The 576716-nt window shown below is 37.6% G+C and overlaps 4 protein-coding genes, 1 long non-coding RNA gene and 2 other non-coding genes across 9 annotated transcripts in view; 3 read left to right on the top strand and 4 right to left on the bottom strand.

Annotated features, from left to right (window-relative positions):
* The window catches only part of ANXA1 (annexin A1), a 17319-nt gene extending 13698 nt beyond the window's left edge, over window positions 1–3621 (bottom strand). The window contains exon 1 of the mRNA XM_006209357.4: window positions 3469–3621. The gene's annotated coding sequence lies outside the window, so the exon portion shown is untranslated. The remainder of the gene's footprint in view (window positions 1–3468) is intronic.
* A 27705-nt stretch (window positions 3622–31326) lies between these two features.
* On the top strand, window positions 31327–94320 carry LOC116280284 (uncharacterized). The gene is made up of 7 exons (XR_012072035.1): window positions 31327–31734; window positions 35824–36012; window positions 37223–37322; window positions 47007–47076; window positions 70916–71060; window positions 71838–71995; window positions 94217–94320. It is a non-coding gene; the product is annotated as an uncharacterized lncRNA (long non-coding RNA).
* A 40860-nt stretch (window positions 94321–135180) lies between these two features.
* Window positions 135181–183947, top strand: ALDH1A1 (aldehyde dehydrogenase 1 family member A1). The gene is made up of 13 exons (XM_006209358.3): window positions 135181–135303; window positions 148609–148713; window positions 156175–156315; window positions 158232–158361; window positions 159930–159991; window positions 161670–161798; window positions 163109–163222; window positions 165964–166066; window positions 167755–167939; window positions 169379–169543; window positions 175109–175266; window positions 178187–178261; window positions 183333–183947. The coding sequence occupies exons 1-13, from the start codon at window positions 135241–135243 to the stop codon at window positions 183403–183405; spliced, it is 1503 nt and encodes a 500-aa protein (XP_006209420.1). The 5' UTR covers window positions 135181–135240; the 3' UTR covers window positions 183406–183947.
* A 42317-nt stretch (window positions 183948–226264) lies between these two features.
* TMC1 (transmembrane channel like 1) lies at window positions 226265–544231 on the bottom strand. Its single transcript, XM_072959593.1, has 23 exons — window positions 544108–544231; window positions 531106–531288; window positions 405072–405123; window positions 378008–378243; window positions 323379–323426; window positions 319983–320151; window positions 314292–314420; window positions 293522–293612; window positions 291713–291794; window positions 283172–283278; window positions 280578–280676; window positions 266394–266536; window positions 263399–263543; window positions 262563–262757; window positions 259852–260031; window positions 259580–259741; window positions 252927–253055; window positions 242408–242475; window positions 237615–237854; window positions 232988–233113; window positions 229537–229615; window positions 229384–229435; window positions 226265–226399 (listed from the first exon to the last, which is right to left on the bottom strand). Exons 4-23 carry the CDS (start codon window positions 378054–378056, stop codon window positions 226377–226379), a joined length of 2316 nt encoding a protein of 771 aa, XP_072815694.1. The 5' UTR covers window positions 378057–378243; window positions 405072–405123; window positions 531106–531288; window positions 544108–544231; the 3' UTR covers window positions 226265–226376.
* On the bottom strand, window positions 514692–514798 carry LOC116280393 (U6 spliceosomal RNA). Its single transcript, XR_004189782.1, has one exon. It is a non-coding gene; the product is annotated as a U6 spliceosomal RNA (small nuclear RNA).
* On the bottom strand, window positions 516308–516380 carry TRNAV-AAC (transfer RNA valine (anticodon AAC)). Its single transcript has one exon. It is a non-coding gene; the product is annotated as a tRNA-Val (tRNA).
* ZFAND5 (zinc finger AN1-type containing 5) lies at window positions 544046–567975 on the top strand. Of its 3 annotated transcripts, none has more exons than XM_072959596.1 (6): window positions 544046–544178; window positions 548404–548561; window positions 548987–549098; window positions 549634–549737; window positions 552175–552300; window positions 555128–567975. In XM_072959596.1, the coding sequence occupies exons 2-6, from the start codon at window positions 548411–548413 to the stop codon at window positions 555148–555150; spliced, it is 516 nt and encodes a 171-aa protein (XP_072815697.1). In that variant the 5' UTR covers window positions 544046–544178; window positions 548404–548410; the 3' UTR covers window positions 555151–567975. The 3 variants fall into 3 exon arrangements, with proteins under 3 accessions (XP_072815697.1, XP_072815695.1, XP_072815696.1); XM_072959594.1 differs by lacking the exon at window positions 555128–567975 and adding an exon at window positions 553046–554687; XM_072959595.1 differs by lacking the exons at window positions 544046–544178; window positions 555128–567975 and adding exons at window positions 544259–544410; window positions 553046–554687.
* Window positions 567976–576716: the final 8741 nt, after the last annotated feature.

Below are 576716 nucleotides of genomic sequence, written 5' to 3'. Positions count from 1 at the left end.
TAATTTTGCTACCAGTGAGCTCTGAAGCCAAGTTTATCTCAGTCCTTAACATCATCTAATTTGAAGATGAAATTGGCTGACCAATATGGAAATTAATAATGTTCCAGAGGTCTTCTAATTAATCATCTGTTTGTGAACATACACTGCAAACCAGTCTCACTTAACTGTGAATAAGTTGTGTAAATTTCTAGAGATTAACATTTTTCATGTATTTATGTGTCATAAGAGAGGGCTCTTCCTCTCATTCAGCAAGAAATTAAAGATGGTAAATATGCATAAAAAGTATGCTCAAGATGCTAGAAAGAGAGGGAGCCATGCTTACTAAATGTAAGAGAAAGGTATTCTAGAAATGGTCCATTGGCAATTTTACCCCTGGGACAATTTGAGACAAAATTTGGTTTGTTGTAACAAATTTAAATTCCTGATTTTTTTTTTTGCACTATGATCATGTCTTTATTTTTTAATATATACAGACAGAAGTTTTTAGAGACATAGGAACATCATATCTGTGTGTTCTCTCTAATGATACAGACAAAATTAACTATATAGAGAGGGTGGAAGCAGGAAAAGGAAGAGTTAATGTTAAAGCAAATGTGGTGAAAGGTTAACGGTTGGGGAATCTGGGTAATAAGTATATGGTAATTCTGTGCGATATTCTTGCAACTTTTCTAAAGGTTTGAAATTATTACAAAAGAACAGAGTAAATTTTTTAAAAACTGCAATATCTGTCTCTGTCAGCTTCATGAAAGGCTATTTCCAGAACTTCTGACAGAGGAAACTGAGGTTTGTGGTCTATCATGCCTTCCTGGTGACAAGCAAGTAAGACCAGAGTTCTGCAATGATAGGAGCAGAAATGAATCCTTGCAAGGACACCGTCATTGTACCCACCGTCTACCTGGGAAAACAAAGTATAATTTTTTTCGTATCAGTTTTCTAGATACTAGTGGCAAGCATTGAGGCATTCATAAATCCATGCCTTCTGATTCCAAAATATTGTATATTCGTTTAAACTAGGGCCCAAAAATACAGTGACAAGATCAATGTTATTTTTAGTAGCTTACACTTAACAATCAAATTCATTCACAGTCAACCCATGGAGCCTGTAGCAGGTTTCACCCCAGCCCTAGGGCGTGTATTTTTCAATGCTTTGGCCTGTGTGCAGTTTTTTTCCTCAAATATATATTGCACAAGTCTTTCCCACACCTACTCAGGTGAGCAAAGGCAATTAAACTGTACAATGGCATGACTGATGAAGAATTACTTTATGAAATGTAAACTCATAATGTTTTGATTTTAGGTCTTTGAGCAGGGTGTTCCCTTTGCCTGGAATGCTGTTTCACCCTCCAGGCCTACTACCCTTTACCTAAATGGTGCCTCTAAGTGAGGACTCAGCGTGGGCCTCATCGCGTCCCCCAGGAGGCCTTCCTTGGTTCAGCCCTGGGGTGAGTGACCATCGGTGCTCTCCCAAAGCATCCTGCCTTTCCCCCTAACTTACCCCTGTTGTTCTGCATGATCACTGTCTCTATTTACAGCAGCATTCCATGGGGGCAATGATAATCTACTATTGATTATGAACCTCCAACCTCTGGCAGAGTACCTGGTATTTAGTATGCTAATGAGCATTATTGAATGGATAAATAGTGTATGGGTGCTGATTATTTAGGGAGCATGTCTATACTAATTTAACAAATGTTTCCTATCGACAACTAGAGGATATAAAAATAAGAGGTAAGGAGTTCTGAGCCCTATTTTGAATCTCTTTAACTGGTTGTATGACCTCAAGAAAACATTTAACTTCTCGGGGCGGGGGGTGTCTCCATTTATAAAAATAGGAGTGTTGGAATACACAGTAGCTAAGATTCATTATAGCTCTGAAGTACCAATCTTAAATTTCACCTCAAGTAGATGGAGATGGAGAAAATTAGCATAATGAAGGAAGGTATTATATAAATTGTATCTGTTCTGATCTTTCTGATAAAAATCCATCCCATTTTAAAGAAAGAGAAAATAATTTACTCCAAAAATGGCTTTTGGTTTATCACTGAAAAATAAGGTCCATTGGTGTAGTACTGATTTTTAAGTATGTCATAGATGAACGGGTCTAGAGAGGATTAAGAACCAGCTCAGCAATCTAACATCATGTACAGAAATCAGACTTTACAGATCTTTTGATTGAAAAAGTATTTAATAAGCATGAAACTCTAGCTGGTTCCTTAATAATATTATTAAGGATTTTGTCAACATCAGTCAAACACTGGATTTCTGCCAGAGGTGGCTGAGCCTGGGGCTAGGGCGGTAACATAACTTCTAGAGAAGAGGCCATTTCAGAATTATGAAGCCAGCGTTTTACCACTTTTGAGTCATTTTGCAACGTACCTACCAAAATATATTCCTGTGGGTGGAGAATATTGCTTTTTCAAAATCCATACATATTTGTAGACACAAACAAGGCAAGAAAATTTGCACACCTTTCTTAATTTACTAGCACTAAAAGATATCAGGTCATTTACCATTCAGAATGAGCTAAGAAAAAGAAATCTTGAAGGAACATTTGTAATAATCAATAGCCAGATATATGGTTATGATTCAAAGTCTCTCCACTTTGTACATACATCCAACACCAGTAAAAACTCTGCTTTAGATACGCTTTCTGCTTTGCTAAGGAGTTTTATGGCCATTAACTCATTGAACAATCAAGATGCTACTAAGTATAATAATATTTAGAGGGCCCTACTGGCATTCCCAAGGGATAACTTATCTGACACCACCCAGGAAATATTTCCTGTCCCCTTAGGTTTTCAAATCAGCACTTGAAAAGCCTGTCTATGACACAGAGACTCCAAGAGAAAGAATGTGGCCACACCCTCTCTAAATGAAACGATTCATAAGCAGATCTTCTATTTATTTACACTGCATGAGTGAACATAACATTAATTTCAAAACGTAATTACAAAGGACATGATTGCCACTATGAGATCTGAATCTATTCTGGGTTTTTTTTCTTTCTTTTTTTTTTTTTCACAAAAGAAGAAAAATTATTTAAGCCCTGCTATTTTGAAATGGTTCTCTGAAACCCACCTCTGGCACTTCCATTCAGGCCTGGCCCCCCCAAAACACCCACAGCCATCATGATTTCCACGTAAAACACACACAGTTCTCAGAAATTCATAACTTGTAGGAAAAAACACATTCTTTCCTTCTTTTCCATGGTAACTCACCAACAGTACAATAAACCACTATTAAGCAAAACTTCCTCATTTTTAAAATTGTATTTCTTAACCAAGTGAACTAAACATTACAATTTGTGATTCCCAAAATATAACCAGCCAATGTAGTTTTACAGAAAGTTTTATCAGACATATTAAGTGCACCTAGCTACAAATCCCACAGAAGAAGCAACATTAAACATCGTGATGAGAAAAGTTTTCAAAACATCCAAAACTAACTGAAAGGAAAATCAAGACTTACCTTTTTTTTCACCGTTGTCCAAAGAACTGAAGAGAGATTCTCCTCTGAATGCTGTTTCAGACTAGAAGTGAAAACTTGGGCTTCTGATTTTATAGAATTTGAAAGGAGGCCACACCTAGCAACCAGAAGTTAGTAACTGGCTGCCTTTTGTTTGAAATGCAGGGCCCGGCCTAGCCCAAAACAAAGTCTTGCAAAACTACTCTCTAAACCAACTCATAGCCTACAGCACAAAGGAAAAGAAATGGAAGTACAGATTTTTCTTTCTTCCCTCTTTAGTCTGCACTATTTTTTCCAGGGGAGTAGAATGCAAGAGATTCTCAAGCATACCGTACTAAACTCCTCAAGCCTGACACCAATGATTGGCACACTTTTTTAGTTAAACAAATCATGAAATGAAAAATCATAAACTTTAAAACAAAACAAACCCAAAAAACGCTTTGGTTAAGTCCCAGCTTCATCATTAATTAGTATGTGAGCTTTGGGACATATTTAATTTCCCTGAATCTGTTTCAACTTTTGTAAAATTAGGATAATATTTTCTAGTCAGCCCGCTTACTAGAATTCTTGTGACAACTGAGAAAATAACGTATATTTGTATCTTTTAATGTTACACAGTACTGGATTATTTTCTATTTCTTTTTCACCAGCATTTTTCTTGCCTTCAAAATAAAAGATATTTTGTGATTGCATGCAGCTTGCTATCAATATGAAATATGAAAGAAATAAAGTTCTAGATTGTCTTAAAATTTTAGTTAATGTTAGAAATACGATCTTTGTGACATTCAAAGAAAATATTGGCATCAGAGGAAGGCCTATGTACATTAATTCTTTTAATAGAATAAGTTATATATAAACTTTGCTACAAATAGACCTTTGACATTCTAGAGAATTTGAACACTAAACCAGAACTATAAGATGAAAGGATTAATGGAGTAGCAGCTATCACGGAACAGGTACCATGGGAAATTTCCCACTTGATGCAAGGAAAGGAAATGTGTCCCAGTAGCTTCAGTGGTGATTCATCTTTATGAAACCTTAATGAAAATCACCTTAATGAAACCTTACAAAATCATGTACGATGTTTCCATTGAACTATGTGCAATTGTGAGCTGTCTCATAGCATTATGGTTCAGTGTGTGCTGCATTTTAGTGGTTTGTTCGTTTTCCTCTTTCCTCCTAGATATCTCAGGTAATTCCTCCTAGATAGATAGATAGATGTCAGGTTTTAAAAAATCAATAAAAATACTAACTTAAGATTGTCAGTTTTTGTAACACAGCCTAAATTCTCAATGCTAATGTTAATGAAGTCAGCATATCCTCAAGTAAATAACTTGAGAAAATGCCACTCTATTTTGTCACCTACCAGAGGTATGTATTGAACTAATTAAGTATACACTAATTAATTGATTGGTATTATTGCAAACTGATCTTGACAAATGTAGACCAGCTTTCTCATCCCACATTTGTTTTGTCAGGTGAAAAGGGGAAAAGATTATTACACAAAACTTGTTTTCTGTTTGTATTTGTATCCCTAACTTTGGTAATGGAAACATTGGAACACTTCTGCACGGTGACACTCCTGTGAAAGGAAGAAAAATGTCCATGTACCTTTCATAAAATGTAACTACCTAAGAGAGACATACAGGCTCATTTGGTTTTGTTTTTGTGGTTACCAGTAGCATAAACCTGGAGAAATCACGTTATATATTTGGATTTACAATGCATTGGCAAACCTATAATAGCAGCAATAAATGTGGTCCTTCTGACAGAATTAAGGGAAAAAAAAGAAAAACATTTTTCCAAAATTAACTTCCAGCTATAACTCTAAAGGCAATGAAACTCCCAAATATAAAAAGGAAGAAAGTCACTAATCATATAGATCTGTTGCCGTGAATAAGTTGGAAACTTTTCCTCCCCTACACGATAATAATGTCAAATGGATTTGTGGAAATAGAAGAAAACATATCTTATGTTAGCATTTTGAGCTAAAGGATAATCACTGGTTAAATGCTTTATGTATATGAAATGCCACGTACTGCAACTCCTGAGAAATGAGTCACCACTCTTGCTGTTTTTCGATGACTCATCAGCTCCGTTTACTTTACGGCCAGAGAGAGAAAACAGAAAGTCAAGGAAGAGAGGGAAGGGGGAAAAAAGAGAATTAAAAGCAACCACTCTATTTTATGTTTTCACGGCATGTTTGTCTCTACGTCTGTAGTGCAGACCTGATAGTGAAGAGGAAATAAAACAAGGAGACAGCATATGGAGTCTCCCACGCACGTTATACCTTCATGGAGCAAGTGTTTGCATAAGGCTCTAGGAAAACATCTGATTTAAGTAAGGGGATTCCTTCACCTCTTTATGTTAGGTTCTATCTAAGCTTTACTTTTTATATGGTGATAGAGGTAAAATCAGAATCAAGAACAGCATTTCACTGAAATCCCCAAATTTCCCCACAGCTTTCTCACACCCATATCCACAGCCAATGAGAATGCTGTTTTCAGTCTGTATTTCTAATGTGCTCACAGGCTAAAGCAGTTGGAGAAATAGTGTTCTAAATGATTTTCCCTGTATCTCTAGAAATGTCAAGTAGTCAAATAATCATCACACACACAAAATTACTGATTGTTATTATTATTGTTACTGTTCTTACTCAGTTATTCCCATCACATGGGAACATCACATGAAATAGAGAAATGATTTTTATTTTTCAAATTTGACCCTCTCAAGTTAATGAAATGGTCAAACTAGGATGTTGAAGGCCAAAGGAGTGCATCTTCTTTTGACCTCACTTAAGGAAAAAGAGACAAATTCATCTGTGTGTCACAAATTGAAGGAAGGAACGTCACCTTTTTAACACATCAGTGTAGGAGGGTGATTGATTGAGAATGTGAAGGTTTAACGTTTTGATAAATTATCTTGCTTTCTTGATGTGGATTCAACAAGAATGATAGTTAACACCCTGTATTCCAAGGGATAAACCATGAGCAGAATTCCCTGAGATTGGAATTTCCTTATCTCTATGGACTTTGGAAGGAATTTTCTCATTAGAGTCAGGCTGAAGTAAGACTTTTTTTCTTTTGTTTTTGGTTTTGAAGGTCCAGACACATCTGGAGCAATGTTTCAACCATTAGGTCAGAATCGCTACTAAATTATGAAGTCCATTTGCTTTGTACTGACGAACATCAGAAAATATTTAAAAAGAAAGGAATAAAATAGAATGGAATGGAACAACACGGAGACCACAGGAGTGCTTCACGCATTATAAGGTAAGTGTTATTTTGTGAAACCTTGGCTTAGAGTGTTAGATGTGTGCTTGTGTGTGAGTGAATGGTGTAAAGATGTAAATGTATTACAACTGAATGTTGATTTAAGGTCTTACAAAGACTGGAGTTGTCTACTAAAGTGAATATACCCAAGCAAGGTAGAAAATACTGTGCCTACCTGATTGTATAACCTAGAGAATGCAATTATATCATAAGGAGTCATGTATATGTATGAAAATCAAAGTATTGCTTGTATTATCAAAAAATAGAAAACAACTCAATCGTCCATCAATTGAGAAATGGATATGAAAAAGATATAATATGAGTCAGCTAGATAATAAACATGAATACATCTAAACACTTAATGTTGACCAAAAAGAGCAGTGACAAAGGATAAGTATAATACAACTTAAGAAAAAATTTTAAACATCAAAACAAAAAAAATATGTTTTAGAAATGTTTACATATGAAATAAAGTTATAACGGCATAACTGAGAAAAGTACTTACTAACTCTAGGTAAAGGTTAACCCTGAGGAGAAAGAAAGGTGAATGACATAAGATATAGGTTTTTCACCATACGTATATCTTCTTATTTCTTTTTAAAAAAGCATTCTGAAAAAAGCAACGTTTGTTAAACTTGAATATTAGATGCCAAGGTGTTTATTATGGCCTTCTCTATAACTGTCTATGTTTAAAAATTTTAAGATTTTATGTGATAATGGAATCAAACACTGTATGACTTTCTTATTCAGACATATTTATGAGATTCATCCGTACTATTGGGTACATTATTATTGTGTGTTTCATTGTCTTCACTATTCTCATTGCTGTATGCTATTCCACTGTATATACCCATCACAATTTATTTATCCATTTTTCTCTAGTCAATTGAAGTGTTGCTAATTTCTGGCTGTTACAAATTGTCCTACACAGACATTCTTATACGTGTCTTCTGAAACTTTTGTTAGGTCATGGGGTTTGCATGCAATCTACTTTGTGAGTCAATACTGCCACATAGTTTTCCAAAGTTGTGTCAAGTTACCTCCCATTTCAGCAGGAAATGAGAAATCCAGTCTTTCCTTTTCCTTCTCAATATGTGCTATTGTCTTTTTCATTTTAACAATCCTGGTGGTGTGAAATGGTATTACCTTGGAGTTTTAATTTGTCTTTCTTCAGTGACTAATGAAGTTGAACACCCTTTTAGATACATGTTGATCATTGGATAGATATGCTCTTTCTTGGACTCCAGTTCAAGTTTTTGGTCTGTTTTTCTAATGGGTCATCTATCCATTTCTTATTGATTTGTTGAAGTTATTTATATATTCAAATTCTTTATACAATGTTCACAAAGAGACAAAGCTTATCTATTTTAATTTTTTTAATATTTTAAATTTGAATAAATTTACACACACACACACACACACACACACACACACACACACCCCGTATGCACCCAGTAATTGGTCTGACCTAAAGAGATGGTTGCAGTTCTCAGTCCTGGGAGTGACACAAGTGCTTTGGGGTCTCCAGACCATATAGACTGCTTGAATCTGCTCAGACGCCTCTGTGTTAGCGTGGTCCCAGGAGGGGCTGACTTTCAGGGGCTGACTTCATGGGGCATGAAAGAGGTTAGCCCCGATTGCCATGGTCAGGGGGCCTGAATGCCGGTCCCCACTGTTGAGCTGGTCATCAGCAATGGAGGTCATGAGAATCAAGAGCAAAACGGTGCCCTTTCTCATTCCACTGGATTTTCTGAAACCTCGTATTCTGGTGCGACCCAAGGATAAGAGAGAAAGTGCTGGCTATTCACTCATATTAAACCTACTGCCATTCTCGGGGTGTGAGTTTTGAGGTAAAAGTTAGTCTCATTGATAACTTTAAGGAATGTTATATTTGTCTCATCTTCATATTGTAATTCCAATAGCTACTAAACAAAAAAGCTAACATACTTGTGCTAAGATTGTATGTCTCTGCTTCTCTACATTTCCTTCAGTGGGCAAGAAATTTTAGGAAGAACAGAAACTCACATTCAGTGGTGGCTTAGAATTTATTACTGTGTGACTTAGGAAAACTTAGTGAATGATTTGGTGAGTCAGTTCTTACACTCCTATCAGCAGGATCATGCTAGGATTAGTAATTTAATGTTTCACAAGTCTTTTTATTCTTGAGTATGGGATCCCCATTCCTCTCTGTGTTATCCTAAAAAAAGAGAATAAGATGGTCACATTGACTATTGTAACTAATTTTATCCCAATAAATTTTCAAGAAGTCTTAGGAAGAAAAATTAAGATGTATGTTAGGGTCAAGAGGTCAAACTCTGCTTTCTAGGTTCAAGAACATCAAAGAAACTATTTAAATCCAAAGTTGTGAAATTTCAGGTTTCCTAATGCAGTTTAATTCCCATACGTTTTATATGCAAATTCTTCTATAACCTGTAGTAGTTTATCACAGTGATTTTTCCCTTTTATTTAAACCCACTTTCAACAAAACTGTTTGGTAGGAAAAGAAAAAAATATATAAGCTCATTGCATGACAGTGTTTGAGTAATAGATATGGCTTATTCAAAAACCCAGCGGACAGGAACACTCATTCATTACTGGTAGGAATACAAACTGGCACAGCCCTTTGGAAGACAGCCTCATGGTTTCTTATAAAAGTAAACATAGGTTTACAATACAATCCAGTGATTGTACTCCTAGATACTTAGTCAAATGAGTTGGGAAACTTATTTTCATACAAAAAGCTGCACACAAATGATTATAGCAGCTTTATTCATAACTGCCAAAAATTGGAAGCAACCAAGATGTCCGTTAAGAAGTAAATGGATTACCAGACTATTATGCATCCATACAGCGGAATTTTACTCAACAATAAAATGTGTTATCAAACCAGGAAAAGACATGCAGAGATCTTAACTGTGCATTGCTAAGTAAAATAAGGCAGTATGAAAAGGCTATATACTGTCTGACTTTATAGGACATTCTGGAAAAGGCACATTCTAGAGTAAAAAGATTAAGGGTTGCCAAGAGTTTGGGGGGTGGGGGGAGGAATGACCAGGTAGAGCACACGGGATTTTAGGGCAGGGAAACTATTCTATATTATCATAGTGTTATATGCATGGTATTTTGTATTTTACAAAATCCATAGAACTGTGCACCATAAAGAGTGAACCCTGGCGTTAGTTAATATATCAATAGCAGTTCACCAGTTACAACAAATGTACCACACAAATGCAAGATATTGATAGAGGAAACTGAAGCCAGGGGAAGAGAGATCTTATGGGAACTCCCTATACTTTCTACTCAATTTTACTGAAAACCTTAAACTTCTCTAAAAAATTAAATTCTATTGATTAAAAAAGGCTCGTTGACTATATAATGATAGATGAAAAATCCCTCAGTGAAATAACTCACAGAGTTATTTTTCTCTATACTGATTCTTCTGTCCCCTCAAATTTTGTGGAAGCTTGTTCCATTAACTATCTTGGGGTGGGTTTTGGGGTGTTTTTTTTTTTTTTTGGTATCTTCAACTCTCTTTAACCATTGTTATTTAATGTAATTTAATGTATTTTTCCACTTAATGTACGATGGATTTGTGTGAGAAATCTTTGTCCAAAAGGTATTCCCAATTTCCTCCTTAATCCTCTCCATTGACCTGACCTAGGTGATGTGGTAGAATTAGGACTAGATGTTCCCATGTTGTAGGGGAGGCAGTGGGTGAGTCCGAATGCCTCTCCCGTGATGCAGTGTCCCTGTCTACATCCCTGTGGAACTGTGGCTACAGATGACCAACAAATCCCTCGGTGTGCGCCCCCCAGAAAGTACAGGTCCTGACCTGCTTGCAGTTGAAAAGAAATTTCTCCTAACAGTGGAGAACAAAAGACAAATTTTGTTTGCACTGTTTTGGATAAAGAGTAGATGGACAGTAGAATAACCGTTTGCTGATCTTTGTCTCTTGACATCCTGCAGTACTGATTATTATGAAGAATTTTTTAAAATTTTTGTCTAGAGTATATGGTTATCTGATTTTGACAAGGTCCTACAGCAACTTTACTTTCCGGTTTCACTTTCCTATTGCAAGACAGATGTTACTGTAGTTTAAGGGTAGAGTCTTGCAACAACACACCACATTTTTTCGCCATGCCTTAAGGATGGCATGGGGTTTAAGACCAATTGTCATAACTGAATGTTATGACAAATGTCTTGCAGTGCCATAATTGTACAAAAATATTGGATGTGACTACTGTGTAGCTAGCTGGTATAAAAAAATTGTTCTTTTAGTTGCATATATATTATATAGTTTTTATGCATCCATACTATGGAAGGTCATGAAACTGTCATGAAATCAGTATCAAAACATAAGATAAAAAAGAGGGGGAAAGCTGCACACTTTTTATAACCAAGATCATCTTTAAGCTCAAAGCCAAATATGCAAATTCTAACATTTTCTCTAAATCTGCTACATAACCAGGAGTCTTTTAGAGAGACTAAAAGTAAGCATAAGGTGAAAAAGAGACAATTCTAAATTCTAAGTGTGATAGCCATGTTCAGAAGAACCTCAAGAAGTTTAAATTCAGCTAATGGGTTTGTAGTGAGGAATCCAGAGAATTAAAGATCCTTAGGCTTCAGCAGCAGCTCTTCTTTCTGTTTGAAACTGTATCCTGTTGCCTGGCTAAGGTTTTGTATTTTTAAGAGGCTGTGGCAGGTGCTTGCAACATGCACATTTCAGTTTAATTTCCATCTGGGTGAACAAGAAGTCAGCTGCCTGGAGCTAAGGCATATTTGCTGTGGACACAGGTAAATTTGCTTAAAGTACTCTAAGTGTAAAGAGAGTAATGGCTTAGTTGAGTAAAGAGGGAGCACAAAAAACTCACTGGGATTAGAAATGATGGGTTAGGCAAATATTCTTCACAGCATCTGATATTTGCAATATGGAAATGAAATGCAGATCAGAAAAACTGCCTCTTGGGCTTAAAATGCAATGTCTCCTAAACTTCCTTTAAACTAAAATATCTGTTACATTTCTATGTAGTTTGACTGTACTAAGTTTACTATCACCATGAGATATTTAAAACTTTATAAAGCTGGGGTTTTATGAAAACAAGTACCACGTTGAAGACAACTATTGTATAGCGAACAGTCACTACCGTAAAAGAGACTTGCTGAGAAAAACTAATGAAGAATCCATTTTGTGAACAAACTTGTTTTGCTGAAAGAGTCACCAAAGTTCAGAATGTCTAACTGTGGTTTGATGAATCATGACTTTAAAATTTGCCCAGGGCGGGGAAGAGGGGGAGGAAGATGTGCAGGGGATTGTATAATTCTGTCAGAATTTAAGTAATGAGAAGATAATGCCATTTCTTTCTGTGAAATACCTGTATTTTTCTTTAATAGGCAGTTCAAGTTTAACATGACAAATGTTTAAAAGCGAAACATAAATTCTTAAAAAAAAAATAAGAAACTTTTTTCTTTTTTTTTCAAATTATTCATTTCACTTTAAGGAAAAAATGATAGAAAAGCCACATTTTTCCCCATGGGAGGGCTCTAAGAAGTGTTTAAAGTGCTTGTGTCTTGAAGACACCGCAGTGCTTCCTAAATTTCAGCCATTGAGACAGGTGATTCTTTATGTCTGCTGTTCTCATGGAGGCTCAGAAGAGATTTTAAGACCGATTTCTAGGGCAAGGCACTCTTGCCTTTGAGCTTCTCTCTGTGGAAATCCTATTCATATTTTAAGACACAGCTCAAAGCCAATCCTCTACAGCATAACTTCAGATCTCTATAGAAAGGAGCGTTACTTCTCCAGAAAGCAAACAGCACATTGTTTGGACCTTGAATGCAGAATCACTTCACTTGAGTTTTTAGTGCGCCTATTTGGATATTGTCTCTCTCCCCTCCTAGACCAAGTCTCTTCAGGATGCATTCTTATTCACGCTAAAATTGTCCACAGGGCTTTGCACATTGCAGGGGCACATCCACTGAAAATCAAACATTTATTCAGTGATTTAGCAGAATGATTCAGCTCTGCAGTCATGATGTGTAGCTCTCCAACAAATGATAGCAATCCCATGTACTAGGTGCTCTTCCAAGCACCGGGGACTTGGTGTAAAACAAGACAAAAAAAAAATCTGTCAACCTCACAGAATTTAGATTTTTTTCAAATTTTTTTTTATGTTTTTTGCGGGGGAGTAACTTATTTAATTGATTTATTTAATTTTAGTGGAGGTAACAGGGACTGAGCCCAGGACCTCGTGCATGCTAAGCATGCACTTTTCCGCTTGAGCTATACACTCCCCCCTTTTTAAAGTATTTTATTTTCCCATCATTTATTCCTTTTTCAGTGCTATTCCTTTCTTCTTTTACGGGCTTGAGTGGGCGGGGTCCATAAGCAAGTGCTCTTGGAAATTGCTGGACTTTCCAGATGCTGCTTTCTGTTGCTGCTGTTTTCACTTTAAGCGCCCCCTCCTTTTTTTTTTTTTTAAAGGAGGTACCGGGGATTGAACCCAGGATCCTGTGCATGAAAAAAGCCAAGATCGGCATTGTGTCCGAGGGTGATGGTCAAATTCAGGAGGACTAGCTTGTCCCATGTGGGCCAATGAAAGCAGGAGCACACAAGGAGAGGATCTGAAGACAAACCAACTACAGCCAGCTAAGTAGCTCTCCACAGTAGAGGGGCAAGAAGCCAGACAGTCCAGATTCGATGTAAAGGGCCAGCACAGGATGATGGTGCTAAGGAATTCCTAATACTCACTGTGTTCTTGCAGAGGGCCAGGTAATGGCAAATAGGCTTTACTAAGGAGGAGGGGAGAGGAATAGACTCAAGACACAGAGGAGAGACCTTGGCAAGGTAAGCACCGTGGGAGCCTCAGCAACTCACCAGGGGAAAACAGCGTTAGCAGCAAGGGAAGTTTTTCAACTAGTTTGTCATCCTTTTACAAGTCAATTAAACTCTTCTTAATGTAAGTAATATCTATGGTATTGTCGATTAGTGCTGTTAAATGTAAGTACCCTGGATTAGTCAGGATTGCTCGTGCAGAAACCGGACTCCAGCAGGCTTCGTTAGAAAGGGGAGAATATGTGAGAACAGTGCAGGGGTGTCTTTCGTAACTCAGGTATAGATCTGGCCCTCAGACTCTTAGAACCAGGAATCTGCACGTTGTTTGAGGGTTCTTTCTCTTCCTCTTATCTCTGCATGAATCAGACTAGTTTTTCTCCTAATGGTGGGAAACTTGACAGCCAACATTCTTGTCCTTCATACTTCTCACCTCTTCTCTGCCACAGAAGCACTGCTTCTTCCCCTGTCTGAGGGGGACAATCCTGGCAGTGTTCTGACTGGGCTCACTTGGATCAGTCACCCATACCTTAAGCCATCCGCTGGGGACTACATCCACTGGTTGATACACTACGGTTGGAAGACCTTACTAAAACCAGTTGGTGGTTGGTTTTACCCAAAAGAAGATAGGGTTAGTCTTAGCATCAATAAGAATGCTTCTCAGACAAAACAACAAATGTCCACAACTTTCTTTCAGGAACAGAATCCACTGTCTCCCTCAGTATTTCCACTTTTATTGCCTGGAAAGGTGTAAAATTCTTACGTTCCATTCTAAACCATAATGCCTTTATTTTCCCCTTGGTATAGCTGGAAAAAAGTCTTCCATAGTCTATAGAGTGATTTATGGATAATATGAAATTTTTAAAGTATGTAAAATTTTCGTACATTGCTCCCATCATGAACAACAGGCAAGGAATAAGTTTTTCCTTTGGTACTGACCTAGAAGTGAAAAAAAAAATAAAATAAAATCCTCCTTTCAGTAGAAATCGGCATCAAAGTTAATTGGTTTAATGCTTTATGCAGTGATGTTTTTGAAAATGTGTTATAAATTTGTAGCTACTTGTCATGAACATCTATCACATGACAGAATTTGAAAATTTATATAAATAAGGTTTATTTCATTTTTACAATTGACATAGAACCTCATTTCATTTATTTTTATCATAGTGAAATATTATGAAGATGGGGAAAATGCAGTCCATATCTGTGTACAACCTAATCTTTTTGTTCCTTCATTTTTGTTACTCCGATCATAAGCCTTTCATTTACATAGTGCATCATTAATTGCAAAGTCGCATTATCTGAGTCTCTCGTTTTATCCTGGTTGACTGCCATGTGCTTTTTCTTATTTCTTAGCCCAGCTAAGTCCAACAGAACATAAAATAGCCTTTGGGCTCACGATTCATTGACTTTGAGTAAGATACACATTGTTGCGTAGGTACAGACAGAGATGAGACGAAGAGTAGAACAGACTTTTCAGAAGATGTATGTGCAACTGGATAACCCTCAAAGGTAGCAAATTTGAAAGCATGAGAGCTTATTGAAAGCATGTTCTTTGTTAGGAATTTCATGACTGGTTTGTAATACCCCCAATCACTGCCAGTTTGCTGGTCCGTTTGTAGTCAGAGGGGACAAGAAGTATCCAATTAAAATTTATAGTCTACCCCAGACTCTAGAAGATTCATTCTAAAGATAGAGAGATAGAGTACTTAAAAATGTTCATCATTCTACACTTAGGAAAACACCGCTTTTCTTTTTTTTCTTTAATTGAAGTATAGTCAGTTTACAATGTTGTGTCAATTTCTAGTGTACAGCACAGTGCTTCAGTCACATAGGAACATACATATATTCATTTTCATATCCTTCTTCGCCGTAAGTTACTACAAGATACTGAATATAGTTCCTTGTGCTACACAGTATGAACTTGTTTATCTATTTTATGTATAGTAGTTAGTATCTGCAGATCTCTAAGCACCACTTTTCATGTGAAAACTGAGATTTATATTCAGATGAATTCTTAGAGTACACACTAAGTCAATGGTGAATTACCAAATGTACTAATTCAAGTCATTTTGTAGCTGTAACTGTAAATAATATATGTGTCATTGATGGCTCCAGATCCTGGGGAATAGAGAACAAAGCCCAAAGCCTTTGAAGATTGCCATGCAATATAACATTTAGATTTTCTTTAAAAGGTAAACCAAATCTAAATCAAAAACATTTATTTCGTTTTAAGAAATAAAGATGTTGTTCCATTAAAAAAAGAAAGTAATAGTTTTATAAAGATTGGCACCTTGCTATTCTTTATATATATGTATATAACTGAGAACATTAACCAAAATTACTCATTTTTAATCTTTTTTTCTCCTAATAGTTGATCTTTTCTGATCAACTGCTTTTTTGATGCCTGAAGGCAGTAATCCACTTTCATATACATTCATAGATTGTAATTGCACTATTATAAAGGAAAATGATGATTTCAGGTAGAACTCTGTGGAAGAAAATAGATGTATGTATGTGTGTTTGTAAATATATATATTCTGTCAATGCTGAGAAAACCTACAAAGTATATGAAGTGAAATAATACAATAATTTCTATTTCTAGTTGACCAGTTTAAGCAACTGCCATGTTCATTAAGAGTCTCTCCTGGTTCTGTACCTGTCTTTCAAATGAAATCTTATTTTGCAGGTTCAGGGAGAAACTCTTTCCTTCAATATCTTTTCTGGGGAAGACCACAGAACGTGTTTTATAAAGTAAAAATTTTCATCTTGCTTTAATGTCTTTAATGTCTAAAAAGATTGAAAAATGGGAATATAATGCAATGGTTAAATATTATTTTTGTTTGTTTTGTTTTTTTCCTTCTCATCTGCAGGCAGAGCTAAGACCCTAAAGGCTTGCCTCTTCCTCTCCCATTCTGTGTCCTCAGCGTCATGTGTATTCTCAGCCCAACAAGACCAATTTCTCTACCATTTCCCAATATTCTCCATTCCCACTTGTGCACATTCACTTATCCTGTTCCCAGTAAAGACTCTCCTCCTTTTTCCCCATAAATCTTTGCATTCTTTAAAATACAGCTGCAACCCACACTATGTACTCCTTAACTTTCCAGTTCAGTCCTTTGAGTAATCAGTCATATTCTTATTCCTATTAGTACTTAATAGTTTCTTAGTTTTAGAAATTTCTTTAGAGCATCCACTGAGTTTTTAATGCTTCTTTAACTTAAACCTTAAAAAATCCTGTTAGAATTATTACCATCTTCATTTTTCTCTTGATAAAAATGAAGTGAGGCTCTCACACAATTTCAGGCATTTTTTCTCTCTCCTAAGGGAAAAATGAATTAAATGACAATATTTGAACTCAGGTCAAGTTGTTTAGGACTGCAAATGACATACCTGCCTACTGCAATAGAGCAGGGCTCAGTGCACAGTAAGTGTTTGAATTGTTGTTCACACATTCCCTTTCAGAATTAGAAGGAAAAAATTAGACAATTCTAATTATGACTTAAGAGGAAGAGTGCACTGAACTCCTTTGTATTGAGTTCGGTATGAATGTATAGCTTCTTCTGTGGTTTTCTATGAAATTATGTGCTTGATATCTGTCTCTCCCAATAGACTATAAATTCTTTAATTTATTTCTTATCAGTTCCATTTCATAGCACAGTGCCTGGAATATAGTAGGCACTTAAGAAATACTTGTTAAGTGAGCTCATTTGTCTAAGAAATTCTTTAATCATAAGGAATCAAACAGAACAACCTAGTTTACTTTCCGTGATTGAGAAACCGATAATATTGTCTTATAGTAGCTCAAAGGAAATCTGCTAGGGGTGCTTGGGCAGAATAAATGTGAGCCAATACTGACTGTTACATAATACAACACAGGTCCTGTGACTGAGCATCAGATACGGAAAATTCATTTCTGTGACCTCAGTTTTAGTTTCAGTTTCTGCATTCTCGCATTCTTTCTTCTCCTTTCCTTCATTTTAAAATGAAATTCTTCACTGTTCATTATTGATACGATGACAGTGATGAAGAATGGCTCTCTTGTTTAGTAATCTGTTGTAGGCACGTTAACTAACAAAATTTGGAGTGACCAGAATGAGATTTAGAAGGATATGAATGTAAGGAAAAAAAAATAGTATTTGGGTATAATTTTTTAAAAACAAGACTGGGAGGTAGGTGAGGGTGGAGAGGAACATATTAAGGGTGAAGCCAACTGAGAGAATCAAGGATAAAAGAAGCACTGTTAGTACCTGCCTGACTTGAGTAAGTTCCTGAGTTAATAAATCCTTTACATGGGACCAGTGCAGAGTTATTTGAAACTGAATGAGTAAGGAGGAAATGTAATCCGTCATGGTAAACCTGAATTAAGACTCTTTGTTTCTTTAATGCTCTGGCTACCACCAGCATAAAGTACATCTCCAATCAATCTACAGGCTTTGTCTACCCATGATTCTGCACTCTGAAATACAACGCTCTACAGGGCATTGTGCCTACGTGGGCAGGTGGCGAGACAATGATAGCGATTGTGTTTATCTATGATTGATTAGCTGACTCCTGTGGTTTAAGACTGAAACTCGACAGATCTCACCCTTTAGTACACAGTCAGGCATATGGTGAGATTCCTGAGACAAGCCTGAACTTTGTTCAAATGGGCAAATAGAAACCAAGGTGAGTGGAGAGGAATGTCGCAGCCCCATGCCTGTCCCTGGTAACTTTCAGAGTATAAGCAGCGCTCCTTCTCAGGTTTCTTACACTGAGTGATCCACCTGCTGTAGTAGACATGTTTACCTCCTGTAACAATGCTTAATCATTTAAGTTATAAAACTGAGTTGATTTTCTGCTGTAGCACAGACAAAGCTGTGCATGTGCACCTGTGTCTGTGTTTAGCATTTACTCAGTGTCAGGTTTCCTAGACAGCAGTAACTGAAATTTTCTCAATATTTTTAACCAAATGATAACTGACAACATCTGGAAGAGTTTAAACACACTGGGATAGTGGACTCTGCTACAGGATCTGGCTCAAGGGTGGCCACAGTTATTATGATATGTTCATCTTACTCTGATTCCTGCATAGAAACTTCATTGGTACTTTGTGAACAACACTGTGTAGATTTTTCCAAGAATAATAAGGCAAGTATTGATTCAGAAAGGTACATCTAATCATAGTCATTGTTCAGTTTAAGGCCATTTTGTTTAGAAAATACATTGGAACTATACTTACTAAAACCATGAATAATATTTATAAAACATCTCAGACAAAGAACACTTCAGATCACTTTGTTGGTTTGAGTGGATCATTTAAAATATTTATAGATATATGTATTTATAAATATATGCTTATTTTTGAGTATAGATGACAAAGTTGTCTTCATGCCAAAAATCATTTTACTGGTGGAATGAAGTATATGATTGATCATCTGGAACTTTATCTTCTGACTGCTGATTCTTGACAAAAACATCCTGAGGGCAGGGACATTAAAAAGTACCTAGTGTTTTCTTCTCAAACATGTTAACTATAAAGTGTCTTAAGTGAAAGACAGAGAAGTGAAATTCTGTCTGCTATATCCATCAAGGGGGAAACTTTCTATTGGCTTTAGGGCTTACAAAACTTTTCCACATGTGTTTATTCCATCCTCACATTTATATTGTTGGAAAGGTTGAGCAAGTGATATTATCATTGTACATATTTCAAAACTGAAACCCACTAAAGTTGAGATTTAGCTAAATAATTACTAAATAGGGGAGTCAGGACTTGAATCCAGATCTTATACTTTCTTTGCGTGCAGACCATGGTGCCCACTTTGACGTAGACATTTGGAGTCATAAAATTATCTAAAATTCTATATTGCAGATTGACAAAACATTTTAGAAAGAAAATTATTCATTGACAATAAAAGCAAAACGTAAGAACGGAATATGAAGGCTTTGTGACTACGAACCTATATACACATCCAACATTTAATATTTGTAGAACCACAGGCATCCACTTTGTTTCCCTCTTTGGCAGGGTGTGGGAACCTCTAAAGGACACCCACGTTTCTAACTACTATACATCATTATTCAGTTTCTTGCATGATTCTTGAAAAACCAGCTCTTCTGGAGTTAGCACTCACGGTGTGTTCATACCTTTCAAAGTTTTCTTCCTTTTTGAAACTTTTGTTCTTCTCAGTAATTTTTCATACCTGACACTTTGAGACAAAGCAAGGTGATGAAATAATGATGCGGTTTGATTCATTCATTGTCTTCTTAATGAAAGGAATCCAACGCAAAGATACCACGCCTGTCTAGTTTTTGTCCATTCAAAATCTTTGCTCTGGGTTGATTGTTCTTGAACTCTGTTTTCCATGACTTTGACTTAGTCTCCGAAGTTCTTTTATCTTTGGATTACCTTTTACCTTCTCAGTTTTTGTGTGGAAATCTTCTTTCATTATTTCTTTGCTTCTATTCCCTGAAATCATTGACTATAAGTAAATACTTTAGTTTCAATTTTCTTAGAATTCTTCAGAAAATAAATAAGTATGCTGCCTCTCCAGACAACTTTCTTTGTGCTTTGGTTTCAATAAGTTATAATCCCTACAAAATTGCCAAGAAGAAGTTTTATTGATTACAGCAAATGTAATACAAAATGCTGTTATTTCATCTTCAAAACAAACCAAACAGAAAAATACCAAAGTATGAACTAAGTCAAAATAGATAGATATTATGGTTTACTTTGATCTCACATGTCTTGGAAAATAATCCATTTAAATAAACTTCAAAATGTGCTATCACTGTATATCTGTGATGTATTTAAATAATTGATGACACTATTGATTGGAATTATTCATCTTTCTAGAAATTTAGAAAGTTTTATGATGTAAAGTATTTTGCTTGCGTCAATGACATCAATGCTATAATTTGGGGGAAGTATTAAAATCCGATCTTAAAGACCTTGTTGAGGAGCAAAACCTAAATTATTTGATTTTCATCATTCTCAAGTTACCAAACTTAGATTTTTAAGAAATATCACCAAGATGATGACTCCAGAAAAAGAAAAACCCTTACATTTTCTACAGATTCTGGGCTTTAAATATAAAATATATATTCTGGGCTTTATTTTAAGAAACAAATTGTAGGAAATCCTGTATTTCTTCTTAAGGAAATAAATTTGGGAAAGAAAAAAAATTAATCAATCATCACTTTCAAAAGAGGAGATTTGGAAAATTCTGATGGATCATCAATAGAATTTTTCCTCCTAAGACTGTGGTCATTGGCTAATATTTCAGCATAAATTCGGGTAGAGGAGCAATGCAATTAAGAAATCTTCCAGGAAATATTCTGTGCTGTTTCACATGATACATAGTTGATTCTAGAATGACATTACATCTCTCTGAGTATGTGGTGAGACATATAGGGAAACACAGGAAGTATCAATGTAAAAGTAGTTTTTGAAAGCATTTGGATTCTGGACAGTTACCTCATGTATCAGGAACACAGAAAGCTGCTTGGGTGAGCAAGAGGCAGGACATATTCTGAGTACAAAAGCTGAGGCTTGCTACAACTGGCTCATCAGGGTGGGGCCAAAAGAGTCAACCAAGGAAAAAACTACATCACACACAAAATGCAAACATCAAGCCAGTTGTTGGCCAGAGTCCTGACAGAGTCCTTAATACATTATTAAGAGATACATGCACTCCAATGTTCATAGCATCATTATTAACAATAGCCAAGACGTGGAAACAACCCAAATGTCCATCGACAAAAGACTGGATAAAGAAGTTGTGAAATATTTATACAATGGAATACTACTCAGCCATAAAAAAGAATGAAATAATGCCATTTGCAGCAACATGGATGCACCTGAAGATCATCATTCTAAGTGAAGTAAGCCAGAAAGAGAAAGAAAAATGCCATGTGATAGCACTTACATGTGGAATTTTTTAAAAAGATAGAAATGAACTTACATACAAAAACAGAAACAGACTCACAGACATAGAAAACAAACTTATGGTTACCAGGGGGGAAAGGGGGTGGGAAGGGATTAATTGGGAGTTCAAGATTTGCAGATACTAACTACTGTATATACAATAGATAAACAAGTTTCTACTGTAGAGCACAGGGAGCTACATTCAATATCCTGTACTAAGCTATAATGAAACAAACATGAAAACAAATATATGTATATGTATGGCTGGAACATTATGCTGTACACCAGAGATTGACTCAACATTATAAACTAACTATACTTCAAGATAAAAAAGAAGGAAATATCTTGGTTCACTGTAGAGTGTACAGATGCTCATCAGGATAACTAATTTTTATTGATTGACACAGTGTGGGTCATATATCACTGTCAGAGTTCGAAGCGTAAAGGCTATTCTATTTTTTATTTTATTTTCTTTATGGGATTGGATGTAGAGAAAAACTCATATACCCAGTAAGTTACTTTACCTGAACTCCAGTGTGATGAAACCTTGAGTTATGAAGTTCTTTTATTAAACTATTTTTATTTAAACTATAATTAAAACAGTATATAAATACTAGAAATACGGAAAATAAAAAGAATCTTTCACAAAAATGAAGATTATAATCCAGTTTTACAGAATCAGTCATTACAAAGTAAATCTACAGGTTACAGAATTAAGCAGCGGCGTTAGGTGAAGATTTAAAGCTAGAATTAATTAAACTACTTCCAATCATACCCATTTATTTTTTAATCTGTATTTTCTACACTTCTTACATGTAGAACTTGATTTTCCACAGGGAAATCTTCTTTCCCATCCAAAATCAGCTTTCATATTTTTCTGCCTTCCAGTTTTGCTTCAGCCCATCTTAAGAAATAAAGGCAAAAGATAACATTTATTGCTCACATGCACAATGTCGAATATTATGGGAAAAAATGTGTACCATACATTACCAGAGAGAATTCTTGGGACAGCCTAAGAACCGGATACCATTATTATCCTTGCCTTACAAGAGGCCTCACATTGGTTAAATCACTTGCGCACAAAACCTCAGTGAGAGAACTTGAACTGGGGTCAGTTATGCTTTAAAGGTCATGCTCTGAAAAACCACACCATAAGCAATCCAAGTGCAAACTTCTTTCTTATAGAACTTTAATTTTAATACAATTTAGTATTAGGTGAACTTCAGTAAGTTATGAGAAAATGAATTAAACCAGAGGAGTAAAACTGTATGTTTCACACACACACACACACACACACACACACACACACACACACACATTTTTGTTGTTTGTTTGTTTGTTACCATTCTTACAGAAGTTTTGGGGAAAGTGACTTCATTTCCTCTCTCTCATCCATAAAACAGAGAGAGTGTCAATGTCACTTACTTTTTTGTGTCCATGGAAATGATATGAAAAATGATGATGCATAGTTAAGAATGATAAGATGATGAGAAGCTTTATAACATGAGAGCTAATAGCAGAAATTCTGGAATCTACTGCAGAACGATTCAGACTTGGTACTTACTAGCTATGTAGCTTTCAACAAGTTTCTTAATCCTTCTGTGCCTCAATTTCCCATATATAACAATTAATATTCTATATAGTTGTTAATCTATTATATGAGAAAATCTGTGTAGACGGGAGGGTACAGCTCAGTGGTAGAGCACCTGCTTTAGCTGCATGAGGTCCTGGGTTCAATCCCCAGTACTACCATTAAAAAAAGAGAGAGAGAGAAAGCTTAGCACAGTATCAATATGTAAAAGTGCATAGACATTTCTCAGTAAAGATTTATTTTGTTCTTCACAGCAAACGAACTAGAGACTAGACGTTAAAAAGAAGAACAAGGCTGGTCCCTAATTAGATCACATTAAGGAAAGTAATTTTCCGAGACAAAAGTGAGTTTTAAAACAAGACAAGTTTAGATTTTCTTTTGGAAATGGTTATTTTACCATTTTGCTTTTTTTTAGAATGAAAATGAAGTTATTTTGGAGAATGAATTCATTTTTTAATACTTCTTTGATGTTCTCTGAAATTCTTTCTGTGTTTTTAAAGACACATGATCCAATTTTCCTAAGAGTTTGTCCCTTATGGGAAATAGATTAGAAGAAATCTTAAGAAGCTGAAAGAAAACAAGTGAATTATTTATAATTGCATTTCTCCTAATTGTGGTTATGAGCTGCCATTCAGGACAAGCAAAATGTTTATCATTTTATCAGAAGATTGTACGTCATGAAACAGGAATGAGGGGAGTTTACAACTCACGCAATGAAAAACTCTGAAAACAAGCAGCAGCCAATGATGCTGTAGGAGCAGAAATATTACTGATCCTAGAAATGAAGGGGAAGAGAAAGACAACAAGGTGTTCTGAAGCTGGAATATTTAATGCTGGAAACTCAAGGAGATACAAAGCCCTATGGCTGAGCGCTAAGCCTGTCACAGCATGTTTTCCTCTGAGTCTGTGTGCTGCCAAGGCACTTCCTTAGCTGGTTGCTATAGAAATAATTATACTTTGAGAATTCAAAAGCAGATGGATGTTAAAGTAGAAATGCTGTCATCTTTGTGTGTTGGCTATAGCATCCTTAAGATTAAAAAGGAGATAAAATTTTAAAAAGAAAAAGCATCATTATTTGAATTGAAATTTAAGAAATACTGATTTCATAGTTTAACAAAGTGCTTCACTTCAGCGCAACAAAACAGTTAAGGGAGGGCTATTCAAGGGGGAGAGGGTACAGCTTAGCATGCATGAGGTCCCAGCTTCAGTCCCTAGTACCTCCATTAAAAAAAAAATAAATAAACCTAATTACCACTCCCCTAAAAAAGAAAAAAGTTTAGAAAAAAAAAAAGGGAGGGCTATTCAACGAAGCCCAAGAGTAATCAGCGAATTCTAACAAACACTGGACCAAGGACCCATCAAGTGGAAGCATGTCTGATTTTAATCAAGAAACGGAGGACAGGTGTATCTTTGAAGGGATTATATCATCTACAAGTGGTCTCTTAAGTTTGTGGTGTACACTGGGATGACACTACTTTGAAAAAAAAAATACTCCAAAAAGCAAAGCTATTTCTTTGCTATCATTATATTGACGTTGATTCTGGCTTTCTTTTAAAATTTTTCTTTGTGAGGTTTATCATATCTAAAGAAGATTTTATAAGCTATAAACATATGTGTGCATATGTGTATATTTGTGTGTGTATGAAGATGATAGATATTATTTCTGTCCTGTTCTCTGTTTATCTTTCGGTCTTTCTTTTAACCAGTACTGCAGTATCTCAGTTTCTGACATGTGTAATGTATTTTAATATCGAAATGCATCTTCTTCCGGCTTCTCCGGGCCAAGACGCTTTAATAATTTTCAGCTATTAGGAAACAGCCACATCCCCCAATCTGGCATAATTTCTGGAAGGATACTATGATAGCAATTGTGGCTTTTCAGTCATTATGAAGTGATACATGACAGAGTTTCAAAAGGGCCTCAATCGTAAGACCATGTATCTGTTCTCAGTGGCTGTTCATTTCCCTTTCACTCATCTGTTGTTGAAAACTTATTCCAGCTTGAATATAAACACCTGAATTTAATCTACTTGTACACACAAGTTAATCATTCCATATTAAGTACTCCTATTTAAGTTTATCACAAGGATTTCAAGTAAATCTGCCAATTAAGAGCCTAAGATAAATGTATGGGTGCAGTAATATTTGCATTCTTATAAGCAGTGATAAACAAGTCCATTTCTCATTCAAAGAATGAAGGGAATTAAGTTGCTAAATGGGAAATTCTAATTAAGAATGTGTTCAACATGAAGCATTGTAATAAGTTCTGGTGTATAAGATTAATCTTATTTGCAAGGGTCTAAGAATCAGGTTGGAAAACTGGACCTTTTATACATAAAATTTTCAACAACCAATCAAAGCTGAATATAGTAAATGTTAAGTGAACAAGATAGCTACTTAGAAGAAAGGGTGACTACCAAGAGATGGCGGTCATTGGGAGAGGCTTCACTGAAGCCTTAAAACGGAGTGGCACTCACACAGAGAGAAGGCACCAAATGGTATCCCAGAGACGGAAAGCATCACTGGCCTGTAAAAAGACTAAACTAGGCATAGCAGGCTTGCTGACTGATTTCAAATTGTAAGTGGATTATATGCAAAATATATAAAGTTACATTGCAGAAATCTCTACAGTAGACACTTGTGGCATCATAGGGCCCTTCTGTGGGTGTAAGAAGTAGCTCAGGCTTTTAAACTGGTTGAGGAAGTGGTGTTCCAGGGCCACTGATGATATCAGGCTTCTGCTCAACCACTTTCAATACTTTTTTATTATGCATATCAAACCATGCTCTTGCCAGCTGTCCATCTATTTTTCTTTCAGAAACAGCTTGGTGTATTAACCGTCACCACAGTTCTCTAATAACATTGTCTTTCATCAGCCCTGATGCAGTCACCACTGAACTCCGCAGACATGCCAGTACCTCCATCACTAGCAGATTCCTCGTAAGCTGAGTGATGAGAGCATTCTCTGACGCTTCCGAACAACGCAGCCATCTGGTGACTTCTCAAGTGTTACATAATAGAGCCATTCTAACATGCTTACTTCTCTGAGCCTTTTGATCCTTCCCTCAAAACTCTGCCAAGGGAATTCTGTCATTTGCTCTTAATTTAGTATGAGTCTTTTGTCCCCACAACCCTCCAGCAACCATCCCAACATCTGGACCATTTCCAGGTCCTTTTGCTGGGGAATTTGCAGTCATGGTCGACTGTTCCCTTATTGGATAATTCCCTTTTATGAGCTTACCTTTCACCTCCCCAAACCCCACCCAAGTCCAATGCTATTAAGACGTACTTCCCAGCATGCTCTTCCCCACCCTCACTCCCACCCCAAATTTCTTTTGCTATAGTTAATCAAAGGACTATTTATAAGACTCACATTATCATCTATTAGTTTCAATCTGTTTTTATATGCTTTTATGTTTTCAAATCTAATTCATATAATGTCTCATTGAAGTGGCATTCTACTATATAATGCAATATTAGAGTTGATCTTAACTTTAGTCATTCCTAACATAACTCTATTATTTGCACAATTTTTATCTTAAGTTGGGGTTATGGTTTTTTATATTCATTTCCTACAGAAAAGACTTACTCTGGGTCTGTAGCTCAAAAATTAGTATTTCAAATATCTTCCTTATTACACATTTAAAAAAAATCACAATTATGATAATTAAATTCTCAAACACTTATGCATAAAATGCAGAGATGCGGTTCTTATCTTAGAAAAAGGAACAAAATGATAAATGTGATATTACAATTTTTTCCAATTAGGAATACTTTGTGTAAATATATACAAAAATCAAATTATTATAATTTTCATTCTGTCAAACATAACAATGAATGCAGAATCACTTAGTACAATTTTTAATAATAGAAATTAAAATTTTTGCATGTAGCTCTGTAAGTGGTATAAGAAAATTATAAATTATCTACAAGGGTGAATCCATTTAAAGGCATTGTTTATAGCCATAGAATGGAAAATGTTCCAAACATAATTCAGCCTATGATAGAATAATCTTTATTTTTTTCCAGAGCTAAAATAAACATCTAAATAAATCTTACATTATGTTCTGTATGAATAATTATTTTGATGTCAGTTTCACAAATGTTATTTTCATACCCAGTGTTAATTAACTTTTTTTGAATCTATTAATTAAAACAGCAGAATCTCATGTTGTAATACAAATAAAGAAACAATTTTCTTCCTAGGGAGCCAAGCTAAATTAGAATTCAGAGCTTAGAAACAGAATATACACAAAAATATTAACCTTCCAATTCAGCCAACGTCCAGTTAACACATGCATGAAAAAGTAGATTAAACAAAACCCTTAAAACGGAATAACTCCATGCTTGCAGGTCATTAGCTCATGATGAAAAAAAGAACAAAAACCACATAATTCTTGCATAATTGGACAAGTTACAAACTGATGGTGGAAAGATTTTGTGAAAACACAAGTCAATGTATATTCTAACATCGCCTCCTGTAACCTACTCTTCCTCATGGATCTACCATCCCCCTTGTTTTCTTGGCCTGCAGAACTTTTCCTTATTCATCATCCCTTGGCCAGTGACTAGGAATAGCTACTTGGAAGACATCTAACCTACTTTCTCATCTAAGCAACCAGTATCAATCAACCCAGGCAGTATTTTAGGTACTGAAGATATAGGAGTGAACAGAAGTCCATGTACCTGTCTTCATCAAAGTTATATTTTCACTAGAGTGAAAGACATAAATAAATTCAAAAACAAACAAATAATGACCTTAAATCCTGAATCTTACTGTACAACCTTTAAGTAAGGTATTTAACCTATTAAGCCTCAGACTTTTGAACCTGTAAAATGGGGATCATAATATTGCATATCAATGGCTCTGTGTGTGTATGTTTAAATGAACATATATATATATACACAAGAGAATGTATATATAATATATATATATTTTTAAATCTTCCTTAAGGTAAAATTAGCCTTTATTAAAAGAGAATTATAAATCCCAGTCAGATTGAGCAAGGATCCTTGCATTGACAGAAATCAAGCTTATGAAAGTAAACATATGCTTTAATCAGATCTTCTGTTATAAATTGCCTTTGTTGACATGATCAAATATAAAGAAAGATTTAGATTATGGATGGTCCAGTGAGCAAAGAACCTTGTCATCTGACCGCTCGGGCTGAAGCACAGCTCCTCCAGAAAAAATTAGAACATGTCTTTTTCTTTATCCTAAGTTGTAGGCTCTTTGTCTCCCCTGACATTCAATGTGAAGATACTAAAAAAAAAAATTTTCTAATGCACCAAATCATTTTACTAGAGACCATCGTTTTGTGTTAACTCCAAATCTTAGAAATCAAAGTTAAAAAATAAGGATTAAAATTATAGCTGTATCTGATATGTGAGATGGTGTTAGTTCATAGGTTTTGCATTTCATTAATCACTTAGCTTGTGAATAAACTCAGAGTCCTTTTTTCCTTTTCATTTCTCTGATCCTCTAACCAATCTGAAATCTCTCACAGGAGAGAAAGCTCAGTAACTGCTTATCTCAGGTTGGTATTAAAGTCGGTCATTGCTTGCTTGCTGACTCTAAACACAACAGAAAGCTTTCTTTCTTCCACGTTACTGCATAAGCTCGTGGTAAAGTTAAAATGAGATAATCCATGCAAAACTCTTTGCACACTGCCTCGTGTATAGTAAGTGATCAATAAATGTTAGCTACTGTTGTTATCTGACCCCTTTCTCTACCCTACTGGGCCTATCATAGTTTAGATCTTAACATATCTTGTTATATTTGCAATAGCTTCCAAAAGGTTTTCCCAGGTCTAATATAAGCCACCCACACACATATATTATGTATTGCCACCCAAGTAAATGTCCTGATTAATAACGCTGGTGGATCTAGATTTCTAAACAAATGCCTTTAGTGAGTTCACACCTTAATCAGGCATTCAAGACCTGCCACTACCTAGATCCGCTTTCCCTTTCTAATTTTGGTTCCCTTATGCTCCATAATGAACACTAAATTCTGGTTAAAGCATCTTGTTTTGCCATTGTTTTAAATAACTCACATTTGCTTTCCACCTGGAATGCCCCCACTCACCGCCTCACCCCCCACTGGTCCACATCCACACTCTCCATTCTCTAAATGTCTCTTCCTCATAATCCTCTCAGCTGAGAGCACACTCTCTTCTTCCTCTTACTTTTTCAAATAAGTCCATATCATTTTCCATTTTCTTTTTACCTTATGACATTGTTGTTTTGTACCTGCTTTATCTCTCCTGGTAGAGTGCAAGTCTTTGAGGGGAAAATCCATATCTGGTTCATATTGTATTCCCAAAGTGTCTGCACTGAACAAATATTGTCTAAATGAATGAATTAACTTTTAAAGCACTTCAGATCAGACAAATGAGAAGGTTAAACATCCAATACAAATAGTATTTCACTACAAGGCTGGTTTCTTAACCAAAGAGGTGCTGACTTAATTTGTGATATGAGTTCTTCCAATCCCCAATATTCTGCTAGTAGAAAACCTACAGAAGTTGATTTTCTTAGTCTTCTGAATGATTTTAGGTAAGTTTAGGTTTCAAGAGACATGCACTTGCTAAATGAAGTTGCTTGCTAGATTACAAAACATGAAAGAGACAAGAAAGGGTAAAATGGCGTGGAGGTGGGGGCAGAACGGTGCAGGGAATGTAGCACCTAGTAAACTTTTTAAATACATGATCTTGTTCGTGTTTGGCAGCAATCTAAATTTTTCTGTGGAATTTGTCATATTCATCCAACGTGAGGCCAGCTCCTGGCAAGTTCCAAGAACCTGCCAGGGGGCAGAGTCAGAGGGCATAGCTGAATCTCTACATAATTTGAGGGAGTTCAAAGACAGGCAAGAGTCAGTCTGTAGCTGGGAATGACAGGGCCAGGAAATAGAGATGAGACTCCAGCAATTCGTGCAGCCTCACCCATGCAAATTGAAAGGGCACTGCTGAGTCCAACCAGGTGTGAGCAGTCACGTGGTGCCCTGGGAAAATCCAGAGAAACCAAGGAAACAATTATGTTAAACCAGGAAGAGAGAGTCACTAAAGCAGGCTAGAAAGGGAAACAGCCCATGTCAAACCAGGAGAAATACTGGTAGTTGCACAATAACAAAGGAGATGCGTGAACAGGACGTGGCTGATAAGCTAAACTAAGTCATAGCCCATGGAGTTGAATGTTCTTCTCATTAAAATGATTTCTATTTGATATATTAATGAATCATATATATGCATGGTGTTTCAACTATGGAAAAACAAAAAAACCTAAGAATCATTCTGCCAAAAATAGCTGTTTGACCTTAATTATTGTACATCTACCTCATCTGTAATTTTATGAAATCTTGTTCAGTAATTTTTTTCTTAATGCATAACTCCACTTGACAAAAACAGGTATTAAAGAGCAAAATCAAGGATAATGGAGGAACACTGAGGACAGTGAATCTTGTAATATGGGTAAAAATGTTTTTGTTGCATAGTGATGTAAGAAAAATCCAGCAATTTTATCAGAGTCTTAAATATACAGTGATGAATTGAAGCAAACAGGTTCCATTTCACAAACACTCTTTCTGAGTTCAGTTACGTTATGGTGAAAATCCGGTGATGTAATTTGCCTTAATGTATGGAAGCGTTAGTGATTCTCGTGTTAGCAGATGCTTGAGCTTCACATCTTTATTTGGCGGAGGAGGTTCCAGAAAATTATTTTTTTCTCTCTTTCCCTACTCACTTATTCTCAGAAAACCAACAATTGGAATAATTCCAGTCAGGAATTAACAAGGATACAACTCAGGCTCGCTACCCCTCTGTGCCCCAGGCAGGTCGTCCTGAGTCAGTCACCCAGCTAAGGTGCCGCTCCAAGGCTGACTCAGTCTCCAGAGTGAGAAAGAGAGGGCACTCTTGCCCTGACCTGAGACCAGCGACTAGGAGAAAGGTCATGCGTTATGACTGACTCAGTGTGAAAATGTGGGAAGGAAATTTTGGGTCATTATATTATATCCCAGTGACTACATAATTTGTACAATCTATGTATTCGGCTGAATGAGGGTTATGTTAAAGTTTCCTCTCCTTAGATATAATGTCTACTCTCTTACCTAATGGCTTTAAAAAATGTAATCTTGTAACTCTGCATTTAAATCTTGTTTTAAAAATGTGATGAGAATGGGAGAAGAACAAATTAAAACAAAAAGATAAATTCAAAAAAGAAAAAATAAGTATTTTTACCTTATATAAAGTAGTAAAATGTGTACATGAAGGGCACACAGACCTAAGTTATTACGTTACTCACTCCAACTGTGAAAGGGCCTAACGTAATGATTTGGACCTATTAGACCCTCGATTCTTATTTATTGAATTTAATGCAAATATTCAAAATCAAGTTAAAATTAGATCGGCTATTCCTGAGAGAAGTTCCAAATGTAAGCATTTGGTTTTCTTTACACATAATGAAACATTAATCTGCTTACAGGATCTTGGCCACCTCAAAAAAAATCCAATGACTCTGTCAAGAAGCTGAAGATTACCTAAAAAGGATTGTCAGCAGGGCCGTGACACACACAGTCATTGTGCCTCACGCTCCCCTGCCTGGAATTGTTCCTGATGAAATGCAAGCTACCCACCCTGTGTGACTAAAGATGTTAAGGGTGATGAAGATTATGGACAGGGTAAGCCATAATTAATTGCTTAGGTCTATGAAACTAATCCAAAATGTACATGAATTCCTATATTTAATGCTCATTATAAAAGAGATCTCTGATGTATTAACATACCTTCAAAACCATTGATTCAAATCCATTCTTTTAGCGGGGAGGATATAGCTCAGTGGTTGAGTGCGTGCTTAGCAAGCACGAGGTCCTGGGTTCAATCCTCAGTACCTCCATTAAATACGTAAATAAGCCTGATTACCTCCCCTTTCCCCCCAAAACAGTATACAAATATATTCATTTACCTTCCTAAGCATTTCCACACATGAGCTCTCAGCTCAGTAACAGCATTAATTCTAAAAGTAAACAAGCTAAATTAATCAGGTATAAGCTTTCCTAGGTTGTCGTATTTATCCAACATGAACAGTTTTGATGAAACTAATTATGCTGCTGTTTTTTTAAAGCTGTCTGTAAGTTGACAGGTTAAAATGTGTCCTTGCTTCTCTTCAGCAAACCAGAAAACACGTTCTTTTGGTTTGTTTGTTATTGTTATTGTTGTTTTCACATGTAGATCAAACATCTGAGAGCACTGAACCAAGAAACATCAGGGTAAAGCGGACAATCAGCGCAGAGCCAAGGTTGTAGCAATAGTTTCCGACAGAAAGAAAGACCCCTGAAATCTCACCAGCTTAATAAGTAAAAGTGTATTTCTTAGGGGGAAGGGTAGAGCTCAGCGGTGGAGTTTGCATGCTTGGCATGCAGGAGGTCCTGGGTTCAATCCCCAGTACCTCCATTAAAGAAATTAATAAAGCTCTCCAGAGCCCTGCTCTTAATTTGGGGCAATAAGACTTCCTCTGGCCAGTATGCTGTGAGTGGCAATGGTGTGCCTTCTCTGGAATGAGGCATTTAAGAGCCTGTGTGAGTTCTTCAAGCTTTTCCTTCCCGTGACATTTGACTGCAGTTCCCAATGGTAGAGCCACAAGATTTAAAATAAAAGAAAAAGATCCTGATTCCTAAGTCAATGTGTAGAAGCGAGCTGCCCCAGAGAGCTCCCGGACCCACAAATGACTTGGTGTGGGCAAGAGCACGGTAAAGTTGTACATGCTAAGCCTTAAGATTTGGAGTTTGTTTCCACAGCGTAACCCAGCTCATCTTTACTGATACCCCAGTGGGGATGAGCGCTTCAGCACGCAGCCCTCCAGTGGAGAAGGTCACAAGGGGCTCGTTTTCCTAGACGCCGACTGCTGTTGAATGATCACTATTACGACTCAAAGTTAACAGCGTTCCATGAACAGGGATAAGGCTATGTGGCTAGGAATGTGTCTGTCCAATTTACAGGCGGTGGTACATTTTAAATATAACAGCTAGTTCTCCCAAGAACAGATTTTATCTTACCTCTAACAATTTTTTTCAGGATGTAAAATAATAATCTGGCTACGGTTGTTTTTAACTGATGGCCACCAAATGTTTTCATGACAGACCTGAGCGGTCATTTCCTCATGGCAAAGGATAATAAACTCCCATGCATCCAGCTCTTTTATTCAAATGGGATTTCCCATCTGCTTTTTCTGACAAATCAAAAATAATTTCAAATATTTTTTAATTGGGCATGATATAGATTACAGAAACTGATGACTCATAATCTCACTTTCTTTTTGAAAGACACTAGTAATACTTTTTGATGTGTTTCCATTTTTTTTTTCTTTTAATATTTGGAAGTAGGAAGGCCCTAACTCCCTCTAAAATTGGAAACAGTTTCTGTTAAATATTCCTAGGAGAAGCAAGGCTATGAAACTATTTTTACTAACTCTGCAGATTTTAATTTAAATAGAAGTTGTACATAGTTTGAAATTACTTACTGGGAGCCAGATATCCTTGCCTCTGGGAGGGCCAGACCTCACGACTGGGAAATGTACAGTCAGAGAAATCATGAAAGTACATTTTAAATTTTGCTTTGAGTTTTGAATCTTTTGGTTGCAGTGCAGATACAGGAAGTCAGATTTATGAATAAGAAAGCCACTTCTTCCCTCTCCTGTGATGAATCAGAGGCAGCGGGGCAGGCAGTTAGAGCCCAGCACAGATAAATAGAGAAGGAATTGCTAAGCTGTCAAATACTCTCTTTTAAAGACAATAGCAGGAAACAAAATATTCAAGTACTACTTTAAATTTATTGAACTATTACAAACCTAGGAACTTTTAATACTCAAAACAACGTAAGAGAGAAGTCTTCAAGATACTTCGTCTGGAAAAAAAGGAAAATCAGTCATGTTAGGAGGTGATTAATGGTAATAAAATATGTCTCCCCTTGTTTATATGTCTTTAAAATTTGATTTCAAATATATTATTCTTTTAAACATGTTACCTTCTGTTATGGTACCAGAAAAAAATTTACAGGTGAATATCCAGAATCTCTTATTATCTCTCACGAAGGAGGAGAATTTTTTTCTTTGTCGCCATAATTTGGGGCTTGGCTGTGCAGCCTGGAATGGTGAGGGAGGGAGCGGACAGTAGGAACAGCAAGCTGAAACCCGTCTGATTGACTCGCAGGGCTCAGGGCAAAGGAAGAGTGAAAGGGCGGCGACACGTGGCGCAGGAGGTTGGGCGGGGTTAAAGGAAGATTTTAAATGATTTTAGAAATTGAGGAAGAAGGTTGGGATTCAGTTGCCATACTGTGATGAGTTTGGGGCAATGGAAGGATAGGTGAGGAGGGTTATGTCACGCATGGAAGCCTTCTTTTACAGGGGATTCAGTGGAGATCACAGAAATCTCTCTCTCTTTCTCTCTCTCAAGATAAGAGATGATTTTCCTCAATTAAATGCTGAAATGGGCCAAAAAGTGACCAGCTTCTTAGGTCGTTTTGACTTTTAACAAGATATTTTAATTATCTAGAAAAATATAGCTAAGCAGACATCAATTTGCTCTACCAAGTCAATAGGAAAACAGCACATAATGATAGATCGACCTGGTCAATCACTTAACGAAAATTCTCACAATGGCGGTCTGGGATCAGGACGTAGATTTCAGCCACGAATCTTCCACTTAGAAGTAACAGAAACTGTCTAACAGGAGCTTGACAGCGGACGATGCTTCTCCTACATCACAAGAAATCTGAAAATAAGCCCCTGTTGGCATTTGTTCAGCAGCTCAGTGACGGCAGGCCTAGCATCTCTGGTACTTTCTTCCCCTCTCCTGACTGAAACGTGTCTGCCACTCCACAGTGGCAGGTCCCTGAGATGAGAGAAAAACTACTCTGATCCTCGTAGTTCACGGCAAAGAAAGAGGATGACACAGGGAGTAGGATGGCCCTGAGAAGGAGGCTTGGGGAAGATGTCAGAAAGGCTTTTGTGTAGTTCAGTATTACCTACTTCCAGTTTGATTTCTAGGGGTGTCCCACAGAGAGCAATATTTTGGGATTTTTATGATTTTCCTGTGAATAGCCTCACTATTCAGATATTTCCAATTAGCCTGGTTAATACGAGGTTGAAAGCAGAGGCAAGGAATAGGATGTATCTGGACCCTGAGGCATAACTTGTTCCTTCCATCCACCCTCTTCCTGAAGTAAAAATCTTTTCACAAAACAGTGTTGATACAAGCAATTCGACATGTATTTGTACTACTAAAAAAAAAAAAAGTCAAGCTCTTTAACTCTGAAAATAAATTGCCTTCTGGACAGAAACAGAAGGGAACATTGTATCATCATGGACTTTATTGGCGATATGAAACAGCTAGTACATTTTATAACCTTAAAATCTCTAACAACATAGAGAAAGGGAAGTTCTGTAGGTCATGATTCAAAACTTGTATTTCCATCTGGATGATGGAGATTGACAACTTGAGAGGTTCCAACCTATGTCACCTACTGACTAATGTACCTTCAAGCACGTTTGAAATAATACATTAGTTTCTAGCTCCCAGGCCCCTTCGTTTTGTGCAGCACCACCTCTTTCTACGTGCTGTTCTGGTAGAGTGGCTCTAGTCTGCCCCTGCTCAGTGCATGTGTGCATCTCTGACCTGAGACGTTACAGTCCTGGACCACAGCGAGGAAATAGACATTAGTATTTTTCTCTCTCAGTGTAACTGTGTGGCTTATTCCCACATCTCTCATTTAAGGTTAGTTTGAGGTTGGACCTTGATCACTTCCTGATACCTTCTCATGAATGTTTTCCACCTGAGTTCACTTGTCTTTTGAAGTTGAAGAGCTGGGAGTGTCCTGGATGGATATATTTGTCATCAACAGAAAGCTGAGTTTTTTCAGATGGCTCATCAGAAGGGAAGTAAAGAATACAACTGTGGAAAAAGGTATTTTGTTACACAATCTGCAAATATTTGTATTAACTTGTAGAACAGGTTTGATAAAACACACCTCAAACCAAGATAAAATAAACATTCAAATAGCCTATTCTTCCTACTAATTCTCAGACAATGAAGAATGTGTTTCAATTTCCTTATCATTACAGATGATAAAAAAAGTTTATTGTGCTATATAGATAAAATTGAAAGGTGACAAGAACTGATATAATCAAAAAGTGGTAGGAATGGGAATAAATCATACACAACGACGTGTCTGCTGATACAGTAAGCCAACAAAATAGAATCTTTTTTCCAAAAAATGTATATATTCTCATACATATTATTGATAATGATGAGGATGGAAATAATAATAGCATACTTTTTAATTGAATGGCTGAATAAGTAAACACTGATGATCGCTTTTATATAAAATTCTAGGAAAGGCAAAACTCGTCTATAGTGACAGAAGCAAATAGTGAATTCTTTGCTTTGTATTACATAGTGAGAGATTATATTTAAGCCAAGCTGATAATGTAATCTATAATACTGAAAATAGAAATACGAGTTTCCCCATATTCTCGACAGGTGACAAGACCACTGACTACCTCCAGTTCCCAGAACATTTAGCTGCAAGCCAGCCCCAACCATGTCAGAGCAGAACACCAGGCTCATCTTAACATTAAAAATAACAGATTCTTTGAATGACATCAGCATCTTTAGCACATGGTGAAACTGAGCAAGATCTGGTTCTCAAGTTCAGACCATGAGAAATGAGGAGGAGGAAATTTATCTCTGAAGAGAGGATAATCCCATATACTTGGCATGTACTACAGACTGGGTGAACAGCTGATGGGAGAAGTAATTTAGGAGAAGAGAAAATTACACGGGAATTAGAGCCAAAGACTAGGGTTCATATGTCACATTAACCACCTACTAGTAGTTGAAGTAGTTCGACGTGAAAGTTTCCCATATTTCCTAAGTAGTGATTCCTTCACCTATAAAATTCAATTAATAAAACAAACTGTGAAGATAATTTTTGAGAATTAAATAAGAGTATGTCTGATAAGTGTTTAATATAGAACGTGTATGAAGTAGATGATAAAATATTTTGAGGTTAATTCTGAAAACATTATGTTAAATTTAAAAGTTGGCTTATATGTCATATGAGCTTTTCTTCTCCTACTTTTTAATTTTTCTATTTTTCCCTGAATTTTTGCAGATGCACCAAATGCAACCTAAACACAAATAATGAAGCAAATGGGGTTCATGAGAAAAGAAGGTGAAGGATGGTACACATTTTCTATCATAGCTATGCTGTGGTACGTAAGTGCTAATCTTCTACCACTGGCCTCATTATCTTGCATTAAAACCGATTTTCTGTTAAAAATTATAGTATACATTATCATATGTCTTATGTTATTCCTTCTAAGGCTTTAATTTATATGATTGGCCTAGTGACACACTTAGCAATCAAAATCTATAGTTTTTATTTTGAGAAAAGATACCTCTGAGGTACAGGTCCTCACAGAAAATGAATTTGCATCCACAGTCATGCTGCAGCGGCAGGTGACAGCTCCCCCTACTGACCAGCAATGTAGAGGACTATACACATGTCTGGTCACACCCCTAAAAGCTATTAATAACTTACTGTGTGGGTCTGTTGGTGGGAAGACAACTAGACAAATACACACACATACACATGCATGCACACACACACAAAACGCTATCTGCATGCATGCACACACAAAACCGTCCACATTTTCACTCCTGCCCCCATGCATAGGCTGCGCAAATGCTGAGCATATGGAGGACAAGTTGATACAGTTGAATGGCATGCTCTGTTTGTGTGTAGCAGGAGTACCATCCAGGTGGACTAATGTCGGTATTTAATAACAGCCACATAAATCCTCATCGCAGGCACCAAGATAAGATTTTAATTTCATCCAGTTACGAGGTTCTCAGAAATCAATAATGTCTACATTAAATTTAAGTGTAACTATTTTTATAGTCTTTTATTAGTTTCTAACTGTGTCAGACTCGTTTTAATTTATTGAGCTATTTAATTATTCTTCATTAGATGTCTCCGCTGGGCCAGGCAGTATGCTAAGTGCTGGGTATGCAGCAATGAGCCAACCAGGCAAAATCTCTCCTTTCATGCAGATTACGTTCTAGTGGGGAGGAATAAACATTTCCATTAATTCACACTCAGTCTCTGAAGTTTTCCATGTATAAAATATTTCAAATAAGTAGTAACAGTGAGTTTTAATCATCCCTTCATGAAGTTTAGAAGTACGAGCTTTGATTCACTTACGATAGCTTACACACTGCAGTTGACCTGTTCATTAGTAAACTTGTGGCTCTGTTTCCAGTTTCTTGCTGATGTTTTTAAATGGATCCAAAAATGCTAATAGACAGACATCTTATGAAAATCAAATACTGTGAAATAAAAATGTGGAAGTCAGTGGTGCTCACGATATGGAACTTAGTGGGAGATTGTGTGTAGGAGAACTTACTACTGTTTCCTTAAGACCTTGATCTTTTTCCAGTCTCCCAAAATATAAGCTGTCTCTGTCACTAAATTTATCATTCTTCTCGTTTACAGGGGGTTTCAGAGAAACACTAAGTAAAGCGTGATTTGCAAAATCCCCATAAGCTTTGAAAGAGCAGGAAAGATCATCTAAACAAAAATGCCTGTGTGCAGACCCGAGTGGGGTTCATGTTTAAGGTTACCTTGTATTAAAGCTCTGTTTTTAAGATACTCAGATTAGATTTTTGGAGCCAAAAGTTAACCTGTCCAAGACGGTATGTGAGTACGTTTATGAAGTCAAGAATTGGCCACAGCAGACGGCTGCTGGGCTACCACGTAGCTGCAGGCTGTTTTGGTTACCATTGGGCCACTACCCATGGCCAAGTGCGGGGGAGGCATGAGATTTAGACTTCTCAGCTGCTCTCCTTGTTCCTAATACCTGCATGATGAGAAATGGGTAGCCTTGACTGGTATAGTCTCCCTCTGTGGTAAGGGGTTTGTTGAGGTTTTAGCCTATAGAATGCGCCCGAATAGTCAGGAGCAGAGATTTACATTTAGCTAATGCAGTTTTGAGGATTCTTTCTCATCTCTCTGTAGAATGACCATGAGAGGAAAATAAAGATACTAAAGAGAATATCTGAAGCAGATCACGACCAAGTATAGTACAGAACAAAGTCTGGCAGGGTAGAGTGAAGGTAGTGTCAGAATGTAAGCTGTTTCCTAGAAGTGTAATTCTATATAAAATACTAAATAGACCTACAGAGATAATTCTAACTAGTGCTGGAAAAAAAAAAACCCTTTTTAATATTAAAGTCCTTTACTGCTATTATCCACACATCTCTTCTTCCTTCCACTGTTGGTATTCTTGATTGACAGAGGGAAATGGTTCACAACTGTTTGCAACTGCCCACTTTAAGGAAGGTAGCGTATGCAACAGAAAAATGCTAGTTCTTTCTCAGCCTTCAAAAGTCTTATCTTCGTGCTAAAGAGTAACGTTTCACATAACTGCCGTGCAGTTAGTCCATTCTTTTTACTGTTTGCGGGAAACTACTGCAAATCATGTATTTCATCGTATTTATATTTTTAAAAGTTTTGAAATGGAGCTGAAGATAATTTGGAGAATTCTACGTCTTTTCAATTGTCATTGTTGGTATTGGGTCTTCTGGAAGAGGAAACAAAGAGATTTCACAGCCGCAACTCACTTTTTTCTTGTGTACATAAATTTTTTTTTAATTGAAATATACTCAGCTTACAATATTGTGTCAATTTCTGGTGTTCAGCACAATGCTTCAGTCATACATGAACATACATCTAACCGTTTTCATATTCTTTTTCACTGCAAGTTACTACAAGATATTGAATATAGCTCCCTGTGCTATACAGTATAAACTTGCTGTTTATCTATTTTATACATAGTAGTTAGTATCTGCCAACCCCCCCACCCCACCCTGGTAACCATAAGTTTGTTTTCTTTGTCTGTGAGTCTGTTCTGTTTTGCAACTCACTTTTGAAACTTCTTTGCACCCTGAGACTCAGGACTCGCCAAGAGAAACACAGGGGAGAGTTAGAAGTTTGGGCCTGGGGGAGTCAGCTTGACTCAGCCTCGGTCATCTCACCCCAGTCAGGATGAGAAGTTATTCTCCTTAGTTGTCACCTTAATTTAAAATGCTTTTCATACGCTTGCAAAATTCACAGTGCACTTGACTAAAAAGCAATGTTATTTTTCTCTGGAGTTGCTTTTCAAAGTTCAGTTTGGGGAGTGAAGACTGTATTCATTTACTATTGCAGCGATAACAAATAACCACAAATTTATTATCTTAGAGTTCTGCAGGTCACAAGCCCAAAACAGGTCTCACTGGGGTAAAAACAAGGTGTCCGCAGGCTCTAGGGGAGAACATTTCCTGCCTTTTCCAGCTTCTAAAGCTGCATCCCCTGGCTTGTGGTCTTCCTCCTCCAGTGTTGAAGCCAGCAACCTAGGATCTCTCTGACCTTCTTCTGTTCTCCCATCTGTCACATCTCTGTCTCTGACTCTCCTCTTCTGCCTCCCTCTTCCCCTTTTAAGAATCCTTCTGATTACATTAGACCTACCCAGAAAGTCCAGGAGAATCTCCTTAATTTAAGCAGATAGTTAGCAACCTTAATTTTATCTGCTAATTTAGTTCTCCTTGGCCATGTAACCCAGCACAGTCACAGGTTTGGGGGTTAGGACATCCAGGGGGAGGACCTCTTTCAGGCACCGCTGTTCCCCTTACCACAGAGACTGTAGGTGAGAGGCACTGAAGTGAATTTGATGCTATAGGGTCAGTTTATAAATCCACACAGCAAAACTTGAATTAAACCTTTCAACCTCACCTCCAGATTATGGGGCGATTCCATAGCTGATTTTGGTCACCTACTATTTGACCAAATGCTACAGCTGAATGAGTCATCTCTGTATTAACTCACTCCATATATATTCTAGCTTACAAACATGATTTTAATAATATTCCCTAAAAAGTCACTTTAACACTTTTTGAGACCGTAACTGATTTTGAAGTATATTTTTCCATCTCGAAAACAAGCATAAATAAAGATAACAGTGTTTAAATACTGGAAACTTCACTGTCCTGCCCTTGCCCCTTTAGCTTCTTTCAATGTATATAGGCTCTGAGGAAGAAAAATGATAAATTTATGGAAGAAAGGGACATTCCTTCACCAAACAAAGAAAATGAAAAATGGGAGAGAGAAAGGTTAGGTTTAAAAAGTGTAGTTTATTATTCATAGTTTGGGCCCATGGAGTTTCAGTTAGAAGCTTTTACTGTACCCTGTGATGGCATGAACTCAAAGTTTCATCTGCAGTTTTTGTGAATAATAACCTCTCATTTTTTCAACCACAATTCGTGAAGGACAGTGCTGGATTCTAGGATTATAAACAGAAATGAGACAGGCCGAAGGCTTATGGACATATAATTTCAGTGTAGGAAGGAAAGTGTGCTAAGAGAGATTTGTGAATGATTAGAGGGGCACCAAGAAAGTGTATCTAACACATCCTGGAGAAGAAAAATAGAGACAACTTCAGGAATAACTTCCTAGCAAATAAACGCCTGAGCTGAGTAGTGAAGTGGAAAGAAGTAAGGGTAGACGTGAGCTCACACTCCACACACATGGAAAAGCATCCACAGAAGTGTGAAAGTGTACCAGGAACTCCAAGCTTCTCATTCTCAGCGAGGTCGGCTTCTTCCTATCCTTCAGGGTGCACCGAACAGACCATCTTCTCTGAGAAATCATCCCTAATCAGCCTTACATAGTCAACCCAGTAATTCATTACCGTAGCACACTATTTATTTCTTAATGGATATTCATTACAGTCTTTAATTATGCTCATGCACGTGTTTAGTGGTTTGCTTCTTTTCTCCCTCTCTAGAATGTAAACTCTCCCAGACACCCTCTCATCATTACACTCCCCTGGAGTTTTCCGTTAATGAAATATCTGCAGTGATTTGGGCTGATAATTTCTTGTAAGGGTCTTCTTTATTCTTCCTCTTACTTCATTCAGCTGCGCACCAACTGCAAGAAATTATGGTGGAGCTGGAAAAAGTCCAGAAAAATGTGAAACTTGCACATGGCCATCCAAATGCAACAGTGTCCGCAGGGAAGATGATTTCCTGGGATTTGGATGTAGAAGCAAACAAGAGAGCATAAACAAGCTTTTTTAAAACAAACAAACATACAAACAAGCAAACAAAAAAACCAAGCTGGGAAATGTAATCCTTTCTCATGGCTTTAGAATAACTAAAATGATTTTTAACATTAATCTGGTGGCCTTCAAGTAAATATCTTTCTGATATTTGAATTTGTAATGCAAGATAGCATATTAAAAAAATTGAAACCATCACATTGCTTAACATTCATAAGGAATACATTTGAAGGCATTTATTTCACGGATACCCAAATGCATATATGCCATTTTCTTTTACGTTTTTTTCCTTCAAAAGACTTGAAAAATCACTTCACAATGTTATGCTGAGATGTGTTGTAGGTTCTGGCTGTTAGGTAAAGTACACTCTCTAGATAAGTGGCTCACTCAATTCATATTGTACCACAGCTTGAGAATCTTCAAAACTGTATCTTTGAAGGCAAAGATCCATTCTTTCTGATGTGTAGCTTTTAATTTAAAGTTCTACCCAATCACTGGCTATAAGTAACACACACACACACACACACACACACACACACACACACCTTCTTAGACTAGAAATAAGGATTTAGACCAAGATTATATTTTTTATTTTTCTTTCTTTCCAACATCTGGTAGTTTAGAGCCAGACATGCAGCAAGTACATAAGACACACTTGATGAAGGCTCAGCCATAATGTCCCACTAGGCTCACAACCACAGCATCTAAATTACTGTGCAGGTAAAATAAAATGTTTCCTATGCCTGACTTTACATGAGAGATATGTTCACTTCTTTTATTTAGGAAAAAAATTTGGTAAAATTTACCTATAAGTAAGAAGCCTACATCTCAAACAGATCTTCTTAGGATTAAAGGGGAAAAAATAAGCCTCTTTTATCTTAGCAAGATGTTTTGTTCACAAACAGAACACTGCATTAGACCTAAGAAAGAAAGACATATAAACACACAATTATGTTGATTTCCAGTTGGACTGGACAAAATCAGAATGATGGAGCCAGCCAAGCCAGAGACAGTAATCTTCTTAATCAAGATCATCCTTTAAGACTACAGAAAAACTGAGGGGACATTTCATTTACATTCTCTTCTTTGCCCCCCTCAATGATTGGTATTATAATTGATCTTCAATTACTAGTGTAATTATTGATTTTCAGTAGTAAAGTGTAATCATTGGTTGTCTCACAAATTGCCATTTATTCCCTTGCTAATATTTAAATTTTTAATTCATGTCAATATAACAAGTATTTATTTTATTCTTATATCACAACCTTTTCAGATGTACTTCCTTGTTTACAAGATTTTGGTCTATAAGCAACATCTTAGTTATAAGCTTAACTGTTCCATTCCCAAAACTTCATGTAGTAGTGGATAAATAAGTGACTCAACTACAGTAGATATTACAGGAAAGAATGTTTCCTGTATGTACTTATCTTTGATTCAAGAGAGGACATGAAAAGAACTTCAGAAGAAGCAGAAGTTTTTTCAAAGTAATCACATTATAACTGAATAGTGTTTCAAAAATATATATATATAGTATCCACAAAATGCATCTTCAAATTACTTAATTGTTTCTCTGTTTTTTAAACTTCATAGCACCTGATAAATCACCATGGATTCCACAGGAAATATTTCAAGATGACTTGCAAATTAATGAGTTAGTAAGCTAGGCTCAAAGCCCAAGAAACCCATGAAAATGTTATGAGAAAGCACTTAACTTGTGATTTTGCAAGCCCTGGAAGAGAATTAATTTTATGACAAAAATTAAATTAAAGAAGCATGCAATTATAAACATGAGTTTTAATTAATTTATTTTTAGCACTTCAACCCGGTGCTGCATCCCACACTTCTTTAAAGCACTGATGTTTCATAGCATCAGAGCAAATTAAGCATGAGACAGTTGGCTGAAATCATTTGAACTTACAGTAACAAAATATCAACAGTAAATATGGATTGTGACTTAGAAGATATATAAATATATGACTCCCACTGGCTGTAACATTAATTGCTGAAAATCTGCCACTGAGTTTATGCAACTAAAATTTAAGGTCATATGGTGATATACCTCTTAACATTTAGACTATTATTTAGAATAATAATCATGTGCTCTTCATGAGAGAATAACTTTATTTCTAGAAGACAAATGGATAACTCAGTGGTAGATATGGTGTGTATTTTTCTTTCATGATACTTGTGCTTAGCCAAGATCCAGAGAAAGAATACAGTGAAAAATGTCTTAGAATTATGATTGAAAATGCAAAATCTTTCAAGCTATTTTTAAGATTCAAAACACTGTGCATCATTATGTATCCATTCTTTCCACATGTATTTATTAAATTAATGGTGACTATCATCTAGGAACGTTTTAGTTAATAAAGTGTTCTTTTTATATTTACCCCATTTTGTTTGTTGCCTATTTAGAATACAGGTAGAAACTTTATGGGAAACATTTTTTTTAAGTCTGGTATTAACATTTTATAAAGTTATTCTTAGAGCTGTTTTTCTCCTCTCATATAAGCACTCAGTTACTTGAAAAGTTTTGACTACGACAGCAACAAAACCCTCAATTTATAGTTTTAAACCATTTCTCACAATTTTTGGAAGACTTAAAAAAAATATTTTCAAAGCACGTTATCTCCGAATTTAAAGTCTATGATATTTTATACATGACTCTTAGCTTTTTATTAAGTGCATTTAATTGCCGCCTTTTAGTACATTATGACATAATACTGTTTGCTAAGATAGTCTATTTATTTGAAAGGATGCTCAGTAACACAGTAAAAGGTAACATGGTGTTATTTTAATATAGACTTTTTCTTGTGCTCTTTACCATCATCAAGACTGTAGTACGTCTGTAGCACAGTTGATTAGAACATTGGGATAATCATAGGTTTAATTTATGTGTGGGCTGCATGGTATAAGTCCCTCATTGGCCTTTAATTAAAACAGCTAGTTATCTTTCAAATGCTAAGGGCAAGAAAGTGTTGATGGATTGGTATCTTAAATCTTGAGAGCCTTCTAAAAACAGATGCTGGAGTTATGATGGCCATTATCAACTTTATATATAAAGTATTTATAAGTATCTTATTGTTAATATTATAGGAATGTCTTAATAAACATTTAAATGTCACATTTTACCAGTCATAATTCCAAATTTCATGCCTGGTTTTGTTTGGTTTTCTTTTTTCTTGTCAGTGGTTAATGGCTAAAGTTGGTCAGGTTAATGCCAGGTTAATGATCAAGTTTGTTCTCAAAGTTAGTATTTATATTTATAATTAATTACCTAAGTCCAGGAGTGGTGAAGTCTAGAACCTGAATCATTTAAACGGTTGCTCGGAGCTTAGAGAACATCTACGGACAAAATGACATTTAGTGGAAAATCTCAACAATAGGCATATCTTAAAACAAAACAGTGATTTGTTAAAGCATAACATGTCTATATGCATTTTCAAAAATTACTCGTTTTGTCTGAATAGAAAATGCAGGTAGTTTTAGCACACGATACAACCTTTTACAGCCTTTAAAAAAGAAAACATAAAATTTGGAAAAAAGTTTTGACTCTTTACAAAATGTGAGTAATATTTTGCTTTAAAAAATAACATGGAAATAAAAATGGTGTTACAACAGTGTATAACTACATTGGAACAAAACATAGAAGTTCCCTCAAGTTCACGGGGTGAGGTACAAAAAAGACTTGGTGTTTCTATAGCACAGAAAGATGCCAAAACCAGAGTATAGCACTAAACAAACGCGGTCTCAGTTCACTTGTCTGAATTTTATTTGAAAATTTTTAAAAACCCAATGGTTTAGTGTTATGTAATATAAAACACAATTAGTGCTACTTGCACACTGGGGTGGGAGAGAATGCAAATGCATTCAGAAAAGTCACAGAATCATAGGTTCTCAGAGCCGTAATGAATTTCAAATGACTCTCTTGATTCTTGATTCCTTCTCATAACTTCCCAGCCTATTGGCCATTTAAACTTTGTCCACATGTCTTATGGTGGAAGAGGATAGTTGAATAGTGGTAAGGAGAAAGTTCAAAGTCTGTCAAAAAATGATTGATCAGTTTTTTATCAGGTCCACATTATATACAGTGATAATCCAGCTGTATGACAAAGAATCTATCAGTTACTCAGAAAAAGAAAATGATGCTGAGATATTTGAGCACAAGAAAACAGGTAATAGCATATGGGCAAATATTTGGTTCCATAAAGCATTTTTTCAAATGTACCAGAGAACCTTGAAAGGTACTCTGAGCGGTTATGAATTTATGGACATATTCTTGGATTTTATTTTTTATATCAATCACTAGTTAATAAAACTACTGCTTTCAATGTGGAGTCATAGCTTTTAACCAATCCTATCTTACTGGAGATTTGCATAAAGAAGGCAATCTCCTGAAATATCTGAAAGCAAAGCAGGGAGAGGAATAATAGTTTGAGACCTCAGTTATAACCCTCTGCCTTTTGGTAGGCATTCCTAAATCTCCTATAAAATATTCTGATGTGTTTATTTTGATTCTATTAACTTTCTCAGTGTTGTAATTTTGTTTTTTAAAATTCAACAATTTAAGCTCATACCTAGTAAATGAATCACTCTATCTTAATGTATCTAAAGACAGGAAAGTATTATTTCTTAAGGAATAATGGGATCCCCCATTTTAAAGCCATTTTATTTAACACAACATATTGCCTGTTACACAGAGCACATTAATTCCAATATTAAAATATACTGTTATAATTCTCAATATCTTTGTGACTTTCTAAACTGTACGGTTGATGCATTTGTGTCAAATCTTTTCAGAACTCTTATGATGGCCAAACTCATGTGAATCCTCAAGACAGAGAAAATAACACCGGATTGCATTTAAATGGTAAGTCCCCCAAATTAATTATTGCAGATAACCCACCATCGCAGACAGGTGTAATTAATAATTAGTGATTTTCATTATGGGCTTTCAAAATCCATAATGTGTGTTACGTCTCTGTTTATGCACTGGTCCATCCGGGCTATTATGGAAAGTAAAATTTTCCTAAAACTGCAAATTATTTAAAGAATAAAATTGACTATAAGCAAAATTTGGTCCATTCACAAATACTGATTGAATGTTTTACTGTGTACCAGATGCTGTTTTTGTCAATCAGCTTTATTGTGGTATAATTTCACTAAAATGAGCCCTGTAAGTGTATAGCTCAATGAATTTTAACAAATGTATATACCCATGTAACCAATACGATGATCAAGACAGAAAAGTTCATCACTCTAAAACGTTCCCTATCCTCACTTCCTCATCTAGGCGGCCATTGACCTTTTTGTCATACGTTAGTCTTGCCATTCTAGAATTTTGTATAAGCGGCATTGTTCAGTAGGTACTGTTTCGTACCTGGTTTTTTCATTTGTATTCGGCATAATGTTTCTGAGATCACCCATAGTTTTGTATTTCAGTAGTGTGTTTCTTTCTATTGCTGTGTACTCCTACTATGTGTGTATAGACCAGAATTTGTTTCCCTATTTACCTGTGTTTAGACTATTCTGCCTTTTTTCCTAGTTTTAGGCTATTATGAACAAAATGTGATAAATATTTATGAATATGTCTTTATATGGGTATATGTTTTTATTTCTCTTGGGTAAGTACATACATACAGCATTGCTAGGTCATATGATCAACTTGCTTTTAACTCCAAATGCTGTTTTAAGGAGCCGAGCTCAACTACTAGAGGCTGTTCTTTGTCACGTGGCCTCTCCAGACCTCTCACAATACGGAGCTCACTTCCTGGAGGCCAGTATTAGGATCTGTCTGACTTCAGGGAGGGCCCTGTTCCCTCTTGTAAAGGGCTCACCTGATTAAGCCAGACTCACCAAAGGTGATCTTCCCTTTGCTTAACTTGACGTCAACGGATTAGGGACCTTAATTATATCTGAAAAATTCCTTTTGCCATAAAATGCAACATAATCATGGAAGTAATACCTCATTATATTCACTCACTCAAAGAGAAGAGATTATACAGGGCATATACACTAAGGGTCAGGTGTCTTGGCGGTCATTTTAGAACTATCTACCACACAAAGCAATTCATTGGATTTGTTCAAGTTTATTGACTTTACTCTCTCCATGTCCTCTCTTAATTTAAATGGTCATTTTTCCGAACTGAATGAGAGTGGTAATTTTGCCACACAGAGGAAAGACTTGAACTTCCATTACCCTAGGAGGATGATGGCTCATGTGTTCTTGTTCTGTTTATAGGGTGTTCACTTAAATCATTTTAAAACAGCTACCTTAAAGGAAAGGAAATTTAACCTTAGTAATTTTCTGGTTATAATAATAGTATTTTATGACATTAGATTTCTTTGACTTGGGGTTTATTTGTTTCTTCTGGGTTGTTATCTGAGTTATTTAAATGAATTCAAGCTCATTCTTAGACTCTCCCAACATTAACAGTCTTGCCCACCTTTAGAACAGGACAAATATCAAAAGATACCACTCACTCTAGATGACCCATAAGTCTGCAGAAGAAACAGCAGAGAAGCTAAAAGAAAATTGGAAGGATGAACCAGTAAGCAATTCTCTCTCTCAACGTTTAATGTAAATCAGACCAAACTCCTCTTTATTTGGAATAGATTGAGATGGTATGGTTCACAGCAAAATTCATAATCTCACCTGTTTGAGTACATACATAAAACTTGAAAGCATGTCTAGTCAGTTGCCATCAGATCCGAGAGATATAATTTATCCCAAGCAAATTCTGCCCATTGGTGGAAATTTGGGAATTACTTCTCTAATTCATCCAATTAATTATAAGTGCTGTGCTATTTCTTAATTTTATATTTTTGGACTGTAGCGCCCAAACTCTTCAAAACTGAAATAAATGCTAGTTCGTAATTTTCTGTGCTAAATGCATTAAAGGGGCAGGACGCTTATTTCTTTGTTTATCGTTTTTTTTTTTAATTTAAGGTATACAATATGATGATTTAATATATGCATACACTGTGAAATAATTACCACAATAAGTTAATTAACACATTCTTCACCTCACAGAGTTACCATTTCTTTTGTATTCGTTTGGAAAATACTCCACCACATCCCAAAGAGAATACATAAAACCAGAAAGCCAAATAAATGCATCTCTAGAAAATTCTGTATTATCTGTATTAATAAATGAAAATAATTGTAAAAGCATTGAACAGAATATTTTGTAAAGAAAGCATTTATGTTTGATTTTAGAATCTGTTTTGTATTTGTAATATAATACTAACAAACAATGAAATGCAAAATATTTTAAAATTTCATTGCCAGGATCAAATCTCCCTGGTTAAAAGTAAATAAATAATTAAAACAACAATAGAAGACTAGAAATGTGTCTAACCCTTTGGAAAGTCAATGGAAATAATCTAGTCGAGACTAAAAGAATCTACGGTAGGGCAGTAAGGAAGTTGGCTGCCCCACCCCGCAGACCTGCTCTGTGAGACTCCATGCCCGCCCTACCCTTTCCATTCCCTCAAACATCGTCACAAAGGCTCTTTCTGTACTTTATAAATTTGGCCCAAGTCAAAGCAAAGAAAAAAAGTCTTATATTTATTTTTGTTCTTTCTGCCTACTGCATAAAAAATAGTCAATGGGCAAACCGAGATAATAGTGATAAAGTAAAACAAAAGAAAACAAAGCAAAGAAAACAGCAGCAACAGCAGCATGTGGAATCCAGGCATATTATCCAGCCTGAACTGGCGAGATGTGAAATGACGCCAACAGGATGCCTTTGGGCGATTGAAATTTGACTTCAATAATTCTAACAGTCAAATACCTAGGAATTAAAATGCCATAGGAGTAGAACCACGTACAAACTGAATCTAAATATTCATTTGAAAGCCAGTTCACCCACTTCTAAACTGCAATTTTAAACAAGTTAATTAACTCCTCTGCCTTACAGTGTTTTCATCTTAAGCTCCGGGTGCACACACTCAGCTACATCACAGGGTTGTTATACGCTGACGATAGGACGATCTTAGGGGAGTGCCTGGTTGAGAGTGCACGCCTAATAATTTTAGCTATTAGCATTATTTTTTTAAACACAAACTTGGAACTGTATTAAAAACATTCTAAGCGTTGTCAAATGATGGCTTTAATGTTTCCAGAGCTCATGAATAGATGTGTTTATGTGCTCATTACCTTTTATTGCTTTTCTTAATAAGCATTGTATTTCTTTTTAGATTTCTAATAATCAATAACTGGGGTTGATAAATCATAATAAGTACTAGAGGACATTAATTTATAAATCCAGAGGCAACTGATTAAAGTTAGTATGTCCTGGTTTTGATGTTGTTCTGTAAGCTAGTAGAGGTATTAATTAGTTTATACTTATGCTAATTTAAAGTTCATGTAACAAAAAATCAAGTATATTATTTCCAAACCAATAGAGTCTTAAAATAATTATTTATTTAAAACAAGAAAGATTAGGGAAAGAGTGAACAAAACATAGAGAAAGCAGGACATATACAAAATAAAATTACTGGAATTAATCCAGACATATTAGTAATGAAAATACATGTATGTAAACTGAAATAGTTATGATCATTCTCACTGAATTTGAGCACAGAATAAAACTTGTATGGCTTTCTATTACGGGTGGCATTGTTAGACGCTATACACTTTGGTAGAAGGAAATTTGGCAATTTGACAAAGCAATCTGACAATCACTCTGATAGTTTATATAATAGAAAGATCAGAAAACGTAGAGAAAGCCATGAATGCAGTACATTATTTAAAATTCTAAAAAGGGAAAGAGGGAGGGAGGGAGGAAGAGAAAAGAAGAAAGAAAGGCGAACGACTTAGTGCTGCTCAGAAATATAGGGGGATGTTAACATAAATTGTGATATATGATCATTTGCTAGATAACTTGGCAAGTATTTAATGCCCAAGAGACTATGTAACACTATGGCAAAAAATTACCATCAAATAACAGAACTGTTTTATGAACACCATAATTACAAAATATATATAATATATGCATAGAAAAACAAAAATATTTTAAACTATGTACGTGACTGTTTGGAGTCATGTAAATATGGGTGACTTTATTACCCAAACTTTCTACAATGTGATTTAAATTTACATTAAAAGAAAGGATTTCTTATTTCAAAAATAGCCTCAGTGTAGTGTACCTCAGAATCTTTCTGAAGATACATATCATAAATGAGATGGTCTCAGTGTTTCTGGATTTGCTCAGGTCTACATTTCACAAGTGGCCATCTGAAAATACTGCAACTGCATTTCAGGCTAACTTTTCTCCCACACTGCACTCGCCTCTACATAGCACGGAGAAGCTCAAGTATACAAAAGTCAGATCTGCCATTTCTACCAAATCTTTTGGAACAGACTTAATAATGCTGCATCTCGTGTTTTGATCTTGGGCAGAACACGTCACCTTTCTGTGTGTTTGATTAAATCTGGGTGGAGGGTTAGCTGTATGACATCTAATCTCTTGTCTCTAATTATCTGTAATTCCATCTCATTTGTCCCTTTCATTTTCAAATGGAGACAAGCAGAATGACAGCCAGTATAAATACTGAATTATACTATTTCAAACCTAATTTATAAGGTCATAGTCATCATAGTAAGGATAACAGAGCTGAAAGAAACTTCAGATACAGTATAGTCAGCCTTTCTCTCAAGGACTCTAAGCTCTAGAGAGTAGTGCTCAAATTTTATTTAGAAAGTCAGTAATAAAACTGAGAGTGAAATCAAGATTCTGGGCCCTCTGTCCGGTAAATAAAATGATTTATTTTATTATTATTAATTTATTATTAAAACAAAGTGATTAACAGAGTGGCTGTCTCATAGCCATGGTAATAATGCTTTTTTCCCCCATTATACTGTACACAATGGATATTCTGCTATATACTGAGACAGGAAATAATGATTAGATATATCAAATAACTTTTTGAAGGAAAACATTAGAATTTTAAGGATGGGAATAGTATCACTGTTTATGTGCAAATAATTTCATGTTTTCCAAATAGTTAATTCAAAAGGCATTTATTAAGTTCCTACCACATATAATCCCCGTGCTATGGTCTGTTAAAGCAATAGAGATGAATGAAAATAGAGACTTTGTCTTCCCAGGGCTAATAATAAGGGAAAACGTTTATTGCACATTTACTGTGTGGAAAGGTGCTTTGCCAAAAAGTCTGTGTGCCTATATGCCATTCAGTTCTCACAGCATTGCTAAGAGTTACGTATTATCAGCACTGCCTTTTTTCCAGGTGAGAAAATAGACTTGGGGAGTTTGTGCAGCCTTGTAGCTCCTTAATGGAAAAATTGGGATTCAAGGGAATCTAGGGGTAGAAATGCTAAATATTAATTCTAAGTATTAATATTTAATATATGAAACAACATCGTTCTAAATCTTACTAGCCATGAGTCATCATTTTAAGGTGATGACCTGACATGAACCTTTTTTCCCCTCATCTTCAACCTGTCCACGTCATGAAAGTATTTGTTTTAGACAATTGTGTATGAGAATTATATTGAGAAAGGCAGAGTATTTCTAATAGGTAAAGAGAAATAAAAAACACTGACCACAGAAGCAACAGAAAATAAAAGGGCATAGGAGGGCGAGAAAGCAAGAAAATAAATGAAAGTTTAGGGAAAGAATCAGATTTGAGGTCTTCGGTTTTTTGGAATCTGGGGCACTACAAACCAATCCCCAGTAGGTGGTGCTAGAGTACATAGAGTCTAACATCCGAAAAGGCTGGCTGGGTCCCTTTCCTCCCACATACAAACACGAAACAAACCCACAATTGATCAAACACTGGGAGTTGAGCCTTGACTATTTGTTAGTGATGCCAGCTTTAAATTAAGTGATATTTTCAGCCGTATTACAAAAAAGAGACTGGAACGTGGAGCTGTTAGGAAGTGCTGGAATGCCATCACACGTTGCAATCCTTTATTCAGCACTTTTCCACTGGGGCTTTCTTTCAATATTCACAGATGTTTTCCGTGGCCACTTCATAAGTACAAAGCCATTGGAATTTCAGAGATTCTCAGTTCCACACAGTAAATGCAATGTAAAAGGGCATTTACAGATGCTCACTTCCTCGGCCTATTTCTCACTCTGAAATGAAGAATGAGAACAGTACAATTTCAATATAACATGACTTCAGTTAAGAACACACTGACAGATTAAAAAAGAACCAAACTCAAAAAACCCAACTTTTAAATTTCTCAATCAATTAGCACAGTTATACATCCCCAAAAAACCAAAGACCTGAAAAAACTAACAAGCATTCCATTCTCAGCCCAGGTTAGCCGCCAACAAATATACGTTCATTGAAGTGTCATCTGTCTGTGAGCCCTGATGCACCAAGATAGAATTTCTAGTGTGCCGAGGAATGATCACTCGTCATTTTTCAGTACAACAGTATCTTTAACTGTAAGTGAATATTTGACAAGCTATTTATAAAAAGTAAACATATCTTCATTGGTTTGTTATCAAAAGCAACATTCATCTGTCTATTATTCCTGGCAGAGTCTTTCCAACTCGGTTTCATGGGCTCATGGGAGTCAAGAGATGGTTCCATTTTTCTAATATCCTGTAAGGGTACAGCTTGTATGAAGGGTTTAGAAAGACTGCACGAGAACATGGTGCATCTGCATATGGAGAAGGCGTAACTGTTACATAAATGAATGGTGACATTTGTAATTTAAGTTTTCTTCCTTCTGGTTTTATATTTCAGGAATAATAATTTTAAAAAAACAATGATTGTAATAGGATTATAAAGGTCAGGCCCCTGATGGAGGTTTAGGGCACTCCTTCAGTCACCCACTATGCCTGAGATGCTGGACTCTCAGGTTTATACCCTTTGCAAAATTTGCTGGACTTCCAGATGGAACAGAAACCCAAGGCTCTCAGATTTCAGTAGCCCGTATGCTATAAGGCATCTAGACGTAACCAAATGGGTACCGAGACCAAAGGGCTTCCCCCATATGCTTTGTTTCTCATGAGATGAATGTGAGTGAGAGAGCCCCAAAACAGATTCAAATTGAATCATCTTGGGATTGGAGCTGAGAGAAAGATCTAAGTTTATGTTTAAAATAAATGCTCTTTCTGAGATGTTAGACGAAGATAATTTAGTTCAAGTTCAGTTTCTCATTCTGAGATTTCCCCCCCCCCAGGAATTATTTCAACTAAGTGTCCATCTCAGCAAAGGAAAATAATATTGGTTTCAAAGAAAATTAGAAATATGAGGAGAGAAGAGAAAATTATATGAGGATAACTTTTTCTTTTTTGAATATTCTTGACCGGGGTAAATGCATTCATTGCAGGATCAAATGACAAAATAAAAATTCAAGTAAATATTATTATGTATCAAACTAGTTCTTATGAAATGGAAATCAGAGGGGTGGAACCTGTGGATTTTAGTAAACTTGTTACCTGCAACAAAAGAATCATGTTTGGGCTTTCAGAATGTGAGCCAAGGGGTACCGCCATGGCTGAGTTATCCAGTGAAATAGAGACATTATCGTCTGCAGCATTCTACATAACAAGGAGGTGACAGACAGGAAACTAGACAAGAACCTACCTCGGGTCACGCCACTACCCGTTTAAGCTCATTGTGTTCTCTTCACACCTACCTTTCTCCAGTTCCTCAAGCAAACAAGGTGTGTGCCAGCTTAGGGTTAGAATTCTCAGGGGTAATCTTTCTTCTTTTATTCTACCTCAACTAGAGCTAGGGCCAAAACAAACAAGTACTTTCACCATCTCATTTTAAAGGAAAGGCACTACCAAACTGGACAGAAAATGTTAATTAAATACTACCAGACAAGTCAGATTTACCCATCAGTTACCTGCTTTTACAAAGAGTGGGAAAATAGCTCAAAGACGATGTTCTAGGCTAAAATCTGACAGCGTGTAGTTTCTACCAAACACAACATTTTTATCTACACGTCATTAATGACCTTTACACTGAAAAGTTTAATGTCGTTTCCCAATAATATTTTGCTCCAGCTATTAACAGCTTTTTGACATAATTAATGACTCCCTCCTTTTTGAAAAAAACAAAATGTTTTTGCTGTTCCCCTTGCTGGTTCCTCTTGATTATTTTCATTCGCCCTTCTCCCTCGACCCTCATTGCTTAGGTGATTTCATCTAGTTTCAAGGGTTTAACTACCCACCTTGTGCTTAAAATTCCTAATATTTTCATGGAAACGCCTGACATCCATACATCCACTTTTTAAAAATTCACATTTACTGTCATGTTGCCATCTTAAGGCTGTGTTATCCAAAATTCAACTTTGATTTCTTTCAGTCTATCCTTTAACACACACACATAAACACACACACACACACACACACACACACACACACACACACACACACACACACACACACACACACACACAACCTCTGATCCTCATGCACGTCCAGTTACTGAAGCCAACTGTGCAGAGTCATCCTGGATATCTCCAGGCTCATTCTCCACCCTTCCACACCCTGCTTCATAACAATGAAAGCACACCTGTAGGAACTAAATCAAGGTTCTCCCTTGTCCTTTGTTTCATAATTGGTTTCAGTCAATAGGGAGCCTTTGCAGAAGTTTGGAGGGAGGTCACAGTACTGATTCCCTTGTCTGTAACCTTAAGGGGGCCATTTGAGGCTGGCTGCTTTCTTTACGGCTAGTCTATTATAACCCCTCTTAAGGTAGGTTGTTATCCTGGACTTTCAGCTTCATTCCCAGGGCATTGCACTATTCTTTGAGTTCCTTTATACCCCACTCACATCTTTCTAAATAATTCCTTTATTAAACACATGCCTAATCATCTTAATTGAATATGCCATATCTTTTCCGATAGAACACTGATACAAGCCCTCTGTTTCACATCCAGCAAATTCTCTTCATTCGTTTTCAAAATATATCGAATATGATGACTTCTCACTTAGAGTTCGCTGTCCAAGCACCATCATCTCTCTTCTGTGTTATTGTAATAGCTACTTCACCGATTTTTCCCTAGAATCTGAAAGCCCAGAAGAGTGTGCTATAATGATGTACAACTTTTTTTGAAACATAAAATTTATTTCTTCTACACTTATCTTGTCAGGGTCATTAATGACCTCCACACTGAAAACTTCAGTGTCGTTTCTCAGTAACTATCTTGCAGATGTGTGATAGCTCTTTACACTTGCCCTCCTATGGTCTACTCTCATCCGTGAACACAGCAATCTTTTAAAACAAATTATTCATATCCCTCATGACTGAGCCCCCTTCATCTGTTTTCTGTCTCTCCTGGAGCCTCACTACTCCAGGCTTTCAGGCATTCTTGCTACTTTTTAAATACATTAAGCATTCTCATGTTGCAGAGTCTCTTCACTTGTCTGGAATGTGCCTTCCTTGGGTATCCATTTAGTCCCTACGTCACTATGACTCTGCATCAAAAGTCACCTTAGCAGAGGAGACTTTGCTCACAATTATATAAAAGGGTGTCCTCATCCCTTTCCACTGTCATTCTCTGCCCTGCTCTACTTCACAGTAACTCATAGTTCTTATCACCACTTGATATCATTTATATTTTGTGTATAGGTTTATTTGCTCCATCCTCTTTGGAACCTAAGTTCCATGAGAGCAAGATCTTTGTCTGTTTTCCAGTGATGTTTCTCCTGTGTCTAGAAAAGTGCCTGGATTATAGTCGTACCCAGTTTAACCTGTGGAGGGAAATGGAAGAATGAATAAGTGAGTTATCAAATGATACCAAAATTATGTTTGGAAACCCTGAGTGATAGTCAGTCCTAATCCTATTTGAGTCTCAACTATTCTTCAACAGGAAGCAAAGGAGTTCCCTAAATATAATCTCAATCAAATATTTAAAAGCTGTTGATTGGTCTCAGTGTGACTTTAAAGCCGAAACACAAAAAAATCAGAATTGTGCAATAGGTTGTAAGGAAATGGATAATAAAGAAACCAGCTGGATAAACAAGATGGATACAAAAGAGAGTGCAGAACATCATAGTGGGTTCAAGTTATATTTTCGTTGAGTAAAGGAACATAATTATGCTATTTACAATTAATGTTTGTTTTTAATTAATAAAAAGGCCTTGAATAAAATAATGATTGTCAGGTGAATTTCTAAACTCTCCGTTAGAAGGGAAGTATTAATATATTAAATTTCTATTGTACAGGAATAGAAGATAACTGTCCATCATCCTTTCACACAGTTGATTTACTTTATTTTTAGTTTTGCACTTGGAAACCCCCGTACTTTTTATTGTATTACTAACCCTTTAAACTGAGCTCTTTAATGAAGCAATCTTGGTTTTATCCTACACATCTTTGATAACATTGCAACAATTCTCTTAAGTTTAACTCTACTCCCATTAAAGTATTTAATGTGAGTAAAGTATTTAATTAAGAGTGTGACTTAGCATTTTTCTGAAGGTTCTCAGCATCACAATCATCCAGAAGAGTCAAGTTCAAATTTCTGTACCCACCTTATTTGATAAGCAAAGAGAAATAAGACCTCCTTAACCCTGCTTAAATCAGGTGAAAATAGGGGAAGTTTATTGGCTTGAGTAACTGAAAAGGACAGATGATAACGGTTTTGGATATGGCTTGTTCCAGAAATTCAAATAATAGCTCTAGCACCTGCTATGTGTCCACCTCTGGATTCTGTTTTCCTTCAGGTTGCATTGATTCTCAGGTTCCTTATGACAAGATGTTTTTCATCTTGAGTATCTCTTCCCAGAGCCCCTGAAAAAGTCTGAAGAGTAACTCTGATTGGGCATTTTATGAGACTCAATAATTTTTCTCTGTCTTAACAATAATGTTTGAAACGAAAGTGAAAAAAATATACATTTATAACAGGGACAAAACAACAAAATTCTTAGGCCTAAATATAGGAAGAATAGTGTAAGACATAAAAATTAATTTTTGAAATCTAAATGAAGTACCACAAACCAACCAGAATAAGAATTATCATTGAAATGTTAGTACTTCCAAAATTAAGATATAAATATTATGCAACTTAAATTATAATCTCAATGGACTTTTCTATGGAAACATGTAAAATAATTCTGAAATGTGTAATGCAAGATAAAATCTCTAAAAGTTGCTAAGAAATTTATGAATACTGAGTAAGAACAATTAAGAAAGCAAAGTTAGAGATTTCCAGATACTAAGATAACCATAAAGTCACTGTAATCAAGTATATGATACTGGCATATAAGTATATAAATATATTAGCCATGTATGGCCAAGTACCCACAGAAATATAAGTATATATGTAGCTTTTATCTAACTTAGTGAGAAAAAGTGGCTAATTTAATAAATGATGCTGATATGATTAATTATCCAGAAAGAAAGAGGACTGGACAGTACCATTTTTTTTTAAAAGAAAAATATTGGAAGGCACTACTGTGAAGGAAAAACCGGGCTGGACTAACAAGGTAACTCACAAGTCTAGGAATGTGAAGGAAAGGCTGGGCTGGGCTAACAAGATAACTCACAAATCTAAGTATTGGAATACTGATCTGAGTTCTGCTAGACTAACTTGTAAGTCTAGGTTAATTAGTGTTGGTTTGCTGTTCATGTTTTTTGCTAGCCAGCTGGGTTTTCAAAGATATATATCTGGCTTTGGAATGTTGGTTTGCTGCCTCCCCACCTCCACTTTTGTGATGCTGCTGCTGCTAAAGCTGTTTCATGCCTATTGGCCGAATACCCCAAGCTTGTATTTTACCCTATAAAACCTCACGCGCACGTCTTGGAGGTGCGCAGAGCTTCGGAGCAGAAGCCCCTCTGAGCCCGCCGGCGTAATACATCTGAGTACTCCAACCCTCCAAGTGGTGCTTGTTTCTTGACTGGCCTGTCGTTTCCGCAACACTATAGGAGGTTATTTGTATAAACTTGGGGCAGAGAAAGCTGTCCTAAGCATGACAGGAATCTCAAAAACCATGAAGGAAAAACTAGTTGTATTTGGCTATTTAAAAATCACTTATATTTTCAGGGTAAAACTTACCATGAACAAAACGAAGAGGCAAATTTAAAGATATGGCTGTAAATTAAGTGTGGAATAGGTTTATTTTTCTTACAGACCAGTTTTTGAAGGAGCATTTCATATAAACTCCATGTGGAATTCCTAACATCACCTAACAGAACAACAGAAAGAGAAATTTTAAACTTTCTCAAATTATCGGCAGAATTTCTGTTAACACTTAGGTTTGATTGCCCAGAGATAGTTTTCTAACTAATGCTAAAAATATGAAAAATTATTCCAAGTCTTTATTTTCAAATAAGTAAATACTAAGCAGAATGGTGTTAGTTGGATAATATATAGAATGAAATTGAGCAAAACAAACACAAAGGCAATGGAGAATTGTAAGAGCTCAACATGTTCCCTTCTGGATTTCCTTTCCTTGTTAGGAAGACAAAAGTTTGGAAGGGTGAATAGACTTACACTTTTGACCAAAAAGGAATTCTAGAAATGTGAGTCAATAGAGAGAACAGACTGTTTTTCAGTCACAACTGTTGCAGTAAAAAGTAGAATTCTGGAAAATATTAAAAGCATATGCCACAAAGAAAGCAGATCTAAGTAACTACTTTTAGACTATCCTGAAATTATGAACGAAACATAAACACTATAATAACTGAGATACATGTCAAAGGCAGAAATTGTTTGATTACCGGGGAAAATCCTGTAGATTCTCTTCCCAAGGAAATTAGAAAAAAGACAGTCTTGGCAAAAACTGCTTTCTCAGGAGGCCCTGGTAACTGTGAGCTCAGAGCATTTTGTGTTCGGGGGAAGGTGGCAGAGGGTTGGGTGATCATTCATTTTTGAAGGACGTCAGTGGGTGAATGCACTCAATTTGTCCTAGATTCATTTCATTAAGAGAGAATGAACTCGCTAACATTGCCAAAATCAAGTTCACTTAAGGTAACAGGCCAGGGATTTTTCTGACCATCTGTCTCATTATTAAGGGTATGTTTGTCATCACTGTGGCTAAAACAAAAATACAGAAAATAAGACGGAAAATATCAACTGTTGAAAAAGATGTGGGACAATCAGAGAACTCTTTTACTTGACTAGTGGGAGTGTAAATTGGTACAACCATACTGAAAAAATTAGTGGGAAGTTCTCGGTTAAACATACGAATCATTTATGACTCAGCAATTCCTGTCTGCATTTATATGGGCCAACAGGAAAATGTACATCTGTTCACCAAACATCGTGCACAGGAATGTTCATAGCAGCACTCTTCATAACAGACCCGAACTAGAAATTACCCAAGTGGCTTCTATCAGCAAAATCAACTCATAAATATGGAATGTTCACCTAATGGAACACTATAGCAATGAGCAATAAGAATGAATGAAATATAGCTACTGTGAGCGAAAAATACTGCAAACCATATCAGTAAACAAAGAATGCTGAAACCATCAAGTCATCAGCGGCTGCCTCCACCCCCCAGTGAAGACAAGCCTGCAGCCCAGCCTCTGCAGCCACTCACAGTGGTGCACTCTGAGGGGACTCAGAATAAGAAAGGACAGGATACTGGCCCTAGATAGCTAGGTGCTTGTCAAAGGAATGAATTCAGTGAGCCCAAATGTTTGCTTCCTCCCATACATAGAAAAGCACTTAATTCTTTAACTTGAGATACTTGGTTTTCTTTAGTTAACAAGTAATCTTTTAATGTTCCAACTACCTGGTCTTGTTGTAAAGCTCCTATATATTGTAGCTCCTCCCCTACCTCTTCGGAGCAGTCCCTCAGAACATCTGAGAGGCTGTCATCCCGGCTCGAGTCCTCCCGCCAAATAAAACATAACTCTTTTAACTTTCAGGCTGTGCATTTATTTCAGTTGACACTACACACAACATGGATTAATTTCTCAAATGGATAAGTCTTGCAAGCACAGTGTGTTACAAAAGAAGTCAAGCACAAAAGAGCACATGCTGTTTGATTTCCTTAATGTAAAATTCAAAAACAGTCAAACCAGACTATGGCATTGAAAGTCAGGATAAGGGTTCTCCTTGGGGCACAGAGATCGGAGACTGTCCGGGGGCATGAAAGGATGGAGGGGTGCCTCTAGGATGCCAGTGGTGTTCCACTTGGAAAAATTCATCAAGCTTTAAACTTACATTTTGTGTACTTTTTTGTCTGCATGTTATACCTTAATAAAAAGTCCCTCCACCAATTTATGTTTGTTATATAGAGCAAGGAGCACTGGGGGAGGAGAGGTGAGTAACTTAACTTTCTTTAAATGGAGGAAAGAGTTTATAAAAAAATTTTAACAAAAAAGCAAATAGCAACTTTCCACATGGAGAGTAATTATGTTCACATCTATCTTGCCCAATAGTCTGGGAAAAACACCACCTTTGATTCTTATTTCAAAACCAAAGGCTATTATTGCTCTGGCTCCAAAGAATAGTTTTCATATACTTGGCTTCATTTCCCAATTTTCTGAAATACCTAGAGTAAGAATACTGTTAACCAAAGAGATACCATCTTGTAAATCACTTCACCACCCTCAGCAATTTTAACTTTGGAAAGAAAGCCTTTGTTAACAATACTGTTCCCTGGCCCACAGAGGCCCAATGAAGTTCGCTGCCAATAAATACCTGAGTGGGGATGATTCACCTGAGTACCTGTGGAAGGCCTTTACGTTCCAGGCACTGAGCTCAGCAAGCATGCTAACACGATAGGTGATGTTCTGCCTTCCAACTGTGTTAAACTCTCTTCCCAAGGTGATGAATTTCTAAACCGACCTGTTCTCACCTACTGTGAGAGGGTAAAACCTGCTGGCAATTCTAAATAGAAAGATGAAAGTCAAAGTGTCAGGCAAAACAGTGAGAGGCATGGTGAAACCCAGTGAGGACCACTGAGTATGGGATGCTAGGAAATAGTATAAAATAGGTCAAGCTGGCACAAAGAAATCAAAGAATGAAGACTCCTTAGAAGAGTGACCAGCTGTGCAAAGCAGCAAGTTGGCAGAACCACAGAAATCCCTTGATCAACAAAGGGCATTCACTCTGTCAAGGACTCTTCACAAAAAGAGGAAGTTGCAAAGAAATTTTCAAACGCACATCCCACTTAAATGTGCAAAGAGAAGAGGAGGAAGCTTGAATTTTTATGACCAGTCTTAGAAAGAGCAGTTAAGATATGTATATATAACTGTATAATTATCTCTCTCTATACATATAGGCACATTATGCACTATCTATGCATATGTATGTATGTACATGTATATATGCACACTCAAAATTATCATTATTTGCCTCTACCTTAAAGAGCTTCTGAAGTTAGAGATCCTCTTTTCTATGCCTGACATCTAACGGCCTGACTTAAATTAGGCACCAAAAACCACTCATTAAACACCTAATAAAAGTGTTGTGTAGGTGTGTAGAGCTTCTTAATTGATCAATGATTGACTCCAGACTTTTAAGGTTTTATACGGACAGTTTGTGTCTCTTTCTTTATTCTCAATTCCCCGCTTTTGTTTTAATTTTTGCAAAACTTCTTTAACTGAGTGTTTTAACTCCCACTTAATTTGTCTAGTCAGATTCTGAAGATTCATCCTCCTCTCTAGACCAAACCCATGAATTCTCTGATAGGTACTTTCCAACCTTAAACTTTTCTTCACCCTTATGTGAGTTCACAGAAGTACAGGAAATTTATAATCTCAAATAAGTGCAATATTATATTCGGAGCATAAGCCTAAACTGAAATAGGCAAAAAGTCATTTTTGTTGGCATTCTACATGTCACATCTTACTCTTTCCTCACATATATATATATACACACACAAAATCATCAATAGGGTACATGCAATATTTCACACTTGCTTTTTTAAATATATCATTTCTCCATGCCAATAAATAAGCTTTTATAACAATAGTTAAATAGCTATAAATATTAACAATTAGCATTCATTTATCACACACTATTTAGTTTTAAATTTCAGATCCAGCAGTCAGAAAATCAGGAAAGGCACAGTTGAACTCAATAACACCATCAATCAACTAAATAATAAGGGACATATGGTAGACTACTTCATCCAACAACAGCAGAATACACATTCTCCTCAAGCTTATATTTGGAGGATTCACCGAGATAGACCACATTCAGGGTCATATTTGAGGAAATTTTATAGCATTGAATGTATATATTAGGAAAGAAAAGAGAGTCTAAAATCAGAAAACTAAGTTTCCACATTAGAAAACTAGAAAAATAAGAGCAAAGTAAATTCAAATAAAAAGAAAAGAAATAAGAATTAGAACGGAAATCAATTGAATTGAAAACAAAGAACTACTACAAAGAAAATAAATAACACCAAAGTCTGGTTCCTTGAAAAGAGCAATACAATTGATAAGCCTCTAGCTAGGCTAACGAGAGAGAAGGGGAGAGAGAGAGAGAAAGCACAAATTACAGATCCTATGAGAATGTGGGTATGGGGGGTAAGTAGAGAGTGGGCGAGTTGGTCTTGTCCACAAAGAGCAAAGAGGGCAAGGAACTGACAGGATGAGGTCTTAAGAACAATCTAGGCTTAGGCTTAAGCAGTAGGTGACAGGACATATTTGTGTGTGTGTGTGTGTGTGTGTGTGTGTATGTCATCTCTTCCAATATTCCCAGATCTTAAGTAAGCTTTCTTTAGAATCACTGCCAATTCTCAGTTACACCATTGAAAAATAGGTAAACCCTAACACCCATCCTTGAGTGTAACCCTTATGGGGAGAAAGCAGTGACCCCCTTCCCTCCATCAGTGTGGGCAGAAGTGACAGATGCCATCAGACAACAGACGTGTCTGGTGAAGTTAATGACATGGTCAGCTGCCGATATGCTTGTGCGTTGGCAAGATGAAGAGGTCGGAGCGGGAGAAACATTGACTTTTTGGAATGCATTTGAAATGTGACTTTTGGAAAGTTTCCTAAGTGCTTGGGACACACTTTGACAGTGGTCCTGGGGAGAGAGAGCTAACATCCAGCTGGCGTCTGATGCCATAAAAATGAGAGTTAAATAAAGAGACTAAGGGTGTATTTGATGAGATCGGGTCTTTTGGCTTAAACAAATATGAGAAGACTGAACAGATTTCTAGACTGAGGAGATGTAGGCAGCAAGGTAGAAACTAAAACAGGGACAGAGGTGGGGAAGGGTATAGCTCAGTGGTAGTGTGTGCGCTTGGGATGCAGGGGGTCCTGGGTTCAATCCCCAGTGCCTCTGTTAAAAAAAAAATTAATTACCTCCCCTCCACAAATAAATAAATAAGTAAATGACACATGATTTTTTTTTAAATTTTTAAAAATAGGAACAGAGATGCCAGAAATATTACCTGCACTAGAAAATCTCAGATACTTTTGTTGCTAAAGCTTTTCTTGCTCCTCTGCTAGTTTCATTCATTTAATCATTAATTCATCCCCACATTCACCAAACAACCATTTACTGATTGCTGTGTCCTGAAACAGTGCTGGACACCGGGGGTGCAGTGGGAAGCCAAGCAAATTTGGCCCTGAATTTGTGGAGCTTGCCAGGAGCTGGGGAGCTCAGCGTTAAAATAATGGACGAAATCAGGTAGTGAGGCAGGGATGAGGGGGTGATCAAGAGTGCATCAAATGAGTATAACCCAGGCTAGGACCCTTGGAAATAAATGTCAATATAAATTCTGGAAAAGATAAAATTATATTTAGTAAATGCGTTTTAAAACATTAGAAACTCAGACAGACTTTCATTAAGATTCATTAAAATGAGTGTTTTGGAACTTGATCATCTGATTTAGCTGGAAAATTCACTCATACAACATGCTTCCATCCACGGGGGTACAGATGAAGGCAACACTATGGCATGAGTGTAGTTCACAGTTGATGCGGCCTGACACTAATGTTGAATTAAGGTTAACTATTCTGTGTAAATAACTTGAGGGATAGAGAAGGACCTATGAACTTTTACGATTTTTATTTATTTTGGCTCTCCCACTGTTGAAAATGTGTATCACAGAGAATCAGTTGCCTGCATCCTGCATTTTGTCCTTATCTGAAGAGGAAGCCAGTGGTGCATTCCTCGCAGGCATTTGTTTTTATAGCCTGTTAAGCCGTAAAACGACTCCCTTTCACTATTTCTGATTTAAGGTATACATAGACAGTGCTTTTTTGTTTGTTTAAGGCATGCATCTTGGACTTTGTGGGGAAGTCCTGTGTGAATCTGAAACATCAAATTGTGTATCCACACATCTGGAGGCCTGGAAGCATCTGTAGATTTTACAGCCTAATTAACAATTGTGTAGATCGCAGATTCCCCAAGGACCCCTTCTGCCTCTCAAACGTGGTCCTGATTTCTTACTCCATCATGGGGCTTGATACCACATCTGAATTATAGGTTTAACTGGGAAGAAATTAAAGAAATTCAATGTGGGAATAGGTAAATGTCTTTATAAATGTTAGAGCAGGTTTTCTTCTTTGAAAAACACTTAGGACCAGACACAGTCTGCTCTCGCTTGCATCATGCAGTGGATAATGTTTCTAGGCTGGCTTTCCTCGGATGGTGTTACCAGAGCCCTGAGGGGCTGGAGCCACTAGGAGGGCATAGAGTTATAAGCATCCATATGCCATTGTGTGTAGCAGGACATCTAATTTCTATTACACTGTCTTTTCACTTCATATATAATGACTTTAAGGACCATTCATCTTGGATTACCACTGATGCATATACCCATATATAATCACTTGCTCTACAGTCATAATGAATTCTGTGTATAGTTTCCAGATGATTATTTGTTTATGCTAATGTAAGTTATTTCAATATAATATTTTGATATACTGTGTTGCTTCTAATTATATTTCATAAAATAAATTATTTCAACATAAGTAAATATGACTAATTAAAAATAAATCATTGTTACATATTAAATGACAAAGAAAAGTTATTCCCATTTTGCTTTTAAACTTTCTTTTCCCTGTTTTATTTTTATTCATGTTTCTAAAATTACATAAACTGCAAACTTGTGAATTATACCAAAAGCCCAATAGCAGGCTATTTAATTATGCCTTCGGAGCCAAGTATAAGTAAAAATTAGCATTTTACAATAAAATGTCTTAAAATAAATGTATAGAATCATGTTTGCTTACTGTGAAGAAAAACAACAGCAAAAATAAGAGGATAGAAAAATACAGTTCCTTAAAGAAAATACCAGATAAACAAATAACAAGATTCCTCTAAAACAATGTTAAACAAAGAAGAAAAAAAAAACAAGATTCCTCTACTGTTCTAGTCATCCCCATTATTGTTGAGTATACAAAAGATCTGATAGTTTCTTACAGAAAAAAATGTAAGAATAGTTCAGTTTGACACACTGTCACGTGGATAATACAAATAATCTCAAAAGCATTTACAAAAAAGGACAAGCAATCCAGTTTGTTTATTCCCAAGGCTAATGCTGAATTTATTTGTACTTAGAAAAAAAGACTAAGTTCTCAATGTCTGTCGGGTTGTTTAATTTCTCTGCTTCCATTGCGACATCCTGGCCAGGATGGTCATTATCTCTAGGGCCACTCCTCCCTAAGTGCTCTATTGTTTGAATCAGACCCCAAACAGGTTCTTATTTCCCTGTTGGATTCCGAGTCCTTTATATTGCAACTCCCCCTTAAAGCTTTAGTCAGAAATTCTTGGTTTTCACAATTCCATTTTATGTTCCTCATATGCTTAGCTCATTAAGAAGTTCAATTAAAGAAGCACATACTTAATGTTGGATACTATATTGAACAATTATTTTTAAATCACTGTCTTTTTTTTCTCAGAACATGTTACTATGAGCTGAATTGTCTCCTCCAAATTCATATGTTGAACCCCAGTACCTTAGAATGTAACTGTATTTGGAGATAAGGTCTTTAAAGAGATAGTTAAGCTAAAATGAGGGGCCGTTAGGATGAGGTTTTTAATCCACTGTGACCGGTGTCACGAGAAAAAGGAGAGACACAAGAAGTGTGCGCACATAGAGAAAAGGCTGTGTAAATCCCGTAATTTTTCTGAGTTAAACAAGAACACCTCCACCCATCTGAGAATCTAAGAACACGAGCTACCCGTGGAGCGGGGTTCTGCGTGGAGCTGGTATGGTTTGGGCTTCATGACTAATCTGTTCGTGGGCATCAGGTCAAGTTCGGCTCTGGGGCTCTTCTTCAGCTTGAGCTGTTGCAGAACTGTGGTGATGAAAATGGACATCTCACTTTGTGCAACATCTCCGAGACACTTCCGGATCCCCATTCCAAAAATCAACACTTTCTCAACGAGACTTTTATTCAGCTCCCTAGTTTCGTTTAGAAATCTCTCAGGTTTAAATAAATTGGGACTATCCCAAATAGTTCTGTATAAAATAGACAAAACTAAAAATTTTCAAAGAAATCATTTTATCACTTTAACTTTTGTAGCCAACTTCTCCACAATAATTTTGTTTTGCATGAAATGTTTTGTTCTAGTTTATAACACCCTCTATAAATTTATGTATATGTCTACATATAGTTATGGATATATACGCTTATCATGGGTATATACGCTATTCTTTCCTGTAATATACTGACAAGGTTAGTTATCATAAAGATTTAGTAAAATTATATTTAATAGTCACTAGAATGACTTCTGGTTCATTAAATAGTGAATAAAATACTTGAACATTTATTTCAATTTTTAATTATTTTAAATGAATAGTTCCACAAAATTCTCATAAGAGCATTCCAAAACTGTGGTGTAAATAAAAAGTAATGAATATCCAATTTCCTTTGCTTTAAGCAAAATGAGCAGTTTGAGCCACATCTCTGGCTCTGGTGCTCACTCTCACTGTGTCTGGGAAACGGCCTTCACACATCATCACAGAGAGGAGCCAGGTCTCCCCGAGGCAGCCCTGATTGGGGGGTGACCTTCCGTTCCCAAGGTGTCGTGCCTTTGGTTCTCTCTTCTCCCTCCACCTTTTGTCACAAGCACCGCATCTGGCTCGCCTGTGACCGCTAAGGCGAGCGTGTTTCCTGCATCCTAAGCCGCACATCAGGGGCTCACTCTCCGAAGTAGTGGGCTTCTTTGCCTATGGGTGCCACTCTCTAGGAGAAAAGTTTGCTTTCTCTCTCCATCAGAGGTCACAGCCTTGGAGACTGGGCTGGATTGGGTACAAGAGATGACCCCTCCCCACTGCTTCAACAAAGTGCAGTTCTTTCATTTTTTTGGTGTTTTCCACTGCTCCGTGGGGGCTTGAGCTGTGACCTTTCAGATTAAGCATTAATAATTGCCTCATAATATCAAGCCTTGAATTACCTACTCATTTAACTTAAACAAGTGTCTCCATACAGTATTCTTTATTAACACTCTGTTAGCTCACTTTGATCACACTCAGTTTTCAATATAATCACGAGTTCTTAGGATTCTGGAACACTCGGGATACTTGGGGTTGTGCTAACTGAAAATAAATGCCATTCAGTTCACACTGCCTGTATTTCTTCTTATAGTGGGTTTTAAAATGCTTCGGTTTGTCCGTACATGCCCCGGGTGTGGAGAATGGATGTATCAATCTCTCTGACAAGAAGTTTTCCAGTGGGACAGTCTGTGCAGTGTAACCCACCGTTTGTCTGGTTACACAGATTGTGAAGGTGCTGTTAGGTACACAGGATAATCAGCTCCCTCCCTCAGGGCCTGGAGCACAAGCCATCAGTCAGATGAGATCTTGGGTGAAGACGGAGAAGCTGTACACGAGGCTCTGTATACAGCCCGCTGAGTGCGTAAGTGTGCAGTCGTCACCAGTGTACTGTAGACATCAAGCCCTCGTGACATGAAACATTTAATTTCCATTAAGTAAGATTTACGTATTAAGTAGGATTTACAGTGGATTTGAGTCCTGCTTCTGTTACCTGCCGAATATGTGATCTTAAGTAATTTGTTTACTGGCTTGGGGTTCCTTCGTCGGTACAATTGGGATCATGACAGCACCGCCATTCAGGACGACTGCCGAGGTCAGAGGGGACACTTCTGAGCTTTCTGTGCCGGCACACAGTAGGGGGTCTATAAATAATAGCTAAGTCATCATTATTCCTACCACTGCCGTCACCACTTGCCATCCTCCCTTTTCCTGCCTGAGGTACCCTCAGCTCAGCCTGGGTAAGCCTCTAGCTTCATTTTTATTCACAAATATTTACTGAGTGCCTACTGTGTGCCAGGCACTGATCTAGGTGCTGGGGTTGAGGAAAAAGCAAACAAAAAAAAAGAGAAAAAAAGAGTTCTTACTTGGTGGTTTATATTCCAGTGGGAGATTTCAGGCTGCTGTTGAAACATCAGCTGCCTGTACCCACGCAGAGGGTGAGCACATGAGGTCCTCAGCTCCCATCTCCCTCAGTGAGCCCACTTTTGAAATTCAATTTGCCCTGGATGAATCTGTATGAAGATTTCATCCTTCCTATTATGAGTGAGGAAAGAAAACTGAATTTCTTTCCAACTTCTTTCCAGAGAAACAGGAGACATGAAGTCTGATTAAGAAGGATGTACATTTTTCCCAGATTAATAAATAGTGCACAAACAACCAAGTAAATCTGATCTCAAGAAATAATTTCTGTGACTTGCTCATCATGATTTACTTGATACATGTTAATAAAGGTGCACGTTTCCAGGCTATTTCCTGAAATAGCCATTCAGAGTAGTGTCTGCCCTACTATAGGAGAGAGAAATACAGCATTACAACACATTCTGTAAATTCAAAGAGTCCATTCTTCAGCCACCTCCCACCAGGCATAGCCTCTTTTTATTAATGCCTTTTTCTTATAATAATGATATGACATGTTGATAAATCTCCATTTGTTTATTAATTGATATATCTTTTAACTATTGTCAAATTAGTAATTTATTCTTTTTCTTGTATTTATTAAATATTGAGCACTTAATATTTTGAAGGCATTGCTATGAGCTGAAGTCTCAGTAGAAAATTATCTCAGTGTGTCCGTGACAGAGTTGGTCATAAGTAGACACATCCAATTACAGCAGGAAACTGTTAAGGAAATTACAAAGCAATTTCTTTGTACCCAGTGTGTTTTGGGCTGTCATTAATAGATTCGAAAAACAAAACATAACATTATTTAGTACCTGAAAGGAGGAACAACTAGGAAATCTGAACTGTACGTTCTGCTCTCAGTGACATGTAGAGCAAATCCCACGTCTGCTCTATTTTATTTCCCAGCAGCGAAGTGATAGTGGTTGTACTGTTTAATCTCTAAGTTGCCTCGGGAACAAATATTCCATTTTTCTAGTCCCGTGCTCAGACTTCTTTATGCACACTGTACACCTTTCCCCTTTATACCTCTGTAATTTTGCATGGCTTGGATTAAATCATGTTGTTTGCATACGGCACTCCCTAACTTCCTACATGGCCCTCACCTCACTTCTCCCCAGAGTAGTAGTGACATTTCAATTTGATGAGTCTGAGAACAATCACTGGACACACTTGTCTTATCCACTTCTGAGTTCTCGCTTCTGATTAGCCGACCTGTAGAAATATCTCCTCTGTGATTACTAAAGGGCTGAGCTTGGAGGAGTAGGTTTCCAAACGAGACTGCAGTTGTCCAGCTTTGCCAGAGACTGAGTGGACAAGCCTGTCTAATCCAGATGAAAAGTAGGAGTAAGCCTCCTTGGTCTGGCTCTAAGCTAAATTGTACAAACTAGCTCTGATCATTAAAAAAAGCTAATATTTGAACTTTAAATCTGATCTACCTTCATCTTGCAGGTGGTACCAAATTTTGACAAATAATGTGGACATTATTCATTGGGGGCCAAGGATGAGCCTCTGACCCAAGGCGAACTTCCCTTAGGAACATGGAATTGGAACCGTGAAAGATCATCGTCTCACTGGGCAGCTAGATCTAGAAGATGTAAGTCTGAAAATTATGATTTGGGGACCTTTCACCCACCAGGAGGACCTGAGAAACTGGTCTGAAAAATAAATGAAGTAAAAAGGAAAAGACAGAGAGAGGCCTCATAACCTTGCATTCTCTTTTTTTTAGGACTTTCACAAGATCTTGTCCTCAGACTGAATTCTTTCCTGCTTACACTGGCTAGAATCGGTTTCCGTTACTTGCACCCAAGAGGATCCTAACTCCCCACCCTCCTCTACAATAAAGTTGAATACACTTGAAGAATATTTTTGTTAGCTATTGCATTTTATAGTAAGAATGTCCAGTTCTCTTTGAGTAATCCAAACATTTGATTTCTTCAAGACTTCATGTGTGTGTGTGTGTGTGTGTGTGTGTGTGTGTGTATAACTGAGAAGCATTCTTGCAAACAGCAATACATTTGTCTCCTAGTTCAGAAGACAATGATAGGATGGTAGAAACCTCTAGACTCATGTTCTACTTTTAAAAAGCACCAAGGATCAAAGAAATATGTATCTTAAAACCCCTACTCTGAATACGCAAGAAAACCCTTGTCACCTATCTTATTGGTCTGTTTTACCTTTCCAAGTTCACAGATAAAATGTGGTTAATTACCAACTTGGCTGGCACTGTTTTCTAAGGAGTTAAAAGTGATAGATCAGCTTCTTTTTAATGAAGTAAAAAAAAAAAACCCAAATGTTTATTTGAACTAAAAAGAAAAACTGAGCCCCTAATCAATGCTACAATTTACAAAACTTCCTTTTTCTCTCTGTTCAGAAAGAAAACAGGGAGAATGCCTGCGTTGCTGCTTCGCAGCGTGCTGATTTGGGGAAACCTCTCCTGTTGCTAGGACCACTTATTGGCCTCTTGCCAGGTGTCAGATCCAGAACTAAGCATCAATCTACACTGTCTTTCAAAACTCATACCTTCGTGAGGTAATGTATTATCCTGTTATGAAGAGGTTTCGTGAGATAGTCATTCTCCTCATTTATTTCCCATATTTTTGAGCTTACTAATGAATCACCAGTTACCTCTACCACTTGCTTTTTTACAAAATTCAATTTCTTGTGGGCATTCACCAAACTGTCAGTTTGTACACTGACAACTGTTGGAAGCATTTCGAAAGCCAACTGCTAGACAGATGAGAAGTAGGTGTGGCTGGAAGTGGGTGTAGCTGGACTCTCAGAAAGAGGACTGGGTTTCCCTCCTGCCTCTATCCTTATTTAGCTGTGGGACTTCTGTTAAACTGCAATCGCTCTTGGCCCCAGTTTCCCCATCTGTAATAATGGTCCCTTCAGACTAGAGGACTTTGAAGGTCAGCTTCAGCCTTCAGTCTTCAAAGCTGGAAGGGAAAACTGGGCAGAAGCCTAAGTGTGATGTCCAGGGTTAATTGCCCTACAATATCAAGTTGCCAGAGTTTCCAGAGCAGTTCAGCAGTTCATCAACAAACGTAAGTAACTGTGTGATCACCCTGGCTTCTTTTCCAAATGGGGCCCTTCAGGTTTTTGTCATTAAATTCCCTTTGGCAGTTTACCAGGCCCAGAAGCATCGCCAACTTTCCCAGCAACTTTCTTGGAAAGCTCTGAAGGCACACTCTGTTCCCGTTGTTTTGGGGTGAACTAGGGCTAACAACAAGGGGTGTACAGCTCTCTAAGTGTGGGCTGCTGCATTGTCCAAAATTCAAGGAAAATTCTTTAGAGAAGAGCTGGGTGAAAAGAGCAAAAGGAGATTGAAGGTTTTTGTCCTGATTCTCAATCCCACGGACACACAACAGACCTCTCTCGGAAGTTGTGAAACCATTGCGATGACCACATCCCAGATGGACCAGTTAAGTCCAGATCTCTAGGGGTGGATGCATTTTAAAAAGCTCCTCAGTATGACTAAAGGGCAATCTGGGTTGAGGACGTTTTTCAGGAGAAAACAACCTGCTATGAGGTCAACAAATCCATTCAGTCAAATTACAATGAAGCTTGGAAGGCTCACCTGGGCCCAGAAATCTTGCCGTCAGTGGGAGGAATCTGGCAGAGGGGGATCTAAAAGAAGGTTTTGAAGAAAGTTGAGTGTCTCCTAGGAAACAGAAACAGTGTGGGCACAGCAGCAGCGGGCCTGGGGGAAGGCTGGCAGAGAACATCCTGCGGAGAGACGGAATGTGGGGTCGTTCTCAGAGCTGTGTGGGGAGGAATCTGGAGTTGGATTAGGGCATTTGAGGGCTGCAGGGAGGAAGGCAGAGGCCTCTCAGCTAGAGCTGGGCCCTGGAAGCTGGGAAATTCCAGTGTGAGTGTAGGGAGAGGGACCACATCTGGAGCAGGAGGTTCTGAAGAAGAGTGTAGGATGGAAACAGATCTTGGAAAAAAGGCAGGGGTGCAGAGGGAGACTGGGAAGACTAACTATATAAATAAAAATTGCTGGTGACAAGCAGAGGTAGGGTCAAAAGATATGTAGCAAGGAGGCAGACGCATGAAGGAAAAAGACTGTGGAGCAGAGGCATCGCTGTGCTATGAGTTTCAGGCAACCAGGGGAATGCACGCGGCGCTCTGGGCAAGCAAGCGCAGGGGCGGGAAGACAGGAAATGAAACTCCAGGAAGCCCAGCCTCCTTTCTCAGGCTGCTTTGGTAGCTTCTCCAGAGTCTTCACCACCTGGACACATTTGTATTTCCACAGCTGTCAACAGTTGACTTCTGAGTATGATATTCACAGCTTTGACTTGAGAAAATATTTCTATCTGTGTCAAGGCGCTTTTGTCCCATCTGGATAAACACCAGTTTTTCTACCTCCACAGCATGTGGGATGTACCTCTATAGGGAGATGACGTGTGGTTTGGGGACATCGTCCTGGCAAGGTGTCTGTAACTTACTATGTAATGCACTTTTTTTCAAAAAAGCTGTGGAGTTTTTGGCCCACAAGTATTTGAGGTTTCAACGTCTGCTTTTAATGAGAATGTCTAAGAATGATCATTGCGAGCTGGAACTTTCTCACGTAGGAAGAAAGCCAGGCCCCCAAAGAGAATGTTAAACCTCATATATTTCCTCAAGGGTAACCTTCAGGCCCTGAGCCACAGTGTCATATTCACAGAACATCATAGATTTCTAAATATTGAAACTCAAGAAGTCATATAGCAAAAAAAAAAAAAATATATATATATATATATATATATATATATATATATATATATATATGACAAAAGCTTACAAACCATAGAGCTTTTCTGACCTAGGGGCAGAAGTTTTGCTAACCAGCATTTAGTCATGTCATATTTAGCTACTGAAAAAAATTTTTTTACTCCTAATATTTTTAATGAAGTATTACCTTCTTAATGTAACTAACAGCACATTGGATTAGCGCACATTGTAGCTGTATCAAACTCCTTGTGCAAGTAGCCGTGGGATAGAAAATTAATAATAATCACCTGGCAATGTATTACTTGAAAGCTTTGTTAGAAGAAAATGAGAATTGCCTTGGTTAAGAAGAGAATCCATTCCAAAATAATAATTTGATAGCTGTTTATTATGTGCTTATAATGGCTAAGCATTTGAAAATACTTTCCATTTTAGTTCAGTTAATTCTTATAACTTCTGAAAGAACTGCTGGTTTTTTTTTTTTTCTCTATTTGACATATGATTAACTTGGGGATACAGAGAAATAAGAAAATTTGCTCAGGCTAACAGCATATAAGTGGTGGAAAAAAAGATTTGAACCCAAGTAATGTAACTCTGGTACCTGTGCCCTCAGCCTCTGATTATACCACCTTCTTCTGGAGAATTTTTCAGCTTATACTTGAAGCTTCTATTGCTAACAGGAGCCATTGTTATTGGTGTGACTTCATAAAACAGGAAATGCATTAGGTTGTGAGGTGTGCGTTCCACCCATGTACTAAAGGGCTGGGGATGGTATATTAGATTCCGAGGGATGTTGTAACAAATCACCACAAACTCAGTGGGTTTCAAGAACCAAAATAGATTAACTCACAGTCTGGAGGCCAGAAGTCTGAAATCAAGGTGTTTCAGGGGCCTTCTCCTTCTAAAGGCTGTAAGAGGGAATTTTACCTCATCTCTTCCAGCTTCTGGTGGCTCCAGGTATGCCTGGCTGTGGCTGCATCGCTCTAATCTCTGTCTCAGTCTTCACATGGCCTCTCGTCTTCTTTCCGTCTCTCCTCTGTGTGTCTCTCATTAGGACACTTGTCACTGGATTTAGGGCTCAATCAGATAATCCAGAAAGATGTCAACTTGAGATCTTTAATGTAATTACATTTGCAAAGATCCTTTTTCCGAGTTTGGTCACAATCACAGGTTTGGGGTGTGGACATGTCTTTTTGCCTCCATTCAACTCCCTGCAGATACAGTATCACAGTCACTGCCATTGCCCCATAATTGAAGAATTGAAATCAGGTCATTCAAATTTTGGTTTTTGGTTTTTCCTGTGGGAAGAAGTTCTATACTCACGGATCAAAATTCCAATGACTTTTTTTTTTTTTGGAGAAAAAGAAAAGTACATCCCAAAATTCATATAGAATCTCAACTGACCCTAAATATCCAAAACAATCTTGAAAAATAAGAACAAAGTTGGAAGTCTCACACCTTCTGGTTTCAAAACTTACTATTAAGCTACAGTAATCAAAAGAGTATAGTGCTGGCATAAAGATAGACACACAGATCAATAGAATAGAATAGAGAGCTCAGAAATGACTGCTGAGACCATTAATGGGTAAATGACAGTCTTTTCAGCAAATGGTGTGGAAAATGGATATCCAAATGCAAAAGAATGAAGTTAGACCCTTACCTTATACCATATATGAAATCAATTCAAAATAGTAAGTCTATTACAATAAAAATTAGATAAAAGTATAAAACTTTCAGAAGAAAACATGGGCAAAAGGCTCATACACTGGATTTTTTTGGACATGATACCAAAAGCACAGGGGAAAACAACAACAACAAAATAGATCATTTGGACGTCATCAAAATTAGACTTTTATGCATCAAAGGGCACTATCGACAAGGTGAAAAGGCAGTCTACAGAATGAAAGAAAACATCTGCAAATGGTTTTTATCTGACAAAGATTCATATCTAGAAGATATAAACAACTCCTACAATTCAACAATAACAACAACCTACGAGAAAAAGGTGGACAAAGAGAACAGACATTCCTTCAAAGAAGATAAACCAATGGTCAAAAAGCTCTTAAAAAAATGCTCAACATCACTAATGATCAGGGAAATGAAAATCAAATTCACAATGAGATATCAATTCTCACCCATTAGGATGGCTGTTACAAAAATAAAACAAAAATCTCAAGAAATAACAAGTATAATCAAAGTTATGGAGAAATTGAAACCTTTGTGCATTGCTGGTAGGAGTATGAAAAAGAGTATGGTGGTTCCTCAAAAAATTAACATTTACTTATCATATGATTAAAAAAGATTAGACGCCTGACCACATTTTAATTAGGCTTCTCCTTGCCCTCTTTTTGACCAGGTTGTCCTGGGCCCTGTCTTCAGTAGGCCTGGTCTAGTTGTAGCAAGAATCCTGCTAAGTCAGTTTAGAGGAGATCGCTCACCCTTGATACCTGTTCAGGTTCCTCATCCTCACCCACGATAACTGATCCTGCTAGTCAGCCAGCCTTCAGGAAGAATACTATTAGGTCAGTTAAGCATGAATGCCCGTACCCTTGATGCTAACTTTTAGTATTTTTCCATCCACTGGCCCCTCAATCTGCTCATTGGCTATAAATCCCCAGCTTTCCTTGCTGTATTCAGAGTTGAGCCCAATCTCTCTCCTCTGTAGTAATGGTCTTGACAACTATCACAATAGTCCTGAATAAAGTCTCCCTTACTAGCTTAACAAGTGTCAGAATGATTTTTTCTTTCATTCATGGTCCAGAAATTCACATCTGAGTATATACCAAAAATAGACAAAAGTGGGGATCAGTTAGATATTTGTCTACTTATGTTCATAGCAGTGTTATTCACTATAACCAAAAGTTGGAAGTACCCAACTGTCTGCTGATAGATAAGTGGATAAACGAAACATGGTATATACATTCAAAGAAATATTACTCAGCCTTAAAAAGAAAAAAATTTTAACACATGCTACACCGTGGGTGAACCTTAGAGACCTTGTGCAACATGAAATAAACCAGTCATGAAGGGATAAATATTACATGATTCCACTTATACCAGGTGCCTAGAGAAGTCAAATTTATAGACACAGAACATAGAATGGTGGTTGCCAGGGGCTGGGGGAAGATGGGAATAGAGGAGTCATTGCTTAATGGGTACAGAGTCCCAGTTGGGGAAGATGAAAATGTCTATGCAAATAGAAATTTAAATTTATCCTGATACTCTTTATTTAAAAATTACAGTTTGTAGACTTTTTCAAAATCATGATTAACTTGATTTTTACCAGTGAAAGAAAAAAGTCCTGGAAATAAACATTATGTTGTACACCAGAAATTCATACAACATTGTAACTTAACTATACTCAGTTTTTTAAAAAATGAAAAAAAAAAAGAAGAAGAAAAGCAAAACCCAGTGGGTTTGGACCTGAGGAAGGGTCCTAGAGCTATGCCATACCAGAGTACTACATATTTTTAAATAAATTTCTAAAACTTAAGATATATAAATTATACACTTAGCTTCTTAATATAAATTGATTTTGCATCTAAAAATAAATAAATACTTACATTTTAAAATTCTATTAATGGTATTGTATCTCAGATATCACCATACACTTTCAGGGTCTAAGCCCTGGAAAAGTCATGGCCCATTGAGAAGAAGTAAGGACCCATACACAACATGTCACTTTTTTATATAATCCCATGATTTCAAGGATGTGAGTTTAGCTCATTGATAGGTCATGATCAGCGTTTTTAAGAAACAAAATAAAACAATGGAAAACATCTCAAGGTGTCGTATAGTCAATGTAGATGTTAACATGTGAAATTTTTAGTATGTGTTTCCATGTGTGTGTCTCCCGTGTACTGTGTGGAAAGGGAAGGTAGTTTATTTACTATGATACAATCAAAGAAAGCTGGAAAGCCACTAGCTTAATCAGAATTGATATCAAACTCATTCTTCGCTGTTATTTCCTACACTACTTGTATCGTAGGTACAAATGTGATGTATTTCATTCTTTAATAATTTTCTTTACTCCTGCCCACATTAGACATTTCTAGGACCTTGTCCACAGCCTCTACCGTCCCCACAGCAATACACACAGACCAGCTCTTCACCTAGAAATAGTTCCTCTCCTTCCACTTCCGCTTTCTCCTCAGAATTAAAGCAGTTTCAGCCAGCACATCAGGTAGATAATTATTTTAGCTGTTAAGTTTTCTTCTTTCCATTAGTAATAGTCTTTAGTCTCTTCTCACCTGATGAAATTTGCCCAAATGAGATATCAGTTTGTCTAATTTGCTTACATTTATATACTGAGTCCCCACCCCATGGTATGGGCTCCAGAAATATTTATTAAATATGAGTACAGACCCATGTACAAAAGTGAGCCTATCTGCCAGCTTCCAGTGGCCTTTCTAAAACACCCCTCCCCACCAGGTGGTTCAGTCTGATTCTCACAGGCCTAAAGCTTCCTCCCTGAGATCGTACAGTTTAAGCGGTAAAGGAGAGAAAGGGGACCTCTTCCTGACTGAGGTTACCATAGGGCTGGCTGCAAATTCAGTCCAGCCAGCAAAAACGTTTTGTTTGGCTCACACATTTTAATCAGTGTCCTATATTTTGTTATTAGCAATTCTCACATTAAAAATTCAGCCTGTCTTTGAAAAAGCATAAGATCAGGTGGCACCGGCTCCACAGCTGGCTGGACCTGGGGCAGCTTATTCATTCGGACGGGTCAAGTGTATAAATCTTTTCTTTAGGTTTGTTTTTCTTACTAGACTGTGAGTTCTCCCAATACCTCATACCATGTTTTGTTTTGTTTTTTTCAGTCAGAACTCAACAGATATACGTAGGATGAAGGCATAGATTATGAAAGGGTCATTGTGCTTAAGGTCGATTTTGAGGATGGCTTATGTAACAGTTCTCTCCCCTCTTCCTCACTGCACCTACAGTTTGTCCCACAGAAATCTTATCTACGCTCAAAGTTCCGTTATCTTCACTGCCATAAAGCTAAATCTGCAAGCCCGGCCTGCTTCCTGGATTCTGATCGAAAATCACTGTCGCTCGACAACTCAGATGGTGTCATACACTTACTCTTGACATCTAGCCAGAACATACTTTCCAACTGACTTCCCAATTTTTTTTTAGCACTGCCGTCATCCTTCCATGCACATAACCTTGAAGTCTCAGCAATTTTAGGCTCCTCTTCCTCCCTCACCAGCCACATTCATCGAGTTATCAAGTCTACTAGTTCATTTATTCTTCAAAATCGTGAATGTCTCGTGTTTTTTTTTCTCTTCTCCTTCCTCTATTATCAAGTTTTATCAACTTGATAAACACTTAATTGCTCTCCTTGCCTCCAGCTTCTTGCCTTTCAATATAGATTTATTTATAATACCAGCAAATATTTAGCAAATGTCCACTGCTGTCTTAGGAGTTAGGGACACAGCAATGAACAAAAGTGACAGAGTCCCTACTCGCATGGATTTGTAACCATAATCATATAATGTCAGACAGTAATAAATTATATGAAAAAATTAATTACATGAGAATAGGGAATGATGGATTAGAGAGACACAACTTTAAAAAATAATAATTGTAATTCTTTTAACATTTAAATTTGTATGCAATTCAAGGATGCATATTGCATATAGTTACCCAGATTAAACTTCCTGAAACATTGTACATTATTGTACACGTTTCTATTCAAACACATTCAATAATTGCATATCTATATTTGTTGATCTACAGTGGGTTGTAGTCCAAAGTAGCTAGTTCAAGATTACTTAATCTGGCCCCAAGTATCCTTTCTTGCCCTTAGTGGATAAACACAAACTCAGAGATACTGGTTAACTTCCTGGCCTTATGCTTTGCTACTTGATGAGCAGTTTAAGCCTCTCTGAAGCATCCTTACCTTTCAGGTCCCAGTGCAAAAGCCCTCTCCCTTCTCCCTGCTCTAGGTCATCCAGGATGACCCAGAAGCCACCACCTTGTAATGAACTGTCTCCTTGTGGTTATATTTTATATTCCCAGGTGGATGGCACACTTTTGAAAGATGACTGACTATGTTATATTACTTTGCACTCTTCTTAGTACCTTACCAAGTGGTTGGCATGTGAACACACGTTTATTAAGTTAAGTGTTGACCAAACGATTACTGAGTCGACCACTGTCAGCCTTTGTGGCTCCAAGTGAGCGCATCCTCACATCATCTGCCCTTTTCCCTTGGTGACACTAGGCCTGTACCTGAGACAGAATTGTCATTTGAATTGTCCACTTGAATATGCCTTATATTTTTCCCCTTGAAAGCAGTGTGTCGCTGTAATTCAAATAGATCTCACGTCATTTTGCATCTAGGATGAAATGCTTTGCTTTCTCAGGGTGTTAGCTTCCTACACTTGCCACGAGGGGGAGCAGCAGTTCTTTTCCAGGAACCAGAATGACTCCACACTTTTCATTCTTCTACAGTTGCCACCCCAATATTTTACTCTTCCTTGTACTTGTTCTCGTAAATTTTTCTTTTTTGTTTTTTCTCCCGCATGTCTTTCCCACAACTGAAAGGCAGCTTCTTCACCTTAAGAAAATTTTATTTTAGTTTGCTTGATTCCATTTCTCTAGCCACTAATAGTTTAATTTCACTCAGATTCTTAATTCCGTATTTTTAAAGAAGTGGATATCCAAAATGGCACTAGTACTCTTGTAAAATACTTACTGTTGGAAATAACAATCGAAGGGGAAACCAGAAATTATCTTTCAATCAATATCTGACAAGGACAGCAGGTCGGATCTATTTTTGTCCCTCAGTTTACCTAAAGTATTGGGAGTAAATAGGTATTAATACTTGCCAAATAGGAAAAACTCTTAACTAAAACTGGGTGTCCCAATAATCTACACATATACAATTCTAGAGCTGGGAAGAATATTAGAAATAATCTGGACCCAAATCTTCCCTTGCAGATAAGAATTTCAATGATAGAAAGGTCAAATGATGAGCTGAGCTAGTTCAAGGGCTCATTCAGGTCCAATGTTCCTTGCACAAAGCTCCATTGTCTCTCTTGTGAGCATAATGTAAAACCTGGCCTCTAGTTTAAACACAGAGCTGAAGTAGTTCTTTTACAAGTCTGAGAATTTATGCTAAGAATCCTTGCAAAAATGCTGCTTTGGGTTCTGAACACTATGGAATACCTTACATATATAAATAGTGCTGTGTTCCTTGCCGTTGTTAAAGTTATTCAAATGGATCTATTGGTATCCGTCTGAGGCTCAGCCTGAGCTGCAGAAAGCAAGTTACATAATGATAAAAGCAACAATAGAAATAGTAACAATAATAATACTCTGTAATATGATTTCTATTTATGTAAAGAAGACCATACATGTAAATGCATATTTAAAGTTCTTTGAGTGTATACAGTCAAAAATGTTGCCCATGATACTTAACTCTAGGGAGAAAGAGAGAAAGAAGCAGACGAATGCCCAGGAAAGCTTTCATCTTGCACTGCATTTATTTCCATAATGTTTGAGTTTTTGCAACAAATATGCATAACTTCTGAGTTTATGAACATTTAAAAGGCGAACATTAAAATTTTAAAAGGAAGTTCCTTATTAACATTGCTATGAGAGGAAAATGTTACTTTTATGAAAGGCCATTGAACTTGATTAAAAAAAAACCCCAACAACAAAGACATCTATTATTTCCCCACTGAAAACATGCAGTCAGTGATTAACCAGCACAATGATAAGAGCTCAGTATTCAGTCCTCATGGTGGCCCCGTATTGAGTTATGGCTAACAAAGAATGGACTTGTTTTGCAGGGGTGATTAAAAAATTCTTATGAGCTACTTCCTAGTAAAACAACTACATTAAAGCTGCTACCCACCACAGTGAATGTCCTGAAGAGATAAAGACATCTAGGCTTCACTATCGCTCAAAGTTCAGGGTCAGCAGTTTTTCACCTTCCCCTAGTCCTTGGCTCATGGGAATGGCCAAGCCCTGGACAGCTACTTCCAGGCCGCCCTCTGTAGACATCTTACTAGTGTTTTCTTATGGCCACAACCCCCCTGCCAACTTTGCTTATTAAAATGCAATTATATTAACGAGTATCTGTTATTTAAATTTAGCTCCATAGTTTCTCCTTTACTAAAAGTAGAACATAACAAAATAAATTTTGAACCCTTTATGTGCATCTTGTCCTTTATATGATTTTGGAATCTTTTATTAAAGAGAAACATTTACCCACTGCCCTCCCCTACTCCGTACATTGCCATAAAGGAAATGATACCCACCCTCAATTCTGTGATTTAGAACAATATTGGAACAAACATTTCTAGTGTCTCTCTCTCCCTGGCCACTTCTCTTTTGGGTGAAGAAGTAGCTTATTGGAGTGGTGAGTTTGGTGAGAATCTGGCTTTCATCAGTGCCAGGTTTCTCTACTGGCTGAGCTGAATGGGTTGAAGGCCTTGACCATGAATGGCCCCATCTCTCGTCTACTGTCCTTCTCCTCTTGGAATGTTCTGTTCCCAAGTGTACCTACTTTCCTCCTCCAGCTCTTCTGTGTCCACTTGGTAACTTCCTGAAGGGGATGTCTGCCACTCTGTAGACCAAGGAGATCAAATCCCAGCGAGGTCAGGCCCTACAATGTACTCAAATCCAGTATTTTCAAAATCATTCTGATTCTGAACTTTGATTCCCATTTATCTCCTTGGGTTGGTTCTAAATTGTATATAGTCCACAGGGGAAGATTTGTATGCAATTAGTATTCTTTGAGATCCAGAACTCTATATCCACGTGTCTAATGTGCATCTTCTCTTGGGCATCTCAAAGTGACCTCAACATTGACAGACCCAAACTTAACTCGTAATCTTCTCCCTTGGGCAAAAACCACTTAACAAAATGCCGATCCTCTTCTGAGCATCCTCTCCCTCAGCAAAGGCCACTGCCTTCTCTCTGGTTGTACGAGCCGGGAGCCAGAGTCTTCCCTGGCTGCTCTTCTCCTTCATGTCACCTAGTTCACGTATCCAATTCACCGCACTTCCCTGCATCTCCACCACCTCCTCCCTATTCTAAAACAGCCTCGTCTCTCACCTGAACTGCTGCCATCGCTTCTTAATTGGTCTACTCACACCTCCGCTGGACTCTGCTCAGTGACCTCACCATGTTGCAGCCTGAGGCCATTTTTTTCCACGCCATTGATGGCGTTCTGTTTCTCTTTCAATAAAGACAAGCCTCCCGGTATAACCTTTAAAAGGGGTCAGCAAACTTTTTCCTCTAAGGGGCTAGATAATAAATATTTCAGGTTTTCCAGGCCATACCGTCTCTGTTGCAACTTTTCAACACTGTTATCATAATGAAAATATAGCAACAAATAAATAGGTGGTTGTGGTCCAAGAACCTTCACCTATAAACAAGCAGTGGGCTGCCTTTGACTCACAGAACATCCCACTGTCACTGCTGTTCCGTGTCGCTGACTTCATGCTTTGACCCTTACCGTGTTCTTTCCCACCATAAGGCCTTCACAGATGTCCTTCTATCTGCCTGGCTTGTTCTGTCGTCTCTTCACTTGGTCAATTCTTACTTTCTTCAGATCTTGGCCCAAAGCCACTTACTCAGGGAAGCCACCTGCGGCCTCGCCGTCTGTGTATAGTCTCTCAAAGCCTCACAGAGCTTCCTCCAGAGCCCCCACCAGAGACAGTCCTCATCTCTGCAACCATCCGAGGAATGTTTGTGACCTCACTGTCAGGTAACCCCCACTTCCTCCCACCCAACTGTGAGACCCACAAGGGCAGGGGTAGTTCTTTCTCTTGTTTATCACTGCATCCCCAGGCCCCGGGGCCCAGTACACAGCTGGCACTCAGTAAATTCTTGTTGGCTGTTGGAATAAGTGCATGAGTGTGTGGCCAACCATTCCTGCTCCCACCGCCACCAGCCTCCAGCATCTCCTGGTGACCTGTGTCTATTTTCTCAAGCCATCTCTTCATAAATTATTTCCAGTGGTGTTTCTCTCTCCCTCTTTCCATTATCAGTCTCCCTTTTTTCTGCACACTTGGAGGAATTTCTGTTGCTGCTGCTTTATCCCTCTATCCTTGGCATCTATCAGCCTTCTCTGGTGAGTGTTCCTCCAGCTTTCCTTTGGCCCCCAAAAGCTCATGCCACAGATTTATCAAATCTCTCCAGTCAAAAACCTCCCACAACACATTTGGAGAGTAACACAGTTGCTTCTATTCACCTGTTACAATGGGGGCGTTACTGCACTGTGAGAAGCCACGGGGGCATCTCCGTAGACGGGTGGAAGAAGGAACCTAGAAGATCTGAACATATGTTTGGTAAGTTTAGGGAGAGTTCAAGAAAGCAGGGCTTTAGCTCTAGATTGACTGTTGCTACCAAGAACTGAGGATAATTCTTTGAATTCTTTGGGCATCTTAATAACTATTGTCTAGGAGGCCAGGAGAAATGGAGGACAGTTAAAGCTGTAACTGGTCACAGGCGGTTGTTACTCACATTAGCCAGATCGGGGCAACATCTGGTCTTTTGTATCATTTGAGTAATGTTCTTGTTTTTGTCTGTTAAGAGATGATTACAGAAGTTTCTTGTTTTTGCCTTGATCCAATAGTCACAGAGTGGCCTTGTCTGGTTTTGGCAGTCTATGAAGTTCTTTCTCTTCAACAGGAGAATTCCACAGCCCAGCTGTGAGTGGCAGGCCAGTTTCTAGCAGCTCCAGGGCCATCGTGTAGCGCCAGGTAGCTTCTGGCTTTCAGGAGCTGTTCTTTCTCTCGGAGTGAGTCCTCCCAAGGAAGAGTGGGTATACGCGAGGGGTGTCCACACACCCCGAGGCTCTCGGGGCCTCGTCGTCTGTCCAGGCAGGCCGATCTTGGCCACCATATAATAGAATTTCAAGAGTGAATACTTCTGTTTGTCATTTTTCATTGTGTCCTAGTAGAAAGGTCACGTTAAGTTATGAAGTTAGATAAATAAAATTCCTCACTTGGTGAAAAATGCATGGAATTCTTTGGCTTGGACTCACTATTTTAATCACGGATAAGAATTTGAATGCACAACAGCTCTTAAAATTTTTCCCCCAGTACATCATTAAAAAAAAATCTCTTGAGTAATTTTTCAGAGATTGTTGACATGATGTCAAGTGAGAAGACAAACAACTGTATTTTAGAAAAGAACCAATCTGCTAGCATTCATTATTGGCTCTAGCCATCGGTCCTGGGTATGACATGTGAAAAGAATTTATGAGAAGAAGCCAAGTGTAAGGTGCAGCCCGAGGACTGTAATAACGAAGCGTCTGTATTCCTGTATGCAGAGTTTGGGGTTCATATTCATGTTAGATGGTTCCATGAAGCAAGAGCTGCGTAAACTTGAACTGGCAGATGGGAGCAGAAAGTACCCAATTCACCCGGGTCCCTCTGAGATCAGTGAAGCACAAGTTATGAAAGTGGAAAGAGGGAAGATAAAAAGCGGAGACATAAGTCACGGTAAAGTGTTCAATATAACTTGAACAATTAAAGTGAAGCAATAAATGAAAGTGTATTCATTTTGGGAAGAATAGTAGGAGTTGATCCATACGCCAATAATATGTGTTTTTCTCCCATTCTCTCCTTACTCTTGGCTAACATCCAGTTGCACTAGGAGTAGAACACACTACCACTTATTTGCCCAGAAGCTAGAGCTGGCGAGTCACCAACATCCATGGAGCCGATGGATGAATACTGGGGAGCGGAAAGGTTGTGCAGATGTGATAGAAGCAAATGACAGGGGCTCGGTCGTTTTCTGTTTCCCTCTGAGTGGCCAGAGCTCACTCCATGAGGGCCGAGCTCACCGTCTAAAATAGCTACATTCTGGGCACCTCCTTTTATCTGTACCTACAAGATGAGGAGCATTTGTGAAGGTTTAACCTATTATTTTCACTTTATTTTACTTCCAAAATCAAAAGAGTCTCTGAGTTGAGGGCAAAAGGTAACTTTAACTTAGTGTCGACACAGATCATTAGAGAAGGCAACACACTACAGTGGAAATAGCCCATGGCTGGAAATCAGGAGTCCTGGATTCTCAGCTGTGCCTGCCACAAAATATTCAGTGCACATGTCATTACGTTGTTGAGCTCAGGGATGCTTCGGTTTCTTAAATGATACGAAGGTTTCCAAAGTAAAAGCACAAAACGAAACACAAGTCTATTGGAATAAACATAAATTATGCACTCACACCTAACAAACCAATTGACTAACAAGATAGCTGACTTGAAATTAAAAACTGTTAAAAGAATATTAGAGAATGTTTTTTAGGTTCATCAGTTCTAAAGACAGAACATACTGTAGTGTTTAATTATGGAGAATTGCTTTGCTAATTAAGATTTTACTAGACAGAAAAGGATGTCACAACACCCTCGTTAACTTAGATTTTTCTTTAAAGATGTGTAATTCTAAAGACAGAAGAACACAGCATAGCAGCTTTATAGATCATGTGAATAAGACCAATGTTTGTGTTCTGGTTTATCTTGGCAAAGCACAACTTTCTACCTCAAAGAAATAATGTTGACAAAAGCTTATTCTTCAAAAAAAAAAAAAGTTTTCCTTAAACATCAAACATCTCTTACAAAACATTTTGGATAGTAAAGTATAAATTAATCCTGCACCCTGATACTGGGTTTCCATTTTGAAAATATATACAAGACTTGAAAAATGAAGACCTTGAGCTCAAGAGTTTAAAAGAAAAAAAAAAAGAGCATTGTATTGTACTGTGCTGTACTGCATTATGTTGTAGAATTCTATTCTGTTCTATCCTCACGCCCCTGAAGAACATTGCTGCATAAGGTCTATCTATCAGGAAATTAGCCTGATCAGACTCACACGGAGAACTCTGTCTGCCTGTGCCGGGCAGCAGCTCAGATCTCACTTCTGCTATCAGTCCATCCAAATACGCACAGTCCAAGGATCAGCCAGAGACTGGGGGAAGTTTAGACACAGAATCCAGGGTTCTCCTGCTCTGGCTGCTTTTCTGGCATTCCCCTCTCACTCACTGGCAACCCTGGTTGTTCTGGTCTCCCTCTCCTGGCTCCTCTATGAAGGTGAGCCCATGCCCCACTGCTGCAACTGAGGCTGCATAAAAAAATTGGGAATTCATCCCTGTCGACCGCATCCTCCACATGTTACTCCCCTCTAGAACCCACCTGCTTTTGTTCATTCTCTCAGGCCCTCTGATAATCAGTTTCTGTATCTTGTCCAGCTTATAGCTGTTATGTGTAGGAGATTTAGTTTGTTAAAAGTCGCTCCTCCTTAAAGGAAGCAGAAGTCCATTGCTGCTTGCTTGTTTTGTGTGTGGAGGGGAAAGAGGGGAAATGGAGGTGCGAGAGGGCTGATGGAGTTCTGCTGGCCTCTCTCGGGTCAGCTAATGTGAACAAACTCTTTAACATTCCAGGAATCCACAGTTATAGGGCACATATTTTCCCTTTTCAGCTCCAGAGTCCAAAACTCACTCAGTATGTAATGAAAAAGACTTCGTCCCTGTCTTCATTAGGGAAATGCTCAGTCGGGACCAAGCGGGGAGGGGAGAGGGCTCGAGAGGGAAGGAACAACTGGCCCAGCTTTCTGAATATTTTCCCACAATATAAATATATTGGCAAATAGTTCAAGGCCCACTAAAGGTTCTGGAATCTTTTTGTTATTTTTTTTCTTTCTTGATTTCTGTATGCTTACATATTTAAAGTAAATCAGATAATACGACATCCCAAACATAAAATTTGTTTTCACATCTAACAAAATTAATAATCTATACTTAATATTATCTATCATCCAATTCATACCCAAATTTCCTCAGTTGTCTCAGAAATGAACTTTACAGCTTTATATTTCAAATTATGATCCTAGTGACAACATACATTGCTTTTCTTTCCATCTGTAGTACTTTTTCTCTTTGTGTGGCAATTGCCTATTGAAGGAACGAGGGGGCTTGTCCTGCAAAATACACCACATTCTGAATTTGTCTATCACTTCTGTGATTCTGTTTAATTTTTACTCTCAACCTTGTATTTCTTGTAAATGAGAAGCTGGAGCTAAAGGCTTCATCGATCTTAAATCATTTTGATGCCATAAACGAATATAGGCAGTGTTATGCTGACCTTTGGTATGAAGTATAATACATACAAATGCATTATATTGTCGAGGGTCTCTGTTTAGTCAGGAATGGTGTTTAATTCCGTCAAATGCCTTTAGAGATGTTTAGGGGATTGTTGCCTTTAGATTTTAAAAATATTTAACCTAACATTGAAGAATCCTTGCATTCCAAGAATAAATCTCATCTGATATGTTATTCTTTCATCATACACTGAATGATTCTATTTTCTAACATTTTAAAATTTTTACATCAATATTAATGTGTTATATTATTCTGTAGTTTCTTTATTGTTCAATCATTAATTTTGAAAATCATGGCTACACTTGCTTCACAAAACAAACTTGGAGATTTGCATTTCTTTTCTATGCTCTGAAATACTTTAAACACCACTGGCATTATACTTTCTTTCAGATTAGTGAAATTTTCCTCTACGCACTGTCTTAGCTGCATCTAATATATATATTCTGATATATAATGTCTTAATTGTCATTGGTTTTTGCAATGATGCAATTTTGTTTGTATTGCAATTCAATAATTATTTAACAGAAATTTTTATTATTTCCAGGTTGAGAGATTTTTGGTCCTTTTTAATTTGTTGAATTGTATTCAGGAATTGTTTGTATTATGTCTACTTTTTTAGAATGTAATCTAAAAATGGCATAATCAAGAGTCCATAACAGTGTACATGGGTAATATGAAGTATACAAGGCACTCAAATGTTATGACTGAGTACTGTTTGAGCAGTATTTTTTTTCGTTTTGACTTGTACTCTTCATAGCAGTGTCTCACTCATTCTAGTAAGTTTGCCACCACTGAATTAAAACTGTGATGATCATCATGTCATATAAAATGTAAAATACAGATGATGGTGATGGTGGTGGTGGTGATGATGATGATGATGATGATGGTGATGGCTAACACTTGTGGACCATTTGCTGTATACCAGGTACTCTTCTAAGCCTACACATTTATTATTAACTCATTTAATTCTCACAGTCATTCTATGATAGGTACCCTTGTTTTCCCCCACTTTACAGACTGGAAAAATGAGTCAGACTGATTAAGTACATTCCCCAAAGTCACAGAGCTAGCAAAGATTTGTTGATGTTAAATCAGAGGTTGTGAAGGGTATAACAATATTGAAGGCAGAAAATATGTGTAAAATAGTGTCATGCTAAAAGTAGAAGCTTAGTACTAACTTAATATTTGTTACTTTTTGACTATTGCGTTTTATATATAGTTCTTGTCTCCTATATTGTATTTCAAGCTTTTTTTGAAAGCAGACATATTAGAAGTCCCCGTAGTACATAAAAGGGTGCTAAGTAGTAGTACCAAAAATACAAGCTTGTATTGACATAGCACTATGTGCCAAGCATTTTTCTTAGTACTTTAAATATACTAATTCATTTCATCCTTATAAGAGTAGCAATTACTAATTATTATTACTAATATTCCTATTTTATGCATGAGAAATTAAAGCACAAAGAAATGTAGTAACTTTCCTAAGGTCAGACAGTTTGTAAGTGGCAAAGTCAGAATGAGAACCTAGCCAGTCTGGTCCAGATTCAGCATTTTTAACTATTATGCTCTGCTATTCACTGAATGCTTGTGAGTGACTCAAGAATCTAATGAGAAATGTTTCATTAGAGAATAATATGATTTGAGGTATGATTTCTCCATGTGCTTATTTATCCAAGTTCCAGATTTATTCTCTTGGAAAAAAATCAGATAAGAACATAGTCTAGGTATTAGTAAATCATACTGAATAAATTAGAAAGTGCATTTGTAAAAATATACAATTCTCTGAGCCTGTAATTTCTTCTGAGACAATATTGTTCATTAATTAAAGTCAAATTATAAATTACTTTTGAGAATCACAGCCATATTTGCACTTGTTCAATATTGTTGTTTAAATGTTCTCCTTTAGATGCAATGTACACTTCATGTTAGTGAAAATAATCATGATTTAGAAGCATTCATATTTTTAAAGTATAGTTGCTGAAATAAACTTCCCAAACCAGGAATGACTATTTTACCCAAAATGATGACGATTTTTCCTCAGATATATTATTTTAAGCCAATATATATTTCTTTTATTTCCTACAAAGTATTAATTCCATATTTCAGAAGAAAAGAAGGGATGATTATTTCAAATTAAAGCTTGATGAAAATTTCAAATAGAAAGCTTGCAGATTTGCCTGTGTTCTTCACAACTGTATCATCAAAGAAAAAGAAATGAGTGTTTAAAAATAATAACTACAATGACAAACTACACAGATAAACATGCAGCACTAAGAGCTATCTTTTGATCCCTTTTTTAGATGAGTCCATGCAAATGAGACAAAAATACATAAGAGATACCAGAATACATACTTCATTGTTTAAGACTTACTGAAGCACAAACAGATCTATTAATAAGGCATTGGAATCACATGAGGACATGAATCACTACTTCTTTAAATTTAAATAAGATTTAGTTTTTAATCCAAGGAATTAAATATATATAGTGTTTTATACACATATTCTGCATAGAAATATACAGTATATACAGGATAGATAGACAGAGAGAGAGATAGAGAGATAGATGATAGCTCTCTTGCTTGGAATTATAAAGTAATCACTGAGTACTGAACAGAGGGAATATCAAAAATTGTTACTAGAGACAAAGTAGGATATTTTATCATGTTAAAAGTGTTCAAAAGAGTTAAACACTAGAAGGAAATTTTTGAATGCTAAGGATGAAAAAGTATATCTTTTTCTTCTTCTTAAAATGTTTCTCATGTTTCCATATTTTCTAGAATCAGTTGGGTATTACTTTTAAATCATTAAAAAGTGTTACAACATTCCGCCACCAAAAAGGGGAATAATTATTTTAGAAGATTAGTCATTTAAAATACTAAATATAACCCCTGTATGATCTGAAAATCATAACCCTGGTAGCGTCCAAGTTAGTAGTCAGTTTAGCATTAAAAGACAATAGTTAATTCAGGATCAAGTCACATAAATAATAAACTCACACAGCCTTTAATGAAACATTTCTATCAAATTCAAAAAATAGATCAAGTCATATCTCAAATGATGCAATAAAGAATCACTGGAGTATGGAACCATTTCCATAATTTGATGTAGCAATAAAAACTGGGAGTAACAGGTCAATAAAATTCATCTAAGCTATGTAAGCAATGCACAAACCCACAATGATAATAAGTAGACCAAATAGTGTAACTTATCCACATAAACAATTATGGATACTCTGACAAGAATAATTAAAATTAGAGGGAAGTCCCTTCCGAAAGACTAAAACTCAAAAGCATTTTCCACTTTAAATTTTCTGGTAGGCAACAGAGCTTCCCTACTGGGTCTAAATCTAATAACATACTTTCAGGCCAACAGTTAACAGATTCTGTCATCTTCACTCAAGAACAGCTAGAAAAGTTACACGCAGTCCAGGGGAAAAAAAAAAGATTATAAATCACTGTGTAGCCGTGAATATTATTATGTCAGTACCCGTGCTAAGCTTCTCATTCTTGCCCGAGTCATGTCAGAGAAGAGGACTTTCTTCTGAGTCATTTATTTCCACGAATCCTCCTTCTTAACCCCACAGGAATTCAAGGCTTAAATTTCTTTGACTTTTAGGTAAACATCAGTCTTCACAGGTGGGGAAGAAGCCCAGCGAACAATTTTAAATCATTTTCTTAGAATTCCCAGAAGTTCCATTTGACCAGACTCATTAAATAGAGAGTGACAAATACTTGTCTTCAACAAACTCCGTTTCAAAGCAGGATATGAGGGGAAACAAAGACACAAATGAAAAACAACAGGTGGAATCAATGTTTGGATGGGCGAAGGTAGCGATGTCTGGGTTTAGATTGGACATTTCCAGGAACAGGAACACAGGCATGCTTTCTCGTCTTCATGCTCTTCAGTTTGATGTGGAGATCCGGATGGGACTTCTACTTCCCCGCTGGTCGACTCTAGCCATGGGCTTCTGTCCCCGGAATCAGGGTGCGGGCTCCTAGTGTCCGCACATCGAGGTGATCTCTCACTTCACTGGGAGTATCTTCGTAGGATGGAACAGGGTACATTTTATCTCCTTGACTACATCTGATATGGGAGCCAGTTAGTTGAAGTATAAGGATTTGCATTGCAAAAGAAAGGCAAAATGGCTTGAAGACAATTTTACCCTCATTGGGGACTTTCTTGGGCTCCCTGCAAACTCCTGAAATAGCTGGTGCTGACTCACCTGCTTTGGGGACACACTTATTGTGGCCAAAATTTCTCATGGCACTTGATTTGTGAGATCTTAGATTAGCCATGTTGCTTGGCAACACACGAATCTCCCTAGACATTTTCACTTTGACTTACCTAAATTCAAATTTTAAACTTTCAGAAAGAGCACAGATGGTTTTAAGTTTTAGCATTTTCTATTTGTAAGGAAAAAAAACATATACCCTATTCTAATTTACCCTCCTAGCACAAGAAATTCTAAGATTTTGTGCTAAGCAATTCCATTTATAGCTGTGTGAAATATCCTTGCCATTTTATTCAGTCTCCACCCCAGCTGTTCTCACACTACCCACATTCAAAAAATCTTTCCCTATATGGGTTTTTTAGTCATAATTCCTTCTCCAGAGAGGAATGTGCAGTAATTCAAGTAAATATCTTGGCCTAACATAATAACCTGATTGGCAAAAGAGAGTGAGAGAGAGAGAGAGAGAGAAAGAAGGGAGGGATGGACGGAGGGAAGGAGGGAGGAAGGTAGGAAGGAGGAAAAAAAAAAGAAAGGGAGTTTGCATCTGAATTGTCTTTCAAGTAATTATTTTTCTATATGTGGCAAACTATTTTCAAAGGGACTTATATACATAATAAATATCATTAAGATTCAAACACAGTAATAAGAATAGAGTGAACATTTCTCCAAAATTTAGCATATCAACAAGTGTTTGTAAAGAACTAAAAGAAATATATTTATAGAGTATAATTAATTAATACATATTATTTAACATATCTGAAAATAAAGAGATGACATATGATATATTAGTGTATCTATGCAGTAGAAAGATATATTAATATCCTATGTGGACAATAACATTGTGGTTGTGGATTATTTAATTACAGGTAAAGATGCTAACAGTATATTAGATTATTAAGTATAAAAGTAGGTTTCAAAAATTGCATGTAGAATGTGATCCATTTTTTTTCAGATATAAAGATATATGTGTATGTGTGTGTTATAAGGGCAGAAGAGGCACCAAATTTTTTTAAATGGTGGGATTATGAGAGATTTTATTCTTTTTCTAAATTTTCCTCAATAAATATATACTACCTTTATAATATGAAAACTACACTAGTTCAAGCTGTTTTTACACATACTGTGCACTAGGCTGAGCTGATGATCAGTTTCATGCTGTGCTGGTTATTAACCTGCTGTGTGTCATCTCCAAACCCATCCTTCTCCTCTCCTTTGTGATGCTCAGACTGCAGCTCTGCAAATAATCTCTGTCCTTTCCAGCAGGTTTCCTGTTAAGAGTCTACAAATGCGGGCACTAGTGGGAGACTGAAGGGCAAACACAGGGAGAGGGGTATGCACTTCCTATTTGCCTGTTTCTGTGGGCATCACATCTCAATTATTTCAGCCCTCAAGGAGCAAGCATCATCACACCCCCCGGGTAGGACTAGCATTAAACAAGCAGTGTCCGCTCCCAACCACTACCCACCACTTACTGCATAACCCTCAGAACTGCAAGTCCTGGCTGCAGGCAAGCTGCTCTTCTACTAGCAGACTCACATCTTCAGGTGCTAAGACCCTAAGAGCCTGTGGTAAACGGATGTCTCATGGAGCCTCGGGCAAGCCCCAGTAGGAGGACCACAGTGCAGACCTCTAGGGTTTGGGAGCAAATGTATACTCTCTTCAACTCATTCTCTTCTTTTGAGCAGCAGTTCCTGGAGGGCTTTCGATCCTTGTACAGACTGAACTCCTGACCAGGGGACACGAAAATGACCACGTAGCCTGAACTGCCCCCCATGAACTGGATGTTATATTGTCCACCAAGCCAGGAGTTTGGGCAAGTAATTCATCAAGTGGATGTGTTTTTAAGAGATGCACATGAGAAGGAGGCTTGATCCTTCCCTTGCCCCTGGAGGTCCTTCTTTGACACCTATTCCTGCTTTGTTTTCTTCTCTCTCTAGATCCAAGGGATTTTCTTATGATGGAAGAAAACAACTTGAGCTGTTTATAGATGGTTAGAGCCTAAGGAAGGTGGCTCTAACGCAATTTAGACGTTAATGGACAACAGAAGTTCATTAAACTGGAGGTTAAAACTATTACCTGGACACTTCAGGCTCCTTATGGTAGGTACTCAACTAACAGAGAAGGAGGCTGCTGCAGAGGCTGGAGAAAGGGGTGTCGATTTATCAAAGGGAACTGGAGGAGCTTCTAAGAGGGAGGGCAGGAGGGAGCACACTAACTGGTTGATAATGATGCAAAAATGAATTTAACTAAAATGCTTCAAAGGGATAAATGAGAGTATCAGGATTTCAAAGGAGGTTTTCATTCTTCCCTACAATTTGTGGTATTCTTTAAAGTTTTACAAAGCTTACACACTATTTACATAATCAGAAAAATTGATAAGACTATTTTCAATGGGGAAAATAGACAGTAACATAAGCAATATTCTGTTATTGTTATTTTTAAAGGCATTGAACTTGGAATACCTTTGTTAATTTGTAAGTTCAGAAATTATAATACTTTGGAGAGTGGCTGGGATTGAAGATCACCTTTGCTAAGCTGGAAATAAAAGTTTCCAGCTAATGAATGGTATAAATCCCACATGAGGAAAGGATGTGTATAATTCACATAATAGACAATAATTTAAAAAAATCTCTAACCCACCCCACCAAGTTGAGGGTGTGGCATCATGAAAATGGAGCTGCTGAGATCCAGCGTGTGGATCAGGTTTTATGTGGTCTCAGCGCCTTCTCATTTTGGAGCTTCTGATCTGTAAAGTGACCTGGACTAAATGAGATGTCCTCCAACGTGATGGTCAACAGACTCTCCCCCAGCATGAGGCCCATACCAAGCATAAGGAATCGGAATCTCTGGAGCTGGAGGATAGAAGTCTGTATTTTTAAAAATCCTTCATGTCTGGAAGATTTAAGAACCACATGGAACCCCATGTCGCATCTAGCCAGGATTGTTTAAAATCTCTGTTTTTTGTTTGTTTGTTTGGGGGGTTTTTTTTTTGCTGTTGCTGCCACCCTCTTTCAGTGCAGGAAACAAGTTATCTCCAGTGATCTGTTGCTGCCTTGGTGACTGATGCTCATGACTGACGCTCCTGATATGCACTAGTTGCAGTGGTTTCTCAAGGACCGGTGAAGGGAGAGAGGCGGTTTTTCTTTGAGTGTTGCGTGCAGCTGAGGTTGTGGAGGCTGAGTAGGTACCCCCTGCACACCAGCAAAGCCTTTCCTTGCGGTCATTTCCTTATCTGTGTGGTGAAAACTATGTCTGTCCTTGAGAAGCAATGAACTGGATTTTCTGGATATGTGTTGTGTTAGTTGATCTAACTATTAATGAGATTTTTCAATATGCAAATAAAATGTAGAAAACAGCAGAAGTGAAAATTTATATACTGTTACATAAATTACATTCTGAAACACAAGTGAAATTAAACCACTTCTATTAAAAGTCAAAAGGGTCTCACATACTGTGTGTATCAAAAAGGAGAAAAAATGTGTCCTCTTCTTATTGCTCCATATATTCTAAATACCAAATAAGATAAAAGTTCATGATATATTTCAAGTAGGGTGCTTTCTACTCTTTGATTTATTGGAGAATGTTCACATAATAAATATCATCTTTTGTTGCTTTCTAATTCTTTTTGAAAATATAATGTGATCAATTAAATCTTCCTTGCCAGTGATAAATCCATTAGAAAATCTATCTTTTCATATATTTTACACTTCTATGACTCATTTCACTGTGTGAAAAATGAGAGGTATGTTGTAGGTTAAAAATTTAATTGCTACCATTCTAAAATTACTCTGTTAAATAGTGTGAAACTATAAAGTCTTAATTCTTTCCATTTTAAAAAAATGAAATCTCTTTAATTATGACCTATTATGCCCCAAGCATTTTCCTAAGTGTGGAAAATTCAAGGATGAACAAAATATTGTCACCATTTCCCTAGATCTTGGATTTGGTTGGTACACTATCATATAAAGAACTGTGATAAAATGTGATGAAATGGCCACAATAAATGCATATAAAAACTTTCACCTCATTTTTAATTCCCATTTTTTAATTTCCCCTTAATATAATAAAGTACAATGATATATTTAAATGTTTTGGTATGTTTGTTTGCCTTTAACTACCAAATAAAATGTATTTTAATGTCACAATTGATCTTGTTTCCCTTTTTAAGGAAAGGTAGCTTACAAAAAGGGCATGAGTTGAATGAACTGCCTGCTAATTTTGAAATATTAGTGTTTTTTAATGAAGACTAGCACGTATAGAATCATATGTACATATTTAGTAATATGATGAAAGAATCATCTATATTATATTTAATAATATATTATACCTAATAATACAATTATAAATGTCAAATTCCGTTTTTTTCTATTGGAAAAGCATTTTAAAAAATGCTCTGTGGAATTTTTTCCTCTTTCCTCACTCTTCTTTTCTTTCTTTCTTTCTTGAGTGTCAGAATTCTAGTGTTAAAGCAGGTGAGGTGTTAAAAGAAATTTTAGAAAATTTAAATAACAACAACAATAGCCAAAAGGGAAAGAAAAGAAAGTCAGAAACACAACTTTAAGAAAATGCATATTTAACCAAGTCTGGGAGATAAAGCCAGACAGCACTTGGTAAATACTCTTTGAAGACAGTAACGCTCAAAGGTTGTGTTTGCTGTTGTGCTTGAAGTTTGCTTTGCGTGGGATCAAAGACACCAGATGACCAGTAATCTCACTTGCCCTTTCTTTTCCTACTCTCTGTGGGCTCTGTGTACACCTCCTTTCCCTGCAACCTTGCCTGCCCCTGGCCATCTCCCAGCTCACTTGTTCTTCTAAAGATGTCTGGGATGGTTAGGATTCAGCAGGTCACACCTTAGCCTGTCAGGACCTGGCGCCTCCTATGCCCAGCATTAGTTCATCGCTTCATTTCCCCTCCAAAGGGCCCAGTGACAAGTCTGCCTTGTTAGACACAAATCTCAGTGAGCCCAAGGCAGCCAGCAGTCTCCCGTTTGGCTACCTGTCATATCTCCTTACGTTCTGGCAGTCTGAGACACCCGGAGCTCTCAGCCTCAGCCAGGGCCATGCCCAGGAGGGTGAACGTGGGATAGACAGCCTCACTCAAGGGCTTTTAGATTTAATCCACACAAAGTCACCATTTACAAGCTGCATGGGGTGAGACACAAATTCATGGTAAATGTTTTTTAGCTTTTAATTTAGTTTAATTCAACTCACCAGTCATCTATTAAGGCTTTGCAAGCTGAAGGAAACTGCCCATGGCACTTCAGTTTAAAACCTTTAACATATCATCCCTTTCCAGTTTTGATCTGCACGATAACTTTGCAAGATACGTGGGTAAATATTTCTTCTATTGTATTGCATCCCATTCATTTATCCATCTATTCATTCACTAAACAAACGTTTTTGAAAAGAATCTATTCTATGTGATACTGCTCTTAGAGGAGAGCTCAAAAAGCTAATGAAATACGGACCTTACTCTCCTTGACTCCTTGTCTTTCGGGAGAGACATAGGATTAGGCAGACATTGCATAGGGTAAAGGCAATGGCAGAGATCAGCAAAGAGCAAAGGAGAGATGTGCACTGAGGTGGGATGAGAGGTACATGCAAGGCCTGGATGCTCCAAAGAGGTGATACCTGAGGTGAAGCATGAGGAGGAGTAATTTTGCTAGGAAGACAAGAAGCCCTGGCATATTTCGCTCCTATTTTGTAATTCCATACCACCCCGTGATGCCCTCACTCACACTACTGCCTCTCCTCGGATGTCCCAATCCAGGTTTAAATGTAGTTATAGGAACTACATTTAAGGCAAAGTCACTTAGCAAACAATTGGCAGAAATGGGACAAAGCAAACTCATTCTGTCCGATTCATATTTAGTGCTCTTTTTTGTGAAGCAGTATTACTTCCTTAGGAGGAGATAATTCCCTTTAAAAAAAAACATGGATAGTGGAGAAGAAGTGAATTATAAATTGAGACCACTAATTATAAGACAATTATATAAGACAATTATTTGTCTAATTATAAGACAAAGAATAAAAATAAGTTTAAGAATTTTGCCTGAAATACTCCAATTTTTGAACTCCTCTGTACAAAATAATTAGAGCAAAATGTCCATTTGTATTTTAAACTAGGCTTATTATGTGGTAAATATTTTGTAATTTTTGTGAGGGACAGACTACCATTCAAACTTGGCTAAATAAGAATAGGATTCAATTTACAGTTTAACTCCCTAATGAAGCAGTTGGTGGCTTTTTCTTTTTTCCTTTCAGGAATCATCAGAGGACTTAAAAGCGTACTCTTACCCAGCCAAAGAGAATGTTTAAAATCACTGTGTTGAGTAATTAGAGGAAGTGAAAGGTAAAAAAAAAAATAAATGCATTCCTCCTTTAGACTTTCCTGGAAGCAGGAGGAATATTATGAAATATCACTGCGAGAAATCACACAGTGGAAAACTACTACACAGGAATTGCCAACTGCGCTAAAATTCACCGTATGGCTCTGGAGAATCTGCCAAGGTGCACCCTTCTACTTTCTTTTGTATAATGGAGATAATGGTCACTATTGTGTTTCAATTTACCAGTTTCCAGTAGATAAATTAAGTGATATATGAGGAATACTTTGAAATATAAAACACTATGCATAAAGTACTGAAAAAAGAATACTTGTTTTTATTATTACAGATTAAAATGTTGTGTGTATTCATAAAGAAGAAGGTTTGTATTAGTAGGTATTCAAGGGAAAGAGTTGATAGAGACGTCTTAGGAAAACCCTGAGTCCTCTCACGAGTAGATTGTAACTCTTGTTTTGGTTGCCTACAATTTATTTTAAATGTCTCAGCATAGTTAGTATGATAAAGGGGGTCTAATTTAACTCTAATCTACTTGATAGAATGGATTATTAACATTCAAAGTAGCCTAATTAGGATAATTAGATAGCATTTGAAAGACTTTAATCAGTGTTGCATGTCTTCCAAAAACAGTGACTTCTAATAAGGACATCTCCATCTGAAATAAAACAGAGGAGATATCTGAGATACTTGCTCCCATTGTAAAGGTGATTTGAAAGGCGAACCAGCCCTGTGCTAGCCTTCAAAACAAGTGTCCTGGTCCTAGGACTCCTGTTCTTTCCCACGGCCCACAAGGAAAATAAAGAGCTCACCTAATTTCAGCTGGATGTCTAACTGATCCTCAAAACTACTGTCACGTGGGCCTCCAAAGAACCTTTCATGCAAGGCACTGGTCAATGGCTAAAGGACAGAGAGCTAAAATTTCACCTAGTTTGAAGAACAGGTTGTTTGAATGTTTTTATACCTTGGTAATAAATCTGTTTACGCTGACTTGTATCCGCAACTTGCTTTTGTTGTAATATGCCAGTTGGTAAGTTGCAGAGGGTGCACGGAGCTCAACGCTACCCATGACAAAGAAGGCGAGAGGAGGACTGGGACTAGAAATGAACCAAAAAGACCCTAATAAGTGTGAATGAACAAGCTGGCTTAAGTTAGCTCACCAAAACTTTCTTTTGCGTATTACTTGGAATATCAATCTAAATTTTTCTTATAAATATACCAAACATCTACTGTAAACTCTAGACTTGTTGAGGAGATTATTACTTGGTGAGCCACAGTATGAGTTCCTATTCAAAAGACTTCAAATAATTTATTTCTTAAAAACATTGCTTCCTCTGAAGAATTAATGTGATTCTCTCTTTTTTAACAGTAAGAGTCATGCAGCCTACTTTACCTCTCCTTTTACTTTGGTTTGCAGAAAATTCTATGTAGGTTTGATATTTGATTATATGCCCTCTGGACTGATCCAAAGAGTGTTCATTTTCATTTTCTTCCTTTATGTGGTTTGATTTTTAAAATTTTAGTCAGATTGCTCTGTATCTTATTACTATAATGCATTTTTATTTTACTTTTTTGCTATCTTAAGTCCTATATGTAACAGGGATTAGAATTGCAAACATACTTACAAATAAATCTATCATATACTATGGATTTATGATATTATAAATCCTTAATTTATGATTATGGGCCATTGTAGGAAAATCTTGCAAAACTTTTAAAAAAGACTATCTTTTCTTTACAAGTATAATTTCATAGTAAACAATTGAGAACTTAGAGAAATTAGTAAACAATACAAACAACAGTATAAAAGTTAAATTTTTAATGAGTTGTAAATTATGGGATAATAGAATGCTGTGAACATTTGCAATAAGGAATTTTATTAATGTACATCTACAATTAATGACTTCCTCAAACAACAAAATTAGAATAAAAGCTCTCATACATCTTTTTAAATGTCTTTAATAACATATTGTAATACTCAGTCTTTATATATTTTCTAAACTTTAAAAAACTTACTAAGCAAGTTTTCAAATCAATAAATTACTTTTAAATCAATAAAGTCTTTCCTATTCCTACCACTTCTACCCTTCCCATCCCCAAGCTAATAATAAATGCAGAATCAAGTGCAAGAAGTACAAGAAAAGGCTTAATATCTCTTTGAAACTTGGGCTATCCTCCTTTAGGTGCTGAAATCCTTTTTTGGAGAAAGTCAGAAATTTGCGTTCAAATGGGGTAAAGCCATTGATTGGTTGGCACTAACTTCCAATATCTGTGAAGTAGTTAGCGGCCTAATTTGTTCCTTTAACATTTATTTCCTTTGTACTCAACATCTTTGAGGTTCAAAATTAGGATTAATTTCCTAGTCTTCATATTGTAGTACTTATCATCTCTCTCATTAGTCTAATTTGAGTTAATTAGAATCTGTAGTTACTTCTCAATCTGTGTTATAGTAGAACAATTGAAAAGAGAGGCACAGACACAATTACGTTGTTTTATTGTCTGGAGGAGACAGAAAGCCAGTGGGGCTTCCCTTATTAGGTTAAGATCTACCTGACTTCAAAATATTCCAATGATACAAATAGCAATGGGAGCCACGGCACATTCCAAATTCCACCCCTCGCTCCTTTGCCCTACCCCTTACAATCCAATTAATTCAAAGGTGATGGAAGAAGAGAAATGTTCTACATGTCAAAATGACAATGCCCATTACATGATTTACAGAATGAGTAGTATGGGTGATAGTTGGGGGTGAATTTATGTTTTTCTTTTTAAAATAAATTCCCTTTTTGTCATGTCTTATTAAGATCTCCCTTCAAATCAATATGAATGAAGTAAGTGCCTGGATAATCTCTTTGATGCCCAGAGTGGTTTGATAAACATGAGAATGAAATAAATACAAAGCGTTGTGGATCCATACCTCCAATTCCCTGATAATCTGGCAGTGGCGGTGTGGTTTGATATCCCAAAACAAAACTTTGCTTTTGTGTACAGGTTACTAAGCCAACTTTCATGAAAAGGGAAGACATTCCATTCTTCAAAATCTATTTCAGTGAACAAACATGCTATTTATAAAAACATCAAAGAAAGGCATAATAATTGGTATGATTAAATATACACACCATTTACTGTAATCAAGTGATCTATAACCCTCTTGTCCAATGATTAAAACTTAGTAACTGTTAAGACTATAATCAGTATGAATGAGTCATTAACATTTAACACATAGAGGGTTTTTTCTTTTCAAACACATAGGTAAAAAGAATATTCCTTGTATATATAGAAAGATCTCAAAATTCACTCCTTAAGAAAATTCTAGTTGAAAATCACTGGGAGCCATTAGAACATGAATAAATGTAAAACAAATGAAAAACAAATTTTAAGGTACCAAGATCAGGTGGTAGGAAACAAAATAAATGTCAGCTACTTAAGAAATCTACATTTAATAAGAAACAACTAATACTCTTCCAAAAGGGATATTAAGGAATTATCTTAAAGATATTCGCCTCAGAGCCTTCTAGATTCACAAAAGCATTAACTAAGTTGTTTTTTTCTTATTTTTAAATAAAATATGTAGCATAAAACATTGTTGATTATTAACTAAAACTAGATTTTAATTGACTATAATGTAAAGTTGTTTCTCAAAGGTATAGCTGTTATTTTCAGGAATGTTTTCAAGGGAGAACTTCGTTCCATAGGCTCACTGAGATAAGTGGTACAGAATGAAAATTCTAATAAATAAATCAGATTTGGGGGATACTGCATACCCAATTTTTTTTCACTCTTTTAAAATATATAAATTAAGTAACAAAACATGATTAAATATTGTTACTAGAAACCAAAATTTTGATTGAGTTTTAGAAACCAAAAATATGGCTGAATGCTTGCCTTTTGTTATCATCTGTTGTAGCCTACACGTGTTACATTCACTTTTAGTTGTGATATTTATGTCTGTGGGGTGCCTCACAAATCATGAGCTACAATTTTATTTGCAAAGGGGAAATGTGGGAATTCTGTGTTCTGTTTCCATCCAGAAAGGAAATTCAGTTCCATTTTCTCTGCTGTAAAAATGAGGACAGTACCTGCTTTACTTACCTCCTAGCATTACTATGAGAATACTGATAAAATATATGTGAAAGCTGGGAGAGTAATAAAACCTTTGGCAAATGAAAGGCAGTATCAGAACTCTTACTGCATATCATGTTGAAAGATCAATGCACTCTACCTGGATGACTTGAGCAGAAAACAATGTGCTGAGAATGCTTTTTAAAACATTGCAATATTACATCTTGATGCAAACATGCAGAGTTAGCTAATCCCAATGCTGTTTTTGTGCCAATTAGAAAGAAAGGAGCTGAGTCCTCCATGCAAACAAGCTACCTTGCCAGGGCAAGGGCTTGGTGAGTGGAGGACAGGTTGGGTTTACTTAGGAACCCTTGTGTTGTAAACAGCTTTTACAAATGTACACTGTAACTCAGCAAACATATTTTAATTTAAAACTTCAGTTTTTAAATCTAATATTAAATGTCAGTATAAATATATTAATATAAACTATTAATAGTTTACTATATTTATATTACTAACAAATATTTTATTACTATATTTTTACTATATTTTATTACTAATAAATATAAGATATTAATCTAATTTGGGCTGTGAACATTTACTAACAATTGAAATGGTCTCACAACCAAGGAGAAACATGCCCTATGTGGTTAGATATAGCTGTGACCATATGAAATGGCTATGCTGTAAAATCCATGTAGTAATAAGGGCCACAGATTTACTTAACTGCAAAACTTTTAAGTTTGAATTTCTATTTAAAGTGTAGATCAGTACTGTTGCATTGAAAATGCATGCAAGCCATATTTAAAATTTTCTAGTAGCCATGTTAAAAATATTAAAACCAAGCAAATTTAAAAATGTTATGGATTATATTTTATGTAACTCAATATATCCAAAATATTATTAATTCAACGTGAAAAATTCATTGCTTTGTTTTTTGGTTTTTTCCTTTTTTTTATACTAAGTCTTTATTAATCATCAGATATGATTTGGAATTTTTTAAGGTATGGCACCAGAAAATGTAACAAATTTTTAAAAAATAATATTCAAATAAATAAGTAAATTATTAATCAAATTCAAATAGCAATATTTTAACAAAATACATAGGTTTATATAAAATATTTTGTAATGTGTCTACTTTGTTGAAATATTAATTTCCTACACGTGTTTATTAACTTACTCTGTTGATTGTCATCTTTTTTCATGAGGGCTTTTTATATCTGTAATAGTCACATTCATACTTTTCTATTTAAAAATTAGTAAGTCAAATGTTACCTCAATAAAAAAAAAGTATCTCCTCCTATTCATCTTCTAACAATCAAGAACCTTGTATCTTTTACTTTCAAGAAGGAAGGGAAAAACTCAATTTCTTTGTTAATAAGAGTATCCTTTTAATACAGAAGAAGGATATGGAGTATATAAGTGTGATCCTTTATATGACTTTTTGAGTTGCTACTTGGAAAATGAAACTATGAACAAAATTCTCAATATGTGCACCCAGACTACTCACATTCCTAGTCCCTGGGACAATGCAAGAACTGCAAAAACCGACGAAGCATTAAAAAAATTGTTTACTGCAAGTTTTACTGCATTATTTTTTTCTATTTTTATATCCTTTTTATACGTACTGGAGAATGTTCACTTTTTAGAGATAAGCTTTATTATTTTGACGGGGAAAAAAAATCCCTGAAGATTTGTTCTATTATTTTATACCAACTTAGTCACCGTCAAGTATTGTAATGAAAATCCTGAATACATGTTCTCTATAGGAAAGCAAATTTGAGTGTAATAATCTTCCCCTTTTCAATGGATAAATATCATTCAGATTTTTCATGTGTTTTTGCTTAACTGACCTTGAAAGTTTTCTTTAATTCCATATGTAAAAATATATGTTAAATCTGCACACCCAATTTCAGAAATTAAATATTTTCACTTTTCATAATTTTATGAATTTAAAATATCTATATCTCAGTTTTCTAAAAATATCTCAAAATAACTTCCTTGTGTTTAACACTTTGATGAGATGAAAAACACTGAAATTTTATAATAGACAGTTGCATAAAATTACTTTCCTCAAAAATTATGTTATTTTAAAATTATATACTGAAAAAAAAAAAAAACACACTGCAAGCCTTCATTGTCTGGATGCTTTTACTACCCCAAACCAGTGAGAAAGTGTCCAGAATACTGGGAGCAATTCATCATTAAAATTTTAAGCCTTCCTTTACTAAATCTTTTCAATTTGCAAAATCTATTCAGCTCTATAAACAACTTTGTATCTGGACCTGACTTGGCATGAACCCGAATGACTTTCACAGGTAAATGACACAGGTTCTAGGTTCACAAACTCTTCTCCCTCCCATTGAAAATTACACAAAGTGCTCATGTAATTTCTCTCAGAGAAAGCAAATGTCTTATTATGCTCCTGTTCATGATGTCCTCTGAATAGAGAAGCAGTGTAGTATTTACTTCAGCAATATAATTTGTGCCACTATAAATATGCTGAGCTGTCTACTAACTCCATGAAGAGGCAGTGAATTGCAGTGATAAAGCAGTGTTCTATGCAGAGAATGACGTGCAATAAGAAAAGCATGCAACCTCATCTCTTTAAAAGAAAATAGCTTTTACAAGACAAATCCCATTGCAGACAGTTTGTTAATACACCTGACAATTTTTATACTGGCATTTTATTGTGTGTAATGCTGCTTGTAATAAGTAATACATCATCCGGGGTGTAGAAAAATACTGTTTCGCATATTTTTATTTTGAGTTCCAGCAGACAAAAGGAAGCTCCATCTTGATATTCTTTGCAAGTTTATGAGTTAACTAAATCTTGTTCATATTTTGGTGCTCCTACTGGAAGGTGTTTCTCATCACTGCCTAATGTCACATGTAACCATTGTAAATGTGAATATTCATATGTATCACAAAGAACATGTCTCCTTCTGTTTAAATGTAGAAAATTAAAGCATAATAACTCTTCATAATTTTTACTTAAATAATATATCCAACCTAGTTGCTCCTTTCTGAACACAAAGCTGTTGACAGTTGTCATTTGGGGGAGGGCATTTCACTATTTATTTATTTAAATAATTTACTGAGGTGAAATTCAGAATCTAGAAATCAACCGTTTTAAAATGAACAATTCAGTGGCATTCAGTACATTCACAATGTTGTGCAAAGATCACTTCTATCTAGTTCCAAAACATTTCCATCACCCAAAATAGAACCTCTTACACATTAAGCACTTTCCCTCTGTTAGCACCCTCCTCCCAGCCTCTGGTAACCACCAATATGCATTCTCGAGAGTTGTCATTTTGTGTAAGTAAGGAAAGATCTACATATTCCTACCAGCAGGATGACTGCTGGCCAGCTTTACCCCTTTATATTTATGTGTCATTTTGGGGTTTTGAGCCCCAGGATATATTACAGGCAAGGGCAGAGTTATGGAGAGTTGGAGACTGTACTTGGAATCTTTTGGTACATTCTTCACTCTTCCCCTAGACAGCTCTGGGTTCTTTGGCTGCAAATGTGAGGCCCATCTTTTTGTTGATAAAATCAGAAAACAGAAAATATTAAGAGCTGGAGCCAAATGTGTGCTTCTTTTTCCCTCCTTTCCTGCCTCCATGCCCATTAAAAAGCACATCACTCCTACAGTGTCATCTAAAGAGCGTAACACATTCTGCCATTGTTAGCCCTCTGCTTCCCTCCTAAGTAAAGAGGGAGATTGGATTTGGAGATGTGTGTATTGCAGTGGTTCTCAAATCCTGTCCCACGCCAAAAGCATTCAGAATACTTGGGGACTCGGTAGGAAATGCAAATTCTTGGGCCTCATCCCAACCTACTAAGTTAGAAACTCTGGGTGTGGGACACACCAATTTGTGTTTTAACAAATCTTCCAGGTGATTGTGAGTTTTGAGAACCATCACCATAGTGAAAGGCAACACACAATTGTCCAACGTCACGTAGTAGAACCAAGAGCCAAGAAAGCATGTGCCCTCACTCCCAGCTCAGATCCACTCACCCAGGGCTTTACGTATGTATGGATATCAGGTTCCTCTTGCACCTGTGTTTAAGGCCTATTCGGACAACTTTTGAAACAGAACTTCTCCAGGACTTGACTTTAATTGATAATGTCCTGACAATGATAGCATTGAATTTTGTATTTTAATAATGCAAAAAATAAAGGAGAATATAGTTAGTAATATTTTCATTAAATATTTCTTGACTTTGATCATATTGGAGATAATGGGTCTCTGATCAGGCTCAGTCGTTTGTTTCAAGGAACTTGCTCCTACAAATGGGAAACTCTCAATGTTTTAAAACGCTCAACAAAATCTTTGTGAAGTCTGTTTCAGTGCTTGTTTGAGAAGTAAAAAATCTCTTGTGGGACAACACTGATGTATTAGACCATTGATTAAACTGTTGATGTACTCAGATGCCTTTCTTACTTTTCTTCATCTCAGTATCAGGAAGTTCATCTAAAGTAGACGAGTGAAATGGTATTCAGTTCTCTTGGCACTTTCAGACATTCTGATGCTTTAGTGCTATGTTATTTTATTAGTCTATAAACTTGTAAACACATAAATGAACCGTAGGCACTGTCATAATTATGTTATTGTTTGCAGCCAAGATTTACTTTGCATCCCTCTACTCATAAAGAGCTTCTTTCTCAATTTATGTCTTGAGTAATATGTATGTATTTTCATTTTATATATTTTAAAATGTTAACATGGTGGTCTATCTTACCTTTCAAAGCATTTAGGGACCTAACAAACTTCATAATTTGGGGAGGAGAATGACAATGAACCACCTTTCCTCTCAAAGTTAATTATTTCACCGATGATCACAGTATAATAGCTTGTCATGGGCATGAAGTTTTCAAAGAGGTTGGCACTGGAAGGTTTTCATTCAATACGGCTTTAAATATATTTCTTTTCAAAGGAAATAGAAGGACGGAGTAAAGGAATAGTGGAAGGAAGACAAGTTATCGGGGTGATTATGCTTACCAGTGTTGGTTTCCCTACACCTCAGGTATTGTCCCTCCCCGCCCTGCCTGTAGGGAGACTTTTGTTAAGTACAGCAAAATTATCATCACTTGGGGGCTTGCGCTGCCAGACATAATCCAGGTAAAACACATTTGTATGATGCAGCCAAGTATATGACTTAGTGAGCTTATGATGGGATTCCTTTTGGTCTGTAAATTGATAGGCACAGTCAGAGGGATTATGTAAATAATCAAGGGAATGAAATGCAGTGCAAGGGTGTAACTCTATCCCAGGCGGCCAAGCAAGAGGCAGCATGTACCTGGCATCACACTGGACTGAAGTCAGGTATCCAAAAATGGAAGTAGTTGCTTTTAACAGTCCTGTTCCTCAAGGGGACCTACTCCACACAGTTATGTTAAACAACCTCCTGACACTTCCAATGCTACGCGGCAGATTCTAAATCGTTTCATAGTTTTTGGGGCCCAGGGCTCTCTTGGAGCAAAGTTTAGGCTTCTGAATTTACCGTGCTCTGTCATCATAATTTTTTTCTAAATCTGTTATGTACCTAGTGCACAAAAAGAATGGTTTCTTGCATCGCCTCCCTAGCAAGGATCATGATAAGTGTTTATTCATGTAATCATTAATTATTTATTGAATACATCTACTTTAAGCCATGTTGCCAGGGAGCATAGTGCTAGCAAAACACAGCCCTGTAGTACCCAAGTGGATATGACATATTCATAGACACCCTAGTGTGGTAAGTTCCACAGTTAAAAGGCATTGGGTGCTGTAAGAGCCCAAACAGTCTTAAGGGTCAGGGAAGATTTTCCAAAATAAAGTCCTAGTAATGCTAAGACCTGAGTAGTAATTAATCAAGTGAAGAGAGAGGGAAGAGAGTAAGTTACCACGGAAACACACTTAGAGAACAATTTCAAAATTATATGGCAACAAATCGGTAGGTCTAATCCCTGCCTTCAAAACAAACTAGTGGCTTAAAAGTCAAGAACATTTACCTAACCATTATTTCCCCAGTATTTTGCAGTCTCCCTGAGTGGACCTTTTCCAGCGTTTTCTTGCCCTTACAAATAAGCCCACAGTAGTGTCTGAAACATTGTAAATGCTCAATAAATATCTCATGAAGTATTACTTAAAATAATCCCCCTTGTATCATATAGTCTAGCATGAATACAGGAAAATAATAAGAGTGTTTTTTCTAGCAATTTCTGCACATATCTTTAGCTTTTTTTTTTTGTTAAGGTGAAAAGCTTTCCTTAGGAAACTCAATAAAGCCTATACTATCCTATCTCTAAGCATTCAACCAGGGGTATGGTGCGTGGGGGAGGGAGTCTTTTAAAGAACAACCTTTATCTTCACTATGAACTTTAGCATCAAACTAATTTAACCCCGATCATCACATAATGACAAAGCATTTCCCAATGTTAAACAGGAGAAACTGTTTCACTACTAAGCAATTATTCCTTGTTATCGTATATGACCACATGTATAGTATCAGTCCTCCTCTTTACCTGCCTCAAAATGTAAGGTAATTAATATGATGCCTAATTGCAAAAATATTTACCTACGGATTTATTGCCCAGATATCAAATATGTAAAAATCAAGAGGCTATCTGAATCTTGACTTTGAAACAAAGATTACTTCAGGGAAAGCTGAAAGCTGTTTAACCCCAATTGCTTTTAGCAACACAAGCTGACAATTAAGGACTTAATCTGTAACCTAGTGTGAGACTGAGGATCTATTTGTCTATTCACATTATATTTAACAGAGAAAACCTGAGTCAACTATTCCTTAAAACATTTGAATGCAAAAAAAATTTTTTTAAGTAGGAAAAACACATGTTAATGTTTAATTTGCTCTCTTTAGATATGTCTTTTGAGTCTGGTTATTATCATCCATGGCAAATAAGTACCTTAATGAGGAAGCTGGAAGTATGAAGTGCACGTAGAATTATGCATGATAAAGATTGAAAGGCAGGTCCATCCAGTCCAAAACATTGCTTCCCAGCGGGCGACACAGAGGACTTGGGAGCCTGAGTGCCTGCCCATGTTCAGGCCCCCACTACTGATTTTTAAAGGACTGGAACGGGGACCCTGGGCTCTTAACTCAAGGCTCTCTTCACTTGTTCCAGCATCTCAATTTTTTGTTCAGATTTTCCAAATTGGAGTGATTACTATATTGTGAACTATGTCTCAAATCTGTTAGGATTTTCCAAATTGGAATAATTAATACATTGTGAACTACTGAAGAAAAATTTTAAAAGTCACTTGCAAGGAATATCCTTGCATTTTGATCACCTATTACAGCCATCAACCTCTGTGAAGGATACTTTAGTTGGGGGTCTATTCTTTGCCTCCTACTGCCAGTAATTAGCTCAACTTTCAGAAATGCATGTGAATTGGGTATATCATTTGTGTTCTCTAGCAATTACATATACTCAAATTAACCCTTTTCAGGAACTGTTTTGAGGATAATTCTTAAAGAAATTATTGACTAGCTTTCACAGATTGTTTGATTAGTTGGTAACTCCTGTGATGTATTAACCCAGGTTATCTATTCTGTCATTTCCTACCCACAGAAAGTATCTAAATTAGGGACGAATTATTTTTTCTCCCAAGGTCTTGATCTTTTAATAAGATGACTTGGTTCCGAATAGGCGCAGGCAGTGTAATTTATGGTTCATAGTCTCCTGAAATGCAGAGCAGAGATAGGCCAGTGGGTCTTCTCACATCGTACAGGAGCCCGGCGGAAAAGATCTACAAAGTTAGATCCTCGGTTGCATCACTGTGAAACGCACAGAAGTAAAGAATTGAAAAGGGCTTATGATTCTGAACTCAGGACTATTCCTAAGAAATCACAATTTTAATGAGAATTCTCTTTATTAAGCACTCCTCCTGTAAGACTGATGGACCCAATGACTCATTATCCAACCAGCCCATGAGGGGCAGATTTGTATAGATATCTGGGAAGAGCACCCTGCTGATAAGAGCCCTGGCGTTTGTCCTTACAAGGTTGCTCTTTGACTGAGTTATGCTGCTCCTTTTCCAAGAGTCTACTAATAGGATATCTATCCCTAGGACAGTTATTTCTCAGGGATGATTAGTTTTAGCAACATTCATTTTTTTCCCCATCAAATATTTATTGAGCTAATGTATGATATGATATTTTTCATACATCATATTTAATATAGTAATAATAAAAAAAATCTTGAAATACTGACCCTTACTCCATACAATACACTCTACTATAGTCTACTGAACTTTATTTTAAAAAATCTTTAGAGAAGAACAAATCTGACTCCACATTGGGTCTATTTTTTGGGCTCTATCTTTTGTGCCCTGCTGCCTGTGCTTAGTCATGCTGACGCTACACCATTGTGAAAGGATATTGACTATTGCCTGAAATAAACATGATAGTTCATTCTCAAGCCTCTACCTCCCGGCCTTGACCTTTAAAGGTGTGACACTTCTCATTCATATAGAGATTTAAAAATTGCAGAATAGGGAATACCATTTGTCTTGTTGGAGGTTTACAGGAACACTGTGACTAGACTTGCTGAACAACTGCAGGAACAAAGGGTCATCACAATGCCTCTGGGGTCTGGCCAGCACCAAGAAGTCTACAACAACCAGCCACACACCACCCTCTCCTTTAGTATAAAAGAAGCCTAAATTCTAACTTGGGTAAGATGGCTTTTTGAAACACTAGTCCATCATCTTCTTGGTCTGCTGGCTTTCTCAATAAAGTCTCTTATTCCTTGCCACAACACCTCATCTCTCAATATATTGGCCTGTTGTGTGGCGAGCAGTAACAAAAATGCTCATCTCAGCCCACTAAACTGATATCATTACATTTTAGTTGGATAATTAATTTCACCAATTATTTGATTTAACTTGTGAAAAAATACTGTTTTAAGCCATATTAAATTTTTAAGCCATTTAAAAATGATTTATAAGGCTTGTAAATGATTTGGGGATTTTGAAGTTGTTTAAGAGTTTTAAGCAAAGAAATGGAGTGATCCTTTGGTATTTTATTTTATTTTGTGCTCAGTTAACATTTTAATTAAGGGTAACAAAATAATTAAATAGATGACACTTTAATTTCTCATTATAAATAGCCTGATGGAAATTATTGTTAAATCTGATTTAAATATTTCTCCTCAGAAAAGCAGTGACCTTAAGTCCACAATAAAAACAGCTCCTACAACTCAATAAGAAAAAAAAAACAACCCAATCAAAAAGTGGGCAGAAGACCTAAACAGACATATCTCCAAAGAAGACATACACATGGCCAATAGGCCCATGAAAAGATGTTCAATAGCACTAATTATCAGAGAAATGCAAATCAAAACTATAATGAGGTATCACCTCATGCTGGTCAGAATAGCCATAATTTAAAAGTCCACAAATGATAAATACTGGAGAGGGTGTAGAGAAAATGGAACACTCCTATACCGTTGGTGGGAATGTAATTTGGTGCAGCCACTATGAAAAACAGTATGGAGATTCCTTAAAAACTAAAATAGAGTTACCAAATGATCCAGCAATTCTCCTCCTGGGCATATATCCGGAGAAAACTCTGATTTGAAAAGTTACATTCACCCTAATGTTTATAGCAGCACTATTTACAACAGCCAAGACATGGAAGCAACTTACATGTCCAGTGACAAATGACTGGATAAAGAAGTTGCAGTAAATATATACACAATGGAATACTACTCAGTCATAAGAAAGAATGAGATAATGCTATTTGCAGCAACATAGATGGACGTAGAGATTATCCTACTAAGTGAAGTAAATTAGACAGAGAAAGATGAATATTGTATGATATCGCTTATATGTGGAATCTAAAATAATGACACATGAACTTATTTATAAAATAGATACAGACTCACAGACATATAAGACAAACTTATTGACATCAAAGGAGAAAGGTGAGGAGGGATAAATTGGAAGTTTGGGATTAGCATATACAAACTATTTTGTAAACAGAATAGATAAACAACAAGTGTCTACTATATAGCACAGGGAACTATATTCAATAGCTTGTAATAACATATAATGAAAAAGAACATATATAAATGTGTAACAATCACTATGCTGCACACAAAAAACTAACACAATGCTGTAAATCAACTATACTTCAATTAAAAAAGAATGAAAAGAAATCCCTCCCATTTTTTTCAGTTTTATTGAAATACAGTTGACATCTAACACTGTGTAAGATTGTGTACCACATATTGACTTGATACATGAATATACTGCAAAATGATTACCACTACTGTGTTAGCTAACATCTCTATCCCATCACATAATTACCATCTCTTTTTTGTGGTGAAAACATTTAAGATCTACTCTTTTAGCAACTTTCAAGTGTACAAAACAGTTATTATTAACTATAGTCACTGTGCTGTACATTCACGCCCCAGGATTTATTCATCTTATAACTGGAAATTTATACTCTTTTAACCAGTGTCTCCCCATTTTCCCCAACCCCTCAGCCCCTGGTAACCACCATTCTAGTCTGTTTCTCTTTCGGTATTTTAAAAGACAATTCAGCCTGTGCCATGGAGCATGGCTTGGAGGGGATGGAGACAGCCCAGATGCCAGCCATCTGCACCGGAGCCTGGAGCCTCACTGAGCAGCAGTGGGGAGTCTGCCTCTCCTTATCATAACTTGGCCCAGATGTCCAGGGAGCAACTGGAAGGTCAGGGTTTTAGATGGAGATTCCCACATGAGCAGCGATCAGACTTAAGAAATAAGGAATAAAGCCAGAGAGTTATGAAATCTGTCTAGTCTTTCAGAGCTGGAGTTCAGAAATTTCAAACTATAGTATAGACTTGCATGTTAGCCATGTGTACTTTATTATCCAAATTACTTAGTATTTTAGTCACCCATGCATTCATTCATTTAAGATGTGTAAAATAATTACTACATGTCAAGACTGTACTAAGTGTCAGGGATTAGAGAAACAAGGCTAATTCCTGGCCTTGAAAGAAATACACATGTCTTTTCCTGAAAGAAAACAAATCTTATGTTTTCTGTATTTATTTACCTTCTGTTTTTTTCTGTGTACTTAATAAAGGTCTGAAAATCTAGCCTGGCTTCGACATATTCCAAGGAACCTCTAGTATAAGGAAAAATTAGCACCACAGGCAAAGGGAAATGAGAGAACAAATCTGGAGCCAGTTGGGATTCAAAATGGACCTCTCTATGGTGACTCTGCCTCCAGTGAAAACATCTTTTGAGGCTCTGGATTTTGTTTTCGAGAGTTGGCATCCCCCCAGTGCTACATCATAATCTTAGCATAGGCCTTTTCAAAACATGTGAACTATTAAGAAAATCAGTTGTTTATCACTAAGAACTGAAAGATGAATGAAAGGTACTCTCCAGTATTCACAAACACATCTTCCTAAATGTGTTTAAGCTGTCAGTGGGTAATGCTGGCAACAGCTGACACAGGTTTACAGAATACTAAGGGACAGAAGATAAAGATCTGAGCAGTAACATAGAACAGAAGTAGAGTTATTCAAAGCACTTTCCCCCAAGCTCCAGCACATACAATAACTCCTGTGTGTAGCAGGCTTCGGTGGAAGATCAAAGAACTAACACTTGAGACTATATCAAGAAATCTAGTTGTTAAAGAGCCAAAAATGTAGATCAGAATCGTCCTTCAGATTATTAACTCAGAATATCTTTCCAGTAAAGTGAGGAAGAAAAAAGTAAAAAAAAGAAAGCAGTAAGCTGTAGTTCAAAGTGGACCCCTAAAATATGGGGCATTCAAATATTGTATCTATTTTGAGTACCTGTAGACTGTTTCATCCCCTGTCAAACTGCTGATTATTTGGCCCACATTCCTGAAAATTATAAAAACACTACAGAAAGTTCTGAAAATTGTTTAATAATCCTGATAATTACCATTGCAAAAGGACTGGGTTCAATGGCAAACCATTCTTGGGTTCCCACTTGGCCCAAAAAATTGATATTTAGTCTTGTTATAGGTAGTTTACAATGACTAGTGAATATTTCTTCACTACTTCTTTAATTTGCAAAATAAAATAGTAAAATAAAATAATCTCTACAGCACTCTCCAGCCTTACGATCTTACACGTTCAAACCTTTTGGAAGGATACAACCACTTGATTAGAATGTACATATACAAAAAAAAGAAAGACTTCGTCAGTAAAGAACACACCTGAACTGTGATATTTCTGAAAGATGGCACCATGAGGTGGGTCTCATTGACCTCTGAATCTGTCTATCTTGATAGATAATTTAATATGCTAAACAAAAGCCCCCACTGGGCATGTGACTTCGTACAACATCTGTTGACAAAGGCCACTTTTTTAATCTGAGAAAAGTGCAGTTTTTCCTGGACTTAATCTATATTAAGATATGACCTTTAATTTCTTGCACAATGAGTCAGCATTATTTGGTGCTAAGGAGTGTAAACTAATTTCCACACTTGCTGTTATGCAATCCATGGCTTTTTTTCCCATGGCATTCTTATAAACTTGCATCTCATCATAACCTCAAAAGCCTTTATACATGGTCTTTTGTAAAGATGCACACACCTAGTGACCTTGTGTGTACACTTGTGGTCTTGTTTATACTTGGTTGTTGTGGTGGTACCCACAAGAGCATTTTTGTGGTAGGTGTTGCTGTTTGCATCAAAAGTCTAATTCAACCTTAACTTACATACCCCAGAACCTAGTAAACACACTGAATTCCATGTGACCACACTGTTTTGTATGTAAATAGTGCCTCCTAGAATTCTATGACTTTTGTACCCTGAATTTAGTGGAGATAATCACCTCTTTGGTAAAGACTGAAAGGAGACAGTGGGGGCCTTGCTCTGAGACAGAGGCCACATTGTAAAAAAAGTTCTGAATGTGCTCAATATTAATAGTTCAAGTCTTGCTAAAATGGTTGTCTTCTGTTCTCTAATTATGTTGTGGATATTTATGAGAGGAAAACATCATGAAAGAGACCAGAATGTTATTTAAAACATATCATTTCATGAACATATAATACCCTAGTTTATCTAAAATGTGTGAGTCTCAAAACAACCATTCCTCTGTCAGTAGGGCGAAATACAGAATATTGGATAGTAGCCAGGGGATCCAAGTCCAGAAGGAAATGGTTTTAATACATTGCATTGTTCAGACTTATAATCTCTTGTATTGTTATATAACATTTCACTCCAGTACTTGGAAATGTTTCCAAACCACAGAATGTCTTCAGCATTGCAAATAAGTTACTATGCCAACATACTTCTGCCACCCTGTTGAGTCACATTATTAGATAAGTTCCCTTAGCACAAATTACTTTTTGAGGGACTAGATTAACTTGGTTGGAAACACCATACTTTCAATACCTTTTAACACAAAAACCTGGGATCTCATTGCACGCAAGCTTTCAGTCAATCAACATTTATTTGGGCATTTGCTAGGAGTGTAGTGGAGAAAGTAACAACAATTAAGAAATGGTTCCTGTCCTAGAGCTGCTCAAAATCTAAGACAGAAAACTGATACATAATCACAACCAAAAAATACTATGATTAAGATTACAAGCAAGATCAATGCAAAGTGCTGTAATAACAGAGGGGTTAGCAACTGACTGGTGGAGCTTAGAAAGAGCTGAAGAGGTAAAATTGAAGCTGGAGATTGAAGATTATATTAAAGCTGTCCAGAGAAGGGGAATTAAGGCTTTCATGGTAGAGGGTACAGCATTATAAATTATAGACACTTCAAAGATTAAAATATATTAAGAAAATTACGGCAGTGATAATTTATATGGCATAGATGTTTCACAGCTGGAAATATATTAGGGAACGTATGGGAGATAACAGGGAAAGTAGGATGAGCCTTTAGTCTGTGTACCTATTGCCAGGCAAGAAGGCTGAACTTCATCTAATGAGAAATGGAAGCCTTTGAAAGGTTTCTGAGCAGGAAACTGAAAGAGACATGGTTATAATTTCATTTTTAAAAACCTAATTCTGGTGGCCATATTTAGTGAATATCAATTTTCAGTTGGCCCCATCACCCTTAGTTTTGGCCCTTCCTTGCTCCCTGTGATTCTGGTGGGCTGACAAACAAGGGTCTCTACCTCTCCACCACCAGGCTGGGTAATGGCACAAGCCTGATATTCAGACTGGCCCAGGAGTGGCCCCTGACCCAAGAGAGCTTAATGTAAGTCTTCGGGGATGGGATTGGTGGATGACATCCGTGCTAACCGTCTTCATGCTTTTTTCTCTGGAATTTCTAGCTAAAAGGCTCATTCATGTAAGCATGTGGCTCCTTGGGTCTCTTTGTTATGATGTGGACAGAACCTGACCAAGGAGGTCAATGGTGAAAAAAGCAGAGCTGAGGCCTGAAGAGAGAGAGACAGAATTCTGACAGCATCATTTGAACACCTGCATCCAGCTATGCTTGAAGCCAACTCTCTTCTTCAATTTTTTTAATTTAATAAATTTTTTGGTTGTTTATTTCATAAACATAATTTGAGTTTGGTCTTTGTATTTGCAGGTGAAAATGTTCTCACAAAATGCAGAGGATAAAGGTCAGATAAGAGGGAAAGAAGAGCGATGTACTAAGGAATTAAAGTAATCTAGATGAGTGATAAGGACCTGAGCTAAGACAACGGAGCTAAAGAAAAGAGTCTGGGTCCAAATGTATGAATCACAAGTAGACAAACTCCAGTGGTTTATTAGATGTGTGAGGGAGGAAGCAGAGAGGGAGAATGAAGAGTGACACGGTATCTGTGAAACACTCTCCACCATAACGTCTAGGTAAGTGAAAGGATGAGTTCTTAACTAAAACGAATGACTGAAGAAGCAGGATATGCTTTGGTTTACCATGGGGTTCAGTCCAAGGAAATCTATATGGTTTACTGCACCCAGGTGTATAGCCAATGTGAAGAAGCAGAGGCTGTGTGTGCGTCTCCTCCTTGGTACTCTGAGAGTCAGGTTCCAAGCTTAGCTTAATTAGCTAACAGAGCACTTGATGTTCCTTCGTATAAAAGCTGGGCACTGTCAGATGTGACGGGCCTGCTAAGCTGAGCGCTGTGACGGATGAGGATGACTCACTGTGCTTTGCTTCTATGCCTGCCACTGCTTTGAATGGGATAGAAACTTAAACCCTCATCTTTGAAGCCAGTTTTTGCAGATAACTCTGAGCAGAGCAGTAATTCAATCTCCAGTTCCCAGAGGTATAAGTGATAGTGGCTTCAGAGAGATGATGCCACATCTGTGCCAAAATGCAGCTGGAAAAGGACTTCATTGTTTCTATTTAAGAGCTCAAGATTAATCTTGTGTGATTTGTCCAAAATGGTAGAATGGGAAAAAAAAAAAAGATTAAGCATGCACCTAAAATAGATGTTAGTTCTTAAAAAAAAAAAGTCAAGTTATACAGTATCTAGTATAAATCTGCAAACTTTCAAGGGACCATTCACATTTTTATGTAAAAAGTCAAGACTTCAATATAGAGAGAATGAGCAGGGCCCACTCATGAGGAGACATGCACAACACACAGACTCAAGAAAACCTATTTAGCCTCATGGGCAATCAAATAAATGCTTATTGAAACCACTGTGTTACTAATAACTTGGAGGCAGGAAATTAAAATGTTAAAGTGAAATCATCATTTTGGAATTGAGTATGGCAATATTTAATTTACAATATTTAAAACCATAAAATATCCTTACCCTTACTCAATATTCATACTCCTGGGATTATACTCTGAGCATATTACTAAGCAGAAGAAAAAGATAAAATGTCCATTATGGCATTCTCTATCATATCAAATATATTGGAAAAAGTTTAACTGACCAATAATAAGGAATGGATAAACAAAAAAGCTTCAAAGAGGGGTACAGGCACAAGTATTACAAAGCAGTGTGGAAACATGAAAAATAGGGTAACAACTTCTGAAATAAAGCAGCAGAATACAAAATTGTATACATACTGTGTGAATGAAAAGTATATATTTGGACAAAGACTTAAGTTGACTCAACAAAAACAGAAACAAAGTAATGCATGTATTGAAGCATAATTTATGACTGAGATTATAAGAAAGATAAAAAAGGAACTATCAATAAATAGTCCTGCTATATACAGTAGCCAAGATCTAGAGATCATCATTCTAAGTGAAGTAAGCCAGAAAGAGAAAGAAAAATACCATATGTGATCACTCATATGTGGAATTAAAAAAAAAAAGAAAAAAAGGACTCCATGAACTCTACAAAACAGAAATAAACTTGCAGACATAGTGAACAATCTTACGGTTACCAGGGAAAGGGGGTGGGAAGGGATAAATTTGGGAGTCCGAGATTTGCAGATGTTAGCTACCATATATAAAATTAGATTAAAAAAACAAGTTTCTTCTGTACAGCACAGGGAACTATATTCAAAATCTTGTAATAACCTTTAATGAAAGAGGATATGAAAATGAATATACGTATGTATAGGCACTACTGGGACATGGTGCTGTACATCAGAAATTGACACATTGTAACTGACTGTACTTCAATTTTAAAAAAGAAAAATAAATAAATGGTGCTGTATGACACAAAGAGAAAATCAATTCCAGGTAGATAAAAAACTTTAATATGAAAGGTAAAATTATCAAACTTTAAGAAGGTAATCTAAGAGAAATTTTTTCTGGCTTCAGGGCAAGGAATAACTCCCTAACCTATACATTAAAAACATTTACCATAAAAGTGATACAACTGATCTCATGAAAGTCAGAAACTTCTGTTCATCCAAAGACACCCTCAAGAGAGTAAAAATATAAGCCACAAATTGAGAGGAGATATTTGTAACACATATAACCCACAAAGCACTATTATACTGACTACAGAAAGAATTGAAAATTGGGTGAAAATCATGAATATATGCTTCACAGATGATGAAGTATAAGTGGCCATTAAACAAGTGAAAAGATTGTCAAACTCATGAACAATCAAGAAATTTTACATTAAAATCACACTGAGATGTGTTTCCTACCAGGTTTGCTATCAACAGCTGCATGAATCACACTGATCACCTCCAGGGAGCACCATCCTTATGCACTCAAATGTGACTGTCACCCCCCTGAAGCTGTGGAATGCATTGGCTCTGTCTCACAAACACCAAACTGCCAGAAAATCAAAAGTCTGCCATATCGGCAAGAATGTGGAAAACACTGAGAATCTCAGTCATCTCTTACTGACATGTAAATTTGTTCAACCACCTTTGGAGAACAGCTTGTCATTATCTAAGACAATTAATGGTAGATTTGGAGGAGGAATGGAAAAGGGTGTTGACTAGTGACAGAGAAATGAGAAGAAATCTAAAATAAAACTTTGAAATGGTTCCATTCAGCATACATTTTTCCAGATGTCCTTTGAAGCCTGGCAACAAAGGTGAGGAAAGCAGATCATAACAGGATAAAAAAAAACTGTCAGGATGGATGGGGTCAAAGGTCAGGAGGGCACAAGTCGAGGTGAACCTGAGAAATAATTATCCACGGTATCCGTGTTATTACATGGACTAAGACATGGGCCAGTACTCTATGACCTGCAGACCAAATCCAGCCTGACTACCTATTTTTGTAAATAAAGTTTTATTGAAACATAGTCACATCCTTTCATTTATGTATAATCTATGGCTGCTTTTTGCCCTACAACAGTGAGGAGGAATAGTTGTGCAGAAACCTATGGCCTGTTAAGCCTAAAATATTGACTATCTCACCCTTACAGAAATATTTTGCTTACCTCTGGACCAAAACATTAGAGAAATGTAAAAAAAAAAAAAAAATAGAGTACTTGGTTAAATTTTTTAAATCCATTTTAACGAAACAGTGAAAAGATTCTTGACCTCCATCAGGGAAGAAAATTACAGAATTCATGTATGCAAAGTCAAAGCTAAACTGGAAGATAACAAGATCCAGAGCGTGTTCATGCCAGTGGGTTGCCAACCTGATATGGAGTTGTAACTAAATCTAGCAGACTTTTTAATATCTAGTAAGCAGAGTGGAAAATCTGGAACGGAAGGCCAAATATTTCCTATGAATTGACAAAGTTCTACATCATGTGGATATAGCTATAATCGTCCGAGTTAAGAAGATCAAAAAATAAATGGTGAGAGGTTACTACTGGCTTGTCAGGGTTTTCAATTGCTTCTTATGACTTCTGCAGTTATGGTAACAGGTTACAACTGGGGTATTCACTCACAGATGTATTTGTCAGGATAAGACTAAATGATTGTAAATTACTTCCAAAAATTCAGTGGCCTGTGGATAAAAAATATCCTTGTCCCTCTCTCATAAAGTTTCCCAGAGAGTTCACTCTAGATGTGCAAGGAAGCCTTACTCCTTGAGGTCATTCATAGACCAGATTCCTTTGAAATCACTGACGTGCTATCCCTTAGGTACTGTCACTTAGTTGTATGGTTAGAACTGAATTCCCATCTGGCTTCCTGCTGGTAGAAAAGGGAAAGAGAAGATGGAAGAGGTATACTTGGTGCCTGAAGTTCTAAACCAAAAATTGGCACACATAACTTCTGGAAATGTGCCATGCTGTCACGTGTCAGCCTCCATCCTATTATTAAGGAAGATGAGGATAATGGATTTTTGATGGAGATAGCAGTCTCCCTCTCATAAGGAGTAATAGTTTTCTCTCTAGTAGAAGAATACCAGCCCTACCCATGATAAACACAGATGTAAAGCATATGATTCCAAATGTGGAGATGTTAAGGAAATCTACTTTTGATATTTGCTTGAAAAAAAGTCCGTAAAAATTCTTCAAGGTTTCAACTTTTAAGCTGCATTATAAGAGACATGCAAAGATCTTTTCTCTCTTTTGCTTGGAGATAAGAGGAGAAAATGTAATATTTTCCCAGTCACTGAAACTTCTATATATTTAGTTATTCAGAATATGAGAACAAAGTTGGCAGAATGACAATGTGGTCACAGAACAAATTAACCTTGGCCTAAGATAACAAAAACTGACAATACAAAGTTGCCACAGATTAAGAATACTGACCAGGTGACATGGTCATGGCCTCCTTGCCTCTCAAAGCAAATAAAGTTTCGTGGGAAGTACCCTTGCATATTAACCAAAGAGGAATAGCTTATTAACCAGGTTAACCACAGTTTCGTGAATGGAAACTGCTGCTAATGACATTCTGAAAATTCTTTGGACCAGGTGTCCTTGTTGGGTATCCTGGTTCTTAACTATAATATGGATATTTTATTTATGGCAACTCAGGTTGAAACACTCAGGTAATCTGGAAGCAAAAAAACCATTAGCTGTTCAGAGGATGGATACTGAGTGGTCTATACTCAAATCTAGGTTACTCTCTAACATCAGTATCAGTAATTTACAAACTTTAATGTGATTATGAAATATTCAGATTAAAGATGTATCAAGATAAAATCCACACATTTCTATGTGAAGTGGCAAGTCAAAGGAAGTAGGGACTACAGTGATTGGGAATGGTGTGTTGGTAAGGGTTAGGAAGACAGGAGGACTCTGAGGATGTTACTGATCTCACCAAACCTTAGTTTTCTCATCTGTACAATGGGGGAAATAGTTGTACTTTCAAACTAGATCTATAAAACACTTAAAGTAGAATCAGCTTCCTCAAAACTTCAGTTGTCATTGTTGCTGTTTTTGTCTTGATTCATGCAATTTGTTTGAAAGTTTGATTTTGAATAATGAACAGGATTCCAATAGTGGAAAATGCTGGAGTGTAGAATTCCAGGCAGAAGGACTGGTATCATTAGCTACTGGATACTCCATTGGTATGAATCTAGAATGCAACAGGATTTAGTGTGGATTTACTAAGCAAAATGCCTTTCTAAGCCAGATGCCTAAAAGGGACTCTGAAGCACCAAGGTTCTTCTGTCCTTGAGTCTATATATATAAGGAATTATTTTATTTACTCAGTTTTATGAATTTCCTGTTTTACACTTCTGAGGGAGAACTCTCCACCAGTCTCCATTTGCTGACTGGTGTAAAAGAATGTGTCCATGCACATATCAATGATAGCTTGATAGCCCAGATATGGAGGCACATACAAAAACATATCTGCAGGATCAGTCCTCACTCAAATGGTAGTTGAAATAAGAATAATTACATAATGTCAGTTTTGATACCCTGTACTGGTCTGCTTGGGTCAAGTGGTAAAAAAATGAATAATTCACAATTTCATGGGACAGAGTGGAATCTCTGTATACAGATGCTTCTTAAAATCCAAAGAAACAATTGTTGGCATTAGCTGTGTGATTCTTGAAATTTTGCAATTTGAGGATTGAATCGGAAATCTTACTTCAAATTTGAGGGGGGAAATCGCTTGGAAAAGCAACCGGTTAGTGCACGATAAACTTCCCAGTGCTCTCCTAGGACTCTGAATTTTTGGAGTCCATTTTTATTTGGAGAAATAGTTTGGATCGCCTACAGACAATGTTAGGAGATTTTAAGTGTCTAGGGAGTTCATGACCCTCTTATTTAAGAAATTAGTCTTCATACAGGAAAGGAGGGAGAGAAGTGTACCACTGCTTTCTTACTAGGAAAGTTATATCCAGAGAGAAACACCCCCTCCCCCAAAGGTTTAGAGGGAGGCTTTGAAATGCAGGTCCAGGAGAAATCATGATACTATCGCCTAAGGGAAACCATTTCCTATGTTCACACACCATTTGTTTTCAAAATGTTTAAACTCCACATTCTGAATTGTTGCTTAGTGTTTTAAAGCCGTAGTTGTCTGACTTCAAAGAGGAAAGAATTCCTGATTCTCAGGGTGTTATACAAACCCTCTCCAAAACTAACCAGAACGTCTTAAAAAAGATTTTGAATTAATACCTACTTTTATTTTTTGAAGGAGGGGGATCCTGAGAGATTCTTTATCCTTCAGAAACAACAAGAAAAATTTACAAAATTTACCCTTTTAGAATATTCTTGAAGTGTTATCCAATACAGGCTAATCATTATTTATGTTGTCACAATATCTTAGAATTGAGACCGAAATAATAGGGCATGGGAGCAAAATATTTTAAACAGCATGAAACTCATATTTCCCCAGGGCAACCATTCCTGGGTCAGTTTGAAAGTAATAAAAACAGTTTCTTAGGCTTTTAGTATCCGTGGTGTTGCAAGGTCTACAGCCTCATCAAAGAATCATCCATTATCTGGAGTAGTCCTAGGGTTGTTACATGTGGTCAGTAGTAAGTTTCTATCTGTTCCTCTTTATATTTTTAAAATAATTTATTGAGGTGAAATTTTCACAACATAAAATTAAGCCATTTTAAAGGGACATTAGAACTGTGGTGCAGCCCACCACCCTTACCTAGCTCCAAAACATTTCCATCACTCCAAAGTAAAACTCATTATCCATTAATCAGTTTCTCCCCAGGCCCTGGTAAACACCAACGTGCATTCTATTTCATCTGCTTTCTCTTTCGTGATCCATCCTTTTAGTAAGGGTTCTTACCAGGTTTTGCTGTCCATAAAGTCACCTGGGAGCACCTGGCTGCAGCCATTTACAGCTAAAGAAGGCTGATCCTAGAGCCAAGGGCACTGAGCTGCCAGTATCAACCCTCTGCTGCCTGAATGCTGTCCTCTCTCCTGGACTACTCTATCCCCTGGACATCGCATGGGCTCTACATCTCTGTTGCCATGACTCACTTAGTGGAGTCTTCAAAACTGCCAGTGATCATGTATTTTCTGGGTTCGTTAATGTCTGTAAGCCACTGTGGGAGAAAGTGTCTTGCTTCACTCCTGAGTGTCTCTTTATCATGTAAGTAACAGATAAATCAAGTACCCCTGACAATTCTCTGATATGTGGAAGAAGGATTTTTCATCAGTTAAGAGTTTTTCATTACCTTCAGCCTATTCCCTCCTTATACTGTGATGAAAACCCATGTTTAGGAGAAGGACTGTTGAGTCAGGAGCAAATCTCAGTAGCAAATGGCAAGTTGTGATAGGATTCAACCCTCATCTCTGATAACCAGAGCATCACTACAGACCTAGGTTTGCTTCTCTGGTGCTATCTTCACTCAGAATTATTCCCAGGAAGATCTTAGCCCATCCTTTAAAAAAACTCCTGATGGGCCAATATCATCAGTGTTCTGGACACATTCAAAATATCTGAATAGCAGTAGATTTTAGTTTGAGTTTAGGCTCAACCTGGAATGCTAAGCACAAGTATAAAATTTAGTATTGCAGTAATAAACAACTGGTATAATTTTGTAACTGTAACATAAATTGACTAAGAATTTCTATAAAAGGGAAAAACTGAAAAAAAAAGAACAACTCCAAGTCAGAAAAGAGGTTTTTATACACATACACCTTTATGCATATGAGTAGAATCAATAATATACATTATTTATATATTATTATAACAGAGTATGAATGTGTTCGGACACTGATTGCCATTTATTAAAAAAGCTTCTTATGAAAAGGAGTATATATATACTTAAATAATTGAATCACTATGCTACACCATAAATTAACACAACATTATAAACTGACAATACTTCAATTTTTTAAAAAAGCTTCTCAAAAATATGTGCAAACAAAAAACGAATAAGCCATAAAAATCTAGCTGTCTGACAAACCAACTAGTTTTTCTTTAAATGACTGTGATCTTTTTGGAAAAATAATTTCCATTTCACTCATAGCAGGCTAGATCATGTGGAAATTCTCCCTCTAAAACAACTGAAAATGCAAGATAAAAATATAACAAGTAACTGTCAAATGCATACTTGCTGAGTGAGAAAGAAAGAAAAAAAATATTCCAGAAGCCAAAAGAACAAAGAGGAAACTTAAAATTGAGGAGTAAACAAACTGTTCCTGCCCTTGAGAATTTGCTGCCTTGATAGCCAAAGGATTTAATAGCAAAGAAAGGAGCGCAGTCAAGGTTGCATGCAGAGGAGGTAGTAACCAAGACCTCCACATCTTTGAATGGCTTACATTCACTGAAGACTGCAATAGAAAAATGTGCCCTTCGAATCACTGGGTGGGGAGGCAACAGCACGGTCAACAGCTCTTTAGCCTAGGCTGCAGGCGTAAAAACAAATTCTTCCTTCCTTGAGATTTCATAGACAAAGGCGTTTACTCTTTGTCTATGTTAAGTCACTTGGATTTGAATCTGCAGTCCTTCCCAAATGCTAATTAAAAGAATATCAGAAAAACAATAATAAAATGTATGTTCTTCCCTTTACGATACAGAGGAGCAGATGTAATTTCACATCTTAGATTTAGTTCTGATAAAGTGGTGAATTGAGAACATTCACAAAAATATCTCAATATGATTCTCCTTCCCCGTATGGAGATTTGTATAAAAATGAATAATCCTGCCCCAGATCATAACACATTCTTGGAAGTGTTATTTATACAAATGAGTCTTTTAAGACATTAAGATTTTGGAGATTGTTACTGTGTTTTGTAAAATGTAACCTCAACAAACTTCTATGTGTTTGCCCAAGTAATACTATTTGAATCGACAAATTATTTGAGGTTTCATTGTTAGTCCAGAAGAACTTCAAACTTCCTTTTTTTACCATTTATGCACAAAGACATAAAACATCTGTTCAATTCTTTAGTTAAATGATGATTTGAGATTATTCATCTCATTTAAATCAAAACAATACCCCAAAAATGATAATTTCAAAAATAACCAAATAAAACTCTAGAAAGAAAAAACATAGTCATTAAAATTAAAAACGCAATGGATGCTCTAAATAACAAACAGTCTTCTAAAGAAAAAGAGCAAAAAGGATGATCTTTTTCTACTATATTTAGTGCTTATTACAAAGCTATATATACTAATTAAGACAATGGACTGGTAGTTGGATGGGCAAAATAACCAGAAAAATAAAATAAAGAACCCTCCAAATTGCATATTTGTATAAAATGTCATTCTATGACAAAGGTAGCATGTCAAGTTACTGGAGAGAAGCAAGATGGTTCAATACATGGAACTTGAAAAAAATGGTCATTCACAGAGAAGATTAATCAGTAGCACCACTCAATTTTGTGCTGGTAAATGAACTCTTAAAAAAACAAACAAAAAAGCTCTGGTTTGCACTGGTTTGTAGCATTTGACAATTCCCATAATGCAAATACTCCACCCATGGTTGAGTTCAAGTAAACAATACAAAGTCATATGGCTCTCAGCTATGGGTCATTTAAGGAGACACATGCAATACATACAGATATAGACTGTAAGTGAGAAGATGGAAGAAGATTATCCAAATTCCAACCCAAAGAAAAGCTACTGTGGGTATAATTTATCAAGGGAAAAGTTGAGGCAAAAAGCATAGAGATGAACAGGGGCATCTTAAAAATAAGAAAAGTTCAATTCACAAGGAAGATAGAGCAATGCGAAATTTGTAATCAAATAAAAATACTGCCTTAATGTAAGCTGCAACGATTTGGGGCTGTTTACTGCCAACCAGTAGGGAAACTAAGAAACGCATATCAAAGTAAACCATGAGTCAAAGAAGAAATCACGATGGAAACTAGAAACTAATTTTAACTGATTGAAAATGAAAATGCTATATCCAAACTGGTAGATGTTGCTAAAGACATGCTTAGAGGGAAGTTTAAAGCTTTAAATGAAGGAGGGCTGAAAAATCAAATGATCTAAGTAACAAGAAGTTAAAAAAGGAACAAAACAAACCTCGAGCAATGAGAATTATGACCAAAAATTAATTAAATAAACAAACAAACATATAATTAGAGAGGCTCAACAAAGCCAAAAGTTCTTTGAAATACTAATAAAATTGACAATCTCCAGAGAAGACTGGTCAAAAATTTGAAGCTCTCACAGACTCTCAAATAGAGAAATTAAACAGAGAAGAAAGGACTGTGAATCATGGGTAAAGACAATTTTAAGTAAATAGGTAAAGTAAAATAGAAATTGATTGAACAAGATAATAATTATATAATTATGCCTAGTTTGGGGAGTATAAATGAAGGTGGAGAAAACATTACAACAGACACATAGCACACATATAACATGCAAAACGGGAATAGGGAGAATCAGAGATAAAGGGTTCAAAGTCCTGAACTACTTGTAAGAGAGACTGATTAACTTTATACATGTTTATAAATGTGTTAAAATTTATAGGTTGACTAATAAAAATAGAAAGTATTTCTTCCAAATAAGAAAAGAGGTGAAAATGGAGGAATAAAGAAATTGTAATCAATGCAAGAGAAGACAGGCAAAAAGAAAAAGAGTTTGCAATTACCTCTACTTAGTCCTCCCTTCTTAATAGTACAATTACTGATTTTGAACTGTAAGCCTGGCTGCCCAGAAACAGTTTACAATCTTTATCTTTCCTTATAGCGAAGTGTGGACATTGACTAAGCTCTGGTCATTGAGCTCTAAGCTTCAGGGAAACCTCCTTAAAATGCAGTGGATCCTAGTCCTTTGTCACCTTTTTCCCCTTTCCCCATTCTGAATCCTGGAATATGAATGTAATGGCTGGAATTCTGGCAGCCTTCTCTTACTAGAAGGCCAAGAGTCATAGTTCATGGAGCAGCGAGCTTGAAAGGAGCCTCTGTATCTGTTAGCTCTGCCACCATGCCTCCCCTGGACGACCAGTTTACAATGTCTGTTTATGTTAAAGAGAAACCCATTTCCAACTTGATTATTTATTTGGGGTTTTCCATGAGGGGCAACCAAACCTAATCCTACCTGATAAAAGGACAGACAGAAAGCACAAAGCACATCAGTCATTACAATAGATAGAAATAGACAGGAGTGGACTAAGCATACACGTGTAGGCAGAGATTCTTGGATTTAAAAATATTAACTGCTATGTGCTCTTTAAAACCCAGACCTAAAATATTGAAAGATGAAAATAATTATTTCAATAAATAAAATTAATAGTTTAACAAGAAAAAAAGGCAAGGAATCCAAAATACTTGAGGCTTGATTTTTGTTGTTTTGTCACAATCAGAAATAGAAAATTCAAGAAAAAGGGCTTGATTTGGGGAAATGATTATTAGTTCAGTTAGGGGTCTTAAAATGTAAACTGAGACTAGGCAGTTAACTTAATTGAGTGGAAACAGGCTGAACTAAAAAATAGAGATAGGCGGGGTCTACACTGTAGTGCAGTGGTTCTCAAACTTGAGTTTGGATCAGAATCCCCTGACAGGCTCGTTAAAGCACAGATTGCTGGGCCTAACTCCAGAGATTCTGACTTACTGGTCTGAGATGGGGCCTCAGAATTTGCATTTCTCAAAGTTTTCCAGGTGATGTGGATGTCGCTCCAACTTTGAGCACCAGGAGGAAACAGAGCCAGAACTACTTCAGTGGTTCTGACAGCTGGCCACACGTTAGATTTACCTGAGGAACTTCAAATGTATACTAACAGCTGGGCTCAAACCACTGTTATTGAATCAGAATCTTCTGTTTTGTTTTGTTTTGAATTCCCTTGGTGATTCCAATGGCAGGCAGGCTCAGACACTCTTCAGGTCTTCTGATGTTTATGTTAAAATCTGGGTTTTTATGTAAATGTTTCTTTTTTTTTTTTAATCATACTGCATGGTCCACATGAAACAAATATGTAGGCTCTCAGTTTTCAAACCCAGCTATCTGACTAGATGTGACATGTAGCTCAGGTACCCAAAGAGCTGCTGGAATGTAAAGCCAGAGCTTGTAAGATAAGTTTGAAATGTAGTTACAGATCTGGGTATACAGGTGTAACTTTAAAATGTGGGAACGAATCCAAGCAAGCAAACGCAAACTAAGTTTGAGACTGTCCAGCTAAAATGATTATTTTAAGAAAATTAATAGCTTTCACAAACATCATCATCTACTGCATCTTACTTCTACAACTGAATGAACATCCAGTTGTATTACAACTGGAACTGGAAGGTTTTCAAAATGTCAACCTGAGAAGTTTTTATTCCAAGGTACAGAGGGGAGGGAGGCTTTCCTTTATTTGAACATGACTACTTAGATATTAATAATAAACCAGAGAAACATGCAGAGTGTGTGAGCAGCGACAGCATGTACTATTTGGAAAACTTGAACTCACGCTTGAAGTGGTTAGTGCATTCAGTGCCCATGACTGAGACAACAAATCACCTCAAACTTAGTGGTTGAACACAGCACACACTTCTTCTCTTACTAGAGAACTCTAGTGGTGGGAGGGCTGAAATCAGTCTCACTGGCCAATATCAAAGGGGTGGGCAGAGCCAGCCCCCTCCAGAGGCTCTAGAGGAGAATCCATTTCCAGCTTCTGGAGCAGCATTCCTTGCATTCCTGGGCTCCTTGCCCCTGAGTTGTCAAAACCTGTGGTCATACCGCCTTCTGCTTCTGCAGTCAAATCTCCTTTGGCTCCCTTTTATAAGGATACTAGTACTTGCATTTAGGGCCCACCTTGATAATCCAAAATAATCTCATCTCAAGATCCTTAACTAAATCACATACGCAAACTTTCCTTTGCCATATAAGGTAACATTCATAGGTTCCAGAGATATCTTTGGGGGCCTTTATTCAGCTTGGGAAAATTTTATAAAATATAACCAAAGAAATTACAAGGTTTTGTTTTTTTTTTAACATACATAAATTTGGAATGCCAGAAATGCCACTGGAGTGAAAATTCAGCTATTTAGCTTTCCAAATGCTGAGGCTGAAGTCAAGGCAAATTGTAGATTCTGGCCAAATACTAAGAGAGAAGCACAGTTGCTTATCATCCCTACACACAGCGCACAGGCTGTAACCTGCTTTATTATTAATTTACAATATATCACAAAAGTTCACCAGGTCCCTCCTCAAGTATTTGTTTACTTTCCTATGCTAACCCATGATTTATCTAACCATTTGGTATTTTTTCTTTATTTTTATAAATAATATTATGTTAAAGAAACGTGCCCATAATTTATACATATTTGATTGTTTCCTTAGATTTCTAGAAGTAGAATAACCAGGTCAAGGGTTGAATGTTTTTGATATTCTGATACAATTTCCAAATGCTATTAAGTTCTAAGAAGCACTGCAGGACAAGGGCCATTTCTCTGCAGCCTTAACACGTGCTGGGATTGGGATTAAAAAAAGTGCCCCTCAGTTCTTAAAAAGGGCTAACTTGTGGCTGCGCATCTTCCATTTATAATTTATTGTAGTCTATTGGGGTGGGGAGTACCCCCTGAGAATCGTTCTTTACCTACAACCACGATTTATCTCACTTGCCAGATTAACTTGGACCCCTCAGTTTCCTTTGTCAAAATATTGTGACTGTATAATTGGCTTACAAGTTCAAAATCAGGGAAAAGGGACTATGTGGCATTAGAAATTAAGACACTAGTCATTTGGAATGAGGAAGAAGAGGACAGTGACAGAGAGGAGGTTCCAAGTGGGCTACGGGGTTCTGATATTGTTCTATTCTTTGACCCCAGTGGTGGTTATTTGGTTTTGTTCCTTTTATGACTATTTGTTAAGATGTTCACTTATGATTTTTGCAGTTTTCTATACATGGTATATTTGACTTTAAAAAATCTTTGATAAAAAATAAGTTAAAAGAGAAAAACAAATATTAGTACGGATATTCATGTCTACATGCACTCGGTTTTGGGCATAATCTTCTCTGCTTAGCAACAGTCAAACTTCTTTGCTCCAAACTCTGATCATTCATGAACCTAGAATTTCAACGGCATAATTGAATTCAATGTGATTTAAGTTGTTGCCGTATTAGGAGAAAAGGGAAAATGACTTCTATGAAAACTAAGCTGAGTGTTATGCAAACAATCTCATCGAATTATTAAACACACTGGCTATGTAATCTGTGCATCAAATAATTGTTAAAAATGAGAAAATTCATAAAAATCTCAAACTAGTCTACATTCAGATTGCGTGAAAGATACCTTGAGGAAACAAAAACAATGTGGACACTATTTATGCAAGATTATTTCAAACTAGCAGCAGAATCAGTGCCAAGAAATGGTTTTGGCCCATGAAATTTGGTAAAAACCTATTTTAGTGACCTGATGAATTAGTGTCCTGATTGTAACAGATAAGACGGGCATCTGCCATATCTTAATAACAAGATGAAGAGAGAACAGTGATCAGCTACGTGAGGAGGAGAAAGCAGAGGTAAAGAAGTTCTGCTAAGGAGATGAATGGCAGATGAGCAGAAATTAGCCAACAAACACACATGTCCATGTACTCAAATGCTCCTTCCATGTCCATTTTTAACATCAACTTGTAAACCAAGCACAGATTCTCTTATCACATACAAGATCCACTTTTTTCAAATTATTAAAACCCAAAGAGGCATAAGAGCCATGTGGTGTCTGCTGAAATTGCAGTGATCAAAAGCAAAGGGATATATCCATAGCTGGGTTAACCAACCGACAGACTCACCCAGTCATGCTGAAGGCAACACTGAAGAGTCTGGGACAGCGGATGTCACTGAGCAAAAGAAGTTCAGCTCCAACAAATCGATCCTGGATTTTGAAATCAGAAAATGTGGAAAGAGGCTATTTTAAAAATTTCATCATACAATTAAGTTTGTTGAATGTGCATGTCTTTTATTTCACTTACTCAAGTTGTGGGGGAGAAGGTAAGACTCCATTAGCTTCTCAGTGACGGAGGCTTGAGTGGATTTCTGGAAAGATTCGTTACAAAATGAGACAGTACTTTTAGCAATGGTCGAAGACCTACCTGGTCTGTATGTTTCTTGGTATAATGACAGCTTTCACAAAAGAAAACGTACTGTGCTCCTCTCTCCCCTCCATGGCTCCGTGTGTGTGTGTGTGTGTGTCTGTGTGTGTGTGTGCCTGTGTGTGTGTGTGATTTAGCTTGTCCCTAAAAAGGAAAGGATGATTAAATATCCTTCTTCTATTACTCCCAAGTTCAAGTTCCAGCCCCTCCTCTGCTGCAAAATCTTAGCATACAATAGAAACATATAAGCTTGGGTTCAGGCTTGAAGTGAGCCTTCTTAACCCCTGTGCTCTCTCCAAGGCCATTTTGCCTTTGTAAGCGAGGGAAGTGACCGAGGCCTTTTACCCATGCAACCACTCCCAAGAATGTATTCTTCCACAAGATGAATTCTAGAGGCAGGATGATACTTCAGAAATAGAGATCGCAGGCCTTGTGGTTTCTGGACAGAAAAGATCTGCCTTTCAAGTAAGATTAAGGTTGGAGAGTTCCTGATACTCCAGTCACAATGCTTTAGTCATAGAGGATAGTTGGTAAATATTTGTTAAAATTAAATAGGCAGGTGTGGTAACCTGTTTCCAAAGCTGTTCCTTTTACTTACATTCAGTATTGTCTGACATAAAGGGACCTGTTCTTATGTAATTATTCAATAAAATATGACTAAGGATGAGCATATAAATAGTGAGATGACACTCCAAGCGTGTGATGAAGCATTGAGCTTTCACTGCCTGGACATCCAATAAGCCACTGTTTGAATCCACAAAGAACTGAAAAGCTGAGAGCAGAAGAAAGCACCAAAACACAGCTGTCTGGGCCTGGCGAGAGCACCACACTGCAGGTTACGTAACAGCTGTTGCATAATTGTGCATTTAACTCAAAACACATTTTTAAAAGAGAAAACAATTAGATTTTTCCAAAAAGAATGAAATTGAGAGCAAGAGAGAGGAAGAGAGAGAGAGAGAAAGAGACAGTGAAATGACAAAGTTTCCGTCTGGTCTTCAAGCATGAGGCGCAGGGGAGGCAAGGACCTTGGGGGTAATTGTCTTAAAATCTAGGGACATGGTCCGTGAGCCAGATCCGGCCTGCCTCCTGTTTTTGCAAATTAAATTATATTGCAAAACACCTACACGCATTCGTGCGTTGATTATCTGCAGTCTCTTTCATACAGAGTTGAATAAATTACAACAGAAACCTTTATCTATCTCTTTACAGAAGAAGTTTGCCGACCCCTGTCTTAGATGAATAAAAGGCTAAGCTTAATCGCCTGCAAGGGTGACTCCTCCCTGAGAGAACCAAAACAGCCGATTCTCAAGCCTATCTGGGCATTCTCTTATGCAGAGGAGGGCAGGGAGAATAAACAAAAATCAGAGCCAAGGTTTTGGAGTCAGACTGGTCTGAAATGAAATTCTGGTCTTGCACTTAAATTAGATCTGTGATCATAAGCAAGCTACCTACTCTTTCTATGTCTGTAAATGGGTAGCCAAGTGAGTATGGAAAAAGAAAGTAAGACTCCTGCACCTAACTTGGAGTAACTCTTCAGTAAGCCTTAGCCTCCCTACCTAAATCCAGTATTTAGGGAAGCCAGCAATAATGGAAAAAAACTAATTGTTGTTCTTAATTCTTAGTAGTCAATTAAGAGCCATGCAAAGCTTTCCCTCTTGTTCTGTCATTTTTGCTACAGCTTCAATAAAAATCAACAATTGTGTTTAAAATGGGAGCAGTACAGTTAAAAATTATCCCAACTTGAAACATTAATTGCATTTTAAGAACCTGAATTACTTGGGAGTTCCATTAAATTCACACTTTGTACAATTCCCTGTATCAAGGACTGATAAATAAAACCAACTTCCAAAACCAGAGGTTACTTTCTGTTTAAATTAGTTTTAATAGAGGACATTGCCATATTGCTATTGTGGTGATGGTGTGTGACAGTGCAGTCTGAGTTCCCTAAAAATCCTGCTGACTTTTCTGTTACCATTTATAAGATAAAGGTAATTCAGAGCTCCTGAAATCCTTACCAAGCACTGAAAATACATTTGATCAGTATGATTTTTTAAAGCTGCCTTGGGGCAGGGTCTGTCTAGAAGACCTCTCTTCCACAAACAGCACCCTGCTTTTCTGAGACATGGACTGATTCGCTGACAGCATTATCCCGAAGACACCTGGCCAGGGTCCTCTCCTCATCAGCTTCCGCTGAGAACAAGTGTGCCATTTGAGATTCTTTTTCAATCCTCAAATTCTCTGATTCCAAGTCTGTCAGAGAACAGAAAGTTTCACAGTAGCATAAAAAGCATGAAAAGTCAAAAAAATAATAACTGGCCTTAGTGGCCAGCGCAGCTGTGCTTCGTACCCTTATCACAGGTTTCGGCTGTGTAAATTAATTCGTCTGCAAATAGTGCCCTGTCTCCAGATGCAGCTTCAGTACTGGAGCACTGGTTTCTTAAGGATTTAAGTTTAAAGTCAAGGGCTTCCTGCCCTAGGTGTTACAAATAAGTAGTGTCGTTTTCTTTTTGCTCCCAGTTTGTTCATCCAATCATATCCCAGTATGCAAATAAACCTTAGCCCATGCAGATAAAAAGGAACAAATAAAGCCAAGTGCTCTATCAGAACCAAATCGCTGAGCTTGTCACCTGTGTTCCAGGAGCCTGACCAGAAATGTCCTCAGCCAGGCCAGAGATACCTGCCCCACTCACCAATTTGAAGTTTCAATATACTAAGGTTAGTACAATTTATATTTGCTGCTTTGCCTCAGGTTTATAAACACTACATTTATTTAAAGCATAAAAGGTCAGTTTAAGTAAACTCGTGTAAAGAGCCCTTTGCAAATATAAAAATAAAAGGCTTGCAAAATGCAGGTCTGGGTTTAGTGTCTTGATCAAATAATGAATTCTAAATTGTATCAGGCAACTTTCTATAAATTTATTTCTTAAAATATTTTTAAGTGAAAGGAATTCTCTTCGGTGTAAAAGTTCTCGTGCCAGGATTCAGTGGACTTTGCTAAGCAGTTCTATTAACATTCAGCAGAGCCCAGCATGTATGATAAGAGAGGCAAATACTTACTAGAGAAACTTACTGGAAATAGAGAGACAAATGGGAAATGATTTTTCAAAAGGAAAAAAAAAGGGAAACGGAGCATACTGAAATCAAACAGAGTATACTGAAGGAATGTGATTTTTCTACATGTCAAAAGAGGGTCAAAATTGAAGGACCTGAGGCTGATAATTTGATGAAGGAAAACTCCAGCTACAAAAATCTTCATGGGACTTGCATTATTTAGCATATTTGGGGAAAGAAAGCATTCTTGCTTATTTCTTCAGCCAAATTTGTTGCCATTGGAGCTGATGCATTGATGTTAACCGATAAATATTTAGAGAAACGAGCAGGAGCCAGACCCAGACTTAAAAATCCACAGCTAGGGAGGAGGAAATGGGTCCTTTTTGAGTCGATCTAGAGTATCTCTGAACTTTGCCTGTTTCACATTGTTACACTCCTGCTTTCTAGTCAGAGCCTAGAACTCCCAAAGAAATAAACAAAGCAAACAAAACCTATCTAATGAAAATCACTTAAAAAGTGAGCTTTATGCTGTAATGTAGAAAGAAGGGTAAGAAAGGGACTCTTCCAGCTCAGGGAGAGCCATCTGCTTTCTGCATTAACCAATGAAAAACCAAGAGCATTATTAAGTTAATGATAAAATAAAAGCTCCACTATTAGTAATTTATTTCCTTACTTGTAACCATGGATGGGTTTGAAATCCTCAAGTCTGTTATATTCTCATTTTCATAAGCCCAACAAATGAAGAAGTTGTTCAGCTGACTGGCTCTTTTCCATAGGAAAGTGTCTGCAGAGATCAGATTATGCTTTTAACATGGTTAACCAGCAGCTATAAAGTGTATTAAAGTATTTTTTTCAGAAGGTTTTACTGAAAGGGAAAATATATTTTTCCATTTGATTTTATTCCAAACGGGAACATGAAAAATGTGATGAGTCCATACCCTCCAAAAATTTTACCCTTGGCAAAGGTATGCCCAAAAGATAATGAGACTCCACTTTTCCCAATTTTCTTACTCTAAGTTTGTCATTCACAAGAAATTTCAGTCCAAAGTAAGCACATTTTAACATGCATTCATTTCATAAAGATTAAAACCATTAGCAATGATTGAATTATCACATTACTATTATTACAGTCTGTTTTTTTTTTTCTGTGCTATTACCTGGGATATTTTGGTAGTCTGAATGCTACATTAAAAAAAAATGGTTTGCAGAAGTTTGCAGTCTTCTTTGTATGTGAAATCTCCAGAAAGCTCTAGTGTGAAATATTCTTCCTCCTTCTTCATTTAGTAGTTATTAATTAATTAAGCATGTGAGAAACAGTAGTAGACAAATGAGATGGTCCTTAAAATCTAACATACAAACACACATCTAGTGATTCTTTAACACAGAGAGATATTTTTAAGATTAAAATCTCCTGTTCACTTAAAAGTCATTACACAAGAATACCCTCTAGGGAAACAAACTGTTCAAAAAGAGGCAAGATTCCAAGAGCAGGCATTTGCTCTTACGTATAAGAACGTTTCTGGGTAAAAATACCCAATGCAAGTCAGAGAATTTTGATTGCTCACACATCTTCTCTATAAATCTGTTCTGCTTAGGTAGCGTTTTATTGTGATTTATTAGTTGCAGCATTTTCACACTTGGGAGGACACCAGCTATGTATGTAATTAAATCTAAATGGGTGAGCTTTTTCAAATGCCTTTGCATTTTCTTTTTACTGTGACTCACTGAAGAATTGTATTGGATTTATACTTGCAAGAGGAGTTGGAAAAGGATGGTTATTAACCGAGTTTCCTGGTTGCAAACCAAATAAGCAAGGATTTTATAGTGTCTGAGAAATTGCCTTCTACGGCCAACCCCTAAACTCTTATTATTTTCCTCCTCCTATTTCAGTTTCTGTCTTTATTATCGCTAGAATATATTGGTCATTGGAGCAAGATGGAGGGGAGAGCCAAGCAAGGTCGAGTAACAAAAGATTATTACAACTATGGTAGAACTGCATACTCTCAAGCTCGAGACTGCTTCTCATCCAAACAAAAGAAGTCACTGATGCATAGCTTTTGTGACTTAATTTCTAGCCCAGTCTGATTATTTTTCAAGGTGCATAAAACAGAGATCAGAGTTTCAGAAATACTTTTTACAATGATACAAAGATTTTAGAAGTTAACGCCTCCATATCATCAGATTCCTCATTTTCCCCTTTCCAATTTCAAACAAACCCTACGTCTGCCAACTCCTCCATTTTACTGAGATTTTAAAGGAAGAGCTTCTTTGGTGATTATGTGATCTTTGGGCAAATGACATTACCTCTCTCTCCCTTAGTTTCCTTATGTATAAAGTGGAGATTTCCTAAGGTGGGAGAAAGCGCCTGAAGTAGCGCCTGGCACATGGGAGGTGGCTGGTTAACGTTAGCTTTCCTAGTCGTGCTTATTTTCTGAACTCTTTCCATTTCCCAGAACCTTCTTCCCCTCAGCCCTTCCTGGACCCATCTCCCACAAGTGTCCCTCTCATCTCATTCTCTTCTCCTAGTTTTTCTGTCACCCTTTCTTGCACAGTCACGCCCCACCTGACAAGGATCACATTGGAGTGAAGTTCCGAGGGTTTACCTGGGATTTCAGGGATCAAGAACTTTCTCTCACAGGATCCGGTAACTTTGTTTTCCATTCTCTCTTCACAACACTTTTTTTTTAACCTTAAAGAAGAAAAGACAAACAGAAAATTCAAGAAGATACTTTGCTCGGACAGGGTTCAAACTCCAAAAATGTTTACCTTAACTCTTAAACATTAACTCATTGAGTAATAATCTATCCATGCTGAAAAGATCTTCATCTGCTAATGGCATTTCACTCACTCACACACACACACACAGAGAAAATATTATAGTTAAAAGTCAGTGTGTTTACTCTGTGCTAATGACTATGTAAGATCTTTAAATAATTTTTTACTCCTTACAATAACCCTGTGAGGATGTTACTATTCCTCTTTTGTAGAAGAAGAGATTAAAGAACAGAGTGGCTAAGTAACTTGCCTTAAATTACACAGCTCGTAAATGACAAAGCCATACTCGAAATGCTGGCAGTCACAGGCGTCACACCAACAAGTGACTTGTCTAAGACCAGCATCATGACTTGGGACACAGCGTGGCTGGCGTCCTGTTCTGGCTTCTTTACTTGGACTTTCATTGGCCCACTCCTACTTACTGGAGGGGACATGCCCATGAGCCTTTCCAGCTGTTGCTCAGCTATTTCCAGGCCAACAGGAGGAAGTTTGCCACCAACTTAGAAAAAGAGGAGAACAATAAGAAAGGTTGGAAGCAAACAGACTTTCTGCTTTGACTGAAAAGGTAGGGTATGGGCTGGGAAAGGCTGTGATGCAGAGGACTTTGACGTAAGTGTGCAATTTCTATGTGAACTGCATTTCTTCAACTCCTAGGGAATAATAAATTTTGGTTAGAAGGGGAGATACTTTTCAGGATTTCTGGTATTATTGTTTAACCCAACTGAGTGAAAGATATATTTTCAGAAAAGAAGCATTATTAATCATTAAGTACTAGGTGCTAGGCAAAATTTAAAATTTTGCTTTGTTTTGTTTTTATAATCTCCTTTTAAATTCTTACAACAAATAAAGTCAGGCCACATGCATTTCCAAATACCCTACTTCTTCTTCACTCCTTTCTCCCTTTTTCCCTTCCCCTCTTTCACTTCCATTCCCTTTAAGAAGTAACTGAATGATTAGGTCTTATGATATAAAAAGGCTAATGTGATTCTTGTCTCATAGAGCTTATATTCCTGGAGGGTGTGGAGGGTGGGGGAGGAAGAAAACAAGCAAGTAAGTGAATAATCACAAATTATGGTAAATGTTAAAAAGAAGGAAACTGAAAATTGAGAGAATGTGAGTGGAAGAGCTTACTTTTGATGAGGTGTCAGAGAGTCTCTTTAAGGAGGGACAGTTAATGTGAGTCCGAGGGAATCAGAGCATAAGGTGGCCTCGGAACGTGGGGAGACCAAGATCTATAGGTAACAAATGTCATGTGCAAGGATGTCTGTGGACAGGAGCTTGGTGTGTTCCAGGAACTATCAAAAGGCTAACTTGGCCGGAATTAAGTAAGAAAGAGAGAGCATGGATGAGATAAGACTGGAGATGGAGGCTGCAGCCAGACTGCCTGATGGATTTCATTTGAAAGAAACCACGGAGGGGTGCTTAAAACAGAACAGGACTATGTTCACGACAAAGCTGGTTGTGCGGTGACAGTGCTTTCATTTGGGAAATCTCTTTAGCTCCCTTCTGACTAAAGCAATATTTTGTTTGCTCTTGGCTTGGTAGCAGTTGAACAAAGAGCTGGATGGCTGCAAGGTGCAGTGGCTTAACAAGATAAACCCAGCTTCGATTTCCAGCTCTTCTACTTACTTAATGATACAGCCTTGGCCAAGCTTCTAATCTCCTGGAGTTTCAGTTCCCTTGTCTGTAAATTGGGAATAATAATGACTACCTTGGAAAGTGGCTGTGAAAATTAAGTGAGGTAATGTGTGGGAAGTGCTGGGCACTTATTAGCTCCTTGGTCCAGGCTCTCTTTAACCCTCTCCTTCCCCAAGATGACTCCTAGAATTCTAAATTTTTTTCAGTTGCCGATGTAGATGGAACAAATACTTGCATTGCTTGCCACAGTTCAAAGTTACTTTCGTCTATTGCTCTAATTTGAAGTTCATAATTAATCATCAGGAAGGAGCTAGGGAGATGTTACTTATGACTCATTTTAAAGCTGAGGAACTTGAGCTCAAATAGCTTAAGTGACTTGCTCAAGGTCACACAAATTTTAAAAGGCAAAGACAGAATGAACTGGATTCTGAATCTTCTCATTTCAGATTTGTCTTTTCCACATAATTTCATGTCTTTCCTAAACACCAAAAATAGTAGTACTTGAATCTCATTGCATTGTCTCTAACAAGGGCTTTTGCACCTGTTACTTTAATACCATTCATACCTTACTCTGATTGAAAGAATGGGAATTTGGATGATAAGAGAAGAAAGATGATCAGGACACTATATCCCTAAATAGGTGGACCAGTGGAAAGAAGATACTCTAGCACAGTATATCTCAAATTTGGATGTGCAAGTGAATCACTCAGGGACCGTGCTGAAATGGAGGTTCTGATTTTGTAGGTCTGAGGTGAGGTATGGGGTTCTGCATTTCTAACAAACAGACTTCCCGGCTTTGCCAATGCTGCTCAAAACGTGGTCTGTTGACCAGTAGCAACTGTCTAAAACTTTTGAGTCAGCTTTATAACTTTGTCCACAGTGATCACCATCTAATTACTTAGGGACCTGACTTCCTGTTTCTCCCGGGAGCTCACTCACACCCAGCCAGGTCAGAAGCACTTGCCTTCTGCTTCAGAAAGTGACAGAGTCCAGCAAGAACTAGATCCTGGCCACAAACCAGTGATGGAACCCACTGTTGATTTTCCTTCTGGGAGATAAACATTCTCCAAGAATGCAATATTTCAGCTCATCTCTGAAGACCGTGTCTTGGCAAATTGTTTTGTTCTCTGGCACCTGCCCAGCTTCAAGAAAACCTAAACAAGAAAAATCCTGAAGTAAATAGCAACATCCCCTAAAAGAGGGTGTTATCCCCGTTTCATAAGGACTCTGAATACTGCAAGTGTTCACATGATTTCTTTCAACCGGACTTCACCTAACGAATTTGTCATTAACTACTTCATTGAATGAGGGAGCTTGGTGAGGAAAACTCTGGAAGAGTATGAGAAATAACTCATTGGAAGGGCAACCCAAAGAGAGAGAAGTGCCTCTGAAACACCGTGAGTAACATATGGGGTGGTATAACACGGACCAGCATAAAAGAAACTTCATGGAAATATGGTCATTGCTAAATCAGCCCTACACTTGTCTCAAAATAGCAGCTCTGAGGTTTGAGGGATGGTGGGATGGTGGTGGTTTCGGTTTTCATGATGCTATTGTAATTGTGGCTAAATGCATTACACATTTACCAGACTTAAGTGGCAACATACAGCCATGTTCAAAAGAACATGAGCAATAACTGCTTCATAATTAAACATCCAATTAAAAGCCACTGCTTAGAAACAAATCAGAAAAGTAAATATTCGTGTAAATCTAGATTTCATCACATTGGTATATTTTGAGCATGTGTGTGCACTTCTGTGTGTGGGTGTATGCCCGTGTGTCAAAAGTTCCCACAAATACTGGTATTACTTGCAAGGTATGTAAAGCGTTGCTAATATTTAGTTTTCTGATATTATAGTATCTCTTCCTGGAATACAAATATCAAACAACTAAATCATGCTCTACCTTTGGTACTTTCTTTAGAAGGAAGAAGGCTTATCTGCAAGCAATTATATTATTTGGTCTTGATATTGTTAAGTGTTAAGTATGTACAGAACTTTCTAGTTCTTCTGCATCTTACCTCTTTGATATAAGGTTTACAAGATGCACAGAGATTGTTGACCAGTGTTTTTGTCGTCTGTGGGACAAAATGAAGGTGTGGTTCAAAACAGAAATGCCTTAGCATCTTGTCTTTTTCCCTGATTGAGCTGAAACAGCTGAAAGTGCTTTTCAAACAACAAGAAGGAAAAAAAACTCATGTTACTGAAGTCAGACTATAATACAAAACAGAAATGAAAGGAAAATTTTGTTTCTCCTAGTTTTGTTTTGGTCACTCACTCATTTTGTTTTCATTCTTTTGACTGCAGTTAAATATTTTCCTCCCATCTGTTATTTCCTCCTTAATTTCCTTTTAGATTTTTTTTTACTTTGAATCTCAACATTTTGCTTTGTTACCTTAAGGTTTGGGTTATAAGTAGTTGCCGGAGATCTAGCTTTGATTCTTTTAAATGTTTGACACCCCCACCCGACTTTTGTTCAGTCTCTGTCTTATTATTTACCCCCCATCTTGTTCTTTCTCCCTGTCCCCACCTCTTACTCTCATGGTCTTTGGTACTTTTTAGGTTCCTAACTCTGAGAAACAGTTTACACATTTACAACATCCGTCACTTCCTATACACTGACAATAGCACCCATCACTCCACATGCTGAGACCCAGGCGCTCGGGTTTAGAATTTCACACAGGTGACACAAAATGGAGAAACTCATCAACCTTCCTGACTCTTGGCATAAATTAAAAGAAATCCTTCATGCACTGAAAATGTGATCTGTCAAAATCTCTCTGCCACCAAGAAAACATTGGCTTCCCTTATGGGACCTGGAACCACTGGCCCGGCTGCAACCTGAAGAGATAATGTGAATTTAGGGCATCCTATGGATCTGTTGGAGGGAGTCAGGGGTTCTTCCTTTCAAGCCAACATGTTCCAAAATCTCGTATCAGCAGATAAGACTAATAGGTTTTATTTGCTTATTAGTCAGCTCAAACTTGATTTAAGCCAGACATGTTTTGTGGAAAGTGCTTTTTTTATTTTGAATTGTGGCTTCATACAAAACACATTAAAATATAATAACTTTTACTCAGGAAAGGTCTTTTTTTCCTTTCAAAATTATTATTTATTCTTGGACACTAAGCCACATTCAGGAAACAGCTAAATTTAAAAAAAAAAAAAAGGTCATATAATGCATCTCTTACAATCTGAATAATATCTAAACTTTAGATAGTAAAAATTAATTTTTAAATTGCCTCATCATTCCCATTGATTGTTTCCCCAGATAAGAAGCACCTGAAGTTTAAGAGTATGCACAGACATCTGTAATGTCCCATCAACACTGTGAACTTTAAGTTGATGTACACAGATATTATCAAAGTATCTTGAGTCCAAAATTCATAATTAGAATATAGTTAACATAATGGTTAAATAAAATCCAAGAATTTTTGTTTTTACCTTTATAGCATGATTCCTTTCCCCCTAAACTTGCTAAAGGCAAACAGCAAATGGAAAATGAGGTCATCACTATGATAGACCATTTCAAAAGGCCTAAAATAGGTTTCATAATTATCACAATAAACATTCGTTAGCCTACATTTCTCCATATAACCATTTTATGTAACTACAGGAAAGATGACTATTCAAAAACATTTGGTCACAGTTAGCCAGAAGGCAAATATAAACCCAGTAAGATTAAAACAGAAAAAAAAAGATCATTAAGGTAGTTCCTACCAATAAATTCTCCATCGCCAAGGGGAAGAGAAGGATGGTACAATGCCTCTTTCATCTCATTCTCTGTGCTGAGTTCCGTTTTAATGCTGAAAGGCCTCTTTTTGGCGGGAAATATGTATCATTCAGAACTTGCAGACTACAGTGCTACGTCACTCCACGCTAAAGCCTTAAGACATCATGCCTGGCCTGGAGGCCAGTCCCCTGGACTGTTTGCTCTACCTCAAAGCCATTTGGGGTACATTAAAATCAGTTCCTGAAACATCCATTTGATCCTGTCACTCCCTTAGGACATCCAAACTGGCTTCATGTTCATGGTTGGAATGCATCTGTGACTTGTTTCCAGTAGAACTCCCCTCTGCTGTGTCCCAAATACCCCAAGAGGGTTCCCTCACTCTGCTCCTGGAGAGAGAGGACGCATTCTTCCAGCCCGTGTTCCTCTCTTCCATGGGTTTCGCGCTGCAGTTTACTGACTAAAGCACTGGTCATCATGCTCTATAATCTTCAGTTCTTTACTGGCTGATCCTGATACACACATACTCCCCTCTGTGATCACAGGCCACGTGGCAGCAGGGGCCGTAGCTCACTAATTTCCCATGTTTCCACACTACCTGCCAGGGTATTTCTCAGGTCTCTACTCATTGTTTGACAAATTTCTGTATCAGACAAATTTCTGATAAAACAAAAGGGACCATTTCGGATGATGTGGATGTAAGCACAAATTCAAACAGAAGTTAAGTTCACCATGTTTTCCTATATTAAAGGTTAAAACTGAATAATTCAGAGTAGTTGCTGATAATTTGGGATCATCTACAAATTGATCTTTTCAGTTGCCTGGAGGCTGACAGATAAACCCATGTTGTTACTTTAGTGCTCATTTACCAAACATTCACTGACTTTAATCTGGAAGGGGAGCTTCAAGTACAGTTTAAATGCGAGAGTCTGATAATGAAACTAGTTGGTGCACACCTATTGTAATAGTTCTTTCACAAAAAGAGATTGTATAAAGGGATTAAAATAAGTTATAATATATTGAGAGCATATTATTGATACATTGAAATTACAAATTATCAGGATAAGAGGACTTAGGTGGGAGTTGGAAAGTTTCACCACAGGCCTAACAAAATATAATAAATTCTGTATCTTGTTTTTAGTTGAGTTTTGGTGAAATCATATTGCAGAAGGATGGGATTCTGGGCATATCTCTGACAGGGTGAGACTCGCACTCTCTTAGTTTAGAGATACAAAGTTGGAGGGGGTAATACTATCTTCAGGCAGAGAAAAGGCAGAAGTAGAAATCTGTGAGAGAATCTGGTAAGGCTGGCTAAAGAATCTAAGGCAAGTACCATAATGTTTTTAGTTTTCTCCTTGGATTTGATGAGCTGGTATGTAGCTAGCTAGTTTGAATACAAAACAGAGCATAATAAGTAATTTAATAGTAGAGTACTAAAATGCCATGTGAGAAAAAAGGAAAAAAGAGGTTAAATGACTAGTGAAATCTTCATAAGGAGATGACGTTTTAAAAGAGAGTTTGAAATATGAGAAGAAAATAGTGAAACTCCCATCCAAGGAACAGCATGAATAAAGCCATGGAGCAGACGAGCATGGTGTTTGAGACAGCAGAATTAAGCTGAAACAAAGGGTAAACTGGGGAAACAGGGAGATAAAAGGCTGGAAAAGGATACTGGGGTCAAATCACGAGCCACCTCAAATTACGTGTTGAGGAGTTTGAGATTGGAGAACCACCTGTTCTGAGGAGGAGACAAAATTCGAACTCGCTTAGTTTAGGAAGATTATGATAATAGGGTGAGGATTAAATTTCAATTAAGCAGAGGTAGGGGGGCAGGCAGAGCAGGGAGTTTTTTTATGATAATATAAGTAAAACATAGTGATACAAAAGGATTAGTAGGGGCCGTGCCTGTCATTAATAGAGCAAAAGTGTGTGTGTGTGTGTGTGTGTGTGTGTGTGAGAGAGAGAGAGAGAGAGAGAGAGAGAGAAAGAGGGAGAATGAGCAAGCTGTAAAACTTTAGTTTGAGGTAAAAGCAGCATAAAACTACAGGTGACAGTGAGCTGAATTTGGGAACGTAGTTTAAGTTGCTTCCCAGCCATCCCTTAAGAGGGGAAAGAGGTAAATGCTAAAGACTCATGAAAAACAATACTCTTAAAGAGTTATTATAGGATTCCATAAACTGTGCTTTTGATAGCTATTATGCTGATTCACTCCAAGAGACGTTGGGCAAGTCAGTATTTTAATTTGAATTTATCTTTCTTCAAGTTGAACCTAGATGCCAATTTTTTTCTTGAAGGCTAATAGGAGTTTTCCGGTCTTCCATTCCCAGTATTCCATTACCCTATCAGAGAAACAAGGATTTTCTTGATACTTCTAACATTCCCAAACCTCCTTATATGTGACTTTGGACAGCTAGTCTCTTCATCTGAACTGCTTTGCACCTCCCCCTCTGTTTATTCATGCCTACATCTTTTTCCTGTCAATTCCTGCTTGCACTACGATTCTTCTGAGCTCCTGCAAACACATAGGTATGAACAGCAAAATAGGGAAGCTTATCCTTCTGCCTGTTTTTCAGCAAATCAAAATATCAGCGTGTACTCATGTGCAGACTATTATAGTCTTACCTGTATGTGGCTACTGGATTCTAGGTTCTTTGATTCAATTTTAAGTTATTTATTTAAGAATTCTTTACTGAGGTTAAAATCACTGTAGGGCTGGGATTGTGTTGAGCACTGGCTGGGATTTTTTTGTTGTTGTTCTGAGGATAAACCAGAAAAACAGACTAACACGGTCCTTGACCTTGTCTTATACAACTTACAGCCTAGGAGGGAAGGCAGAAATTTAAAAATGACTTTTTAAAAAAGTGACAAATTTTACAACAGAAGTGTAGGAGACCAGGGAAATTTTTTGTAATAATCTTGTAAATCACAGAATATAGAGTTAATTATACTTAAGCATTTAGGGATGCACGGTAATATACTTTTTATTTATTCGACAGAATTTTGAGCTAAATTTGGACACTGCACAATAGAATAGCTAGGTCGGTGCAAACTCATATGCTAATTTAAAAGACTACTTTTATTTCAAATATACACGATGTAAGTAATTAACACTAACAATGTGTAATCTTGATAGCTGTCGTCAGGGAATTTTTAAGCTAAGTAATTTGTATCTAGTATAACAACAAACTTAAACATTGGGGGGCAGTGTTTCAATAATTCTCCCTCAGGGTTGCACTGTTAATAACATCTTTAAATACATAAGTAAGAGGAGATGTCTGAATTAAGACATATATTATAAACCCAGTACATACGTCACCCTTCATTTAAAACTATATGGATCAAGTACCTGTGATTTAAAATTAAATAAAATAGTTCATGTCATAAAAATAAGTCTAACAGAAAATTGCAATATATAATATTCAATATAGTACTTATGATTATTTTTATATTTCAATAATTAATTAGAAAAAAAGAAAATAAACAAGAAATAATGGGATGAGGAGAGGGAAGAAGTTCCAGCTTTTGTCAAAAATGAAACATAACTTAATTCATCACAAAAGGAGTACTTCTTAATTTGGCTCAATCAAATATTTTTACTCCAAGAAAAGATGAATGAGCTATCAAGGAAGGCCCTATTAGGCTCCATAAGGAAATGCAAATTCAGGGTTGCAAAAGTTGAAACTCAGACTTTTTAAATCACACACTAATACTGCTTTTCAAAAAAAATTATTGAATTAAAGATTCTTTAAATTCTATGGAGCTTTCCAATTTTCAAAAGTTTCACACACATGATTTTCTGTAATTCCATAATAACCCTTTTTTAAAATTCCCTACTCCTGTATGCCTCTTCCCCTCCACTCTCCCCACTGGTAACCATTAGTTTGTTCTCTATATCTGTGAGTCTGCTTCTTTTTTGTTTTATTCACTAGTGTGTTGTATTCTCTTTTAGATTCCACATATAAGTGATATCATACAGTACTTACTTGTCTTTCTCTGGCTTATTTCACTGAACAAAATGCCCTCTAAGTCCACTCATGCTGCTGCAAAATATTGTTCTTTTTTATGGCTGAGTCATACTAACACTTCCTAATATTCTCATTCTTCTATTGTGTACACAGAACAAAATTCCACTATTTTCTGGAACCCTCTGTTTCCTTAGATGCACGCCTCTTTCTCATAGATGTCACTAAGAAATCTAGAATCTGATTTAATCTGAGGACAAATAAATTATTAGATAATCTTTTAAAAGGGAGAATGAAGCCCTTAAAATTTTAAAAAGTCAATGAGAGAGTATCACTAGCCAATTTTTTTTTTCTAAGCAACATTATTTTAAAATCCTCCCTCAGGCTACCTTTAAAACTGCAAAATAAAGGTTCAGAAAATAGTCACTTATGATACCAAATCACCAGTAACCCAAAATGAGCATGTTCAGAATCTGAAGTGGAAAACAGACAATGATTCATAAAGATTAAGCCCACTTAAGCCTCTTTGCTCTTGCCTCAAATTCATGGTTATTTCAGATAACAGTATCTTTTTCTAGATTGTTTTCTCCAGTCTGTATTTTCTATGCTTTAAATGACCTCATATCTTAGTGAAATTTTAAAGTATTACTTTATTTTAGTATGTATATGCGTGCATGCACGTGTGTGTGTAAAATGTCTTAAACAGCCAAAAAATCCTTGGAGGAGGCAGGTATGTGAAGGAGGTGAAGTTATAACACTGGCCTCCCTTAGGCGTTCAATAGTGTTTTAGTTTGTTTATAAAGAGTTTCCAAAATCTGCTGTATATTTAAGTGACTTTTTACTTACCTTCTCTCCGTCTCTACAGATCTTCATAAACAACGAATGGCATAATTCGGTGAGTGGCAAGAAATTTCCGGTCTTAAATCCTGCAACTGAGGAGAAACTCTGCGAGGTGGAAGAAGGAGATAAGGTGAGTTTCCTGACACTAGTCCCATTTTATACCAGCTTTCTTTGCTGCTCACATTCTGAACTCCCAATCCCCTATTCCATGTTTAAATAGACATGTCATGAAAACATGGTTTCCGGGACGCCTGGGGAAACGTTCTTGTACATAAAAGGCACTTAGTAGTCATGTAATGACAATGAGCCTGTGCTTCTGGGTGTAGTGATTCTCTTCACATTATTTTCCTTGCTTGTTTTTCAGTTGAAATAGGGTCTATATTTATTGTACAAAGAGACTGCATATGAAGTGATCGGTCATAGGTTTAAAAAGTAGAGAAAGCCTTTATTCATATAAATTTCTTCTTAAGGTGCAAACAGAAACTAAAGAAAATTTAATATAAGACTTCTGTAACAGTATATTGCCAAGTTATTTGTTAAAAATCATTGAATTAATATTAATCAATACCTTTAAAAATTGAGTTTTAAAGTGACTTAAATTGAATTGCAAATTAAAAGTGTTGCTCTCCAGCTAGTAATACTAACAACAAAAACTAGCTTTTATAGTGATAATTTTTTAAAATTCTAAATAATTTTTTTAACTTAATACTCAATCCAAACTGTATGGGCAAAGTATTTTTAACCGCTTGTACAAATGATGATGAAACAGCAGCATGGAAAGGTTGAGTAATTTACTCAAGATGACACTGCTAATAATTAATGAAATCAGTGTTCAAATGCTGTGCTTCTGGCCTCAGGGCCTGTGACTGGCAGGTTTACTGCCTTATCCTATGATTATTATACAAGTAAGAGAAGGTAATATTAAATAGTAGGGGGAGTGAGGAGAGTAAAAGCCTTCAGAATTTTTGTATGAACACACATCTTAAAAAGCACACAGTCTAATTTGAAAAGATTTTTCTAGTCTTTAGTTGTTCCGATGTTATCAAGCTTTAAATTTCTGTCACGTAAAATACCAAGAGGTAGATTATTTTGCTCCGTGAAAAGACTACTTACTGGGAATTGAAGTCAGCAAAACCCAACCCATCCCAACACTGTTTAGTTAATCGTAGCAATCACGTGCTCCTGTCTTGTCTCCATTCTTTTATTACTTTCTTCCTAATCAACTAATCTCAAGGTATTACACCTTGCAAACCTATTTGAAGGTAGCAATAGACCTGAGGGGTTCTTTGGGATTTAGGGAAGATCCTGGATTCAGGTTGCAGTATTATCAAAAGAAACAAGACCCATGCCTTGAGGGGCAAGAATGCAGAGTTTAGACAGAGGGCTCAACAGCCTGAGAAGTAGAAGCAGAATAGAATGGAGACACATCACCCGCTTTCAGATTTTGCCCTCTGTATATCAGAGCTCATTCGTGCATAAATTCTTCAAGAGCTTCTCATTGCCTCTGGGTAGGGGAACAAGCTCTTTGTTTCTGGCTTCTATCCTGGGCCACCTCATCAACATTAGAGTTCTAACCTCACCAACCCCAGTATCATGTTCCAAACGTTACATGTTGGTCACTGCCTCTGGGGCATGGCCACCGTGCAGTCCTAGTTCAAATGGCCATCTGTAGTAAGAGCACCAAAGTTCCACATTTGCATTTACCCTTTTTGAGCTTCTGTTCCTTTTTGTGTAAAACGTGGAGATAGGAAAGACTTGGGAGGGCTTAAATAAGAAAATATGTAAAGTTGCATAGAACAAATGCTTAATCATTATAGGTTTTACACTTCTTTAAAGGCTTCTCTAACCTTCCCAGGTAGAAGTGCTCTTTTCTGGGTCATTACAGAGCATTACATTTACCTATATCCTAACCCTTGTGTTTTAGAGCTATTGGTTAATCTGTCTGAGACAATATGCTTCCTGTAGAGCTCAACACCACATCTCATCTTTTTACCCACAGTATCGAATGCATGATACATAATGGATAAATAAAATCATCTTTTTCATCAGGTTTTGAGTTCCCATTTACCCCACACACCTTGCCTTAGGTTTCTAGTACTACAGACTAAAGCAGTGATTCTCGAAATTTTGGATGCATTAGAACTTTTAGGAAAGCTTATTAAAATCTCTGAGCCCCACACAACTCTAGAGTTTGTTTGGATAATTCTAGAGTCAGACCTGAGAACTTGCATTTCTGACGAGTTCTTAGGTGATGCTGATGTTGCTGATTGGGATGAGGGTAGGAGAATATACTTTGAGAACCACTGAAGTGCTCTGTTAAAACCATAAGCTGTATCTCCTCTCAGGTGTCAGTGTTTAATAGGAGGCATGGGTTTTGACGAGTAAGAAAGTTGATGGTTGATGATTAGAAATGGTGCTATGATCATCATTCTGCATCTCTGCAAAATGGTACAAGACCAGACTTGGGCAGAGAAATACTGATGATTCTGGGCAGCCTTCTAGGAGACCCAGAAGCCTGTGTCCTATGAGCCATTCCCAGAAATAAGGGGGAAAGAGGAATCGTTTTTATCACAGACTTCTAGAGAGCTACCCAGCATTACATTACCTCAGATGTCCCTCTAGTTGCTTGAGAGGCTCTGACAACCCTTGGGGGGTGGGGGACGGCAATAAAGGGCAAGATGAAGGTAGGGCTGAGCCTCTGACAGCTGCCTGCTCTTTCTCTCCAGAGGTGTAAATGGCACTCAGGAGGGAGAATGCACAACTGTTTGCAGTTTGCAATTAATAAAAGAAAAAAACCAATCCTTGATGCTTTAGCTCTGGGACTTTGGACACCTCACTTTGCCACTGGCTCCTGGGTTTAATTTCATCAGTTAAAACACATCTGTGCCTAGTGTTCCAGATGAAATCTTGTCAGACAATCTGGGATCTATTCTTGGCATCACTGGTGAGATTCACCTTCTTCCTAAAGTGTAGTGATGATCTCACCTGAAGCTTTAGAAATATTTGTCATTTATTTTCTGTCTGCTTGTTGACAGTTACTCTTGCTCAGAGAAGGGCAGAACTGTCTGTGCCAATGTAGATTAAAAACATTAATTAACGTCCAGCAAAGCTTCAAATCAGGTCACAATGCTAATTGAGTTGGCTGGATACTTGATCTCCCAACTTAGATTGTTTATGGTGTAAACTGTCCATAGCAAGCAACTGTTTGCTTAATATCCAGTGCTCTTGTCATCATGTTCTTTTTTGGAATGACTTACTAGCATTTGTTTTTAAATAATTATTGCTGTTCTCACAATTTTGCCAACAAATGCATTGTAACTTCTAACATTGCTTAGTGAAAGGTACAAATCTAGCAAATTACATGGTCACAGTAAACCTAATATTCTGGAACTGACTCTTTAGATAATGAGCCAAGAGGTTTTAAGGATTTAATTTATGAGCAGAGTGGAGCTAACAATGGGCTATATACTGCCTTTCAATGGTATTATAAAGAAAGGAGGAGGGGCAAGAACAAATGGGGGTTACAAAGCACAGCACAGATGTGGGTGGGAACTGTTTTCTTTTCACTTCAGTGGCTCTTTTAGCCCATATTGGCTAATCGCGAAACTGCTTTTAATACTAAAGCATGACCTAAAAAATAATTGGTGAGGACAAAAGTAAATGTCCATTAAAGTAAGTGCCTATGACAGGTGTAAAAGTAAAACTGGTCTGATAACTATTTTCTCCAAATCTGAATGAATTTAATATGGAAATGCATAGTCTGGGAGGGATGGAAGAGTTTAGTCCTTCCTTAATTTCCTTAAGGGGCATTTGATACTTCATCATCATTCAGATTGTCTTCATACCTTCAACTTGTGGTCCCTTACTTCAAAAAAGGAAAATTTTAAACACTATAAGGTAAATGTTATTGATGGTAGAAGATCTGAGTTAATGTATCAAACTATCTTCTGGTTAATAAAAATTATGTCCTTGGAAATTCTAGTCCTGGATTAAAAATCCAGAAACACTAGCCCTGGAATTACAAAAATAATAATAATCACTTACAGAAACCCTTATGCCCACAGTTTTGATTAATGTAAAAGCTTTGTTATATAATGGAATCAATTAAAATGTGAATTATTTTATAAATATCAATATAAGAAAATCATTTATGTAAGAAGTACCCTTATGTAAAATCAATGTAACATGGTAAGTTAATAAAATATATAACAATATTATTAAATATTGATTAACTGCTTATTGTAGCCCAAATAGTAAGAAATATTATAGTTTATAAGAGATAGCAGATAGCAGTAAATACTCATTGCAAAGGAGATAATTATCAGGAGAGCCTGGAAGAGCACTAAAACTAGATTTTGGAGTCAGATTTGGGATCAAATTTTGGTTCTACTATCTGCTAGATTTCATGTTCTATAAAACCAGGTCCCTGATGCTTAACTACAGTAGAAACTGTGGGGGTTATAAAGGGTTTAGCATCTTGCCTAGATCTTAGTAAGCTCTTCACTAGTAGCTATTATCAAGTTGGATAGGTCTAGCTAGGGTTTAGGTAGGTTGTGATAATTGAGCTGGGTCTAAAGAACAGGCAGGATTTTGAATAGAAAGGGACGTGTTGGTAGAACATGCTAGGCAAGGAGAATTACAGGGGTAAAGGTGAGAAGTCATTTGGCCAGATAGAGTAGAAAAAATGTGAATACAAGTTTGTGTCGATACAGTTCGGTCCCAAGTGCTAGGCCTTGAAAATCAGCAAGAGGAGCCTGGCATCAGGACTGTAGGCAAAGAGAGCATTTGCAAATATTGGAAAGGAAAAGGGGTAAGGTCAAAGTAGTTGAGGAAGATTAGCCTGGTAGCAATCAGCAAGACAGTCTGGGGAAAGGAGACTAGACTTGGGAAGGCTAGCACCAATATGAGATAATGACAGTCTGAAAGAATACAGGGCAGTGAAATTGAAGGGAAGGGTTAAAATATACCAGAACGGCTGGGAGTTATTTTAGGTGGTTTGAACTGCTCCCGCAACAATAGCACTTGCTAACATTTAGTGAACACTTGACATAACGTCTGTCACATAGAAAACGTGTTTCAAGTGTTGCCTTATTTAATCTTCAACACAACTCCATGAGGTCAGTTATCCCTATTTTAAAGATAAGAAAACAGAAGTGTAGAGAAGTCATATCACAATATGAAGTTCATTTCAGAATATTTCTCCTGGTTTATAATAATGGTGTGATTATTTGGCTGAATGTTTCTCCCATACAATCGGAATCTTCAAAAGAGCAATCTCCTTACTACACCGTCTTATCATTAGCAGCCTGATGATAAGAATGTTACAGAGAAGAGTGTTCAGCAAATCTTTAGATGGACAAATGGATGGATGAATAGACGGAAACGTCAAAGGTTATATAGCTAATAGGTGAGGAACCAGAATTGAAATCTGGGTTGTTTTGTTCCTAAGCTATATATTAACTACCATTGTTCTATTTCTGTGCCTGCAAGATAAAATATAAGAGAGAAGGAGGAGCATGATCCAAAGGACATAACCACAAAAACGTCTTTATTTATAGCAGCATTCTCCAGGAACATATTTTCCATATGGCAGAGTTACTTGTCTTGAAGCCATTTATTCCATATCCCTCTGAGAGGCCAGGATGCCTATGATAAACCATATTTGGCTAAGGCTGATGGTAGAACATTGAGCAGAAGGATCCAAGTGAAAGCTGTGTCACACAGACCTGTTTAAACACAGTGCAGCGTGTATTTTATAAGCTGTGGTATTCACAGATCATGCTGGCAACTTTAGATTCTTGTGATTTGGACCCTGCACCTTTTTTTTTAAACAGTGCTCTTCCAATAAGATTTGGAAAAGGTGAGAAGCTGTGGCATAAAACAATGTCCAAATATAAGCAATCAGTGTGATTAACTGAATGCCCAAAATATGACTGTATTATCTGTTTTCTAGGAAGGGAGAGTAATAATACATTTCTTTTATCATACATAATCATTATTCTCTCAAAAGTTACAGTAAAATACTTGTGTATGATGGTTACAGTGAAAGAATGTTTGCTTTGTAGTCTGTATTGTGATAATATAATCACTTAACTAGACCAGATTATACTTCAAAAATATCCCTCTGGCCCCAGATCATCTTAGTGTGGTGATAACTACTGTAAAAATAATTTAATTTTTGTATTTTAATTTGCAGACTTGTAAGTTTGGGACTTCCTAACTGAATATAATCAAAGACAGGGGATATTAATCTGAGATCCATGCCTCCCAAAGGGAAGGTATCTTCCTTGAATGGGTTCAACTTAGTTTGGGCAAATAAAAAAAAAATTTAAACAATTTTCCTTTCAGATTCTTTAAGGAAGCTACATCTCCTGCACAAAAGATAACCTATTAGCTTAAGAGGTACCATGATTTGTGGAGCTTATGTCACTCCATGTAGTGGCCAGAATGATATACAAAAGAACACTGGGACCATCTATGCCTTTAAAGTGTTTGCAATTGATTTGATGGAGGGAAAAAGACCACATAAAGGAGTAATGGAGGAGGTGGTGATTTTTGCAGAAGATATATTCCGTAGGAACTCAGGTGGGATCTAAACAGAGGTCTACAGGAATGAGTGGTCAGGAGAAAGTATTTAACTGAGGTGGACTAGGAAAGAACAGGAGGAGTAAACTGTTTCGGAAAAAAAGAGAAGGACACGTGAGTGAAGGCAAGAAGCCTAGACTGAGTGTGGCATTCCTTGATTATTTGACTTCTGTTTGAATTAATGTAATTTTAAGCAGTGCCTTAGTAATAAGAAACTGACGTCTTTACTTAGTTAAGGATTAAAAGGATCTCTTTGTACTCTTAGTTGGGAAATGAGAGGTTGTGCTATACTGACCCTTCTCTATACTAGTCCCCCCACCTCCCTGCCTTTTTCCCTCTGCACAAGAGGGGTGAGCACATATTTATAATGTTTAATCTTTAACAGCGAAACAGCTCTTACTCATCCTTAGCAGGTTCTGCATGAGAGTGCACAGCCTGTGGAGTCACCAGAGATCCAGGAAGATATTTACTATTTTAGATCTTTAGCTTTTCCCTGGAACTCTTGGTAACCCAATCACCAAGCAGTATAATGCCATGGTAGAGACAAAGGGGCTTCAGTCAGAGGGGCTCCGTGTAAAACACGGTTCAGCCACTTTCAGCTATTGAGCTTGGGCAAATCTCCTCTCTTTGCTTCAGTTTCTTCATCTGTAAAATGGGGGACATACTGCCTCAGAAAATTATTGAGAATTAAATGAGTTAATATGTGTAAAACAATTGGAATCTTACTTCATGTATGGTAAGCACTCCAGTGATAGCAACTAATAAATGTGGTATTTCTATTCTAGGAAAGCAAGCATGTGCTATGTATGTGGGATGCACCATTACAAAGATTAGGTAGCAGGCGTAATTCCAATATATAGCAGTTGAGTTTGTACAACATGCTAGACTTTGAGCTGATGAAGACACAGTATTTGCTTATGAAGAGTTTTAGTCTATTGTGTAGGGTTATTGCCTTTGAACTCGCTAATACATTTAGCCCACGAATTAAATTCACTTTGACTTGCAGGAGGATGTTGACAAAGCAGTAAAGGCCGCAAGACAAGCTTTCCAGATTGGCTCTCCATGGCGAACTATGGATGCTTCAGAGAGAGGACGGCTATTATACAAGTTGGCCGATTTAATTGAAAGAGATCGTCTGCTACTAGCAGTGAGTATTAACCAAATTGGGCAGGACTCAGAATCCCTGGGAAGCATTCATTGTTTAGATCGGTCAGTTGTTTGGGTTTTAGTGATCACTACACACTCTATACAAACAAATGAAAATGAAATAACTACCAGCTCTTGTATATGAAAGTTACCATTGAGTTTATTCTCAGATAGTAAGTAATCCTCACTCTGGTTATAGATGATCTTAATATCTACTCCCTCCCAGAATAGATTCTACAGTCTAAATTTTGGCAGACCCTGAGTTAAATCAAATTAAACCAATTTCTTTCCTTTATTTTAGAATATCTGTGCCTTTAACAAGGTCACATCCAAATGAAGATCCCAGAATAATACACTGGGTTTCTTAAACTTACTTGACCACTGAACTCTGTGAATGAAAAATCTCATAGAGTTTGTTAAAGGTGCCCAGAATATTTCTGTAAAATGAATCTTATTTCCCCATAATCTAGCCCACCAAGACACTTAATAAATGGCTAAATTTCTCCCTTCCCAAAATGCACATGTTCATAATGGTCTCGATTAAATTATGTTCTTTTTATAGGTGGAAGTGAAGAATAAAGAAAAATACATTCATGCATTTATTAAAGTGATATATTGTTTATACTGCCTTTTAAAAAACATCTTAGAAGTTATATGAATCAGCACATAAAATGGGTGGGGGAGGTGTTTTCTTGTCTTCTCCTCAAGTAGGTATTATAGGGAAGCCAATTTAACCCAAAGCAACACCAACATCAGATCGCAGAGTAAATTTTTGTTAACTTTAGAATCTTAACTGGCAGTAACAAAAAGCCTTATGTTTTTAAATCAACATTAGCAATTATAGTTAATCAAAGGGCTATTTATTAGCCAATCAAAGATAGCATAATTTAAAGTATGCAAAAATATGAAATTAGAAGTTATACACAATCCAACATTAACCACTATGTCCTGTAGGAAGAAAGCAGAATTTGTTAAAACTTGGCTTCCCTAATTTACCTTATCTGTGGATTACAGAATGTTGACCACCTCCATCAACATAAGATCCTAATTCGGAAAAAAGATCAAGCCTCCAAAAATCTTGTCTGATTAGGTTTTGAGGTGGCATACAGTATAACGCAGAAACAGAAGATTGCACAATGTATGAGGAACTGATTAAAATTTATCACCTGCACATTTCTGCCTTTGCAGAACATTAGGCCCCAAAGATTCTTTCAAGTTCTGCTTAAGAAAAGGAGGAAAAAAAGAGAGAAGTTATCCTAAAACCATTAGGGTACTAGACTAGAAAATGTTGAACTTTACAGCCTGACCATTCAAATAATAATTATGATCTTAGTAGTGAAACTGGGAGTTTCATGATTTAAAATTTTGCTGAAGAAAGCTCATGAATGAAAAATCCAGGGGTCACTTAACTTTGTGTGAATTGATTGGTTATATGCAGATGAAATGTAAAAATTAAAAATGATTACTGAGGCATTATTAATGGTCGCTGACAGTAAGTTGTCACCCATGGTTGTACTATACAATAAGCGACAACTTGTTGGAACTCTGACTAAGGAGACTAGGCACCACTCACACAAGCTGTGTGTATATGAAATTGTGACCAATTCCTAAAAAGTTGGTTCACTCGGGGACATTCAGAACAAGGTAGATTGAGCACTAGGGTTTAGAAACCAAAATCTCACTACCCTTTCTACCCAGATCTTGCTATGTCCTTAAGCAAGTATGATCTTAAGCAAGTCATTTTGACTCTTTTTTTTTCTTTTTTAGTCATCTATTTTAAACAAGGAGGTTAGACAAGACTGCTTACAGGATTTCTTCTATTTGCAAATTTCTCTAGCACATGATTACTCAACATATTATTTTTTAAATCTAAAATTTCGATGGAAGTTTAGATTTGGGGTGTGATCTCCTTTTCAGACAATGGAGGCAATGAATGGTGGAAAACTATTTCCCAATACATACCTGATGGATATAGGAGGCTGCATAAAAACACTACACTACTGTGCAGGCTGGGCCGACAAGATCCAGGGCCGCACCATACCCAGCGGTAAGTTCTGGGAAGCCACCAGGGGTGAGGGTAGGGGTGAGGAGATTACTGTAGAGATGAATGACTCCAAACTCTCCCTTTTAAAGATGTCAATCAAAAAGGGCAAAATTATTTTCTTCTTGACTTTGAGACAATGCAGTTCTGAACCTGGAAGTTCTGCTCAGATTCACCAAATGGCTTTTAGAATTGCTTCAGCATAATCATACAAGGAGGTAACACTATAGATATTTTAGAAAATATTAAAGTAAGAACATTCGTATGCCCACAATGACTGACTTAAGGCAGTTGTCTCTCTAAGGGCTCAAACTTTTCAAACCTGGCCTGTGTTTTATTCCAGTGGTGACATTTATATCCTTTCTATAATGTAATTATTTAAGCCCCTTTGCAGATTCCAGTGTGAGTCACTTACAGTCATCTGTGCCTGGTCTAACTCAGTATAGTTACAGCAGAGTAATTAAACAAACCAATTCACACTGATTTGTTTCAAATAGCTTCAAAGAAAGATGGGCCTGTGTTTATAGCCCAGTTTAAGAATTTGTGTGAGTGAATGTGTAGTGTTTTAGTATTTTAATAGAGTTTGCACATAATAGGAGATAGGAATATGAAAAACATCAATTTGGAAAACATTATGAGTAGAATTTGATTCATACAAACTTATCGACTATGGAAATACAGTACTCTGCAGGACTGGCCCTGACGTGCATTTCCAATCTAACTGGAGCATCCAGCAGATTAGAAGTGATGGTCAGGAAGTGAAAAGGGGAGAGTGAGACCATGGGGGGACTAAGAACTGTGGTTATTTTAGAAACTTTGACTTTACCCTTTGACAAAATGAGAGAAGCCATTTTAAGTACAAATAGATCTTAAGGAGCCTTCCTGTTATGACAGCCAGGAAGCTTTCATGGGAACTAGAACAGAACAAAACACAAAGCACAACCCCAGGATGACCACGTCAAACTTTCAGGTGTATGAATCAATCAAATGCAGATTGAAAAGAAATATCTTTTAGTTCTGGCTTTTTTTCCCCCCATAGATTAAGAGAGTTTGTCTATATCGTTTGGTTGGGGGAAAAAAATAGCCTTTTAGAAAAAGCCAGTAGGAAAGGCTTATCACTCATAGGGAGACTTTTTTTAATTCTACTATTTTTAAAAAATCATAATATGTACTTAAAATAATTTTACAATTACTGGTAGAATTTAGAGCCGTCAGAAACAGAACCCTAACAATTTCTTTCTTAGCCATATATCTTTTATTTGCTTTCTCATGAAAGAAAGGAAATTTTGAAAATAATTTTGATTTAGAAAATAGCCCTCCTATAGGATCAGAGATAGAAAGGATATTTTTCAGATCTTTCCCAATTTCGCATCTTTGCTTTAACCTTATTTTTATGTTCTTCATTTCAAATGACTATTTGAGGGCTCAGTTTTTTATTTTGTAAATAATTGGAGATATGTTATTGGTTTTTCTTTAATTATCGTTTATACTTTTCTCTCCCTTCAGCCCCAAACCACTACTCTGTGACTGTCTAGCACTTTTGTATATAAGTGATTGTGGGTTTTATTTTCCAGATGGAAACATTTTTACTTATACAAGAAGTGAGCCCATTGGTGTGTGTGGCCAAATCATTCCTGTGAGTTGCTCTCCTATATAATTTTCAGTCTTAAAAAAAATGAGATCTAATTCTATTTCATTTAGTAATGAAGCTCTCTTAGGCACAAATGAATGCTTAGATATTTGCTAAATGTGGAGCAAATATAGTAACTGTTGAACTCCCTATGACTGAGCCCCTTGGATATGAACCAGGTAGTCCCGAAACCTCTCTATATTCTTTCATGTGTGTTTCAGTATTACAGCATCACCGTATCTTAATCTGTTACTCTACGGTTTGTTTTTAAAAAGCTGTATTATATACTCTGTTTAAGACCCATGCTTTACATGTACATAGCAGAATGGTCATTGCTGGTACATCTGCTGTAAGCAAGACACTGACCATGTCAGTGAAGCGTAGTGTGGCCCACCTCTCCCTAACTCCTTCCATCTCCTCATTGGGATCTCTCGTCAGCGAGAACAGCAGCAACCAGAGTGCTCTAATCCTGATTGAAATTTCTTAATTCAGTGGAAGAAATTGTGCCAGAGGCATTTGGAGCATGGTATGGAATATATCCTACCTTTAGATAAGAGGCTTTGATACTCCAAATTCCTCTTAGAAGAAGTAGCATTTTTTAAAATTGAAATATAATCAATTTACAGCAGCAATTTAATTTCTGGTGTACAGCATAGTTATTCATTTATACACGTATATATTCCTTTTCATATTCTTTTCATTATAGGTTATTACAATGTATTGAATATATAGCAATTTTAAGCAAAATCATGAAGATTTCCTTTTAAGTACAACAAGTAGGAGACTATCAATGATTTCACTTTAACTGACGCATTCAAAAAGGCCACGCAAGAAGATGGTAAAATGTCCTGAAGTTCTTAGATGAGGAAGTGACAATGACTTATATTTTGCTTCAATGAGATTGAGATGTATACATATCAAATTTTGAATTAAACTGCTCATTAGTTCGAAAATCTCAGTGAAATCCATAAAAAACGACATAATCTTGAATACTAACAATTACTAATATTTCATGCACTCCTATGATGAGCCAATTACTGTGTTAAGTGTTTGGCCCACTTTCTCTCTGAGTCCTCAGGACAACCTTCTGACGTAGAGAGGACGATTCGCAGCACTTGCAGATGACGAAATCATGCACAAAACATGTATAACTTGTCTAAGTTCACATGGCTGCTCAGTGACTGTGCTGAAATTTGAACCAAGTTGTCAGCCTCCAGACCCTAGACCTCTGTGTCCTTAGCAAGATACTTGTCTTGGAAATAAATACTACTAAATATTATTATTGGGTAAATAGCTAATAATTAAAGATCTACAGGGAGGGAGGAATAATTACACTTTTTAAACACTTACAGGTAACTTACAATATGTTTAGTAGTAAGGCTTGATTTCTAAACCATATGGTGATTTTTTTCCTGGTAGAAAAAGAACTCAAAATAACTGCACTTGATAAAATTTTATAACTTTCATTTGCTATCCTCCTGTATCTAGTTTATGTGGACTTTTTTTTTTTTAGCATTTATGAGTTGCTTTTAGAGATGAACTTAATTAGAATATATGAGATGACGAAACAAAAACTACTACAATTCTTATTTAACATGTACAGGGTGTATATAACCTAGAGGTTGGAGTAACAAATGTGGCTTTCAGCAATACAAAGAATCTACTGTTATACATTGCTTTCTAGTGGAATTTCCCGTTGGTCATGCTCCTTTGGAAGATAGCGCCTGCCCTTAGCTGTGGAAACACAGTAGTGGTCAAACCGGCAGAGCAAACCCCTCTCACTGCCCTTCACGTGGCATCTTTAATAAAAGAGGTAAGTTTCCTAAATCAAAGTATGCGCAAGAACTCAGGAGTCCTAATTTACATCTGGTGCTGCTGTAAACTACATTATCTGCCAGTGGCTCCTGTCCAGTGGGGACACATTTAGTAAGGCTGCCTTCCGGCTGGGATTTCTGGCAGTGAACCCAAATGAGCCTCTGCCCAAACGGAGACAGGAATCTAGACTCAAAAGCTTCATGTCGGTCACTTTTTTTTATATTACTTTTACCCAACTCTCATAAATGCAATTTCATGTTGAAACTGATATAATTTTTTTTCAAATGTTGAAATGTAAGTTGGCTTATAACTAATGACCTGGAAATTCTGCAAATTTGTTCAAACTAGTCTATCTGAAGGGTGGAGCCCTCTGAGCTAATACACTCGCTTGTGGCATTGGGCTACCTCATTTCTAAATACATTCAGCCATGAGGGAATATGCTTATGTTCTCTTTTCTATTATGGTTTCCTCTGCATTTATCTTCTTGCTCAAAAACTGGCAAAAGAACACATAAAATTTATTTTCATCAACTGTAAGGATTATTTTAATATATTTTTCTTGAGAACAATTTATTGTCCTTTGTCTTTCATACCTTACAAAAATTTAAAAAATAAATTTTAGTCCCTAGAAATTTAAAATTCAGGAAATTTGAACCAATATTTTAAAAATATTCTTCACTTCAAATTAAAAATAGGCAAAGGAGATGTCAAAATGAGACACTGATACAAATAACATGAAATTTTAATGTGTAATTTCAGTTGCCAAACTGCTTTATGCTTGATAATTTTTTAAAAAGGGATTGAAATCAATCTTTGAAATTTAATCATGAATGGAGTCACCATCCTTACAAAACTTTTAAAAATTAATTAATGGTAGTAAGGATTAGCAACCAAGTTGATATGCCGTGAACAATCAAACAACAGGTAGAAACAAAAAACGTAAGACCCCTTTAGCTTTTTATTTTTGCTAAATGTATAATAAATGCATTGTCTTCCTTCTATGTGAGTAATTTACCAAACACTTTTACATACTATCTTTTTGAGTCATCATGGGAGCAATGATCCCTAAGACTCAAACATGGACTTAGCATGAGGAGAAAGGATCCCTCAACAGTGCAAGCCTTGAGGTTAATTTAAGTGGGCGAAGCGATGAAATAAGAGTAACAGTAAATAATAACACTACTGACGTGACTCCTTCTTTGTAGAGAAACTCAAAAGATGAGCATAAAGAGGCAGCTTTGATCCCACACTTTCCTCTTTTTTCCTATAGAATTAAATGTCGTAACTATTGCACCTATTATCTCTTAGGCAGGGTTTCCTCCCGGAGTCGTGAATATCGTCCCAGGCTATGGACCCACGGCAGGGGCAGCCATTTCTTCTCACATGGATGTAGACAAAGTGGCCTTCACAGGATCTACAGAGGTAACGTCATTTACTCAGGCTGGTGGTTAAGAGCGTCTGCACCTCCAGCTGTCGGAAGCATGTTTTATGTTACTGCTTTTAAGCTGACATTTCCTTAAAACAAAAGTTCTTTTAATAATTCGTTCCTTATTCTAGCCTTCACACGCGTTTACAGAACATAAGCACATGTCATTGAGATGAAACAAAATACCTATTACAAACTCAGAAGGATCGGGAGTAAACGGTTTTCAGTGTGTTATTACTTTCCCTGACAAGAAATACGGCTGATTAGACCTCGCCATATGATTAGTAAGGTTTAGGATAGAAAATATAAATTAGGCCACAGTGAGTTGTATGAATGAGTGTAATTTTATCCTGTAGATTAGGAAAACCTAATAGCAGAGCCTCACCCTTAGCTCCTTTTTTGGGGCTCTGTCTTCCCTGAATATTCTGAAAGGGAGCCAGCCGCTTAGCCTCCCTGATCCAGCCTAACTTTCCTGCCTCACTGTCTCCAGCTTGGCGATCCAGAAGGTTAAAGAACAGGACCCCAGCCATGGCACTTCAAGGAGAGGCATGAGGGATGGGGGGAGACGAAGGGAGGGGAGATCGAGCACACAATAATCATGCCACTTTGTGAGTACTCGGCAGTACTCTGTACTCTGTAGGGTGCCGAATGTTTTACTGCTCATTAGCTTATTCCGTACCAATATCTACCTTATTAGTTGTACAGAATAAAGCCGAATAAACTAGTAGTGAACTTGCCAAATGCCATGAAAGAGGCAAAACAATGGATTTGATGTTCATGAACATTTGCTACTTCTGCCCTTATGGCAACACCACAGTATCATGGAACACACTGTTTCCTGTAGTCTTAATAGTTCTTAATCATTGTGGACCTCTTTCAGAAAAATGGTAAACTTTTACTTTTTTTCCAACTGAGGAACAAAATCATGGGGCAAAAACTGATGTTTCCCTTTTTTGGCTTTAGCTAGACCTTTGGGAAAACTCAAGCAAATCTTTTATTTGCCACCTGAACTTACACAGAGCAAAATTATAGCCTTTCTTTCTTACTCATGCTTCCAACCATTCTTCACGCTAGTTCTTTTGACATTTGTAGCTTTTAGAAAACTGCCTCTGATCTTACTCCCTTCCCCAAGACAAAAATTATCTATTTTAATAAAGTTTCTTCAGCAGTCCTTTCCTAACCTAAAAAAATATTTTTAAATAAAAGAAAAAAAGATGCAGAATTTGGAGAATTCAAAGGAAGAAAGGCAGAGATTATTTAAAAAATGGAAAATTCTTAATCACTTTATATGAAAATTCAATTTTTGAAAGTGGTCATAAGAAATATGTTGTAGAAGGAAAATGGGGTGCAAAAGAAATTTCAGACCGGGTTTCCAAACTGCTAGTCTACTATAAGTTTATTGTTATTAATCTACATTTAAAGATTTGATTTAGTGCATGAAATTTTTAGATAAGATAAAAACTTTAGCAAATTAGTTAATGCTCTACTCTAATGCACAGTAGCAGTCAGTTCTGTAATAACATAAAATGCAACCACACACTCAGCAAGCATCTACTTATCTTTTATTCAGTCAGGATAGAAACTTTCTATTAAAATTGGATGTGTTGAGTAGGAAAAGAAATCCACAGAATAAAAGAAGCAAGATAAAAGAAATCATCTTGCAAAGGTCATTTTAGTGTATTAAGACTTCAGTAAAAATAATAAAGAAGAAATAGTTATAAAGCAACCCAGCTTTTAGAGATGAAAAATATATAAACTGTAGAAAATAATCTTCATGGGACGTGATCCACAAAGAAAAAAACTGAAAACAATTTCTTTCTCTGAAGAGAGGCAACTAGCGTTAAAGAAGAAACCAGAACACTAGGATTCCAGCTAACTGAAGTCGCAGCATAGAGCATAGATCCAATTTCTTTTTCCTAACTTCACTGTCCAAAGGTGTGGAGGAGAGCTGGAGAAAAAGGGAGAGAGATACGGAGAGAGAAGGGCTATCCATCAGTAAACAGTTAAGTGAGCCCACAGTGATAGATAGTTCTGAGAAAATGTGTGCAGTCATTGCCACTGCTAGCAGGGAGGTGACATCTGTTTGGGAAATTGATGATGCATACAATCTAAGGGAGACTCTGAAAGAGTCCTCGTGAGGACTCTTACTGAAGGTCAGAGGAAGAAAGGGTTATTATCAGCCTTGACTCATCAGAGAGCGCTTCAGAGAGGAGCTAAGATATGAGCTGCACCCTAAGGAAGGGTAGGATTGGAGGCAGCCCAGGTCAGGGTGGGCATATAATGAAAGGCAGGGAGAGATGGGATTGGGGTGAGGGGAGGGTTGTGTGCAGGGCAGTGAATATGCCACTTTGTCTAAATAGTTTTCTGGATTTCAATACAGGGGATGAAAAGTCAAAATAGATAAGCTATGGTTGGAACACGATGTCAGATTGATCAGAAGAAAGATGAAATTCTCATTAAAGTGAAAAATAACCTCCTGTCTAGCCATGTGCATCAAGATCAGCTATCATGTTCAGTATATCTGTTCTCATGAGTGTTTTCCTGATTCATTATATGTTTATGCTTGAGTGGAGGAGCCTTTGATATATGAAGGTGCCAAATCTGGAAAAATGTCATTTAATGTTTCTCCCTAATGAAATGTAACTATGGCACAAACATCATAAAAATTAAAAATGCTAAATAAATCTGACTTCATGAGAGCGGATTAAGCTTCCTCCTCTGTAACGCTCCACTTCAGGTTGGCAAACTGATCAAAGAAGCTGCCGGGAAAAGCAATCTGAAGAGGGTGACCCTGGAACTTGGTGGGAAGAGTCCTTGCATTGTGTTTGCTGATGCTGACCGTGAGTAAAAGCCGTTCTGCTCACTTCTCTCCCTTCATTCTTTTTGGTGTCTTGTAACACCATACAGTGAAGGGTTTGCTTCTAATGTCAAAGTGTAAGGCATTAATTAGAGTCCAAAATTACTCTTAAAAATCTTAAACTGTCCTAAAGTTACAACACCTAGAGAAGTCTAACACAGACATGATTTCTTCCTGGCTCGGAATAGACTGCTATTTTCTCAACTGAACTCTAGAGAAGCTAACTGTTTTGCCTTTAGGGGCCATAATGTACTCTTAAAAAAATCCTTACCTTTAAATATTAACATCACCTTAAGCATGGTGAGGTACCCTCAAACATGCTGGACTGAGACCAGCTGGAGAGACAGCAAGTTGCCCATTTGTCATCTCCCTTCTCTCTGGGTCACACATTCATTGAATGAAATGGCCGGAGGAAAATGACACCTACTATTTGAGTAATTTCTCCCTTTATTTTCTAGCAGGTGTAGTTGAATTTATATATAATAAATCTCTAATTATGGTGTGGCTCCACTATATAATACCATAGGATCATTCTGATAATATTACCAAATAGAATTCCACAATCATTTTTTTCTTAAATGGGAGTCATTTAGCAGAAAAAGAAGGTCAAACATGCATCTAACTTTGTCCCTAACAGCTGCATTATTGGTATGAGGCAATAAACACAAATGGCTTATGGAATTGGCCTGTGTTAGTATTATGATCTTAACTGAAGTTTTTAAGAGCATACTCCATTATTATACATTTTTCAAACATGACAAGACTTTGGGTGGTACCAAACCTTTCTGTAAACTGCTTCCACTACAACTTAAGCACATGTGATAAATTCACAAAATAAAGAAACAGTAACTAATTGCTATAATGTTAAATGAAATCTTGTGCATTTAGGAAAATAAAATGCAAAGAATACTTTCTTTAGTTGTTTAGGATCTACTATTGAAGCAAACTCTTCATTTTAAGACCCATTCTGCCATCTCAAATAAACAGATAAGAGTTTATAGGCATATATGAAATAATATAGCACATTTTAGGTACATCTGGAAAATGTTTTTCCTAGAATAGGTTTGTAAGGTGGGTGAGAAATTCTGAATTTTAGTTGTATGTTTTTTTTTCTCCAGAAATACCACTTTTTCTGTTGATCAGCATATCTAAGAATGTTTTGAAATTCCTATCTAATGTAATGGATATTTTATATCTTATCATTTAGTTAAAACTTGAGGCCTGAAAAAATATCCACAGTCATCTAAGTAATTATGAATAGAGATATTTATAAAACTCATTTATAGTGAGATTTGATTTTTTTTGATATTTATAAGGCTTTACTTTATTCTCAGTGTTCAATGAGCTGTCTCTGCCTGCTAAAGCCATTCCTACACTTGTTGCCTTCCTTATCTTTGTCTCTTCCTACATTCTTGGTATTGCCCATTTAAAGTTGGTGTAATAACCACTATTTTTTCAGATTCTACTATTTTTGCTATCATTTCTGTAGCAAATAAAGGATCAGAAAGGCTAATTTGTCACTGGCTGATAAGAGGTAGACTATATTGAGTCTGTGTCTGACTATAGAACTCACAGTTTTTGTATACCACCATGTTGCTTCTGAGAAATATCTATAAAAATATATAAGCTTCAGAAAGTATCTCTTCTTTATCATGAACATCTTCTTTGCAGTGGACAGTGCCGTTGAATTTGCACACCAAGGCTTATTCTACCACCAGGGCCAGTGTTGCATAGCTGCATCCCGGCTCTTTGTGGAGGAATCCATTTATGATGAGTTTGTTCGAAGGAGTGTTGAGAGGGCTAAAAAGTATGTTCTTGGGAATCCTCTGACCCCAGGAGTCAGTCAAGGCCCTCAGGTGAGTATAAAATAGATGGAACAGCATTCACAGGACACAAGAATAAAGAAAAAGAAGTCCTCTTTAGGCCTGGTTTTTATTGAATACAACTACTTTCTATCCATGTATCTTCTTAAGTGACAATCTTTTATCAGTTGGTGATTAAAAAAACCAATGACTCTAACTCTCAGTGGTAAAGAAAGCCTCTTCCTTTTCTGTTGCCCGGTTTTCACATCTAGGAACAGTTTGAGAGATATACTGGAAATTAAAGATATGAGGGAAAATAATGAATGCTGTACATTTGTTTTCCTCACTCTGTACGCCTCTGGATTCCTGTATACAGTTCCCATTCACTTGGAAATTCTTCCATAGTCCTATCATTTATTTCTTCCTCAGAATCAACCCTTTGTCTCACTTCCACCCCTCAGATATAGGCAGCTGGCAGGACACTAAATTCTCTCCAAAGTCTGTAGTCACTCTGATCTTCTAAAGGTAGCATGAATGTCCTAAAAAGCCCTGAGTTCCTAACTTTGTGGTGAACTTCTCATTTTAGTTGTTAAAGCCTAGTATTCCCTAGGGTTCCCATTTTCTCCTGCCTACTTAGGACCATTGCAATAAGAGTTTCTTTCCTACCCAAAGGTCACCTTTGCCTCTTCCCTATACAGTTCTCTGTCTGCTGTGTGGAGTCCAAGAATCACCAATCCTTCAACCTCCCCAAACAGGAATTGAGGCAATAGTTAGTCACAATTCCAGTGCACAGTGGGGAGGTACATGCTCCTGACACTCCCAGCTAGGACTCTGGAGTCATTTCTTTCCTTATAAAAATATTGTTTCACAAACCACTTAAGTTCTGTAATTCTTGTAATAAATTTAGATGTGGCCCATTTAAGGCAGCAGGATGGCAACAATCAGGATGGGTCGGAAATTGGAACCAGACCCACTGTCTGTCCCAGGGGGACCTGAACTGGGTGGGGTAACCAGACTGTGGTCAGCGTGGAGCATGGACCTGGCCACAGGGGATGGTCAGGAACGAGGAGAACCAGAGGTCTAGGAATCTTCCTAAAGTACCAAAGCATCTGCTTCCCAACTGCCATGTCTAATTAAACCCAGTATGAGACCCCTTTTTCTTCTATAGTTTCTAGGTAAGTATGGTTGCTGATTAACAAGCATTTCAGTGTAAATAAGTGACAGTTGTGTGAAAGGTGTTTGCAGTGCCAATATGCTGTTCTTGCGTGACTGTAAAACAAATACTAAACACAAATATTTATCTCCAAGTTTTCTTTCCAGAAGAGTCATGAGAATAAAATATACCCAGTGAATGAGTCTGAGCCTCTGTCAGATGTTTTGGTTGAAATTTTGACTTAATAACAATATCCTAGCATTTTGAAACCCTTATTAATAATGTATTATCTTTACAAGTTGCTAATTTTTTTCCTTTTCATGTGGCATTTTTCAATTAGATTGATAAGGAACAACATGAAAAAATTATTGATCTCATTGAAAGTGGGAAGAAAGAAGGAGCCAAACTGGAGTGTGGTGGAGGCCCATGGGGGAATAAAGGCTACTTTATCCAGCCCACAGTTTTCTCTAACGTCACTGATGAGATGCGCATTGCCAAAGAGGAGGTAAATGGTTTCATTCTGTTCTGTTCCCTCTGTTGCCATATTTTGTCTGCATGAATGTACACAAAGTATTCCTTTAACATTCTCAGCTCTTTGAACACTTTTCACAGTAAATGTTACTCTCCTAATACTGATAAAAGATTAAGTTATTTTTGATTAAGATTAAAAATACTAAGGAATCCATTGGGCAGACCAAGAATTTTCAGCCCAACACAGATCAGGATGTTTAACACTTTCTAGGTGCTTCCTTCACAGATTTAAATTAAGGGAAAATTAAAGTCCACGTTCATTGTGGCTTTTTCTCCTTTGGAAATAATATATTTGAAAATAATTAGGAAAGAATAAAGTGATATACAGTTTTTTTAAGTTAAACTCTTATTTTTGAGATAATTGTAGATTCAATTGCTGTTTTGAGAAGTAATACAGAAAGATTCCATGCACTCTTTACCCAGTTTTCTTCAATGGTAACATCTTACAAAACTATAGTATGATATCATAGCAAGTATGTCAACATTGATACAGTCAAGACACAGAACATTTCATCACCACATGAATCTCTCATATTTCCCTTTAACAGTCAAAACCATGTCCCTCCTATGCCACCCCATCCTCAACCCTGGCTTATTCTTAACCACCAATCTGTTCTTTACTTCTATAATTTTGTGATTTCAAGAATGTTATATAAGTGGATTCATACGTCATGCAACCTTTGGGGACTGGCTATTATTCACTCAGCATAGTCCTCTGTAGATTTATCTAGGTTGTTGCATGTAGGGATAGTTTGTTCCTGCTTAATTGCTGAGTAGTATTCTACTGGATGCACTACAGTTTGTTTCACCATTTACCCACTTAAGAACTTTGATTTGTTTCCATTTTGAGGCTACTTTGAATAACACTGTTATAAACATCAGTATACAGGTTTCTATGTCAACTTAAGTCTTCATTTCTCTAGGATAAATGCCCAGGAGTAATACAATTGCTAGGTCATATGGTAGATGCAACTTTTTAAGAAACTAGCCAACTGTTTTCCAGAGTGGCTGACCAAGTTGACATCCTCATTAGCAATGTATGAATGATCTCAGTTTCTTTGCATCCTTGCTAACATTTGATATGACTATTTATTTTTTGACTCATTCTGATAGGTAAAATAGCTCACTGAGTTTTAAATTTGCATTTCCTTAATGGCTAATGATGTTAGACTTCTTTATATAGGCTTATTTGCCATCTGATATCTTCCTTGATGAAATGTCTCGATTTCTTTTGCCCATGTTCTAATTGGATCGTTTGCTTTTTAGAGTTGAGTTTTGAGAGTTCCTTATACATTCTAGATACTGATCTTTTGTTGGGTGTGTGGTTTGCAAATACTTTCTCCCAGATTGTTGTTTGTCTTTTCATCTTCTTATCAAAGTCTTTCTCAGAACAAGTTTTTAATTTTGAGGAAGTCCAATTTATCCATTTTTCTTTTTATGGATAATATTTTTGGAGTCAACTCTGAAGTACTCTTTGTTTACTCCTAGATCTAAAAGACTTCTTCCGTGTAGTTTTAAATTTTTTTCTAAAAGGTTTATAGTCTGTATATTGTGTTTAAGTCTGTGATCCATTTCGGTTAATTTTTAGGCAAGGTACAAGATTTAAAGTCAAGGTTGCTTGTTTGTCCTTGCCTCTAGATCTCCAATTTCTCCCGCATCATTTGTCAAAAAGGCAATTTTTCTTCCATTCCATTGCTTTTGCAACTTTGTCAAATTTCAGTTTTGCATAGTTGTGTGTATCAAATTCTGGGTTCTCTACTCTGTTCAGTTGATCTGTGTGTCTATTTCTCTACCAGTACCTCCTTGATTATGGTAGATGTACAGTAAGTCTTGACACTGGGAGGACTGAGTCCTCTCTCTTTATTCTTCTTTTCAAAATTGTTTTAGCTTAAGCCAATTCCTTTACTTTTCCATTTTAGAATAACCTTATCCCTATATATTAAAAAATCTTGTTGGAATTTTGAGAGGAGTCACAATAAATGTATACATCAGTTTGGGGAGAATTAACATCTTCCAGTTTTTGAACATTATAGGTCTCTTCATTTACTTATATCTTCTTTTGTTTCTTTCATTAGCATTTTGTAATCTTTAGTATACAAGTCCTACACATATTTTACTGGATTTATACCTGAGTATTTTTTGAGGACTGAACCAGACTTACATCTCTCAAATGAACTTTACTTGGTAATGGTATAAAATTCTTTGTAGGTATTGCTGAACACTATTTGCTAATATTTTTTAGGAATATTTGCTGTAGTTGATATTGGTCTGTGGTTTGAGGGATATGGTCTGCAGTTTTTATTGTTTTCACTGGTGATAAAGTCATCTAGTGACTGTGCATTATGTGCCAAATGTCCTATAGGCAATACAAAACATAAACGCATTTATATGAATATAGTAAATAGAAATATTTTATTTCTATTTTATATAGAGACTTATATTTATAACATTTGTATTCATTTATATAAAGTTTATTGCATATTATATATCAATAAATATATGCTTATATAATATTACATTATATAAATATATTTATATAAATAAATAATATTTTCTATAAATATTAAATATTCTCATTTAATTCTCCCAACAATTTAATTCTCCCAACAACCTCTTGAGAGTTATATTATATTCTTTTCTTTTCATGGAATATCTCCAATGTTAGAAGAAAGTCTTCAGTCCTTTCTTCCCAAAGGCAATCAAATGCTCTCTTTTCTTATTTTCACATAGCTAGGGTTGCATTATTTTTCTAATGAAAATCTCAGAACATTTATAAGGTCTGTATTTCCTATGGTACATTTTAATGTTTGGAAACTAAATTAAATCAAGCATAATATTCTGATCCAAGAATGTTTCTAAATAATGACATGGTAGTTCTTAGCTCCTTCATGTCATACATAACTCATTACTCTTGTAAATATAACATGTCAAACTTTTTTCAACCTTATTACATCTTGAATTCTTTTTTGAGCCACAAAGTCAACTATGATTTAGAGATATGCTTGTTATCATCCTAAATAGCAGATGAGAAACCCAAGGCCCAGAGAGGTAAGAGGTTAGGTCACATGGCTAATTAAAGGCATCTTGGGATCACAACCTACTTCTCAGGGCCACCATTCCCCCACTTATTCTACTTGACCTACTGTTGCTCATATTAACTTCATTCTCCATTCAATCCACTTAACCTAACATTGGAGAATCTTGTTTTAGGATTGGAACCAGTTAGGTTAGGAACCATTCTGTTAAAAATAGATAGAATATTAGTGCTAGAAGGAACATTATGGATAATGCAGGCCAAAAGTCAAATTTATACCTGAGGTAACTGAAATCCAAAGAGCTTAAGTGACTTGCTACTGCCACAGAATTACAGAAGCATCATAAAGCTAGAATGATCATTTAAGCTCACCTTTCCAACTCCCATTATATCCATCAGTTTGCTCCTACCAGTGGTCAGTTTGCTCCTACCAGTGGTCAGCCAGTATCTCTTTAAACAACATCAACAACAGGTAACTCACTATCAGGCATTTCCATGTCTGGACAGTAATAAGCATTAGAAAGTTGTGCCTCTGGCTCCCTAGGAATCCCTTCTCTTATGTTCTACCTGTTGATTCCATATCTGCCTCATGGTCTTTTTCCACGTAGAGGCATCCATATGTTGGAAAATAGCATTCATTCCTCACATTACTCCTCACCCTCCATGAACTCTTGGCACTATATTTTTCAGTTGTTGACCTTCGTAATTTTCTTAGACAAATATATTGCAGCTAAATATTTGGTGAGCACAAACTAATTAACATCAAGAACAGATATCTGACATTCAACAAGGAAAGGCTAGTTTGCATTTAGGAATTGGATGTCATCTACCTCATAGGCACCGAGGGATTTAAATAAAGACAGTGATGGATTAATTGGCTTTGGACTCTGAAGGTGTTACATAATACACTACAATAAGAAGGCACTGACAACTCAGATGTACTTAACCATAATCCTTTCATTCGATAAACTTGTATTTCAAGTCAATGATATAATAGAGAATCTGAACGGGTTGTTTTCTTTAACCAACTCCCCACCCATGACAAAAAAAGTCATCAAACCAGGAGAAAAGTGCAGATTCAGATTTGCAAACAGGAAATAAGTAGAAAAAAAACAAAAAAGCTAATGCATATGGATAAGGATAATCAAACATACTTAGTTTTATTACATTGATTCAGACCTCAACTGAATTATAGCTCTGCATTTCTTGACAAATATCTGTCTTCTTAGAGCTGTTGCTCTTGCATACCGTGGTTAATAACAGATAAAAAGGATTACGAAAAAATCTTTAACCAAGGAAACATTTATTGTGTTCCTACACATACATAGTAGAACAGCTTGTTTGTTACTTTAAAGAAACCTGGAGCCATATGCTGTGTTCAAATAAAATTATGTAAGATAGTAATATATTTCATACAGTAGCTGCTATATGCCTGGTTCCCAGGTTACAGTATCATGATTAGGTTTACAGCCTTAGGATTTGTACTCAACCTCTATTGAATGGCAGCCCCACACTTCCCTCAATATTTAGATCAATGATGAACACTAGAAGACTGCCTTCTCTGATTTTCTCCTCCCTTAATTTACACTTCCCAGAAAATTCTGGTAACACTCAGAGGAGCCCCCATCTTATTTAATTTTAATATATGCTTTATGGAAACCATAACATAGGAGCTCAATTTTTAAGAGAAAATTGTTTTTCTCCCATCTGAGGACAGAATACAGAATAAGCTGAGTTTAAGCTGGGCTAAATAGAGGGTCTAGCAAAAGTGAAAGGCTGGAAAGAGCAAATTGTGATTTTTTGTTTCTGGTCCTGTGATTATAGTCATTGTCAATGAACTCATGCTTTAGTTAGTACAGGGTGGTTGAGGATTTAACGCCTTGCAGTAACAAATCATTCTGTTTGATATATGTGAATTTCATAAGCTTTGACTGAGGAGAAGAATATGAACAAAAATTATGTTGTTTCACCTAACCTGACTGATTATGAAAAGATATTCAAGTCCAGTAGAATAAGTGATAATGCAATTGATGTTACACTGATATTTAAAGCATAACTATCATCAATCATTGCCTACTCACTTATCCAGTAGAAGAAGCATTGCTTTCTCTGGTTTGTTGTTTATGTAGTGACTTGAAAGATGAGGAAAAAATAGGCAGAGAATTTAAAATATTCCTAAATGAAAAAGAAATTCTGAAAGTAATGATTTCATGCACAATTGTAAGTTCTTGGAAGCCTAATTCCAATTCTAGAAAATTATTATTGCCTAATATATTTGTATCCCATCTTGTTCCAAAGAGAATTTGACACATGACAATTGTGGGTCTTAACCTACCGTGCCAGCAGCTACAATTTTGATTCTTTCACATAAGTTTGAGATAATAAGCAAAATCTTAATCAATTTAGAATAGTTTATAGGAGTGAAAAAAGAAACTATAATATCATATAAAATATTTAGTTGTAACCTATTACTTGGATTTATTTCATTCATTTTTTGTGGTATAGATATTTGGACCAGTGCAGCAAATCATGAAGTTTAAATCTTTAGATGACGTGATCAAGAGAGCAAACAATACTTTCTATGGCTTATCTGCAGGAATTTTTACCAAAGACCTTGATAGAGCCATCACGGTCTCCACTGCTCTGCAGGCCGGGACAGTGTGGTAAGTCAGACTCATTTAATATGAACTTTTCAATGTTAACCATATCAACAGGCTACTTTGAACCTTTCCTGACTTTGATTTTTTGTTTGGAATCATAAGACCTTCTAGAAAAGCAGCTGCTGTCTTAAAAATCAAACAAACTAAAACCTCTGCTACATTGGAAAAACTTCAGAAGTGAATTTATATACATATACATCCAGTGTTCTGAAACTGCTTGCCCACAATATTTATTGATGTTTGACTAATACAATATGAATGTTAGTAAGTAATTTCTAGGCACTCAGCACTACACTATACACAGGAGAGATAAAAGGTCTGTTTTAATTGAGGTAATTAGATAATAAGAAAATATTTATTCAGTGCCCTTATATATACAAACATTTAGTTCTTACATCAGCTTTTTACTCAGGGATTACTAGAAATGCCTGAAGGTCTTAATTTGGAAGAACATACTAAGTCTTGAGGTACATGTCTGTCCCATTTTTGACCTGGTTTGTATCTCTGATTTTTATACTTTATTTAGAGGGTATAGATGGTAAGGCTATGCCTCTCAAACTGTTGCATCTCCTGCCCAGCCCCTCATCTCTGGACTGCTTTTGATGGTAACTTTTGTTCCATCAAACCTCACTTTGTCCCCTCAGTCCTGGCAACAGCCCAAGATTATTTTCCTTCTTGACAATGTCACACCGACTCCAGTTAAAAATCCATTACATGTTGAAAAGTACTTATCCTCAAGAGATAGCCAAGCAATCCTTGCCCCTCTTGATAGCTCTAGAATCTTCTTTCTTAACCAAAGGGAGAGTCTATATTTTATCACATGCTCCATGCTAAGCACTGCACTGTGTTCTTCACAAGATTATCTCATTTTATCTTACTACAACCATTCATTGGTATGGCAAATTTATCAATGAAAAAAAAGCTTAGCAGGGTTACCTAATTGATCAAGATCACATGATAATTGACAGTTGAGATTCAGACTTATTTCAGACTCAAAAGCAGTGATTCTCAACCCTGGCTGCACATTTGAGTTTTCTGGGGAGCTTTAAAAATATCAGGACTGAGCATCACTACTCAAAAGCCTGGTTCTTTCTATAGTAGGATATTTTCTCTCAGAGACTCTTACAGTCAAATAACTTCTTCCTAAATAATCAGTATGGCTGATGATTAACAGAGAATTTTTCTAAAATAGAATTATATAATAGAATTCAGCATTGTTATTGCATGTATATGTAGCACCTCCATTTACTAAAGACTTACTATGTATCATGCACTATAAGAAGCACATTCTATACATCATCTTATTTATTCCTTGAAACAACCTTAATAAATATTATCACTTCCATTTTACAGACAAGAAAAGATATACTTAGAGAGGCAAGATAACTTTTCCAATGTCACCCAGGTTCTACGGAGCAGAGCCAGGATTTGTGGGTATAGCACTTCCCTTTTTTATCATAAGATAGGATCATAGGAAGAGACTCAATTAGCATGACTGATCATTTTTAACTAACATTTCTCTCTAACTGAATAGCTCTGAGTTCTTACTCTACTTATATTTGAAATAGTTTCATTTCCAGTGTAGGGTTTTTGACGTTGGAATAGGATGTTATGTGCCTGCTTAATTAGGAAGCTTGTTATAACATCATTCCACCCAGAATAGGAATCCCCAGTCAGGAATTTCTCTACTATTAAAACAGCGGCGACTATATTCTTATTGCTGTGTATCCTAGCACATAACAATGTTCTGGCATTGTCCCAGACATAGTCACCGCTTAGTGTTTTCAGAATAACTACTACATTCCAAAGTTACTGGGACTTTACTCGTAATTTCAAGGTATGGATCTGATTTTGAAAGAGCTATTAAACAAAGCTGAGATATGTTATCTTTTTAAAATGTAACTTTATTTAAGGAATTGTCCTCCAGTATGGGAGACTTGGATAAGAACTCTGTGGTCCAATGAAAATAGTGGCTCTCTGACTGGGACAGTAAATGCTGTAACTGAGAAAACATCTGAACAGTATCTAAGAATCAAATTAACAACCAAACTCTTCCGAGCATAATACAATTTGTTTGGAAGTCATACTGTTGTTCACCTATTATAATAGCATGAAAGGGGGGAAATGTGTAAAAGAAAAACTCCTTGTTTCTCTTTTAAAAATATTTTGTTCTCTTATGTATAATAAGAATCATGTAGATAATTAGATTTTGCTGTTCACTTTGGCCACCAGGAAATTTAAAGGTAAATAAATTGTTCATGACCTGCATAACTACATTCTAACTTTTCCTCCTGGTCTTGATCTTTAACCATAATTTTTAAGCATTCCAATTATCCATATTTTTATAATTATATTTGTCCATATGAACATTTAAAAACATTTTTTAAAATATGTCAAGGGATAAACAAATTAACAATGGAACCCAATGCCTGCCAAGGCCTCTGTTAAAGCAATTTTTTAAATTAATTAATGAAAAAAAGTGAATTGAATAATATGAGACATATTACAGTTGAAAAAGAAAATTGATTCTAGCCTGATAAGTAACAAGCCACAAGAGAATTACAAAGCTTACTGAATATAAAGAACACCCATCCAACAAACTCGAGTCTCTCACACACCATGCCCTTTCTCCAATGGCATGCCGGCTATTCTGCCTCTTACAGTTCACAATACAACTCAGGGACACAATATACTACCAACATTGCTATCCAAACGCAGAACTATATCATCCGATTTATTTCTAGGCAGTATATATACATATACTTATACTCCTACATTCTAATTTTGTAGTGCTTTTTTTCATAATGAGTATGTAATATTAAAATAAATGGAGTCGTTAAAGAGCTCTCTGAATTTCAAAAATTCCCAATTTAGGAGTTATTTCATAGGTTAAGTATGATCTATAATGTACTTCTCTTTTCAGGGTGAATTGCTATGGTGTGGCATCTGCCCAGTGCCCCTTTGGTGGATTCAAGATGTCTGGCAACGGACGAGAACTGTAAGAATATCTTTCGATTCAGATAAATACTTACCTTGATAAAGATTGTTATCACTCCCAGGAAATTAATTCATAGTTACTACTGAAATTAAAACCTGCCTCTGTTCTTTTCTGGACATCCATACTGTCAAACAGCTTTTTAAATGCTGGATTTATCCCATAAGTGCAAAAAGGTGATGGCAGAGGGAAGTATAACTTAACTATAAGCTCCTATGACTCATAGGGGATCATACTAAGCACTTTACATTAGTTACTGAACAACTGTCTACTTTTAGAATTGTTCCTGTATACATGAATGTAATATATTTGCGAAATGTTTCCAGCAAGAAGGTGGAAACTACAAATTGGTGATTGTATGAAGTGTGCAAGTATAAGAACACTTTAGCTACTTGAATATGCCTCTTACATAAATAAATTAGGTGCCTTTATCTCAAAAAATGTTTCAGTGTAGGAGAAATGATTCTCATTTGTTGAAATATTTTTGATGAAGATTCTAAAATTTTAAATTACCTGAATGAGTTATTTTTGGTACTAAAATCTAAACTGGAAGGGAAATTCAACTAAGAAAAACATGTTTTATAGTTATGACTAGATTGAGGAGATATATATTTTATATATATATATATGCATTTATGAGCCTTCAGTTGCTTTTCAAACCAGGATATGTTAACTTATTAAAAAATGTACACAAACATACTTATACAGAAAATAGTGGCAATATGTTTGCTTAATTTTGTTCAAGCAATTTTAATCATTTTATTTCTTAAACTTTTCTCATAGTTATCAATAAATTTTTAAAGTCATAAAAAAAGACATCATATTCAAACATAGTGAAGCTATGTAAATAGCAAGTAAAAATCAGGCTCAGTTTCTAAAGGTTATGAGTGCATTACATGGCCACGTACTTGCCATTTAAATAGATCAGCAAAATTACAATAAATCAGCTATCTTTGGGGAGCCAGTGAAAACAGGGCTTAAAGTGTTAAAAGGATCCAACCTGCTTCTCAATATACATTCATTAAATAGTGCTACGTATATGAGATCCTAGGAGCCCCAGAAACATATCATGTTTCATCCTCCATATAATTGTGGAGGCAGGAGTGCTATGTAATGGATAAAGAAGATATGATATATATATATATATATATATATATATATATATATATACACACACACACACACATATACCATAGAATGCTACTCAGCAATAAAAAAGAATGAAATTTTGCCATTTGCAACAACCTGGAGGGACTTGGAGGGTATTATGCTAAGTGAAATAAGACAGAGAAAGACAAATACTGTATGGTATCACTTATGTCACTAAAAAACATAACAAACTAGTGAATAAAACAAAAAAGAAGCAGACTCATAGATATACAGGACAAACTAGTGGTTACCAGGGGGAAGAAGGAAGGAGTGAGGGGCAATATAGGGGTAAGGGATTTTAAAAAAAAGTTATGAAATTGTATGAAATCATGTGTGTGGAACTTTTGAAAACTGTAAAGCACTATAGAATTTAAAGAGTCTTTCATTCACTAAAAAAAAAAATTTTAAGATAATATAGAGCAAAATAACCTATACACACTACGAAATAAATAGTAACAAGACTGGGAGTACATACCTCACAGAGGTGGAAAAGCAGTTAAAATGCAGAGCACAATACTGGAGGACAGAAAATCTGGGCATCCCTGGAGCATCACATTCATGGCATCTCTAACTCTCACTATTTCCGTCTGTCAGACAAGGTCAGCATTTGCGGTGGGGATAGGAGTAGGAGAAGAAAATACAAGGTCTGTGAGCTCCTTTTGATGTTTAAGATTCTATGATTCTAACCTCAGTGGGAATTCAGTAGATAAAAACTTAATGGCAGTGGATAGAAAGAGAAGACCTCACAGAAATGATAGGACTTAATCTGGGACATGAAACAAGTGTAGGAGCTTAGGAAGTAGAGAAGAGGGCATTCTTGAAGGAATGAATGTTCCTGTGGCATGTTGAGGAGTTAGTGAATTTGGCTGACTGGCAGGGATTTCCGGGGGTACTAGTATGCTTTCAGAGTTAAATAGGATACAAATTAAGAAGCCTTGAATTCAAGAAAATTGGCTTATATTTTATTAGTGGAACAGTAAAAAGCCATGGATAGCTTTAGAATGTTGTTGGGAAGGCGAAGTGGCAAAATACTAATTTAATCAAAAGAGCATGGCATAGTAAAAATATATATATATAATTGGGGAATAAGAAACCTGCATTTGAATTCTGACTCCACCACTTGCTAGCCATTCAGCGCAGTTCAAGTTGCCTAACTTTTGAGCCTCTATTTCCTCCTATTTAAAATGGAGACGTTAATGTTCCTCCTAAGGTGGTTATGAGAGTTAAAATACATACTATGTGTTCATTCCATAGCATTGTAACTGTCAGAAAGTGGGGACTCAACAAATGGCTTCACCCAACCCCAGCTCCTTTTCTTTATAATATCCATTATTGAAGAGTCCCTTGGCAGAGCTAATTACTTTGAACAAAAAGCTATAACGAAAGTTAGATTATTCTGAAGGACAGTTAGTTTTTTATTGCTGGCCCAGCTTTTAACACATTTCCCTAGGAATGTTGAAGATAAAATAATTAGAAGAGATGAAATAACTAAAGTAGATAAAATATATCAATTTTGTTAAAAACAATTTGGTAAAACTTCAAGTTCAAGACATAAAGAAATCAAGCAAGAAAGTGATGGAAAACAGGAATAAGCCACCAATAATTTCCTAAAAATCTGGAATATGGATATAGATAATTTCCTCCTTTAAAATACAGAGGGAAAAGTTGTACTGTAATTTTTTACTCCAAAAATTCCAGCTGAGGATGCTGGTGTTAATGTCTACCTGAAACCAAATTTGGCAAATTTAATAAACAAGTCATTTGCTGCAAGATGTTTAAAGAGAATTACTGAAGTCATAACCTCAAACGACTCCCAAGAGTTCAATTACAGTTTATCCCCAAAACAGAAAGGTAGAATTGATCAGTTGGGAACAGAGTCCTCAAAGAGCTAGAAACAGTGGTATGCAGACTGAAATGTGGGGGTGGTCCTGAGTGCCCAAACAAGAACTGGTGTCTCAGACCATGGTGCTGGCACTGGAGGAAGTTAAATGGCAGAAATCGCTCCCTCTGTGTGGTTGCACCAATTTTTACTCAGATTAACACAGGTCACTTGAGACTTTGTTAATATGCCACTTCAAACTCAACTGGCTCTCAACACCTCACAAGGTATTTCTTTCCTCCTATTCCTTTCAGAGATGGGGAGAAAAGGTGTTATAAATTAGTGGGCTAATATGAACAATTTTTGCTTGATTATATTTGCCAAGTCAGTTCAGAAAACATTTCCTTTGTGCCTACTTAATTAGTGCCAGGCTCATTTCTGAATAGAGAGTGAAAACCAGACATAAGGTGTTACTAGTATCTTATTACTCGGTGTGGACCATGGATGAGAAGCATGGCTATCGCCTAAAAGTTTGTTGGAAATGCAGTCTCAGGCCTTGTCCCAGACCTGCTGAAACAGAATCAGCATTTGAATCAGGCCCTGGGTGACTGGCACAATGAAGATTTTAGAAGCACAGAACCAATAATGAACTCATAGGCCAGGATATAAAGAGAAATGTAAACAGATGTTTTGTGTTGTATCATAGACACACATCGGAACACTAAGAAGCAGGACTTATTCCAGCCTGAGTACGACAGTTATCACACTTTGTACTCCGCTGAGTTTCAGGTGTCCATGTAACCCAAAATACAATGGAAAGCCTATTGGCAAAAATTGTAGGTTAATTTATCTAACTTACTATAATTTTATCCTTTAATGGGTTTCAGACAACTGAGGCTAAATCTTTAATTACTTTGAAGAACATACTCACTGAAGCTTTTAGAAGGTACTTTCAGAAGCTTAATGGCCAAGAAAATAATCAGTGTAAGAGGATTAGGTTACCCAGGAGAAAAAGATGTCTTCCACATACCTGTCAACATCACCAAATGGAAGGGGTAGAAAAGGATCAAGATCTTTTTCCTCTGTAAGCCCACATGTGCATGAGTGTTATGATTTTAAGAGTACTTTTATGTATGTGTAATTTAATTCTTTCATCAAAACAATACAGAGAATAATTTAGCCCAATCTTTTTATCTCTTAACAAAGGGTAAATCACAGTTTCCAAAACTGATAGGAGGCCTGGTAACAAATAACAAGATACAAGGGTTCTAACTGATTGACTCATCATTTGTGTTGGACTTAAGAGTTATATAAGCAAATGACAAGAGACGCATGAATAGGAAAATCCAACAACTACAAAAAGCCCCAAATTTAGACCAATGAACCCTCTCCTCATCTTAAAACCAAACCAACCAAACAAACAAACAAAAAACCAAATCTCCCTCCCCTCTACAAAAAATTCTAACAATAAGATCAGGGTTTTTTTTGTTTTGTTTTGTTTGGGGAAGCGGGGGAAGTTGGCTTTGGGTTTGTTTTTGCCAAGAATCAAGAATCAAAAGATACTATTGAAACTACACCTAGAAAATATTTTGTTTCAAGCCATATATTACGGCATGTTAGGATGAAAATAGAAGCTTGGTCATTTTCTCACCCTCATCACTTCTGGGCCAATCACATGTGGTAAATACACTAAACTAAGCTACACTTGAATTTTAGTTTTCTATGCTACTTGAGTAATGATGTATTATTACTTTTCCTCTGGTGTTACAGCTATCTTATTTATTTGAACCTAAACTAAAAATGATAAAATTCTTGTTGGGCTGATTTTTGTGTGTGTGTTGTGAGGCTTTTTATAGTCAAGTAAAGAAAAAAAGTAAAATATGATCATGATCATTTAAAATGTAAGAAATTGCTTAAAAATTTTTCCCACAAAGGGATTTATGTATCTTATGGTTGGCTAGCTACTGTTTTGATATCCTTCTGTACATAGAAAATATTTTCTATTGTCCCTAGCCAGATAAGCAGGAACAAATCTGTACCAACCTACTGACCATAGTACATTGTACTGCTGTACTGAATTCTGTGCCTTTTCCCCCCTCTCTCTAGTGGAGAATATGGTCTTCACGAATACACAGAAATCAAGACGGTCACAATCAAAATTTCTCAGAAGAACTCATAAATGACAAGCGTGCAGAGATGACTCCTCAATGGCTAAGCGTCTCCTACAGTAGCTAATGTATCACAGTAGGTTTTAAACGCCAAATTGTTCCTTCCTTGATTTTTTTTAAAAACATAAGCAAATCATATTAGCATTAATACTACACATAGAAAATTTGACATGTAGCTTATTCTAAAAGAATCATTTGCCTTCTGATATGTGACCCCCAAGTCCTATCTGTCATGAAAAGGATGGATTTGGATGTAGATCTCTCTAGCTCTGTGATAGTCGTGTGCTTTTCTTTGTAGCTACTTGTCTAGGATAATCGTTTTATAGAAGAGGACCAGTTGTCATTTAGCTTCTTGACGACCTTGACGACCCCTTGAAGAACTTACAGCACCTGTTAACTGCAGAGGGGATGTGCTCTATTACCATAGTTGTGAAGTTCTTGGAGTTTGTTGAAATGTTTCCTAGAATATCACATCTGCTTGTCAAAAAAAGTAATGCCTGAAATACTTAGGTATAATCTAAACACAAAGCTTAATAAAAACAACCTTGCATGATTCTTGTTAAGTGTGAATTTTTTAAGTAGACTTTTGGTTATGGTGATTTACTCAGCAGGTCACTCAAAAACAGTATTAAATTGAACCTAAAGATATATTTAAAAATAAAAGTATAATCCACTCATTCTCAAATGGGTAAAGAGACACATTTTATTTTCTGGAGGAATTCTTGAAATCAACAAAAGACATTTGAGACAAGATGACCTCAGTTCCACAGCAAGCACTTACTGAGTTCCTACACTATGTTACTGAGTTCTGGGCACTATGTTAGGGGTTGTAGAAAATAAGTGGATAGTGGAGGGTCCATTATTCAAAGTGTCCTAATATGTTGAGGAACAAAGACACCATCCCAGAAAAGGATGGGGCATATAATAGAAATGAGAGTTCAGAGAACCACAGGAGTACAGTAATGTGCCAAAGGGTAGTGATGACCTGTAACTGACAGACTTAAGAATGGACTCATGAAGGAAACTTGACTAGATATGAACCTTAATGATGAGCAGATTTGCAGTGAAGAGGAAAGAAGTTCTACAACACAGTCCCTCAGGACATGTTCCACTGGCAAAATATTTTGGAAAAGTTCTATATAGTATTTTCCCCTCTTGGAGTTGCAGCTTGCACATTGGTATATTCTAAGTTCTGGGAAGTCCTACAACCTGTTTAGTCTTGTTGAATTAATAGGTTTTTCTCCCAAGTCTATTTAACCAGAGGTCTTGCCTTCCCCTCACCCTCCTTTAGTACCAATTAACATTAAGAAGTCCACATTGGAAGATGCTGTTATGTGCAGCAAGGTAGCGCTGGGGGTTCTGAGCAGAGGCCTGGGATCGAAGAGAAGCAGCTGGAGAACGTCGTCTGTAGAACTAACTGGACCATATTTGTGTATTTGGGCCCCTGAAGGGTTCTGCTTGTTCCGTTCCCGTGTGGGAAGTGACTCAAGCCCAAGTGGAATATTTTTCGTGTGTCACTGTACATATTCTGAAACTTCTAGTTCATCAGATTAAAATTTAAGCCTAGTATTCTTTAGGATAACATTTTTTACATTTTTTTCAGATTCAGGTTTCATATAAATGGTTATCGTTTTACATTAACAGATTCTTCAGGGACACTGTGATTAGGACATTATGACAGCTACCATAGTCAAGTGCAACAATGTATGAACGAACGAAATTTATTAGCTTCTCAGACCTGAAATAATTTCATGTCCAATTGCAAGAGTTTCTCAAATTTGTATGGGCCTATAGGATTTGCAATCTGGACTATGTTATACAAATTTGGGACATAATGCCCATTTTGAAAACTGGAGGAATCAAAGTCTTAGGGAGAACTGAAAAATGTTAGGACATTGAGAAGAGAAAAAAATCCAAATATAGAGGAGGGCTGTGTTTCCTAAAAGCCAGACAGTGTCTATATTATAAAAAGATATGTTTAAAACCATGCATAGATAAATTAGTAGGCAGACAAGTTAATATTTAATGGCATCCCACCAGAACATTTTAAAATGTAGAACAAAGAGGGATGAACATAGAACAAGACAAAAGCCAGAAGCAAGTTTAAATATTTGAAAATTAAATCTTCCTTGTATAAATAAAACATTACAGGATTAAACAAAAAATATCTGTTTAATATTGGCTCATCCTGACCCTCTAGACATTATTTGTGTTCCTTCCCCTCTGATTTATAAAGCCATACTGGCAATAATTCTTAAAACCTTGAGAAGTTAAATTAGGATATCTTGTTAGCCCATGTGCTACAGGAAATACAATAAGGAATTTTATCATAAGGAATTCAATTCTGCATTCATAAATACAATCTCATTGTCCTCAATATCCACCTGGCAGAAGTATTTTCATCTCCAGGAGTTCCAAAGTAAGTCATAGAAGTTGGAGGTAACAGTTCAGGCAGAGGCAAGATCAGGGATCAGACATGGATTCTCAAATGTCTGGGGTCTTTTTCTCCCCAATTTTTAGGCCACATGTTTCTGGATTTATTTTGAAATAGCCAACAAGAAATGGCAGGAAACATTTTTCTTAAATTCTTGCAGCCAACTGAAAATAGAGTTAGCTCATGGAATTTTAGTCATTTCTTCACATAATTTGGGAGGGGGTAATGGGCCCAAAAGACACCTTTCCCTGGGAAATGCACATAATTTTTTGAGTATGTAATTTTATTTGGACTTTTAGAAGTGTACATGTTCCATCAACTAAACTCTTATCTTCTGGTGGCTTTTGCAGATTATATCAAATAACCAGGTTACAATTTCACATGAAGCATAAAGTTCCAATTAGAATTTCATTTGCTGATTTACCTTGGGTTTTCTTTTTCTTTCTTTTCTTTTAATGCTCTCTGGACATGCATTTGAGTCTGTCCTTTTTCATAGTGAGAGAAGGAAAGGGAATTGGAGATGATAGTTAAATTCCCTGGACACCAAAAATCAGTGACTGCCAGGAGGGCATGGAAGCTCCCTCCCGTAACATGCTGGACCTGTGGTAGCCTGGAAGGTATTGTCCTGAGACAACACACAGATGAGGGAGAAACAGCTCAGTTACCACTTTGCCATTCTGTAGGGGAGAGGGGATGGCATCTGTCTCTGAAGGCAAGGCCACAAAATTCCCAGTGGGGGCTTGTGGTTGCTCTAGACTAGTCTTTAGACTCTGAGTGGTGGTTTTATCCCAGAGGAAAATAGTCACATCCACTATCATCTATAAATATTTAGGATAATTCCAAAATCCTGAGAAAGTCAACTTTCTTGCCTAATGGGATTTCTATGCCAAAGGTATTGCAGTGTGTTTTGCACATTTACTTTGGTGTCATATGCTGACTACTTTCACAGGCATTTAGTTTAGTTTAGTTAAGTTTTTTTTTTTTTGAAGCATGGTTGTTGTGTTTCATTTTTTTTTAAATGGACACCTCTGAGCTTTACAGAAATGTTCATAGGAAACCCAACATGGTACTAGCCTGAAGCGATTTCACTAGAGTTTCAGGATTTTAGGATTTCTTTACTTTTTGTCAGGTCATTTGTTCAAAGATTCATCAGGCCTAAAAAAATATACTAAATTTGAAAAAGCAAATTAGGCTGACAACTAATCTTTTAAACTTGTTATCTAAAATATTTCAAACTTTTGGAGGAGCTGTTACAGCAACACAAAAATCTTTCATATATCTTTTACTTACTATTTTTAAATATTTTCCCACATTGTCATTTTCATTCTCATTCTCTATATAGATTCATTTTTTCTTAAGACAAACTTTTAAAAATAACACATGAACATCATTGTCCCTTTACCCCAAAATACTTCAGTATCTTTTACTAAAAACAATAACATTTTTTTTCCACAAAACCACAATATAATTATTTCATTTAGGAAACTGAAAATTGACAAAATACTAGTATCTAGTACACAACCCATATACAGTTTTCTCTAATGTCCTTTATGGCATTTCCCCCCAATAATCCAAAACTGAATTCAAGACCATGTATTGCATACTTACCATAGCCTCCTTCTGTCTTACTATTCCTCAGTAATGACACCATACCTCGTAAGCACACCTAATGTTCAGTCAGGTTGTGTTGTTGGCCTGGAGAGAATCCTAGAGGACACACAAAACTCAAAGTTACTGAGTTAACAAGAATCAGAGAAAAGGAGGTTGAACAGTTTGGAAGAATAGATACCTCAAGATTTAATTTTTAATTACCATCCTCCATGATAAACTGACAAGAGTATTTATAAGCCAAAAAAATACCTTCTCCCTTGGACAATTTTGAAAAAAAGCCATGAGTTTCCTTGCAGATATTAGTGATTTCCCTTTGTCTGCATTACTACAATATTGCCCTTTTTCATTTTACTTCCTAGCTTACTTATTTGAATATTGTTTTCCTTATTAACAAGTTGCCTACATTCTGGTGACATCTGGAGAGGTACTTGAATTTTAACTAGTTACAAATCCCTAGCCACAAAGCAACATTTTAAATGACTTTCCTTTCAAACTGCAATTGTAGTATAAAGATCTTGACCTTTGGAGTCAAAGAGATTCTAAATTCTGGTTCCACTGCTCACTAGTGGTAGTATCTTAGGTCAATTATTAAACCTTTCTCATTTAGCAATCTTTTCAACAGATAATGGTGGCTACTGATACTTGGAAAGCAACATAATGTTCTACACAATCACGTGAGTCCTTGGAGCCCAGTATCTCTGTTCTGTACTCACTGGCCCTGAGATTTGGGGGAAAATTCCCAACCTTTCTAAATTCCAAGTTCTTTATCTGTAAGGAGGAATTAATCATGGTACTTATCTAATCGCATTATCCTATTAAATGAAATGTTTGTTGTTCCTAGGATGCAACAAGTGTCCAACATATTTATGATCTACAGATGAATGTTTTAGATTAATAACAATATCAACAAAAATAATAAAGTGTCTTTAGACAGCCAAGAAAGTACCTTTCTCTTGACCTTGACTTTGTATTTTTTATATGCTCTTTTCCTTAGTCTTCCAGTGACCTCGCTAATCTCAGGACTCCATAGTTGTGATTTGCCTACCCTTCCATCATTAAAAAAAAATAACAATAATCATTTCTTTCAGATAAAGGTTAAAATTTACCATCAAAGCCAGAGCAGGATGGAGCATGTGAACAAAAAAACTTGTTTTAGGGCTGAGACTAGAAATTTGAATATATTTAATCCCAAAATGGGGTTAGTTCTAATTAAATGAACTCAACTGCCTTTCACCCCTGAGTTGCCAGTCATCATGATTAATCTTTAAGCTAATAGTCAGGGACAGCGGGACTAAGCAAATGACAAACAGAAGAGACTGGTTTCAAATGCAGTACCAGAGCCCACAATGACATTGGTTACCTAGTGATTGATTCAGAGACTCAGCCCATATGAATTCAATGGGAAGGATTAGTGGACTTAAAAGCACATGGCTTAGCATTTGTGTTCAATGTGCAGTCATCCTAAATTCATGTAACCACAGAATGTCAGAGCTAGAAAAGAACTCAGTGTTCTAGCCCAATAACTTCATTTCACAGAGGCACGGAGAAATTGAGCCACTTGAAAGGTTGCTAAATTACCATTGGTAGAGTTTGGCTAATGCCCTCTGTATTCTATCTCCTGGTTCAGTGCTACTACCTGGGTCCCATGAGGCACTGTAGAGGTTTAACTGATACCTGATTAAATATGTAGCATCCACTGTTTTATTTTATTTATTATGTTTTATTCCTTGTGTCTAAAAAATAAAGTTATGTAATACCCATTGTTACATTTTGTTTGCTTGTATTTTATTTATTGGATTTATTCCTTTTGTCTATAAAAGGAAAAGCTCTAAATGATAGTTTTTCATAAGCCTTCAAATAATGCAAATTAGTTTCAACCACTTACTTGCAAAACAAAGTGCCTTGATTTAGTTACAAAAACAAAATTCATTGCATTTATTGATTTAACAGTTATGGGAAGTCTACTGTGTACAAAATACTAAGGATCGCAAAGGAAATAGTGGGTACTGAGATCTTGTTCTATGAAAACACAATTCTAGTGACTTATAGAGGTTATTTGCTTTATATAAAAATGAAAGAGCCTGCTCTCTCAATGTTTACATCTAATAAAGGAAATGAAATGAGAAATATACACAAAATTCTGGAAATAAGACATAGAGTATACAAATAAAGACTGATAGCAAAACATCTGCAGTTGTTTGGAGGGAGGAACATGGCTTCTCCCTGGAGAAGCTTTTGCGGAGCAGGCAGCACCTGGCCCAGCCTGACACATAGTAGGACCTGACCAAGTGCAGATGAAGCAGGAAAGATGTTCTGGCCTAAAAGTCAGGAGTACAAGTTGAAAAGCCCCAAGCATATGTGGTGAACAGTGAAGGTCCTGCTTGGTTGGGAGATAAAGCTGGACAGGAAGTTGGGGGCAAGAGTATGGAAATCTTGAATTCCAAGTTAAGCCATAAAAATGTAACAGACAAAAAGAAATCTTAAAATGAATGGTAAATTTACTGAGATAAGTTTTTTTCAATTAAACTTTTAATTTTTAAATACTTACAGATTCACATGTAGTTGTAAGACATAGTAGAAAGAAATCCTCTGTACCTTTTTTGCCAGTTTTCCCCAATGGCAACATCTTTCAAAATTCCAATTCAACATCACCATCTGAACATGGATGTCAGTACAGCCGAGATACAAAACATTTCCATCATCTTGTGGATCCTCATGTTGCTCTTTTACTGTCACATTCACATCCCTCCCACCTTCACCTCTCCCTTAATCCTTAACAATCTGTCCTCCATTTCTGCAATTTGCCATTTCAAGAAACATACAGTATGCACCCTATGGGGATTGGCTTTTTTCTTCAGCCAGCATAATTCTCTGGAGATTCATCCAAGTTGTGTGTATTGAGTCATGATCATGTAAAACATATGATTAAATTTTATCACTTGTAATGGGAATTGTCTTGGCAGGTTTTAAGACACATGTCTCTAGAGAAGGGTTTATTATTTTTTGTCTCTAATAACTTCTGAATAGAGTTGCAATGGCTTATCGTGTCCCAGCCAAGTGTGAGTGCAGAATGACAATGAGATGGTGGGTGAGCAGGAGGAGGGTCTGTTGGCAGGAACATAGAATGTTCTGTTTTCCTGCTTCTCGAGATGTAACTGAATCTCTTCTGAGGTTCTGACTTAGATTTAGGGAGGTAGAAGGGACAATGCTTCCAGTATCCACATTAGAAACAAAACAAACCCTTGAAGAATACAGAGTAGGGCCCCCATCAGAGAGTGTGTCCTCATGTTCTTAGGCAGGCTCACCAGGTCAGGAGACTTTCAACCCCATGGGTCTTCATCCATCTTCATTCATGAGTCCTCTCCAGAAAGCCTGAGGTGGGAAGCATGTGGCTTCTCCATCAGGACACTTTGACATACTGGTCCTTACATTGCCCAATAGACTAGTCCATTCCAGCTGTTCCCCTACCCAGAAGAAGTTAGCTTGTCCCCACTTGAACCTAGCTCTTTCTCCCACCAGCTGCTGAATTAGGTTAAGATAACCACAGCACTCAGGAGAGTTCCAGACCCTCCCTGCAGAGTGAAGGTATAGCTTCCATGGGATACCACAGAACACCACAGGACACCACGGGACTCCAAAGAACTCCACAGGACACCACAGAACACCACGGGACATCACGGAACACCATGGGACACCACAGAATATCATGGAACACCACAGGACAACATGGAACACCATGGGACACCAAAGAACTCCACGGGACACCACAGAACAGCAGCACCTCTTCCAGAACACTTGGTTCACTCCAGGCACTATTCAAAGTGCACTCAGTGAGTTATCTCATTTCTTCCTTGCAACAGCCATATGAGACCAGTACTACTTTCCTCATCTTGTAGGTGAGAAAACTGAAGCTCAGAAAAATTAACTTGACAAAGTTGCACAGCTAGTAAGGAGTAGCATGAAGATTCACAGCCAGGCAGCCTAACTACGTAATTCCCCTCATTCTGAACCAATAAACCCTAATAATTGGGCATCAGGCCCAGTCAGGCAATTGCAAACTACAGAATACTACTAGCACATGAAGGGAGCTGTCATCTCTCTCATTCACTGGCTCTACCAATCAAAAATTTACCCAAATATTTCTCTGCCTGGTGACATTCAAAACAATGGTCTCCACAGCCCTGGTTTTTCAAGGTCTTATCGGGCCTAGTGGGATGATTATGGTGTTTCTGTAACATTTCAAGACTTTTAAGCTGATTTTCAAAGATAAAGGTATTTTCTGAGGGCTCATCTCCTTCAACAACAATGAGTGTGCTCATTTTTAGGCAAATCAAATCTTAAGGGAAAAGGTAGAAGAGAAAATCTTTAGATTTAAGGATTTTTTTTAAAAATAGTTAAATTATGGCCAAGGGAAAAATCAAAGAAAGATTTGGAGAAATAAAGAATGAAAGCCCAGGGACGCACAGACACTGAATAAGAACTGTATGTTACTATAATGTGGACTTTGGTGATCGTTTCTTTAGGACTTAAGTCGGTGGTCACTTCAATCCTGAAGTCTCCCTGCCACACGCATCTCTCCACCACTCTTCCAGTTGGTTGGCTCTCCTAACTGTCCCGTAGTTAACCAGTCAGTAAATCTCTCACTTAGAATGTATGGTTCTCAACTGTAACCCTCTGTTTACATGCTTGCTTCACATACTGGACTGAAAAATGGCAGCTTGAGATTGGATGCTGTGCTTTTATTTTACATTTCTCCATCCAGTACGGTGCTTGGCACTTACTAGGGGTTCAAATAAAACTTACAGAATGAATTTGCCCTCTGACACACTGGTCTTTTGCAAGCTCGGGCTACACTTCAAAAAAATGTGTTTTACATGTACAACGTGTATGCTTGATTTGCCCAACTGGACTTTTGCTCTTCCCAGTCCTAAATCTGGGGAAAATGGAAAGGGTATGGGCACCAGTGATCAGGGGATGCAGGCCAGGAGAGAGCCAGAGCCACTGCTCATTGCACGACTGCAGGTGGACAAGAGTCACTGAGGTAGATCAGAAATACAGCCTCCTTACCACAGGCAGGCACACCAGTCCTTACATGAAATATTGTAAGATTTTGCACCATAGAGCTGACTTTAACATCATGTGGATTTGCTTCAAAGAGCCAGCTCCTAACTCTGATGTGAATAATTGTGCTACTTTGGGGAGAATAACCATTCTAGGTTTCATCTTCTTCATCTCATGAGTGACATGGGGACAAAACAGTGAAAACTTCAGAGGGCTGTGAGAATTAACCTGTGTGGGCAATAAATTCAGCATGATCTTCACCCATAGTCCGTGATTCATAAAAGTTGGCCATGAAATCATTAGCGGTGCAATCATTCATGACAGCTAACATTTTTGTTGCACTTTACATGGCACTTTGATGCCCATCATTGTACTTGATTCTTATAATATCTCATGAGGTGAGCTGAGAAGGAATTGTTATCCCACTGGATAAAAGTTAAGAAATCTTAACTTTTAAGAGATTTACTGACTTGTTCAAGTTCAGACAGGTAAGATGCGATGATACAAAGATCATGCCAAAATCTCCTAAGTTTATTACTCCAGGCTCCTACACAGCCCCCTCACATCAGTAACCATTCTTTTATCTCATTGTACTTTTAAAGTCAGAGCCTGCCAGAGAGGCAGCTATAGCAAAGAACAGTAGTTCACTGTTGGGGAAAGGGTGGAAAGGAGGAAGGTGGTGCCTATGCACAGAGAACAAAGATATTCCTCCTTCATTTTGGCCATGAATGTCAAAGGAGAGCTACATTGGTTTAGTTTTGCATAAGGAAGAGATACAGGGATGGGATACAGTGTTCAGTGCCACTGGAATGACAACCCCATAACATCTCTCCCAAAGGGATGCTTGTTTTCCCTCAGAAGGCTGACCTCCTAATTCTTCTTTGTTCTCTTACCATTTCTAATACTAAGCAGAGTCTAGGGCAGTGCAGGTGGGGACAGCATAAGAATGGAAGGAGCAGGCTGGACAGCACCATCTCTCCATCCCACAGACAGCTCTCTCGGGGGCCTGTGAATCTGACTGCAAATCCCTTCATATCAAAAAAAAAAAAAAAAAGGACAAAAGCTTCAAAAGAAAGTCTGAATGGTGATGGAGGTGGGACACTACACACATTTCTGGACCTTTCATCCAAAAAAGTATTGGAAGCAAAATGGTCATTATTAAAGAGCTAAAGAACCTCCCCGAAACAGGATTTACAGAACAAAGCATTCTGAAAGGTAAAATCTCTGAATCTTGCCAATCCCAGGCCGGTTCATGTAACTGAAACTGAGAGGTCTGTCATAGCCTTTCTTGGGCTAGCATAGATGAAAATGTTTAGCTTCAACCTGCCCTTGGGATAATTGTATGTTCCAAAAAACATCAAACAAAAAGGCAGACTCGACTTTATTGGCATGATGTGTTATTAGGTTGTCAAGAATCCTGTGATCTCAAACTGCAAGAATAGGCAGAAAATGACTGTGCAGCAGATATTAAAGGATCGCAGGATATTCTCTCCATTGTTGCATTATCACTTTTTTTTCCTCCAATCATTTTGAGTTACATTCTGGAGGGGGAAAACTGGGTACGGTTTTCCCATAAGGCAGATGGTGTAATTTAAAGAAAGAGAGTGGTTTTGCTGGGCTTATAAAAGTCCCATCTGATCGTCTCCTGGTTTATAAGATGTTTTAGAAGCGAAGAACTGTAGGCAACTATGACATGATTATACCCAGCAGGTAAAAAGGAAGCACAGAAATTCTGTAAGTCACCCACATTTCAGTTAACTTTCCAGGGCTTTTTTGGATTGTAACAGATTGCCATTGATTTGAGGAGGACGTCAGGATAAAATGACTGCAAAATCAATCTCCTCCCTCTAGAAACAGACAAAGTCCTTCTACACCTGCCATAGATAGGGTTACAAGTGGGAAAGGATCTAGCTCACATCTATCATTATGTAGATGAAGATATTAAGGCTCAGAGAGGTTAAGTGGGATGGCTGCTATCACACAGCTAGCCAGTGGCAGCATCCTGACTGAAACCCAGGAATGCTGATTTGTAGACTGGGACATTTCTCAGTACCCTTCTACCCGTCACATTTCTAACATAACATATTTGCATCTTCAGGCTGGAACTTACCTGTGAGTTTCTGGTCACACATTATTGGTCATTGTTTCATTTTGCCAGCTTAGGATGTGTTAGAGGAGCCAGCTTTTCTCTACTCTCACTTCATTTGGTTTGGGAAAGTGGGAACCCACGCACTTCCTCTAACTTTAGAGACTAGCATTAGTCCCAGTCTGGTTAATCAGAGTTCTTACCTTCCTGCGCTGGGGGACTGGTGTTGAGTTATACACTTGGTCCCAGCAAAGCCAACCATAACACTATCTGAGAAAATTGCTGGAACTACAGAGAATGATTACTAAGACATCTAGCATATAGAATACATGAGAGTTAAGGGAACTAAATGGCACACAGCTCTTTTTAAATCTCCCACTGTCCTCTGAAAATGTATTTAGTAGGAGAAGTTCTTTTGATCCTGCATGAGAATGTCAGTAGACTGACGAATTTCTTTCACTCTCAGAGAGTGAAAAGTTCTTTATATTTTCAAGAAGTAATTCAGCATTTAGAATGTCAAGGCCCTCTTGTTAGTCAAAGACCTATCTTTCCTCGAAGTCATAGCTACTTATCCTCCCCTGACTGGAGCTTGTGCCTGATGAAAACGTACAGATCGGGAAGGAGGGAGAACATGGTCCTTTCTTCTTACTTCTCTCTCTTCCCAACTTATACCTTTATCTCCTTTACCCCCAACTTGCTAGGCAGATTTCTTACTCTTTAGGGTCAAATCCAAGATGGAGGTAGGACGGAGTGAAAGGAGAGGAGGGGACAGCATGGCGGGAGGAAAGCGTCTCCGAGCCTGGTACCATGGTGTTCTGGCTTTGAGGTCTCTGCTTCTGCCTGTCTCTCGTGGGCATTTTCATGGCTTCTCTGGAGAACGCCAATGCTGGCATTCTCCTGTCACCCATGCCCTCAACCAGATGAACATTTCTTCTTTAGGCCTGGAAACGTATTCTTACCAGAGCCATAAAATGTTAGCAAGTCAGGCTTTCTTTCTGAAAGAATCGAAGACAGCTACCCTGACCACCCTCTCCTGTGTACAGCTCACATACGTTCTGTGATAGGCTAAACTGTGCCTGCACCCCTGTCCCCTGCATACATATGTCAAAGCCCTAACCCCCAGTATCCCTGAATGTGACTATACTTGAAGAAAGGGGCTTTAAAGAGGCAATTAAGTTAAAATGAAGCCATTGGGGTGGGCCAGTATCACCGGGCTTACAAGGAGAGATTAGGGCACAGAGGAAAGACCTTGTGAGGACACAGCAAGCAGGCAGCCAACTGCAAGCCAAGGAGAGAGGCCTCAGGGGCAACCAAACCTGCCCACGCCTTGATCGTGGATTTCAGCCTCCAGAACTGTGAGGGAATAAATTCTTGTTGTTTAAGCCACCCAGACTGTCGCATTTTGTTAGGGCAGCCCCAGCAAACTAGCACGTCATCCAAGGGAAACATACCTACATCACCCTTGCTGTCAGACGTTGGGAGTGCAAGCTGAACATAGTAGCAGTTTTCCTTCATTCCACTTCTAGGGAAGCCCATCAACTTTTCTCTCATCCCCTGGATTCCTTAGGAGAGAGTCAGATAGTACTCAATAGCAAGGGAAACTGATTGCAGATGGCACATAGCAAGCTCTCAGAGTGATTTTTTTTAAAGCTCTCCACTCAGACCTTCTCACAAACAGTTTTCTCCAAAGAAATATTTCTCCTAATTTCTCCTTAATGTTGCATAAGCCAACCGTTTTGCTGATGGTGAGGTATTTTCAGCACTGTATAATCCATCTTTGGTTAACTCTGCAAATTCCAGACATGGTTTAGCACCTCCTTTGTAGTGCAACAGATAAATGAACCTCAGTGATTCAGCTGAAACTTTTATTTAACTAGATACGAAATCACATCCCCTATTGCAAGAGCCTGTGCAGTAATGAAGTCAACTCACAAAGAAAAGCAAAACCAGGAGACAGACAAACACAGAGTCGTGATATTATAATTCAGCCCTCCCTGAAAAGGTACTGCCTTTGGATGGTTCAGTTAAATGACCTAACTGCAGGGCTAGCATTCTCATTGTTTGTGTCCTCATTTCCAAAGTTTCAGATGAAATAAAACAAATGACTAGAGGCTTATTTTCAAGTGTTTTCTTACTGGTTGGTTCAGGCCCTTCATCCCACCATAAAACTGCCACTCGCTCTCACAGTAGCCGCAGAGCTGGGTGTGTGGTGTGAGCCTTGCGTCCTCACTACTCACAGGGCCGGGTGGAAATTCTCCTTAGAGCTCAGGAGTCACTCTGGGCGTGGAGGCTTGACTAAGGAGGGCTGAATGGAGATTGAAGCTGTCTCAAGTAAGGCAAATGGCCAGAGCCAAAGTCTCTTGCAGACTCCCAGATGATTAAGTTTTTTGAATCCTTGTGCTTCACAGTAATCAACTCAGTCTTCATTTCCTGTCAGTATTTTCACTGCAGTATCTTTTATATCTAAACTTGAGTCTCTGTTCATATAATCTATTATTCCAAGTGAGGCTTTCAATAAAAGTCTCACTTGGGATTCATTATATTTAGGTAAAAATACATTTATTTATGCACACAATTTTGCAAATAATTTCATGGGGTTTATTCACCTTCTGAAATCCATCTGTAGGTGTTGTAACTTAAGAACTGCTCTTTTGTGATTTTGCCTGTACTGGCTTTCATAATATTGACTGAAACCCTGCACAAGGCAGGTTGAGTTTTTGTATTATTTTGTATTTTCAAATCTCAGATGTTATCAAACATTTTATTAAGTGCTTATTATGTATCAGGCTTTGGTTCTGCATGAATTACCTCATTGATTCTTACCACAACATTCTGACGTACATACTGTTTTGACCCCTACTTTATGGGTGAGAAAACAGGTTTAGTGCTGTTACTGACCCTGGACTCAAACTTGGATCAGTCTTGTAAGCATTTCCCTCATCCCCCTGAATTAGTCAGGATAGGCCATAATGTGCTGCACTAAGAAATAAACCTCCAGATCTCAAAGGCTTGCACAGTGAAGTCTTCCTATTACTCTCACATAAAGTCTCAGGTGAGTGCCGCAGCCTTCCTGCATGTTTTAGCTATGCCATCTGGAACACGTGACCTTCAAGGTAACCCCTTTAAGGGAAGAGGTAGATGGAAGAGGAATGCTAGCTTTCAACTGCCTCAGCCCAAAAGTGATGCATTACACATATAAGCTGGCTTACAGAACTTTAAGAAATTGTATTAGCTTTCTAATCCTTGCCACCATCACAGGAAAATGCATTATATTGCAAAGCTATCTCAGAGGAGTACATTTTCCTAAATATTAAATAAGCTTAGCTATTTTTTTCCTGTAAAATATTTCCCAATTTTCCCATCATTATAGCAATGTACACCCCATAACAGACCGATGGAGTTATTATCTAAAGGTCTGGAAGAGGAAAGCTTTTGATAATTCTAGTTTGGAGTTCATCGGGCATTCGTTTCTTCTTCTCGTGGGTACCTGGTTTCTTGTGATGTATGGAACCTGTGATACATCCCAGAGACATCTGTGTGTTTTTGCCACCTCACTGCCAAACATAACATCTAAACCCATGAACAGCCACTCCAACGTCCAGCATCTACACATCAAAATAACGAGATTCTATAAATCCTCCAAAGTAATTAAGGAAAAAGTGAAGAATCTCTAACTATCTAACTAGATATTAATCAAAACAAGGCACTGTGAAAAGCCCAAGGGTAATGGAAATGCAGAAGCTATAAACGGCCCTATCCTTCAGTAAGAAAATACAAGATGTTGGAAACTGTCTTTCTTGAATATAAGCAGAAGAGGAAGGCAAGCTGCTACTCAGAAAAAAAAATCACTTACCCATATTAGTCACGTTAATCAGGACAATTCTATTAGGATATATTAAACTCCTTCCCATTTTTTTTGCTTTTGGCTTAGCCTTCTCAATCATAGTAAATGACAGCTATACTTACTGAGCTATGGGCATGGCTGTGTATGTGTGTAGGTATAGATGTATGTTTGGATGCATATTCTGTACAACTTCTCATCATTGTGGTGACATTACAATCTTCATTATATAGTGAAAGAAACTAGAGTGGAAGGAGGTTAATTATTTCTTCCAGGTCATAAGCCTAGTAGCTTGTGAAGTTGGCATTCAAACTCTGATTGGGATGAATTCAAAGGGAGTCCCCCTCCACCAGAGTAAAAAAGGGATACACAAGACTTCCTCCAGAGCTTCTTAAAGTATTACAAATAGGCATGCCTGACTCTGCCCTGTCTAGACCAGCCAATGGGTGTTGGAATTGGGGTGCGGTCAGGGGAGGATCTCATGGAATCAGAGAGTAGAATGGTAGTTTCCATGGACTGAGGGGTGGGAAAAATGGGAAGATGTTATAAGATGAGTAAGTTCTGGAGATCTAACATACAGCGTGGTGACTATAGTTATTAATACTGTTTGTATGCTGAAAATTTGCTAACAGAGTGTATCTTTAGTGTTCTCAACACATCAAAAAAAAAAAAAAGTAACTACGTGAGGTAATGAACATGTTAACTTGAACGTGGTAATCTTTTCACAATGTATACATATATCAAATCATTCCATTGTACATCTTAAACATATACAATTTTTATTTGTCAATTATACCTCAATAAAGCTGAAAAAAAATAACAAGGGGACAGGAGGCTTGAGGCTTTACTGTTCTGTCATCAGAGCCCTGAATAAGCCCCCGGCCAGGTTACCAAGAATGAAACAATGCACCCCTCTGTGCTAACAAGCTTTTACTCCACCAGCTAATTCATTCATTTCTTCATTTGTGGGTTTACTCATTTATTTGTTAACTCAACTTGTTCTCCCTTATTGTTGGCCTTACTTCTGAATGCTCTTGGGTTTACCCCATCCTCAGTCAAACCTCCACACCCAGAGGGACTCCTGAGCTCAAAAGAACCTTCCTGCCCAGCCCTCTGAGTCATGAGGGGTCCAGACCCACCACACCCAGCTCCCCAACTACCATGACCACTACTTGTTTTATGGCAAGACAATGGCACAAAACCCAACTGGCAGTGAAACGCTTAAAAAGAATCTCCTCATCAAGGGAGTGGTTTTAATTCAGTTGAAACTTAGCAGATAAGAAAGTAACATTAAAAGGTGATTAAAATGCTGAAGGCTCTGAATCAGGGCAGCCCTGAGTTCAAATCCTGGTTCCACCAGTTCTTATTGTGGGACCTTGATCAAGTTCAGTTTAAAGTTGTCACTTATATATCACATACAATGTGGGGATAAAGATGGTACCCAGCCCAGGGGTTGAGAAGGTGAAACAGGATCATGGGAAGCACTTAGAACACATGGCGAGGCACACACTGGTCAGGGTCCTAGGTGGGGACATGATAAAGAAGAGCCCCGAGACTTTCCACACTCTTACTCAGCATATGCTCTAATGAGGGAGGGGAGAATGAAGAAATAGACAGACAAGCACAGAATATTTTGGCTGGTTATAAGTGCTGAGAAGAAACATAGCAGGCTAACTGTCTAAGACTGTGGAGCAACTGGGTCACTCTTGAGGGGACACGCGGGGAGAAACATAGGGATTGCTGACACACCTGTGCCTAGTGAGTGCAGCTCCAAACAGATCTCCCCAGGTAGACCCCAAACTGACAGACCCGTTGTGAAGAGGAGAGAAATTCATCATCTTTATCATAAAACAGAGTCACAGTTTGTATCAATTCTTCCTTGCTCTCCTTTTTTCCTGTATGAAGAAGACTTACTCAAATCTCTGAATATATGTGACTGAGCAATTTTGTTTAATGAATTACTGACCAAACTCATCCTTTTATATGAATTTGTTATCCTGCAGAACCCAGAACACTTTGATGATGGAAAGGGCTGGAAGTCTTGCAGGCTTCAGAGTTGTATGCCTGACACTTACAAGTCAGAAGTGGGAGCAAACCTGAGCTGGGAGGTTGGAGGGCCAGCCATTGAAGCCTTACATGGAGAAAGGAACAGCTTTAACATTGCCAGGTTTGTGATCGGCAGGTCATGAAAGCCAACTTGGACCACGGCCCTAAAGTGATCCACTCTTCCTGGGAAAGCAAGAAGCCTTTAAAACATTGGGTCCAGGGTGAAAACGGTATTTGGCAACAGTTCCTATGGGTTTCTCATGCCCCTCCCACCTGCTTGGTGTCTGCTCGAGAGGCTTCCTGTATAAAGAAAGTGCCTCTTAATCTCCCCCCTCACTTCCTCCTTCTGTCTGAGGCACCTGTCAGGGGTGTTCAACCTTCAAAGACCCTTGAGCGAGTCCTGAGGCCCCAGGAGCCACTAACACTTCCCCACACTCTCTGCTTGGCTCTTATTTCCCCGTGGGCTTCATGAGGCCGCCCCAAGCCCACACAACTGCTCACGCCTGTGCCGGGCTCCCCACCCCCTCCCCCACTGCTGTGGTCCCCACACCAATAACCTGCTTAATTTTGGTCGAATTGAAGGTGACAGCTCACCCCATGTGGAACCAGGCTTGCTCTTTTGGGATAAAGCCTCTTGCGGCTCAATTTTGATGTGCTGGCTTCTAAGGGATTATCATTCTTGAGCTCAGTGGGAGAGAGGCTTGCTTTAAAGTGACAACCCCCTTTCCAGTGCATTGGTTCTGGTTTGTGCAAACTGCCCCATAGGCCCTCCTGGCGGAGCAGGGCAGGGGTGTTGGTGAGGCAAGGCAAGGCACAAACGGGCCAGCTTCAGGGCTGTGGCCGAGCCCCTCCCGCTCCCTCCAGCTCCAGCCAGACATCTTCTGCGTCTCTTTACAGAGTGTGCTCCAACAACAGGTTTTTAGTTGCAAAAGGATTATAAAAAAGGTTGAATACTTCTGAACTGGATTGATTCCCCACTACACACACCATTAACAGGCCCACACGTCCAGGGCGGTGTGACATGCTCCACAAGACACTGCGTCCCAACCTCACAACTCAGATTGGAGCCATGATTTCAGCTTTGCCCCATCTTCCTTCACTCGGCAGATAATTATTAAAAACATACTGTGTACAGGTGAATCTGAGCACAACAGGACGTCTTCCACAAACAAGACAGAGTAATACAGATCTGCCCTCTTCTGTGTGAATGTCTTAATGTTGGTTTCCAGGGACTGGATTCTAGGCCCTCAAAGTCTCTTTTGAAAAAAAGTTTCTCTCAGGAAGCTGTGTGGCTGTCGTGGCTGGCTGGGCATCCCAGGGTCCCTGAGGGACACTCCACTGTTGGGCTGTGAAAAACCCTCAGGGGCATCAAAAGCAACAGGTGGCATCACTGAGTAAGTGCGGCATGGAACAGGTGCTTCTTACATGCACCAAGAGATCGTGATGTTTTTAAATTTCCCATTTCTTGCAAAGAAGGATAGGTCTCCTAGGAGAGATAGTAAACTGGGTCTCATACCACAACAAAATTATAAAGGAAGAGAAGAGAAAAGAAGAGGAGGAAAGATTAAAAGGGAAATGACTTTGGGGAACTCTTGCAGTGAAGCCTGTAATCATAGAATCTGACCCTCTGAGCACAGGGCTGAACTCGTCTCCTGGTAGCAGAACAGCAATCCTTCTCCCTTGAGAGTTCCCCAGGTCTGAACACAAAACTCAGTGTAGCCCAAATAAAGTCCATCCCGAGGTACGGTTCAGTGAGCCAATAAGCTTCCTTTTAAGTTGTAGCTCTGACCCTAGGAGTTAAAAAGTAACCTAATTCTCGTTCTTTCTCTCTTACATGCAGCCCCCTCCCCAAGACACACTCACACCTACATTCACAATCAAATAGGAAATATTCCCATACTATATTAATGGAAAGACAGGCTGCAAAACTCTCACACTATTTCCTCGCCCCTGCACTGCCATATGTTTGATACATACCACTTTTCAATGTTTTGGCAGCTTCATCTATGCATAAAAAAAGAGAGAGACAGGGGCAGAAGGTGACAGTAATCATCACAATTTGCTTTTTCTTGTCACATGTCCTAAAAAAGAAACAAATTATTCTGGGATAATTCAATACTTTGAAAACTGGCCCAGAAACAAAAGCAAAAAGCCTCAGTGCTTCTCCCCGTCCATGTAGCTACAAGAACAAGGGGAAGAATCCTTCTTTTGAGGAAACTTTAAATTCATCTCACTACTTTGGAATATATCAAAAATATCTTAAAAGATCTCTCTTTGATTTCCTTGTTTTGTTTTGTTTTGTTTCCTTCCTGTGCTCTCAGGGAATATGGATGAAGGAAATGACAGAAGTGAAAAGGACAAGACAGAGAATTGTTTCTTTTCTTGAGTTTTTTGCCATTGAAATAAAAATATGATAATAATAGTTACTATTTACTAAATTCTGCCAAGTACATCATGGTTTCATTCAATCCTTGCAGCTCACGCAGGGACGTTATCATCTCCACTTTACAGATGAAGACTGACTAGGAAGTGAGGATGGGAATTAGCCCAAAGTTGTAGGGTGTCCTAGCTGCTGGGAACCACTGTCCTGAACAAGGCACTTCGCATCGCTTATCTTGTGAAATCTTCACAGCATCCATAGAATAAGTGCATGATTTCCAGTATTTTTATAGCTGGTCAAAGTCGCAGGCTAAGTGCAAACTCAGGGAGTTTCAGGGCAGAATACAAACCCAGGTCTTCCTAACTCCAAAACGTGTGCTCTGACTACTGCACCACAAACATTCTCATACTTCGTCAGAACAAATGTCCTGAGCTTTAGTTCAAAATGTATGGTCACCGTGCATAGCCCACAAGGAGAGATTTAGCCTTTCACTATGGAGTTTCTGAAAAGTGTTTTTAAAACTTTCTTCAACAAGCATTTACTGAGGCTTCTTCTGGGCCAGGCTTTAGATGGGACACTGCAGGCAGGGCTGTGGTAGAGGTGATCCAGAACCTGAGCCCAAGGAACTTACGGTCTAGGGGAGTTTGGGACTGCAGGTAGGAGTGGCAGGAAAGAAGAAAGAGCGAGTAAATCAGAGAACAACACAAAGTCACTCACTTACACAATACACACTCAGTAAGGCAGAGGCCCACTAAGCCCCAGAGCAGAGTTTCTCAACCATGGCATTACTGACATTTGGGGCTAGATAAGTCTTTGCTGTAGGGACTGCCCTGTGCACTGGGGATGTTTAATACCATCTCTGAATTCTACCTACAAAATGCCAGGAGCACTCTCCTTCCTCAATTGTGACAACAAACAGTGCCTCCAGACATTGCCAAATGACCCTGGGAGTGGGAGGCAAGGCAGCCCCTAGCTGAGAACCAATGTCCTAGAAGTAGACCATGGCAGAGATAAGCAAGGCAACAGATAAAGTTTCAGGCTGTTAATAATGGTAGCTGATCTTTAAATATGGGCTTATTCCATGCCCCGTACTTTAGAAACCTGATCTCACTCCATTCTCACAATCACATTGTGATGGTTAGATGGTTACAAATTGTGATGACGCCCATTTCACAGGCCAGGACTGAGGCACAAAGAAGCTTAAGTAGTTGAACCAAAACTGCACAACAGTAATGGACAGAGCTGGGATTTGAACCCTGGCCTGTCTTGTTAATCAATGCACTGAGATAAACAACATTTTAAAAGTCTTACTGGGCTCACTCATTTTCTTTACAGGCTCACAGACTAAATATAAAACTATCAACATAAGAGAATGAATATTTATAAGCTTATATGCAGTGTAATCTTTTTGAGGAGAGTCTATCTTATCCATCCTGGGACTGATTAATCTAATTCAGTCATGGGAATCATGCCCATATATCTAGGGAAAAGCATTCCTAATGCTGAAGAATAGGGTAAGTTTCATATCTTGGCATATCTTTTTGCCAGTCCAACCTCTAATTCTGTGGAGACAAAAAAAATCCCTGAAGATAATAAAATGCTATTGACTGAGACTAAATACATCCAGTTATTTTTATTGGAATGACTTAACAACAGGCAAAAAAGCTGACCTGGAAGTCTCTTCTTTAAACAAATACCTGCAAGGGCTCTTCATTCAGGGTTACTAGAAAGTTTTCATTTGCATTGCCAAATCTATCATTCAAGCAACGCAAGTAAATTTTCGTTAGTTGTATTTTCTAGGTATTTCTCAGAAAATTCTAAGTGGAACATCTCCTTTACAGGAAAGGTTTTTAAGTAGTCCATTTGCTGGGCTTAGATAGTTAGGAGAGAACAGTGTTCATTTTATATTCATTCTTTAACTCCAGTAGACTATTAGGAACGGCTCCACGTTATTCAATGTTTTTCACTGTATCTACAGTCTATTAGTGCCCTATCCCAGATCTGGTAAGTACAGGAACATCAACATAGGAATGTCACTGAAGCTTTATTAAATCAATGGATTTCACCGACATTCTTGTCTTTGAAATCAGGACCTGGGGGAGAAAAGCCACCAGCAGCATTCTGACTCAGGGTGGCCAGCTCGCTAATTCATAATTAGCCTACTACATGTGAGGGGTCAGGGGGGACCAGCATGGTATGCCAGACCTCTGACAGCCAAGTCTACACCAGTGGACGCAGCAATACCAGATGCATGTCAGGTAGTGTCTTGGGGCTTTCAACGACTTGATTTAAAATTAGGACATTGTTTATACTAGCCTGGCTCAAATTTGCCTCTGTGCCATTTCAGTGGAGAGAAAAAGAACCAGATCTGCTAGTTCATGTAATAAAACTCCCCCGAGAAGCAGGGAGTTTGGCCAACTTAAAATGCAAGGCAAGATATTTTCATGCACTTCTGAACGACATTAGGAACAAATGTTGGGAAATATTGTGCTGATAACAAATTTATGATTTCTACCTTTAATTTATAGAAAGCAACTATAAAATAAAGAATTCATCTGAATGGAAGAGAACTATGTACATTTCACAGATTTCCACAACTAAGGATTTCCACGAATTCTGAGAGGACTTCCTCCATTCGCCACATATACGTTTACCCACATTAAAATAATAAGCCCAGTGCTCAAGTATATATATTAAATGGTTAAATCTTTCCTCATTCAAACACTTTATAGCTGAGCAAACTTCCTCTTCCCCTCTAACTCCTAGCCATCTTTTTAGGTCTGTCCTTAAATGCCACTTAAAAATTTTCTTCCCTAACCTCCTAATTATAATTAAGTTTCCATGTCACACTCTATCTTAAAAGCTGCATATTTTATTCATAGCATCTACAGTAATTTATAACTTTATGCATGTGTATTTATTTGTTTAATGGCTCTTTTCCCATTTAAGGCCTCACCCTCCCCTGCATCTCAAGTCCCCTGCACCAGAGTGGAGACTCAGTGCATATTCAATGAATGAATAATGAACAAATGAGAAGCAGAGATGAGGGTAACTGTGGATTCCCTAAGAGAAGCAAAGAGCAGCCCCTGCTCCTGGTTGGCCTTGGCTGTATTTTGTTCTTCCTCCAAAAACGTCTGTGATAGTCCTTCTTGTATATTTATAATAGTATTCTTTTTTCTTGAGCCAGCTTGCAGCAGAAGTACCCTGAGTCACAGCCAGAGAGCGGGGCACATTGACATAACAGTGAAAGAGAATATGATAATAACAAGGTAACGTTCCAAAAGGGAACTTCAGAGGGAAGAAGTAGTCCCCTTGGTATTGTTTATCTTTGCTTCATCCAATCTGAAACTGAAACTCTCAACCAAATTTACTTCCTAAATTTAACCCTTTAATAAACTGGCCTCTAACTCCACCTGGTGGAGAGATAGAAGCCTGTGGAAGTAAACCAATCCAAATGTGAATTAAAAGGCGTCACACCTACCTGATTTCCCAAAAAGAAAAAACATGTACTCAGAAAGTGAAATACATGCCCCCGTGGGATGTGTTCCACCCACTCAAAGTCCCTGAAAGTAAACAGGCGGCAACAATCATTTGCCTGTTGCTCTTGGTTCCCACTGCTGCCCTCCTCCGTTCTGCCATGTATTTTAAGAGTCCAGGGACCTGCGTATTCCATTTCCCAGTTACCTGCCAGCTAGCTTCTGGTTTAGTGTCTACTAATGGGAAGTAGAGACAGAAGTTTGGAAGGCAGGGATGGGGAAAAGTGATTTGCTTCCTGTTCTAGATTCTGTTGGCATTTCCAGCAGCAGCAGAGCCAGCACTCTACCCGCATCTTTCAGCACTTTGGCACCTGCAGCAAAAAGCCTCATCACGTGATGAATATCAGCCTCTCAGGTCCCAGCACCTGTTTTAGGTGTTGCTTCATTTGTGGTTTCAACAGTGGCTGGGGCAGGCCCTTCTCCATGATCCCGGGGTCTGGTGAACCCACTGCCTTCATTTATTCCTTCGAAGGGGTTGCTGTTCCCAGAAGTTACTTAGCATAGAGTTAGTTACCTGAGTGTAACCCTTCAAAGAGGTTAAATTAATCTGTTTTCCTATCCCCACCACCCAGATGCCTCCAGAATCTGCTTTTTGGTCTTTAATACTACTGTGAGCTGACGGGGAACAGCATTTCTAGGAGAGCAGCTCTTTCCAAGCCACAGAGAGAGAAGACCAAAGTCTCGGTACATCTGGATCATACTGTTTTCACAAAACAGCTACTCCTTAAAATGAATTTGAATTTTTTAAAAAGTGCTTCTCAAAATTTCGAAACTTAAAACAAAGTTTTGTTCCTCCCACACTGCTTCATTCATTTCACTCTAGAAATTGACACCCCAATGTCTCTACTAGCAATAGCAAAACACTTACAAAAACATATGTAAGTTTCCAGTGATGCCAAAAAGTTCTCATAATGAAAGGACAATGAAGTAGTATCATTGTCCATTTTAAAGTGTACATTATTTCTAGAATTTCAAATATATAAAATTCCACAAAATTCATGGACTTCAGTTCTCATAACCTAACAGAGGAGAGTCATTACTAGAAAGGACTTATCCTAAGTAAATGGCTTAGGTTTGTTTGTTTTCTTTTTTCCACATCACTTTGAACTGCTTGGGTTCTTCAACTCAATTCAGAATCAGCTTATCAAGATATATACCCTGGACTTCGGTAAGCCTGAGAGAGTATTCTTTTACTTCGGGGTTTGGAAAGATTATTCCCACTTTTAAAAAGGTATAAAAATCAGCATCTTGTAAAATTGCTGCAATCTTGGAACAGTGAAGAAGAAAAGCAAAACCAAGAATATAAATACAAAATGAAATCATTAGTAATGTAGTTACATGTTTTCATCCTTACCTTTACAACTATTTTAATTTTACGGTAATATTTGTAATGGTGTGATATTTTATGTGTGGGTTTTCTACTCTTCAAATTGTTTCAAGCCTTTAAGAGAATTTCATATTTCATGTTTTGATTCCATTAAATATTTAGAAAAGTAAAATTAAATAAATCCATAATCATTTAAATATTTTAGATATTTTCAATGGAACTCTGTTAAGTATTGATAGATTAGCCCTGTAAGTAGTACTAAAATATTTAGAGAGATTGTGGGTATTTAATGTTTAAGTGAATGTTTATAACACAAAGGTTTTAAGTTTAATGAATTAGACATTAAACAAAGCGTAAGGAGAAGGCTATTTTTTCTGTTGTGAAGCTAAAGTCTCTAGGAACATCTCTGGCTCTCTCTGTAAAATGTCACACACTGATAGAAGGCTGTATTATTCATTGGGGTTAGGGAAGGATAAGTCAACACGTTAGTCTCTTCCAGCACCAACACCATCGATTCTTAATTATCAGAGACCAGGAGCCTAGCAGGCCTGGGGCTTCAGCTGCATTTGGCTTTTTATAGAGCCAAGTCTTTTATATGTTATACTTTTTTATTTTACCTGTGACTTTTCTATAGATGAAGCAGATGGGGCTTTGTCATCATGATTATCTAGTGCCATCTTGACTGAAAATCTCTCTTTTTGAATTTTTAAAATTAACCTGGAAGTATTTATTTTTTTAAATATCTGTCCCTCCTACTTAATCACAAACTCCTTTAAGCATTGGTCTCCTTTGTATAGACAGACTCTGACACAGTAAAGTATTCAATAACTATTGTGAATGAATTATCGAGAGGGTAACATTTTGTGAATACTGGAAATGCTGGAAAGGGAGGGCAGAAACTACAGCTCAGTTATTATTGATGGGAAAGCAAATTGTTGCAACTCTTTGGAACTGAAGTTAGCAACCTCTTATAAACATGTAAACATGGTCATAAGCTTTGACTGCCCTGATACGGATCTGGCCTAACGAGATAACGAGAAAGATGCAAAACAACGACAAAATTGCAAACAACTTGCATGTCTACTTCTTTGGAATTGGTTAAGTAAATTACAGTTTATTCATTAGATGGAAAATTAACTCTCTGCTAAAAATATTTTTATATATGATCTAGCAACATGAAAAAAATACTGATGGCATAAGCTTATTTTAAAGGCAGCATTTGGAACAATTAAGACACTATGAAACACATGGATTAAAAACTGGAGGAAGATAGCCAAAATTGTAACAGTGTTAATTCCATTCCCTTCTTATTTCTCAAATTATGTAAAAATAATTTCTCAAATTATGGTTTTGTAAATTGTCCTTAAAAAATCAGCATTAGATACATTTAAAAAATTTTTATTTCCTCTAACTACGTATGCAGTTGTAGGAATCAAACAATATACATTTTGGAAAATGTGACGTTTAATCCAGGAACAAATTTTAGTTTCAGCTTTTTAGGTCATAGGAAGCATGAATTTCAGGGACCCCCTTATTTTTTACAAGTTTTATACACGTGGTTAAATGTAAGTTGATATTGCAATAGCCTTTGAAAAAATAAAAAGAAAGGGAAAAGAAATACTGAGTTGAAATTACAATGAAATGAGGCTCAGAGAGACTTAAAAACATTATGAAGCATCCCAACCAATGACCGCCACCAACATGAGAGCTATGCCATCCTGGACAGTCCAACCTAGCCCAGGTACCGATCTTTCAAATCACAACTACACCTGAAACTAAGCATCACCATGTATTACAGTCATCATCACTACCATCATCATCATTGTCACCAACATCGAGCAAACATTTATTAAACACATACTAAGTGATGGATATGTGTCTAAGTATTATGTATTTCATTTCATTTCATTTCACTTTCACAATCTTATGAGGTCTCTAACTTATAAGCAAGAAAATTTCATAGTGCCTTTTCATTCCTTCTTTTTGATCTGTATTAAAAATCTCAAGGTAAATTCCAAATAGTTGCAGTCTTGGGTCTTTTGGTTGGTTCTGTTCCTGACATATAGTCAATCTTCTGCTTGTGCATGGAATGCATGCTTGTAAAACACATATGTTGTAAGGAATGTTCTACTCTGAGAAAAATAAAATATTACAAAAATTTTCAGTCAGGGTGTATACATTTGGTATCATTCCCTGCAATGGACCCCCATGGTGGCATGTCTTAGTGTGTCCCCCACATGAGAGTCCAAGAGAGTCTCTGACTGGCTGAGCTCAGGTCACAGGCCCACGCTTTGGCTTCATAAGAGTAGAGACAAAGAAGAGGTGGCCCCTTTGGCTTCTATAGGGGAAAAAGTACTTCCCACTGAATGCACAGATTCCCAATGGTACTGTGATGGTTAATTTTATGTGTCAACTTGACTGGGCCATGGGTATTCTGGGGGTATCTGTGAGGATGTTTCTGAATGAGATAAATATTTACATTGTAGACTTAGTAAAGCAGACAGTTCTTCCTAATGTGAGTTGGCCTCATCTAGTCAATTAGAGGCCTGAAATCCAGAGAAAGGCTGACCCTCCCACAAGTAATGGACACTATTCCTGCCTGACTGCCTTGAGCTGGGACATCAGCTTCTCCTGCCTTCAGACTAGACTGGCTCTTCCTCAGACTCCAGCCTGTCAACTGGAGATCTTGGGGCTTATCAGCCTCCATAATCGCGTGAGCCAATTCCTCATGGTAAGTAAATAACTGCACATGCATATGTAGATACAGATACACACACATATACATCTTATTGGTTCTGTTCTGCTTCTCTGGAGAACCCTGGTAAACACAGGCAGGGCACGCAGAACCAAGACATCCAAAAAGTGACAAATTCCCCCTATAATAAAACTTCTGAACATGTTCTTAAATTTGTTCTTGTCCTTTCCAATTACACACCTCACTGAAGAGCAAAAATAAATTAGGATTTACCATTTAAGTAAAGAACTTTAAAGAACTCCATTTTTATCTCAACTGTCATGTTACTGGTTCCAATTTTCTAATTTGTTTTTTTTCTATTTTAACATTTTTTATTGAGTTATAGTCATTTGACAATGTTGTGTCAAATTCCAGTGTTCAGCACAATTTTTCAGTTATTCATGGACATATACACACTCATAGTCAACTAATTTGTAATTTTAATAAAACAGGATTAAAATATCGTAGTTTGCATTGAATGGTTTGATGCTCATTGTACCAGTATTGTCTGGCTCAGATTAAAATGCTGGGTTGCAGGCAGCACGACAAACTGATGGCTTGCAACGCTCATGTTTCAAACGTATGAAATTCTACTATGAACTTGCTAAGGTCAAGACTTCTGATGCCCATGTCCTTTCCTATGAGGGAGTTCATTAACTCCTTCTCCTGCTATAAACTGAGGCTGGTAGAAACTGCTATGGTGGGTGTGCAGGGGCTTGGAGGGAGACTTTCTCTCTAATTCTGCTCCTTTACCTGTAAGGCCTTCATCATACAAATGAAAACAGAAATGGGCATAATAACGAGCATTAGGATTGAAGCCACAGTTGACTATTTTGACAATCACCTGTTAATTGGGGTGGTCCAGGCCATGAGGAGGGCAGGCGTGAACAGTTAACAGATTTGAAGCAAGATTTGCTCATTAGAGGAAATTTGTCTCAAATCATACAACCTGTCATTTCAACAGCACAACAAAATGGAATATAGCATTTAAACAGAAAGAACTGATTAATATATTAAAGCAATTATTCCAGTGAGAATAGTTCATTTTAATAAAGGTAAAAAAATAAGAATCAAACCACTGATGATCAAATTACTTACCTCTCAGCACAGGCAACAGGAATTCGGTATAGCTTGATATAGAACAACTTCTCTCTCAAGCAAGTGGGAATCCTGCCTCTTCTTCATTTCTGACTCTGTATTTATTAAGGGGATCTATTTATCACTGCAGTGATGAAGTCCGGAAATGGAAATGCCAAACTTTCATTTCAGGAGAGTATAATCTTTCTCTCTCACGCCAAACTCCTGGGGGGAAGAAAACTAAAGGATATTCAGCCATGCTGAAAAACAAAAAGAACTATAATAGATATGAAATTGTGACAAATCCTGGAAAGACAAAAGGCCAACAATTTGGATTTATAAGGAAGCTAATAGCACAAGAGAAGTACGGGAAAGTTATAGCAGAAATGGTAGAAACAGCACCCAAGGTAATTCTACTGCTATTTCAAGGTGGAAATTTCCCATATGTCTTGAAAATTTTATGTTTTCCAGAGTTTCAAAAAAAAATCAGTTGAGAAATCAAGGAAAAGGGAAAAACTAATTTTTCTATGAGGTTAAAAATCAACATGGAGGCGTTACTGGTTCTAAGGAGTTCAGTGGTATCCACTTGAAAGCAAGACGTTTGTAACTGAAGGTTAAGACCAACATTTCTGGGAACCTGGAGGAGCACGGAGGAGACAGGCAGGAGTGATCCCATCACTCAGTCTTGCTGTGGTTGTCGTTGTAAGCGGGTGTGCGTGGCCCTGTCTGCTGCTAACAGTGATTTACTCTTGCAAATAATATGAATGTCAATTATTTTATCCTCATAGTATACTTTAAACAAATTCTATAAATAGTATGCCAAGAGCTAACACATTAGAAAAGCAAACTAAGTCCTTAAATTTGCAACTTCAACTAACGATTCTGTGCAATACTGTGAACCTTGCTAGCAGATTCTAATTTTATGTTACTCAGTATTTTCTAGTGTTTTCCAGTGTCTGAATATTTGCTCTAAGCTACAGTTCTTTGTAAATACCTTAAGAGAGAAAATACAAGAAGAACTGTGAATGTTATTGAGGAATACACCATTGGGAAATCAGAAACTGATCTAAAATCTGGATGAGCAAAAGCAATATTGATGTCAACAAAAATACCAAAATTGCTTAAAAAGGAAATAAGCTTACAGGAAGCAATATGTATTCTAGCACCCAACTTGAAGATAGTTTTGGATGAGTGAACAAATGTTAATGTGGAATGAGAGCACTTTTTGTCATGAAACAAAGACCATCAGATAGGGCAACTAATGTTTTGTGTATCTTAAATTTCAAAAATTTTAACTTTTAAACATTAAACATATATGGTATAATATTTACATTTTAAAATAATTTTTATTTGACATTTGTTTTGTCTTTACATTCTCTTCTTTCAATGTTTTCTATTATAAAGTGTTAGTATCAGAGATCATTCTATTATTAAAATATATAATTTTGCTCCAATATATTGGTTTATAATAATAATAAAAAAAAACTCTGAACCTTGAATAAAACCCTATGAAATAAAAGGACTTTTCTTTATTGTTATGGTCACACATTACTAATTTAAAATATGCAAATAAAAAAATTTTGTAAGTACATCATTACATTATTTCAAGAATTCCAGAGAATTCCTGGGAATTCTGATTCTTTGTTCTCGAATCCAAAAGATTAATGCTTTGGGTGAATTTGGAAAACCTATAATAATCTACACCCAGAAATGGTGAAAGCCAGGAGCGGATAGGTCACAGAGGGAAAGGCCGGCAGGTCACTCACAAGGCCCCCACCCACTCCAAGTAGCGGTGCCTGAAGCGGCCCACGGCCACCAGGTGGCAGCAGCGAGCACAAGCACAGGTCTGAGGTGGGACGAGGCCAAAGGGAACAGAAAGGAGCCTTCACTCAAAAGCCTCTTAGGCTTAGTTTCCTTTTAAACTATTAAGATATCGAAACTGTCAACTGCCTTAATTTACCTATTCTGAGTATTTATCTTTTCACTTGACCTTGATTGTTTACCAAGAAAATGTAAGTATGGTGGTCTCTTTTGTGTTCAAAGCGGGAAGCAAGCCCTCACTAGAACAGTGTCTGGCACATTATTGGCCCTTAATAATAAATAGATGTTAAAAAAAAATTAATGAGTGACACAGTTCAGAGAAGCAGAGAACGCTTCTACTTGGGAGTGGCCACTTTTCTACATGTGAAAGAATTTCCCTTAAAGAAAAAGTTGTAATTGAAGATTAGATTCTCTGCCACAACCCTAATAAACCTTTTATAAAATAACCTAACCTTTTATAAAATAACTACACACAGTTTTTATTTTTTTAATCTTCAGCCAACTGGAGAGTGAAGAATCAGCTTTAATAGGAAACTTAAATTTCTTCAAGGATATTGTAAGGATTGTCTCAGCAGAAGTTAATAGGCGACTCAGAAGTACTCATTAGATATAAGAAAAACAGATTAAACAGTCTTCTTTTCTCATTGCAAATTTACCTGCTCATCTACATATAAAACCATATATACATACTATACTGCATATATAATTGGGATCCGGTTATTCAAAATCTGTGTATGTTTGTGTGCTGCTCATCAGAATATTTACCAGGATTAGAAGTGTATTTCAAAGTCAAAGCCTGTGTTAGCACTGCTAGACACCAACTAATTCTTAAACTTTCTTTATGCTAAGGTAATTGACAGTAAAATATTAACGACTTAGCTAGGTATTTAAAACAAAAATTAAACAGTCATCTTGAAAACTGTGAGCTATGTCACAGTTGGAATCCCAGGAATGTTACTTCAACACGATGTCACTTCAACTTCAACCCATAGCAAATGTCTGCCATAAAGATTCCTAGCACATGTGGAGTCCACATGTCAGACCCTGCATGGGACACTTCACAGACTTTAACTCAGTGACAGCTCACTAAGCCTCATGGGGGAAGTACTCTTATTCTCCAGGCTTTACTGGGGAGGACACAGGAGAAGCGACCGAGAAATGAAGCAGCAAACAAACCACATTTCAGTTTAGGGCAATGGTGTGTGGATTGATGTATTAGAAGAGAGGTTCATGGAGACTCCAAGGGAAATGGAGGAAATAAATTTGGAAACCTTTGAAAAGACTAAGTTCTAAGCTGGAGAGGCATTTTTAGATACTTCCTGCCTATTAGGATTGGATTAACCATTTGTTTTCCTTTACCAAAATGAAAACATATTTCTTGTCTCGGAGAATCCTGTTTTGTTGAGGGTTGTTTTTTTTTTTAATTTAAACTTGAATTGTAAGCTATAGGGTCAGTGGTATCTGTATTCTTTTTGTTTCTTTTACCTCTGCCTTGAGCACATATTATGGTAAAAACAGTAATTAAATAAATTGACTATATAAAATTAAAAAATAAAATTTTAAATTAGACTGATACTCTTTATTCTAGGTTTTAGGGGAGTTTGTTCGTTGTCTGACTTTACAGTTAGTGATACAGTTCTTAACAAAATCAAGCCACGTAGGCAATCTCAGCAGGAAGAGGTAACCTAAAATGTCATAGGATAATAGTTTCATTATTGCACAAATCAGTGTTAATATGTAAAGCATTTTTTAAAAGTTTGAGCTCCCCCTTGTGGTAGTACATGAGAGCTGACCCCCCCCAAATCCCAGGTTCTTGGTGCAGGAACAGCAGGTAATATCTTAATGAGCCAGGAGAGAAAATGCATTTTTTTTTTCAAAGCAGAAAAAGACCAAGAAAACCCTGACAAATGACTTCAGAATGTACAAAAGAGGGCTGTTTATTTGAAGGACTTATAATATCAGAAATATCAGAGTGCACACTGATGGGTTTTGGACAGCATCCTGAGGACAGATGGAGTGTGTGTTTGTGTGTAAATTAATTTGTGCTCATTAATAATATATAAAATATTTTGGTATGTGCATAAAAGTCCGGGTTTCCAGCATCTCTTTAAAAATCAGAAGATCTGGGAGCCTGGGGTCTGCAATAGTTAACTAGAGCTGAGTAGTGCATGCTCCCTAAATATAGGCCAGAACTCTTCATTCTGGTCCCACAAGAAAACTTAACTTACTGTGTTGCTCTGGTGGCCGCTGTCAGCCTCTAGGTTTGCAATCCCTGTTAAAGCAGGAAGCTTGGAGCGAAAAGTCACCATGTCATTGACAGAGCAAAAATCATGAAATAAAAGATCCTTCAGCGTCCCATCTTTGTCACCTCCTGGCTCGTTCACCTTGGCCAAAAGCGTTCTGTACCTTTTAGCCTCAACATTTTCATCATTTCTTACACCCATCCAATCATGCTGGGCTTTTAGAGTGCTAAATAGAGTGGTTTGTAGAGCAGGTGGGGATTATACTCTACAACATTATTTCTTAAGTGATGTTTGTTTCTCTAAAACAGGCAAATCATGGTCAAGCTCCCAACTATCTAATTCATCATAATTGAAACACTTTTTATGAAACTCCCTCTCACTCCCCAAGTCTTACGTGAGTGAAAAAATTCAAAGCACCACCTCTGTTTGTCCCTTTCTCATTAGGGTTTTTTTTGTTTGTTTTTAGGGGACTGATTTTATTCTCTCTTTTTTACATACATATATTTTTAATGAAGTATAGTCAGTTTAAAATGTCACTTTCTAGTGTACAGCACAATGCTTCAGTCATATAGCAGCACACATATATTCGTTTTTCATATTCTTTCACATAAGTTACCACAAGGTATTGAACATATATAGTCCCCTGTGCTATACAGTATCAACTTGTTGTTTGTCTTCTTTCTCATTAGTTATGTCTCACCTCCAATGCCACCTTCTCAGACAAGCTTCCCTGACCACCTTGCCCGCCCAGCCACTCTACCACGTTTACCTTAAATGTTACCTTTTACTTAGCCATTTTCAGCAGCAGAAGTTGTTGAAACCGTGGGTAATGAGTCAAATCCATTTCACCTGCCTTCACTAACAGAGGTCTTTTTAAGACTAGCAAGTCCTCCAAGCGGCAGCCTGAACAAGGTGTTTTCCCGAGCTGTTTTCCGGAAGCTTGGAGTCAGCTGCCTCTAGTTCAAGCTGAGCTGGTTGAGACCGGATAGGACCGCCGTGGCCTCCGCTGGGCATGCGCCTTCTGACGTCAGAGGGCTGAGCACGCCGCCCTGGGAGCGCGCTGGGCGGGTAGCCTGGTTACGCCTGCGCAGAATGGCCATTCCTGGCTTTTTTCCCAGTCACCTTTCCCCACGCCTCAGACCATCCTGCTTCTTTATTCTTTACCCTGTAAGCATGCTCTGAGCCCGTTGCCTTCCGGGAGGTGGATCTGAGACTTGTTCTCCCAGCCCCTCCCTTGGCTTCCCGGTGAATAAACCCCCTCTTTGCTGCAAACCGCAGTGTCTCCGCGGTTTGGCTTGCTGCGCCTCAGGCAAAACGGACCTGGTTCGGTAACGTCGTTATTGTTGTTTTAATTTACCCTTTCGTTTATTTGGTTCATTTGTTTGGCTTTGTAATGGTTTATTGTGTGTTTTCTCCTCATGGAAAGAGATCTGTTAAGTTCAGTGCTGTAGACTGCCTGATACTAACTGCCCACAAATGTTTCTCCGTCACCTGAAGACTGGTTTCTACAGAGTCTCACGTGCTGTCTCCAGGGAGATTAGAAAAGGACAAATGAGTGAGAGTCTGAGTCTCCGAAGTCCAGTTATCAAGGAAGGCCAAGGGCCATCACTCACCATCAAGAAGGTAACGATTCACTTTGCTGGGCTGTGTACTAGCAGGTGGGGATCATTTCTCAGCAGTCATTCCAACCCTGAACATGACTCCAAGATCCCTCCCAACAGGGCTTATTGGATTCACTTAGAATATCCAGTATCTCTTGTGATTGATAGATTTGTAACATTTATTTTTTTTAATTTTTTGATTCAGTTCTAAACTCTAAAATGCATTTAAAAATAACTTGGAAAATCAGGAAGAGAGCTAATGTCTTCATTCCTAGGGCCAGATCTCTTCTATTAATCCTTTAGAGTGTAACACAGGTCAGCATGTATATGAAGAGTTAAGAAACCAGTCAAAAGCCATGTGACCAATGTGTTTAAGAAAAAATTAACCACAAATGCTTGTCACAAAGTGATAATTTAATTTTTTTTACTTATAGGCTCAGGAAATGGTATGACTTAGCATTCAAACTTGCCATTGACTCAAGAATATTATCCCTGTTTCCCAGAAAGGAATCTCTATGATCCCCATTTATACCCCACTGGTTGTAAAGAACTAGAAAATACAACACAAAAGTGACAATGTTTGTCAACACCTTCTTCCTCCCTCCTCCCTGCCCCTCAACTCCCCCAGACAACCCAGACAAGACACTCCACGTGTGCTAGCCTTCTTCACCGGGCATGTCCTTCCTTTCAAGAAACTGATTTTTAAAAGGTTGTTGTTGCTACATGGCTGAAAAATTTCCCAGGACTTAAAATACCAGCCTTAGGTCCAGAAGAAGTATTTATTAACATTAAGATCCCAAGAGCTGTTGCACTCACGTTTTGGGATATAAACATTAATACTCTGCAAAAAGGCCACCTGTTTGTCGGTCGTAGTCCATGAGCTGATCAGGGAGGCTTGTTTCCTGTAAAGCTTGCTCTGTACTCTTTTTTTTTTTTTTCCCCCACAACAGCACTATTTACAGTAGCCAAGACATGGAAACAACCCAACTGTCCACAGACAGATGACTGGATAAGGAAGTTGTGGCATATTTATACAATGGAACACCACTCAGCCATAAAAAAAAAAGAATAAAATAATGCCATTTGCAGCAACATGGATGTACCCGGAGATTGTCCTTCTAAGCGAAGCAAGCCTTTTCCTCTGACATGGTAAAGGGGCAGGGGTTCTTCATTCTCTTACTTTGCTTCTCCAGTTCCTCAAACCAATACCTGAAAAGTGCCTGTCATTGATGTCTGCCTGGAGGACACCAGAGTCCTTAGAAATGGGCCATCTCCCACGCTCCCCCAGCTTCCAGTTGATGGTAGTGCCACAGTGGGGTCATGCTCCATGCACACTGAGCAGAATGTCTCTCTTCTACGTGTTAGATGTGTTCCCTGACCACCAACAGAGCATCACACGTACCCATTGTCCCAGAAGCCTCCCTCCACCAACTGGCCCTTCTGAGTCTGTCTGCAGTCTCTCCAGTGGACTCGACTCTATTCCCATTCCTTACCCCAACTTCCTCCAAGGCAGTGTCCCTCCCACCCCAGTGCAGATCAGCTGCTGCAGTCAGATGAAGGAGGCTCCAGCTGTCAGCTTATTAGAAATGTCCTAGCAGTCCTGAAACCCAGCTCTGTGTACAAGTTAACTGAAGCCTTCACTAAAATTGATTCCATAAACTCAGAGATCTTAGAGCAGGTGTCCAACAGAAATGGAATATAGTCATAAGTGCAAGCTATATGTCATTTAAAAATTTCCAAGTAGCCACATTAAAGAAAAACAAGTAAAAGCAATTTTAGTAATTTTATTTAACCTTGTATATGCAAAATAATCTTTTAACACTCAATCAAAATGAAAAAATTATATTTTACATCAGCTTTTTCATAGAATCTTCAAAACCAATGTGTATTTTATTTTTTATAACATTTTTATTGATTTATAATTTTACAATGTGTCAAATTCCAGTGTACAGCACAATTTTTCAGTTATACATGAAAATATATATATTCGTTGTCACATTTTTTTCTCTGTGAGCTACCATAAGATCTTGTATTTATTTCCCTGTACTATACAGTATAATCTTGTTTATCTATTCTACATTTTGAAATCCCAGTCTATCCCTTCCCACCCCCCACCCCCTTGGCAACCACAACCAATGTGTATTTTATATTTATAGCACATCTCAATTTCTTTTTTTGTTGTTTTTTAAATTGAAGTATAGTCAGTTTACAATGTGTCAATTTCTGGTGTACAGCACAATGTTTCAGTCATACATATACATATATACCTTTTCACTATCTTTTTCCTTGTAGGTTACTACAAAATATTGAATATAGTTCCCTGTGCTATACAGTAGAAAACAGTTGTTTAACTATTTTATGTATAATAGTATCTGCAAATCTCGAATTCCCAATTTATCCCTTTCCCCTCTGGTAACTATGAGTTTGTTTTCTATGTCTCTGAACCTGTTTCTGATTTGTAAATAAATTCATTTACATCTTTTTTTTTTAGATACCACATATAAGTGGTATCATATGGTGTTTTTCTTTCTCTTTCTGGCTTCACTTAGAATGACAATCTCCGGGTCCATCCATGTTGTTGAAAATGGCATTATTTTATTCTTTTTTATGGCTGAGTAGTATTCTATTATATAAATATACCACAACTTCCTTATTCAGTCATCTGTTGATGGACATTTAGGTTGTTTCCAAGTCTTGGTTATTGTATATAATGCTACTGTGAACATTGAGGTACATGTATCTTTTTGAATTAGGGTTCCCTCTGGATATATGCCCAGGAGTGGGATTGCTGGATCATATGGTAAGTCTATTTTTAGTTTTTTGAGGAATCTCCAAACTTTTCCATAATGGCTGCACCAAACTACATTCCCACCAACAGTGTAGGAGGGTTCCCTTTTCTCCACACCCTCTCCAGCATTTATCGTTTGTGGACCTTTGAATGATTACCATTCTGACTTGTGTGAGGTGATACCTCATTATAGTTTTGATTTGCATTTCTCTGATAATTAGCGATATTGAGGATTTTTTCATGTGTCTTTTGGACATTTGTCTGTCTTCATTGGAGAATTGCTTGTTTAGGTTCTGCCCATTTTTGGACTGGGTTGTTTTTTTTTTTTATTAAGTTGTATGAGCTGTTTATATATTCTGAAAATTAAGCCCTTGTCAGTTGTATCATTTGCAAATATTTTCTCCCATTCTGTAAGTTGTCATTTTGTTTGCTTACTTGCTGTGCAAAAGCTTCTGTTTAATTAGGTCCCATTTGTTTATTTTTGTTTTTATTTCCATTGCCTCAGTAGACTGCCCTAGGAGAACATTGCTAAGGTTTATGTCAGAGAATGTTTTGCCTATGTTTTCTTCTAGGTTTATAGTATCTTGTCTTAAATATAAGTGTTTAAGCCATTTTGAATTTATTTTTGTGTATGGTGTAGGGAGTGTTCTAACTTCATTGATTTACATGCAGCTGTCCAGTTTTCCCAACATCATCTTTTCTCCATTGTATAATCTTGCCCTTTTTGTTGAAGTTTAATTGACTGTAGGTCTGTGGGTTTATTTCTGAGCTCTCTGTTCTGCTCCATTGATCCATATGTCTGTTTTTGTATCATCACCATGCTGTTTTGATTAGTGAGGCTCTGTAGTATTGTCTGAAGTCTGGGAGGGTTATGCCTCCAGCTTCATTCTTTTTCTTCAGTATTGCTTTGGTGATTCTGGGTCTTTTGTGATTCCATATAAATTTTAGGATTATTTGTTCTAGTTCTGTGAAAAATGTCCTGGGTGATTTGATAAGGATGACATTGAATCTGTAGATTGCTTTGGGTAGTATGGTCATTTTAACAAGATTAATTCTTCCAACCCAAGAGCATGGGATATCTTTCCATTTCTTTAAGTCATCTTTAACTTCCTTAATCATTATTTTGTAGTTCTCTGTGTATGTCTTTCACCTCCTTGGTCAGATTTATTCCTAATTATTTTATGCTTTTGGATGCAATTTGAAAAGAGATTCTTTCTTTATTTCCCTCTTCTTATATTCCATTGTTAGTGTAAAGAAATGCCACTGATTTCTGTATGTTAGTCTTGTATTCTGCTACTTGGTCGAGTTCTTTTATCAGCTCTAGGGTAGTTTTTGTGTGGAGCCTTTAGAGTTTTCTATATATAATATCGTGTCATCTGCATATAGTGACAGTTTTACCTCTTCTCTTTGAATTTGGATAAGCTTTATTTATTCATTTATTTTTCTGACTGCTATGGCTAGGGCTTCCAAACCTGTGTTGTGAGACTGGGCATCCTTGTCCTGTTTAAGATTTGAGCAGGAAGGCTTTCAACTTTTCACCATTGATAATTATGCTGGCTGTGGGTTTGTCATAAGTAGCTTTTATTATGTTGAAATATGTTCCTTCTGAACCCACTTTGGTAAGCATTTTTATCATAAATGGGTATTGAATTTTATCAACTGCTTTTTTTGCATCTTTTGAAATGATCGTGTGATTTTTGTCCTTTCTTTTGTTGATGTGGTGTTTCATGTTGATTGATTTGCATATGTTGAACCATCATTGTGTCATTTTGTCCTTGGGATGAATCAAGTTTGATCATAGTGTATGACCTTTTTTACCTGTTCTTGGATTCTGTTTGCTAATATTTTGTTGAGGATTTTTGCATCTATGTTCATCAATGATATTGGCCTGTAATTTTCTTTTTTGGTAGTGTCTTTGGTCTGGTTTTGGTATCAGGGTGATCGTGGCTTCATAGAGTGAGTTTGAGTGTATTCCCTCCTTTTGACTTCCAAACAATGATTTTAAATATTTTCCTTAAGCTTGAGTTTCAAACTTCCAAAAAAAATTGAGATAATTTCTAAAAAGAGCTTTTATAAAGCCAGAAGCAAGACAGTATCAAGAGAAAATATAGTGACATTGAAGGCTAATTGCTCTGAATTAGGAAGGTAGTAGACAGTAATATAATTGTATCAGTAAATTGACTCAAACTGTCTTCAAATGTGTATGTGCTGATTTAAAAGTCTATGCTAACAAATTAATGCTTTTGCACAAAAAAATGTGTTTTGGAAGAACCCAAATTTAAAGTTAATACTTAACCTTTAAATAATCAACCTAAAAGTACAACAGAGACTAAACTAATTATGTTGTATTAATATTAAAAAATTGTAGCCCTTTAAAAATGTCCTGAAGTAATTTTAATGACAGAGGAAAATGTTAAATAAGAAAGATAAAAATCAAATATATCTTGTGATCCAAAATATTTGAGTCTGCATGCATGAATCTGAAAAAAAAAATCAAAATATAAACAGAAATTATTCTGAGTAGTGAACTTAATTAAAGGGTTCTTTTTCTTTTTTTATTCTATTAAAAATTTCTAAATTTGCTGTGAAACATGTACCACTATTATGTTTTTCAATAACCAGGGACTTGTATGAAAACTTTTTGATGTGTATGAAGATGTATATTATATCTAATTTCCCAGAAGGGGTCAAGTATTTCATGTACACATTGTTCCATTATTTATAATTACTAAGTTACCAAGACCCATCCTGGTAAAGGCGTCTGGACCATCCAAGGCAATCCATTGCAAGAGAACTTTGAGAAAATGAAATCTCTTATATGGGCCTGAAAACTCCTGTCACCATCAAATAAGGCTATTTCCTCCTTGCTGGAAGTAGATGTGGATAAAGGCTATGACTACACTTTATTATTATTATTTTTTAAATATTCTTAGGTCTCAGTATGTCTTCTAAAAACTCAAGAGTATCTGAATTGACAGCTGAGAACATCTGCCAGTCCCATTTTTAGGTCTCTTGTTTTTGAAGCCTGCTTACTTATACTTTTGATATATATTTCTTTACAAATGAATTGTGTAAACACTTTTTTTTAACCTTTGTAAACTAAACAAGGCAAAATAAAGTTGTAACTGGATATTACCCAGATCAATATATTTGACTCAATGGAGGCCGTCAAGTCATCAGACTTTGATCTTACTCTCATGGCACTGGATTCCCTCTGCTAAAAGTCCCTTGTGTTTTCCCACAAGAACTTGGTTTTCCATTGTAGGCTAAACTCCTTTGCTTGCATCCCATTGACTAGGCATGTGATGGCAATTCTGAGGTCGAGGGTTATTCATCCATCAAAAAATCCTCACTTTGGAAGAGAGCTGAAAAAGGTAAGGATAATATCTGGATTTTGTTTGATATTAATAGAGAATAAGAGGAAGCAAATCTCTTTTCTGATTGACAGTGTATTATAATATTTGCGTCATTGAGGAGGAAGAGACAGTCTTGCCCTTAATTTTGTTCAACCCTAAAACAACTTGGCAGGTTCTAGCATCTAGTATCTGGAAGATGCTAGAAACCATGGATATGGCAAGTAGGGCAAAAGGTGGGAGGAAATCTAGAGAGCAGGTAATACTTAAGACATACATGTTTAATAAATGTTTGATACATAATGTCTGATAAATATTTAGCAAACAGATGAAGAGATACTGGCCTCACTGTGGTTCCTGGTGGTCACGCACCTAGTATGGTCCCAATGTTTATAATAAGCCCACTCCCCCACGATTTGCACATACCCTTCTGGGAAGGGCCTGGTAAAGTGAACTGCAATAGTCTAGTTCCAATCAAGTTGACTGAAGTAAAGGCAAGGGTCCAGTCCACAGAGGACACTGGAGTATTAGGCAGGGGAACTGACACAAAACCTCTTCCTATTGACTCATCCACTGAGGAAGGAAGACAGCAAAGGCTGAACCCCAAAGGCAACTAGTGAACCTGCCTCACCATATATAGTAAGACCTGGGTCACTAGTACATTTGCAGACTCAGCCATGATGGGCTCTGGCTCTGGAAGTTGTAGGGACCCTCCATCAGGATAGAAAACGCAGTTCAGGTCAAAGTTTAATATAAATTTCTTGATATGGTTTAAACTATGTGTATCTCCAGAAGCCAAGAGAGATAACTCTCGTGTGCTGCAATGCAGTTTTTCAGTATTTCAACAAATGAATGGTAAAGCTCTTCAGATGAGTAAATTTAGTTTTCATATGTATGTCAGAATTTATTCCTCTCAGAAAGAATAAAAGGTGCAGTCTTTCTGTTGTTGTTGTTCAACTTCTCGATTTTTCCCATGGCTTTGATCATTAGATATGGAAGTAATGATACAGAAATAACCATGGCAGCTGGAGCCCTCCCAGTGCAAGGCTACTCTCTGAATAGCTGTAAAATGGGCTTGGAAGTGGCAGTCTTTCAGATGCTTGTCCATGTAGCAGTATGGGGATATTTTCAGCAGCTCTCTGGAGATTTAGAGAATTTCTAAAAAAATTTAACTTAAGTGGGTGTGAAGATGCTATAAAAATCCAACTTATTTTTTAATTTATAGAAAGATTGAAACTTAAGAGTATTCTGTCCGAATACTTACACCGTAAGTTTTGTTCAAAAAGTACATTGCCTTTAAGAGATGAAGTTCTTTGGGGACAGCTGACTGTCATCTCTCATCATCTTCCTCGAGAAGCAAATCAAGAGCTAGGGAGTCTCATCCACATTGTAAACTTGGCAACATATATAAACCGATTCTCTAACCTTATTACTTATGACCTATTACTACACAGTACAGAAATGATCCAAGGAGAAATAAGCACTAGTTTTATTTACTCATCTGCATTATAGTCTAATGAGGTAATAAACTCAAGCATATCAACAGATAATTCCGTGTCATACATAACAGTAGTATTTCCCTGCAGGTAACAGAAGTTTTTGTTTCACAGTGCTACTGCTGTAAGTTAAACTGATCCAATTTAATTAACAAGCATTTATTCAGCACCTACCTGTGCACAGCACTGTACTAGGCATACAAAAGAGTTAGAAGATATAATCCCTGCTCTTAGGGAGCTTACAATCTGAATAGGAAAGATGATTCACGCATAAGAAACAATAAAAAATTACAAATTACAGGAAAATTAATAAAATAATAGACTCTAAGTTAAAGACACAAGAGTCCAAAGGAAGTCTTTCAAGAGAGTGATAGGACTGGGAATAGAGACTAACCAGGAAAATTTGACCAGAGGACATAATCCTGAATTTGGTTTGATGGACCTGGTGAGCACATGGATCGGCAGAGAACAGGGTGCTCATTCTGTGGCCAGTAGAAGAGGAGAAACTCAGACAGGGTAATAAAAATCAGCCAGTCAGTGGCAGGGAATGGCAGGCAAATAGGCTTAGCTCTGGAAAGACACTGAGTTGGAAGATACAATTGAAGTCACTGAACAAGGCTGGCTGAGGGCATTGTTACTATTCAAAATCAATTCAAACTTCAAATAATAATGCTTAAACACATCTATAAACTAAACCCTCCCCCCATAAAAACATGGTTTCCTAACCTTAACAAAAAAAATACAGAGTATTAGAATCTAAGTTCAGGAGACATGATAATTGGAGGTCATGAGCAGACTTTGATAGGATAGTAATCACTTACAGTGTGTCTTTTTTTTTTTTTTTTTTTTTTAGTTCATGAAGATTTGGATTGTCTAAGCCCCATGTACCTCCTCATGGTGAGAGACCTTCAACCCATTGCTGGTCAGGCCCCTCATTCACTTAGGATCTTTCTTCTAAAAAGCCCATTCCTCTTCATACTGAATCCAGCAGCACATAAAAAGGTTTTGGGGTGTATACTTGTAGGGGCCATGGATGGGAGACAGAGTAAAAAGGGAAAACAAGATTTTAACTTTTTAAAAAGTGAGTTAATGAGTAATTTTATGAAGATATTTCTGAACTTACAGATAAAAGAGGATGAACTGTTCCTGTTCCCAGGCTGAGAAAACCAAGGCAGAAGAAATGTCTGAAATAGAAGTCCATATGAGCAAAAGGTTTGTAGATTAACCCAACAAGTAAGCCAGTAACCTGTACTGCTGGATCACACACACTTTTAAACTCAGTCTGTTAACGAAAATGTCAGGACAGTGGCTTCAGGGAAAAAGGGGTGGTGCAGGAACAAATTCTTAGTCTGCAGTAAGGCAGAGATCCTTCTTTCCTAACTAGGACTGGTGATGTCTTGACTGACCAGTGTGACCTTGATAATCCATCAGGTTTAGAACAGGGAAACAGCAACTCCACACGTTTGTTCTCAGGGACTCCGCATAAGTCACTGCTTTTGAACAGCAAGGTGAGGAGTACTTCTGGGCTTCCAGAAAATCTATGAGAATTAGTGGCCACCAGCAGCTGCAGCTGTTGAAAATAAACAAATAGACAGACAGACAGAGAAAGAAGATAAAGAAGACAATGAAAATTTAGCTTTCAGTATGCTTAATGGTTCTCAGTGAGGTGGCCTAAAATCTGTATCTTCCAAATGTGCTCCATTCCATGTTGCCATAATATTTAGCTTTTATATTCCAAATATTTATGTATTATTTTACAAAATCTTCACAAATTTTAAAGATGGAAGAATAAAAGTTTGGCTCTTATAACATTCATTCATCACTGCTTATATAATTAATATAGAAATAGATTTCTTTTATATTTTTCTAATAAAAGAATACCTCATTGCCCTGTAGATATCTAGTAGGTACTTGCTGAGTGACTGTTATATATAAAGTCCTCTATTAAGTCCCTAGGAAATAACTATAAGATACAGTCTCTGTCTTCACAATGGTTACACCTATTTTAAAGTACAAATCATGGGAAAATATCAGACAAATAGCTCATGATAGCATGATACCATTATTTAAAACAAAGATAACAATATGCCTTAACTAGAATTCAGATCTTGGAAGTTAGAACTTTCATTCACCATTCTAAATGCTAATTGGATAATACTAAGTTATAGTCCCAATCTAGAGCAAATACAAAAGCACTGCAGCTATGTGCAACATACATGCTTCCAACTATATGCTGCCCGCAAGGAACTCACTTCAACTTGTAGGACACACATAAACTGAAAGTGAAGGGATGGGAAAAGAAATTTTATGCAAATCGGAACCAAAAGCAGGGGTAGCTCTATTTATATCAGACAAAATAGAATTTAAGCCAAAAACTGAAACAAGAGACAAAGGAGGTCTGTATATAATGATTGAAGAAGACATTAATAGAAAGATATTCTGTGTTAAAGACTAGTAGAATTAGCATTGTGAAAAATGTCCATACTACCCAAAGTAATAATACAATTCAGTGCAATCCCTATCAAAATTCCAATGGCATTTTTTCACAGTAATAGAAAATAGCAATCCTAAAATTCATTCAGAACCACAGAAGTCCCTGAATAGCCAAAGCAATTTTGAGAAAGAAGAACAAAGCTGGAGGAATCACACTTCCTTGTTTCAAATCACATTACAAAGCTTTAATAATCAGAACAGTGTGGTATTTGCATAAAAACAGACATAAAGATCAAGGGAACAGAATAGGCCAGAAATAAACACACACATATATGGTCTGTTAATTTTTGACAAGGCACTAAGAAGATACAATGGGAAATTGATAATCTCTTCAATAAATAATGTTGGGAAAACTGGATAGCCACATGCAAAAAAATGAAACTTATACTATACACAAAAATCAACTCAAAATGATTAAAGACTTGAATGTTAAGACCTTAAAGCATAAAGCTCCTAGAATAAAACACAGGGGGAAAGCTCCTTGACATCTGTCTTGGCAATGATATTTTTGAATTTGACCCCAATAGCAAAGGCAGCAAAAGCAAAAATAAACAAATGGGACTACATTAAACTAAAAAGCTTCCACACAGCAAAGGAAACCATAAATGAACAGACAACCTACAGAATGGGAGAAAATATTTGCAAACTATATATCTGATAAGGGACTAATATCTAAAGTATATAAGGAACTTGTATAAATCAATAGCAAAAAAATTAAGCCAATTTCAGAATGGGCAAAGGACTTGAATAGACATTTTTCCAAAGAGGACACATTTGGCCAGTAGGTACATAAAAAGGTGCTCAACATCAATAGTCATCAGGAAAACACAAATCAAAACCACAATGAGGTGTCACCTCACGCATATTAGAATGTCTTATCAAAAAGACGAGATAGCAAGTGCTGATGAGGATGTAGAGAAAAAGGAACTCTTGTGCACTGTTAGTGAAAATGTAAATTGGTACAGCCACTGCAAAATGGTATGGAGATTCCCCAATAAATTGAAAATAGAACTGCCATACTACCCAGCAATCCCACTTCTGGATTTATATCCAAAAAAAGTGAAATCATTAATCTGTACTCCTATGTTCACTGCAGCATTATTCACAGTAGTCAAGATATGGAAACAATCTAAGTGTCCATCTATGGATGAATGGATAAAGAAGATACACACACACACACACACACACACACTAGAATATTATTCAGCCTTATAAAAGAAATACTGCCATGTTTGACAATATGGATGAATGTGGAGGGCATTGTGCTAAGTGAAATAAGCCAGACAAAAAGATAAACAAAGATAAACATGCCGCGGTTAACACCATAGGGGCAAAACATGGCCAGAAGCCTTACATACCACTCTCCTGTTCACTTGTGTGAACTAATAAATTCCTGGGGGTTTTCTACTTAAACTAATTTAGGTTGACTTTTTTTTTTTCCTTTTCCTTACAGGGGGTAAAAAAGCCCTACTAACAAAGAGTGTGAGAGTTAGAATTGAAGGAAGAGTAGGAAAAGATTTTCTTTGAACTTCTTAGGCATCACTTTTCCATTTGAAGGGAAAGCTATCACGAATTTTGGGAAGCAGAAGTGTGCCTTATTCTAATAGTTTAAAATTTAAGGAGGTTAAAAGTAAGAGAGGTTAATGAATTAGAAAAGCCTCTGGGAAGTCAACAGAGATGAGCCCAGAGGATACAATTAGTATCTTCCCAGAGTATCCTTCAATGTATAAAAATGGTCAAAACAGGCAGGAGAGATTCTGCGTCTGTATCTGCTATTGTATGATTATATGGATTTTTCTTCATTTTCCACCAATTTGCAAGATCCCTTTTCTATCACCACTGCTACACTTACATTCCTGAATTTTTCTTTTTTTATTTCTCCCACTGGAAAACTGCCCAGGTATGATGCCTGAGAAGGGCTAAAAAGGTGGACAGTAAAGAGTATGGGGTGCCCTGCCGGGGCAACTGTGCCCCTTTGCATCAAATGCCCCATTTGGAGACAAAAAAAGGAAGTGTGTACTGATTGCACGGGGGGAAATGCAAACACAACGTAGCTCCAACCTGCTCGCGCAGCTGCCATTTTCTTGTTTCGCAGTTTGTTCTCCAAAGCTTGCTACACAATAAAAAGAGAGAAGAACATGAGATCTCCTGGTGTTTTTCAACGACTCAACATTAATAAAGACAAACATTTCTCTGAAATAAGTTGTATCCTACCTGTTTCATTTTCTTTTTTAGATCCAGATTTGCTGCCTTCTGACCCTTTGCAGTAGCATTGAGATAATAGATGGTCAAACTAAATTTTAAAAAAGAAAATAAAATTTATGGTATTTTTCAGTCCCTCCAGATTCTTTTTAAATTTACATGAATCAAATCGTAGAATGTTGTCACTGGAGTGACTTTAAGATATTCTCTACTTTAAACCTTTATTTTGTAGATAAAAGACTGAGGTACAGAGAGGTGACACCCGCTTAGAATTCCACTGGGGAAGTTGGGCCCCAGGCTTCTATCTGCTATACCTCACTGCCTAATTTTAGCTTCTTGCAAATGTATTAATATCACTTTAAAATTATAATTGAAAACAGCATTTTAAATTGATACCAATGGCATTCAAGAGAACAGAAAATCTCTTGATGCTTAGGAAATGTGTTGAAATAAAAAGGAAACTGACTTTCCACTTTAAATTCCCTCCTTTGGCTTTTACAACCAAGACTGTAATCCTCATAGTCATAGTTAATTAACATGGATTTTTTTTTTAATCCATTGAATATTTGCATGTCTCCCTCCTTCAAAAGAAAATGTTTCATAAAAGAATATTCTTGGCTTTTAAGTGACATTTGCATTTCTAAAAAAGAGCAAATTGCAGCCCAACACTTTTGCAAAATTAAACATGTTCATCTCCTCTTAAAGCAAAACAAACAAAGAAAAAATGTAGTTTAAAAAAAAAAGGTAACTGGCTTTGCTCTTTATTGCAAATAACTGGATACCGAACACATTTCCTCTGCTCTCCAACGTGCCAGATTATAACCCTTATGAGCCATCTGCTGCTGGAAACACAATTACTGATATCGTTTCCGCTGGGTTTATTTCTTGAACAAGTGATAGGAGTTTAAATGAAGTTACATACATGAAAGCATCTGGTGTAATACCTGGCATGTAAGTAGATGCTCAATGAGTGTGTGTGTGTTTATTATAAGGGTTTTCTTCACGAAGTACCTGGATTTGGAGAAAGAACTCAAGGATCTCACAAGTCACCTGCCGTTCTGTAATTCTCTATCCATCACTTTTTTCTGCCTTGAGATGCACTTCAATGAGTATCCCTCATAAATCATTTTTTAGTCTCCAAAGGAAGGAAACCACCTGCAGAGAACTAACTCAAACTCTATACTCAGTTACCCAAAAGCCATCCAAGCTAATTTAGTATGATTCATTCGGGAAATTCAAAATGCTTGTAAACGTTCTCTAATTAAAGGTAATAAAAGGCCAAGCCAATTGTACCGCCATAAAGTGGAAGATGAGACTTCTGTATTTGAAAAATCAAATCAACAATAAAGTGAAATTCAGCTTTTAAATCAGAATATCAGAATTAAAATCAACCTTGCAGGACGCTATTTGACCTTACATCTTGCCAGTTTTCCTCTAAACAGTCTCTATCAGGGGTTGGCAGACTGGTCTTCAGGGCAAGTCTGACTCCCAGCCTGTTATGGATGATCCATGAACTAAGACTGGTTTTTATATTTTTAAATAGTTATATATGTACTTATATAATATTCTCAGTTTTACCTCTTGCCTAAAATACCTACTGTCTGGCCCTCTAAGGAAAAGCGTGCCAACCCCGAGTGCAGACCATCTCTGACAAGTGGTTTCCAGTCCTCCTGAGCATTTCCATTCAGCCTGAAGTCAGTGTTTGGTGCTATAAATGAGTTGGAGGAATAGGAGGTGGGAAATAAGATACGGGTTTGAATTTACTTATTAGTCATTTGATTTGGGGCAGATCTTCCACATGCTTTCAATAATATGATAAATGAAGCCCACTTCTTAAGGTTATTGTGGAAATTAAATGAGTTAATATATAAATCTTGCCTGGAACAAAGGCAGTGAGTGTTCATTCCTCTCCCACACTCCCAAGGGTAGCTTATTAAATCTTTAATTAGAGGCATTAGAACAATGTTGCTCCTTCGCTTAAATATAAATCTGTCTCTCAATAAATAAGTTAAGAATGTAGTCATAAAATATGACATTGTTTTGTGTGTCTGTGTTTTAAAACAAGATCTTCTTTATTCCACAAAAGGGCCTTGACTCTTAAAAGGCTCATGATACTTAAAATGCACTTGGAAACTGCTATGTCACAAAAACATGGAGAAGGACAATCACTTCAAGGCCATCTGGTGAAACATGCTGCATCCAGCAGGTCATTTTCTAAACACCCCTGCACCAGAGATTTCCTATCAGATTCTTAACGCCACCCCATGATCAAGATTCTGTAATACATAACAGTAACCTGTTTTACTATTTAATTATCCCTACGGGCTATTAGCTCTCCCTCAAAGATGGCATAAAGGGGTGAGGGTTGGACTTACTGTGAAAGCCCTACTATTACCATTTTGCTACATTCTCACCTCGGGAAAAATCACTTCACTCCTCTAAGTCAGTTTCTTAATTTATAAACTTGAAGCTGACACCTGCCCTCACTGATGTGGATCGTGACCGTAACCATCACTAAGATGATGGTAACAACTTGGCCCAGAACCCAGGTCATTTACTTAAACCACTGGAGGTTCTCTCCCCGAGATTTCCTAGTTTTACCTTTATTTAAACAAATCCAACCCTTGGTGTCACTTTGTTCGACTGAAGTGTCCATAAGGGTGGCTTCACACGTGTCCTTCTTAACTGAAAGCAGCAGCAGTTCCAGACTTTCTATTTAGGAGGCCCTTAGGGTTTGAAAGGAAGGGCTGGGGCACTTTTTGTAGCTCTTCCGTAGGAAGCTTTTTTTTCCCCCTGCTTAGAATGTAAGTTTATCTGTAATGGCCAAGAGTCAAAAACCAATGAAAGTAATATGGGAACAAAAGCCTCCTCTCAAGTTCCCCTTTGGATAGCATCTCCAATTTTGAAAGGACAGACTAAGTGGCCTTTCTAAGACCCTTCTGGTCCTCTGATTCTAGTATGATGGACACGCAGTTATTGATGGCCTTCCAGGAACAAGGACAGGGTGATTTTTAGGACCCTTAAGCCGTTAGCCCTGAAATACAGCCTATGGGGCTCTCAAGGGGAATCTGAAAAGAGACTCGTCATTTCTGTGTTCACAGCCATCTGCTTATGGAACAAGAGGTGGGGGCCGGGGGGTGGGGAGGAGGCGTAATGTGCTGATTAGATTTAGCATTTATGTTTCCCTTGCTTTAGCTGTTTACTGATAATTATTTTGGTTACTTGGGAACAAATCTTATAATCCTATGCAAGCGAAGATAGATGCAGATGGCTGTGAATTTCATGCAATAGAATCAGAGTACGGCTCATGAATTTTAGCCTCACACCACCATGCAATCAGTGCTGAATTTGGTTAGGTGACAGCGCAACCCTTGGGGAGAGTGAGAGAGGTGAAAAAGCTAAAATCTAAAAGGAGCAGGAAGAACATGACAAGGCTTTTCCTCTAAGGTGGGAAAGCACATACGCCATAACCAAAACAACAGCGATAACCAGCCCAGGATTAGACAGCTGTCTCAAGATCTTTGCCATCCAGCTAGGGAAATCTTGCTCCAGTGTTTCTCCAATGACTTCAAACATCCTATTTTTGCCACTGAAAAAAAAAAAAAAAAAGGGCGGGGAGGGGAGAGAGAAATTTATTTAAAACATATGTAAAAACCATGGTTACAGCAAGAAAACTAGAAATCTTTCTCATACACTGCCTAAGTATTCTCTCAGGTTAGAAATCTGATCTTTAGTTACAACTCCTGACACTTTGACCTCATATTGTCAGCATATGAATAAGACATGAGAAATTTTATGCCACCATAAACACATAGTCAAAGCAGTTAGGAAATTAACTAGGAGGAGATTTTTTAAAAGCAGTATTTCTGAGATTCAGGTTACTTGGGAACAAATATATAGAATATATATATATTATGTATGTATGAAAATACACTGTATAAATAGCTCATAAGTCTACCCCTCAGTCAGAACACTCTCTTTGGGCTGAATAAATAGTGTACTCAGGTTTTTTTTAATTAGCCTTGGAAATGAGCATAAGGAATAGCTTAATGAAATAAAATCCACAAATAATCCAATAGCTCTTTCCATGCTATAGCTTCTATCTCATTTTCCACCAGACCTCTTTCATCAGGGCTATTACTAGGTCACCATACTGAATGCTGAATCCTTTCTCAGTATTTCTTTTCAACAGGCCCTAATGAGTACCAGCTCAGTTCCACTGCTATGAATAGAAAATAGGAAGAAAAAACAAGTCTAAAAAGCAAAGGACCTTAGTGAGTTTGTTCTCAGTCCCTATAAACTAGGGAAATGAGAGCAGGAGGTCTGTCTTAACTTAGTGTACAATATTCAGAATTATAAAGTAATATCCATCATGCCAAGTTACTTTTCTATAGAAGCATATTGACTCTACTATGAAAAGATGTAATTTTCAGAAAAGATACTGGACTGTTTATCACCAAGTTGTATGCATCTTGAGAATAAATGTTGGCACAACACTGAGTAAAATATTTTGGTTTCACTTTGGTTTTTGGACCCTTATGTTGACCATTGTGAACTACTAAATGAACCTGACCCACAAGTTCCAGATCAGATTTTTTCTCCTGATCTAATAGTATCTTTTAATAGACTTAGAGTGACTTCAAGTATCTTGACGGGAGTCACTGGACTAAAGAGGTATAAAATTTACTTCACAAATTATAAATCTACACACTAATTAGCAAGACCTAGGATACCTAAGGGGAAATGAAGGTTACCAACAATTTAAGATTATATCAACTTATTCCACTAAGGTTTCTTTTTCTTCATCCATTCTAGCTGGCCATGCATCACCTTGACATATAGAATATAGCCAGAGTAATGAAATAGGCAAATGATAAGACAGTCCACCCTCCCTTCTCTGGCCTCTAGTGCTGTGGCTGATGAATGTCAGAATGGGGGAACTGGAATTTTACAATATAATCCCTATCCACAAACGTCTGCTTTGCATCCAGTACATAAGAATGTGAAACTGTCAGCATCTCTGGGGATCCTTGGGTGCCTTTCCCAGGTCAGGTCTCTCACTAGGAGTCCAGATCTTTTATTATATACAAACTATAGAAGCATCTACAAATCCTGACCGTATCCCTTTTCCTGACAGGTTAATCAAAGTGTGCCACTTCACCTTATTCCCAGAAGTCCTTTCCAGCCTGTTGTGACTATACAGTCTAGTGAAATGCTACTGAACTTAATCTACAGCTCTCCCTGGGCACAGCTCCATCCACCCTAGACCAGAACAGTCTATGTCCGTCTTTTCAGTCAGACTGAAAAGTCCACAAGACCAGAATTGATGCCCAATGAACCCTCACATCTCCTCTTGTGCTTAGTGCGCAATAAGCCATCATTCTTCACTAATAATTAATTGATTCAAATAAGTCAATTAATTAATTGAACAAATTAATTCAAATTATTGGCCAACACTCTACTGTGTTTAGACTTACAGAGATGAAAGTATTCTGTTCCCAACCTCTAGAAGTCAGCTACACTATTATGAAAAATAGACACATAAAATATAATTGCAAACTAGTATAACAGCAGCGTCACAATATAATATAAACCTGTACATATTATATGATTGCAATTATTTGTAAAATCTGCACAAAAAGATCAGAATACAAAATGCCGAAATATTAAGAATTATTATTTCAGGTCTTTGGGGTTACGGATAGTGTTTATTTTCATGTGAAAATGTTTCTATAATTTCCAGGTTTTCTGGGATAAACACAAATTACCTTTGCAGTAAGATGAAAATACATAAAAATACAATCACCATAATGTTAGCCGGGAGGTGTGTGAGGACCTAGAGAATTATAAAGTGTTCAGAATCATTAGTGAGGGGCTGGGGGAGAAACAGTGAGTGTCAGGAAATCAGGTGGAGCAATTAGAAGAATTTTCTTCCTCTGGACACCAAAGAAATAGTTTTTAAATTGCCAAACTGTTAAGGTAAAGGCACTTAATAGCCTATTGGAATAATTTTCTGGGAAATTCACCCACCTTAGCCAGTTCTTATGAACAAGAACAAGCTAGAATAGCTCATCAGATTGCTTTGCAGAATGGGTCTCCTAAGGTATTGTAGCCACCTTACCTAAAAACATAGCTGTATCTGGGAGTGACTGACCCTCACTGTGGTGTCCCCACTAACCTACCTCAAATGCATGTGTACCAGTTTAGTGCCTTCCTAGGTGCCAAGCAGGGTCAGACACCCTTCACCAGGCAGGCTGGGCAAACCACCTCAAACTCAGCGTCTCTGAGGATGGCAAGCCAAGAGGTTCCTACAAATACATGCTTTCTCACCTCACTACCAAGGCAGAACAACCCTTTAAACTTTAAAACCCCAAGAATAAACCAAGTATGCATTCTTTTGCTCCAAAATGAGGACACTGACAGGAAAAAATAGACTATCTAAATAAGACAGAGATACCCCTTTCCCAATATTCTACTAAAAATACTTAAATTTCCTTGATCTCAAAGTAGAGATATACATGCTGTAAATTTGCCTAAGCTTGCCAATTAGGAAACAGTTGGTCAAAATCAGATACTATGCCTTAGATAGGGGTTAATTTTTATTCATTAAAATCGTAGTAACTCAGTGTGATTTAAAGAGCGGAAAGGATCTGGGGCTCAAAAAGCTAAAATGTGCAGTCATTGTACATGCTAGCTCAATTATATTTTTAATAGTAATGCATAACCACCACCCAGCTCCATGTTAACCTTGTGGGGCTTCCCTTGCAGACAGCTAAGATCCTTTGGTAAGTTTTTCTGAGAAGGAATGACTTCCAATTAAAAAGTTAAAAGCACATCTAAAACTTATCCTGGATATTTAGTTGTGTGGGTAATTTATTTTAATCGATCACTCTTTTCAAAACTGCAATTTCATATTTAGCCTCCAGATGTCACTGTCTGCATTATTTATTTCAGCCCAGTAGGGTGGGGCCGGGGAACAGGACTTGTCAACTTCAGCTTCCTGAAAATGGAGGACAAAACTTCAGCTGTTTTTGCCCTATCAGCAAGCTTAACGTTCACTTTTTTTCTTTTTCAGTAAAGAAATAATGACTCAGACTATTATTAGAGTGAAAATGCCTCTTTTATACTTAAGTCTGTGGGCAACGAACCTTCTGCCTTTAATAACTTGGGTCTGACAGCATAAAGAGGAAATTATATACATCCATTATTGCATCATGCTTGTCATTCACATGGCTTTTCATTTTCACATTTCCTTACTGAAAAGTAGAAATAACTCAAATGCATGCTGATCAGTGACTCAACATGCAGAGATTCTTGGAGGGGGGACTTGTGGTAGATTCATGTCTAAGGCCCTTTAAAAATCTCAATCCTCCAGATCCTGGAGACTGCTCTCTTGATAAGTTTCACAGAAGGAACCCTGTCATACAGAACTGTAGAAAAGTACATTTCTAGTTTGGACCAAAGAGCCTTCTTGACTCTTTACTACTGACTTGAGTGACTTAACCTTGTTATTTGAGGAGTATACATGAGGAACATCCTTAATTTTTTACTAGCATGTAGAATTTGGATTATAAATTATGTGACCCTCTTTATAATTATTATGATCTAATAATGATCCCATTTTCCTGAGTAGTTTGTGAAGTAATCTCTTTTTCTTTCCTTCTTTTCCTTTTTTTTTCTCTCTCTCTTTTTTTCTTTCTCTCTTTGTGTCTCTCTCTGAAGTAGCAATAGCTTCCAATGTCTGAATGTGATGACCTAGCATCAGGAAAACGTGCACAACCAGACTAGCGTAATCAGACTTGCTCGCTCCTATCTTCTCGTATAGAAATAGCTCAGATTCATTGCATATATTTTACCCAGGCAGAGCCTTGAGCAATTAAATTATTTTCCCTTTTATGATTGCCAAATGAAAAAATAGATGAATTTCCATGTCATATAAGGAGCCTGAATACCCAAAAGATCTGTCCTACAGTCCAAAATGTCATTGTTGGAAAGAAACAAAAACAAAACTTTTATATACAATGAGTGACCACTCCCACCTCCACACCTGAAAGAAAACTATGCCCAAAGGGAATTGCAAAGGCAGGAACCTGAAGGGGCCACAATCAAAAGATGGTGGGAGGGATACGATCATGTACAGGACGGGCATGGTGGACAGGAAGAGGATGAGCAAGAGCATTCCCAGGTAGAAGTTATTTGATCTGGAAGCTTTGAAGACCCTGGCCTCCGGAACGTTGCAGCACATCACAGCCCAGCACTGGAAGTACATGGATGTGTGGAGCCGAAGGATGTTGATGCCTGGGAGGCTGGGAGCGAAGAAGGAGCCCATCCTAGAAAGAAAAACAGATCTCTGCTCAACGTGGAGCTTCACTCCCTCACAAAGTCACTGTTTATTTTACATCATGCTTATTTGCCAAAGGCAGAAAATGTATTGACACTTTCAATCACATAACCTCTTTACGCTAATGAACTTAACTAATCTATTTCCATCTCCTGTACACATTTTACCATCTTCCCCACTATTGCAAGTACTGTATATACAATTCTTTCAATAGAAATTACGCTGGTAACTATCCATATGTGCTTGTCATCGGTAAATTTAAACTACAACAGAGCAAACAATATATTCCATTTGTTTTACTTTCCTCTGCTACTTCTAAAATAAATTTACTTTCCCCTAATATTCATATCATTGATTAATATATCTAAAAATTTAATTTTTTAAAATAATTGACCCTTGAAACCATCCATTCTATTCAAATAAACTGCACATATGGATTATTTTGTCATGGCTAACTCATTTTTGCTTCATGAAAGAGAAAAAGTTAAAATAAATTTTTCTGATGTTATTTTCTATTTATGGCTATTATGGTGTTTAAGAGCTGATGCGAATTGTGTATTTGTGCCTAATAAGACTGTTTTGTTGATAATTGATTACAAGCCTTATGTGTTTTTGTGATGAAAATTCAACACACCCATTTAATTTAGTTTGTTTAGTTTATTTCAGTGAGGTCACTTTTACTTGATGACTTCAGTGGTTACTTCAACTAAACGAATTTCAGTTTTATTTCATGGTGCTAACACATTAGCACCATAAAGCCACATTAGTGGCAATTTATTAGCCCAAAACTAAAAAAGAGGATACATGTATACTTATTATAGAAGTATAAGCAGAGTCCTGTCTTTTAAACTGCCCCAGTTATAATAAAGCCCTCAGCTATTCTAGTTAGGGTTAGCAATTTATATTTCCTGGTTATGCAGAATAATTATTTTAACCAATCCAATGTAAATTTGGTATATTATGGGGGAGTTGAGTTAGATGAAAAAATTAGTTTCTGCTGTAATTCAATTTGTACAACCAAGATTCAAACATTTCATTGAAAAGTGGAATCTTGAATACATTTTGGGTTGTCTTGATGATAAGATTCCATACAACAGATCTGAAAAATATTTTAACATACATATTTTAACAGAGACTTTGTAGAAAGTTAAGCAATTTTTTTTAATGGTATGGACTTCAGGTGATAATGATTTGTCCATATAGGTTCATTGATTACAAGAAATGTACACTGTGGTGGAGGATGTCAGCAGTGGGAGAGGCCGCGCACATGGCGGGGAAGTGGGTATGAGGACTCTGTACTTTCCACCCAATTTTGCTGGGAACCTAAAACTTCTCTAAGATATAAACTTTATTAATTTTTTTAAGTGAGGAAAAACTTTGGAACAACACTGTGTATCCTGGTTACAAGACAGCAAGACCTGGAGCCACAGAAACGTGAGCAAGTGAGTGAGTGACAAGTCCCAGCTGAGGGGTCAGGATTTCCGAGCACTAGATTCTGTTCCCAAATGCCAATATCTGCAATGTAATATGCTTGCAGATGATCATGCTTGCTCCCTTCTAAAAGTCAGGCTTGGCCATGTGATTTGTTTTGGCCAGTGAAATAGAGATAAAAATGAAGTGTCTCCCTATTGGTGAAACTTTAATAGTGCTGTGGGGGTTTTTGTTCTTGTCTCTGTCTGCTGCTCTGACCAGTGATGTTCCAGACGGACCCTGCTCTGTCATAGTCCATGATTCCATAGTAAGGGTAACTGACAGGAGCAGAGTCCTTTACCAACCCACATCGGACATACGGACTACACAAGAAATAAATATTTCCTTTCTTAAGCCACTAAGATTTGTATTTAATTGCCACACAACCTCGTCTACCCTAAGACACAATGTTGCACATAATTCAAGAACTAAACTTGCCTAAAGCCACATATATGTGTACCTATACATAGGCATGCATCATTTATCTGTAGGCATACATATGTACACTCGTATGTGTAAGTGCATCTGCAGATAAAGGAATCTCAGAATTTCACAATAAATATCACACAGGCATTTTGAACAAATGACTCAAGAACCTTAACCTAGAAAAAGGGATCCTGGCACAGTGGTATCTGAATCTTAGGGCTCATCCTATCTTCGCATGTGACTCACTAATCAGCTCAGCTCCCTAAGTCCCTTACCCAGAACTGATCCCGCCATCTGTCAGTCAAAGATCACTGTAATACCTTAGCCTTATAAAATGCTTTTCTTCCAAGAAGATCAAAGCAAATGAAAGCTGCTTTTATTTAGCTCTCCTTATTACTCCAGTGACATGGTATGTGTCAGGTAAATTATTCACATTTGATCAACTGAGAAAATGAGGTAGCGGAGAGTGACAAGACTGGCAGGGAGATACAGGAGACAGCATTGGCACAATGTCCAAACCCATCTTCTTTCTCACTGTGCTGCCTCTACATCCTGCTATGATACAGCAGAGATACAATGTGCTTTCCTCATTTAAAAATATGGTGACAAAACCTACACTGTCTGTTTAAAAACACACATGTAATATAAAGTTTTACTGATCATATCAGACAATTCATTACAAAATGGAGTTTATCTATAAATGTTTGACTTTAATAAGTACATAACCTCCACTAGTCAGAAACTCCTAAAGCAGTTACTGAATGTCTCCACTTACAAACCACTAAAATTAAACACAAAATCTCCCTACTATTTTCATCATTTCTGTAGAAAATGGCCAAACTCAGGAATCAGATCTTCATGTCTCATAAAATAGTGGACTACCGTGTGTGAGCAGCCTGGTACAAGGGGGCCTACTAACTTGGGTTACCCACGCCCCACACCTCCCCCACCACACCACATCTCTACTCCCTCACCAACTTTCTGGGAGTTGAGAAAAGACCATTTGTACAAAGGGTCAACTTGAAGGTGAATAAGAGTTATTTTGCTTCTGGAACACTGGGAAGTGTGTGAATATCTTTGTACATTCAGAAAACACAATCATTTTCTAAACTCCTTTTCAAACTAACTGGAAGCAAGATTTGACCAACATCTGAAGGATGAATACATGGAAAGGGATAGGGTAATGATGCCGTGGAGATTTTGATAATAGGTCCGCCCCTGAGAGAACTGGGGAAGATGTTTTAGATATTTAAAAATTTCAACAGGAAAAAGAGTGGACTACATAGTTGCAAAATTACATGTGAAATCAATCAGGACACTGTTACAAGAGCTCTGCTGACAATGGAAACAAATTTCTAGGCCAATCTGTTGTCTTCACTATGAAAGAACAAGGGATAGACATGCAACATATGCCTGCACAAATGGTGCCCACCAGGCCTTAGGGATTTATGACACTCTGTGTAAGAGCCAGGGAGTTTTAAAACTGATACAAGGCAGTGGTTTCTCATTACTCCAAAAGCAGCGTAAGCCATTTTCTGCCATGACGGCAGAATCCCCTACAGGAAATGAAAGATCCAGGAGCGATCCCTGTTGACAGTCACATGTTGGGCCACCTTGACTTTCCTCCCTGCCTGAGGAGAAAGGATGCATTTAATGACTTTCTGGACACATAAGCCATAACTTGCAAAGGCCAGCTAAGGTTGAAAGACTTGAGTAATAGATGAAGCTTGTGCAAAAACAGAGCCTAGTAACTAGTACTTGTCCTTAGGACAATGGTGTGGTCGGTGGCTCAATATTAGACATGTGTCAGTGGGATAAAGAGGCTCAGCTGTAACTGTTTATGGGTTGGGGTGTTCTTCCTTAAGAGTGACAGATTTTCAAGACACATTGTTCCCAGATGAATCCCATGCTATGATTCAATTTCTGAAGTCAAAAATGGTTTCTGCTGTATCAACTCATCTTAACCTGTCAAAGTTTGCAGTGAAAATGCTTTCATTTCATAAAAGATATGACAATCCTTTGTACATCAAAAGAAATAATTCTCAAGTGCAAATGGCCCCAAGAAACAAGTTATAAAACAAAGATCTTATTTCTAACTAAACCTTCCTATAACATGTATTTCATCTCTGTGAACTATTGGATTGGGCAAGATAATATTTTTTAAAGTAGCTGTAAATTCCATTTAAAATATATTCAATAGTGATGACAAATAAAATCAGTTTCTCAGAAAGGCCCTACATTAATTTCTTTCATTCTTTTTTTTTTAAATTTAAGTACAGTTGATTTACAGTATTGTGCAATTTCTTTCATTCTTAACACGTGATAATGAGATTATGAATGTTTCACTGTTAGATACTAGCATCAAAGGATATAAAATTATAAAAAGCCTTCAAATAATCTAGGAGCCAGAACATAGACTCCCAGTATTTGATGAAGGCGTGCTCTGCAAAACAGGCAGATGCCTTTGAGACTTAAAATTGAAAATACGGGAAAAAATGTAAACTCTTCATAGCCATTCACTTCGCAAAGACAAATGTTGAGTTAGACACAGACTGTGGACTCCTCTGACACCAGGCTACAGTGCTCTATGCAATAATGATCTTGGAGGTTTTTCTACAAGTGATAAACTGCCCGCCGCTGGCCTACCAGATCATGCCTTGATTGAAGATCAGAGCGAGGACATTGCCACTGATGTCAAATTCAGTGTATGAAGGCTAGAGGAGACACGGACATTCATTGGATTAGCATCTCAAATGGTGAAAATTGAAAGGCAAGTGTTTCATATTTCGATATAGCTAGACTCTTAACTGCTTTCTTGCAGTAACAACAGCAGAATAATCAATGATAAATAGTGATAAATAGATAATAAAGCATCTTAAAGCATCTTTTAAAAAAAAACACAGTAAAACATTTTAAAATGCTGTCATTTGATGCTGTGGAAGTGTGGTGAGAGGCTCTTATAGGCTGCTGGTAACAGTAAAACTTGGAGCAAATGTTTAGAAAACAATTTGACAGTACATGTGAAAAGCTGTAAAGAAAACTAAAAACAAAAACTTTTCTCTTCGACCCTGAAAACCTACTTCTAGAAATTTAACAAAGTAATCTTAAATGCTGACAAATTTTAAGAAGCAGAGATGAAACCATCTAAATGTCCAACATCAGTTAAGTAAGTACAGTATACCTATGCTAGGATAATATATTGCAGTTAGTTACAGTCATAGTTGGAAGGATATTTACAGACCCAAGAGAAAACTATGCTCTAATGTTACACACAAAATATGTAAACATTCATTATTCTTTACATTCATTATTTTTCAACTCAATATGGAACCCTGCATAAAATAACGGCTTAAAAGGGGTCGGCAAAAGTAAGAGCTGTTATACGTGGGAGGTGGATTATGCTTTTTATTTTCTTCTGTAAGGTTTGCATATTTAAAATATTTTTCAACAAAAAAGTGTGAATTTCTTTTAAAAAGTAGAGAAATACAACAAAAGTTTAAGAAGTTATTCAACTCAGTGCCCGGTGTTTGTCTCCTAAATGATGCCGTCCTGCTCAGGGCAGCAGCACCAGGCTATTCCGTGTACGGAGGGGCCACCAGTCGGAACTGAGGTGGGCATCTGTACTAGGGTGACTCGTCCAAAGGCTTCCTGGTGACACATTAGGCATCCTAGCAGGAAAGCTCTACCAATGGAGTAATGCTCATTAGCAAAGACAGTAAGAGTGGCTCCTATTTAATTTGAGCTAGGGAATAATCAATCGGGAAGAGGACTAACTGGTAACAAGGGGAAAAGAGAACAGCAAAAAATACAAAGTGAGAGGACCTTGACGGAGAAAGTAATAGAGTGGCAGGACCAGATTACTGACCCTGATCCTGACATCTGCAGGTGTGGCTTCAGACCGTATGTATTTTCAGAGTAACTGCCTCCCCAACATACACATATACACACAGCACAACATACACACACAAACATACCCACACATGCACACCTGAGAGTGTCTCTATCCTTCTTAAACCCAAGAACCTCAAAATGTATCTGTAAACAGACAGAACAGGTCTCTGATTTGGAACCTCCAAAAATCTATCATAATGTTTGAACACTCTGCCTCAAGAATTCTTACGAAATAATGCTATTTGTAGGAACATGGATGGATCTAGAGATTACCATGTTAAGTGAAATAAGTCAGACAGAGAAAGACCGATGTCATATGATATCACTTATATGTGGTATCTAAAAAATACTGATACAAATCTTACTTTACAAACCAAAAATAGACTCACAGACATAGAAAACAAACTATGGCTATCAAAGGGGAAAGGGCTGGGGAGGAATAAGGAGTTTAGGATTCACAGATACACATTACTATACATAAAAATAGGTAAACAATAAGGACCTACTGTATAGCACAGGAAAATATATTTGATTTCTTATAGTAACACATAATAGGAAAGAATCTGAAAAATATATATATGTGTGTGTCTGTATATGTATAACTGAATCGCTTTGCTGTGCATCTGAAACTAACATTGTATATCAACTACACTTCAATAAAAAAAAATTTTAAAAAAAAGAATTCTTGAATCCAAGCATCAATTTTGTCACCTCCCGAAAGGCAGCAGGATTTTCCTAGTCAACTGAAAATTATGGCTGATGTGCCTTGTAACAGATTCAGGGAGTAAATGGCAAGTCTGACATAACAAGAATGGTTAAATAATAAGACATAATAAGATGATACATAATGAAATAATAAATAACTCTATATATTAAGCAGGACAAAGATGGCCCAGATGATTTCAACATAAATTCACTCAAGATACTACTAAAGAATATACAAGGTGTTTCACTTAGTTTGCAGATCATCTAGAAGCTTAATGTTCATAAGATGCAAAGAGGTTCGGTTGACAGTTTTCGTTCTAAAATCAACCATGAAATGCACATGTCCTTCATGGAAAATAAAGAAAAGGAATTGCTTCTAATCAGGAGAAACGTTAGCTCTGAGTCTCTCTCTTTCCCAGGGAGCCTTTGCTCTGGGTCACCCCCCTTTCTCTTGGAGCCCTGTGAGATCACATGTGACAAATGCTCAGTCAGTGGCCTGCACCATCTGTGGCCTTGGAACGGCTCTTTTCTGTGTCCATTTAAGAATCAAACCGTCAACCCTGGCCTCTTTAGAAGAGTGTCAGATTTAGCCCAACAAACTATGGAAAATGAAAAAAAAAATTCCACCTTTTAGAAGTACAGTTCTTTTATTCTCACAAGCACATAAACTTCCTAACGGCCATTTGAGATGAGGTATTTTTATAACTAGGTGACTGAAAAAGCACAAAGGACACACTAGGAATCCCTGGCTTCATACCGCGTGTGCAGCAGGGGCAGCTGGAGGGATAAAATCTTTGATGCATAAATTGATCTGATGCAAACAAAGGGTAGAAGGTAGCCCTACTGTGCCAAGTGGTTTTGTGGCACAGACACTCGTCTGGGATTCAGATCTGAGTATCAGACTTTGCCCCGCCATTTCCTAGTTGTGTGAGCTGAGCCAGTCACTGATCAATTCAGGCCTCATATAAATTGATGAAATGAACTGGATCAGGGGTTGGTGCTTTATGGCCAAATCTGGACCACCGCCTATTTTTGTAAATAAAGTTTTATTAGAATATAGCAACATTCATTCATTTATGTGTTTTCTGTTGCTGTTTGGGACTAAAACTGGAGTTTGATAGTTAGAACAGAGACCATATGGCCTGCTGCAAGGAAGGCCACTTGTTTTCCTCTATGACTACACTCAACTGATGATACTTCTGACACAGATGTGTGGGTCTTTTTCCCCCAGACCAAGCATTTCCCCAACTTTCTGTGGCTATCAACTGGATGTCCTACAATTTAACTCAATTCTGACACTAACTATCGGAGTTAGCACAGATCCCACAGGTTAAGGTCTCGGTCCCACAAGACTGCTCCCACTTCAGACATTAATTGGAAACCCAGGTTGTCGCCTATACTGACTGGCTGGCTATAAACTGGAGATTCTCAGGTTTGATCATTTGTTGGAACAGCTCACAGATCTCAGGAAAACAGTGTATTTAGTAGATTGCTGGTATATTATAAAAGGATACAAGGATAGCCATACGGTAGAGATACATAGGACAAAGTATGAAGGAAAGGTACAGAGTTTCCATGCCTTCTCTAGACACACCCTCTTCCCAGCACCTCCATGTGTCCAGCAACCTGGAAGTCCTCCGAACCCCACAGTTCAGAGATTTTTATGGAGACATCATCATAAAGACAAAATCAATCGTTAACTCAGTCTCCAGCCTCTCTCTCCTCCCTGGAGGATGAGGGGATGAGGCTGAAATTTCCAAGCCTCTAATTATGGTTATGTCTTTCTGCTGACCAGCCCCCAACCTGAAGCTATCCAGAAGCCCACCAAGAGTTGTCTTGTTAGAATAATGCTCCTCTCACCCAAGACACCCCGAGGAATTTGGGAACTCTGTCAAGAGCCAGGGTTAAAGACTAAATATAGGAACAAGAGATGTTCATAGCACTTTTAGTACTTAGGAGATTACAAAGATTTCAGGAGCTCTGGCCAGGAACCAGAATGAAGTCCAAAAAATATATATTTTTATTACATCGTAATAAGACACCTACAGAAGCAAAAATACTTATCATTCAGCTTTTACAGAGAAAGTTTGCCTACTTCTGAACTAGATAATTTCTAAGGTCCTTTTCTAACTTAAAATCTGTAATTGGTTGAAAATTAGACCCGGTTATTAAAGAACTGCTTCTCTATAAACTTCTAAAAAATGGAATTTAATACTTCATGCACTAAACTCAGAAACTCCCACTCTAAAAAGGAAGCAAATGTAAGAAAGCAGACACATACACACAGAGTATAAAATTCAAGGCTCATTCTTTTAGAGGTGGAGTTTTTAAATATATGAAATTATACCATAGTTTAAATTTTTAAGCCAATATTACAATAAGAGTAAACCAATTTGCAAAGTGTTTGTTTAATTGTCTTCTAAAATATACAAAGCTTAAAGGTAAATCATGCTTGGGGAAAAACAGGTTTTCTTGAAACCTGAGATAATGAAATAATTCAGATAGAATAAGTGTAATGAAGTCCCTCAGGACTGCTCATCCATAATAAGATTTTTAGGGGCCTGCAACAGAGAAGCCCATTTGGATTTGGGCTGAGGACCATAACAGTCAAGGCACTGGAAATTATCCTGTTTTATTTTTAGACCTTTGTTTGTGGTGGGCTAGAATCAGTCATCTACCCAGAAGAAAGACATACGGTGCTCACTGGACTAAAAAGCTTGAGAAAATCCATCCTCCCTCTGCTGCTTTGGTTACTTGGGGCAAACCATCAACCTCTGGATATCGTAAAATGCAATTCAGAATCCCAGAGATAATTCTGTCATTGTAATGACCTGTCCGACTTTCTTCACACAAATCTCATTCCTCACAGCTGGAGTTATACTACTTAGAGCTGCAGGCTGGCCTGGCCTTTGGCTCTGGGGCGATGGCACTCAAGGTGGTCCCCATACCAGAAGCAGCATCAACACTTAGGAACCTGTTAGTGAATTCTCAGGCCCTTCCCAGATCTACTGAATCCGAAACCCTGTGTTTTCATATGCCTTCAGGGCATCCTGATGTATCTTCAAATTTGAGAACTACTCACCCAGGACAAATCCTAGCCTCTTCTACCTCAGGGCTTTGCACTATAACACTACTTGCCTGCAGATAGACTCCATTCCAATCCTCCCTGTTCCATCCCCTTCCCCTTGTTCTTCCCCCATCACTGGGTACCCATGACTTCTTATTGACTCCTTATCATACCATCTTCCTGGACTGCTAAATAGTACCTCATTCCCAGATAGAGAATATCAGTTCATCTCCTAATTCTGTATCTCAGTCCCTCCTGCTAATTCCATTCTACAGCAAGAAATTATCTAAGCACTTGAGTCACAAATGCTGTGGATTGGCTCATGAATTAGTCATGCTTTGGCATAGTCCTTGAAATTTCTAGGGGTAAGCATTACAGTGAAAATTCAATATGACGGGAATCTGGTTCATGGCTTTGAGGTCAATCAGACGTGGGTTTCAGTGCTAGCTTCATCACTGACCAGTTAAATGTCTTTGAGCAAATTATTAAACATCTCTAAACCTCAGTTTACTGTAAAGTAGGAAAATATTACCTACCTCATAGCACTGCTGTTATGGTTACACAGAATTATATACACAAAGTATTTTGTAAATGTTCTAACACACAGTAAGCACTACATAAAACTCTAATACCATATAATATGATTAGGAATATACTCTGACAGTCTGTGAATCATATGTCTCTTATTTATGGGTAATCCTGAGCTTCCTTCATTAGATCTCAAGGAAATCTCCCATATTTTTCATTTATGCAAATTTAATAAGGACCACCTTAAAAATGTAACTTTGTTGAATTATAGTCATTTTACAATATTGTGTCAAATTCCAATGTAGAGCACAATTTTTCAGTTATACATGAACATATATTCATTGAAAAATGTAACTTTAAATAAGATGCTGAGGTTTTAATTTGATTGAACATACTCTTACCCCATGCCATGTAGTCAACCCATTTCTTCTTAGATAGCATTTCTCCACTTCATTGACAAATGGTAAGGATGGTGTCAACATAAATTAAAGTGAAAGTAAAGGCATTCTCTGCTAAATATTACAGAAAACCCAAAGAGTTTACAAGAGGCTTCAGGGCGGTTTTATCAAATCAGGGTGGTTAAAATCCTTCCTGGGAGCAAATCATTCCACTCCGATGAGTCAGTGAACTCTTTACAAACACTGAGAACTATCTGCTATGCTCAGAGAAGCCCTAGGAAAGATTAACTTACATTACATGGTCTAACTGCCTGCTCCTAGCTAGTAATTTTCCCACCTGAATTCATCTTCATAGGTTTATTGTGATAATACTTTGGCCATGAATTTATTTTATTTTTTTTTATTGAAGTATAACCTGGCCATGAATTTATAACTGGAAAAAATATATAGGGTCACTTTTCACCCAATTTACTCAGATTTAACCAGTATAAGATTCAGTATATTTAACATAACGGCTTTTCCAGAAGGATACTTCATTGCCCTTACTTATTCCCTGGCTACACAAACCTAGGCAACTCACTTCAATTCATAGTCTCTCAATTTTTCCTTTGCAAAATAAAATCATCATGACTGATTATGTCAAAATTCCACCTAAGCTTAACATTCTATGGATCTCTGGAAATAATGCTGGAGATTGTAGAGTTTAAATTTTACAGAGGTTGGCTGTTGTAATAGAAGTGAATGGACTTTTTAAAAGGTATCTTTTCTACAACTGAGTAATTCAACTTAGAGAAATTTATCATAAGGAAATAATTTGTACATACCACTATGATTTATCTGTGAAGTTATTTATCTACATGGATATAAATAAATGTGATCACACTGTTCATTATAATAACAATAAACTAGATACAGTTAACTGAAAACAAACAAAAAAAAACCTAACTAAATTAACTATAGTACATTCATATGGAGACTATCACACAGCCATTTAAAAACTGTTATAGAAGCCCAGTCAATAACATAGGGAAGGTCACTGTTGGGTGAAAAATGCAAGTAACTAGTCAATAAGTGTGTATATATATTTATACACAAATATACACACAGATATATATTTATAAAAAATCTATAGTACTATATATAAATCTATAGTACTTGTTCATCTACATATAAACAAACACTAATACTATATGATTCAAATAATCTAAATAAATAAATAATGCTGTAAGTGGTACAATTATCTATAATTTTTATTTTCATATTTAGCTTATGCTGGCCTTTCTAGATCTTTTTCAATAAATTGGTATTATTTTTAAAGTTCAGGGAAAAAAAACTTTCTTTTTGGTGGCAGAAGTGGACACATTTTTCTCTGTCGCTCCTGAAAGGATTCTTAAAAGTATCTTTTCGGCCAGTCTCAGGTTCTCCTTTGCCTCATGACAAGTGCTCTCTGAACTCATACTGGCAATTAGGAAGCCCAGAACATCAGAGAAACGTTCTCATCAGCCTCTCCCGCTCTAAAACAGTACCACTCGGGATTTCGGCATCTCTGCCTGCACTGCCCGTACTTGCCAGCTGCTGGGCCCTGCCTTCCACAGTCCATCCACTAAGAATGCTTTCCTCCATCTCAATCTTTCAAACTTCTGATCCTCCTTCAAGACTTGGCTCAGATGTCTCTTACTCCATCCTGTCCTTGCATTTCTGTTGATCCCTGCCCTGCCCCTCCAACAAAAGTTGAAAAGCAGTGGTTTCTCCAGTTACATTTCCACCTCTGTGTTGACAACGGGAGCTGGCAGGATTAACGGGTAGCAAAGAGTGTGAGGAACTGGTGAATGAATCTTCCACCCGAAGTGGGCAGTAATTCCTCAGCTCCGGCCACTTTCTCTTGAGTGCGAATATGGGTCTAATGTTGTCAAGCCTCTCAAGTAAATCTTATGTCAAGTAAAACAAGAAATCCATTTTTTTAACGTAAAACTCCCAGTTTTTAAAGAAAAACTCATTTTTAAAAAACCCACTGTAAACCAAAGAAGAAAAATATCTGTCAGCTGCGGCTAGTCTGCAGACCCACGTTTGCAACCTGCCTTAGGCTTACAACTTCTACATTTCTGTGTCGGCTTATCAGCCGGCAGAGGCTTGCTCATAATGCCTTGTACCTAGCAGGCACTCAGCTGCAGAAGCTGTCCACCTGGCAGGTCAGTGATAACAGGGTCTGGATCAGAGATCCATCATCCGACCTCAATGTTTTAAAACTTGTTTTGCTGCTGAGCTTCTCTCTGATGAGTCTTCCAAGGGTAATATGGAAGAAAATTCACTCTCTCTGACCTAAAACAGGAACTTGTCTTTTTTTCCCCTGCACTCTGTACTAACCCAAGAGCACTGTCAGCACTCAATAAATAATAAATTACAGTCACTTAATTACAGCTTTTATGCATCCAGGTCATGTTATATTGACTTCATATCTGAAGCAAAATTTTCTAGCACTTAAGAAGAAAGCAGTCAGTTTTATGTTTATAAAAGGCAAGCATAAGCTAAGTGATGGTCTAAGAAAGAAATGGCAATTTTTATGTCTGCTTCAGAACAGCTGAATCAGGCAAGGAAAATAGAAATGAAACCAAGCCAGCGGAACACCTCAGAGGAGGGAACGGGAAGACGACGCACGAGCATTCTGGATCTATAGCATTACCTCACCGTCGTCCACCAAGCAGCGTGACCTAACGGCTTCTGGCTCCTCCAAGAAGCAATTGCAGCGCGGGGGATGGAGATGACCTAATACAAGTTACAATCTCAAAGTCAGATGGCTAGGTCGCGGATCTAGCCTAGAGTCTTGAAAACAGTTCTGGATGTAGGACTTGTCCAGGGACTGAAGGGAACGAGACAGGAGGGAGGTCAGCAGTGAAGGACATCCCTTCGCTGGGGAGGAGAGAACCATCATTAGCTTAAGAATACTAAGGTGCAAGTTTGTTCTCTATGTCCGTGAGTCTGTTGTTTGTCAGGGGTAAAGGGGGTGGGAAAGGATAAACCGGGAGTTCGAAATTTGCACCTCTTGGGGAGTGATGGCAATGTTAGGTATCTTGGTTGTGGCGGTGGTTTCAGAGGTGTATACATACATCAGAATTCATCAAATTGTACATCTGAAATACGTGTAGTTTACTGTACAGGAATTGTACCACAACAAAAGTGTTAAGACAAACAGACAAACAAATACTAAGGCCGAAGTGCCTCCAGGGCCCACCCCTGGAGGCAGGCAGTTCTGTCAGGAGACGGTGCTGCCTGGACAGTGCTAGGACGTGGAGGCTCAACTCTGAGTCAGTCAGGCAGCATAACGCCTGCCATGCGACAAGCCAGTTCTGAATGTGAGGTCAAGGCCTCTGTTTCCAGAAAGCTTTCATTCCAGCCGAGGGAGACAGATAATAAGCACATTCAAAAAAAGGCCATGTCAAATAGTTACACGTCGTATGAAGAAAATAAAACTGTGTGCTGAAATTGACAGTGCCTGATGGGCCACCTTAGAGTGGGAGGTCAGAGAAAAGCTCTAAGGAGGTGACATATTGGCTGACTGCCTGATGACAAGAAGGAATCCGCCCTGGCAAATTCTAGGCACCTGCACCCTTAGAGGGAAGAACACCCTAGTGCAGATGCAAGGACCAGCTTGGGTTTGAGCAGAAGAAAGAATCCCAATGTTTGTGGACTTTGCAAAGCAAGAGCAAAGGGGGTAGGAGATGCGCTCAGAAAGAAAACAATAGATCGTACAGGATTATCAAAGGCCCAGGAAAGGGATCTGGAATTCATTCTAAGTACCTGGAAGCCACTGGAAATGTTTGAGCTAGTAAGTACCTCAGGTGCTATTTCGGAAGATGACAGTTTCATTTGCAAAAGGGGGACAGAGCGATGTGTGCTCTGCTGCCGCTCTCAGACCCCGTGGGGGGACCTGCGGTTGAGCATACCGGGGGTTTGAGGGGTTGTTGATGGAATTAACACCAGTGGGGCTCAGAGAAACCTGTGCTGTTGTCAGGGGAAAGGAAATCTACTGGCCCGGATTCAGCTCCAGCACTTGCCAGAGCCCTCTTGGCACCCCGGGACCTCCCTCAAAACTTCCCCAGCCCCTTGCTGTGTCTCTGTTGAGCTCTAACTAGACTGTGAGCTTTGTGAAGCAAGCACCATATTTATTGACTCCTTTTGTTCCCCCAATGTACCGCACAGTGACTGGCACATAATGTCCAGAAATTTGCTTAGTAGAATTCAAAGGACTGAATAGAAAATGTGCTACTACCCATCTTGTCCCAGTTCTAGAATGCCAACAAGCTTTATGGGGAGAGAGCTGCCTATAGGTCCAAGACTTACTGAGTTCACCATTTTAGCAGACAGGTTGAGGTCCATGGCTTTAGTCATCTATAATTTCACTAGAATCTAATTTTGTTAGAATATGGCAAGCCTGATCCCCTTTGAATTAAAACTATACTCATTGGCCTTGATTTATTGGCATCTAAGAGGCCATCTCACCTCCCAAATTCTTCTTCTTGCATAAGGAAGGAATACCATAAAGTAATACTGATATGAGAAAAATGAATATCATACTTACATATCCGTATTCCAAATCCCAGCACCAGCAGTAATTGCAAAACCTCACAAAACATGCCCGGAGAAAGTCCCCGATGAGAATAGTGACATAGGTGGTCAGAACATCAGAAACAGTCAGCCGCACAAATTCCTGTTGAGATATATCTGTATTAAAATGTGCATTTCTCCCTTCAAATGGTCCTAATGTTGACATCAAATTTCTCAAACTTTCTAAATAGTATTAGCTTGAAAAATGCAAATAATGGTAAAGAAACGAGTTTCCTAGCAAATGAAAAATGTTCTATGCCTATTTTATCAGTCTAAAAATAATTATTCCCTGTGCCAAAACCACTGTATTAAAAGTCTTCTTACTGAGAAACTTTTATAAGCATGACATAAGAACACAAAACAGGAAAATACTGACAATACAGAAGTTTAAAACTTTAATCTGACAAACAATACTATTTATAAAATTAAAAGACAAACTTGGAAAAAGTACTTGTGGCATATATGATAGAGGACTAGTTTTTCTAACACATTAAAGACTTTAACAAATCAGTATGATAATAGATAGGAGATTCAATAAGGAAAAAATTGGCAAATGGCACAAATAAGAAATAAGAAAAAAGTATACAGCCAATTAAAACATTCAAAAATATCTAAACCCCACATAATACAAATACAGTTAAGACAATGAGTTGTTGCCTCACCGAGTGATAACGATTTTAAAACCCATGCTTCTCCATATTGGTGAGAGTGCAATGAAATATGTATTGTTAGAAATGTATGGGGAAGTTAGGCTGGGATAACATTTGGTGGGAGTTTGTGAAGATCCATCACATTTTAAAGTGGTGGCATTTGATCTAGAAAATACACTTCTAGCTAGAAACTGACACACTGTAACTGACCGTACTTCAATTAAAACAACAACAACAAAAAGGAAAATCCACTTCTAGAATATACCCTATGGCAAAATTAACACAAGTGCCCGAATCTACATGTGTAATTGTGAGAGCATTGTTTCTCCCAAACCAAAATTGAAAACAATTCAGATATACTCAAGAGGAAATTAATTAAATAGAAAAGGGTGTCCACACAACAGAATATGATGAGCTCTTAAATAAAAAGTGCCATTGTGGTTATGGACACACAACCATGTGAACATACACTGAAAGCCACTGAATTGGGTACTTTCAATGGATAAAATGTATATGTGAATTATATCTCAATAAAGTTGTTTAAAAAGTGCTAACATGCTATGCTCTGATAAGAAATGGGTTGTTAAAAATGTACAAAACAGGATATGTGGCATGAATTCACTTGTTAACAAAAATCCTATGTATATATACATACATGCATATATGTATATATGTATATGCATCTGCATAGAAAAGGTCTGGAAAATTAGAAACTTGCTACCTCAGTGGTATGGACTTGAAGTTAGTGCAAAATGTGTGTGCTGTGGGTTAGGGGGAAGTTCACTATTTCCTCATGGAATTCATAACAATAGGCAATAAATATAAGAGCAGACATACAATTATAAATTTTCATCATGATAATTCTCTTCTGCCCTTTCCTTTTTGTTCCTTCCCAGTAATTCAAGCCCTAAGATTGAAAACACCAAAAATCTAATAAGACCTACTTTGCCAGAAATAATAGTATTCTTCTCTAATAAAAGAAGTCTTCCGGTTTTTATTTCTAGCTACCTCTATATAATCTCCCTTCTAAAATAACTGGCGAGAGAGAATTACCTTATAGGGCAAGGGCCCACTTGACTAGCATATATTAGTTGAATTTCCAGTCTCATGCTTCCAAGCAGTGCTTCCTAAACTCCAGGTAGTTGTGTACCACCTTCACGATTCTTGCCATGTCCAAGTACCATCTGAAATATTATTTACCTAATATTTCTTTTAACTTTAATATACTTAATTCTTAAAAAATAACCGCTACTATTATAAATAGAAGGTGTATATCATCTGCCATAAATAGTAGTTAACTATAATATACATATAATAAAAGCAAAAAAATTATACTGAAAACCTTAAAATGTAAACAGTTATCTTAGCATTAGTTTCCACCAAAAGTAGTGCCTGTGACAAGGGCTTGTAAGCCAGTGGTATATTTGAGGAAGAGGAGACTGGGAAGAATGAAACAGGAAAGCAGAGAAAGCCTTTACCCAAGAGTGTGTTAAAATCTGTCACTATTGGGGCCACTGGGTCTTGATTCTTCGGGGGACCCGCTGAGTAGCTATACAGAATAAGTCTCAGAATTGTCCACTCAAGAGACAGAAGAGGGAAGTATTGCTCCACCAGCCCCATTCCCATCAGTCAGGGATGGCCCTATGTAGTATTAACGCTCCACATGGTGAGAGCAGAGAAGCGTTAAGGTAAAGGTGAGAATTTACATACTGCTTAGTTGAGATGCTGTCAGGAGACAGCTGCATACAGTTGCTTCCTGCAGCAATAGCTGGAGTAAAAAGATGAGTGTGATGTTTCTGCATATTCTGAGTGCCTGTCCAGCTCTCCACAGTCTTCTTGTGTTGCTTTTCCCTTTGTCTTCTCCACTCCAGCCCCACTGGCTTTCTTTCACACCCTCAAACTCCATAGACCCTGTGGCCTTCATGCTACTCAATCACTCTTACTTCACCTCCTAACTCAGTTTATACCAACTAATATGCATCTCTGTAGCATCACTCATAGGGAGTTCTCTCACCTTGATGACTAGCGCACGCACTGCATTCTTGTAGTCTTTTGTTGACATTGTAAATTTGCAAACTTGGTAAGATTATTTAATTAAAGTGACTTTGTTCCCCCCAAGAGGTTGTAATTTTCACAAAGGCAGAGAGCAGGTCCACCTTTGTTCCCATTGTACCTCCAGTACCTAGCACAATGCCTGACACTTAGCATGCACTCAGTAAATAGGGAATGAACGACTGAGTGGCCGTAAATTCCTGCAGTTATTTTTGGACATAACTTTCCTCTTCTCTCCTCTTATTCTCCTTTTCATTCCCCAGGCAATTTGAGCTTAGATTTTAATAACTAGCATCAATCAGAGGTAGGCTGTGAGGGATATTTTCAGGTTTCCACCACCATGCCAGGAAGATTTCCTCAGGTAAGAGAACATTTCAGAGTGGTTTTGAAGTCCTCCACATCCTCCTAAGCATCCTCGTCCTCATCCCAGTGGTCAAAATACTACTTTTTTCCCTAAGCAGTACTCTAACTTTCACATAAAATAGCAGAAGAGGATTCAAACATTATATTAAAATGTGGAAATATTTATTAACACACCCTAGGATGAATTCACTGAGTTATAAGGAAGGAAATTCCAAAAATGGTGGCCCAGCCCACCTTGGGGACATCATCCAACCCCAGTTCCCAGCGCGCTAGTCAGGATGGACGCACGGCCTCCACACAGGCCATCTGTGAGCACCACACCCATCACTTCACACTTTACACTCATGACTCTGTTAAACATGCCTGGGCAGCTTTGATCAGCAAACCTAAGAGGATCATTAGCAAGGAAAGGGAAGATAACAGAGAAGAGGCATCACAAAGGGTCACAGACTGTAGACAGTCCATGGCAGGAGTCTAAGTGTTGATGCTATTATGTTTCTAGGGGACAGTACAAATCTATGGAGAAGGTTAAATTTGGGTTCCTGTCATTGACTTCCTTTAAGGTCTTGAGCCAATTATTTTACTCATCTAAGTCATAGCTCCTCATCTATAAAATGGGGATAATGATTTAACTTCTCTCAGAGGGTAATTTAAAAATTCAAAGGCGTAATGCTTGGCACACTAGAGGCATAGGATATGCAAAAGCCATGGTTTTCATTATTTTCAGCTCTTGGCCGCTTTCTCTCCATCTCCAAAATGCAGACCTCACTATATAGCTTCAAATAGCGGTCTCCCAAGAATGGCTCTGCTGCCTGCCTATCAAATGCCACTGGAGATGAGACGAAGTGACTATAGCTTCAGATTCCCTGGAGAGACAAAGGAGCAGCCAAACTGTTATATTCAAATTCACAGAGTCTTGAGTCCTATAGCATCCTTGAGGAAAAACAAGGCAGAGGGCATGCAATGGGGAGAAGAGGAAACATCTGGAATGTTCTCACAGAACAATGAGCAAGTCATTGGGGTGCAGCCCCAACATTCCATGCAAAGCAGCTGCCTTTACTATTTCTTCTGCAATCTTTTTTTTTTTTAAAGTGGTTAGAATAATTGTTTCCAGTGGCATGGACAGAGATATTGACCTCTTAAAGGCCACATCTTCCCAGCACTCAGGGTTTTTGCGTCCCCTGTGTTTTCTCTGCCTCCATGGATACCACCTCCCCTATCAAAACTCCATTCAGAACCACAGCCCCTTTCCTCCTGCGACTCCTACAGACTTTCCCACAAGTGCTGGATGCTCCTTTAGAAGCAGGAAGGTGAAAGAGAAAAGGGAAACCCTACTGCAAATGGCAGTAAGAGAAGACGATGAAGCAAGGAAAATCACTGGGGTCAGGATTTTTTTTTTTTTGACAAGACAAGCAGCATGGTCCAGGGGCTCCTAAGAAAAATTAAATGAATAACTTTTTCTTTATTTTAATTCAGTATGTGTGGGAATATCCCTGAAGCTTCTGCATAATCAGAAACATAAGTATTCTCCTAGAGTGCACTGACAGTCACATCTAATTAATTGCTGCCTCCTCCTCAGAAGTGAGCAGCCCCGTCTTACTCTTGACAGTTAGTTCTACTAATCCTGTTTAACAGGTGTTTGCCTGGTGAAGCATAGGTTTTGTTTTTTTTTTTATCCCTCATGCCAGTCTGCTTTCTGGGATGTACATAAGAGAATGTCTCACACTCTTTGAGTTTGTGAAAACTATACTTCATATTTTTTTCATTTCTCTCAACTTTTGCTCAAGATTTAGGGAGAAGCCTAGATGAGATAAAACAGACTCATGTTAAGCAGCATGACAAGACTTTGCTTCAAGGAGCTTTGAAACATGGAAACCCCTATACTCCTGTGTACTCATTTCCTATTGCTGCTATTAGAAATTACCACAAAATTAGTGCCTTAACACAACACAAATATCTTTTCTTACAGTTCTGGAGGTTAGAAGCCGAAAATCAAGGTGCAAGCACCAGGTGCAAGATGTCTGCTTCCTTGCCTTCTTCTGCATCCAGAGGCCACCTCATTCCTTGGCTCATGGCCCCCTCCCTGCATCTTTAAAGTGCATCACTCCAACCTCTGGTTCCACTGTCACATCCATTTTTTCTGACTTTCACTCGTTTCCCACTTATAAGCATGCTTGGGATTTTGTTAGGCCCACCAGCACAATCCGGGATAATTTTCCTATCCCAAGATCTTTAACTGAATCACATTGGTAAAGTCCATCTTCCTGTGTAACATAGTGACAGTTTCCAGGGATTAGGCCATGGACGTTTTTGAGGGGCCATTATTCTGTCTCCCACACCGTGTACCATAAGCATCTCTTTACCAAGTGCAGGCAGCTTTCATTTCATTTCATTTATTGTCTCATAAATAGTATGCTTTGTAAACAGAAATGTATGTATGAAATGTGCATATCTGGAAACAGTATTTAATAACATGTAAGTGAGAAGAGAGGGGTCTATGTGATTCCTGAAAAGCTTAAAAAAATAAAGTAAAATAAAAACCTTAATTACATCATACTTTTTGGACTCAGTCTTCAGTGGTGTATGTCTAGCATTATACGTGTTTTTCTTATTTTTTTTCCACAATTGAAATCACAGGTGATTGGCTTAAGTCAGATGAGTGTCTGAAGCTGAGGATATCTAATGATATGTATATTTGTTTAAATTATATTAGTTTTATAGGACTAATGCTAACTTTCAACTTTCCTTTTATCTTACAAAACAAAGTACACAGTAAAAAATTATTCAAATAATCTCACAAAGACTACAGTACTGCTGAAACTAAACTATTGTCTAACAGACAGAAGCACCAAAATTTCTGTTCATCAATGATGAACCAAAGTCAAAAATCAGTTTATGAGGAATTTCAATTCTAATGAAATAAAATTAAACGCTTTCAGAATGCAAAATTGGATTTGTATAGAAATAAGAGACCTGAAGTAGGTGTTTTTGTTTGGTTTGGTTTCCCTTCTTGGACAGAACGCCATATGAAATGTTTCTTTTATCTGCTAAAATATCACTAGTCTTAGACTAGGGTCATTTACATAACCATCAGGAAAACAACAAACCTAAAACAGTATTTCCTTTAACGCTTAAGAGGCAATATTTGATAAAGATTTAACATAACTGAAACGAATATTAGTGTATACTCCCTTTTTTTAAAAACGAAAAATAGGTAACACTAACTAGAGTTCTATTTAAATATTTGCTTGGGTCTGTATCTAAATCTGGGTGCTTTATTATAACACATGTACACAGTAAATATCTCCTCAGACCATTTAAAAATATTCCTCCTTCATATGCAACTGTAAAAGGGGTATAAATGTAGCACTTATCTGAATGGATGCACGTGAGGCTGGCATGAGATGCATGAAATTCACAGCCAGCACATGGTAAAGAGTCAATAAATCTTAGCCATTTTCATTAATAAGCAATAAAAAACAGGCCACACATATGGAAGAAATACTGACTCTGCTGTTTTTCAATCCATTCATTGTTAATGCACTTCTGTTTGTGACATTACCTGTCCCACCATTGTTTCCCAGCAGGGTCCCCGAGGTACATCTGCAGGGTGCACAAAAAAGGGTGGCCCAGTGCTGTTTCCACTGAGTGATGCATTGTAAGCCTTGATCATGTTGGCTTCCCAAAGGGTAATGTTGGCCTTTACTAGCTTCTCCTCTTCAATCTAGAAAGCAGAGGGATGGAAACAAAAATGAAGACAACAGATTTCAAAGGCATTTCTGGCAATCTTGAGACTGGGAATGATGGCAAGGACAACCCAGACACAAGACTTACCTTGTTGTTAATCTCATCCATCAAGGCAAGAATAAATACATACAAGTTGCCTAAAAGAAGAGCAAAAATGCGTCCCAACAGCCATTTCAGAGCAATGAGGGGATGGTAGTCCTCCAATTCAGCAAATAAGTCAAACAACGTTGGACAGAACATCCCCAGGAGGGACATGACCATGTTCATCTACAAAAAGACATAAGGGATGAACTAAGTTAAATGTGTTTAAAAATTATTGTTTCTTTCCTTCAGAATTTGCAAGATTCCAGCTAGATTCCTTTGATATTTTATAAGACTAAAGATTATTTCATGCATTTAAAAAACTTGATCTTAACAAAACAGCAAAGACAATATTCAACTCACATTCTCAAGATGTACATTTGCATGAGCTTGTGGATGTGCCAGTAATAATAGTCTGTTTCCTGGTATAATGAGGGATGCAATTTACATTACTCTCTATGCAGAGAATACATAGTTTTACAGGGTGAAACATGATATGGTTTTGATTCTGATACAGTGATGCAGTTCACAACAAGATTTCCCAAGGAAATGGAAAATGATCTGCTTAAGGAATGAGGTCCAAACTGGAAATAATAATTTGACAACCAGCCTGTGGGCTAGTTTTATCAGTTAGAATGGATCAATTCCTTGAGATGGGCTCAGGATTAAACACGGAGCTTGGGGGAATGCAAGGTGTCAGGGGCAAAAAAGAAAAAAAAAAAAAAAAGAAAGAAAACGGAATGGGTTTTATCAAAGAAATCAGAGAGAATGTTCAGAGAAACAAAAGGAAAATATTGGCATAATGTTATCAAAGCCAAGGTAGAAAAGTTTCAAAAATGAAGACCTGGTTTATAATGCCAAAGGTAAGAGAATTACGAAAGAGAGAGAGAAAAAATGGAAATATGACAAGCAGGAAATTTGTGGTCCTTATCTCTAGACCGACTGGCACACATTATTAGGCTAAATTAAGTCAAAGGAAAGAATACAGAGCATGTACTACTTTTATAATGAGGGGGAAAAAACCTTTAAATAAATTTTTAAAAAAGGTTCTGGCAATGTCTTTGCCTGAATACCTGGCTCAAATTGTCACCACTAAACAATTCCTATTTCCCCTCATAGACTCCATGTTTTGAATGATTAGAACTACCAGGCTATATTTAGAAAATAATCATCAATATTTTTTTTTCCATTTTGATTAAGAACATTATATAAATATGACTAGCAGGAACTAAAAGTCAGCATGACATAGTATAAAATCAGCATGATATAATTTCAGCCTAAAGTAAAGTCTTAGCAGAGCCTGTGTGATTTTATATAAGGTAAATTTAAATTCTGTTTCATCAAATTTGTAAAGTTATTCATGAATCCCCCTTATTACCTTTCTCTGTCCCTAGGAATCAGGGGTCCCCTAAGACGGATGTTAAACAGGTTCCTATAAAGAATCACTCTTTTAGTGATAATTACCCATCCTTTACTATAGTTCATTTATACAGAAATGTGATCAATATGAACTGTGAGCCAAAGTGGCATAATAATTTTGCCTATAAATACTATCATAAAAGCAAGAGATAATTTTGAAAGCAAACTTAGGAATGTGTTGAGGTTCTCTTTTGTTTTATATAAACAACATAACTACCTAATCACTCTCTGCTTTACAGGTTTCCATGGAATGTCTATGTCATCATGTTCTCTTAAATGTATGGTCTCCCATCTCCAGTGTTACTGGTTCTGAAATACCTAGAATGTTTTTGTTTGGAGCCCTCTGCTGTAAGTAGGTTCTACCATTTTCTGTCCAAGATTTTTCTGGGAAATTATATGCTTACGAAGACTTTCTTAATCTGTTTGGCCTACCAAGGCTCTACAGAAGTTTCAGTGTGGGAAGTCTAAATCTCTATACATTTTGAAAATGTCCGAGTTCAAAGTGATGCCCCATCGTATTCTGGAACATTTTATGAAAGGGAACCCCAGCAACAACACATGACCAACGATTTCCTGATTCTAAATATTTACCTCTGACTTTCTCTCTTGGACCTGCCAAATGGGCAGATACCCTGAAGACAAATCACAATCACAGTATTTAATTCCTGGCAAAGAGCTGGCCTTCTTCATTTGAATAGCATTTTTCGGGGGAGGAAATGAGGTAGAAGGAGGAAGATGTGGAGAGGTGCAGTTAGGCTGCTAGTGAAAAACAGAGAGAAGCCTAGACTTGCCCAAAGCAGGGGAGGCAATCTGAGTATTTCCAGTAAGATAAACATACAAACTAAAAGCTTAATCATCACTGCTTGAAAGAATTCAGACAACAGTTGGATCTTTCCAAAACAGATGTAAGATCTACAGAGAAAGTAACATAGGGTCATAGAGAGAGTGCTGGGCTTCAGCTCAAGATTCCCAGATTTTAACTCACTGTTCTGTGACCACGAACGCATCACCTGATCTTCTGAGATTCATTATCTCTGTCTATAAAATACACTGTTCGGAATAAATGTGTCCTAATCTCTCTTCCATCTCTACCTTTCTCTAATGTCACAAAGTGAAAAACAGACAGATAGTAGACAGATTTGGAAACGAGGAAATGTACACCAGGGTTGGTTCACTCTCAGGGCAGGATGACGGACACAGGTAATGAGTGGCCAAGTTTCATGTTCCAGCATTGAAGCACAACCCACAAAATCTCAAATGTCTGGTTCTAAGCACATAAAAAGCACGCAGAGACGAACTTCATTTTTTTCCCACCACCCAAGGGTGTCAGGATCTTGCTGCGCAAATTCCTGGGATCGCTTCACAGCCCAAAAGATGAGGTATCCACTCCCGCCAAGTGTTAGAAACACGAAGAAGTTAGCAAGAAACCTCAGGAATCTGATCAAGTGGATGTTTTCTTCTACTTGGGCTGCTCTTTCTTCTATTATGGCTTCCTGTACCCAGGCAAAACAGAAAAAAAAAAAAAGAGAGAGAGAGAGAGAGAAAGAAAGAAAGATCTGAGCTACAAAAGGTATCATGAACTCAGGAATTATTTTTGCAAACATCAGAATGTGAGCATTGAAAATGTGAACTAAATCTGGGATTCCACAAACCAAGTGAATGTTTCCAGCAAGTGAGAAAAGGTAAGAGAAAGAAGGGAGAAGTCTTACAAACAAGCTCTGATTGATCTAATACTAAGATAGTCTTCATTCTAAATCCTATTCTAGTGCAGTTTTTTTTTAAAACTACAAAATAATACTTTAGAGTCATTTTAAATATTGGGCTAATGTATTCCTGTAAATAATTAGTGAGCATTGTTCTATTATTTAAAATATCTGATTCTGATTACTAATGGTCAGCTATTTCAAGCCAATGGCATTGTTTTAGTACCAAATTTAGGGAGAAACAGTACTATCATGGGTAATCAATTATTTTCCAGTCAGAATCAGAACCCTCCCCAGATCCTGGTGGGAAGAAATGATGAGTTAATCTTGCCTTTAACTGTCAAGATACTTTGCTACCTAGACCCTTTCAAATGGCTCCAACTTTACTCTTAGAAATACCAAGAAAAGGCTCTTCAAGTTGGTGTCTTTACCCTAAAGTTCATTGTGATAGAGTTGAATTTGTTGTCTGCTGTTTCAGGATTGCCAATCAAGTAGTCCCAGCTGGTGAACACCTTCCAGCTGAAGTTGAAAGTGTTGTCATCACCACCTCCATCATCACCAATATTTTTGGTCATCCTGTAAAACAGGAAGTTTAATCCAGCAGCCAGAATACAAGCAGAAAGGGAGAGGTTAGGGAAACTGGGTAAGCAATATCTAAAAGACATACATTTTCAAACAAGTTTGTTCTAATAACCAGAAAATAAAAGTTTCTTTAAAATTTTTTTGGTTTGTTTAAATTTTTTAAACTGTTAATTTTCAGGCCTTCAAGATGAAAAGACTACTGATTATTAATGATTTTAACAATTAAGCAAGTTATACAAAAATATGTACTTTTTATTTATTTGTTTTCCTAAGCTGTTTTCTAAAGGTCATATACTGAGTTCTCAACCTTTTGTGAGATAAGGAACTCTAGAAATCTGATGAAAACCATTGAGACCCTCCAGAGGGAAAAAATATGTATAGACTCTTAAATTGTTGTATACAACTTTAGTGGTTTCCAGACCTCCTGAAGCCTGAAGTTGGCCTAATCAGGTCAGGTCAGGAAACTCCTACATAGATTTCAATTCCTCTTAGAATCTCCCCTGTGGAGTGCGTACACAGAATGTATGAAAATTTTCCATACTCTACAGCTCTCAGCCAAAAATCAAGATTTTTATGCAAACTAAATGCCAAGTGGCTACATATACTCTAATCAGTGATTTTCTAACATACATATATATATATTTTTTTTGCTTGGAGAGTTTAAAATGCATTTACTTACAGGTTTATTTCAGTGGTTAGAGATCTATATTCCACTTACTTCACTTCCTTTTTTTTCCCTTATCACTTTAAGTAGCAAAATTAAAATTTCATGTGATATATATTATAAAATTGTCTCATGAGGTTTTGGTTTTTTAAATATAATACTGATACGGAACTGAAAAAGGAAGGGGCACAATGACGTAAAGCTGACATTGTAGGTTAGCAGGCATCTCTAAGGTCACCTAAATTCCCCCACTGTTAGTTCCACTCCTAACAGAGGTTTATATATTTTAAATGGGCTAATGTGTTTGAAAAATAACCAAAAATAATTATTCCCTGTATCAGTCTACCACTTCACCCTTTGCAAATAGTATTTATGTGTACTATCATATCTGTCCTTCTCAAAAACTTAACAAGAGCTCAAGGTCATTAATATTATTCTCTTTTTGCAGATGGGGAAGCTAAAGGGTAAAATCATGAAGTGATTTGCTGAACACTAACCAGAAATAAACCACAGAGGTGGGTCAAGGGCTTAGGTTTTCTGACTTCACTCTGGTGCCAAAGCTAAGACACGATGACATAAAATGCATTTTTGTAGGTCAAAAAGAGTTGAAATAAAACATTTCTGATGGTTTAACTTAAGGAGAAAATTATTTATTCGGTTAAGATGTCATCGCCTATTTTTTGCACTGTCACTGAGCAAAGGGCAGGGCCTCAAGTAAAGCTAACCACTTGGGAAGATAAATTTTGAGTGGAGCTTTGTCACTGGCAAAATTCTGTAGCTGTAGACAGCTTTCTAGAGAAAGGAGCTCTAGCCGGACAAACCAACTGGGAACACCAAGCATGTGGGAATTGACAAGAAAGGGAGTGGATTACTAAAAGGAGAAAGGAAGGATATTGAAGACAAACTACAGTCACAACACATTTTTGCTGAGAGATGGCCTAGATGGCTATAAAATGTTCCACGTACAGCTCCATCTCTTGTCTCTAGAGGTAAGAAGTGTACATACTTAACGAGAATTCTTCCTTTTTCAGAGGGGCTACACCTTTGAACTACTATATTGTTGAGAAGCAATCTCAACATATCATTTGCAAGGAAGGAAAGAGTGAAAGAAGAAAGGGTCTAAAACTAGGGTGACCAACCATGTTGGTCTATCAGGAACTGAGTGGGTTTCCAGGACACAGGCCCTTCAATGCTAAAACTGGGAGAGTACTGGGTCAATAAAGTTAGTCATCCTATCTTAAAACTCAAAGTACTTTCTTGGGTTTTTATCTAATTTTCCTCCTAATTTCCCTATTAAGTAATCAAAAATAGACATTTGCCTCCTTTGTGGATGAGGATGCTGAGGCAAACAACATGCGCAAGGTGGAATAGCCCATCAGTTGCCTAGCTGACGTCAGAACTCAGTTTCCCTTGATCTGAGTCATGTATCCGATAAATCCTCTCATGTTTATTCCAAAAATGAATTTGTCTGGGGGTGGAAAGGAGGGGTGGGGGGAAGAGATGATAAAGGATTCTGTACAATCATTTACATCTCATCAATTGGTTTTCTGCTAAGCTTTGTCCCCAGGGCTAGGAGTCAGCTAGGCTCTCCTAGCCCTGGGGACAAGCTTTGGAATTGTCTTGCCATACAGGCCAATGAGCTTAAACCACTTGTCAATCAGGTAATAAGCAACTGAAGGTCCCCTGCCAGAGGCAGGGACCTAAATCAAGCTGGTTTGGTTGGCATAACATGGCTGAGTGGTTATTCTGGTTTTCTTTTGTTTTGTTTTTTTATGAACAGGGAACAACAGGTTCTGCCTATTGAGCTGATTCTGCAAATCACAAACCTCTCTGCACACAAAAAGAGGGACCAGCAGTTCTTTCCCTGTCTTGTTTGCAATGTTGATTCACACCTTGAAGTATAAAAAGGCACAACTTTAAAACATGCTTCAACACAGGATAGGCCCACAACCATCAGTGCGACCCAGTGAGATGATCAAAGGCCTGCACTTGTGTTCAACCCTTTCGTTTGGGAGACATAGTCTGACATTAGTGTCAGTATTAAAACCACATTTTATCTCTTATATACTCTGCATTCTCTAGACATGAAACAGGAAGATATTATATCCATTTCTCAAATTAATTTTCCCATTTGATTCTAGAAATCACTGCTAGCTCCCCAAGAGACCAATGAAACTTACGCTCTAAGGACAACCAGAAAGCTGTATCCAATGCACATGATCCCCACCAGGAAATAGGAGAGTGGCAGTCTGAAATTCATCCATCCAATTGTTCGTTTATTGTTGTAATAGCCATAAAAGAGGACAGAATATTGAGCCAAGCCCTAAAATCCAACAACAAAGCCACTTAGATGCTGTGAAGAGCAACTCAAAGAAAAAAGATCGACTTTTAAAAGGAATAACAAAATAACATTAATTTTCAAACTTGGGAGATGGCTCTGACACAAGCTTATCGTTTTGCTTTAAGAAGCGACAGTTTTTCAGCTGCCACATCGATTGAAAGCCTCTTGGTTCACTTAAAATTCAAGGATTTGTAAATAGACCAAATTTTTAACCAAATATAGGCTTGCTCAGCTGTGGAGCCATTACCGTGAAATGCCCATTGATTGAAACATCAAAACACACTTCATGGTGTTGTCAGATTTATAATTTTAAGAGCTTGCTTAATATTGGGGGGAGGATCTGAAACGTGCTTCCTCAAAGTGTCATGGCAAGTTTCCACTTGCAGTCACCTGAGCCACAGTTAGATTGGTTCTCTGTAAACCACAGAGGCCATGTCTCAGCTCACACTTAGCAAAAACAAGGAACAGATGAGATGACATTGGAACCAATCTGCCCAACCTTCAATTCATCTCTAATAACAAGCATGTTTATGCATGCAGTTATTTGCTCTTTCCTAAAAATTATCTGCCAGGGTTGGAATCATCATCTTACAAAGCCACCTGAGTAACTGCTCTCTAGACACAGAACACGGGCATATTTTGATGCTGCTTCCCTTGTAATTCTCTTTATCTTTCTCTCCTCTCATTCACTGGGTTTTTCAGTCTTAGCTTGGAAGCATTGTTTCTGTGTTACTATATATCTACTTCCCCAGCATCTCTCTGACTTCATCTCTCTGTAATAACTTAAAACTACTATGCTTTGTGAAGTGAGAAGATAATAAAGTGCCAATGTGAGGCTTCCTCTTGAGATCAAGTGAGTCACTCTTGAACTTTAGAATATCCAACTGGCTGCCTTTAACATCATTTATACCAGGCCAGGGACTTTGAAGCCCCCTCCTGAAGAGAGTAGGAGAAGAATAGGGGGAGGAGGGTAAAAGAGGAAGAGGGAAAAAAATCTCCTGGATGCTACTTCCTAGAGGAATAATTAAGAGACGTGATTTAGAAAATTACCTTAAACAAAGCTCATGCCTAGCTCTAATCAGAGGCCAAAAAAGATTAGAAAATACTAGTGCTTTCAAATTTTGTGGCAAATTTATGTTTTAATACTCTGTAAAAATAAGCAGGAAAAAAGAAATCTCTGGAAAATCTCAGAAGAGCTCATGGGAGGAAACAGGGTCAGGATAGGATGACAGGGTGTGTAGGCAGAAACCAAAGTGTTTCCCTGCACCACCCCTGTGTCCATAGCCGCATTTTTTCAGCTCAAGAGAAAACAAATCCAACCATAAGAAAATAGGGGGCTCAACAACTAACGGAAACTTTAAATAGGGGAAGCAAGTAGACTAATCTCGTATTCAAGATAAGAAACCAAATAGACATGGAATGGCCAATTGCTCAAGACCCAGCATCATCCCAGGATAATAACCATTGGGAGGACATCCCCACACCCAGTTTGAGGACATCTTCTTGTTTCATACTCATCTAGTTAAGGGCTCTGCTTCCTCTCAGCTATTTTAAATTCAGTCTCCTTCTACCCCATCTCAAACCGTCAGACTGGCCTTTCCATCCCAGGGCAACAGTAACAGAACCTGGTAAGTATAGGCACTTGGCCTCTTGCCTTGGTTTAAAGATAGCCTGAACTGTTTCTTTTTTCCCCGTAAGTACAATGCACATCATTTCCCCAAACTCCTCTATTTTTCCCTGCAACTGATCCTTACTTCATTTCCTTGCCACCATCCTTATACTTGGTGATAATGGTTTCAGAAATAAAAGCAATCAATAAATCTTGTTGCGCATTTAGCTGAACACCTTACTTCATCTCACAGAGTCTTCACAAGAACGCTCTTGAAGTGGCTGCTGTGAGGGGCAAATCCGTATAATTCACCACTGTGCTATACTGCTTTACTTGTGCTTTCTTTACCTGCCAAGTCGTGTATCATGCTAATGCCACGTCTACCCAGGAAAACAAAGAAACAAGAGACCCCCAGGCCCCTGGATGTGTCCAGAGTGGTGTCTAGACCTCTTGGAAAGGACCTGGACACCACTATTGAAAAAATTTCAAAAGGCCTCATCTCCACATACACAAACATTACAACCTAACACCTTTTCCTAATTCATAATGACAGCACTGGGATTAAAAGACACCTCCAAAATAACAGAGAAAGTAGATCTATAATAAGCACCTGGTGAGCTTGTTAGGTTAGCCCAACAGCTACGGGGGCAGCTAACTCATCCGGTGTATGTACCACGCAGTGTACGTTGAATGGCCGAAACTTCACCAATATTAGAGCACAATCAAAAGGGATAAGGGCCCTTTCTTTGGAATCCTGATTATTTCACAAAGGTTTCTTCAGTTGGACTAAAATTACATAAGTAGTGAAGCATGTAAATGAAAGAGGAGGTACTGCTGAAGCGCTCAGTGTTTTAAAGCTTTATCCAATCCATCTCAGTGGCATATTCAGGGGCGGCTTTAGACACGGTGAAAGGCTTAAAAGAGGAAACCCCCTCCCTTTCCACCCAGTGGGCCCACCGCACGCCACACATCTTCCCCTTAAGACTCCCACGGTAGACATCTGGAAGTGACTAAAATAGCAAGGACTCCTAGCCTAGCCAAGGTTCCATTCGGTTTCCATGTCAGCGCAAACGGCTTTCCCTGCGGGAGCACTCGCCCATCCCAAAATCTGTGACAGAGAAACCACAGTCAGAGCCAAGTTTCAAATGAGCACAGAAAATTCCCATCCAACTCCGGGTTCCATGCTTGCACATTGCCTATTAAGACTAATTTCTGTTCGAATGCTGCAGCTGGTCTAGGCTGTAGTCACCGACACATACCCACCAGAATGTTTAGATGACGTGGTCGCTAGGAATCAACTCACGTACTTATTGATATAACTAATTTTTATCGAGAACTTATTTGCCAAATACTGTACACAGATGGAGTGGGAGACTGGATTACAGAGGCCCCTAAAAATGTTCTGCATACAAATATCCCCTTAATGTGGTACCTGAAATTATATTAGAATTCCATCCCTTTGGTGTTTCTCACTACAAATAAATACTCACTGTGAAAGACAACATTCTATTCCCAAGATGGTAACTGAGTTTCATCATTCTTAACAAGCCTTTTTAGTTTGGAGTAACTGTCAGACCATTATTTTTTTAGAAAAATCATGAAGTCAGAACTGGTGGGAAAGGAAGCTGTAATTTCTGAACCATGCTTGCTGAGCATATGTGAAGGGGAAGTGGTACCACTCTAGTTAGGGTGTATTTCTACTTTCCTCTGAGCTGTTATAGGTCATTTATACCCTAGTGTCAAAGAAAGTTTCAAGCGTGGATGAAAGCTAGGGAATGACATCACTTAATACCTGATACACTGGGGACACAGGAGAGAAGCAAGGAGTGAGACTGCTAACAACACCCCAAACAAACCTCGGCCAACTTCACAGGAACAGCAGCCAGCCTGGCACTTATGTGGTACCTGCTGAGATCCAGCCCGTGGCTGCCCTCCTTCTCTCCAACCAGACTCACCAAGCTTCCGCCTCATGCTTTGCTCACCTCTTTTGAGTTTCTTTTCCTTTTGCTACAACCCAGATCTAGAGTTGTAAAACTGATGCTATATGGTCCTTAGATAGGGAGCGTGTAGATTACAAAGGAGAAGCTGGGCTGAGCCTTCACAGATCTTCTAATTTTCAGTGGAGGGAATGAACTTCTGTCTGTCTATAGGACTCTAGACAGTGAACGCTGGCCCTCTAAATGCTGTGAAGCAGACAGTTTCTTTTGGTGCCCTTCCATATTTTAGTGACCTTGTCCCCCTACTTCCTTCCCAGACAGGTGATGTTGCTGGTGCCCCAGTCCTCTTTCTGGCTCAGGGATACTATGTTCTCACTGTCAGGGTTCCTCTTCCTGTTTTCTTGTCCCTCCAAGAAATGGGCATTTTCAGCTAAGTACCCTGAGTAGGCATTTAAAGAAAAAACATTTCTTAAACAGCTACTATGTGCCAGGCATTGTGCTAACCTCTTACGCATGCAAAATTACTTTTTTATACCAACCTGCTAGATAGGGATTCATACTACTATTTTATACATGATAATTAAGAGGCTCAAAGTGGCTGTCGAATATCACACAGGTAGTATATGGTAGGATTTAAGCCCAGGTCTGTCTAAATCCATGACTGAATTCTTTTCCTTATGTTTCAATGCCTTTTAAACTATGCTGGCTTCTGTAACGAGAACTTCCACTTGCCTTTTGTGCCATGGTCTACAACTGACGCTAACGGCAGGAATTCTAGATCCCATGCCCAGTGCCCATTAACTATCTCACTCCACCTGGATGTTCCATGAACCCTGAATCCAGTACATTTTAAATAAGTTCCCCCTACCTGCTTGTTCCTCCCATCTCAGGGAATGACCCACCAACCCACTCACTTACCTTGGCCAGAAACCTGGATATTTTTATTATCTTGTCATTTCACTCATTAGACCCATGTAGCCACTTGTTAAGTCCTATAGTTTCTACCTCTTTACCCTATCTGATACCGATCCCTTCTCTGTACATCACTGCCTCTCTGCCTCCATCTGACACCAACAGACCCATACCACATTCACAAAGAATCTGCTAAAGGGTAACTCTGACCATATTTCCACCCTGCTTCAAAACCTTTGTGTTTTCCACTGCTAGAGAATAAAGTCTTATTCTTTAGAACAATGAATGAAACATTCTTCCATGATTATACCCTTGTTTCTGTATGACACACTCATCTTCACTACTCTACTCTCTCCCTAAATACCAGCTTTGCTGGGTATTGAGCGCATAACACCATTTGTTGCTTCTGTGCCTTTGTGCATACCAATCCCTCTGCTTGGAACACTGTTCCCAGTTATCTTCCCCATTTCAGAGCCTAGGTTAATCCCACTCTTCCTTAAAACTAGTTCAAGATACCTTTTTAAAGCCTTTGCCAACCTCTAGACCAGAGCAAGTTGTTATGGGGAAATAAATGGTCATTTCCTTCAGATGCAGGGAGCTTCACTAGACAGAATGCATCCAGTCCCTCCTCTATTTCTTTACTTACTCCACCCCAGGGAAGGTACAGTGACTCCTCTGATCAGTAAATGAATTAATGGGTCTTGCCTTTCAAATTATGGGAAATAGAGTTACTGTTTACTGGGTCGTCTCAGAACTCTAGTAAACTTCAACACTGAATCCTCCCTTCATTATGCCTCTATGTGCCTAAGACATGTGTCTGTTAGCCTGACATTGTCACACTGTACGTCAACTATGTGTTCACACATCCGATTAGAGCATAAGGTCCCTGTGGGCAGGGAATATATATCAGTTATCTTTGTATTCCCAGCATCTCACATTCAATTTATGTTTGTGGAATGACTGAATGAACAGAGAAATTGCTCTGATAGTCATCAGTAATTGTCAGTTAGATTAAGCTCCTTCAAGTGATCATCTAAACCACTCTTTTCTGTTATGATGCTCTCTACTACCCATTTTAATAAAATAGAGTAAATCATTCAAGACAGCACATGATGGGGGAAAATGTTTGCAAATGATGCAACTGACAACAGCTTAATTTCAGAATATATAAACAGCTCATACAACTTAATAACAAAAAACCCAAACAATCCAATCCAAAAATGGGCTGAAGACCTAAACAAGAAATTCTCCAATGAAGACATACAAATGGCTAATAAGCATATGAAAAAAGCTCAATATCACTAATTATCAGAGAAATGCAAATCAAAACTACAATGAGATATCACCTCACACCGGTCAGAATGACCATCATTCAAAAGTCCACAAACAATAAATGCTGGAGAGGGTATGGAGAAAAGGGAAGCCTCCTACACTGTTGGTGTGAATGTAGTTTAGAGCAGTCACTATGGAAAACTGTATAGAGATGTCTCAAAAAACTAAAAATAGACTTACCATACGATCTAGCAATCTCATTCCTGGGCATATATTCAGAAGGAACTCTAATTCAAAAAGATATACGCGCCTCAATGTCCATAGCAGCAGCACTATTTACAGTAGTCAAGACATGGAAACAACCTAAACTTCTATTGACAGATGATTGGATAAAGAAGTTTGGTATATTTATACAACGGAATACTACTTAGCCATAAAAAAGAATAAAATAATGCCCTTTGCAGCAAAATGGATGGACCTAGAGATCATTATTCTAAGTGAAGTAAGCCAGAAAGAGAAAGAAAAACATCATATGATATTACTTACATGTGGAGTCAAAAAAAAAAAAAAGACACAAATGAACTCTTTTACAAAAAGTAGACTCACAGACAGAAAACAAATTCATGGTTACCAGGGGTGAAAGGGGGTGGGAAGGGATAAAATGGGAGTTAGAGATTTGTAAATACCAACTACTATATATAAAACAGATAAGCAACAAGTTTCCACTGCATAGCACACTATATTCAATATCTTGCAGTATACAACCTATAATGAAAAAGAGTATGAAAAGGAATATATACATATATGTATGACTGAAACATTATGCTGTTTCAGAAATTGACACAACATTGTAAACTGGCTATATTTCAATTAAAAGAAAAAAGAAAAAAACCCACAATAATTAACATGACCATAAAGTTCTTAATTCAGGATTAAATGAGTCAAAACACCAACAAAGCATCTGACAAAACTCTTTAATTTTTCCTACTGTGTAACTGCCTAACACTCTTACAAAATGAAATAATCTCAGTGCTATAAAATGAGATGCTATGGGTGATTTCTTCCCACATAGGAAAAATGATCTTTCGCTTCACAAGGTGGAGATTAAAAGGCTTATATTATAGAGTTTTGTTGTTCAGTGTAACTCTACCTACCTCTTTAAAGTCATGAAACATGAATTCATACATGAAAAGAGATGTGCATGTGGTTATGTAGACACAGGTTACACTGGAAATTGCCTTAGTATTATCTTTTTTTTTTCTTTTTAAAAAATTTTTTAAATTGAAGTACAGTTAATTACAATGTATCAATTTCTAGTGTATAGCACAATGTCCCAGTCTTGCACATACAGTATTATCTATTTTAAAAGAAGTTTTTGAATAAATAAAAATATTCCAAAAACATAGAGAAAATATTGATACTACTTGGAAAAAATTAATTTTTTTAATTTTTAAAAAAGAATTCAGAAGTTTTTAATCCTGTATGAGCAGCATACATTTTATTTCAAATATTTAAGATTAGTGAATGTAAATAATTTCAAGTACAATGTATAAGCAAATAATATCCATTGAAGATATATGATGCAGAAACACAGAATAGAGTTTTTACTGACTTGCTTTAAAATATTTGTAAATTTAAATAATCTATTCATCACAGCAGATGTATTAGACTCATAGCTAGGTGCTACTTGTTTGTATTACAGAATATAATTTAATAGGTTGCAAGGTTCTAATCTAACTCAATGGCTCAGTCTTTCATCTATTAGCCTGGCAGCCAATATTTAGATACCAGCAAATTTCTTCCAGGTAAACTGAGCTCTTCCAAACAGTTTTAGTCTTTCACCTTGATGTATTAGTAGATACATTTTCTTTGGTCTCCTCAATTCATTTTGCTCTTCTCCAATCTCTAACATTTCCAAAAATCCAAGTTTGATAATGCCACTATTCACCCACCACTCATTTAAATTACTTTCAATTACTCTGAGAAAAAAATAAATTATCATGGCCTAGATTCTAGAGAGTTCCACATATTCCAATATCCTTCTATATCTCCAATGACATCTGTTCCTGATGTCCCTTCACATTCTGAACGTTAGTATGACTAGCCTTTATTTTGTCCATTAAATAAGTCAACTCTCTACCACAGGGCCTTTGCACATGCTGTTCTCAACTACTAGAATGCCTCTTCCTTCTCTCTGGCTCTTCAAAGCCCAACTCAAATGTTACTTTCTCAGGAAAACTTCTGCTATTATCTATTTCCTTCTCTTAGTCCACAAACCAAGTTCCCTGATATATGTTCTCGTAATACTGCTTAGCTTTCTTTCACAGCACTTGGAACAGATGTAGTTAAATTTATTTTTGTGATTATTTGATTACTTTACAGGGACTTTGTTGATTTTTGCTCACCTCTGCTTAATGCCTGGCACACTACCTGGCACCTGGCAAACCCTCAATAAATATTCACCAAATTAAATGAGAAGACTTGTTTCTATGATCACATCATAGAAAGAAGAAACGTTTTCATGTTGTAAGTAGGGAATCAGGATCATAGGCATCCCAAACTTGTGCAAAAATAAAGCTTATCTTTTGTTTGACAGGTATAGTTTGAAGGAGATGTTGAAAATGGGGAGTTGTTGCTGAAGCAAAGAAAGTAGACCCTGAGGAATCAGTTCAGGTTTAGGAAAACAAAAGGATAACAACAGAGCTAAAAGCAGACCCAGGGATCTTTCCTATCACAAGCCATGGATGTGTCATAAACAGTCCAGGAGTAGCAGGTTAAGAAGCCTATATGGAGCAAGAGAAAGGACCTATGAATGAGAGCAGAAGTTAAGATGCCTCTTTTTTTCAGTCAAACCTAATGAGCCTATAGAATGAGAGAGATCTGAAGCAAACATTGGAGTCAGAGATGAACAGCCCTTAGACACTGCCAATCCCAGGACCATGTGCCTGAGCGGCACCTGCCTTTGTTCAGTGAAGTCTTTAAAAAAGTCTCATTACATATACAAATGAGAGGCTCCTCACCCCTTCAGGCTTAGGACTTCTGTATTCCAGGGAAGAGTCATATTTCTGGGTGAATTTGGAAATCTACAAGCTTCAATTTGTCCCCAAGAGGCTTAGTAGCCTGAATTGGGGTCATTCTTTCACCCTCTCCAAGGAATTATTTATGATTTAGGACTTCAGTCTCTGTTGAGCCAGCCATGGGCTAAGTTGAGAGAATGGCTTTGGCAAAGTGGGCATGCTTTGAAGCTTGCTGAAAATAAATAACAACAACAATATAGCAGCCATATAGGTATGCTGCTCAGATCTCTTTCAAAAGGTAGTGAAATGGGTGAAGTTTACTTATTTAAACTTCTAGTTATAGAATAAGTAAGTCATGGGGATGTAACATACAGAATGGCGACTATAGTTAATAATACTATATTGCATATTTGAAAGTTGCTAAGAGTTGTGGACAAAGAATGTCGCTTGTCATTTCAGTAAACAGAGGATGTTGCAGCTATCAGGCCATCAGCCACTACAGCCACCTCCAATAGTAAGCCCTGAAAGGAGCTCAGGGCAGAAAAAGACAGGATACTGGTCCCAGACAGTTAACATGCCTATCAAAAGAATAATTTCAATGAGCCTAGGCATTTGCATCTTCTCATACATAGAAAAGCACTAAAAATCAATAATTTGAAATGTCTGTTTTTTGTGATTAGCAATAATCCTTTGATGTTCAGCTACATGGTTTTTTGTCTGTTTCTTTTCCCCAGAAAAAACTCCTGTATATCCTGACATCTCCCTTACCTCTTTGGAACAGTCCTTCAGAGCTACGTAAGAGGCTGCCATCCCAGGCTATAGTCCTTAGTAAGACTGCAGAATAAAATGTAATTCTCAACTTTTAGGTTGTGCTTTTTTTTTTTTTCGGTAGATGGAGTGAATCTTAAAAGTTCTATTCACAAGAAAAAAATTCTGTGACTATGTATGGCAACAGTTGTTAACTAGACAGTGTGGTGACCATTTTGCACTATATACAAATACCAAGTCATTGTGCTGTACACTTGGAACTAATATGTTGTATGTCAAATTTACCTCAATTTTAAAAAATGGAGCTCCCTGAAAATAAAGATGCATTTGGACTACGAAGTATTCCTTAAGGAAAGATGCATCATTCCATATGTGAATCACAAAAATACATCTTCTAAATGTGGCCAGTCAATTAGAGATGAAGAAACTTAGAAAACTGAGAAGATGCTCTCGCTTTGGAAGATCCCTACTTAAAAGAACTGTTGATGCTGGTCAAACAAGAAACTGAACTGCTGTTTGTTAACACTGAGAATGTCTGTGACAGTCTCCTTTGAGGACAGATCTCAAGAAAGAGATGTGGCAAAAGTGGGCAGAAGTAACAAGCTTGGGATGATACGTTAGAGTAAAACAAACAATTTTACACTCGAATCAGCCACATTTCAGTTTGAATTTCAATGCCTCCTTCAATTATCTGTGCTGTCTTTGGGAAACTAACCTCCCTGAGTCTCAATTTTCCTCAGCTATAAAAAGATTATTGATCTTCACCTTGAAGGGTTGTTATGAAAATAAGATTTAATGTATGTACCTGCTTAACACATAATGGATGTTAACTCTTCTCTCCTGCCCCTTCTCGGGCTTCCCCCTACCTCCCACATCTATGATGACCAGCGGAAAAGGGGAGGCAAAGCTGACTCACCATTTATCCCCATGTGCAATGTACAAAATGCTCTCAAGCTGGAAAGCTAAATGCATTTCCCTTTATTCACAACTCAAACCTTTACCCATATGATCTCACTGTCTGATATCAACTCAAGTTCATTCCAAATTCCACCTCAGTTCCTCCCTCTCTCTCCCTTACTGGACTATCAATCTCTTCCTCTTTATCATTCCTACATCATTCTTGTGTCTCCCAGTATCTTGCCAACAAAGACATCATCTTCTTACTGACTTAAGTTCATTCTTCTAATTCTACTGCTTCAATTAATACTATTTCTGCCAATTTGATTCATAGCATACACATCAGACAATCTCTCTATTTCTGACTATTTTAATAAAATATATTTTCCTCCTGCTCAGTAAGGCCCATCACTAGGTACTCAATAAATAAATAAATTAAAATATGGTGCTTTGTAAATTGTGACTTTGAGAAGCCGTAAGACTGCCTGACCTGGCATACGTCAAATAGCACTTGTCTGCTTTTAATTAAAGGGAATTTGGATGAGTTATGATGCATGCTTACAGGTGATAGAGCACTGAGCCAAAGGGTATACCTCCAGTGGGGTCCAAAGAGAAGTTCCAAGATTCTACCATGAAACGCAACAGAGAAGCAGCTCTTCACAACCTCGCCACCCCCACCCTAAAGGTTTTCTGAATGTTTCCATCCTAAGCTCTTCTACCACAAGAGGTCATGCTTGCATCTAAATACAGAGTTCTATGAATTGATTCTGCTTCTCTTCACCTGCATATACATGGCATTGTTTATCTAAGCTGGCACATTAATCTTCTCAGATGCAAAAAACCAATCCATGTTCCAATTAGACCCTTTAGGCACCAATCATCTCTCCCCTGGGCCTGAAGCATGTCTTTTTCTCCTAGCATCTCTGGGCTCTTTGGAAGTACAGAATTCTGAGTTTCCAGGGATCTCAAGGATATCTGGTCAGTGGTTTCCTCCACGGTGCCATGGTAGATGAAATACTGGGATGTCAGCTTACAACATCTTCTAATACAGAGTGGGCACCTTTACGAGGTAATTGTTCTGAGGAGTGAGTAAAGAATTCAGGCAAGGGTAAATATCGAACCTTTCTATTTACGAAGCTAATTTGGGGGTTGTTTATTTATTGTGGAAGGTGAAAATGGGACCTAAATGCTTCAACTCCTTCTCCCCTTGTGAAATACAGCATTAAATGGAGTCAGTCTGTGTTCCAGAAAGTACCCATGAGAAGGCTGCTGGAAATTATGACAGGAAAATTACTGATGTGATACAGGATATAGAAAGAACACTAGATTAGGAGGCTTTTATTAACCATAAAACCTTTCACATGCTTCTGTGACTCAAAGTTTCCCTAACTCTATAATGTGGGAAATGGGACGGAAGATCTCAAAGGGCACTTCTATTGCTAAAACTCTTTTTTCGTGATAACGTATGAAATAATGTGTGATCACGGTACGCAGAAAAACTAAGAAAGAAATAAGTAAATAATATCACTTTGATGACTTTTTTCTTGACTTTTTAATAGTCTCTCATTGCCTTAGAATCATCTTCAGGCTGGCCTAGGGTTATAAAGGCAAATGAGTATCATAGGATACTGCTTCCAACTTCCTCTACATGGCACACAGTATTTCACCACACTGACCATGAGAGAGCTGTCGAGGGCAATAATAAAATCTCAGGGAGCCCAGTTACTGCCCACACCTTTCCCCTAGTTTCCTCCTATATTCACATCCCAGACCCTTGTCCACCTCTTAGCGGCTCTCTTAGGGACTCCTCCCTCTTGTCTTCAACTGATTAACATCTTTAAAATCCCACATGAACATTTTTCGCAAAACTTTCAATTTCAGTTAGTTGACCAATTTATGCATGTACAAACTTCAAAATATATATATGTTTAAAAGTCAAAAGGCCTTGGGTTCGTATTTCTAGTTCTTCCTTTCTCTGGTATGACTAAAACATCAGAAAACACCAATAGTATTATTAGTTCTTTCTCTTATTAACCAGACTGGAAGTTTATTATTTTGCTAGTCAGAGGAAGAGAATGAGAAATAAAACTAGTTTGGGGGTGCATACTAATACATCATGTGAAATGTAAATGAGGGGGGAGGGCAGGAGAGAGAGAAAGAGAGATGGAAGAAGGAGAAATAAAAGATAAGACGTCAAACCTAACTCAGAGGCCATCTCCTCTCTGAATCCACTCCAGCAAAATTAACAACAGCCTCCTCAGGGCTCCCCAGTATCTTTTTTTCTCCTTCATCTTACAACGTGCAGAACACCTTGTATACTAGTTGCCTATGTATCTTTCTTTTACTGTCATCACTACCTTGAGGTCAAGAACCATGTCACATTCACTTCTGTAAAAGCAGTGAATCTTTATAGTCAATAAATAAGTGATGAACTGAAAAGAAAATTCCAACTGACAGGCGTGATTTAAGATTCCAAAGGCCACCAAGCTGGGGCTGCCACTCTGCCTTTTGCTTATTCTGGAGCTGCCTCATTTACTCAGAGGCTGGAAACCTTTCCTAAAGTTTACATTTGCAGGTTCTGCTCACATCAATTAATTTCTTTGGTTCTGATCTCAAAGCTCTGCAAGCCCTCCTCCTTGCTCAGGATTCCCAGTCAATAAGATTCATTAAGCCTCTATTGGTTGAGTGTTACATTAAGGGCTTCAAAGAGGATGTAGCAGATGGGATTCCCTCTTTGGGAAGCTCACAATTTAGAGAGGTTGAGGGTAGAATTTAAAACATCTGTGAAATATGTGTATTAACACTATAATATGAAGACTTTGTTTTTTCTCTCCTTCCTTCATTCCCCAGTCTACGTAAAATTTTATTCTCATTTGCTACTCTTCAAAAATTCCTTAAATTATCAAATCCCCAATCTCCACTGTGCTACTTTCTCATCCTTATATTTCCAAATATCTCTAATCTGGACACTGTTTTTAAAAGAATGTTGAATAGTTGTCACAGACTTTTGAGTCACACTCTAAAATCATTTTTCACTGGGCAGAAATGTGTCTCTGCCCTAACAATAATCCCCACCCAGGGGAGCTCAAAGCATAACACTCATTTTAGTGCTACAATGCAATGATGCTCATTTGGGTACCACGATCAAGTGATACTCTTTTCCATATTACACAGAAGTTAGAATTTAGTATTGTTTACGATTTACTATTCAGCTTTATTTAGTATTGATTATTCAGTAATGCTAAATATACTTGTTTAGGAAGTGAAGGGGTTAGTATGAAAGATGAAAACCCTAAGAAGCCAAAAGGATTTCCCAAAAAGCATATTTGCAAACTCTCTTTTTGTCCTTTTCCAAAGCCAGAGAGAATATTTGCATGAAGTCTTTGAACTCTGAGCTCACCTTCATTCAGTATTCTATATTCCCGTTTAATCATATTATCACATTCCTAAACCCTATTAATTTTTTTTCTTCCTTTCTTTCATTTTTGTTTTAAAGGGGGCAGGGACATCTCTCTTAAGACCTTCATCCAGCCCCAGTAGAGGAAGCTATAGTGTTTCAGAATATGGGAAAAGCTGTCCTCTTACGAACACAGCTGTGTGGAAACACTTACATTGAAGTCATACAACACACCAAAGTTGGCTGCCGATGCCTCTTCTGCTCTGGGAACTGTTTTCCTAGGTAAACTGCCGTATGGCAAACCCCAGAGGTACTGCATGGAGAAATAAAGAAAACAGTTAACAATTGGAAACGAAGTCTGAGCCACACATGTGATCACAAATGGTTTCGTTCAAAAGCACTTCTGAAACTTTTTCATGGGGACTCTGTGGGTCTCCATGTGGGGTCCCATTTTCTGGTAACTGACTACTAAATGCAGAGTTAAGAACAAAGAGAACTCCAAGGACCCCGCATTCTGCCTCCAGCCGACCACCAGCAGTCGGGCCAACCACATTGCCCAGAGGCTTGCTGAGAGCCCCACTACCCACCACCACCTCCAAACCGATCTCATTTAGGAAGTCTGGGAAGGAGAGAGGTGGCCTTTTGGGGACTATAGTGTTCAAGAAAACAGTTCTACCCACATCTTCAGATGAGAATGTGCCTTAGGGGTGGAGGGTGAGTCTCTCCCTCATGTCAAGGAAGAGGGGAGTAGAGAGAATCACTCATACAATTAGAAGGTGTCAACTAGGGGGAAGACTGCACCCTACGGTGACAGCTGTTTCACCACTCATTCAGTTTTACTGCCCTGACTTTGTGCTATCAGATTAGAAGTGACGTTATTAAGGGCAGAGCCCCCCAGTGACTGGGCAAGAGTAGCGTCACACCAGAGCTTTGGCGAGAACTGGAAAAGATACCCTCTAGCCCCAGGGCAGGAGCATGTTTGGCCAAGCAGATGCCTCTTCTGTGACCTGAAAGCATCCCTTCCCTGGGGCTGGGGGTGGGGCTGGGGCCGGGGAGGAGGAGGAATGTAGACAGAAACCTGGGTGCGGAGCTTGAATGAGCGAGGGCTGCAAATCCGCCCCTGCTCCCTCTCTCCACACAAGCTGAGTGGCTTCCTCGGCAGCCCTGCAGCCCCTCTGGCTTCCTGAGACACGAAAGAACAGAGGGTGGGTTCTACTCATGCTATCTTGCCCCAAAGTTGGAGACCACAGAAAACAGAGAAGGCTAGGGTCTCTGGCTTGCCAGGGATATGGGAACTTTGCGCAAAAGGGCAAATGCATCAGAGGAATAATGAGTGAGGCTGCTGGTTGAAGGCAGCTGAAAAATGTAGCATTGTTGCCAAGAGGTGACCAGTCCTGGACTCTGGTGGTTCTGTAAAGCTAGCACACAGGGAGCCCAATAGCTCTCTTTTGTTTTTTTGCTGGAGTTGGTAATCAATGCCCAGAAAACAGGATGCCTCTCAGCATTTAACACAGTCCATAAAAAAGCACCCAGAACCAGTATGCTTCCTCGTTCTAGGAGTATATCCACTAGAACACATGTTCGCTCCCTCCACTACTTATTAGGTATCCTGCAATTTCCAACAGTTGTAATAAATTAGCTACAACCTTTAATTTCCTCCACATGGAGGCAGCATGTGTGGGATAAAAAGTCACTCAAAGCAATTAGTTTTGGCTGCTGCCAATGCTGTATTGGACAAATTGGCTTTGAAATACTGATACCTGAAAAGACCAATTGTAGGTTAGATAAAGCCTAACCCACTGTCATCCTAAATGAAGTCAGTCCGGAAGAGAAAGAAAAATACCATGTGATATCATTTATACGTAGAATCTTAAAAACAGACACAAATGAACTTATCTACCTACAGAACAGAAACAGACTCACAGACATAGAGAACAAACTTATGGTTACCAGGGAGTGAAGAGGGTGGGAAGGGATAAATTGGGAATTCAAAATTTGCACCTCTTGGGGAGTGATAGAAATGTTAGCTATCTTGATTGTGGTGGTGTTTTCATTGGTGTTCACATCTGTCCAAATTAAAAAAAAAAAAAAAGCCTAACTCAACTTCTGTATGGTAAGCATCCAAAGAGGTCAGAGTCATTTAACTTCGTATGGGTAAGTCCCCAACCTCAATCTTGCTTCTTGGTCTTAGTTGATTGAATCTCCCCCATTTCCCGCCACACTCCCTCAGCTCTGGGCTTTGCCTTCTTCAATCTAAACCCACTATCTGTTTTCCTCTCTCACTGACCTTGGTCCTAAGAGAACTGCCTCATCCCACTCTGGGTATGTGTGCTGTCTGAGGGGGCAATGGGGGTGGTTATCTTACTTTATAGCTGGAAAAATTTGCTCACTTAGTGTTTCTTCAGATAGAAAAGCTGGATGCCCTAAGTTGCATTAAGTAGCATCTCTTCCAAAGCAAACTTGGCAAAATAAATACATGCACCTCACAAGATGCCAAAGTCTTCCTCTTGAGCAATTAATTTTGGACACAGGGACAACCTTGAGAATCTGACAGAATCCATGAACTTTTACACAGAAAAATGCTCATTTCAACATACACACAACAATTTATATATGATTTCAGGAGGCTCAGTACCCTTTGGAGCAAGGATTAGGATACCTTTTGCTCATGGGCACCATTTTGAAGATTAACTTTGTTACAGATACTATGACTCTAAGAGTGAAGGTAGCCAGTTAACTTCTCTAGTAGAGTGATTGCATAAGAAGCTTGTTTCAGCGTGTTTGGTAAAACGGAAGTCAGAATCTTACCTCTGGCAACATGATAAGGCTGAATGTCAGGATAAAGAGAACCATATTTACTCCATACATCCACCTCAAAAAGAGGAAGTAGGAGGCCACTGATGAGCCAAACTGACCTATTTAAAAGAAAATAAAAGTTTGAAAGAGAGGTCAAAACAAAAGCTGTATCTTAGGGCCTCCCAAATAAATCTTCTCACGGCAACACACTGGTTCTTTTCATTTTTACAGTCTCTAGAATTCTTCTTTTTTCTATCCAGGAAGAGAAAATGTTAACATGATGGAAGGGCTCTCTATTACGTAGATGTAGACTATGTCTTTAGAGCCCATTGAAGAGAAAGCTGCCTTTTGCTCAGCAGCCAGGATTGCTATTTGAAGAGCCCATATCATTCCTTGACTTAATAGTTAAATGAGCAAATTTACGTAAAGTGGTTACTTCAACACCTGGTCAGTAGTTAGCTATCATTATAGTGACTGCACCTTTTCCTCCTTTTTCTCCAGTAGCAATGTTCTTCTCAGAAAAGTTGACCACATCTTTTATGGATGGTCCTCCTACAGACCATTCTGTGCTGTTCTCCTGTGTACGTGGCATTTCACAGCTACAGTGTAGAAGCTGAAGTCCATTTATTCACTCTTCACATATTTAAAATATCTTGTCAGGAATTGTCTTGGATGTGAAATACTGTATCAGAGACAGGATTGCTGCCCTAATACAACTTACATTTTAGTGAGGTGTAGAAATAACAAATATGCAATAATTTAAAAAGAAATAATGAAATATAAAAGTATTATAATATATATCACAATCTATGCATTATATATATGCATATTATATGTAATATTATATACCATCTATTATATGTATATAATATGTATGATACAGTATATATGTATGTATCATATATGTGCATATGACATGTATTATATATTATACATTATAGATATCATATTGCATGTAATTATATTATTATAAAATTATATATAACAATTTAGCCAGATAAGTCCTGGAGGGAAGAAGGTGAAATATTGAGAAGGGTTGCTTTAGATAGGTTTGCCAAGGGAGGTCTATCAGAGGAGGTAACAGCTGCGCAGAGTCCTCAAGTTGAAGGAACTTCCCCAGCAATTACCAGAGCTGGGGAAGAACAGCTCAAGTGGAGAAAAGAGCAGGAGTAAGTATTGTGAGGGAGGCAAGAGCTCAGGACAGTTGAGGAACAAACCTAAGGGCTGTGTGATTGGAGTGCAGTGAAAAAGGAAAGTGGTGATGGATGCAGGTGAAGAAAGAAGCCAATCTACAGTGCATAGGACCTTTTAAGGAAAGGTAAAAGGTGAGGATTTTATTTTAAATGTGATGTGAAGTCATTGGCAGGTGTTAAGCAGTAGGGGTGGGGCAGGGGGAACTTGACCTTTTGAATTGGGAGGAGATAGGCAAGAATGTGCTGTCAGCTCGCACTCACCCCAGGGAAAAGGGAAGTGATCTGTGCAATGCTCATCGACTGAGAAAAAACAAAAGCATTCTCTTAAATCAGAGAATGGGAAAGGAATTAAAAACAAGAACTTGAGTCTCAGGTTGAGATTTCATTGATTAACAAAAGCCAAAGTTCTTTGATAATCACTTAAGGTCCAACATCAAGTTACTAGTTTTCCCTGTCTCCTCGAGTTTCATTTTCAGTTGCCCAAGAAGACTCAGTGAACATCCTCAGCTACCCAATGCAGCAGGCCCTTTCCTGACTCATTTCGCCAAACACCCCAGGGACCACTGGTTTTCTTGGGGCCGCTAGCTTTGAAGCATTACCGATGAGGAAGCATTATTTCAGGAGGAGGGAGGTTCTCGGGAGCAAATTTCATTCAGCCTCTGCTTGCTAAGATGAAGCCAAGCTCACTTAAGGGTCAGACCCCTATTTCCAGAACCTAGTCTGCTCTTTAAGTACTATCTTATTTATTCCCATAACATAGTGGCAGTTTTTATAGAAACTTAAAAGGAATTCAATGTCTAAATGGATGTTTTGAAAAAAAATTGATTAGTTTTAAGTCTGAATACTTGGATTCATTTCACTTTGTATAGAGTTCTATAAGATTTCCAGAAGTGTGTGGTGTTGACCAACACGGCCCCCAGGTGCTGTAATCAGATGCACTGGTCTGTCTGCAGAAATGCTGAGGCAGATCCTCCCCTCCTAGGCTATCTGATCATCCACCTGGCTTCCAGTGATTTCAGATCATTTCATGGCTGTTATCTATGTTCTCTGGTAACAACTACCCAAGGACTGCCTCAGCCAGGTTCACTCATCATGTTTTATTGAAGGCAATGGACTTCCAGCTTGTTAGTCATTACAGTTACTCATTAACTGGAGAAGAACACTCATCTCTAGGTATCCAGGGCAGGCTTTTCCCTGGAAACACACATAAGACCCTCTGGTATAGAGCACAGGATGCTGGCCCATCCTTCCCTCCTTCCCTCCTTACTGGCATTTTACAGTTTTTCCTCTTGTAATTAGCCCACCTTTTCCCAGACACCCATACACATCCCCTGGCAAATGAGCTTCATAAATTGAGTATAGAGTGTAAATATACCTAAAAGCAAAAAAAGAGAAGCAAATTATAATGTTTCAGAAAGTACCCCCTATCCTATATAAAAATCCATATTCATTGTGGGTGAAATATACTTTAGACTCCAAAGTTTCCAAACACCAGTTTTTAGCCTTGGAAGTGTCTTGACAACCGTTTTATTTGGCGGTAGAGAAGTGACAGCTTAGGCCTTTCTTTGCAAAATCCTAGGTATAAAGAAAATGAACTGCAGGGAAATAGATTTCATGAAAACAAGAGTGATTGTAGGAAAGACCCAGACACAGGTCAAAGAGACCGAGGAATCCAGAGGACAATGTTCCTTCTGCGTGACACCTGCCAATGGCAGAGGGGGAAACAATAACAATAACAAAACAAAGATCCAAGATCGTAAAGGAAAGAAAACAAATCAACTGGTTGACATCAAAGCTCCAAATGCCCTTGCCCTTTCTCAGCACAAAAGTGAAGAAGACATTTTCCCTCCTCATGTTCATTTATCCCAGCGGTTCTATCCTACCAGTGAGTATTGACTGAAACAGGCATTTCCTTAACAAAGGAACCTTTCTACAGTGTGGCTAAAAGAGCATAATTAAAAAGAACATTCATTTCCATGTGCTTAGTCTCTCAGACCAAACTGATCTGTTCTTGTAAAGAACAATAATGAGGAGTCATAATAATAGCTAACACATTTTGATGGTCAGTTACATACACTAAGAACTTCACCAGCATCCACTCATTTCACTGCCTCCACAACCTAAGGTTAAGTATTATTAGTCCCACTGTGTGGATGGGGAATCAAAAACTTAAACACAGCAGTTGACTGATCCAAGATTTGGTAAATAATAATAATAACAACTAAAATTTATGAATCTTTGTTTCAGATACCTATTTGATCTCTGTGTATTAATTCATTTAATCATCATCAAACTCCTGCCAGGGGAATCTTTTGTACTCCCATTTTACAGAGACTTAACTCTATAGATTACAGATCTAGTACATGATGGAGCCAGAGTTCTAAATTAGATAGTCTTGATCTCTAGGTGCTTGACTCTAAATCGAGATCTCTCTTACCCACAGTGCTATACTGCTCCTCACACAGAATCATAGTTGTTAGTTTTTTTTTTTAAACTATGCTATATAGAGTAAATATGCAATGAATGTGTGTGCATGAAAGAATAGATAAAGAGAATATCCATCCATCAGCTAAGGCAGGTCAAATTCACAAATTTTGATGATGCCCATAAATGACCAATTCTTTTCCTTCATCTAACTAATAAAATGCTGTTTCCATAGTGAATTATTAATATATTAAAACAGTCTTTGGTATTTATTAAAGTGAAGCCTTAAGCTTATACAACATTCTTGTTCCTGAATTTTCTAGTGTTTCTTTTAAATGAATATGAAAGTTTCATCTCTCCCTCTGGTTATTTATTACTAAGGAAAAGTAATTTGTAGTCTGTTATTATGTATAATTTCCTCTTGAACAGATAGGTAATAAGACAAGCAGATAAATACAAGCATTTCTAAATAGGAAAAGACCAATTAAATCACCTGCTATAAAGTACAATATAAATACTGTCTTGTTAGGCTAGGATTCAAAGCACGGTTTCTTTCAAACTGGTCTGCGGATAGGGAATTAAATGTGGAAAATGTAATTTATATTTCTGGAGCCCTTAGGCCAGCAGGGAAACATGCGATTTCAACTCTGTGCTCAAAGTTGTCTAACTAAAGCTATTTCTGGTCTAAAAAAAAGAGATCTATCACACCTCAATTTTCATGCTATAATTTACTACTGGGGAGAAGAAGATTTTGATTCTGAGAAAGATTTGTAATCTCCAGCTGGAAAGACATTCAATGATTTAATCCATGGTTTTAATAGTAATGCTGGCGTCACAATGGATAGAGATTATATTTCCTGGGAGTAGAAATGTACAGCTTCTTCAGCAAAAGATGCAATGCAACGTGGCTAATAAGGTGCAAGTAACCACAGAATTTTAGGCAGGGCCCTCTTACGAGGCTGGCATGACAGTAAAACTCAATGGCATCATCGTGTGATGAACTTCACAGCATCTCTCTGTGGCAGAAATTATCAAATCTATTATTTACATGAAAAACAGTTGGGAGTCATCAGGTAAGCTCCTGGTCCACTCTAGTGTATGGATCCAGGTCCTACTGGAATCAAGATGGAAACAGCATGAGTTTTAGACTTGATTTGAGTTCTCCTTGTGATTCTGCCAATTGCTGGACAGAGTTCTGCGGAAACTTAATCAAGGCTGGTAACTTGGGACTCTTTTAAAACCACATTAAAAAATTATTTAGTATTTATTTAGAGATTGAGCAGTGAGTGAGAGCAAAGTGGATTAGAAAGACTTTTGGGAGAGGAGCATAGAGTGTTTCTCTGCCACTTAACACAATCCATAATTATCCTCATTATTTATTTGCTTATATTTTATGAATTATCTCTCCACCCACCCACACACATATCAACACATTTGGATATAAGTTCGACTCTTGCCTGTTTTTGTCAGTAGTGCATCCCCAGTGCCTAGAAACATGCCTAATAAATGACTGGCACTCAGTAAATGAGTATTTGCTCAATCAATTAATCAACTCAGTCAAGCTTATTCAGAAGATTAAATGAGATATTATACGTTAGATGATTCTGACTTTTTTTTTTTTTTTTTTGGTGGGGGAGGTAATTAGGTTTACTTCTTTATCTATTCTTAGAGGAAGCACTGAGTGGGACTGAACCCAGGACTTCATGCATGCTAGGCACGCACTCTACCACTTGAGCTATACCCTTCCCCAATTCTGACTTTTGAAAGGAATATAATAACATTTTTGAAACTTTGGTAAGATTAAAGGGCCATTTCTTCAAGAGAAAAGCATTTATACTAGTTTTATAATATAAAGTATATATTTTATAAATGGGGTACATATTTAACCTACTTTTATCTGAAAAAAAATTTGCAGAGAAGGTAAATTATGCAGGCCTCTCTTAGCAAAAGTCTGTTTTCCATTAACTGTTCCAATAATTTATAACTCAAAAGTATAAAGTAGAAAATTTCACATGCTTACATATATATCTCAAACTGATTGCAACTAAATTCTGTGGAAACTCATGTGGAAATAGATGGCCCTAAATATGAAAGAATTGCCCAGGATAGACTGGGATTTCAAAATTGTAGAATAGATAAACAAGATTATACTGTATAGCACAGGGAATCACAGAGGAATAAATGTGATAATGAGTGGGTATATGTCCATGTATGACTGAATAATTGTGCTGAATACTAGAATTTGACACAACATTGTAAAATGATTATAAATTAATAAAAGATGTTTTAAAAAAAAGAATTGCCCAAACTACAGGGCTAAAATGGGGCAAAAAGACTTCAAGCTTTCAAAAACTGATTTGCATGTCACATCTCTTCCCATTTTCTATTCAGTTCAGTTTGAAAGACCATCACAGACACACGCTTTCTCTATCTTTGGTAAGGCACTTTCTATGAGGTGGTTAGTCCAATCCAAAGACTCTGCTAATTTACTTTTTGATAGGTTTCACACTTTTCATCTAATGCAGTAGCCCAAAAGTACCTGGTGCACTTATAATTATCATTAAGATCTTACTACATTAAGTATCTTATAGAATATGAAATACATAATTAAATAACTCACTCAAAAATAAATACATGAGAAAATGGGAAATAATTCCCCAAATAGTTAACTATCAAGGAAATCTATAGCTACTTATTCTGCTGTTGTCCTGGTCTAATCTCCTCTAGGACCAGGTACAAAAGAAAAAGTTTATAAAATCTTCTTCAAAGTGAAAATCAGCATGCCACATAAGGAAATGCACAAGCTTTGGGCCCAGAAAGACTTCACCTTATATCTTGGCTCCTCTAATAACTAATTCTGGGACAGTTATTTGACTACAACTCTAAAATGGAAAGCTAATGTGCCCATTGCAGGCAAGTTAAAGATTAAATGAAATAATGTTTGCAGTGTCTGAGTAGCGCTCAGTAACTGCTTGTTATGGTGATTGTTGATAGAATGGAAAATAAAGGTCAATTCTCCACAGTAAGGCAAAGCACCATAAAAAGTTAAAAAAATTCAGGACAATCTAATCAAATAATAAGTGTGGCAAATAATGTACATTTGCTTGAATTGTCCAACTTGACTCCCATTCTTCTGAGGGAAGAGGGGAGGAGGGAAGATGACTGAAAGTCTTATTGAGCAGCTCTCAATCTGTCTCTCTCTGTGACACACAGGATAGATGGCAGTCATATGTGTAAGTCATTCCTGTGTACAATTTCTGGCAAGAAAAATAATTCCATCTGTTTCTCTCCCACTCAGAATAAGCTACTGCAACACAAGTGAGCATGAAATTACTATTGAGATAGGCCGGAACCTGCTCTAGTGCACTTTCAAAAGAAATAATTTGCAAATGTATATATTTAAACTATCATTCCTTACGCATTTCTTGGGATACATTTTATAACTGACCAAGATTCATTTTTATCATTTCATGAATGAGTAGACTGAGGCCCAGAGGGATTAAATGGCTGGCCCAGAGTCAAACAGTGAATCTGCAGCAAAGCAAGAACCAAATCCAGAGTTCTTTCCACACAAATTGTATCTATATCTTAAGGCTCTAAATGGCCCTCTGTTTCTCAATACCTCTCAAGGTACCATATTCTAGCTGCACAGTCAAAACTTAAGAATTCCATGATGTCCACTCTTTTTGACATATTTAAATTTCTTTTTGCCTTTCCTAGGATGGTGGACATTTGGAAAACGTCTGCTATTTAATTTTATTCAGCATATATTCATTAAGGCCAAGCATGTTCTAGGTCTGGGGATCCAGGAGTGAACAAAACAAAATATCTCTGCCTTCATGTCTACTGGAAGAAATGAACCGAAAATAAAATGAAACAGAATTACACTTAAACATGTAAACACTTAAATATTAAATTAAAAATATAGTCATTTAGATAGTGATAAGTGTTGAGGAGAAAAATAAAGCAAGGAAGGGATGGCACAGGAATATGTGGGAGGAAGTTCAATTAACAACCTGATGTATTTTAATTCATTGCCATTTGATAATGAGAGACAGAGGACTGAGGGACAGTCAGTCCTAAAACGTGCCCAATCATGTCAGTGAAATATCCATCAACTGCATTATCTCCCAAGGGAGCCTCCATTTTAATTAGGCAACGCCACATTTAGCCAGCAGGAGAATCTGCCCCGCTATCTGGAGAGGCATGGAGGAAAATCAGATCCTAGTCAAAACTACTAGCAACCAGAATATGGCAAGACTGTGCTCAAAATTATTCTATCCCCCTTTCTTTATATCCTTTATTATTTTGAAAATGATTTACTATTATAGTTACAATATTTAAAAATTTTTATTTGCCTTATCCTAAGCTTAAAGCACTACACTAAACAGGTTTTTGATTGGGTATGTTTTCCTGCCTTCTCTGTACACTATGAATATTGTATAAAATGAAGGTATAATATGATATTCAGAGAGCGAGTTTCTGAATGATTATTGCTTATTCTACCTTAGAGGTTTGAAAATGATGCTTTAAGATTTCTTAACTGTTTTCAGTGATTGTTCATTTTGATTGTCTGACATCCAAGTGCATGTATATTTTCAATGTCATGTTCATTGCCAAAATAAAAATCTCTGTCTTCTCAACAATATGACCCAATGTCCTTGTGCACAATACTGATTTCCATGTATAGCATAAAAACCAAGGTTAAAATGAGAATATTTTGGTCTAATGTAAGAAGGGAGAGTGAAGTCTACAGCGCTGTGATTGCTCAGTGCTAGCAAATCTTCACAGTGAGCAAAGAGGATATAAAAATCTCTCTGTTTTCTTGTTTTTAATTTTTCCAATAGTGCAGAAACTGAGAAAGGCATCTGATAGGCTTATGAGACATTAATCTAGGACAGCATTCCGCATCTAATGAGATCTGATGAGCACTTACTTTCAATTGCCTTGATTTTATTTTCCCATGGGACACAAGCAGCTTTGAAGTTCTCAAAATCACGGAGAAATTTTGCCCATTTCTGAAAAGAAAGTCAAGTACAACAGTAAAACCCAACTGCTTATTTGTCAAGGGGTTTATCCTCGACCCCCATCCCCAAATACCTCAAGACAATGAGCTTGCAAAGATCTCTGAAGCTTTTTGTAAAAAAGTGAGACGCTGGGTTTCACTTGCTTCCCTATTTGCCACCTACCCCTAGACCAGTTTAATTAAAAAATGTTTACTGACTCTCTGTTTCACGAAAAATATGCTGACCACTGAGAAAGATCTGTTTACTCTGCCAGACAGTAAGAGAGCAGGGACTGAGTTAGCACCTAATAAGGTGATTGGCAAATGGTATGTGTTTAATTAAATATTCACTGCATGAAGAAATTAATGAAATATAAATAAGACATAGTTCCTGCCTTGAAGGGCCTCTGGGCCTACTCGAGTAGACTGTACATAAATAGGTAATTTCCATACAGGATGATAAGTGTTATGAGTTTCCACTCTAGTAGAGGTAGAACAGTCAGCTAAGGGCATGGTGCTGTACTAAAGGGAAGAAGAAAAAGGATCACAAGTTCGTTTTTATGAAAGGTCTTCCTTCCATTTTCCCCAACAATGTTGGGCTACCCATGATCAAGAGGACCACTAGGAAGAATGGGAATGGGGTAGATAACCTTCCTCGCATGTGTACACATGACGCTGGGGTAATGTGTGAGCTAGACAGGCATGAAGAGCCTAAATCAGATCTGAGACAAGTCTGAAATTCAAAAGATTAGCTAAACCAGAAACAACCCAACTGTTCATCTACTACAGAATGGATATATAAATTCTAGTATCTTCATACAATGAAATGCAACACATTAATAAAAATGAATTATAACTCCCACAACGTGGTTGTATCTCATGAACATAACATTGCATCAAAGAAGCCAGAAACAAAAGCATACATACTGTATGATTCCATTTATTTAAATTGTAAAAACAGACAAAACAAATCTATGAGATATATATATAATGTATATAAATATATATCATAGGTGTATCTGTATGTTTCATGTTTAAGATACATGAACTTTATTCACAAACCTCCATCTTTATGAGAATATTTTTAGCTTACAGGTGGTATAACATTTGTAAAGAGGGGATATTAATACCCACATGCCTACTTTACTGTGAGAATTAAATACGGAAGGATTTTTATATAAGGATGCAATTTTTATGGAAGGATTTAATTCAGTGCTTGGCATGTAGTAAGTGCTAAATAAATGTTAGTTTCTTTTCTATCTTTTCCAAAAATCTTTATTTATATTGGCATATCATTTGTTTTTTCTTATTTTCTATCCAATTTGTAGTTGATGTTCCTTGTAGAGAAGAGCTATATGGCTCTATAACTTGTAGACATTTTGAGAAAGAAATCTTGACCCAGAAGCCCTTAACTCCCAGGGAATGAAATGGAAGGCACAGTCTTTTACATTTGGAAGTGATAAAATCACACAAGTCAGTCTTTTGCCATAATTCAATGTTTCTCAACTTATTTTGTATTTTAACTCCTCTAAGGAGACTTTTTGAACAATATTTTTCCTGAAGTGCTCCTTCCCCAAATTTTAGTAACACAGATATACTGTGCATCTGCGTTTTATACATATGAGGTGTAAGATTTTTTTCACTCTCTCAGAACGGAACCAATTTCACCCACCTTGGAGGCAATATGGCTTCCATTGAGCGTACATGGCATCAATCAAACTGGGTTATGAAAATACTTACCTTGGCCATCATCATCTTAAATGCAAACCATTGTTTTCCTTTCCCTTTCCCAAGAGCCCCTTCATTTTCATTCACAAATTTTTTTGCTTCCCTGAGAAAATAAAACAAAATAAGGAGTGGGTGGGGGTGGGTTGAAATTAATACAAGATAAAAGTAATGGACATTTAATTTTATTAGGTCTACTGCCTTATTTCTTCTAGACTCTTCTAGAAGAAGCTGAATTTCATAACCTTGGGACTTGTAATGGCTGTTTACGTTTTTTAATTCTGCCCAGGAAGGATAAGATATTTTAGTCTCACTTATTAATCAGCTGGAGTCATCAAAAAGCAAGAAGTTTATGCTAAGTGTCAAAATCAAGAACCCTAGTTCTTCTCATTTCTACCACGTATAAAACTGGATCTGAAGTTTGCTTCAGATTCTGGTAGTCAGGCTGCTTATTTTAAAATACTTTCTTTCCTTCTTTTTTAGAGAATTACTTTAAAAAAATAGGGCAGAGAGTTTAGGACAAACTGACACTTATTGACCTGAGTTTAATCTCACAAAAGCAATTATGATTTAAAACAAAAAAATCAGATGTAAAGTAAACAGGATTGAGGGAAGAGAGAAAAGGAAAGAATGCTTTTTTGGCCTCACAGTCAGAAAAGGCTTTAAATTTAAACTTTAACATTATTCCCAAATATTTATACATTTATAGTAGTCACATTAGTGTCTGCGTATGTGTTAAAAAGCATTAATTTATCAAAATGGATAAGGTAAACATGTTAAATATACTACAATTTTTATAATCATTTTAATCATTTTTGCGACTGTTGTTTGTTTGATATAGAAAAGATTTTTTAAAATAGAGGCAGTCCAGACTTGTCTTGACCTCTCAGGGGCCATAAAAGGCACAACCCAAGAGAACCCCAGGGATAACCCAAACCTGGATGTTGGGTCTATAGGTACAATGCTGCTGTCAAGTTGGTGGCCCTCGGAATATGTGGTTTTACAGACAAGGTCTTTTAGCACATGACTATAAATAAACAACACACAAAGTATTCTTAAAAAAGTGAAAAGTTGATGAGGGAATTTTTGTAATCCTTAGTATCAGTGCTAAACTCATGGTATTACAATGCCCAGTGATCAAAACAGCACATGTCTGCTATCTTAGCCAATAACTACAAAATGGTACCCCATTACTCACCTACGCATGTGCACCCACCCATATTCTGCCATAAAAACACAAGCACAACAGAGAAGATTTTCTTCAGTCATCAGACAGACTCCCCACATCAGTTTCTTGATGGCAGGGACAATATTTTTTCCTTTTGTGTCTCCCACAGCATTGCCCATTACTTTGACCATAGGAGATGTTTAATAAACTTAAACCTTCTTCAAACAGACCTGAATGGCATAACTGAGACAGGGAAGTATCTAATAATTGTATTTTCCACATCAATTAATGCTTGAAGGCAAAGCCATTCTCGGCTTTGGGGCTGCACCCTTACTTATTAGTCTTCTCAGAAACTTAATAGGGGAATGGAGAATTATTAGACTGGCCTTGTCAAACACTCTGATATTTGACATAACTTCTGAGCTGCGAAGATGAATTGAAAAACAGTTTCTAAAACATTCTCCACATTCTGACATGTTCAGGATAAACTGAGCTCTCATGGCTGGGTTTTTGGGTCCAGCAGTCAAGAAAACACATCGTATTTAAGCTTCAACTCTGTTGTAGAGATAAGACAGGAACGAGTGTGGTACCTAGCAGACACTATAAAATGTTGAACTGATCTAAACTGAAAATCAAGTAACTTGAGTTCTAACCCAGCCTCTGTGATTTGTCTCTATAACCTTGCCCACATTTCTGACACTCTCTAAACATGTTGAGGGGTTCCCTGCTTCTCAGAGGAAAGCCCACTTGCTCAAGATTCGTACACACCTGAGCAAGTTCAGACACAGATTCCCTCAGTTACTTAGCTTTTAACAGGGCAGGGTTCTCAAACAAACAAAAATTGGGCAATTGCTTCCCAGTTGGCCGGGGTGGTGGTGAGAATAAGGTGAGATTACAGATGTAGAAGTGTTGAAGGAAATATTACACTGTCAATTCCACTGTAACACTTGTTTTGAAACTGAGAATTTGTTCTAACATAATTGTTATATGATGGAACAATTTGAGCATAACACAGATTTTGTGTTTGCTTATTTGTGACTTTATCTAAAGAAACACTAAGTAAATGCAAAACACGGCATCTAGCTTAGCCAAGCAGTGCACACACAAAATGCACACACCTCATCAACCAGCTACCTCACAGCATCCCACATGTTTTCTAGAAAAGCCACATCCATTCAGAGCTGGTGTTACAATGACCCTCTTTCCATGCTTCACAATAATTTAGAAATTGCAACCTTGTTGTTTCCACAAGAAAATTTCTGGCCTTTTATGAGGTTAACTGCCATATTTATTGCAATGTTTATGTATTTCTTAACCATTTAACATATGTAAAACGTTGCTGCCACTTTATTAAATCTCTCTTTTTTTAATATGTCACTGATGATGTTTTGAATATTGTGCCCAATCCTTATTTTTCCTATAAGCCCTGTAGTTTTCATTACCCAATTTTGTACAGTGTGTTGATTTTTAAGAACCTATACATCCTGTTTTAGCAATTATTTGACATCAACAATTTTGAAATTCATAAAACCTTGTATACATAGGAACTATCACATCATTCTCTATTTTAATAAACACATATAAATAGAGAATCAAAAATTCTTCTTAGTAAAAAAAATTAAAGTTTGTTTTTCAAATGTAATGAAGTGACTACTTTATGGGCATATCCACTACTCTTGGTTTTTAGCAGATAATTAAAGAGCATCACTTTGGCCTATTAGAATGATACCACTTTCCAGCTGAGAGGCCAATTAGAAAACATGACTGCTCTAAGCAGTCAGAAGTGTAAAGAAATAGCTATTCCTCCATATTTCTGACAAGATTTTTTATTTTGGGAGCTGATGATTATGTTACAGGAACACTAAACTAACAAGATTTAAGAGAGAAAGAGGGAAGTCAAGGTTATAACCAAATCTAAAATACCACCAAATTAATTATGAATTCATTTAACAATATAGAATCCATTTACACGGCATGCATAAGGTTTTTTTTAAATATAATTTTCCTTTGAACAATCTAAACACTTTTTTACTTTTTGTCTTTTAAATTGCCAAGTTCTCCCTGATGCTAGGTATAGCTTCATATTTCTCTTCCAATTACTACTCCACCTTTACATATCCTGACTTTGGTTTTTTAAACAAAAATCTGGACTTAATTCTAATCTCAAGTGTGAATTTATTCTTCTCTCCCTAACGTCCTACCCCTCCTCCATTCTCTAAGAGAACTTCCCCAAATTTCACACCAAAGGAATCTCTGAACAGTCCTTCTAGCCCCTCCTGCTCCCACTGCCCACCCTGGCCAAAACAACTACTAGATTCAACTCATCAGAAGTCTGAGGGATGACATTAAAGCAAAGCCGGGGGTATGGAGTGGGTAGAGGATGGTCATTAAGCAAGAACAGATTCCTGACCCTCTAATCTGATGCTCTTGGGGTGTAAGAAAGTGTCTTGCTTAGACGAGGGAAAAAGAAAGAACACACCCTAATATTATTTTCAGGGCTGACCTTGGCAATGGGCTGGCATGATTTCAGAAGAAAAGAAAGCTAGTATCACCCAATCCCATCCTCCCTGGTAACAGATTTCTTAACCAGAAGACATCTTTCATTGTGCAGTTAAAAACAAGATACAAAAAGAAAGTATCCAATACGGAGCTAAACACTGACTGATACTTATCACGCTAAAGTACCCATGACAGAGACCAAGATGCAAGAAAACAGAAAGAGTCTTTGAAAACTAAAAAGCAAAAGAGTTTCTTTGTATTTTTCCTGTAGTTAATCCATTTTCCTACACATTTGTACTGATCTGGATAATTTAAAGGGATTTTTCTATGTGGCTAAAATGAAATAGGCTTTTGTGGATAAACTTTGAATATCTATTGGCCTCAAACCATCCAAATGTCTGACTGAAAAATGTGTGTCATCCCCTTGAATTGCATTCAACAAAAGCTGCCTGCCAACACTGTAATCCAGTCTCCAGGTCTCAGAGCTCAAAGCCCTGGTACAATATGCACAGTTCTCTGAGCTGTAACCCCAGACCTAAGGATAAATAATAGAGGAAGGTCTATTTAATGACAGTAATACCTGGCCTCATAATTCATTTATCAACCCCTTGTGTTGGTAATTGGAATAATAAGGTTTCATGGGCTTTCAAGCATGCTTTCACAGTTACTTGAAGGCGCACACTTTGGCCTAACTTACAAAATAGATAATTTACCCATAACACATGAGACAACCCTGATTACACAAGGGAGTTAGGACATGTCATGCTGCCTTTGACACATGCTCATTGCAGGAAACACGTTCCTCATTTGGGTTAGGTTAAGTTGACTTTTCTTTCCTCTTGTTTTCAGTTTAGCAGTATCATTGAGCAACCAATTTATTTCTCAAATAAATGAAAGCCTTTTCAAAACTAGTCTTTAAGGCAACTGTAATCAAAACTTGTACTCACGAGCACTACTTCCCAGTAAAGGGATCAGAAGAATGAAAAGTCTTTTGCTAAGAAGCACTGCCATTTAAAAAAATTTGACCAATTTAAATTGACTAGAAGTCAGAACTCTGACTTTTCCTAAAATATTACTGAGTAACTGAAAGAAAGTTGAGGGGGTAAAGAAGACAGCCTAAACGTACAGAGATTGAAAATAAGGATTATAGGCCTTCTAGATAATATAACTCCATAATTAGACTGATGGAATTATTTTAAATCATCCTACACCAGAAGTGATGATTCAAAATGTGTTGTTATAACAGGGATGCTAGTGGCAGTAGTTGCAATGGTTAAGATGTTTAGTTGTTTCATCTATAAAACAGATAGTAATAGCTATTCCATAGGGTTGTTGCATGCTTTCTAGGAAAAGATGTGTGTAATTTGTTTAGTAATAATGTATGCAATGTACCGGGGCAAACAGTAAGAGTGCTATGAATAACAACTGTTATTGACAGCAACAGTACCATAGGGCTGACTTTAAGTTTTAGGCTGACTCTCTAAACTACACAGTTGAGAAAGGACTAGATACTTCCAGGCAAAACGCTGAAGAAAGGCAGCCCATTTCTCCTCAGATTGTCATGCTGCTGAGATGCGGGAGTAGTGGGCATTGTTCTTGCTACTAAGTGAACAGGAGAGAATTCAGCCTCACATCTGAGGCCCACCGAGAGGGCCCAGGTGCCAGGGTTCAGAAGTCCCGGGTGTGAGCCAGCGGGCGAGGAGGCGGTGGCGGGCGCAAGCCCGAGTCCTGCCCCGCCGGGTGGCGCTCTGCAGAGAGCTCAGGACGCGGGGGCAGTCAGGGAGCCTCTGTGCCAAGAGGCAAAAAGAGAGCTCCCTCCCTTGAGTAGGACCACATTCTGTCCAGTTCTGTGATCTGTAACTTATAACAGAAACAGATTTGAGTCCTGGCTCTGTCACATACTAGCTGTGTGCTCTTGGGGAGATGTTGTTGATCCCAAGCTTTCTCAGCTGTAAAATGTGATCAGCAACAGTAACAGCAAAAACCGCTAATATACCAAGTGTTTGCCATAAACCAGGCACTATTTATGTCCATTGTCTCATTGAATCCCCACCAAATCCTGCAGGGTGGGAACTATTATCATCCCCATTTCAGAGATGAGGAACCTGAGGCTTGGATCAGTAAAATAAGTGTCCGAATTTACCCAAAGTGTAAGTGGCACAGCTCAGTTGGGAACAGAGTTCAGCATCTCCAGTTTTCTCAGAATAACATCATTATTTACCTCATAGGGTTGGTATAAGGACATATAAAAGTTGAGACAACATCAGCAAAGCAGTACTTGGTATCTCATGGGTAAGTGGTACTTTTGATTATTATTTGAAGATATCTATTATTTTTCTGGGGAAATGTTTATGAGACATTAGGTGAAACTTCAGAATAAAGAACAAGTTGTACACTGTCTTCACAACTGTGTAAAAATTGTGTATATAAATGGCTGAAGACTGGGCAATTACACAAATAATCAGTTCCTCTATTTTCCAAACTTACAATATTGTCATACAGTTTTATTTACAGTAATAAAAGTTTAGATTTTTATCTGTTTCAAGACACAGTGCCACATGAATTTTTTTTAAAAAATGAATGCAGTTCTATGCTTTTCTGTGAGGCATTCATAATTCCATTAGAAAGTTAAGACATAGATTAATATTTAGGGCATCATTTAACTACTACCAAATGAGTAAATGGTAAAATTACAGTGTTGGAAGATATAGATGGGAGACTATGGTGATTAGAAGGAACCTTGAACAAAAGGAGGATTCAGTTACATGGTCAAGGTTGCAGAAAGGACATTTCAGTGCAGGGAAATGGTGTGAGCAATGGTGAATACATGGAAATGCACCTGGGGTCTTCAGGTCTTCAGACGATAAAGAAAACAGTTCACGTGCTTTAAAAGGAGGAGCTGGCATGCCCCCAATTCTGCACTGCTTAACTGCCAGGTTAAGCAGTGTAGAATTCATCCTGATGTCAGTAAGGACCCAGGAGCATTTTTCAGCAGAAAACTGGTAAGTTCAGTGCAGTGTGCTATATGAAAAATGTTGCAACAATGATGTGCAAGATGAACTGAAGGGAAAAAAAATGAGAGGCTGAATGTGATTTGATTTCTAATGCCTTTACACAGGCTGGTTCTTCTTTCTGGAAAGCCCTTCCCCTCTTTTCCACCTGTTTTCTTCCTTTTCATTTTCAGTTCAACAGCCAGGCCAACACTACAGCTTCTCCATAAGGCCTTTCCTGATTCTTCTAACATTCCCCTCCAGCCCCAGGTAATTTTACCTCTGCCCTTTATGTGGTAGTCACCTCATGTGTTGTAGTTAACCTATGGTCCATTTTCACCATTGCACTAGGATTTCCTGAAGGCAAAGTCCATGTCTTTTGTTCTAATTTCCCAATATTTAATATAGCACCTGGCATAGAAGTGATTTTCAACAAATGCTATTTGAATGAATACCTATAGGAAGACTGGATGTTAGTTGGGCTGTGATTCCTAAACTACCCACATACACCTCAGAATCACCTGTGGGATCTTTTAAAAATTCCAAGGCCCAAGTGTCCCCATCCCCAGACCACTTAAGTCCCAATCTCTAGGGGTGGGACATAGGTATCAGCACTTTTTAAGGTCCCTGAATGATTCCAAGTTGAGAACTAAATTTGGAATGAAATCAAATTTTATTTATTGAGACTAGTAAATTTAAGAGAGTTTTATGTGGCCAAGCAGTTGTTGGGGGAGGTTGGGCTAAAAAGCTATTACATTAAATATAATTGTTTTGGTGCCCCCTTGCATTGGCAATACTTCGCATAATTTGAAACTTGATAAATTTCTTTTGGGGAATAACTTTACTTTCCAAGTCCCTAGCTCACTCTTTATCTTATATCCCTACAAGTTAACTGACTAAAAACATATGAAACAATCTGAAAACAAGCAACAAAGAACAAGTAAAAAACAAGTAAAAATGTTGCCTGTATATTCATATAACCACTTAGCCTATATGTGTGACTTATTCTGGTGTGCTTCCTTTTAGTAGCACCATTTCACAGATTTCACAGATTTATATATATATATACATATATACAGAGAGAGAGTTCACTAAGACCTCTAAAAATTTTATCAGCAATAAACGTTAGAATGATCTGTGCATAAAGAGTTCTTAAGACAATTTTTTCATGAGCTGTGATGACATTCATGGAGATGTGTCAAAGCCAGCTGCTGGTGTTGGTAAATAACCAAAGCAAAGCTTGGGTAGGTCAAATCTGTATTAAGTTCAAAGTTACTACCCATAGAAAGTCTTCAGACCTAGGATGACTTCTTTGCTCTCTGGGGCTACGAACTAATGCTAATTTTCATGGCTGGCTTAAATGTCAAAGAAAAACTCAAACATATTTCAGTTGTACCCTAGAGGTCAGTCAAGCATCTCAGAGTAATTTTAGATGACTGAAGGGAGAAACAACATAGCCGGGCTTTAGTGGTTTAATAAAGAAAGCACATTAGGTCCTCTTTCTACTCGCTGATTAAATTTTTCCTAATTCTGCTCTATCTGGTTAATTTAAGAATCAATTTATGGTTAAAAAAAATCCTGTCTATTATAATAGCAGGGAGAGAGGAAAGAAGATCATATAGGTTTTCCCAGGAGCTGAAAGCCTGTGCTGAGTTTTAGATATTGGTCACAGAATAAACTGGGTGTCTGCCATACAAGATCACAGGAAAATTCTAAAGTTTGTAACATTATCAGCAGACACAATGTGCAACTAAGTTGATATAAAGAATTCTTTCTCCCTCTAAAGCAAGCTATAATAGTAACTTTATCAATATCTCTCCAGATCTTATTAAGCTCTATATCAAGGATTTTGTTTGTTTGTTTGTTTTATTTTGGTTTTCGCTTTTGTTTTAATGAATCAATTAAGCATACAATTAGAAACACTAACACCTGAAAGTAGGGGTAGCATTACGTGGGCTGCAGAGTTCTAAGACATCTAGGTGTATCCTAGTCTACCATTATCGCTTTGGCTTTTGAACAGAAATCAGATTTGCAGAAAATGTATCCTTAAAGCCACAACTGAATTTTAAGATCAAGAGCTTAAGAGTAATTAAAAAAAAAAGTTAAATCTAAAAGCTTGCCTCAACTATTCTCAACACCAAAGATTTGCAAAATGGTAGTGTATCTTCTCCCTACCTTTACTGTGGGAAAATTATACTCAGAATTAGGTAGAAATAGCACTGAAAATATAGATTGCTGTACATAGCTGCAAGAAGGACCCATCTAAAATTCTGGTCAACAAATAAATTTATTTTATTTCTATAATTTTTTCATTCTCCTTTTCTAAGTGTATATTGAGTGTGTTTTATTTTTAGCAATGAGTTAAGTGCTTTGAAAGGAATTTAAAAAAAAAAGTATATTCCTTTCTAAAGCTTAAACTCCATTAAGAAAAGAGAGATATAGGTTCATATAATTGTTACATCACAGTGGTAGACAGCCTTGAGGTGAAAAGGGAGAGGGCAGTGAAGGCTTGAGAGCTTGTTGAAGATGCTATTGATGAGATAAGAATTATACTAGACATTAAAGGGCTGACAGAATTCAAGTAGGCAGAGAAAGGCATTCCAGGTATCGGTCTACAGGAATTTCCCTAACAAAGAAGATCTTTCCACTGTGAATCTCATATTCTTAGATATACTAATATTCAGGGACTGGTAGACAGAATTGTGCTAATTTTACTTTGTTCATGAGCATTCTAATCAAACATGTTTAATGAATTCTCGATACTGTGAACCAGAAGGATTCACAAAGCACTGACTCAGAGTGAGAGGAGCTGTTCCGCTTTCGAAGTTTTGGTAAAATATTTCTGCACAATACCTGTGTGTTCATATTCACAGCCTGGTCAACATTTTTAAGTATTCTGAAATATTTTTGTGGTGATATTTAGGAATACAAGAAAGCCTTAGTTTTCTGTTAGAACAGTATTTTCTGCCTTTTGATCCATGAGTGGGCAAGAAACTTAAAATGATAGTTCAGTAGGTTCTGCAAATAATCAAGACTACCTGGGAATTTGATCGCTTGCCACAAGACAAACTTAGCTGTGCAGTCTCTCCCAGCCATTTGACAACACAACTTAGGTGAGGTCACCCACAGAGCAGATTATGCTCTTATGTGAACTAATCTTTCTGTTGAGTTGACCTGGAGTCTTATGATTTCAGTTTTCTTCCATAGCTTCCTTTCTAAGCTTCCCTGATCCTTGTGATCAATCACTGATCAAGAAACTCTATAATGCTGGATGCATAAAATATAAAAATTAATTCATCCAAAGAGTCATGTATCTTTATATAGACATTTGAGTGTGAATGTGTATGTATATGTGTAATAGCACATACATATATATGTGTATATGTATATTGCAAAAGCATAATTAACATGACAATTTGAAAGAAATGATTTATATCTAATTTTAAAATTTCTAATTTTCAGGACAGAGGGACTCTTAGACACATTATACTGAATATGTAAAACTATTCCCCTTTCTTCTATTCATCTAATTCGTTATGATATTCTAATATCATGTTCTCCAAACATTGCTTTTAGTATATGCATTTCAACAAGGCATAACCATTTTAACTCTATAGCAACAAGCTTATTTAAGTTCCCCAAAGTAGTATTCTACCTACTATTTCTTGGTCATATACATAAATCATCTTCAAAAGTGTCTTATTATAAACTTGATAAAGTTAAGGGTTATCTTCACAATTAGTATCTTATCTGAGATCTGGATGATGCTTTCCCAAAGCAATAAGGACATATTTCTCAAATTAAGCTTATTTTGTGCTTATCATGTGCACTTTTGCTTTCCTTTTTACTGTTAATGTATTATGTCAAATATATTTAAAAAGCATTCCTAAATGATTTTTAAGTGATAATTAATGAATATCTGCTTTTAATCACTTTTCAAAGATCATATATTTATGGATAGTCTAATAACAAGTTGTGAAAATTAGCTATCACTGACAGCTAAAAGTCTAAAGAGGGCAAGGCAAGCTAGGTAAATTGCTATCTATCAAATATTCTTGGAGGGTAGAATACTCTGGCAAGCTGGGAAAATTAATTCCATGTGTCTTTCCATATATAAACACTGATTGATAATACTCAAGAATGCAGTATACAATGAAATTCAATTAAGAAGATGAAAGTAACCACACTTTTATCTTAAAGAAACCTTTAGAACTTTCTTATGTCTAATATTAATTTTGTATTATAATTATTATTGACAGTGTGCCATTTTTAAAAATCCCTCTTTATTTGAACTCTAGGATTACTTGAACTCTGGATAAATGGATGTTTATGGAAGGTAGCAAATGAGATTGACTGCCATGAATCTTGGTAAGCAATCTTGAATATCAGCATTTTTAGACTTATTTTTCCAATAACTAATACCCTTCCACCAGCCATCTGAGGCAGAAGTTCAGGCTGATTTAAATAGGCTGTATGTTTGAGATTCTGAGGTAGATACAAGAGCCATAAATACCTTCACAACTTTCCAGAGAGATAGGAGATAGGAGCGGTAGCCCACATGTGCCATCTGAAAAGCCTGACAAACCAAGATGAAGAATAGAACATCTCCAGGCAACTATGGTAAATGGTGCAAGAGAGATAAAAAGGATTCAATGAATCATGAGACAAATAAAAAGAATTCTTGGTAGACAAAAGCATATTTATATCAAATGACTCAGAGCTGACTTCCTTAACAATCGAAAAAGTTTCCAAAACATGCAAGTCCCAAGAAAAAACAACCATTTTCTCATTTGGTCCCTTTCAGGATCCTTTAAGGGAGAATTTCAAAATGTTATTAGAAAAGCCTTATTAAATTAACCACAATAATGTTGTAAGGACTTACAATAAAACAGCAAATGTTAACAGTCTAAATCGCAAGTGAGAAAGAATTGTCAGGGACATTGTTCTTATTTAATATGGAAAGATTCCTTCTAAGGCCATGAAAAGGATGAGACAGGCAATTGTGGCAGGTGAACTCTAATGTGAATGATATCTGATCTCCATCAAGAATTGATTACTCTTAAATGAAAAACTTTTCCTCTTTTAGATGAATTTTTAAAAGAGAAAAGAGTGGAGTAGGAGGAAAGAAGAAAGAAAGACTGAAAATCTCTGTATATGTTAATAGATCTGGGAGGAATTCTAAAGCATAAAATAAAAGGCATTAAGCAGGGTGATCAGATTAAAAAACAACAACAACAAACAAACTAGGACAAGAGGTTATTAATGCACTGAAGACAAAAGAATGTTGCCCGCCATCAAGCCATCAGCCACTGTAGCCACCCCGCAAAAGTGCACCCTGAGGGAACTTCAGGATGGAGAAAAATAGGATATTGGCCTTTGATAGTTAAGATGCATATCTAAGGAATAATTTCAATGAGCCCAGACTCTTGCGTTTCCCCATATATAGAAAAGCGTTAACATTATTAACTTGAGATAGCTTTTTCTGTGTGATTAGCAATATTTTCTTGATGTTCAATTACATGTTTTGTTTTGTTCTGTTTTTCAGCAAAAACTCCTATATATTCTGGCTCCTCCTTTACCTCTTCAGAACAGTTCCTCAGAGCTACCTGAAGGTCTGTCTCCCAGGCTATGGTTCTCAGTAAGGTCCCCAAATAAAATGTAACTTGCAACTTTTGGGTTGTGAGTTTTTTTTTTTTTTCCAGTTGACAGCACTTTGGACTTTTATCTAGAGTCCTGAAATTATAGAATAATGTTTGTTTTTCTCACAGGCAGCTCTAAGTTAAGCATTTCATTGTTGATTGTAGATTAAATAAATGAAATAAGTTATAGCATAATAAGCAGTTCTTCATTTAGCTTCTGCTCTCAGCTGCTCTAGATTAAGGTCCCTCTAGCATAAGCTTAGTTAATCAAAGGGCATTACTAGATCCCTCAGTGAGGTGAGACACAGGTTGCTACATTTTCAGAAATTTTGTGAGCTGGTTTTTGAACTGTTGGTAGCTTGAAACTGATCATAGTGTGAGTATTTACATCATGGAAATCAGCAAACACTACGAATCAAGGTTTTTTTGGTTGGTTTTGTTTGTTTGTTTGTTTGTTTGTTTGTTTAATCAGCACATTCTTGCCTTTTAGTCACATATTTATCCAGGCCCTTAAAAGAGTCCAGTCACGTTAATGATTCTCTTGCTTTGGGAATGAGTGTCCAACAACGAACGAAGTCACCATTAACACTGTTACCCATGCAGGAAACAGTAATTGAATACTTATGATGTACAGAGCACAAAGCTAAGCCCTGAAGAAAGAGCTGTCAGAGACCTGTCACAATCTGAGGAGCTCAAAATCCGTCCTAAAGGAAAAGAGATTTACATACAATTTAAAAATGCAATACAATGCAGCATAACAACAGAGCCAAATGAATAATAAAGAGCCTATTTGAGTTCTATTTCTATAGGATTCAGCAGAGGAAAGACCACAGGGAGACAACAATTCATGAAGGAGATAGAATTCAGCTGGAAGAAGCACAGGATGCAGAAAAGTGGAGAGGAGACTGGAGCAAAGTGAGAAAATCTATCCAGAATGTCTAGAGAAGATTACTTATTTCACTGGAAAATGGTTTAAATGGGAAGTAGTGTGGCACAATAGGAAAAGAGATAAAATACATAGATAGATAGATGATAGATAGATAGATAATAAATAAAATAGATAAAAATAGAAAAAAATGGTTTTGGAGATGGAGAAAATTGGATTTGAATCTTCACCTTGATAGTTATTAGCTACGTAAGGCTACCTTACCTCTGTAAAATTTTTTCATCTGTAAAATAGGAATAACTTTCTGCTTTAAGTTTCTTATGAGGATTAAATGAGTTAATGTGTGCAGTATCTCCCAACACAGAATCTGATACATAGCAGACTCTAAAAAAAAATTGGAGATGGTCTTGTCCATCCCCAAATGCTCATGGTCATCATCATTAATAACTAATAATTTAGAAAGAGATCTAGAACTCAGATTGTGAATTCAGACTGTGGAGCGCATTGGTTTTTTTAAGCAAAAGCTTTTAAATTTTGTTAATTACTGGGGACTTGAAGGCTTTTAACATATGACACGTTCAAAGTTGTATTTAAAAAGAACACCCTAGCTGCAGTGCAGTGTCTTTGGAGTTACATAGACTTGAGTTCTGTGATGTTGAGTTTGCTAAATTATTAGAGACAACAGAATTCTGTTATTGGAATGGATAGAAGTCATAAAAAGTATTTAGCATAGACAGTAAGAAAGCTCTTGGCTCAAATTCAAGTGAAATTCATAGATGCTCATAATATTCAAGTGAAACTCACAGGCAAAGTCAACTTCACGGGCTTGTGACCTGTTTAGTCACACAGGGCCCCACAATCAGATGGGGCCAGTGTTTAATTTAATACTCTGCCATTGCCATCTTGAAATTCTTAATAACTGAATTTTTAATTATTTTTTAACCAGAAGCCTTCCATTTTCATTTTTTCACCAGGTCCAGCAAATAATATAGCTGATCCTGCACATAGGATCTGTTGAATATAGCTAATAAGTAAACTTCTAGAATGTGACACATAGGCATAATTAATAAGATATGTTCCAAAACAGATAGTAACCTGTAATATCTACCAAAGAAAGACAGAAAGTTGAAAATATGATGAACAAATAAGAATACTATAGTTGGAAAGGGGTGGAAAGATCAGTTTTGATCCTGTCACTTTGGGACTATTCGTCACTGTTAAATTGACCACCCGTTGGTGGTCATCCAACATGGTTCTATTTCCCCCATGTGTGTCCTCCAGAAATGCAGCTATTACTCATGGCATTGCAACAAGCTAATTGACAAGTTACTGCTATGGTCAGGCAAACTTGTTTTATGCCATTCTGACAGAGCAGATGCCTATCTTTGGCCCAAGTCATCTTCATTCCATGGGCCCCTTTGAACCTCAGTCCCCTTAACCACACCATTAGTAGGATAAGAGAGACAAGGCATCTGAATATTGTGAAATCCAGGATTTAAGAAGTGTGATCCTGTGGCCTACTAGACTACTCCATTGCCATTATTTCCCAGTGTGTTAGCTTATCCCCTCTTTTTGCTCTTGCTTCTCATTATGCTTTAAATTGACTTAATAAACCATGTGATTTGAGCATCTTAATTTGGTCTGTGAACCTTTCAGTCCCATGATCTCCACAGGAGCTTGCCTGGTATTATATTTAGAGGCCTTCATTGCAACAAGGTAGTTTTCTATACAAGTTCAAATCATGGTCTGCCACTTAATAGTTGTCTGACCATAAACACTGATATATCCTCTCAGAACTTTATTTTCCTTATATGCAAAGTCAAAATAACAATGCCTACCTTGAAAGATGGTTGAAAATGTTAAATACAGTTATAATAGTAAAACAATAACTAACATGTATAAAGTGATTAATATGTGCCAGAACTCATTCTATGTGCTTTAGGCTTATTAACCGACTTAATCCTCTCAAGAACTTTATGAAGTAATACTACTTTTATCCCCATCTATAGGTGAGGAAGCTCAAGGATGCAGAAGTTAAGAAACTTGCTTAAGGTCACAGCATAATGCTTGATATGTAGGAGACACTTACTAAACAGTAGAAAAATTGGATGTTAATGTTACATTTTGATCAACAAAATTCAGATACACTGATTGCCTGTGGACTCCCCATTCTTTGGATGAGAAAAATCAATGTACCCAAGACAGCTGTACAAGAACCGAGGCCCCTGCTTTGGTTGAGTTATTGGTTAAGAAGAATCCCAAAGTATCGTTATGTTAGTGAGTGTGTACACATGCTTAACAGTCCTCCTGTGTGGAATCACTCTTTCCTTCACAATGACAGGTGAAGGAAAGATGAGCTAAAGTAGAAATCACGATTCTTGTCTAAGAAAATCTTAAGCTCCAAGGAAACTTGAGAGAAAGAGGTAGTCCTCTCAGATGGCTCCAGCAGAGGAAATCAACTCTGGCCTAGTCTTACTTTCCTAGAAATATTTTAGTTCCCCCAACCAAAAAAATAAAATAAAATAATAAACAAAAAGCAATGTGGGAGTATGAAGAAAGATTGAGTAAGGAAAAATGTTACCTTAAGGACTAGCTGACAGTTTCAAGTACTTGTTAAAATGAAATCCTAAGAGTAACTTCCTTGGCTTTACCTGGTGTTTCATTAATAAATCACCAGGCCTAGTCAGCCAATGGACAACTCCCGGGAATGCTGGGCCAGAATGCTACAAAGCTCAGAAATTAAAGCAGGCAGTACAGCAGATAAATAAACAGTTTTGTTATCAAAATAGATCATTTAAAAATGGCTTCTACCCAAGAGCCATTTCCATGCAAAATTATATTGGAGTATATACTCCTGCATCCTAATTTGTAAACTCATGAAATGTTAGAACTGCTCCTTTCCTAAAACAAGCTCCTTTAAATATCCAATTAAATGTTTTTAAAACGATTTCTTATGTTAATAGGCACAGAAGCATTTTTCCTTCAAAGGAGTGCTTTTCATGGAAATATATTATACAGAAAAGAGAAACCATAGGTCTCTGCTTGAAGCTGGTGGTGTGGCCAAGCAGCCTCCCTCTGACCTCTGTCTCTCTTGCCCTGAAGGTATTTCACCAAACTGCTTAAACTCTGAGGACAGCACTTTGAAAATCATGGGCCACAATCCAATCTTTTTATTTTATAAATAAATAAATGAATCTCAGAGAGCTGAAGGTAGAGGCAGAGCTTAGACTACAGTCTAATCTCTTAATCTTTAATCCAAAACCTACTCTAACAAAATTAAGTGGTTGTTTATTTACGTTTAGTCACAGGGCTTTTAATCTACCATATAGAATGTTCTGATATAGTTAAAGGTTTTAGTTTTCAAGATGAGTAATAAGTAGACCCATTATTTTCCATCCAGGTGTTTTATTTCACCTGTGGTGACAGTTACAAAGTTCGTGCAGCCACCTCTTAAAGGTAGGAAAAGTCCAGTCACCCAACTTCTCAGTTAAATCCTCAGTTAAGTAAAAACTTAAACATAGATTATGCTTAAAACCCTCACTGTTGGATATTTTTTTAGGTAAGTAACTAATAAAAAATAGGAACTGATTTTCAAATAATTGGAAAATCTACTACTGTTTCCCTTTCCCTGGCCCTTACCTACACATATTCTCACCCATTCAATAAGCAGTCCACAGAATAGAATGTTTTGCTTAACAAAGTTTTCCGATCCTAGAACTGAAAAAGGGGGGGGACTCTCAATCTTAACTCTCTATTAATGACTTTTAGAGTAAAACTTATAATACCCAATCTTCATCTGGGCCAGACATACTTGCCCCTCCATCCAGAAATTTTTATTCAGTAGGTTTAAGGGTATATTAGTGTGCAAAACTGTAGCAATACACAGGAACACATACATTGAAAAACACCATTCCACCGTGACAGTGGAAAGGAAGTGGCTTCTCTTCAGCCCTAAGGAGCCAATTCTGCCGCCTTGAAAATGCTGAGCTCCAGCTCCTGAGCCATGTTTGAGAGTCCATATGGATCTACAACCCATCCTTAGAGGTTCCTGCCCACGTATTAACTGCTTATATCGACTGTTTTTTGACCCTGACGATGCTTATGTTCCTAGTGGCAGATAATCTTTCAAAATGTGGAGACTATCCCTGAGACTCCCACAACATTCTCAGAACCAAAGCCACCATTCCTGAGGCTTTACTCTAAAACATATCTTAAAACCCTGACCCTCTGTAAAGTCTGTTTTAGAAGTTTCACAATTTTTTCTGAGTCCAGAGCCAGATGGGAAGCCTTGGAACTCAGATACAGATCCAAATCTGTGATGAAAGTAGCTGCTCCAGTTACATTGTGCCTAGTGGCTTGGATGCCATAGACAGCCAGGAGTGATGCCTGGAGGCTGCTTCTGGGAATCCCACAATCCTTAGACACACTCTCTCAGCTTAAATGTTTCTGAAAGAAACAAAGGGTGGGAGGGAAGCGCCTGACTCCCATGTTTTAGTAACACTGGGGTAGAGAACACTTTACCTGCATGTACTAGCAATACTAGGAAGTACTGACCACTGTCTCTAATAATGTGATTGGAATCCATAGGGGAGAACCTCAAAAGAGCATTTAGAAACCTACAAAGGGAGACAGGTTGGGCACTGCAATACAAACAACTTTATCATGGAGGCTGAAACCAAGAGAATCAGACTGAGCATGGCCTTTGGTACCAGCTGTGCATAATATCGCAAAGCCACAAAGCAGGAGCCATTTCTGGCTATGAAGAATCATCGTAAGACAATGAGCTTTGCTGACAGGTGAGAAGCCACTATTGTTTCTTCTCGGGGTCTAAAACTGTGCTTCCATTCTGCGAGATGGCTTTCACTCCAACTTTCTGAATCACTGTCTCTAACATGCCTAACTTGTTCCCCAGCTGCATGGGTAGGAGGCAGCAAGCCTGAATGCTTATAAGGTCCAGCCAAGGAGTGCGAACAAGAGATGTGAACCGGGAACTGTGAGCATCAAGGAGTGAATGCCCTGTGACTAGGGGACAGCAACTGCTTGGCCCAGCTGTTATTTTCATGTAGGAATGTAGACCAAACTTTCTACTTGTCCAGGAGAAGCTGAACATCTGGATTTTTAAAAAGCGAAATCTCCCACTTTTTAAAATCTGAAAGCAACAAAAAATATTATTATAAAAATACACCCCAAATGGTTAAAACAGTCAATTTAATGTTATGTATATTTAGTCTCAGTAAGAAAAAAACAATAATAATAAAAAAAAAACAAAAAGCACATGGGCCAAATAAAAAACCATCTATAGTCTAGATTCAGCTGGAGACCCCCTCCCCATTTTCAACCTCTGCGCTCGTAACAAGGCCTGGTATTGCCCTTCCTTCCATCATAATCCTTATCTCTCCCCATGTCTGACAATGACTTAATCCCTGGACTCCAGCCTAAGGCCACAGGAACTGTACTTTGTCACAAGATTATCCTGTGGGTACGTTTTGGAAGATCTGAAAGTGGCTGACGGTGGATTCTGACAAATTGTCAAGATATCCTATTTTCTGTGTTGGAGCATCAAAATTAGTTGTTCATCTGGAATGCAGTACCAATGTGCCACCATCCCTCAAGGCTCTTGCAGTTGCTCTGGGTAAGTCTGCTCCCACCTAGCCCTGCCAAGTCCTATCCCTCTACCTCTCTCCTGTCACACTGCAGGGAATCAGGCAACACTGAGTCTGTCTTGGGATGAAATAATAATTACAATGTGTGTTTCCCTGCTTTGTGTTATGTTCTGGCACCCTGCTAAGTGTTTCATATGAAATACCTCATCTTATGATTCCAGTATGCTGTAAATTAGTATAATTTCATAAGAAACCTGAAGTCAGAGGTCAACACAATTCATTCAAACTTGCACAGCTGTTACACGGAAGATCTGAGATTCAAACGCAAGCCTGAAGCCCATCCCTTCTCTACTGCTCCATACGGGAAATGCAGGCAAGGAAGAGTGGGGCGTATTTCTATACCTCCATGCAGGTGGAAAGGGAGGGTATATTTCTTGGCATTTTTACTCAATTTCAAATCGTGCTTTGGAAGTTCACAATATTATGGCTTTCTAATCTTACAACTTTCTATATACAATTACCTGTGGTTCCCAGGTTTGGGGATTTCCTGGTCAGTAATATTTCAAAATGTATTTTGGGAGCCAACATAAGGTTCCCAAACTTCTATTTTGCCAAGTAAGGAAGTTTTTAAACCTATCATTTGGCATCATTATCACTTCACTGAATGAAAACTATTTTAACAGACACATGTACATGCACACACGTGCACGTGCACATGCACATACATTAGCAGCGTCATGGAAACAGGAATGTTGCTTGTCTTTGCCTTCATTTATGGCTGGTGGACAAGCACATGCACAGGGAGTTCCCAGCCTACAGTTGTGCCGTGTTCCAAAAGTTTGCTGGGAAGACCACTGTTTGCAACCTAGAAAACTTTATTCCACAAAACAAAACAATACCGTCATAAATGATGCCTAGTTCCCACCTCACAGTGCAGACCTGGGAGGTAACTGAGGCTCCGGAAGTTTAAGCCACTTCCTTAAGCAACACACAAGCTTTTGCACGGCCAAGATTAGTAGTGAATTGTCCTGATAGCTACTTCAGTTCTTTTTTCACCAGAGACAAAAACACTTTAATTTTAAGATTATTGTATATACACTATAATATTTAACATCATTAGTTAAATAGGCTCATGGAGAGATAGCTTTGGACATTTACCACTGTTTAAAAAATAGTTCTGCGGGAAAAAAAAATGCAATCTGTAGCACAATTGTGAGATGCAAACATGGCTGTTATCACAGACACGGTCCCTTTTATTCACGCCCTACCTCCCCAACCACCACGGCAAGGAGATACAGTGTGATCCTCCGAGGTGAATCTGTTCCTGTTCCCCAAAAAGGGACTTTTCATATCGGGAGTTTATAAATCTTACATCTCCTCTGAGTATGTTAACCCTCAATGTAAGAGTGAAATTGGGTCGCTGACATGTTACCAGGAAACAGCTATTAGCATAGCCCTTAATTGCAATCCTATTTACTGTTCTGTTGGCTTAGCATCCTCCCTGCGCTGTAATAAGAACTGTCACATGAATATATCATTTGAGGCTGGAATCCTGCAGAGAAACAAGAGTGTGCAATCCAACAAACTTGTAAAATTCAAATATATTATCTCTTTCAGAGAGATGTAATGAATGTATTAAACTAAGGAAATTATCAGTTCAAGGAACAAATGATTAAAGGTGATCAGAGGTTATAAGACTCCAAATAATGAATTTGCTCATGGTTGTTTTATTTTGTAATCATTAGCTCAGCCTCTCTAGTGATATGATCTATACATGTGTGTGTGTATATATGTACACGTATATATGTTAACATGAATGATATGTAACATATATGATGTTATATATGTATATATGGCCATGACCATTATATATAATGAGTATTACACATATGTTACATTATACATACATAGTATTTCCTCTAATATATAGGTAATATTCAGAGAATTTAGGAGATCAATATCAGGGAAAGTGTTTCTAATCATAAAAAGTGGCATCATACCTGAGAACTTCAATTTTCTTCTCCATTTTCCAAGGCTTACATTTGACAGTAGCAATCACTTGTCTTTTCTCATCTAACTCTGTCTTCAATCTTTCCAATTCCTCTTCATCAATTTCTTCTTCTTCTTCCCTTTAAGAAAAAACCCTTTAATAAAGTTAAGTTTTGCTTGACTTCCAAACTTAAAGAATGCTATCAGATACACAGCCAATCAATGTGTATCAACTTGGCTGGTATTACAGTAAATGCTGAGATCTATAAGTATTAGGGCTTATATCTGAACACTGATGCCAGATTTCTGGAATTATAACTTTAAACAATAATGTTTATATTCTGAAGTCCTGAAACTGTTTTACGTCCTCAAACTCTCAGAACTAGAAAACCTGGGGAAAGTAATAGTTATATATTTATCAATATAATTTCCTCTGTTTCCTTGTACACCTTCCCCTACCAATTCTGCATTTCATTTAAAAACTTTATTTTTCAACAAGGATAGTAAATTAGAGGTGAATATGTCTTTGAAGTGCCCTTAAAAAAATTTGTTAGCCCTGTCTCAAGAGAAAGAGAAAAACTGAAATAGGAAAAAAAAATACTTCTCAAAGGTAACTTAATCTGTTAATTAAACTCAAAACTTCAATTGATAAAATTCAACTTGAAGTGTATTTGGTTGAAGTGAATCCTTTGAAGAGGCCTTCAAAGGAATTTAGTTTCTTGCTGAGCAAATGAGATGTCTCTTTACTCTTCTGTGTTCCTAGTATTGCAAAAATACCAAAGAGTCCAAAACTCAAAGAAAACAAAATCTAAATATGAGCAAAATGATTTTAAATCAAGGAATATAATGCCCTATTTGTAGAGATCAAATTTTTTTGGTAACAGACTGTTTCAGTTACGAGTTATTGTCGCTTAATTTCAAATTTACCCTGCTATATTTAATGTTGTGATGTTGTGGCTGTGACCCTGTAGGGCACATTTCTGCTTTGTCAGTGGGCTCGATATTCGGCTGCGACAGAAGACACTGAAAAAGGATTTGGTATGTCCTTTGGTGTCTTGTTTGCTTCCTGTGGTGATGCTTACTCCTTAGCAATGCTTCTTCAGGAGACATCGGGGCTTCCCATAGCTGCAGGTGAAACTAGTTTGCCAGTTTTTCCAACAGATACCAGCTAGCAGAACCAGCTTCATTACTCCCCCTGCAGACACCAGCACCACTTGAGTATCACCCCCTCTGCACTGGTTTCAGCTCCATGGGTCTCTCCTCTACACTTCTAAGTTTTAATTTCAACCTCTTTCCATTGTTGCTCTAGCCCTTGGTGTGGTATTTGCTTCCTATAGTTGCTGTCACCAAGATACTTAGGTTCTCTTTTCAGCTTTCCAGTAAGCTGGTTAATAATTATTTATACCTACTAAACAGTCCTCTTATTAATTATTCTCTCTTCAATTAATTGTTGACGTTTCTTTCTCCTAACTGCCCTGACAAAGAAATTGTAATCTGACTCAGGGTTAAAATATGTTTCTGACTAATTAAACTAAACTCATGACCACACACAGTAGGATGATGGGGCAAAGTTGTTTCTGAAAGTTTCAGCCAAATAATAGGAGGACATACCTATAGTTTTATAGCCCACCTTCAAAGTGATTTTGCAATCTCCTTTCTTTCCCACCAGTCCAGAGTTTTTAATCATGCCATGATTACTGAAACAAAAATTTATATTAACCCTATAAAATAACACTTGCCATCGACAGTTTGGTGTTTTAACCAATTCAGATATTTTGCTTTGAATAGTACTCCTAGTTCGAGAGAACTGTGGAAGTATACTCCACTAATATACAACTCTGATTGAAAATAAGTTGACTTATTTTAATTATTTGATGTTTATCATATAAAATCTTATGGTGCTGTACAACCATAGCAAAATACTTATAAAGAATGCAAGAATGATCTACTCAATGTTTGGATTTATAGTGTAACTAAAGCGTGTTTCTTTTTTATTATTGAAGTAGAGTCAGTTTACAATGTTGTGTCAATTTCTGTTGTACAGCATAATTGTTCAGTCATACATATACATACATACATTCATTTTCATATTCTTTTTTACTATAGGTTACTACAAGATATTAAATATAGTTACCTGTGCCATACAGTATAAACTTGTTTATCTGTTTTATTATATATAGTAGTATCTGCAAATCTTGAACTCCCAATTTATCCCTTCCCACCCTGGTAACCATAAGTTTATTTTTTATGTCTGTGAGTCTGTTTCTGTTTTGTAAATAAGTTCACTTGTCTTTTATTTTTAGATTCTACATATAAGTGATATATGTTATTTTTCTTTCTCTTTCTGGCTTACTTCACTTAGAATGACAATCTCTAGGTCCATCCATGTTGCTATGAATGGCATTGTTTTTTCTTTTTATGGCTGAGTAGTATTCCATTGTATAAATATACCACAACTTCTTTATCCAGTCATCTGTTGATGGACATTTAGGTTGTTTCCAAGTCTTGACTATTGTAAACAGTACTGCTATGAACACTGGGGTGCATGTATTTTTTCAAATTAAGGTTCCCTCTGGATATATGCCTAGGGGTGGGATTGCTGGGTCATATGATAAGTCTATTTTCACTCTTTTGAGGAATCTCTATACTGTTTTCCATAATGGCTATGCCAAACTACATTACTAAAGCTTGTTTCTTTACATGCCATTTTTTAGAAACAACTTAACGAAAACATTCCTAACATTAATTATGTACTCTCCTGCTACAGGAGAGTATGTTTGGACTTTGTATGTTTAACACATCCAAATTCTATGATTCCTTCAAAAGTCACATGAAATGTCTTCAATACTCCTTTCTGATTATCCATACAAGAACAGTTTTCTCTTAAGATTCTAAACTACTTTGTACTTCTCTGGCATATTTATATTGTCTTATTTCATAATAATTTGTGTCTAAGTGGTCTCTCTCTTACTAAATAACTTCTAGAGAATGCAGACAATTGCATATTCATATCCATATCTTCCAAAGAAATTAGCAGATTATCTTCCACAGAAGTGGAGCTGGATAAATATTTATTGAATAAATGTTTATGTACAGAAATTTTCTAGATGACAGGGTTATCATCAAGTACACTAAAATATAACAATATCTTCCAAGATTAATATTTTATGGAAAGTTATTCCTACACTAAATGATCTCAGACTGGTATATTTTTAGTCTTTGTTGTTAATTGTTGATTGCACCAGGAAGATCATGCTGTGCTAGAAGGTAGAATTGTTGTTGGCTAAGTTTCCTTCAAATATGCAGGTAATTAGAATATTGCCTTTTTGTGTAATTGAAGTATAATAATGCATAATTAAAATATTGCATTAGGGAAACTGCTTTTCTAGGAACCACTCAAAGAAAGTGTTAATCATATTAGAAGGACATAGCACAGACATGTTTTATCTTCTAAAATTTAGGGCTAATCTGTGCAAGAATGGCTTCCTATCTTAGGTTTGATTTATTTAAACAACAGTTGTCAGGAAAGAGGCATAATGTGCTGAATTTCTCACTGCTATGAGCAGATTACTTATTCACCTAAAACTGGGTCAAGAAAAGCCTGTAATATTATTAGAAATACTTCAAAATGCCAAACAAGGTAGCGTTTTTTAACTATCTTCAAAGGCAGTTAACCTTGGATTTAGTTGGTTTCAAATGTTTTGTCAGTGCAAGGGAAATTCCCTAAGGTGTTTTGCTTGAGCATTTAAATAAAGGAAGACCCACTGAATTAATTAACTTAAATAAATGTACCCTGACTTGCCTACTAATCTTTCTCAAAATATATTTGCTAATACATTTTCTTTAAAAAAAATGCTTATCCTCAAAATGAACAATAGAAGGTGAACACTGAAGTAGAGATCAGAGCTGTCAATCACCACAAATAATTTATGATGGCTATTTAAAATAGTTGTACAAATTGTGGCAATAATAATATAATTTGCAAAACCTATGGAAACAAAGTTCCTTTTAGCCAAGTTGGCTCTCTGGAGGAGTGGGGAGGGAGGGAGTCAGGAGTGCTGTGGCTTCTCAGAATCAGGCTGAGAGTAGCACCAGCTAAGGACAGACACTGTCTCAGGGACAAGACTGCCCCAGGTAACAGGGACCAAGACCCAGTTGATTCATACGGTCATATTTCTAGGGGTTGAGCCTTTGACATGAGGACCTTGAGCAGAACAAGAAAGCAGAAGAATTCTCACCCAACTCAAAGGACCGCTCTAAGGCACGAGTGGAGAGGAAAAGCAAATTCTGGAACACAACCTATACCATGCATACAACTATTGGTTATGTTTTCGCAGTGAAGCACCACTGTCAGAAAGCATAAGCTTTGCTAGTAGGACATATTAGTACATAATAATAACAATCACAATAAGACATGAGACTTAAAAGAGTGTTTACTTCATTTTTAAAAGGAACAAAGGATAAAAATACTTGAAAAGAAGATGGTCATAAAAAAATACCAGAGTCAAAATGTAAAGCAAGTGATGTCTTAGTATTTAAAGATAGAAGAAAGAGGAAGAGCTTGGGGAGGAGAAGGAGAAAAAGCAGGAGGAGGAGGAAGATGAGGAATAGGAAGATTTAAAAACTTAAATCAACAAAAATATACTGAATAAATGGGTGGGGTTACTCTTTTATTTTAAAAGGAACCATCATCTGATAGTGCTAAGCTTATGTACCTGACAAGATGTTCACTTCGCTGTATTTCATTACAACCATTTATGAGGAGGAAGATTACAGCTAGCTATTGAATACAGCAGTGTGTCATCTTGGAGGACATCTTAGAAAGTTCCTCATCATTTAAAGTCCTGGGACTGTTCCAGAGGAGATCCTGTGGCCCTACCACCTGAGAGTGTCAGAGGAGCTAATCTCTTAAAACCTTTCCTAGGGGTCTAGGTTTTCTGTCAGTAAATGTGTTTGACATGCACTTTTCCTACCTGCCTGCCATCTGCAAATTTCTGGAAAGCAAAGACCGGAAAATTATTTTCTTGGAGTTTTCCTAAACAGCATTTAATATATTATTCTACACAAAAACAGCACTCAGTAAAATGTTGGTCTGGTAGAACAGAAAGATGAAGGGTTGTATTAAACACGAAATGACAACCCTAACCCTCTGTAAAAAGGCCAATAAACTTTTTTTCTGTAAAGGAACAGACAGTTAATATTTTTGACTTCAGGAGCTACACACAGCTCTGTCCCATATTCCTTTTTTTTTAAATTATTATTACTGTTTATTACAACTGTAAGAATCATTCTTAGCTCTTGGGTTGGAATTAACCGCAGCTGACCATCCCCTGCTCTGTAAGATAAGTGATTTGGGCTCATCATTTAGGAGGCTTTCACTTCACCTCAGTAATGATGCGCTTAACTAACAGTGTAACTTTAAAATATTTAAATTAACTGTCATATGCTAATGACCTGTGACAATTTAGATCTCTTATAAGAGAACTTCTCAAAGTCTATTCTTAATATATATTCATTTCTTAAATTTTATTTTAATATTAAAATACATTTAACTAAGTGGGGTAAAATGCCAGCATCAGATTAAGCCTGCTTTTCTGATAGTAGTTTCAATTACCAATTTTAAGGCAAGGGAGTGGTCTTCTTTCAGCATCAGGCAGTTTTGACTGAGAAACAATTTCGGTTATAGATCAGAACTAACTTACGCTCCTCTCTTCAGCCTCCTCCTTCTCTCTTTTTCTCTGGCCTTCCTTGTTTCTTCATCCTCTGGCTCAGGTTCTGGGTCATCCTCCTTGATAACATCTCTGGTCCGCTTTCTCTTTGGTCTCATGCTCTCTCTTCGAGGTAGTTTGTTTTCCTCCTCTTCCTCTTCGCCTAAACACAGCAGTTAGCACTTCAGTGAACAATATCAGAAAAGTGCTCTCCCGCTACCAAATGTATTCTTACTTTTTAATTATCATTGTCACACATCTGAGACCACAATCCAGCAATCACCACATCAAGATAAGATGCACCTTGCCATGTGTATTTCATAGCCTGCCATTTCAATACATTTATCTAGATTCTCATTTCTTGTGGTTCACCTACTCAAAAATGTATGTGAATGTGGATCCCCAAATTCTAGTAATGCTTAGAACTCCAGTCTTCATTTACTTGTGTAACTAGATGACTTGGAGTTTAATATCATACCGTGACCTCTAAGACCAAGTTTGCAGATTACCAATCCAACACATAAGGGTTGAATGTTTAACCACTATGTGTTTATATATTTCTTTCCTAGAACAAAGGGCAGGAATGACAAGGAAATGCTAAAAATCAGCAGTAATTTTGAAAAAACTAATTTGAGTCTAGATATTCCTCTTAATTCAAATTATTCTCATTCTTGACTTCAAATATTTCTTCTTTTTCCTAAATATTTCTTTCTCTTTCTTAAATGAAACTGATAGCACATGCCTTTGCTTGATCATTCTATCCTTATGATTAGAAATAGAAACTTGTAAGTATAAATTTAATGTAAAACTGAGAGAAATGATATTATTTTATTTTATTCATCAACTAACAATTAATGCCTCTTGTGTCCATAACTTCTTGGGAAGCTTCCAGGTAAAAAGTAGGAGAACTCAGTTACTTCCTTCACTGTTTATGATGTACTATCCTACTTCAATCTGACTTTTGTTGCTTTTTAATTTCTTCTGATATTTAGAGTCAATTATTACAAAAAAACAAAAATTACTCATAGTTATCACTACCTCTTAAATAGAAGCTACCATAGGGAGAAGTTTGTACTTTAATGTAAAACTATGAATTGTCTGCAGCATACCCTTCTGTGTTATCTGATTCTGATTCTGTGGAAGCAATTTCGTAACTCTGTAAGTTATAGATAATTGGATAGCAATGCAAAATAATTCTTGCCTGTAGACATACAAATGAACTCGGTTCAGTGGTGAGACAATCCTCCACCAAAAAAAGAAGAAAAAAGAAAAGAAAGAAATCCCACTAAACAGTCATGCCTATCATTTCAATATTCTGATCTATAAATATATCTGTTCTTTGGATTTTCCTTTGAACTGGCAACTGGTTGTAACACCTCACCAGATTCCTCATTAATTAGTTAAATATGTTTAGTTTTACATCTTTGTGTGTTATTATTTTATCCTTTTTTGAAAATTATCTTTTTTTTTTTAATTAAAGTACAGTCAGTTACAATGTGTCAATCTCTGGTGTACAGCACAATGTCCCAGTCATGCAAATACATACATATATTTGTTTGAAAATTATCTTTTAATATTACTTATTGAAACTTTTTATTGATATTTCATATCTAAGTCCTAAATATTACCAATGTTAATAAAATTTGGCTAGCAGAGAGAAACAGGAGAATAACTTTCCTAACTAGGTTTTGAAAACTATACCCTGTCATCAAAACCAAGACTGAGTTTCCATTTGTTGAATACTGTGGCAAATGTTGTGTGCCATTTGAACCCCATTCTAGCATTCTGAAAATTTACCCAGGCTTAACAGTCATTTTAGTCACTAATTATAGAGGACAAGAGCTTGATAGGGATTGAGAAACATTTTCACTCACAAATAACTCGAGAACTCAAGCAGCCACTTAGTACTCTGCAATTTACAATATTTTGTATTAAGGCTAAACAATTAAACTTGCAAAGTTTTACTATGAATGAAAAGTGTATCATTTGATTTATCTTTTACCACTTAGGAGGACAAAAAGGTAGTCTTCAGTGTTTTAACTAGTTTCCAAATACTCAAATTCTTAAAAAAGAAGTGTTCTACAGCTGCCTACTAAATGCGGATTTGCACACAATGTTAGCTTTTGGAATGGGCTTGATTCAGCTTTGAAGGGTAGCAGAATAGGCCATCTCAAAAAGGAATTCAGAATATACCACCCCAAAATATACCACCCTGGTGTATTGACTATTCTAAGCTATAGGCACTTTAAAAACAGCAAATGCAGGAAGAGACTCTCTCTGAACTCACCTTTTGGAGTTGCCTCCCAAAGCAACTCACTTGTCATAAACCCCTCCCCAGGAGTTTCATCCCCGAGGAAGGTTGACCGTGATCTCAGGAGAGGAGACTAGAAGTCAACACCACATCCAGACAGACTATAATCCCTATTTTAAATTATAAATTCCATTTATTCTCCTAAAATCACTTGTTTTTCCCAAGAGACCTAGCTTCCCCTCCCTTTCCCCTATTAGATGGCATTTAAGCTAAATTCTAAGCCACCTCACAGAGTTACTCAGTTTTCCTGGGTATCTCCCATGTATACATGAGGTATACCTGTTAATAAACTTGTTTGTTTTTTCTCTTGTTAAACTGTCTTAGAAAGCAGTCAAGTCATAGCATCTAGGATCTATGTGAGACTCTGAGCTGTTTTCATATAATGTACCAAATTCATGAAAACAGTTGGCATCATGAGCATTCACTGGCTGTCATATTGGGCTCAGGTTTTTAATTGATGGTGTTGATGTATTCTGTGATTGAACTCTTCTTGAGATGCTGCTCTTTCTTTCAGTTTTAGTAAATTCAAAACTTTTGCTCATATAATGATCTTTCTCATGTCCCTGTCCTTGAGTGGTCTGCATGCCTGCAAAGGGAATCACAATCCAGGATCTTGAACTGAACCTAACCAAAGTAAAAACAACAGAGCAACTCTGACAAAATACCCATGCATTCAGTACAAAAGAATGTGCTTATTCATTTTAATTGAACCACCTGATCAGTTCAGCCGAAATGGCCAGTCTGTTATATAGTAATAGATTCAGCCTTAGAGAAAAGCTTTTAGGACAAAGACTTTAAGAGGGAAAATAGCAGAGGAACAAATAAGCAAATTTTTCTGGACTACCATCTATTTGATCATTAGTAACATAAATTGGGTTGAATGTGAGTGAGTGCCAATTGAATCTGGAGCAGCCATTCTATTTGCTAGATTGATCTCTTTTGTGAGACCATCAACGGTCGTCCACACATGCTCCTGCGCTTACATGTGGTAGCATATTCCCACAAGATAAGAGGATGAATCCCCTGAATTCACTGTTGTCCACAGGAAATATATCCCAGGTGGGTCCATCTCCACTTACTTGAACTTTCCTCAGTATCATCATCTTTTTCCTCCACTTGGATTTGCACTGTTGAGGAAAGAAAAAATATAGCAATTCTTTAAATGATGGTACAATTGCTACTAACTGTTTTTACTGTTATTATTTTCAACATAAAACTTTTTGTGCAGTTAATAAATGTTTTTCAATAAACTTGTCAAAGCGAGCATTGTTTATTAAAGATGTACAGCTACAGCGTTTTGTGCAATATTGTGCAAAGACTTCTCTGCTTCATCGCCTCCAAGGATTTGCAAAACATATCAATTATAAGCCTGTCTGCTCAATTCAAAATAACTTCAACCAAAATAAATTCTGTATTGCAATAAGTAAACTTGGGGTTTGTTGGGTCATTTCATTCTATGATAAACTGAATTGTTAGTAAAGCTATATTCACATGCACAAACCGTTTGGTTATTCTAACTAAATTTACTATAATAGAGAATATTTCATTTTAACTAGCTACCCAGTGTCAAAGAACCATTCAAAAAATTCTTAAAAGCTGATATTTCCTATTTTAGTTATTTCTATTGGTATTATAAGGATACAGCCTATATTTTCCCATATATGATTTACCTTGACAATGTGAAGCCAGGTGATTTTCTAGTTCTTTTTAAGACAAAAAACATTTCTTCTGTTTATTCCTCCCCTCATCCTCGGCATCTTGTTTTTAGATTTGCTCCATTTTTTAAAAAGGCATATAAAGGTTTTATTAAATTTTAATGGTACAATAATATAGGAAACTATATTAATTGGCAGATTTTTTTCCCTTGTGAACTACTATCCATTTATCAAAGGTTGAATCAGACAGAGACAAAGATATGCAACTTGCCACGAGAAAATTAGAATAGACTATTTCTTTAAAACCACAGTCTAGTAACTTGCTTAAAATATTAATTTACATATTTTTATTTAAGGTGGATGGGTGTAAGCCCAAAAACGCAAAGATAACAAACAATATAGCTGTGAACAGAGGAAACAACCTCCGGCTTTGTTTCTGCTCACACACTGTCAAAGGTTATTAATCAAAGCTTGACAGGCCTATTGAAAAGGCAGCACATGCTGAGTTTAAATTCCATTCACAAAAAGATTATTGTAAAAGCACTTTTTGCCTTTAAACAGCATCTGCATAAAAATGTTTAGAATATGCAAAAATGGTATCATTCAACATCAGCTGTGGAATGTGAAAATAAGTGTTCTTTTGTTCAGAGTGGACATACGCCTTCTGTCACCGGCTGTAACTGGATGTGCACAGGACAAAGGTCTTTATGTCACTACTGAGAGTTCGTAATAGTGCAGGCAGACACTTCTCAGAAGATATTTTATGTTCAACAATAGGTCATAGTCTTTATTTGCATCTAATGCCACCACCAAATTTCTTCAGTTAAAGAAGACTTCACTTAGGAAGGCATCTTAATGATATAAGATTAGCTATGGAGCAGGGTCTGATCAGTGTACATATATATGTGTGTGTGTGTACACATACATATATAAACAGCTGAGGACAAGAAGCATAGGCTGACATAGAGCCTCTTCGGCAGCATAAGCAAAATTTCACACAAAGTGCTATACTGATTTATAATAATCAACTCACAAGTCATAAACAAATAAAGTTAAATAACAAAATGGAGAAAAATACTAAATGAGTAAAAATACAAGCAAATCTTTAGGCAGGAGCATATACTAAACAAAAGCAGCAGAATGAAATGTCCCAAGCCAAGGAGATGAGCAACCAATCAATTTCCTCCGATAACCAGGGGAGATTAAAAAGCAGGGCTGGAGTCATGGATCATCTTCTCAGGTACAGGAAGGATAGTTATAAATGGCCATTAAATAAAACCTGAAAAATCCATAAGGGGAGACAGCCCTGTGGTTGCAAGTAAAGAACAAAAAAGAGCTATGGTTTCTGGGTGATGTAATGGAGAGTATTGCAGAAATAGCCCCTTCCCTCCTCTTGAAGTGACTTTCCAACAGCGATACTCATCTGTGCATGATCATCTGCATATTCTCATTAGGTGCCTTCTTTATTCAATGACATTCCTTCATATGGCAGTTGAGTCAGGGGTCGTGAAACACTTGCTTTTATAGTTACTGTGATAATAATTGGTTTATACTTGGTTCAAACCCTCAGCAAAGGCGTCGTCAGCATCAAGAACTAGACAGCAGCACCATGACAGGGAGACTGAGGACTCCATCAAGAGCCTCAGGCCAAGCTTGATTTTAATGGAACGTTATCTGGACTGAAAAGCACCTGTCAATGCTGGTCTGCCTCTGCAACTCAAAGCGATGCTGAAGAACCAAGCTCAGAAGCCCCTCCCAGACAAAAGCCTGTGCAAAAAAATAATAATAATAATAATAATAACTCGGAACACTTAAATGGGAGCTACAGACTGTCTTTCCCTTCTCAGATAATTTTTGGCATGGCCTGTTGCCATCCCTTCTCTCAGCAATCCCTAGTAGCTCACTCCCAATCATATGAGCCTTTCATGTTCTGGTTGCTTCTCAAAGCCTATTGATTATGTTCTTTAAAAATAACCTCTCTCCTGGGGAGTGATGGGAGGACAATGAAGGGGGAGAGGGGGTGTAGGGCGGGGTCCTGTCAAAATGTTGAAGGCAGCAAGCAAAACTGCATTTGAAGTATGCTCATTTAAGAGAGGAATATGCAATAGGAGCAGATGAACTCCTAGGCAACCCAGATCCTCATTTCATGCAAATAGACTCAGTAATTAAAAACAGTAAAAGGAAACAACAGCAAAATGTCACATTTCAGAGGCACTGGAATCGTTGAGAAAAGTAGATATTGTTCCAGGCTTTCTTTTTCAACCTACAGCACTGAAAGTATTTTATGGTTCTTCAGGATCAGAGTGGCCAAGCGGCTGGAAAAGTTGAATAGTATTGCCTGTTCCTCTGACCCGCATTTAGCTCTTGAAGGGATGATCATAGCACCAAGTCATAACTTTGGAAACTGAAAATTCATTTACTCAATTAGCACTTATTGTGCACTTATAAGGGTTACAGAGCAAAGTGCTCTGGAGTAGGAGTTTGTAGACTGCAGAAGAAAGTTCAGTTCAAGTTCAGGTATGAGTGCCTTATCCAGTTTACTCGGGTTATAGCAGCAACCTAGTTACATTTATTAGCAACGTACTAGTGTGTTTCTTTTCAGGGTTCCTTTATTTAATGTGAGGAAGTGTCAACATCAGCTCCTTGCATATAAATGGGGTACTTTTCCAGGAAACAAAGCCAATATTTTATAATAACTATAACTGGGGTATAACCTTCAAAAAGTGGGAAAATAACAAATGATGTGAAAAATTGTATACAATAAAGGGAAGTAAGTAAACTTTAATTTTTTTTAAAGCACTGCTATTATCAAAACTGATTACACGCACACTTTCACATTCACTTGTGAAATGGTAGAAACTGTTCATTAATTAAATTCAAGTTGTATTATCTAAGAAAACTTAGTAAGTAAAAAATAAATGGGGTAACTTTCGTTCAGACTAAACTGCCCTGGGATGGATATTAATCTATGCCATAATAAGCACATTTCCAAAGCTTAGCTGAAGAACCCATGTCATCAGTGAGGGGTGGGATGTGGGATGCGAGAGGAAGGGAAGAACCAAGGATAGCCCCCAGGTTTGGGGCCTGGGCAACTGGGAGGGTGGAGTTGCAAGAAAAGGACGTGGGAGGCTCCAGGGAGAGTAGCTTAGGTAGGAACAGTTGAACATCAGGAGTTTAACTTGACTAGATGGAGCCCCCAAGCCACACTGAGGCTATTATTTCCCTTGTAGAGAATGGCCCAGCACTCGGCTTCCATTCATTTATGAAAACACTATTATTGGTGGGTGTGAAACAGTGAACAGAAGCCACTGTCTGTGAAATTGAATAAAAATGATAGATTGTGATTCTTCTTACTCTCAAACCGAGGACATTAAATTTGATTCAATTTAACTCAGCAGCTCCCTTTATTTTTGCTATTTTTAGGTCAGGACAAGAAGATACTCATAACATTTGTTTATAATAAACCCAAGTCCTTCAAATGATGGAACTGAGCATGATATTTTGGAAGCCACTGAGTAAAAATAACTTATTATTTAGCTCTTATATCAATCAAATACCTTAATGAACCTGTAAACTATAAAACATTAAAAAAAAATCCTCAGGAGTAGGAAAAACAGAATGAAATCATTACACTTAAATATCAACGAGGTATCTGGGGAGAAGGTATGATCTGACAGACTTAGGCTGATATTCTTCCTACAAGTGCCAGCACCTTTCCTTAATACCATGAAAAACCTTAAAACCATAAGGTCTTTCTTAAGACCACTGAAAAAATCATGGGGCACATATGTTCAAGGACACCCTAATGGAAACTTGTATAATAAATGCCAAAAGGCTGGCCATATTTTCAAACATTATAATATCTTGGAGATACTTAATAGTTATTTTAAATTGTTGTGGTTTTAAAATTACCAAAAAGGAAGAATTTTGGTTTTTGGTAAGAATCACCTACCCAAAGTAGGAGAGGGGGCAAGCCAAAAAAAATATATATATATACATATATATATACACACACACACATATACATATATATATATATATATATATATATATATATATATAAAACTGCTATAGTAGCTGTCATTCTCTAATGTTTTTCCTTTAAGATTATATTTATTTTTTGAGGCTCTGTAGCTCTTAAGAAGTAGAGAACAAATAGCTATTGATGCCTGCTTTATTAAAAACACAATATAAAATATTGTAGTTGCCAAATGGAAGAGAATGAAGTCTGTGGAGAAATACATTTTACTATAAGGTTCCAGAGAGAGAATGGCTAACCCTGAGACAGAGAAAAATAGATTTGTTCAAAAAAGAGATCCCCCTTCTATCCTTGTAAAATGAAAATAAATCTTTTTTATATACATAAGGAGGGAAAGGGGATGCACACCAAATTTTTTGGCACTTTTTCTTTCTGTTTTTATGGTACATGAAATTAAGACTAAACAGGCTGAGTGAAGCGGGTAGCTGGTATGTTTCCAAATTCTACCACCCTTGAGCTGCAAGAGCAAATATGAAATGCTGAAGCATAGTTCTTCAAATGGCAAATTATATATTTGTGAGAAACTGCAACTAGATATTTCTTGACACCATTGGTCTACAGAAAGAACAAAAATAGCTCTTATTCTATGTGGTTTGGAGGGCTGATTTTTTTTAAAGCTATACATATTCAATAAATAAATAGCTACTTACAAAGGCATTTGGAGCTCTCTGTGGTTACAAAAAACTAAGGGGTGAGTCTTGCTTCTTCTCTGCATTTAGATTATTTGGGGGGAAAGGACATTTCTTATTTAAACATGCTGTCATAATATATATTCAGAGTGTGTGCTCTCATGTTGCAATTACCACCATAAAGGGCAACCACTGTAAATAAGTGTGCTGAATTGAAAATACATTCTCTTGTGTGAGTTTTTGTGGCTACCAACCAGATGAAAATAGCGGATTATAAACCTCTGGCAGCTATGTTTATATATCCTTGGGTTGCTTAGAAGCAAAAGGAATCTTTCTGTCCCCCACAGCCTTTCTGTAATATTCCTGATCATGAAGAAGAAGGGTCGTCGGCATTCATGAGTAAACAAAGAAAACAAAACAAACAAACAAAAAACACAAGAATTGTGAAACAACAGACAGCTTTGTTCCCAGAGCATAAAGAAGCAAGGCTGGCTGAATTCTGTATAGTCGTTACCAAACCTTCATAGCACTAGCTTTTGTCCACAGAGAAGATGCTAATTAATGCTCATTAGCATACATTAACACATGTTAATGAGTGTCTTCTAAAGAACAAAAGGCAGTGGGGGCAGACTTAGAGTCGGGATGAAGGCTGGGTGGTAAGAGAAGGGCTTCAGAAGATAGAGGCAGAAAAAAAGAAAATGAGAGCAATTTAGAACTTGGATTTGTTTTCTGAAATTTAGAACTTGTCTCTCTGACAAAATACTAATAGAACTAAGGATGAAATCATTTAGTTTATTTTTTCTAAAAAAAAAAGAAAGATAAAGAGCAAGTCAATAACTAGAAAGAATTTTTCTTTTTTCTGCACTTTAGCTATTTGGGAACAATTACACTTTATAGGATTTGCTACTGAACTAGGGGTATTAGCTAACATCACCATCAGTTAATGAAAAGGAATCCTGAATTGTAAGTGTCCTTGTGAGTTTATAAACATTCTGACCACCCATCGACCCATTTCAATGTTTTCTTCACAGACTCAATTTATAATATTCAGTAAGAATAAATGTGTAAGTAATTTGTTTGTTGTCTGTTATTTTATTAAAATAGCTCACATGAAATGCCATATATGTGTTAATTTATAACCTAAGGGCAGCTGGTTAACATTTGAGTATTCTAGTTAGTAATCCACAATGGTAGAAGGGAGATCTAACCTGTGAGAAGTTACTCAGAAGCACTTCAGCCATCCCTATCTCGAATTAACACTAGATGGTTTGTTAATTAGAGTAGTGCTTATTAGAAGTGAATTTTGTGAAATTAAATGCGATCAAGTTATATGGACTGGCTAGAAATACCATGTCTGAACCCTGTCCATGTCTTCACATGGTCTGAGAATACACAGGCTCAGTAATCTCCTCTTTGAATGGTAGGTATTGCCAACTAAAAAATGGCACTTGCCATCTGTCTCTGCAAGGACTGGGTCACGCTGGCACTTGCCATCTAACTCTGCTTGGATTAAATCATGAGCCACTGCAGCCACTGCAGCCACTGACCTTCAACACACTCTGAAAGGAGCTCAGAGAGAAGACTGGGAATGGGGCACTCTGAATGAGGAAAACTGGCTGAACAGGCCTCCACAGAGTTAGATATTTTCAGGAGATTTTATGGCCCTGATTCTTGCATCTCCTTATATCTAGGAAAGCACTAAAATCATTAACGGTGACATCTGCTCCTTGTGACTAGCAGCAAGCCTCTGCCTACACATGTGCTTGACTGCACGTGCCCCCTTCACTGAAATCATATATAATACTGAGTTTTCTCCCCATCTCTTTGGAACAGGTTCTCAGAGCTATCTGGGATGCTATCTCCCAGCCTATAGTCCTCATTTTGCCCCAAATAAAACTTAACCCACAACTCTCAGGTTGTGTGATTTTACTTCAGTTGACAGTATCTTCAGCCCAGGAGTCCCAAATGGTCCTCTGTTATGGCACTAAATAGAGAATTCTGTTGTCTGACAAAACCCCAATGAAGTGGGCCATTTATTCCCATTTTCCAGATAAAGAAAAGGAGAATTACAGAGATTAAGGAGGCAAATGCCTCAGCTAGCATAGCTAGTAACTTGCAGAGCTGAAGTTTGTCTTGAAGTCATTCCAAGTTCATCATCAAGCCCTACTGATTTTACATCATTGAATCTGTTTCTCTCATTCACCACAGTCAACATCACAGAAAAATTACAATTGCCTATTTCCAGGAGTATGGAATTAGCCCCTCTTGCCCCATTCGATCCATTCTCCATGCTGCAGCCCATTGCATACAATCACGGCTGTAATTTTACATTTACTTGTTAGAGTGCATTTGTTTGTTTGACAATACATAAACTACAAACTTTTAAGCCTACATCTTATTGTCTCTTCATAATACTCAATAGGATAAATATTATCTCCAATTTATCAGATGCCTTGACAGACGAGTTAAAAATAAAATAGAAAATACAGTAGGCTTTGATATTCTCAAGGAAATAAGAGGTTTTCAAGGCTCATTAAAATTGTCATCCATTGTAAACTGTCAGAAGAATCTGTACAAGTTTTTTTCTAAAATATTATATTTTACATTTTGTACAAGGAACAAATGCTTTGATTTAAATAAATCCAGAAGGTTAACAGGGAATAGAAGAAGGTAGATGGAATGATGTGAAAGAGAGAAAGAAAGACCTAGACAAATCTTCTGGAGTCAAGAAGTAGCGGTCTAGAAAGTCTTAATGGTGGAGGAGAAAGCAGATAATTACATTTACGAACTTATGCTGAACATAATGAGAACTTAAATACAAGAGAAAAAAAAATGAACCCCCTTGCCCCAATTAAAAGATCATTTTAAGACAAAAATGGGGTCATGCATTGGCATAAATATGTTTCTAAATAGCAGGGGCAAAATGAAAACCTGTTTGGCCAAACACTTTGGGAGTTTGAGAGTGAAAGAACATTATTTGAAATATGATTTTTAGGGAAAAGAAAAAGTAAAAAAGTAGGTAAATATAGAATTTTCTTTAGTGGGATGGGAGTTGGGACTGTTACAAACATATTAATAAATTTTTAATTTCAACACATAAATATATGCCTTGTATAGACAGACTCTGAGGGTAATATTAAAACAAAAGAAAGCGTTTATCTGTGTGAACCTATGATCCATTCCCGGGATCATTTTGGCCATGGTTGTTAAATATTTTATACGAAGTTTACAATCAGGGATTTCTAAATATCTTACTTTCTGCAGAATATCAGAGTCAAAACTGGTCAAATCATGTGTCTCACAAAGGTCAATCAATTTCTGGGCAAAACTGACACCTCTATGAAAAAAAGAATATAGTCTATGAGAATGAAATTGAGAGCATATACTTACCACTTTTTCCCAAAGCTAAAAATTAAGACGACTCTTTGTGAAAAATACTTTCCAACTAATTTCATTTTATTTCATGCAAACAATAATGCAATAAGATAGTTATTACCAGCACTATTTTACTGGTGAGAAGTCTGGGGCTCGTAAAAATTAACTGACTTGCTAAAACAGTGGCAGAACCAGAATTCAGCACAATGTCATAAATATGAACATCAAAACTCATGTTCTTAAACAACAGAACATGGAGCATTGCCTTCAGTGGGATGGACAAGCTAACTCAGAATACACATCCAAGATTTATCCGTGCCCAATGGGACTGACTATTGAGATCAATACGTTCTAGTTCAACTTCCTCATTCTTTCAAAGAAACTCTGGATACACACAGGGCAAATGACTTACCAAAGATTATACAGCCAGTGAATGTCATAACCAAGATTTAAACCCTGATCTTCTATTTCTATGTCTATTTTCACACCATGCTATCTCAATTACACCCATTGCAAAAGTTCACCCAAAAGGTGTACAAGTCTCTGCTATAAAATCAACAGTAATGAATAAAAGCAACACATTTCACAGCAGTTCTGAAATAGGGCACATACCTAGATCCAAATTTAGATTCCTGTAATCAACTTCAGTTTCTACAGAATGAAATGTAATAATAAATGTATGCATTGTACACAATACAGAGCCTGGCACATAGCAAAGGTTATAATAATCTGCAAGGACTGTTCAAATGCTTTTAACATAAACTGAAACACAAAACTTTAATATCTTTCACCTAAAATTCCAGGAAGTCAGGGAAAACATATTTACTTTGAGCTTTACCTGAATACCCTGCACTCTGCAAGTAGGATAATTGCCACAACACTCAGTCTGAGATTATATTAAAGACTATTTCACCAGAAGGTAAAGACAAGGAATAAAATATTACCCTAAACTCTGTCTCTTAGTACTCTTAGCTAGTCCTCACCATGCCTGCTTATGATGCCAATCAATGTTGAAATCCATGCTACCTGAGTCAATGGTTAGCTTCACCAGCCAATTTTTGCTTGTTAGCAATTGAATAAGTAATTGTAGCACAGGTCTAAGGTGACCAACAAACAAGGGACTGACAGCCATTTGGAGTAACCATCTTCTAGTGTCACAGAAAATAAAATTAGTTCCATACAAAGAAATAGAAGTCAATGGACTTTGGAATGAGAGATTTGAATGTCCTCCCTTACCCACCTTCCAAATTCTTTTCCTTGGAAGTACTCTGACAACCAGAGGATAAATTATTATGACTGTGTGGCAACAGAAAAAAGAGATGTAGGGTTGGGGGTACTCAGTAATTACCTGACTGCCTGTCAAGTCCACTGAAAGTTGGGATCTTGTCCCTGCTAATCTAACAGTATGCTGATTATAAGTGACTTTTTGTTTTCAGTTAAAGGTAATCAGTTTTATCTTGATTAAATGCCAGAAGGTTGGGATTATAACTATTATCTCCCACAGGGAAGGCCAATGGCCAAACGTTAAGATCTAAGCCTAGTGATATGACAGCCAGGTGGGAGGTAGGAAAGAAAGCTGATGCTGATAAAGGGAGAACAACAAATTCATGTGCTTGCTATATTTTTAATTCCTCATTCTCTCTTCCTCTTTGTTCCATAAAATGGAATTACTTTGGCTATTGAGATAAGCCACATCCTAAATTTAGAAAGCAGGAACAGACCACATGAGATTTAGTTTCCTAATCCAATACAGTACATTTTTCAGGCTATCGAAGGTAGGACTAAAACGCTACTGGTAGCCTCAGAAGCTACTGGGCCTGTGTAAGGTAATCAAGTGTTCCCCCAAGAAACTAGTCCCAGGTCATACTGAGCATTCTAGACTTTCTGCTCTTGGCTCTTCAAGGTGATCTCACCACTCAGACATTCATCAGAACTATTTAGTGCCACATCCTGTCTCCTGTGTCGTGAGATGGCACTGTGAATGCGTGTGTACATACCTGTGTGTATGTGTGTGTGGAAGAGAGACAGGGATAGAGATGAGAGAGAAAAATTTTAAAGACTTAAGGAAAATTCCAGAATCCTGGATTTCTCTTCATATCCTCAGCATTATTCTCAACCATCTACTTATAGTAAGTTAGCTCCAAGAAATAAATTGTTCCAACCGCCCATACTTGGTTAAGCTGTTTGCTTACCTTGAAGGCCAGTTATCAATATCCTGATGGCTAGAAACGAGATTAGCTTATTTTTTATTCATCAGCTCAGCCTGATAGCATTGCGAGTATATTTTAATGGATTCCATGGCCAAAGGCTGTCAGTTTTCTTCATTCTGTGATACTGAGTTATGCCACTGTCTCCAAACCTCTTCTCTGGGCTCCCAAATCCTGGGGGATTTCTAGCAGGGAGAGGCCTGGGCAGTGCTTTCTAAAACTTTAATGTGTATCAGAATCAGCTGGAGAGCTCTGAAAAAACAGATTCCTGGGCCTCATCCATGAAGATTCTGATTCAACAGGTGGCCCCAGTAATTGGCTTTTCTAAAATGTTTCCAGATGATGCTAATATTTCTAGTTTTCATACCAGGCTTTGAGAACCACTATTGGGAACCCACTGAGGGAGTGGGGAAAGTTAACACATATCTGCCACCTTCTTTTAGGAATAATAACTCTCATGATCTAGAAATTGACTTTTTTTGATTGTCCATCATTATGCCAATTCTCACACTGTCTTTATTACTATAGCTTCATAATGAACCATAAGGGCAAGTGTGTCTTCCAACTTTGTTCTTCTTTTACAAGGATGTTTAGCCTTTTCTTCCAGGTTCTTTGCATTTCCACATACACTTTAGGATCAGCTTGTCAATTTGCGCAAAAATTTTAAAAAGTCTAAGATATGGACTGGAATTGTGTTGAATCTATAGATCAGTTTGGGGAGAACTGATAACAATATTGAATCTTCAGTCCACAAATGAGCATATCCACTTATTTAGGATCTCTTTCATTCCTCAGCAATGTTTTGTGGTTTTCAGTGTTCAGGTCTCACACCACTTTGGTCAGATTTGTTTCTAAGTGCTTTGTAATTTTTTCTGATATCGTAAATGATATTTGTAAACTTTTCAGTTTCGGATTGTTGTTTTCAATACTGGTTTGTGGTTTTCTTAGAATGTCTGTCTGATTTTGGTATCAGAGTAATGATGGCTCAGGGAAAGCTGGGAAATATTATCTCTTCAATTTCTTAGAATAGTTTGTTCAGAATCAGAATTATTTTTTCCTTGAATATCTGAAAGAATTCTCCAGGGATGCAATTAGAGCTTGATACATTCTTTGTGGGGCAGTTTTTGTTTGTTTGTTTGTTATTGTGATTGTTGTTTTTACAGATAGATTTTCTACATGAAAACTTTATTCAGTTCTTTAAAATGAGCAAAAAGAAAGTAGAAAAAAGATGGTTAGATCTCCATCCATCACCATTCATTTATAAGCAATAGCAACTGAGTACTCTTTAGTGAAAAGAATCCATTTTTCTCTGAATCTGAATATAATCTAACATGTACGGACTTGATTATTTCTCCCCAGTCACATGCTCATGAATTCTTTTAGGGAGACAAAAAGTGAGGGAAGATTCTGGAAAAAAAGCTACAGAAAGTAAGAGATTACTGCTTCATTTTGTCTCCTAGAACCTCATGCAAACTCCTATTTGCTTGACACTTGAAGTTATAAAACATACCTCTATATCCCTCCCTATAAAGAAAGCCTGGATTATGAAACATCATGAAAAAAACAGGAATAAAGCAGCCAGAATTTAGCAAACAACATTTTATTCCCATAGCACTAGGAAGGAAGGAGCAGACTCATAAAATGTTTAGTGCTTTCTTTAGTAGTGGCTAAATTGTTCCACCTTGTAATGGAACTCAGGGAAATATCTCTGAGACATTCTGGAAGTTTAAAGAGGAATGATGGGAGAGAGTTCTAGTTAATTAACTCTACTTTCTCTTGGTTACCAAATTATGAGACCTCAGTTGACTATGTTATTCTTAGGCCAGGTTCCTGCCATCATCCTCACGTCACAGAAAACAGTAGTGAAACATCTAGATAATTCATCCATTAATTCACTCAATCAAGAATGCACTTAGTGTCTATGGAGACAAAGCACCAGGAAGAACTGTGCATCTTAGTTGACAGAACTGTCTTGTTCTTGGAACCAGGCAGTCCTGAGTTCAAAACCTCGTTTTGCCACTCCAAAAAGTGTGACCACAGGCAACATTTAACCTCTCTGAGCATCAGCTTCCATTTCAACAAATTATAAAAATGAATAATATCACAAGAATGTTATGATGATTAAATAAATAAAATATATGTGGCAGTATCTGGTATACAGAAGGCACTCAAATCTATGCTAAGCTAATGAAATCTGTGGAACCATAAAGTAAATAAGATACTTTCCTTTCATTCCAGGGGGTCCTAGTCTAGCTAGAGGACAAGCTATGCACAAACAAACAGTTGGTGTAAGGTGGAATGTAAGTAAGTACCCTAATATTTAATGTCAAAAATAGGAGCTAAGAGAGAGGAAACATCCCAGGGAGCTGAAATGGTCAGAGCAAGCTGCATGAAAGAGGTAGACTCACACTGAGTCTCTAGATGTAAGAAATTGGAAGTCATCACTCCCATCCTAACAACAAGAAAAAGCTGAACAAACTGAAAAATCAACAACTCTTCCAAGATCTGTCAGAGACTGAGATCACAGGGTAAACGGGTTGCCCCCAAAATTGGAGAGACAAGCAAACACAGAACTGCAACTTACCAGAGCAAAAACCCTACAAGTAGAAACCCTGTGGGAACTGTTACTCGGTAGGAAATTCCACACTGTAAGTGACAAATTGCTGAAGGCTCCCTGAGGACAATTCTGAGAGTTAAACTGAATCTTTCAAAAAAAGAATTGGTAGACAGGAAGTTATAGCCTAGTTTGGGTAAACAAAGGAGGTGGTCAGAATTTATAACAGTAAGTGCTAATACTTGTAAAAAATTAATAAATAGAAACTTCAATTAAATAGAGTTGGCAGACCAGAAGGTGGAGCTCTCATACCCTGTGATGAAAACAGAGCCCATTAGGAAGAAGACAGACTCCTTTCCTAGCAAAGACTCAGCCAATGAAAAGCCATGAACTTCTGGCTTACTAAAGCCCTCTCAACTTCCTTTTCCTCTCTATAAAAGCGCTCTCCTTCCCTTCCATGCGGGGACTTGCACGTGGCTCACCATGGTTGCAGACCCCGAACTGCAGTTCTCTTCTGATCCCCGATAAATCCATCTTCGATGGAGAAATATCTGGCAGTCTGTTTGTTTCAGGTCAACATACCTGACCATTCACTGCTAAGCAACTGAAAAACTGCAGGAATTAAAAATGTCCAGAGAAACCCAGTGACAGTTATGTTATCTCAGTTTTCAACCAGAGTAAGTGAGTAAGTCCATTTAAATATGGTAGATTGTATATGTCTGACTTCAGGACCTCCCAAGATCCTACCACACATGATAGTGAAGGGATTTTAAAAGGCACAAATCCACAAGACAAAGGGAAGGAAGGAATAGGAACAAATGAGAGATTTCTACAACACTGTGAAAATGAGAAAACAGAAAAGAGAACTCGAGTTTATCCAGGCTAAGGAACTTCGTGCACGTACATTTTAATGTATGGCAGCTAAGAGGAAGGAAGCTGTCTTACACTGCAGAATCCAGGGGATGAGATCTTAAGAGGCTGGAGGGAGGGCGCAGGGGTGAGACGAGGGAAGGCGGTGGTGCTCAGAAACCCGCCCTAACTTGAAAGCCAACACTGGAAATTTCCTCTGCCAAACCACCTCACTAAGGTTCCAAGAGCAAGCAGACAGACGGAGAAATCAAAAACTACCAGTTATCACTAGCCATTTGTTAACTGAGCCACTGTTTGTTTTCCCCACAGGCAGGAAGGCAGGGCCTTTGTTGGTCTTCTTCAACTCTGTCCTAGTGACTGGCAAATAGTAGCCTTTGGTAAATATTTGTATCATAAATGAGTGAATGAATACATGAATGAATGAATGAACCAATCCATCAGTGAACAACAGGGACATTACACAGTAACTTTCTTTCAGTCTCAGACTTACCACATTTTCCTCTGAGTCTTGGGGTCTTTGGATTCGTATAGGAAATCTTTTCAAGAGGACGGAAGATGAGCAAAGTCACAGGAAGGAAGAGGCCCAGACCATGAAGGGAACAGATCAGAGCTTTGTCCCTCTGGGTTAGGACTGCTTCTTTAGGGCTCTTCCCTGATTTCCTTAAAAAGATCCTGTGTTTGGCATCTCTCATCCCTCTCAAAGCACTTTTTAATGTAGCTGTTGTAAATTTTTCCTCTTGAGATTTCTGATATTTTAATTTGCTGTCTTCTCACTCTAGCATTTGTGCAGTCTAGCAGCTTTGATCCTCACATAACCCTAGCCTCCTCCATGCAAAGGAGCTATAACTGCAGGGGGATGGAGAGGAACCACGACAGGGAATTGCAGGCCATGTTCCAGCTTCTGCACACTACTGTGTAGATCATTGCTCTTCACAGAGAAAGCAAATGTCACTTTGTCATGAGTGGGGTAATTTGCCCTCCTAGCAATCGATGCTGATAACTCACAGCATCTAGCACCCTCACCTACATTTAGACATGGACAAGAAAGTTTAGAGGGGAGCAAAAAACTAAGCGGATGTTTTTAGATGAACCAGATGATTGAAGGTCTATTAGATTAATCTACAAGTCTATAAACTAAGGCGGCATCATGGTGCCAGACATAACATTTAGGTCTCCTGACCCACAGCCTGAGTCACCAGCTGCCAGACTTGTGGATTCCAAAGAGGAGCTTGCAGTGGTTTATTCGCTTGCAGGTGCTTCCACCGGTCCCCTCCCAGGTCATTGGAATGCAGTGTTAAAGCACCCTGGATGTGATATTCTACATGTGAATATCTTTGCACAACTTTCTATAGCAACCTATCTAAATAAGTCATCAAGTCTAAAAATAGACCTACTTCCTTAAGTTCTGCCTTTGATTCCAAATAACCTACCAAGGAAAATAGTATCAGAGGCCAACCTCCTTTTCTAACACACGACCTCCTTTTCTAACTCCTTTTCTTAGCACACAAGGTGCAGCTAAGAACAAGGAATGGGGTCCTAGACTATACTTAACGTCTTACTCCTACTGGGTCTCAGGAGTTGTCTTATAAAGCCTAGGTTCACTCCACTCACTACCCATGTTCCTATGCATACCACAGTCAACCATTCACTCAATAAATATTTACTAAGTCTTAATCATTCTTGTGGCAGTAGAAGATACATGATATTAAAAGTCAGCCATGTCCCTGCTTTCACATATTTTCCAGTGTAATCAGTGATATGCTACATCCTGAAATTTCTCAAAGAGTCTTGATTACAAATATTTTACTGCCTATGATATATTGCTGCAGACTTTTCTATTTTTCTTTATTTAAAAAAACAACAATTTTTGAATATATAGCCTATTAAATGAGTGCACTTTCTCTCATATTATTGTAACAAAAGAAAATAAAATCTTTGACTGCTATTAAACATCAAAACATAAAAGATGAGATCTGATATATACAAAAGCTTCCTAAAGGGACAGAATGACTCCCAGGGCAGAATAAATGGTCAAAATGATGTTATTGAGGTACTTGAAAAATAAAAGGGGTCAAAAGAGAGGAACTGGTCAGAAAAAGAGGCACAGAAAATGGGAAGCCAAAGAGGAAGTGACGTTAGCGCTTATTAAACATTATCAAGTGGAAAGAGATCCAGATTCTGGAAATGATAAGCCATTCTGTTTTGGGGGAGTTTTTTTTCTGTTGTCCCTGACTACAAAACTGGAATGTTCCATTAGACCTAGCTGAAATATCCCTCAAGTCTTTCAACCCATCCTGGCTCTGATCATGGGCTCTCTAAGCCACATTTGCATTATAATCTGGTTTCCCATGTAGATTTTCTCTAAGGCAATAATGTACTGGCCAGCAGACGTTAACCATCAGTGAGCTCAGCAACTCACCAACTGAGCACAACAAGCTCACCTCATCCTTGAATTTTTTCAAGCTCACAATCTAAGAAAGTAAGAAAACATATATACGTATATTGAAAATACACAAATTGGAAAAAAATGATCTAGCCAGTGTGTTAATATTTGGTCTGGAAAAGTGGTCACTATCCATATAAGGAAGATGGAAGATCTTCACTCCAAAGCACTTGGAGAAGAGTGACATGTAAATGGTGCATATGATGCATACTTAATGCCACAGGAAGAATGAAGAGGAAGAAATTATGTTTTGCTGAAGAAATCTAGGAAAGCATCACAGAGGATGAGGGCATCAGCTGAGCCTTGAAGATGGGCAGGGTGATGACAAGAAAAGATTGAGAGGGGCTAAGGTGATGACCTCAATGAAATAAAATATACAAGCTGGAAACTGTGCTGGGCCTGCAGGATTGGAGAGTGGATCAAATGGATTAAATATGAACTTGAAGCAAGACTTAGTTGAGATGGCAGAAGACCCTGACATACCAGTTTAGGACGTCTAAGCGTCACATGATAGCAATGCAAGACCATCTAAGCTTTCTGAAGAAGGATGAAACAGAATGGGAGGATACTCTAGGAATTAGACAAGGTCTGAAAAAATATGAGCCATAGCAGAAAACTAAAAAGGACTTCTTTACCTACCAGTTATTTACATTCTAGTATAAAAATAATGTCTTGATATTTTCCACCCAGATACCTGAATGAAAGCAAGCTAAAATGAAAAGTGGAGGACAGAGAGTTTAGAGTACTGGACCCTGGCTCACAGTAGTAGTATTATGATACGGGGAAGCCACAGGAGGGCACAAATCTTGGGCAACTTCATCATTTTGACTGGAACTTGCAAGTGTCTCCTGCAGGGTCCAGGAGATGCTTTTGCGAGAAGAACCTTGCCATGAAGATATTGATAAAGGAATATATTTATTTTCTAAGTATTCTGTGGAAGGTTAGTATTACCAAATGTATCTATGTGCACAATCTTTCGTGTGGAGTGAGAGAAACTCTGGAACTCTGAAAAATGGTGTGTAGAGAGTTGGAACAGAAGTAGGATGTCAGGAAAACTTCTTTTTCTTTGAGTCAAAAATATTTTTTTTTAACGCAGATAGAATTGGGGGAAGAGACGCTGTTGTATTAGTCATTGCCTCTCAGAAACCAGATGTTTAAGAACTGGAGAACTGACCTGAATGTAATGTAAGTTCAATGGAAAGAAAGTCTATTTGAAGTTAGAGAATTCCATTTCACAAAATCACCATATGTGAAGGCTTGGACTAGTTGCAAGTTTAATGTGAACACAGTATTAGTCATGGAATGAAAAAACTAAATCGAACCAGCTACTCTTGCTGGAAAGGCTGTTTAATTATTCATTATCCAGGAAATGTCATGGTGCTGCATAAACAAGGGGCCCATTTTCTATTCAGACTTTAAGCAGAAGACAGCATCAACATCGAAGGAGCAGGAAGGCCTCTCCAATCTACTCAGTGTGTAGATAGTCTTCCCCTTCAAGGAGGAAGGACAGACATGAGAAATAAGGCAGACAAACCATTAGCCTTCAGGTGTAGAAAAAGACTTGTAGCATCACGAAGTCATCCTCAGAGTTAAAAAGCAAAGACTGTGAACTGTCTGTCATAGATAATCAAGGGTCTCACAATTACAGATCCCAGGCAAGATCCAGCCAGGAGCAGAATGGAGCACAGAAGGGCAGAGGAGCCACACCACCCCATAAGAAATTCTTTAGCTGTCTTGCTTAAAGATTCCAAAGGGTTCCCTTAAGAGAAAGAACTGGGAACCTATATCAAAATCTACTATGTGCCCTACTAACTATAACTATAGCCCACTTCAGTACATGCAGTTCACTTACTTAAAGGCTAAATAAATGCTACCTTTACTCAGGCTGCATTGATTTCATTCTCCCAGCTCTGGATTTCAGGCAGATCCTGTAGCTTTCTGGTCATTTACAGTTATAAGAACCGTCTCACTTTGAAAATCCATACTCATTTTCTGGTATCAAAGTTATATAATATCCTGTCCAGCCTGAATTAGCCAGTCTAAGACTTGGCTACTGCCCTCTCCTGAGGGCCTCAGTACCTCCCATAGGTACTGCGCCGATAGCGCACCCCACAGGCAGCCCTGGCGTCTGTACAATCCTCACCCCAACAAGCAACCTTCTTGGATGAAAAAGCACCGAAATCACTCAATACCTGTTACTTTTCACTGTATCTACTTGTTCCAGGAGGAATAGATGCATTCTTGCCTTGATAAATGATGGAAACATAAGCTGTTCTCAGAAATTCTGCTCTATCAAGACCTATTCCTGTCTGTGAGTAGTTCATATATATACTCTTAGCATAAAATTTTTGAGGACAGAGAGTGAAAATTGGCTGGAAAGGAAGCAAAGGACAAGAACATTAATATTCATGGAAGACCTCCTACGTAGAAGTAACCCAGACTAAAAGAGATGAAATGATTAGTTACAGTGAATAACCATCATTTTATTATCCCAGTTACTCTGCTTTTATGGGAACTTTTCTACTACCTCCCCAATGTTTTCTGTGCATTGTATCCTGACATAAACATACACACACTTATGCACCCACATGGCTGAGAAAATGGAAGCTTTAGGCACTCAGCCTCAGCCTCACCTGTCATGTCTACTACAAAAGAGAGAAAACCACACGCAGCCAGAAAGAATGAAGCAGAGGTAAAAGACAAAGAGAATCTCATGGGTTTGCTACAGGGCTTCAGTCTCTGGTTCTAGCTGAGCCTGAGACTCAACTTCATTCTTCCTTTTCTTCCTTTCATTTCCATGAGTCCCCCACCTCTGCCATCTTTAGCTTAGGCTAGCTAAGCCAGAATATGTTGTCTTTACCAAAACTGCCCTTAACCTAATACAACCACACAAGATCTAAAGGTTACAGGAAGTGAAGCAAGGATTCAAATCCAGGTCTGCATGATTCCAACATGTGTTCCGCTACCCATGCTGCCAAGGATAATGATACAGTGTGGTGATGAGAGCAAGTATAGTTCTGCATAAACAGAACTTCAGCAGTCAAACATATTCAGAACCAATCAGATCTGTAACTGCTGAATGTTTTGGCTCCAAAGCTAAGGGTTGATCTGCAAAAAACAGAAGAATCTTCACTAGAGGGCCATAGAAGATGAAATAGTCGGAAAGGAGAAAAGGTGCATGGCATATATTGCCTCTGCAATTCAACTGACACTTCATATTCTGCACCCAAATGTTTTTCTCATAAGTACCTTATACTGCTCTTTAATATTTTCTCTGTCTTTGTCTCATCTCCTCAAACAGGTTACGAGCTTCTTGAAGTCAAAGAGTGTCTATTACATGTTTTGTTGTATTGTGTTAAGTGAATTAAAATTAAAGAGCACAGCTTGTTCAAACACAAGGGAATAAGAGATAATTTAATAATCATACTGGTAAATATGAATCTCTATATTGATGAGAACTGAATTTTCTCCATGCCACAACCAGAAAAGGAGGAAGAATTCTCACATACTAATATGAGATATTTAAATTAGTGTTAGGGATAAATTTCCAAATTGAAGCAACTGTTGGAGAATGTGTCACAAAAGGAAAAGCCCTAGAGATTCAGCTTCTTCAGAGGGTTATTTTCTAGCCTAGGACAATTTTGGTTTGGCCTTTTACTGTCTCACTTAACAAAGGTTTGTGGACTTCGTGTCCCTTCTTCAAGCCTTTCCAAGACCTATGAAGACATCAGACAAGAGTGGAATTTCATCTTTTTCCCCCATTATAATAAACTATATGAATATACATTGTATTTCTGAATATTGGCATATGGAACTCAGATACTAACAATTTGTATCTTTGGTAAAAACCAGGCCTTTGAGAACTACCCCAACGTAGAAAAATATGTTTTGAAGGTATTTACCTCATATCATTTAAAGGTTACAGTAACTAAAGGGACTCCTCGAATACTCAAGCCAAAGCACACTATAAACTCATTATTGGAATTTTTGCTTCCAGCCACAATGAAGTAACCAGGAATTCATTAACCCTTTTACCTTAAGCAACTAGAAAGCCAGACAAAATATATGAAGCATCCTTTTTCAGACATTGCTCAACACCCCAAAACAGTGAGCCCTCAAAGAAGGAAAGCAAATGAGATGCACCCTGACATTGCCTAATTGTTTTGCCCGAGGAGAGTTTCTACGTTGCAACACAGAGAGGGGAAACCCAGACCGAGACTTGTGGTCTCACTGTGTTGAGGAGACGTGGTTTTGAGCTCAGGAAGTCGAAGACAGGCACAATTTGTGAGGCGAAATCCCAGAAAGAACAAGCTACAGAAAGAGAGAGCGCGCGCTCTAGAACTTCGGCTGAGTACTAATGTGTGCATACACGTGCGGTGACTACCAAGGCTGGGGAACGAACAGCAGAGAGGGTGAGCAGAATAGTTTGAGGAGTGCTCAAGAGTCAGGAGGAGTTCAGATTTTCCACCAGTCTGAGAGGAGAGACCTCCTAACTCAAGCAGGATTGGTTAGAGTGCTCAGAAAGTTACTACCTGACCAAGTTAGCCCTGCTCTGAAGTCAACCTAACAGAGCTTAAAACCAAGTCTCAAAAGCATCCAGCTAATATAAAGTAACTTAATTGCATCACAGGAAGTAATCTAACAATATTTAAAGGAATATAGAAAAATCCAGATCCCAGGAATATAAAGTTCAACATTTCCAACAGTGAATAAAATAATTACCAGGTAAGCAAAGAAATTGGGAAAATAACATCTCCCAACCAGGAGAGAAATCAAATCAATCAATAGAAACAGATCCAGTAATGACAGGCATGACAGAATTAGCAGGCAACAATAGTAAAACAGCTGTTCTAAATGCACTTCATATGTTCAAGAACATAATGAGAAAAACAGAAAATATTTAAAATCCAAATCAAACTCTAGAGATGAATACAGTATCTGAAATGAGAAATACACTGGATGGGATAAACAGTGGACTAGATGTTGATGAAGGAAGAACACCAAACTTGAAGATATCAGTTTTATTCAAAATGAAACATAGGAGGAAAATAAGATTAAAAAATGAAAAGGACATCTGTGATCTGTGAGATGATAGTAAACAGCCTAAAATACATGTACCCGGAGTCCCAGAGGGAGAGCCAGAATAAAGCGAGGAAATGATGGCCATAGTGTTTTAAATTTGATGGCAACCATAAACCAAATATCCAAAAATTTCAGTGAATTCCAAACAGAAAAAGAGATTAATAAAACTATACAAGGGCACAGCATAAACAAATTGCTAAAATGAACAGTAATAATGAGAACATCTTAAAAGTAGAGAGAAATGACATAAAGATAAGAATGATCACAGACTTTCATCAGAAACAATGAAAGAGAGGAATCCTTAAGGCACTGAAAGGAAAAATAACCTAACAAACTAAAATTCTACTTCCATTGAAAAACATCTTTCAAAACTTAAGGTAAAGACCTTCAAACAAACAAAAGTTGAGAGAATTCATTGCCAATAGACCTATTCCACAAAAAGCATTAAAGGAAGTTTTGCATGCAGAAGAAAAGTGATACCAGATAGAAATGTGGATCTAAAATATGAAAGAAAAATCACTGGAAATGGTAAATATATGGATAAACATGAAAATGTTCTTCTTGTTTTTCAGAATTTCTTTTAAAGATAATTGAATGTTTAAAGCAAAAATAATAATGAGAGGTTGTGGAGCTTATAATATATGTGGAAGTAAAATGTACAAAAACAATAACACAGAGTGCAGGAAGGGGGAATAAAATGATATTATAGTAAGGCTCTTAAAATATATGTAAAGTAGTATACCATTTATCACATCAAGATAAATGGTAAATGATAAGTTAAAAATGTATATTGCAAACCCACTAAAGTAGAATAGCAACAAAAAAAGATAGAGCTCATATACCAATAGGGGAGATAAAATGAAATTTAAAAATACTCCAGAAGAAGTTAAGAGAATAAAGAACAAAGAGTAGATGGGTTAAAAGAAAGAAAATAGCACAAAAACACATTAAATATCATTAGTCATTAGAGAAATGCAAATTAAAACCACAATGAGGTACTACTACACACTTTCCCAAAAGGCTAAAATTAAAAAGATTCACTTGCAACATCAACTTTTGGCGAGGATGTAGCTCACCACCACTGTCACACACTGTCGGTAAAAATACAAAATTGCATAGCCACTTTGGAAAGTAATTTGGCAGATTCTTATGAAGTTAAACACTTTCCATACAACCCAGCAATTCCAACTCATACATTCACACAAAGACATATACTTAAATGTTCATATAGCAATTTTATTCATAATAGCCTGATATTAGAAACAACTCAAATGTTCATCAACAGGTGAGTGGAGAAACAAACTGTAGTACACCATACATGGAATACTACTCAGCAGTAAAAGAAATGCTACTGAAATGTGAATAAATCTTGAAAATATTATGCTATGTAAAAAGCCAGACAAAAAAGCACACATACTATGCAGATTAGGGATTGCTTGTGTCCAGGGATGGAGTATATGAGAGGCGGGGGTGGAATGTGTGGATTTATGCCAAAGTGACATAAGAAATATCTGGAAGATGTAGAAATCTTGATTGAGGTGGTCATTATAGCATGTATACATTTGTCAAATCTTGCCAAATTGTACATTTTCAATGTGTTAAACTTATCATGCCCAAATTACACCTCAATAGAGCTGTTTTTTTTTTAAAGTGGAATGAAAGAAATTGAAAAAAAAAAAAGCAGTACCAACATTTTATCAGTCAGAGGAATTTCGTCCTTAGTCATCACTAACGGGCACTTCAGACCCAAGATTTGCTGTCCACTTCAGAGAAATCCCGAAAGCATGTGCCAAGTCAAAAATGAATGCACCAATTTTCAAAGGCTCTCTAGAACTCGCAAGGCAATGTTTCTGATTCTAGTTTTGTTTTGATAATTATTCAGTACTGCCTGAAACACATTTATCTAAAAATTCTTTGAGAAGAAAAACCCTGTCATATCACATTCTTTCCAGAACACATAAAAAGAATCAAATGAATTGTCTGCTGAATGCCAGTAAGTGACCAAACGAATAAATGAATAAAACAAATTTCTTGAGAATTTAAAATCCCAACACAGCTATACATTTTTTAGCTCTTTTAGGAAATGCAATCTAGTCATCTTTAAACATGATAAAACAACATTTATTTGAGCACAACAAATTTAGAATTTTAAAGAATCTCTACAAGCAGGGCTGAGTTTTACTTTTGCATTGTCGAGAAAAAAATGATATAGCCAAACATCAGCATAGAAACATGATGATGATGGCCACCTTTATTTTGTATGTTATATCAGAGTTTACAAATGGCTTTCACAAACATTAACTCATCCAAGCCAAATTTGTATCATCAGTACCCACATCTCTGAACTCCAGAAAATATCTCAGAGATAATCAAGCCATTCTCTAACCAAACCTTCTTTTTTCTTTTGATGCTTCTCTGTTTTGTTTATTGGAATTTCCTTGTACTTAGTTGACCAAGCCAGAAATTTGGGAGTCATTCTTGACAATTTCCTCTTTCTCATCTTCCCTCATTCAACCTCATCAAGCACTAGCATTTCTATATTCCAAATGGTTTTGGTGTCCTTTCTGTATCAGACACAAACTTTGTGTACCTCATCTAATTTCCTAAAATGCTTCCTTTGAAGGCTCCAGCAGCATCTCAGCCCTAACCAATCAGTTGCCCATGAAGTACTAAGCACACAGCAAAGTTGACTACTTGCAAGCCCACAGTTTTTAGAGCCTCTGTCACTTCCAGACTTGGATGCAACACCACACCATAGACTGTGGGACCTGGTATCTTAAACAGCAGTGCCCATAGGCACTGTGGAAAGGGCTGGATAACATAACTCATAACTATCCACAGGGTGAAAACAGGAGGTAGGAGGGATCCAGGCAGATAAATTTGCCTCCCTTCATCTCTTTATGAGCTCCCTCTAGGCACAGTATTTCCTTGCATCCTGTCTGGAGAAGTTTGACATTCTGAGCAGTACACCTCCCGGTTGACCTGCTATGTCCCTTCATAGCTTGTTGAAAGTGGTAGCTGATGATATCACTTGTCACCTCTTCACATCTATTGATCATGGCATCTCATCATTACATATTGTACTGAGTCTGGCATATGATATGCACTCAAAAATGGAAGCTATTGTTAAAATATTGTGATACTATGTAACCAAAGTAGGCCATACAATTTTCTTTTCCTTTCTTATGAAGCCTCAACGTTGTCAAAAACTACACTCATCATCTATTAATTAATTTATTTCCATCTTATTAAATATAAATTGAACATTGCTTTCATAGAGAAAGTGTGGAAGGAGATACCCAAATATCAATAATGATCTTTTTGTGGTAGGATTCTGTGTTTTTGTTGGTGCCATCATTTAATACATTTTTCTAAAATCTACACATTTTCTGCAACAATATAATCAAAATAAACTTTAAATTGTTATTGTGAAAGCAATAAAATTAATAAATTATAAATAATAGATTAATAAACAGCAAGAATAATCAATAGCAATCTTGCTTGTTTAATGAGATGGTTGGCATTTAAGATAGTCTGAGCAGCCTTACTGCAAGTTTTTGTAAGAATTGTTGGAGATCTAAAAAGCACCTGCCAGCACCATCACTACCAAAATAGCCTGAGGAGTTTGAGGACCCCAGGTTGAAAAATCTCAAAGGTGCTGAAGTTGAATATCTTATATAAAATTTGAACTCTACACTTACTACTAGAAAACCAACACCACCTGTGAAAAGCTAATAAAAACTATGAGCTACTTCTAATAGCTTTTTTGGAAACATGTGTTGAGCCTCAAAAGAAGTGGTTGCTTTTGTTTTTGTGTCCTAAAGGCAATGACCTATTTTGATACTAATAGCCCTAAGACTGGCCAGATGGTTGAAGTCAATAAAATAACTGGGCATATTAGATAGAATACTGCAAAGATTCTCAAGACACAGGCCTAGATGACTTTAATAGAATATCTCTGTCTCCACTTTCCATTCTAGGATTAAATAAGTCAGCTAAAGGAACGACGGAGACAAGGCCATCTGGATTAGAAGTTCTATGTTGAAAAGCAAATATGTATTTCCAGGTTTTCCATTTTTAAAAATTTTACCAGTTTGTCTTTTGGCTACTGAAATGAGGCTGACAACAGATCCAAAAGTAAGCTACGTAAACTCACAGAATGACAGCTGAACATACCACACATTATCTCCATGGTACTGAAAATGCACCCCTGTGACAAGTCATAGGAACCAAACATGTTTCATCAATATTGCTTCCTTTCACATAAATCCCACCCAATAGGTTTTTATGTCTCTTTTCTTCACTTTTCTGCCTTAATCCTCTTCCCTCTCCTCTTCAACTTTACTTAATTCAGAACTGTATCTAATTCACACACTGAAGCAGGACAGGACTCCCTCACAAAGCTGTCCCACACACCAATCTGACAAGAGGTCACAGTTATGGACTGAACCCCGAGTTTGAGTTGACGCACTAGTATCTCAGTGTATTTTGCTTTCTCCCATTGTCTTCTTAAAAGAAAGAAAGGTAAGTTTGAGCACTTACCAGATGGTGGAATCATACATCTGTTAAAGAAAAGAAGCTGAAGGAATACTGAACTTTCCCAATTTCTCAAGAAACAAAAAGATCTTACCCACAGAAAAACAGAAAGGGGAAAGTCCCAAAGAGGAGACAAAAATTGTGAAACAAACCTTTTAAAGTGACCAATCTCTAAGAAAAGTAGCCTACAACCAGGTCTTTATTTTGAAATACCTTTCTTTGGCGGCATCCTGGGCGTGTCCTGTCAGAATGTCTTGGCTGGGCTGTCAGCTAACCTGAAGAGGGATGACAGGTTGAAGGGACAAATGTTTCTGGTTTGGTCCAGCACATCCACACACTTCTGCCTGTTACTGAAAGTGCACCCTGGTGCCATTTCACAGTCTGAAACATAAGAAGGTACTAATTTCCTCACCATTAAATTTTCATGAATGTTTAGTTTGCCATTTAGGGATGGAGTACTCAGGTCAAAAGGGTTGTATTTGGGGCTCATGTTTGAAATAAAACTAAACTGATCATTTAAGTCCTATTCAAAACAAATCTGGCTTCATCCCACTCTGTATGTGCTGGCCGGCCTCGTTTTAAATGCCTTTCCTCCTAGGGCTTTATCCTAACTGCATGTACTGATGGCAGTGTAAGGGAATGAACTCTTAGAAAGGTGAGAAATACTGACCAATAAGTAGTCTTGGTAAATTAAATGAGTAAATAAAGAAGATACTCCTACCTGTGGAGTTCAGCTTTAAACAGCAAAGCAATAGCACATTCAACTTAGCAGTCAATCCCAATGTGGGGAAACCTGGAGACACTGGTTCACTTTCCCAACTTCTCTGAAAATAAAACTTGCTATAAGAGGAAACTGCTCTTTTCTAGGAATTTTTTAAAACTTTTTTCTCTCCCTATCAACACTGCTCAAAGGAAAGTGGTCATCTTTGCTTTAAAATGATAAACAAACAAAAAAAGATTTCCATCACTGAAAAGAAAGAAAGGGACAAAAAGTGCTGAAATTCAATGTTGCAGAAGAGGCTGCCTTTTTGAGAGGGAGAACACTGGCATTCTCTGGTTACTTCAGTGATAGCCACTGACCTTGGCAAGAGGAAGTACTGTTTTGAAATGGATCCTGGTGGCACATTTACACCAGGGCAGCTTTTGGCTTCACAGATGGATTTGTGCACAGATCTGACCCTTCTAGAATATAATGCCTAGTACATAGATTTGAGCCAAAGTAGCAAGTAGCACACTTGGAATTATAGTTTAAAACAAAGCTCTGTAAAGGTGATGCTCACTTAGTTTTTTCCTATTCTGGATACTAGATCTTAACTGTAACAGTAAGGATTTGGCTGATACAAATACTTACATTAAAAAAGGCCCAGAGTGGTTCTTTAACTTACGAATTTATAAAGAGATTAAGAAGTTTTATTGCAAATTATTGGATCTATAATCAAGAGTGAGAACAATATGGAATTTAATTTATGTTAACTTAAATATAAATATATAGAATAACTCTAAATGCTATTCTGACAAAAACTATAATAAATTTATGAATAAATTAACAAAAGATGTTCTGCAAGCCTTGTGTCAAGAAAATTATAAAAACAATACTAAACAAAAGATTAACACAAAAACCATAAAAGATAATAGTTAATTCAACTATGTTAAAATTTAAAATTTCTATTCATCAAAAGATGTTTTAAAGAAATTAAAGTAGAAAATATTTACAACTCACACAGCACTTCATAAGAGTATGAAAAGTAAAGAATTTCTACCTGCCAACAAGAAGAAAATAAGCACCCCCAAAAGGGAAATAAAATGGCAAAAGATTTGAACAAGTAGTTCTATAAAATTTTTATTATAACCTAATAAAAATGAACAAAATGAGCAGTAATTTCGCAAAGGAGGGAACACATAGCCAATAGACATACGAAGAAAGGCCCAATCTCATCTAGAGAAACGCAAATTGAGACCCCAAGTGGTAGGGGTATATTGGTTTGAAACCGCAGAAGCTTCCCAGGTGAAATTTGAAACAGGCCAGTACATGGAGGGCAAGGGGAGACCAAAGAGAAAAGCAGGCCACTCCAGACTGGTAGCTGGCGGCTTTACTAAACAAGAGAACTTACATGGGCCTTGTTTTGGGTGATCGTAAAACGAGTAGATCGTGGCACCATCCCACAGAATCTTAAGGCTTTCAGAGGCCTTGGCTGGGTTCGGTTACGCATTGAGTCCAGATGGTCTCAACAACACCTTGCTCTCGCAAGACTGTGACCCTGGGGCAGCTCTGGTGCAGGGAAGGCAGGCAGAATGCACCTTCCAAGGGCAGGGGAGGGGACTAGGAGCCTATAATTACCCAGGTCCAGCTTGAGGGTCAGCAGCAGCCACATCCTCTCCATGACCTCCTCCAGCACTCCACCCCTCATGACTGGCTCTTACAATTTTACATGCCCTCCTTTTCCACGGTGTACCCAGCACTGTTTTTGATAAGATAATAATAGCAAAGCATTGAAAAATGCAAAAATTACAGAATATAAAAATAATGGAATATTTATAAAACAATATTATGTAGCAATAAAAGTGAATAAATCAACAAGCTAATACCAAAAATTTATATGTAAATGTAAATAACTTAGAATTAGAAAAACAACTTTAGAAAAAAAAAAGAAAATAGTTGGAGGACACACACCACCTAAATTCAAGACTTACTAGAAGCTGCAGTGATCAAGGCAATGTGGAGCTGGTGTCCTGAGAGACAAATGGATCATTGCAATAGAAGAGAGAGAAAAGGAATAGACCCACACATGCATGGTCAAAGGATTTTTAACAAAGGTGCAAAGACATTTTAGTGGAGAAATAACAGTATTTTCAATAAACACCAAGATTAGATATTCATACATTAAAAAAAACTTCAATCTGCATCTCACACCATATATAAAAGTTAACTCAAAATGGACCATAAACCCAGTGCAAAGTCTAAAAATACAAAAATTCTAGAAGAAAACACAGAGGATTATAGATTAGGCAAAGTTTTTGTTTTTAGACATAATACCAAATGTTCAGGCCATAAAAGAAAAATTGATAAATTGGACTTTAAGAATGCTTTTCAAAAGATGATGTTAGACAATGAAAAGACAATCACAGACTGGGAGAAAATATTTGCAAGTCATACAGCTGAAAAAGTACTTGTAATCAGAATATATGATAGAATATATTACAACTCTCAAAAGTTAATAAGAAAACAAACAACTCAAAAAAAATGTGCAAAGGATTTAAACAGATACTTCACCAAAGAAGATAATGATGGCAAATAAATACAAAAGATACTCTATATAATTAGTCATTAGAGAAATGTAATTAAAACCACAGTGAGATACCACTACCTATTTATTAAAATGACTAAAATTAAAAAGCTTGGCTATCCCAAGTGTTGGAGAGGATCAGGGACAATCAGAACTTTCATACACTGCTGGTAGGAATGTAAAAAAGGTACATACTTTGGAAAACAGATTGACAACTTCTTGAAAAGTTAAACATACACTTACCATATGACTTAGCTATTTTGCCCTGAAATATTTATTTACCCAAGAGAAATGAAAGCACAGGTTCCTATAAAGACTTATTTAATTTACAAAAAATTCTAGAAAATGCAGTGTAGTGATGGTCCTTGTTTCATCTATCTAAATTTTCAGGTTGTACATTTGAGTATGTGCAGTTTTTTGTATATCAGTTTTATCCCAATAAACCTATTAAAATAAAAGCTATGCATGGGCCAATAATAATAGTGTGTTATGAAGCAAATATCAAGATTAATTTACTTTTGTACAACTGATACCTAAAAGGAGAGAGAGAAAGAAAGTAAAAAGGAAAGAGAAAAGGAAGAATAGAAGAAAGGAAGAAGGTGCAAAGGAAGAAAGGAAGAAAAAATACCTTTGAAAATTAGGTAGAAACAACCTAAATACACACAACAACATGGATAAATCTCAAATGTTTATGCTAAGTGAAAGAAGCCTATCTCCTAAGTCTATATAATGTAGGATCCCATTTATATGATGTTCTGGAAAAGACAAAACTATAGAGACAGAAAATGTATCAATAGTTGTCAGGAGCTGAAGGAAGTGACCACAGTGAGACTCAAGGGAATTTTTTGGGATGGTGAAACTATTCTATATCTTGCTGTGGTGTTTGTTACACAAATGTAGGTATTTGTCAAAACTCATAGAAGTATGCACTTAAAAGAGTGAATTTATTACATATGAATTATATTCTGATAAATCTGACCAAAAAGAAAAACTGGAAACTGACACCTCTCAGGCTGCAGTTACTTTTCTCTACTTATATTGAGTCTTTTTTAAAGTGAAATTAATTGACAACTCAAAAAGAACACTTCATATTACCTCACCAACCCCTGGAGATATCTGAGTTTAAGCTCCTGCCTTAAACCCATTTCAACTAACACCTTTTTAGCATGATCAATATGTAGTCATGAATAAATTTTTGAACAAGAAGCCCTACATTTTCATTGTGCACTAAGCCTCACAAATTGTGAAACCAATACTAAAACCAGGAGCTTTTGGAGCCATCACTGACCTTTCTCTAATAGAGGACAGTGAAAAGGACCGTTTTTGACATGGTGCATCAATTTGACATTGTCATAGAGCCCTAAGAAACATAGTGAAGCACCATTTCTATTAGTTATAGGACCTAACTGAGGTAAGTCGACAAACCACAGAGGCAACACATAGCTCAAACTGGAGGGTGGTAATCAGACTGCATGACCATGGCTACATGGCTATTTCTGAGTTGACACAGTGGATAACACCGGAATTTTAAAAAAAAATCAAGAATAGAAGTAGTGCCTACAGCCTCAAGATAAATCACAAGTAGTTGGTATGGAAAAGACTGCCACTCAAGTGTCACTGGTTTGAGCCACATCCACAAACATAATTGTGACCACCTCAATTCTAGTCCATCTTGTCTGTCAAAGGAAAAGAAGGACATGCCTCAGAAATTTCTTTATATTTCATCCAAAACCAGATCCCAACTAAAAAATATTCTGACAGGAAGGGTGAGATGAGGTAAAGACTTGTGGTCTCAGTTTCTTAAATGTGGTTTGATTCTTCATCCACAAAACATAAGAGGAGATAGGCACTGGAATGAGTGTATTAATGGTAAATATACTTTCCTACATTTGGAAAGCATACTCTCAATCAGGCTACTCACCCTCACGCCAGGCCTGAATATAGTTAAGCCCAAATCAAGAGATGAGTGAAGACTGCCCTGGGGCTTTCTCATCAGGGTTACTTTTGTGCAGTACATCAGTGACCATGCACTTGATCATACAAATCGGGATACTTTTGAGAGTGCTAAAATGTTAAGCTGAAGAGGATGCTGGGACAATGGACATAAACCATGGTTCATCCAGGCCAGCTATGACATATAGTCACCCTAACTGTAATATTATCACATATAACTCAGGCATCTCATTAGCTTTTAGTAGTACCAATACACATCATCAATAAAAATGACAATCACAAAGACATTGCCATACATGTACCAAGTGCTTTTTCTGTGCCAGGTGCTATGCTAAGCACTTAATTTTTGTTAATTTGAGATTGAAAACATCAGAAATACATATTTTGGATAATACACATAGGTGAGTAATGCTTTTGAAAATCGAACTGTAACATTGGTTCCTTGGTCTATTTTTAATCATTTGGATGCAAACTGCAACTTATTTGGTTGCTGGATTGGAGGGAGGAATGGATCGTGCCTAAAGAATTAAGAGAGATGAACAATGAAAAACCAATAGCCATTCTAAAATGTAGATAGTGAAAAATTAAATTACATTTGAAGGCAGCTTGAGTATGAAATGTAATTTTAAAATAAATACAATCTTTCTTGTTTAATATAACTTTGGTGTTAAAATTCCTTTAATTTATTCCTCGATGTATTAGATAAGAATGTTTATTTTGATAATAAATGCGATAGTGATTAAAGAAATTTCAAGCACATATTTTACATAAGTAACTCTGCCAACATTTGTGGAAACCACTGATGAAATTTATAAATTATTTCAAGGCTTCATATATATATCCAAAAGCAGTATCTGCCCAGAAAATCCTTAGGAAAACATCAAATATTTTATACATATATATATTAATATGGCTTCTAAAGACAAATATAACTATATAGGTAGAGTTATGCTATTGCTATTATTACCTAACAAAAAGGCTTTAAAATTTATTTTCCCTTTCTCAAAGGATTTTTCTAAAAAGTAATTAGGATTCTAAAACTGTGAACATTTTGCAATCTTAAAGACAGTTGTGAATATATGTATGTTCATGTATGGCTGGAGCATTATGCTGTGCACCAGAAATTGGCACAGCATTGTAAACTGACTCTACTTCAATAAAAATATATATACACACAAAAAAATTTTTTAAAGACAGTTGCTATAAAAATTCAGGGGATTAAAAGTAGTATGCTAAATTATATTTATTAATTGTGTGGACCATGTTTAAAATCATGAAGACTACTGCCTTAAACTTATGGTTAGCATTCTTTAAAATATCTTTCTTTTCACACACTATATAAATTCATATCACATAAACTGCAAACAAACCCACCAAATAGTAGAATAAGTTACATTAAAATATCACCAGCAGTTATTTCCTATGAATAAAATTCTTTACACATTGAAATATTTCCTGACTATAAAAATAAATGCATACTTATGGCAAAAAATAACAATAAAGAAGAAAAGTATAAAGATGAAAGTAAAATTACATGCACAGAGAGATTATGAATTGCTCCTTAGCTTCTTTATGCTCTTCAGTAATCTACCAACTTTTACAGAAAATGGGTATCAATTTTCCAATCAAGATGAACAATGATTGTGCAGTAAAGTAAAATAAAATGTTACTGATTTGCTAAGAGCAAAAAGAAATGAAGAGATATGACAGTGTGTTTTCTATAAAGAAACCCTTGACTGTTCTTAGAAAAATTGGGTTTTAGTCCCAAACCTGACATGCAGTAGCTCTGCAACCTTAATCAAGTGTCACTAGTACTCTCTGTAAGATGAGACAGAAGGAGACTGTCAGTTCATTCTCTCTGCTCATTTATTTCTGTCTGTGCCTTCGTTTAGCCAATATAAACATTCAGTCCATAACAGGGAGTCATCCTATTTAGAGGAGCTGAAAAGTCCAGTGGTCATAGAAGGGAGAAATTGTCTCTAAGGGGTGAATATATCTGTGCTAAAACAAGTGGTTCAGGGCATGCATTCAGTGGCATGATGTGACTGTGTCTGGGTTTACATCAAATTCGCCTAAAGACACACTCTGCTTAATGACAGCTTCCACTATTTCCAAACTCCAGCTTACCATCACCCTTTGCAACTCTATCTCATAGCTTCTGTCTATGCATTACTTTAAACTCCCGTTCCCATTGCTAGCTGCGTAACTCTGAGTTTCTCAAATCAAATTCAAAAGGAGAGAGAATTTGATTGACTTATCCCATCTTTTCAAATAATAATAACAACAATAATAACATGCAACAGGATTAGGTGTCATGTACCAAAGAGTGCATGTATTAACTCTTAATACTTACTTCAAACAAATCAAATAGGAATAATCATTAAGCTCATTTTATGGAGGAAGAAAATGAAGATCAAAGTCAAGCGGCAAGCCTTGATTTGCACCTAGACAGTCTGACTCAGCTCCTATGCTTTTAATCACCTGTAATTTGATAGTCATGGGTCAGGCATCCACCACGGTCCAATTTTGGCTGCATCCAAGTAGAACAAAGCATGTGGTCCCTACAGTAGGAGCTAAGGGCAGAGCCACATCATTTAAAGTGGCCTAGGCATGTGGCAGGAAACTACATTTGAGCTGACTTAATAGTCATCCAACAGAGTAACAAAGGCCACCTTAAACATGAAGTGAATAATTGGTTAGCAAAAATATATTTCCTGTACCATGAAAGGAGTATGAGGCCCTACCTACATAAAAGGTGAATCCATGGATTTGTTAAGCCAATTGGATAAGGAAAAACTTTACAAGTCTTTTAAATGTTAACATTCTTGTTATTAAATTCTGCTTTTGAGTCAACTCTCAGTGATAAATGAACACTGTGAAGCCTATTTTATTTTAATCGTATTTTATCTTATATTTTACAGAAAGTGTATAGGGGTACTTAGAGAGATTCTACTCTCAAAGTACATCTTTCTATCACCTTTATCAATGAAAGAGTACTTGTCTAATTTTGAATGCCTACATTTTAATCCAGTCCTTTGCAAAGCTTGCAAATATGTCTCCAAGTTCTTCTGGAATTAAGAGTTATATAAGAAAAGTTAGAGTTTACTTTAATTTTGGTTTCTTTATTGGCAAACTTTTTCTACCATTTGAGCACTTATTTTTTAAAAACATTGTAAGTTACATATTTTTTAAAATAGGCTTTGCAGTGTCTTGAGTGCTTTTTATTAGAATTTGCGAGCCTTTTCAATCTACATACTTTGACTTCTTTCAACACAGGTTCATTTTCTTCCATTACATCTTTAATATTTATTCTGTTTATATTATCTTTTTTGGTTCCTTGGGAATAAAGTTCTTAGCTTTAGCATGAAACTCTGCTCTTCGCTTTCTATATCCATTAAGTTTTCCTTTTCCATCTTCTTGTCCTTTTACTCTATGCTCTATAAAAATTTCTCAAGTTTGTTCTCCATTTAAGTAGCTCCGGCACTGAATATGCTCTTTATTCCCTTGTTATAAATGTTTTATTGCTTTTACATTGCTTCAGTTCCTTGTCACTCTTTACTATCTCTCCCATATCTCTTTCAACCTCACTTGGTATCTTCTCATCTTGGCTTGTTCTTTCCTGGTAGCTTTGTGCTGTTTCATAATGGTCTTGTTTTCTTACATCCTCCTCTTACTTTTGTGGGCTAAATTAATGCCTTTTGTGATTATACATCCTTGACAAGGAGACACACATTCAGACCTGCTTTTCTCAAACAGGTAGAATGTGTGGATGGCTGATGTTTTCAGAGTCTATCCTGCTTTCCAAAACAGACTTCTTAAAGAGATAGGAGCTTTAAGAAAATGACTGTTCAGGAAGGCTGCAATTGATGTGAGACTAGCTGTAAGGCTTTGCATCCTGCGAGATATAGTTCTCAAAATAAAGTGTCATACTGTTTAATAGACTAGTACACAGCAATTTGTAGATTATAGATTGTAATTTTCCATGAGTTCCATCTTTTCAGAAAAATAGAAGGACGAGTGGCTAGGGAGAGAAGATCTCATCTGAGTTTAGCAGAGCTATCCCAAGAGAAAGTTTGCCAATACAGGGAATTTCTTAAAAAGAATTATCCACTTGCTGGCCAGCTCTGAGAATAGTTTACCAGACATCAGGAAACATAAAGCTGAAGTCTATTAGCCTCTTTTCTTGTTCATTAACAAAATATTTAGTAATATTTCTTTTATAAAAGTTAAACAACCATTAAAGAATATACAGAAAATGCATAAAAGGAAAAGGAAAAAAATTCACCATAGTGCTATCACCCAAACCCAATATACCACCATTAACATTCTGTGGATTTCTTTTCAGTTTCTTTTTTTAATATATACTTTTACTGGGTGTTAGGGAAATGGAAGACAGGGGATAATATATATATATGTGTGTGTGTGTGTGTGTGTGTGTGTGTGTGTATCTTTCTATATATGTATAATAGGATACTAAAATGTGTATATACATATATATACACAAAATGCATAGTTTTATAGGATGTAGTGGGGAAGGGATATATATGTGTGTGTATATATACATATATATAAATATAATTTCTGTATCCTACTTTTTACCTATAATTATGTTAAATGCACTTTAAATGTTATTCATAAACATAATATTTAATGGTACATTAAGTTGCACAAAAGTGATGTACTATGGCTATTTAGGCTGATTCTAATGATTCACTATTTTGAAACTCTGCAATAAATATTTATAATAATTTTCTTATTACAGAGTTCCAAAACTAGTGCTATTGAATTAAAGGGCATAAACATTTAAAATATTTTAATGTACAGTTAGCCTTACAAAAGTGTTGTACCAGTTTACAGAACAACCAGCAAAATGCAACTAATGCCTATCTCATCTTGTCCTTACCAATTTTATTAGCTCTATTCTTTGGCTGGGTTTTTTCCCTTTATGTTGATTAACAATAAGACTATTTTTTCCCATATATCTGTGTGCTAATTGCATTTCTTCTTTGGGAAAATACTATGATTAGTACAGTGTGTCTTCAAAAGATAGACATCCAAAAGCAAAAGGAAAATATTTATCTTATCAAGACAGTTTTGAAAGTTTATAGTCATTCCAAAAAGTAGAATTCCTGATTTCACCATTCTCAAAGCCTTTTATTCTCATTCCTCATCACTCTGCTGCCCATTACCACCATATTTCAGTTAAATCAAACAATTTGCAGTTTCTCATATAAGCCATATGCTCTCGATTCTAAACCCCTTGACTTTGCACACGCTGTTCCCTTGTCTGGAATGTCCTTTCCCTTACCTCAAACAGACACACACACACACACACACACACACACCACCACCACCACCACCACCACCCATGCACACAGAGCCTGTGGCCTTTCCTGGGCTCCAATAGTACCTTATTGTTACATTTCTCACAACGTCTAACATCCTGCACCACAATCATTAATATTCTTTCTAGACTTTCCCACTAACCTGTGAGTTCTATGGGGGCAGAGACATCTCATGTTTAATCTTTAGATTCCACATCATTTGTCATCATCTCTAGAAGAAAGAAGAAGCTCAGTAAAGGGTCCTTTGAATATGATCAGTATTGAATAATAAACACAGTTGCCTTCCTAGTAATAGAACTGAGTGTCATTTCCCATAATTGTCATGACTTTGAGGAACAGCTTGTTTTAGTGGAAATAATATAAACTTCAGAGTCAGACAAACCTAGGTTCAAACTCCCAGCTCTGCCACTACCTGGCTCAGTCCTTAGAGTAATTACCTAATATCTTTAAGACTCCACTGGAACAAATGGTCATTATAAAACATACTTTAATAGGATTATTTGAATATAAGTTAGGTAATGAATATATGTAAAGAATTTCATATATAGTAGTGGCTCAATAAATAATAGACCTTTTTCTAGCTATTTTTGTATATTTAAAATGTATCTTCAGTCCATGTATATTTCCATTCCATGTACATTTCCATTATAATAAATGCTAACAAATTCCAAGAATTTGATTCTTATGTATGTATTTTGAGTCATCAAGACCAAGAGACAAGGCCAATTGTACTGTCTATATTCTTGCTGCCTAGACAAGAATATCCCTTGTAAATAAACCTTAGAAAAGAATTAGCTGTAATCACAGTTGAGAAAAGAAGGCCTGCATTTTCCAAAGGCAAAAGAAATAAAGTACTTTGTAAAATAACACATGATCCATCATCTGCTGCTGAATTTTTTTTTTTGCTTGTTTGCCCCATTAATACTGATGAAGGTATTCAGGGACCTGAAATTACTATAAATAAAAGTACCACTATCCCTGATGGCAAAAGAAAAGAACTTTTGGAACATGCTCTATTTTTCATTTCTAAATATATATTCGCTTGTGCCACACTAAAGAAGTACGTGAAATCTTCCCAGTTGAAAAGTCAGATTTAAACCGGTGGTAGTTCAGGCCGAGCGTGTGCACACACATGCACACGTGTTCACAAACACCAGAAATCCCCTGAAGCTCAACTTCTGTTTATCACGCAGCCAAGATTCATACGTGCCTTCTGTGTGCCTTTCTTGAGGCAAAAAGGCATTTACATCCATCTGCCAGGGAAAAAGTTACAAAGTCTACACAAATGAGGATGACACAAGTATTTGTACAGAATAAATTTGCCAAGACCTTTTTCCCTGTACCCTTATTCCATGCAAGCTGTTTTTAAGTCCCACATGCTGTGGTTTCCCTTCTGTTGACAGCTCAAGACCATCTCCCCCAGGACTTCGTGTTCTCAGGCCTCATTCCATGCAATTCTACATGATTAAATGTAGAACATGTAGCCCCTAGCATGGTGCTAAACACAACAAAACATGCTCGTTACATAAGTGTTCATTTCTAACTTTCCAGAACCCCTCTGAGCAATCACAGAATTATCATCCACACCCTTCCACAGAGGGTCAAAGTAATTGCCCCAAGCAGGGCTTCTCAATTGCTGAGAAATGCCTAGGAACTGTCCATTTTAGAGGTTTCTGACATCCTAAAATATGAAGAAATGCCAAAATAGATTTTCAAAAATAATAGTGCATTCTAAACTTTTACACCTAATAAAGGAATGTTTTAAAATATAATATACTCAGTGGTGATATTTACAAGTTAACTACAAGATCTGTGGGAATATGTTACAGCCAGTGTAGCCCAGGAATGCGACAGGAGCTAACCTGCGTGCTGCTCGTCTTCCTAATCTGTTCATCATGGTTTGTCTCTGTGTAAAGGCTCATTTGGAAGTGACATTTGAAATATAAATTTCAATTCCTTTGAAATGTAAACTCTTCATTTAAAAAGCCTTACTCCCATCTTCATCTTAATGCTTGCCTCCACATATCTATGGCAAAGAAAAAACCATAAGCAAATAATGAAAAAGTTGGGGGTAAGATTCACCCTGAAAAGAAGTCACAAAGAGAGAGTTAGAGGAGTCAAATGATGCCATTATGTCCAGATCTACTTACAGGTTGAACCGAGAAGAATTTCTTTCCACAATACCCTGGCAACTCATTCTCTGTTGCCAAGGAGGCCTTGATCTCCCTTTTGGATAAGCAGAGTTCCACTCCAGTCTCCCAAGAGGGTGAACTGTCATTGGAGCCCTGACAATCAGGCCAATGAATAAGCAGGTGATATGACTAGAATAATTTTCCCCAGACTTTTTCTGGTGAAAGTAACCTACTCCTCCTACAGAGATGCTTTGAGAGTTTAAAACTTTTAAACTGAGATCATTTTTCTGAAGTAATTACAAGGCGCCAATAAACACTGAACAACACTGGGTGCTCTTCTAAATGATGAACTATTTTATTTTTAAGAGAAATAAAGAAAATGGGATTTAAAGTGATTATAATCACAGACAAACACACATAGATTAATGCATTTATAACTGGAAACTGCAGGTTAAAGTATAACACTAAATATATACCAGGATATGATATATCCATTCTATTGTGGAATTGTAGCGTTCATGACATGATGTGATTGTTTTATGGGCTACTGAATTGTATAAAAAATTGTACACAGACAAATAGTATGGAGAAAGGTAACAAGATGTAGTGAAACAACACAGGCTTTGGTATCCTCCTTCTCATCTTCTCCTCCCTCCCATCCATAGCTGCCTAGCCTCCAACTTCCCCAAAACTACTTTTGCCAACAAGGGAAACTCACTGTTGCTAAATCCAAAGAATACTTTCCACTATTTGTCTTACTGGATCTCCCTCCACAGCCTTTGACTCTGTGGGGAAATGTCCTTTCTGCATACTCTGATTCTTGACTTCCATGACATCATCTCTCCTGGATGTCATCTGATCACTCCTTCCCAGTCTCCTTGCAAATGCTTCTTTCTTCTTGATCCCTTTGGTGTTGTTGCTAAATATGTCCCTGTCAGGGTTTTTTTCCTCAATATACATTAGCTCCCTGATGACTTCATCCATGACTTCAAGTGCTTTCCCCTTGCTAAAGGACTTTGCAATCTACACCTCCAGGTTTGATCTCTCTCCTGTGTTCCAGAACTGTAGTGCTGACTGCCTGTCAGACATTGTATCAGTATCTATTGCTTCACAACAAGCCATTCCAAAATAGTGTCTTAAACCAATGACAATTACTTAGTATTCATGAATCTGAAAGTCATCTGGGCTCAACTGGTAGTTCTCACTGCATGCAGGTCCCTCATGCAGTTGTGGTCAGACAATGGCTCAGGCTAACATCGTCTCAAAGCTGCCTTCTTTCAATTGTGTTACCCAGTGATGGAAGACATCAATAGCTGGAGATTAGAACTCCGGGCCATCTCTCTCTATAGGTATGTTTGCGGTCACTCCATGTGGTGGCCCCAGGGTAGCCAGACTTCCTACATGACAGTTGAAAGCTCTGAAGAGAACTTATGTTCAGAACTGATGTAACATTCACACCTAGGCCATGTTATTCTCCTACTGGATGTAAACAATCTCATAGAATACTAACTTCAGACAAGGTTACTCTGAGATCATGATAAGATGAAATAAAACAAGGCTACTTCATAATTTTGTGTAAGTACCAACAAAAACAAGTGACATAGTGACATGGCACCCAAAAAATATCCAACCACAGAATTATTCCTACATTCTAAAAACACCCAATCTAGACCAAATACCTACTTTCTTAAACCTTCCCCCAAATCACCCAATCAAATCTCAAATCCTATAATAGGTTCTTTCTAACACCTTCCTACTGAAACATCCCATGGTTTCCCATGATGTACGTTCTCCCTTGCTACGAGTAATAAATCCAACTTGTTTAGCTACAAGTGTGTTCCTGGTGTGCTTTGACTGAAGGGCACTGATAGCTCCCAGAACAAGCGTCTCCAGGGTAACTAGCACCGCCTTTGCCAAACTAGCCTTGTACGTATGTATGTGTGTGTGTATTCCCTCCTCTTCCCAGGATTTAGCCACTTCCTCTCCAGATCATTCTCACCAATGTCCAATCATCTCATCCCTCACCAAGCTGGTCTTTTAGTGTAGATGAACTTGAGCCATGCACAGGTGCCATTGTCAGAACACACTGTAGATGAATGATGGATTTGGGCAGTGGCGCCACCTATGCCTGCTTCACACTGTCCATAGGCAGTTGCCACAATTGCTACCTATAAACAATTAATGGTGGAGGAAGCAGCTCAAGCTTGGCTCATAATTAAGTTGGGGTGATTTATTGGTTCTAGCTGGAAATAGACTACTACTGCATTACATCCCCAGCACCTCCCTCAAAAAATAATAAATAAAAAAAAACTAACTACTACTGCATTATGTCCCCACATAGGGAGGACCTGAAGAAGAAAGGTGAAGAAAAACCTTCCAAGTGGGTAAAACTATGAGCTATGCACTTAACTGTCCACTTCATATGGAAGAAAAGAACTGATCCTCAGATATGCACTAGCTTTTAGTCAGTAGTAAATGTCTTAACCATTTTGACAGGAAATTGAAAAGCAAGCGATGTGAAAATCAGAGAAGAGGAAGTCTGGAAAAGAGGCACGTGGATGAACCTATGGGAATGAACACAAAGCAGATTTCACATTAACACCCATGGAAGAACATCTGATATGGAGAAGACTCTCGATGGCCATGTGCCCAGGAGGATCCATCCTGTGACTCTTATGTAGCCCCTCTCTCCAGTGTCTGTGCCACAAGCCCACAAACAATGTTCATGGTACTGCAACAGAGGTGATGCGCGGTCCAACAACATGGGTTCCCTCCCATAAAAGATAGCCTAGCTACTTCCCCTGCTAAATTCCCAACATGTCAGCAGCAGAGCCAAGTCCTTGATATACCAACATTCCTTAGGGTAACTAACCAAGCCACCTGGTAGAATATTAATTGTATCAGAATCATCTATTTTAGAGCAGATAGCAATTTGTCCTTACCAGAATCAACACATACTCTGGATATGTGTTTCCCTTTTCTTCCTGCAGTGCTTCTAACTAGCACCACTATCCAAGGGTAACAAGTATTACAGAATACTTGATTCATCAGTATGGTTCCCCTTATAATATTGCTTAAAACCAAGCTACCATTTTACAGCAAAGGAAGTGCAGTAACGTGCTCATTATCATGGGAGCCACTAGTCTTGGTTTATCCTATAACTCTTAAGCTCCTATAATGATGGAATAGTCTGTTAAAGGCTCAGTTAAGGCAAGCTTGGGGACAAAACCTTGTAGGGCTGGGCATTGTCCTCTAGGATGTGATATATGCACAAATGTGATATATGGTTCTCTCTTCAGTTGTTAGAATGCATGGGTCCAGGATGCATATCTAAGGGAGAGATACAGGATTGTCCCCTATATAGGATGATAGTTCTACCAAGGAACACATTAATCTTCCCACTGAACTTGAAGCTGCAATTATCAACTGGTTACTTTGGTTTCCACAAGCCAGTGAACCAGCAAGCAAAGAAAGGAATTAATGTATTGGCAGAGATTATAGGTCATGATCTTTTTGAGGAGTTAGGATTGCTATACAATAGGAGCAGGGAAGAACTTGTCTAAGACCCATGGAATTCACTGAGGTATCTCTTAGTATTTCTGTGTCCAGTGATACTATCAAATGGGCTGTCTCAGCAAGTATAAGCCAACAAGGACAAGGCAGAAAAGACTCTCTCAAATCAGGATCTAGGTCACCTCACCAAGCAAACAGCTGATAATCAAAACAGTATTATTCCACTATATGAATGTATCCTAATTTGTTTAACTAGCCCTTTATTGTTGAGATTTTAACTTCTTTATCAGTCAAGGTCCAGATGGGAGACAGAAACCATTACAGTTATTTGAACAGGGAAAAATTAACACCCCCCAAAATAACTACTAAAAGAGGTAAAAAGAGGGCTCTAAGGAGTCCAGAATCACAAATTAAAAGAGCAGGTAATACCTCTAGGCTGAGGAAGAAGGACAGTAAAGGACTAAGAAAAGCCTTCCAAGCCTCAAGGCTGAGATTCATCCTCTTCAAAGAGGGAGTGACTACTGCTGGCAGCCTGCAGTGGCAAAGAAATTTGACTGAGGACACAGGCTGGCACTGATCTGTAAAGGCAGCTCATCATTGATGGTGGGTGTGCATGGGTAGGATCTGACTGGTCTGCAGGAGTGACCTGCCTTTGCTAGTTGGTGTGGATGGGCCAGAGTGTGTCTGTAGAGGTGGCCCACCTACAGACAGACTGACGCTGCTCTCAAATGGCTGCAGGTTGGGAGAGCTGGTCTGAGAGTGCAGCTCAAGCTCCTCCTTAAGGCTGCGGGGCTCAGAATGGAGGACTGGAACCTGGGAGAGAAGTGTTTTCTTGTGACTACTGAACTCCAGTGCCCTCTACTGATGAAATGAATATCCCACCAGCTAGTGGAAAAAAAAAAGCTTACAGGATTCAGCTGTAGTAACACAAAGCAAGGCAAAGAAGGGTGAATTTGGAGCTCAGAGAGAATAAACTGATAACTGGCACCTTGCAAGTTTTCACTGTTATTACTAAAACTATTATCAATATTCACATAATTCTTCATGGTTCTCTTTAGATTATTTTCCTTAGGATACATTCCGAGGAGTGGAATTACTGAGTCCAAAGATTCAAACGTTTAAAAAACTGTGGATATATAATAATACTTCTCCATAAAGCTGTACCAATTTAAGTTCACTCCAGCGGAATACGAATCCATGAAGAATGAGTACCCTCTGGGCAGTTCTAGGAGTGCTGGAACAGATCCTTAGAGAGGGAGCGACCTTAGCTGACTGCCCAGCTCAGCCAGCTCCTGTTCTCTACTCATTATTGATGGAGTCTTTCTCTGAGGTGATTTTAGTTTGTTTGTTAAAATGGCTAGCAAAGCAGAGATAAAACTAAGATTCTAATAGCTGGAAAACATTTTTTTAATGAAACATGAGACTACCCATAAGTAACATCTGATTCTTGACAAAAATGTGATTCAGGAAAGTCAATAGCCATGTTCACATTTTGAAAATGAGGGCTTGGGAAATATTTAAGATGTCCCCTCACTAAAGTCAAGGTTCTCATACACTAATTTGTAGGGCTGTTACAAGGATCAGTAATGGCATATGTAACATGAGGAGTCAATAAATAGAAGCTTTATTTCCTGAGAACTTTGCCATTAAATTGCTAAGAATACAGGCATATATATTTTTCATATTATATATATATTTTTTTCTGCTAAAGTTGTTTTCATTAAGGATGTAAATATACTCCTCATTCCCAGGCTATAAGTGTGTTACAATAAAGTTATGCCCTGATGACTATTAGTTACAGATTTGGTGGTATTTCTTTCCAGCTTCTTAACAAATGCCATTTGTCTTTAACTGCTTTCACTGCAATAAAATCTCAATGCAATGAGCAAAAGTGGATGGGAATCAGATATTACATGATCTCTGCATCTGTCTTTGTTCCCAGAGCACTTAATTTTTATTACCATTTGGGCACTTAGCCTGCCTATGTTGTAATAAACCATTTACATGTGTCTTCATCCTAAGAAGATTCTGTGAAGCAAAAGCCCATTTGGAGTAAACCGCTTTTAGTATTGTGCTTTGTATGTGTTAAGTCTCTTAAAAATCAGGGGTGCAAACACAAATGCTTTCACGGACCAGGCATGTTATCATAAATTAATGAAACAGGAATAATTTAAAATGATAGGGATTCGGTGGGGGAGGGTGTAGCTCAAGCAGTAGACTGCGTGCTTAGCATGCCCGAGGTCCCGGGTTCAATCCCCGGCACCTCCTTTAAAAGTAAGTAAGTAAACCTATCTTCCCCTACTAAATAAATAAATAAAATGATAGGGAGCCACAAGGTATATATAAAGCTGGAGAAAGCTTACGCCATCTAAAGACATTTACACAAAATAAAATAGTAAAATAAAACAAAAGATACTGCTAGGGCAAAAAAATCTACAAGCTACATTAGACTATAAGACAGCTTATGGCTTCTGTATGCATCTTGGGTGAGCTGAATTAGATGCTGAAGCAGTGCCACAGAAGAACTGAAAGTGGACTCAGCAAAGAAAATCAGGGCTCATTTCCAAGCCAGAAGTCCTGCTGATTCTAGCGGAGTCCTGTAGCCCCTCACTCTCTCTGTCTCCTTTTGGCTTCCGTGATGCCAGCGCCTCCCCCATTCTTCCCCAAATCATTCTCCCCAGTGCACTGCAGTTGAAGCCTTAATTTTTTTTTTTTTACTGTGTTAAAACTCATTAACACAAAACACACTGCTCTAACCATTGTAAAGTATAAAATTCATGGCATTTAGTACGTTCACAATGTATTGCAACGATTACCACTACCTAGTTTCAGAATGTTTTCACTGCTCCAAAAGAGACCCTCCCCATTAGATAGTCACACCTCAGTCCCCTCTCTCCAAGCCCCTGGCAACACTTTTGCTTTTCCCTGTAACCTCAGTTCAGCCAACATCCAAAGCAAATCAGAGTAGAACTCAATTCTGACAAGGTGAGAAAACAGAGCACAGAGTTAGCGCAGAATAAAGCTCTCCAGTTGTGTTCTCTGGATTCAAAGTTAAGATAGGAGGGAACACCAGTGACAATCCCCTTTGCTTTCCTCAGTCTGGCTAAAGATCCCACCCCAGAATCAAAAGATGTGACAGGTCTCCTATTCTCTTAGTTTTTAAACTGCATTTTTACTCTATTCTATCTAGTTTTCTTGTTCAGTTCTTTTTAAGATGCTGTAAATTATGACTTAACAAAAATACAATTAATTTCTAGATCCAAGCCTGAGGCAACTTCCTGTTGAAACTGAAGCTTCTTTCCTGTTCTCCATAATGGGCATTCCTTTTCTTTTTCCCTAAATTGTGGTTGACCATATTCTGTTGCTCCTGCAAATGCTTCTTTGTTTTATGCTTTGAATTAGCTGAAAATGAGTTTAATATGCCTGGTATAAGCCCTCGCACAATCCCTCTTACGTCAAATCAATTTCCTTGGCTGAATGGGGATTGTTAATTGATGGTGTCAGTCTCCTTGGAACCAAGTGAGGCACTTTGGAGAAGGATCCCCCTCCCAGGCCAAACTTCTTTAAATGGTGAATTGCCACCTAGTTATACCAATATATCGAAAATACCTCTTGAGGAGCAACATAATCACATAAATCCACATTGACCAGATCTTGAGATTCTTGGAGATCAATCTTCCAGTTACTTATTTATCAACCCATGATAAATTCACTTGTACCAAATTTGGCCATTTTTCTCTAGGTTTAGGAAATAAGTACAAAGCTTTGTGCACACAGATGGGGGATTCAGGTTAACTTCAAATTAATGCAAATGTATTTTTAAAACTATAACTACATTTTCTACTCTGGACTTTTTTTTCTTTGCTTGATAAAGATGACCTTCGGCAAGTCACCTCACTTTTTTGGGTCTTCTTTGTTTATCTTCAGAATGAAAAAAGTTGAATTCGATCAGCCATTTCCTATCCAGGGTATCGAATCTCTAAATACAGGCATTATCTATAGCCTGAAAAATAACGTATCTTTCATTCATACACTATCATTTTTAAAAATGTTTGAAGTTTTTAATTTGACAACTATTTGTTAAATAGCCTCTTTTGTGTTAAAAAAATTACAAAATTATGCATGCTAGCTATAGAAAATTAGAAAATAAAAATAAAATAAAATAAAATCTGCAACTCAGCCACACAGATATGGTCTCTATTCACACATTAGTGTACATTCATTCAGTTTTCTTTCTATGCATATTTATACATATATTATTTTTGGCAAATTAAAATATACTGTAGACATGATATTTTATAACTTGTTTTTTACTTAATAAGACATTGTAAACATTTTCCCAAATCATAAACCATTTTTCTACAAGGTTTAAATGACAATTCTAAATGAGTACATACTGTTATTTCTGAATATTTAGTTTGTTCTCAATATTTCATTATTTTTAACAGTGCTGCTATGAGCCTCTATACAAGTATATTCATATTGTTGCGAATTAACAATTGTTATTCTATTAATGTTCAAATTATTACGTCTCTGGATGATGGGAGCTCTTTTGGGGACTCCTGAGTTGTTTTGACACAATCCCCAGAGTCTTTCATACCTCCTCTGCTTTTCGGTGCGATCACTGTTGCAGGCATCTTTTGTATGTGTTCTTTCCCCTTTGTTTTTATCTCACTAGGGGTGTGCAGTCAAATGACTGTGTTTTAAAAATCACTTGAAATAATTTCTCTTGTGTAGTTTTGCCTCTAACTCAATTCACAATTAGTATGTTTGCTTTTACTTTCTTTTAAGAAATTGTTCCTTTTTATTTTGCCTTTTTGTTTTCAACTTATATAAAAGATTAACTTGGTTCCAAAGTCAAATCTATTAAAAAGCTATACCCAGAGAAGTCTTGCTTGCTTCTATCCTCATCCTCTTTATCCTTTTCATCTCCATTCATACATACATATGGAAAGAGAGAGAGGCTGATTTTAAGGAATTGTGGAGATTGGCAAGTCTGAAATTTGTAGGGCTAGCCACCAAGCTGGAAGTTCAGGTAGGAGTTGATGTTGCAGTCTTGAAGCCAAATTCCTTCTTCTTTGGGAAAACTCCAGTCTTTACTCTTAGTGATGGGATGAGGTCCACTCACATTACTAAGGCTAATCTGCATTACTCAAGGTCTATTGACTTAAATGTTAATCACACCTAAAAAATTCCTCCACAGCAACATCTAGACTAGTTTAATCAAACAACTGGGCGCCATAGCCAAGATGACACAAAATTAACCATCACGTATACACATATATATTTATATTCATATGTTTGTGTGTATATATACAAACAACACACACATATACTCTTCTTGGATAAATGGTAGTTTACGATTCATGTTTTCTCTCTCTTGCTTCTTCACTTAACAATTTATTCTTCAGATCAGTGATTTATTCAGATCACTCCTGGCAGTGCACAGAAATAATCCTCACACCTTCTCTCAGCTGTATAATATTTCATTATATGGATATAACATCATGAGTTCACAGTCTCAATTGGTGGCTATTTGAGTTGTTTCTACTCTTGCTCTTACAAATTATGCTGCCTTTTAATGTGCTATTACTTTGTGAAATGTATGTAAATGCCTGTGTGATGAATGAAATTATTTTGGAAACTTTGGAATTTACAGTCCTTCAACATTTGGTACTGTCTCAGTTAACATATTTGAAACACGTAGCTGCTATCACATGAGTATCTAAGAGAATCTCTAAAACTTACAAGGAATTCTCATACTGGACCATCAAGCATTTTTCATGCCTGTAAGAAAATGTATGAGTAATTCTTGAGGAAAAAAATTCTCTCTCTAATTTTTTACTTAATTTTTCTTAATTAAATGGGTAATACAAAATGAGATATAAACTACTGATGATTATACTTCCTATATAATAACAAGACTAAACAACTTTACAAACTCAAAGCAGACTTACAACGTTAATAAATTGAATTCAACAGTTATCCATTGGGGATAGGAGATGGAGTCCAGAAATCAATCCTCTGAGGATACTAAGAGATGACTTTATATAAATCCTGAACATTATATATGAATATGCTTATGTATACATACACACATATTTTCATTTTAACTTTCCCCAGCACTTCACATATAGTAAGCAATAAAGTTGAGATTCAAACCCAGATCTTTCTGTTTCACTAAACCATCTAGACTAAAACAGGCCAGTGGTTTTTCATGACCTGGGGAAATGAAGATAGAAGTGGTTATGATTCACTGAAAGAACACTGGACTCTGAATCCAGTTAGCTGTAGCCCAGCTCTACTATGAACTATCTTTGTGAATTTGTACACATCTCTGAACCTCTGGATTTCTGCTTCCTCATCTTCAGTGGTAAGAGGGCCAGATTAGATCATGGCCAGGGCCCTTTATAGTTCTAAAAGTCTGTGAATTTTCTGTACTGCCAAACGTCTCTTTCACGACACAGGAATGACTTAAACAATAGTCTCCCTTTCTTGATGTGGAGTTTCTTATTACATCTAAGCATCAAAGGATGGGGTCAAAGAAGGCCTGGGAAATTATTCTGCAAATTTGGAAAGTGTCTATTCCAAATATCTTAATGCTAAAAAGATGACCATTTGATTGAAGGATATGGTTAAAGAATATTATACACTATTTTGGAATCACCACGTTGGAGTAGAAAAGCCATTTTAGAAATACTTAGTTTAATCCCTCACTTTACTGATGCAAGTTATGTGATTTCCCTCAAACTACACAGTTTATTCGTATTATAGACAGATGTATTACCTGGGTTATTAAGATCTAACGTACTAGAATGCCTCCAAAATTACCTTCTCTTATTCACCACTAAAAATACAGAAAAGGAAAGCAGTATAAGAGAGTGGTTAAGTGTAGGCTGTGAAATTAAATTGTCAGAGTGCAAATTCCAACAGCACTACTTACTGTGTGATTTTGAACCGATTATGTAATCTCTTCATGCCCCAGTTCTCTTTATCTGTAAAATGAGGGTGACAATAATTGCACAACCTCTCGTTTACCAGGAAAATTAAAATAGTAATATGTAAAAACTGTTTAGTATATTGTCTGGCACACAGGAAATAATCAAATTAGCTAGGATTAAGATTAGATTGTGTATCTGATACATTGGCTAAATTTGGTTTAATGTTTCAATTGCACTTCTTTCACTGGTATTCAGCATCAGAATTATTCTAAAATGGTCTTTTAAGAATTTTTAGTCTTTAAGATAGACCATGATAAAAGTGTCCATTATAAAGAATGAACTTTAAAATTGATTTTTTAAAAGATTTGACCCAGGTATAGGGCTGTTTTCCACTGTAGTACACTGAGGTCAAGTTATTCCCTTGAAAATCCTGTAAAAATGACTCTGAAGTCACATAAAAGTAACATCTCATCCACTGTACTTCTCCAAATTTTTGTCCCCCATTAAGCAGTCAATGACTTGATTTTTGCCAGTGTATAGACATTGCTATAACATCACCATATTTAACTGACAGTGATCAAATCCATTTAATACACTGTGTATGAATTTCAAAAGGGCTTTATGACTGTTTATCTCATCTTTATGGACCTTTAAACTTAATAGCTTTGGTTGCAATAAAGAAGTGATTTCTAAAAGTTAAGTATCTCTTCAAAGCTACTGCCAGACTGTTCAGTTGATCAAAATTATGTCATCCAGACACAGACCTCCATGTGTCCTTGATCTTCAACTTTACTAATTAACAATATGGTGAGGGACAGGGAGTGGAGGGTGAGACATAGTCCCCTGTCAGTAAATAAGGACATTGTCAAAAGAAAAATCAGTTCAGTTCAGGGAATACAAATGTTTCAGGTTTGCTCTGGTTCAATAGCTTAGGATAATATACGGGTTCCTTTAAAATGCACAGTACAATAACCCATGTTGGAGCTATACATTCTTCTCCTTCCCCTTCTGAAATGTTAAGGTCACCAGTCTTAAACAGAGAGCCCCAGAAGATTATTATCAAAAGAACTAGCCCAGGGCCAATCATTCCCTAAGCATACCTTTTCTAACCACTTATTTCCCCAGCTGTCATTCTTCTTCTCTCTTCCCATTAATAAAATGTACCAAGTCTCTCCCAACTCTTGAGACCTTCATTAATCACATCCATCGACACTAACCCACCCCACTGACATACACACAAAGAAAACACCCTCTATCAGAACGCTAATGTTTCTCAGATTCGGCTATTCACCCCCACCCGCACAGCAGCTTCCACCCACATGTATACCATGTTTTTATTTATTCCATTGGACCCAGTGCCATTCTCTCACCAGGTGGTATTTCATCTTATCCAGGAAGCCACAGTCCAAGAAGACACAGCTTCATGACGCTAGACTGCAACAGGTTTGCTAAAAGAGGCACGAACACTTCAACCATCCATCCAAAAGACACTTAGGGGGCCAAAGAGTACGTTAAGCTAGATTAATATGACCAATGATTTCAGGGATGAAAAAACTGGTGAGGAAACAATCACATTCCCTAATAAGTAACACTGTATTTCACTTTTCTAAATAGTACTGTTAAATAATCTAAAAATTAGAGCTAGAAAAAAAAATAGCTCTACCAGTCCTAACATCTATAAAATTAATTATGTGATTCTTTTCATTAAGTCACAGTGACATGGTGAGCAAACTGACAACCTCCTTAACCTCTTCAAGACTGGCATTTCTCAACCTCGGTAGTACTGATAATTTAGGCAGGATAATTCTTTACTGTGTGGGCTGGCCTGTGCACTGTGGAATGTTTAGTGATAGCTCTGGTCTCCACCCACTAGATGCCAGTAGCACCCCTCCCTCAAGCTGTGATAATCAAAAATGTCGACAGACATTGCCAAACATCCCCCAAGGGGCAAAATCTTCCCAGACTGAGGATACTCCTATGGATCAAAGAGAAGACTGCTTGTCCTAGAACAGGGATTGGTAAACTACAGTCCAAAGGCCAAACTGAAACTCACTGTCTGTCTTTATAGATAAAGTTTTATTGGAACACAGGCACATTCATTCACTTATGTACTGTATTTTTTATGCTACTTTCTCACTGAAAAGAGCAGGCAAAGGGTGGTGACAGGTATTATACAGTCCTTAAAACCAAAAATATTTACTATCTGGCTCTTTAGGAAAAAGGTTTGTCAACCCCCACACTAGTCCACTGATTTCAAACATTTCTTGTAGTAATGACAACTTTTGATAATGAAATCTTACATAAAAATTGTGTCAGACAGGGTACAGATGGAACTTTCAATTTAGTAATTTGCAAAACTAAAGCATATGCAGAGTAATTTATATAGGCAATTTCAAACATGTGACAGAGTATAGAGAAAATCACAAAGGGCTAAAAAAAGTTGGGCATTATTATCGTCTCTAGACCTGAAGGGGAGAGGGCCAAGATCAATACCCTGGACATGATGATTGGTTGAGAAATAGGAACATAAGTGAACATAATAGGAACATAAGATGCTTTCCACTTCCAGAAATGAAGCTTTTTAATTTTTTTCCTTACATGACCCTTTTTCTTTTCTGTGTGTTTCATATGAAGCTACAGGCAGAGTCAATCCAGAGAAAGCAGAACTGAGAGAGGTATCTTGGTGATGTTATTTGAACCTTGGATCAAGCCAAGCCTGAAGCTTCCCTCTCATTTTACTTTTTGCAATTGAACCAGATTAATCTTCCCAAGGCATCATGTTGATTCCTAAAAGCTCCTTAGTGACTGTGGTCAGTGAAATCCCAATCAGTGGTCTGATGTTAAAGTTATTTCATTACCTGACACTAATTCACACCCATCCGTGCTTGTTCTCAATGAGTCCCTTTCCTATCCCTCATGCTGTAGCTCCAGCTCCACTTGGCGGGGGGGGGGGGGGCATGGAGCACAGGGAGGGGTGGAAAAGGAGCTTCTGCTCATATTTTTTCCTATTAGAATAATTTATCTCATGATCTTGACATTTTGATACTCTTCATAGCCTTAAGCTTTACCATAAATGCCCTCACTATTCATAACAAAGAAATCAATATGTGCTTCTTTTAAATTCATATGATCATCAGTTTTTAATGTTCCCATGGTACCTGCCATTTACCACTTTTTGTTGCAAACTCTGTTATAAATTCCTTATGGACAATGCCCATGAGTCATATAAAAACATTTATTGAGTTCCAGGTTCTGGATAAGGACAATAATGATAATGATTAATGAAGAGGAGGAAGAGGAGGAACAAGTAATATTTTTTGAGTATGGCTTTTGTATGAAGTCCTAGTCTAAGTATTTTATATATATTGTCTCATTCAATCTTCACAACAACCACATGAAGCAGGTTGTCTGTTTCTCCCATTTTACATATAAGAAAATTGGAGAACAGAGATTAAATAAATTGCTCAAAGTCTCACAACTTGTAAATAACAAAGTCAGTATTCAAACCCAGGAATTCTATACCTTTGTAATGTAACAGGAGGTTCTCTGAGCAGAACAACTCCCAGCCCCCACCTTCTCACCTGTTAGGTAAGCCTTACTTTCTAGGCAAAGAAAAATAAAGCAGCAAGTATTCATAATGGCCAAGAACTAGAGACAATCCAATGCCCTCTAACAGGAGAATTGATTTTAGAAATGTGATCTATCCAGAATGGAATATTATTCAACAATGAAGAGAATGAACTACTGATACATGTAACAACATGGATGAATCTCCAGATCACAGTACTAAGTGAAATAAAATAGTGGCAGAAAAGTATATAATGTATGAGTCCATTATATAAAACTCTAGAAACTATAAACTAAACTATACTGAGAGAAAGCAGATCAGTGGTTGCCTGGGGTTAAACCAGGCTTTAGGGGTAGAGAGAACTTTTAGGGTAACAAAAATGTTCTGGATACTGATAGTGGTCGTGATTTCACAGAATACACACTTGTCAAAGTTCATTGAATTGTGCCTTTTAAATGCATGCAGTTTACTACATGTAAATTATATCCCAATAAAGCTGATTTACATCATTAAAATAACAAAATAAAACAAAACAAACAAAAAACCTAGGCATTCCACCACCAGAGGCTGGAGTCAACTACTATGCTAACTCCTAGTGTTTTTTATTTAGAATACACTTTCAGGCACTAATATTTGTAACGTTTATAAATTTGTTTAACAAAGAATTTCAAGTGTCTCTTTAGTAAAAATAATTCAACCCCAGAAAGCATAATCCCTACTCAGTTATCACAGTAGCTAAAAATACTTCAATGTTACATTTCACCAATTGGTCAAAATATTTTAAGTAACATAAATACATACATTTTTGCAGTCTGAATTTTTATTTTTAATCCAACTATATTTGGCATTGCTATGGTCAGAGGAGATGTTTTATACTTAGCCTTAGAACACAGAAATTGTTCTGACCTAACATATTCATGAAAAATGATGTGTGTGTGTGTGTGTGTGAGAGAGAGAGAGTTTGCTGGACATTATGCATACATGGTTATGGATAGAAAAAGGAAAGCAGGCAAAGGGCCAGAAAAATAAGCAATAAAATGTCCTTGGTGTGTGGTCAGGCATGAAGTTGTAGCCTGGGCCTTCAATGGCTCCAGCAATGAGTTAATAAGCCTATAAAGTATGTGTCATTTTAGATGTTCAGAGGCCAAAGCACTTGAAACAAAGTGATTTACATGACCAAGTTCCCCTGAGTCAGGATCATGTTCTTATTCCCCAAGATGCCTTAAATATTTAGCAGAGCCACCTGTACTATTGAGAAAATACTCTCCACAACGCTGTCAAGACCAACTCCATACACAGTACTGTAAATGACACTGAATAAAATAAAAATGAAATGGTTTATATTGGATGACAATCTAATGTTCCTCCCACCACCTCCCCAGACTACAAGCCATAAAGTAAAGAGTAGATGCTTTTTATTTGTGTTATGAGCCAGCAAGTTTGACCATTTCTTTCTAGTCAGATATGTTTATTGGGGTTGAAGTAATTTCCACCCAAAAATTTGAATATTTTCACAAAGAGTAATGTTCATCTCAGAACAACACAGTATTACTCACAAAATACACCAATAAAATATACTCACGATTCCAAAGTTTCTGGATATGTGGCGTGCTTGGGAGATAGGAATTCATCAACAGGAAAATCACAGCAATTCACTAGCATGTAGAACTCTGGGTTCAGTCCTTGCCTATTGCTTACTGACTGAGTGGCCTTTTGAGTTATTTTACTTTCTCCAGTCTCAGTTTCTTCATTTGTTATGGTGTTACAGATGTGACAGAAGATAATTTTCTCTCTACTTTTCCAAGTTCTACTGGACACCTGTAATCAAAAACAGATTGGTAAGAGAAAAACTAATAGGTTTATTAACATGTATACCTTATGTACACATGGTAGATACCCAGGTGAAAATGTGTAACTCTCCAGAGTGGTTTAGAATTCTGACTTAAATACCATCTTCATCTAAAGACAAAAGAAAAGGTGAGAAAATGTTACTTACAGGAGGTAATTAGTACAAAAAAGAAGGGTAAGGTTGTTATGTAGATTTAAGGTGATACCTTCTCCATTGATAAGATTGTCTTGTGATTTCAAGTCAACCCTCTTCTGGTACAGAGAGGACCCTGAACCCTTACCAATGGAGAGTCTTAGGGTTGTCATGAAGATTCAGTGAGCTCATGTAAAAAGATACTCAGAACACAATTGGAACATAGAAAGTGCCCAATGAAAGTTAGCCATTATTATTTCAGAGCAATGGTTCTGTGTGGTTCCTGCAGCTGCAACATCACCTGGGAACTTACCAGAAATACAAATGCTCAGGCCTCATCCCACATCAACTGAATCAGAAACTCTGGGGACAGGGAGACAGGAAGGAAGGGGGCAGGACACAGCCATTAAAGGAATGATGCAGCAGTTAGCACCAAGATGGAAAAGTCAGCTCCAAATAGACCTGGAGACCCAAGATGGTGGCAGATGTGCCCTCCAGTGGATCTTGAGCTTCATTATATACATTGTAATGTATTAGAATGGTGAATCACACACCCACAGGCGCCATGACAGTGCCAAGCTAACCATGAGACTTCAAAGAAAAGGCAGTGGCCCAGTTCCTGGGGAGCCCTGCCCCTTCCTCAAAGTAGTTAGAATAATCCTCTCACTTGTTAGCATATAAAAACCAGCAACACTGCACCTTGTGGTGGTGCTGTCTCTCTCTTGCCTTCTGAGACAGCCTGCACTCTATGGAGTGTGTATCTACTGCTTCTTTAACCCCTCCCCTCCAATGCCTCATGGCCTTTCTCTTGCCTTTTGAGATGGCCTGCACTCTGTCTATGGCGTATACAGCTCTCTAACTAAATCTATTTTTACTCAACTGTGGCTCGCTCCTGAATTCTTTCATGTGTGAAGCCAAGGACCCTCACTTGACAGGGTGCACCCCAGGAACTCAACCGAGACCTTGGACATGGCCATCCTCTCACATCCCCTTTTTTCCTGTATCAGCAGGAGCCAGTACTCTGTTTTAACAAGCCCTGAAGGTGATTCTGATACCCACTGAAATTTGAGAACCATGCTTATAGAATGTAGGGTAAAGGGAAAAAATAAGTTCTAATATAATTCATAATAAGAACTTCTTATTTTTTGTGACTATTCAAATGCAGGAGAATGATTTTTTTTTTCTAAATAACTAGAAAAAGAAATCCATCAATGCCTTGAGAACAGTAGGATTTCTGCAGGATAACTCTTACCATCTTATTTTACCACACAACCATGTTCCAAGAGATCTATTATTAAATTGTGTTAACATATTTTATAAAGCACAATGGAAAAACTCACTTAAAAGAGAGAGCCTACAGTATTGATGATAACTATGAGATTATACATTTGAACACAGCCTATTATTCATTAATCTCAGCTATTTCCATAAACAACATTCTATGACTATACAACTGGCCCATAAGCATATGCGGAATCAGTGACATATCTAGGTGCAGACATGCAATGCAAGATTTCTATCTGTGCATCTTGTGGCTTAAGTATAGTCAATAAGGTGTGTCCACAGTTAAAAGGCAATATTGCCATTTAGAACAAAGCAAGCTAATGTGGATCCTTTTGTCATTCCATCCTTCATATTGCTATCATAGAGATTTTTCTAAAGTACGTATTTAATTATGTCACCATACAACTTAAAAGACTTCAATAGCTCCCTTAAGCCTGTGTATGAGAGCCTTTGTAATCTGGCACCTGCCGACCTATTTCATGGACCTCAGTCTTATAATTATACCTTCTCCATGGAGCCTTCCTAGTGTGAACAAAAAATACTGTAAACTGTATCGGTAAACAAAGAATGCTGAAGCCATCAAGTGATCAGCGGCTGCCACCACCTCCCAATGAAGACAAGCCTGCAGCCCAGCCTCTGCAGCCACTCACAATGGTGCACCCAGAATAATAAAGGACAAGATACTGGCCCTAGATAGCTAGATGCTTATCAAAGGAATGAATTCAATGAGCCCAAATGTTTGATTCCTCCCATACTTAGGAAAGCACTAAATTCTTTAACTTGAGATGCCTGTTTTTCTTTAGATAACAAGTCCAGTAATCTTTTATTGTTCCTACTACCTGGTCTTTGTTGTAAAGCTCCTATATATCCTAGCTCCTCCCCTAACTCTATCTGCGAGGCTGTCATCCCGGCTCGAGTCCTCCCGCCAAATAAAACGTAACTCTCAACTTGTAGGCTGAGCATTTATTTCAGTCGACACTAGACAGCCCACTCCCCATTACTAGAGATTTGGTCCTTCCTAACTCAGAACTTCCAGAGCACCACATGCAGACCTCTAGTTGTCATTTTTATATCGCATTATAATTCTTATTTGCACGTCTGTCTCTCAACAAGACTTTTTACTGGCGGCAAGAAGCACATTTTCATTTTTGTGTCCCCAGCAATTGGCATAAAGCCCAGTACAAAAGAGATACTTAGTAAATAAAGACTTTCTGTGGATCTAAAATGTAAGATCTATATATGACTGAGAGATCAGCCCAGGAAAATACAGCCATCATCTACAGTCTCTCTGTACCCATATAAGGACCAAAATCTTCTAATTTTGAGAAAAAGCTCTGCCACTTCCAAGATTCCAGTGTCATCCTCATTCTAGCAGACACAGTCTCCAAGACAGAATGTCCTCTCTGTTAGCACTGTTTTCTGAGACCCACTAAAAACTCGTTTCATTTAAGACATGCTGACCCCCAAAGTTACTATGCCAGTTGATATTGATTGAAACACCCAATTTTTATCCCAGGCTATAAATCATGAGCTTTACAGTTTTAAGGCTTAAGTCAAAACTGCAAAGGAAGCTGGGTGCAGCAGTTTTAAAGCAGCCGACCCCCACATTTGTTGGCCTACTGAATAATCCTTCTGGCTCCAGAATCATGGTAATTATTTGCTCATCCACAACTCACAACTCTTCATCTGACTTCCCTCACAGCCCTGATATCATTTCACAACCTCTCAGATAAGCATTTTAGGACGCTTCCCTTTCTCAACTTGGCTTTGTCCCCTGGTCTTTTATACTTGCTAAATCATTCAGCCCCGAAGCATTTGGCCCAGGGTAGCTGGAACACCCAGCCAGCTACCTAAACCAGTTTCTGCCCTGAAGCACTCATGCCTTAAGTTACAACACAACACCTCGAATTAATCACAAATTGTTTGAGAATATCCTGTTTGTTTGGTTGCTCCTGATCATCTGTCTACTGCCATATCCCTTAGGCCAAGAGACACAATTTCAGTTTTTAAGTAAATCCAAGCAACGGATGGGTCTGGATGGAATGACAACAATGCTCCCTGTAAATACTCAAGCTCCTCATCGTCTGCCTGGAGAAACCTACTGGCGGTTCCCTGTTGGTGATTCTGAGATATCTGAGGTCGCTCCTTGCTTGGAAGTTTCTGTGATGCTCTTTTGCAGCGACCAACAGAAGCTTCAGTTTTCTCATCCTTACGAAGCTTCTGTAAGAGTTAACTGAGACAACATAAATAAAGCGAGGTGTTGGTACACAGCACACACTGAAAATAACCAGTAAACAGTAGCCACTATTGCAACTGGATTTTGGAGGCTGTATTCGTTTCTTAGGGTTGCCAGAGCAAGTACCAAAGACTGGCTTAGAACAATAGAACTTTATTGTCTCACACTTCTGGAGGCTAAAAGTCCAAAATCAAAGTATTGGCAGGAAATGCTTTCTTCTGATGGCTCTAAGGAAAGATCCTTCCTTGTTTCTTCTAGCTTCTGGGGGCTGCCAGCAACCCTCCATCCCTTGGCTTGTAGATACATCCTTCTAGTCATATGGCCACCTTCTCCCTGTGTGTCTTCATATCATCTTTCCTCTGTGCTTATCTGTCTGTCTCTGTGTCCAAAGTCTCCTTTTTACAAAGACACCAGTCGTATTGGATGAGGGCCTAATGACCTCATTTTACCTTCATTACCCCTATAAAGATCACATTTCCAAATAAGGCCATGTTCTGCAGTACTAGGGGTTAGGACTTCAACATATCTTTCAGGGAGAACACAGTTCAACCCATAACAAAGGTGAAGGGTAGCAGAATAAGTCACCTTAAAAAGTGACTCCAGGAGTTCAGGACATGCCACTCCAAAATATGCCGCTTTGGTATATTGACTATTTTGAGCTGAAGGCACTTGACAAACAGCAAATGCAGGGAGAGGCTTTCTCTAAACTCCCCTTATCTGCCTAAAGACAGATCCTCTAAAAGGAACACACTTGTCATAAATTCCTTCCCCAGGAGTTTCCTTCGGCAGAGAAGACTGACTCATCACAGGAGAGGAGGAAAGAGGTCAACACCACACCTAAACAAATGTTGCCACAAACTGTCATATCTCCCATATATATTCTTCTAAGATCCCATTCAGCTGTCCTAAAAATCATTCACTCTCCCCTAGGAGGCCTACATTCTTTTCCTCTTTTTCCTATGAATATGGTATTTCAGTCTGAGTTCTTTTTTTTTTTAACTTTTTTTATTGATTTATAATCAGTCTGAATTCTAAGTCACCTTCAAGAGTTACTTATTTTCTTCTGAGTACCTCCCATGTATATATGGAATATACATGTTAATAAACTTCTGATTGTTTTTCTCTTGTAAATCTGTCTATTATTACAAGAGTCTCAGCTAGAACTCAGAAGAATAGAACGAAGTTATTCTTTTTCTCCCCTGCAGAAGCAGAGTAGCCCATTGTGGTAAGAATATGGAATGGTATTTTGTTTTTCTAATAACTGACACAATTTTGTTTTCTTGACTTCCCTTTTCTTGCTGAAAAGCAAGATTCTCTAATTATATTTCAACGGAGTGTTAAATTTTTTTTCAATTTCCCTTTTGTTATTGAAATAATCAGACAAGTTACTCCCTTAGGCTCTCCCTATCCCCAGAGAACACCTGCCACGGGTAAGGAGAAGGCAGCAGTGTGTTGGTAGACCAGCTCTTCAAGGGAGAGAAAATCTAAAGACCCCAATTTGTAACATTGGCTGATATCCACTGTGTACTGAGTGCTGTATAAAGTACTCCCACCAGGGCTGATTGAAATCACCAATGAACAACTGGCAAAATTCCTGAAAATTTAAACTTAGTCTCTCGAGCAGGTATGAACTGTTTCCAGCCCACCACTGAAGGCATGGTCTACTTTCTCATGACTGCCTTCTCCCTTTCTCCTCTCTGATTCTCCAGCCTGCATTTACCTGCAAAACTTCAGCCAACTGCTAAAGGGGGAGGCAACATGGATGTCCTTGGGAAACAGCAAGCTGCTACTGGCGACTCTGACACCCTTTCTGATGGCTGTTGCTGTCTCTTATCCTCCAACACGGCAGGGCCTCCTCTGCACAGCAGGTGTCCAGGGACTGGATGTGCATTTTTTGGTTCATTGGTGGGTCCTGAAGGGTCTTATCTTGGCCTCTTTGTACCTACTCCCCAGCCTTTTCCTTGTGCAATTCAATCTACAGACTTTTTGTAGCTGGGATCTACTCTTCCACAGTCCTTCTGGAAGACATCTGCAAGAAAGCTTTCACCCCATCCATCTTCTTTGGCATCCACCCAATGCAGGGAAATCTAAGTATCTTTGCAAATAAAACAGCAGGAAATGCAGGTGCCCTCTGGTTAAGCCATGTCTCCCCTACCGCTTTCTCCTTGCCTAATTAGTATCAAACACTCTGCTGGTCCAATAAGAAACAGCTTTAGGACAAGAGACAGTTGTCAGCACCTAACCAAATACAGAGGAGGGAACAGATTGCTCAGACATCCACAGATGTACAGGAAAAGGAGAGAAACAAGTCCAAAGTCCTTCTTTGAGTAGGGAAGAGTAGTTTTCACAATATGACTTCCACATTCTCCCAAAAGTCAACATCCTCCTCTCTCCTGGTCCCCCTTCAATATAATTCACTGATGAAGACTGGGAAACCAGTTTGGCCTTTCTAGCAGTAGGAAGGCAAAGATTAGGAACCTCGTGACTGAAAACCAGGCCTTGGAGAATTCAGTCATTTTATTATCAGAGTTCTGAGTCCACTATATTTGCTACACTATTCAGCAACCTTTGGGAGTAGAAAAAGATACTAGCATTAATGGATAACATTATGAAGAGAGAACAATAACACGTCACAATGCTCCCTTACATTATTATTCTAGTAGTGGAGGGTTGGGGGTGGAGCTTGTTTTTCATCAAACCTACCCATAATCAAATCTGCCTCTCAAGCTGGAAGAACAGGGGGAGGAATTAGTTTATGTCTCTGAGAAAACAAATCTCTATGCTGCCCCTTTTCAATTGTAGAGACTGGTGGGCGAGGAGAATCGAGACCTGGAGTAGACAGTTTAGCAGAGCAAGAGCACATCCATTTGTCTTTGGATACATAAGAAGAGCCCCAGAGCAAAGACTGAGGACAGTAGGGTCTATTTCCACTTCTGAGGGGGAGGCTACAGAAGTAGAGGAGAGAGAAAAAAAGATAATGGGAAAGCAACGCTGTAACAGCTGAGGATTGTTTTGTTTTGTTTTGTTCCATTTTCCACGAAAATATTTGCTGTGCTAAGATATAAACCCCCTATGGTGTTCTCAAATGTGCAGTAAAGCCTGTTACACATAAGCGTCCGTGAGGGTATTTTTTTCATGTAACTCAAAGAGAAGGGGATGTGTACCGTCTTAGTTCAGCTTGGGGTGGAGAGAAGGGAATTTGCCTGGGGGATGAGAGGCTAGGAATATGGAATAAGTTCTCCCAGAAGCAGGAAGCAGGAGCCAGCCCTGAAGCAAGATAAATCCCTGGTAAGGTGTAGAGATCTCGGAGAAGACAGAGAACAGAGGGTCTGCACTGACATCTGGGTTTTACTATTAATACTGTTGCTGTTGTTCTTATTCTCCATCAGGAAGCCACACAGAACACACACAACATAGCTCCCAATAACACCCAAGACACGATGGCCCCTCTATCTGCATCAGGAACTTGTGAGAGATATTATTACCAACTTGTCTATATGCCCCTAATCAGCACTAACTTTTATTCATACTCAGGGCCACGTGGTGAGAAGCTTGGAAAATGTGACTGGTTCCTAGAGCTGACATGCGGGTAGCCAGGATCGTGCCAGTTGCTACAAAGCGCTACTATGGTTCTTCAATCTTAACCTAATAGAAGGTGAACAGCAGGTGCCCTCATGGTGGCCCTTCCTTTTCCAGAAACTGAAATCTGTCACAGAGCACTGCGACTCCACAGAGTTGAGTAAACTTGAGCCAATCTGCACTATTGTGAGGCATGCAGTCCCCATGTCCCGCTGACCTGCTTGGCAAGAGCACTTTTCCTGCCTGGCGTGAACAGCACGTGTGTCAGCCTTTCTTCTCTGTGTGGGAAGAAAAGTCAATAGCTAGAACTTTGGTCCATTACAAACGTAAAACGTGCTTCTCTGAGGAGGCAGCATTAGAAGGTCTTTTCTAATAAACTTTTCTCATTAGGAATTCCACATCTTGTCATCTGAGAGGTCTTCCCGCGTGGTGGTTTTGCGATAGTTGCCACAGCTCTGTAACAGGAGCAGCAAAGCCCTCAGCTGATCGTATTTCACTTTGTGAAATTCAAATCCACAAATATATGCCAGGGTTGCTGGTGGCCAATGTCCCTTCCACCCTGTCACAAAATGAAGTAGGGGCATGAGATTTTCATGATGCCCATTTGTAAGTCACTGACACTATAATGTCTCATACACTTCTTTTCAGACACCCTGCTGGGTTTTTCTTTGGACTTCTTCCCTCCTTTTTTAAACTTTCATTTCTCTAGTCAGTTACATATTTTCTTCAAGGTGGAGTGAAAGCCTTTACTATTTGAATTCCATGCAGAAGATCTACTGATAGACAACTCTCTGAGCTGCCCAAAGCAATGATGTGAACACAGTATACTGTGTTTCCAGAGGAGACGGTATATACACTTCCTCATCAGGTGTGCTTTGGTGTAGATTTCCACTATGTACCTTTGACCATCTCTCTTCTTGGAAGAGTCCCTACTGCTTGTCAGAAGATGTGCTACTGGGTGTTTTCAATAAAGACGGCCTTTATCGTTGGGGTCAATCATTGCATAAATTTAGAAATGTAACACGGTTTTTGTATCTCAGTTTTCTCTTTCACAAAATTGAGTTGTTGCTTGATCTGCTTTCTAGACAGTTTCCTCATGAATCACTATTGCATAAAAACAAGAATAATTTAGTGCATTACACCTCTAATACCTATTTTCAGTATATCTGGCACATTATGAAAGCAAAATAATTGAAAAATGGAAGAGAGAAGAGAAAGAAATGAAATGAAGAAGAAGCAAAGGAAGGAAAGGTGACAGGATTAATTAGACATTAAGGAAGCTCTGGGATCCCACTGTATTTTCCATTCACATCTTTCCCTGGCTAAAAAAAATCTGCTCTAAAAATAAAAACCCCATATTTAAGGGTATATTCTGAGGCTGAGGATACATGAACAGCCTTCATACTTGTCAACAACTGGTTGTTTTGTCCACCTTTGTAACAGTATCTTGCACATTAAAGGTACTCAGTAGAGACTCTGGCAAATATTTGTAGAATAAATGTTTAAAGCTAATGTGGAAACCATTAGATGAAAGGTTGATAAGGAAAGGGAGAGATCAGGCTGAGAATACTTGAATTCAAAAATCAATATGTATATCATTAAAATGAAACAGCCAGATCTGATGCGCCTGCCAAAGCGTTGCAATGTGAAATACACATCATATTCTTGCAAAAACCCGAACCTGCGCTGGATCAAGGCTTTAGAGCTGAAATCCAGTTGAATAAGAAAATGGTAGCAGGAGGGACAAGTTAAACACAGCTCAAGGAAACAGACAATGTAGGAAGGACATTCTACAGGTCAACTCAGCTAGTATCTTCAACAGGTCAATGACAAGGCGAAAAAGAGAGAAAGCCATCAGGGACTTTGATTGAATCCCAGTTTGACCAAATAAATCATACAAAGACAACTGGGGAGACTGTAAGGTAAACTGTGTATTAAATGATTCCAAGGATTTATTGTTTAGTCATGAATAATAGTGGTTTTATGGCCAGGTAAGAAAATATCCATGTTTTCAGATTTGTGTATCGAAATATAATGATGTGATGTTTGAGGTGTGCTTAAAATAGTTAACACACGTGCAAAAAGGGAAGGGGAATAGATAAATACTGTGTGGCAAAATGTTTAAAATCACTGGGTCTGGGTAATAAGTATAAGGATGATACATGTATGGGGGTACATTTTGTTGTTTTCCATGCTTTATGTTTGAAACATTTATAATCTAATTCTTTTCAAAACTAAATAACTTAGGGGACATTCTGACCAGGAAGGGGCATAAGGAGCTTTTTGAGGTGCTAGCAATGACCTCTGTATGATCTGGGTGGTAGTTACATAAATGTGTACAAATGCAAAACTCATCAAACTGTACACTTAAAATTATACTCTTTATTGCATTTGAGTTATACTGCATTAAAATAAACAAACTAGTCTCCATCTTTAGCAGGCAAAATTAAATTAGATAAACACCTACATGAATAACTAAATGCAGCACATATCTGCTCCCCAGTCCCATCGGATGCCTCCACTTGAGAGATTACTGAGAATTACTGCATCCACTCTTTACCTAGTCTTCTGAGTGCCAAAAAGCAATGACACTCACTCACTGAGAATGCTGTCTCCATGTTTTAGAGGCTGGAAAAACTGTCACCCCTGTTGCTGGGGTGATGGGACTTGAAAAAGAGGCAATTACAAGCATTGGCCTTGAGTCATCAGCATCTCAGACCCCTGGAAAGAAGAAGTGGAGGAAAAAACTGATGTGTCTTTAGGCAAAGAGACAGAAGGAGAGAGACCTGAGGGAGGGTCAGAAGTGAGAGCATCAGCAGAGGGACAGTGGCTCCACAGGGTTGGACCTCTAGGGCTGTGGCTCAAAAAAGTGTGTGGCACCAGACAGTCCCACCTTCACCAGAAGATCCTGGAAACAGCCCCGAGGAACAGCTGTTGATGCTGCTCCTAACCACAGGAAAAGAAAGGAAGAGAAAAATAGTGAACAGCTATCAAAGGTCATTTCTCAGGAAGACTGTGGACTGAAGAGTGGTGAAAGGTGAAGTGCCAACACCTTAGTGTAATCAGTTTACTGTAATGACTGGGTCTGATCCCTTTTACTGGCACAAGAGAGAATACTACAGAGAAAGGAACAAACGCTTGAAAGGAAGGGAAGAGAATCGACGAGGCAGGCAGCCATGAAGATCTCTGGATCTCCTTGGGGGTTGTGCTTCCCTTTCTTGAAGAACAGCACACTTTCGCAGCTGAATAGCATTACGGTCCTGTCCGGTAAGATCTAAGAAGTCCCACAACCATCCCCTTCAGTTCAAACTGGCAGAACTAGGGTGGCTGATTAGGTCTGTGGGTCACATCATACTAATGTCCTATCCAGTGGGTTGTTTCACCACATCCTTGGTGCTCTCTGCAATAGAGATACACTGAGAATTTTCCAAATCTTTAAATTCTAGTTCCTTTTTGCTTAATATTTCCTTCAACAATTCACTTCTCTCATCTTGTGTTTTACTAGAAGCAGTCAGAGGGAACCAAGTCGCTCCTCAGCACTTTGCTTAGTAAGCTCCTCAGTTAAATTCCCAATTCATCTCTCACAGGTTCTACCTTACACAAAACACTGGAATGTGAACAAAATTCAGCCAAGCTCTTTGTCACTTTATAACCAGAATTGCCTTCTCTCCATTGTCCAAGAACACGTTCTCCGTTTCTGCCTGAGATGTCATCAGAATGGCCTTTACCATCCATATTTCTATCATTTTAGTCCTGATTATTTATTATGCTCTATGAAGATGGAAGCTTTCTTTACAGCACTCCTCTTTTCTTTCTGAGTTTAACAGTCCCTTCATGGTAATCTTGGCTTTTCTAGCACATATTTCAAAACTTTCCATTATCTACTCGTTACCCAGTTCCGAAGCCACTTCCACAGCACCCCACTTCATGGTGCTGATTTCTGTATTAGTCAGCTCAGGCTTCCAGAGCAGAATACCATAGACTGGATGATTTAAACAACAAATATGTATTTTCTCACAGTTCTGGGGGCTTGGAAATCCAAGATCAAGGTACTGACAGATTCAGTGTCTAGTGAGAAACCTCTTCCAGGCTTTCAGATGGCTACCTTCTCACTGTGTCTTCTCATGACAGAGAGAGGAAACTCTGATGTCTCTTCCTCTTCTTATAAGGGCACTAATCCCATCATGGGGCTCTATTCTCTAGTTACCTTCCAAATACTCCATCTAATACTGTCATGTTGGGGACCAGGGCTTCATCATATGGATTGAGGACACACAAGCATTTGGTCCATAACATTACTATAGCATAATCTAGTTGATCCTGACTGGTATAAAACCTATGAAGATAAAGGAAGATAACCTCAGGATGAAGCCAACATTGTAGATAGCAAAGTGGAAAAATACACAGGATTTTTGACATCACTGAACCACTGGATCATCCCTCATAGGAAGTCCATTCTATTGCTAGACTTACCAGTTATATATAAGACATTAATTCCCTTATAATTTAAGCTATTTGAATCAAAACTGCTTAACTGGTACTTGATTATGTTCTGTATTATGTGATCCCCCAAAATGGCCATATCTGAATGGAATCAGAGAGGGCACCAGACCTCCGAGCAAACAATATGCAGGGTGGGCAGGGGTCTGTAAAGTAGCTGAAATAAAAAAGCTCTGTCCAGTAGGGACATCATATCCAGGAAGTGGCTGACCAAAATCAATCCAAGTCCTTCAGTTAAGTCTACTGGTAACAGCAAGAGTAGCTGAATTAGAAGCAGAAGAGAGCTGCACATCGTGAAATCAATTTCATAAATTGTGGGCTATAGTCATAGTTTTCATTTTCTATCATAGCATTAAAAAGCCACGTATCTTCCCCATTATGAGAAAAATTTAGCAACAGAAAAATTATGAGTTCACTTTCATACCTTCACCCCACCACATCACACAGCCCGACATCACCAATTCAGTAACATTGTGCCTCTGTAGGAGGATAGCCTGTCGTGGCTGAGCAAGAGCGGAGAAAGTAACTGAGGGCTGCACCTGCCACCGAGAGGGTTACGAGACAACTGGCTAGAGATGAGCAATATTCCCACTGACCCGTCAGTTCCACAATGCCAATCAGTCTGAGAAGCCCAGCTATATGCCTGTTCCTGTTTTTCTGTGATGCTGGCTTTGGGTGGAGATCTCTAGCTTCCTTATTTCCTTCCACGTGTCCTTTGAATAAACCCCCTCTGAATTATGGTGCCTCTCTTCTTTGAACATCGTAAATATCCAATTACTCCAACCAGCTCTCTCAAAAAGAGAGTCCACTCTTCCTCTAACAAATTCCACTCGTATTTTTTAAATGTAAAAAAGTGAGTCTTTTCTCCCAGAGCAACGTTTGTTTAAACAACCCTGGTCCTAGACTGCCACGTTGTAGTTGTTGCATCACTTGTTTCCACCAGATGGCACTGTTGCTGATTCACACACCCGGGAGTCCCACAAAATTTAATCTCATTACTGAACAAATGCTGGCAACTGCTTCACAAAGATAACCGCTTCTCCACATTCCTGAGAAATTACCAGTTTTAACAACTACTGTCTCTCTAAATAACTTACTGGATGCAGCGGTGTTCTCTAGAATCTGGCAGGAGAGATGACCACTTAGCAAAGAATCACACAAATAAACACAAATCAGAGAAACAAAGGTTCCTGTTGCTAATGACCAAGCCTGAGGGTTGGAAATCCAAAGGAGCAAAAGAAACTAAATTTGAAGGTGGGGAGGGGAAGCATCCTCCCAAACAGTAGGAACAGCAGTTAAGAAGGAACTGAGACTGGAAGGATTATGGCACTTTGGAAAGGCTAAGAAAAAGAGAACCCAGAGCTCTGAAACTGAGGATAACAGCAAAAGAAAGGAGGAAATTTGAGGGGTCCCAGGGGTAAGTCTTTGGTTTCGGTGACCACCTATATAATGATTCTCAAATTTGTTCTCTCTCTAATCACTGCCCCTACTTGATATATCCACTTTGTTTCAAAGACGTCCTCAAATACATGCACAGCACTGAATTCATGATCCTCTCTGGTCTGACTGGCCGTTCTTGAGTATCAATAAATGTCCAACCTATACATTCAGTTGCAAAATTCAGAAAACTGGAAAGAGTCCTTGCAGTCTCCCTCATCCCTTAGCCGCAGGGACCATCCACCATCAAATCCTGTTCGTTTTATGTACCAAATCCAACAGTTTTCTCTAGACCACTGATTCTCCAGTGTGGTCTCCAAGCCAGCAACATTAGCATCTCCAAGGAACTGGTCAGAAATGCAAATTCTCAGGCCCCAGTCCAGGCCTACCGAAACAAGGGGGCCCAGAAGCCTGCATTTTAACAACCCCTCCAGGGACTGGCAGTCCAGTACACGTGGAGGATCACTGATCTACATCTACAGGGTCCCTGCTGCTGCCATAAATTTATTCCACTATTTCTTTTTCGTTTTTCTTTATAACATTTTTTTATTGATTTATAATCATTTTACAATGTTCTGTCAAATTCCAGTGTAAAGCACAGTTTTTATTCCACTATTTCTTATCTGGGCCACTGCAGTAGCTTCGCAATTGTTCTTCCCCACATCCATTAAAGCTTCCTTCTAGGGTGACTCTCAGCCCCAGAATCTATTACAATCTACAGGAATCTACTCTAAACCAACTAAACTCAAGTCTTTGGGGATAGGGCCTAGGCTTTGGTATTGTTTAAAAGCTTCACTTTGAAGGCCCAGACTGAGAACCACTACTCAATGCTACTCTGCAGCCAGGCTGATTTTTTTTTTTAATGCAAATCTGGTCTTATAATTCCCCTAATTAAAACCAGCCACGATCCAGCCTACATTTCTAACACCTACAAGACTAGCAAGTGCTCTGGCCCCTACATTTGCCACACACCCTCTGGTCTTCTACCATACTGGTCTTCAATCCCTTGCAGGCTCCATGCTTCCTCTTGCCTTAGAGTTTTCCATATGCTGCTTGCTCTCTTGGCCTAAATATTCCTGTCTCATCCTTTTTGCCTTGTAATCCTCACTCTGCAGATCTCCATTCCAACTTCCCTTCCCCAGGGAAGTCTTTCCCAATCTTTGTCATAGGAAGAGCTGGGTAAGGAGGATCCAGACATCCCAGTTTGCCTAGGAAGTCCTGATTTATGAATTTATGGCTTAAGAATGTACTTATCTATAATTTTATATTTATTTGTGATTATTTGATTCACGTCCATATTCCTCACTGGATCAGAAACTGCAAGAGTTTGATAGAGAGGATGCACTAACAAATATTTGTTGAATGACTGAACAACCTTTTGAACACACTAATTAGTGTTCGCATTTATATAAGGGGAAACTGAGTCTACAGAGTTTAAATATTTTGCTTAAATCACACAGTTAGTAGATGGTGTGGCTGGAATTTGGACCCAGGTCAGGGATTTTCCAATGTCAATAACCATGAAGCTGTGCTTGTAGAGAGATTTCACAGCCTGATTCAGTGCCTGAGTTTCCACAGTGGCTCAGGATTGAGCTTTGTTTGAGTCTTATTAGAACTGAGCTCAGCTTGAAGGCTACATAGATATTTCCTTTCTATTGAAATTTTAATCTGCTTCAAGGAAATGAAGCTTATGGCTCTCAGGGTATAAAGGGCAAATGTGTGGGAGAAGCCAGAGATCAAACGGTCAAGTACACTTGTTAGAGAATTTTTCATGAGCTGAATTCAAATGCTATCAGTAAAGAAACTCCCCCTTGGATTTAAAAGAAAAAGAACAAAGGACGAGGGGAAAGGCAGCTGTCAGTGCACAAAGAGAAGGCAGATGGAATGGTCTAGGCCTGGGGATGTGGAATAGATGCAGCCAAGAGCTGGGACAGGGGTCACAAGAGAAGCCAATGCAGCAGAACCTAAGAAGCTGCTTCTCTCTCAGTGAAAACCCAGGAGGAAACACTCAGTTCCCTGTAATTCATCAGTGGGTCCCCTCCATGTGTGCCAACTGCCCTTCCTCTTTCTGAGTAATAGTGAGATATAACTCCAGGAGGTCACCTTGCCTCATTGATTCCCACTTTTCTCACATGCAAAATGAGGAAGCTCAACTCAGATGACCCTGAAAGATGCTCTCTGCTCTACAATTTTGTGGTTCTGTGACCCACAGCCAATGCTATAGGAAAATAGGAACACACATGAATACCGGTAATAATCCCCTTCTCAAAATCAGGAAAAGGATGTCCTATTTACGCTATTCCTCAACCCCTGTTGCATCTGATTCCTGACAAAAGTGCTTCAGGTCAAGTCCAGCCTGCTTTAAAGTCTAAATTGAACAATGAAGTTCAAAGCAAAATGAATCCCAAGTAGAATGAGTGCCACTAATCTACTAAATCCCAAAATTGAGGTATATTAAAATATTATTATAAACTAAACTATTATTATTAAACAAAAATAAGTTTTTAACAGAAAAATTTGATGGTGCTATTTTTTATTTTTAATAATTTCATTTGTTTGCATTAGAATGAATCATGTATAATGTTAGACAATTAAATCAGAATAAACCCAGATTGCAGTTCACATTAGTGAAACAGTACATTTGATATGTGTTTTACAATTGGATCAAAACATTCTTATAAGGCTTACATCAGCACTAGGAATGAGTAGCTATGAGGCAGGATCATCTAGAAAACTGAGAATGATTCAACTCGAATGTACCGTTGTCCAGAATACTCATTCCCCAAACTCCACCTGAAGGAATCTTGTCATTTCTTCAACCCTGTCACTGACCTAAGAAGCAGTTTTAAAACATGGCTCCCAGATTCCTTGACCCTCCTCCTATTGAAACATGGGGCCTATGTTCCCTCCCCTTAAATTTGGGCTTTATAACTCCTCGATAAACAGAATCTGGTAGAAGTGATGCTGTGCCAGTTTCCAGACACAGGCTTTAAGAAACTGGCAGCATTTACTTTCTGCCTTGGAACCCCACCACCATGTTGTTAGGAATCCAAACAGACACACGTAGAGGCCATGTGTAGGTGGTCCAGCTGACAGTCGCAGCTGAGGTCTCAGTCTATAGCCAGTATCAACTGCCAGCCATGTGAGCCATTAAGCTTTCAGATGATTCCGGCTCCCAGTTTTCAAGCTGCCCCAGCTGACGCCACATGGTGTAGAGATAAGCTGTTCCCTTCCAGACATATCCAGGTTTCAGCTTCATGAGCTAATTAAATGATTGTTGTTGTCTTCAGCCCCCAAGTTTGGGGTGGTTTGTTATGCAGCAATAGAGGGAGAACAGAAGCCTTCCTTAAATCCTAGCACCATGGCCACAACCACCTCTACCATCAGTACAATGGTCATGAGGCAGTTCAAGACAATCCCCACTCTCCTCCTCTTGGGTACAAGACAAAAATGTACTTCCCACCTGCTTTGAGTTTAGGCTTGGTCATATGATAAATTATGGCCAGTGGAATGTAAATGGAAAGGATATGTGCCAATTTGGGGCAGAAGTTTAAAATCTCCTGGGCCATCCACCAGTCCACTTCTTTTGTCACAGTGATGGTGGAAGCCCACATGGAAATGAATCTTTCATCAGTCAGACTCCCTGGTGGAACTACGATGAACCGGGCTACATTGCCAACCCACGCTGGACATACAGCATGAGGCAGATATCATTATTCGTTGAGTTAAGCCACTGAGATTTTTAAAAGTCACTTGTTATCACAGCATATGACCAGGTTTCTCAATGGACATTCTGGACTAGATAATTCTCTGTCGAGGCATACTGTCCTGTGTATTGCAGGATGTTCAGCAGCATTCCTCACCTCTACCTACTAGATGCCAGTAGCACCACCACCCCCAGCTGAGACAACCAAAAATGTCTCCAAACTTTGTCAAAGGTCCCTTAGATGGCCCCAGTGAGAACACTGACCTAGACAGCTCCACTTGATGCAACTACCATCATACAGAATTGCTTCCTCTTCATTCTTTGAAAGCCCTTCATGGAGTCTCCTCTATAGCACTCATATCATTCACCACATCAACTTACAATTAGTTCCTTGAACTCTGTCACCCTGAAGACTGTGAGGGCAGGTGGAAAAGTAGGGCAGGTGCAATGATCTACCTAGAGCTTGAGTTTTCTGTTAATGTTATACCAAGGGAGGTGCTTGGAACACATAGTCCCTCCCAGCAAGGTGACCCAGTTCAAGGCCACCACAAATGGTTGTGCAGTGTGCAGACTGCACAACAGTACCTAACCTCAGAAATAAGTGGTGACTGGGATCCATTCCACTCTGCTTGCCATTTGATCTCCATGCATAAGGTGGGAATTTTTCTCATTCATCTCTCTGAAGAAGAATCTTTTTTAAAAAAACTTCACACTGAGGCTGGGCTGCTCTGACCCAGATTGTGTGGGAATCTGAGATACATCCACATAGAACAAGACTAGAAAATCAAAGCTCTCCTTCCTGATGCTGACACAGCGATTCCCTTGTTCCGAATCTTGGAAAGAGATGGAAAGCTAGTTCAAGCCGCGGGACAAGAGTAAGTAAAAGAAGCTCAAGTTAATACTGACTAGTTTGAAAAGAAACAGTGAAAAGTTAAGTCCTCCCTTCCTACTCTTGACCCCTAATATTCCCTTTCAGGGCCAGCCACTGTCATTAGTGGCCATCCAGAGGAATACTAGGCATACACGGGTGATATGTATGTGGGACATCATCTCTTTTTAAAACACATATATTAGCGTACTTTACACATTGTTCTTCATCTTTCTTCTTAACTTAAACATGTCTCTTAGACAGCATGTTGTCATTACATGCATCATTATTTTAAAGGCACATTTTTAATGTTATGGAATGACATATCTCATATAATCAGTTCCTTGTTGATGGGCATTTAAGTTGACTCCAAGCTTTTACTATTACAATCATTGCCTAAATAAATAACTTGGTACATAAAAGATAAATTAATTAAAATAAAATAAGACAGTCTAGCTATAGCAGGCAAACTTGAGCAAGATTCCCTAAAATTGGTTATTTATCTGAATCAAACTGGCATCTCCATTAAATGGCCTAAAATCCCCAAGCCCTAATGTGTGGGCCAGTGGAACCCTCTAATCCATGTAAATTAAACACCAATTAGAACGGTCTATTTAAGTTTCCATATAAAATGCCAGCTAAACTGTATACATTAGTGTGTGTTGAAATCAGCCCTTGTATAAATTGTTTCTTAGCCAGTAGGAATCACTGCAATTGCTGTTTATGAAATTCCCTCTGGTTCTACTCAAGCAGCTCTTCTTGATGTTGTAAATGAGCTACCAAAGTCAAACAGTTCAGGTGGTGACATGGCCAGTGGAATCCGACATCAGTAGGGGCAAGACCCAAGGTACATGATTTCTCCTACCCACCCACCTGTGCCTCTACCACTCCACACCCACTGCTCCACCTGTACACAACACACATCATAATGCTTGATGGCTTGATTGTATCAAACTGTGTTCCTTGTCAAGCCACCACCATGTTCTATCCTGACGGCAATCTGACCCAATAGCTTTCCCACTGACATCTTTCCCAAGGAGAAGTCTCCATATGCCAGTCTCTTTACCCTTCTGTACTTTGGTCAACTCCAATCCAGAGAAATTCATTATCTTGAGGACTTTCATATGCTCTTTATCCTCATGTGCTCTCTCTACCTTAGGAAAATACAGTTAATCACTGTCATCATTTTTCCTTCCCTTTTCTTCCTGCACAGCCTTCTCCTTTCCTCTTTTGCTTCCTCTCTTCATTATGACTGTCAACTCAGAAATAGCCCCAATCATGATTGATAGGCATTCGAGAAGTGCCAATGAAACTTCTCTATTAAAAAAAGGAGAAACGCAATTTTAAAATTGCAATGCATATGATAAGGACTAGTATAGTGAAATTCCCAGAAGTCCCCTTTAAAAAGTTCTACTCACCTCTACATAAACCTGTCTTCCTCAAGAAACAGTATCAATGATAATCTATTGCTTATTAATAATGTTCTGTAACAACACTGTTTTGTCATTTCTCACTGCAATTTGGTAACATTAAGCTTCCTTTATACAGCCTCTGTGGCTTGAAATGACCTGCCTTCAATTTTTTGCCTTTGAAAAACCTCTATCTTTTAAGTCCTTGCAGAATAAGCTGTTCCTTTCCCTGTACCCTTATATCAAATTGTTTTTATTGCTATTTAACAACTATTTTATTTAGTCTTACATAATTTGAATTTGTCTCTCCTCCTATAGTCTCCAAGACCCTTGAGAGACTGAGCTCTGTTAACACTTACTCATAAACTTCCCTATCAGGAGCACATCTGTCTGCCATGTGGTAAAAGAACATGAAATGTATACTGAAATGATATGGGCTTCTGTGGGTTGGACTAGGAATCTAAAGACCACTCACAAACTTACCTGTCTGCAAAACTACACTGTTTGTCAAACAACTGACTTATTGGTTTACTTATAGCATACTTAATTCCATAATAATTTCAGGTAGCCTATAGATACTTCAAAAAAATTTAGAGTGGCATATTTTGTCAACTAAATTCAAGACTGAAGATCAATATCAAGAGCCCAGTTACATAGGCCATAGGACTTTACATAGCCATACAACTTGGGCTACAAGTTTGGCACTGAGCTTCCTGGCAGTAAAGCACAAAGGAAAATATGTTCAATTGCATGGTTCCCATTGTCCAGAAGGAGAAAACATGCCATTACTTGGGGGAAGCAAAATTTTTCTGACACTTAGTTCTGAAACAAAAGCTCTGGTATAAGATTTCTCATATAGGATATTGAATAGGCAATCAATTGACTCAGTTGGAATTTCAGTGCATAATTTGTTCTTAAGACTAATGGAGAGCCATGTGTCAAGAGGTAGAGCCAAAGAGGTTAAAGTAGTGACATTATTTTATCTGCTCTTAAATAAAAAAGATCATTAGAACATGTCTAATAAATAACCCTCATGCAATATCTAACATAGAATCCTAGAAGTATAAAAATTGTTGTGTTGTTGTCACTGGTTTTGTTTGCCTGTTTGTTTGTAATAACAATGAAAACATTTATGTTTCTAATTTGTGGAAAGTTTGAATGGGGAACTAGAGGTTCCTCAATATTTCTGAGGTTTAGCATGGGTTTAACAAGTAAGATATTGAGAAAGGGTGCTGATTAATTTACATTTAATTACTCCATGGAGATTGTTAAAACATAAATAAATTCAAATGATTCCCCTCAAAAAATCTAGTATGAAAAACTTGAGATTTTAAAATCAAGGGTTTTATTAAATTTTCTTCTCCCCCATAAATTGAGGTAGCAATTCTAGAATATCAGGATTATATGTAACAAGTCAGCACACAACTAAAGAGGGCAGAAGCCAACAAGAAGGGAGGAAAGAGGGATTTAAAAAGCCTAATCAACCATTATGGAAAGTTCCAAGGGGTCTATTTGGGTCTCACTGTTAGAAGTAGATTAGCCCTTCCATATTCACTAAATCCCCAGTTAATACACAGGCTGCCTATCCAAGCCAAGATCAACTGTGCTTTAAATTTCATTTTAAACTTTTAGGGAAAAAAAAAAGTAAATAAGCTATATAGCCAGAACACTAAATCATAGCACAATTTTCTAAATGTGTTTTTCTTGAAGTTTGCCAACTTTTATAAAGCCTTGAATGTTTATTGTTAAGTAAAAGATGCCATCATTCCCTCTAAAGTTATTCAGTGTGAAAACTGATAGCACTGTTTTCCTAATTCTGTTTTCGGTCAGTTATCTTCAAAATATTCTCTTGAACCCAAGGGGAGAAAAAAATCAGACTTATTTACAGTGCTGTGGAGCATGAGAATGTGAAATGTGAAGTGTTTTCCCCCAAAATAGTTTGCTAATAAAAATAACCAGACTTTTGGGTCACTCCTCATTATTGGGTTTTATTCACAGAGTTCTATGCTGTTACTCAGGAAAACCAGTGAAGATGAGAAGTCAAATAAACTGCTAAGCAAAATGTATCAAAAATATATTTGAAATATGAGCAGAATTTGAAATCTAGCTTCACTGATGCTTCTTGTAAAGTCACTGTATGGGAAAGCTATAATTCTTCTAGTAATTAATCTGACCCAAGAGTGCTCATGTTTAGAAGTCTAACCCAAGGAGAATCTACTTAGAAAGGAGAAAGAAAGATATAAATGGATCCAATGCATCTAGACATACCAACCATGATTCCATGAGCAAACCACTGAACAGAATAACATGACCATTACAGATGGCCAGGGATACAATCTAATACTTATGCATGGAATATTTTTGTGAAAGGTGGCACTGAAGGAACAATCTGGGAAGCTAAATATAAATAAAGAAAAGAAAAGCTAAAGACCACTGAACTAAGTTTTCCCTGTCACCCCTCTATTTCCTCTTCTTCTATTTAACAATGGTGCATCACAGAGATAGAGAACAAACTAGTAGCTACCAGTGGGGAGAGGGAAGGAGGGAGGGGCAAGACGAGGTATGGGATTAAGAGATACAAACTACTCTATAAAATAGATAAGCAGCAAGGATATGAGGTACAGCACAGGGAAATACAGCTATTGTCATAATAACTTTAAATGTAGTCTAATCTATAAAAATAATTGAATCACTATGTTGTGCACATTGAAACTAATATAATATTGTAAATCAACCCAATGTCAACATAAATAAATAAATAAATAAATAAATAAATAAATAAATAAGATGCATCAGCCATCCAAGGAAACTTAATGTTTTTTGAACTCCAAAATGCTAATTCTTCACCAATCATTATGCATTATTTATGAGGCTAAAGATATTAGAATAAATTCATTTTTAAAATATAGTTCAAATAGCATAAAAATTCTTTTGAAGTTAGGATCAAACTGTTTTATAGAGCAATCAGACTTTTGCCAAGCAACCTGAACTTTCTGCATGTATCGAAAGAGGCAGGAGTTTGCCACCCTGAAACCTCTCACTAAAGGCAGAGCAGCATGGGAGCATTTCTGATTTGATTTGGACATCATCCCACCCTGAATAAGATTCAAGTTTTGAAGAGGTGCCATGTTATCAGCAGATTCATGTTCAAAAATCTTCCCACCCTTGCTTCACTTGGGAGAGACATAGTTCAATGCTAAATGACCCTTTCCAAGGCCACTGGATGTTTGCATTTCTTTGTCTGGGAATCTGAACTTGAAGTAGACCACCAGTGTGGATTTCCCAGCTGTGGTATATATAAATGAATGTGGCAGCTAGATGGTATGATCAAATTTAAGAGGGGAGGAGTGCAGGGGGGAGGTATGTGCCCATGTGCCCGTGAGCACCTCCAAGTCTAGAAAAGAAGGTTGGAAGTCAGTGTCCTCAATGCCTTAAAACACGCAAGGGAAGATGTTGAGAAACTGAGGCAAGATATGGCAAAACCTGAAGCCAGATTGGAGCCCCATGCTGACTCATCAGATACCACAAATGTTGTAAAGGAAATGACAAGTGTGTGTGTAATAAAACTGCTGGTTGAGAAAGATACGAGTGAGGCTGCACAGTGAGCTGATAATGGGGTTACTGGGAAAGAAATAAGGCAATTCTTCCAAGGCAAGAAATGAGGGAAAAGACAAAGGCAATATAGTGGGGAAATATATGGTACTCTAGGTTGATGCTTCTTAAACTTTAGGATACATCAAAATCACTTGGAGGGAATTGATAAAATATAGATTTCTGGACCTTACACCTATAGAAACTGATTCAGCAGATCTGAGATGGCACCCAGATATTTGCATTTCTAGCAAGATCCCAGGGACCACACTTTTTAAATAGCAAGGTTGTAGATTCTGCTGGATTGGAGGCTGAACCCCTGCTCTGTCATTCCTTAATTGTAAGCCTTTGGTAAAATTGCCCAGACTCTCTGAATTTTGCTTTCCTTATCCTCAAAATAAAGGTGATAGTATATACTCCATAAGAGTATTGTGAAAATTAAACGAAATAACATGTTTGAAGCACCTGGGACATAGTAGAAACTTTTACAAATACTTCCATTTTTATTCCCTCTGAAAGGCAGAGGTAGGGGAAATGGAATCATGACCCAGGAGGGGCTCCAGGGTAAAAGACAGGGCTGTGTTCCCAGAACCTAGCTCAGTGTTTCTCAATCCTGGGCAGGCATCAGAATCCACTGGGCTGCCATTTAGAAGTGGAGCTCTCTAGGCCTCATCCTTGAATCAAAAGACTGAGTGAAATCAAAGGGATTGGCATGAAGAGACTGGGTGATTCTGAGGCCAGTCAGAATTGAGTCCAGGGACATATACAAAAGTGAGTCTGAGATTTCCAAGGCAGAATCCTGGACAACAGAGACCAAGCAGGTGACACAGGGAACAAGGGAGACAAAGCTGTAAATTCAAGGGCAGTAATGAGTTAGTAGAAACCAGAGAAGGCAGCTTGCAGGGAAGAAGAAAGGGTAGTGGTAAAAGTTAGAGTGTGTACTTAGGTTACCAGATTTTGACTTGAACTTTAAAATAGGCTAATGAACAGGTTATAAATCATGCTAACTATATGGGTGGTTACAATCCCTCACTGTGAAGAAAGGCTCAGCTCTGTAAGCAAATGGACTATGCTGATTTTTCAAAGTGAACATGGTCGTAGTACAAAGTAAAGAGGAAGAGGGAAAATTCCAGAAGCCCTGGATCCTCAAAGAGCAATCCTCATTTCGGTCTACTCTCCTCAGATCAATTCCAGTGGTAGAAAGTGGAAAATTATCCACCAACCAGCATCAACTGGAACTATGATGGGTGAGTTTTCTATTCTAGGAGGCCTCATTCATTCTATTCCTTCCCTGGGCCCTCAGGCACCACTAAAGTGTGTTTCTCATAATGCTAGTCTTAGAGAAAGGCTGCGGGTGACGTGGTTTCGATGATAAATATGAAAAACGACACGTATTATAACTCATCTTTGACTCTGCTCAAGGCATATTAGCATAATTAATACTTTAAGAAAGGTCCCTCATTGGAAATCCTTGTTTCAGTAAATTTGTTTGTAGCGTCCCTCCTGTCGGTAACTCCTGGGAACACACCGTAGGAAACACTGCCCGGTAGCAAAGTCTGTAGTTGCCACACCCCCTGCCTGCCCCACTGCCAAGATCTGGAACTGAAAGCTGCACTGTCTAAATGCAAAGTTGTTCAGACTCTGAAACACTTCCTGTTTGAAAGAAAATTTCTCTCGGCTTTCAAATTTGCTGACTTCAAAGAGGGGGATAAGAGCATCGCTTGTTTGTCAGTTGGCTTTCGTCATTGGAGAGGTTAAAAAGCAGACAGACATTTAATAACATGGACATACTTGCCTAGGATTCTCCACCCCTTGTTGAGATATCAGAAAGCATCACCACACACACACACACACACACACACACACACACACACATACATTCACGATGGGAGCAGGGTGGAGAGAAATTATTAGTGTTAAAGGAAAAATGACATGGTCAAAGTCCTTGAGAAGTGAAGATGAAAACACAGTATGCTGGCTGGGTGAAGGCCCATACGCAGTTGGCTTGTTTTCCAGCAGGCTAATCCTCTCCTCCCTTGAAACTCCAGCTTGTAAATGTGTTTACAGCTGCTCAGACATAATATGCCAGATACAAAAAAAATCCACTTAGTCATTGTTCCTGGTGAACCAGTTTTACAAGAGTTAACCTAATCCCTTGCATAAAGCTGAAAAGAGTTTGCCAAAAGCTTTAGCAAGAAAAGAGTCATGCTCTTTGCCTAAAGGTTAGCTGATCTCAATCAGCCTGCAACAGAAACTAAGCTATTACTTATTTACAGGGTGAACTGTTTTTGATCTGACTAGAAATGGAGGCATTACGGGGTGTTCCAGCCAGTACCTGTGTTAATTGACACTTCTCCCTGTTATGCAATCAAAGTGAGTGCCCTGAGAATCGTTGGCTTCTTGTTCCTTTGCTTCACCCATCCCTGGGGCTCAAGCACAACAGTCTGCTAAACTGGGCATTTCTAAATCAGTGGTGCCACCCAGTCATATCAACTCTCAGGGTGATTAAAGAATTTTAAAGCAATTAATCTGAACATTACTTCCCTAGGTGGTGAGCCACCTGAGGGCAGAAACAATGGCAGCTCCAGAACTTCTAAGAGGAGAAGCAAGGGGCAGAGATGTTATTGGAAAAGGAGCAGTTGGAGGCTCTACCCGGGGGACTTGATCTAAAACAATCGTTTTAGATTGTTTTAAACAGTAAGTACATTCTGCACCTTTAGATTATACACTACAAGTCAGTAAAAAAACAAGTTTTTTCTGAGGATAATTTTGATAAGATCGAGAAAAGTCCCAGTTGCCCATATTAGAGAATAAGAATGCCAAGGCTTGGGGAGGGTATAGCTCAAGTGGTAGAGTGCATGCTTAGTATGCATGAGGTCCTGGGTACAATCCCCAGCACCTCCTTTAAAATAAATAAACCTAATTACCTCCCTCTTGCACAAAGGAAAGAAAAAGAAAAATATATAAGAATAATAAATAAACCTAATTACCTCTCCTAAAAAAAAGATTAAAAAAAAAAAGAGTGCCAAGGCTGATGAGTGGGGTGTGTTCTAGGAAACAGAAGCTAGGGATGTAGGAAGGGGCCTGGCAAAGCCCATCAAATAATGCCTTGCTGCTGAGCAGGAAACAGAACTGATTCACCCTGACAGCTCAGCTCTTAGCACGGTAATTGGCACAAGCACGAGTTCGGTACATGTTTGTTGATGCAAACGGGAACTGAGCACATGAAAGAGAGATCACAGGAGATAGAGGAGGGAAGGGAGAGACTAGAAGGAAGAGGGTCTAGAGGAAGAGGTCAGAGGAAAGAGAAAAGGGAGAGGAGGAGCAGGAGGAAGGGGAGAGAGAAGAGAGAGGGAAAAGATCATGATACATTTGACCCACAAGCTGAGATTATTCGACATATTCACGGGGCTCCTCTTGGCCAACTATATTACAGTTGTCCGAGCTTACCATGATCACAGTTCTTGTCTATAAAGTTGGATTTTTGAATCTGAGCTACTTCCTAAGTGATTTCATACAGTTTACTTTGACATCTTAATGGAGATTCTGCCACAAGGCTCCCACCCAAGCAGAGCCTTCTCCTTAGAAACAAAAGAAACCCCCCTTCCACTGAGTTTACCAACAAAACCATTCTCCTGGGTATCGTTCCCTAACAAGCTCTTCCTATACTTCTGAATACTTGTTTGGCTATTGGGAAGCTACATGTGAACCCAGGTTTAATCACCTCAGCCCTCTTGCCTGACTCAGAGATACCAATCAGAAACTAATGCTGACAGCTCTGTCATTTCTACTCCAGAGAAGAAAAATGTCACAAGTCCTAGATTGTGAAGTAACAAGATGAGAAATATAGAACAAACCGGAAGGGAAAGAGAGAGAGAGAGGCCAGAGCAAGGACCCAGAGCCACCCTGAAGGCTGCTGTGACCCCACACCCTTCTGGTATAAGACTCCTTTGTTTCAGTTCATGTTGCCTTCTGGGCAAAATGGGCCAATAAAAGGCGAACCATCTGTGCATGTACTTCTCTCAGATGTCCACAAAAGTCCCCATACTTGTTACCTTCTGGGAAGCTCAGAATGTTGTCGTTGTTCCCAATTCTTGTTCCAGAGATCTGCAAATTTAAGAACATGGTATTTAGTTTTCAAACCTCATCTACTATTGTGGAATAATAATACAAATGAGACAATACATGTAAATCCATTGTGCAAGTGTAGTATTATTTATCTCCTTTTTAGCAGAGAGATGGAGGTGAAAAGGAGGTCAGGGTGGGGGAGGGGAGAAGGCTGGCCAAAAGAAGCACAGGAGCCTCATGACAGTTGGCAGCTGGCTCCTTTCCCCACACCCAACTCCAGCCACTAAAATCATCCCACAAGCATATAGGTCTGGAGGATCGAACAGACAGCACTGGTCCTGCTCTTCTAGGAGTTTGTGCTTTATGATGGAGACAGATAAGTGAACAGTTACAGTGAATGAGTAATTCCAACAATGAAGGAGAATCCAGTGTGATGGTTAACTTTACATGTCAACCTGATTGGACTAAGGGATGCCCAGATAGCTGGCAAGATAATATTGCTGGGTATTTCCAGATGAGATTAGCATTTGAATCACTAGATTGAGAAAAGATTGCTCTTACCAATATAGGTGGGCATCACTCAACCTACTGAGAGTCTCAATAGAACAAAAAAGTAGAAGAAGGGTGAATTTGCTCTCTTTACTTGAGCTGGGACGTCATCTTCTCCTGCCCTTGGACACTGGCTTCCCTGGTTCTCAGGCCTTCGAACTCTGACAGAATTACACCACTCTCTTTCTTGGTTCTCCACCTTGCAGACAGCAGGTGGACTTCCTGGCCTCCTTAATTGTGTGAGCCAATTCTTATAATAAATCTCCTCTCATGTATATTTCTATATATCCTACTGTTTCTGTTTCTCTGGAAAACTCTGACCAACACACAGGGAAATGTGAGAGGACATGGGGACTGTAGGAAGAGTAAGTAGAGGACACTTTTCAGAAGAATTGATTCCTGAAGTTTCACTTTAGGCACGCATCACACTTCTCATGACCCCTATTGTAGAGTGAGGATAGGTTTAGAAAGTGATAGAGAAATAACCATTATCCGCCTTAAATGAACTTGGCAGCCTATATCAGTCTGGGATTCCTATGGTTAGCAGGTGGCCTTTTACAATCTCCTTGTGGATGGATAAGGTTTCCAGTCAAGTTTCAAAACTGCTTCCGTATTATTGGAGAAAAGAGTGATATGAAATGCCTATTGTAAAAGGAAACATGCTTTGAAATTGGACCATCAACTCAATCTGATTTGATGGGGACTGTGGCAAAAGAAAATTTTCAACTGGAAAGGAGTACCACCTCTGTAATGGGAGCAGTCATGGCAGCATACTTAGATCTTTGTTTTACAGCCCTGATATCACAGCAGTTCTTGAGCCACGGGGCCAGTCAGGACAGTCACCCACACTGGAGCACCGAGGCTTGGGCACCCCATTAAACAAAGGTCACTCAACACACTCCCCTATCTGTGTTCCTTAACCACCTGAACTGGAGGAGACACTGCTCACAGATCATCCTGTTCTCTTTTACTAGTCCCAATCCCGCCATCTCAAAAATGCTTAGTTTCCAAGGAACATCCATGTGGAACACAGAGCATGGCTATAGCCTAATCAAAACAGAAAAAAAAAAGACAAAAAGGGAGACATTCTGAAAAGTAAACATTTGACATAAATACCATTAAAATGTTGCAGAAACAGAAATCCTAATTAAAGAGGATGAAATGAGTGAGATTTTTTTCTGAGAGTGATTTAGGATCATTATAAACCATACAAAGGAAAACTATTACTTGCTTCCTTAATGGCTTAAAGTGAGGGGTGTTCTCTTCCAAGGTCCACATGCAGTACGGAATCATTGTGGTGGGTAGAAAATGTCTGCACAGCATGCCAGTGTCATCATGTACTCTGAGGCCATTTGTGAGAGGTGGATTTTGAGGTTGCACATTCATTTACTTCCTCTTATTCTAAACCCCCTATTTACAGAAGGACACACTGCTCATTTGCCTACAGCACCCTTCTTTATTCTGCATTAGCCTTCATTTTCTTCAATTTATATTCAAACAGATATGACATTAAAAATTCTGGGTGTAGGGAGTGAAGATGGAAAGGATGTCCCTAAAGTGAGAAAGAACAATTGGATGGGCTATGACTAGATACATAAAAATGGGTAAAGTATATGAGTAGAAAATTCTTAAGACAAAATCCAAAAGGTTGATGTAGGGAAAAAATTTTCAGCCTTGCTAGTTATTAAGGGAAATGCCTACTTAGACAATAATGAGATGCTAATACACTCTGGGTTCTCTAGAGAAACAGAACCGATAGGAGACAAATGGATGGATGGATAGATAGATAGGCAGACAGACAGACAGACAGACAGATATAGATATGCTATAAAGAATTGGCTCATGCAGTTATGGAGGTCAAGTCAGCAAGCTGGAGAGGAAAGCTGATGATATGGTTTCAGTCTAAGTCAGAAGAACCAAGAGAGCCAATGGTTTAAGTTCTAATCTGAGTCCTATTGTGAAAGCAAGAGAAGATCCTTGTCCCTACTCAAAGATAGGCAGGAAGACAGAATTTCCCCTTACTCTTCCTTTTTGTTCTCTTCAGGTTTTCAATAGGTTGGATGAGACCCATCCCGACTGGGGAGGCAATTTACTACCAATTCAAATGTTTCTCTTATCCAGAAATACCTTCACAGACGCATTCAGATAATGTTTAATTAAATATCTGGGCACCCTATGGCCCAGTCAAGTTGACACATAAAACTACCATTTTGTAACCAACATGACTGACAAAAATTTTAAGTCTAAAAAAAGCAAGTTTTGGCAAAGAATGAAAGGAATCAGAAAAGTGTACAAATGGCTGGTGGGAATGTAAACTGGTATGGCCCCTTTGGAAAGCCATCTGTCAATCTAGTAAAGCTGAGTACAGGCACCTCCCATAGTCCCACTTTTATGAAAGTCTTTCATATTTATACAAAGAGAGATGTTCAAGGATACAATTTACAGCACTGTTGGTAACATGGTGTTATTCTCACTGGGTGATCAGAAAAGTAGAGTTGTGTTTCACAGAGTAGATTTTAAAGTAAAATTAATCTACATGAATTAACATGATAAATCTCAAAAGTATAATGTTGCATTTAACAAAAGCAAACTGAAAAAGGATATATACAGTATGAAATCTAAGTATTAACATTTAACGAAAATAATAGAATAAGAGAAAATGTCACTATATATTGTTTCTGGACAGATACATATGTAGAAAATTATTTCAAAACATGCACAAGACTGATTCACATCAACTTCAGGATAGTTCAAACCTCTGGGATACAGAAAGGGTCAGAGGAGAGAGAGAAAGAAAGAGAGAAGTGAAAGCAATTACGTGGTTTGGCTATATCGGAAATTTTACTTACCGAAAGGATTTGGAAATGTGTTGATTTCTCTTAAATGTAAGTGCTGGATATATAGATGTTATCTTATCTTTGTTTTTCTGTATATTTGAAATATTTCAACTTAAAAATGAAAGAAATGAATTAAACAGCAGTATGATAGTAAGATTCCACAAAATACAGTGCATGGTCAAGTAAAAGAATATATGCTAAAAAAAAAAAAAATCTGGGAGACTGTAGACCAAAGTGTTAGTGTAAGTTGTCTGTGGGAAGCTACTTCAAGGGCTTTATTCTGTACTTTCTACATTTTTGTTTTGTTTGAACTTTTGCCACGATCATGGATTACTGCTGTAATCAGCACAACCAGCCAAAATGTCTAGAAGGGGCACAAGATACGATAAAGAAAGATGTGAAGAAAAGGTCTTTATTCAAAAAAACACCCTTTGAGCCCCACCCCTTGGTGTCATTTTTCAAAGAGTAGGCCAGAGGAAAAAAAGGAAAGCATTTTGTTCTTAGAAGCCAATAACTAAGCTAAGCCCCAATTTTACAATTATGCAACACCAGCTGCCATTTCTGAACATTCACAAAGAGCTAAAAAAGGGCTCATTATGTTCCTCTGAAATCTGCTCCTCATCCTGTATTCTCTGTCTAGATAAACGTTGCCACCAGGCTCAACTAAGTGCAGTCTTGCCCCAATGCCACCACCTTAGCTCAAGCTCTCTCATCGACTGGTTCTTTTTCCTGCTTCAAGTCTTAACCTTTGGAGTCCATCTAACAAACAGCACTCAGCACAATCAACCTGAAGCACATTTGATCACATGAATCCCTTCCTCAATTATCTCCACAAAAGTGTTTATTTCTCATTACCGACAATATAATCAAACAAACAAAAACATACCAACTCTTTAGCATGGCTCCAAAAGTCTGGAGCCCTTTATGAACCAGTTCATGTCTACCTCAGCAGGCTGACCTCTTTCTATGCACACTTCAGCCCTGTAATCTCTGTGCAGTTATCTACAGTTTTCTGGACTTCACTGTGTTTTGTTGATGTTGCTTCCTCTGCCCCAAATGCCCTGCTTCTCCATCTCTCTGGAGAACAGTGCATCTACTTTTTCAATAAGCTCAGCCCAGCACTTCCTTTATGAAGATTTTCCTGGCTCTTACCCATATATGCTTAAACACACATATACACACACACCCCCTGACACAGAGTGCAGATTTTTTCACTGTACTATCATTTTATGCATGTAATGATTTCCCAATTCTCTCTGAATACATTAAATAATTAGTTGTTGGTTTCAATGACTTACTTTTAGTTCATGTCTGTATTCTCAAGTTACTTCCATTTTCCAAGGGGGTCAATTTGGTTTTGGGGGGATTGTCTTACCCATGCTGTTGGTCTTCCAAACACATCTGATAATTCTATATTCTACTGTTAAATTTACCTTTCATTTACGAAAATTCTTCTTGAATCTCTCATCTGCTCATCCTTTCCTTTGCTGTACAGGTCTATTTCATTTTGTACATCTACAGTTTTACTTTAGGGAGGTATGGAGAAACATAGTTAGTCAATACAAATGTTCAGTCCCCCGTCTTAGATCAGAAGGTTAGCCAACCATTTTAGAATCCACTGAGATAACAGATACTGCATATTAATGAAAAATAAACAAACAAATTTCTAAAGACCCAAAATATTTAAGAATGCTGATTAAGAACACTGTAGTTAAGCAATAATTATTTGTAATAACTGAATCTTACAGTGTAAGCTTCTATGCCTGAAGCAGTTCTCTTGTTTTATTTTATTCTGATCATATCCATATAGAATATGGTTCTAATCTAGTTTCCATTTTAACTGGAAAGGGGAGAATTCAGACAGGGACAGAAATCCAAGAAACATGGTTAGAGTAGGAGCTCTACTATGACATGTGTAGGAAATATATTTCCTACACAGATAAATCTTTGTGACTGAGTGTGGGTCAGAGAGGAGCACGTTGAAGAGGGAAGTTCAGCTTGGGAGTTTGAGAAGTGCAGGAGGAGAAGCCCCATACCCTTTTCTTTCCTTCCCACACTTCCAACTACTTACAGGTTTTCAATCCCAAGTTCAATTTTCACAGGCCACAGATATGGAAAGTTGGCCAAAGGCAAACTTAATCTATGGAATAAAACAGAATCCAAGACTGGGATGTCTCAGGAGGTAACAGTCAATTTTTAGAGCTGCAGGATAAAGTCTTGATTAATGAACAAACTCAAGAGGCAGAATTGTTTGTTTGAGGCAAAATAAGACTACATGAGTATCTGAGCTGTCTTTAGCTGGAGAGCTATTTTGTGCATGATGCTTAAGAGCCATTTACTGCTTCCACAGAAAGGAAAGAAGGGCAAACTTCTTGTGAGTGTCAAAAACCTGAAATTGTTTTGGGGAAAGAAGTTAAAATGATGCACAAAGAAGTCTCTATACTTAAGAAGTTTAAAGACTAGTGGAGAATTCAGACAAGTAAACAGGCTACCAGAAGAAGGTGTGATAAATCCTACTATGAAATGATCACCATGTGCTATGGGAACTTCAAGGGGAGCATGTTTGCAGTGAGAGATCAAGGAAATGTTCCCCAGGGAAGTGACATCTGCTCTGAAATCTGAAGGATTATTACATATTATTTGGAGAAAAGTTTAGAAGGAGACATTATGGGAAGAGGAAAGAGAATCTCACAACAGAGAGAAAAGCCTTGAGGATAGAGAAGAAAAGGCAATAAAGTCTTACTAGGAACTAATTATGGCTGATACATCATCTGTGAGGTGGAGGGTAGTGACGCCTGAAGCAGGAGAAATAAGCAGAAAAAATCAGAAAGGGACTTATGCCCCCACACTAGAAAGCTTGAAATTGACCATGAGGGCAAAGTGGAGAGCAATGAAAGGGGTCAAGACTGGGATGCAACAAGATCTGATTTGCATTTTAGATCTCTCTGGCTGTACTGTTTGGAATGTACTAAGAGATGACAATAATTGAGTACCTGGTGCTGGCAGCTCCGGTAGGATTCTGTGGCAATAACCTCAGGAAAGAGGAGAGTGGTCTTAGACTAAAACAGTAGCAGTAGATTACAGAGAAGTGGGTGGAATCAATTTGCAAGATATGTCTGTGGCAGAATGGACAAGGGTAAGAAGAACCTAATACTGCAGGCTTTGCTTGTTTATCTGAGTCCAAGGACTCCAGCTATTCACAGTGGGGCCTCCTTGTGACCTTTTCTTATTTCTGACCTCTTTCTCCTTCCTTCCCATCCTATCATTATCAAGTTCCCCTCTCTGTTCTTTTAACATCTGTGGTCCACTCTCCATCCTCCCTCCAACGCAGAGGATTGGTCTCCCCTCTCCCTACATCACTCACCCATAATCCTGTACCCATCACAAAGCTTAAGCCAGTCCTGTTCTCAGCTTCCTGAGGACTTTCAAAGAAAAGATAGTGATAGCTCTTGACTCCCCAGGGCCTTCAGAAGAGTTGAGGAGGGCAGGTGAGGGAGTGGAGAAGAGATTTCTAAACAACTGGTCTCTTTTAAGATCTCACTTCTGGTATGAATCAGTCCTTTCTCTTGATTTATTCTACAGATGGTCCATCAGTCACTACCAAAACAAGTGGATATGTGTACACGCAAAATGTACACACAAAATGCTTTAATGCATCCCCACCCCTCCAGAGGACAAATATCAATTCTCAAAAACATGTAGTCTGTAAAATGATAAGGAAAAACCTAAACATTTTTTTAACTACCTCATAATTTGCAAGGCATCTCTCTTATACAATAGGTTCAGTATTTTATTTCCTCCTCAGCTTTTAAATTGTGCTTCTTCAGTCTTGGCAAGAATAAGAAAGGGCCCATTGTTGAATTTTCATACCTCTTCATGATCTCTTTCTAGATACCCAAGCAGCCATTCGAAGCTTTGAGATGAGTTGTTCTGAAGACTACATTAAATTCTTAGTTGTGTCTGCCTGAGGTAAGGAATAGTAGGTAGTTTTACTGTTTCAGTTTTATCTATCTGTCGTGTTCTTCTTGCCAAATAACAGAAATTGTTTAACAGCAGTGCAATATTATGGAAAGGACACTGGTTAAAGGAAGGCCTTGCCTCAGAAATGCTCACTAACTTCCTGATACTGAGTACATCTCTCGAATTCCCTGAGCCTTAGTCTTCTCATTAGCAAACAATGGATAATGTGACTTCGGGTTGTTTTTTTCTTTCACAATCAATCTATATTGAGCACAGGAATATATATGAAAGTAGAGGTGTTCAAAAACATATTGTATTTATTTTTGGTTAAAGTCAGAAGTAATCTAATGCAACTGTTAATTTTTGCAAATGAAGATGCCAAAGCAGAGTGGTAAGGTTTGCCCATCCCACAAAGCAGCAGAGTCAGAAATAGATGCCAAGTCTCCTGATTCTTGTTTGATGTTCTTTCCATTACACCTTCTGGAGGGAGCCTGGGGTGTGTGTTTAAAGAGACGGAAGCCTTTCACTATAGAATCTGGGCCCCAAGGACATGTTTCCCCTCCCCCAAATGACAAGGCTAATGCTTGTTCTTTTCAACGTCCATGAGGTTTTGCCTTGCATGGAAAAGTTTTTTCCAGCACCACCTATCCTATTATCCTGTTTTGAAAGGGTAATCTGTCAGGCACATCAAACATTAAAAGCAGAAGGAACATTCTGAGGTTGGTAGTGTGTATATTTTTCTCACCGATTAAATCTTCACTCCTCAGCTATCAGACAAAAGGGAGGAAAAACTTTTCCCCTCCTCCCTTAAAAGGAGAAAAGCTTTTAAAACTGTTAGCAGAATCCACTATTCAAAATGGAAAAATAAAATTTTCAAGTGACTTCAGATGAGAAAGACAAAAGAACACATGTGTACAGGATAAAGTTTGTTTTCTCTTGGGCTAGAATATTGCTGCTTCATTATTCTAAGCTATTATCACTACAGGCAGATTGTGGCCAACAATTTTATCAACACAATTTAATGCTTTCCTTAGGTTACTGTAATTTGTAAACTGTAGGGAAAGTTTTAAGCTGATTTTATCAAATAACAAAAAAACTATCATTTGTAAAAATATATTTTTTCTAAATTGCAGAGTAAAGGATTTGTATGCAAGATTCAAAGTTTCTTCTTTACCCACAACAGATAAGAGAGATTGGAGTTATTACCAGAACTTTGATATGATCACCTAGGAAATGATAACCAAAGAGGGCCTGGGCTCTTGGCTTCTCCACTATCATCTCAAACTCAATACATTAAAATTAGAATTCTGTAAGTATCTTTCTCTCCTCTCTCAATTTATTCTCCCTCCAGTATCACCAATCTTAGCAAAAGCACCACCAATCATTAAGACATTAACTCCTTCTTTTCCCTCATTTTCTATCTTCCTCCCATCCCTAATGGTCGTTTTAAGTCCTTTTTTTTTTTTTTGAGACTCTGAAATGCCTCTGAAATCCACTGCCACTGTATTGATTCTGACTTTTATTGTCTCTTGAACTGCTGGCATTCAGGTTTGATGAATTGGTCCCTTGGAGTCTGCTCCTATCACCCTCCGATCCATGTTTCTTAAGGAAAGTCAAATTACTGATATAAAATATAAAGCTAATGATGAATTTAAACTGTCTATGGCTCTCGTTGCCTAAGTAAGGCCAAATTTTTCATCTGACCTGGATGACTTCTCTCAGTCCAATATCAATCCACTTTCCAACCTCCTCTCATCACAACCCATTACTGTGACCATGCAATCGAAACTTCAATCATACCCACCCCCCCAAATCCTGTTATATCTCTACACCTTTGCTTATGCTGTACTCCCTGCGTATAAGACCTATATTTGAACATCCATTGTCTACCTGGTAACTTTCTTCCTTAATCTGAAAGACAGCTCAAGTGCCACATCTCAGTTACAATTTCTTTTGTAATCCCCCAAAACTTAGTTGGATCTTTCTCTGTATATCCATGTGACAGTTTAAAAACTGTTATTATACCAATAATCCCATTATGATTACTTTTTTACTAGGGAAGTCTTTGATAGGTTAGATTGTATCTTCCTTGTATCTCCAATTCCTAATACAGTGTTTGACACAGTAAGTATGCAAGTATTTGTGAAACAAACTAATTATCTATCCCTCCCCTAGTAATAATAAATGTCAGTGATTTTCACGTATAATCTCACCTAAACTTAAAAAAAAAAAACCGATTGGTTCTTAAACAATATAGTATGGTACAAACGTACACTGATAACTCTATAAAATGTAAATTACATTAAAATATGTCAATTACATAAGAGCACTGTTTGCATGTTATCTGTCAGACAGCAAGTTGAGTGGATCACACAATAGCACAGGATGGGGTAAATTTGGTGCATAACAAGAGTTTTAAAAAATGATGTAATGTAGAAACTGGTCACCACCACCACCACCACCACCCTCCTCCCCTGCCCCGCAAAAAATCCTTTTTTATTAGAACCTGCAAGATCTTTGTGCGGGAAGGAGGCAGTTCAACTTAAACAATGAATCAATGTTCAAGGGCAAACAAGTGGCTAGAACAGTAACTATGGGTGTTTCATAGCACTATGAGATATTGTTAGACAGTAATAATGATCAGGTTATAATTATCACTGACTTGTTTGGGGCCTTCAAACATCTCTAACTTTATTGTCAAACCTTCCAGTATTTGAAAGTGTGTCTAAAAGGTAGAGAAGTAGAGACAGAATTGTGGAAGAGCAGTTTGAAATTGACAGCCTGCATTTAAACCCCAGCTCTGAACTCACTACCTCTGTTGACCTTCGGTGAGTCACTTCCACCGTGCTGATCCCCAGACAGCTGTGCTCTAACATGGGACAGAACTCACTTCAGACGACTGTGAAAATTAAACAAGCTGAAAACAATGAAGGCTTGGAGTAAGCCCTTATTGTCTGCTATTTGTCGACATTGTTGTGGCTGTTTTATCACTATGGCCTGTAGTGACACTAACATGCTAACTTCATTTTATCATCCTCTTTTTCCACTGCTGTGATCTCTTAAAATTAATAGTTTAACTTGCTCAGTTCTGGTCTCTCTACTTTCAAAAAAATCCTCTACATGGTTCAGAGGAAAATGAGCAGAAACCTAAACACAGCTAAGTTAATTTTTCCTCTTTCTCCAGAAGTCTAAAAACATAGTCCTGCTATTGTCATTGTCTTGTATCTGGTTGGAAATACTTGTTTGCTGGGAAAATCATATCTAAGTATCTCTGGCTAATCAGTGTCCTTACAGGATCCAATTCAATCAGAAAAGTAAAACAATAATTATCAAGTTTGCTTGGTTAGTAAAGTGAAGTTTAATTGAGGAGATGTGATGAAACTTGCAAAACAACACCTGTGGAAGTAGACAGGCAATAAACACAAAAGGAAGAAAATAACAACTCTGTCAAATGTACTTGTAAACTGAGAGAACATCAGGGCGAAGTTCGGTGCACGAGGCTGACTCAGGATATATAAGGACACAGAAGAGCATTAATTGTTATCTCACTAAAGTTATATAAAGATCAATGGCTGGAAATGTTTATACACGCATGTGCAATCCTGTGGGACAGTCACACATTGCTTCCACCATTAGATAGATACCTGTGCATTATGACTCTCGTGAAGTAAGTAGTAGTAACTTATGACTCATGGTGTAGTTGTTTTCATCCAATCACCAGAGTCTGACAGTTGTATATCGTGAGTATTAACACCTGCCTCCTAGGGATATTGCAATAATTAATGTTTTTAACAATATTTTAAGCTGTAGAAAGCTACTAACAAATGTGGGGTGATGTGTCATGGTTATCAGGCATAAGTATTATTTATTTTTCTTTCAGTCAAAGACATATCAGGCCCAGAGCCTCCTTCTCACATACCTATTTAAGAATGAATTGATATTCTTCAGTCAAATAAAAGCTTTCAAACAATGTGATTCTTCCCTAAATTCAACCTGAAATCAGTATGTTCCAAAATAGCTAATGCCTCCTAAACACATTGAGGTCTGGGTTTTGCACTCAGCGTCAATGATTTCTTTGCTGCTAAATGCATCTGGGTACCTCTTAATCCTCACAGCATTTGACATAGCTGACTGACCACTACCCTCTTTCTTTAGCCATTCTTTTTTTTATGCGTGTTTTCTTTTTTAAATGGCAGAATTATGGATGGATGATTTTTCTTCATCTCAGTTTTCCAAAATGTAACCATTCTTTTGTCATGGTTGCTACAATGCCATATTTATCTGGGTTTGGTGTCTGTGTGTTTTGCAGGTTTTCTTCTTTGCCTATCCCCGTTTGTTTCTGTTCTAGGTCCTGTTCTTTGCTTTTTGGATTTCCTGCTCCTGAGCATATCATCCACTACTGTGGTTCCTTATGAGAAACACTGAGTGCTGTAGCCACTCAGAACAGGACTTGGTCATTACAGAGCGGGTCACGGAATGGTGGTATTTGAACTGATTCCTTAACACTGTGGTAAAAGGGGGCCATATACAGTTTCTGGTTTTTCTTCTATAACTCAACTCAGTTGAAGTTATTTATGTACAATTATATCTCTTAGTCTATTGTCTATTCCAGCTTACTCTTTATAAATGTTCTCCTAAAGGAAATTTGTTGGTTTTCATTCTATTGTCTCACACTGGAATGAAGTCCACTTTAAAGAGTTATAGAAGAAAACGATGCTCAGCTCATTCCTTACATCAAAATATGTTCACTTGAATTCAATACAGTATCCAATTGAAAAGTTATGTGACTTTCCTTAGTCCTCCAGTTTTTCAAACAAGAATTTTTATGATTGCTGAGTAGACTGTTCCATTTGTAGAGAAAAGTACAATGCAAAAGAATTGTTGGAAAGGGAAATTACACAACTTTTCAAAATAAAAGGTTTAACTTACAAACACACTTTTCAAGAAATTAATATTTTAATAGAATTCTTTTGCATGACAAACACACACACATGCAAAAAACATTTAAAAGGTGATCTAAATACCTTTTAACAAAAGAAAGAATAGGAGAGTAGGGCTAGAAAAGTCAGTCTGGAAGGGGTATGGATTTTGATGCAGACAGGTGGTGCAGCATCTAGATGACTCTGCAATTTTGTTGAACATTTTTATATTTGCAAAGCACTTTCAAATAACTCCTCCTGACAAGCATGTAGGCCAAATAACCATTATCATCCCAATTTTTCAAAAGCTAAAATAGAAATAGAGATCAACGGAGCAAACTGCCCTCTTCCAACATCAAATGGCAAGTGGTAACAGATTAGAAATCACTGAGCCTGAAATTCTATTTTGCTGTGTGAGCCAGGGTCCAGTCTACCCGTTGGATGAGTGCTGGTCGGCATTTGCCAAATCTGAACAGACAAAGCAGTGCACGATTGTGACAGTTCATCCAGATAATTCAGGTCAGAATATCCCTGTGACCCTGGAATCTCAAAAATAATGCAACCTGAGTTATTTAACAAACTCGTAACTTTATGTTTAGCTTTCCTGAATCGGACATCAAGACTCTAGGAAAAGGGAAGAGATTTAACTCTCATTTGGATGGGCTGAGACAAAATAACGAGAATGACGAGGAATTTTGCTGAGATAGAAAGACAGAGAGAGCAAGACATTCACTAAATACACAGGCCAGTTAGAAATGTTCCCCTATGTCTTTACTTTGGATAATTCTTCTCACTGAAGAGGTAGTTTTTATTTTATTCCTGGCTACCCTTATGGTGCTAGGGGAGCATATCTACTCTCTCTGAATATAACCTGAAATATTATTTAATGTTTAATATTTAAATACTTTAATATTAAAATTTAATATAAACTTTAATATTAAAATAATGAACTCCCAGAGACTTTTCCGGGTCCTGACACACTCCACACTGGCCCAGCTGCAGAGTTCTAGATATTGCTCAATGACAGTGCAAACTAAAGAGAAACAAAACAGCTTGTTTTTCTTCTTCATACTCTCCAGAACCAAAACACAGGAGGACCTGAGCGAGCAGAGCAAAGCCACAGGCAAATGACTCACTGGAAACCTTGAATGTTTGCTAAGTAAGGTCTTCTGCAGCATCTCACATCAAAGAGCCCAGGCTCCTCCGCCCACTGCCAGCCCGACTTAGTTTGGAGAACACTTAAGGCATGTTGCTTCTGATGTCTGCTATCGGGAGACTCATAAACCAGGTCTGGGGAGATACTGTTTGGTGGTAGTGTTGTTTGCTTTTCACTTTTTAAGTTTTATGTGTGTGTTTTTTGTCCGTTTGTTTAATGCTTATAAAAATAAGTGCTCAATATTAAACATTTGGAAAATATGGGACTTTTTTCTTTCTACCCATAATCCCATCCAGAAGCAACCTGTTAACATTTCTGTAATTTCGTTTAGCCCACGGTTTCTCAACCTCAACACTGCTGACATTCTGGACTGCTTAATTCATTGTTGTGTGTACGTCGGGGCAGGCAGTAGGGGGTGCTTTTCTGTGCATTGTAGGATATTGAGCAGCATCCCTGGCTTCTACTCACTAGATGCCAGTAGAAATCCACCCTCACTCTCCAATTGTGACAACTAAACTTGCCTCCAGACATCATTAACTGTCACTTGAGAGGCAAAATTGCTCCAATGGAGAACAACTGTTTTAGATAGTATGTTTTTGGAAAGCACAAGTGTTGATTTCAGATTAATAAATGGGGAAGTTTTAGGAAATTCCTTAGGGAGAACTCAGTCCAAGCTGCCGTCTCACAATAAGGTTTACAGAGAAGGGACTTGTGCAAAGTCACCCAGTGAATTAGTGGTCAGATCTGCTGAGCTTCTGATCTACAGATCTTTGCACTCTTTTCCTTGTGTTATTTTTGTATTCTAACTTGATAGTCACATATGTGGGACACAATCAAAACTATCTTTGTCTGTGGTTCTTGAATTTCAAGCCAATTATCATTCCTAGTATGAGGTGTGATTCTTCCTGCTCTTCACACTTATCCTCTGCCAATAATGACCAGTTGCATGGGTGATGACAGATTCTATTTTACTAAAGGAAATCTGGTTTTCTTAACTTACAGTATTTCTGTTAAGGGAAACTCAAGAAATTCCCCCAAAGTTTTTGTGCTTCAGAACCTGGTGCCCCTCTTTTCCTCTGTTCCTTGTTAGTTTTCTATCTTCAGAGCGTAATAATTCAGTGATTCAGGGTCCATTTTTTTCCCCTCTTTGTTCTGATCCATTAATCTAAATATCAGGCCTAAATTTCTCCCCTGGAAAGCCCCTGTTTCTACTCAAATTCAAACCTCCATCATCTTCCATCTGGACTAAGGGAACGGTCTTCTTGCTTCTACTCTTATTCCTCCATAATTGTAATCCATTCTTCACAGAGCTCTTTTAAAATGTAAATCAGACCATGCCACTCCTTTGCTTAAAATCCTCCCATAGCTTTCCATTACTCTTGAAATACAAACTCCTTGCCCTGGCCTACAAGGCCTTATGTCTTCCCAAGGCCCCACCTCCTCTGCTCTAATCATTCTGGCCTTGTGGTTTGTTCTCAGACATTCTGAACTCTACCTACCTCAGGGTTTTTGCGCTTGCCTTTTCCTCTGCCTGGAATGCTCCTCTTCCATGTTCCTGTGACTGGCTCCTTCTAATCATTTAGGTTTCATCTCCAAAGTCAGTTCTTTAGGGAGAGTTCCACCTTGTTAACATAGCCAGCCCTGGCTTCACCTCAGTCACTTTGGATCATATTACTTAATTTTATGGCCTTTGTAGTATTTGTTAATATATATCTTAATCTAAATAATCATATTTATTAATTTGCTTTTTATTTATAAAGTTTCTTTCCCCTATCTCCCACCAGAATGTATCTGGTTTCTTCATTGGTGTATCCCTATTCCCTACGATACCCAGAAGATAGCACATAAAAGCTCAAGAAATATTTTTGAATGAACTAATATATGAACTAATGACAAACCTACAGAACACTCATGCAAATAGAATTTTGGATCCTTGACAGCCTTCTTTAATAACTGCCACCCCTCCTATTCAAATCTACTTTCCATTTCCTGCCCCATCTTCATTTTTCTGCAGTCATACCCAAAGCATTGAAAGGTTCATTTGGTGACATTGATTTAATAATCCATGTGCTATCTGCCTCTGAATGAATCACTTAGATGTCATAAAATTTCCCAATTATATAAGATGTTGCTAATAGTCCTGCCTTTTTTCAACCTTATTCATGAATTCATTTACCTGAGTAAAATTATCTAATAGGCCCAAAGCCAAAAGGATCCAAAGAAAGTTACTAAAAGGATTCCACTTATTGGCATGGGATTACTACTACCATCTACTTCACCCAGTTGTTGTGAGAACAAATGAGATAATATCTGTGGAACATTTTAATCTTAATAAGAAACATTCATGCACATGAAAAATGAAACCATTGATTTCTGACATTCCAGTGTGTCATTTATATGTTTTTGCTAATAATTACATTAAGGAAGGTCAACTTTTGTGCATTTCTCATAAGTCAAGGGAAATCTAGTTGCTTACAGCATTTACCCAAGATATTCCAACTCAGAATTTGGGAAAATTTAGGAGTAAATAAGCTGAGTAAATTTCAGGAATTTCTTTACCCCCCCCCCCCCCATTTCTCTCTAGAGACATTAACTATTGTCATGGGTTAAGGAATATCAGACGGCAAGAAAGCCCCATATAAATCACCTGATCCAACACCTTTATTTTATAGATGACAAAGCAATACTCACAAAGTCATATACCAGAGTCCTTCAAGCTTGTTAGTGGTCAATGCCCGCCTAGTGCCAGCTTTCCCTACTTTCACTCCAGGGATTGTTTTTGTCATGTCCCATTGCTTCTCACGAGCCATTATTCTATCACTCTCTGCTAACTTCCAAAGGTCGGACTGCAAACCAGGAAGGGAGGGTAAAATGCTAAGATCAAGATTTCACCAAGAAAAAACAGATAATTGTGTCCTGATATTTCTATATATACATATCAGATTTGAGGCTTTTGATGAGAAATAACCACTCTTGTTGAAAGTATGCAAAAATGCATCTGGAAAGAATTCAGGTCAACATGGTCAACATTGTAAAACCTTGGCTAACTTGGACACCCTTTGGAATGTTCAGCAAGCTGTAGCAACACTGAACCCAGAAGTAAGTAGCCTGGAGCAAGAATTTAGGAAAAAATGTTTAACTTGAGAAGCATTTTTGGTAGGAAAGAGCCATCCTTCATCATTCAATAACAAATAAGCACAGCTGAGAAAAGCTGAAGACCAAATGGCAAGAACCAACACAATGGTATTCGTCAGTTCTGTGCATGGGAGAAAAAAAAAAAAAGAGAATAGGAACTAAAGCTTGTGAAATATCAAGACTTTGAAGAATCAAAAGTCAAGACTGTGTGTGCCATGGATTACGAAGGCATACTAAGTGTTTTCTGCTCTTTTTGAGAACATGAAGCAGTTGCAAATCATTTTTTTTAAAGGACTTCTATTCGTAAGTTAAAAGGAATATTCAGGCATAAAATTCAGTTAACTTAAAAACTGAATTCATTTTCAGATAGCTGTAGGGATACACTTGTACTTAGACACACACAAAAAAATGTGTTGAAAGGATAAATTGAGATGGCTTCATATTGAACTGCTAGCATGATTTCTAATCTTTATGTGTCTAGGGCCCCAGAAATCCAATTACCTTTAAGAGAAAATACCAGATGAAAGTAGCCACAGTAGTTTCTGTACATTGAATTGGCCACTTATCACCTGTTAATACAGGAGAGATAAATTTAAAATAAGCCTTTAAAATGCCAAGCTGGGGGGAAAATATATCAGCAGAAGTATAGGCAAGCTCTGATAAAATATGAACACACTATTGTGGTGTAAATTCTACTTTCTCTTCTATTTCATGGTTCATTTTCTTTCTTTTTGTCCTTCCAAGATCTAGCAACAGAGAAGATTAGAGAATTCAAAACTGGGTTATTACATAAATAAATGGATTTCTTTTTTAATAGAATAGAAATTAAATGAGATATTTAACTCTACATACAGTTTTCTTCATTCTGGGTGATTAAAACAGAAAAAAAAACACAGTAACTGACATGTAAATATCCTTTTTATGTTGGAACATTATATGTATGTTTTTAAATATACAGAATTACACCCTGAAAGGACATTCTATGCAATATTGAGGATTACTGTATACAGCTGACCCCTGAACAATGTGGTGAGTTAGGGAAGACAACCCTCCCTGCAGCTGAAAATCTGAATGTAATTTATAATTGATCCTCTGTACACCCTGTTCCTCCATATTCGTGGTTCTGCACCTGTAGATTCAAGCAATCCCAGACTGTATAGTACTGTAGTACTTAGTATTGAAAAAAAATCTGTGTCTAAGTGGACTGGTACAGTTTAAACTCACGTTGTTCAAGGGTCAACTGTATATGTGTGTGTGTGTGTGTGTGTGTATTTATATATACATTTGTAATATTTAAATTTTAAAATAGATCATCATATGGAAAAAGAAGATAGAGTATCCTGATACTTTTTATATAATAAATAGAACAACCATATAAATCAGAACAGAAAAATGCTAAAATCTAGTTATTATCATACCTCAGGACAAAAAACATGGGTGGTTGTTTAGTTTTACAAATAGCAAGAAATTCAATGTAGCTATCATTGTTTGCTTGTAAAGTATTCTCTGATTCTTATATTTAAAAGTTAGCTAATTCCGATTAATGCAGACTCATTTCCAGATTTCCTGTGCTCCATGTTAACAAAGTTGTACCATAACCAGAGTTTCCTGCCACAACTCAAAGTGCAAATGAGGATCCATGATACATCCTCTAAATACAGTGCTTGTACCCCTCCCTAACATTCAAGCAATAACAAGAAGTTCAAAGATCTTTTTGGTCTCCAGCTCTAACCCTCTCCCTATTTGTTTTCCAGAGGTCCCTGGTGCTTATAAGTCTCTTTGGGGGAATTCCTCCTCAGCTTGCACCTTTCTTAGTGCATAGACTTCTGTGGGGAGAGGCAAGTGCAAATCTGTCCAAAGCACAGAATCTCTGCAGCAGTTAATCTTCAGGAGTCTATTTTTCCTGTGGAAGAGCTCCCAAGCAAACACGCTAAGATCTTTGGAGCCTTTCAGTCCCTTTTCCCCTTGCACATTTGGGCTATGATGAACCAAAACTACTGTTTACCAGTGTGATCAAGTTCCCCTGGCAGAAGATGCAGGATCACTGTTTTAGTTTTCTAGGGCTACTGTAACAATTCACCACAAACTGGGTGGCTTAAAACAAAAGAGATTTGTTCTTTCATAGTTCTATAGGTTGGAAGTCTGGAATCAAAGTATTGTAAGGGCCATCTCTTCTCTCTGAAGGTCTTGGAGAGAATCTATTCCATATCTTTCTCTTAGCATCTGGTGTTACTGGCAATCCGTAGCATTTCTTCATTAATAGATACATGATTCCAATCTCTGCCTCCATCACCACATAGCCTTATTCCTATGTGTCTTAGTCTCTCCTCCTCTTATAAGGACAACAGTCACACTGGATTGGAGCTCACTGTAATCCAGTATGATTTCATTCTAATTTGATTACATCTGCAAATATCCTATTTCTAAATAAGATTACATTCACTGGTACTGGGGCCAGGATTTCAATCTATCTTTTGGGGGATACAATTCAACCCTTAATAGCCATATATTGTTGAATTGCCTGAAAATAGTGGCTAGAAGGGCCATACACATTGGCTCACCCCAGTGAAGCTCCCGCTAACGTCTCATCAAGACAGCAGTGGCAAAGGCTGCTTTCCATTATTACCATGCCCTGGCAACTCTAAACAATGTCAATGATAGACACACTAGAAAAGTGTCATCAAATCTATGTTTTTACAAGGTATTTCTGGCTGCAGTGCTGAGACTAGGTTGGAAGTGGAACAAAAGTGAAAATATGAAGACCACTAAGAAGACTATTTCAATAATATAAATGAAAAGTTGTTGCTTGAATTAAGTCGATAGTAGGAGAGAGAGAAGGAAATGAATAGGTCTGAGATCTAGAAGATAAATTTGGGATTTGTATTTGGGGGAAAACTGATAGGATTCGCTCACAGAGTAGATGGGAGGAGAAAACAAGAGGAAGAATCAACAAGTCTGAGATTTCTGGCTTACCCAGTTGTGGTTGGTGGTGTCACTGGTTGAGATGGGGGAGAAACTGGTTTAGTGAACCAGTTTGTCTCAAGGTTCAAAGGTAATCTCACAAGAAAAAGTACAAAAATAAAGATAAAATGTAAAGCAAAACTCTGGTTTAAAAAAAAAAAACAACTTCACATAGAGAAAACCAAGACAAAATCTAGCCCAGATTTTCATTAGGAAGCTTAGGCCCAAAGGGGTAAGATGACCTGCCCAATGAGTCAGAACTTCAATCAGAAGTGATCTCCTAGGTCAGACTCTTTGGGTCTAGCACTCTAAATACTTCACTTGGTTTGTTTGCTTTTATCATAATCCTTTTCCTTTACAGCCTTTTTCAGTTTGGAGGCTGTGTCTGTACAGAGCCTATGAGTAAGTGAGTTCACTTATTCCTAAAGACACAGACAGTGATGCCAAGAAGTTTCTTCCTGTCTTCAGATATTTCAGACTAGCAATACTTCATTCTTGAGAAGCATATGGGACACTGGCAATCAGGGTATTTTCATTTATCAAGCATTGTCTTCTAAAGCCAATACCCCCAAAACCATCCTGGAAGTCTTCTATGCTCTTTAAGAGAAGTGTAGTCATTAAAATAATTCAGTCAGACAAACATTATTGTTACAAACCTACTGTTCTGTAGGTTATAAATGTTTTCAAAAGATGATCTTTGATTCTTCGCACCTACAAGTTTTAAATTTGGTTGTAGAGATTAAGCTATAGAAGTAACAACTGGTTAAGTGACAGTGCTAATCAGTACAAGATCTGACATCAAAATAGGTGGCTAGCTCAGTGAGGACCAAGACATTTCAGAAAAGGTGGCCATCCACATGGGTAACAGAAGTCAAAGATTATGGGGCTAGAGATAAAAATCAAAGAACAGTTTGACTTTGAAAGGAAGAAAAAGAGGGCAGATGCAAATTTTAACTGAAAAAAAGTCAGTCCAGCTCATGGGCTGGCCAAGCCCAAAAAAGGCTCAGGAGTTTTAATGAAGAGCAATGGTGTTGGTGATTGGATTCCATGGAGGTAGACCAGCTAAGGTGAGAAGAATAATTAAGCACTGTACTAGTGAGTATAAGAACAGCCCTAAGGGGGGGTCCTATTCTAGCTTCACGTTACAGATAAGAGAACTGAAGCATGGAGTGGCCACGTAACGTGTCTCAGTCACACAGCCAGCACGCTGTACTGCTGGGCTCCAAGCCCGGATAGCTCCGTTACAGAGCCTGTGCTACAGTATGTGGCCTCTCGCGTGAGCACTAGTGGTTTGTAACAGTCTAAGGGAGGGGCATCAAAATGGACATGATGAAGTCTGGAAATAATGACCAGGGACAAAAATAAATGACTACTGACAAGTCACAGCAGAGACAGGGTCAGATTGCAAAGGCAGGAACAGGCTTAAGGGTCAGCTTCCAAACAGTAAGGGTAAGGATAAATATTAAGAACAGCTTCTGGAAAATTTTTAGCTACTGGCTTCAAGAGACGGTGGGAATAAAAGTAAAAAATTAAAATCATAGGGCAAGCACAACCAAAGATCAGCCTCCCCGAGGCAGATTCCTGGCTGAAAGCTGGCCAGGCTGCCTCTGATTTCACTACTTACGTGGCCACCTTTGTACCTGCATTGTAAGGAAAGAGTCGTGTCAGCCTCTGAAAGGAAAATAAATGGAGTAAAATTTGATAGTGGAAACTGAGCATGAAATGTTTAGGGCACACCCTGAACACCATCTTCCTATTTCCTCCGTGAGGTAAAGGACCAGTATTAAAAAATATGAAGAAACAAGGCCAACGAGATATATCAGACTGTTAAACACTGAAATTCAGGAGGAGTGGCTGAAATTTAATCTTAGAAGTAATATGGAGCCACTGAAAGTTCTCGAGGCAAGAAGTAAGAGAACACAATTGGCATATCAAGTACCCTCACTAGAGTATGGTTTATAGGGTGGATTAGAGGGAAACAGAAGGGTGCTAAGTGAAAAAGGTTAAATGCAGCCAAGGCAAGAAGACATGTAACTTCATATCAAGAGGATTCAAAAAGGCAGTTAAAACAATGATGGAAATATAAGCTTCCAGGAGAAAGCCAAACTTTCGGAGATGACTTGCAACTCTTGGAGAGCTTCTTCCTGCAATGCTAACAGTTTAGAAGGGTATTTTTGTAGTACATCAGTAAGCTCCTCTGAACAGAGGTGAACAGTGTAATTTAAGGTAGACTCATAGTTTCCCTTGAAAACATTCTTTCACCCACGGTAAATACAGTTTTAAGCAGTATCCCACATGATTCATGTGGCTGTAATACACCCAACTAGTTTTTCTTTCTAAGAGACCCATGAATCAACTGCCTTTGTCTAAGAATTAGGGCAATTTGCAAGGATCAACTTCACAGATAAGAGATATACACCTGAAGCAAGAATAGTGATACTGAAAATAAACCATTTCTGCTCTGGTATAAAAAAAAAAATTAATAATAGTCTTTTTCTTTCACCATATCTTAGAATACTCCAAACCTCTATAACATGCTACATTACTGGTCTTTGGTCTTTTTTATTTCTTAACCACTATTTTCAGGGACTTTTTAAAGCATTTAGAATGAAAACCTGAAAGTACCTTAAAAAAAGTCATTATAATCTTATGACTCAAGTTGTTAGTTTCTTTAACAGTAAAGTAAGGAAGCTGAACTATACATTCTCACAAGAACTGAATCTGTATGATTCTATCAGTGTTTTTATAAATATTTTTCTGATGATGGTCTTCAAAATATTTGGAATTTTTTTCTGTATATACCAAAATAATACATACACTTAAATATTAAACATAAATTTAAGAAATTATATAATCCACATCTATATTAGCTATTTACAAATTGAACACAATTTCTTAATAAATGCAATCTTTTAAATTAATTGTTTACCAATTCTTGGTTGTATGAGTGAATAATTTTTCCAGAATGTTCATAAATATAACAAATTGAATTATATCAAAGAGCTTCCTTTGGTAGAGCCCTTTTATAAGTTCTGCTCAGCACCTCCCTCCACATTCATACCACCTTCCTGTGAACTGCTGTTAGTCTGTATGATCAAAGGGATGGATCCTAATACTGTATTTTTGTTTCACAGCCCTATCCCGTGACTACAGTTGATTGGGTCAGAAAAGGCATCTGACTTTGGGATTTGGAATTGAAAAGAGAATGAAAGAGAAACAGCTATCTCTCTCCAGGTAGCTGAAGGTGGAACATAAAATGTTAGGAACTTTCAGCAATTGTATTTTTCCATTTGTGCATGGAAAAGTAGATAAAACTAGTCCACAGAGAGAGGGAAAAAAAAAAACAAAAACCTGAAATCAGATACTTAGGAGCGCAGAAGTATCCGAGTCTCTGGTCTGATTTCTTTTTGAGGCTGAGCTGTTTCTTTTAGATTTTGTGAGTGTTCTGTATCCTTATCATAAATTGTCATTTGCATAATCTGCCTCTGGGTCTCTGCTCTGAGACTGTATCCCCAGAACAAGAACTCTCACGTGACAAGCAGTGCAAGGCTGTGTGGTTGGTATCTCCTCAAATTCATCCGATTGCCTGCCTGTACTCAGCCACAGCTCTGGTGGTCCCTGGGAGACACCTCTGGTAGAGCATATTCAGGAGAAAATAAGGAAGGGAAGCAGCAGTCTTTGCTTAAAGCAGCAGCTCACACCAGTAGATTGCCAGGACATGTCCTCTTCCTCCTTTAGTTTATCCCTCAATCTCTGGAGCAAGGTTCTCTCTGTGGAAAAGTAAATCATTCTGGCTGCCCAAAGGTCCTTCTAAAGCCAGGGATGTCTCTTGGGTTTCTCAAGAACTTTTCAGCCTGTCTCAAGCTATCTACTGTGAGTTGTTTGAGTTCTCTTCATGAGTACACTGCACAACAAAATACTCAACTTCAGACAGGCAAAGCAAGAAAAGGGACACTTGATCTGGTCCTAGCAACTGTATCTCATAAGCATCTCCCTCCAAGGCAGGGAAGATCAGTCCTTACACTAGAATACAGCTTCCCCCTACAAAACACAATACCCCCTTGTACACAGCATATACACAGATTAAAGGATAAGCCAGTTTGTCATAATAACAGGATCCTCTATGCCAAGTAGCCCAAGCCTAGGCCGGTAGACTGACTCCCATTTAGGAATTCAGAGCCATAAGGTCATTAAAAATAGCTTTCTTTACCTTTTCCTTCTTAGGTATTCCTCACTCAGAAAATTTAGTCTCATCAGCAAGCACTAACAAAGCTACATTTGCACTTTTTCTGAAGGTTAATTTGAATCTGTCCAAGGAAATTAAAAAACACTATAGTACTCTTTTTAAAGTCTCATCATAGTTGTTCCAAAATCAATAAGGTGCTTGAGAGTCAGCCTCATCCCACCTCCCCAGATTTTTTCAGAGTCGCCTCAATATGATGTGGCTTTAACTCGAGTAAAGCAGAAGAAAATCTCTGCTTCTATTAGAAGACTAGGTAGTATAAGCCAATCCTCTCACAAAAGATGACTAAGAAAGCTGCATGAAATTATAACAGATACAAATCTTGGAAGCATGAAAGGGCTAACAGCATACTGAAGAACGACCAATCCCAGATATAGAGGGATAAGAATTCAGATTGGTGTGCTTGGCACTATGGCCACTTTTGAACTGGAAGTATTTGCCAGTTGGAGGGAGATGGCCAAGTGGCTGTACTTTTGGTATCTTCACAGAGTTGGGAAGATAAAAGTCAGTGTCTAGAGACAGGGAAAGTAGGAATTCCATAAACCATCCCTCACTTTAGACTGATAGCCACAGAACTGCACCCTGGAAATAACAGTAAGCCAGAAGTAAACTATTCCTTTTATAAATTAAAGATATGCTGGGTGGCCTGGAAAATATCAAATATGGAATTTGGATTCCATATCAGAAGAAATAAGTGTACTCTGAGTTATTAGTGTACCCAGGCAATTGGCGAGAGTAATTAAATATCTTCTTTGGTGAACAAAACATAATTCTAGACTTCAAACTATTTTTGCACTTTCTGTTTGGAAAATTTTTTGCCAAGAAAAAAAAAAGAAGTCTGGCATACAAAGTATCCAGGCATATATGGAGACTAGACATATGAATGTAAACCACAGGCAACAAAAATGGACTCCAGAGGCTCAGATATTGTAATTTGTAAACAAAGATATAAACAACTATGTTTGCTATGTTTAAGGAAATAAAAGTCAAGTTTAAAAATTCTGGCAGAAAACAGGAAACAAGTGGCAAATTAGATATCGCAGAACTGAAAATTTTGATAATTGAAGTCAAGAATTCATTAAACAGATTTAACAGTATACTAGACACAGCTGAAAAAATAATTGGTGAAATGGAAGCCAGGTCACAAGAAATTATCCAGAATGAAACACAAATACATAAAAATGAGAACTGTAAGAAAGGAAATAAACGGCAGAGAAAATACATTAAGAAGATCTTACATATATTTCATTGGAATCTCAGAGATAGACAATGGGACAGAGAGGCATGATTTGAAAAGAAAATAGCTGAAATTATTCTGGAATGGATGAAATACAACATTTATTCAGACTGTGCTGCAGAAACACATACTGCCAGATGATTTGTTAAAATCAAGGAACATTAGATGTGGGCAATCATATATGCTGGCTGCACCCACTTACACATTCTCATTCCCATCTGATCTTTAGTTGTTCTCCACACAGGATCAACTGCCCTACTGTATTCTTTATTTTCTACCACAGGATCATTTAGCTCTCTTACATGACTATGGAGCTCATAAAATATTCTACTGCTCCCCTACTGTCTGGACTTTGAAGAAACTCTGTGAGGCTGTCTCATACCCACCAGTCCAAATACACCTCAGTGATATTTTCTTTCTTCCTAATTCATGTAGAAAATCTGAGCACTGCCCTGCTCCCCAGACCCTATATTGTGGGCCTCTCTAAACTTCACTCCCAAAACCTACGGTGGAGAGGGGTGGGAGAATGTCTCTTATCCTCTGCCTTCAGAACTTGGGCAGAGCCTTTATCAGAGATCCAAGTTTTCACTCTCTCTTGATTCTCTTCTTTCTTCTGGAAATTTTTACCTAGTTGCAGGTGGGCAAAACTGATTCAATCTGATGGTTTAATTTGAAGCCTTCTCTCTTATGCCTGACCAGATACTCAGAAGGCTGTTACTCAGAAGGCTAACCCTTGATTCTGTTACATGTTCTGCTGGGTCACTTCTTCCCAGAAGAAATAAATGCCATTGAATAAAGCAGAATAAAGACAAAGAAAAAAGAAAATCAACCTGGGGACAAATTTAAATAAATATCTAAAAATACTATTTTATAAACACATGAAGTCAGAAGTTTTGACAAATGCATTTATATCATATTACGATAATATATATACACAATACACAGACATTATTTTATGTGTACAGGTTTACCACAGCAGAATTTATTATTCAGAAAGTCATATGAATTTTTGTTTAATAACTAAATATCTTCTAATTAACTTTTGATGTTCTGGGCCCAAATTTTAATATATTTTTAAACAGATATATGACTAATAATTTGTGGCCTTGTCCAGTCTTCATGTTTTTACCAGTCTTTAACAAGTTCACAAAAATAATAGGGAGTGATTTTGCAATTATTTATCTAATCCTGTAAGAAATCTATCATGTAAACATGGCAAAGATCATAGTGAAGCTCAGTTTGTAAGCCTACCACCCTAAGGAATCCGGGAAATTTAGGAAGTAACAGGGACTCCCTGAAAGAAGAGAGGAGAGGGATATTAAAACTGAGAGTCAAGTCTTGGGTACTCAGATTCAGAACCTTTGGGAGGATAGAGGGACTTCCCTAACTAAGTTCTGGAGAAGTACTCCAAGCAAATAGAAATGTTGAAGGACATGGGTCCCTTCTCAAGTCTCAGGGAACAGGTACAAGAACTATATGGAGGAGTGGAAACCATGAGGTCATATTTGGAAATGCCAAGGTGCAACTGTCACTTAGTGACAGAGCTTCTAAGCCTAGCTGCTAGAGAAAGAGCACACAGCAGAGAAGCCCCTTCTTTGTGAAATAGACACAGTCTAGTGATTGCAGCCTAATAGCAATGGCAACAGAAATAATAACGAATCCTCCTACAACAATCAAAGGACAGAACAAACAACAGCCATGGTGGCAGCAGGAAAAGAGACCTGTGCTAACATACAGGGATCAGGCTATGTCTGCAAAAGGCACAGCAGTGGTGCTGGCAACCACAACAAAAAAAGGCTGGCAGCAGGAGGAGTGTGAGTCACTCAGGGCCTGGGGGAGGGCAGCGTGAGGAGAAGGGCAGGGGAAATAAGCCTCTTGCCCAATGGTAAACATCCTCCAGGTGAGCAGAGCCACACCAGGAAACACCAGAATATCCATCTTTGGTTGCACAGGCTGATTACTGGGCCATACCACAGGGTTGCTAGATCAAAATATCTTGGCGTAGAACCTAAGAATTTGAATTTTCAACAAGTTTTTAGTGTGATTTTTAAGCAGTACTTCCCATAGGTCTGAGCAACTGGGAGTCTTGCCCTGGAGCCTACCTTTTAGAGAACTTTCTGCCAGCCATTCTCCTCACAGAACAAGATGTCCTAGGAGCCAAGGTAACATGTCCAAAAGCACCCCATGCTCACCTAGCACACAAGTACCCTCCATCCAGGTCATGTTCCTTGTTCCCAAGACCCTGGATTCTCTGTCCAAATGACACTGAGAACAATTCAAGGGTCTGAATGGACCTCTTCTCCCCATATGTTCTCCCATGGGTGGACCACACTGCATGGTATGCATAACTCTAGAATCAACTATTTACCAAAGGGCAGCTGCTTGAAGGGCCTGGAACATGTACTTGTGTGCTGATCACCAGTGCTCTCCAAGCCTCTCACACAAGGGCAAGGGCAAGAGCAAGAGGTGGGAGAGAAGGACTCCCCTTCTCTGTCTCCATCTGCACTTTTGCCCTGGGCCCGCAGACGTTAGGGACAGCTACTGCTCTAGAGACTTTCTCATTATTTTTGGCTTTTTTTAAAGTCACAAAGGGTTTGTTTAGTGTAACTTAGTTTTGTTTTTGTTTTGTCTTGTTTTATTTTGTTTTTAAGAAACAGAGAGGAAAAGAAAGCTCTTAGGGTCAAAATGCCAATTACAAAATGAATAGATGCTAGAATTTAATCCTGCTGTGACTTTATAGCTCTTGATTTTTCCCTTGACAGGTGAAGTCTTGAAGAATAAGTCTTGCATAATTAAGTGGCATCCTAAAACTTTGAATTCATAGAGTTAATTTAGTTTAAGTATTATCTGCTGAGCATTTATTCCGTGCTCCGCATCATCCTAGACAATGAGAGGACCAATAAAATATGATGAACATCCTCAAAGAAACACCATTGGACAATTCAAGCTCTACACAAGGAATGCAAAAATAACAGCTGTTCAAGGGAGTGTGTTATTTTAAGCTCTAAAGTGAGTGCCCCAAATATGCTAACTGCAATAGGAATTTAATGTATCTTCAACAAGATCCTTCCCTTCTATTCTCAGGGTTGCCACCTTCTAGAGGAGGACACACACCCACCTAAACAAGGGCCTACTGCTTCAAGTTTTAGGAATAAGCAAGACTTATGAAGGATTCTTGCTGCACCAACATTTATTTATTTTTATTGTGTATGTGGGTGCATGTGTGTGTGTGTGTGTATGTGTGTGTGTGTGTGTGTGAAAGAGAGAGAGAGAGAGACAGACAGACAGAGGGAGGGAACATAGCCACAACAGCTCAAAGTGTTTTTCTCTTTTACAGTGATGATCCATCCACTGAGCCTCATCACCTATGACAAGCTCTGCATTTGTCAATCGCAGATGGCCTTTGATAGGCTGAGTGTGGTCGGGATTTCTTTCTGTGTAGAATAATGAGCAACAAAACTTGGGAAGAGATTCAATTATTCACACTGTTGTTAAAGTCAGATGTTCATTTTACCATAACATAAGCCTAAGGCATCTGAGTCAGCAGAGGCAACTACCCTGGATAGTGTCTGTTTCACTTTTTTGCCAATGAAGTTGTGCCGTGCAGGATAAAGAGCAGCAGAGACAGGAAGCAGTGACCAAGGAGTCAGCTGGGGAATTCCAGCTGCCCTCTTGCCCTACTTATAAGGAATGGAGATGACTCATTGTTAAGAAGCAAACAAATGTTGATTTGGCTAACAGAACCCTATGCAAAATTTAAGCTCTCCCTTGCATCCTCTTCTGGGAAAAATAAAAGAGACAGGTTATTATATTTGGACACCTGGATAGCATTGTGTAATACTGGTATGAAAGAACAGGCATACATGTGTTTTTTTTAATGTGCTGTTTTGCATGTCCTTGAAGCCAACCTTCCTCTGGAACTTATCTTTCTATAGAAGACAAGCTGTACAAGAGAAACCTCCAGGCTTCAGCTGTGCAAATGTGTGGTGATTTGGTGATCTGCTACTTACAGACGTTTGAAATTTTCAGGCAAGCACACACCTGTTAGTAAGTTCCCATGTGGCCACTCAAACATAGGCTATAACCCAGGTTATAATCCTGGCTCTACACTAAGTAGCTATGTGTCCACAGTTTCCTCACCTATGAAATCAAAAGTTTCAACTCTTAAGGCTCCTCCCTTCTTTACTGTTTTATACTTTTAGGACTTTAGAAAAGTTGAAAATATGTACCTATAATGCGTTTCCTCTCCATCATCCATCTACCATAAGAACAAGCACTTATATGACACAGAAAGTGTTTCTGTTAACAGTTTTCTTTCAGTGTAGAGTCGGAAAGTATGACTCAGATGATATTGAGTCAAGGATAAGATACAACTTACAATGGAGTTAAAAACAAGTTCTGATTTACCTTATTGGGTTGTTGTAGTCATCAAGTGAGATTACATCCTTGGGAAGTTTATCAGGCATTATGCTCCATAGAAATGTGCTATAGACTGATTGTTTGTGTCCCCTCAAAATTCACACATTGAAACCTAATCCCCAATGTGATGATATTAAGATATGGGACTTTTGAGAGTTGCTTAGGTCATGAGAGCAGAACCCTCATGAATGGGATTGGTGCCTTATTTTTTTTTCCTTTTTCAGTTTTGTTATGTAAAATTATTACAGTTCAACTGCACATGCACATTATATTGCATGTAAATACATACATACAGTATACTGCACTTTTTTTAGTTTACATATATGTACTGATCATTGGGGAGTAGTGCTTTATAAAAGAGACCCCTGAGACCCCCTCACCCCTTATGCCCCTTTTGCCATATGAAGTTACAGTGAAAAAATGAACATCTATGAACCAGAAATCACCAGGATATCACCAGACGCCCAATCTGCCTGCACCTTGATCTTGGACTCCCCAGTCTCCAGAACTATGAAAAATAAGTTTCTGTTGCTTGTAAGCCACCTAATCTATGGTATTTTATTACAGTATATAGCATCCATAGCCTGAATGGACTAAAACAAAATGTTGTTACTATTATTAAAAATAAATAGAAATGTATTTATTCAATTAACATTCATTGAGCACCTTCTGTACATCAGGTATTGTGATAAACATTAAAAAGACACATTCTGTTTTCCCACAGCTCACAGATAGTCAAAAGAGCCCAAATAAAATGATGATGATATTTATCCTTAAAATTGTTTTTTATCTTTATGAAATATTTCAGGCTGAATAAGGGAATAAATTGCTAAAGTTATTATTTTCTTCTCTACTTTCAAGTATTGTGCATCTTTTTAAATGCTCCTGTCTCAAACTTAAAGAAAAGCAGACCTGAGACTCTGCAAAAGCTCAACTGATTTCAGTGCTGGGTGAAGAAATAAAAGATGCTACAGTCTATTAACTGTTGGGACCAAGTATAGGGCAAGTTTTAATGGGCTGCCCAGCAGTGATGAGAGAAAAATGGGTGATAATAACTTCACTGTAAAGGGTAACAGAAGAGTGACCTTGGGCTATGAAAAATGTGTTCTGTAGCCTTATGGCTCCAAAGCCCACTATCCTCACTTCGCACTTTATGCTTCGGTAGAACTGCACTTACTGGCTTCTAGGTCCTTTAATATAACATGCTGGTTCAGGCCTCTGTCCATTTTCTCATTCCTTGCCCTCAGCCTGGACCAAGTGATTCTCCAACACCCCTCACTCTTCTTTCTTCCACCTCACTTCTCCTTTATGTCTCCCACCAGATGCTGCTCAGTATTCAAGATTCTACTCCACTTCATTTCCTGCCCAAAGTCTGTCCTAATTTCTCTCCACACCAGCAGTCTTTGTGAGGCATCCCTTCACTGCACTCCTATCAGCCCTATAGCATCATGGCACTTATCACAAGGTGTGAGAAACACCTTATTTTATCTATTTCTTCCATTAGACCAGTGGTTCTCAAGTGGAGAAGATCTTGTCCTTCAGGGGGCATCTGGCAATTTTTGAGACATTTTCGATTGTCAAGATTGGGAGGAGTTGCTACTGGCATTGAGTAGAGAAAGCCCAGGGATGCTGCTAAACATCCTACAATGCACAGGACAGCACCCACAACAAAGGATTTATTTGGCCACAAATGCCAATAGCGCTAAGATTGAGAACTTCAATTAGACTGAGTTCCTTTCCTGTTCCACCAGCTGCAAGCTCAGTGCCCAGCAGGAATCCGAACAATTTAAAAATTAAGTTAAACTTCAAATTTTACTTGAAAAAAATCTTACTACAGCTTTCTGAAATAGCTAATAACTAATTTGAGCGTGTACCGAGAGTCGAAGGAAAATCAGTACTCGGAGGTAAAGGTAGGGAACAGCCTTCAGTCTTTCCCTGACACTTCCTCCTACCCAGCTCTCTCCACATCTCTTCACTTTTCACCTTTTTACCTTCTTTATTGGACTCTTCCCCCCAGCTTACTAGCATATTTGAATCCTACTTCAAAATAGGAACTGGAAAACAGTGAAATAAATTGCCCCACATTTGATTATCTTAGTCATTCATTCCATTTAATTTTAATTTTTAAACATACTAATTACAGGGTGACATGCTGCACATTGCAAGAAAAACAAAGATGAATAAGAAACTGGGGCTATCCTCACTGGGGAGATTTCTGTAGTGGTAGAATAAAGGAAATACAGTTTCATTTTCATTAATGTGATCAGGGAATGTTTCATAGAGGAGAAAGCCTTTGATTTAGGTTTCCACAGATGTTTCATAAAGTATTTTAAATGCACTACATATATTATCATGTTGTCTTTCCTAATCTGACATCTGACCAGTAAGTGTGGCCCTTAGGACACTGATTCTTAAGATTTGCATTTCTGCCTAGTTCTCAGGTGATAATGATACTTCCACTGGTCTTCTGATCATATTTTGAGAACTGCTACCTCAAGATAATCAGCCAGGTAACTCCTTGGGTGAAAATGGACATAAGAAAACAAACTGTGGGCTTCCACAAGCAGGAAAGGAGAAACATTCCAATGTATTCCTATAACTAAGGAAGAGCTCAGTTTTCAAAAGTAAATTAATTGTCATATCCACTTCCATTATACCGTGTGCCCTTGGAGAACATGATTATTTATTAGAAATATATCATGATTTACATAACATTTTTGAAGATTTTTATAATTAGAAATATTTTATTTGGTTGATGCATTACACTTAGGTCCCTAATATCTAGATTACATTTCTCATAGGCATAATACATATTTGAAATGCAAACTTCTACTTTGATTATAGCTTTTGGTTACTGGATGCTTCAGTTTAATAATTCCTGTATTGTTTTCTCCCCCCACTTTCAGTTCTCTCTCATTCCTACGTTCTTTGTCTATGTCATCTTGCAATTCTGGTTTTGTATCCAAGGCTATGTGCTCTCTCCTCCAGTCTCATTGGTATGTTTTCAATCTTTTCTCAGAGTTGTTACAGAAGGTTGACCATTTTTGTGAATCTTAAAACTTTTAACCTCTGATCTAAAAATAAATGCTAAAATATTATAATGCTTATGAATATATCATATTCACAATATTAAGTTCAAAGTAATTGACATATGTCATGCTGTATGTTATAGATATGGTAAACTTAATCTCAAGCAGATTACATAGACATTGAAGTACGTGGATTTTTTTATACACAGCCTCTTTCTACCTGCTGTTTGTAAATATCAGACATTAGAAGCTTACAGGTGTGGGTTTTTTTGTTTTGCTTTTTTTTTTTTTTGTACAGGTGTGGTTTTTAAGTGATCCCTGGACATACATATATGTTCATTGTGGTGGGGGGGGGGTCACTCATACCTACTGAATATTTGGGAAATGTACTCAAATACAAATAATAGTACCTATTACAAAAAGCATAGCAGTGTCCTTTTCCACAGCCAAGGACAAGAATTAATTTCTTTAAGCTTCCTTCACAAAAGAATGCAGTAAAAGAGGAGGAAATTGAGACCTTATTGAAGAAATATACCTGCTGGGGACATGAGCTAATGGGTAACGCTAAGAAAGCTCTTACAGACATTTTTTAACCATTACTAAAATAAAGACAGCACATGAAATAAAGAAATCGTTGATGCCATTTGGCATCTTAAATTAATGAGACTGAAAACTATATAATTAATTTCATTTTTTCATCCTTCACTCACTAAAAACCTTTCAGAAGACCAATTTCTCTAAGTTTCAATATGAAAATTATAAACTATAATTTTAAATTTGTAATTTATAAACTGTAAATTATTAGCTTCATTGCAAAGAGCTTGCATGCTGTTAAGTGGCATGCTGGTAAGTGTTTAAATACGTCTGGTCCTTTCTGACTTTTACAATTTAGAGTTCTAATTTCTATCATCTCAGTTTACACTATGATTTGAGGGACACGGAGATTTAAAAGTGGATGCTCAAAGGCTCTCCATATGCCAACCTATGTTGCACAACTGGGGAGTAGTTTTTCCAAACCTTTTGTCTAATATGCATGTTAATATATTATGGTCTCTTTCCAAAAGTTATTCTGACAAAAGAACCCTCTGAAACATACCTGAGTTCTCACTATGTTAATAAGGAAAAGAATGTGGTATGAAAGCAGAGGTTGATTCCTCAGCTTTCTTTACCTCTTCCCAAGTTTTGCTGGAAAAACCTCCTCCTATATTCATATCTACATAGAAATGCCTAACATCTATTGAGTGATAACAATGTGCTAAGTTTTGTATGCATTATTTCATTTAACATTTAAAACCATCTTATGAGATAGGTATTAGTATTATCCTCATTTTGTGGATAAGGAAATAAAGGTTCCTAGAGGTTTAGAACCCCAGTCTGACACCAGAGCCAGAGCTCTTAGCCACTAAGCTGAACCACCATTCAATTTTTATCATATGCCTTTTCCTAACCCTCAGTTACTTCTGGTTTCTAAGTATTCTCAGTGAAAGTGACTTGCAATTGGCTGATATGGAATGAGAATTCAGTATACTAGAATTTGTTAAAAAATAGTGCAGGGGGAAAAAACAGAAGGAGGAAGATAAGAAAAAAATGAACTCTGATCTCAGATAATGGAAAACTCTGGACTCACATATTAAGCAACTTAAACCTATATGTACAGAACAATAAAACCAGTGCTGGCTAATGTGTTCTTTGCATATGTCTCAGTGCCTTGCATGATACAGGTGCTAGATAAATGTTTATTGAATTAAACGTGGAACCAAATGAGTTCTAGAAGCATTAAAGGGATGTGATTATAGACATGAACAGGATTAGATGAGAAAAGACTCTCAAGAAAATATGGGTACCTTCTTTACAACAGTGAAGAGTAACTGCCCATACTACTTCCTCATCATCACAAAGTTCCAAAGGTCTTGTAAACATTGTAAATATTAAATAAAAGTATCTAGCTTAAGAAAGCAATTTATTACAGTGAGAACTGCAATGATTCAACTGAATGTTTACTGAATGCCCACTAAATGCAGGAACTGCACAACATATATTCTGAAGCCTTAATTTGTTCACAATACTGGCATAAACTGCCACATAACTATTCAAATTGTGGTCAGTACAAAAATGGTAATCAATGTAGCCATATTTTATAAGCTTACCTCTCTCTAAATCAGAAACATTCTGAATTAGGATAGGAATTTGATTCTAGGCTAATTTACTTTAAGTACCCATTTATTCTACTGTATAGTGTTTTAAATATAAAGCAAGCTATGTCATCTTCAAAAACATAGTCTTTAACATTGTTCCCTGAATTTAGCATGTTTAAAAATACACTAAAACTAGAATGGGCTATGGATTCCCACATGTCACAGAAAACTCACCCTAATCTAGAATCTTTCCCCATAATAGAAAGCTCTAAAACCCTTCTCCTTTCAAGTAGTCCTCACTGGAGGACTTGAAAAACCAAGAAACCACATTTATTGCCACAAATATTGAAACACTTGATTTGACCAACAAGTCACATTTCCACTATTTCAGAAACAATTTTAGAAATGAGAATCTGTGTATAACTTCTCAACCTCAAAACATCTTTACCTTGGCAAAAATCATTATAACAATATAAGAAAAGAATGGACTCATGAACTAGAATCTACTTTTCAGCAATAAAACATCTAAAATATCAAAGGGCTAGTAGGATCACAAATTTTCAAAAAGATGACCATGCACCATGCAAATGAGCATATGAGAAATGGTTCCACAAAGAAGTAGCATCCAAGTGGGAAAGAGGAGTCATTTACAAGGGTGCCTGGTAGTGCTATCTTTTTTTTTTTTTACTTTTTAATTCATGAACCTGAATATATCACTCTTCATTTAAATACCTCAATGGTTTTTCATTGCTTACAATATAAAATCCAATGCCATATTTTAACACAGCTCTCAAAACTCACTCCTCTATCTTTATCCCAAACACTCACCAAAATGCTCCCTAAAGTCTTGTCATTCTAGCTTTCTTATGGCTCTCTGAAATAGCCCATGGGAAAAACTATAAGACTTCCATCCAATGAATAAATATCTGTTGTATGCATCCCTGTTTTATACAGTTTCCTCTAACTGAAATGGCCTTCCCCTTCCTTAGTTGATCCACCTTTCAAAACCAGATTAAGAGAGTTTTTCTATGAGAAGCTGTCTCAAATCACTTAGTCAAAAGAAGTTACTCAACTTATTCTTCTATGTTACATGTTACCTAGTATTGCTATTACATTATTTATTCCAGTTATTTTTCCCTTTTATGTTGGGAACTCCTTCATGGCAGAGTCTGTGTCTTAATTATCTTTATGTATCTCAGGCCCTAGGACAGTTTCAGTCATATAGTAGATGACTGATAAACGTTAAGTGTTGTATTAATGTTATGAATCCTAAATAGATATATGACATGTATTTGAAAAATTATCCCTATACTTTAATACCTACAGTTTTTATTTTAAATGATCTTCTTACAAAATCTATGTATATTTCCCCCCATTGTACCTTGTTTTACATCAAACCCTTTGCTTCTCTACTGGGTATAGTCTATCTCTTATTCAATTGTCATTGTTGTACAGCTCTGTGATGGCTAGCAAAAGAACACAATCCATAAAGATAGTTCATCTCTCTTCTTAAGAAGAAAGCTTTCCAAAAGTTACAGAATCAGGAAATTTGTGTGTGTCAGTACATGAACACAACTCCTATTACATAATATGGAATGGAAGCATGAGCTGAAGTCGTATTTGAGTCATGTCTTGGTTATCAAGACCTGTCCTACAAAGATTATCATAAAACTACTAATAAAATAATAATAAATAATATTCACTCAGATATCTTCTGATTTGTTTAGTTTGTGGGTACAAATAATTGTCAGTTACACTCAGACATGCTCTTGAAAGAATTCCAGACCCTTTCAGAGTGTTCCTCACTCCCTACATTGCTCAATATGTCTGAATCATTCAGGAAGGTCTTAGAAATCATTCCTGGGCTTCGCATGTAAGATTCTGACCTTGGTGGTACTGCTGGCCATGCCAAAACTTGGCAGACCATGCTCCTACCACTGTTTTTTGTCGCCCCAACATTGTTTCCAGCCAGTAATGCTCACAGAGAGTGGTAGGTGGAAAAATACGCTCTTTTTATGATGCCCTTCTTGGAGACTCTCAGAGAAAGCAGTAGGCAGAGGTAGAAAGCAGTAGGCAGAGGTGAAAAGCAGCAGGGTCCTGGGGCTCAGGGTTGCAAAGATAGTGAGACAGCTTTTTTCCTTCCTTTCTCCTTGGACTAATACACAAGGTGGTTTTATTAGGACTGATTTCTAGTATCAGTTGCCACACTTTAACACCTCTTTTATTCTCATGGACTCTCTGTACTTTGTCCTACCCCTGAATCTGACTTGTTCAGCTAAATGTTTTCTTTATGGTGAATTCTGAACCAGGACTCCAGCTGGCTTCATAAAATTTGTCAACTTGTGCCCCTACCTCCAACACATGCACAGTCCAACCTCAAATCCATCAGACATGCGTGTAAACATCTGACCCCCCAATTGTGAACTACATTTAAGTTGTTTGTTTTTTTCTTACAGAAAGTTTCTCAACACCCTTTTGGAATCAGTAATTACAAAAATATACTCCTAGGGGAGAGGCATGTCATTCAACTCCATGTCACCAAAATATTCAAAAATCAGCCTTGAATCGGGAATGACTCCCTCCATGACAGCAACTGTCATTATAAGAAATATTTTAATTATTGGCATTTACAGCTTTGGGGGAAATCCAGGATCACTCGTTTCAAACTGCTAGAGTGAGTATTGCTAAAAATACTGTCGTCCATAAATATGACTAGAATTTGAATTAGACATTCATTGAAAAATTAAATGATAGGGAAGTCATGAAACCAAATGCATTTGTTTTTCCCTGTCTAGTGAAACATAATTCTCTTCTTCTCCTTGGTAAATCTTATTAATGTAATATACTTATTATAAGAACCTCCCTTTTCCTGATGGATGGCTTTGTTTTGAGCAATTTCCTTCTGCAACTATACCACACGTAAATATTGACTGTGATGCAACATACTCCATAAATTAAGGTTTTAAATTCAAGAGCGAATTCATTGTTGGTTACATCAATGAGATTTCATTAAAGATAAAAATGGTTTGCTGAATTTTTGTAACTCAGTAGTTCAGAAATAGTAAAGTATGTGCAATTCCCAAACTAGGGAGAGGCTATGTAGCATTCTACTTCTAATTCTCTGGCCTTGCAACGTAACAGAGGCTCCTCTTTGAAAAAGGATAGGACAAAGTTCAGATATTTCAGATGACTGACTGTGGAAAAAGCACTAAAGCAATTTCCTAGCGAATGTATCTAAAATATTACTCATTATACAGTTTGGGTATCAACTGTGATTGAACTTACTAAATCATTTATTCTGTATGTTACACTTTGACATAATAGGTTAGATGAAAATGACACACAAGAACAGTAGAAGGCCAGTTGCCCTAAGTGCCTATGCATTTATATTTCTACTCTAAATGCTTCCAGATATTATAGTTGTATGGGGTAGAGCTGGTTGAAGTTTTTTGTTTGATCTTCTTTGACCTGCAAGGAGTCACTTAAGTGACCCTCCCGGTTAAAAAACAATATAGAGCAAGTATCCATCCATTGTCCTGGGAGAAGAATATAAAGTCTTTGGTTTTGTTTCAGTAGCTGAGTAAATCTGCCCATGTCCTGATAAGCAGAAGTTTTCCTCAGGATGAAGTTGGCCCAGTTTGCAAAAGGATCCCAGTCCCTGAACCCTAGCCAACATATAAAGTGAAAACTTCTAGTCAAGGAAAATAAAGTAAAAAAAATCAGACGTGTCTGTGGGGACTGGTGATGCAGAGCCAATACTAGTGCCTAAATATTTATGACAGAGGACTGGTTTGAGCAGTATGATAAATGCCAGAAGTTCCTCCAACCTAGGCACCTGAGCACAGCAGTTGTACTTTGGAGAATAGAGCATTCTCTATAAAGTTCACTTTGGAGCGCTGAGCATTAAAGTGTGAACTAAAACATGCTATTCACTTGGGACCCAGTATTAGGCCTAGTCAAACACCCAGATTCACTAGACCATCCCAGCAGCAGTATAGCATCCATCAGACTGTGCAGGACCAATCTTCATCCTTGATATTAAGTTGCGGCAAGAAGCAACAGCAGGAGGGTCAGAATTCACACCACCATAGCCATCACTATTGCTATCTTTGAACTAGGGTTCTTAGACTATTTGGGGGAGAGGAATCACAAGAAGAAATATTAGAATTTTTACTAATATGTCTTATGGGAGTTATACATAGGAAAGCTTAAGTGTTTCACACATAAGGTCAAGAACTCCAGATGACTATGGTTAGTAAAAGAGCCACATTTACATTATAATTCTGAATATAAATATAAATATCTGCTCTAATAGCTTTTAATTAAAATTTTATAATATTTGACTCTTCCTTGCCATATAAATAAAATCCAGTCACTAACCAATCAAACAGAAAACTCAGGCGCTGGGACAGGACAAAAAAAACCCAAATAACTTGTTTTTTAGATTTACCTCTCCTAAGGCCAGAAAATAATAGAGTGGATGATGTTGGTTAAGGCTGAAATGTTTTAAGGGTAGGAACCACCAAAAACACAGTCAGTCCATGTAAGAATACACACACACACACACACACACACACTCCTAAAAAACATCAGTTATTAAAGCATAGAGGTTTTTTTATACATCATGTTTAAGAATTGACTCCAGAGAAAATGACAAGTCTTAGATTCTAACTAATGCCTAGGACCTCTATTTTATGACTCAGACTTTCTGTTCTTGTTAGGAGACAGGAGAGCAGTACATCTTTGTTTATTTAGTTTTTCTCCAAACCTACTTATCAGCTAAGGTTACTATGAAGGTTGAAGCCATGGGATAGTTGAATTCTCTCTATTTTAAGCAGTGGAAGATATACTGTGATTGTTTTATATTTTCTTTCCGGGACCAGCCATTAACGCATTTTAAATTTTTTTTTAGAGGTAACACCTGGATCACTCAGTGTCTTCTCTTGCCTTGGGGATGATTTGAGGAAATCTGTTACAAACATGTCATGAAGTACAGGATGAAAAACTGTAGTCAATACCTTCAAAGTCCTTCAGTTTAGTGCATTTTATTGTGTGTTATACATTTTACATATTCCACTTGGACTTTCTCCTCTAGCTTCTGCATCCCACCTCACTCCCACACCCATCTGAAAGATAAAAATATATGAATGCTGTCTTTGTCTACTCAGACTTTTAGAGTAATAGCAACAGCTTTGAAAGTCTTCCAGTGCAGTTCATCTAACCTGTGACATCATTTAAATGTAGTGACTCACATTTGTGTAGGACTTCAGGACTTGACAATATTTTTGCATTTGAGCCTTACACAACCCAGGGAGATAGAGAGAAGAGGAATTGTTACTATTCCTGTTACACAATGGAGAAAATCAAGCCTCTTTGGAGGCCAAATGATGACTAAAATTAGATAGCTAGTAAGGGGAACCTGGCTTGTCTGATTCCCAGGCCTGTGTTGTTTTAATACACTATTTTGTCTCTTTCCAGCTCTTATGTGACTTCCCACCTACCCATGTTTGCAGCATAGTCAGAATTTATATTTTTCTCATGGAAGGTAAATCAGAGAGCAAGAAGCAAAACAGAGGAGGGAATTTAGAGAATTCTCTGGGTAGGTTGCTCGGGATACAAGTACTCATTTAAATCTCTATGAAGAGTGCACATAGTCTTTACAGGAAATAGCATATATATTTTGCAGCCCAAATTCAAGTAACAATTAATGTTCAGAACAGGAAAAATTAGTAGCCCAAGAAATTTTTCATAAATTCTGCGGTGAAGGTCCGTCTATTTTCAAAAACTCTCACCTTTATTGATGGTATTAGTGCCCAAGAGTACTTGAAAATAGGCTTGTAATCCTACAGATATGATTAGATTTCACATTTTTGCATTTCATGAGCTCCCTTAAAGCCTAAGCCCAGGTCTTACTTGCCTTTATATTATTGCTGATAAGCACAGTGCCTTGAGCATAATAAGCACTTAGTAAATATTTGGTTTTGTTGTTAAGCATTTGACAGATACCTTTAAGCCACCAGAGGTTCTGATTTAGTTACTATGTCTCTCAACAGAATTCTAAAGAACACTTCATTGTTGTTCTTGACACACACAGAGACACGGTTTGTTCTGTAATAGATTCACTAATAAAAGTTATGTTTGCAGTTCTATTTCCAACCACAGCCCTTGATGATTAAACTGAGTCTTTAACTGATCAACCATTATAACTTGGTAATAAAGGTCTGTGTGTATTTGTGTGTGTGCCTGTGTGCCTGTGTGTGTGTGTGTGTGTGTGTGTGTGTGTGTGTGGTGTGAAGGGGTAAAAAAGACTAACAACAGGCTTGGATTTTACAAGCATGTGGGCCTTTCTGCATTATTCCCTAGCATGGCTTCCTATTCCTTCTCTTACTATAAAATAGCACTTCTCAGCCAAATAATGTTTGTTTTCATTTAAAATTTTAAAAATACTAAAAAAAAATTTTAAATTAAAAAATAAAATAATGATTAAAAAATAAAATTTAAAAAATACATGTTATATACTTTAATATACATTTATGTTATATAAGCATATATATAAAAAGGTAGACTTAATATTCATTTATATGTTACATTTTATAATTATAAATACATGCACATATTCTTACATATTTGTGTGTGTATTTTTTTCTTTTCCAAAAGAAATACAAAAAAAGGCTTATTTAGTGAATCTACTCATTATTGCTTCCTTTTATTTTATGATATCTTAAGATCAATAAACATTTACAGACATTAGTATAATTTATATAAATCCTGAAGGATCAAATATTATCCTTCAGAAAACATTTTATCAATTAGGATATTTCAATGTATGGTGGCAGATGTTAACTAGACTTATTGTGGTAATAATTTCACAAGGTATACAAATATTGAATCATTATGTTGTACACCTGAAACTAATGTAATGTTATATGTTAGTTATACCTAAATTTAAAAAATAGAATTTTTCAATCAAAAACGAAAAGCATCAGAACTCAACCCAGGCTCAGCAAAAGGAGACTGTTATGTTGGGACAGAACAAAAAATCTACAGGAAGGCTGGAGAATCAAACTCAGAGCCAGGTAGGAACTAAGGCCACTGAAATTGCTCGACCTTCTTTTAAGGCAGCTGCTGCTGCTGCTGCTGCTGAAATTAGTAAATGCAATGCCAATCACTGCTATTTTGTACTCAAGTCTCTTCATTCAGTGTTCAGAGCCCTAGGAAAGAGAACTCACTTGGCTTAGCTTTAGCCATATGCTCAGACTTAGTTTAGGATTAGGGAAATTACACAGCATCAACCACACAACCTGAGGTGGAGTCCTGAATGAAAGTGAGGACTACTCCTGGAACTGGGTTGAATGCTCCTGAGTGACCACAGCCACCTCATGTAACTTTTATGGCCCCTCTCCTTTTGCTGCCCCTACACTGTTCTTTCCATGCATGGATCTACTTCTAAAATGCCCCAAATTAACATAATGTAACTCCTTTGCTAAATACATACTCACCACTTCTCCAATGCAGATAATTTAAATTCTCACTACCTCCTGCACTTGTTTCCAAGTCTAGGATCTCTTGTAAGGCATCCATTTCTCCTCTAGTTTCAACAAGATTCTATTTCGATGTGCAGTAAGTTGTGGATTAAACAAGTATATTTAATCACCACCTGTTATGCATTTAATTATGTCTTCCCAAAATTTACACGTAGAAGTCCTCACCCCCAGTTTCAGAATGTGGTCTTATTTGAAAAAACAAGGTCTTTACAGAGGTAATCAAATTAAAACAAAGTCAATAGTTGTGGGCAGGGAGCTAATTCAATAAGACTTAGGTCCTTATAAAAAGGGGAAATTTGGACTCAGAGACAAGGAATCCAAATTTATTTTAAGGAATTGGCTCATGAGATTAGGGAGACTTGGCAAGTTTAAAATCTGATGGAGAAGGCCGGAAGCCTGAAGACTCAGGAAGAGAGTAACCGTTTGAATTCAAAGGCAGTCTGCTGACAAACTAGGAAGAGCTGATATTGCAGATAAAATCTGAAGGCAATCTGCTGCCAGAATGCTGTCTAGCTTGAGGGACATCAGCCTTTGATTCTACTCAGGCCTTCAACTGATTGGATGAGGCCCATCCACAATATACCTTACTCAAAGACTTAAGTGTAAATCTCAACCAAAAACACTCTCACAGAGAGATCCAGAATAATTTTTTTTAGGTTTTTTTTGGGGAGGGAGTAAATTAGATTGATTTATTTATTTTTAGAGGGGAAACTGGAGCTTGAACCCAGGACCTCCTGCATGCTAAGCATATGCTCAACAATTTGAGCTATATCCCCCACCCCCAAATAATTTTAACCAAATATCTGGGCGGCCTGTGGTCTAGCCAGGTCAACACATAAAATTAACCATCAGACATGGCCTTTCCTCTGTATGTACATCTCAGTACCTCTCTGTGTCCAAATTTCTTCTTTTTATCAGACCAGTCAGATTGGATTAGGACTCATTCCACCAGCGTCATTTTAACTTAATCACTTCTTTAAAGGTCTCTTCAAATACAGTCACATTCTGAGGTACTAGGGCTTAGGGATTCAACATGTGATTTCAAGGGGTAGGGAGACACCATTCAACCCACAACACTATGATTACTGCTACACTTTACTAGCACTACCATCCCACTACTACTACCGCTGTACTCCTCCTCCTTGTCCTCTTCCTACTATTGACACTTCCAGAAAGTCTCTTCGTTTCAATTTTCTGTGTTTCTATGAAATAGATTGCATACAGAAGGCACTAGGAAGCCCAGGGTTTCCACTGAGACTGCATACAAGTTCAGCCAGAGTTCACAGAACACAGTTTAGATAGCTCATAAAGAATATTTCAAGACACAGGAATTTTAGTAAAGGAGGAAATGCTATACTATAAAGTTAGGCCAGGAAGATCGGAAAAACCAAGACCACCCTCCAGACTCCACCCTCAGGGCGGAGTCTGAATCTATTAGTGGTTACCAACAGGAGAGTTACCCAGCTCAGAGAGCCCAAACACTGACTCACCAGCAAGGGCTAAAGACTCACCAGCAGTTGTTAGATGTCACAGGGTTCCTCACTTGAATGGCTGGTCTGGTTTCCTCAACAGTAACAGCCTAAGGAATGTCTACCCTTCACTCCTTTTTCAAGCATTAATTACATAATTGTGTTTACCAGTTTTATGGTAATCCTTAGAATATAATTGAGGAATATTGCCAATGAAGGACTAAGTAGTGAATCCAAGTACAAAATACTCCAAATACACATATGCACTCATACCTCCCAGATCTTTTATCAGGCCAAGAGATAAGGGGTTTTCTCTGCTTCATCTTATATTCCACGTAAATTCAATTGTACACACAAAAACAGTAAGATTCCCAAAGATGAACACTGAGCCATTCTTAAATTCAGGTCCTCCATGGTACCTCATTCAGTGTCTTTTATATCATCTTTGTTCAGGAAATATTTGTTGAGTTTAGTAGAGAGAAGACTCTCCAAATTCTGAAGATGCTGGCTCTACTCTGCTCTCTCTTTCATTCAAAAATATGTGCCACGTGCAGCTACCCTGCTAGTCATCAAACAAACAAGGTCACATCGTGGACTTACCCTGAAGTTGAGAGTCTGTAACAGAGTGAATAGTTCAAATCAGCCTAACAGTTATGTGTTCGGCCTGTGTTATGTGAAAGACGCTGCAGAGCTTATCATCCATTAAGGCAGGCCATGTGGACATGAATATCCATAGTTCAAGGCAATTTGCTTTATTAATAGAGATATAAATAATGTACTTGGCATGAGAAAAATGGTTAGGACAAGGCAGGAAACCGAAGCCAGTGCCAGATTATACAGCAGTTTGAAGGCTGAGCACTACTCTGATCACCACTAATAAGTTCTTCTGTTGCCATTGTTACAGCCTGAAAAAGTATGGAAACACAAAGCCTAGAGAGCTGTGTTACCCTAATAGGCACAGAATGGAGCAGTTTGATAGTACTGACACCACTTCAGAGAATAATGCCATTTTTGATAAAGAGCCCAATCTCATTCTCTCCCAAATAGTCAGTCATGAACCAAATATACTAATTTCTTCATATTTTAATTGACATTATAGAAGCAAGTCAGATATAAAACTCTTTAAAGCCATATGTAATAAAATCAAAATTATTAAAGGGAGAATATTTACATAATTCCCCCAAGGCCACCATTCGGTCATTACAAGACCGCTTCAATCCTCCCCATTCCCCTCTACCTCTCAGACTGATGTGAGAGGAGGAGGGGACAAATCAGACAGGGGTGATAGCAACTCACAAATAAAAGAGTTGTAAGACAGGGGGCAGGGAAGATAGAGAGAAAAAGCCAGATGGACCGGGGAGAGGGAAATTTTGGGTGGGGAAGGTGGATAGAAATGGGGACGGGGCAGCTAGTTGTGAAAAAGAAAATGTAAAAGAATTGGGAGGGGGGAAAAAAGTAGGGGAAAAGGACATGATGGTTCTGATTTGGATCCCCATAATGTGCTTTGAGAGATATAAGTAAAGAACAGATTTCCTTTTTAATTTGGGGGAAGAGGCAAGAGAGCCTATTGAACAGTGTTTCTGAAATTCCACACTCTTCAGAGACTGAAACCTTGGGGTTCCCAATTTATTAGGATTGCAATAGAACTTAAAATATTTTGATCGAGGTGAACTGCAATGCATGAGTACTAGACATTGCCAAAGCAGCAGTTAAGTTCTGATTTAACCCAGAAAACTATTTTCTTAACCTAGTGATACAATTTCAAGACAATGGATCTGAAAATGAAACATTTTAGGGATTCTAATTAGGACATGGATTTTTGTTGTTGTCTAACTACCTATTATTTTTCCCAGAAGCAAGCCACTTGAAGTATCTAGGTCAGAAATGAAAACCTCTCTGCACCAACTGAATCGTAAATGCAAGCAGTTAATGAAAGCTTCATTTCTCTACAATCTGTAGAATACATTAGCTAGTTAATGTTGATCTTCTAAAGAGCCATGCCTTTTATTTACAATAAAAAGATATGTATGTGCATGTGTGTATTCATGCCATGTAAGTGGTGTACACTGATATATTTACCAAATTAATTTAAGCATGTAATAACCACAATGCCACAAAAAAGCCCAGCTTGCAATTTGCTTATTGTTAATATCTGACATCAAAAGTTCTTGGAGTCTCAAAGCTGTAACCTAGATAATTAAAAAACAAACAACTATTGCTCAGTGCTTCAGAAAATCTACTCCTCCGCAAAGCAGGCTAAAAGATTAAACACAGGTTATTATACTTAAAAGTACTGAATATTTGCATTCAGACCCAAGGTAGCTCTAAAATAAGCAATTGGGTGAGTGGAAGAATCACACAATCTGCAGCAGATAAATACAAATCCAGAGGCCCTGACATCCACAAGATCAGTGTAGAAATAAGAATCTAAAGCAGAGGGAGAAAGACACTTAAAGAAATATCTGTGTTGTGAACTGCTTATCATCATGGTTCATAACAAGCCATCATTTGGTGCCTATTAACATGACAACCAGCTAGCAATTACTCGCTCAGAACCTGAGTACCTTTCAGATCTGCGTGAACAGTAATAACGTACAGATATATATGTGCCATAAATGTAAGACCATAGTGGGAAGACCCTTGCAGTCGCACTTAAAGGAAGGATTTCATCCTTGAATTCAATAAAAGTTGAATGAAGTTCTAAACACAAGTTCTCCCATTCTCTGAGGGATGTGAAATTGTGCACAGCTCTCCTTTTGATAAAGACTTGTGGGAGGGAACAAAAGCAGCAGCACTTACCTCAGCTTCCAACCTCTAGAGTCCATTTCAGTCCCCAGCCACGTCCCAAGGTTGATCCCGACAACCCTAAGTTATGTTGTCTGGCCAGCACTGTGTTTTCAAATGGAGAAAAATGTACTTTTAAAATAAATCCAGATTTCTAGCATGTTGGGAAAAATTCAAAGATCCAGAATCTCTGAGTTGCTATGTTCACCTCAACAAGAGCTGCGTAGTTCTTGCTTCCTTTAGATAGGGCAGGTGTCCTCTGGTTTACCACAACCCTCACCTCTCCCTGATCCACTTTACTCATGTGTGTTGCCTACCTGACCCTAAAAGCATGAGAGTTTACCACTCGGGGATGAACACCTCTCCTAAGAGCTCCAGACAAAACTGCCCGGAAGTTCATGCATTTACAAAAGGTTTCAGAAGTTCCAGAGCTTTCCTGAGTGTCCAGTCTGCTCCAGGGTGGGCTGCAAGACATAGAACCTTGCCTTATTTATATCTGGCTTTCTCATAGTCCACACGGTGCCTGTCACATTAAAGGCACTGTAAGTAAAAGGCAACATGTAAATGTTGATTGTTAGAAGCTAAGGGTAGAATGGACCAGACTAAACCTCAAAGAGCTTTGAACATCTTTAGTTTACTCAAATCCAAATCTTTGGATCCTGGGTTGGCCTTAAATTGAAATAGTTCTGGATTGTTACGGGATCTCAGGGGTTGTGTTGACATGGAGGTCAGAAATCAGACACCCTGCATGGGGGTAAGTTGGTGTATAGTGGAAAAGGGACCTGACTAGTACAGAGGAGGAAAAAGTTCCCTCTACCCTCCTAGGTTCTGTGGCTGGCCTAAGAATTAAACTGACATAAGACAGACTAACTAGAGAAAAACATGTAAATTTAATTTAATATTTTATGTGTACATGAGAGTCATCAAAAGGAAAATAAAGACTCAAAGAGCCGTAAGTCTGAAAGCTTATGTATCTTTTTAAACAAAGAATAATAAACTATGGGGATGTGACAAGACAAAGGGTCTTAGGCCACAGATAGTAAATTATGGAACACTGACTAGGAAATATATGGGGAAACTAATGGGAGATAAGGGTGATTTTAGTAGGTTGGTTTGTACAGATCCATTTCAGTGTTGACGCCCAGTCTCTGGTGATAAGAACGTTCTTCTCTAAGTACAGGGAGGGCACCTTTTTCATAGGTCATGTTATGACCTGCTGTTAGGTAGAAAGGGGGAGGTCAGAGAGCCTGTCCTGCATATGCTGTTTCTCAAGCACCTTCAGCTCAAAATAATCAAATCAAATCAAAGCCGTGTATTTTGGGAGGCATGTTCTGAACCCTTTCAATAGGCATCAGAAGTCCTGGATGTACTGATTCCATAGATAAGTGCTTATTTATTGCCTATTTACACTAAATGCTAAGGATACAAACATGAACACAAGATTCTTTAAAAAGTTCAGCCCAGGTAGGGTTCAAATAGTTTCAGTGAAAGCCATGTGAACTTGGGTGTGTCATTTAACCTTTCCAAACTCTGTTTTTCACCAGCAAAAAGGGGCTGGTATGTCTGTTTCTTGGGGACTTATTTCTTGCTACAGTGAGAAACAACTGAAATAATAAAATTGTACACTTTGCAAACTGTGAAACACAGACAGCAAGATGATAGAATTGGATTCTTCCTGCCTTTGTGTCCGAGGGCTGTAATATAGTAAATTGCAATCAAAAAAAAAGTAAGCAATGAGACACACCCCACTCCAAATAGAGTTCTACAAAGAACCCGTTGCATGCCAATCAGACTCAGGTAGATGGATGACACAAAGAGGAATCTGAGTATGGGTCAAAATATGTTTCCAGTGGTTGGGAGTAACAGAAAACTCTTCCTGACTCACAGTAGAGGCATCTAAGGCAGAGTGTGTATGGTCCTGGGGAAATCCAGATGGTAGGAGAGAGTTTAACTTAAATGTTTGCTGGTAGATCCAAGAGGGAGCTGCCATGGTGGGACTGCATTACCCATTGTGAGTTTACATAAGCAAGAGAGATGGGATGTTTCCTATTGACCAAAGTGAGCTATTCAGGACAGAGTGACCTCTGTTATTCTTGTTTCCTAAAGAATTAGGCCCCATAGACATATGAGGTGATCTTAGTAGAAAGAGGCTAGTTGTATACCCAGCGATATCCAAGGACTGAGCAAGGAGATGCTAGTGAACACCTGGGTTAAAGACACATCCATGGAGGTAAAGTAACCTGCAGGAGAGAGGAACTCAGCAAGGAAAAAGTCCATGAGATGGCCACACAGAAGCAAGAGTCCATTTTTTGTCCCAAGTCCTTGCCTGTCAGGATTTCCAAGAGAGATTAGCTTTAACCATCTGCCAAGTCAGAGAGCCAAAGTCCTCTAGCCAAGAGACAACAGTCTTATCCTTTTATCTCTCCCTTCTCCCACACTACATTTGACTCTAGGAAGAAGGTGAGCAGGGAGCATGAAAGAGGAAGAGGAGACAAACTTGCTTCCTCTCTCAGTGTAGGCTTCAGCCAAAACAGGAGAGAGTTCAGGATTTCAGATTTCAGGCAAGACAGATTTGATGTTAAATTGTACCTGCAGTTTTGACTTTGCATGGCCCTAGACACTGTCAAGATGGAATTGAAGCTATGTTTATGACTTAAAACGGATCATAGGACAGTTGTTTAACTTACTGAACAGAAAAGACAGGGGAGTAGGCTAGATCTTCACCTAGGGTCAGATGAAGATTACCCTCCAACTAATAAAGAATAAAGGGAAAGTAGGAAACAAACAACAATGCATTTGATGCAAATGCACATGTCATTCACCATATGTATGCACCATATAAATGGGAATAATTCTGAGAAGCAGCAGCAGTTTTTCTTCTTCTTAAAAAGCAGCTTTAAATAATGAACTATTCCTGAAGTTGCCATAATCGACTTTTTCTACAACCTTTTTCTTAAGACAAAATGTGGGTAAAGCCTATTGACAGAATGATAATGGCTATAGGTCATGGCACAGATCTGAATTTGAAGGTGAACTTAAGAGCCTCGACAAAACTTGTATTAGAGAATTGTGGACCTCCCAAGAAATGTTGGTTGTTTCCCCGCTCCCTTGAAATGTAGGGCTTTCTTCAAATTTTGGAAATATGAGCAGTTGCTGTATCATGCCTCATGCCTCAGTGCTCAAGTTTCTGTGATCTGTCAGTCAAGTGGAATCCTTAGAAGCACCAACTGGCCCCACTTGGCAATGAAATTGAGTGTACATGGAATAATTATGCTATGCACCTGTGTCTCTATGCCACCCTAATAAAACTTCCAAAAGAGTGTCCCCTTTCTCCCCACCACCCTACTCAGGAAATTTAAATTTCCTATAAAGGAAATTAAAAAGAAAAGCTCTGTGATTCAAATAAGGATTACACTCAAGATTCTACCATTTGGAGTATTCCTAAAAAAAATTTACTCTGCCCAGTCAGAGTAGGTCATCCTGTGGTTAATATATGGTTTAAACTGAAATCTGTCAAAGAAATTAGGTTTACTCCTTTACTTTAGCCTTGAAAAAATATAGCCCCAGGGAGTCTTAGATATAAGCTGTGTATACAAAACAGGCACTTTATTCTTTTTAAATTGAGGATTATAAGGGTGGAAAAGGGAGAGAAAATGTCCTCCTTCTCTCCAAAGTCTTCTAGACTTATAATCCTGATTCCTTTTTTTAGGTCCCTCCTTCCCACTCCTACATCTCCAAATTTTATCTAGAACAGTTTCAAGATTGATTCTTTGTTTCTGCTGTGTTGCCTTAAAGCTGAAATGCTTATCTTTTAGACAGTTACTATCGCCTCCTTTACCCCAGCCAATTGTCAGTGACAGCTGTGTTTTAAAAACGATCACTTTAGTGTCATAAAGATCACTGCTAATTAAACTCAACCAGAGTATTTGGTTTGTATCTGAGTGTTTGGTTTCTGTCCTTCATTGTGCATTTTCCTAAGATCTTCTTATCCCAAAGTTAATTATACCGAAAGACAGCAGATTGTCTGAACCTCAGGGGGGATTTTTCCCCAGTTTGCCTTTTTGCTATTATTCCTAGAGGATTATTCAGAATTGTTTGTTGAAAAAAGTACCTTGGAAAGAAGACAGAATTTACGATAGAAGTTTTGGATTTTGAGAAGGTTCATTTTTAATTAACATTATTAAATGGTATTAAGCAAGTATCTATACGGAAATATATCTTACTGCATCTCACCATAGAGGCGTAGCAACAGTCTTAGAAGAACCTGGGCTATATAGAGAAACATGTACCTCATCAACCCGTTTGAACAGCTACTCATATGATATCATATACTTAAAAGAAATATAAGGCATGGGCCATGGTCTCAGAGACCACACAATCTAGTTGGACGGAACTGAATCTTTTGAATTCCATAGACCAATAACTTTCTAGGGGAAAAAAAATTGGGAGAGACAGATAAGATAGAGATGTCAACTTTTTCTTATGGCCAGCTTAACGATAAAAATGACTAATATTTTCAGAGTACACTCTATGTGCCACACATGGGTCTAAGGGCTTTATTTATTTCATCTGGAATTTATTGCAACCCTTCTGACATTTTATAAATATATGAAACATGATTATTGATACCACCAATGTATTATACATATTTTACTATTGATATACAACTATATGTAGCATTGTATGTGTGTGTGTGTGTGTGTGTGTACCATTATCATCCCCACTTTACAGGAAACTGAGGTCCACATAAGTCAGCAACCTCAGCAGCACTCGGATTTGAATACAACCAGTCTGGCTCCCAAAACCCTTAACCACTACTGTCTCACATCAGTTAATCTAGCCATTTCCATGAAAGAGATTTATCTTAATACTAAAAGAGTAAACAAGTCAACTAACGACAAAATAAAGATTTGTTAGATACGATAGACTTAGCTTTATGATAAAAGCTACATTGTCCTTATTTTTGTCACTTTGTATGGATCTATAAATACTGGAATTGGAGAGCCATGGAACAACTTTGAACAGACAAGATCTATACTTAGAAAGTATAATTAAAATTTGAGCCAATTTGTGATTCAAGTGAGCAGTACAGATCATAATCGCTGAAGAAGTGGAGCCCACTGTGGGTTGAAAGACTGAATGGTAGAAAGGAGTGAAGAGAGAATTTTAGACAGGTAGAGGACACAGGACATAGGAAAAAAGGAAGGAAGGACATAGCAGGTGTATGAACAACAAATGTACCAGCTTGGCTGAATCAGAAATTTGACCCAAGATAAATGGCACAAACTATAGGCCCATGAAGTCTACCAGGCTTACAGTTATGTTTGTTTGGCCTGTATAGTATTTTTTAAAGTAATCTGTTTATTTAAAATATAACACACTTCCAGAAAAATTCACAAATTATATATGCGCAGCTCAATGAATTTTCACGACTTTTGAACACACTCATGTTAACTCTTCACCGATCAAGAAAAAGAAGAACTACTAGCACCCTATAAATCTCCTTCATGCCATTTTTCCAGCCACTACCCCCCAAAAGTAATCTCTATCCTGACTTCTATCACTGTGGATTGGTTTTGCCTGTTTTTGAACCTTATATAAATGGAATCATACAGTGTATATAATTTTGTGTGTGACTTTTTTGTGTTAGTGAGATTCATCCACGTTGTTTCAAGTAGCAAACATGCATCCCTTCTCACTGCTATATAGTATTTCATTTATAAATACACTACATTTAATTGATATACTCTATTGTTGATGGACAGTTGTGTTGCTGCCAGTTTGGGGGTATTATAAATGAAGTTTTTCTGAACATTGTGGTACATAACTTTTGGGTCATGTATGTGCACATTTCTGATGGAAATGGAATTGCTGGATCCTATTGTAGGTGTATGCTCAGCTGTAGTGAATACTACCAAGTAGTTTTCCAAAGTGGTTCTTCCTGTTTATACTCCCACCAACAGTATCTCATTGCAGTTGTAATGTGCATTCCCCTAATAATTATTGAGACGACCACTTTTTTCAGATATTTACTCACCGTGCAAATATCCTTTTATAAAGTGCAAGCCTTTAACCTATTTTGCAATTGAGATGTATGTCTCTTTCTTATTGATTTGTAGATGTTTTATATTCTGCATATAGTCATTTGTAAAACTCGTATTTTACATAGCAACCCTTTTCTCTCTCTCTTATTGGTCTCTTTTAGCAAACAGAAGTTCTTACTTTTAACTTATTGTTAGTACTTTTTGCACTCATTTTAAGAAATTTTCGCTTCTCCAACAACATGAAGATGTTCTTCTATGTTCTCTTCCTTATTACTGTTTTACTTTCCACATTACACATGCAATCCATTTGAAAGTGATTGTTATACATCGTGTAAGGTAGAGATCAAAATGTAACTTTTTCATAGGGATACCCAATTCCCTCAGAACCATTTATTTAAAAGATTATCCTTTATCCGCTGAACTACAATGTCACTCTCATCATAAGTCAGGTGAACAGTGTATGTGGCTTTTGGTTTTGGACTCTGTTCTATTTGTCTATCTTTACATACGTGCTTTATATCCGGTAGTGTGTAAGCCCTCCAACTTTGATCTTTTTCTTCAAGGTTGCCTTGGCTATTCTTGACCCTTTGTTATTTGCAGGTAAATTTTACAGTTTATTCACTAATTATCACATATACAAAGAAAACAGAATTTTACTGAATCTACAGGTCAGTTTGGGGAGAATCTGCACCTTTATAATGTTGAATCTTCTAATCCATGAACATATCTCTGTATTTAGGTTTACTTTAATTTCTTTAATATTACAAAGCATACTTTTAAAATTTTGAGTCATTATTTGAAAATCTGAAGACTTCATGGACAAATAAGGATTTTCAGGTTCTCTTGAAGATAAAAATGTTTGGCAGAAGCAGTTTAATACTCCTGTGTGGCAGCAATAAGCAGGAGCTGCCCTGCATGTAACGTGGCACATGCCATGTAAGTGGGGCAAGTGTTCTTCAATTCATTACAGTTCCTATCACAAACCCAATGCATAAATCTGGACTCATAACTCTGACTTCACTCATTTATTGTACTGGTTGGGCCACTATTTGCAGCCAAAGGAAGAAGAAGGAAGGAAAATGGTGAGAAATGTGAAAAATAATGTTCATTTACTCATTCTTTCAATATTTATTGAATGCTAATTATGTGTCAAGCACTAGGCTACACGTTGGAGTATGCCAAGAAAACAATTATTTTTGTGTTTGAACCCTGAGTATTTTAATATAATTATTTAAATCAGAATTGTAACAATGTTGAAAAGTTTTAACAAGAAAATATTTTGTGTGACAGTCTTCATTCAGACAATTATAGGCAGTTGGGGGTGACAGAAGAATGGGCACACAGAACAAGGGTACAGGAAAAAAGCCCAGAGGAACTTGGAAAAAGAGCCTGTAGTTGTTCTGTCACATTAACAGATAAATTCTCAAATGCACCAGGACATCAAGGCCTCACAACATCCTCAGGTTGAAAATGACAGACACAAAATGCCCTGCTATAACGAACAATGTGGACAGTCTTCTCCCCAGGAAGTTTCTTTTCTATTGATAGCATACTTGGGTTGGAAACAGACCAAGAAGTTCCTTGAATTTCAATTTCAGAAATTTTGACATTATCCTCCTGCCGATGAGCAATCAGTGGAGCTTTACTCTCTTATTTTAGGTTTCTTAGGGAAACTCAAAGAAGCCTGTTTCTTCACTGGATCCCAGGTTTGAAATAAATCAACCATGACTCTTGGAATACTAATTGGATTTCTGTGAATAGAGGGAGAAAAGAAGAGGAAAAAATTTCCTCACCCAGTGAACTTTTAGAAAACAAAGGGGCCGTTGAGAGTGAGGTGTTTATTTCTTTCACCAAGAACTCAAAGCACCTTCTCCACTCAGCTCATTTTGACTTTCCCATTCTAATCACTAGGGTAATACCAAAATATGTGTGTGTGTATGAGAGAGAGAGGGCAGGGGTGGGGAGAAAGAGAGAGAGAGAGATTTGGGCAGGGAAAGAGGCAGTGAAAGGGAAGTATAGTAAGTTGGTACTAATGGATTGCTAAATTTTCCCTTATGTAAAGATATTTTAGCCTTCTCTTTCTCCTGTGTCTTATGTCATGTCTTGGCATCCAATCAGCCTTATAAGAGGCAAGCCCATCAACTCCTTCAGCTCTCTAGGGTACCATCAGACTATTCAGTGCACTTCTGATGCTCTAGTCTCTAAGTGGACCATACAAGGATATTATTTAGTTCAACATACTAGTGATACATAAGATAATTCCCTGAAGGTTTGAAAGAGTTAACCTGTATCCCTCCCTAAACATTGGCTTAGTGCAAGGGTTTGAATGAGAAAATGGGAAGAATAGAGTCGAGCATCTCATTAACTGGCACAAAATTCTAGTGACATAAGCAAAAAAAAAACAGACAATATCATCTTTAGTATACAAATGGAAAAACTGAGAATCCCAAGAAGTTTTTGCCCACAGTCACACAATAAGCTGATCTCAGAGCCAAAACTGTTCCCAGGTCTCCAAATGTTCCATCTGGAGCTCTGCCTATGGTCTCCTCCCAATCCAAACTCATGGAGGGAAGGGGTGGATGGAAGTGTGTGAGGGGGCAAAGGTTAACACAAGAGTCCTTGTGGGCCTTTGCAGATCCAAAATTCTGTCTTTTTTTCCCCATTTTCATCTCTCTGAAATGTAAATGCTGGTCTATTCCACTGTAAGCTCTGCTTGAGATGAAACAGAATTTTAAGTACAATCTGGAAAACCATTCCTTTCCAATTTCCTTCCTGGACAGTAGTTACAGTCACCTCTGACCACACCAAACCCAGCAGCCTTTCCACGTTTTACCTCAGTTCCCATCAGCATGTTTGCAACTTCCCATAGTTTATTTTCATCTCTTTCCAGCAAACAAGGCCTCTTGTGAAATGAGAGAAAATGGGGTCAGTACACACACACTCGCCTCTGGCATGACAGAGAGCACCGCACAGAGCTGGGGAAGCATGCAGTGGGCCTGCCAGGAGGCCGCACAGCTCATTTGCTTGCTGGCACCGCAGCTGGATTTCTTATGAGACAGAAATCTCAAGTTTAAATCAGCCTGTGGTTGGAAAGGAAGCTGGGAATAAAAAGAGTGGGGGAATTGCCATGACTCTGCAATTCGACTGTGACCAACTTCTTCATGCTGAAGTTCAGAATAATAAATTTTGGAGCTGGAAATGGTCCAAATCACATCTTAATGAGAAAAGTGAGGCAAACAGGGAAGTGACTTATCCCAGGCTACATGACTCTTAAGTGGTACAGTCAGTGGATGAGGGCATTTCAAGTGTAAGGAACAGGAAGAGAAAGGCTCATATTATCTCAGTTAAGGAGGATCCATTTTATGGATGCACAGAGTGGGGAACTTTGGTGGTAACAGAGCCAAACGTCACCAAGCCCTAAACATTGCAGGTACATAAGAGCAGCTTTAGTAAGTACTGGGTACTTTAGCAGTACCCAGTCTGCTACTTTCACTCTGGCAAACACTCAGACATCTGTCTGCCTGCTCTAGTCTTATGCTGTTGTGGGCACAAACTACCCTCTTCTCTGCCTTTGCTTTTACTGCTCTTATTCATATGAACACACACCTCTTTATTCTCCTGTCTGCTTCTGAGTTCCTGCTTCCTAGAGCTTCTGCTTCCTGTGCAGGCTTTCTGACTTATCTTCTGTGTGTCCCCTGCTTTCTGCCCACCTACACGCAGGTAGTCAACTTGGATTACCTTACACACCAACTCAGATAGACTGACATTCAAGTTCCAGGAGAGGGGATTTGATGGGTTCACTTAATAACTCTGCAGTAGTTCTATAGAGCTCTGCCACCAGACCTCGGGATTATTACAGACAGTGGCCACAGGGAGAGGTCCTTACCCAGTCAATCAGGACAGAATAGAGAGATGAAGCTGTGCAGTCATCTTTCCTCAGAATGGGGTTTTGGAGCTGGAAAAAACTTAGGAGCATAACAGATTCCTCCTCAAATTAGTGCTTTGGACTAGATTCCACATTTCCTCAGTTATGTAGCATACAATAGTGAATAAGAAAATATTTCTGGAGACAGGCTGCCTGGGTTTTAATCTGATGACCATTACTTTCTGGGAAGTTATGCTTTAGAAAAGTTATGCAAGCTCAAATTCCTTATCTTTAACATAGAGATTATAACATTCTGTTTTATAGAGTTGTGGGAGGACTGGGGTAGTTTACATAGAATATTTAGAAGAGGATATGTATTCTGTATGTAAGATCAGGTCATCTGCAAATAGAGATAGTTTTGCTCTTCTACTTGTTAGTTGTGTCACTTTGCACATGACACTTCACCTCACTTTGCACATGACACTTAACCTCACTTTGCCTCAGTGTCTCCAACGGTAGAATAGGATTAATGGGGGTGCCTACCTCACAGGCTTGATGCAAGCATTAAAGCATTAAATGCATTAACATATATAGAACATCAGAATAACAACTGTACTTGTTGTCAGTCATTCGCAGTAGGGGAACTACCTGGCTGTCCCTGGAAGCTAGACCTGACCTATAGACAAGTACAAGATTCAGTGACACCAATAAGTACAGGAAGAAGCACGTTAGGTGCTGGTTCTCCGTCCACCCTCTTTTCTTTTCTCACTTTCCCCTGCCCTTCAGAAGAGCCGTGGCTGATAGACACATTTTGTTAGAAATCAAATTAAGGCATGAGCCAGCCAATCCTGCTATAGCTTAAGTCCCTCTCTGCCTTAAGGACCATTTCTAATCTCCCATTTGATCATTATATTTGGCATATTACCAGAGTTTGGGTTTTTTCCTCCCATTATTTTGATTTATGCTGTTAGTGAATTTGGGTTTCTATGGATTTTTTTTTACAGTGCATTTCACCAAGAGTTCATTTCCAAGTGCAAACATGAGGACTAATGTTCCTAAAACTTTATGACTCATAAAATGTACTTCGCTCTCTTCCCCCTCATTCACCAGTATGATAGCAAATCTTTAACAGATTGCCTAGCACCTAGGAAGGCGGCTCCCAGTGCTCACATAAATAATTTATACTGATCAACACTTGCTCAAATTAATGGAAATGATAATGTTGTAAAGAAAGCATTATACTGTGTTTCCAAGTCTATTCACCAGAGGAACATTATTGGTATTCCTAGATATGCAGGAAACCTAATAGTTGAAAGTCTAAAAAAAAATCACAGATTTTTCTTTTGAATTTCTTGATAGTCAGCAAAGAATAGTGTTTTCTTACAGTGCAAGATCTGTTATATGCCAGATACTGTTAATACCTCACTGACAAGGGGGAAGAAATAGCTCTCCCATCGTATGGTGCTGTTGCATTTCTATCAGCCGACAACTGTGGTTTCCTGAAGTAGCAAAACCTGAAAAAAAATGCAGCAGCTCAGAGAGAAGGAATCAGAGTGGGCTGGTGATTCATGCATCCTCAGGAAGAGGGTTGGACATGACCTCTGAGACACCTGTCAACCCTGTTTTTTGTTTTTCTACCATTCTGCTCAAACATGAATTTATACTCAAATATCAGTTGCACCTGAAAAACAAACAAGATGTTTTCACTTCTTCTCCCCATTTCTCAGTGTTTTGGCTTTAAACTTTCTCCCAGAGAGTTGATAAGACATGTACACAAGTTAAATTTAAGTCACTTTATTCATGCAATTCTTTGAGGCCCATTAACAGTTATAGAATGTGTTTGGGTGGCATTAAAGAAAAACTCCAAACCAAATATAGCTCTGGAGTTGAAGTCCGTATTTCACCTAGAGTGTAAGACAACACTACTTGCTCCTTGGGAAGGAGAAGAAAGGACGTATTCTTGACCTTAAGTGACCTATTTTTGATCCCTTGTAAACATGAAAAGTTGGCAGCTGGGTATTGGTGTGCAAAACTCTGCCTCCTCATTCACATACCATGTTTGGAGGAACTCAGAGGCATTTCCTGTTTGGGGTCATGACCCAAGGCCAGAAATTGCAACTTAGGCAGAATTACAGCAACAATATCTGCAAGTGGGACTGGCACCTCCTAAAAGCCATCAGCTCCCCTAACCCTGCCGAGGAATTTAGAACCCAAACTTAGGCAGAGGGCAGTAGAGAAGCTGAGGTGGTTCATTAAAGAGACAGCCCTTCCGTGTACCATGTATTGTGGCTTGAGCTCACCTTCACAGCCACCCCTGTCTCCATGCCTGGCTTCCCTTCTCTCTCACACATACACTCTCCTGGGGATGCGAGTAGTGGCTCAAACACAGGATTAGAGTTCTTTGAAGTGGTGACATCCGTTACAGATCCAAAGTCAAGTGTATAGGACCCTCAGTAAGGAATTTTCTGAGCTGAACTTTCTAAAGTTAATCCATCTAAAAGCTTAAGCTGAAAATACCCCTTTCATCTTGAAGGAGTTTTTTCCACTTTGCAAAATTACCTGGTTAATTAATTCAGGCCTGGTAGTAATAGAACTAATTTAAAACTAAAATATCCATCATGGAACAGAACTAGATCTGCTGTTTTTATCAAGGTAATTACCAGGATAATTGCCAAACTTCCCTTAATTTTGTTTCATTCCATATAAGCCGAGCCTGCTGATTTATATGCACTATACGTACATATATCCTTGTATTAATAAACAAGTATATTGAGAGCAAACTTATAGTCAGAAACTTCCCTCCCAGAGGTAAGGATAAGAAAGAAAATAAGGGTTGTGTTCCCAATCCAGGCTGCTGGCTTTATGGAAATAAATAAAAACTTTATTTAAAAATCTATGTCTTTATTATACCTATATTCAGAGTTTCTATATATTGTAATACATCTTTTTACTGACAAATATCAACAAAATAATAAATTGATAAATGAGTGAAAGTTAGGACTAAAATACAATTTCAAGGCAGTTCCAAGGATGACTAAAATTTAGCAAATTCCCTCCTTTCCATCTATGAAAGGCTTTGGGAAGTTGTTCTTGCCCTTTGGTATGACTTTTCACCCCGTGAGTCCCAAGGAGCTGGGCTAATGGAACTTCTCAACAGGTATCTTTCAGTCGCATCTGGCTGTTGAGCTGGCCTGAGACTCCTCCAATATTTCTTTACTCTGAGTCACCAACCACAAAGTTAGTGACTAAAATACTATGTTAAAAGGAAGTCTTCAAAACAAGGGCCTCAAACTCAAATACCCAGAGGAACCAGGGAGGTAGTGTACAGCCATGTGGGGAAAGGGGACAGTTGGAAAGTACAGACGCCAGTTACTTCTGCAGTCTCTCCCTAACTCCAGCCAATTTTTGCCATGAGAAATTGTAGGCTCTATATTGCTACACTTCCTCATTTTTAAGAGATTTCAGAAATCTGCTTTTATTGGTATTTGTTGATTTACAAATATTTACAACAAATTTGATTTTGTAAAACATCACGCTAGGAAAACAAAACACATCTGTGATAATAACCACCAGATTGTGATCTATGGTTTATAGTGTCATCTTCTACACACATAGGTACACATGGTGTGCCTACCCACCCACCCATAAACAGTCTTTGGCCTCAAAAATGATAGATCCTGAGAGCTGAATTGGTCAAATTTTAATCATCTTTGGAAACAGCTTGAAATTGTGTAATAGTCCTAACTTTCATTCATTGATCAATTTATAATTGTTAAGATATTTGCTGGTAAAAAGATTTTATTATAATTCATAGAAACCTACTAAACATAGGGTTTTTTATTGAAAAATAAAGACATAGCTTTTTTATAGAAGTATAACTGATTTACAATATTGTGTTAGTTTAAGGTGTACAGCAAAGTCATTCAGCTTTTTATATGTATATTTTTTCTTTTTTTGAATATTTTCCATTATAGGTTATTACAGGATATTGAATATAGTTCCCTTTGCTATACAGCAAATCTTTGTTGTTTATTTTATATACGGTAGTGTATATCGGTTAATCCCATACTCTTAATTTATCCCTCCCCTCCTTCCCCTTTGGTAGCCATAAGTTTGTTTTCTGTAAGACAAAGATTTTTTTTTAATTAAAATATAGTTGACTTACAATGTTGTGTTAGTTTCAGATGTACAGCAAAGTGATTCAGTTTTATATATAGGTATAAATACATATTTCTTTTTCAATTTCTTTTCCATTATAGGTTATTACAAGATATTGAATATAGTTCCCTGTGCTATGGAGTAGGTCCTTGTTGTTTATCTGTTTTATACATAGTAGTGTGTATCTGTTAATCCCAAACTCCTAATTTATCCCTCCCTCCCTGCCCTTTCTCCTTTGGTTACCATAAGTTTGTTTTCTATTAAGACATAGATTTTTAAATGAGGTTTTCATTCATTTACTAAACTATGAACTCCAATAAGAAAATCTTACTTAAAGACTAATAGTTTTATTTACACAGTTTATTTATGTACATAAATAAATAAATAAAATTATATGTGCAGAACCAAAAATTACATCTATTCACAAAAAAGTAAAGAGTCAATGTTCTCTCGTGAAAGATTTTGTTTATTCTCTGTAATTACCAGAATCAGAGAGTTTGAGTCAGAAAGCCTGAAATAACACAGAGGTCAGTGTCCTCACCTGTGTGAGGTAAGCAGTTAGTCAGCAGCAGACAGTTGCTAGGGTGTGTTCATGATGACAAACTTCTAGATGTATATTATTCTACAATGATTTTTTTTTTAAGGTATAAATGGGGGAGGAGTGGGTGAGCTGACTTCTGATTATACATCATTTTAAAACTTCCATATTATATATCATATTAAAACTGTCAACTAAAAGAAGACTTTATCATTAAAATCCTTACTGAATCGGAAGGTAAAGAATTCTTCTTAAGGCAAAATGACTTCCAAGGACAGACAAGTAAGTTCCATCCTGATTTTTAGTTCGACACAAATATCTTAGTTCTTTGGAAAAAAGATTATTTTAATGTTCAAATACATATTCATTATGGATTGAAAGTGTAATATACACTCATGAGACATTCCATAGTGTTTACTATAGCCTTGAACAGTCAGTATGCAATGCCTGTATCTTTTTCCTCCCCTCACAAGCAGCAGACTTCATTTTCCTGTAGAGATTGTTGAAAGGGTTTTCAGCATTCTGAGAATTGGGAGCCATTATATGATGCACATTGAAAATAGTTGCTTACTTAGAATAAGCTGAAAGCAAAAGGCTATTATTTCCAGTCTGAATCGTTCTAATGGGACTGGGTCAATCAGTCTCTTTCCTAAATCTTTATATTGAAAATGTTTTCCTTTTCCTCTCACTGAAAACTTCTGTTGCTTAAAAGCATTTGCAAACTCCGGTGAACCTATGTGAGTACCAAGATGACAAACTTAAGACTAGACTTCAATGTTACTTATCATGAAATAGCTGCTTAAAATCAGACACTTTTGGAACTGAACCAAGAGGAGGAAGTTCTGTTCCCAAATTCACCATTGTTGTTGTTCTTCTTCCATGGATATTCATAAATCAGTTTGCCTCTTCAGCTATGAGGCAATCACTACCAACTCTTTTTAAAGGATTTGGAAAATATCTCTACTACATGGAGGTAGCCTTTGGAATCTGACAGATTTGGAATCATGCCCTTGCTTCTGCCCCTGAATGCTCTCGGGCAAATCCCTTCAGCCCCCTGAGCCTTTGTTTCCCTATCTGGTAGATATGATGTCAACATCTACTTTTCAGGCTCGTTGTGAGATTACAAAAGAAAACACTTGGAAAGAGTTAAGCACTATAGGAAGATTTTAAATAAATACTTCAGGACAAAAGCAGTTTCAGTTTGTTAGAATGTGGGTGACAAAAACAACTTGCCAAGAGAGGTCAATAAATATAACCTTCAGAGGAAATTCTTGAGTTCTTAAAATTGGTTATTTCCATTCACATGTAAATAATTCTCCTTGGTGCTTACTGTGTTCAAGGAGAGCATGTCTGAGCAGGGAGGGAGAAAAGAAGGAAGGGAGAGATGTCTAGATAGCTGAATGGGTTCCATAAAGAATTTAAACTCTAGTAGTAAATGAGGAGCTAAGACTTCATAGCAAATGAGTATAAATCAGAACAGAAAGTCATCCAGGTAGTAACACAGGCAGAGCTAAAGAGCAACGGCAGTTGGGTGGAGGAGATTATTTCGCCTCTGAATTGTTTCTTTTTATAGTCATGACCCTGAAACCTACAACAAAGTCCACCCTCTAAAATCATTTTTCTCTATCAGGTGATTCCAGAGAATTTTAGAATTCAACTATATTTTTAACAGTTTGTGGTTAGTAGACCTTCATTTTACAGATGAAGAAACTTGGGCTGGCAAAGATGAAATTAAGTAACCAAGTGATGGTACAGTCAAAACAAGAAGTATTGTGTTCCTCCTGCTTCAGACAATCCGTAAGTTCTCTTTGTCTGAGTCAACTGGAAATACCCTCTGAACAATGCATGTCTCTTCTACCAGAGGAAGAGAAAGTTCAAGTTGCAGATAAAAAACTCTACAATACTTAGAACTTTAGACTTTTCCATGGCTTTAGTCCTTCTGTCCTTCTCCACTCTCCTTTTATCTCCAGAGATTTTTATTTCTGCCTAGAAAACAGGACTTTCTTTTGATAATTTTTTATCTGACAAGCAAACCTGGGTATCCTTGGGCTAATGGCTTCTTCCTTCCTTCCTTCTATTCTTCCTTCCTTCTTTCCATGTGGCTTCCTAAGACACTGGTCTTTGATCCAGTGTTCTTAGATTGGCCAAAGATCCCTGGAGTCCAAGTGTGGCAAAAGATCTGAAGGGGTCTTGGGCAGGGTGGATTCTCAGCAGTATTCAGGATAGACAGAGACCAATACATACAAAGACCTTCCTAATCCCTTCATGAAAACTTGTAAACTCCTGGCCCAAAACTGAAGGAGGTAGGGAATCCCAAGAATTACTGAGATTGGATTTCCGACCTAGTTCACAACAGACTCAAAATTAAATAGAAAGGAAAAAAGAAAGGAACGTAGGAAAGAAAAAGGAAGAAAGAAATACCTATGTATTTCTTACATACTTAAGACGTAGGCTGACATTCATCTACATTACACTTTACACAGTGATGTACTGATGATGTTATCTTTATAACTCATAAAGAAAGTAGTTCTCATTTAATAACTACAGAGCTACTGACCTTAGCTAGAATAAAGGCTACCATTAACAGCCACCATTACTAAGCATCTACCAAGAGCTTTATCTACATTATTTAATTTTATATAAAAATCAGAATCAACTCTATAATTTTGGTGTTATTGTCTCTATTTTAGAGATGAATACAACATGGCTCAAGAAGTTGGATTAACTTGCCCAAGATCACACAGATAGTAAGTGGGGGCACTCGGATTAGGGTCCATGTCTGTCAGGAGCTACAGTTTACACCCTTTCCCCTGAACTGCTCTGCTGCCTGAGATTGTGTACTAGTCAAGACACAGTGACTAGAGCTCTTATTGGAAGTTGGGATACTTAGGATTTACTCCAATTTATATTCCTTACTGTTTTTCAGGCTTTTCCAAAGACTTTTGACTCTCATGCTTCTTTTACGCACAAGCGTATATTCTATCATGCTAATTCACTATCTGATCCTGACTATAATCCCATCTCAACTCAGGGCCTCCTGTCAACACTCTCCCATCAACTGACCCCAGGCCCATCCTAGGTTTGCTTTCATTATTCCTGTCTGGTCCTGATAGCTCACAGGGCTCTCACTCCACTGTGAGGCCCAGAGGAGATAGTGAGTGCAAAGGTAGCCATTCAGAGAAGACTGAGATAACCACAGGCTGCAGTAAACAGGGAAGCCTCCTATTAAGGGATGTTTGATAGGAAGAGATTGGTACATGGAAAAGAGGGAGGAGATCATTGTTTTCAGGAAGGAAGAAAGTAAAACAGGTGAAAATAAGAATGTGGACATTAAGTAGAGCACACATGTTTAGAAATAGAAAAAAATGAAGGCAGAAAAAAACAATGATTGTTACTGAGAAATAGGTTGACCCAAAATGACTCCACAGATGTAAGCCATGATAACTAGGAGAGTAAGGAGGACCATAAGAAGAAACAAGGAACTCAAGAGGCAGACATTATTTACAGACAAGAGATGAACTAAACAAAGGAACAGCAGAGACAAAATCCAAATTGATTAGCACAGTCTTGAATGCATTTATATCCACAGCAATTTAATGACGATTTAAGTATTCTAGGACAGAGTAGATAAAGCCAATTTAGGGTTTTTTTTAGAACAAGCAAGCATATCTGGTTAAAAAAAAAATGTTTAACCCTTTTTAAATTTTTAACTTTGGCACAATATACATAATGTAAAATTTACCATCTTAACCATTTTTAAGTATACAGTTAAGTGGTACTAACTACATTTACATTGTTGTGTAACCATCACCAGCACTCATCTCTAGAATTTTTTTGAAAAATTGAAACTTTGTCCCAATTAAATAACTCCCCTTTCCCCTCTCACTCCTTTAGTCCCTAGCAACCATCATTCTATTGTCTGTCGCTCTAATTTTGACTACTCTAGGAACTTCATGTAAATGAAATCATGTATTTGTATTTTTGGAACTGGTTTATTTCATTTAGCATAATTTCCTTTAGGTTCACATGTGTTGTAGCATATTTCAGAATTCCCTTCCTTTTTAAGGCTGAATAACATTCCATTGTGTGTATAGACCATATTTTGTTTATCCATTCATCTGTTGATGGACACTTGGTTGCTTCCACCTTTTGGCCATTGTGAATAGTGCTGCTATGAACATGACTGTACAAATCTCTCTCAAGACCATCCTTTCAATTCTTTTGGTATACACTCAGAAGTGGAATTACTGAATCATATGGTAATTCTATTTTTAATTTTTTTTGAGGAACCTCCATAATGTTTTCCAGAGCAGCTGCACCATTTTACATTCCCATCAATAATGCACAAGGGTTCCAATCTCTTCACATCCTTGCCAACACTTGTTATTTCCTGTTTTGTTTTATTTTGTTTTGTTGGATAGTGGCCATTCTAATGTATGTGAGGAGGTAACTTGCTGCAGTTTTGATTTGCATTTCCCTAATAATGAGTGATGTTGGGCATCTTTCATGTGCTTATTGGCCATATGTATATCTTCTTTGGAAAAACACATATTCAAGAACATTGCCCATTTTCTAATCAGGTTGTTAGTTTTGTTGTTGAGCTTTAAGAGTTCTTTATATGTTCTGGATATTAACCACTTATCAGATATATGGTTTTAAAATATTTTCTCCAATTCTGTGAGCTGCCTTTTCACTCTGTTGATTGTGTCCTTTGATACACAGAAGTTTTTAATTTTAATGTAGTCCAGTTTATCTATTTTTTCTTTTGTTTCTTATGCTTTTGGTGTCATATCTAAGAAATCATTGCCAAACCAATGTCATGAAGCTGCACCTCGCTAATTTTGTTAAAAACTTTATGAGGTATAAATTATATACCATAAAATCTGCCCATCACAAATATATGGCTCAATAATCTTCATTAAATTTATATAGTTGCACAACTACCAACCCCAATTCAGTTTTAGAACATTTTCATCACCCTCAAAATATTCCCTTATGCCAGATTATAGTCAAACCTAGATTCCATTCCCAGCCGCAGGCAACCACTGATCTTTCTGTCTCTATGGATTTGCCTGCACCTGACTAAATTTTAAAAATTATTTTCAAGTAACCTTTAAAAAAAAACCTAGCACTTCACAGAATTTGGGAGCGGGAAGTACCTCACATAATCGCCCATCACACTTTTATACATTTCTTTTCACTGGTTCACCATTTTGCTATTAGGTTTTATTTTTATTTTAATCTCTGTCAAAAGCAAATTTGGAAATCAATCTTGTTGGTAAGTGGCACACTTAAAATATGTTATTAAAATGCTATTTAGTCCCTGAAGTGTATCTCCTATCACTGAATCTAATTTCCTTCTAAAATAAGGCATGACATTTCCACTAAGGCACCCAGGTGAGTTATATGCCTGTCCTAATCAACAGCCACCTGTCATGATCCAAACAGGTTTCTAGGTTGTTTACATTCTCTCTCCCTCCCTCCCTAACTCAAGACTGAGCCTCTTACTCTTCAGTACCAATCACATGTACACTGTACATACTACCACCGGTACTGGGTGGAATTCAGGAACCTCAGTTGAAACTTGAACATGCTGAAAGTGAATTCCTTGAAGCCTTGGTATGTGGAGGTCCACACCCATGTTATCTTTTATGCTGAGTTCCTTCCAAAACAAGTTTTGCTTTGTTTTTTTTTTTAATGTTAAGGAAGAAAGAAAAGGATTTTTTTTTAAATAGGAAGGTGTTTTGATTCATTTTGATTAGCAAATAATATCTCTGATACCCAAGGCAAATTCAGAAAAGCTTGGTTTAAAAAGAATAAAAGCACATCAAACACTGTCTGCATAGATTTTAAATTTAATTTCCTGAGGTAACAAGGTCAAATTCTGACCTATGGGATTTTTTTAAAAGGTCAAATTCAGATTAAGAGCTTTGTGTTGGGCTAGTCCATGTGACATGCAGATGCTTTAGTGAGTTTCAATCTAGGATGATGTCTTTAACAGAGTGAAATCACTTCATTTTAGTGTTAGGGAACAGGATTAGAACTTGAATCATTTCATGTCAAAGCAAGATAACATTGTGGAAGGGTATTACTACAGAGCAGGTTATGCTTGTAGCTTGACAAGGTACCCCACACCCATATCATCTTTGTATGTTCAACTCAAAGAAAGCTAAGTAGGGAATATATGTCTTTGGCTAGAGACCAAGGAGTCTCCAGGAAAAGAAAATATTTAAACCCCAAACTCCAATGAGTTTCACCTTTATTTAACTGAGATCAATGAGCAGGGAAATCCTCCAGTGATGTTCTCTCAATGGAGGATCTCACCCTAAGAGAGGGGGACAATGGACCAGTGTTTTGGTCTCAAGAGCATTACCTGAATAACTCCCAGGAAAGTTCTGGACACAGTACATAATTGAGATAAACAACCTCTCCTGGCCTGGGCCCCCCTGGATTATGGATATGCTTTTATGAGCAGTTATACCTCTTAATATAATGGTAAGCAGTCTCACTGAGTTACCAGGTATAAAATGATACGGAGCAATCATAGCCAAGTACAACACTGCAGGGATACTTCTCTACCTCCCTCCCCTGCACACTGGTCCTGAGAAGTTACTGCCAAACCATCACAGTGAGGATATAAGGGGACTGTAAAAGGCTGCTTGTTTTCAACAGAGCCCTATGAGATTGGCTTCTTTGGTTCTCCCTCTGTGAGGCCCTTGGCAGCAAGCTTGGCAATGTTCCTCCCTGGACTGTCTACCAAAGCACCTTTTTTGCAATAGCTAAAAAATAAATTATAATACTTTAAACATTATGACATAGATTTTTATGTTTAGGTCATATTACAGAGGAAATTCTTTCACTATGCAAGAGAGGAATTAGCAAAAGCATGCATTCTTATTCTATGCATCTTTGATATAGCAGAGTGACCTGCAGGCAATTATTTAGCTTGTATTAGAATCTTTGTTCTGAATTTAAAAGTCTCCTGTCCATGGAGTGGACAATTTATCAAGAACGAATAAAAGAGATTCTATCTCCATTTCCAAGAAGGACAGTGGGCAGATTCTTGTGTTTCTGAAGCCCAGTCGTCCTTAGTGGTCCTTTAAGCTTCACTGTGGGAAGAAGGAAGAGAAGGTACCATTTATTTAAAGAAGATGAAGAAGGAAAGATGCCCACATCCTGAGAAAATTCTAGAGTTCAAAAAAGGAAGAGAGGCTGTCATCTCAGAGACAAAAAGATGCTCTGACAAGCTTTGGTTGGATGAAGGACCTTGTGGGAGCATGGATGTGTAGGCTCCTGAAAAGGTGAGCAATAATTAATAGCCTTGGGACATGAGCAAAGGGTTCTGATGGATGAGAAATCAAACTGTATAAACTTTCAGTGCTACTTTTTTTCAAAGTCCCATGCTACTCAACAGGAAACTGTATAAACTGATGCATTGCTAATACCTGAAACAGCAGGACCAGAGGTACAGTAGAAAAGTGATGGCTCCAGCAAAGCCTAGACAGGGAAGGCAGCAGTGAACAGAGATTCACCAGGGAACCTGGTCTCTGGAGAGTGGAATTCCAGCAGATTGTCGTTTGTTGTTCAAGCCCCTAGTGAAGGAGGATTAATAAAGAGGCCGCATTTAGGCTAAAAGATTGCTTATTCTTATGCTTGCCCTTAAAAGGGTCAACTGACCTGACTGACTGGTTGCTACTCAGAGTTCCAGGCCTATTGATCTATTGCTATTGATCTTACTGATTCTACTTTATTCCAGTAATTGAAAGTAATAATCAAGCTTGGTCTCTGAGTCCTTCTCCAAGGAGGTAGTCACAGGACTGTAACCTTACAAAATAGCCTGAATTACCAAGAAGACCACACCTTGAGTGCTTACAAGATAAAGAGATCTAACCTCTGGCCTCTAGAACTGGTTGCCTGGAGGCATCATGTCACCATTCTAAGTCTTCTGATGAGAAACTGATTCCATTGCTTCTTATCAACGCTTTATTGTTTGAGCTATGGCTATATAACTACCCCACCCCATCTCCAAGGTGGGTTCACAGTTTTGAAGGCACTAGCCTGCTGTGAGATCCCTTTGCCCGGCAAAGCAATAAAATTGCCTCTTTTCTTCTAAGCTCCAAGACCTTGTCTCTGGGTTATTTGGCTCATCAGGGATGGGGCCGATCTTTCGGCAACATTAGGGATTGTGGATGATCCAAGAGAAAGAGGTAAGGAGGTGTCTTTGTCTGCTTGGGCTGCTGTAACAAAAATACCACAAACTGGGTGGCTGATAAACAACAGAAATTTATTTCTCACTGTTCTGGAGGCTGGAAAGTCCAAGATAAAGGCACCAGCATATTCGATAGCTGGTGAGAATAATCTTCCTGATTCACAGATGGACATCTTTTCACTATGTTCTCACATCACAGGAGGGGTGAAGAGCTCTCTGGGAGTCCTTTTACAAAGGCACAAATCCCACTCATGGGGGCTCCACCCTCAAGACATAAGCACGCCCAAAGGCCCCACCTCCTAATGCCATCACATTGTAGATTAGGTGTCAACATATGAATTGGGTAGGGGAGGGGAACACAAACATTCAGTCTATACCAGAAGGCAGAAGTGTGGTACTGGATCTTCTTTAGTTCTGGCAGGTGAGGCCTAGAGCCAGTTTCATTTTAATCTGGAAAGTAAGGAAGTGTGGCATGATGCTCATCACAGGTCATGAAGCATTTCATACCTGTTATATAAATCATAACGTTCAAATTTGGAGTTTCACAAATCTGTTGGAATTTACCTCACCAGTTATTTATTCAAACAGCATCTAATAAGGGAAAACAAAGGTAAATTCAAAGACTATGCTCTCAGAAGCTACTCGAGCTGACTGCCCTACAGTAGGTACTTACTACAGGAAAAGGAGGTAAATTCTGCAATGAGACATTAAGAGGGAGCTGTGGGAGCCCAGCACAGCAAGGTTTTAACTTGACCAGGGGGAGTCTGGAGTGTTTCTAAAAGGAGGTGACGTTTGATTTGAGTCTTATTGCGTGGGAAGCTATTTGCTCTTTCTCCAATTGCCAGTCCTTCAGTGGAGACACCATAAGCCAACACAAGTTCCCACCAGGAGGAAGTCTGTGAAATTGTTTCACTTAATCAGACAGGCGACATCTCACTCTCATCTTCTAGTCCTCCAACCTAAATTTGACCCCATTTACTCCAAGTGGCCCTTTAAGGCAAGAGATTTAGCTAGGGATGGAATTTCCCACTTGGGCAGCTGCCCAATAGTAACGTTTAGTCTCATCCCTTCCCACCTCCACGCCCCCATCCCTATGGAATTTACCAGCCAGGTTCACTCTGTTGGGCCTCTTAATAAGAACAAGGGGATAAGACATTGTTAGGCAGAGAAAGTGAACTGGTAGGAAATACTAGTAGGTCTATCATATTCCTGGAATTGATTCATTCAATACTTTGTTGTTATGACCTGAGTCGATCATAATTCATTTCAACTCACAGTCACTGGATATCCTTAGTAGACACTATGGGTAGTATCTTAGTTTGAATTGCTTTAAAAAACAAAAATACTATAGACTAGGTGATTCAAACAACTAGCATTTCTTTCTCACAGTTCTGGAGGCTGGAAGTCTGAGATCAAGGCCCCAGTAGATTCAGCATCTGTGAGCACCTACTTCCTGCTTGCAGACTGCTGACTTCTCCATGTGTCCTCACATAGTGGGATCTCCTGGGGTCCTTTCAATAAGAGCACTAATCTCATTTTGGGGGCCTTCATCCTCCTGATCTAATCTCCTCCCAAAGGCCTGCCACCTCTTAATATCATCACCTTGGGGAATGAGATTCCAACATATGAATTTTGGGAAGTCAAAAACATTCAGGCCATAGCCGGCAGTGAAAGATCAAAAGATGTGTGCTATTAGACCATAGTGGCTTAGAACACAAGCTCAAAGCCAGGTTTAGGATTAAATTCTAATTTCTCCAACAAATACTCGTGTTTCCCCCAACCTGCTCCCTCCAAACCAAGGAGAATGAGTCATTACATCATTGTTTAGGAGCTACTATTTCTGATGAGAATGTGGCCTATCACTCAGATGTATAAGGGTAAAAATATATTAAGAACTGCTAAGATGATTTATGGAAGGGCCTAGGACATGCCTGGAACCTTATAAGAAAAAGATATATGGCTGGTTTAAGGACATGAAATATAAATAAAAATGTGTGATTTTGGTAGCTGTTCTTTCCTGCCTGGGATTTACTGGCTAGCATAATGAGTACTATAAATGTGTTAGATTCCATTTATGTCTTCTCTATCCCTATACAAAAACACTTTGCTAAAATACCCATTAATGATTTCTCATCTCTTAAACTGTTTCAAATCTAATACATTTCAAAAAACTTACTTTTCCTCTATTTTTTATTCTATACTCCTACACGCTATTAATTTTCTTTTTTTCCCAAATATACATGCTATTAATTTTCAATATAGACTTGCCATGATTAGCCATTTGCTTAGAGAAGAAATAAACTTCTTTCGTCATGAGACTAGAACTTAGTCCATATCATTGATAGTTATTGTGAATTCCTCCCTAAAATATTAAAATTGAGTATATATAGAATTAAAGTTGATTTCACTAAAAAATGAAATCTTTATATGACAGTAGAGTATAAACATGAACAGTATACCCCTGCTATTTTATGCCTCCCACACAAGTTGCTTCCACCCGTGTCTGAAGTGCCAGTCTGTTTTCATAAATTTCAATTATAACTGGCAAAATAGATCTGCTGGAAATAAGAGTTGGGCTGGGAGGGAAGAGGGGCATTTTGACATCTGCAGAACCTCATAAAAGATGTAGATTTGCATTTGAGACTGGCTTCCAGAATGTAGGAAGGAGCTAATGAGAAATCAGACTTTCTGGCCAGTCTAGCAGCAGACATCAAATCTGGAGGTTTCCTCCTCAGATAAATACAAAAGGTAGAACTTCTGTAGTTTAGGCTAAAATTGACAGATGAAAAAGAGAACGACTGGATTCAAATATTAACTTGATTAACAGAATACTGTGGTCTAAAGAAGAGAGCTTTAATGTCAGTAGTATTGTTTTGGAACCCATAGTCATTCCCAAAACCACTGAGACATGAAATTATAGATTTCTTTTGCCTAGAAAAGAAATAGAGGAGGTATTTCATTTAGAACAATTTGTGACATGAAAGTGGATTCTTTGTATCTCAACAAGTACCAAGTAAATTTAAATGACTGAGGCAGAATTTTTCCTAGAGAAAGTGAACAAAAGTCAATATCATCAGAACACTCTTGACCCCAGAAAAACTGTGCCATCTCCAAACATACCCAAAGTCTTCCAAGTGCACCCATTATTTACATAAGAGTCAATAAGGTCCAATGAAATTTGTAATCATATAATAATTTTCCAGGAACAAAAGCAAATAGCATCAGGTGTGTCAGTTAGCTTACTGCCTATGGAAGGCACTAAAAAAACCAAATTCTATCAATAATATCCTTAGTATTTAAATAGCCAGAATTAATGAAAGGCAACACTAATGTGGACAAATGTAAAATATGCAAGGAAGTATGTAACAACATGGGATAAATATTTATACAAAGGCACATAAAGAGGAGTTATCATAATTTGTGTCACTTTACCAAGCCTTCAGCAGGTTGAGGGAAGTTCAGTCAAAGGAGTGGTCAGACAGAGCTAAAACCCAAGACAGTCAGTAGGAAGGATAAACCCATATATCATTGCCTAAATCAGTGGCTTCTAAACTTTTCAATCCCATACACCTATGACTAAAACAACATTTAAGCTTATACCTTTGATGTCTGTATATATATGGTATATACTATATATGGAATGCATATGCTTAAATATATAAATATATAAAAATTATACTCTTGTATATTATATTAACATATTATATACATAGTAAAACACACACAAAATAAAAATTGTAGAACAATGAGATAGAGATAATATAAGTAATTATTTATCTTATTCTATTTTATTAATTTGTAAGAAAATCTATTTCTCTTTTAAAAATCATTATTATTAAAAATTGTATAAACAATGTAATTTAATGTATTTAATTATTTTTTAAAATCATGGCTTAACATTTGTGATCTTGTCTAATTTCATGTTCATTATTTCTGTACTTGATCTTAACGACCGTCATGGCTGAAAAGTTATCTTCTAATGATACAAGGATGTGAAAAGAAAAAGCACCTCATTATCTTGGCTACTAATTCATGGTACTCATTTTTAATCCAATCCACCAATTATGCAACAGTTTGTTTAAATTTAATACAGTATTCAACTAGAACAAGGTCTATAATGATAGAGGAAGTAAACCCATTATTTCGTATATTCTCTTGATCATTTCAAAATTCATCAGAATTTATGAATTCATCTTTTACTTCTTTGGCTGCCAAAGAACTAGCTATACAAGATTAAGAGAAATGTCAACCCTGCCATTTTTTCCCACTATTAAGCAGTGCGTGAACTATTATTTTCAATCTCAGATATTTTTACAAAAATCTTTTTATCCATTTGTCCATTTTGTGCAGCAGATAGTGAAATCCCTAAATCCACTTAACCAGGTACATACAAACTTCTGTGTGTGTGAATACACTGAAATCAAACAACAGAGAATCCCACCACCAGTACTTTGGGACTGGGTAAGTGCTAGTCTTCCCTTAAGAAATCTTGAATGCCTTTCTGATAGTACATTTGTACAGGCACTAGTGCCAATCTGTATATTAACTATCAGTAAAGCTTAACTTCTTCTCTCTATATATTAATGTGAAGCCAAAAATTATATCTTTTTCCATACATCAATTAATGCTCTTATTCACACCCTGATAAGCATGTCCTCCACTTTGAAATGAAATGTCTCTCCATAAAAATTTGTCTCCTCTCTTCTTACATAGTAGATGAATGAGTGCTTTATGGCCCATGGAGTAATTCTTGGGGTGGAGTTACATGTTAACAATTGCTAACACTTCTAGTGACTTCAAGTTCCTAAGTTAATTTCTTTCTTTATGGAGAATCTAGCTGAAAAATATCATCATATATTCACTCTGTAGCTATTCATTGAGATTCTATTATCTTACCACTTTTAAAATCCGTTTAAAATATTTGAATAATTTAGAACAAAAATGAATCATCTCTAAATAATCTAGACCAGAGACCAGAAACTTTTTCTGTAAAGGACTAGATGATAAATATTTTTAGCTTTGCTGCCCACACCTGTAGTTGTTGCTGCAATTACACAGCTCTACCAATGTGTAGCATAAAAGCAGCCACAGACACTATGTAAAAGAATGGGCATGCCTGTGATCCAATAAAACTTTATTTACAAAAATATATAGCAGAGAAGATATGGCTTGTGGACCATGGTTTGCCAACCCCACTTCCAGACAACTGCTTCACTTTCCCTATCTGATTTGTCTACAGTGAAATGAGTCTGCACAACTTTACATATCTGACTTTTGAGTCACGCTAAATTCTTTTACTTAAATAAGTAAGAAAATTAGGGGAAGCTAGTCATTTTCTTGATGTATATTCAGATACTCGCCTTTACTTTTTCAGACATCCTCTTTACTTTTTGTTCTCGGGTGCACTGACTAAATGAGTTGGTCCCTTATTCCTTACAAAACAGAATTAATTGAACATAGAGGCAAAGGTATAATCAGGCCTGTGAAAGGAAAAAAGCGCTCTTGAACAATATCTGCTGGCTGGAAACTTCAATATGGCTCTTGTTTGTTTTTGTCTGTGTGATAATATATATGTCAAATGCTACAGGGGCAGGAAAAGCAAAGCATGACTTGCCAGGAAGAGGGTTTATCTCCATTGTAATAAGTAATAAACTGCTTGGTGATGACTACGATGTACTACTGGCAACTTAGAGTCTACTTCTCAGTGTACTCTAAGACCTGTTCTACCTCAATACCCACCCAATGGTGCTCAAACTTGAGTGTCCAGACGTTTCACTTTGGAAGTTAGTGAAAAGCTTGATTATCTATACGTCTTCTGGAGTAGAATCCAAGAATCTGTCACCTTGGGCTTCTGATGATTCTGATGGGGCCAGTTAGATGAAAACATAATGCTGAGGAGCACAGACAAAATTTACTGAGTTCAAAAATCTCCCCCTCAAGGCTGGTATAAAAATTAGTGAAGATATAGCTGAAGCTCCTAAATCAGAATTTGGCAGACAGTACATGCTCAATAGATCTAAATAATTTTATAATTATTATTGTGGTATAATTATTATTTCATACATAAATAGAGCTAAGAAAACTGGAAACTTTTTTAAACTTTTAAACTGGAAACTGCAATTAGGGAAAAAGGGAAGAAAGGGAATTTATAAATCCTCAATATCAAAAATGAATGCAATATGAGAGGGTCAGAAACAGCAAGAGTTAAAAAGAAAAGTCATAACTGCTGAATCATTAGGTAATCATTAAGCCAAACTAGAGACAAGTAATGAAGGAAAAGGGGAGCAAAAGCCTTAAGCTATTTGCCCGTATGTTACGGAACTGAAGCAGAGACATGTTTATTATCTGGATCATCTGGGTCTGAGCCACAGTTCTCTGACTCCCTTTGCCCAAGTAAATCTGAATTCAAGGCAATAAAATCGAGAAAGTAGTGGGAGGTAGGGAAAAGGGAGATTACCAAATTGTAGCTGAAGTCAGAGAGCCATTCTCGTCTGAAAAGATCATTGCTTTCCTCAATAAATTCCCAGAGACTGCTAGTTTTGCCATTTTCTTTGACCTTGGCAAAGAATACGTTGGACTGTATTCAGACCAGTCCTGGTTCTTCCCCTCATCTGTTCATTCATTCATTGAACCAATATTTAATGAGCTCAGACCATGTGCCAAGCATTATTCTAGGCACTTGGGATACCTAAGTAAACAAAACTATAGATAAAGATCCCTGCCCTCATAGAACTTACTTTCTAGCAGAGAAACAGAAGAAAAAATAAACTTGATGACTAAGTAAGTTATATAGAAAAAAAAAAAAAGGAGAGTGTGGAGAGATCAGAGGTGGCCAAGGTCAGTCTCACTGGGAAAGTGAGACTTGAGCAAAGACCTGAAGTAAGTGGAGGGGTGGGGCCAGCAGCTAGAGGTGATAAAGCATTCTCAGTGGAGCTAACAACAGAAGTCATAGGATAGGAGAGTGCTGGACTTTAAAAAAAAAAATAACAGGAAGGCCAGGGTAGCTGGAGGAGAATGAATGAGAAGAATAATCAGAAATGAGAGCAGAGAAATAAGTGAGGATTCAGATCACTGTAGAGCCTTGCAGGCCATTTGCTGTAAGAACATTGGCTTTTATTCTTAGTGAAATGAGCAGCCTCTGGGTGGCTTTGAACACAAGAGTAACATGATATCAGTTAGGCTTTAAAAGGCTCACTCTGGCTGCTGTGTTGAGCATAAGCGATAGGAGAGCAAGCGTAACTCATCCCTGCAGTAATCCTGGCACACAGCTCATCACCTCCAGCAAAAGTGCTTTACACAGAGGGAACACTTCACTCGAAAGCATCTGCTGCAAATACTGATGCCTGCTTGAGCTTGATCACTGACCCCTAACCAAAAGTTCTGACTTGCTATTTGGTTTTGACCTCTAGCTACCAGGCAATCAAATTACGTGGTCCCAGCCATCTTACTGTTCTCTCAAATTTGCCTTAGCTCTCCTCAAAAAGGTATATAAAATTCAATCTTTTTTATCAAATACCTTCCAGAGTCTTATTACATTAAAAATCAATTGGAAAAAAGGACAAAAATAAACTTATTCATAAAACAGAGACAGATTCACAGACATAGAAAACAAACTTATGGTTGGTGGGGGAAGGAGTGGGGAGGTATAAGATGGGAGTTTGAGATTTGTAGATACTGGCTACTATACGTAGTTTAGTATATGTTTATATAAAATAGATAAACAACAAGGTCCTACTGTATAGCACAGAGAACTATATTCAATACACTATAATGGCCTATAATGAAAAAGAATATGAAAAGGAATATGTATATATATAAATGAATCAATATAATGTACACAAGAAATTAATACAACACTGTAAATATACTATACTTCAATTTTAAAAAAGTCTGCAACCCCTCTCACCCTAAGAGAAAAAAGAAGAGAGTAACAGAGTAGAGGGGAGGTCAAAATAACCTACCAAGCTGAACCACATTGCTAAAAGGAGTAGGGGAAACAAACACCAAATGCCATTTTGTACCATAATATCAATATTCTATTAAAAATAAATCTCTTGCTGTTAGGTCAGAAAAAAGCCAATTGGTAATTACAGGCACTTGAAATCTACTTTAAGGGATAATAAATATCATATTTTTAGTTTCTAGTTCTTTATGTATACAGAGTTAATCTTCTTAACCCAGTGAGTTAGTATATTATTGTAATGTCTCAATGTTAGAAATCATGCCATGAAGACATTAAGTAATTAGTAAGAACAGGAGGCAGGACTCAAATCCAGAAAATGATACTACTACCCTGTAATATGTAATTAGCTTTGAAATAAATATTTATACCTCAAAAGGCTAAAGAAAAAAGTGCACTTCAGGATCATGTTCGCACTTTTTGTTTGTATAGTATATCCTGTTAATGTTGAGAGAACAAAGGAAACTTAGAAACTTCAGTCTGACCCTGACCTCAGTATGATAAATTAGCGTAAATACCCTTTAATTGGACACAGTCAGGATTGGTAGTTGCTGGGTTAATTCAAATAGGAGTTAAAACGAGGAAAGACAGGAAATTACCCATGCATACCAAAACAATTTACTTTCTTTCAAACATTTTTTGTATATTCATTCATCAATCATTTGTTGTAGAACATTTGCTTACTCATTGGAGTTCCGTTTCTTTTTTGCAAAAAGCATCTTTGATCTCCAATTTCAGTTTCTTTAAAGTGGAATTAAAAAAAATAAGTTCAGCTGTGAAAAAACATAAAAATCGACTTTTCTAGATATTTATGAGTATTTTTGAACATTTTACAATGTCTTCTTGTATTACACAGCTCCCTATAACCACTCCTCCCCCCAGAATAGATTATCTCCCAAGCATTTAGTTTGGTTCTTGTGGAAACAACTCTCTTTCTTTTCACACTCATATTTCTTTGGTTTTCATATTATTTAATAAATTATGTAATATCAATACTGAACACAACTGGCATAAACAGATTTGGGAACAAAAGTAGCTGACTCTTGGTAAACATGAAACTCAACTGGTGAGGGCAGAAATGCATGAATGTACTAGAATAGTCTTCTGGCGGCCAGTGTTCCTCTGCAATGGGCATCATCCAACACGTTTTACTGAGGGAATAAAGTATGATTATTCTAGTGAGTCAGCTAACAAGAAGTTGACTAACTGAGCATCTATGATATAGATTATTGATGTTAAGTAATAAAACCTTACTGGAAATGGCAGAACATAGGAACCAGAAGGCACAATAACAAAAAAATAACAAGTATATCTGATCATTTAACAGATGAGAAAATCCAGGCGTTAAGAGTTAGGTATCTTCCCAAGACCACTTCATCACCAGAAAGAGGAAGAGATTTGACCTCTCTGTTCAGTGTCCCTTTCAACACTAGAGTGCTCCATTTTGTCACTACTTGATAAAGTTACTGAAAATGACTGAATTTCCTCTTTTCTTGAGTCCTTCTGTTTTTCAGATAAAGTACAATGAAGTAATTCTCTCACCTGAGACTAACATTTTCATTACCTAAAAAATTAGAGATCTTTAGCCTTGGGGTTTTCAATTAAAATAGACTAGTTTTTTAATTGGAGATTTCAATATCTATTACATAAAATTTGTCTCTTTCAAAAGGTGGGAACTCAGAACCAAAATTTTTGAGATATATATATATATCCCATTAATTCACAAGGACTCATATTTGGGCATTGGTCAAGGTCTAGAAAATAGCTTGAGAGGGAAAAAAAAGTGACTGAAATACTAGAAAGCCAGAATAAATAAATAAGAAACCAACCTTGCAGCTGGCTTTTCTATATACTTTGCCAAGATGCCTAAGGTCAATGGTAAATAATCAGTTCTCCTGTAATACTATCAAAAATATCTACCATAGAAATAGATCAGAACTATAATATTTACTTTGCAAAAATTATAAGGCTTATGTGATGTGTGCTTGTATATATTTATAAAAATAGGTCAAAATATAATGTAATAAAAGTTTAAGAAAAGGAACTGGGGAATTAGAACCAGATTTCATATTCTCCTATTTATTTTTTCTTATTTATTTTCTTTCTGCTAGAAAAATGTCTACAAAAAAATTGATTTGGCATAAATAAATATGTATACTTATTAACTCCACCTGCAACTCAGGCCCCAACTTTCTGGCAATAATGAGGTACTTTTTAAGCTCTTAAGTCTCATGATTACTTCCCCCAAAGATAAATGGTGGGTGCTTAAAGTCACCTGCTGGTGGGCATCACTGCTCCCTTCTTGCAGGAAATCCTCATCCCCACTTCCCCTTCCCAAGGATCAGACTGGCACTGTCTTGGCAGTCACCTGGGTGATGGTTCCAAGTGAACTCGAAAATATTTACTCCAAAGCTTCCATGATACTGCACTCCACTGGTTCTTTTCAAATCTCTCTGATTTTCTGTTTCCTAACAGATATTTTCCCTTCATTTTTATCATTAAATATTGGGATTCCCCAGGGCTCCAGACAGCCCAGTGTTCTAATCAGTCATCTTCTCTCCTTAATGATTTCATTCCCTCTCAGAGTCTTGACTATCACGTTGATAGGGCCTTGTAGATCTACGGATCCAGCACAGTCCTCTCACCAGCAAATGAAAGCCAGGTCCAACTCCCGCTGAACAGCTCTATCCAATGACCCTTGAACACTTCAAATTCATTTTCTCAAAACCTGAACATCTGATCTCCTTTCCTCCCAAAACTGTTCATGTGTCTCATGTGTTCTTTCTCTCACCTGGAAGAATCAATTATCCAATCCAAAAACTTCTGAGAGAATCCTCAGCAATAATTCTTCAACTGAATTTTTACCATTAAATTTGGACTTTTACTGTGTGTATAATTATAGAGTCTTAAGATGATGCTAGTCTTATTTAAATTAATAATTTTTGTACTTCACAACGTTACAAACCAAAAGAATTAATCCATTAATAACTTCCTAGGCATTACACAACTACCACTACCAGCACCACTCCTGGCTCTATCATACCTGTTTTCCCTCCCAACTAAGGCTCTTTGAAGACTTATGGTCATAACTATGCAATGGAAATTCCTAACTTGGGTAATCTTGTCAATATACAGCTATGCAAAAGCAGCAGCCAGCACCACAGATTGCGTGTTTTATTTAAGAATACAGAAAAACAAACAACTGAGTATCTAGATACATATTCACACTTTCTCCCATGTGTGTACTTACATTTTTATTCTCCAGAACTAAGAAAAAGGAAAAGGGGGGAAAAGCAAAAACACTTCCCTGGGAAAAATTTCAAAAAATAAAAAGGTAAGGAAGGCCTTGGGTAAGGAAAGAGGTAAAAAAAAATACTGATACATTTTCCACTTACACTAATTAAATCTAATCAAAGCTCACAACTAACCATTTTGTTGTGGGTTATAATGTTGGCCAAAGGGTTCGCAGATGATTAAATCAAGTATGGGCCGTACTAAAGGCACTAATGACAAAGCAAGCCCCATTAGACTGGTAAAATATAACAAGGATCCTCTTTCATAAATCAATGTATTTCTATTTAACCAGAGCCTGCCACTCTGAAAATACGCCGGTAATCATTCTTCTCTCTTTCTTGATCTTTTGCTACTTTCTCCAGGGCCTGCAGTCAACTGTGGAGGTGGAACAATGAAGTCTTTCATGTAGCGGAAAAAAAAAAGAAAAAAGAAAACTCTGAGTACAATGCTCTCTCTCCTCCTCTGTATCACTGTGAACATACTAAAAGAAACAAAAAGAAAGGATCAACCCCTTTTCCAGTGGTCAAAAGGTATTTTAGAAATAAAGGAAGAAATCCTTGAGAATGGCTTTGTGCCTGCCCGTCTTCCAATTGACTGTCACTGATAGTATGCGTTAAACCTTTTCAATGTCAGGAATCCAAGTCCAGAGAGGGCATCTAAAGCACAGACTTGGATTTTCTCCTGAAAACCAATGAATGACATTTGGCTAAGACAACCGAGAGCCCTTGACATTACAGAGATTTCTATAAGAAAACACGCTGGCACCACTGAGAATTTTGAATGCTTAGACAGACGAATGTAGACAAACCTCCTAAACCTGATCTTACTTGTTGTTTACAAAATAATTTCAAAAGATAAGCAGTGCAATCTTGGAACTTACATTTAACTTCAGGGTAAGGTGAGAAGCCAAGTGAAATACAGGGAGCTTTGAAAGATTAGAGCATACATTAGGCCAAGATCACAGCCATTCTCTGTTCTTCAGCTGAGAGTAAAAGCACAGCCAGACTATTAAGAAAGAGAATTGGTGTGTGCAAAAGACCTAATCAGTGTGTTGCTTCTAATCTACAAACTACTCAACAGGCAAGGGACTCAGGAGTCCACGTTTCTGCTATTTTTTTAAAAGCACATTGTCCTCACTAAATCTTTTAGTCCAATAGGTCTTGCTTTAACATAGTGTTTAAAATTTAAAATAATATTCCTTTATATTTGTGTAATACTTTACAAACTAAAGGGGTCTAGCAGGATTCATTCATCATTAACTCATTTTATCCTCACTTCAATACAGGTAGGTATTATCCCAATTATTAATCAGCCAGGATGAGTGATATCAACTCAGTTTTATAACCGGGGAGTCAGAGTATTGTGAGAACTGAGAAGTTTAGGAAAGAGTCTTACACTTTGGAAGTAATAGAGCCAGGACTTAAAACCCAGTTCTTTGATGGTCCAGCATTATGTTACCACATAAATTATATTTAAATAACATAGGAACATTGCATAAGAGGCAAGTAGGCAGTTTTAATTCAATTTATTATATGCCATTATATGCCAAAGCAAAAGCATTTGTCTAAGAGTTTCAGCCACACAACCCACCACAGCTAAATGTGTTTGGAATGAAGGACCAATGCTGCACGAATGAGTACTCATTGCCAAAGTTAATTTTTAACATCTTCAGCTATTTTAACTGAGGACCACACTAGGAAAGCAGGGACCCCCTCCCCACCAAGCCCCACTCTCCCAACACTTCAAGTGACAACAGCTAATACAGTTTTAATATTGCTGATTTACAACCCATAATAAATTTGTTTGGTTGATCTACCCTGGAGGCTTATATAGATGTGAAAACAAAGGAACTAGTCATGAAGATTCTCTTTGTTCTGAATTTAGTTGAGAAAGCAGAAGAATATTAAAAAGACAGTTACATTTGGCATGAAGTATAATATCTTTGGTATATCATTAGTGTTCAATCAACCTGAAAGCACATGCAACAAAGATTTTCTAGGTTCTATATGTTTTAATGTAACTAATAGTCACTGAGCAGTTAGTATCCATAATGCATTATATCAAGTGAATGAAAAGTTATAAACTGGATTTGGGAAAAGGTGGACAGTGAATTGAGCACGAATCTAACTTTTCTCCTTCCAGAAACCCCTATAAAACCAACAGTAAGGGGTGGACAGGTAGATAGATAGATAGGTAGACAGATAAATTTTTTAAAGGTATATATCCAAGGATAAATGGAGATAATGAAATGATATTAATGATAATAATGACAGATGAATGTTTACATGTTACAAAGGGCCCATAGACCCAAAAAGGCCAAATCTAACCAGCACTGAGGAAAGCTGAAAACTGACCTAATCTTCACTTCAAACTCCTCAAGTGTCAGAAATTGACAGCATCAGACACATACGGAAATGGGGATTAAGGGAGAATGGGGAGCCAAAATAAGGAAGATTACTTTGAAGTTTTAATAAAAAACTGTTAGATTCATTCCCCAACATTCTTCCAGTTATTCTGCTGAGTTACTTCCCTAACCACTAAATAGGAGAAGATCAAAAAGGTTAAGAGTCTCTGCTCCGTGGGAAGCCATGCATAGTCGAGGGTGTGAGTACTAGTCTGAAAATGTGTGGATCAAATGAATAACTACTTGACTATCAGACTGCAAGCAGACAGGCCTTATACTTCAGGCCACAGATTAGAAGATCCTTCTTTAAGGAATCAACCCCAAGTGGAAAGGCATGAATATGAAGGGTTCCTCTAACAACAGCCTTGCCAAATTACCCTATGCGGAAACTCTGCATTAACAAACCCACCTATGCCCTCAGAGATTCCAGAGGTTCAGCTCAGGAAGTCAGATTCCCCACTCTGAATCATGAACAGTCAAGCAAACATTATACCAGAAATCAGAGGAAAACTCCTATGGAACACAGAGGTGAGAATAAGCTGAATGAAACACTTGGAGAAAACAGGCTAAACAGAGAGAAGAAAATTTTTTATGATTCTCGGTAATAACACCAGAGAGACGATTTTCATAGATGCAGATTGCTAACAGCTAACTAGCATCTATGAAAAAAGAGTAAGACGGTATTTTAAAAATTGAGAGAGTGAAAAGAACTCTCGGAAAATAAAATTCGATAGGAGGCGGGAAAACGTCAACAGAAGTTTTGAAAAGGAATGTTAAGGAAATCTTCAAGAAAATTATAAGGTTGAGGGATCCCAGAATAAATGTAGAATGTGACAAAACAATCTAACTGTATTATAGTTGTATAAAACAACCTCACTGAAGGGGATTGAGGGAAAAAGACGCTGACCTTAGCAACACTGGAAATAAAGTTTGTAAGACCAAAGGCAAAAGAAACTATACATAAACCCTGAACTCTGGTTGACAAAGTTGTTTCCTGTGAGAGTACCAGATAATAATCTCGATACTGTGATACATATACTGGAATTGAACAATCAAGTAAGTGGATGGGGAACCGCAAGAGCCAGGTTTCTCTCCGTTGGAGTGGGAGTTTACAGATAAGCAAGGGAAGACAGCTAAAATGATCCATGTGGTAATGGATTAGAGCTGGAGGCATCAGTATAAATTCATATTTAGCTTAATATAGATACAGACATTAAATATAGAAATACTTATAGATATATGTATATACCCAAGTTGTATACAGACATATTTTTTTGCTCTGTCATCTGAGAGGGTCTAGTAGCAACAATACTCCGGTAGCAACTAGCACGCAGATTCTGGTTTTTAATACCATTCTCCAATAGAAGGAATTAGATCTCCTTGGAGAAATATCTAATTCTAGGATTGGGGTAGGAAATACTCAAGATAAGCCTGGAGCATCTTATAGTGACAGAAGGTAAGGAAATGCTCAAAATAAATAAATAAACCTGCAACATTGGAAGTGTATGTCAAAGGGACAAAGGAGCCAACTGAAACCTCCCAGTGGCCAAAGCTGGAAGGGTCTGAGAAACAAAATAAATAAAGTAGTAGTTGATTGTAACCCAAAGTATAAAATAAATATTCATGAGTCCATACTGCCATAATTAAATAACCGAATAAATAAATAAATGAGGGAGAAAAGAAAACTCTCCCATTCAGGAGAATTCCAAATAATTTAGGTAGACATTCTGCCTCCTAGGAGGTGGGGCATAACTTCCCACCTAAGTAGGAGCTACGCATAGTGACATTTATCCAGAGTACAGTATGAAAAGGGAATAAAATATTAATGTTACACTGCAAAAACCTGAGAAATACTACCTCAGCTACGTGATTATGGCTAACATCAACAGTGATGGCATGTTGATAGTATATGCTGTTGATATGATATAATAAAAATGACAATTTACCTCTGTGATCCTCCTCCCAAAAACTTACAACCCTAGTCTAATCATAAGAAAAACATCAGAAAAATCCTAATTGTGGGACATTATACAAACTACCTGAACTGTACTCCTGTAGAGGAATTAAAAAGAAACAATTATTTGGGAAGCAGAGGTGGGATGGTAGTGTAAATATGCAATTTTTTTTCTGTTAAATAAGAACACAATCTTTAAAACTGATTCAACCAAACTAAGTCAGAGAATAACAGTATAAACATCCTTTGAGACAAATTAGAATGACATCAGAATAATTAAAATCCCAAATTTACCAGAATTAGATATGATTTCCTCTGGCAAATAAGACTGGGGATGGGGAAGGATGAGGCAGTTGTCCTTCTTTATTATTTGAAATTTTTAGCTAGCACATACATGTATTATTTTAATAAAAATAAAATAAGAGATACTTTTTAAATGACAAACATGTCATTCTTGCCCTGAGGAATTTTGCAATCTAGAACAGAAAACTGGTAACTAAAATATGAGGGAGAGAGGGAAGAAAGGAGGCGAAGACGGAGGGAGGGGGGTAACAAAATATTTATTGAGTGTCTGCCTTGTGCTGTGCATTTTGATGGATGATTTACATACACCAGCTCATATTAACTTTCTGCCTCTCCAGTGATTTCCCCCACTTTACTCAGAGTAATGGAGGCTTGAAAAGGCAGGCAACATATTCAAGATTACACAGCTCCTATGTACCAGAGCTAGGAATCAAACCCGAGTCTATCAAAGTTTAAATTCATGTACTTTCTCTTATAGAAGGTAATCACCTAAGCACAAAAATTATTTGGATATCAGTAAGATTGCCCCTGCTAGAGGAAGCATAGTCAAGGGTAGGCCAGTTATGGTACAGATCGAGGACACAGCAGGACGAGGCAGGCTCCAGCCCCTTGGTGAGGCCCTCCCCAGAGAGCAGACTGCTGAGGGCCCATTTTTGATGTTCGAGTCCTATCTAATGCATTCAAAACTTTTAACAGCTGGGGAGATGAATGATTCATCTGAACCCACCCCAAGAGTCCTGAAATCTTTCTCTTTATTGCAGTGAGATGTAATATTAACTAGGAAGAGAGATGGCCTCCTGCAAATCCCTACCACAACTAACCATCCCACCTTCCCGTTCCACTCCCCTGTCACTCACCTATGAGATTTGGGGCTAGACTGGGACAAATATTTGTACATACTATTCTTCAGCTGGCCCCCCCTTAGAAATCTTTTTAGGTATTTTTGGCCACCAACTTATTCCTTTTCTTGGAATAATTTTGTTAAATTTTCACCACCTCCTAAACTCTCAATTCCCCTTCCCTTTTCTCCTCCTTCCCTTCCTCCTCTTCTCTTCTCCCTCCTCCTCCCTTTCCCCCTCCTTCCTCTTCCTCTTTTTCATTTCTCTCTGTCTCTCTCAGGTGATAACTATGCCTACTATTTCTCTAGGAATCAGAGACCAATAGTCTTAGAACTTATAAATCCAATCAACCTCTATCCTCATCCATTCCTCCTTTTCTCCCATGTCAGAAGTGAAGCCCTTCTCCCAGGTAAAGCTAGTGCCTCTACTTTCATTTTTTTCTCCTGTTTGCTCTTACTTCTTCTGGAATCTGCACCAGCTCTATTGTCTCTTCTCTGTGCTTTCTACCCTTCCTTCTCCATGGCACCTTTCCCTCACCCAAAAACATAGCTAAACTTCTTTCATAGCAACATCCTTTCTTTCTTCTCAATTATACTCTTTCTTCCACAGATGTCTTTGAGCACCTGTTATGAGTCAACACTGTGCTGGATGATGAGAATACTTTGGGAAATGAAGCAGACCTGCCCCCATGGAGCTTACAGTCTAGTAGAGGAACAGATGATAAATAAATAATAAATATAAATTTTAAATTTGCCACAAATCTTAGGAAGGAAACAAACAGGGCACAGTAATAAAGAATAAAATGGGAGTCCACTAAGTTAGGGTAGCCAGGACAGGGCCCTTATTTTTCCATTATTTCCATTACTGGAGTTTAGGCTGTCATCTTTCACCTGAGTTCTAACGAACTCTCAAACAAGTTCCCTGTTTACCAATTCCCCCATTTATTCCTTCTCACATATTGCTACCATAGCTGAGTTTCTAAAGCAAATCAAATCTTGTCATTCCCCTACTTAAACCTGCAGTGGTTTCTCAAGCTCTGATCCTTGAGCCCAGCATTTTTAAAAGCCTACATGATTAAGAAGTGACTTTGAGATCTCTGTATAAACAGCAAACAGTACTGTGAAGAATGCTTTTGCTGACTCAGATCTCCAGAACTCTCTTGAGCTTGTTATTTTTGCCAGTCAATCTCTGTTTTAATTTATTTTGTTTAAGCAGCCATCCAATGGAAAAGCTAGAGAAGCAGCATTCTCCTCTATGACCACTAAGAAGTCTGAAGACGCAGGTTGGGCTCTGGAACCTGAAAAGTGGAGAAGGAAGTGACTGAGACTCTGGAGAAAGAAAGGGCCACCGAGATCAGAGAAAGGAGCTCTATAACATGAGCAGCAGGAAGGAGATGTCAATATGGGCTCCCAGACAAACATTTAATACAACTTCCTCTCTTTTGGCCCCTTTCCTCTAGCTGTTGCAGAAGACCAAATTTAGCATTTTTCTTTAAAATGCTATTATGAAAACTAGTCAATTAAAACAAAATAAAAATAGGTTTGGTGAATTTCCCATTGGTGCAATGGGTTTCTGTGAATTGGCCGCTGAGTGAATTTGCTTCAAAAGTCTAGGGGGAAATTAACCTTCTGCCTATGTGACCAATTTTACCAGACGGGAAGTGAGTTATGTGGGTCAAGAGTAATGCCATGGGCAGAGGACCTTCTGCCCTGCTTCCTTTTTAGTATTGGGAGGATACTGCGTCATTGATTGCCTTTGCATCAACTTGTGGATAACAGAGGGTGGGACTAAATTTAGCTCTCCCAAGCTGCCCTTGAAAGGGAAGGTAGAACTTAGTTGAGGATCTGAATAGGAGCTTATCAGAAGCTGTGTTGACAAAGCAGATGAGGTAACCCACCAGTGGTAGGTCAGAGCTGGCTTACCAGCTCAGAGAAGTCACTGCTAAATTTTGCAAGAAATTTTGCAAGCCAGTTGTTTTAACACAGCAAGTCTTACAAATTAAGTTAAACTTAAAATTCAATAAATTTTTTAAAAAATAAAGATAATTAAGTATTCAAAATTATTACCGTGTAGTTATTTTACTACATTTTACTATTATCTATGCTCTTGAGATTATTTATATCTATTGTATCTGTACAGTGCATCTCTTCCCAACTCTGCATTTGTTGACATGATACTGGTAGTTTGAAATGCCAAGGTGAGACTACTTACACCACAGAAGTCTGCAAATACTACAAATTAGGGCTCCTCCTACATAGAATTAACTGCTAAGTATTTTGCAGCACACCACTGCCTATGGTCCACACAGCAGGCTGGAACCTAGGAGACTTACACTGAGCCTCTACAGAGCCCACAAGGCAAAGCTGAGTCAGCAAGGATGAGAATGGTCCATGACTTATACCAGTTGCAGACTCCAGCATCAGACGCCAGCAAAACAGCCCAGGATGACACCAGTTCCCATCAGTGGTCATCAGTCCAGCGAGGAGCCCAGAACAGCTACGACACAGCAGAGACCACCAAGGACCCAAAGGATACCAAGAACCCCCTCCCTCCCTCTACCACCATGAGATCACTTAAGTTTCACATTCACATCTCATTTTTAAAACAAACAGGAGGGAGCAGAAATCTAAAAAACTGAGCTCTTTATCTAACAGAAATAAGAATTTATTTGAAGAATTGGCTTTCTTTATGGAATTGAACAAAAATCATATGGTGGGACTGAACTGTCCCTATCTCCCAAGCTTAGCCACCTGGGGCAGGGAAGGTTGAGTGAGGGGGCTCTTTTGTGAGGACAGACCAATTACAGAAGGAGCCATACTTTGTTGAGCTTTTATTAAGTGGTAAGTACTTGTCAGTATCTTCCATATACAAATGAAGAAAAGAAGACTCAGAACGTTTATGTAACTTGCACCAAGTCACACAGCTAGGAAGTGGAAGAAGGCAGGCCTCCAAAGGAAGGCTGGTACGTCTGCAGGGTTTGAACTCTTTTGTTCTACTGCCTATCATCAACCCTCCTCAGGCCTTCCTTGGGTCCTTTTGGCTCTTAGGCACTGCAGCATGACTCGGACAAGCCAGAGGGGACTTCCTTATAGGAAAGCATCTGGAATGGACAACCTGAAAGCCAAGTCAAATCAGGAAAGCTATTAGTTGAGACGATGACTGTATATATTTTAGGACCCGGGACAAGAAATAAAATATTACTGGAAAGGAAACTGAGGTCAGATGCTAAGCACACAAATCATGAAGAAAGCAATAAATAGGCAATCGAGCTGGCAACTAATAGAGCTGAGAGCCTGAAGCAGTGACTGAGGTGTGGAGCAGAGGCTGGACTGTGCAGAACCAAATCCAGGAATAGTGAGCAATCATTCCTTTTATGCAGGCCCAGCTCAGCTCGCCAGCGTAGCAGTAGCATCATAAAAGAGCCAAATCAGGCAAGAAATCAGCCTTTCTCCAAAGTGTGATTATTACTCATGCATTCCCTCCCACTGCCCTGCATGCCCCAAGACTAACTCCATCCTACTCTTACTCGTTTTGAAAAATAAGTATTTTATTAGCTTATCAAAGTAATTCATACAGATAATTTTAGAAATTCATATAATACAGAAGAACTTACAAGAAAAAGCAGCAATCACCTGCCCTGCCTCATCTCCTTTCCAAGTCCAGTTCTCCACACTTTGCACTCAACTTCTATAAACTTCCAAATGCCCCAAGTACTCCCACAGTGTTCACAGAACAAAACAAGCTGGAACTTGTCCCAGTATTTCTCCCCTGGTTTTATTATCTCAGAAAGAGTGGGAGGAGCTGACCGTAAAGGTCCCAACGTATAGAGCCTTGGTGAATACAAAGAGACTGAGATCCAGAGTAGGCACAGGAGGGAGGTGGGGGTGTCTACCCAGCCCCACTTTGGTTCACTGATTTCCACGGGAGGATGGATGGTTTCTTCCCATTGTCTGGTGTGTACTGTATACTTTGCCAGCTCGAGGGAATAAGTCAGCATCTCCCTCCCCCTTTGTTTCCCATCCACTTCTATTGTGGCTCTACAACCTTGTTGACTCCCTCTAAGCTGAGAAAAACTTCAAACACAATTTGAATTCAAAGGCACGTTTTTCCATCTCTGCAGCAGAAGTTCTGGGGTCTGGTGCTGCCTTGTAGTGGCCTTTTCATCTGACTTTCTCTCTAGGCCATTCTCAAGATGAGGGCACAGTCTGCACATTAAAGTGTGCCCAATGCATGCTCAGCAAATACTTGCTGAATGAATGAACACATGAATGATGTCCTTTAGGAGAGCAGACAAAGGAATTCATAAGATGAAAAGGCTACTATCTTTACATCCAGATTTCTGTAGAGCTAAATAAGAACCCTGTTTCAGCAGCCAGCCCTCTCCTGGTTCTTTGGGTCTGCGTGGTTCAGTTTGGCTGCTTCCTGAGACCTAGTTCCAGGATTTGTGATTCACATGCTTCCTTCCTGAACACTCCAAGGCCCTGAAAGAAAAGGCAAAGTGCTTCGCAAAGCTACATTGCTACTGTTTCAAGAAATTATATGAAGGACAAAGGAAGCAGGACTGTAGGACATGTGGAAGTCCCCCAGAACTCCAGCCCATCTCCCCCGAGATTTCCACTTTGATACTTCATCCCATTATCTAAACACTTTGATAACTATTAAGTTGAGATTCATTCCAGAAAAACAATATTTGGAGTAAATAAGTTCCAAATTTTTTATTTTGTTGGGAAAAGAACACAGTAACACTGAAGAATAGAAAAGTGGGAACAACTGAGGAGAGAAAAACATCAAGTGGGAAAAGAGGCAGGAGAAAGAGGAGATAATAAAGGCAATAGGAGAAGGAAAGAGTGACTGAGCTAAAAAGACAAGAAGGGATTTGGATGAGGATTTGGATGCTCAAAAATAAAATGCCAAAAGCAGGCCCGTGTAAATGGACAATTTTATGGGAAATGTATGGTAAAAATATGTTCTGAAATGGGGCAAAGGAGACAAGCAGACAAGAAGTTTGGATGATACCATACTTGGTCCACAGAGAATCATTTTGGCTTTGGTTGACTTAAAAACAAACAAACAAACAGCCAAAGACTAATCAAATGTGCCACTCCTCTCCTATCTTCATTATATAACCTCTTGCAGCTAACCCAGAGCATCAGCACAGCTGCTCCAGCAGAGAACACACTTGTAACTGTGCCAGGGGTCACCTTTCCTAACTTGTTACATGGAGGGCAGCTGAGTTCTGCTTGTTTTCACAACTAAAATTAAGTTTCCTCTAGCCTGCTTTTGTGAATTCCTTCCGAAGTTACTCCTCCACCTCTCTCGCCTCATTTTCTCAGGGGAAATAATCAACTGAACAAAGAGTTCAATTATTCCCCATATGTAGGAGAATGGGCCCACAGTAACTCTGAGAAGAGAAATCATTCCAGAATTAATTCATAGCATGAAAAATCCTATACACACACACACACACACACACACACACAAACACCCCCATTCACACTCGCACATCCACATACCACCTCCAGGGGACTTCATCTCTTAAACAGTATTTCACTTACAATCCCTTAGAAAGACAAATCCAGTTTTTGCCTATATGAGCCTAGGTTCACTAGACACCTATTTTCAGATTGTCTATTGGGTACACATTGACGGCCCTTCTCTTATATTTCATCAGTATAGAGCTCAACAGGGAACTGTAGCTTAGTATGTGAGAGGTCAACCCACTGGTGAAAAGAAGTCTGTTCAAATTGTTCATCCAGCATTGAGACATTTATTTTTCCAATTCAGAAAAAAATAGCAGAGGGGAAATTTTCTACTCATGTGTATCTCCTGACAAAAATAGAGAAGAAAATATTACTGTGCCCTAGGAATTTAGAATAAAGCTGATGAGAATGCACTCAGGAGTTTTTTGAAGCACCAATGGGGACTACTTACAGACTTTCATCATAAGTAGTAAATTTGGAAAACCACGTTATCCTGGAACAATTATTTATTTTTCTCCATGAGCTCTGGAAAGTACTGATATGGAAATATGGATTTATCTGCCCACTGAGTCATTTGGAAAATATATTCTGATTCTCTTTATGATCCCAGCCTGTCCTCCTGGCTTTATAATATGGGAGTTAATTTCTTTTGGCATTATACCCATTTCTTCATCTAAGGCATATTTAAGGTTCAAGTACATCTCTCCAGAGTTTTGCAAATACTCATACTGAGGCTTTCTGGAGAAGGAAGAACTTTAAGTCCATATGGAGAAGGCTAGTTAGTTAGAAGGACTGTTGGTCCCTCTAGCAAGAAATAAGGGATTTTCCTTGGAGCAAGAGGGAACTAGTTAAGCAGAAGCAGGTTCAGGTATGCATTGAGGAAAAACTTTTTTTTAGCAGACACAATGCCTAACAAATTCTGAAGCTGACTATCAAAGAATACCTATTACAGGAGACATTTAAAAGAATTATCATGTTATTTCACCATTTCTTTGAATTATTTAAGTAGTAAGAGGTTTACAAATGTTGAAAGTCCTAAACTACACTAGGAAAAAAAGCCACACACACCAACCATCTCTATTATAGAGCCTTATTGCATCTCTGTTTTAAGCTTTATTGTAAGAAAGCAGGTTCCAACAAGAAATCACTCAGTAGCCACATGGCCACCATGGGTCCTAGCTCTTCCGATTATGGGGATGTAGCAGGCTTCAGGAGTTTAGGAGTAACTCAACATGTGAGAATGCACCCCAGGCTCAAATGGCCCATCTTCTTTTGTTCAACTATCATTTTTAACTTCCCAGGAAGAAATCTGGGTGAATTTTCTTTTCTTTTCTTTTCTTTTTTTTTTTAAACACAGGGCTTTTTTTGTTTTTATTTGCAGGGGTTAGGTAACTAGGTCTACTTACTATTTTTTTTAATGGAGGTACTGGGGATTGAACCCAGGACCTCATGCATGCTAAGCATGCACTCTACCACTTGAGCTATATCCTCCCCCTTGGGTGAATTTTCTATCACTTGATATGAAATAGAGAATAGGCAAAGATGTCTCAGTATAACAAACCAACTTCCTCCACATATAGACTCTCCACTTAAATGGACTGTGGTAATGACAGTAAGGTTTGTTTGAGAAACAATAATATATCAATTGTATCAGATTCTGAGGAAAGAACTAGTTGGGGTCATTTTTCTTAAAAGGTTACTTTGTAACAATGATTGAAAAAGGAAAACTAAAAGGAAAAAAATCTGCAACACATGTGGCAAAGTATTAATACTTCTAATGTAAAAATGGTTTTAATAAATAAGAAAAAATTGCAATTGAAAAAATGAAGAAAGGACATTTGTCCTTTTGGGGGGCTACTCAGCATCTAAATGCCCATCTAATGCAGATAAGTACTCGTGGAGAATAAGAACCCCTTTTTACTACAGAATCCAAAGGAGCCAAATAATACTGTTCTTACCCTACTGATTACTATAGTTCAGGCATGTGACCTAGGCTCAGTCAATCAGGTGCTGGGACTTTGAATCTTGAGAATTATGCAAAGACAAAGGGGAATTTGAGAATTTAGTTACAGTAGTATTGAGAGTCCCAAAATACTGACAGTGGGTTGTGTAGAAGATGCCAGTGACAGCGTATTAATTGTCCTGTTCTATGGTGTTAGATTTATTGCATTCCCCACTGCCCAGCCCTCCTTTACCAATCCTGTTTCTCCAACCATCTCACTGATTCTGTACACTACCACATATCCTTCCAGCAAAATCCATTTCTATCTAGATTAACCAGAATTGGCTACTGTTGCTTGTAACCAAGAGTGCTGATTGATAGAGGAAATGAAATGACAGTTCTCAAAGGAAGCAACATATGTGGAAAATAAACACAGAGAATGATGTTCAACTTCACTAACAATCAAGGGAGAGTAAATAAAGAGAATAAAATGTGCCTTTTCACAAGATTAGCAATTATAAAAGAACTGTTACAATTCAGGGTTGGCTAAGGTGTACAGAAGCAAGCAATTTAATAAGCCATTAATGTTAATAGGAATATAAATTGATGCAGCTTTTCCAGAAGAGAGACTGGAAACATATATCAATATGTTAAATGTGTATACTATTTGATCAGCAATTTCACAACAATTTATCTTTAGATAATTAGTCAAGACTCAGCATTAATGTTTATATGACAGCAATGTTTATAATTAAAAAAAGGAAACATGGAGAAAATACATGCAAATGATATGACCAATAAGGGATTAATATCCAACATATAAAAACAGCTCATATAATTCAACATCAAAAAAAAAACTCAATTAAAAAAGGGGCAGAGGAACTGAATAAACATTTTCCCAAAGAAGGAATGCAGATGGCCAACAGGCACATGAAAAGATGCTTAACATCACTAATCATCAGGGAAATGCAAATCAAAACCACAATGAGATGTCACCACCCATCTGTCAAAATAGCTATCATCAAAAAGTCTATGAATAACAAATGTTGGCAAGGATGTGGAGAAAAGGGAACCCTTGTACACTGTTGGTGGGAATGTAAACAGTATTGGAGGTTTCTTAAAAGACTAAAAATAGAACTACCACATGACCCAGCAATTCCATTCCTGGGTATATATCCAAAAAAACCCAAAAACACCAATGGATCCCAATGTTCATAGCAGCATTATTTACAATCACTAAAACATGGAAACAATCTAAGTGTCCATCAACAGATAAATGGATAAAGAAGATGTGGTACACACACACACCCACACACCCACAGACACACAATGGAATACTACTCAGCCATAAAAAAGAATAAAATTTTGCCATTTGCAGCAACATGAATGGACTTGGAGGTCATTATGCTAAATGAAGTAAGTCAGACAGAATTTTAAAAATACAACAAACTAGAAAATAGAACAAAAAAGAAGCAAACTCACACATACAGAGAACTAATTAGTGGTGACCAGTAGGGAGGTGGGAGGGGCAACCAAGGGGTGAAAGGAGTGAGGGAGTGGGAGGTACAAACTACTGGGTATAAGATGGGCACAAGGATATATTGTACAACACAGGGAATATAGCTAATATTTTGTAATAACTGTAAATGGAAACTAACCTTCAAAAATTGTATAAAAATTTTAAAAAATGTCTTTAATGGAAACAATCTAAACATTCATCAACAGAGAAATTATTAAATTTTGATATATACTTTAAAAAGAATATTATTCAGTTATTTAAAGGTTCAGGTTATAGCTATATTTACTGAGAAAATCTTCACAGCTTTCATGGAAGAGAACAAAGGGTTGCAGAAGAATAAATATTGGCTAATTTCATGCAAAAAAGATGGCAGAATTCTAAGCTGTACCCCAGGATCTCTGTCCCTGCTGTTTTATCCATGACCATGTTACATTACATAGAAAAAGGGATTTCACTGACATAATGAAGATTACTAACCAGCTGACTTTGAGTTAATCAAAAGGGAGATTATCCAGTTGGGCCTGACCTAATCACATGAGCCCTTTAATAGCAGAGCTGGTGGCAGAAGGGGAACTCAGAAATTCAAAGCACGAGGAGTTCTCAAAGTGCCCTTAGTGGCTTGAAGATGGAGGGGATCACATGGAAAGGATGTGATGTAGCCTCCAAGAGCTAGGAATGACCCCCAACTAACAGCCAACAAGAAAACAAAGACCTTAGTCTTACCTGCAAGAAAATTAATTACACTAAAACCTGAAAGAGCTTGGAAGCAGATTTTTTCCTAGATCTTTCAGATAGGAGCCCAGCCTGGTTGACAACTTAACTGCAGCCTTGTGAGCCCTTGTGGAAAAAATTCAGCTGAGACCACAAGACTTCTGAGAATTGATTACATAGCAATAGAAAACTAATAACTAATACATGAAAACTAAAACTAATACATAATCTACATTTGTATATAGAGACATAGACATATATATACATATATACACACATACATATACATATATATACGTATATATATATATATATACACACACACATATATATATATATTTAACTAACTATATAACTATCACACTCATGCCTCACAGCAGGATGACAGCCTGAACAACAGGCTCTCATAAAATAAAATATACATTATTGTTGCCTCTAGGCAATGAGATTTTTGATGGAGGTTATCTAGTTTATTTTAATACTAACCTGTATTGCTTATTTTTTCTTCACAAATATAATCAGAAAAAAATTTGATATATTTACAAAATGAAAATCATTAATGTACCTGAAAGTCATTTCAATCTCTATGGATTTCTCTTGCTGCCTAGAAAGGAGAGAAGCCTTCCTGCTCCAGCATCAGATACCAGGAAAGTAAAGTTTTAGGTCAACTGGTCTGTTTTGTTTTTTTTCCCGAATCCAGAATTAGGAAAAATTTCAAGTGTAGAAATGAGGACAGTACTTAGAATCAAGAAAGCCAAGTTCAAATACAACGTCGACAATTTCTTATCAATTTTTCTAGACTTGTCTCCTCAGTTGGGAAATGGAGACATAATACCACCTAATGTAAAGTTGTTACAAAATCAGCCATAATAACATTTGTGAAAAATATATAGTGTAGTGTCATATTGATAACAGCCAACATATACCGAGGGTTTACGATTTGCCAGGAACCATTCTATATGCTTTACATCCTCGGTACCGAAAAATGTGGTGCAGCACAGGCATCACCCAGGAGCTTGTCACACGTGTGGATTCTCAAGCCCCACTCGGACCTAATAAATCAGAATCTGCATTTTAACAGGATCCCCAGATGACTCAGGTGCATATTAAAGTTTGAAAAGTCAGTTCTATCTGTTACTTAAACCTTACTTTTATCTTAGGAAGAAGATGCTACATCATTCTCATTTTACAGGGAAAGAAATTGAGTCTCAGGGTAATTTGCCCAACATAGAAGATGCAATCTGATTCCAGACAGTCTACGTCCAGAGCCCACAGGCTTAACCACTCTACGTTACTGCCTCTCATAGCAGATGTCTGATCCAAAATAGCTGGATTTAACTGTAATTCCATAGCCCTTCCTGTCCCACTCAGCACTGCAATCCCTTGTGTAGTGAAGGCCTGGACCTCATCTCCCAATTGCAAAGAAGAAAATGGGAGAAAATAACATTGTAAAGCCCTTGGGGAACTGAGGCAAAATAGATTTAGAACAAGTCCTTGTAATATCTTATTCTTTCTGTTTTTCTCTTACCTTCTATTATTACCAAATGTGATTTTGTTAGTATTAGTCTAAAAATCTACATGCACTGCTCCTCCCTTCTTTCTAAAAGGTCCTCCCAGACAGAGACACTTAAGTTGATAGGCAACCCCATGCTCAATGAAGCATACTTGGTACATATTCAACCCGTAAAAAGGATTCAAAGATGTATAAGAAATATTTGATTTAAACAACAAGTTCCAAGGTGGTGGTATTTTAAATCTTAGATTGTTAATAATACCTAACACTTGAGTATCTAAAAAAATTTTTTAAATACAAATAAAAATAATAAAAATAAATTTAAAAATAAAAATAAAATAAATAAATTAAATTAAATAATTTTTTAAATTAAAAAAAAACCCACTTGCATATCACCTTACAGATTGGTTTTTGTATATATTATGCACCATAGTCCTGACAATAACCCTGGAAGTAGGTATATTATTCCAGTCTTACAGATAGGAAAATGAGGCTTGGCTAGTAAGTGATAGAACTTGGGCTTCAACCTATGCTTGGAACACATCCACATTTATCATGTGTATCACTATAAAACAACTTCCCCCAATGATTATCTGTTAAAGTCTAATCCCAATAATTATGACTAACTAGGGGAAGACCAGCCCAAAATACTGATTTCTGAATTTTAATTATATTTAAAGAAACATAAATTTTTTTTACAGTAATATGAGCATAATTTGCTCCCTGGTAAAGAAGTAAATATTTTCCCTGCATTTCTTTTTACATTATTAATTTGCATAGCAAATGCTTTTTTCATAGATTTTGCAGCAAAATGGCATTTGTGGAAGCAGCTGGCACATGGGAGAAATTGAATAAAAGTTATTTAAAATGGAAAACAAAAACTTCAGCCCAGCACTTGTCCAATCCATCACAATTCTATTCCTAAAACGAAGTGCAATGAAATCCTTTTTGACATTACTTCAGAGGAAAAAAAACTATCGCATACTAAAGACTAATAGTGTTCAGATACACTTTGCCTACCCATAACTACATCTCTTTTGTATCAGCATGTGATATGCAGTGTAGGTACAAATCAATGACATTAACAATGATGATCTACCACATTCTTTATTCCTTTTGTAAATGCCAATATTTTAACAAATCTATAAAAAAGGAATTCACTGTCCAAAATGGTAACTTCTATTATTTTGATAGGCATATCATGCTTCTGCAAGATTGTCAGGATAGTAGCCCTCTTCTGTCAATTGGGCATAAAAGGTAATAGTCATTTCTGAAAGACTTCTTCAGGATATTGGCTCTCTTGCTATATAGACAGTGGGACGAGTATACCCTTCTTTTTCTAGTTGATGGATAAAAGGTGGCGAAAGAGAAAATTCATTTGATCTTGTGAAGAGTACTGCCAATGACAGTTACTCTTCTCAACTCACTAATTTCAAAGGTTACTGCTGCTCACTTAATGCAAGGCCCTATTTATTGTTTCAATCAGGTAAGCATAGAACAAATCAGGGAAAGGAACACTGTGAAGTTCAGAGAAGAATTATAAGAACAAACTATAGCTGACATTTCTATATAACCAAGTATATTAGTTTCCCAGGCTGCCATAATGTAGTACTACAAATTGAGGGGCTTAAAACAACATAAATTTATTCTCTTACAGTTCTAGAGGTCAGAAGTCCAAAATCAATGTGTCAGCAGGGCCACACTCCCCCTGAGAGTCTGGGTAGAATCCTTTCTTGCCTCTTCCTAGCTTCTTGTATTGGTTATCAATCCTTAGCTGGCAACTCCATCATTCCAATCTCTGCTATGTCTTCACATGGGGTTCTCTCTTGCATATCTATGTCCAAATTTCCCTCATCTTATAAGGACACAGTCAACGTTGTATTGGGGCCCATCCTAATCTGGTGTGGCACCATCTTAACTAATTATACCTGAAACAACTATTTCCAAATAAAGTCACCTTCTGAGGTACTGGGAGTTAGGAATTCAACATATCCTTTTTGGAGACACAATTCAACTCATAACACTGGTGATGCTGATCATATTATTTGGACTCCTGCTCCTCTACAAACTATTGGACAGATCTTCATTGAACTTATTTATTAATGCCCACTGTGTGCCAGTCATGGTTCTAAGAACCTAATATATATCAGTAAACAAAAAGGCAAAGACCACTGACCTTTTGGAGACCAAATATTTCTATTATATAAATATATTAAAATGGACAGTATTTATTGGGCAATTATATTACGTCAAGCATTGTTCTAAATATTCTACATGCATTACTTATTTTTTCGTTTTTCAGTTTTATTAGTTAGCATTGTTACAACTTGACTGCACATATATAATATATTGCATGTAAATGCATATATACAATATACTGAACATATTTTTTAATTTATATATATATATGTACTGTTCATTGTTTCTAAGAACAGTTTAGAGCTTTAGCTTTTTAAACTTACATAGTTATCAAAGGAATAAAGCCAACCACAAAAGAAGAATCAACAGAATTCAGTATCCAATCATAAAGGACAGTCATATGTACTTACACATATTCAATAAATCAATCATCTAAGTTACAAATAATAAGTAATTCATTTGTGTCCTTTTCTATTAGATTCCTCATATAACTGATATCATAAGGCATCTTTCTTTCTCTTTTCGGCTACATGCATTACTTTTAAAAATCATCAGAATAACCCTATAGTGTAGTTATTGAGATCTCTATTTTACCAAGGCAAGGGGAGTTAAGAGAGTTGAGCAAAGTGACACAGCTAGTAAAAGGAGCAAAACTAGAAAACAACCCAAGCAGGCTGGCTCAGAGCTCAGTCTCATAACCCCTGGACCATACCACACCCTTTATGGATAAGACACTCACCAAGTGGGAAGCACATATTGAAAGTTTTCCATTCTTATTTCAACAACATTAAGTATTCTTTAAATGTTATAATTTTCTGTAGTGTCTTTCAGCTTCAAAAGTCTAAATTTTTATCAGCAAGTATGTTTACATGATAGGTATTCTTGAGGTGATAGGTGTAGATCAAATGTCAATAAATTGAATCCTATACCATGCTGGACATATATGTTTTCAGAGATGATTTCACTTCATTTTTACATAATCTTTTGTTGACAAGGACTCTTAATTCTTAGATTTACTGGTTGACAGATAATTAACAGATAAATAAGTAACATACAATTATGAATAATTCCTCCATTGTGCCTCTCTCTCTCTCTCCTCCCTCCCTCCTTCTCCTTCTCCTTCTCCCTCTCCCTCTCTCAGCAAAGGCTTAAACCCACTAGGAGAAATTGCTATTTAAAAAAACCACAAAGAGAATGCTTTTGAAATAAGTATAAATGGACTTTAAATTAGATATTATCTGTTACCAGGATCTCATATACAACACTGGTATAGAATGACATCTATCAGCATTTATAGATGCATAATTTAAAGGAAAATTCAGACTCAGTAAAGTCAATGTCCTTGGGTCCCACACAAAGGCCATGCTGGGGAGAGAAAACAAAAACAGGTCATGGGTATTTTCTAAACACATTTATGGAAAAATGACTGTGGCTGGAGGGTAATTCCCGCTCACCCCTCCAATCCCTGGGAATGCACACTCTTGGCAACATTCTTCCAACTGTAATTAATTTTATACACTACTTAGAATGATTCAGTTCCCCACTTAGGAGAGGAATGAGAGCCAAAAGATTAGAAAATCTTTCCCATTGCTTTCCTTTGCAGATTTTAGGGAAAGAACTTCACTGGCAAAACTATTAGCATTTGAGGGGTTCCTTCACCCAATCTCCCATAACACAATGGCTGGGAGCTCCAAGAGCATGCACAGTGATATCCCAAAAACCCTAGTTTTGAAGTAGTTGTAAATAGAAAATGAAGGAATCTTGTTTGGGTCATAGTTGTGTAATAATACTGAGACTCTTCATAACAGTGAGGCCAAAAGATCACACACATAGGAATTAATAGGAAATCTTCTTTACTTCTTGTCTGTATGCCAAATTTCCTAATTCTGATAGGAAGATCCTAAGGGTTCAAAATCTTGTTTTGTTTCCTTTATATCTTCACTCAGTGTCTACTCAAGGAGAAAATGTTAGTAGGGTGTTAACACTTCTAACATCTTCAGGTCAAATTACTAAAATAGCTATATACATGAATAATATAAATCACGTAGCATAACATACAAAAAATTAAATAAAACACTAAGCAGAATGTATTAAGGCTATAAAAGTCTGTAAGTATCATAGAGAAGCAGTTATCCTAGAATAGAAAGACTATTAGCCTAGGCAAGTGCTTGAACCTCTGAGTCTTCAATTGACCAGCTGTGGGATCCTTGGCAAATCCCTTAACCTTTGAGCTAGAATCTCTTCATCATCATATTGTTAAAGGCACTATAATGGAGATATATAAAAACTTGAAACCTAAAGATTTGTCCTCTAAGTAGCTTCTGATCTAAGGACAGAAGATATACAGATATGAAATAAAGATTAATTGCAAGATGTATCTATACATGAGCATGATGTTTGATATATGGGCATAATAAAAATTATAATCATGGGATTATTTTGAGAAATAAATGCAATAATGTATGTGAGAGTGCTTAATAAAACAAGTTTTGAAGATTCCATGCTATAACCTCATTTCCACCAGGCCAGGTTTTATTTTTGTTGTTGCATTATTTGACTAAAACATTTGCTGCATCATTGCAATAACAGGTACTATTGAAATAGTCACACTCAAAATGTATAAATCCCAAGATGATTTGAGCAAGTATTCCCGTGCCCCCTAAGGAGAATTAAGTGATTCTCTCCTCTTCTGCCTTCTACTTGTAATATGCAAGAATGTAGCATCATACTTGGTAGACTTTTACCACCAATGCCTACAGAGTGAAAATCTCTTTCTCATTATAAAAGAAAACACAAATTCAAAATCTATGCTTTACTGAAATACCTTTTCCTTGATTAATTTCACCAATTACTTTTTGTCACCTCTACCATAAAGAGTTTACAGAATAAATGTTCTGAGTTCAAGCTTGGAAAGCCTGAGGAATATTAACAAGGGAAAGTTATCAGATAACATAATAGATGCAATGAAACTGAATTCTTCTAATAGAACCATGCATAACCACAGCATGGGTTTTATTTGAGTTATATGAGATTATCTTAAATTTTATTCACCTTTCCTAAGCAATCATAAGGATGTGTTGGATACATAGTGTGAATCTATCAAATTCCAAAGGATCTGGTTGCACTTAGGCAGAAAAGTCAGTATAATGAGGCTAACAGGCATCTCAGCTCACAGCTTTCAAAGATATAAACAGGGGATCACTTTGTTTGATCTTATAATGGAAAAGCAGGGGAAGCCTAATTGTGGAGGATAAATGCTGTGCCTTAAATAACCATAAAGCAACAATCTGTGTCAGTTCATGGCTGGCAGAAACCAGATTAATTTTGGAACACAGCATGGTAGAAAAGAATCCGTTAATTCTCAAGACTCCTAAGCCCCCAAAGCCTGCTGCCACCACTTTTCCTGTGTTACAATCCTCCCCTCCTGTTGGGCAGCAGTATATAAATGCCAGCGATTTAAACACTGCAGATGATGTCTATGGTTGAGAACTAGGAGTCAATATTGGGCGCAGGGGGACCAAATTCTTCAATGGCTCTGACTCCCAGTGTGCATTTTTAAATCCAAATTCTGCATGCATGTAGCTGACCAGAATTAATAAGAGTCATTTAAGCTCTGAGTTTAGGGTTGCATTCATAGGTATAATAAATAGGTTGAATGACAAAATCATCTTTAATGATTGGCATCTCTGTGAAATTAAAATCCAAACCAAATTTAAAACTTGGCCACTAAAGGACATTAAGGCCTTGACCAAAACAGATACAAATAAAACACAAAATATAAATATAAATAAAAGAATATAAATATTTAATAAGATTTGAAATGAATGGGTGCATGAAGTCCATTAAAACAAGGATTTAGGTCAGGTCACACATTGAATATGCTTTACTTTCATGATAAATTAACCCTGCAAAATAAACAACTACAAAATCTCAGCAGCAAAAAACATAAAGCATTTTTTTTCACTCATGGGATTCAACTGATTTAGGCTGGACTCTAAGCTTTGGATTTTATCTAGGTCTGGTCTGTGTCTGGGTTCAGTTCCTCTCATCTTTCCTGGACCAGTACCCAAGTCAGGCACAAGTCTGTTTCAAGCGTTTGCTTGTAACACATCTGCTAAAGCAAGTCACATGACCAAATCTAAAAACAAGGAGCAGAGAAAAACACTTTGGCCACCCTCAGGCCCTGGCAAGGGTATGAATGTATAATACCACCATATCAGGAAAATGAAGAATTGCAACCAATAATTCAATCTATAACATTATGGATGTCACAGGGGGAAATGAGTCACTTATATCCATACTAAGCCTTTATATATCAAAGAAACACTACATCAAAATAAGAAAGGACTTAATAATCCTCAGAGCTGAAAAGAACCATAGTCTAACTCTCACACTTCATAGATGAGGAAATTGAGTTCTCAAGAGGGAGAGTCCTCCCCACAGCCATGTGACTGTTTAGTGGCCTACCCATACTGGGCCAGTTCATCTTCCAATACACAAAAGCAGGACACACCAGAGGAAGGGGAGGATCCCTCTCGCCATGCAAAAGGGAGCCAGTTCCAGTAACAAGTCCTTCCTAAAGATGAAATTTTTTTTTTATAAAATTGAAGTGTTTCACTAAAACACAGAGGTCTCAGGCCTCCTAGAAATTTCTATCAAGAATTACAATATTACATAAACTGCCAAACTCACAACTTCCATAACCAGCTATTATGCCTAATTTAACCAAAAAAAAGTCATCTGTATATAATCTTTATATAATCTGTACATAATGATAGTCTATTATCTTTATCCTTCCTCAGAGGGAACTAGAAATACCATGAATCGTTGCCAAAGTTATTCTGTTCGTTATTCTCCTTCATGGTACCAACCAGTTTGTCCTTAAAAGTCTCTAATGTTTACCCTTCACTTGGGGACCTACACAAGGAGACTGACACCTCTTCCAAGGTCCTCCCTCATGACACCCAAAACTACTTCATGTTCTTTTATTTCTCTCCATCTTAGCCCTCCATCTTCACAAAAATATTTTTTCACTATCACATGTTCCTCTCGTTATTTTTAAATTGTGAAGAGATAAATGATTTGTATTCACACTTAAACACCAGGGCGTGGCCTGAGCCAAGCACAATGCTGGCGTGCTGAATGAATGAAACCTGAATGATAAACTATGAAGACTGCATAGAGGTGTGCTGACTGTTCCAACCAATAAACACTAAAACAAAGCTAATCTTTCGTATGCATGGTCATGCCCTTCTGTGTTAATAGGCACAAATAAACTGCTCACATAAATGAATACAAAGGATTGTCACATTCAGAGAATAAAATACTGTATTTCTGCTGCAAGTAGAAAAAGGAGGTTGTGGTGTAGTAAGAAACTGTTTCGAAATCCCTCAGTTCTTCAAATATTTAAAGGTATGTCCATCAGAAGAAAGAAAAAACGTATTTGGTGGAGCTCCAGAAAATAGAACTAGGACAAGTAGGTGAAGTTAGGGAGAGAAATTATTTATGTTCAAAATATGGAATAACTAGGTAATAATTAGCGCTATCTAAAAATGGAGTAGGCTGCCTCATGTGGCACCAAGTTCCAGGTCACCGGTAGCATCTGAGGAGAAGCAAAGTGACAGCTTGTCAGAGATGACATTCAGGGGATTCTTTCTGGACAGGGAGGATAAGAGAGGATGATGTTATGAGGCAACTTGACTCTACGATCCCAATTCCCCCCCTCCACTACCTTCTAGCTTTAATAAGGCCTCCTGGAAGGCAGTAATGGTGAGGTGGTTAAGAGGAGAACCAAGGCAAGAAAATCTGGCTTCCAGTCCCACCCCTAACCACTTATTAGCTGAGTGACCTTGAGTGAATCACTTCACATTCCTGTAAAATGGAGTTTTTCTACCTCTACTTGTTGTGAGGACTAAACGAGGTATTACATGTGAAATGCTTCAGGGCCTGGCAAAGACTAAGCACTCAACAAATATTAGTTGTTACAATGATTATTATGACTCAAAGTAGGAGAAAATTAAAGGAGCTAGAGCCATGTTGGAAAGGACATCATTTTTTAACTACCAACTCTGGCTATGCAGGGCAAACACACAACGGTGGGGTTGGTGTAGACAAGCAAAGGGTGAAGGGCCCGTTCTGGTAACCCCAACAGCACACAAGGTGGCATGGTCAATGTCATGAACAATCATGGGATTTGGATATCTTTGCCTTTTCCACAGCAATCACTGATTCATTGCCAACACCGAGATATACTGTGACTCTCCCCTCTTCACTATGGTCTCTACTATCAAATTGACCGTATCTCCCTAGAAATATATATCCAGCTGCCCACTGTCATCCTTAGCCTGTAAACCAAACATGCAGAAAACAGTGTGTTCATTGAGGCAGGTTGGGAAGAGAAATTTCCAAGGACTACTTGCAAATAGCAAGGGATAAAGGAAATTACATCCAGTAGATTCGTTTTGAGCTACCTCTTCATATGTGGGCACACTTGACTTGGCTCTCTGTGAGCCTTTTGCCCCACATTTACTATTTCATCCTACTGAGATATCTGGAACACACTCTTCCTCCTGTCTTCCCAGCCCCAACCCTGCCAGCTGTGAATGGTTCATTTCCTGCACCTTCAGCCCACAGCCCTAACCTGACCTCTCCCATCATATCAAGTTATTTATGTACTGCACTGCTATGCTGTGTCAACTTGTTCAACAATGTTCTAGGTCTAAGCTCCTCAGGGAAAGGATCTTGTCATTCCTACTTTCACTTTGTGAGGTACCATGCATATCCTCAGAACTATATAAATAATAAGATCAAGTTGAAGGTGGATTTTCTATATGTTCAACTTCCTAAATGAGAAATGTCACCTTCTGTCTCTGATTTTAATGCCCTCGCCTACTAACAGATTTTATTTTCATATTTGGTGGGGAAAGTAAGTATCTCATTTAATTTAAATCTACTCTAGTGATTTTTTGAAATGGGGGGGGGCTGCCCTTGAGAGTTTAAATTTAAACAACAGGCCATCAGGCAAAAATTTCAAAAGAATATTTCTCCCTGCAATAATAACATATTTTAATTATATGCTGCTTTCTTAACCAATATGTAGCATAAATTTGATAAATGTTTATTGAATGAATAAACAAATGAGATTCAATGAACTTCATGACAAGACTAGAAGATAAGCTCGGTTGGTGGTGATTTTCCCATTTTACCACCAAGGAACTAGAATTCCTTCATCAACTCGATAGATGCATTTTCTTTAGATCTGAAAAAAAAGGGGGGGGGGAAGAAAAGAAGAAAAGGGGGAAAAATAAGCAGCCAAAGCTAATACTTTTGTTCCTCATTTTATAGATAAAAGAAATTAAGAAGTCACAGAGATTAAGAAACGTGCCCTAGGCTGCAAAATTAGGAAGTAGCAGCTCTGGGTCTAGGACACAAGCAAATAATCAAAAGACTCTGGAGGAGAGAGGGAAAAAGGAAAAGAAAATAATTTTCCTAACAGTACTGAGTATCTACTCTGTGCCAAATGCTTTAAATATATTGTTATTTAATCCTCAAAAAAAAAAAATCCAGAAAAGTAGGTGTAAGTATGCCCATTTTCTAGGGGAGAAAACTGAGAGTGGAGAGACTAAATTTTATGTCCCAAATTTTCTGGCTCCTGTTTTAGTGAACTTGCCATTACACTGGTACTGTTCCTTTCAGGGTGACCCACAGGGCCTATAGTCAATAACCAAACTCCAGAAACTGCTTTCTTCATCCTGGATGGCAGGAAGAAGAGAGACAGGTAACAAAAGCATATTTTAACCAGTAAATAAATCTCCTTTTCATAAAGTTCCTCTGGGAAAAGACAAGATAGATTATAGAAGGAAAGGAAGACCTTTGTTCACTGCCTTTACACTTTCTAATCCCAGTCTGTTTGAGGAATCTTCTCCAACTCAGACCAAAAAAGATTCATCAATGGATAGATAGACACATAGATACTTTAAGAATCTTCCTGAAGACCTCATGCTCCCTCTTTGAAAATTCTGTTCATCTTTTTATCTTACTGGATGTTAAGTCTACAATTAAGAACATAAATTAGTTACAGTACTTGTAGCAGCATGTGAAATGGTTTAAATCACAGCATCAGGATCAGACTACCATCTCCACCACTTTGGACACTGTGCCTTACTTCCTTTATCTGTAAAACAAACAGAACCGCGACCTCACAGGGTGATTGGAAGAATTAAATAAAATTATATGTTCTTAGCATACAATAAGCATGGTTATTACAACTTGCCAAATACTGAATTATATGTAATTATTTCCTTTCTGTTTTTAGGAACTATGGCTAAGATAGGACTTTTAGAAATTAATTATATCAAGATTACGGCAATTTATTGCTCTGAAATCTGCATATAGTTGCAAATAAAATCTTGATTTCATCCTTACAAATTATTCAATAATTCTAAAATATAAACACCAATTAGATTCTGTTAATAATGTTTGAAATACATGCCCTGAGTTTATACAAACAACAGAGAAAATTACTGAAGTCTTTAAGCTTGGTACAAGACATGTGGTAGTAAATTTTTGAAGGCATCTTTATCTCTAATTTTAATAAGTGTAGCCTGAACTTTGATATATCTGAATTTGTTGAAATATTAAGTGTTCAGCCCTGCCCATCTAATTCTTGTTATCTGTATTTGTTTCCTAATGTTTCTGTATTAAATTAGCACAAACTTCATGGCTTAAAACAACAAATGTAGTAGCTTACAGATCTCTAGGTTGAAAGTCTGAAATGGGCCTCATAGGGCTAAAGTCAAGATGTCATCAGGGCTGAGTTCCTTACTGAAAGATCTGGGGAGAATTTGTTTCCTTGCCTTTTCCAGTCTCTAGAGGTTACCTGCTTTCCTTGGCTTATGGTCCCCTTCCTTTGTCTTCAGAGACAGCAACATTGGGCCAAGTCCTTCTCACATCCTGTCTTAGTCAGCTCGGGGTACCACAACAGAATACTGTAGGCTGGGTGGCTTAAATGACACATGCTTATTCTCCCACAGTTCTGGAGGATGGAAATCCCAGATCCGGGTGCCACCATGGATGGATGAAGACTCTCTTCTTGACTTGCAGATGGCCACCTTCTCACTGTGTTGTCATATGGTAGAGAGAGCAAGCTCTCTGACGTCTCTTATTATAAGGGCACTAATTCCATCATGAGGGGCCCATCTTCATGACTTCATGTAAACCTAAGTACCTCCCAAAAGCCCTACTCCAAATGCCACCACACTGGGGCTAGGGCTTCAATATAGGACTTTGGAGGGTATACAGTTCAGTCCATAGTACATCTCTTTTTTCTAATTAAAATATAGTTGACTTATAATGTTGTATTAATTTCAGGTGTACAGCAAAGTGATTCAGTAATACATATATATGTATATATTCTTTTTCAGAGTATTTTCTATTATAGGTTATCTAAGATATTGGGTATAGTTCCCTGTGCTATACAGTAGGTCTTTGTTGTTTATCTATTTTATATATAGTAGCATGTATCTGTTAATCCCAAACTCCTAATTTATCCCTCCCCTCCTTCCCACTTTGGCAATCACATTTGTTTTCTATGTCTGTGAGTCTTCTGTTTTGTGAATAAGTTCATTTGTATCATTTTTTTAGATTCCACATGTAAGTGATGTCACATACTTGTCTTTCTCTGACTTACTTCACTTAGTGTGATAATCTTTAGGTCCATTCATGTTGCTATAAGTGGCATTATTTATTCTTTTTTATAGCTGAGTAATATTCCTCTGTGTGTGTGTGTGTGTGTGTGTGTGTGTGTGTGTGTGTGTGTACATATAAACGTATAAATATCACATCATCTTTATCCATTTACCTGTTGATGGACACCTAGGTTGCTTCCACGTCTTGGCTATGGTACATATTGCTGCTATGAACATTGGGCTGCATGGATCTTTTCAAATTAGAGTTTTTGTCTTTTTCTAGATATACTCCCAGGAGTGGGATTGCTGGGTCATATGGTGACTTTATTTTTAGTTTTCTGAAGAACCTCCATACTGCTCTTCGTAGTGACTGCACCAATATACATTCTCACCAACACTGTAGGAGGGTTCCTTTTTCTCCACACTCCCTCCAGCATTTATTTGTAGACTTTTTGATTATAACCATTCTGACTGGTGTGAGGTGATACCTCATTGTAGTTTCGATTTGCATTTCTCTAATAATTAGTGGTGGTGAGCATATTTTCATATGCCTGTTGGCTATCTGTATGTCTTCTTTGAAGAAATGTTTGTTTAGGTCTTCTGCTTATTTTTTCCTTTTTTGAGGGGTGTGGCAGTTAATCAGCAAAGGGTGTGAGGGTATTGGGAAGGGCACAAAATATGGAACGTTTCATGAATTTCCATGTCATCCTTGTGCAGGGGCCATGGTAATCTCCTCTGTATCGTTCCAATTTTAGTATATGTGCTGCTGAAGTGAGCACTTCTGCACATTTTTTGATTGGGTTGTTTGGTTTTTTTTTTTTTTTATATTGAGCTGTATGAGCTGTTTGTATGTTTTGAAAATTAAGTCCTTGTCGGTCACATTGTTTGCAAATATTTTCTCCCATTCCATAGGTTGTATTTTACTTATGAAATTTAAATTGTATATAATTTTCACCTGTCACACAACATTCTTTTTTGATTTTTTTTCAATCATTTAAAAATGTTTAAAACATCATTCTTAGCTCACAGGCTGTACTAAAGCAGGCAGCAGGCTACATTTGGACCACAGGACAGTTTGCAGTTGCCTTCCAAAAACAACAGATCTTGAGAATGATAAAACTGGTAAATTATGTTTAGTGGAAGACAGTCACCTTATAAGTATAGAAAAATCAATTCTATGATAATGTATATGAAGCATTTTAATTATAGAAAGAATTGGCTCTACTGGTTCAGGTATTTGCCAATATTTAAGTCACAAACTTAAAGTGGCTTCATTCTTTCATTCATTCGTTTAACAAATATTTATTAAATGTCCAGTAGGTCCCACGCACTGTACAATGGATGTACTAAGACAAAACAGCAAACATTCTACAAATTCATTCCTAGAACATTTTTTAAAAACTACTATATAATATTGCTTTAATCTTCTTGGGATTTTAAATTTTTTTGATTAAACTTTTTTAATTTACAGAAATATCTGTCTTTTTTTAAAATTCATCCAACCCAAGCTGTACAAAACTACAGTCAATGATTAACAAGAAGAGAAGGTGTTAGCCCAAATCAAAGGTATCACTGACTTAAGCAAAACGAAGAGCTTCTAACATGAATGACAATGAAACCTAATATTCAAATGAGATGGGAAGACAGTTCATGTTTTATCATGAGCATCAGAGATGGTTTAATTAGAAATAACTATAATAGTTTCAGCTGAGTAAAAGATACTTTATATTACCTCCCCATCTCTAGTAGCATGAAATTAATTTTTAGAATCAGTGATTAAGTGTAAGTTTCTACCCTTCAGGAAAATAATGGTCACAATGCACTAATCTTCTGCAAATCAGGAATTGGGGCACTGTAGCCAAAATCCGATTACCAAAGTGTATTCACTGACTGTCTCTTAATTAACTGACTAAGAAAATGAGTCTGTTCTGAGTGCTTTTGAATATGTTTGTATGTTTGGGTGTAGCTTTGACATTCATCATTGTTCTGTCTATAATAGAAATTAGAAACAGCTTAAATATCCATCAGGAAAGGAATATATATATTATATATATATAAGGAATTTTATATATATATATAATATATATATATAAATTTGTGTAATATATATTATATGGTATGGAATATGACCATTACAAAAGATTATTCTATCTCAACAGTCATTACTGAAAAAAGATGCCTACTCTATGTTAGTTTTTTCTTTTTTTTTTTCTTTCTTTTTTTTTTTTTTTTTTGTGGGGAGGTAATTTGGTTTGGTTTGGTTTGGTTTTTTAATGTATTTACTTTAATGGAGGTACTGGGGATTGAACCCAGGACCTCATGCACGTTAAGCACGTGCTCTACCACTGAGCTATACCCTCCCTCCTAAAGATTTTTTTTAAGCAGTTTATAAAACAGCATTTAGTACAACGTTATTTACATAAGGTCACATATATCAGGATGCTAATCAAAAACTTTTAAATGATTATTTCTAGATGACCACAGTTTGGGTCATTTGATTTTTACTGTCTTCTTTTCATTTTCTCTATTGTTTGAATTTGTTTTTTAGGAATGTATGGGCTATTTGTTCAATCCTTAATAAACAAATAAAGTTTTTTGGTAATCTATAAGATTAAAATTGAGCGAGATTTTTATGATTAATTAACAAATCATAAGATTTATGATATGTAAATGATCATTTCAGTAGCAAAAATAGTGACAAGTACATAGAACTTGTCAGGGATGGCAAGCTTTAACTCACACAGTGGATTTACCATAGCTATTGAAATTTACCCTTAACGTGAACTTTCTGAGAACACCAATCTATTCCCACCATTCTGCTCTCAGCAACACTCTTTCATTCGAAAATTTAGAAGAATATTGTGAGCCTTGCCTTCTTCTTTTATTGCTTTCTAGAAGCTCAGCATCCCAGCATTGAGAAGTTAAGAGATCAAGCCCATATCACTCATCCTACAAATAAATGAAGGAACTGTGACAGGGAGGTGACATGACCTGCCCAACACCCTACAGCTAAAGCTTGTCAACACAATCTCTTTCACTATCTTGTCAGTCACAAAAAGTTGTATACATTAAATAGTATAGCTTTTAAAAGTATGTAATTATATCTCAATAAAGTGGTTTAAAAATAAACAAATAAAGTGATCTCAACTCCATCATCAAACTTCCTTGGTCTTCCAGAACTCCCACATAAACCCAAACCAAGCTTGAATTGGGATTTGTTAGTGTCCTGGTGTGCATGTATTCATAGAGCTCTGGAATGTGCAAGGCTGTAAGGACAGGCAGTGGGAAGACCGAAGCATGCATCTGTGATGCTGATCTGGCAAAAGGTGCAGAGGTGTGTTGACATGAGGGATCTTAGAGGCAGGAAGTTTTAGGAGAAAGAAGTATTTATGTGTTATCCAGATGTCCTAAAAACCCTGATAATGTTTTTACTGTGCATCCATAGAGGGACTCAGATGTAGCATTTGCAGCCTTTTATCACTGAAGAGGTGACTTTTGAAAATAAAGGAGTAAATATAATTCCATAGTGTATGAAGAGGAGAGAACATAAATTTAGAGACTGGGTGAGGGAAAATATAGAGTAAAAAGTTATTTTAAAAACACTAATAGCTATAATCTACTACCATTTTACATAAACTACCACCACAAACTTTCATTATAACCCACAAACCTTGGCTCTTCAATTAAGGCTACACTGACTCCCTGACAAGACAGGACAGAGCAGTAAGAGGAGAGCTTTGAACATCACATCGCTGATGGTGATGGGGAAGAAAATGCTAAAAGGAAGGTTATTCCTGCCAAGTGGTGCTCTGGAGTTTAGAAAGAGGAAGACTGTGAAAAGCCATTGGATATGGTGCTTGGGCCTTTTCAATATCCTTTCAGAGTTTTATTTATTCTCCCTCCTGTCTTGTTATTGTGAAATCTGACCTTACTTGACTAACTGATTTTAATTACTAGGACTGAACTGATTCTACAGTAAGTGTACTATCCTCTAGAAGTAAATGATTCATCTGTATGAGGTAAAGGAAATTTTCTAGGAAGGCAAGTTGCTATTTAGCAAATGCCTTCAGCTTATCAGAGCAGTGGTAATCATTTATTCATAAATATTAATTCATTCCTGCAGTCACACCAATCTATAAAGTCTGTAAACATGCTTTGTAAACCCTTCCTCGTTCCTTCCCTCTCTTCAATCCCTACCTTTGTGCTTAAAGCTATTACAGGTATTCTGCAGAAAAGTGCGGTTAAAATAATCAACCACTGCAAATGGGATGTGACTCTGGCGTGTTTCCCTGAAGTCAGACGAGCTCTTAACTACTTTTGTCATAAAGAAGTTTGTATTCATGTACTTGTAAACTTGGTACAATTATTTACCTTCAAGTGTTTTAGTCATTCCCATTGTCCTGCTTTTCTCTGAGTTTCTGATCACACTCACTCACTCTATTAGACCATTCTCATAATTGTAACATCTTCCACATCCACATATAGGTTAGTGATTACACTTTTTCTCAAAGTGTAATCTACTGACAATATGCCCTAGATCAGCAATGTCCAATAGAAACAGAATGCAAGCGATATAATTTAAAATTTTCTAGTTACTACATTAAAAAAATTAAAAGAAAAAGATAAATTTTCGTAATATATTATATTTAACCCAATAAATCTAAAATACTATCATTTCCACATTGAATCAATCTTTTTAAATTGTTAAGGGGATGTTTTACATGTTTTTGTACTAAATTTTCAAAATTCAGTATGTATTTTATGCCTACAGCACATTTCAATTCGAGCTAGTCACATTTTGTGTGCTCAGTAGCCACATGTGGCTAGAGGCCGCCATATTGGACAGTACGGGTCTAGATCCTGAATAAAGATATTAAATGAGATCAGACTTTTAGCTGAGCCTTCCGTTAAGGTCCTCTCCCTCATCTCACCACCACAACCACAACTACATCAATTTAGAAATACAGTTCTTTCTCAGGCCAATCTTTCCAACTAAATAGGAACTATGTCTTAAACATTCCTGCAATCTCTCTCCTATCTTCCATTCTCCCATATCTGCAAACCTTTCATTTCATAAATGGGAAATGGTGCCCAGGGAGGCTGATAATTGACCCAAGGTCAAATAGTGGGTAGAATCTAAATTCAGTCTTACTGATGACCAGAGCAGCACGCTTTTGACTTCCTTAAGCACTCAAATATTCGCCTTCCCCTTATTTCTGCTTTAGAGTTCAGTCACTTTTCTGTTTAGACTCTCCAAAAAGAAAGAGTTGATGGGTTTTTTTTCCTTTTTTTTAACTTTTTTTTTATTGAGTTATAGTCATTTTACAATGTTGAAGAGTTGATCTTACTTATCCTTCTTCTTGGACATTAAATTTAGAGGCCAAAACTAAACTGATCCTCCAAGCACAATAGATGGATTTAGGGATTGCTCACTGGTAGCTGAGACCTTGCAACGTCCCTTTTCAGTTCTTTAAACATGAAGCTAATAAACCTTCCACCTGGGAAAGGAAAAGAGGTTACTGACTAGCTGACTTTCCGACTAAATATTCTGCTATATGAATTCATTTACACTCAGAAGACTAGAAGATTAGATTCCAAAATATTATTATGGTACTCTCTCTAGGTGTCACTAGCAATTTGTTATTGTTGTTTATTAGTGGTTTGGGATTTTTCTGCAATGAATACATGTACTATTTTTGTGCAAATAAATAATACATGTTAATAATAAATGAATGGTCTGATCATCCAGCCCTGGTTTAATTTTCCCAGTTCTACAAATTAAAGCTTTTTTTAAAAAAAAAAATCACTTCAGATTTCAGATAATCATCTATATATTTTCCAGGGGTAGAAATGGAGACACAATGCAGTCTGAGGCCCCACTGTATAAAAATCATTCATCAATATAAAATGACTTAACAGTAATTCATGTTGAGAACCAAGACTATTCCATTTAAATTTCTATCCGTGCAGAGCACGACAACACTTGATCCCTTTGGCAGCAATGCTCAGGGTAACCATTTGTTGACCTCTCCTTTTCTCAACTATCGGGAAAAAAAAAAAAAAAAAGAAGACAAAGCAGGAGGAGGAGGGAGAACTAGGAGGAGGAGGAGAGAGAGGGAGGGGTGGGGAGGAGGAGAAGAAGAAAAATAAAAACAAGATAGGCTACAGTAAGTTCCTAATATTACAAAGCCAAAGAAATTGAGAAAGAGCACATTTCATGTATTTTTTAAAAATATTCTTGTCTTAGGTAACTTTAAAGCCTTTTTATTAATCATTTTTAATGGACAAAAAAGTAAGATTCTCACACATATTAGTCTGTCTGGAATGATTCATACTTTAGCTTTCAACATACAATGTGGAAGTGGCAAAAGGAGAAGACTTTGTATTTTCCTAAGATTTTCATGTTCACATTCCATGCTATAAGCCTGCATGTCCAGATAGTACTTACAATTTGTAATTTTTTTTGGTATAGATGCACTATTTGGCACTATTTGGTTTAGTACAAAACACACAGCTACATTAAAATAGCTACATTACTGTTTCAGTTAAATTCCACAATATTTTAGGTTCACTAGCAGAGTTTACAAAATAAAGGAATAAATGTTCTTGTAATTCAAGTTGAAAAGACCAGGTTTATAGTTTTGTGTGTTTAGATGTACACTGCATTTCTTCTAAAATAGGGATATACCTATAGTTTAGAAAATGCATAAAAGACACCAAAAAAATAACCTTTGTAGCCATGGGATCAGTCTTTTGGTTTCTCAATAAACTGGTGTTTATAGATACTTATTTCGCTCTTTCTGTTTGGGGAAGGGGGTGGGGAGGTGGAAACTGAAGGATTTGCAATTAACATAAGAACTTAGTGTTCTTGATAAGAAACCTTGAAGATCACACAGTCCAACCTCTTTCTTCACTTCAGAGGAGACAGTAAGCCTTTTGATTTCAGAGTAGACTTTGCACTACCATGACAGTGTTCTCCAGTTTGTTAGGTTGTGAAACTCCTAGAAGTCAATTTTTTTGTGGAAATCTACTAAAATGTTGATATATTTGTCTTCCCTGGGGACCAAAACTTTTACTAACAAAAAAATATGATTCTATTATATTTATATGTTATATTCAACTTCGACTATGCCCGGGGGGAATATGTTAAACTGAACACAGTGAGTTATTTCAGAGGTTTTCTATTAACATCTGTACACTACCTACACATTTGGTTTCCTCTGCTCATCAGCAAATAAGCAGTGTAAGACTGCAAAGGTTTAAGAAAAATTTAAAGAGAGCATGAACGTAAATGTAGAAATTCCAAGTTTATTATCTTTTTTTCTAAAACTAAGAGACCATACAAATATCTAATCATTACATTGTACACCTGAAACTAACATAACATGTCAATTATAATGCAAGTTAAAAAAAAAAAGATGAGACCAACATCATTTCATGTCAGCCATGGTGCATCTGTGACCCCTTGAAGCTTTGTTTGTTTGTTTGTTTTTAAAAATTCTAAGTTGCTTCTCATTTGGTATAGCAGAGATAAGACATTTGAGTGACTATTTTTGTTTTGTTTTCAATTCACTGTGCTAAAATCATGTGGTTACTGTGTGTACCTTATGTTCTTTAAACGATGGTTTTAAATGAAAATATTTTGAGACTATAAGACATCTTTCAATGTTTTGGTGCAATTACCACAATCAAAACTAATTTTGAAAAGTACTCAATTAAAAGGCAATTGAATGTTGGAAGTGACTATTAAAAAGACTTTATTTAAGAGTAGACATACTGACTCTTCTTGATTTCAAAGGCATTCTGTATGTATGAGAACTGTCTATGTTATAATTCTAAGTAGAAAAAAAACCTGGAGATTTCATTTCATATGTAAAATTTAAGAGAGAGAGAGAGCAAGCTCTGGAATAAAATTAAAATTGTAGACATAATTTACTCAAGGTGGTTAAAAAAAAGAACTTTCAGTTTTTATGTTGTAGACCTCCATATTATTTAACCATTTTGTGTTCCATATAAAGTACATACAAAGTATTGTTTCCAAATAGAAAATTTTACCAAATCAGTAGAGTGAATCTTTGAGAAGTTATTCTTTGGTATTCTACTCTTAGATTACTTTCCTTTTATAATTGAAACTTTGCTTTTCACATGGTAGGTCCTCAATAACTTAAACTCAATAATTATTATACTCAATAATTATTATGTATTATTTTATTATTTTTACTATTTATTACTTTATTATTTTATTATATTTTATTATTATTAATACTCAATAATTATTACTCAAAAGCTTACGAGATTGAACACTGGGTTGCCTTTATTTTTTGCCTACAAAAATAGCATTTTAGATGTTCAACCTAATTGTAGCTGCTCAGTGAATAAATGACAATGTTGAAAAAAATAACTGAAGGCCCAGGATAGTGATGACTCTCAATCCTAAGGGCAGTACCTAACAAATCAAATGTCTCAAATAAAAGTAAGGACAAGTTTGGGAACAAACTAGAGAGCCTCTTGAAACTCCACAGTGTAAATTCCCAGCTGAGCTCCCTAGTTTTCAGCTTTATAGAGGAATAGATTTTCAAAGTCTCTACCAGCTGAAGGATTTTAAATCTAGGCCAAATAACTAATTACAACAAAAGAGTGTTGGTTAAATATATTTTCTTTCCTTTTTACTGAGGAACAAATAAGAAGACCTAGGCTAAATATGTAATATTACAATTTTCTAAGAATGTGACTCAAATAATAAGTTCTTAAAAAACAGATGACATTTTCAAAGGAAGTTGTGAACTGTCTTCCTTGCAGCCTTTTGGAAGTAAGACAGAAGTGACTTTGTGTGGCTACATGACTTGAGTCCAGTTCTGCTTAGAAGCTGGTAGGAGAGATAACTGGTACTCTGAGGCTAGAGCTGTGTTACATGACAAGGAAATTCAAGTGCATTCATGCTGATTTTTCCCCTTTGCAATCCAGCATTTTTAAGTCAGAGAGTAAGTGTCATTTTCACAATCTTGAGCCAGCCTACCTGTAACCGTTTCCTTTATCATCAATGCTCATAATTAAAACTGGACAGAACAGAGGAAATGTAACACCTCAGAAGCTTACACAATTGGGTAGAGTAAAAGGTAAAGAGGGTTCCTTGGGAAACTAAAAAGTGCTTGGATTTTCTACCATTTCTGGTATCTAAATATATTACTAGGAAGAAGAAGTATGAACACATAAGATATTCTAGTCCTGGTTTATTGATATAACTTTAGGTGACCTCTACAATAATACTTATTAGAAATGTCATAATAATAACCATGGATATAATAACTGTTTGCAATTATAATTACAGGTTGGACCTATGCAACCTCCAGGCAAAGACTTCGGAGCAGCATGATCCTCTCCACCATCTGATACCATCTGCGTTTGTATGTGTTCAGTTGTTCAAATGGTTGGAGAACTTGGTTTTCAAAAGCAATTTCAATTTAAAATTGTTTTCCTCCATTAAAAAATATGTTTAAGAAAACAGCTAAAGACGTACTCACTAATTCACGTAACATGTATTTCTTTAAGCATTTACTGGGTGCCTGGTACTGTGCCAAGCACAAGGACACAGAAATGGAAAAACAAACATGGTTTGATGACTATACCAGCTCACATATAAAACGTATTCCTTAATATGACACATTACTTATGGGGAATAACATACTTTCAAAAACGATTTTCTGCCTCTGGTTTAGCAGAAAGTGCTAAACCACAAAAATTCACAATTCTGTACACACACATAAATTCACCATTTCTTCAGTATGAGTGTAAAGAAAACACACACATTTTGGCCTCTGCAAGAGAAATGTTATTATAATTTCAATGATAGTAAGTACTGTTTATTGAGGACCATCATTGGGTTTGTGTTTAATATTAATTCTAATCTTCAAAACATCACTGAAAGTAGGTATCATTTTCATTTTATGGATGATTTATGTTGAGAAGTACTCCCCAGGATGAGCCCATGATATTCTGAACAATTTGCAGGTCCAAAGCTGCAGTTGCAGCCCATTTAAGAAGACAAAATAACAATGGCCATTTACTGAACATTTACCTTGTCCTTGCACTGTTCCAGGCCCTTTACATTTATTGTTTCATTTCATTCTAACAATAACCCTGCAGAATAGATAACAATGTCCCCATAATACAGATGTAGAAACTGAGGCTCAGAGAGGCTAAGTAATGTGCCCCAAAACCCACAGACAGTGAATGACTGCCTAGCAGGGTTACCAACCTGGGGCTGTCTAACCTTCAAGGACTCTCTCTTCTCTAAAATATCCCGAAACTCCACAGACATCCACTCCTCTAAGCCTCCATTCATGTTCTGCTCTCTGCCTAAAATGACCTCCCCTGCCGAACTCCAACTCATTCTTCAAGATCAGGTGCAGATATTACTTCTTCAGTCCTAAGCACCCAGGCAAAATTTGTCATCATAGCACATGTTTTTGCTACTACTCTAGCACTTATCACATCATATTGTAATCATTTGTATGTATTTCTCTTCCAAGGAGGTTAAGAAGATCTTGAGTGCAAAAAAAAGTTGTTTCTTACTCATTTTGACATCCCAACACACAGAGCACTGCTTGGCACATAGATTGACACCCTAAGTTAATTGGTGGCAGCAGACCTAATAACTTGTGCAATCATGCTGTAAATTAAAAGAACCTCTAAGAAAGTGACAAAACCAATACTCCTGCCTCTATTTGTGAACCACATTTTTTTTGCATGTTTTTATTTATTTGTCTGTTTAAAAGACCCTCAAAAGAGCAAATGCTACCACCTCTCCAACTTCTCTATTTGTGATTCTCCTAACAGGTCATTCTAGCCTTATTCCTGTATTTTTCTGCCCTCTGAGTAAACTCTGCCTTCTCATACTTCTGAAAACACAAAATAGAATTCTTATAAAATCTGTCTTAATTTTGCCTGTTTCCTGGTTAACTAATCTGTGTATCACATAAAATTTCTCTCTGGATTCTCGTCACAGCAGTAGGCCTTTTTCTTGCCAGTGAGAAATGTGATGACCACAAGGGAGTCTACTGGTGCCAGAAGGAAGGAGCACACTGAAAAATGGTGTGCGGCTTAGCCCTTCAAGCAGAGCAAATGCATTTTTGTTTACCAATGCTAATATTTTCTTATATGGAGATAAGTAAATGCTTTGATCCCTGTTTAACAGATTGGAAAGCAAAGGTATAGAAAGAGTAATCATTTGTCCTAAATCCTATTGTCCTAGAGGTTGGAATTTAATCCACCTTCCAACCTGCACTCAAACTTAAGGCCAAATTTTCAGAAAATGGAGTGTAGTTATATTATTTTCTTTATCAAGACAATCAGGTCATCCCTTTAAAAATAACTCCTTTCTGCTTGGGAAGTGATATTAATATACAATTATCCTAAAAGCTTATATGCAAAACAGGCTAATAAAAATATCTGGCTTTTTTTTAAAGTCTATACTGAATAGAAATATCACAGCTAATTGGCAGTGCTGTCTGGACAAAGAGTTACAGCTTCGTGGTGTAAAAACATAGCCTGCATGTCCAAATTAGCTCAAGAAATTTCCCATTTCTGAGAGGACGGGCTGGCTGCCAGCTCTCTAAGAGAGAAAAACACACTCTCTAGAACATGAATCATTACACAGCACATAAAGTGAGTGTGTGTGCACACATACACACAGAGGCATTTTAAATAACTGCTCAAGACTTTCCAAAATACCCCTTCACCACGTTAAGGTACACACTTTACCAACCAAGATCAAGTTGTCCTCATCTATGCTGTCAGAAAGAGTAGGCTATTTACCACTAGCATTGCTACATGAGAAGGCTCAAAGTGTGCTGTAAACAGGGGTGCCAAACACACAGAGCAGATGACTCAGAACTGATTTTAGAGTACACACTTGTAGGTTGAACTTAGTGTCTGCAGCTGGTTATTTGTCAATCCTGTTTTAAAAACAGATTCACTGACCTTTATGCCTAGAACTAGTTATCTTCTAAATCCTGTACCTGAAGTGCAACCTTCTTAGAGAAAGAAGACCTAATCAACATTTTTAAGCATAGGTGGACTAAGATGCTTATTCTCTGGAAAGGTGGATTGGAAGTTTGAACAAGGACAGACGTGAGCTCCCCAGGTTGAAACATAACACAAAACCAGAGGCTAGGTGACCTGCCAGAACTGAAAGTGGGCATCTGCACGGCTCCCATTCACGTCATAAATGAGCACAGTGGATGTCCTTATTCTTTTTTATTGTAAACACTTAAAAGTACTGACATATTACAATTAGATAGTTTACAACTGAAATGAGCCCCAAAATGGTTCCAAAATCTAAAAGCAAAGAAACCAGATGCCTCAACATGCTTCTCTAAAAAGCAAGTTTAAAGGACACAATAAAATATAAAAAGAAAACTTACAAGAATAATTGATGTGCTTCTTAACTGCCTTGAGACAACAAATTCCTCAGAATAATCAGTTCTATATTTAGCTAGCAAGTCAAAAAGAGCTACTGAGCTGGACCAAAGATTTTTTTCTCCTTTATTAAAATTTTTGATTTTATAATAAATGTTATAATATTGGTATCACTGTCCAAGGGTCTCAGAGTTTAATGCATATTTTTAAAAGTTAATTTAACAGAGTAGAACCTCAACTTTCAAATTCCTTTGTTTTAATACTGGAAGAATATCTGTCTATTTTATACTATTTTTTTAAAGTTTTTTTTTTAATAAGGCACTTTTGGAAAGAATATTTTACATACTTTTTTCAAGTTAACTCTACTTCTTTTTAATAAAAACTACTCCAAAAAGAGTAAATGCAAACAAAGAATTAAAAAATAAATACATTTCCTATTTGAAAAGCAACTTTTTCTTGCATGTTTTATCAGGGAACTCAGAAGACACTTAAATTAATAATTAAAGTGAGCTATATAAAGTGTCTTGCCATCACTATTAAAAAGTCTGATATTAAAAGCTGTGCTTCCACCTAAATACACTGCCATCCCTGAAATGATGGGTAATGAGGACACAGTTTCCTTAGGTTACTTCTTAGAAGCATCCATAATGCTGGGTTTTTACTGAGGTGTAGAGATTTTCTTTTGTTTGTGTTTTTGGTTAGTGATGGTGGTGTTAGTTGTTCATGGAAGCCACTAAATATGATTATTTACTAATACAAAAGCCTTTAAAATGCAATGAAGTCAGGAAAGATAAAAAGTCAACTTACAACTATAAAATTAACTCTTCTATCACATTCCTAAATAACTGTACAAAAAGTGAGATTTTGCTATGAAAACAAAAAATCCTTTACTCTTTATTTCTAGCCTTCTTGAAGCTCTCACAAGTTATAAAAAAGTTATATAAAGAAAAGAAAGGATTTTTGACAACATTTTATTAAATGCATAAATAGTTTTAATAAGTATGTAGTGTAATGCAAAATAGCTCACTCAAAAATTAAAATTCCTCAAACTAAGTTAACTCAGCCAATAAATGTATTTGTTTATCATCTGGGTGTCCAGTCATACAGACGTTTTTAAAATATAAAAATGAAAACATAATGTGATGGTTTTTCCTGGTTATAAAACTAATAAGTATACATTAGTCTAAGACGGAAAATACAAAATAGAAAATAGTACTTTTACAGTTTGTTTTCATTCTTATTTCTAAATAATATGTTTATAAATTTGGAGATTTTCTTATTAACTTCCTGTGATTAGAGAGGAGAATTTAGCTCATTACAAGACTCTTCCACACCTCTCAGTTTTTAAGTTATATCACTAAATTTTTAGTTTCTTAACTATTTATCTTAAAATTTAAGTAATTTCTTTATACAGATTCCTTTTTATTTAAATCTTTTTTTTTTAATTTGGTGTGTAAAATATGCCACACATTCAAAAAGTACATAAAACACAGATGTATTCTGAAGCAGACATTCCTGTACTGGCTACTCAGATCTAGAAGGGCAGACCTAGCCCCCAGAAGCTCAACTTTGTGCTTTTCGTGTCATAGCTCACTCCCTTTTCCTTAAACGTAACCCTCTCCTGACTTTGTGGTATTCGCTCCCTTGCTTTGCTTTATATTTTTGATATCTAAGAATACTACTCAACATTACAGTCTGACCTACCTGAATTTTAAGTAAATGGAATCATGAATTATACATTCTTTTTCATTAGCCTTCTCTAGTTCAATATTATAAGATTCATTTATATTGTAGCATTCAGTTGTAGTTCATTTTCATTGCTATATAGTAGTCCACTGCAGAATTATACCACAATTTATTACTACATTCTCCTGTCAATGAACATTTAGCTTGTTCCTTCATTCAGGCTTGTGAATAAAGCTGTTACAAACTTTCTAATACATGTCTTCTGGTACACATGGGCACATATTTCTGTGGGATATATAAGAGAGGAACTGCTAGGTCACAAGGTGCAGTATGTTTAGTTTTAGTAAATAAAGTCAAACTGCTTTCCAAATTGGTTAAGGTAGTTTCCATTCCCACTGGCACTTGTATGAGAGTTCCTGGTGCTCTGCTTCCTTGGCAATCCTCACTATTTTGTCTTTTTAATTTCAGCCATTCTGATGGGTATACAGAAACATTTCTTTGCATTTTTAATTTGCATTTCTCTGATAAATAATGAGATTGGGTAACTTATCATATGTTTATTGACCAAGTAGATATTTCCTATTTTGAAATGGCTGTTGAGTCTATTTGTCCATTCTTCCATTGAATTGTACTTTCTTACTGTGTTCCAAATATCTCCTAATCTGAAGCTTGCTTTTTTACTATTTTAATTATTTTAAATTTTCTTAATTTTACTGTAATCTTTATTTTTAAGGTTGGTGCTTCTTAATGTTCAGTATGTTTAAAAGTCATTCTCTCATGTTGAGATCACGAATCTCCTCTTCTGTATTATCCTCTAAAGCTTTATTGGTTTGCCTTTCATAGTTAAAGGATCTAGAATTCACCTAAAATTGATATTTTTGTGTATGGCATGAGTGGGTTAAGTTGGGGGGGGGGTTTCCAGATAGAGCATACTCTTTTCCAGTGCTCAGCAGAGTCATTTTTGTCATCATCATTTAATTTTTTCATTAATTTTCAACAGATTCTCTTGACTCTTTACTGTGTAAAATGAGGGTGTTTGCACACTTACCATTGCACCCCCCTCCCCTGCCTTCCTTTCATCTCCCAACATCTGTCAGCTAGAGCTTTACTTTAACGTCATCAAAGCAGAGTGTTTTCATTCTTTTCTCAATCAAGATTAACTCCTCCATGCTTTGTGCACAGGTTTATTTTAAAAGCTGATGACCAATAAACAAATTTTATATTATTATGACTATTCATCACATTATTCATCACAGAGCCAAAAAGTGCTAAATACATCCTATTGCCTATGTTTCTGATGTCACAATCCTTGTGTCGGTCAAAGGAAAATACACAAGTACCAAGATTAGAGTCTCCCCCTCTTACATTTTACCAATTGTTGAAAAATAATTACATGTTAAATTGTTTCATATTTGGAACATGATGTTCTTGTAAAGTGTTTTGATCCACCTAGAGCTTCTGGTTATTCTTTTTTACCTTCTTAAGGATTCATAGGCTTTTCCCACCATATCCTAACATCTTGCAACTTCTTATTAACAGCAGCTATTATCTAAAAGAGATTTCTTTTCCTTGAAAATATTTTTCTGTAGGCCTGCCAATCTCTGTCCTAAAGTAGACCAATTTCCTTCCTTAGCCTACTACATAATTGCCATCTTGGATGCTGTTTCATTATTCTCCTAAACGAGCTCTGTTTGTGTATCCCGGAAAAGAGGCAGACCAACTGCAAGGTTAGAGGGAACACAACCCACACAAGACCACCCTCACCTGTGACATCAATTGCAAGTTTGAGGGGTTTTCCAAACCATGCTCAGTTTGATAATTCACTAGAAGGATTCACAGAACTCACTGAAAGCTATTATATTCATGGTTAAGAGTTATTACAAAGAAAGAATACAGATTAAAGTCAGCCAAGGGAAGAAGTACATAGAGTGGAATCTGGGGAAATACTGAATGCAGAGCTTTCACTGTCCTTTCCCCAAAGAGTCAAGACATATTATTTCTCCAGTATTGATTTATGACAATAAGCACAGACATTGCCAACCAGGAAAGCTCACTGGAGCCTTAGAATTTAGTTTTTACTGAGGCTCCATTACACAGGCATGACTGACTGCCCTCAGAGCCAAGTTTAATCTCCAGTTTCTAGGCCTTCAAAGCATGGCTCAAAGCCCTACTCTGAATCACACTGTATTGTTTGCTGGCCCAAAGTTCCTAGGAAGACAAAATCACTCCTATCAGGCATGACATTCCAGGAGCTTAGAGATTACCTCCCCGAAAGCTGACTGGCAAAGGCCAGACCTCTTGTGGGGCAAGGTTAAATTATTTATTAAACAATTCCCCATCTTCCTTTTTCTTGGTTTCCACCCTCTTTTTACTGAAGTATATCCTCAAGTAAAGGTTCACAGACGTAAATTCCCACTTTAAATCTTTAACGTTCTGAGAGTTCACAATGATATCTCTAAATATGGGCCTTTTTAAAATTTATCTGATTTGGTTCTTATGGACCCTCTAAATTTAAAGATCTCCCTTTAACTCTGGAGATGTTATTTCTTTAACAATTCCTTCCCTCTATCATGAGTGCTTTGCCTTTCTTTAAATTAGCTCCGTGAGAGAGGAATAAACAAATGTGCTCACCTTGACATCATGAACTAGAAGCTACTCTTATGAATTTAAAAATTATTTTAAAAACAGGTGGCTTTTATTTTCACAGTATGTTTCTTGTCACTACATCAGTGGCAATGACACCCACCAATGAATGCATTCCCTGAACCTCAATTATACAATTCCAGGTCAGGAGCATCTTAGGAGAGGTATACACACAGAGTCTTATATGACACTTCCTCCTTTATCATATTAACATATATAAGATATCAAGTTAAACACATTAAAAAGAAAAAAGGACCTAAGTGACTTTATTCTTAAAATATATTTTCAAAGCTGTTCCTATCTAAAGAGAAACAATAGAAACAAAGTATAAAACTCTTACCAGGTTCCAGATGGCAGCTGTGGTGTAGAAGAACGTTGGCTTTGGCATCAGAAGACTTGGGGTTGAGGCCTGGCTCTGCTTCTGTTGCCTTGTAAGTTTGATTGAGTTACTAAATTTTCTGAGTCATAAGTTTCTCATCTATAAGCAGAATGATAACACATGTGTCTCACTGCTGTTGTGAGGCTGAAAACAAACAGACGTGAAAGAACTTTATAGACTACAAGTAAATAGAAAATAAAATACATTCTCCAAATGAATACATTCTCCAGGGGAGGTTTTGTGCAGAACTCAACAGAATCCTTCAGGGGGAAAAAAAATTTTACATCTCTGCGATCATCTTTCCTCAGACAAGGGAAAAAAACACACAAAAATCACCTGAATTTCCCATGGGTTCCACCAACAAGATAAATACATTCACCAAAGATGATCATAAACATAATCATAGACTCTACAAAAGGTATATAAAAAACAAGTCCCTAATTCTGAGCTTATTCATTCTCCTCCAGCAAACATACAATGAATGCCAATGATAGTCAAAGCCCTCGAAATAAATTTTTAAAATATTAGACACAGTACTTTCACTCACTCAGGAAGTTTCCTGTTTGTAGGGGAGATCATGTATGTTCCCTTATATCTACAATATTAGGTATAACAAATTGTACACAACTGATACAAAGTAATGAGAAATACTAGAGCTGAGCCTTAAAAAATTAGTAGGTGACATTTCATTTCCCACCTATCAGTCACAAAGTTCCACTGAATTTTATCAGAAAATGAAAAGACTTATGCACAAGTCTATTCACTGCAGCCCTTAAGCATAATATCATAAACTAGAGGGGAGGGGGGACCAAATGTCCTTCAGTAAAAAAACTTGTTAAGTAAAACATGGTCTACCCACAAAAGGGAATACCACACTGCCAATTTTTTAAAAGGGGGTGATGGGGAAGGTCTCCAGTACATGATCTCCAAAATGCTGTTAAATGAGGAAAGCTCAATGAAGATATGCATTAGAATGGTTACCATTTAGAAAAGGGGGAATATAAGCAAATACATGTATTTACTTGTTAAAAAATGGGGCAGGAGAAAATAAGAGTCTTTTCAACATATGTTGCTGGAAATACTGTATATCTACATCCAAAATAATAAAGTTGACCCTTCTTACAAAATATGACCATACACAAAAATTAACATGGCTCACAGACCAAAATACAAGACCTAAAACTATGAAACTCTTAGACGCTCTTAGAAGAAAACATAGGAGAAAATCTCCATCACAAGGAAGAAAAAAAAAAAAGAGTAGGTTTTCAATTGGCTGAAATAAGTGGAAGAACATTCCAAGAAAAGGTAACTAAGCTCACCAAGGTAACAGATATGGGAGAGTATGGCTTTGTTCTGGAAATTGCGAAAAACCTAGGTTGTCTGAAGAATGGGTTCCATGTAGAGGATATGAATAATAGGCCATAAATGGAGAAAGCCTCTTAGGCTAAATGCATGTGGACTTTATTCCATAGGCAATAAGGTAGCCTTGGAAGGTTTTTGTTATCAAGGGGGTACATAATAAAATAGAACTTAATAACAAAAATCTTTTACTTTTGTACTGATCTTTACTCTTTACAAATTGCTTTTACATGCATGATCTCATTTGACCCCCATCACAATTCTGTGGTGTTATTGCTACTTGTCGGTAGAAGAAGCTTTAAATGAGACCTAGAGTCCAGGTCTTCTGATTCCAAATCCAATCTGCTTCAAGTCTACTTCCATCGCAGGAAGATTGATGGGTTAAAGTTGTGTACAAAATACACTAAATGAGAAGATCTTGAAGGTAGTAGGGCAGATTCTGAAGAACAAAGGAACTGCAGAGACAGAGTCAGAGTTTAGGAGCCAGCATTTAGCAAAGTAATCAAAACCAAATGAGCAGGGTTCTTCTCTTCTAGAAAGTTTGACTCTGCCCTGAAGGCAGTGGTAACAGGATTCTAGAGATGATCTCATATTTCTTTAAAATTCCCCCATGGTACTGACTGCTGTCCTAGGCACAGAGTGTTGCCAAATAGGTGCCTGGGGCATTCATTCCCTTCAGCCAGGCACTGACACTACATGCCAAGGACAGGGAGAACCTTACTCCCTACAGTGTTCTGAACTGTACTAAATGCTTCCAATTGCCTAGTGCAGACTCAGACCACATTACTTCAACAGAAGGAAATTAGATGCCTCTACCAACGTGACAAAGACATGTTTGTTTAAATGACAACTGTAGGATTCCCCCAAGGACATGTGGGCCATGTGAAAAGTAGGAGCACAGAGCTCACAGCTGTTCATTTCAGCAGTCAACAGTGGACAACTGGTAAGAAACCAAACAATTTTGTATTGTTTAAGTCTTAAATGCTGCTGTTTTTGTAATAGCATCCCTGCTAATGATGCAAATTTGATCTCTCAAAATAAGGATTTTTCAAGACAGGTCTTGCATATGTTAACAGAGACTTGCATTTAATTCAACTTTAACATTGAATTATAAAGTTGTAAAGATGAAAACTTTCTAACATTGTATTACCTTTAAGCTACCTTCTAAAATAGTTATATAGTTAAACTCCAGCTTTGTTTTAAGGCCCCCTCCAGGTTGTCTTGGAGTAAGCTGAGCCTTCTCAAGATTCTACTGCTGACTCACTCGTCTAGTTCAGACCCTTTTAGGTTCCTGAGAAATGCCTTCAGAGCCTTTTAGGTTCCTGAGAAATGCCGACAGAAGTGATAAAGCGAAGGATTAACATCCTCTACTCTAATTCTTAAGTAGAGGTTTTCTTTTTTCTGTTTTCTGGTTTTTGTTTATTACACTTCAGCTTGAGAAATCCTCACTTTAGAAGAAATCTCTTGTTGAAGCCCACTATATAAAACCACTAAAAGCAGAGCTATAGGTGAAGGAGACAGGAAAAGAGGTGGGGGAGAAATGAAGACCTGATGATTCATCCTTCCTGGTGCCTGAAGTCTTTTGCTGGACACAAAATAAAACTATTGACCTTGAAGATTTCTGAGTTAACTTAGAATTTGATGCATGATCTTCAGAATGTAAGAGTATAAAAACACTGAGTTAGACCGACCTCCCAGGTGTGAACAATTGGCCACTTCACTCTTCATTCTTTCCACAATTATTCACTGAATATTTATGAGGTGCCAGCCACTGTTCTTGGCACTGGGGATATAGCAGGAAACAAAAGAGACTAATTTTCTGCTTTCGTGGAGCTTACATGATAGTAGAAGAAGACACTTAATAAAGTATACATGTATTTGATGTAATAAGAAAATGGATATGAAGAAAAGTAAAACAGGGTAAAGGAATATTAAAAGGGCATACATGTGTGAGTGTGCATGCTGTGTGTATGTGTGTGTGTGTGTGCGTGCGTGCACGCGCCATTTTATATGCTGGGTTGAGAAAGGCTCCCTTGTGAAGGTGACCTTTAATCAAAGAGTCAATAATGTGAAATACCTAGAACAAGAGCTGTTCAGGTGGAAGTAAGTGGAAAAGCGCTGAAGCAAGTGGGTGCTAGGCACATTTGAGGAAGAGCAAGGAAGCCAGAGTGGCAGAAGCAAAGTGATGAAGAGTGAGAGCAGTAGAAGATGTGGTGAGGCAGACATCAGTATCTCTGGGGAGGAGGCCGGATCACCCGAAACATTGCTTTGCAGGGGCCAGCTGCAAGTCATGGAGTAGATGTTCAGTAAGTATGTGTTGGAGAGAATCAGAAACACCACTGTTTTAGTAAAAAGAACACATTAAGGAGTATGTATAATTTTGCAGTTCTTCCACGAGACAGTCTGAGGTGGAAATTTTGTAATGTATTTGTCTGATTTGAGTTGAGAACATCTCCCCCGCCCTAGTGACTCCTGCCTTGGGGACAAAATGCCCTCAGTGTTTTCAGGGCCACATCTCCCACCACCTCCCCAAAGTCAGTTTCTGATGTTCTTATTGCTCAGATTACACAGGATGGCATGTTCCACGGAAAATGATGACTAGTGAAGGATGAACACCATTAATAGATTAGATTCCCTGGCACATAAAGATCACTTTCTGTTTTAGATCAGAAAAGAAACAAATTGTTGCAAAATCAATGACCTTGCACTGTAGCCCTGAGCTTCACAGCACTTCTGCCCAGCGTAGTTTTGGTCAACAATGTCACTGCCTCAGCCACTTAGTGCTGCGTTAAGCACAATTCCTGAGCTAAACTGATACTATGAAGTAAAAATTGGTTGACTGTTTTATTTGTATTTCTGGGAGCAGGCCACTTTTAGCATAATTTCTTAGGCGGAGTACTTTTCAAATGAGGTTTTATGGTAGGCTGTATAAAATCTTACCAGATAGGCCTATGTCTTGTGTTTCCTTTTTAAGGATAGCCACCATCCCATTGTTCCCTCTCTTGGCACCCGTCATCCACCAAGAAACATGGCTGATTTCTGGTTTTCTGATCCCCTGTGCAATTTGTGACTGAGTTAACGAATAACAACAAAAGTCATCCTATTTGCAATTCTAAATATATCAAGATTTCCAGACTGTTCAAGAAAAAAAAATGCAATCTTTGCTTTTAAATTTTTTTCTTAAAGGGACTTTTCATCTTGGTTGTAATGAGGTCAATTCCAGATCACAAACCCCAAAAAAAGCCCTCAATCTGTGTAACATAGATAATGAAGTAACCTAGACTGTTGACTGCAGGTGAAACAAGGAAGAGTAGAATGTTTTGCAAGCCTATTATGAGTAGAAGCAGGACATTACATTTAAATTGCATGACGTTAAACGTCAAAAAGGATAGGAACTTTTGCTGTCAGAGAGTTTGTTTGGTTTAGTTCCTCTTCAGCATCCTTTGTGCCCTGATGTATTAGACTACAACCCAAGCGGTAGGCCTTTTATCCTTTTTATCTTTTCCTTTCTCACAGTGGGTACCCTACTGACCCTGTGAAGAGGGAAGTCAGTAGTTTTGGCCCCACCATTTATATAGCTGGGTTTATGAAAAGATACTCAGTGCCAGTAGTTCACAACGAAGGTCCTACCAAATTCCTTGATGACCGTGAGGCAGGGCGACCACCCACCTGCTTCAGGTATGTTCTCCTCTACCTTTCCCCAAAATAAACAACTTGCACTAGGGTGACCAATCATCTAGGATTGCCCACAGCTGAGGACGTGGGACTTCCAGGGATAAAACTACGGAAGTCCCAGGCAAAGCAGAGGAGCTGCTCACCCTAACTTAGACCCCCATGAAGTATGAAGCAGCTCTTCACTGGGAGCTGTGGCCATTGGGCCTTGGTGGCGCAATGGGGCTCTTACCACACCCAGGGTAAGGCCTTACTGTCCAGGCCTTGGAGGTACACCATGTAGAAGTCCTGTCATTTGTCCAGTACCAGGGTAACCTCTGACATTTCCCATATTAGCAACATGGGGATAATAATTGTGACTACTTCCTAATTCTTCTATGACAATTAATTAAGTTAATATTAATACGTATAAAGTGCTTACAGCAAGGCCTGACACTTAATCAGTGCCTAACAAACATCACCTACTGTCACTGTGATAGTTTATGGATGGGAGAGAAATGATACAGGACTTCACACTGAAGTTGATTCTCTGCTAGTGAATCTTAAACATCATATGTATGTTGCCTTTTAAGAAGTGGAAAAGAAAGAAAGAGGAAGGAAGGGAAGGAGGAAGGGAAGAAGGGAGAGAAGGAGAGAGAGGAAAAGAAAGAAGGAAGGAAGGAAAGAAGGAAGGAAGAAAGACAGGCAGGAAAAAGGGAGAGATTATGGTAAGTCAGTAATATTTGTCTACTTTCTTAAAAAGTAATTCTACCCACAAGGACTGACATTTAAGCACGGTCAAAGCCAATACGAAAAATGTTTTTAACATGCAAATAACTGGTATCAATACTTGGCATTTTCAGAATAAGTTACTACTCTCATCAACAGTTTATCATAGTAAAGAAATGCAAACAATCTGAATATCCACCAGCAGTTATATCCAAACTCCAATCTTGTTAATTGAATTTGTTAAAATGAGTAAGGTCCATTTTTATGCACTGACATGGAAAAGATCCCAAAGCATACTGTTGCAGAACAATATACATAGCCCAATTCCATGTAAACAAATCACAAAGATCTCTCTCTCTCTCTCTCTCTCTATATATATATATATAAATATATATAATGTATGTGTAAGCACATGAATGCATAAAATCAGGTTTGAAAGTATAGAAACACAAGTACCTAAAGATTATCTTTGAGAAGGAGTTGGGTGCGGCTTGAACAAGAAACTCACTTTTATCTTAAAATCATGTGTTGCCTGAAATTTATCCAAAGAGAATATACTCATATATTATTAATACTTGTAATTTTAAAAATAGCATAATAAAACAGAATAGAATTTCATCCCCAAATTCTTTTATTAGTGTTTTCTCCTTCCTCCTTTTCCTTCATCCCCAATATCCTCCCAAAATAGGAAAACAAATTTGCTGGAAATGGCAAAGTATCCAGGTTACTGTAGATGAGGTATATAGCATATAATTCACTAACTGATAATGAGAGTTGACAATAGTAAAGAGTCCACAAAATTATACCCAAGTACAAATCAAAAGAAATAGCCATCTTGTTGAACATGTTTAGCAATAAATTCTAAAATATTTTGATAGCTGTTTTTAACCAAGGGCATCTTCATAGTCACAGAATACATTTAAATGGAAGACTAAAGTTACATTTTTCTGAGGTTTCTGCAAACTAGATAATGGTAATAATATGGATTAAATCTTGCATCACGATTTTAGGGAAGCTGGGTTGGGTTCCCTTGTGAGCACATCCTTTCTCAGTATTAGCAGCATCAGCAAAGAACTCAAATGCTGAAGATGCTGTCTAGAGGACTTCTATGCTAGGTAGAGAGCTGACAAGCACCCCCCAAAATTTTGTAACTATGATTTGTTTAGGAAATGCATTGCTGCATTGAAAGAACTCGGGTTTTGAACTCAGACTGACCTGGGTTTGACTTCACTCTTCAATAACAACTATATGATTTGGGATATATTACCTACCTCTATATACCTCTGCCCTGCCTCTGTCAAAAAGCATAATCATCACTACTTCAAAGGATTACTGTAAAAATTAGAAATAAGATACATAAAAGTTCAAAGTAAGCACAAAATAAATACCAAATATTATATGCCTGGTTTATATTGTTCCTTTAATCCTTATGCAGCTATAATGTCATTTTAGTTTCAATTTTTTAAAATAATTTATTATGGGGGGGTATAGCTCAGTGGTAGAGCACTTGCTTAGCATGCTTAAGGCCCTGGATTCAATCCCCAGTACCTCCATTAAAATTTTTTTTAAAAAGTAAAAAAAAAAAAAACAAAACAATAATTTATTATGAATTTCTGGCTTTTCACCCTCTTTAAAAATTCTAACTATAGGGTCAAGTGATTACAAAAGAATAAACCTTTTAAAAACACTTAATGAATAGAAATTTACTCATTCAAATATACACTCAAAGAAATCATGGGGTCTTAAATTGCCAAGGGCTGAAGTCATCTGGTTGAATCTAACTCCTATTGCATGAAACCTTTATTTCATTCTCTCCTCCTAAAAGCTACTCAAAAAGGAGCATGCTTCTTAACCTCTTATTCAGAAAAAAATTGGGGAAGTCTTTTTGAAAGGAAGAGCTGGACTGAAGTGAAGGCACAAATATACCTGGGGTATCAATACTACCTCTTTCTACCAGAACCACAGCACTTATCTATGGAAGTGGGTGAAATCACTCTACGAGTATATATAGTAGAGAAACAGAGTGCTCAGGTCTTAGACGTAAGGAATGCCACATTTAGAAGCTGGATAGAAGTCAGATCCAGCCTACAAGACTTAGGAGTTGCCTGTTAGGTTGGAAGAAATTATCTAAGCAGAATTTCTATTAAGTTCACAATTCTGGGTGAGATGAGTGATATACAAGATGTATAAGGGTGGTTCACATTATAATGTGAGATATAATTGTAATATAAGTTAAAAGAGGAAATGTTCCTGGAGAGGCAACAGAACACTTAATCAAGGACAGAAGGTTAGAATTAAATTCCCAGCTCTGATTCTTACTAGAAGTGTGACGCTGGACAGCACACATGAATTGCCTTGAGCCTTAGTCAACTCCTCTGCAAAGCAGAGATGATAATATCTATCTCAATGGGCTGTGGTGAGAATTTATTCAATTAATGCATTTGAATACACACTAAATGAAAAAAAAAAGACAGAAACATAAGGCACTTGCCTTGGCTCTCTGCCTAGAACTTGTATTCCTCCAGGACCAGGGCCTACCCTACCCATTTCTCTTGCCAGTCTTCTGATTGAATCCCAACTTCCCCAATGGTCTCCATCCACTTTCTGTGATTTTTTTCTGTTGCCTAACAGCTGGGGCCTTGGTGCCCATTGCCACTTACACAGCTGTATACCATTCCAGTTGCTGTGGGGCTCTTGCCAAATCACTGACCCCATTCTTGATGGTCTTTCTGGCCCACCCACCACCCATGAGCCCAAGTTATGATATGCTCCAAAGTACTGCTTTAGATCCAATCCCAGATCTAACTACTGTGATTCAAAATAACATCTTTACCAAGTTTGTTTGTTCAGTCACAGAGAATTCTTAATCTCTGTGACCAAAGTACCTTGTGTCTTAAAAAGGGGATCGACAGCAATACATATATGTATCTATAAATTCATCAATTTCCTTCACCTTGAGTTCTTGATTTACATAAGTAATAAAGGCCTTTGTTCACTTAAATAGTCATAAAAATCGCTTATGGCTATGTTGACAATATCTGGATTGTGTCTAAGTCTTCTCTAATCAGGTAAGCCATCAATGCCATTTACATGAAGATTCCTTTGAAGCTATTTTCATTGAAAATAAGTATGGCTTTAAAATTAGCAAAAGGTCTACAATAATTAAATTGCTACTTCATCAATTCCCTAGGGGAAAAAAAATTGAGCCAACCACTTGTTGAGCTAGGTCTAAAAATAATCCATTATTGGATTCACTGATATTTTAATTATTATCTAATTATTAATTATTAAAGAGAAAGAAATTCAATTAAATAATAGTATATACTACTCTTAACTTTTAATTAGTTGGTTTGCTTTAAATATAATATTATAATCCTTTCAGTCAATCATTTTGAAAATAATAAAAATAGAACTGAGTCTCGTTAACTTGATCTTTGAGATTTGGGAAGGAGCTGAGAAAGGAAAGGAAAGAAGGGTACTATGTGAATACCAAATGACATCCAATGGTTTTTAAAAACCCAGCAAAGACTTTGTGCTTCACCAAGTCCTACTCAAGCACAGAGAAAAAAGTGAAGTTCCATGACAGAGTATCACAATAATGCCACACAAGCAATTTTTTTTCCATAATGGAAAGCTACACGTCAAACTAAAATAACTCCAGGTCTTTTATATTTTACAGGGGACTAATAACTTTTATCACTATTTTTAAAAAATGTCAGTTTTTACTTTCTAAGAAATTTAATTAATTTGCTCTTTGCCAATCATCAAACCCCTGTGTGGCCCATCTTTAGACTGCAAAGAAAAATGTAAGTGAACCTACAATGACTCTACTTGAATTGTTAAGCAGAATACAAACTTTTCCGACTTTCTCATATGACAGGCCAATTTGCCATAGTCAGCTGCTTTAAGGAAATAAGCCTGGTTCCACTGGTGATGGGGATGACTGGTGATGGAATTCAAACCTGGGTGAGTTTTCAGCATCCACTGTCATTGGTTATATGCTCCTGTAACATTCTGTACCTTTCTTTCAAAATATTTACCAGTTCTAATTATATATTTATTAGATAATATTGTTAATGTCTTTCTCTCAAACACGATAGTAAGACTCATGAGAACAAGGGTAAGATCAATTTTTCCCACCAATGTATATTCCAGCACCCAGTCTGGTGGGTACCTAGAATGCAGTAAGTGTGCAGAATATTTTTATGGAAAAAAATGAATAAAGAACAGTTGAGTTAGCATTATTTTCAAGGAGTACTTAGGAATGGATCAGTACCAGTCACGTCGTATGTCTCATGTAATGAAATTCTACAAAAGGTATTTTTTGAACAATCAGTTACCACATTTCGAGCACGCCCCCACTTTCCCTGTTATCTTTTTTGCAGAGGCTGGTTTCAATCTTTTCTGATGACCATAGACTGACAGCTCTTTCGCATACTATTTTGAGAGTATTCTATTATATATTTTCTATTTTACAGTTTTTGTCCTTACAGTCCAACTGTAAATTCAGGATGCCAAAAAAATAAAAAGTCCTTAAAAGCACATCCTCTAAACTGTTACACTGGCAATATGAGAAAAAAATATTTTTTAACCTTTTCCCTTCACACTGTGGAGTAAGTCAATGGTTCTCAAACTTGAGTGTGCATCCGAATCACAGAGGACTTGTTCAAACAGATCACTGGACAAAGTCTCAGAGTTTGTGATTCTACTGGTCTGGTGTAGGGGCCTGAGAATTTGTATTTCTAACAACTGCCCAGGTGATGCTGATGCTGCTAATCTGGGGACCACACTTTAAGAATGACTAGGGTAGTTGCTGGAAGGGTAACTTGCTAAAACCAGGTTCAATATCAGGTAAACTCCTGGTTGAAATAGTTTCATAGAGAAAATTATAATGGTTAGTAGAGAAGATGAATTGTCAGAAGGTGCTACATAACATATATTATGCAATACATTATTAAATAACCAGCTTGCCTTATTACTTAGTTGGGTTTCTTTTTTTCTTTCAATTATGCTTCTTCAGGAATTATCTTGTTTCAGTTTTTAATAACTAAAATTGCGTGTGTGTGGTGAGGAGGGAAATCTCAAGTTATTTTTGTCCTCATTAAGGACCATTTCCCTCCCTTCCCTCTCCTTCTGTGCTTCACTTATCTTTTTAATTATTTACTTATCTATAAAAACAGATATATAGTACCTATCTCACTGAACTGCTGTGCGGATTAAATGAGACCCTAAGTGGAAAATACTTAGCCCTGAAAATGGTCTGTAAATGCTACCTGCTATGTTTTTACTAATTTGTCTACTCAAGAAATTCCAATAGATCTGGAACCAGTGTCTGAAAACTACTTGTATCTCTAACATATTAACTGCCTACAGCAATAACTCTTGTAAAGATGTTCAGTTATTTACTAGGGATTCTGCTTACTGTGACAGAGAACTGTCTGATCTGAAAATTATGTCAAAGGGCACCAGGACAGCAGTCTCCCAAATATATAAAATTATAAAGAAGAATCACCTGGAGCACTACATAAAAATCCAAGTTACTGAGTTCCACCCCAGGGAACCAAAACTATCTCCAGGGTAGAGGCCTAGGTGATTATTTAAAGGTAAATAATTACTCCAGATGATTTTTATGATCAGCAAGTTTGGGAAACACTGAAGGGACCTCTCACTCCATTCTAACGGTGGCTATTATAAGCCGTAAGCATCGTTTCTATTTACTCATTAGGCCATTGTTTACCAGAAAATTTCATAAGTCTTTTCTATCTTACTAGCTTGTTCTTCTGAATTGAACTAAAGTCACCTGGAGAGGTCAGCTGCCAGTGTTTTTTTTTTTTTTTATAGGTGGTGCTTTGAAAAGGTTCTGTGTTTTTAGTTAACTCACCCTTTCAAACTAGTCGGGGCCTGTGCCTCATTTCTGAATTGCCCCCTCTTGAACTTCCTCCTGCAACGTCTTTTTGATCTCTGTCTCAGGTCTAGCTTGTTTGTCCCTTAACTTCATTTCTTGAGAAGAACATTTGGTGCTTTCCCAGTTCACGACGCTTTGCTGGAATAGTCAATTTCCAGGGATTTTACAGGCTGGCCAAAACAGTTTGTTCAGAACAGCGACGCCGGTGCAGAGGACTGGCAGCCAGTCGGCCAAGCATTTCCTGACTCTGCACAACCGCCCGTGACCTTGGACCAGCGAGCGAGCCAAGTGCCGCCCGCCCCACTCCTTCCCGGCGGCACGAGGGCAATGCTCAGGCTGGACTTTAGAACCAGGGAGTGGGAGGGAACTGGCCTGGGGAAGCTTCGTAAACAGGTGAAAAGCTATACATCAGAAGCTATACATCAGCTCATTTTCTCTTCTCTAGGTGAATCGTCCCAACTCGTTTTTGAGGGGGACCGGGGGGGAGGGGGAGGGGAGAAAGGAGGAAAGGGAAGTGTCTGCCAAGGGCTCGAGACAAAGCGTGAGAACTCAGATGGCGAAAAGCGGGCTTGACTGAGAAAATCGGAAGGAGAGAGGCTGAGGGCGGACAATCGGGTTAAAAATAGAAACTCATCCTCCACAGGACTAGTTCTTTCCAGCTCCACCCTGCGGCCGGCAGCCCAGCCGGTGACTCGGCTCCGCGCAATGGCAGCGCGGTCAGGCTGAGCCCCGCCTCCCCGACCCGGTGACTGGAGCCGGAGGCGCGGCGTCGGGCACGTGACGTCACCGCGCGCTCCCCGCCGCCGCCGTCGGGGTTTTCGCTGACGCACAGACCCCGCCCCTCCCTCCCACTTTGCCTCACTGACCGAGCGGCGGGCGGAGAGAGCGCGTCAGTCCGCCGGAGCGGGGAGCTGTGTGCACCTCCACTTGGGACTCGTCGCTCCCGGGAGCCGCGCAGCTCCCTTCGCGGTAGCAGAAGCGACAGAGAGCGCCATCCGCGGACCCTCGCGGCGCCCAGGCCTCGTTGCGCGCGCCCCGCTCGCTCTCGGAGTCGGCCTAGCCCGCCGCCGGTGGAGGCTGAGGCGACGACGGGCGACCGCCGCGAGCCGCCTTAGCCGCTGCGGCCTTCGATCCTCCCTCCGCCTCCTTCTTTGCCCCCCCCCGCTTCCCTCCTCCCACTTCCCGAGCTCCAGCGTGTCCCGGCCACGCTCGGTGTCGCTGCGGGAACAAAGGAGGAACCCGCGGCGGCGACACCACCTCCGCCTGCGGCTACGACCTGCTCCCGGCCGGCCGCGGCGGCTCCAGGGCGGCCGGCTTACCTATCCCGGAGGCCTCGGCCCGGCTCTACTGCGCCGGCGTCGCGCGCGAGCCCGGCTCCTGCCCCCGCAGGGTGAGTGGTGCGGAGCTGGGGGAGGGCGCCCGGGTGCTCGTGCCGGGCCGGGGGTGGGAGTGGGGGCTGGGACTCCGCGGGCCTCCGGCAAAGCCTGAGCGACTCGCGGAAGGCGGCGTCCGGGGGAGGGAGCCCGCCCGCCAGCTCAGGAAGCACAAAGACGGAGGCGTCATCCTGTCGTCGTGGCTGGAGGCCCGGTTCCCTGCGCCCCCGGCTCACTCGCACACGCACGGTCGGGGGAACAATGCCCAGCTTGCGGCCTCCGGGGCTTCGGGACGCTCTCTAGTCTGTCCTGGTCGCCTTCCGCGGTGGCGCCCGGTGTGGGTGGCCTGACAGGGAAAGACAAAGGCGGTGGCGGCGGCCGCCGCGCCCCCGGCCCCTTAACCGCCGCACCCCTCATCTCTGCCTCCTCGGAGGAGCCGTTCAGGGTCGGGGTTGGGCGCGGGATGGGCAGGGTGAGGGGCTGGCTTGGCCTGTGGAGCTGCTGTTCTGCATGACTCAGTGGTTTTTGAAGAAGGCCCTGCTCGGCTTTCCTGAGCGAGGCCTTTGCTCAGAAATGCATGGGGATAGAGATGGGGGACCAGTGGGACCCGAACTTGTTTTAAAATCCCCTGGAACGTTGGGTGAGGGGGACTTCTGTCGACGGGTTTTAGTTTTACCGATGTCGCTGCATTTCTCACCCAAGATCTCTTTCGTGAAGGAAATGGAGCACCTTCCCCTTTGTTTCGTGCATTTAGTCTGGTGAACGTAAAATTCTTTGCTCTTTTCCCACACACGAGGAGCAGTGTTTTGGGAAAAGGCCCAGATTCTTTGATTGAATGCCTCTTAAGAATCTTGTCTAAGAACATACTAGGGTAAAGTAGTATATATAGGTCATAGAGCCATACAGCTACTGTTCCTAAACTTCGCATTCAGGTAATTTACAGACTTTTAAAAAATAATCTAAATGAATTGCATTTTACTCCTTAGTTTTAAAAGTAGGATTTCAGAACTGAATTGGTGAAAATATTGCAATTTTATTTTTCAAGTTTTTTCAAAAAATACCCCCCCAAAAAAGATTTGTTTTATTTTTCCCTATTTTCTGTCTCAGGCCAGGTATTAAGCCTGAAAAGGAGCCTTTAAAAATCACAGTAATCTTCTCTATTTGCAAAGAGGGAACCGAGATCTGGAGAGTAAGGGCTTGCCCAAGGTCACTGGCTTAGTTAGAGGTAGATTAGAGACTAGAACTCCGATCTCAATTCCAGGTGGGGTGGACATTCCTAACATTTTTGTGCACCTGAAAGAACTAAATTTCATGTATAAAAGCCTTTTGTTATTCATATTTGAGGCTGGAGAATTTTCAGTTACATGCCCCCCAGTCTTTTAGGTTTTTGTTTTGTAGTTAACGAATTAGAGGAAGCCACAAACTATAGAGAAACATTTCAGCTGTAAAAACTAAAAATAAACATTTTAGCTGTATCTGATAGAGCTGACCCATGAATGCTCAAGTTTGTAACAACTTGAAAGGTACTAAATAATAATGGTATTGCATTTTTTCTAAAATACTGCGAAGTAGGAGAATACTGTATCTAATGGTGAACTAATCTCCCCCTCCTGCCCCCCTGCAAAAAAAAATTGCCACTAAACAGGAGAGTTCCTTCTGCCTTGATGCTCTCATCGCTTTGCTTGATTTTTAGACAGTCCTTTTGGCTTCATGAGTGATTAATGATGCTTGCGTCTTCTAGATTGAATTTGAGATTGTTCTTTAGCCATCCCTACATTAGAAAAAACTGTAGGAACCTTAATGGCATTTTTTTCTTTTGTTTTCTTACTGTGTCAGATACATGAACGCTGCATCCTTAGTTCTTGGGGTTGTGTAGGAGTTGGCAGGCTCCGAGATATAAATAGAAGCTGATTTCAGAGGCCCCTGTTGACTAGGCTTTATGTGAGAGCCTCCATCCAGCTCAGCTTGTCACATTGCAGCCTTGTGACAGGCTGAAGCGCCCTCCCATGTGATCCAAGCTTCTGAGAAATACTAAGGCAAGCTGTGCACATGTGATGGCATTTAAAAGCTGACTTTCTACGAGGAAAAAAATCCAAAAAGTGGGAGGCCATGTAGGAAACTAACGTCCTGGTGTCTCTTGTGTCTCAGAGTTTGGAGGCTATTTATAGTGAATTGAAGGTAGATGTGTTTTCTGAAGAAAGGTGGAATACTTTGCGTATGAAGTCCTGGGATGAGATCCCCCACCCCCGTTTATCTAAGTGAAACAAAAGATTTTAGAATTGGATTAGCTAATATTAATATGGGTTGACTCTTAAGACAATTTACCTTTAAAGCCACTGTCAGACGACACTAGAAGTTAGTGTAGAAAGTGACTTAGCGTAATTCTTCAAGCTGGCTTTAAGGAAGGACCCTACTTTTTGCATAGGGCAAAGACTCGTAACTTTGTATGATGGGCATGCAGATAAATACACTATTTGAAGCATTTTTTGCATGTTATACTCAAAATTTTAAAAAACCAACTGAAAGTGTTTTAATAAACTTCGTAAGTGATGTTGAAATATTTGCACTACCCTGCTCCAAATGAGTCAGCTAAATTCCACTTACTATTTAAAGAGACAGTGTCAACTAAATTAGTACTATTGTCTGAAGTAAGTTGCAAATACTGATCACTCTATACAAGCTTGATTGGCTTGAAATATTTTCAAGCTTTAAATATGGTGTCTTACTAGCAAAAGGAAAAACTACTATCACTTAAATGTTTAGGAGAATAAATGTCAGGATTCTAGCCAGGTCGAAATTGGTTAGCCCTCTGTCCCCGCCCTTTAATAATTTTGGTAGAAAATGTTAATACTTGTTAAAACATTGTTTTTAATAACTCACTAAAGAGTGTATCCTAGTATGTGATGGTTGGAAAAAGCCTAATGAAATTCTAGGGAATAAGCTCTAGCTTGAAGTAAGCTACCGTGCTTTTTTGAAATGTTTGTAACTTAATAAAGCACCTACGTTGTCAACATTAAGGTACATTGACATGACAATGACCACAAGTTACACGATCTCCTTTTGAGTAGTTTCAAATATGATTTTTGTACATTCATACATATTTTATGGTAACATGGAAATCCTCCAGTGTTTTCTTTAATTTTTCTTAAATGTTTATGTTCTGTTAACTCAGGAAATTTACTAAATCTAGCAAAACATTAGTGTATTTGTGCTAATTTTAACAAGGCTTCTGGAAAAGCAAGGGTATGCTTCCTGTATAAAGCTCTTTCTGATAACCTAGCATTAAATATTAACCATTACTAAAGGTTTTGTATTTATATCGCTTTGCTATATTGAAATTGAGATTGGAAAGGTTTCATTACTTTCTGGTATGAGGAAAACACGCTTGTTAAAAGTTTTAATAGAGCTGTTGGCTGACAAACCTATGGCTGAAAATTTGTGTGTTGCAGGTTTCTGGGCACTGACTTCAAAGTATACTCAGACCCAGATTTCACATGTCAACTCTAAAACAAAAGGAATTTTCTATAAGTAACTGACCCTACCTCTAAATTCTTAAAGAGCTTCACTTTCTGTTGCCAAGCTAACAGGAAAGGCTAATTGATCCACCAGCTCTCTTTCCAGCCTCATAAAGGTGTTGCAGCATTTTGAAAGTACAGATGCTCTCTTCCCTGTAGCAGAATTGTTGAATTACTAGTGGACCCAAGTGTGTTCAGGTGTTTCAAGAACGCTCTAGAGCTGCATCCAATATATACAGCTAGTTTAAAGAACCACTAGTAGATACCGAGTCAACAGTTGATTGTGATTATTTGAAATGATATGCCTATAGTACTGGAGAGCTGAAAGTGATTTTAAAATACCAATTGCACTAATTGATTTAAACACAATTCTTATATCTGGAAGGGTGACCTTTTCAGGAATTAAAACAGACATTGACAGGTAAAATAACACATTTTAATGTATAATGGCAGAATTGTTCTAAAGAATGTGAAGTCATAATAGTTCATTATTTATCAAGCTAAAACACAGTTTCTGTTATGTCCTTTGTTTTATAAAGGCAACAAAATATAATTTAGCCTACCCTTTTTAAAGATAACACAATTTGGGCCTTTGTTAGAAATAAACTCAGTGCTTAGAAATGACAAAGGTACAATCGTGACTATCATACTAATTTAGTGATTCTGTGGGTTTTTTTTTTTGATTACATGCTAGTTTCTTAAAATTTTTTTGTTGTTTTGTTTATAGGAGAACAATGGCTCAGGAGACTAACCAGACCCCAGGGCCCATGCTGTGTAGTACAGGATGTGGCTTTTATGGGAATCCTAGGACAAATGGAATGTGTTCTGTTTGCTACAAAGAACATCTTCAGAGACAGCAGAATAGTGGCAGAATGAGCCCAATGGGTAAGTTGTTTCCAAGGAATAACCCATTTGAAGAACTGGTGGACAGAAAATGTAGAACTAAGAATTGGGGCCTAAGACTGAACCAATGCTGAAAGTCCAAGGAGAGAAAAACCCAAGAAAAGCTTGAAATTTAAAGCAACAGCTCAAGTACTTTGCATACTACATGAGGAATGAGTGACTGTCTACAAGCATCTTCTAGGTTTTTCATTTTCCTTTTTGAGGTTTTGTTTCATACTTGTGTTCACTGGATACGAATTTTTTGGTTTTGTTTGTTTGGATATCACTTAAATAGAGGATTCTGCAGCACAATGAAAGTACTTAAGTCACTAACCTAATGAAATGCAAGTATTTGTTACTTATTAATAGTTTTGTTCCTGAGTGTTTGAGGTGTTGCTTTGTTTCTTACAAATCCTTTTTTTAAATAGGAACAGCTAGTGGTTCCAACAGTCCTACCTCAGATTCTGCATCTGTACAAAGGGCAGACACTAGTTTAAACAACTGTGAAGGTGCTGCTGGCAGCACAACTGAAAAATCAAGGTAAGATTGAATGTTTCTGGGTTTTTATTATTATTACTATAGGAGGAAATAAAAATAACATAATTATGAATGTTAATAAAAAGGATATTATGTTACTTCAAATATATTACATTATCATAAGGCAGTTAATATATCAGATGCCCTTTATTTTGCATGTGTTGCACAATTGGAGATTCCAGTGTCTTTTAACATATCTTGTAGGTCACTGAGTGAAGGTGTATATCATAACGTACTGCAGAACAGTCTCAAGTATGCTATGTTGAGAATGCGTGCTTTTATTTCCTTGTAATTGAGGTGTAGGGATTGTAGAGAATGAGGTTCTGTAACTATATTGTAATGCCACGCAAGACATTTTGGCAAAGCTGCCCCTTTTGCTTTCCTTCTTCTCAACCATTTGTGCTGGGCATCTTTTTTAGATTATTTAGCTCCATTTGGCCATGTTGGAAATACTATATAATTTAAAGTTGAACTGACAACTTACCTCACAGAGAAGTACCTTTAACATCTTTAAAAATGTTTGCTTGAACTCAAATAGAAATGTGCCTGTGGCTGCCTTGCCTGTAACTCAGCAAATGACAGAAATGAGCATTTCAAGAGAAGACAAAATAACTACCCCGAAAACAGAGGTGTCAGAGCCAGGTATGTTTTTTGTTTAATACTAGTTGAGTTCTGGATTTGGTGGTACGAGAAAGGGTTGGTTGGGGGTATTCTTTCCTTCCCATTGAAGGACCAAAGAGGAACAAGAGCTACAACACATAGACCGAGCAAACCACTGTCTTTAAAGTAACTTGTAGTATAAGACAGTCACTCTTTACTCTCTTCTTTGCCATTTCCCCTTAACCTCACACCCACAAATCAGCAAAGTTTATAATATGAAGAACGGAAGTACTAAGAATTTCATGAAGTTAGAAGGTAGTTCACCAATACATTTTAGAAGTATCTAAATCATTAGAGAAGACATACAGAGAAAATTATATAGATTAAATTCCAAAGCCATCAAAAATTTTACAATAAAAAATTCAGCCTTGATATTAATATTGTAGAAAATATTTGAGCAAAAAACATACTGAACACTAATAAAACTTCCAAGTTGAAGTGTTGGATCCCTACGGGAGTTAAAAACTCAGTATGGAAATGCATTTTGGTTTACATTAGATAGTGACTGATTGCTCTAGTGTTGCCAGTTTGATTTATTTGAATTACCTGTGCTAGACCTTAGAACAGTGATCTACCTATTTTATAGCACATCTAGTTCATTTGATCAATTACTGACTGGTACAGTATTTACTGAAGACAGTATAAAACTTTATTGTAAGGAAATAAAGTCAATAGATATATAATCTGCTTTGAGGCTTGCTTTTGCTAATATTACATAGGCAAGCTTATGTGAACCATATCAATCTTAATCGATAAAGTTAAGATGAAAATTTTAAGTTGGGCAGGGGAATCCGTATTTGGCATTTTGAAGTGAATTCCATCCTTCTGAAAAATTGACCAAATTCATATTTGTGGGGCTTTTGTTCTGTGTTTTTGTTTTTTTAACACAAAATTACTATGACCTTGGAATAATACTCTTTCGGATTAAATCTGCAGCTATTCTGTGCATTTATTATTTCTTGGTAGACAATCTGTAGTTTGCTGCTCTTTGCCTTTTCTGTATCATTTTTCTCTTCTTAACTCCCTTTTTTCCCTATATGTCTTGGGAACCACTATTCAGTTTTCAGATGTGGCCAAGAAAATGGCTGTCATCTCCTCCCCCAGACTATTCTCACATACCGTTCTTTACCATCATACCATCAGGAAAAATTATGTTAAGGCTGCCATAATAGATTATTAGGAATAAGTAGTAGCTGGAATACCACTGTTGATCTAATATTAGGCTATTGATCTCACTGGGTATATTACTAATGCAAGTAAACTATAAATTTGGAGAGAATTTTAGAGTAAGTTGTCATTAAACCAATAGGTTTGCTCTAGAGCTTCCGATTTATGCTGATAATGTTAGTGCTGTCCTATTGTTTAGGCAGTAATTTTACCATTGTATATATTAATTTGCTATTCTTGAGGTTTGGATTAATGTTAAAACTCAGCTAACAGTACTTCTGGTGTCGCTGAATTTTATAAAAGTAGAATTAAATTTTGGTATTTTTTAAATAACCTGGTGGTAATGTGGACTTTAATACAGTAATCTGCATTCTTATATTGACAAATTCTGTTGATGTCATATATGAACTAAAACTTGAATCCGTTTTAAATAGAGAAACAGGAACTTTTAAAAGTAGATCATATCTCTAGTTGTCCGAACTTTATACCAGTTTTACGCATCGCAAAGTAAACTAAAACTGTGCTTTAAAAATTCTTGTTTTGCCTATAGAATCCTATTTAATCTAAAGTCACAACTCTTCAAATTTTTACACTGTCCTAAAAGGACGTTGTTTGCTAATCTTTCAAAAGAAAGAGCTTTTTATAAAAATTCTCCAGGTTTCCTACATAAGAAAATAAAATGACAAAGTAATGTGACATTTTGGGATATGAAGTTAATTAGGAATTAATGATTTGAGTTCTACTTTTTGAAATTTGCTGGTTTTACCTACATAATTTTTCTTTTTTCTATTAATTTTACTACCAAAATGACTAGTTACGTACCTCAGAAGTTGGCAGCCATATTTACTGAGTAGTAATGAATTTGAACTGCCCTAATTAAGAAGTTTGCATTTAGGCAATTGCAATATGGAAAAGCTGAGCAGGTAACCACATCTCTTAAGTCTTTAAAACTTAAAATTAGGATTTTGTTTCCTAGTACTAGCTGTTAAGAGTGAATTTAAAGGAATTTGAGCGATCATTTAATGAAAATTTATAGGGACAAGTTGTATTATGTTAATTGGCAAGAAATTCTCAGATTTGAAAGTTCTGATATTGAAGTAGAAGATTTTATTTAAAGTACTTGTTTTCAGGAAAGGCTTCTTAAACATTTTCACTGAGACTCTTACTGTTTCTCTTAATTTTTTTTTTAACTTAGATAATTGTCAACCAGTGAATTCTTGACAGATTTCTAATTTTTACCCTTGTTTTTCAGTTGTCACTCAGCCCAGTCCATCAGTTTCTCAGCCCAGTACTTCTCAAAGTGAAGAAAAAGCTCCTGAGTTGCCCAAACCAAAGAAGAACAGATGTTTCATGTGCAGAAAGAAAGTTGGCCTTACAGGTACTACAGAACACATAACACCATGTATATTCTGCTGCTGAGATTTAACAGTAACTCCTTAAGAGACTCCTAGTTATTCCCTAAGGGACTCGTCAGTCTTGCATATAAAACAAAATGTCCAGCTTTCAAGAATAGAAAGTTTCCAGAGTAGACTAAAAGTGGGACAACGAGGAGAAGTTGAGTTTGATTTCCATCTCTCTCTAATCATATGAAATCCTTTCCTAACTTCAGGCCTTCTCAATCTCCTTTATTGAATTGATCATCCCTTTTGATTCTTTCCTTTGTTCTCCTGGGGGAAAGGTAGCTGAATTAAACAGTAAGCACCTACTTTGAACACGTGCACAAAATGGTCTACGTACTTTTTAATTTTAATTGTTTCCTTTAAATCTCAGAACTGTATGGTTCTTTTCCTAGGTTTCACATTACCTAGTTAACTTATGGTAGGACTAGGATTTGAATTCGGTTCAGCCTGACTCCAGAGCCTGTGTAATTTCTACTCTGTATAGGACCTACAGGAGTTTATGGAAGAGAGTTAACTTGAATTTCTCATCATTTTAAGAAAGCTTAAAAGCATTTTCACGATTTAAAGTGACAGACTCTTCCATGTTGCAAAGATCCATGAAAATCTGATTCCTCTTCTATAGTGACTTAATGCCAATCGTTGTTGTTTTTTGGGTTTTTGTTTTTTGTTTTCTTTTAATTGCTACAAGTTCCCAAGTGACTCTACTTCCTCTTATATGTATAGGGTTTGACTGCCGATGTGGAAATTTGTTTTGTGGACTTCACCGTTACTCTGACAAGCACAACTGTCCTTATGATTACAAAGCAGAAGCTGCAGCAAAAATCAGAAAAGAGAATCCAGTTGTTGTGGCTGAAAAAATCCAGAGAATATAAATTACTACTTGTGAAGAGACTGAAACTTTGTTTTTATTTTAATATATCGTAGGAAAACATTAAAGAGCAGGTGCATGGCCATTTTTCTTTGATGTTCTCCAGAGTTTTACTTCACACTTGTCTGTCTTATAGTTGATATTTTAGGTTGTTTGGGTGTTTGTTACAGGCAGAATTGGATAGATACAGCCCTACAAAATGTATATGCCCTCCCTTGAATAAAATTGGATGAAAATCTGCACAGCAAATTGAAATACACAGATAACAGGGACAAAATTTAGTTCCCTCGTGCCAAACAAAATATGTGAAATATCTGCATGTTTGCAGCATATCTGCCTTTGGGAATGTAATCAAGGTGTAATCTTTGGCTAGTGTTATGTGCCTGTATTTTTTTTAAAAAATGGTACACCAGAAAAGGACTGGCAGTCTACTTCTACCATAGTTAAACTTCACGCTGTTAATTTCTACATGTTCTTTGGAAGCAGGAAGAAAGCTATAAAGTGGATCAGACCTTTCCGTGAAACCAGTATTTGGTGCCATATGTGAGCCTAGTTAATTAGTCTTCTAAAAGCTGTCAAATAAGACATTCTGTGAGAGGTATACATCGCAACTGGTTACAAAGAGTAAACATCAAGCCAACAGGGTCTTGAGCTATCTTTGAAACTTACTGTGCTGGCCTGCACCAGAAGATGTCTGCATTATTCTCATTGCTAAAAATGCATAGCACAGAACTGCACTAGGATTAATTTGTTTACAAGAAGAAATTAAAACTCTACGTTTGGTTTTCACATACAGCAGCTCTGTTGAATAACATGCATCTGAATTTTAAGTTGCAAAGGTATCTCAATAATTTTTCATGTGCATATTTTGTTGAGTGTTTTGGTTCAAGAAAGAATGTTTAAAGCTTTTTTAAAGACTTCAGTTCTTAATGTAACTGTACCCTTCTGCATGGAAAATCATAACCAAAATGGCTGCAGTAGACTTCTTAGTGGTATCCAGCACCACTTGCAGAGGGCTGCTTTATCATATTAATTGTACTTGGGTGTAGGACTCTAGTGTTCTTGGGTGTATTGCATGGGCTGCATTATCTACAGCATTGTACAATAACAACTAGAAGAGGCAGTATACTTCACTGATGCTTGTCTGGTAATATCACTTCTGTGTTATAATGGAAGGTTTTTTGTGATGTATGAAACTTGTGTTTTTTTATATATAAATGAGTATAGTTAGATTAGTGTCGTGGTAATGCCTGTTTTCATCTGTAAATAGTTAAGTATGTACACAAGGCACTACTGATTTACTGCAGTGTTCAGTCTTAGTTTTTACTTTTATTCTTAAAGCATTCAGTTTTGCTTTCAATTTTCTGTATCTTAGTTTCAGTTAGATCTGCAGATGTGTACAGATAGTTCATATTTATGTATTGCACATAATCATGCTATTCAGCATTGATGCTATATTGTATTATGTAAATAATAAAAGCCATGTACAGAGGGAAACTTCCACTTGTTCATTGGGTTTTTAAGCCATAGTTAGAAATCCTAAAGGGGGATAATTAGAAAATGTTACATATTCAACTTTTTAGTTGCATATGTAGACTTTGCATGGCTATATTGTAAACTTTTCCATTGCCATCCCTGAACATGATATATTCAAGTGAGAACCATGAGATGAGTGTTGTGAAACATCTTAAGTATGGTATGTAGTAGACAATTTAATTTTGAAGAAATGTATAGGCAACTTTTAGGATCAAAACAGTCTTAGAACTTGGGCCATAGTTGTTCAGTCTTCACATCTCTTCTTTAATTTTTTTATTTCATTTTTTGCTTTATAAGTAACACTTTATGCATGACAATTTGTGTACAAAAACCGGCAAAGTTTTACCTGTTAGGGGTTTGGTTCTAATGTTGAGATGGACCCATGGGCTTGGTCTTTGCAGGTCACAGGTGTCATGTGAGATAAGAAAGAATAAGGAATAACAGTGACATGCTGACCTTGCCAATGCAGTTGCTGAAGTGAGATAGCAGAACCGTGGCTTCTCAGTGATGGAATTTGAAATGGAAATGGCTGATGCACTACCATCTGTCACAGTTCTTTGGATGCTGCTACTTTTGCTTCAGGTGGGAGGAAATATATACTGTACTTAGGATGAGCTAAAGGATAGTTACCTCCTAAAATACGAAGGATATTGAATTCACAGTTGAGCTGAAGTTCTGGTATTTGGAAGACAAACTTAATTTTTATTCAAAGTTTCAAGATGTATTTTCCCTCTTAATGCTATCTCTGTCATCAAACATTTGATAGATTTTTAAGTCTTAAGGTTTTGAAATCAGAGTAGTGGGTATACAGAAGACTTAGATGGGAAGATGATGGACCCTTCAACTTCATTTGTCTGTAATGATCTTTGAAATAAGTAGCATGAAATTGTAATAATTTCCATAATCATTTCTTATGAGAAACATTAATTTAGAACATTTGGCTTTGTGGATTTGATTGGTCAGGAACATCAGTTGTGGAGAAGAATCAAATGTGTAAAACAAGGCAGCTAGGAAGATTCAATTTCACCTAGACTCCTGTACTCAAACCTAAATTTTTCTCAGGCAGGACTATAAATGGGCTTTAACTTTGTAATGATGTACACTGAGATAGAAAACATTTCAAGAATATACCACTTTTCACCTTACAGATTCACTTCACATCCCCACTCCAAAACTGTTTTGGGAGGACAGTAATAGGAATTAGCTATATGGCCTAGAGCTAGTCCTTTTGTCAAATCTATTCTTCAGTGGACTTCATCTGCAAAACTAGAGCCTCTGGTTTGAGCTGGTGTTACCCACAGCATGAATTTGGAAAGGAAACAATTTTGAGTGGGATGGCATAGTGGTTAAGATTATTGTCCCTGGAGCCCTGCTTCTCTATCTGTAAATAAGTATAGTAACAATGCCCAGCACATAGTAAGTGTTCCCTGTTAAATTTTTTAAGAACTTGAGTTTTTTTAGAGCAATTTTAGGTTCACAGCAAAATTGAGAGAGGTAAGTGCAGACTTCCCATGTACCCTCTCCTGCCACACGTACATAGCTCCTCTGTTACCAACACCACAAGAGTGGTACATTTGTTAAAATTAATGAAAGTACATTGACACATCATAATGACCCAAAGTCCATAGTTTGTAATTCACCATTGTTTTCTATGGGTTTGGACTAACCTATAATGACATATCAATCATTATAATAGAGTATTTTCACTGCCCTAAAAAATCTGCTCCACCTATTCCTCCGCTCCACCCCAGCCCCTGACAACTACTGATCTTTTTACTGGCCCCATAATTTTGCCATTTCCAGAATGTCATATGGGATCAAAAAGTATGTATGTAACCTTTTCAGATTGGCTTTAGTTAATGTTTCTCATTTAAGTTTCCTCCATGTCTTTTCATGGTTTGATAACATTTCTTTTTAGTGTTGAATAATCCATTTTCCAGATGTCCCTCAGTTTATCCATATACCTACTGAAGTACAACTTGAAGCTTCAAAGTTTGGGCAATTACGAATAAAGCTGTCGTAAACAGCAGTGTGCAGGTTTTGTGTGGAAAAACTTTTCAACTCCTATGAGTAAATGCCAAATGTGATTGCTGGATTGTATGATAAGAATATATTTGATTTTGTAAGAAACCACCAAACTGGCTTCCAAAATGGTTGTACCATTTTGCATTCCTGCCAGCAGTGAATGAGAGTTTCTATTGTTCCACATCTTCACCAGTATTTAGTGGTGTCAGTGTTCTGGGGTTTTGGCCATTCTAATAGATGTGCAGTTAAATTTCATTGTTTGAATTTGTATTTCCCTGATGACATGATGTTGAGCATCTTACAGGATTCTTAATTTGCCATCTGTGTATCTTTGATGAAGTGTCTAGTAAGGTCTTTGGACCATTTTTTAGTTGAGGCTGTTTTCTTACTGAATTTTAAGAGTTCTATATTTTGGATAAGAGTTCTTTATCAGATGTGTCTTTTGCAAGTATTTTCTCCTAGTCTGTAACTTGTTCTCTTGAGGTATTGTTAATTTTAATGTCCTAGAGTAATGATTTCTAGAACTTGGAAAGAGAATTGTTTGATAACAAGATTGGTTGCATTAAGTCTTACATAGTGAAAAGGTAAAGGTCTGTAACTTTTAAAAACTTTAATGTGATTAGAATCATTTTTTTCAGCTGCATTAAATGAAGTTATTTGCAAGAAAACTAAAAATGAGCAAATGTCTACTAAGTAATCTGATAGCAACATGTTAAGCATGCTGTTATAATTGTATTTTTTGAATTGGTACTACATTCACAGGGTTCAAAAATGGATTTATTGATATACACTGAAGCATAGCTTCTCTCATCCTGTCACATGTGTCCCACTCCAAAGACACATTTTAGGTACCTGTCATAAGTTGGAAGGTTTCTCTCTTCCACATCATGTAAACATCTGACTGTGTACAGAGACTTAATTTGACTCTTGTTTGCCTAATTGTTTGCAAAGTTCTTACAGCGATTTTTGTTCATAAATTTAGCTTATAATTTTGGAGAGAATGATGGGTGTGGTTTCTGGTTGATGAGCAATAGATTATATAGCCTTAATAGAAGGATTTCTGTGGGTGAAGTAGCACATTGTTAATGAAAGTAATTTGAAATTTGATAAAGAAGTTTCTTATGTTTGTACAATCTGCTTTAAAGCGAAGTACATGTACAACAATACAGAAGTGCCATTTAACGCTTAATACTATTTTCACACACAAACACTGGTTTTTAATTCATATAAAAGCAAAGAGCATTGTTTTGTGTTTTCTCCCAGAGTGCCTTTCTGTTCTAGTCCTAGAAGTAAGTTAAACCATCTTGTGGCATAAATGTAAGATTCCATGTTGTCTGCAAAGGTCTACTATCCTTTTTAGTATAGGTACTGATTGGCTGTTGAACTTCACATGTGATACTTAGATTAACTAACAGCAAGACGACAGAAGTTATGTGTTATTTTCTAGTTGGTTAACTGCATCGAATGTTTTTTCCTGATGATACTAATTTGAACTGTCACCACGGAACCTCAGATTTTATATGTCTGAAATGATTGATAATATAACCAAGGCTGTTCAGGAATTAGGGTATTTTATTAGCCTACACAGAAGTTAATAAATCTTTATAACACATTCTTAAATTTTAGTTGAGTGCAAGAACTGTTCACAAAATAGCAATTACTGAAGCACATGCTCTTTTAGAGCTTAGGAAGCAGCCAGGGAAAATATAGGCTAGCCTAAATGAGTTCAACTTAAACACTAGTGTCTTGAATAAATTTCTGAAATTGATCTTACGTGTATAATCCATGGCAAATTAAAAAATGGTAGTGGTTACATGCTTCTACCCTCTCTTCCCTCCCTATTACTAAAAATGCATTCAAACATGAAAATTTGAATACTATGCAAATAAATATGATTTAGACTATTTTAAAGCATTTCTTTAAAGAAAATATGCACCCTAGTGTTCTGGTTCCACATCCACCCTTATGAGAAAAGTACTTACTAGGGTGATGTTTCTTAAAGTACCCCTCCCCTAGGCAAACCCCATGTGCTTAGAAATATCAACCAAGTAACTAAAAATATTTGGCCTCCAATGTCCTGTACTAATTACTACTGTAAATGTAATTTGTAAAAATAATACTTAAATATGAATAGTTAATATGCCACCCCACCCATTAACCTTTAGCATCTAGCATATTTTAGTAACAGCTAAAATTATGTTTGAACATTTTTCATTCTTAGCTATTTATTTGATTGGCATGAAAATTAGATTGGTTTGAATGTCTGGGACAGCATAACCAGTTTTTCAGTGGCTAGGTTTATATATCAGGTGACAAAAATAATATAGCATGAGACTCCAGAGATTTAACAACATAATAATAACCTATTAGGAAAAAAAAGTGCAATCTACAGGCATCAAAATACCATGCACTCACATTCAGGCATGGCCCTTTAGAGCATTCAAGTAATAGGCATGTTAATTTGGGTCTTTGATTAAAAGAAAGTGAGGCTTTTAAAAAGTAAATTAAGGGCAGTACTTTTTAACTGATTAATTGGGACCAAGAATTTTCTAGACTCTTAAGGTATCTTTAAGGATCCTAGACAAATTATCAGAGCTAACCAATAATCACAGTGATGTACAACCCTTACACAGAAGATCCCAGGTTGGACTGAACATAGCACTTAGTACTGAATTACAGCATTTCAAACTTTGTAGTAAAGTTCAGTGTCATGTATTTCTAAAGCCTAAGGACCAAAGGCTACTTTTTACAATGAGCTGGATGTATGGCGTGTAGTAGATACCAAATGAAAGGCCAATTATAGTTGTCACAAGAGGTTCTCGTGAGTTGCACCTGGGAAGCTATGTCATCCTCCGTTGAGAACTGAGAGGAGCAATTAGTCACATTTGACACTGGGTCTTCCCTCTATGGTTGAGGCAGGCCATCTGAGCAGGAAAAGTGAAGTATATGTGGTTTTTAGTTTTCAAGGAGATCATCAACTAGTACAAGAGAGAAGGATGATCTGAATTACTAAATTGGGCAGATTGATTCTATAACTGAGAAAGTAAGTTTGAGTTTTAGGAGGATGGGTGGTCAGAAATAATGTTGGATATCATCCGATATATGTCATTACTTGAAGCCTTTTCTCCCAAGAACAATGCATGTTACAAAATTTGCTGCTTGTGGGTGGAGAGTAAATTTTTCATTCCAGGCTGGGAAAACAATTAGTAGTTGATAGTGGTTAGATACTAGCTTTTAAGCCAGTTTGGGTTTGTGACTCAAAAACTGTGACTCTGGGAAAGTTATTAATCTTGAATACCTGTGTGGCTTTACCTATGCAAACTTTAAAGCTTAAAATGATGTTAACCTGTAACACACTTAGTAATGTCAAGCACATTGTTAAGTGCTTGATATAGATTCGATGTTTCAACATTACTTAATGGCTAATAACCCCTGAAAGAAGGCTATATTCACAGATGTTTAAGAGGCCAGATTCTGATCTGTGTGGTTTAACAATCAGTTATTTTACTATCAACTAAAACTCATTTGGTGAAATGGAAACAAAATCCCACCACTAGTTTTCTGTCTGCAAGGCTGACGTTCTTAAGCTGGGCCATGTGTCCTTGAAATTGCATGCAAAGTTTGGTGTCTGTGTTTCTTGGTAGAATTTTCAAATTGATCAATGACTCAAAGATGACTCAGGATCCAAATGGCCTTCCTGGCCATTAAAATACTTGAATATTTTATGAGGGTGCTAGCTACTATACAAGCCAGGAATACCAAATCTGCCTTGTTCTGCTGCCTCTAAGACAATATCAAAAGAAGAGCAGTACCTTTTCTCCTGTTAGAGGCAGTAACAATGGCTCCATGGGCTGAAGAAGAAAATGAATTGGTGGATAACAAATTTAGTCCTCAATCTTTTTAAAAATAATTTTAGTTTGCTTTTCCCTGATACCCTGTCCTACTCCTCTCAAACTCAGACGATTGTCTTAAGACATCATGCTTTGCATGATACACATGCTTGTAAGCCAAGAAAAGCAAGTTTCAAGCATGTTATTTTACGTAGTGATTGTCTTAACCTTACATAAGCCCAGATGCCCTCTCACAGTCTTGGCTGAATTGTCAGAGTATTGTTCTGTGTGATAGAGAGAAACTAAACCATCTCTATACTGTTATTTCCAAGGCTAAAATAGTAGAGAAGTTGAAAATTACTGTGAGTCAGTTCAGGACAACAGCATTTTATTACTAAGTGATCCCTCTTCTGGTGCATACTTTCTCCCTGAAGCGATATCCCAGCCTGTTACTGCTGGAAGAATGTCTTAGAATCAATCTTTGAAACTCTTCCAGTGCTTATAATTTTCCCAATCCAGACATACTGATCTATTCACAGAATGGACGAGATGTGCCTAAATCATGCCTTAGGAGTGGCACAGTAGCCTGAATCTTTTAGCAGAGGCATTCCCAAACCTGTAGATCACCAATATCAACTGGAGGGCTAAAAACAATAAAACACATACTTGGGTCTCAGTTCATTTTCACTAAATCAGAGCATCTGAGAGAATCTATTTTTGACAGCTCTCCCCTACATGATTTTGTTAATCAGATTTGGAAAATACTGTTTAGAATATATGTCTTCTCTCCCACAAACTAGGCCCATGGAGTATAAAGAGAGATGAGCTTGGACAGTCCAATGCCTCACTCCCTTGAACTGTTCCAAATGGAGCTTTCTGTTTCTCTGTATCATCCCCATTTTAAAGTGCTGGTATGTGTGGTCTCTGTTAGAACTCTTGTATTTATTTTCTACTCATAATTCCTAATACCACATTAGAGTATTTTGCAAAATGCTGAGGCAGGAACAAACCCATTTTGGTTGTAATCCCATGGTTCTTCAATATATGGCTCAACACGTTTCACCCAGAAAGTCCTTCCCAAAACTAACCATGTAATCACATTGTTCTTTGGAGTTAAGTGAAACTCAGCAATAAAACTAAATGAATGCTGTTGCTTTAGGCTTTGGAGCCCATCTACCTGTCTCACTTTAAAATTCATTGGTGGCACTCGCTCACTTTTGCACAACTTCTCTGCCTGGGTAATCCACCCACTTTATCTACCTGTGCATTAATAACCTTTTGTTTACCAGCCAGCCTTGAGGAGAGCTATTTAAAGCTGTAGTGGGGTGAGGGGGTAGGCTGTAGTTACACTTCCCCAGCTCTGGAGAAGACTTAAGGAAAGGCAGTGGGAATAAAGGTTTCATTAATATCATTTTTCCTCTTCATTGTGTGAGTTGTCCTGTGAGCCGGAATCCAAGACAAGAAAATCAGACAGCTCCAGGCATACCCACTGTCAGCACTCCCTGGCACAACTTCAAAATCTTGTTCAAAAGCATTTTCAGAACACTAGGCACCAATGTATTTAAATGTAAGTACATAATCAAAAGGTGGATATGAGTACATAGTTATTAGCAAGGCCTTGACTTTATCTCTCTAAATGCAATCCAGGGTCACATGAGTATACGCTAAGGAATACAAAAGGATTACTAGAATGGCTTTTGGGTCCCAAGAAAGATGAGACAGAGTCATTCAGACAAGTATGCCTCATGATCATCACAGGAAGAGAGCAAGGGCCCCAGGGCTGCAGTGAGGTAGAGGTCACCTTAACTGAAGAGGCTGAGCATCCTTGAGTAACTGTCTCAAAGAGGAATATAGGGAAAAAAAAAAATCAAGGACTTTAAAATTGGAGAAACCCAAGTCTTTGCTTCAGTTTTTAATAGGATATGGTTTGGGGCACATTATTTAACCTCTTTGTTTCTTCAGTGGGTAAGTGGGCCTAACAAGAAAAATTGGGTTCTTGTCCCCAGTTGAATGAAACAAAATCCAAAGAGGTGAGTACAACATTTAGCACACAACTGAGGCTGATGCTTAAAAATATTTGCACAATTTCTTACCATCTCACCTTTCTCTGCCCTCCACCCTCAACCCAAGCTATCTCAGCCGAGTTAAGATAAGAGCAGAGCTGGAAAGGAGTAGAGGAGACAGCAATGTCAAGCTCTCAATGATTATTGTATAAACAGAATGGTTTATCTCCCTCACATGATAGAGAAAGAGCCATAACCATCAAGATGAACTCTGCTGGTGAAGACCCTCAGATGAATACTTGTCTAGGCCAGATTACCTGTGTTGCAAGAATAGGTCATCAGCTGTAGCCCAAGATGGGTGGGCTTATAGGGTCTGGGGGAGATACAAGCCTCTGCAAGGTATTTAGAAGGATTCATGAGGCCCCTCCTGCAAAGAGCAGCAGGCTTCAAGAAGTGTTTTACACAGGGACAAGTGCAGAGATCGTAGGTGGGATGATCTCATACAAGGCAATAGAGTTCTTAAGATGAAGTGTATTGACAGTGGGGACTTTCTGACAGAAAGTGGGGATGAGTTGTTGGGTAGTTTTCTCTTCTTGGTATCTTTCGACCTGAGTGCTGTGAGCTGGGCCATGTTGTAATTTAAGTTTACAGCATCTCCATGGTGACCTGTGATACATGGACTACCCTTGAACTTCCGTATAACCTGCTGTTGTAAATTATCTGAATCTGACTCTCCACACTCCCATGAATGGGGTTGAACTTGATTTGACTTGATGTACCAAACCAGAGCCAACTTGTTAAAAAATTTCTCTTTATGTTTTCTTGCTTAGGGAAAGGTATCACAGGACATAAATATTTGAACATGACAAATTTAATGTGGCATTTTTCTACCTGTACTACCAAAATTGAACCAATGAGATTCATTGAGTTCATTTTATTTAGTCCATTATGAGAATCCTAGGATTTTAAACCAGGAGTTAATCATTTCCTTAGCAAAGTCAGGACAATAATGAAACCTTAAAAAGCCATGAGTTACAGTCATGGAGTGAGGACCCCATTATAGTATCACAGTGGTTTTTCAGTAATGAACTGACAGTGACTTGGTCTCACATTTAGCAGAGGTAACAAAAAGGATAATTCCAAAATCAGTCAGATGATTATCGGAACCATTATTTATATGACTGTATTTCCCAGCACATACACAGGGGTTTGCTGACACTTCCTGTTCCTTAAAAAAGGGTTCCTAGTTGGTGCTACTTCAAGTTGGACACTCCATGTCCAACACAAGACAACTGTTTTGTTTGGTATCAAAAAGCCAACCTGTATCATGCAGAAACTGGTTTTTACTGCGCTTATTTTTCTGATCTGAAATGATTTCCGAGAATTATGGACTGTTGTACACTTTTTAGCTTGTAGCAACATTGTAAAACACACGTATTAACAAACACTAAAACGTCAATAATCTTTTCCTATGACTTAAGGATAAACAAGTGGGCTACCGCAGCATTGTATAATAGTGGAGGAGGGCTCCCTGGACATACCACAGTGGGACGAGAGTCATGAGGGGGGTGCCGTGATACTGCCTCGTGGCCCAGCTCACAGCCTCTACAGTGCAGCCTCTGGCTCATGCAGGTTTATAACATCATCTAACTGAAACACACCAACAAACAAACAAAAACAGAGTTAGGTGCATTTAAATCCCCTGAATACAAAGACTAGCTTTGATGAATTCATCTTTTTATTTCCAGCATTTTTCATAGTGCCTGATCATCTCCTTCAAAAAATAGTATATGTATTTTTTTCAGCCTTCATCTACTTGTAATGAAAACTCATTATTTGGCATCTTATAATTTTTAACTACTTAAAAGGAAAAGAAAAATAAGCAGCAACAACAACAAAAGCAAAACAAAAAACAAAAAACAAAAACAGTCAGTGACTCCCCTGTGTCACTCTCTCTCATTAAAAAGGTAGAACATATTTACTTTAGAGAACAAGAGAGACAGTGCACTCCAGGTTTTGGAAACTAGCTAATTAAGTTCCCCCAAAACATCCTGCAATGTCCACCAGGGAGTTATTAGTTATTTTATTAATGAAAAGATTATCAATATAAAGAAAATAAGTCATCTAGAAAAAAACCTCATGAATCATAAAATATTCTTAAAAAGAGGGAAAGTCTGCCCACTCTAGCTTGATGCAGAGCAGCAGCTGTTTTGACTGACCAAACCCAGAATAAAGTAGGAGCGTTTACAACTGGACGTCTTAGCAAATACCAGATCCAGTTGGGACAATTGGGACAACTTGGGACAACTTGAGAAGAGGTTTGGTGGGCTGTACAGACAGGGGAATTTTAACAAAAACGACTAGAGAAGTAAGAACAGCAATTATAACTGACAGATCAGAACAGCCTGCTCAGATAAGCTAAAAATGAGTCAGACCTTCAGTATGATGACAACTTTGACAAGAATTTTGAAGTGACAATGAATGCAAAGCTTTACACGTCTAGATCCACACAACTGTTCATTAGAGCCCCCCAGGGGTTGATGCATTTAGCAAATGGTGGTTTTATGTACATTTTAACTTTCAGATGCTTCAATAAATTGCTGATAAAAATAAAACCTCATTTTCATATTTTTGAAATGGAAGACATGTCTTTAGAGTTGGGTAAATCATTCTAAGTGTGAGTCCAGAGTTGGTGAGGTGAGAATGGTTTTTGTTTGCTAACATGACAATAGTGTGGCAAAGGTTTCAAAGACTGCTCCATCTGCAAATAAATTTTGCAGATTCCTTTGGAAAAATACAAAACAACTCATATGCTGATTACAGCTCATTTTCATCCAGCACCACCCCCAAGATCTCATTTCATTTTAATCTAGTAAACTCATTTGTTGCCACTAGGTTAATTTCTTTCAAAATAACCTGTAATTCAGACTCGCCTTTTTTCTCTTTAAACAGATTGATGAGGGCTTTTAAATTTTAGTTTTAATAATATTTTGGTAAATGTATACAGGAACTTTAAAAAAATATGTCCTTAGCATTCAAAAGAAGCATTACTAGAATTCGGAAATTTCAGAAAGTAACTAGGAGTAGGGGTAAAGAATAATGTGAATCATTGGGGTGGGATCAGGGGCATACTCTCTGAAGGTTTATGTATCATTTGGCCATCCTCTAGAAATAAGAGAGGATTTTGTTAAAAAGAAATCTTTCAATCAATAATCAAGATATTTTTGATAGAAGGCTAAAATTCTTACTTCATTTTTAGTTGAGGATTTTAGTCCTCTTTCCTCACCCCTTGTAATTGTAGGAACGGAGAATGGAGAATCCATATTTTCCCCTCTTCCTGATGATTAGAAAATAAATGGTTCCCCAGACCAGTGTTAGAGGAGAAAACTATTCACGACGCTTGTTAAAGAGTGATGAGGCAGATTTCATTCAGGACCATCATGATAGGTGTAGGGACCACTGCAATAGACTCAGCTCCAAGTACAAGGAAAAGTGGGAATTTGTAGCCCTAGAGTAGGGTAGAGGGTCAGTGAATAGAAATTACTAAGAGGAAACATCAGGGGTAAGGGAGGATTCTGGCTAAACCAGCCTCACAGGATTCGTGCTAATATGCAGGCCAGGGCCAATCAGATAGAGTGTAGGATTCTGGTTAAACTGCCTTAGGATTTCTCACTAAAATTGGACAATGCAGAGACAAACACAGAAGACCGCAAGTCAAGGCCTACCTGACAAGAGAGTTCAGAGGCGCCTGAATAGAGGTTGGTCAAAGAGAGAATCTTTATCACAGGACAGAAGTGAACTGGGTCTCAGGAAAATCACAGGGTGCCTCTGGGTCTGTCATGAAGCAGCTCTGAGACCAGCAGAGAGGTCACTTTGCCTCTGGGCTTTACAGTGTTTCTCACCTATAAAATAATAGGTCTGTTTTATATGGTATTCACGTTCTTTCCAGTTTTAACATTTCAGGATTCCAGAAGAGGAGAAGGACTCTTCCTCAGAGCCTCATTTCCTCTTGAGTAGGAGGACAGATTTAGAACTTGGAGGAAATTAGAGGTTCAGCCACTAACTCTTCACTGAAGCTCTCCTCACTTTGAACATATGTTGGTCTTCAGTGTCACCATGAGGCATTCTTCCAGGCCACAGGCATCTCTGTTTAGATTTTCATGCACCATCCACCAGCAAGAAGAGTCTTTCTCATTTTGCTTCAAGCTTAACATGGGTCATTTCAAATTCAAGTATATGGTCTGACGATGCCTACACCTTTGTTTCTGGAATGAATCAGTAAACTTCGAGGGAGGAGAATAGGAAGGGGAGTGAGTGGCAAATGCATGTGATGGATCAACAGCTTCATGGACTTCATAAGTTGTCTATGAACTGAGAAAACCATTTCCACAGTCCCCATTTCTCAACTGAAGTTCTGTGGAAGGGCCTAGATTCATCGAGACTAGAAAAATATACTCATGAAATGAACTTCTGGTAAATGATCCTAACAGAACCAGAGGAATCCTGTTTTGAATACCCTGTTTCTTCACAAAGGCCATGACTTCCTCACACATTTTGTTTCTCTGACAAATGTTCTCTCTCAGACAGAGCTGAGCCTCTCACGTGTGAGAAACTTCTCACAATTGACTTTCTCAAGAGTGCCAGTTGGCTGACAAACTTTCTGTGAAGGGGTCCGCCTGCCTTTCCCTGGATGGACTCAGGATGCTGCCTCCACAAAGAGGGAGAATCCAGTCTTCTCCTTCCCCCATGGCAGCTTCTTGTGCTTTTAGCTTAATCAGTCTTCATTTCAGGACCCAGAGTTCTCTCTCCTCCTCATTTTCCTGTCAATCCCCACAGCAGAACACATTCCTTTTCCAAATATCTCCAACCTTTGATCACTGATCTTCCCATCGGCTGTCAGTGAGAGGTCTATTAAGTGTTCCAATCTTGAAATCCTTCTGATGAAGACAAATGAGAAATAAACTTGTTGTGAAATACCTCCTGGAACATTTATGTCTCTCAATTTCTTTTACTGTCTCCCTGCTCTGAGGCTTAGAGAGAGAATGGAGGCTGGGTTTCAGTGACAGATGGCAGAGGATAATCTTTCATTTTGTCGTAAAGTTAACCCTCAAAGGGGCTTGAAAAAGACCTTTCTCTTGGAAAATCATGGCTTCGTATTTCCTTGCTTTTAACAGGGTAGAAAAAGCATCTCCTTTCTGATTTTCAAGATGGAGAGCATGCCCTTTCTTTTAAGCTAACCCACCTCACAAAATACTGTGTTGAAGTGCCTCTCCATTCTGTTTTATTTGTTTTTCTGTGAGTGCCTTGTGCATTTTAATTAATGATAATTTGACTGTGTTTGAGCCTTAACAATAAGTAAGAAAAGGAGACTATTAGAAATAATCCAATAAATAAACCAAAAAAAACCTGTCTTCTAATGTTTTTAATATATTTTTACAGAGGACGGAAAGCTAAGTGAAACACAATACTGAAATTAAGTTTTAAGCTTGATAATCAAAGACGATACACATGATTTAAAAACTGTCCTTTAAATCTTACAGTGGCTGAGAAGTCATAGGTTTATATCCAGATGAAATATTTGTTCTATTCTTTGAACAAGTTCAGCCAAAAGGAATTACGATTTAATGAGTAAAAGATACTTGTACTAGCTGTTAGAACAAAGCAGAGAGAATATCACTGAGACCACTAGCTTCTGACCTTAATCCATGGAAGACAAAGAAACCCAAAGACAAATTATTGATTGGGCAAGACCCTGGGTTTTCATGATTACCTACCTAACAAAAATGAGAGTTAAGATTGTTCCCAAATACGAAGAGGCAAACGGTTAGTTTAGATTGAAGGGAATGTTGAAAGAAAAATCTTTACCTGGGCTGATATCTGAACCAAGTCACAACATGCTCAGGTAAAATCCTTACATCTGGGTTTGAGGGAAAAGTTGTAAAAGGGTACAGGACGACATAAAGGAGAAAGGGCCTTTATGTGGCTTTGAATAATAGGGATGTCAGTTCTCCTTTATGTGGCTCTGCATAATGGTAACTAGAGAATACTTACAGGATCTATATAGGGAAACCTGGAGTCCATTAGAATCCTGGACAAGAGCAAACCGTTTCTACCTATGTGAACAACCTCTCCCAAACTTCTAGGAGGCAGCAGAAGTGGGGGACAAGTGATAACAAATGGCCCTAACTAGATTTTCCTATAATGGAATTATGAAATAATCTGTATTAGCTGAGTTAGGATACAGGGTAAAGGTCTCAGTTTGGGTCATGTAAACCTCTCTTCTCTGAATGTATCTTTTATTTTGTAATTATTTTTTAAAGGAGAGGTTGTGTCAGGTTTGGGGTTTCTTATTTTTATTCTTTCCAACTTATTTTTAGCCTTCAGATAGTTACCCACAAGTTAATGAGAGCAAGTAAAAGAGAAGTTGTTGAGTGAGAATCAGTGGTGGGGGATGGTGAGGGAAAGGCAGTGAGTTGAGATACCCTTCGCTCCTTCCAAGGCGTCAATATAAATAATTTAATAAACAACACTCTAATAATACTGAGTGCTTACATGTGCCAGCTTTTTACATGACTATTACCTATGAAGTATGAAGTAGGTGCTATTGTCATCCCTACTTCTTAGATGAAAAATCTAAGACTCTAAGACTCAAGGTCAGTTGGCCCAGGTCACAGCTAGTGAGTGATGATACCAGGATATTTAAATTTAGACCCAGTTGTACTCATGCTTTTAAACACTGTGCTGTCTGGCTTCCCTAATGGATCCTAACTGTGGGTTACTGTGTATTGCCAGTGTTTGGTGCACAGAGCCTTTCCTGACGGAGGTCTCAATGGCAGTTGGGCACTTTGCTCTTCTTGACTGGCCCAGTCTGTCTGCATTGTTGGCATCTTCCCAGTGCTGCCTGGAGTCGGGTTTCTGCATGCTTCTTTTCCTTAATGGAAACTAGAAGCTAATGTTGTTAAATACGTTCAAATAGGACTGCTCTGGGAAACAGTTAAAAAGTCATCAGAAACCATTTCCCCCCCTGAAAATCAGAGAGAGAAGGAGCAAAGGGAAGGCAGAGACAGAGACAGAGAAACAGAGACAGAGATTTACTGTCTTGACCTGAGCAACAGACTATCCTATCCTGGCTGGTTAAGAGTGAGTTTCTGGGCGTATGGCAAATTCTAAAAATGTTTATTGAAATTTGGTGGATAAATATATACATTTAATTTTTATACATGTACTTTTATATACTCTAGCAAAAAAATTCTATGTAAAAATTAAATATACATATAATGTTATTGGAAATGTCTGGTGTTTCTTATCACAACTGAGAGAACAGAAAATTATTTAATGCAAAAAAAACAAAAAACAAAAAACAAAAAAACAAAAAGACAATGGGCTGCTGGAATCATAGAAATCCAGTTTGAGGAATTTCATCCCCCAAAGAAAAAAGTCATTAACCAACATTTCCCCCATCTTTTTTAGGATGTGTAAAATGTCAGATGAATAATTAAGACTCTAACAGCTGACATAGTGATTGAAGTCAAATCAGTTGGATTCTATCCTGTCTCCATCACTTACTAGGTGGGTGGCTCTTTATACAGGTTACTCAACTTCTCTGAATGTTTGAATGTTTCCTCATCTGTACAAGGGGTAAAAATAATGCCAAATTCTTAAGATTGCTGTGAAATTCAATGTAATAATCTATGCAAAGCTGCACTTAGTAAATGCTAGATGAAGATCAGCTGTTATTATTAACATTTAACTTGGGGAAGGAGGTTGGATTAGCTTCTGGAGTTTGCCACAGCAATTAGCACAAACTGGATGGCTCAAAACGATAGAAATGCATTTTCTCACAGTTCTGGAGCCAGAAGGCCAAAACTGAGCTGTCAGCAGGGCTGCAATCCCTCTGGGGGCTCAAAGGGAGACTCCTTCATTGCCTCTTCTAGTTTCTGGTGGTAGTGAGCAATCTTTGTGTCTACCTCGTTTCCGTCTCTGCCTCGTCCTCAATGGCCCTCTCCTCTGCAGGTCTTCTCTCTGTCTCTTATAAGGACACTTGTCATCGGATTTAAGGCCCATTTGGGTAATCCAGGATAATCTCATCTCAAGATCCTTAACTTAATTACACCTGCAAAGACACATTTCCAAATAAGGTCACAGTCACAGGATCCAGGTATTAGAAGGTGGGTATATCTTTTCAGGGACCACCATTCAACCCTCTACAGGTGTTAAGCATGCCTTTCCCTTCTCTTTCAACTTTATTCTTATTCTACCCCTACTTTGTTTCCTAAATGCTAACGGTTCTGCCTTGACTCAAGAAACATTTATGAGTGTTAACTCTATGTTCGGATCAGTGTCATGGAGGATAAAAAAATAAAACATCTTGGACCACAAAGTAATGCAAATCAGAAATGACTGAGGCTGTCAGAGAGATACAGATGAAGGAAGTTAGAGTATAAGTGATTACTTCAGAAGGGAGAGAGTAATTCAACCAGGTGAATACAATATGGAAGTGTAGGGATGGGAAAATAACATTCCAAGTAGAAGAAACAGCAGGAGCAAATGTAGAGCAACGGAATAGCATAGCAAATGGTTTTTGCTTAGGCTGAGTCTACAAGTTATGACCCGACCATCCTTTTTTCTGTTTTTGTACGGCCCCTGAACTAAGGATGGTTTTTATATTTTTTTAATGTTTGGGGGAAAAGCCAAAGGATGAAGAAGAATTTGCAGTGTGTAAAAATTATATAAAATTCAAATTTCAGGGTCCATAATGAAAGTTTTTTTTTCTTTAAATACATCTGCATTCATTTATTTACATATTGTCTAAGGCTGCCTTTGTGCTACCATGGCAGATCTGAGTAATGTGACAGAGACCATAATGGCTAAAGAGCCTAACATTTACTCTCTGACCCTTTACAAAAAAAGCTTGCAGACTCCTGCTTTAGCAGCAATATAAGTGGCCTGAAGGCAAACAGTGGAAGATGTGCTGGTTCTGTATACATACTCAGCCCTTTGAAAGAGCCCATGTTCTTGACTTTGCCTAGTCTTTTTCTACGCATCTAAATATACTGTTCTAAAATCTTACTCTCTCAAAGCTTTATGTGGTTATTTGCTAAATTGCCTGATAGCTAAATTTGCAATCCTCTTTAAGCTGTGGTTGAAATAAATAACAGTTTAAGGTGTAACTTATTTTGCCTTGTAGGTAACATATTTGGAATTTAGGAGACCCCAAACCACAGAACTGCCCACTGGTAGACTGGTAGGCAGATATATTGCAGAGTTGAGCCTTTTTTCAGCCCTCATGACACACCACAGAGGCAGCCAATTCTTCTACCAAACAAAAACTAATTTAGTTGGTTGGTGGTTTGATTGTCTTTTCAGTTGGTTAAGGTAATAGACATTTGCTGCTAAATTACTCCTTGGGGGAGGGGAAAATGGCAAGAATTACCTTGCAATAATCACCAGCCACTGAGAGTTAAATCTCTGTGCCCCTTTTAGCTAATAAGGCAGCCCTGGGTAGCAATCATTAAGATGGCGATTTTTCCATAAAGGAGAAAACAACTCCCCAGTGAATACGAGCTGAGATTAGAAAAGCAGGAAGCAGTGTTCTCAAATTTTAGCATAGGGAATTATTACCAGGGGAGCCTGTTAAAATGCAGATTCTCTGGTCTCTCCCCCAGAGGATCTATGGGTCTTCAGTGAAACTCAGGACTATGTAGCAAAGATTTAAAGAGGGGGGAAAATGAAGGATCCAACTGCATCCTGCAAGGAAAGTTTTGTATTTTGCTCTTTACTTTCCCCTTGAATCTCTAAGTTGTTATAGTTACATGTATGTTCATATAGATAACAAGAATAAGTTTAGGCAAAGGCATCACTTCGAAAAAAATTCCTATTCTCTCATTCTGTTTAACTAAGCTTATTGCCAGGCAGTAAATATAAATTGGTTCCTTATCTAAGTAAAAAATAACTTGATTGGAGAGAAGGGCTGGGTCTTTGAAGGCAGGCCTACATACAATGGAATATGATTCAGTCTTTATAAAGGAAAATTCTGTCATATGTGACAGCAGGGATGAACCTTAAGAACATTACACTGAGTGAAATAAGCCAGTCACAGTGGGAAGTAATGAAATTTCTCCTTGGTGAAATAGTTGCATGCTCTTCCATCCATGGTGTTCTACTTTAGATTCAAATTCCATGGGAAGAGTTGTTCTAACTTGGTCACATGCTCTCCCCTAGGCTAATCATCCACAGCCAGGGGTGTTCTATTCTCACTTCATTTTGAGAGAAACACTGGAGATTTGAAGATACTGTTCATGTCTATTTCATCCTGGAATTCTCCAAAGCACTTGCCTTAGTGCTTTGTACACAGTACGTGTGCAAATACTGGTTGAATGAATAACAGAATGAAACACCAGCTCTTGGGGACTTATCTTGACCTTTATCTCTGTTCCTTAATTTGTACTTATAGCATGTGGATGTGTCGTTTCTGTGGCAGATTTAACCTAAGCATTATGTGCCAAAAACTTTTTTAAAAAGTTTACGTTCAGAAATATGCTATTATTAAAGTAACTTTCAGAGCTTTCCTCTTTTTGATAAAAAATGGATAGAGAATGTTCAGAAGGAACTAGACTATGATTTACACTCAGAAATACATGGTTTATTAAATAAACCAAAGAAATTCATAGTTTATCAGTCTGGACTCACTACATGCTTTTGTTCAACCTAGTAAATAGTCCCAGGTTTCTTGAATTATAGCAAACCATAGCCCATAGATTAAAACTGGCCCACTGCTTGTTTTGTAAATTAGGTTTCATTTGAACATAATGTTGCTCTTTTCTTTAATGTTTTGTCTGTGGCTGCTTCGGTGCTACCATGGCCCAGCTGAGTACTCACAACAGTGATCCTGTGGCTGGCAATGCTGCAGTGTTTACTATCTGGCTTTTTACAGAAATATGTGCTGACTCCTGATTTAGACTCTGCAAACCTCTATATGGGTGATATACTGTAACCTTGACAAAAGGCTCAAGATCTCACCCTCACCCTCTTTTCTCATTCCAAGAGGAGAGGATTGTGATGTGAATCAAAGACAGGTGAAGGGCACACAGATCACAGTGGAGCTTTTGTTGGGAGGGTAAAGGGAGCCAAGCTCTTTTCCAATTCATGATTTATGCTGTCCTATCTTATGCTACCTTTGGTGGAGACAGACGGCAGAAACAAAGTGGGACCACTGTGGGTACTGGGGAAGAGTCATGCAGCTGTTGAGAGCAGATTTAGGTGTAAGTTTTCAGAGAGAAATGTCAGCGTACGGGAGTATGCAGTTCTCTGTGGGCTAGGCCATCTGACCCAGACAGGCACTGGGCCGGACTGGGAATAAAGAGTGAGCCTACAGCTGGCGTAACCATCATTCTCTAGCCCTGTTCCATTGTGGGAAATGTTAAATTACAAAGTTTCCTTCTCACAGTGAACAGAAATTCTCTTCCTTGGTATTGATTCATTCTTCTAGAGCTTTCTCGGTGTTATGGGCTGAATTGTGTCCCCCCGCAAAATTCATATGTTGAAGTCCTAATCTCTGGTAATTCAGAACACAGTTTCTTCCTTGAAGATGGATCTTCAACTAGGTAGTTGAATTAAAACGGGGTCATTGGGGGTGGCCGTAATCCAATCCGTCTGATGTCCTTATAAGAAGAGGAGCTAGGAAAAGGCCATGTGAAGACACAGGAAGAAGACCATCCATACGTAAAGGAGAGAGCCTTCAACTAGACCTACTAACTCCTTTATCTTGGACTTCTGGCCTCTAAACTTGTGAGAAAATAAATTTCTATTGTTAAAACCGCCTAGTCTGTGGTACTAGCAAACTGATGTACCATGTATCAGCTTTCATACATGGGTAGACAACTATCATCTCTTCTGTTCACCAGTTAAATGTCTTCTCTCCTCTCATACATTTCATTTCGGCTTACCCACTAGGTCCTACCTCTGTTATTTTTTGATATTTATGTTTTCAAAATGTTTCTACCCATTGGTTCAGCAATTCCACCTCCAGGAATTTTCCATCCTAATGAAATCATTCTACAAAAGCACAACGCTTTGTGCACAAAGACTTGCATCCCACTGATGCATATTGTTTTCTTCAACTTAGGAAAATAGTCCAATATATATACTGATTTATTTATTTTTCAAAAAAAATTAATGTAAAATAGATGTCTGGTGAAATCTCCCCAAAATATGAAAATTTGTAAATAAAAAGAAAAAATCTCCCCTTACGTTTCCCATAGACACACTCCCCAGAGGTAACAATGGGAGTGTATCCACTGCACACGTGATTATAAACGTAGACATACTTTTAAACAGAAATAGGAAAACTATTATACATAACACTATAATTTTTTCTCCTATGATAGCATGGGTATCTTCTTATGTTATTTCAGTTCCTCACCCTTCCTTCCTTGACTGCCTTCATAACTCCTGCCCAGCTTTAGAAAGTCAGGTTGTTGCCTTCCTCTCCTTCCCTAAAGCTCTATTAAGTGTCCTTTTCCTGGGCTTTTACAGTGCCCTGAGCATAGTTAATGACCTCGCCCAACCTATATGACCATAGTTAAGAATAATGGCTCTGGAGCCAAACTGCCTGGGTTTGAATCCTAGTGTATTCTTCTCCTATGGCTGCTACAATAAATTATCACAAAGTTAGTGGCTTGAAACAACAGAAATTTATTATCGTATAGCTCTGGAGGTCAGAAGTCCTAAAATCAAGGTGTCAGCATGTTTGTGTTTCTGCTGAAGGGTCCAGGGAAAAATCTGTTTCTTTGCCTTTTCCAGTTTCAGAAGGCCTCCTGCACTCCTTGGTTTGTGATGTAGCATCTTCAAGTCTCTCTCTCATACACACACAGACACACACACACAAACCCACTTCTGATTTCATTGTCACATCTCTGATTCTGATATTGCTGTCTCGCTCTTATGATTCTTGTTATGACACTGGACCTACTCAGGTAACAGGATAATCATGCCCCTCAACCCCCCCAGTATCCTTAATCACATCTGTAAAGTTCCTTTCCCATCTATGGTAACATTATGTGTTATCATTTTACCTTACAGGTAATTTCCACGTAGAGTAATATTTATAAATTCTAGGGATTAGGAGGTGGACATCTTCAAGGAGCTATTATTCTACCTAGAAACACCATCTTGTTAAAAAGATGTGCCTCCCATGTTGTGTCTTCATCATCTATTAAAATAGGAAAGAGATTGTTCCTACTTATAAGGCTACTAAGAGAATTCATTGAGGTCATTTATGTGAATGGTGCCTGGAACACAGTAGATGTTCAGTAGTGTTAGCCATTATTATAATTATATACTTATCTATGAACTGTATTTGCCCTACACTAGACAACTAGTTCCTTGAAGAATAGTATTACATATTATGTACCCAATAAATGTTTGCAAAACTGAGTTGCTCAGCCTAAAAGATTTAGCCAGTAAAAATGATACAGAATTTGAAATGTAATGAAAAAAATCATCATATTTTGTTGTCATATTAAGTGAAAAAAGCAAAATAAAATATGCATAGACAATCACAGCTGTTTTAAATGTATAGAACTAAAAATTATGCATAAAAATAGACTGGGAGGAAATATGCTCAAACATTAACAGTTGGTGGCCTTGGAATGGTGGAAAGATGGGTGATTTTTTTCAATTCCTATTTTTACTTTCACACTTCCTCTATTGTGCATATTTATTTTTAAGATGTAAAATCAATTTACATCTGATTTACACATACACATGCACATGCACACTCCCGTACACCTCTTGCTTGTTAAATATTAGAAGTGACATTATACACACAGTTAGAACTCAGGTTTTGGGTTACTATTTGGTTTATAGTTCTGGTCCATCATTTACAAGCACTGGCTACTTGGAGGAAGCTGCTGTTGTGGACGTTGTTGTTATTGTAGTTGTTTCTACTTCACTGCCCTCACCTGAGAGCTAAGGAGGGCAATGGTCCACCCGAGGGCTGCAGTGGGTCCAGTGAGATAATGCATGTAATCTCCCAGCACGTCCCATGACACACAGTAGGTCTCGAATAAGTGTTAGCTCACTCTTCTCAGGGTTATTATAACTGAGAGGATGTTGCTAGTTAGAGCACACTT

Source organism: Vicugna pacos, chromosome 4 (assembly GCF_048564905.1).
Source record: "Vicugna pacos chromosome 4, VicPac4, whole genome shotgun sequence".
Lineage (NCBI taxonomy): Eukaryota > Metazoa > Chordata > Mammalia > Artiodactyla > Camelidae > Vicugna > Vicugna pacos.
Note: the sequence above shows the minus strand (reverse complement) of the source record. Positions and strands in the feature narration are given on the sequence as shown.

Excerpts from the sequence above, each read along its gene's own strand:
- ALDH1A1 (XM_006209358.3), top strand. The coding sequence starts at position 135,241 with ATGTCCTCAGCCAGGCCAGAGATACCTGCCCCACTCACCAATTTGAAG. Across the intron at positions 135,304-148,608 it reads TGAAGTTTCAATATACTAAG|ATCTTCATAAACAACGAATG; the intron begins GTTAGTACAATT and ends CCGTCTCTACAG. Across the intron at positions 175,267-178,186 it reads CTGCAGGCCGGGACAGTGTG|GGTGAATTGCTATGGTGTGG; the intron begins GTAAGTCAGACT and ends TTCTCTTTTCAG.
- TMC1 (XM_072959593.1), bottom strand. The coding sequence starts at position 378,056 with ATGAATTCCTATCTCCCAAGCACGCCACATATCCAGAAACTTTGGAAT. Across the intron at positions 260,032-262,562 it reads GGTGGTGGGAAAAAAATGAA|ATGAACATGGTCATGTCCCT; the intron begins GTTCGTCTCTGC and ends GTCTTTTTGTAG. Across the intron at positions 229,616-232,987 it reads GCTGTTGTTTTGGTTATGGC|TTTGACCATCTATTATCTCA; the intron begins GTATGTGCTTTC and ends TTTAAAATTTAG.
- ZFAND5 (XM_072959594.1), top strand. The coding sequence starts at position 548,411 with ATGGCTCAGGAGACTAACCAGACCCCAGGGCCCATGCTGTGTAGTACA. Across the intron at positions 548,562-548,986 it reads TGGCAGAATGAGCCCAATGG|GAACAGCTAGTGGTTCCAAC; the intron begins GTAAGTTGTTTC and ends TTTTTTAAATAG. Across the intron at positions 552,301-553,045 it reads AAAGAAAGTTGGCCTTACAG|GGTTTGACTGCCGATGTGGA; the intron begins GTACTACAGAAC and ends TTATATGTATAG.